This window comes from Ovis canadensis, chromosome 14, assembly GCF_042477335.2.
Source record: "Ovis canadensis isolate MfBH-ARS-UI-01 breed Bighorn chromosome 14, ARS-UI_OviCan_v2, whole genome shotgun sequence".
In the NCBI taxonomy this organism is placed as follows: domain Eukaryota; kingdom Metazoa; phylum Chordata; class Mammalia; order Artiodactyla; family Bovidae; genus Ovis; species Ovis canadensis.
The window spans coordinates 79,707,670-80,161,974 of NC_091258.1; the positions used below are offsets into that span (position 1 = coordinate 79,707,670).

General features: G+C 50.8%; 24 protein-coding genes, 7 long non-coding RNA genes, 1 other non-coding gene and 1 pseudogene across 86 annotated transcripts; 19 read left to right on the top strand and 14 right to left on the bottom strand.

Annotated features, from left to right (window-relative positions):
* Positions 1-37,837: 37,837 nt before the first annotated feature.
* C14H19orf18 (chromosome 14 C19orf18 homolog) lies at positions 37,838-48,432 on the bottom strand. Its single transcript, XM_069552315.1, has 6 exons — positions 47,299-48,432; positions 46,676-46,714; positions 43,592-43,675; positions 42,646-42,748; positions 38,896-39,062; positions 37,838-38,170 (listed from the first exon to the last, which is right to left on the bottom strand). Exons 1-6 carry the CDS (start codon positions 47,363-47,365, stop codon positions 38,052-38,054), a joined length of 579 nt encoding a protein of 192 aa, XP_069408416.1. The 5' UTR covers positions 47,366-48,432; the 3' UTR covers positions 37,838-38,051.
* A 5,383-nt stretch (positions 48,433-53,815) lies between these two features.
* On the bottom strand, positions 53,816-76,192 carry LOC138419396 (zinc finger protein 606). Of its 5 annotated transcripts, none has more exons than XM_069552248.1 (7): positions 76,127-76,192; positions 74,619-74,728; positions 73,532-73,588; positions 72,948-73,036; positions 62,503-62,629; positions 62,177-62,275; positions 53,816-57,767 (listed from the first exon to the last, which is right to left on the bottom strand). In XM_069552248.1, the coding sequence occupies exons 2-7, from the start codon at positions 74,647-74,649 to the stop codon at positions 55,780-55,782; spliced, it is 2,391 nt and encodes a 796-aa protein (XP_069408349.1). In that variant the 5' UTR covers positions 74,650-74,728; positions 76,127-76,192; the 3' UTR covers positions 53,816-55,779. The 5 variants fall into 5 exon arrangements, with proteins under 5 accessions (XP_069408349.1, XP_069408348.1, XP_069408347.1 ...); XM_069552247.1 differs by having other exon boundaries at positions 75,949-76,179; XM_069552246.1 differs by having other exon boundaries at positions 75,763-76,177.
* Positions 76,193-87,489: 11,297 nt separating this feature from the next.
* On the top strand, positions 87,490-102,906 carry ZNF135 (zinc finger protein 135). Of its 2 annotated transcripts, XM_069552242.1 has the most exons (5): positions 87,490-88,122; positions 90,717-90,801; positions 95,692-95,818; positions 96,529-96,624; positions 97,384-102,906. In XM_069552242.1, the coding sequence occupies exons 1-5, from the start codon at positions 87,941-87,943 to the stop codon at positions 99,519-99,521; spliced, it is 2,628 nt and encodes an 875-aa protein (XP_069408343.1). In that variant the 5' UTR covers positions 87,490-87,940; the 3' UTR covers positions 99,522-102,906. The 2 variants fall into 2 exon arrangements, with proteins under 2 accessions (XP_069408343.1, XP_069408344.1); XM_069552243.1 differs by lacking the exons at positions 87,490-88,122; positions 90,717-90,801 and adding an exon at positions 91,743-91,951.
* Positions 102,907-110,268: 7,362 nt separating this feature from the next.
* On the bottom strand, positions 110,269-122,684 carry ZNF329 (zinc finger protein 329). Of its 9 annotated transcripts, none has more exons than XM_069552300.1 (4): positions 122,024-122,678; positions 119,407-119,540; positions 119,175-119,305; positions 110,269-112,873 (listed from the first exon to the last, which is right to left on the bottom strand). In XM_069552300.1, exon 4 carries the CDS (start codon positions 112,851-112,853, stop codon positions 111,207-111,209), a length of 1,647 nt encoding a protein of 548 aa, XP_069408401.1. In that variant the 5' UTR covers positions 112,854-112,873; positions 119,175-119,305; positions 119,407-119,540; positions 122,024-122,678; the 3' UTR covers positions 110,269-111,206. The 9 variants fall into 9 exon arrangements, with proteins under 9 accessions (XP_069408401.1, XP_069408405.1, XP_069408402.1 ...); XM_069552304.1 differs by having other exon boundaries at positions 119,499-119,540; positions 122,362-122,663; XM_069552301.1 differs by having other exon boundaries at positions 119,499-119,540; positions 122,070-122,663.
* Positions 122,685-137,130: 14,446 nt separating this feature from the next.
* Positions 137,131-140,116, bottom strand: LOC138419427 (uncharacterized). The gene is made up of 2 exons (XR_011248968.1): positions 139,986-140,116; positions 137,131-137,360 (listed from the first exon to the last, which is right to left on the bottom strand). It is a non-coding gene; the product is annotated as an uncharacterized lncRNA (long non-coding RNA).
* ZNF274 (zinc finger protein 274) lies at positions 139,920-164,397 on the top strand. Of its 2 annotated transcripts, none has more exons than XM_069552283.1 (8): positions 139,920-140,218; positions 140,636-140,711; positions 141,444-141,570; positions 142,305-142,397; positions 158,323-158,805; positions 161,563-161,651; positions 162,568-162,694; positions 163,080-164,397. In XM_069552283.1, the coding sequence occupies exons 2-8, from the start codon at positions 140,679-140,681 to the stop codon at positions 163,988-163,990; spliced, it is 1,863 nt and encodes a 620-aa protein (XP_069408384.1). In that variant the 5' UTR covers positions 139,920-140,218; positions 140,636-140,678; the 3' UTR covers positions 163,991-164,397. The 2 variants fall into 2 exon arrangements, with proteins under 2 accessions (XP_069408384.1, XP_069408383.1); XM_069552282.1 differs by having other exon boundaries at positions 140,163-140,438.
* On the top strand, positions 147,561-147,666 carry LOC138419897 (U6 spliceosomal RNA). The gene has a single exon (XR_011249146.1). It is a non-coding gene; the product is annotated as a U6 spliceosomal RNA (small nuclear RNA).
* On the bottom strand, positions 149,031-153,204 carry LOC138419428 (uncharacterized). The gene is made up of 3 exons (XR_011248969.1): positions 151,883-153,204; positions 150,421-150,551; positions 149,031-150,168 (listed from the first exon to the last, which is right to left on the bottom strand). It is a non-coding gene; the product is annotated as an uncharacterized lncRNA (long non-coding RNA).
* A 12,538-nt stretch (positions 164,398-176,935) lies between the features above and the next one.
* Positions 176,936-192,382, top strand: LOC138419661 (zinc finger protein 879-like). Its single transcript, XM_069552505.1, has 3 exons — positions 176,936-177,179; positions 177,428-177,511; positions 192,196-192,382. Exons 1-3 carry the CDS (start codon positions 176,996-176,998, stop codon positions 192,300-192,302), a joined length of 375 nt encoding a protein of 124 aa, XP_069408606.1. The 5' UTR covers positions 176,936-176,995; the 3' UTR covers positions 192,303-192,382.
* A 1,206-nt stretch (positions 192,383-193,588) lies between these two features.
* ZNF8 (zinc finger protein 8) lies at positions 193,589-210,589 on the top strand. 6 transcript variants are annotated; one of them, XM_069552291.1, is made up of 5 exons: positions 193,589-193,787; positions 198,956-199,082; positions 199,374-199,469; positions 203,882-205,273; positions 207,019-210,589. In XM_069552291.1, the coding sequence occupies exons 1-4, from the start codon at positions 193,722-193,724 to the stop codon at positions 205,237-205,239; spliced, it is 1,647 nt and encodes a 548-aa protein (XP_069408392.1). In that variant the 5' UTR covers positions 193,589-193,721; the 3' UTR covers positions 205,240-205,273; positions 207,019-210,589. The 6 variants fall into 6 exon arrangements, with proteins under 6 accessions (XP_069408392.1, XP_069408391.1, XP_069408394.1 ...); XM_069552287.1 differs by lacking the exon at positions 193,589-193,787 and adding an exon at positions 194,072-194,222 and having other exon boundaries at positions 206,963-207,577; XM_069552289.1 differs by lacking the exon at positions 193,589-193,787 and adding an exon at positions 194,072-194,222 and having other exon boundaries at positions 207,019-207,105.
* Positions 210,590-219,069: 8,480 nt separating this feature from the next.
* Positions 219,070-278,055, top strand: LOC138419407 (zinc finger and SCAN domain-containing protein 22-like). Its single transcript, XM_069552286.1, is given in 4 exon segments — positions 219,070-219,515; positions 222,813-223,010; positions 223,013-223,584; positions 277,375-278,055. Coding segments are annotated over 4 exon segments (1,764 nt in total). The 5' UTR covers positions 219,070-219,112; the 3' UTR covers positions 277,966-278,055.
* A1BG (alpha-1-B glycoprotein) lies at positions 229,362-234,820 on the bottom strand. Of its 4 annotated transcripts, none has more exons than XR_011248960.1 (9): positions 233,941-234,820; positions 233,477-233,858; positions 233,370-233,405; positions 233,007-233,285; positions 232,107-232,379; positions 231,590-231,886; positions 230,542-231,144; positions 229,924-230,211; positions 229,362-229,538 (listed from the first exon to the last, which is right to left on the bottom strand). XR_011248960.1 is itself a non-coding variant. In XM_069552307.1 (9 exons), exons 2-9 carry the CDS (start codon positions 233,508-233,510, stop codon positions 229,531-229,533), a joined length of 1,512 nt encoding a protein of 503 aa, XP_069408408.1. In that variant the 5' UTR covers positions 233,511-233,854; positions 233,941-234,820; the 3' UTR covers positions 229,362-229,530. The 4 variants fall into 4 exon arrangements, 3 of the variants coding, with proteins under 3 accessions (XP_069408408.1, XP_069408407.1, XP_069408409.1); XM_069552307.1 differs by having other exon boundaries at positions 230,848-231,144; positions 233,477-233,854; XM_069552306.1 differs by having other exon boundaries at positions 230,848-231,144.
* On the bottom strand, positions 235,566-238,450 carry LOC138419421 (uncharacterized). The gene is made up of 2 exons (XR_011248961.1): positions 238,217-238,450; positions 235,566-237,581 (listed from the first exon to the last, which is right to left on the bottom strand). It is a non-coding gene; the product is annotated as an uncharacterized lncRNA (long non-coding RNA).
* On the top strand, positions 245,259-247,035 carry LOC138419420 (small ribosomal subunit protein uS14-like). The gene has a single exon (XM_069552317.1). It carries the CDS (start codon positions 246,765-246,767, stop codon positions 246,933-246,935), a length of 171 nt encoding a protein of 56 aa, XP_069408418.1. The 5' UTR covers positions 245,259-246,764; the 3' UTR covers positions 246,936-247,035.
* Positions 248,492-254,193, top strand: RPS5 (ribosomal protein S5). The gene is made up of 6 exons (XM_069552313.1): positions 248,492-248,718; positions 249,444-249,552; positions 252,667-252,876; positions 253,022-253,150; positions 253,885-253,983; positions 254,074-254,193. Exons 2-6 carry the CDS (start codon positions 249,445-249,447, stop codon positions 254,140-254,142), a joined length of 615 nt encoding a protein of 204 aa, XP_069408414.1. The 5' UTR covers positions 248,492-248,718; position 249,444; the 3' UTR covers positions 254,143-254,193.
* Positions 255,420-259,173, top strand: RNF225 (ring finger protein 225). The gene has a single exon (XM_069552309.1). The coding sequence runs from the start codon at positions 255,420-255,422 to the stop codon at positions 256,398-256,400; it is 981 nt and encodes a 326-aa protein (XP_069408410.1). The 3' UTR covers positions 256,401-259,173.
* A 5,153-nt stretch (positions 278,056-283,208) lies between the features above and the next one.
* ZNF132 (zinc finger protein 132) lies at positions 283,209-293,115 on the bottom strand. 4 transcript variants are annotated; one of them, XR_011248959.1, is made up of 6 exons: positions 292,709-293,115; positions 290,187-290,267; positions 289,863-290,031; positions 284,254-287,372; positions 283,525-283,604; positions 283,209-283,357 (listed from the first exon to the last, which is right to left on the bottom strand). XR_011248959.1 is itself a non-coding variant. In XM_069552276.1 (4 exons), exons 1-4 carry the CDS (start codon positions 292,721-292,723, stop codon positions 285,448-285,450), a joined length of 2,190 nt encoding a protein of 729 aa, XP_069408377.1. In that variant the 5' UTR covers positions 292,724-293,086; the 3' UTR covers positions 283,209-285,447. The 4 variants fall into 4 exon arrangements, 1 of the variants encoding a protein (XP_069408377.1); XR_011248958.1 differs by having other exon boundaries at positions 283,209-283,604; positions 284,541-287,372; XR_011248957.1 differs by having other exon boundaries at positions 283,209-283,604.
* Positions 293,116-293,759: 644 nt separating this feature from the next.
* LOC138419422 (uncharacterized) lies at positions 293,760-302,142 on the top strand. The gene is made up of 5 exons (XR_011248962.1): positions 293,760-293,885; positions 298,576-298,677; positions 300,296-300,520; positions 301,286-301,399; positions 301,662-302,142. It is a non-coding gene; the product is annotated as an uncharacterized lncRNA (long non-coding RNA).
* A 1,043-nt stretch (positions 302,143-303,185) lies between these two features.
* ZNF324 (zinc finger protein 324) lies at positions 303,186-309,897 on the top strand. 2 transcript variants are annotated; one of them, XM_069552294.1, is made up of 4 exons: positions 303,186-304,520; positions 306,034-306,160; positions 306,456-306,572; positions 307,173-309,897. In XM_069552294.1, the coding sequence occupies exons 1-4, from the start codon at positions 304,488-304,490 to the stop codon at positions 308,546-308,548; spliced, it is 1,653 nt and encodes a 550-aa protein (XP_069408395.1). In that variant the 5' UTR covers positions 303,186-304,487; the 3' UTR covers positions 308,549-309,897. The 2 variants fall into 2 exon arrangements, with proteins under 2 accessions (XP_069408395.1, XP_069408396.1); XM_069552295.1 differs by lacking the exon at positions 303,186-304,520 and adding an exon at positions 304,636-304,700.
* A 3,748-nt stretch (positions 309,898-313,645) lies between these two features.
* On the top strand, positions 313,646-320,086 carry ZNF446 (zinc finger protein 446). The gene is made up of 7 exons (XM_069552506.1): positions 313,646-314,534; positions 314,939-315,306; positions 315,383-315,584; positions 315,857-315,987; positions 317,059-317,140; positions 317,262-317,357; positions 317,512-320,086. The coding sequence occupies exons 1-7, from the start codon at positions 313,646-313,648 to the stop codon at positions 317,889-317,891; spliced, it is 2,148 nt and encodes a 715-aa protein (XP_069408607.1). The 3' UTR covers positions 317,892-320,086.
* Positions 320,087-323,490: 3,404 nt separating this feature from the next.
* On the bottom strand, positions 323,491-332,123 carry SLC27A5 (solute carrier family 27 member 5). Its single transcript, XM_069552277.1, has 10 exons — positions 330,640-332,123; positions 330,098-330,307; positions 329,615-329,773; positions 326,849-326,973; positions 325,653-325,847; positions 325,482-325,572; positions 324,709-324,907; positions 324,157-324,254; positions 323,923-324,053; positions 323,491-323,842 (listed from the first exon to the last, which is right to left on the bottom strand). Exons 1-10 carry the CDS (start codon positions 331,325-331,327, stop codon positions 323,666-323,668), a joined length of 2,073 nt encoding a protein of 690 aa, XP_069408378.1. The 5' UTR covers positions 331,328-332,123; the 3' UTR covers positions 323,491-323,665.
* Positions 332,124-332,533: 410 nt separating this feature from the next.
* Positions 332,534-337,431, bottom strand: ZBTB45 (zinc finger and BTB domain containing 45). 2 transcript variants are annotated; one of them, XM_069552285.1, is made up of 3 exons: positions 337,290-337,431; positions 333,895-335,164; positions 332,534-333,296 (listed from the first exon to the last, which is right to left on the bottom strand). In XM_069552285.1, the coding sequence occupies exons 2-3, from the start codon at positions 335,162-335,164 to the stop codon at positions 333,040-333,042; spliced, it is 1,527 nt and encodes a 508-aa protein (XP_069408386.1). In that variant the 5' UTR covers positions 337,290-337,431; the 3' UTR covers positions 332,534-333,039. The 2 variants fall into 2 exon arrangements, with proteins under 2 accessions (XP_069408386.1, XP_069408385.1); XM_069552284.1 differs by lacking the exon at positions 337,290-337,431 and adding an exon at positions 336,962-337,188.
* On the top strand, positions 333,077-354,953 carry LOC138419425 (uncharacterized). Of its 2 annotated transcripts, XR_011248966.1 has the most exons (5): positions 333,077-333,327; positions 333,424-333,494; positions 337,307-337,600; positions 346,795-347,033; positions 354,238-354,953. It is a non-coding gene; the product is annotated as an uncharacterized lncRNA (long non-coding RNA). The 2 variants fall into 2 exon arrangements; XR_011248967.1 differs by lacking the exon at positions 333,424-333,494 and having other exon boundaries at positions 333,158-333,327.
* Positions 354,954-357,405: 2,452 nt separating this feature from the next.
* Positions 357,406-363,913, top strand: TRIM28 (tripartite motif containing 28). The gene is made up of 17 exons (XM_069552244.1): positions 357,406-358,269; positions 358,601-358,713; positions 358,924-359,056; positions 360,682-360,817; positions 360,895-361,011; positions 361,096-361,210; positions 361,373-361,519; positions 361,628-361,742; positions 361,819-361,925; positions 362,013-362,049; positions 362,131-362,176; positions 362,259-362,511; positions 362,598-362,917; positions 362,995-363,118; positions 363,196-363,282; positions 363,361-363,498; positions 363,581-363,913. Exons 1-17 carry the CDS (start codon positions 357,921-357,923, stop codon positions 363,755-363,757), a joined length of 2,514 nt encoding a protein of 837 aa, XP_069408345.1. The 5' UTR covers positions 357,406-357,920; the 3' UTR covers positions 363,758-363,913.
* Positions 363,914-364,436: 523 nt separating this feature from the next.
* On the bottom strand, positions 364,437-367,789 carry CHMP2A (charged multivesicular body protein 2A). 2 transcript variants are annotated; one of them, XM_069552311.1, is made up of 6 exons: positions 367,026-367,789; positions 366,122-366,334; positions 365,120-365,299; positions 364,899-365,029; positions 364,755-364,816; positions 364,437-364,644 (listed from the first exon to the last, which is right to left on the bottom strand). In XM_069552311.1, the coding sequence occupies exons 2-6, from the start codon at positions 366,287-366,289 to the stop codon at positions 364,517-364,519; spliced, it is 669 nt and encodes a 222-aa protein (XP_069408412.1). In that variant the 5' UTR covers positions 366,290-366,334; positions 367,026-367,789; the 3' UTR covers positions 364,437-364,516. The 2 variants fall into 2 exon arrangements, with proteins under 2 accessions (XP_069408412.1, XP_069408413.1); XM_069552312.1 differs by having other exon boundaries at positions 366,122-366,368; positions 367,026-367,207.
* UBE2M (ubiquitin conjugating enzyme E2 M) lies at positions 367,748-371,009 on the bottom strand. The gene is made up of 6 exons (XM_069552316.1): positions 370,327-371,009; positions 369,105-369,199; positions 368,949-368,987; positions 368,733-368,836; positions 368,365-368,428; positions 367,748-368,270 (listed from the first exon to the last, which is right to left on the bottom strand). The coding sequence occupies exons 1-6, from the start codon at positions 370,433-370,435 to the stop codon at positions 368,130-368,132; spliced, it is 552 nt and encodes a 183-aa protein (XP_069408417.1). The 5' UTR covers positions 370,436-371,009; the 3' UTR covers positions 367,748-368,129.
* Positions 371,010-371,133: 124 nt separating this feature from the next.
* LOC138419404 (tigger transposable element-derived protein 1-like) lies at positions 371,134-395,017 on the top strand. 3 transcript variants are annotated; one of them, XM_069552280.1, is made up of 3 exons: positions 388,855-389,072; positions 389,555-389,702; positions 391,333-395,017. In XM_069552280.1, the coding sequence occupies exon 3, from the start codon at positions 391,339-391,341 to the stop codon at positions 393,148-393,150; it is 1,812 nt and encodes a 603-aa protein (XP_069408381.1). In that variant the 5' UTR covers positions 388,855-389,072; positions 389,555-389,702; positions 391,333-391,338; the 3' UTR covers positions 393,151-395,017. The 3 variants fall into 3 exon arrangements, with proteins under 3 accessions (XP_069408382.1, XP_069408380.1, XP_069408381.1); XM_069552281.1 differs by lacking the exons at positions 388,855-389,072; positions 389,555-389,702 and adding an exon at positions 371,134-371,659; XM_069552279.1 differs by lacking the exon at positions 389,555-389,702 and having other exon boundaries at positions 387,282-389,072.
* On the bottom strand, positions 375,138-384,897 carry MZF1 (myeloid zinc finger 1). The gene is made up of 5 exons (XM_069552275.1): positions 382,838-384,897; positions 382,297-382,480; positions 381,762-381,832; positions 381,532-381,652; positions 375,138-376,731 (listed from the first exon to the last, which is right to left on the bottom strand). The coding sequence occupies exons 1-5, from the start codon at positions 383,231-383,233 to the stop codon at positions 375,296-375,298; spliced, it is 2,208 nt and encodes a 735-aa protein (XP_069408376.1). The 5' UTR covers positions 383,234-384,897; the 3' UTR covers positions 375,138-375,295.
* Positions 386,118-387,038, top strand: LOC138419663 (WW domain-binding protein 4 pseudogene; annotated as a pseudogene).
* LOC138419424 (uncharacterized) lies at positions 394,969-396,034 on the bottom strand. Its single transcript, XR_011248965.1, has 2 exons — positions 395,728-396,034; positions 394,969-395,383 (listed from the first exon to the last, which is right to left on the bottom strand). It is a non-coding gene; the product is annotated as an uncharacterized lncRNA (long non-coding RNA).
* LOC138419397 (tigger transposable element-derived protein 1-like) lies at positions 395,640-401,832 on the top strand. Of its 23 annotated transcripts, none has more exons than XM_069552257.1 (6): positions 395,676-396,332; positions 396,488-396,622; positions 397,206-397,662; positions 397,785-397,838; positions 399,452-399,531; positions 399,918-401,832. In XM_069552257.1, the coding sequence occupies exons 3-6, from the start codon at positions 397,263-397,265 to the stop codon at positions 401,727-401,729; spliced, it is 2,346 nt and encodes a 781-aa protein (XP_069408358.1). In that variant the 5' UTR covers positions 395,676-396,332; positions 396,488-396,622; positions 397,206-397,262; the 3' UTR covers positions 401,730-401,832. The 23 variants fall into 23 exon arrangements, with proteins under 23 accessions (XP_069408368.1, XP_069408361.1, XP_069408362.1 ...); XM_069552258.1 differs by having other exon boundaries at positions 396,067-396,287; XM_069552253.1 differs by having other exon boundaries at positions 396,193-396,287; positions 399,903-401,832.
* Positions 401,833-411,514: 9,682 nt separating this feature from the next.
* LOC138419423 (uncharacterized) lies at positions 411,515-440,338 on the top strand. 2 transcript variants are annotated; one of them, XR_011248963.1, is made up of 4 exons: positions 411,515-412,302; positions 412,561-412,624; positions 432,636-432,854; positions 437,221-437,642. It is a non-coding gene; the product is annotated as an uncharacterized lncRNA (long non-coding RNA). The 2 variants fall into 2 exon arrangements; XR_011248964.1 differs by adding an exon at positions 439,761-440,338 and having other exon boundaries at positions 412,302-412,624; positions 437,221-437,897.
* On the top strand, positions 426,811-427,775 carry LOC138419414 (olfactory receptor 5M9-like). Its single transcript, XM_069552310.1, has one exon. It carries the CDS (start codon positions 426,843-426,845, stop codon positions 427,773-427,775), a length of 933 nt encoding a protein of 310 aa, XP_069408411.1. The 5' UTR covers positions 426,811-426,842.
* Positions 440,339-454,305: the final 13,967 nt, after the last annotated feature.

Genomic DNA, 454,305 nt, shown 5'->3' on the forward strand with positions numbered 1-454,305 from the left:
TTTTTGATAAATATTTTTATGATTATTGAGTTATGAAAATGCCTTTTTAAAAAGTCAGTTCTGTAGAGGTGATGCATTAAGTGATGCTGTATGTGGAGTTAATACTTGGCCCCCCCTTAGCTGCAGCAGATAACATCCCAAGACCTCCAGTGGATGCCTGAAACCAAGCCCTACATGTACTGTGTTTTCCCTTATACATATGTACCTGTGATAAAGAGTAATTGTAACAATAGCTGTAATAAAAGTTACTGAGGGGCTTCCCTGGTGGTCCAGTGGCTGGAACCCCTAGATCCCAATGCAGGGGCCCTGGGTTTGATCTCTGGTCAGGAAACTAGATCCCACCTACCGCAACTAAGACCCAGCACAGCCAAATAAATATGTACTTGTTAAGTGAATGTGGTCTCTCAAAATCTATACTACTGTAGTCACCTCTTTTGTGATGCTGTGAGATGATAGAATGCCTGTGTGGATTACTAGACAAATGTATATTCATGTGGGAGACATGAAGAGGGTGGTGAAAGATGGCTTATGCAGAAAGGCTTGCAATTTAAAACTCGTGAATTGTTTCATTTCTGGAATTTCCCATTTAATATTTTCAGACCTCTGTTGACCTTGGGTCTCTGAGACCCCTAAAAAGCAAGTTTGTGAATAGGTAAGAAACTGGTAAGCTAGACCGCTGGTGCAGATGGGATAGATAAAATAAGAATGGCCATGAAGGCCTCCCTGGAGGCTCAGCAGTGAAGAATGCTGCTGTCAATGCAGGAGACACAGGTTCGAGTCCTGATCCAGAAGGATCCCACGTGCCACAGAGTGAATAAGCCCATTAAAAAAAGCAAAGAATGGCCACGAAGTGATGGGTGATTGGTTCATCTGGCTTCATGATAGTCTCTCTTTTTGTATATATTTGAACATAGCCATAACAAAATATACAATATGTCATTGTATCATTAATGTTCAAAACCCCCAAACCAATTTTCCTCCTTTTTAAAAAAACATTTATCCTATCCATATGCTGGGTAGGATAAATTTTAAAAAGCAGGAGGACAATTGGTTTGGGGGTTTTGAACATGCATCAGTGCACCAAAAATTACTTATTAATAAGTGTGTGTAACTTCAGTCAATTATACCTATACATTCAACTTTTAAAATCAAACATGAAGACTTCCAACGCCTTAATCATATTAAATTCTATTACTGCATTCTTGAGGTTACTTGCAGCTACACTGTCTCTAAGGTGGAAATAGACTATATTGTTCGGGCTTATTTCATGGACTTTGCAGGCGGCGCAGTTGTAAAGAATCCATCTGCCAGTGCCGGGTTTGATCCCTGGGTCGAGAAGTTCCCCTGGAGTAGGAAACGGCAACCTGCCCCAGTATTCTTGCCTGGAAAATCCAACGGACCGAGGAACCACAGAGTCGGACACAACTGAGTGACTAGGCACACAGCTTTATTTTATATTTAATAGTCTGCTTCTTCATCTGCGACCGCTGCAGTCTCTCCCCCACGTTTCTCACCCCACCTCCGTCTCCCCACTGGTAACCACTAGTTTGTTCTCTGTATCTATGAATCTGCTTCTTCTTAAAAATTCATTCACTAGCATTTGTTGTATTTTTTAGATCCCACATATGAGTGCTATCATACAGTATTGTATTTCTCTAGTTGACTTGTTTCACTTAGCATAAATCCTCTAGTTCATCCGTGTTGCTCTAAATGGCAAAATTTCATCGTTTGTTTTTTTTTAATGACTGAATAGAACTCCATTTTCCTCGTGTGTGTGTGAATATATATCAGTTCATCTGTTGATGGACTCTTTATCTTAGTAACTATAAATAAATGTTGCTATGAACATTGCGGTGCACGTGTTTTTCCAAGTGTTTTTTGGGTTTTTGCACACACACCCAGGAGTGGCACGCTGGGTCGTATGGTAGTTCTAGTGTTAGTTTCTTGAGGAAGGTTTGTGCTTTCTCCCACGGGGTGCGCGCCGATTGACATTCCCAACAACACTGCACAAAGGTTCCCTCTTCATCCTCTCCAGTGTTCGTTATTTGTGTTCTTTTGGATGATAACCCTTCTGACAGGCATGCATTTCCCTGATGATTAGTGATGTTAAGCATCTTTTCTTGTGCCTGTTAACCATCTGCATTTCCTTTGGGGAAAAAATGGGTATTCAATTCTCTGCCCATTTTTTATTTGGACTATTCCATTGACATTGAGTTAGATGAGCTGTTTATGTTGGCTATTAACCCCTTATTTTGGTGGTTCAGATGGTAAAGCATCTGCCTGCAATGTGGGAAACTTGGTTTCGATCCCTGGTTTGGGAAGATCCCCTGGAGAAGGAAATGGCAACCCACTCCACGACTCTTGCCTGGAAAATTCCATGGATGGAGGAGCCTGGTAGGCTACAGTCCATGGGATCACAAAGAGTTGGACACGACTGAACGACCACCATATATATAACCCCTTATCAGTCCCATCATTTGCGTATATTTTTTTCCATTCAGTAGTTTTTTTTCCCCTATGGCTTTCTTTGCTGTGCAGAAGTTTTTAAATTAAGTCCATTTGTTTGTTTTTACTTTTATTTCATTTGTTTTAGGGACAGATCCAAAAAAGTATCACAGTGATTTATGTCAAAGAATGTTCTGCCTATGTGTTCCTCTGGGAGTTTTAGGGTTTCTGGTCTTACATTTAGGTCTTTAATCCATTTTGAGTTTATTTTTGTATATGGTCATAGAGAATGTCCTAATTTCATTCTTTTACATGTAGCTGTCCAGTTTTTGCTGCACCATTTTTGAAGAATTTCTCCATTGTATATTCGTGTTTCTTTTGTTGTAGATTGATTAATCATAAGTACATGGATTTATTTCTGGATTCTCTATTCTGTGTCAAAATCAGGGCGTGTGTAACTTCAGATCTTTTTAGAATAAGGCAAGATTTAAGTCATAAGGAGGCACATTCATTATTGTTTCCTGTTAAGGTTGATGGACATCACTGTATTTCATCAAATCCAAGATTCCATCCCATTTTCAGAAGAGTCATGATTCTATGTGCCACTGGAAAAAATACACAGCCAACTAAATCATGTTACACATTCCATTAAAAACACCCTGACTTCAGAGATGCGAAAACAAATGTGTGTCTTAAAATTGGCGAGATGTGATGCATAAAACTGGGTGGGCTGGAATGGTCAGGAGTCAGCTTTCAGGCAAGCGGAAGTGTGTTCCCACAGGGCTTCCACACCACGTCTGACACTCGTCATTGAACTGTTGACAGCATTTGCTGTCTCTGTGCACCTGTTTTGTAGGCCGACTCCCTCCAAGGTGCTAGTTGGTGCATCGTTAAGTCCATTTGTCTCAGCCAGAAATCTGAATGTCATACGGGTCGCCTTCCCTCCTCTAGCTGACCCCTGTTCCTTGATTCTGCCTCTTCAGTTCCAGCAACTGCCTCTTCCAAATGGCTGAGAGTAACAACAATCGCACCGGAGCAGGCCTCCGCCATCTGTCACAGGCGTGTCCCAGGAGCCTCCGGACGGGGCCCTGCGTCCAGACTTCACCCTTCCACTTGATTCTCTCCAGGACAGCCAGCGGAAACATGTTACCGCCTGGTGGGTGCCCGATTGTGCTCTTCACTGTCTGAGAATGATGGCCAGGCACTGGAGCCAGTTCCCTGAACTTATTTCAATCCAAGGCATGAATGCCACAGGCTCTTTCACACCTGCCAAACAGTCTTCTTCCCAGGTGGCGCTAGTGGTAAAGAACCCACCTGCCAATGCAGGAGACTTAAGAGACGCGGGTTCGATCCCTGGGTCGGGAAGATCCCCTGGAGAAAGAAATGGTAACCGACTCTACTATTCTTGCCTGAAGAATCCCATGGACAGAGGAGCCCGGCAGGCTAGTCTGCGGGTTCACAAAGAATCAATACAACTGAAGCAACTTAGCAAACAGGCTGAAGGCTTCATCACTACCAACTGCACAGAACACAAAACCCACAGACAGACAACATCAGGCCCACTCACCTGGCCAGAATCCTGGCCGTAGACCGTTGATCATTTGAATGTAGCTGTTTGTTTTTTTACCTCTTATCTAATGTGAGTAAAAATTTCTTATCTGGTGTGTGTTTGGCCAATATTTTTTTCTTCCCATTTTGTGGCTTAACTTTTGGCCTTCAGAAGGAGGTTTTTCACCCAAGAGGATTTTGATTTTATTTTTTAAAGTAAAGTGCATTTAACTGATTTTTCTTCTCACGTGTGAGGCCTTCTTATAACATGTGTTGCAAATCAGAGCTCGTGCTCTATCTGAAAAGACCCATGGCCATGTCGCTGTTTCTCTGTGGGATCCTCTCTAATTTTTTATATAGTTGTGCACATTTTAAAGTTGGCTGAGGCCAAAATGGAGTGCCTTTTGCTGTGAGTCCTGAACTGCGTTTAGATTGGTTTCCGGACACATGCTTGCTCATTGCCCTATATTTATGGTGCTGGTGGTTGTTGTTTAGTCACTAAGCCGTGTCCTACTCACTGCGACCCCGTGGACTGTAGCCCACCAGGTTCCTGAAGTCCGCGGGATTTCCCAGGCAAGAATACTGAAGTGGGTTGCCATTTCCTTCTCGAGGGGATCTTGCTGACTCAGGGATCGAACCTATGTCAGCTGCATTGACAGGCGAATTCTCTACCATTGACCACCAGGGAAGCCCTGGGGAATTGGCCTCGACCTGTGTGAATTTCCGGAGGCAGGTGTGTTAAGCAGGCCTGGCGGGAGAAACCTCAGCCCGCGATGCAGCGGGAGCGGGTTTGGCCTGCATTCTCCCAGGCGGCCCGCCTCTTCCCCAGGCGAGACCCGCGTCTCATGCCCGCGGGCTTGGCAGGCGTTCGGTTCCTCACGACCAGGCAGGGCTTTGGTTTGGGAAGAATGCAGGCCTCTGTCCACTCTGAAGGTAGCTAGGTTTCCTCAGGACCTGCTGGGAGGGGACCCTGTGGGAGAAAAACTGAGGGAAAAGTTGGGGGGTGCTGCCTGCAGGGGGCTGTCTGCAGGAGAAAGGAGGAGAAGCCGAGCAAGGAAAAGTCTGACCGAGTTCGTCTTGTGCGTGGTGGGGAAGGAGCTCCAAGGACTTGAATTGGTGGGTGGATTTTTTTTTTTTACCGCTGAGCCACGAAGCCTGGTATTCGTTTTGGATGTAGGTGTTTGGTTTATGGTTCTTAGTACAATTTTAGTAAAACTTTCTCATCAGGTGTGTGGTGGGTAACTTTTTTGCTTGTTTCCTCCCACTCTGCGGCTTAGCTCTTGGGCTTCAGGTTTCTTACCCTGCAGGATTTGTGTGTGCGCGCTTAATACATTGTGTTATTTTGTTTCCCATGTAGGAGGGCGTTTGGTGATGTGTGGTGCCAATCAGAGCTCCTGATCGCCATTACGAGACACGTGGCTGTGTCCGTCAGTGCTCCTCCGCGGGGTCCTGTCTAACGTTTTCTGTCGTGGTGCAGGTTTCACAGTTGCCTGGGGACAGTCTGGATGCCTTTGGTGTGACGCCTGAAGTGTGCGCCCAGATTGGTTCTGGGGCATGACTTGTTGTACATTTGCAGTCACTGCCCTGTAGTTAGGGTTGCAGAAGCCCTGGGAGAGTGGCCTCGGCTCGGTTATTTCCAGAGTGGTGTGCCCTGAGCAGGGCTGGCAGGAGACGACTCGGCCCGCTCTGCAGCGGGAGCGGGCGCGGCCTGCATTCTCCCAGGTGGCCCGCAGAGGGCGACAACCCTCCTCTCTTCCCAGGCTGGGACCTGCGTGTTCAGGCCTTAGGTCTCCGCAGCACCGGCCAGGGCTTTGGCGCAGGGGCCACTCCGGGAGGAAAACTTGAGGAAACTGGGGGCCGGGCGGGGGATGCTGCCTGTTGCGGGCTGCCAGCAGGAGAAAGGCAGGAGGTTTGAATACGCATCCCCAGCACAGGAAGGCTGAGGGAGAAAATTCTGACTTTGAGTTAGTCTTGTATGTGGTGTGGAAGGAGCCTGGTTTTTTTTTTGGCGGGGGGGGAGTTGTGATGTTCAGCTTTTGGGGTTTTATCTCAGGGTGATGGTGTTTTGTCTAAGCCGGTCCCTGGCAGCTTGGTATTAAAGGAATAGACCACATGTGTGTCTGATGCTTCCTGGGCTGTCTCCACACCTGTTTTTTAGCCCATGGGCATAATTCTGGGATGCCCTTTATATTCCAGTTATCTCCAGAAAGGTACATCCTCATGCCAGTATCGCAGTGTTTCATTTACTGTGAGTGTGGGATGCACATTTGAAATTGCAAGAGCCTTCAAATGTGGCTTTTTTACAATTGCTTTAGGGAGGTGGGTGTGTCGGAGTTACATATTGTGGGGCGTCATCATCTGACCCCTATTCATCGGGATATGCCATTCACCGCTTCCCTTGTCTGATGCACCCAAGCACTGAAGACCTCCTGAACTTTTTAAGGTTTAGAAAATATGGGTAGAGCCTTCATGCAAAAGAGCACTCTTGTTTTCCTTAGGATACAGATTGGGAAAGCAACGGCGTGAATGCCTGGTGGCCTGATGGCTGGTCTGCAGGTTCGGTTTGTTTGGTTTTGGAAAATGCTGCCAAAAGGTATCTCGAGGGGCTGTTAGGGGTGTCCCAGCAGCAAGAAAATAGAGGTGCTTGCTGTTGCCCCGTAATTGGAACCACGCTTTCTGGAGGAGGGCGGCAGTTGCAAGAGGTGACCCTAACCCTTTTCCCTCGGGTGATACCACAGGGATCATCTTCCTGTCCACTTTCTAGTTACCTGTTTATCTTTGGAGGCCAGGGGCCTCCTCAGATTGGCACTCATTTTGAATGTAACTGTTTCCTTCGTGGTTCTTAGTCTAATGTGAATAAAAATTCCTCATTTGTTAAATAAAAAAGGAGCTTTCTTTTTATGACCAGTTTTTGGCTGTGCTGGGTCTTCACTGCCAGGTGGCTTCTGATCGTTGCAGCAAGCGGGGGCTACACTCTAGCTGCCCTGCCCAGCTCTCAGTGCGGTGACTTCTGCTGTCACGGAACTGGGCTCTAGGGCAAGTGGCCTAAGCCGTTTCAGCACATGGGGTCAGTGTTTGTGGCTCCTAAGCTCTAGAGCACACGTTCAATAGTGTGGCGCTCGGGCTTAGTTGTCCCTTGGCACGTGGGATCTCCCTGGACCAGGGATCAAACCCCTTTCTCCTGCGTTGGCAGGTCACTTCTTTACAACTGAACCACAGTGGAAGCCCTGTGCTCCTTTCAAATGTGGATTTGCTCTGTGGTTCTTAGTATAATGTCAGTAAAAATTCCTCATCTGTGCGGTGGGGAGTACTTTTTCCTCCCACTTCGTGGCTTTTGTGCTCAGTTGCTCAGTCGTGTCAGACTCGGCAGCCGCACGAACTGAGGCCCCCGATGCCCCTCTGTCCAGCTTAGCTCCTAGGATTGGAAAATAGGTATTTTTGCCCTGCAGGATTTGTGTGTGTGTGTTTAATAAAGTGCGTGCTATTAAGGTTTGTTTCCCACGTGTGAAAGCAGTTGGTGATGTGTGTTGCCAATCAGAGCTCATGATCTGCCTGACCAGGCCCACGGCCGTGTGGCTGTTCCTCTAGGTGAGCGTGCCTGATTTTTTTTCCATCCTGCTGTAGATTTCGAAGTTGCCTTGAAATCTGGAGTGCCTTTTGGTGCGGGCCTTGGAGTGTGTGCCTAGGTTGGCCTGGGGGGCTATGTGTGCTCATTGCCCTGTAGTGAGGTTGCAGAAGTCCTGGGATAGTGGCCTGGCCCGCTTGAGTTTCCAGAAGGCAGCGCCCAGCAGGCCAGATGCGGCGCCCAGCAGGAGCGAGGTCCGCCTGCGCGGCTGACGGGCGGCCGCAGCCTGCATTCTGCCGGTTGGCCGGCAGAGGGCGGCAAGCCCGCCGCCCCGACGCCACCCGCCCGCGGGCGCCCGGCCTGGGAGCCCGGCCTCCGCCCTCGCCCGGGCGCGGCGGGCGGGCTTCGGTCTCCTCGGGAGCGGCCGGTGCTTCGGCCCCGGGGACACGCAGGGGTCCGTCCGCTCGGGGGCGGCTGGGTTTCCTCAGGTCGTGCGGGAGGCCCCGGGAGAAAGGAGGTGGGGCAGCAGGGCCGCGCGGGGCGGGCGCGGGGCGCCCCGTTTCGGTTTCGGCTCCCGCAGCGGCGGCATTCCGGTCTCCAGGTTTTCTCTCAGGGCGGCCGTGCTTTCACGGCCGCGGGTCCGCGGAGCTTGGGCAGCAGTAAAGGAGCCGTGTCTGTTGCTTTCTGGGCACTCTGAACGCCTCCGGTTGGTTTTTCTTCTCATTTTGGCGAGTGTAGCCCCTCGAAGGCCTGTGGGGTCTCCCCGGACCGGAAGTTGAGCCCACGGCTCCCGCGTTGGCGGGCGGGTTCACCGAGCCACCAGGCAAGCCCGGTGCCCGTTTTGAACGTAGGTGTTTGCTCTCTGGTTCTCAGTCTCATGTGAGTCAAAAGTCCTCGTCAGGTGTGCGGTGGGGATACTCTCTCCTTGCGCCTCTGGGCCCTGCAGGATTTTTAGCGTTCTCGCTTCTTTCTGTTTTTACTGGATTGCATGCTTTCTGTCTCCCCGTGGGAGGGCTTTTGGTGATGCGTGTCTCTAATCAGACCCCGGTGGCGGAGCCGGCTGAGCCCGGGCCGCGTGGATGCTCCTCTGAGTGAGTGTGGAGGTTTCCACTGAACAACTCTCACAGACACAGAGGGCTGCGACAGTGCGGGAGAGCTCGCCGAGAGGCAGCTCCTCGAGAACACGCGAGCGCAGGTTCATTTGGTCACCTGTCTCGTCGTCTTTGACTAAGAGCCGCAAGACAGAGACCAGCACTCTGGGACTAAGAAGCTTCCTCCTGGAGGTCTGGAGGTAACCACATGAGAGTCATAAGGAAAGGTCTTTGAAGATAAGGGGGTTTGTTCTGCGTGCAGAACAGCGTCTGACTAATGCTGGCGTGTCAGCCGAAACGCCTAACTTCAGGGTAGTGGGGAGCAAGCAAGGAAGAGGGATTGAGTAAGATTAAATTCCAGGAGATATTTCTGAAAAAGCAATAAAACATGGCTCCCACAATGATCTAATTTTTTATATATTAAGGCGATGGCACCCCACTCCAGTACTCTTGCCTGGAAAATCGCATGGATGGAGGAGCCTGGTGGGTTGCAGTCCATGAGGTCGCTAAGAGTCGGACACGACTGAACGACTTCCCTTTCACTTTCCACTTTCATGCACTGGAGAAGGAAATGGCCACCCACTCCAGTGCTCTTGCCTGGAGACTCCCAGGGACGGGGGAGCCTGGTGGGCTGCCGTCTCTGGGGTCGCACAGAGTCGGACACGACTGAAGCGACTTAGCGTAACTGGTTTGGAAAACTGCCTGGAGCCAGTCGGGAGTGCCTCTGGATATGAGCCCTGAAGTGAACGCCTGCATTGGTTTGGGGGCACGTTTTCAATCATTTCTCTGTAGTTAGGGTTACAGAAGCCCTGGGATAGCGGCCTTGACTCTTGAATTTCCAGAGTGGTGTGCCCTGAGCAGGACTGGCAGGAGACTCGGCCCGCTCTGCAGCGGGAGCGGGGGCGGCCTGCATTCTCCCATGCGGCCCGCAGAGGGCGACAAGCCGCCTCTTCCCAGGGCGGGAGCCGCGTGTTCAGGCCACAGGCCTGGCCCTGGGCGCAGCTGACAGGCGTTAGGTCTCCTCAGGGCAGGCCAGCAACTTGGCTTCGGGAAAATGCAGGGTTCTGTCCTCTGGGGAGGCCGCTAAGTTTCCTCAGGACCTGCTGGGAAGTTGAGGAAACTGTGGGGAGATGCTGCTGGCTGGGGAGTTACCGGCAGGAGAAGAGAGGAGGTCCAAACGCCCACAACCAGCACAAGAACGCTAGGGGAGAAAATTCTGACTTTGCATTAGCTTTGTGTGCGGTGCGGAAGGAGGTGTGTTGGGGGTTTTTTTGGGGGGGGGGGGCGGGGGGTTGTGATGTTTCGTTTTCTGGGTTTCATCTTAGAGTGATGGTGCTTTAACGGAGCAGGTCTTTCCAGTTTGCTGCTAAAGGAATGGACCGCATGTCTGTTGCTTCCTCGAATGTCGTGATGCCTCTTTTTCGACCCACGAGTATATTCCTGGAACATCCTTTCAATTCCAATCGTCTTCAAAAGGCACATCTTCATACCAATATCATGGTGTTTTATTCTTGTGGGTGTGGGATGCACATTTGAAATTTCAAGGTGTCAGCCTTCAAATGTGACTTTTTTCCAGTTGCTTTAGAGGGTGGCCTGTGCTGTAGTTTCATATTGTGGGTGTGATTTTCTGCTTCCCTTCAGTGCATGTACTCTCATCCCGTCCCCCTGACTGACGCACATGCGCTGAGGACCTCCTCAACTTTTTTAAGGTTTAGAGTAGGAGTAGAGCCTCCATGCAAAACAGCCCTCTTGTTTTTCTTTGGACACCATTTGGGAATACAATTGTGTGAATGCTTGTTGGCCTGATGGCTGGGTCTGCAGGGGTGAGACTTGTTTGGCTTTGAAAAGGCTGCCTGTGTTTGACTTGAGGACCCTTTACAGTTGTCCTAGCCTTAAGAAAGCAGAGTTCCTGCTACCTCTCAGGCTCCAGTAATCCAAATTGACTTTTTCCGAGGAGGTAGGTACTTGTAAGTAGTGTGTAATGCTGTCTTCTTTATGTAATTTGCCATTCCCTTGGCTAATACCATGTGGATCATATTCCTGTCCACTTTCTTGTTACCTTTTTATCTTTTGAGGAGAGGGCTCTCTTCAGATCTGTACTCATTTGGAATGTAGATGTTTGTTTTCTGGTTCTTAGCCTAATGCGAGTGAAAATCCATCTGGTGTGATGGGGAGTACACTTTTCCCCCTCTTGTGGCTTAGCTGCTGGTCTTTGGAAGGAGGTTGGTCGCCATGCAGGACTTTTTGTGTGTTTAATGAACTGCATGTGTGTTCCCAGCTGGAACTCATGACCTGCCTGACCCGTGGCTCCGTCCATCTTCCTCTGGGGCATCCTGTCCAAATGTTTCTTTAGTGATTGATGTAGATTTTAGAATCGGCTGGGGACAACCTGGATGCCTTTTGGTGTGAGCCCTGAAGGCTGTTCCTACATAGGTTTGGGGCCGCATGTTTGCTCATTGTCCTGAAGTTAGGGTTGTAGAAGTGCTGGGGTCCTGGCTTCGACCCGTTTGAATTTCCGTTGTGTGGTGCTTTGAGCGGGACTGGCAGGAGAGACCTGGGACTGCTCTGCAGCGGGAGCGGGCGCGGCCTGCATTCTCCCAGGTGGCCCGCAGAGGGCGACAAGCCCCTTCTCTTCCCAGGGCGGGACCTGCGTGTTCAGGCCACAGGCCTGGCCCTGGGCGCAGCTGACAGGCATTAGGTCTCCGCAGGGCAGGCCAGTCTTTAGCTTCGGGAAAATGCGGGGCTGTATACATGTGGAGGGTAACTAGATTTCCTCAGGACCTGCTGGGAGGGGCCCTTGGGAGAAAAACTTGAGGCTCCGTCCTCAGTGAGACTCGGCTCTGTTCCTCACAGAGCCCAGCTTGCTTCTCCCTGAAGTTCCCTTCTCCTTCCCCCTGAGGCTTGACTTTACTATTCTGAGTCCCGGCTCGGGTCTGCACAGAGGCCCCGCTCCAGAGCTCACTGAGGCCTGGGTCTGCTTCACACTGAGATGTGGCTCTGCTCCCCACTAGGGCCTAACTCCAGTCTGCAGTGGGGCCCCGCACTGAGGCCTGGTTCCATGCCCTACTGAGGTCCAGATCTGGTAATCAGTGAGGTCCGGCTCGCTTCTCACGATGTTCCATTTTCCATCTCTCTGAGGCCTGGCTTTGCTACTCTGAGTCCTGGTTCCGGTACTCATATGTCCCAGCTCTGGTCCACACAGAGGCCTGGCTCCTGACCTCAACACTGAGAGCTGGCTCTGCTCCTCACTGAAGTCCAGCTGCCCTCCTGCCTGAGTCTCGGCTCAGCTCAGCACTCCAGGTCCTCTCCTCACTGAGACCCGGCAAGGCTGGGCCCCTCGCCGGGCCTGGCTGTGGTCCTCAGGGAGGCCTGGCTCCGCTACGCAATCAGGTGTGCCTCCCCTTCTCACTGAGGTCCGGCTCCCTCCTCAGTGAGTGAGGACAAGCTCTGCTCCACACTGAGGCCTGGTTAAGGTCCTCACAGAGGCCAGGCTCTCTTCTCACTGCAGTTCAGCTCTGTTCCTCCTTGAGGCATGACTTTGCTTCTCTGAGGCCTGGCTCTGCTCTCCACTGAGAACCAACTCTGGTCCACAATGAGGACCAGCTCTGGTCCCCACTGAGGCCTGTCTCCCATCCTCACTGGGTCCTGGGCCCTCTCATCACTGAGGTTCCGCTCCGGTCCTCTGCTGTGGTCTGGGCCCCGGGTAGGGTCCGCACTGAGGCCAGGCTCTGCTCCTCCATGAGGTTCGGCTCCAGTCCTCAGTGAGACCCAGCTCCTCCTGCACTGAGGCCTGGCTCTGCTCAGCACTGCTGCACAGCTCCGCCCTGCAGTGGGGCCTGCTGTGGTTCTCAGTGAGGCCACAGTATCGTCCTCAGTGAAGCGCAGCTCCAGTCCACGCTCAGGTATGCCTCCAGTCCTTAGTGAGTCCTGGCCCTGTCCTCACAGAGGTTTGGCTTGCTTCTAACTGAGGTTTGGTTCACCTCCATGAGGCCTGACTTTGCTACTCTGAGGCCAGGCTCCCCTCCTCACTTGGGGCCAGCTGCACTCCTCAGGAAGGCCTGGCTCTGCTCCGCACAGGGGCCTGGCTCCAGCACTGAGTCCTGCTCTGGGCCTCACTGTGGTTCAGCTCCAGCACTGAGTCCTGCTCTGGGCCTCACTGCGGTTCAGCTACCCTCCTCACTGAAGCCCAACTTTCCTTCACTGAGAGTGAAGGTTCACCTCCACTCTTCACTGAGGCCCAGCTCTGGTCCTCCTTGAGGACGGAATTTGCTTCTCTGAGGCAAGACTCCATCCTGCACTGAGGCCCGGCTACACTCCACATAGAGACTGGGCGCCGGTCCTCTCTGAGGTCTGGCTCTGTTCCTCAGCGAGACCCAGCTTCTTTCTGACTGAGGACTGGCTCCACCCACCCTGGGGCCTGGCTGGGGTTCTCACTGAGCCCAGGTTGCTTCTCACTGGGGTTCTGTTCTCCCTCTCCTGAGGACTGACTTGGCTACTCTGAGTCCCAGCTCTGCACCTCACTGAGGCCAGGCTTCCGCCACACTGCTGCATGGCTACAACCTCGGTGAGTTCCGGCTCGCTTCTCACTGAGCTTCCATTCTCTTCCTGAGGCCTGACTTTGCTACTGAGTCCTGGCTGTAAGGCGAGCACGGAGGGAAAGAGAGTGAGCCGGACAGTCAGGCAGAGAAGTGTTTATTATAGGAAGAAAGAAAGTGGTTTTAGAGAGAAACCAGTGCTCCCTTTTTACAGCCAACCCTTCTTATACCGTATTGATGGGAAATTGTGCCCCAGAGGGAGGGGGCCTCAGGTTATCCTGAGCCCACAGCTGGGGTCTTATGGTCACGTAGTTGAAGGGGTCTCACGGTTGGATGGGCAAGTAGTCTTGAGAAACTGGTACCTGCAGGGAAAGCAGGGTATCGCCTTAAGGAAAAAACAGGATGCCCTCAGGGCAATGTGGCCACCGTGACTTCATCCCTTGTTTGTCAAGGATGAAGGGATGTCACAATGGGCCATATTTTAACTATAGCTATGAGCCCCTTGAGAGCCCTAACACCAGCTCCCGTCCTCAACAAGGCCCAGCTCCGCTCCTCACTGAGGCCTGGCTTGCTTCTCACTGCGGTTCAGCTCTGTTCCTCCCTGAGACCTGACTTTGCTTCTCTGAGGCCCAGCTCTGGTCCTCCTTGATGCCAGACTTTGCTTCTCTGAGGCAAGTCTCCATTCTGCACCGAGGCCTGGCTCCACTCCACACAGAGGATGGGCTCTGGTCCTCAGTGAGACCCGGCTCCACTCTTCACTGAGGGTTGGCTCCGGTCCCCAGGGAGGCCAGGCTTCGGTCCACACAGAGCCTGGCTCACTTCTCACTGAGGTTCTGTTCTCCTCCTCCCTGAGGCCTGAATTTACTTCCCTGAGGCCTGGCTCCTCTAGGGACCGAGAACCGGCTCCGCTCTCCCCTGAGGCTCCTATCCGCTCCTCACTGGGACCCACCTCCCTCAGCACTGAGGCCCGGGCCTCATAGAGGCCAGGCTCGCTTCTCCCCACCTTTCAACTCTGCTTCTCCCCGAGGCCTGACTGCTTCACCGAGTCCTGGCCCCGCTACTTAGGGAGGTTTGGCTCCTGGGCCTGAGGCCCAAGTCACACGAGATGGAGGCTCAGCTCTGCTTCTCCCTGAGGCCTGACTTTGCCTCTCTTCAGCTTGGCTCCGCTCCACAATGAGGCCTGGCTCTGCTCCTCACCGAGGCCTAGTCTGGTCCTGAAGGAGGCCAACTCTGGTCCTAAGGCTCAGCTCCGGCCTTCACTGGGTCCTCGCTCTGCTCCTCGCTTAGGCCAAACTTTGCTTCTCTGAGGCCTGGCTTGCTTCTCACTGAGGTTCAGCTCTGCCCCTCTGAGTCCAGACTTTGCTACTCTGAGGCCCTGCTCTGCCCCGCTCCACACTGAGGCCTGGCTCACTTCTCACTGAGGTTCCGCTCTCCTCCTTGAGGCCTGACTCTGCTTCTCTGAGGCAAATCTCCACTCCTCACAGTGGCTCGGCTGTTCCTCTCTGAGGCCCTGCTCCATTCTTCAGTATGGCCGGGCTCTGCTCCTCGCTGAGGTTTGGCTCTGTTCCTCACTGATTCCCAGCTCTGGTCCTCATTCTGACCTGATTATGCTCGTCTCTCAGACCTGACTATAACAGGAGTCTCCATCAATATGGCACTTAAAACCACAACCTTCACATACTTTAAAATTGTTATATTAAAAATAAAGAAAATTTTTGGCAACAATGTATAGAAATTGGAACTTTTAAATGTTAGTTGTCAAAAAGTGATATGGCTCAATCTACTTATGCAAAACTTTGGCATCTTATCAAAAATATAAAAATTCAGTTATCATCAGTTTCAAAAAGTTTGCTCTTACATATATACCCAAAAATTTTTAAATAAATGTTGAAATAAAAGTTGTATACCAATATTCACAGCAGCACTGTTCTCAGTGCCCCTCTGAAAAAAGAATTAAAATGTCCATCACTGGAATATTGGATAAGGAAAATAGGGTAGACCCATTAAATGTGTTATTTTACCATATAACCATATAATCAGTGGTGTCGGTGACTGAGAGAGATATAGAGATATATAGAGAGATACAGAAAGAATGCTACAGTTAAGAAAATAGAGGAGAGAAAGAGGTTGATATTCCTTGGTTTACACAGAAAGCCAATAAAGCCCCTGCACGGGACTTGCTCTGGTCACGAAGGCCTCAGGCGCCCTCTGGATGGGGCGAAGGCGCAGAGCACCTTCTCGAGAGGGTCTTAGAAGCCTGGGCAGGAAAGTGAACTCAGAGGGCCTCTGTGCTCCAGGGGATCAACCTGAAAAGGAAGGAGAAAGAAAGAACGACACAGGAAGACCAAGCTTCGGTGAGCAAGGCCTGTCACTTTATTTTCAGAGGGAGCTTTTACACCCTGAGTTGTACATTGAACAAAGTGAAAAATGCAGAGTCAGCTCAACATTCCATCAGTATTAACTTTTATCAATACCAGGTTTCTTCCTGCATACCATTTCATAAACAAGGGTCTTATTTTTTGTACATTATATTCTGGCCCGGAGGCCTGTTGACATTTTATGACCCCTTTTTGATAAAGCTTGGTCAGCTAAAACACTTACTTTTCCTTGAAATGTTTTTTTCTTAAATTCCTTAGCCTGCATCACCCTTAAAGTACAGGGTTACATTTTTATGGAGCAAAGGTTCAGTGGGTTACAGCAAAGAAAGAACTTATTAACTCAAAGTCTAATGTTGCTAATGCTAAGGCTACTACTTGTTTTTCCTACATCTTAATATATGCACTCCCAGGAAAACAATGGATAAGGGATGTGGGAATTTGGCAGCAAGCATTGGCTCAACAATGTTGCAAGAGTCTGGATAAACCTGCCAAGTAAGCTAGAATGCTAACAGGGGGTTTGAGTTGAAATACTCCTTTCATGCCCAGGAGATTTATCAACTAGAGCCCTAAGTTAACTTTTTCCAGAAAAAGGTGGTCGGGGATAGCCCCCTGTTAATGTCAGAAGAGTTGGTGAAAGGCATAAAATAGTAAGACAGATTCTGGTTTGGGTATAGATGCTTGAGCAGGTCTGGTGGTCCCTCGAGTCCTGATTTGCCTTTGCCTGTCAGGTCTCTTCCTCATGACCTTTGTCATAGGTGGGATCTGCCCAGGGAATCCCTTGAGTCCTGAAGCCTTGCTTGTCAGGTCTCCTTCACATGACCTTGTCACGGTGGGATCTCCCATGCTGGCTCCCAGCAAGTGGAGTCCTCAGACACTGAAACATAAAATTAACATATAACTCCTAGATTTGCCTACGGCCATGCCACTCTGATCACACCTGATCTTGACTGACCTCTTAAGCTAAGCAGGGTCTGACCTGGTTAGTACTTGGATGGAAGAATCCCTCAATTCCACTCCAGGCTGTACCTGCAAATATTTAAAAGCAAGGACTGGAACAGGTATTTGTACCCCATATTCACAGTAGCCAAAAGGTGGAATCAAACCAAGTGTCCTTCAGCAGATGAATGGATAAACATAATGTAGTAATATACAAAATAGAATACAATTCAACCTTTAAAGTAATTCTCACACAGGCTTCAATGTGGTTAAACCTGGAAGTCAATATCCTAATTGAAACAAACCAGACACAAAAGGACAAAGGTTATCATTCCACTAGTATGAGACATCCAGATAAGCCAATTTCAGACACAAAGTAGAATAAGGTTGCCAGGGATTGAGAGTGGTGAGTGTTTGTTTAATGGTTACAGTTTCACTTTGGGAAAATGAAAACATTCTAGAGATGAATGGCAATAATAGTTTTACAACAATGTGAATGTAATTAATGGTATAGAAGTGTATCCTTAATATGATTCAAATGATAAATGTTATATGTCTTAATCACAATGAAAAGCTACTGATACATGGTACAAGGGAAAACACTGAAATTATCCTCAGTGAAAAAAGCCATACAGAAAAAGCCACCCAGATCTCATTCATCTTGTCTACTTTAAATCCATGAAGACTTTTAACATGAAGGAAAACCCCAGGGATGGTTCCAGAGAAAGAAAATCGCATTAGAATGGAGAAGGGACTTTGCACAAAAATGAGGGTACCTGGCGAATGTTGCAGTGGTCTTGTGGATTGGACTGCAATGTGGAAAGCATAATTATCCCTCATTTTGGAGTTGTGTGCAGAAAGAGAAGCCCTGTTTAGGGTAAAACGCACTGTAGTACCTGGGTATGAGTGTAGCAAACTTTGTACTGCTATTTACAGTTTAAATATTTGAAACTGACTAGAAAGTAAATTACTTTTCAATACATGTCAGTAACATGCCAGAAAACCAGAGATGAGATCAAACATTGCTAATGGAGGCCAAGACTGACTTACCCAGTTCAAATCCACCCGAAGTGGTGATGCTAGTTGTCCTGCAGAAGTCCACATAGTGTAAAAAGGCACCGTGGGAAGCGTACATCAGCAGCCATGTCTTAGGTGCTGTGGATGACCCTGATGTAGCTCAAACTGGGATTTCTGAATTCTAGTTTTTCACATAGTACCACCAAAAAATGCCAGAACTAAAAAATGAGTTCAGTAAAACTGCAGGATCATTTGTGATTCTCTACACTAATAATGTGGAGAAGGCAATGGCACCCCACTCCAGTACTCTTGCCTGGAAAATCCCATGGAAGGAGCAGCCTGGTGGGCTATAGTCCATGGGGTCGCTAAGAGTCAGACACGACTAAGCAACTTCACTTTCACTTTCCACTTTCATGCATTGGAGAAGGAAATGGGAACCCACTCCAGTGTTCTTGCCTGGAGAATCTCAGGGATGGGGGAGCCTGGGGGGCTGCCATCTATGGGGTCACACAGAGTTGGACACAGCTGAAGTGATTTAGCAGCACACTAATAATGAAGTATCAGAAAAAGAAACTAAAAAAAAAAAAACCCACTTCCATTGAAATTGTATCCCCAAAAAAACTAGGAATAAATTTAACCAGGGACTTAAAAGGGCTGCACACTGAAAATGCTAAGACAATGATCAAAAACCTGAACAGACACCAAAAAATGGCACGCTATCCCATGCTCATGAGTGAAAATATTGTTAAAATATCTGTTCTACCCAAAGCCACACACACGTGCAATCACTACCAGTATTTCAGTGACATTTTCCACAGAAACAATTTTAACATTTGCATGGAGCCACAAAGGACCCAGAAGGGCCGAAGTGACCCTGAGAAATGAGAAGAGGCTGGTAGCGTCTTTCCCCTTGACTTCAACCCACATTAAGCAGCTAATGGCACCATAAGACGTGTGGAACTGACACAGAACCAGGCAGAGACGAGAGCCCAGAAATAAACCTACAGGCCCATGGTCAGTCAATTCACAAGAGAGGACCTAAGCAAATACACTGGGGAAAGGCCAGTCCTCTCAATAAACAAGGCTGGGGAAAATGGACACCACACACAACACTGGACACCATCCTATACCGCAGACAAAAACTGAGTAAAACCCCACAGCTTTCCACATCAAACTTTTCCAGTCCTGAGTCCTCTGAAGACAGACACACTCAGCATCAGCCGCACACAGAAACTCTCTCCCCAATTTCCTCACCTTTCCTTCAACGGCACCTCCTCTCCGCAAGTCCTGAGGAGACCAGACTCCCATCAGCCTGAACCGAACCCAATGTCCCAAAGCTGAAGCCCCAGAGGGTCCTGAAGAAACAAGACTCCTATCAGCCTGAACTGAACCCCACAATGTCCCAAAGCCAAAGCCCCAGAGGGTCCTGAGGAGACCAGACTCCCATCAGCATGGACTTGACCCCGTGTTGTCCCAAAGGTCCCAGGCTTTCAGCATGGACTCAGCCACGAGTGTTCCAGAAGCCAAAGCCCCAGCAGGCACGAAGGAGACCAGGCTTCTGTCCACTGTCCGAGGGAGCCAGGTGCATGGGCAGAGGTTCAATGCCCTGGTGGGTCAGGGAGGGGAGCTCTGCATTCCCTGCCAGCCAGTAAGCAAGTGCAGACCAAGCTGCCCTCACAGCTGAGTGGGGACCCCACTCCCCTGAGGGCAGTTCTACTAGGTGGAAATTCAAACTGAAACAGAGCCAGGGATCCCAAAACTTCTCCAAAATAGTCAAGGAACAATTAATTTATAGACATAAACACAGAAAATCAACATGACCTTGGGTTTAGCACACAAAAAGTCAGTCCACAAAAAATATTGTGGACTTTAAAACGTAAAGATGTCTACTCCGAAAGACCTTATTCAGGAAATCAAAAGATAAGCCACAAACTGGGAGAAAAATGTTTGCAAAACTTGTGTCTGATAAAGGATTTGGACTCAGAATAGACCTCTTGAACAGAATCTGTAGACTAAAGGCAAAATGGACCTTTCCTAGACAGTGGGATTTATTTTACAGGGTTCTTTCCAGAATGCAGCAGCTAACAGCACCAAAGCCCGTGCACATGTAATCCGGAAAGAAGCAACGCACAGATCGAGGGCAGAGTGGGAGCCAGGCTCCTCACTGTGGGGATGGGAAGGGCAGACACACGAGGGGAGAGCCCCTGCCCTCATAATCGCACACCAGTGGCTACCCGGTGGTTTCGATGGCGCCACCCAGGACAGCCAGCTTTGCAAGGTTAGCCCTGCTGGACTCGACACCAGGCCCCTTTCCGCAGACAGGATGGGGTGGCTGTTCTCACGGGCCCCACGGTGAGAGCTCATGTCTGATGAAGCCAGGCCTTGATCTTTCCCAGGTCCTCATTCTCCCCACATGCTCACCCACATGACTGCTGTCTGTGCTGGTCTATATGGGACTGAGGTGATCTCCTAAAATGAGGGTTATTTTATACATGGATAATGGGCTGAATTGTGGCCCCAAAAGCTGAGTCCCCCCAGAACACATAAACAGGGCCGTTATCTGGGGAAAACATCTCTGTAGGTGTAGTTAGGATCTCAAGGTGAGGTCATCTCCGGTTAGCATGGCCCTCAATCCAACTGACCAGTTCCTTATGAGACAAATGAGGAAAGACCCAGAGGAGAAGCGATGTGAACACAGGCAGAGATGGAGGGAGGGGCCACCAGCCCACGGACCCCTGGGGTCCCTGAGGCTGGAGAAGGCAGGGAGGACCCCATCCTGGAGCCTCTGGAGGGACCTCAGCCCTGCGCCACCTTGGTCTCAGGTGTCTGGTCTCCAGGACCGGGGGAGGATGAACTCCTGTTGCTTTAAATCTCCCAACATGTGGTCGTCTGTTAGGGAAGCCACAGAGAACTCACACAGGCCCTGCTCTGTAGGGTCCTAGAAGTGTGGGTCTCAGTAGAGGAGGCTGGAGGATTACAGAACCCTTGGAGTCAGCATTGGGCTCCCCCCAAATCCTGAAGCAGCGTCTGGATGTCAGAATGCTGAGGGGTCAAGTCTGAAGCCTGTCCCTAGGGGGACAGGCTGCACAGGCCTCCCAGGTTCGCACACCGGTGCACGTGGTGTAATGTCTCAGCCCTGACTGAGGACATTCAGTGTCACCGTTCACGTTGCTAATTAACAACCCACCAGTTACACAGGTGAAAATCAATCAGGCCGCCTGCTACACGGATGGACAATTCTGAAAGTGGCCAAGGGTGAGGACTGACACACAGCCAGCAGCCCTGCTGCCCTCCCACCCCACTCCCAAGGAGGGTCTGCAGTGGGAAGCTGGGGGACCCCGTGGAGGCATCTCTAAGTAAATGCTGGCTGCCCCCCAGGCTGGTTGCTCCTGAGCCTCCTCCAGCCTTCCCAGCCAAGACACCTGAATGTGAGCCAAGACCTCAGGAGCTGGAGGAAGGGGCCTGGAACCACGCCAGGGGCAGCACACTTGCCAAGTTGGCCGTGCAGGCCAGGTGGGATGGTGCTGACCCCGGGGGCTCTTCTGGAAGTCTCCATCTTCCTACCGGAGTTACTCCTCTGTCCTGCCCCCACTGCCTGTGTTCCTGCTTCCTCACCTCTGCCTGGGAAGACTTCCAACAGCAGGTGCCAGCAACACAACCTCTTCCTTATTGAGTGGCAGCCTAGCAGCTCCTGCGGAAGGCCCAGCAGAGCCCCGCGCAGGGCAGATCCCCTGAAATGCCACGGCCCCTCATCCCTCTCGCCAGCCCAGCCCCGCGGCCTCTGACGGCAGAGAAGGTGGTGTCTGGTACCGCTGCAGGCGCCCTCCTGCCTTGAAGCAGGGCCTCAAGCAAGCACACCCGGGAAGGGCTGGCCAGCTGGGTCATGCTGCCCGGGTCGGCCGATCCTCGCCCACCAGGGGCTCAGTTACAGAAAACTGGCCCTGCTGTCCCAGGTCCAAGGACCAGCTGTGTCCTGAAGGTCAGGAGGGACGTGGGGCTGCAGCTCTGGTCTGTCTTCTAAGTATTTTAACTGGCCTACAAGTGGGAGACAATTTCAAGAAGACCTGTCGTGTGTCCCTGGTGGTCCAGTGGTTATTAATCCACCTTGCAAAGCACGGGACACCGGTTTGATCTCTGGTGATCCCTGGCCAGGATGATCCCACATGCCTCGGAGAGAGTGAGGCTGTGCTCTGGAACCCACGCGCTGCACCTGCTGAAGTCGGCCCATCTGGAGCCTGAGCTCCAGGCAAGAGAAGGCGCCACGATGCAAAGCCCGCTGACCTCGGTGAGAAGGAGCCCCCACTCCAGACAACCAGAGAGGAGGCTCGTGCGCAGTGATAAAGACCTACCACAGCCGAAAGTGAAATGAATGAATGAATCTTCAAAAAAGAAAAGGCCTCTCCCCAGGAGAGGAGCCCAGGAGTGAGGGAGAGGAGGGGCGATGTGGCGGCCTGGTGGGCAGAGGCCAGATAAACCCCGTGGGCTGCCCAGGCGAGACTCAGGTTCTGGAAGGCTTCTGCCCAGGTGGCTTCACACCCTGGAAGTGCCTGTTTAAAAGCGCCCCTTGCCCTGGGGGGGCCATGGGGACGGGGCATCTTCTCTTTGTGACCAGCACAGGTTCTGACGAACAGCCGTGGGCAGCGCTGGGGTGAGGTGAGAGCCGGGAGTCACTGGCTCCCGAAGCCGCCTGGGCATGTCTAGAGCAAGACAGCACGGAGGAGGCAATGGCGGCAGCACCGGCTGCTGTTCACTCGCTCAGTCATGTCCAACTTGCGACCCCCTGGACTGCAGCACGCCAGGCCTCCCTGTCCATCACCATCTCCCAGAGCTTGCTCAAACTCATGTCCACTGATCAGTGATGCCATCCAACCATCTCATCCTCTGTCGCCCCCTTCTCCTCCTGCCTTCAATCCTTCCCAGCATCAGGGTCTTTTCCAAGTGAGTCAGTTCTTCGAATCAGGTGGCCAAAGTATTGGAGCTTCAGCTTCAGCATCAGTCCTTCCAATGAACACCCAGGACTGATCTCCTTTAGGATGGACTGATTGGATCTCCTTGCAGTCCAGGGGGCTCAAGAGTCTTCTTCAGCACCACAGTTTGAAAGCATCAATTCAGCCTTCCTTGTGGTCCAACTCTCACATCCGTACATGACTACTGGAACCACAGCTTTGACTAGACCAACCTTTGTCAGCAAATGTCTCTGCTTTTTAATATACTGCCTAGGTTGGTCATAGCTTTTCTTCCAAGGAACAACCATCTTTTAATTTCACGGCTGCAGTCACCATCCACAGTGATTTTGGAGCCCAAGAAAGCAAAGTCTCTCACTGTTTCCACTGTTTCCCCGTCTATTTGCCATGAAGTGATGGGATCGGATAACATGATCTCAGCTTTCTGAATGCTGACTTTTAAGCCAGCGTTTTCACTCTCCTCTTTTACCTTCATCAAGAGGCTCTTTAGTTCCTCTTCGCTTTCTGCCATAAGGGTGGTGTCATCTGCATATGAGATAATTTTCTTCCGGCAATCTTGATTCCAGCTTGAGTTTCATCCAGCCCAGCATTCTACATGATGTACCCTGCATATTAGTTAAATAAGCTCCCCTGGTACCCATTTTTTAATGTAGCTGCTTGTTTCATAGCACTTTATATTATGCAATACAAGTTCTTTATCACATGTGTATTTTGCAAATATTTTTTCTTCATTTCTGGCCTGGCTTTTGACTTTCTGGATAAGTGGTTCCGCCAGTACAATTTTCAGTTTTATAAAGTTTGCTATTTTTTCCCCTTCTCTGTGGATTTTCATGTGATGTGTTAGAAATAAAAGCTCGTGATCTACATACAAAAGCCACAGCCATGTCGATTTTCTCCTCTAATTTTAAAAAGTTTCATATTTTGAATTTGCCTTTAGACAACTTGGAGTGCCTTTGGTTTGAGCTGTAAAGTCTGTTCCTACATTCCTTTTGTGGTTCCCAACTGCACTGTAGCCAGGGTTGCAGAAGTCCTGGCATAATGGCCTCGCCCGGTTTACTTCCACAGTGTTGTGCCTTGAGCAGGACGGGCAGGAGAGGCCTCGGCCCGCTCTGCAGGCCTGCATTCTCCCAGTTGGCCCGCAGAGGGCGACAAGCCGCCTCTCTTCCCCGGGCGGGACCCGTGTGTTCAGGCCAGAGGCTCGGCCCGGGCTCGGCTGACAGGCATTAGGTCACCTCGGCCCGGCCCGGGCTTTGGCTTCGGGAAAATGCAGGGCTTTGTCCACGCAGAGGGTGGCTAGGTTTCCTCGGCACCTTCTGGGAGGGACCCCCTGGGAGAGCAAGGTGAGGAAAGTTGGGGTGATGCTGCCTCTGGGGCCTGGGGGAGACATCCACAGATGGCGACCTGCCTGCAGACAGTGCCGCGGACATCCCTGAATTCTTTGCCGAGTATTAGGGGGGAGTGCAGGCAACGGGGCAAACGGGTTGTGGCTCTTGAGCAGAACTGGGGGACAGGGGGTCAGTCCACAAAACCTGAGACGCACTTCCAGAATGGCCAGAGGTGGTTCTTCCATCTTCCATGAAGGGAGGGCTGGGCCCACTGGGCCACCCTCATTCTCGGCGACCTTCTAGGAGGCTCACCAGCCTCAGTACACGCTGTGTGTGAGGCTAGGACGGGTCAGGTTGTGCAATAGGGAGGCACAGTGGGGGTGGTTCCTTCAGCTTCCTCGTGACCCCTCCTTTCCTCAAGGGTCTCGGAACACCTCCCCTCCCAGTGACGGAGGGTAGTTCCCCAGGAAAGCTCATTAGAGACTTGACTCCCAAGTGGGGCTGGTCACGTGGTGTCCACCCTCCCCCTCCAAAACGCCAGGCCCCAGAAGGGGAGCCTCGCTCAGTAAGAACCACATGGTGTGCAGTGGTGGTGCAGGGGGCCGCCCCTCAGGGCACGGAGCTTTAGGTCACGAGGAGGGTGGTTTTCCAGCTCTCCTCAACCCCGCCACCACCCCTCTTGGGCAATTCACAAAAGCCAGAGTCTGCATCAGCACCAACCAGCCCAAAGTGAGCAGCAAGGCCCACACCAGCCCAGACGCTCCCATCGGATGCGAGCTGGCCTCCACAAGCCAGCAGGAGAAGTCCTCTCCGGGCAAGTCATTCACTTCTTGGGTCACGTTTATTCCCAGGCCTTATGCCCTTTGACCTTACTGTGAGATGGTTTTCTTTCTCTCTGATGCTAATTTGTGTGCAGGAACACAGCTGATCTTTGTGTACTGATTTCTGTTTCCTGCAGCTTCAAATACTGTTGGTGTTTCCGGTAGCTGCACATGGAAAACTGCAATCAGAACACCACTGTCTCTAGAGCAGCCGGCTCATCCTGAACACCAAGACGTGCCACGCCCTTGGAGCCTACCCCACCCTGCAGTGGCACACCGCGGATCACTTTGAGGGAGTGGCCTGGGTGGCGCTTGGCCTCCGAAACAAGTTTTGACGTCTTCTCTAATTTCTGGCTCTTCGTTGACATGGTTATTTTGAAAAGAAAGGTACGTAACTTCCGGACTCTAGAAAATTGTCCACAGCAGTAGAATGGGTTCCCATTTGCCATCTCACCCAGAATTCAGCCCTGTTTTACACAGAGCAGAAACCCTCTGCCAGGGAAGTGGCACGTGACCTCCAAGTGAGGACACTATTTTGGTTTCTACATTATAATCCAATCCACAGGGCCATGTCCCCTTCCACCAGCTGCCCCAACTCTAGAGAAACGTCTTTCCCATTCTGATCTGTGTTTCTTTCTCTGGGACCATAAACAGATCCTTTCCCTCCTTGTCACCACCTCGATGGACTGAAAGTGCGCCCGATGAGCGGGCTCTGGATGGCCCTTTCTTGCGGTAACAGGGGTCAGTGCTTCACTCGTTGTTTGTGACTAAACGGACCTCGCACTTACCCTCTGAGCCATTTTATGCACGCAGTCCAGTGGCATCAGCCACACGCACACTGCTGCAGAAGCATCCTCAGCATCCACGTCCAGAGCTTTTCCATTCTCACTGGTGAAACGCTAACTCCGAACACGAACCCCCTCAGTCTACTTTATGCCTTTGAACTGCACTTCTCTGGACGCCTCCTACACGTGGAAGCTTCTCATGGTTGCCGTCTTATGACAGGGCCATTTCACTGATCATGCCGTTGAGGCTCGTCTGTGCTAGAGCAAGCATCAGCACTGCCTTACTTGTGAAGGCTGAATGGCACTCTGTGTGTAGACCACACATGGTCCATCCACTCATCCATCCAGGGACACTCAGGTGGCTTCCACCGCTTGGTATTGTTCCGATTCATGGTGCTCAGAATGTGGACGTGTGCCCACATCTGTTCCAGGCCTTGCTTTCAATCTTTTGGGTATGATTCTCTCTGACCGGGTGTTTTAAAACTTTTAAAAGAACATTGGACAGACTTCTCAAATATCAGATTCTATTTAAAGTTCTTCTGAACTCCAGCTGACTTTGGGGTGCTTCAAAGGGCCCTGGAGCATCTCAAAGAGAGACCCTAAACTAATTAGGTTCATTTGGAGGGTTACACTGCATGGGAAACACTGTCCAAACTCGCTGTTGCTTGTGTCAGAAGGAATCCTGAGGCTCTCCCCAGTTTTATTACAGCCGCCACACAGGGGAAAGGATTCAGGGTGTCTCCTGCTGTCTAGTCTCTCACCTCACACAGTGTCCAAGAAATCTAAAAAGCGTCTTCATTTCCTGGCCCTCGGGTCTTGAGCCCCAGCTGCCTTCCACAGTGCCCAACTCCACTTTCTCCAGGGGTTCCTCCCTGCATCAGCGGAACGCCTTTCACTCAGTCTCCCGGGCTGGCCGCTGCCCAGAAGCCCCTGTTATAATCTCTATAGATGCTCAGTTGCTAGGAATATGCCCCAGGGTAGGGAAACTTGCTGTTGGCTCTACCCTTTATACACAGCAGAGCCTCCTCAGGGAGAGTCCTGGCAATGCCCTGGCAGTGTGCAAACGTCCCTGTCCCCACCCACTGGGGACCAGTGAAAGGCCTGGGCCAACCAGAAACATCTGGTTAGGCAACGGGAGAGTAGAGGATGCTCAAAATCCCACTGGGGGGACTTCCCACGTGGCCCGGGGTTAAGAGTCCACCAGCCAATGCAGAAGACGCAGGTTCGCCCTCTGGTCCCAGAAGGTTCCACGCGCTGCGGAGCAATAAGCCAGTGCGCCTCAACTGCAGAAGCCCACGTACCTCAGTGCCTGTGCCCCCAAAAGAGAAGGCGCTACCATGAGAAGCCCTCATACCACAGCCAAGGAGAAGCCTTCCCTCTCTGCAACTACAGAAAAACCCTCACACGGCAACAAAGGCCAAGCGCAACCAAAAATAAATAACATTTTAAAACCCATTAGGTTCAAAGGGAATTCGCACGATGCTCTGACCCCTTCAGGTTAAAGCCTCCTGGTAAACGTTTCCCAGACCCTAGATTCCATTTCTAGGAAAGTCCAGCTGAAGGTTGTTCAATATGGGAGGATCCCCTTCTAAGCCAGAAGAAACACCTCTGGAGTGTATCCTTAAGAACTGAAAGTTCTTAAAAATATTTGGGCTAAGAGAGGAAACACTTAAAGTTTATTGCAACAGTGCCTGCCCTTTATGGAAGCCGGGAGGATGGAGAGGAAATGGCCTGAGAACGGGTCTCTAAACTACAATGCTGCTGCCGCTAAGTCGCTTCAGTCATGACCAACTCTGTGCGACCCCATAGACGGCAGCCCACCAGGCTCCCCCGTCCCTGGGACTCTCCAGGCAAGCACACTGGAGTGGGCTGCCATTTCCTTCTCCAATGCATGAAAGTGAAAAGGGAAAGGGAAGTCGCTCAGTCGTGTCCGACTCTTAGCGACCCCATGGACTGCAGCCCACCAGGCTCCTCTGTCCATGGGATTTTAAATTACAATATCACCTTGCAATTGGGTCTTTACCATCACAAGAGGAGAAAACGGACCTAGGTTCCCTATGTTCAAATCTTTAAGATCCTTTCCCCAAGTCCCACCCTATGTGGCTTTTGTAATTGGAGGCCTGGGGAATCAGAAAGCACTCCTGACATCTAAGGTGATTCCCTTCTAAGCTCCCCAACCTCAATGGGAAAACCAGCCTGCCCTGCTCCTCAGGAGCCAGCAGCCTTTCCAGGGCCACCTGCTCCTCTGGACCCCTCTGAGTGACCCCAAATCCCATTTCCCTGAAACCTTTCACACCCTCTGTTACCCCAGGAGGGCGAGCCAGTCCCTCCGTCGTAGGGGAGCCTCCTCTCGCCCAGGATCAGGGAGAGAGAGAAATGGCGAAGGATGTTCAGAGTGTCCGCGCCCTTCTCTCCAACCAGCTGAGCCCAACACGGAGACCAAGCCAGTCTTCTCAGGAACCTAGGAAGTCTGCTGAAAGGTTTCAGGCCTGACTGCGGCCTCTGATTTAACCTGCTGTACCCTCGGAGAGCAAAGCCGCCAGGCCGCAGCGCAGGTGCACACTGACCGGCATGCCAGGGCCTCCGGGCAGCACCCACCTCTGCCAGCTGTTAGGCGGACGGGGAACAGGAGGCGCACACAGACCCGGGAGCAGCAAACGCGCGGGGGCCCCGTGCCCTCCCCCGTGGCCGACGCGAGGGCCGCGCTGCCACTGAGGAGGGGGGAGACACGGTGGACCTGAGCTCTCACCCAGGGAGCGGGAGTGCCCAGTTCTCCAGCATCACATCGCAGGACCAGCATCCCTGAGCCTCTCAGGGGGACCCCGCTCCTCCCAGGAAAATGCACGGCCACGTCTTCGAAGGTCAGGCCATCCTGCTATGACGGTGACAGACGAAACCATAAAAGCCACACTCCCACGGAGCCACGATCCACTCCCCTCCTCCCCTCCAACACTGAGCCCATGCTCCTCCCACACTCCTCAACACGGAGGAAAACCAGGCCCGGTGCCCCTGTCTCCTCTCTGGGTAAAGCCCTCGGCAGCAGGAGGCATCTAAGCTCTGGGTGGAGAGAGAAGTGCGACTTCCAGAGGACAGCCCCGCCGTGTGGCCGGCCATGTAACCCTCAGGGCAGATCAGTAGATGTGCGCCAGCCCTGCGCCCAGGGCCACCGCGACCCACGCGCCTGCCCACTGGTGCCTCAGTTCCCTCCTGGCACGGGTGTTTCAGTCACTTGCCCGTAACCCCCAGCATGTGGCCAGGCACGTGACACCTGGCGGTGGCCGGATGCAATCACCAGCCCTTCGCTGATCCCACGCTAACACGCGGGAGACGGCACACAAGGCCACCAGCACGGGCTCTGGGTGCAGTCTCTGTGGGACCGGGAGGGTTGGATGCCCCGCTTCCCGGAGGATGTGACTGGCTTGTTTAAACGACTCTGCACGTTTGTAGGGAGCTGAAACTCACTACAAACAGATAAGCAGGACTGTGCCCGTTCCCTTGGGTGAAAAGGGTTGTGAGGTTAGGAGATATTACCTGCGGGAAGAGCGCGGAGGGAAATGCTCTACAGCCACTCGAGGGCATCCTTGCTTCAGCAGATCAGGGCACCATGTCTACTGGCCTTAATTGGAAATCTTACAGCTCGACAGACAGCAGGCAGAATATCACTAACAAATTCCACAGGAGCCGGGATGGATACAGGCTTCCCGCGGTTCCCCTCGGTGATGGCAGCCTCAAACCACTCTGCGTGCTGTCGCGGAGAGCCGAGTGTGACCTCAGACACCCATAGTCCTGCTTTTCCTGTACCTGCTGTGCCCTCAGACATTACAGCCTTCCTCTGTTCACCCAACTGTCATCCAAAGCCTGGCGCCACTGGCAACCCACCCCGGGTCTGGTGACTTCCACAAAGGACTGCGCTTGCCCCTGATCACACGCACTCGGCCGAATGAAACACCCGAGACTCGGCAAAATCCTCACAAAATCTTGGTGAGTCCACAAAACGGTGAATTCCAAGTTTCAGCCTGAGTCTGTCTTTAAAAAATCCCGTGGACAGAGGAGCCTGGCGGGCTACAGTCCACGGGGTCGCAAAGAGTCGGACACGAGTGAGCAACTTCACTTTCACATACGCGTAATGTATGCTGACACAATTAGTCAGGCCTCATCTTTTCACAGATTCAGTATTTGTAAACTTGCCTACTTGCCAAAACTGTGGAAACCCCTCAAGTTAATGCTCACATTTTCACATTCGCTCACAGACATTTCATTGTTTAGTCGCTCAGCTGTCTGACTCTTTGCAACCCCATCAGCTGTAGCCCACCAAGCGCCTCTGTCCACGGGATTTCCCAGGCCAGGCGCCTCTGTCTGTGGGATTTCCCAGGCAACAATACTGGAGTGGGCTGCCATTTCCTTTTCCAGGGGATCTTCCTGATCCAAGATGGAACCCGCATCACTTGCATCACTGGCAAATTCGTGCCACTCAGCCACAGGGGAGGCGCCTCACAGATGCACAGACACAGCGCCGCCCAGGGATGCTCTGCCTTCTCACTGCAGCTCTCATACTGGAGATAAGCATTCTTCCCATGATGTCTTTGGTACTCCATTTATGCTTTTTCTTGGTGATTCTGTGGTCCAAACAGGCCTCCAAACCTGGTGCCTATGTGCCACCTGGTGTTCCTAAGCACAGAGAATGTGCCTTAAAGAAAATACATAATGGGTTAGCATTGTTCAGTCATGAACCACTGTTGTTGGCCATGATTTCAATGTTAACAAATCAACAGTATATAGTAAATGAGTTGCTTAAAAAAAAATAACAGGAAAACAATGTAATTGACTGACTAGTGGACAACAATTTGTGACCAGAGGCTCTCAGGAAATTAATTCTGTTATTTCCCCTAGAAACAATGGTTGTGCATCTATTGCCTCAGTGAATTACAGACAGAAAGATGACTGTTGTGAATGACAACTAACTGTACTTCAGTAAAGCTGTTTTGCTTTTTAAACAAACTCTTAAACTTTGTAGCTTCCTAGTTTACTCTGCTCTGCTATTACACAGATGTTCTTGAAGTGACCCACGTCTGCTGTAGCATCACAGAGTCGACAGGATGTGATGCAGCGCCTTCTCTGCATCTGTCTCTTCTCAGGTTGCCACAGCAAAATCCCTGACGAGGTGGCTTCAGGCGATGCACGTTCTCATATTTCTAGAGGCTGGAAGTCTGAGGCCAAGGTGCCATCAGGATTGCTGTGTCATTAAATGGCCTTTCCTCTGTTCAAAACTGCAGAGAGCAAGCAAGCCCCTCCTGGGGTCTGGTCTTCTTATAAGGACACAGTCACACTAGGAGGCCATTCTCGTGACCGCATTTGTCTCAATCATCCATCTCCTCATAGGCGACAGCGAAAAGGTTCCATTGGGTGTTAGTGCCTGAACGTACAAATTTTGACGAGCACAATTCAGTCTATAACAGACTGACCAATGTTATATAATGGTCTTTATTCCTTGTGAACATTCTGGTACTTTGGCAGACTAGGGTTAAAGGTAAAGGACTTCTATTCACTGAACTCGAAGGTCTTACTCTAATGTGAACTTTCTGTTGATTAATGAGGTTAGAGCTCTGGCTAAAAGACTTCCCATATTCTACACCCATAAGGCCTTTCTCCAGTGTGACCTCTTCGACGCTTAACGAGGTTAGAACTGTCACTGAAGGCTCTGACACTCAGTACACCCATAAGGCCTTTCTCCAGTGTGAATTCTCCAGTGCCGAAACAGTGTCAAGCTATGGCTAAATGATTTCCCACACTGCCCACAATCATAAGGCTTTGCCCCAGTGTGAACTCTATAGTGTGAAATGAGGTAAGATTCGCAGCTAAAGGACTTTCCATATTGACTACATTCAAATGGCCTTTCTCCAGTGTGAACTTTCTGATGTTTAAAGAGGTTGAACAAGCTGGTACACATCCATCACATGAGACCTTAAACAAGTGTGAACTCTGTGGTGCTGGAGCAGGTGGCTGAAGGGGATAAAGAATTTCACACTCACTGCACTCATAAGGCCTTTCTTCAGTGTGAACTCCTCGCGGAATAATGACGTGAGAGCTCTGGCTAAGATTTCCGACATTCAGTGCATTCATAAGGCCTTATTCCAGTAAGAATTCTCTGGTGAGTAATGAGGTCAGACTTATAGCTAAAGATTTTCCCACATTCACTGCAATCATATGGCTTTGAACCAGGGGAAACTTTCTGATGCATGCTGCTGCTGCTGCTGCTAAGTCGCTTCAGTCGTGTCCGACTCTGTGCAACCCCATAGACGGCAGCCCATCAGGCTCCCAATGATTGCTAAACAATTTTCTACATTCATCACACTCATGAGGTCTTACTCCAGTGTGAACTTTCTGGGATTGAAAGAGGCCAGAGCTTTGTCTAAAGGGTTTTCCATACTTTCCCCACACACAAGGCTTTTCTCTAGTGTGAACTCTCAAACGCTCCCTGAAGATGCAGTATTTTCATGCTCTCCAGGCAGTGACTTTTTACAGTGTGGAAGGCCACCGCACACTCTCCTCTGCTGTTTGGCTTCTCCCTGGTGTGAGGGGCCTGTTGCTGAAGACGTCCTGAGCTGCCCAGGAAGTCCTTCCCGACCTCCTTAAAGGTAAAAGATTTCCCTGATGCTTGGAATTTGCAGCTCTCCGCAAACAAGGCTCTGTCCGTGCTGCTTCGGCGGTGTTTCTCGCCAGCGTGCCGCCTGTGCTGCTGATACAGGCTTGCCGTGAGACGAACCGGTTTCCACCCACCCCACGCGTGTGCGTTTCTGCCTGTGCTGTGTTTCCTGGTGTTCAACCAAGTGCAAACTGCCTCTCGACATGGGCCCACACACCTCACACAGGTGTGCCTTCTGGGAAACAGACCTGCTTTGAGGGTCCTGTCCTGCGGCATCACGTCTGCCGAAACGCTCCGCTCAGATGCTTCCTTATCCTCACTACACACCACCAACCTGAAAGAAAGAAGTGCTGGCGAAGTGCATGTTGACTCCGGTGAGAAGGGGTAACCTGGAGAAAAGTGTATGTGGGACAAACCCAGAACAGTGAGATTGTTCTGAGGACCAAAGACTTAGGGACAGGTTGAGATCGGTCCGCTTAGCAGAACTGGCCCTCCAAAGATCACAGGCCAGAGGCAGACTCAGGAGGCTACAGACACTGCCGCTGTGAGACAGAAAGGGCCTATAACCCCTTCCTCTGGAGAAAACTCTCAGGAGACCTGGGCATTTGCTGACGTGGGTGTGTTATGTAGAACACTGAGTTTAGGCTCAAGAAAACGCAACCGCAACAGAGCGGCTGGTGTTCAACGACTGTTAAAAATTACGTGTGTGAGAGCCTCTGGGGTGAGGCGCCCCCCTGCAGACCCCGGCCCGCAGCCCCCAGGCTGGCCCGCTGCGCCCCCCACCCCAGGGAGCCGAGCTCCGCGCGTGCTGAGGGCGTGGCCCGGCCGCAGCCTCCCCCCGGCCCCGCCCAGCCTGGACCAGGCCCGCTCACTGGAGCCCGACTGGCCCCCTTGCCCCAGCTTCCCCTCGTCCAGCTTTGCCTCGACATCGGATCGCCTCTCTTGCCTTTGGAACCTGCCCCTTGCTGCCGGGGCTTTGCGGACGGGCGTCATCTTCCAGGTGCGGTTCACATAGCACCGTGCAGCACAGCGGTGGTCAGGGCCCTCCAGGAGAGCTGGGGGGAGGTGGCCACGGGGTCCCCTCTCCCCCAAGGCCAGCTCCGTCGGGACGGCCTCTCCCGGCTCTCGGAGAGGACGGCCTCTGTACTGTGAATCTTCCCCACCCAGGCGGCTGGCTGCACCGCAGAGCCCACAGCTCCTCCCAGCCTGAAGCCGGCCTATCTTTTAATAAGTTACTCAGGCAGAATAGCATGACTGCATGACTTTGACTCTTGGGACAAAACAGTCGTTTACACCTGCACACACACCTGTGTGGTCCAGGATATACACCGTTTCCGGCCCAGTTTGGTGGGGGTGGGTGCCGGGGTGGAGGGCTGGTTTGGAATCCGGAGGGAGACCCTGACGGTACACGTGTCCACCCCAGCCCGCCCGGGTGTGCGCAGGCTCCGGGAGGGCGGGAGGGAGCAGGTTCCCCGCAGGGCAGGGCGCAGGCCGAGAGCTGGGCGCCGCCTGAGCCCCCAGCCTCTGCCTACCCAGGTCGCAGGCAGGGGCTTTGGGAACAGGGGTGTCAGAGCAGGAGAGCAAGGTGGTGGTCGGACCTGGCCCAGTGGCAGGAGCGGCAGATGCCCGCCGAGGCCCCTCAGTTTTTGGAGGAGGCCCCTCAGTTTGGGCCACTGACCTGGATCCCACGCGGGTGACTGGGGAGGGAGCGTTCTCAGAGGCACTGTGAACGGAACCGAGCCTGGTTTCCCGAGGGGCCTCTTGTGCCATTTGCGGAACACGGTGCCGACCCGCTCTGCCCTGTACATTCTCCCGGTGGCGCCTGGTCCCTGATTGGCGGTAGGACTTTTGTACAGAAATCAGCACACTATTTTCTTGCAGCTTTCAGATTTTGTTAATCTGGATTATACAGACAGATGCAAAGTGTTTTAGCAAAATGGAAAATTATGTGTGCAGTTATTAAGGTGGGATTTCCAGAGCTGTAGGGCCTGGACCCAAGACCAACAGAGCCACCAGCTCACACTGCCAGTCTGGGAGAGCGGCAGTCATGAGACTCCAACCCAGGAGGGCACAGAGGGGGGACTGCTCCCAAGAGAGCCTCAGAGGCAGGCCTGCTCCCAGGGGCCTGGAGGGCAGAAACTGAACCACCGAGGAGCATTCTTAAGGCTTAAAGTTCAAACAAACTTGCCCCAGTACGTTTTGGACTCATCTGGTGCCTTTCACTGCTTTCTTCCTTCTGACATGGGAATGTCTATCCCATGCCTGTTCCATTGTTATATTCTGGAAGCATATAACCCTTTCAGTTATACAGATTCTCAGCTGGAGATCCATCTATTGAAGGATAAGCTGTATTTCAAGTCTCACCCACATCTGATTTAAATGATACTTAGATGAGACTTTGGAATTTAGAGTTGATGCTAGAACTAGCTAAGATTTGGGGGCAGAGATTGACTCTGAGTATGGGGTAGGTTTGAGGGTCTTACCCAGGGGGTTACAAGTGCCAAGTTCTCCAGCATCACATCACGGTTTATGGATCACTGAGCCTTATCAAGCAGATTCCATTCCTCCAAAGAGAAGCACATGGGCACATCCTCAGAGGTCACCTTACCCTGCCAAGATGGTGACAGAAGACTCGCAGAGCAGTCCACTTCAGAGTCTCAATCTCTTCCCGCACACCTCTGTTCCAGGCCCAGCCTCCTCGCAAACTCCCTAGCTCAGGGTTCTGAGAAACTAGACCTTGACACCTCTGATGCCTGTGCCTTCAAGTGCCCAGGAATCACTGGACCCAGACATCCACAAGAGGAAGGCGGAAAAACATACAGTCGAGCCTTGGATAACACAGGGTTGAACTGCAAGCACCCACTCAATGCTCTCAGAAACAGGTGCCCACCTGAAACTTCAACAGGACCTCCCTTGAACCCAGTAACTCCTCACGGACAGCCCGGGGGTTGGGACGCACTGCGTTTCAGGGCATGTCCCCACTGTGTCTCCCTTCGCTGCGCAAAGCAGTACAGACAAATCTCTGCTTCACGGAAAACTGAGCGCCGAGATCCATCCCGCACCTCTGCACAGACGCTGCGCTTTCAGCATCACGCCTACGACACCTACGGCAGCCCACTGTGCCTCCTCCAAGAACTCTAAGTAAACCACATCATGCTGGTCAAAATAGTTTTTCAATACTGTAGAAACCAGTGAAGGATCTGCAGAAACTAAGCAAGCACCCTAGCAAAAAATATCCCACAAATCAAAATGATAAATCCAGGGGATGTCCCGGAAGTCCAGTGCTAAGACTGCGCTTCTAGGGCAGGGGCACAGGTTTGATCTCTGTAAGGGAACTAAGATGTCACATGCCATGAGTCCAAAAAACTAACGGAAAAAAAGATAAACTTGAGGGCATTTTCAACGGCTCCACGCCCTCCTCCCAGGCACAGCAGAGTGAGGTGGAAGCTGCCGTATTCTCAGCTCTACTATGGGAAGGGAAGGAAAAGCATGGCACTTAACTGCAACATTCTGGCTTGTCCGAAGGCTGGCCAACGGTCTGGTTTCTGCATCGCTTGCCTCAGTGCTGATGACAACGGTGGCAATAGTCTGAAAGTCAGGATGGAGGCCAGTAAGACCCCTCCTGCTGCTGCTGCTGCTGCTAAGTTGCTTCAGTCGTGTCCAACTCTGTGCAACCCCATAGACGGCAGCCCACCAGGCTGCCCCGTCCCTGGGATTCTCCAGGCAAGAACACCGGAGTGGGTTGCCATTTCCTTCTCCAATGTATGAAAGTGAAAAGTGAAAGTGAAATCGTTCAGTCGTCTCCGACTCTCAGCAACCCCATGGACTGCAGCCTACCAGGTTCCTCCGTCCATGGGATTTTCCAGGCAAGAGTACTGGAGTGGGGTGCCATTGCCTTCTCCAGTAAGACCCCCTGGTAGATGCCAAACCTTGGGAAAGCAGCAGGGAGACTGCAGTCCTGCCATGTCTGGGGATAAAAAGACTAGGGCAGAGGAATGCGATAGAATGTTTAATGCCCTGAGAAAAATCAGGAGTGTGGGGGAGCAAGACTTTAGGGAAATTAAGACATTTAATGCAGCATACTCTATATGGCAATATGGGGGGGAAACACTCATACCCACCCACCAAGGAAGATGCATGTCCAGAAAAAATCTGAGAAAGCCTGAAGCCTTCACATTGGGTTGACTAGCAAAGGTCTTTCCCTGCATGGGTTGTGGCTGCCCAGATAGCCCTAGTGGTAACGAACCTGCCTGCCAGTGCAGAAGACGTAAGGGATGCGGTTCAATCCCTGGATCGGGAAAGATCTCCAGGGAAGATCCCCCGGAGAAAGAAATGACCACCCACTCCAACCTGGAGAATTCCATAAACAGAAGCGTGCTGGGCTAAAGAATCAAGTCCATGAAGACTTGGAGAGATGGTTTAATGTAACGACTGAGTGACAGCCCCATCACCTTTGCCTAATCGCAAGACTGACACCTGTCATATCTGAAGACCCCACAGCTGTGTACGCCAGGGAGCAGGATTTTCTGGGGCCGTCTCAGACTTCTGCCTGCCACCCTGGTTTTTGCTAGGACATGTCTGCCTGAGATGATTTACGCTCTTCTCATATCCTCGATGCCTGATAAAAAGTAGTCCAGGGAGTTCCCTGGTGGTCCAGTGGGATTTACGCTCTTCTCATATCCTCGATGCCTGATAAAAAGTAGTCCAGGGAGTTCCCTGGTGGTCCAGTGGTTAGGACTCGGCACTTCCATTGCAGTGGCCTAACTTAAATCCATTTATCTGCATCACTTTGCTGTACAGCAGAAATTACTGTAATATTGTAGATCAAATATAACACTTGTGTCTTGAGTACTGGCCTTTGCAGCAGCGAGCAGCTGAACTTGGGTTTGGCACCAGCCTTGTCCACTTACACTAAATTTTTTTGGTAAAAATTTTCATTGCCTTCAAAAGAAAACTCATACCCACAAATCATTTTTCCATTTTCTCCTCACCCCTGGCACCTGAAACCACGTATCTACTTTCACCCTCTATGGATTTGCCTAGTCTGGGTATTTCATATAAACAGGATCATATGATGCGTGACCTTTTGTGTCTAATCTCTTTAAGTTGTGCATAATGTTTTCAAGGATCGTCTGTGTTGGAGCATGTGGGTACTCCTTTTGTCCAGCTGAACAACATCCCACTGTACAGGGAGACATTTTGTTCGCCTGTGTATCAGCTGGTGGACCTAAGTGGTATTTCCACCTTTTTGCTCTTATGAGTAATGCTGCTATGAACGTGCGTGTGCAGCTTTCTCTTGTGTGCAGGTACATGTATTTTCAATTCTTTCAGATATATATCTAGGAGTGGAGTTGCTGGGTCATGGACTGGCTCTATATTTAACTTCTGGAGGAACCATCAGACTGTTTCCCAAATCAACAGCCCTGTTCAGGTTAAATCTTGCCTCTCTTCATGTTTCCCGCAGCTCTCGGTGACTCCTAGCTTACAGTACATCTGGCAATGCTTTCAGCTCTTTGCCTGCAGGCTCATTTCCCTCACCAGGTCCCAGATCCTTAAAAACAAAGGTTACTGTATCTTAATCGAGTGTCATATTCATTTTGACACTCTTACTCTCATAGTAAAATGGAAGCAAGCTACTGGAATTGACAGATAATGTCACTGGGGAAGCTTTATTTCATGAAAGTGGTTCCCTGCCATGGTCTGGGAGGCTTGCCCAAGAAATTACTGGTTAGGAGTGAGAAAATCCTGACGATTTCTCTTTCACACTTAAAAGTCAGATTTCTCTTCCAATTAAGATAGATTTATTCATAAACTATGAGAGCTAGGAAGCAAGAGCTGCTACATCAAGTGAATCTACTTTCTGCTTCCATGTCTAGCGGTGCTGCTGCACAAGGGTCTCCAGGAGGAAGTCAGGCCCACGTTCTCAGCCGCCTGCCCTCCCGCGGCTGTCCCTCCGCGGGCTCGCGCGCCCTGCGTCTCCGCGCTCCCTTTCTCCCTTTCACGGACTGCCCGCTTCCGCAGTGTGAGCAGGGTCCTCTGCTCTCACTGCCTTTATTAAGTTCTGCGCTGCATTCATTCTCTTCTTTTCAAAATGCTTCCTCCTTTTCGACCTAATAACTAAAATGTAGACAATAAATGAGGAATTATAAATGGAGACAGAGAAGTGAGGAACCATATGGAAAAGTACAGGAAGGAAGAACGGAACTTTTAGGCTATACCGACTGCTATTTGCCTGATAAGGAAAACTGCACTTTGAAATCATTTCCCCACTTTCTGTACTCAAGCTTTGTAAATTCCCAGTTTTAAAAATGTGTAATATTGTAAATCAACTATACTTGTTTTTAAAACTTAAGCAACTTAGTACGCCTGCCCGCATGAGCATATATGCTGTTATCTCCTCACAGGAACTGGCAGGGGTGGTGGGCAACTCTCAGCAGGGGTCTCTGACCCGGGGGTAGTAACCCTGTTTTGTGGGCTTGGATCCCATTTCCACATCAGGCTGAGGCAGACGGTGTAGGAAGGCATCTGACTGTCTGCATTCAAAACTTGAGAATAATGCAACATTAATAAGTATGGGTAAGGGAAATATTTAGTCCAGGAAAGGGTTTGTTTCCTGAACTCTCCTTTTCAATCCTTGGAATTGCCTTGCAAAAGGAACCAAGCAACCACAGAGCTGTTTGCCCCTCTGTGTAACTGAGAATTGTTCACTCTTGCAGGTGTGGATATAAATATTCATCTTTCTTACCTCCCACTTAGCTTTGCTTTTGAGAAAACTAAACCACCATTGTCAGCTCAGCTTTCCTGCAACTCGATCTGACAAGATTAACTGGTTGACCCCCTACCTGAATGAATGAAATTTTCCAGTTCCTTCTCATTCTCCGGAAGGAGGTACGTGGACTCGTCCTGGCCCTCATCCTCAAAGAATTCCTCTTCATCTCCTAACGATGGGATCTTGATATTTTTATAAAGTGATGCAAGTTGTTGTTTTTCCTCAGCCTCTACCAGTCGACTGGAGAACAAAATACATAATTGGGGGGAAGGCTGTGCCCTGGGGCTTGCAGAATCTTGGTTCCCCAACCAGGGATCAAACTGTGCCCCCTGCAGTGGGAGTGCAGAGTCTTAACCACTGGACCACCAAAAGAATTCCCCAAATAGATAAATTTGAAAAGCATAATTTTCACACTAAATCATCAGGTCTTAATCCTTAGTCCTGTGATTTTCTGACTAAAAAGCAGTCACTAGTACATGGTGGTACTAATACATGGGGAGGGAGGCAGAAATAGACTTTGAACAAAATGTCAACATTTTAAATGAAGATAGCATAGGTACTGTTGTTCTTTCCTTTTGCTCAGTCTCCAATCTTTTTTGGCCTGGCACTGTTACTGATCCTGTATTTAAAATGTTCATCCTGGGGTTATGAATGCGTTAATTCAGCCTTTGAAAATACTGTAATATTGCTTATCCTGACTACCGAGTTGGGCACTGCCTGAAATCTTGCACCTGGAGTGAGCGCCTTGTCCTCCTCACCTAGATCCGAACCTGGAAGTGGGTCATTGAACAGATATTTCTGTGTGAAGCGGAAATGGATAACACAGTGCTTAATTTTTTGTAACATACGTACCTTAATTATGTTTGACTCATGTAATAATGGGCTTCCGGGGGGGCTCAGATGGCAAAGAATCTGCCTGTAACGTAGGAGACCTGGGTTCCATCCCTGGGTCAGGAAGATCCGCTAGAGAAGGGAATGGCTACACACTCCAGTGTTCTTGCCTGGAGAATTCCATGGACAGAGGAGCCCTGCAGGCTACAGTCCATGGGGTTGCAAAGTTGGACACAGCTGAGCAACTAACACTGCCTGTACTGATAAATCATTTTAGGGCTCGCTTAACTGTTTTCTAAGGAGCTGAGATGGAGGGAGTGGTTCAGAATCACGCTGTCCAGCAGAAGAACTGATCTGACTGTAAACACTGCTGCAGACAATCAGGAAACTGGGACAGGAACAGGATTTGGGTGAGGAGAATGAGGTGCTCACTTCATGTGCAATTTTAAAAGGGTGCCAAAAAACTCAGTAATGATGATAAATATTTTGACTTAATATTTTTAAAAACTGAAATGAGTGAATTCCCTGGCCGTCCAGTGGTTGGGACTCGGTGTTTCCACCGCCAAGGGCCCAGGTTCAATCCCTGGTTGGGGAACTAAGATCCCACGAGCAATGCAATATAGGTTAAAAAAAAAAGGAAAAAAACTGGAAAAATCCGTAATAAACCAAATATCAAAATTTAAAAAACAAGCTCCATCAGCACTGTGATGAACTGCATGAGAGCCTGAGTCAAAAGGGAAACCATTGAGTCTCTATATACACGCTTTTATGTATTATTTTACGGTTCTTTTCTAAAACATTGAAGTAGTTGAGAATATATTTTAAAAATTGAAAAGTCCTATATCAAAACTCACAGCATTATTTTAAGTTTAAATAATTTATACCAGAAACAAAATTTATTATAATTTTACTTTCCTGGTTTAAATGAAATAAAACTCACTAATATATTTTCAGTTTTTATATTGACTTATTTATTTTATTTGGCTGCACTGGGTCTTCACTGCGGCATGTAGGATGTTTAGTCGTGGCATGTGAACTCTTAGCTGTGGCTTGTGGGATCTAGTTTCCTGACCAGGGATCGAGCTCGGGTCCCCTGCATTGCGAACACAGAGTCTCAGCCACTGGACCAGCAGGGAAGCCCCTCATCGACATATACCCAAAATACACTTCTGCAGAAAATCAATGGCTAAAAATTACATACAAACATGCACTCTGGGGCTCATATGTTTCCTTTTGCCTCAGGTTTTAAAAATGTCACTTTGGGTAACACAGACTTAAAAGCTGTAAATGTTGACACTAGCTCAGTAACTTAATTGGTCACTAGAGTTCAGGATGAGATGCTTTAGTGAGTTATTTCAGGGATCTTCACATCTGTTAGCATCTTTGTCTATACTACTGAAATAAACTGAAATTGAAGTTCCACAAATTGGCATCCGGCCCCATCACTTCATGGGAAATAGGTGGGGAAACAGTGGAAACAGTGTCAGACTATTTTGGGGGCTCCAAAATTACTGCAGATGGTGACTGCAGCCATGAAATTAGAAGCCGCTTGCTCCTTGGAAGAAAAGTTATGATCAACCTAGATAGCATACTGAAAAGCAGAGACATTGCTTTGCCAACAAAGGTCCATCTAGTCAAGGCTATGGTTTTTCCTGTGGTCATGTATGGATGTGAGAGTTGGACTGTGAAGAAGGCTGAGCGCTGAAGAATTGATGCTTTTGAACTGTGGTGCTGGAGAAGACTCTTGAGTCCCTTAGACTGCAAGGAGATCCAGCCAGTCCATTCTGAAGGAGATCAGCCCCGGGATTTCTTTGGAAGGAATGATGCTGGAACTGAAACTCCAGTACTCTGGCCACCTCATGCAGGGTTGACTCATTGGGAAAGACCCTGATGCTGGGAGGGATTGGGGGCAGGAGGAGAAGGGGCCGACAGAGGATGAGATGGCTGGATGGCATCATGGATTCGATGGGCGTGAGTCTGAGTGAACTGTGGGAGCTGGTGATGGACAGGGAGGCCTGGCGTGCTGCGATGCATGGGGCCGCAGAGAGTCGGACGCGCCTGAGCTGAGTCACGGGAGATTGTCAGAACAGAAAACCCAGAACCAAACACGCTGGTGACACTCACTCAGCAGCAAAATCTCTTCAATGCCACCTTTCATTTGACCTGCATTTGGCATGCTCCAAGGTAGTCCTGATATGGTTGCCTTAAAAGACACTCCAGACATGGCCATGTATTCCCCATGTGCACACTTAATCCTAACGAAGAATTTGGTACTTCCTCAAGATGTTTCTGATAGGATATAATGGAATCCTGGAACTAAATCCTAGAATATGGATCAACATGCTGCTCCTGATCACAGTCACATGATGTCACAGAGTGCCTTGCCTTTGTCTGATACTAATTTCAAAATGATCACATAAACTGAGCTTCACCACAAGCTTTATTTGTGTGAACAAGATGAAGTGTCTTCCCTAAATGCTACTATCACCCCAACCACATTGATGATAAGTTTCTAGTGAAAGAGACAGTGGTCACTTTTCTGCTTTGCGCTATTAAGATTTTTTTCCAAAGCATCAGGTTCACTCTAGAAAATCACATTGTGAGAGGATGCCAGCATCTTGGAACATTTTTTTATCATGAACCACAGTAAGAGATAAGTTTTACTTCACAATCTTGAGGCTGAAAAGTTGAAAATCAGCATTTCTATTCTATTAAATTGTATTCATTCTGTCCTGTTTCTTTTTTGTTATTTATTCACACATTTTAAAACATTTTTTGCCATGTTTCTTTTTATATTTTTCATTTATGTCATGATCCACCATGAATATAGGCCATATTCTGAAAAACACAGAAAATTTATAATGACTATAATTATTCAGTGATTATAAGAATTATCAACATCATCACCATTATTAACATTACTACCATGAAATAATCTAGTTACCTGTATGTCTTACTAAAGGATGGTAAAGATTATTTAGCATAGACTTACTATATCACGTAGGCAATAGTGGTCCCAAATATCAGGGCAATAGTGAGGGCTATACACGCAACTGTAATTACTTTAACAAGAGCAGGTCTATGAGGAATCCATGCTAAAAATACAAAGAAAAGAAGTTTTCATAAAATCTCATTTTTAGCTGTGACTATCAGTTATTAGGGCTTCCCTGATAGCTCAGTTGGTAAAAAATCCACCTGTAATACAGGAGACCCTGGTTCAATTCCTGGGCTGGGAAGATCCCCTGGAGAAGGGAAAGGCTACCCACTCCAGTATTCTGGCCTGGAGAATTCCATGGACTGCATAGTCCATGGGGTCGCAAAGAGTCAGACACGACTGAGCAACTTTCGTAGGTGGTGCTAGTGGTAAAGCACCCACCTGGCAATGTAGGAGACATAAACTCGGGTTCAATCCTTGGATCAGGAAGATACCCTGGAGGAGGGCATGACAACCCACTCCAATATTCTTGCCTGGAGAATCCCATGGACAGAGAAGCCTGGCAGGCTACAGTCCACAGGGTCACATAGAATTAGACACAACTGAAACGACTTAGCGCACACACACATATCAGTTAATATATTTGTTAATCATATTGTTTTAGGGGAATGGGAGAGAAAAATCAGAAATAACATTTAAAATAAAAATTCTTAATTTACAAGAAAACCATGCAAGCTAGATTGCACAGCCTGTGTGAACAAGTATAATTTGAATTCCCACCTAAACCCTGACTCCTTGTTTTCATCTGTTTCCTGTCTTTGGCCAAAGCCATTTCTTATGAGACTGGTCCCTGAAGTATAGCAGAGACTGCCACTGATATAGTTGAAAGGAGAGTGGCCTTAGTTTTACAACTCAAGTGTTGCCGGATGGTCTTAGGTTGTACAGTGCTGTTTTTAAATAAAATAGGATATTACAGGGCAATTCAAGATCTAATCCCACAAACCTGCATTCCAGGGATTGGTGTTTAGGCCCATTGAATATGCTATAAAACCAAGGGTGGTCCTTGCAGGCTCATTCTTCTCATCATCTGAAATGAAAATAAACAAACAGAGCTACTATGGGTACAAGCTGAACAAAGGCGCAACTGACTAAGTACATTACTCAACCATTCGTAAAATCTGACAAACTGAGTTGCCTCCTCGTCTCACACGGAGCGCTCCCTCACTTGCTTTCCCTTCTCTGGCTCAACAACTGAGCGGAGAAACTCTTTGAGACTGGCACCTCAACGTGAAGTCAGCTTGACATGAAGAAAAGAACCTGGACTATGGAAATGCTCGCAGATTAAATGCTTACGCTTTCAGTTCAGTTCAGTTCACATGCTCAGTCATGTCCGACTCTGCAACCTCATGGACCACTGCACGCCAAGATTCCCTGTCCATCACCAACCCCCAGAGCTTACTCAAACGTATGCCCGTTGAATCGGTGATGCCATCCAACCATCTCATGCTCTGCTGTCCCCATCTCCTCCCATCTTCAATCTTTCCTAGCATCGGGGTCTTTTTAAATGAGTCAGTTCTTCACATCAGGTGGCCAAAGTATTGGAGGTTCAGCTTCAGCATCAGTCCTTCCAACGAATAAGTAGATGTTCATTTAATGATTCTCTCGATTTTTCTGTACATTTTCAGGTTTTCATAATGAAATACTGATGTGGGGGATATGGGTTACAAATGGTTTCAAAACCATGACTACTGAAAACTGGTCGTTGGATTTGGCAATGGGAAGGTCATTAGAGACCTAGTCAGAAGTGGTGTTACCCATGTGCATGACTGACAGAGGTTCGCGAGAGAACAGAAGGAAAGGGATTACACAGAGCAGAAGTTTTGAAAATTTTCTGAAGAGTTTTGCTGTCACGGTGGGAAGAGAAATGAAGGCATCTCCCAGAAGGGGCTGAGGGATGGGGAGACAGGTTTTGCTTTTTAACACAGGAAAATTGACATCCTGATCTCATGAGCACAGGGACGACACTTTAAGTTGTGATGCTACTGGAAAGGGAGAAAGAAGCGACCAGTGTCCCGAGTTGGCCTGAGGGGACGGAAGCCGGTGCACAGGTGAAGGGTCAGCCTTGACCTGGCCCGGAGGAAAGATGAGAAAGTGTTATTCAGCTGCTAGTTAGGGCGATGCAGACGCTCGCTCAAGTGCTTGTGCTTTGCCAGTGATGGTGGGAACCAGGTCATCCTCTAAAAGCAAGGCTGCGGTAGACATGGTGGGGGTGTTTGTGGAACGAGAAAAACGGAGGAGAGTCACCAAGCAAAGGGGGCGGGTAAGTGGACTAGGAAAATGGACCAGCATACTTTAAATAAAATTTCCTAGAAACAGAATGGCTGGGTATACTATTTTTTATAGCCACTCCTGTAGCCCAGAGCCCGCCAAAATTATTCAAACTATTCAACACTAGTCCATCCTAAAGGAGATCAATCCTGAATATTCATTGGAAGGACTGATGCTGAAGCTAAAGTTCCAATACTCTGGCCACTTGATGAGAAGAGCTGACTCACTGGAAAAGACCCTGATGCTGGGGAAGATTGAAGGTGGGAGGAGAAGGGGGTGATAGGGGAGCAGAAGGGGGTGACAGAGGATGAGATGGCTGGATGGCATCACTGACTCGATGGACATGAGTCTGAGCAAACTCTGGGAGATGGTGAGGGACAGGGAGGCCTGGCGTGCTGCAGTACGTGGGGTCGCAAACAGTCAGACACACTGAGAGGCTGAATGACAGCAAAATGCAGCACTAAAGCTGCCCCATGCGCCTGCCCTGCCTCATGCATCCCTTCCCCCAGACGCTCAACAGAAGCTCTGGGTCATGCTCCCTCTTTCTGCCCCCTGCCTCCTAACAAGGCTGGTCCTTCCCCACATGGCCTGGCATGGTGTGCCCTGCCTGCTGTTTCCAGGATTCTGTGTGTATAACCTTCCTCCTTCACGATGATCATTTCCGAGTCTGTAGGTCTTATCATACCTGATTAAAACAAATCCTGGGTGCATTTCAAAACTGTGGGTCAAAAAGTGAATGCATTCTTCTTGTAAGAACTCCCAAATTGCCCCCTGCAGAAACTGCACTTGCTCCTGGCTTACACACAGGACAGGGCATTAAATTTCCCTGCTCCTTTGCCAGAGCAGTTTATTATGAGACATTTTGCCCACTTTCAACATGAGAGCTGAAAACTGGGATTAGAGTGTATTTTCAAGGTGAACTTTCCTTTTTATGAGGTAGGCATCTTTCCTTGTAACCGAGAACTGAGAGTTGCAAGAGAAAATTGGAGTCTCCAGTGATCCAACTAGACAAACAATTTCGTCTTCTGTCTCTATCAGAAATTACACTTGGGACTGAAAGCTCAGGGATGACAGAGGTCTCAGCAAACCTCTAGGGCCACCTCACAAGAGGTTAGTGTTGATAGTTAGTGTCAAGATAAGACTAGAATGTGGGCCTGCTAACACTTTGATCCAGATTCCTTTTCTGGACTTTGGTGGTGGTGAAGTGAATGGGGAAATAAAATACTACAGCTGAGCTTTGTACACGTGAATGCGCGCTCAGTTGCTCAGTCGTGTCCAACTCTTTGCGATCCCATGGACTGCGGCCAGCCAGGCTCCTCTGTCCATGGGATTCTCTATCCAAGAATACTGGAGTGGGTTGCCATGCCCTCCTCCAGGGGATCTCCCCAACCCAGGGATCAAACGTGCGTCTCTTCTGTCTCCTGCATTGGCAGGTTCTTTACACTGAGCCGCCTGGGAAGCCCATGGCTGAGCTTTAGGAGGAGTAATAAAGAATGTCTTTAGGATGGACAGATGTTTTTTTTTTTCTGTATTTCCTGATACTTTGACATCTGTGCTATTTTCTAATCGGTCCCTAGCAACATGGTTACTAACCCAGCCATGGGGGCAAGGGGTGCCTTTTTCTAATTTGCACGGGCCGGGGGGGGAGCTGCACAGGTTAGTTATGAGTGTCATGGGACACCCTCCTGGAGGAGCCATACGACACAAGAGCTCTGCAGATATTTATGGATCCCACGTGCACTCCCAGATCCCGACTTACCAGTGCTCGCTGGGGGCTGCATGGGCGTGGCAGGCGGAGCTAAATGGCCATCGAAGGGGACCAGAGAGGAAAGAGAGGTTTAGGATACATTTAGGAAAATTACAATATAACTTGGTATTGGATGAACGGGCATGACATGTAGTTTCCAAATATTAATTGCTGAGATAGTAAATGTTCTTAGCAAGTTTACTCCAATGCCGAGTAGATTCATGGGGCTTAGTCTGCAAAAGCATGGTGCTCTGCTTGGAGCCAGTGTTTCCTCTGGTGCATATAGACTGTTAGCAACACAGTGCATTTGGGTCCTGGTCGACTTCTGCAGTCGTGCAAGCTGGGAACCCTCTTCCCAAGCAGAGAACCTAGGCAAACTTGGTGCAGAGCTGAAGGGTGCGGTGCTGTCATCAGCTCAGAGAGGTGATGCTGGGAGGGCCTGACAGCGAGAGCTCTGCCATCACCCAGCTCAGAGAGAGAACACAGGATCCAGTTTCCAATCAAAGTCTATCTAATCTTATTATTTTATGGATCCCGCTACTAACAATACGGAAGAAAAGACACACTGACTAGCAGCTGGGAGGACTACAGAGTATGGTCCCCACTTCACTGACTGAGCAGTCACAATGACTCACCTCGGGGCTTGGGGATAGCTCCATGGACCATATGAAACTGCTTACCGAACTGTACGGGCTGTTTCATGACACTTGGCTGTCTTTCTAAGGGAAAATGATCTGGAAAAGAAAACCTACAGCAGTGATGTGGAATCACCCCTCTTTGCTTCCCCTGAACTGAGTGAAGGCAATGGTGGAGGCAGCCCGTTCAGCCTGTTGTCTGTCCAGGCGGTCTGAGCTCACCTGCATGCGGCGCGCACAGATGAAGCGGGCACGCCATTAAAGACAGAAACAAAGCAGCGAGAGAACTTCGAAGCTTGTCCGTCATTCCCGAACTGCTGGCTTGCTATCGTGTGGGTGAAAGGGAGTACTTAGCTGTTGTCCACCATCTGCCCTGCATTTCTGAGAAACTAAGGAGCTCTTCTCCCTACAGAATGTCCCAGTTCTGACTGGGAGCCACCAGTATGAGGTCAGCTCACGTCGCCACACGGAATTCTTTGATGGAACCGAGTCAGCCAATGGGGAGACTAACAGAATGAGAGGGTGTGCTGGGGGTGAGTAAGACCCTCAGAGTGTCCTGCCTCTTGAGGAGACGGAAGGGAATCAATTATAATGCAATGCGACACCTCACAAGAACCAAACAGGAGACGGCAGGGCTCCGTAGGCCCATTCTAATGCTTACCCCAGCTCCCTAGACGTTTGAGCTTCATCAAGTTACTTAACCCCGCTGAGCTTCAGTTTCTTCATTGGTAAAATAGGAGGAGGAAAGAATACCCACTTCACAGGGTAACAGTGACGGCTCAATAATGCAATCCACACAAAGCTCAAAAACAGTGTGGGCCCTGAGCGTCAGTTCTGGATGTAAAATGTGAGAGTGTAATCTTTGAAAAAAAGCAATTTGGTACGCCTCCAACCTCTGGGGTACCATCCAGAAAGCCTAGACCCAAGTGGCTGTCTCCAAAAGTTTCTTTAAGGGAGAGATTAATTGAATCATCTCAGCAAGTAGAAAGGGGATTGAACAATGAGATGGTGTAGACAGCTGTCCCCTGGACTTGTCCTCTGCCCATCCGGTAGTTCACATGATACACGAAACAGGCTTTCATCCCTGCCACCAATGGTAATAAGAACAGACTGGTAGTCTCTTGATGCTTACACAGCCCCGAGGACCAGGAGCCGACTCCACCTGTGCTGCAGCCCAGAGGGCAGCTGCCCCTCCTAAATGTCTGGGGGGTGACAAGGCTAGGACCCCACCCCGTAAGACCTCCTCCTGCTGTGGACTGTCAAGAGGGCCTTGCTCTGTTCTTTCAACAGCCAACCTGTCTTCCCCCCATTCTGCTGTGCCCCTGGGACGAGCCTGGTAAGGATGCGGCTCCCATGCTCTCTGAATCCCAGTCTCACAACTGCCTCTGATCAAACCCGTCTCTTTTGAGCTTCCTGTTGGCCTGCCTGTGGGCATTGTTTAGACTGGACTTGGGACTGTCAAGGTCCCTAGGGACACTGCTGTCCTTGGAGCTGGCCTGGGGCATCGATCTCCCCCGTGCTCACTTGCCCAGTCCTTCCCCTAGGTCTGTGAACACCTGGCTCATGGTCCAGGTTTCCCGGAACACAAAAGGTTGGACGGAATTGTGTGTTTTCTGGGAGCCTAGAGGTAAAGTTCTATACCATCATCCCGTATCTCCAGGTTTCGCACCCTCTGTATCCCAGACCCCTTTGCATGGCCCCTCTAGGGAAGATGAAGCCAAGGCCACCACTCTCCTCTATGCTGTCGTGACTACATGGGGCCAAGTTACAAGTCCCCAGCACTTTGCTTGGGTCCTGCCCAAAGTGGACCCACAGTGACCTCAAGCCAAGCTGTCTTCTTCCCTTGTGAGGTAAAAACCATGTCATGTCCCACTAGACATCTGCTCCCAGGAGGACAAGAACCTCCAGAACCCTGGTTGAAAATACATTATTTCTGGGGCCGGGGGAAGGGGCCTGTATTTTTAAGATGCCCCCAAGTAACTGTCAGGATAAGAAGCTTCGGGAACAAGACCAAACCTAGTGGTCTCTGGCTGGAAAATCTCATCAGGGCCCCCATTTCTCCACTGGGACCCTCCTTCTTTGGGACACAAGTACTTCTCCAGACCCTCCACCAGTTCCTTCCACTGTGAGGACCCACCTTGAGCAGGGCGCTGCCCGTAACCACCACACTTGCTCCACCTGCAGAGGGGGTTCGTCTTTGTGACGTCGCAAGGGAGGGCACTCACTGCCTGGGCAGGAAGAACAGCTTCTGCGGGGAGGCTGGCATGAGCCCTGGCTCTCCTGACTGAAGACTGTGTTGCCGGGAGTGCCCAGCACTGCTCACATTCCTGGGCCCTTCTCTCCTTTGTCCACAAGGCAAGGCTGCCTTGTTGCTTCTGAGTTAATTGCCTTTTTTTTTTTTTTTAGCATTTAAACATTTATTCTTCAAATTAAGAAATTACACATTTTGATAATGGTCATTTTCTTAAAAGTGTCATTCAGTTCCCACACATTTAAAAGGATATTGGTAATTCTGACCAATTCCTGTAACTGCCTCCTTGATATCCACCCTGGACCCCAACATATGGCCGAGCCTTCTGACCAGGCCTTCTCCCACACACAGGGCTTCGTGACCATCTGCTGAGACCTCAGTGCCCTTCTCCCTGTGCCGCACCCCCTCAGTCCCCCCACATCTCTGCGGTCAGGAGATCCAGATGAGGAGGTCGAGAAGCAGAACTGACAACCTGCTGGGGTCCCAAGCACTTCCAGAGCCAGAGTGCCATGCTGGGCACCTCAGACATGGCAGACCAGGACCAATGAGGCCCCCACGGAGCACCGAGCCTGGTGCGTGGCATCAGGAGACAGAGTGGACAGTAAGAAAGGAGAAAACGCACGAGGTGATGTCAAGTAGTGACGTGTGCAATGCAGCAAGTGAAGACAGGGCGGTCACGTGGCAAGGGAGGAAAGCGTGCTAGCTGGATGGTCCAGCATCAACACGGCCATGAATGGCCCCTGGTCCAGGTCGCTGAGGGGTGCAGTCAAGGGTGGGCAGTAACTCACGCTCGGGAGTAGCTGAGAAACAGGCAGAGACTCCACGACACCAGGCACGTGTTTTTCCACCCTGACTCTACAAAGCCCTGGGCTGGCAGATCACACTTCAGAGTTACCTTGGGAGGCAAGAAGTCACTGATTCAGAGGTACCTTGAGAGGCAAGAAGTCACTGACTAGCTTTCTGGTACCTTAACCTCCCCATCCCAGGATCCATCCTCACAACCCTGAACTCACTGGGGTTCATAGGGACCAGGATCTGATCCCATCCCATGTATGCATAAAAACACGTAGCTGACGAAAACAAGAGAAATAAATGTGCTCACTGGTCAAGGAAATAAGTAATTTTCTCAGCATACTTATTTCCAAAAGAAAAACAGCACACTGGATTACAGATTCTATCAGAGGCACATATATTAGAACAGATGGACCAAAATTTTAAAGTAGTCACATACTTTTAGAGAGATAAGGCATGACATTAACAATAGGGAATGAGACTAATAACATATAAAAGACAACCAAGAAGAAATATCGGATATGTAAACCAGTTGTTGAAATGAAGATACATTAGAGGAAATAAGTAGCAAACAGACAGCTGAGAAACAAATTAGCAAACTAGCACAGCACACAGGAAATGTCCCGAGGAAAGAAAGAAAAAGGAATTAGAGAACATGAAAGCAAAGGTAAGACATATTGCCAACAGACACAGACATGCTAACATCTAAGTATTAATAACAGAAGTCTTAAAAAGAGAAAAAATTTAAATACATAGATGAAATCTTAAAAAAAGAAGAGATAAATTTCCCAGAATGTAAAACAATAAAAACATCAGATGAAAAGGCCCACTGAAGTGGCTTATGAAGTTAAACATATACTTACCATACAACTCAGCTACTCCACTGCTAGCTTTTCACCCAAGATAAACGAAAGCCTGCACACACACAACACTGGGAAAGAACATCCAGAGCAGCTGCATCCACACTGGCCCAGAGCTGGGCTCAGGGCAACGTCCATCTACAGGCGGACAGAATGACTACTGTGGCTCATCCACGTGATGGAAAGCAAGCTGCTGACACACAGTGCAACGTGGAGGAGCCTTCAAAATCATGCTGAGCAGAAGTATCTGGATACAAAAGGTAGGATCCAAATAGAACACTGTACAACTCCCCCTTTATAAAACTCTAAAAGACAATTCTAATGTATATTCACAAAACAGACATGTGGCTGCCCAGGACTTAGGGTTGTGGTGGGGATTAACTGTGAAACAGAGACATGGGGAACTAACTTTTTGGAGAAGGGAAAAAATTCTCTAGTTTTACTGTAGTGGTGGTTACAAGGATATGGACATTTTTTTCAAAACTCACCAAACTGTAGACATAAAGGGAGATTCAACAGCATACCTGTGGTGTTTAAAGAGCCTCAAGACTGGATGAGGTCTAGGTAGTGTGAGCAGATACTACCTAGTGGGGAGGAAACAGCAAAGGGACCTGAAATGCAGGCCAGAGGGGTAGGGGTCGAGCCCCGAAAGCCAGGTGAACGTGTTTCAGGGAGGAAATGACCCATCACCTGAGAATTTGAGATGCTGCTGCTCAAGTCAAGGAAGAAAACAGAACTGACCACTGGATTTAGCAATGTAGAGGACATCTGGCAGCAAGGTAGGTTTTGGAGTGGGTTCAAGAAAGAATGGCTTCCCCAGTGCCTAAGCAGTAAAGAATCTGCCTGCCAATGCAGGAGACCCAGGAGATATCAGTTCAATCCCTGGATCGGGAAGATCCCCTGGAGGAGGAAATGACAACCCACTCCAGTATTCTTGCCTGGGAAATTCCATGGACAGAAGAGCCTGGTGGGCAACAGTCCATGTGTTCACAAAGAGACAGACACAACTGAATGGCTGAGCAGAAGAAAGAATGGAAGGGAAATGAAGACAGCAAGAAGAGACCACCTTTGAGAACTTCTGCTTTCTGCAACAAAACAGAGAATGATACAGGAGCTAGAGGGTTTTCTTTTCTTTTTTTAAAGTATGTTTGCACATCAATGGGGATAACTCAGTATATATAGAAAACCTGATGATACAAGAGATAAGGGAAACTTGCAGGAACAATGTCCTGAGGCAGTGGACATGGAACAGGCTCTGGCGCCAACAGGTAGTTTGTATAAAGGCACCAGTGGGAAGGCACGGATGTTACTGAAAGTGGGTAGAGGAGGTGGAGACCTACAGTGGAAGGCCTCTGCTGGTGGCTCCTATTCACCCAGGAAACAGGAAGCAAACTCATCTGCTGGAAGCAACCCTGAGGGAAGCTTCAGTCAAGGGATTGTTGGCATCTTGGTACTAAACAGCCAACTAGCATAGGAAAAGATATGGTGGGCAGGTCCTAGTCACTGGTAATGGAATGGTCCTAGGGATGACAATGGCAGTGCTTTGCAGGCTGGGCGGGAGGCAAAACCACTAGCAGAGAGGTAAAAAGCTGTGAGGTCAGGACATGGGAAGGTCATCTACACGGATAGTGGGACTGGCAGCATGATGGGGGTGGTTTCAGACGTAATACTCCAAGAGTGGAAATCTCTGCAGACGAGTGAACCATTCCTAAGGTGACTGCAACAAAGCAGCAGGAGCGATATGAGAGTCTGATGTTCCAAGGGTGAGAACTGTTTTAGAGAAAAGGGAGGGAGAACAACAAAAGGGAGGGCGAACAGTGAGTGAAGAAGAGTAGGTGAGAAAGCAGCCACTCCCCGCAAGGATCTTAAGAGGTGCTGTGCAAAGAGGAGACTCATGTTTCAGCAGATGACGGATGAATGGAGACTTCCAACCAGGCCCAGAAGGTTTCAGAGCTGGGGAAGACTGAAGCAGGGTTATCAAAAGGGCAATTAACTGAGCCATGTTTTGGTGAGAATAAGGGAGGTAAGAGGGAACCTGGGAGTCCTGGACACACGAGGTTGTATGATAGGTGGTAGGGAGATAGGGAATCCTCCTAGGAGGAAACACAAGCCTGGGATCCTTTTAGAACAACCCTTTAGAAGTCCAGGAGGCCCTTTTAGAAATATTTTCTGGGGACTTCCTAAAGTAGCCCAGTTGCCCAGTGGCCAAGATTCCATGCTCCCAATGCAGGAGGCCTGGGTTCGATCCCTGGTCAGGGAACTAGCTCTCACATGTCACAACTAAACAAGATCCTGCATGCTGCAACTAAGACCTGCCACAGCCAAATGAATACATAAAATTTTTAAAGAGAGATACTTTTAAAAAAATACTAGGCTTGGTGATATAGTTACAGGATGCATGTGGAATACTGTATATGACTTCCAAAACCCTCTGGAGTCACTAAATCAAGAGAATCTGGGTTCACTCGAAGTGTATTTCTTTGGGTATTAGAATACAATTCCCATATATTGGCAGTACAACTCTTGATACATTAGATTGCGTTCTCTTACAGAGATAATGCTGATAACTCTAGACTCTTCAATGATCTTTGCACAAATCACATGAGAAATCCAATTAATTTACCCCTGCAACATTTATTGGGTTAACTATACATTAAGGTAGGGATCAGATGTTACCACCTATATAAGCACCAGCTATAGGCATCAGATAGTGAACACAGCATCCCACAATACCAGCAGGTGACTGCTTCTCACCCCCTGGAGCGTCATGGACCCCTAGAGAACTAGATGAACCTTTTGTACCCTGGATTTCTAACCAATACCATTGAAACCTATCCAGGAAGGATTGTTGGTCCCAAATTATAGCCCAACTTTAGGGAAACAGAGGAAATATTTGTGAACCAAAGAAACACCACCCAAGTCCTCCTATTCATCTTACCCCCTCTTTCCACTCTGAGCAGAGAAACTTTCTCACTTTATGAGATGACTGATGATCTCTCTTCCCTTCTGAGTCCTCCCTACTATCAAGCAATCTTTTCATCTAGAGAAGATAAGGAATCACTGCATCCCAGGGAGACCTTGAGAAACGGGGATCTCCTGTGCAGAGGTGTTTCTTGGTCTCTGCCTCATGAAGGGTAATTCTAATTCCCCTGACTTGCCCAAACCTCCAGCGAGTCCTCCAGCCCCTGGTTGACTATAATCTTCAGGGATGGAGGTGGTGAAATTCTTGGAAAACCAGAGCCCAGAAAATGCAGTGATTCTCAATGTCCAATCTAGACTTCATATTTCAAAGGGAGCTTTGCTCTCATATTACCAGAAATTCCACAGGCAAAGAGCCAGGTAACTTTCTCATTGTTTAGGATTTTGATTTTATTATCAAATATCTACTATAAAAACAGTGAAGAAAATTTTTAAAAACACATTAAGGGAAAAAAAATAATCACTGCAGAGGCAGCGTAACACAGTGGTTATAAACATGAACTCTGGAGTCAATCTCTCTACTCCTAACTAGTTGTGTGTCCTTAGGTAGGTTTCTTATGATCTCTGCCTCAGTTTCCCCACTTGTAAAGCTGAGATAATAATAGTTCCTATCTTATAGAATTAAGGGGACTGAATAAGTTAATATCTGAAAAGTATTTTTTAAAAAGTCTAGTACATGGTAACTGCTGTATGTGTTTGTAAAACTTAAAATCTTATTAGGTTAATTTACCCATGAGTATTTCCAGTCCTTATGCAAATACACTTTTCAGATGTTCTAGTTGATATGTATATACAGTTTTGTGTCCTTTTTATTCCTTTATGTTATGCGTTCTGACTCAGTGTCCATAATTATAACTTATGTGATTGCCTAAAATAGATTATAAACTAAACATCCAACTGCAGTAATGAGTAAACCATGGACACTGACACACTAGGTTATGAAGTATCACCTTTTGTTCCAAGAACATCAGTCTCATACTTCTGCACAATAACCTTTCCATCATTAGTAATCTCATTTACTACTCTTTTCTAAGGCTAATCTTGATCAACAGTAAATATCTCATTCAATACTATTTTTTTCTTAAATTCAGGTTTAGTATTCCATATTCTATTCTTAAAGGGCACCCAGACCCTCCTCTTACAATAGCACAATCTGTGTTTCCATAATGATGCACAAATGTTATTGTAAAGCTTCCATTCAATACTCCAGCTTGATGCTGGAGTGTATTTCCAGTTGAAAATACTTTTCTAAGATAAAGTTTTTCCCATAACAATGCACTCTGAGCCACAAACAGTAGAGATCTCTTACTAATAGACGTTTCATTCCCTATGTTCATGTTGCTCAAGTAGGATTCCTGGTGAACCATGAGGGGAGTCTGGAGTTCTCTTCATTGTACTTATTTGATTTTAAACAAGGGCTACATAACTGTGGAAGGCTTTTACTTATTCTTTTCATTCACAGGTTTCTTCTATGAAGATAATTTCTACTGATTAATAGGGGGAGAAGTCTTACTAAGCTCTTATTAAATTTCCCCGCTTGATTATACTTATAGGGTTTTTTCAGTGTGTTATTAAGTGTACAATAAAATAAAAACCTCATCAATTCAATTCACAGAGTTTCTCTTCACTATGAATTCTCTGGTGTTGGAGGAGGGCGGAGTGACCACTAAAGGCTTTTCCGCAGTTGCTGCATATAAAGCGTTTCTCTCCACTATGCATTCTCTGATGGATAATAAGAGAAGAATTCTTACAGAAAGCTTTCTCACAATGATTACATTTGTAGGGTTTTTCTCCAGTATGGTTTCTCAGATGTACAATAAGGGAAGAACTCTCATTAAATGCTTTTCCACACTCGTTACATCTATATGGTTTCTCTCCAGTATGAGTTCTCCGGTGAGCGATAAGATGAGAGCTACAGTTAAAGGATCTTTCACATTGATTACATTTGTAGGGTTTCTCACCAGTGTGGATTCTCCGATGAGCAACAAGGTGACAGCTCTGGCTGAAGGATTTTCCACATTTATTGCATTCATAGGGCTTTTCTCCAGTATGAGTTCTTTGATGTCTAACAAGGTGAGCCATTTGGCTACAGGATTTTCCACATTTATTGCATTCATAGGGCTTAATCCCAGAATGAATTATTTCATGTTTAGTGAGGGCTGAACGTTCTCTGAATGCTTTGCCACATTCCTGACAGTTATAGGGTTTCTCTCCTGTGTGAGTTCTCTGATGGGCAATAAGATGGGAGCTCCAGCTGAAGGATTTTCCACATTCAGTACATTTATATGGTTTTGCTCCAGAGTGAGTTCTTTCATGTTTACTAAGGGCTGAGTAATCCCTAAAAGCTTTTTCACATTCATCACATTTAAAGGGCTTCTCTCCAGTATGCATTCTCATATGGGCAATAAGGTGAGAGCTCCAGCTGAAAGATTTCCCACATTCAGTACATACAAAAGGTTTCTCTCCAGTATGAGTTCTCTGATGCCCAATAAGATGGGAGTTCCAGTTGAAAGACTTCCCACATTCATTACATACATAAGGTTTCTCTCCTGTATGAATTCTCTTATGTACAATAAGATGAGAATTCCAGCTGAAGGCTTTTCCACATTTATTACATTCATAAGGTTTTATTCCAGTGTGAGTCCGCTCATGTTTAGTAAGGGCTGAACGATTCCTAAAAACCTTTCCACATTTATCACATTCATAGGGTTTCTCTCCAGTATGAGTTTTCTTATGTTGGATAAGGTAAGAACTCCAAATGAAAGATGTTCCACAGTCATTATATTCATAAGGTTTCTCTGTAGCGTAAGTGCTTGTATGTTGTGTAAGGAAGGAGTCATACCCAAAGACTTTCTCCCATTCATTGTATTTATATGCTTTCTCTACAGTACCAATTTTTTGATGTTCCATAAAGGATGAAAAGTAAAAGATGTTTTCATATTCTTTGTAATCATACTGGTTTCCTCCAATGTGAATTCCCGGATGTTCATTAAATGATGGGCTCTTGTTAAAGATTTGATGGCATTCCTTATATTCATAGAGTTTTTCTCCTGTATGCATTCCCATATGATCACCAAAATGCAGTATATGATTAAAAGATTTAACAGTATCAGTGCATTTTAAAAGATTATCTCCAGTCTGTACCCTTGCAGGGTGAACAGGCTGCATGGACTGGTAGAAGGCTTTGTCATACTCATTCTTTTCACAGGTAATCTTATCAGTATACATTATGGCTGAGTTACATCTCCAACTTTCAGCATTTACATCAGGCTTATAGAAATGTTCCACTTGAGAAACTTTCTGAGATGGAACAATGCTTAAGCTCTGGCTACACCCTGCTCCAAGTTCACAGAACTCAGAGCCTCTTTGAGATAGTATCTGCTTTTGCATGAAGACCATCTGCCTCATAGCTGTACTCTGGTTCACGTGATACATTTCTAATTGGTCTTTACATCCCAAAACTTCTAACCTGGAGAACCAAGGATCATCCCATATGTATCTCTCCAACTTCATGCTATGAGACTGTTCCTCATCCAATATGCTCTGTGTTGGGATCAATGCTTTGCTTTCAAGATTTTTCATCCATTCTGAAATAAACAGAAAAAGTCCATGAGAGTATAGAGAAACAAATTCTAAGAGTAGGGTGGACAAGGTAAGATTTATTGCCCATGTTATTGAAAAGACAAGTGTGAACTTGTTTCCAAATACACTGGTAACCCAAAGAAAGATCATAACAGGAAAGAGGAAAATAGTAAAGAGTGAACGTAAGTAGTTAACTAGAATACAAAATGTGTACTGAATATGAATAAAACCCATTTAGGAACATTTCCCCATGTAAAGGAGGACTAGAACAAGGGACTACTGAAAGCCTGCACTTGGTTTCCTCTGGACTTAGAACCACACACCTTACCCTCTGTTGATGCTGCTCTGTATTATTTCACTGTAACAATCCATTACCCTGAGTTTAATGCTTTCTGAGTCCAGTGTGTACTTCCAGCGAATTACTGAACTTGGGGGGGTTGTCTGGAGGATCCTGACACATTTAATACTACTAAGGTGAAAAAATAATAACTGGTTAAGCAAAAGACAGATGAACAACCAGCCCCTCAGCAACTAATATTTAAATTATTAAAGCGTGTCAATTCATTTCTTTGTTGTAATGTCCTATTGTTCTCCTATTTTGACATCTACCAAAAAAAGGGGTGTTAAGTGAAAGTATCACCAACAAGGCATCAAGCCTTATTTCCTACTCCACAGAGTTCACTCAGTAACACAAAACCATCTGCCCAAAGGTCAAAAATCACAAAGTTTAAGGGTACTCCTGAGTTCTTGTTACACTGCAGAATAGTTTGCAGAGTGATGGCAGAAGAGAAGACTTGAAAGCCAGCATACTACAATGGAAAGGCACAGGAGTTATAGTCTGATAATCTGTATTTAATTATGGGCTCTGCCACTCTCCTTAGGTGAGTTTTCTGAGGATTGAATGAGATCGTAAAACCAACAAAATGTCTGGCAAATTCAAGATGTGGAAGCCACCTATCATCACTGCTGAGGTATCAGTCCTCCAACAACAGAAGGGTCTTTACTAGTTTCCTATTGCTGCTATAACAAATCACCCATCTCACAGTCTGAAAGTCAGAGGTTATAAATGGCTTTCACTGGGCTGAAATGAAAATAGCTTTCCTTCAGAAGCTCTAGGGGAGAATCCATATCCTTGCTTTTCCCAGCTTTAAAAGCTGCCTGCATTCTTTGACTTGTAGCTCCTCTATCTTCAAAGTATATTATTCCCATTTCTGCTTCTGTCAATCATATTGGGGTCTCTGATACTCACTCTTACAAGGATCTCATGATTATAATGGGCCCATCCAGACAATCGAAGATAATCTTTGCATCTGAAAAGATTCCTAGTTTAACTCACATCTGAAAAGCCACGTTTGCCACATAAAGCACCATATTCAGCTTTGGATGTGGACATTTTGTGAAGGGAGGAGGGTAACATTATTCAACATACCACAGTGTCTAAAAGCTACAGGAACCCAATACGGACCTAGATCCTTGTTTTCTTCAGGTTTTTCTGCTTTCTTCACTATATACTATTTTCCCCTTTTACTACCCAGTCCATCACAACAGAGAGAGATTCTACTCTGCTGAAGAACTGGCATTTATTATCAATTTTAAGCTGAGCTCCTAGAAGTTAGAGAGTCCCTCTTTGTGCTCAGTTGTGTCCAATTCTTTGTGACCCCATGGACTGTAATCTACCAGGTTCCTCTGTACATGGGATTTCCCAGGCAAGTACACTGGAGTGGGTTGCATTTCCGCCTCCAGGGGATCTTCAAGACCCAGGGATCAAACTTGCATCTCCTGCATTGGCAGGCAGGTTCTTTACCTGCTGAGCCACCAGGGAAGCCCCAGAAGTCTGGGAATGATCTTCAAATAGCTTTTGAATTTTCCCAGTAAAAAACTTTTTAAAATGGTAGCTGACCAAGTCACTGACCAAACAATTTCTGACTAGCTTTACAATCAGTATTTGTGACCTGAGCATATCTTCCACCTGCAAATTATAATCTCTGTGATGAGAGGACAATCGAAACATTATACATCACTGTGACTGTGGGGCTGCAGATGCTAAGCAGGTGGGAGCCCAGAAAAGGAGATCAGCACGACAGAAGCCATCCAGGAAGGTTTCACCCACAAGAAACGACATGAGCTCAGCCTTCGAGCATGGCTCAAGTACAGACTGCCAGAATGGCACAAGCAGAGGCAAGCTGTGACAAGCAAAGGCACCACACATCCCTAAGGGTGCCAGCTGAGTAAACTCCAGGAATCAGGCAGGAAATAATGAGAGAAAAAGAAAATAGAGGAAAATAGGAAGGCCTTGAAATCGAGTCAGGTATTTAACAGGTAATGCAAGTCATTGTAGATTTACTGGCAGAGACCTCATAATGGAAAACTTCAGGGATGTAAATCTAGAAATGCCACCTGAGAGGCTCATAACAAAAATTTACTCAGCAACTTGAGCTGGATGAGGAGAGAGATTACTTCTTAGAGAGGAAAGAACAGGGAGTCAGGATGACTTCCCCATTTCCAGCTCCAGGGACTCACAGAAGGCTGAACAAGGAATACACATCAGGAAGATGGGGACACCAGCCAGAAGGGATAGCTGAGATTCCTGGTTCTATCAGTATCAAGGAGACAGCTGAGATGATCTGCAAGAAGGCAGAAGTGTAAGGCTGGAGCTGGTGGACCCACAGGGCTCAGGATGATTACTCAGAAAGGTCAGCACATAAAAGCTACTGGAAATTACGACGCCTTGGTACAAGGTTTCAGATCCAGATGGGGGCAACAGGTAAGACTCCACAAAAGCCCACTTCGTTAGAGTGGACAGGAAGATGTCCACCTTTAGGATTCAAGAGAGAGCACAGTATATTGTTAAATTAAAAATAACAAAATACAGAACTATGTGTACTCTTTTTCACCTTTGGAAAGGTGAGAAGTAACTATGTGTGCCTATATGCTTAACCAAAGCTGTGCAGTGACCCAGAGAGTTTATTCAAGGAGAATAGTTAATTTCGATAGTAACAGATTTGTAGCATTTTAACTTAGCCTAATCCCATCTCTGACTCCTAAACTCAGCAGTAGCCTTGAAAAATAACATCTCATATTTCTGGTGCTGGAGGAAACAGAACAAAGCTAGAGCTTTTTCAAAGCCTCACTCTGAAAGAATAGTCATTATCTGAGCTGTTTGGTGGTTCCCAGAAAGATCCCACTTGAAAGGCTTGTGGGAACTTGCACATACTTACTTCTAGGAAGTAGGGATCTGTCAAACATTTCCAGGCAAAGTTTTAAGAAGTCTCTCTTTTTTTTAAATTACTGTCTGAGATGATGCAAAATGGTTGGGGCAAATGATATACAAACTAAAAAATGAAAGGAAAAGCTGAGGAGTGAGATATGCATAGGAGCTTTGAAAAGTTCTAACACATTCCTGGGAATCTAGAAGGCCACGTGCATATGCACTGTAGTTAAATTTTCAAAACTCAAAGAAAGAATCCAGAAAGCAACAAGAGAGAAGCAAGTCATCACACACACGGGATCCTCAACAAGATTAACAGCTTATTTCTCATCAGAAACCAGGGAGGACAGAAAGAAGAAATGTGTCAACCACGAATTCTATACCTGGCAAAACTATCATTCAAAAATAGAGAAATCAAGACCTTCCCTGATAAAACAAAAGTAAGAGTTTGCTAGTAAAGCTGCCCTATGAGAAACGCTAAATGGAGTTCTTCAGACTGAAATGAAAAGACAATAACTCAAAATACAGACCAACAATAAAGGTAACTACATAGGTACATACAAGACTGTATAAATGCATTTTTATTTGTTTCCTATCTGATTTAAAAGACAATTACATAAAATCCAAACTAAACTGCTGCAAATTAAGATGTTCATTATAATTCCCAGGAAAACCACTAATAAAATAACCAAAAATTTATAGTAAAAGGAAAGGGGTTTACCTTTGTGTGTTTCTGTGTGTCTTTCTGGAGGATAAGAACAGTGTGAATAAGTATAAATTAAACTTTCTTTCACTTACCCATTTTATATAGCTTTGAGTTTTTAAATCATGTAGTTACATTATCTGTATGAAACAATCACTTTTTGCTGGGTTTTTTTTTTTTTTTTTTGGAAAGAAGAGTCTGTGACTATAAGGATACAAGTGTTACAATGAAAAACTAAGAAGTAGGTGAATGAATGAGAAGTCTTCTTAGACAAAAGGGACAGCAGATAATAGGAGGGGTAAGGAGGGAACTGCAGCATGCTAAAACTGCTGCCTTGGTAAGGAGGTGGGCATCTTTGCTCTGAAAATAGTGCAAGCGATGAAACTCCTCGGAAGGACCTGTGATGCTCTCTGAGGAAGTGAACGCCTCATGGCCTCAGCCCTTTTCTCAAAAAGTAGGGCTTGGAGGAAGGTTCCTCACTCCCACCTGGGGCCTGCTCTCACCTGGACAAGTGCCTTGAAGAGGATATGCTGGTTCCATTGACCATGGCTCTTCTCCTTGCTCCAGCAGGGAGATGACCTCAGGCTTGGTGATCTGATTCCCTACATGAAGAGGAAAAACACGGACTTGTGTAGTCAGGTAACCCTCCTTCCCCTACTCTTTCCATGAGCGACTTCACTTCATACTTTATGATCAGTAGGGACTCCATCCTTGAACCTCAGGGCTCATGATCACCTCGGCCCTCCTGAGGCTCATATAAGATGGTAAACAGGGAGAGTGGAGGGTATTGCAAGGACAGCTTCATTTATTTGGTCAGCCAGCAGCTTACCTACAGACAGCAGGTGCCCATAGGTCTCCAGCATCACGTCACGGTACAGGGTCCTCTGAACAAGGTCCAGCTGCCCCCACTCCTCTTGCGTGAAGTCCACAGCCACATCATTGAAGGTCACTGGTTCCTAAAAGACCAGACATGTTCCTCTTCAACCTGGAGACACCCTCCCTGCCCCTCACTCCATCTAGTGTTTTCTGGGGAGGGAGTAGGGCTGACAGCATTGGGGAGGAAACAGGACATAGAGGAATTGCCCTGAATGTATTCAATATTCTGACTGATGTGGATAAGGTCTCACTGGGAGCCAGCCAGGGCCCTGCATTTGAGATGTATTCTTAGGAAAGTGGATACCTGGGCTCACAGTAACCACAATAAAAATGAGCAGCTCTCTCCCAAGTCTTGCTCAATTCTAGTAACACTGGGTAGTATCTGGACAGTTCTTCCTGCTTCTCCAGAGCTGCAGACACTTAGTGAGACCAAGACTAAGACCAGGACCAGGATGGACGCAGAACATGAACCCTGATCACAAAGCAGAAAACCTGGGGCTGACATCTGCTCCACAAGTGGATCCAGGACCTGGAAGGGTTCTCTAAACATTCAGAGGCTGCCTTCCTGGGCACAGAGAGAAGTTTCCACTCCCAGACTATTTCTGAGGACAACCTCCCAAGGACTGGAGGTGGGGTGGGCCAGGACTAAGCAGAGCTGTCCAAGCCAAGGAGAACCACTAACAGTTGCTATCAAAGCACTTTGAGTTCTAAAAAGTTCAAACTGACATTTTTAAGAAAAAGAACCAGGAATACCCACTAGAAAAATTTAAAGGATGTCTGATTTTTGCAATGAATGCATCCTGTACAGTCATTTGAAGCCATCAAATTGAGTCTCAGGTATCTGGGCACTTCCAGGGTGGGGCAGGGGCATGTCTTCCCTCAAGAGGGCAGTGGGGAGTGAGCTGTGTGTTACGGGAGGTGTGCTATAAACCCCACAGCCCCTCCTCCTTTTGATGCCTCTCTCTTGGCCTATCTATCCACTATGGTCCTCTCCTCCAGGTCAGCACAGAATTCCCTCAAGACAAACGCCCACTGAATGGACACATGTGCAGTGTGCTTCCCCTCACAGCATCTGGTGAACCTCTACAAGCCTGTTAAACACTTCTCTTCCAACCACATACGGCCGCCTTCCTTCCGTCCCTGTGGGTCACGGCTCATAAACGAAGCCTGTCATCTCTGATAAGGGCCAGCTCTCATGCTGGGTCTTCAGTGTAGATTTCTCTACTGGTCTGAACTGCTCCCCTCACCCCCTTCACACAACTGGCTTGAAACACAGAATTGCTTCTGGTCCAGTGATTCTCTTACTTCAAAAAATGTTTACAACTGCTGATCACAGCCTCCTATGGTGAAACCCTCCCAAACTCCTCCTCAATGACAATGGGTTTTCCTCTTAAAGACCTGCCCAGGTCTGAGTTTTCTTAATGGCAGCTGCCTCTACATTTTTGGGTAATGTAAACATTTTTACTTAAATGTGACATTCAGGTAGAGAAGTACACAAAACCTAAGTGTGCACAAAGCATGAACTCACTGTACTTCCAGAGTGATACACTCAGGGGTGTTAGGGAAATTTTTAAAAAATAGTCTTGTTTAGGCTTCAGGGACAAAGCAGAACAGGTCTCTGACCTTGCTTCTAAGCTGTGTGGACAGTACCCTGACTGGGAGTAACTGCATGCTGAGTGCAAGACTTGCAGCACCTTAGATAAAATGAGGTAGGAATCTTGAGGTCCTTGAGCCCCTGAAGGGGGCCTGGCCAACCAAGCCCCAACTAAACCCCAAGCCCCAGCAACATTCCAAGTTTCACAAGACAAAACAAGCAGCATTAACATGAAACCAGGCTTGCAGTTTGGTCACATATTGATGATGATATCAGTTTGCCTCTGTCCTTGGATTATAAGCAGGAACCTGAACTGCAATCTCTGAAGTCTCACCCACAGGGTGGACACGCTGCCTGGGACCCTTTCCCAAATGGGACTCCAGATGTGCTGACTTGTGACTTCCCAGCACTGTTTAAGTCTGGATGTTGGTCAAAACCCAATTTAGTGATGTATCCTCTGCTCTATTTCTCTTTTAATGTTAGTATATTGAAAGTAAGGTAGATAATTCTCTGACAAATATTTGTATTATTTATTTGTACATAGCGAGTGGCTTATTTTGTTAACAAATCCTTTGAACCTGACACGAAAGTGAAAGCTTTCGGCAAAACAGGGGGCCTAGGCAGGAGGCCATGCTTCCTGCCCAGGGTGCTCTTAGGATGCTATCTCCCTGGAAGGCGGCACCTACTTACATGGCTTCCAAGTTCAACAGTTAACAATATCCAAGACCACACCCTGGCAGCAGTCAAGCAGGTGGAATGAGCCACAAGTTTATCTCCCACTCCTCCAAAGACCCCAACAGATCCCCACACAAATACTTAAAAAGGAACAACCACCTTTAACAGAGACAGAAGGAAAAAAATCACTAGAAAGAATTCACAACCCCTAATGAAACAGTGGACCCTGGCACTCTGGCAATGATCAGTGATAACTGCTAAACTACAGGTGAAAAGCAGACAGGGAAATTTACAACGGAGGGATCAGGCTGACTATACCTGCACCCACTAATCCATCACATCATCTGGAAATGGGACAACATACAACTTGTGCCCATTGATGCAGCACAGGAGGGACTCGGCACCACCTACCAAGGACTCTTGCCCAAAATACAGAGCCTGGAACTGCTCTCGCCTCCAACTCCACTATCCATCTACGGGAGACAGGATGAAGGGAAGCATCCAAGGACATCACAAGGGCGAAATCAGGCAAACCAACAGGACAGGCAACCTGGCTTCATCAGCACATGAAATGCATGCAGTGTGCCATCCCTGCTTGGATCCTGATCTGAGTAAACCAACTGCAAAAGATATCTTGGGGACAAGTGGGGAAAACTGAATGCAGGCTTGGTACTAAGTAATACTAAAGAATTACTGTTAATTTTGTTGGGTGTGATAAAGGTATTGTGTTCATTTCCTAAAAGGTGGGTATGTCTCAGACATAAACATGGGTGAAACAATGTGATATCTGGGCTTTGCTATAAAATACAGTTTTTCCTAATACTGGACTCTTAAAAAAAAAACTTATTTTTTAAAATGTATTTTTATTGATATATAGTTGATTTCCAATGTTGTTTGCAACTGTTGTACAGCAAACTGATTGTTATACATATATATACATTAAAAAAAACCACTCTTTTCCATTATGGCCTATCATAGGATCTAGCTTTTTTCTTTTTAAGGTATCCAAATAGATGCAAAGGCAGAAAGCTGAAAGGTGACATTTGCTAAGGCTGATGAACGTGGATGTCTGTGGTCAGCTGAATAATGGTCCTGCCAAAGACGTCCACATCCTAATGACCGTTACCTCAACATGACAAAAGATGTCAGTTACAGCGATGTGATTACATTAAGGATGCTGAGATGGGGAGATTATCTTGGATTATCCAGGCGGGCTCAATGTAATCATAATGGTGCTTACAAGTGAAGGAGGCAAGAGGGTCTGCATCAGAGAAAATGAGACAATGGAAGCAGAGTTCAGAGTGATGCAAACTGGAAGGAAGGCCCACGAGCCAAAAAATGCAGATGCCTCCAGAACTGAGTAAAAGCAAGGGAGCCAATTCTCCCCTGAGCCTCCAGGAAGATAAGAGCCCTGTGGTCCCATTCTAGACTTAGAGCTCCAGAACAAGAGAATAAATTCATGTTGCTCTAAGTCATTGTTTGTGGTAATCTGTTATAGCACCGCAGGAAACTAATAGGTTTAAAAATCACCTAGCTTTTTTTTTTTAATATTTATTTTTATTTATTTGACTGTGCCAGGTCTTAGTTGCAGCATATGGGATCTAGTTCCCTGACCAGGGATTGAACCTGGGACCCCAGCATTGGGAGCACAGTCTCTGCCACTGGACCAACTAGCCAAAGTCCCCCAAACCACCTAGTTTTAAAGAAAAGCCAGTGAAGAAAAGAAGCCATCAGCACGTGGTGGTCCACACATTCCTGTAAGATGGGGCGCAGAGGAAAGTGTGGCTGACCAATGAAACACCAGAGACCCCTACCCTGCATGTGAGAGGGGGCTGCAGTGGAAGCAGCACCCCAGGAGAGGCTCCGAGCTCTGGGTTTAAATGCCACTGAAGTCAGGAGAGAAAATCAGGCTTAAAAGTCTCTATTCAGGACACCTTTGCAGGTTGCCCCTCCTCCCTGCCAGCCACTCTATCTGATGGGAAAGTGTGTAAGAGGTTCTCAGGTTGCCCAGGTGAGTGACCACCCTGGAGTTGAGACCCCCTTCAGCCCAAAACAGGGAGAGAGGAGGGGGTCTGTGGATGACCTGACAGTCAGCTGTATACCCAGGAAACTGCAAGTAGAACTGACCTGGTGATCGTGGCCCACCCAGGCCCATGCAGCTTAGAATGAGACTTGTCAGGAGAGACAGAAGAGAGACAAGGAGGCAGTGGAAGTCAGGAACCAAAGCTGCTCAGCTGCACAGTCACACAGTTCTCTGGTAAACAGACAGATCGGAGGGCCAAATATCTGCACAGGTGGAGACTAAACTTAGCAGCCAAGGGGACAGAGAATCCAGGGTGCAGTCACACAGAACTTTCAATTATCTGAAATTCTAATCCCCAGATTGGAAAGTTTCAGTATAAAACAGGACAGGATGATACAAGAGGCTTGGAGTACAAGAATCCACAGAATACGAAGAGACAGAAAATACAGCAATCAGGTCAGGAGGTCATATAAATAACCTCAGGAAAACAATATAAAGGGGAAGGACAGGAAGGGATTTTGTCTTAAAATAAAGGACTTCTTTACATAAAATGCTAGCCATAAGCAAAAACAAATACATTTGACAAAAATATACCAAAAAATATTTCCCTGATAAAAGACACCATAAAGTTAAAGAGGAGAGTGAAAAAGTTGGCTTAAAGCTCAACATTCAGAAAACTAAGATCATGGCATCCAGTCCCATCACTTCATGGCAAAAAGATGGGGAAACAGTGGAAACAGTGGCTGACTTTATTTTGGGGGGCTCCAAAATCACTGCAGATGGTGATTGCAGCCATGAAATTAAAAGACGCTTACTCCTTGGAAGGAAAGTTATGACCAACCTAGACAGCATATTAAAAAGCAGAGCCATTACTTTGCCAACAAAGTTCCATCTAGTCAAGGCTATGGTTTTTCCAGTAGTCATGTATGGATGTGAGAGTTGGACCATAGAGAAAGCTGAGCACCGAAGAATTGATGCTTTTGAACTGTGGTGTTAGAGAAGACTCTTGAGAGTCCCTAGGACTGCAAGGAGATCCAACCAGTCCATTCTGAAGGAGATCAGTCCTGGGTGTTCACTGGAAGGACTGATGTTGAAGCTGAATCTCTAATACTTTGCCCATCTGATGCGAAGAGCTGACTCATTTGAAAAGACCCTGATACTGGGAAAGATTGAAGGCAGGAGAAGGGGACAACGGAGGATGAAACGGTTAGATGGCATCACCGACTCGATGGACATGAGTTTGGGTAAACTCTGGAAGTTGGTGATGGACAGGGAGGCCTGGCGTGCTGCAGTCCATGGGGTTGCAAAGAGTTGGACAGGACTGAGCGACTGAACTGAACTGAAAGTTAAGACAAGCTATAGACTGGGAGAAGATAATCCGTATACAGCAAACACTCAGGATCCAGAAAGCATGAAATGCTTATATATCAAGAGTCTACAGAAATCTAGAGATGGGAGTGAGACAGAGAGAGAAGGCAATACAGATGACCAATAACTACATGCAAAGATATTCAACCCCACAAGCAATCAAGGACATGCAAATTAAAGTAATACATTTTCTTGGTTTCAAGGTAAGCAAAAATTAAAAGACCCAATATTAATATTGTCAAGTGGCAGCAAAGATGGAAACAGACACCTTCCCTCAGAGTGGGGAGACTGAGAAGGGGCTTTGCTCTTTCAGAACCACGTGGCAGCACTGGTCATACTGACAACACATACGCCCTGCACCTTAGCAAAATTCTGCTTCCAGTAGTATGCCTAGATAAACTTACATGTGCACACAAGTAAAACTGCAATGTCCACACAGCTTTGTTTGAAATAGGAAAAATGGTAGAGGGAGGGAGGACTTACAAGCCTATCCACAGAAGAGATGAATATACAGTGCATGTCTTTGATGGGGCAAAAAGAAATGCACCCAATCTTTATACTCACATGGAGAGACCTCAAAATTGACCTTGAAAGGCGTAAAGAAAACACGTATAAAGCATTGTTAAAAATTATATGATTATTTATTACCTTATATCTAGTTTATTATCTACATGTATCATACTATCTACATAGTATGAAAATGGACTTGCTGTATACATATTTTAAGTGGCTGTTCTCAGGAAGGGCGGGAGAAGAATGTAATTGGGGACTAAAAAAGAAAGCAAAGAAAATACAGCCAAACAATTGTTCATTTGGAGTGATGGGAGGGACCCTGTCTAGTTGATCACTTTTTATGTTTTTCTATAGTTATAGAATTTGTCCAAAAATTCTAAATAAAACATGTTTCCAGAGTTGAGAGATGTCATCAAAATTGAAGGATCCATGGTCTGCCAGATAGAAAAAAAAAGACCCCCAGCAGAACATGCCCCAACATTAGGGCCCACAATTCATGGAGGCCTTAGGGACACAAAGGAAAATGCAAAACTGAGGCTGGTAATGAAACACAAGGAAGAGATGGCAGGAGACAGGCACCTAGCCTCACCAGCTGTGGAGAGAAGAGGTGGGGCTGGGAGAGGAGTGTCACTGTTACCCAACGTTCAGGAGCTAGGTGACAGGGCAGAGAAGGGCCCATCTCTAGGTAGGAGTGAGCCCTTCCAATTCTCAGGTAACCCTTACCTGAATTCCCATCTTCCAAATTATTATCTGCCATGATGAATTGCAAAGATATTTCACCCAAATTCTTGTAAACATTTTTGGACAGATGGCTTTGCATACATGTGTAAGCGTTTATCTAGACATTCTAAGGCCTTTATGAAATCTGATACACCCGCCACACATCTAAACCACGGGAGGACGCAGAGGGTGATGAGCTGGGTCTCAGCTGTTTGCCTGGCAGTATCTCATCTGATTGCTCCTGAATTACCTGAATTCTCTGACCACTGGCCCCTTCATGGAACCTAGCGAAGTTCAGATGGACTCTTCAGCATCTTCAAAACTTCATGATCTATTACTATTTTAGGGCAAGCTCTTTGCAGAGAAGGAAAATGTAACTAGAGTGTGTTCATCCTTGAGACAATCAATGATGGGAGCAGAGTATTCCATTAACTGATGTCTTATATGAAAGTTTATTGTGCAGAAAACTTTGGTGGATTGTTACGGAGGAGTTTAAGAGTTTCCACATTTGGAGTGGCTGGCTGGGGTTTTTTAATGGGCTGGAATATTATTATTTTCCCTATTCATCAGAATAATGGGATCTGGACTCCCACTAGCTGAAACTTACTAACCAACATGTTTCTAAAATCAGACTATACCGATAACAAGGGATGACAGCCATTTGATGTTTTTACCAGGTGAATACTTTATTTCAATAAATATTTAATTTGGAGGGAACAGAGGCGGAAGGGGCTCTTGTCTGTGTTTCTGAAAACCTCACTTAATACAAAACTCACATATTCAAGGCTTGAGTTTCCCAAAGGGAAAGATCCAAAGTGAGTGTGGAGAGAGGGCCAGGAGTATGTGCTTATAAATTACAACTCTTCAGACACTGGAGGGTGGTGTTATTTGAATTCTCCATTTTATTTTCTTGGCATTGACTCTAATAATTCTCAGAAACCCTCACAAACATTGCCAGCTAAGTGCAGCACCGTGGTTATTAGAACTTCATAGCATTTCACTGCAGCTAACTTCTATTCCCAAGCAACTGATCCAGGGCCCATCTTTCAACCTAGTCTAGCTTCACTACTGATTATGTTACAGAATCTAAAAATGACTGCACACTATAACAGCAGCAAACATCAGTCACTCAACTTTTGATGCCAGACAACCACCACCCTGCATCACGTGATTCAGGCCTTGCCTCTCAGAGACAGCAGCGCTGCCATGTGAGGACAGCACACTTAGGACAAACTTCACCAGTCAACTTTTGAACTGTGGGAGGTTTTGTTGATTTTTTTTTTTTAAACTTAGTGGGAGACACAAAGTTAGGCAAAGATGTTATTAACATTTTTATATCACAGTATCTCCCATTTGCTTGATTCATTATTGTGACTTAGAAATGAAAAACCTAAATATAGTAATGGAACTATTTTTGTCTTTCATAGTAGAAAATTGTTAGGATACACCTAAATTCAAAGAATTAGAATAAAAATCTCTCATTTAGAAGTAACCCTTCTCTGGTGGCTGAGACAGTAAAGAATTTGTCTCTGCAATGCTAGAGACCTGGGTTTGATCCCTGAATTGGGAAAATCCCCTGGAGAAGGGAATGGCTAACCACTCCAGTATTATTTCCTGGAGAATTCCAGGGACAGAGGAGCCTGGCAGGCTACAGTCCATGGGGTTGCAAAGAGTTGGACACAACTGAGCGACTAACACACTTCTAAGAAACTGAAACATTAAGTTAAAAATGGCTATTTCATGGCATTGAAACATGTATACTATCATGTAAGAAACGAATCGCCAGTCTATGTTCGATACAGGATACAGGATGCTTGGGGCTGGTGCACGGGGATGATCCAGAGAGATATGGGGTGGGAGGTGGGAGGGGGTTCAGGATTGGGAACTCATGTACACCCGTGGTGGATTCATGTCAATGTATGGCAAAATCAATACAGTATTGTAAAGCAAAATAAAGTAAAAATTAAAATTTTTAAAAAAAGGCTATTTCTGTGTCATGAGAAAGAAAAAAATTGATAAATGATAATCACATTGATAACCTGTCAAAACATGCTAAGTGACAGAAGCAGACACAAAAGGTCATATATTATATGGTTCCCTTTATATGAAATGTCCACGATGGGAAAACACAGAGAGAAGTAAATTAGTGGTTACCAGGAGCTGGGAGTTGGGGAAACAGGGAGTAACCACTAATGTGTATAAGGTTTCTTTTTGGAGTGATGAAAATTCTAGATACTGGTGATGGCTGCAATTCTGTGAATATACTAAAAAATCCACAGAACAACATACTTTAAGAGGTTGAACTTTATGGTATGTGAATAATATTTTCATAAAACAGTTATAAGAAAATTCTTAAGTGGCTGCCTCCAGTAAGGAGGCTTTGCAAGAGGGGAGGAGGGGGATGACACCTCTCCAACATCAACTCTGCTGCTCTGTTTCTCTAGGGAGCCAAGCTGGTGCCCAAATAATCACAAAGTCCTCCTGCTTCACCTCCCTTATATGCATCAGATCTTGCTTCCAGGTGCTGATCAGACTGAAGCCTGATTTGCCAGCCTGCTTTCCAGTCCCCTTCTTTTCACTCCCCTGCCTGGAACATCCTTCCAGCTACATTTTAGACCCTGGTGCTTCTGGCTCCCAACACTTCTGCGGCTCCTTACTACAACCAGGATGGAGCCCCAACTCTGTGGCAGGCATTTGGGATACAGCAAGGTTTTTCCTGGCCTTCTTGGCCTAAAATCAAATTATGGTTAGCCTTCACCCAGATGCCGGTCATGCAGTGTGTCCCCATGGTGCTAGAGAAGGCAGATTCCTCTCACCAGGCTATGCCCATCCAGTTGATGTGTCCCCTTCACCTCTTGGCTCAGGTGCATCCTATCTCTCAGGCACCCTCCCTCTCCACAGCAAAAGGACCCCAGCTGCGGCACATGGCCTCTATGCAGGCTCTGTCCCACCTCCAAGGCATCCGTTGTGCTCAGCTCCTCCAAGGCTCACGGCCTTTCTAAGCACTTCAGGCCTGTGTCCTGAATCACATGTACAGCACCAGGCAGATGGTGAGGCCTCAGGAGCTGACTAAACCACCCTGGAAAGGGGCCTGGGAGCTCCTAAGGATGGGGGCTCATAATTGACCTTGTTCCCCTCCCTAAGCACAGAGCTCAGCAAATAGGACCAATGTGAGTCAGGCACTGAATATATGGGGAAGGTGAGAGGGAAAAGGGGGAGGGGACTGCTTGCCAAAAGGGACTGACCCTTATCTACCAAACAGCCCACAGCACAGCTGGGGCTCAAGGACTCTGAACAGGCTGGTTGACAGTGAGGCTCCAAGTCATGGAAAACTGAATTCTCCCTACCTATGCTCAGAAATCAATAAACTTCTGGCTGATTCCTTCTCTATCCAAACCTTCGCTGTGGCAAACTGAGGAGCCATATCAGCTGGGATGGTCAGGGACACCCTCAACACCTTAGGAAGAAGGCAACCTGTCAGATAAAAACAGAAGCCCCATCTCACCTGGGCCTGGGCTGTTGGGAGCCCTGGGGCCCTCCTCCTCTCCTCAGCAGTCTCCTCCACTTGCCAGGTCGAGTCCTGAGGGCACAGAGCTGGGAGGGGGGAAGTGAAGTCACAGAGGCAGCTCTCTCTGCCAGAAGTGGCCCACCTGAGTACTACTTCCAGACCCTGTCCCTCCCTTTTGGGCAAGGGAGAAGATCCACTTCCTCACATTACAGGTGAAGGCTGTGGGATCCAGAGAAGTTAAACAATAAATCTAAACACATGACCCATCCCCTGTTGTCCTGAGGCACTGTCATAAAGCGCCTGTTCACAGCCTTTCTGGGTCTGAGCCCCAAATGGCCACACATGCATTCTCATGCATCCTGTTCTGGAGATTTCATTGCTAGATTCCCCATGGATGCGTTCAGATCCTTCCCTGTTCCAGCTCTGCCAAGAGACGGATCTGGACCAGACCCCCTCCTCTCTCCCCACCAGCTCTGATTTCCAGCAATGGCAGGTTACTGACGGTTACTGACGGTTACTGACGGGAGAGACCACAACATAGTAACCAATGTGTCTGATGAGGAAACAGGGTCTTGACTTACCCCAGGAGGCCCACGGGTCAACAGTCGTCATTCCCCAGGACTGGTCCATAAGGATACCTACACCAGAGGGGCAGGTTAGGACAAGGAAAATAAAAGACTGTGACACTGATCCTAGTGACTAAAGGCTGCTGCTGCTGCTAAGTCACTTCAGCCGTGTCCGACTCTGTGTGACCCCATAGACGGCAGCCCACCAGGCTTCCCCGCCCCTGGGATTCTCCAGGCAAGAACACTGGAGTGGGTTGCCATTTCCTTCTCCAGTGCATGAAAGTAAAAAGTGAAAGTGAAGTCGCTCAGTCGTGTCCGACTCTTAGCGATCCCACGGACTGCAGCCTACCAGGCTCCTCCATCCATGGGATTTTCCAGGCAAGAGTACTGGAGTGGGGTGCCAGTGACTAAAGGCAACAAGATGGAAAAGGAGACCTGTCTCACTAATGCGCACAACAAAATTCCATAAATAGAGCCCAAAGACGTGTGGGGAAAAAAAAACAACATAAGCTAGATTTATAGCAAAAATGCACAAGTGAGTCACTTTCAGGCAATTTATTGATATGATACAGCTACTGAACAATTAAGAACAGAACTCCTTAAGTGGCTGGAGAAGTATCTGATAAAATTGAACATCATTTAATTTTTAAGAAACATTACTGGTCTTTTGATGTCTTTAATGACAGATACATGAAAGATCACTTACAAATAAAACACACTACTGACACCATTTAATGTTGTTCTTAAATTATAAACCAACGCTGTACGGTGAAAAACAATAATACGAGTAAAAAACATGGGGATGGTAGAGAAATTCTGGTTGTAGATGACTGTCTTCCAAGAAATTCCACAAATCACCAGAAAAATCTCTTAGAACTAATGAGACTTCTCAGGAGAGAACTATAAAATACACAAAAATTACATTATCTTTTATACAAACAACCAATTAAAAAACAAAACAACCTCACTCAGTTCTAATTCTATACCAAGATAAAAGAGACCCCCTCCAATCCCCAAAACCCTTAGCCCCTCTACGGCTCTGACCCCTAGCTACAGCAGGTCACCACTGGGGAAGCCCAGAAGAAACAGGATTTGTACTCACCCCATGAACCCCACGGGTTGATGGCAGCCATCTTGCAGGATCAATCCACCAGGAGCTTGCCCAGGAGCAGTGGATTTGGGTGATTATTGAAAACCAACTGCAAAACCCACCTAATAACAAAAGTAGGAAAAGACAAAAAATGGTTTTTCTCAAAGACAGTGGGAATAAGAACACATCCACAAAAACAATAAAAGACTTCTACAGAGCACTGAAAGAAAACAATTTACAAGTCAAAAACAAATTCCTGAAGAAAAATGAAGAACCCGACTCGGGTTAGCTGGAAAAAGGGCATGGTCCAGGATGAGGGGGGAGAAATTTGTTAACAGTTCTCATGAGACGGGTACTGACAACGACGAGGTAGCTTTTCTATTGATTTAACAAAAACTGTTGTAAAATCTACCCACAACCTTCATATGTAAGTAGTTGCCTAGAGCTGAGGGGAGGGAAGAACCGGCGAATGGCAGCTTAATGGTTCAGGGTGGGGTGTTTTCTTTTTTTGCGGGGGGGAGGGGTGATTAAAATGTTCTGGAATTATATAGTGGTGATAACTGCAAAACGCTCTGAACGCACAAGAAAACTACGGACTTGTACGCTAAAATAGTTAATTTTAAGTTATGTAAATCTTATGTAGGAAAAAAAAAAATCTGTCTCTTTTGTGCAGGGGCCAACAGAAAACGAGATTTGGAGGCCAGACCAACCCAACCCCCTAAATTCTAGACTTTTATGCAAGTTCTGCGACCTCTCGGAGGGCACCAACGCCAACTGGCAGAGCTCTGCGAATTTCTGGGAGCGTGTATAAAGCAGTGGAACGCCCAATGGGCACCGGGAGCACCGGGATCTGCGCCCAAACTCGAAGTTGGCACAGTAAATATTCTGCACGCTTGTCTGCAACTTGACAAAGTCATCCGGCCACTGCACCTTTAAAGGAGCCCCGGGCTGTTCCCAAGTCACTTTTGACTTCCCTCTGTGACAGATGAGAACGGGTTCTCACGAGAAACGCCTGTCGGGAAAGACAAGGTGGACTTCTGGGGACATCTCGGAGGTGTCCTCGCCACCTGCCTTCTGGCCTCTCATCCCAGACTTCCTCCGCACTCCCGCTGTGGGTGCGATGCTCACAGCCCGTCCCGGTAACGGCGGACCTCACCTGGATCGCAGCCGCCGGCCTCCCACCCCTGCTGACCAGTGACCGCTGCTCTCCGCGAGCAGCTAGACAACCTCGCGCTCGCTTCGCCGAGGGCGTTCGGCTTTTGTTGCGCTCACATTCTTCCCGGCTCGGCCGTGAGCTTGGGGTTCCCGCCCGGGGGACAAAGGCCCGACGCGCGGGGCTCACCCGGGCCCTCCCAGCCGATCCAGCGCCTCCGCAAAGCCAGAGGCGGGCCAAGGGACCTGCCCTGGCGGCGAGCCAGCCGCCAAGTGTAGGCGCCGCCTCGCCCCGCCCGTTCTCCCTATCCTTCGGGCCAGCGGCAGCGGCAACAGTAATAACCCCACCGCCCGGGCGACCGCTTCACCTCAGCCGCGGACAATGGCGGCCTCTCCCCCGGCGTCGATGGGGACGCGTCGCGCGGGCTACTGGGAGTGGTAGTTCCAGGGGCGCGCTTCCGGTTGGACCGGAAGCGCCTTCTTGGCAAATTCTCCAAGCGGCGCTTGTCACGGGTTCCGCCTCTTAGGGACTTACTGGGATAGCAGTGTCCCAGGCCTTGGCGAGGTGGGCTATACTGTCCTCGACGCGGCCCGCGCCGGCTGTCGGGTGGGGAAGCTCGGTAAACCGCCGCCCGGCGAGCCTCAGTTTGCCTGTCCCTAAAATGGCAGCTCACGGCTGCCGCACTTTGTAGGAACTTTGTTGAAGTCTGTTGAAGCGCTTTCCTTTTCATCAGTAGTTAAGGAGTTGTAAGGAAGGCGCTGTTATGTACCCTTTTCGGACGAGGAACCTAATTTTGAGCTTCTGCTCACAGATGAAGCCCTACCCCTTGTTACGAATTGAATGTGAGTCTGCTGAACCGAGGCCTCCTTTCCAGGAAAGGAGTTAGAAGGGACCCTTGCCCGGAGGATTCTGGCCCTCCTGGCCCCTACTCTTTACTCCTCATTCGCCTCGCCTGTTAATTTGTCCACCCACGTTTCTATTGTTGCAACAACAGTAAGATGGTCAGAGTGAGTGACGGGTTGGAGAGAGCCTACGGGCATTAGAATGGCTCTGCTGTGAGCCAGGGCATGGGTCTGAGGAGAGCAGCCATAGGCCCTGGCCGCGTCAAAGGATCACTCACTCTGGCTTTTGTGAGAATAGGCTCAAGAGGGCGAGAGAAGGACCGTGATGACTTTTGAACCAATGCAGTAATCAAGGTGGATGGGAATCAGTGGTCAGACTGCGGACAGGTTAGTATTTTAAGGGTAGCGCCAACAGGCAGGGGGTTCAAGTTTGTGCATCATGGGCTGCAGTCCAGACCCTAATATGGAGAACAAAGCGTGGAGAAGGCCTCTCAGTGCAGAGCTGTTTACCAAGGGTGAGTGGAGAATGTGTTACAGGTGTGTGATGAAGCTGCTTCCCTTTTGTCCAGGCCCTCTCCAAGTTACGGGAGCTTGCTGGATGGTACTCAGTTCTCTCTGAGTGATGGGGTGGCCAAGACTAGGCCAAACAGCCATTTTGGATGCCTCTGTTACAGAAGTCTGGGCTGTGTCTGAGCTGTTACTGAGGTTTCTGAATGGGAAAAGACCAGAGCGGTAGTAGAATCTCTGCTGTCCGTGGACATGCTTCCTCTGAGAGATTTCCAAAATGTGATCACCCCATGGCAAGTGAAGGGCTCCAGCTGGTTCCATTTCATCATAGCCAGATGAGAATGAAAGGTAAAGGGAGGTTGAGTCAAGGACACATTATTTGGAAAAAGTAGGGCATTTTATCGGAGAAGGCAATGGCACCCCACTCCAGTACTCTTGCCTGCAAAATCACATGGACCAAGGAGCCTGGTAGGCTGCAGTCCATGGGGTCGCCACTGAGCGACTTCACTTTCACTTTTCGCTTTCATGCATTGGAGGAGGAAATGGCAACCCACTCCAGTATTCTTGCTTGGAGAATCCCAGGGACAGGGGAGCCTGGTAGGCTGCCATCTATGGGGTCGCACAGACTCAGACACGACTGAAGCAACTTAGCAGCAGCAGCAGGGCATTTTATGAGCTGGGTTGTAGGGTCACCAACAATAAAATAACTAGTACAAGTCAGCTAGACTCGAAGTTATTAGTTTGGTGCCAAAGCAGTTGCAGATTTTGCTTGTTCAAATTTGCCGTTTGATACTGTTTTTGTCGTTGTTGTTCAGTTGCTAAGTCGAGTCTGACTCTTTGCAATCCCATGGACTGCAGCACTCCTGGCTCCCCTGTCCTTCACTTTTTCCTGGATTTGCTCAGATATTGATATTGGAATACATTCTAAATAAATGTGGTTATGTTATATATAATTTGAATGCATATTTCTCATTTTATGTTTTTCTTTTAGTAATGATATTACTTGCTGTTGATTTTATATTTATTTTAGACTGAGAAAGATTGAGGGCAGGAAGAGAAGGGGGTAACAGAGGATGAGATGGTTGGATGGCATCACAACTCAATGAATGTAAGTTTGACCAAACTCCAGGAGATAGTGAAAGACAGGGAAACCTGGCATGCTGTAGTCCATGATGTCGCAAAATGTTTGGCACAGCTTAGCGACTGAACAACAACAGTGGAAATGATGTTAGACAAAAAGCAAATTCCAGAAATTTTCTTATTTGAGTTCAAAATGGATCATAAAGCAGTGGAGACAACTCGCAACATCAACAATGCATCTGGCCCAGGAACTGCTAATGAACACACAATGGTGGTTCAAGATGTTTTGCAAAGGAGACAGAGCCTTGAAGATGAGGAGTGTAGTGGCTGGCCATCAGAAGTTGACACCAACTGAGAGCATCATCGAAGCTGATTCTTTACAAATACATGAGAAGTTGCCAAAGAACTCAACATCAACCATTCTATGGTTGTTTGGCATTTGGGGCAAATTGGAAAGGTGAAAAACATCCATCAGTGGATGCCTCATGAGCTGACAAAAAAAAAAAAGTTGTTTTATAGTGTCCTCTTTTCTGTGCAACAGTGAACCATTTCTTGATTGGATTGTGACATGCAATGAAAAGTGGACTTTATATGATAACCAACAATGACTAGCTCAATGGTTGGACTGAAAATCCCCAAAGCACTTCCCAAAGGCAAACTTGCACCAAAAAGGGGTCATGGTCACGATTTGGTGGTCTGCTTTTGGCCTGATCCACTACAGCTTTCTGAATCCTGGTGAAATCATTACATCTGAGAAGTATAATCAGCAAATGTATGAAACACACCAAAAACCGCAACACCTGTAGCTGGCATTAGTCAACAGAAAAGGTTCAATTGTCCATGACAATGCCTGACCAAGCATCAGATAACCAATGCTTCAAAAATTGAATGAATTGGGCTACAGAGTTTTGCCTCATCAGCCATATTCACCTGGCCTCTGGCCAATCAGCTACCACTTCTTCAAGCATCTTGAGAACTTTTTGCAGGAAAACCACTTCCACAAACAGGAGGATGCAGAAAATGCTTTCCAAGAGGGCACTGAATCCTAAAGCACGGATTTTTATATTATAGGAATAAGCAAACATTTCTCATTGGCAAAATCTTGATTGTAATCGTTCCTATTTGGATTAATAAAAATGTTTTTGAGCCTAGTATAATGATTTAAAATTCATGGTCCGAAACTGCAATTACATTTGCACCAATCTAATACCTCATGCTCTCAAACCCTAGGATTAACTCATTTTCTCCAGCTAATATTCTAAGAGTCACAAAGGTCAACACTTGGGATTCTGAGTACCAACCCCCCCCCCCCACCTCCAGGTGAAAGTCAAGATGTTTCTGTACAGCTGGTGACCATGCAGAGGCTCCCCTTTCACAGGTCTGCTTTGCCACCAGTTCAACATTCAGCATCCAATTTCTCATGTCCCTGGAATTTAATGTTAGATGTCTGCTCCTTTTTCTTTTCAGAAAAATATGTAAAACAAAAATTTGTAAGAGATTCAATGAAACCTGTGAAAAGACTCCTAACCTGAATAAAAAAATAATGAAAAAGAACATCAACCTACAAGCCTAAACCCCTTTGTTCCCCTCTCTTCATTGGAAAAGACTCTGATTCTGGGAAAGATTGAGGGTAGAAGAGAAGGAGATAGAGGATGAGATGGTTGGATACAATCACCAACTTGAGCAAACTCCAGGAAATAGTGAAAGACAAGGAAGCCTGGCATGCTGCCGTCCATGGGATCACAAAGAGTCGGACACAGCGTAGCTACTGAAAACATTGCCCTCTGGAATAGAAACCCCCCTTCCTCCAGGAGAGCCACTGTCCTGAATGAGATGAGAATCACGCCATGTGTTTCCTGAAAGTTTACAATGTGTCTGTTTCAAAACAATACAAAGCACATTTTGCATTCATTAAAAGCATCGAATTTCATCTACAACTTGCATTTTTTGCTCCATAAATTTATCATTACAAGATTTATCCTTTTCACTTTCTGTAGGCTTTTTGGTGCTGTTGTTTGTATTGCCATGTTACCTGTCAGAATTTTAGTTCCCCAGTTCAGTTCAGTTCAGTCACTCAGTCGTGTCCAACTCTTTGCGACCCCATGAATCGCAGCACACCAGGCCTCCCTGTCCATCACCAACTCCCAGAGTTCACTCAGACTCACCTCCATCAAGTCAGTGATACCATCCAGCCATCTCGTCCTCTGTCATCCCCTTCTCTTCCTGCCCCCAATCCCTCCCAGCATCAGAGTCTTTTCCAATGAGTCAATTCTTCACATGAGGTGGCCAAAGTACTGGAGTTTCAGCTTTAGCATCATTCCTTCCAAAGAAATCCCAGGGCTGATCTCCTTCAGAATGGACTCTTTGGATCTCCTTGCAGTCCAAGGAACTCTCAAGTCTTCTCCAACACCACAGTTCAAAAGCATCAATTCTTCGGCGTTCTGCCTTCTTCACAGTCCAACTCTCACATCCATACATGACCACAGGAAAAACCATAGCCTTGACTAGATGGACCTTTGTTGGCAAAGTAATGTCTCTGCTTTTGAATATACTATCTAGATGGGTCATAACTTTTCTTCCAAGGAGTAAGCGTCTTTTAATTTCATGGCTGCAATCACTATCTGCAGTGATTTTGGAGCCCAAAAAAATAAAGTCTGATACTCTTTCCACTGTTTCTCCATCTATTTCCCATGAAGTGATGGGACCGGATGCCATGATCTTTGTTTTCTGAATGTTGAGCTTTAAGCCAACTTTTCACTCTCCTCTTTCACTTTCATCAAGAGGCTTTTTAGTTCCTCTTCACTTTCTGCCATAAGGGTGGTGTCATCTGCATATCTGAGGTTATTGATATTTCTCCCGCAATCTTGATTCCAGCTTGTGCTTCTTCCAGTCCAGCATTTCTCATGATGTACTCTGCATATAAGTGAAATAAGCAGGGTGACAATATACAGCCTTGATGTACTCCTTTTCCTATTTGGAACCAGTCTGTTGTTCCATGTCCAGTTCTAACTGTTGCTTCCTGATCTGCATACAGTTTTCTCAAGAGGCAGGTCAGGTGGTCTTGTATTCCCATCTCTCTCAGAATTTTCCAGTTTATTGTGATCCACAGAGTCAAAGGCTTTGGCATAGTCAATAAAACAGAAATGTTTTTCTGGAACTGTCTTGCTTTTTCCATGATCCAGCGGATGTTGGCAATTTGATCTCTGATTCCTCTGCCTTTTCTAAAACCAGCTTGAACATCTGGAACTTCACGGTTCACGTATTGCTGAAGCCTGGCTTGGAGAATTTTGAGCATTACTTTACTAGTGTGTGAGATGAGTGCAATTGTGCGGTAGTTTGAGCATTCTTTGGCATTGCCTTTCTTTGGGGTTGGAATGGAAACTGATCTTTTCCAGTCTTGTGGCCACTGCTGAGTTTTCCAAATATGCTGGCATATTGAGTGCAGCACTTTCACAGCATCATCTTTCAGGATTTGAAACAGCTCAACTGGAATTCCATCACCTCCACTAGCTTTGTTCGTAGTGATGCTTTCTAAGGCCCATTTGACTTCACATTCCAGGATGTCTGGCTCTAGGTGAGTGATCACACCATCGTGATTATCCAGGTCGTTAAAATCTTTTTTGTACAGATCGTCTGTGTATTCTTGCCACCTCTTCTTAATATCTTCTGCTTCTATTAGGCCCATACTATTTCTGTCCTTTATCGAGCCCATCTTTGCATGAAATGTTCCCTTGGTATCTCTAATGTTCTTGAAGAGATCTCTAGTCTTTCCCATTCTGTTCTTCTCCTCTATTTCTTTGCGTTGATCGCTGAAGAAGGCTTTCTTATCTCTTCTTGCTATTCTTTGGAACTCTGCATTCAGATGCTTATATCTTTCCTTTTATCCTTGGCTTTTCGCTTCTCTTCTTTTCACAGCTATTTGTAAGGCCTCCCCAGACAGCTATTTTGCTTTTTTGCATTTCTTTTCCATGGGGATGGTCTTGATCCCTGTCTCCTGTACAATGTCATGAACCTCATTCCATAGTTCATCAGGCACTCTGTCTTTCAGATCTAGGCCCTTAAATCTATTTCTCACTTCCACTGTATAATCATAAGGGATTTGATTTAGGTCATACCTGAATGGTCTAGTGGTTTTCCCTACTTCAATTTAAGTCTGAATTTGGCAATAAGGAGTTCATGATCTGAGCCACAGTCAGCTCCTGGTCTTGTTTTTGTTGACTGTATAGAGCTTCTCCATCTTTGGCTGCAAAGAATATAATCAGTCTGATTTTAGAGTTGACCATCTGGTGATGTCCATGTGTAGAGTCTTCTCTTATGTTGTTGGAAGAGGGTGTTTGCTATGACCAGTGCATTTTCTTGGCAAAACTCTATTAGTCTTTGCCCTGCTTCATTCCGCATTCCAAGGCCAAATTTGCCTGTTACTCCAGGTGTTTCTTGACTTCCTACTTTTGCATTCCAGTCCCCTATAATGGAAAGGACATCTTTTATGGGTGTTAGTTTTCTAAAAGGTCTTGTAGGTCTTCATAGAACTGTTCAACGTCAGCTTCTTCAGCGTTACTGGTTGGGGCATAGACTTGGATAACCATGATATTGAATGGTTTGCCTTGGAGACAAACAGAGGTCATTCTGTCGTTTTTGAGATTGCATCCAAGTACTGCATTTCGGACTCTTGTTGACCATGATGGCTACTCCATTCCTTCTGAGGGATTCCTGCCTGCAGTAACCAGGGACTAAACCCAGCCCCCTGCAGTGGAAGCGTGGATTCCTAAGCCCTAGACCTCCAGGAGAGTCCCAAAATTTATCCTTTTTGATCTGTGAGACTCAATTTCATTTATTTTCGCTGCTGTATAGTTTCCCATTGAATGACTATACCACAATTTATTTATCCTTTGTACTTTTGATGGCCATGTAAGTTCATTGAAAAATACTCATTAAAGCAACACCCTGGAGCCCATGCTCCACAAAAGAAGCCACCACGACAGGAAGCCCATGCACTGCAACTAGAGGAAAGCTCACACAGCAATGAAAACTCAGCACAGCCAGAAACAATTTTTTTTAAACAAAGATGTCGTCATGAGCGAGTTTATGCTAAGTTGCTTCAGTCGTGACTGACTCTGTGACCCCCATAGACTGTAGCTTGCCAGGCTCCTTTGTCCATGGGATTTTCCAGACAAGAATTGTGGAGAGGGTTGCTATTTTCTCCTCCAGGGTATCTTCCCAACCCACGGACTGAAACCACATCTCTCATATCTCCTGCATTGGCAGATGGGTTCTTTACCACTAGTGCCACATGGGAAGTTTTCATGCCTTTTGATCCGGTAAAAGAAAACTGGGGCGAAAAAGGGTACACATTTTATGAAAGAAAAACGAAAAACAGTCTTATTTTTCATTTGGATTTGCAGGTGAGGGAAGTGGTAATTTACATTTTATGAACACTTTAAAGTTTTCTTCAGACGGAAGAGTAGCTTTCAGTATGACAATCACAAATATGATCCTTTAGAGTCTCTAACACCTTAAAAACTAGAGCTTGTATCATGAGAGCATTCAGATCAGACACATTTTCTCATAACAACCACTGTTATAAGGCTTACTAGATTTGAAATCTTTCACTCATGTGTGAACCAGCCAAATCTTTTCACCTGTTGTGTGTAAAAAAAGATGTTACCAGCTATTTTTTTCCTTAAGATAAGAATTCTTATTGTCTGCTGTTTTCAGCATCAGAGTTTTTCCAAATAAATAGCTGTTTTAGTCAAAGAAAAGATTCCCTTGGCTTGAAACTTTTTCTCAGCTTCAGATCCATCATGCAAGCCCCAAATTATCTGAGTCAATCAATCCCCTCTTTAAAGGGCAAAGGCAGGTGTCTCAGCCTTTGTTAGATTCTTGTTCCACTGGATATTCACAGGCATTACTGAAAATCAGTCCAGCTCAAGTAGGGGAATGGTGAACGGTCTCACCTTGTACACTTGGCTGTTGTACCCTGAGCCTGCCACCTGGTTGGCCTTGATCAGTGTTCACCAAATGGCGAATTCAGTCATGTGAGTGGACGTCAACTTTTAATGTACTCATGCTCAGTGGCATCTGACTCTTTGCAACCCCACGGACTGTAGCCTGCCAGGCTCCTCCGTTAGTGGAATTTTCCAGGCAAGAATACTGAAGTGGGTGCAGTTTCCCACTTCAAGGGGACTTCGCCACCCAGGGATCAAACCCGCGTTTCTTGCATTGCAGGGGGATTCTTTATCACTGAGCCACCTGGGAAGCTTTGCTTACTGTGTGCAGGTGCTAAATCCTTTCAGTCTGGTCCCATTCTTTGCGGATCCCTGGACTATAGCCCCTCAGGTTTCTCTCTCCAAGGGATTCTCCTGACAAGAATACTGGAGTGGGTTGCCATTTCCTGCTCCAAGGGATCTTCCCCACCCAGGCATCAAACCCGCATCTCTTGCATTGTCAGGCACGTTCTTTACCACTAGTGCCACCTGGGTGAATGCTGCTGCTGTTGCTAAGTCTCTTCAGTCATGTCCCGACTCTGTGCGACTCCATAGAAGGCAGCCCACAAGGCTCCTCCGTCCCTGGGATTCTCTAGGCAAGATCGCTGGAGTGGGTTGCCATATCCTTCTCCAATGCATGAAAGTGAAAAGTGAAAGTGAACTCGCTCAGTCGAGTACGACTCGGAGCGACCCCGTGGACTGCAGTCTACCAGGCTCCTCCATCCATGGAATTTTCCAGGCAAGAGTACTGGAGTGTGGTGCCATTGCCTTCTCTGAGCTGGGTGAATACTATGAATACTATGCAGCTATTGCATTTCTTTTCCATGGCAATGGCCTTGATCCCTGTCTCCTGTACAATGTTGCAAACCTCCGTCCATAGATTATCAGGCACTCTATCTATCAGATCAAAATGGCTGTCTGGGGAGGCCTTAATAATAGCTGTGAAAAGAGAAGCAAAAAGCAAAGGAGAAAAGGAAAGATATAAGCATCTGAATGCAGAGTTCCAAAGAATAGCAAGGAGAGATAAGAAAGCCTTCCTCAGCGATCAATGCAAAGAAATACAGGAAAACAACAGAATGGGAAAGATTAGAGATCTCTTCAAGAAAATTAGAGATACCCAGCGAACATTTCATGCAAAGATTGGCTCGATAAAAGACAGAAATGGCATGGACCTAACAGAAGCAGAAGATATTAAGAATAGGTGGCAAGAATACACAGAACTGTACAAAAAAGATCTTTGCGACCCAGGTAATCACGATGGTGTGATCACCTAGAGCCAGATATCCTGGAATGTGAAGTCAAGTGGGCCTTAGAAAGCATCACTACGAACAAAGCTAGTGGAGGTGATGGAATTCCAATTGAGCTGTTTCAAATCCTAAAAGATGATGTTGTGAAAATGCTGCACTCAATATGCCAGCACATTTGGAAAACTCAGCAGTGGCCACAGGACTGGAAAAGATCAGTTTCCATTCCAACCCCAAAGAAAGGCAATGCCAAAGAATGCTCAAACTACCGCACAGTTGCACTCATCTCACACACTAGTAAAGTAATGCTCCAAATTCTCCAAGCCAGGCTTCAGCAATACGTGAACCGTGAACTTCCTGATGTTCAAGCTGGTTTTAGAAAAGGCAGAGGAATCAGAGATCAAATTGCCAATATCCGCTGGATCATGGAAAAAGCAAGAGAGGTCCAGAAAAACATCTATTTCTGTTTTATTGCCTATGCCAAAGCCTTTGACTGTGTGGATCACAATTAACTGCAGAAAATTCTGAGAGAGATGGGAATACCAGACCACCTGACCTGCCTCTTGAGAAATCTGTATGCTGACCAGGAAGCAACAGTTAGAACTGGACATGGAACAACAGACTGGTTCCAAATAGGAAAAGGAGTACATCAAGGCTGTATATTTTCACCCTGCTTGTTTAACTTATATGCAGAGTTCATGAGAAACGCTGGGCTGGAAGAAGCACAAGCTTTAATCAAGATTGCCAGGAGAAATATCAATAACCTCAGATATGCAGATGACACCACTCTTATGGCAGAAAGTGAAGAGGAACTAAAAAGCCTCTTGATGCAAGTGAAAGAGGAGAGTGAAAAGTTGGCTTAAAACTCAACATTCAGAAGACTAAGATCATGGCATCTGGACCCATCACTTCATGGGAAATAGATGGGGAAACAGAGGAAACAGTGTCAGACTTTATTTTTTTGGGCTCCCAAATCACTGCAGATGGTGACTGCAGCCATGAAATTAAAAGACGCTTACTCCTTGGAAGAAAAGTTATGACCAACCTAGATAGCATATTCAAAAGCAGAGACATTACTTTGCCAACAAAGGTCCATCTAGTCAAGGCTATGGTTTTTCCAGTGGTCATGTATGGATGTGAGAGTTGGACTGTGAAGAAAGCTGAGCGCTGAAGAATTGATGCTTTTGAACTGTGGTGTTGGAGAGGACTCTTGAGAGTCCTTTGGACTGCAAGGAGATCCAACCAGTCCCTTTTAAAGGAGATCAGCCCTGGGATTTCTTTGGAAGGATTGATGCTAAAGCTGAAACTCCAGTACTTTGGCCACCTCATGTGAAGAGTTGACTTATTGGAAAAGACTCTGATGCTGGGAGGGATTGGAGGCAGGAGGAGAAGGGGACGACAGAGGATGAGATGGCTGGATGGCATCACCTACTCGATGGACATGAGTTTGGGTAAACTCCGGGAGCTGGTGATGGACAACAAGGCCTTGTGTGCTGCAATTCATGGGGTCACAAAGAGGCGGACACAACTGAGCGACTGAACTGAACTAATGCTGCTATTGAAACGCAGTTCTGACCATTACGAAGCAGGGTGTAAAGCAATTTTCAAATATCCGTGTTTCTCATAAACGTGTACTAAATACTGACACCTACTGAACGCCGGGCTACAATCACAGGCATCTCACCGCAGCGGGGGCACGGAATATTTATGATGGGAACACAGAGGTGTCAGGACTCGAATTCAGGTACCAGAGGAATCTGACGGCCCCTGTTGGGACCTAACCTGGACCACAACAGGCTCAACAGGCCCCACTAGGCCTAAGCCTCAGGTTCTTGTAAGCATGAGTCATAATTCCAGGAAGCCCCACCCAAGGAGAGTTCCCACTGGCGCCAAACCGGATTAAAACCTGAGTCATGATTCCGGGGAACCACACCCTGGGAAAGTCCCAAACCTGAGCCAATCCGGATAGGGATTCGGGATTTGGAAATCGCGCGCGCATACGGCTCAGCCAATCATTACCCGCCAGCTGTACTAAGAACCGCCTGTATAAAAGCAGCTGTGAGTGAGCGCTCAGGGCTCTCTCATCAAGACTCCAGTGCGCTGGATGAGACTTGAGCCCTAGCTCGAGCTAGCAATAAACCCCTTTATGCTTCTGCATTGCTGTGGACGTCTTATTCTCTCAGTTTTGGTGCCCCGGACTCTGGGCATAACACCCGGAATAGACGCCCCGGGAAACCGCAAGTGGCCTGGGCAACGCAGTTCGGCGCCCTCCGCGCAGGCGCACTTCCAGACCGACGCAGTCGTAGCCTCCCGCTGCAGTCCTAGGAGTGAGGCGTCAGAGGCGCTCGAACCTCTCAGCCTCCGTCCCAGGACGGGTGGGACGACCTGGGAAGCGACCAGAGGTGAGCGCACTGCCCTCTGGGAGTTGTAGTTCGACGCCCGTCCTCCTAGGCGCAATCTCGGCCAGCAGCGGGCGTGGCCTTCGTCCTGCCATTCCTCCAAGGAGTGCGGAAGGAGAGGGTCCATGGGTGGAAAACAAGGCGGAGCCAAGATTCAGAGCCCCTCAACCTCAGCCACCCTGGACGGGGCGTGGCGAGCGGACGACGCTCGGAGGCGCGCGCCGCCCTCTGGGAGGTGTAGTTCAGCGTCGGTGCGCAGGCGCAGTGCGCTCCGTGGCGGCCTCAGCCTTTGTCCTGCAGCCCGGCGGTAAGTGAGGTTTGGGTTGGCCGAGGTAGGGGAGGCCGGGGGGAACGCGGGCCCAGGGGCTTCCTTGGGACTCCGGCCAGGGTGTGTACACAGCCGCGCGCGCCTGTGTCGCATCCCTTTGACTGCCTCGGCCTAGTTTGTGTCGCTGTGGGCGGTGTGGGAGGGGCCGAGTGGGCGGGGCCCGGTTTGGGTGTCAGTGTCCGAGGGGAGGAGCTGGGGCGGGGGTTGGCTCACGGCTTTGGTGAAGGGATTGAGGGTGTTGGCTTCAGGAGCATAGTCACAGAGATTAGCTGGCCTGACTCCTCAGAGCCTGGAGCCAGACTGACCTGCATTCTTCCCCGGACTGGGCGAGACCTCCGACGTTTGGAGGTAGGAAAGGACGAGGCCCCACCATGTCAGCTCTGGAACCTCGCTTTCTTGAGAGGCTTCTGTCCGTAAAGAATAAAGGTAAAGGAGACCCAAAGCAACGGATTTTGATCTTAACCACAGGGGACCCAGGAAACAGACAAATTAAAATCTTATTGAGCATCAGCTGCGTTCCGGGCACTCCAGGTTCCTTCATTACTTCAACAAGCAAGGGTTTACATGTCCTGGGTGCCAGGCCCCGTCCTATATCCCCAACATTGTCTCCGCCCTGGATGCCACAGGAGAGTCAGGGAGAGGATGATAAGCCCATAAAACATCACTGAATATGCTAACTCCCATCCAGTTCAGTTCAGTCGCTCAGTCGTGTCCGACTCTGCGACCCCATGGACCGCAGCATGCCAGGCCTCCATGTCCATCACCAACTCCCACAGTTCACTCAGATTCATGTCCATTGAGTCAGTGATGCCATCCAGCCATCTCATCCTCTGTCGTCCCCTTCTCCTCCTGCCCCCAATCCCTCCAGCATCAGTCTTTTCCAATGAGTCAACTCTTCTCATGAGGTGGCCAAAGTACTAGAGTTTCAGGTTTAGCATCATTCCTTCCAAAGAAATCCCAGGGCTGATCTCCTTCAGAATGGATTGGTTGGATCTGCTTGCAGTCCGAGGGACTCTCAAGAGTCTTCTCCAACACCACAGTTCAAAAGCATCAATTCTTCGGCGCTCAGCCTTCTTCACAGTCCAACTCTCACGTTCATACATGACTACTGGAAAGACCATAGCCTTGACTAGATGGACCTTTGTTGGCAAAGTAATGTCTCTTCTTTTGAATATGCTACCTCGGCTGCTCATAACTTTTCTTCCAAGGAGTAAGCGTCTTTTAATTTCGTGGCTGCAATCACCATCTGCAGTGATTTTGGAGCCCAAAAAAATAAAGTCTGACACTGTTTCCACTGTTTCTCCATCTGTTTCCCATGAAGTGATGGGACCGGATGCCATGATCTTCGTTTTCTGAATGCCAAGCTTTAAGCCAACTTTTCACTCTCCTCTTTCACTTTCATCAAGAGGCTTTTTAGTTCCTCTTCACTTTCTGCCATAAGGGTGGTGTCATCTGCATATCTGAGGTTATTGATATTTCTCCCGGCAATCTCGATTCCAGCTTGTGTTTCTTCCAGTCCAGCGTTGCTCATGATGTACTCTGCATAGAAGTGAAATAAGCAGGGTGACAATGTACAGGCTTGACGTACTCCTTCTCCTATTTGGAACCAGTCTGTTGTTCCATGTCCAGTTCTAGCTGTTGCTTCCTGACCTGCATACAGATTTCTCAAGAGGCAGGTCAGGTGGTCTGGTATTCCCATCTCTTTCAGAATTTTCCACAGTTTATTGTGATCCACACAGTCAAAGGCTTAACTCCCATCCAGGAAACTACAATGAAGACACCTGGGCGGAGTGGCTGGGGCAGAATCCGGTGCATAGGCAGGGTCGTTAAGGGACAGTCCAGAAAGAAGGGAAACATCCTGCCTTTGGCCTGAGTTTCACTTGGCAGTCAGCCGGGGATGAGCTTGTAAATCCCTGCGAATAGGCTGTGCATGTAGCAGATGCTGAAGCCATAAGCCTTCCCCCAGCAGCAGTCGCCTTTCTCTGTGTTCTGCTGCTTGCTGGGCTCTACCTTCAGCTCTTTTCACATTTTGTTTATTTACTTATTTATTTAGCCACACTGCATGGCTCACAGAATCTCACTTCCCCAACCATGAATTAAACTCCAGGCCACGGCAGTGAAAGCCCAGAATCCTAACCACTAGCCCTCCAGGGAACCCCGCCTTTTCACATTTTAATTCTTGTAAGCTCCATCCTGGGTCACCATCCTCATTTTATAAGAGAAAAACCTTTTGTAGAAACAGGCACGCCAAAGAGTGCCAGAGACTCCAGTACTGCCTGGCTTTCTGCCTTCTGCACGGTAACAGAGTTATCACCCTGGGAATCATCTGTGCGACCTGGGCTGTGCCCCTTGCCCCTCTGGCCATCCGTTTCCCTGTCTGGTATGAGGTCTTCCTTCAGCAGTGCCTGGAATAGCATCAGGCTCACAGCAGGAGCTCAAGAAATTGCCACGCTGAGGTGGCAATCCTATGGCATCCCACCTGGGTACGGAGTTCCTTCTACGTGCACACAGGCCTTTCAGGGCCTGGGGTCACTTGTCACTTGCCTAGTCTCTCATATCCCCTTTCCCTCCAGAACTGCCTACAGAGGAGCTGACTGTTCCTGCGAGAGGCCCGAGGAGGAAGGAATGACCGCTGGGCTCCTCACTGCCGGGGACCTGGTGAGTACAGCGTCACCTCCCACCCGGCCCTCAGGCTCTGCCCGTCATCCCCACCAGGCTCGTTCTGCGCTCAGGGCCCTGCCCTCACCCTATCCCCAGCCCGGCCTGTGCTTTCGTCAGCTCCACTTCCCTCCACATCTCAGCTTGCCACTCCGAGAAGACCAGCTGGGTCCCACCACCCCACCCCTGCCCTGTGCCACCCTGGCAGACATCGCTCATCCATCCCACTGACGGGCCTGGAACTTTCTCATCACAGGGCTCAGGGTCTGTTCTCCCAGCTCGCACTCCCTCCAGTCACTTGGCCAACGTGTACTGAGCACTGCCCGTGAGCAGGCACTGTTCCAGGTACTGCAGGTGCGGAAACAGACAAGAAATCTCCGCCCCGCGGCTCACAGCGTACTTAGGAATGTAAATGTACCATGTGTTGGGCAGGGAAATAAGGCCCCAAAGAGGGTGGGCATGGGCGTCAGAAGGCCTCTGTGAGGCATGGCCCCCAGGCAGAGACCTGCGGGAAGGGAGAGGGTGGGTCAGGCCCACAGGCAGAATGCTGCAGGTGGAGGGGACAGCAGGAGCAGAGGCCTGGGGGTGGGGCCGCACCGGGCACTTAACATGAAGCCCAGGCACACGTGTGGCAGGAAGATGGCGAGCCAGGCCTCCTAGGCCAGCTGCAGGGGCCTGAGGCCTTGGGAAGCAGTTCTGGCCATTTTTACCACGTGCAAAGGCCTGGCACACAGTAGGCACACGGAGAATGGGTGAAGACAGTGTTCTGAACCTTGGTCAGTGCTGGACGTGTTTCACCTGGTTCGACCTCCACATCAGTCCCACGAGGCAGGAGGAGGGGCAAGTGACGCAGCTGGGAGTGGTCGAGCTGGGCCTGAGCGTCGACCCCTGAGGCCCCAGAGCCCCAAGCACATTTTGCTCCTTCGTGCCTCTTCCTCCAGGTCCCTTTGCCGCAGCTAGCGCGCGTGTGTGTGTGTCTTGTCTCCACGGCCTCTGCAGTGTCCAGACCTGTGCTCAGTAGGACTCTGCAGATAACTGAGCAATCCAGATCTAATGAGTCCGGAAAGTGTGGAGCAAGCAGGGAGGGTTGGTGAGAGAAACGGAAACCACCCCGCCCTGCCCTCAGCGTCATTTGAAGCTGGGTCTGGAGGTAAAGCAACCACTGTGTGCCGAGTCCTGGGCAGACTTCCTGTGACTTCCCTCATTCCTCCCAATAGCCTTCTCAGGGAGCTTCCAGCAAATTGCTGATGAAGCCAGAGGGGCGGAGTGTAGTGCAAAGATACCTGGGGCTGGGGTTGGAATCTCCACCAAGCGGGTCCACCGCTAGTCTTCACGTCACCACCCCACCCTCGCCCCCCCTGGTGGGAGAGTCTCTAGCAGAGGCGGATTCTGCCTGGGAGACCAGGGTCCAGGAAGTGGGTGGCCTTGTGTCCCTGACTACCCCCTCCACATGGCCAAGTCCTTAACTCTGCCTTCCACTCTGGCCATCCATAATACTTGCTTCAGTGATGTGAAAATCTTTTTGTGGAGGATGTGAGTGCCCAAACCTCATGCGCCTTGTAAAAAAAAAGCATCAATTCCCCACCTAATCACGGAAGAAACTGGCCTTAGCTCTGTGAGTCTGTTGTTTTGTTTGTTCATTTGTTTATTTTTAGATTCCATATGTGAGAGAACGATCAGTATTTATCTTTCTCTGGCTTATTTCACTAAACATAATACCCTTCAGGTCCATCCATGTTGTGGCAAATGGCAAAATTTCATTTTTCATGGTTGAGTAGCGTTCCAGTGAGCGCCTGTAGGTGTGCACGTGTACCAAGTCGTCTTTACTGGTTCATCTGTTGATGGACACTTAGATTACTCCCACATCTTGGCAACTGTAAATAGTGCTGCGGTGAACACTGGGGTGCGTATGTCTTTTAGAATTGCTGTTTTTTGTTTCCTTCAGATATATACCCAGGAGCAGGATTCCTGGATCATACAGTACTTCTATTACCCCAATATGTAAAATTGGAGACTAGGAGTCAGTCCTTGGGGGGCCTGCCCCTGGACATCCCCACCGTTTCACTTTTCTGGCCGCTCTCCACTGCTCTTTCTCGCCACAGGTCCCCTCTGTGTTCAGGTGCTGTTCATGCACTGTGTAGGTCTCGTGAGTGTGCAGCCTGGCGCCTGCACATACGGACACCAGTGGATGACCCAGCTGAGGGGTGGGGTTCACAGCCCCTCTGGGGCTCCCTCAGTCAATTCTGCTGTGACATCTCAGGGGTCCTTGTTTGTCCAAGGAGGAACCAGATAGGAAGGTGCGAGTCCCCTGCCTACCCCCAAGGCCCAGAACTCTCCCATTCCGACCCCTGGAGCCTGTTTTTCTCTCACTTGTCTTTCAGGGAATTGGCTTAGCCCCATGGCCAACAGGCAATCGATGGACCCAGACTTCCTAAGTTCAAATCCTGGCTCAGCCTTTTCTCCGGGTGGTTTTGGGCGACTCTGTTGTCGTCCTCCCTGGGTGAACAGTGGCTGGATGTGATCACCCATGGCTGGGGCTATTGAGTGAGCAATCCATGTGCATCTCTCAGCACCATCTACATGTTTGCTCTGAATTTCTTTTTTTTTTTTTAAGGTTCAGAAATGTAAAGTTCTTGATGTGTCAGAACTCTGGTATCTTCCATAGTTGGCTGACTTTTTTTAAGACCACACAATCCCATAATGATATTCTCATTGTGAAAGTGTCCGGCAGACTTAGAAAGCCCCCTTGTTCCTCAATCCCTCCTAGACTTCCTTCTAAAGCTGCCACTGTTGTCACCCTGTGCACCTCACTTTCCGGTGCTAATATACATGTTTTCAGACAAATAGGAACTAGAACTCTGTTTTGTTTCACATAAATAGCACTGTGCTGGTGATGTCCCACCCTGGGATGTTTCCGCTTGGAAGGTTATTCCCCAGCTGTGCGTATCAGTGCCCCCCATCTTGTGCATGGCTGCAGGTTTTCCAGAAACTGTGGCTGCTCCCATATGACAGGTGTCTAGGCTATTACCAGTTGTCTGTCATGTATAGACAGTGCAGCAAGGGAGCGAGGTTCTTGGGGGGATGGGGAAGTGGAATTGCCAGCATAACTACTATATGTGTTTTTTAAAACCTGCCAGTTGTGCAAGTAATCCATGCCTGGCTACTCAGCCACCCTCTTCTCAGAAGGGCCGGACTCTCTGTCCTGCTGTTTGCCTTTTAGTTACTGATTTGTCAGGTCTTTGCATGTGCTGGCCAGTAATCCTTTTCCTTCCATTTATGTTACAAATATTTTCATTCTGCTGTTATGGTCCCTGTGGCTTGTAAAGACTGTCATCTAGAAATCATGAATTTTGATTGCTGAATGTATCATTTTCCTGTTGATTCTGTAACAAATCCCAACAAACTTAGTGGCTTAAAACCACACAAATTTATTGTTTTATACTTCTGGAGACCAGAAGTCTGAAATACGGCTCCTTAGGCTGAAATCAAGGCGTCCGCAGGGCTGTGTTGCTTCTGGCAGCTCTAGGAGAGAATCCGCTGCCTTCCCTTTTCCAGCTTCTAGATGCCTCCTGCGTTCCTTGGCTCCTGGACCCCTTCCATCTTCTAAGACCGCTTCAGCCATTTGAGTCTTCCTCACATACCATTCGGAGAAGGCAGTGGCACCCCACTCCAGTACTCCTGCCTGGAAAATCCCATGGACGGAGGAGCCTGGAAGGCTGCAGTCCATGGGGTCGCTGAGGGTCGGACACGACTGAGCGACTTCACTTTCTCTTTTCACTTTCACGTATTGGAGAAGGAAATGGCAACCCACTCCAGTGTTCTTGCCTGGAGAATCCCAGGGACGGGGGAGCCTGGTGGGCTGCTGTCTGTGGGGTCACACACAGTCGGACACGACTGAAGTGACTTAGCAGCAGCAGCAGCACATACCATTACTGTGAGGCTGACTCTTTGGCCTCTTCCTCATTGAAAGACCCTTGTGATTACATTGGGCTCACTAGGGTGTTCCAGGATAACCTCCTTATTTTAAGGTCAGCAGACTAGCAACCTTAATTCCACCTGCCATCTTAATTCCTCCTTGCTAGGTAATCCTGGGATGGTCGAGACACAGTTCTTCCTACCAAACTCATTTTTCTTCTTTCTGACTTCTGTTTTATTTGACTTTCTCTGCCACCCATAAATTAAATTAATGGTCTATACTTTTCCAACTTTTTCCTTTTTTATATTCATCTCTTTAAGATTTCTTGAATTTATTTATGGTGTGAGGTAGACATCTACTGTTTTTCCCTCAAAAGGGCCAGTGGCCCCAGTGTGCCCCATTGCTTTGAAATGCTCCCACTACCACACTGATGTTCCGCTAATGCATGGGTCTTCATGTACTTGAATTTAATTTACACGGTAAACAGATTCTTAATAAAATCTCCCACATTCAACCCTTGGACTTGCTGCTTACTAGCTTTATACCTTTGAACAAGATACTTACATTCTCCCAGTCTCTGGAAAATGGGCTTGTGGCAGCATGGACCCTCTTATCTCTTAAAGAGGGCTTTGTTTCATTATGTATACATCATGGACCCCTCAGATGTGGTTTTGGCCAAAGGGTGAGGCAGAGAAACAGCCTGACAGTTTTCTAGGTGCTCCTTTCCCGCCTTCTCCCTGAGGGACACCCACGCAAGCACACTTCCTGTGACTCCAGCATGTCAGGACAGTCATCCTCTTCACTGTTACTCCTCATTTTTTCATCTCAAGAGTCTCTCCTCCAGCAGGGCTAAGGAGAACCTGACCCAGATCCCCTGACCCTCTCACCTACGTGGCCGAGGCCCCTGTTCACCAGCTGCTCGCTCCCAACAGCCACGCTGGGGACTCTGAGGATGCATGTGTGTGATGTTTCAGGACCAAGTGACTTTTGAGGACGTGGTCGTGGACTTCACCCAGGAGGAGTGGGGGTGTCTGGAGCCGGCCCAGAGGACCCTGTACCGAGATGTGATGCTGGAGACCTTCAGGCTCCTGGTCTCTGTGGGTGAGGCCACCCCCATGCCCTGACGATCTGCCCCCAGCACAGGTTCTCATTTTCCTGGGATAAAAGTGGGAGTACATCTAGGCCTTAAATGGGGATACCTGGGCTGTCTTGGGCTTCAGGGACCTGACTGTTTTAGTGTAGGTAACATCAGTTATAGTGTCTTGGTTGCAAATTACAGATCCGAGTGAACAATGCCAGAAGCAGAAAGTCCTAGGGAAAAAGGCACATATCAGTCCCGTGACCACAGAACCCCAGGGCAGACCTGGATCTGTCTTTGGTGCTGTTGGGAACCCCCTCCTTCCCTCATACCTCTTTCATCCTCCATTCACAGATGGGCCCCTCTGAAGGTGATGAGACAGCTAGTAGTGTGCCTCTCCTTGAGACCAGCAGTAGAGGCAGGGTCTGTGTCCCGGGCACCCACAAAAGGCCCCTAGGTTGTCTTGGTTTGGCAGCCAGGTCCCCTCCACGCTGGTCATTGTTGCCATGAGGCAAAGGAAGAAGCAGAGCTCTGATTGGCTACCCTGGGGCTAGGGATGGGGTCAGGGACTGAGTAGGGGGAAGGGGCCTCTAAGGAAGGGTAGAAGCTGTTACAACAACCATGTCTTCCCAGAACTCCAGACACGTGGTCCTGGAAGACTGAAGCTGTGGGCAGAGGGTTAGGGAGGCTCCTGGGACACAGATGTTCACTGTATGGGTCTCCTTCTGAGCAGGACACTGGCTCCCAAAGCCGGATGTCATCTCCCTGCTGGAGCAGGAGGCAGAGCTTTGGGCAGCGAATGAGGGAGGCCCCCGAGGTGTGTGCCCAGGTGAGTTGAAAGCCCTGCAGTCTGGGGGGAGCCTGTTCATCCCCCAGCTTCTCTCTCCACACCCACCCTTGGTTCTTCAGAGCAAATTGACTACTCAGTCTCTCAGGGAACATTCACCAAGCACCTGTTCTGCTGTGAGAAGGGTAACCTCAAATTCAAAGCCTCCAGGGATGAGGACGTGGATATGTTTGGGAGTCTCTGTTCTGCCAACCACATCTTGCTTGACCTTTTCTGTGTAACTTTTCACTGGAGTGTAACAAATGGGAAAAGTGCCCACGTCACACTTTTAAGCAAGTCTGGTGTCAGGGTGGGGGTGTCAGGCACTGAGGCCATGGCTGTACAGGGAGAGTCAGATCCCAGGGCTAGAAGGGAGGAGGAGGAAATGCATTTGTTTCTTTCTTCAGCACATCCATTGAGCTCTGCTCTGGGCTGGGGGTACTCCAGGCCCAGGACATCTGTTGACAGTTTCCCTGGATGCGTGCTTTCTCCTCAGCATCCTCTCCTGCCCTCATTCTCTGTGCTCCCCTGAACACTCCATCCACACCCCCTATACCAGTGCCTGACCCATGATTATTCTCTGTGCTTCCTTCCCTGATTTGTAAAAATGTACTTTTTAATGGACAAAGCCACCTGTGCCTTGGACCTTTCAAAACTATGAGTTTTATTCTTCTGTCCACTCACCACCACCACGCCCATCCACACACAGACTTCCCTCAGAACCAGGATTAGGGGACATTTCCATTTCTCTGCTTCTTTCAGATTTGGAAACCAGACCCCAAAGCAAGCTATCAACTGAAAAGCAAGGTGTAACTGAAGAAATACCCAACAGTGCCCTGGTAGAAAGGTTCCTACAGGAAAGTCTGTGGCACTCTAAGGATGAAGATGCTGCAGGCCACAGGGAACAGGGCCATAAGAAGTCAGATAGCTGTGTGGTGCAGGCAGCCTGCATGCTTGTGAAGACACTGACAGAGGAACAGCAGCAGGGGGATGGGTGTGGGGAAGACTTGAGTCTGAGGCCAGATCTCCCAACTCAACCAATGACTCCTGAAAGGCAAGGTGCCCCAGTGTGGGGAACCCATGGACAGAGGGAGAATCCAGACTCTAATGCTCAACAGAAAACCTGTGCCAAACAGAAGCTCTATGGATGTCAGGAATGTGGAAAGGCCTTTAGTCACAGCTCAGCACTCATTGAACACCACCGAACACACACAGGTGAGAGGCTTAACGAATGTCATGAATGTGGAAAAGGCTTTCGAAACAGCTCAGTGCTTACCAAGCACCAGCGAATCCACACTGGTGAGAAGCCTTACAAGCGTGCTCAGCGTGGGAGGACCGTCAACCAAATTGCCCCACTGATCCAGCACCAGAGAACTCACACCGGTGAGAAACCCTATGAGTGCAGCGAGTGTGGGAAATCCTTCAGCTTTCGATCCGCCTTCAGCAAACATGAGCGGACACACACAGGTGAGAAGCCCTACACATGCAGTCAGTGCGGGAAGGCCTTCCGACAGAGCATCCATCTCACCCAGCACCTGCGAATCCACACTGGGGAGAAGCCATACCAGTGTGGAGAGTGTGGCAAGGCCTTCAGCCACAGTTCATCCGTGACTAAACACCAGCGGCTCCACACTGGGGAGAAGCCTTACAAGTGTGCTAAGTGTGGGAGGACCTTCAACCAAATTGCCCCACTGATCCAGCACCAGAGAACTCACACTGGTGAGAAACCCTATGAGTGCAGCGAGTGTGGAAAATCCTTCAGCTTTAGATCCTCCTGCAGCAAACATGAGCGGACACACACAGGCGAGAAACCCTATGCATGCAGTCAGTGTGGGAAGGCCTTCCGGCAGAGCACACACCTCACTCAGCATCAGCGAATCCACACTGGGGAGAAGCCCTACGAGTGTAGTGATTGCGGCAAGACCTTCAGCCACAGCTCATCCCTGACCAAACACCAGCGGATCCACACTGGGGAGAAGCCATACCAGTGTGGAGAGTGTGGCAAGGCCTTCAGCCACAATTCATCCCTGACTAGACACCAGCGGATCCACCCTGGGGGGAAGCCCTATGAATGCCAGGCATGTGGAAAAGCCTTCACCCAGATCACACCACTGATTCAGCATCAGAGGATACACACAGGCGAGCGGCCTTATGAGTGCAATGAGTGTGGGAAGGCTTTCAGCCAGAGCGCACTCCTGACTGAGTGTCGGAGGATCCACACAGGAGAGAAGCCCTACGGGTGCAATGAGTATGGGAAAGCCTTCAGTCACAGCTCATCGCTCAGCCAGCACGAGCGGACGCACACAGGCGAGAAACCCTATGCGTGCAATCAGTGTGGGAAGGCCTTCCGGCAGAGCACACACACCACTCAGCATCAGAGAATCCACACCGGGGAGAAGCCCTACGAGTGTAGTGATTGCGGCAAGGCCTTCAGCCACAGCTCATCCCTGACCAAACACCAGCGGATCCACACTGGGGAGAAGCCCTATGAGTGTAACGAGTGTGGCAGAGCCTTCAGCCAGCTTGCTCCACTCATTCAACACCAGCGGATCCACACAGGAGAGAAGCCCTATGAGTGTAGTCAGTGTGGCAGAGCCTTCAGCCAGAGCTCCCTCCTCATAGAACACCAGAGGATTCACACCAAGGAAAAACCCTATGGGTGCAACGAATGTGGAAAATCCTTCAGCCACAGCTCATCGCTCAGCCAGCACGAGAGGACACACACTGGGGAAAAGCCCTATGAGTGCCAGGACTGTGGAAAGTCCTTTAGGCAGAGCACCCACCTCACTCAGCACCGGAGGGTCCACACAGGAGAGAAGCCATATGAGTGCAGGGACTGTGGGAAGGCCTTCACACACAGCTCCTCCCTTACCAAGCACCAGAGAACTCATACTGGGTAGACCCATTCCAGTATGTGTGCTGGGACCAAACAAAGCCTTAAGCCATAGCACATCGCTTACTACATTTGACCCAGTCATACTCCTGATAAACAGTACACTGTAAACGAGCCTTTGTGCTCAACACACCCTAAGGCTCCAACACAGAGTTGACATTTACAGGAGTGATTGTGGGAACAGCAAGCTCTGGGTCATCCATCCCAGACAGCCAGTCATCCAAACAGTAGGGAAGTGTGAAGTTAATCACTGTTGAGAACCTTCAGCCATGAGTGCCCACCAGTGCTTCACTATGGAACCTACAAAAGGGAGAAATGGAAAAAATGTAGTGGACATGGGGTGGCTTCTAAGAAGTTACCATATTCTAAACCAGACATTCTCAAAGTGGTGAGAAACTCAGCAAATGCCAGTCATATAAAAGAATCAGATGCAGTCAGAATTTGTCATTATTGCACATGACATTCTTGTGGGTAGGTGCTTATGAAAAGTGCAAGTTGACTTTCATATTTGCTAAAAAACCAATATGGCAGAATGTTCCAGACATGATAGTGGCATTTTTATGGAATCATGAATGTGCAAATATCTCAGCACAAAATTTTCTGATTTGTGTGTAACTGAACAAGGTACATGGCCACCAGCCTTACAAATGTGAATGCCATATGATAATTATCCATGTACTATAAACAGATTTTAAAATAGTTGTATGCATTATGTGGCAATAAGTTAATTTTTATATGCAATGGAACTGAAAAGATTTGTATAGGAAGACTTGAAAGGTAGAGTGATCCACAGTCTTGCAGATTCTGAGATGGCTTTTACTGCTTTGTTCTTGCTATAAAATTTTCTACCAGACTCAAAGGCACTAGAAATGCAGATGTTGCTGTTTCACAAAAAAGTTTTAATCTTTGTTAAGTCACCATCTTGGGGCTTCCCAGATGATTCAGTGTTAAAGAATCCACCTACCAAGCAGGAGATGCTGTTTTGATCCCTGGGTCAGGAAGCTCTCCTGGAGAAGGAAATGGCAACCCACTCCAGTGTTCTTGCCTGAGAAGTCCCATGAAGAGAGGAGCCTGGCAGGCTACAGTGCATGGGGTTGTAGAAGGGTCAAACCTAACTTAGCAACTAAACAACAACAGAGCCACCATCTCATGAGCAAGTGCACATCCACATTGGAAGCTCATGTTTTGCAAGATTTATCTCTTGAGACATGTACAAGGTAATCTTTTCTGAGCTTTTTTTAAAATTGACTCTCTATCCTAGTGTTTAATAAGATTTTGTTTTTATAAAATGCAACTAGAAGGGAGTCTGTAGTATTTCACTGAACCCTGAATCCACTAACAGCGGTTGCCCCAACAACCATGATCCTTAGACAGTGACTTGTCAACCTCATTAGAACCCAGATGTAAGTTGCATTGGCTGATTTTGGTAACTAACCATCAGTTAGGGTTATATCAATCAGTTTGATTTTTTGAATCACAATGCTGGAATGTTTCCAGTTAACTTGAAATTTCTCCATTGGAGGGAACCATGTTTGCAAATGGTCTTCAGTACTGTTCTTCAGTACCCTTGTGGAATGCCTCTTCTTTTATGAAATTAATTTGAGCCATTAAAAAACCATTTAAGGGGATTTCCCTGGCAGTCCAGCGGTTAAGAATCCACCTTGCATTGCAGGGGATGCAGGTTTGATCCCTGGTTGGGGAACTAAGATCCCACATGCCTTGGAACAGGTAATCCTGCATGCTGCAACTAAGACCCGACATAACCAAATAAAAATTTTAAAAAACTGATAAAAAACCACTTAGGAAACAATATGTAGTGCATAGCAACACTCCCCAATTGAAACAACATAAGCCAGAGATGTATATTAAATATATTGTAATAGTCCAGTTTAAAAAGCAAGAGGACATAGGTGAAACTAATTTACTATTTTCCCCTATATATCCCAAATGTTACCACTTTGACATGTTAATATAAAAGGGCACTAATGAGATAATGTGCTTTTTCAGTATACTACGTCTTTGAGATAGAGTGTATTTGACATCTGCAGTTCATTTTAATTTGCTGTGACCATGTTTCAAGTGCTCGTTTGCCACACATAGCCAGCCAGTAGCTGTACTGAACAGGGCAGCTCAATAGCCTTGATCCTTTGGCCAGGTATTTTTTTCCTCCCATGTATCCTCTGCTGTTTCCCTGTGCTTCTATCTTTGTGTAGTTTCTTGTCCTCAAGGAAATCAGATGTGCTCGGAAGATCAGAAACAAAGTAGTCAGAACAGAAAGGGGACAAAGTGAAAACTGACCAGAGATATTAACATCTGTATTATTGTGTATGGTGGACTGGGAGTTGGGAGGGGGCTCACATTAGGAGCCTCTGCACTTGTGGTTTGTCAGTTTTTTCAGAGATTTGCCCTGAGGCCTTGGTGAACACCTGTTTTATGGCATTGCTGTTCTTAGTTTTTTTGGTGCTTATGTTGTCCCAGAAGTGGCCAATGAGAGTCCCTTCAGGAAAGTTCCTAACATCCCTGTGACACGCCTCCATCATTTTCTGAAGACATCCTTTCTTTTCAGAATGTTACAACCTCATCTTGTTACTAACCCTGTAATCAGCCATAATTCTCCAGTTCCAAAGAACTGGTTCCTTTTAGAGGGGGACACTACTCAGGACCAAATCTGAGTGCCAGGTGCACTTTTTGCTGGGAAATAAAGGCACACATACAAACACACAGATTCATACCAAAAGGTACCTGGGTGTGTATACATACACAGAAATACCTCCAAATCCAATCTATGATTCCCTCACATTTTTAAGTCCGTTTTCAATAGAATGGGGCTTCCCTGGTGGCTCAGAGGGTAAAGCGTCTGCCTACAATGCGGGAAACCTGGGTTCGATCCCTGGGTTGGGAAGATCCCCTGAAGAAGGAAATGGCAACCCACCCCAGTACTCTTGCCTGGAATATCCCATGGACTGAGACGCCTGGTAGGCTACAGTCCGTGGGGTCGCAAAGAGTCGGACACGACTTAGCGACTTCACTTTCAATAGAATGCTGATTACCCCCATAAAAGCACTAATTTGCTGAATTCTAAAATATTTCTAAAGTAGTTTCAGAGTTGCTTTTCTTAAACCATTATAAAAACAAACCTACTAAAAGAAATTTAGGATGTGTTTGCTGTTCCCCTACTATCACCATCCTGCCCAAGACATGGTGAAACAAACCAATGGATGATTTGATTCTACAAAGAGAAAAATATCACCAGATGTCCCCATTTGTTAATATCAGGGGAAAGTGAGTTGGCTCAGGCATTAGGAGTCTGTGCTGAGGGTCTTACCTCACATCCAAACGTGAAGGGAATGAATCACTGAGAACAAATTTGGTTTAAAAAAAAAAAAACAAAACAGGAAGATTAATCTGTCCCAGCCTCCCTTTCAGAAGTCTCCACTACTGGACCAGAACCCCACTGCAGAAGCCATGCCCCTTTACCCACACTCCCGGGTAGCCTGCTTCCGGCTGGGAGTGGGGCTGGGGCATGGGCGGTGGTGTTCTCGGAGAGTTGTCTCAGTTTTGTGTGGCCTCTCAGTAGCACAGTTCTCAAGAGAGTTTTTTTTTGTCAGCCAGAGGCTGGAGCTGGAGAGCTAGTAGATATCACTGAGACTTCTGCAAACTGTCCTGTCTATACACTCAGGTGCTGGTGGGCTGAGAGAGGCCTGGGTTAAGTTATATTTTGCGGCTTGGGTTTCATGGATTTGTCACAAAGTGAAAGAAGCTATACTCCAAAGTCATTTACTAACTCCTGCCCCCGTTCCAAGGTCTAACACCTAATTTCATCTTGGCAATTTTTAATTTTTCCTCCCAAAGAGGCACTCAGTCATGTGAGCTTCAAATCCAATGAATTTGGACTGATCCCTGACTCAAGATACTTGAGAGACATTCACAGTGATGGTGCTCATATATTTCATATGTGCACTGAAGACATGCATATCAAGTCTTATACGCATAAAAATGAGTCATCTATACACTCAGAAGTCAAAAGTAATAGTTCCTATGTGCTGGGAACATGAGAAAATATTTCTTCTTTTTCCTCTTTTTAAGTTTTCCATGATTGGGAGAAGTTTTTTCAAAATGGTGGAAAGTAAATTTTATAGAAGCCCAGTAAATAATTTTCAAGATAATTTTAAAAGCAAAAACAAATATAACCAAAATTCCATGACTCCAACAAAACTATTTTCAGTTTTACACTTTCTCTGCTATGATTTGACCACATTCACTGTTTTATAGTTACAACACAATAAATATTTATAATTTACTTACTAAGCAATGCTTAGAAATAAGTTTTTCTGTGTTCCCACACAGTCTTCTTAATTATCATTATGCTTATTATTCCTTTGAATAACGCTACCAAAATTCAAGTCATAGTTCCTCTGTAATTGGGTATTTAACTCCATGTAAATGAACATCCTAGTCACTTGTGTATATTTTATTTTTAGTATCCCACATAGGTCCAGGAAGGATTTCAGCCTCAATGTATACAGCTTTCTCCTTCCCCTGCCCCCCCCCCCCCAACCAACTAATTCTTTTAAAAAAAAATTTATTTTTGGCCATGCCACACAGCACCCCAACTGGGGATCAGACCCATGCCCTTTGCATTGGAATCTCAGAGTCTTAATCACTGGATCACCGGAAGTCACTCCTCACTAACTTTAGGAAAAATCATCATGTCTTTACATTTCAAGAAACGCAAATGTCAAAGTAAGTCAAGCAATTGGGCTGTTTGTGTTCCAAGTATTTGCACTGGTTGACACTGATTTACAAAGCTCATCAACTCAGGCAATGATGGGGGGCATGTATTAGTCTGCTTGGGCCGCCATAACAAACAGGTCAGCTGGCTTAAACAACAGAAATTTATTGCTGGAGGCTGGAAGTCCAAGTTATGGAGTTACAGAGTTACAGAGGCTAAAAGTCCAAGATCAAGGTGCTGTCAGGGTTGGTTTCTGGTGAGACCTTTTTCTCTAACTTCCTCTGTGCACACTTGGCAAGAGGAGTCATCTTTGCTTTTTCTTCCACTTCTTGTGAAGCCACCAGTTCTATGGAAGTAAGGCCCCACCTGTATGACCTCATTTACCGTAATTATCTCCCTAAAGGCCCTATCTCTAAAATATGGGTCAGGGCTGCAACACATGAACTGGGGAGGGGGAGCGTGGCAGCACACGACTCAGTCCATAACAGAAGGTAGTTAAGCGTTTCCTTCACATTGGAATTCATTCCCATCTTGCCAGGTGGCCTTTTATGTGATTTTACCTCCCCCCGTCCCTTTGAACATAGGCACCCTCTGACACAACAGGCCTCCCTGATGGCTCGGTGGTGAAGAATCTGCCTGCGAATGCAGGAAACACAGGTTCAATCCCTGAGGTGGGAAGAACCCCTGGAGAAGGAAATGGCAACCTGCTCCAGTATTCTTGCCTGGGAAATCCCATGGACAAAGGAGCCTGGTGGGCTACAGTCCATGGGGTTTGCAGAGTCAGACACGACTTAGGGACTAAACAAACTCTCTGACACTCTGTGTGAACCCACTAACACTCAAGCAGCAGCAACTACAAGGCAGGGATGTGAATGAGGAAATAAATCCTCGATTATGTTAAGCCCCTGTGATTTGGGCATGATTACAACAGAACGGTATTGCTGGAGAAGACTCCTGAGAGTCCCTTGGACAGAAAGATCAAACCAGTCAATCCTAAAAGAAATCAACCCTAAATATTCATTGGAAGGTTGATGTTGAAGCTGAATCTCTAATACTTTGGCCACCTGATGTGAAGAGCTGACTCACTGAAAAAGACCCTGATGCTGGGAAAGATTGAACGCAGGAGGAGAAGGGGGTGACAGAGGATGAGATGTTTGGATGGCATCACTGACTCAATGGACATGAGTTTGCGCAGACTCTGGGAGGTAGTGAAGGACAGAGAGGCCTGGCATGCTGCTGTCCACGGGGTTGCAAAGAGTCAGACATGACTTAGCAACTGAACAACAACAGGCTTCCTGCCCCAAAACTGACAGAAATAGGCAACAGTATCTATAGAAAGCAGTTAAGTTTATGCTCAGGCAAAAAAACCAACAATGCTGCAATCTGAGGCTAAATGCAGAAACCAAAAGATCACCTTACGCAGCCCAAGGAGTTAAGTTCCCCTTGCTCACGCAGACAGAGCTCATCAACCTTTACTTGTGTTCTCAGTTTTTTTAATCACAATCCTCCCCACTCCCTGCCAAGTAAAATACACATTTTACATGGCATCCAGTTTTCATATTTAGATATATGGCTGAAAAGTTTCATAAAACAGTATTTGCCTTTACTGTATTATGAATTTTGACTTTTTTATTCTATGTCATTACTTTGTAATGTCGGTGGTCACCTGCTGATTTGATTTCACAACTCACTAATGAGCTGAAACACATGGTTTGAAAACACTCCATTACTAGGCTCTGAGTGTTTTTGTGATCTTTATAAGCCACTCCATATCTATAAAGACATGTGAGTTAAACTGGAAAATAGTAGGCTACTGAGTATTCAGACGTGAATATGACATCACGTGTTTATGAAAACGCCAAAACAGCTGGCAAGATTTCTCCTTGAACAACAGCCTTCAGAAGTTCTACCAAGAGGAACAGAAACAAGGCTGACTTGGAGAAAGAGCTGGCAGATGACACTTTAAGACAAGTATACACTTTGCACAGAGACCAATGTTCCATTGTGTGGGTGGTGCTCAAGTGGGTTAGAAGAGAGCAGAGTCTTCGTTCGTTCTCGATGGCTTGTGTTCAAGGTCAGCCCTCTTTAGTTGTGTTTGCAAGACGAGGGCTTCCTCGCAGCTCTTCCAGGGTTCTACCTGCTTTAGCCACATTAGCTCATCCAGAAAACGGGCGGACTCACACACACACAGACACCACAGGAAACCAAGCAAGGGTTTCGAAGGAACCCGCTGTGTGATTCGGAACATTCGGCAGGCAGCTGTCCTCCTGTGCCAGCACGTACAGCAAAGTGGCTCGTCTCTGCCTCAGAGTGAACGGGGCAAACGTCAACGTCCCGTGTTCTGGACCCACCAAGCCTCCGCCGGTCCGGGCTCCAGGTGCAGCCCAGTGAGGCCCAGGGCCCTCTCAGACGCACAGACTCTCTCCTTATGGTCTCCTGGTGCCCGGCCAGGGCCAGCCGGAAGTGGAAGTTCCCGGCAGCCCTGCCCACCTAGAGCTCCCTGCTGCAGTCTGCGAAATGGCAGGTCCCCCACAGGTCCTGCAGGCCCCTGGCTTCCCTTGGGACCCCCGGCCCCCACCCAGGTTCACCTACTGCAGGGCAGCAGGTGGCTGGAAGTGCCCCGGTCCTGCCTGGCCACAGCAGGTGCCTTCTTCATGTGGCACTGCTGGCGGCTGCTCCTGCTGGAGACACCCTGGGGCCCTGCCCGCCCACACCCTCTGCGCAGGGCCTCTTTCTTCCCCAGTCTTGCTGCAGGGTGCCTGGGGGGATGGGCAGGCGGGCTCTCCCCAGCTGTGCCCCTCTCCTGGCTGGCTCCGGGATGACTGACAGCCTGCGGGCTATGGTGAGAAGGCCTGGTCCCCCTCCTGAGGATCCAGAACCTTCTGCAGCTGGCTTTCCTCCCACATGGCAGTGCCCCCAGGAAGCAACTGAGAATGTCTCTCGCGAGCATCTCAAATGCTCTCTTTGCTTTCCCTCCGCTTCCTGCTGCCTGAAACAAGGTCATGTGAGTGGCCCTGACTCACGGGGCTCAGAGAAGGAGACGGCTATGGGAGCAGGTGTGGGTGAGGATGGAGGGTCTGGGCACGTGGGGAGGAGTGGGCAAAGGCACACCATCGTCGACGAGCTGAGGGAGCCGTGGACTCGGGCAGGATCAGTCGCTGAGGGTCATGGCGCAGGCCAGGGTGGTCCCCAGTCTGCTTTCCCATCTCTGAGTCCCTGAGCGCGTGGCTGCCCGGAAGACCCCTTGCTCCCTGCCCACCTTATCGCTAAAGCGGCCACGTGACTCAGTGCTGGCCCCAAAGCACGAGTGGAAGGGCTCCTACCGCCGTGAGAGCTGGCCACTCAGCCCAGACTGCGAGCTGACGCTGGCAATGGACGGTCTGAACCAGGACTGTCACCGGGAAGGGCCAAACGCACCCATGTTGTAACTAATGTTACGCTTGAGACCCCAACGATGCACGTCTCCTGTGATTTGTGCCCTTGAGTACATCCCCTGCTATGCCCGAGCCCACCCCTGCCCACACACACGCACACGCACAGTGGCTTGGCCACGTGACCTATATAGTCTGCCGGACATCAGCACACATGGTGCAAAGGCTTGACAAGCACCCGCACGACAGTACTTGCTATGTTAGTCGCTCAGTCGTGCCCGACTCTTTGTGATCCCGGAGACTGTAGCCCATCAGGCTCCTCTGCCCATGCGATGATCCAGGCAAGAACACTGGACAGGGCTGCCATGTCGCAGTGCCTACCCTCCTGGGTGCTCCCTCCTGAACCCAGCTGCCTGCCACACCGTGAGGCAGTAAAGCAGCATGAACAAGGACCCGGGCTAACAGCTTCAGCTGAGCTCTGCCAAGGGCCAACGCCAACTGCCAGGGGGTGAGGGAGGCCACCCAGGACACACCAGCCTGACTCAAGCCTGCAGGTGACACGGCCCAGCAGAAGGGCTGCCCAGCTGACAGTCAGTCCACAGAATGACAGTAGCTAACACTGCTGTCCTTAAGTGACCACGCTCTGGGCTGCTTTTAGTACACGGCAGGAGATCACTGCAGCGGCCAGCATTTGGGAAGGACAGGTGGTGGGCGGATGCGTGAGGTCAAAGTGGAGATCTCTACTGAGGATCTTGGGAAATGTGTTCAATGTCAAACACATTTAGCATATCTTTAAAACAGGGTGGGGTCCCAACTGAAGACCCCCGTGGGGTAGGATTCTGGAGACCAGCAGGGCTGGGGGAGGGTGAGCAGGGACGCCGCGGAGGGAGGTCTCGCCCGCAGCGGTGGTGTCTGAGGATCTTTTTCCAGCAGGGCCCTGCTGGTCCCCTACCCCGCCCTCCCCTGTGTGCAGGCACATCTGGAAACCAGCTCCACAACTGAGGCTCCTGATCCAGAAAGGCCGGCCCCTCCGCGTCAGGCCCACAGCGGGATGCTTGGGGAGCACCGTCATGGTTCTGCCCAGACGCCCTGTTTCCCGCCCGGCCCAGGGCTCCGCAGCCGCAGCACTGCCCACCTTCTTGGGGCCAGGCCCGCCCTGGGCACGCAGGGTGCTGCACGGCACCCCAGCCTCTCCCTTGTAGATGCCAGGACAGACACCCGAAGTGTCCCCCAGACACTGCCCACCACCTGCGCTGAGGACCAGCCCTTTAGTCCCCCGAGGCTCTTCTGTCGCTCCAACGCACACGGGCTCCGCGCCTGCGCTCGCGGTGGCAGGGCCACAACAGGGCAGACATCGACAAAAGCCACGCAGGAGACGAGATCGGGAGTCCCGGCTGGTGGGAGCAGGAAGCCCGGGAACGCAGACGCAGCAGGAAGGGTGAGGAGGGGAGCGAGAGCACGCTGGGCACAGCCAGAGGGGCAGGGAGGAGGCTGCAGTGGCCGCAGTGGGTCGGGGGGCAGCGTGCGGTCAGGGGCCGCTTGGCCAGGACCTCCCAGGAGGCGATGGGAGGGCTCGCGTCAGAGCCCCTCCCCGACCTCGGGGAGCTCCAATTCCCCCACCTCCAGCCTCAGCTCAGGACCAGGCTCATCCTCGTTTCCCGGGGAGGCGGCAGCCTGGGTGCCCACCCTGCTCCTCCTCTGGCCTCCCTGGGGCGGCTGCGGGTGCACTGATGATGGGGGGAGATGCTGATAAGCCAGGGTGGACAGGCCTGGGAGCGGCCGGGAGAGAGGGCCCTCCGGCTTCCACTCAGCTTCTGTGAGCTTGGCCTCTCTGATCTCTACGACGTCCCCCTGTTCTAGAAGAACAGGGTCTGGAGCCAGAGAGGCTGGGACAAAGGAAGGCAAAGCTGAGGACACTGGATCTCACGGCTTTGTTGTTGTTCAGTTGCCAAGTCGTGTCCGACTCTTTGTGACCCCGTGGACCGCAGCTCGCCAGGCCTCCCCATCCTTCACCATCTCCAAGAGCTCGCTCAAACTCATGTCCATCGAGTCGATGATGCTGTCCAACCATCTCATCCTCTGTTGTCCCCTTCTCCTCCTGCCTTCAATCTTTCCCAGCATCAGGGTCTTTTCCAGTGAGTCAGCTCTTCTACCACAAACCCAGCAGCTTAATATAATGCAGATTTATCATCTCACAGCCTTAATTACCTCAGTGGCCTTCCCCCCGACGAGAACCACCCGGGGCTCTGAGGCCACCCTGACCAGTGGCAGCAGGTCACAGTGCTGCTCAGCCTAGGAAGGAAGCCCCAGGTCCTCCTAGACCTCTCTGTGGCCTACTCCCATCTTCCACGGGAACACCCTCTCATCCTCCAGGTTCTGACAAGAGAAATTATCCTCATGCCCTGAGCTGTGGATGCTAAACCCAGAGCAGATTATGCCTGGATGCTCCCATCCATGGGGGGCAGGGGTTCCCCCTGGATACCCCTCCTCCATTCCCCCATCCATTCTTACATAAACTGCCCTGAGATCCTGATCCAGGCACTTCTGGTCTGAAAATGGTCCAAAGAAACCCCACCTTTTCACTTCTCAACAAATTACTGAACCACCACCACATGATTTGTGATGGAGGAAGAATCACACACAGTCAACAGTCCCTTAGAAAAACCACGTTTATTTCTCTGTGATCAACTTCCAACCTACACCTGTACGTGTGTGTGCCTTTACATGGCTGTAGCTATGCAAGTCTATTTTATGCTTTCAGCTGCTGGCCATATTATAAGCATTTTCAATACGACAACAAAATCTTTATCATCATGATTCGGCATGGCCACACAAATCAGGAGTGTCCCAAGTGAACAATGAGGGGTGACAACACAAACATGCCAACTCAGTGTTTTCTGTCTGCTTGGCTCAACAACTAAAGCAATGCCTCGCGTTTCTGAGCAGCAACCCCTTCCCTCTTGGAGGAATCTACTCAGTCTCCTCTTAGAAGAAACATCATTGTTCATTCACAAGCAACTTCCTCACCCAGCTGCCCCTGCTGAAACAAGTCCCCAGCACCTGGCAGGACAGTAGCGTGGGAATCCATTCAAACAGCAATCTGCGTAACTCTGCAGTCGCTGCAGGGTGTAGTGGTGTGTAGGCTTTTGCTGATACAGATAAAGCATGTAAGGGCTCCAGCCAACAGTCCCCCTCACTGGGCTCTAGCAGGAGTCTGCCTACTGACCGCGAGGCAAACACTCCCTGTCACGGACCCCTCACCCTGATTACAGAAGAGCCTTGCAGTTCCGGGATCCCAACATTCGGGCGGGCGGCTTCTCCAGGGGAGCGCAGGCTTCACTCCAGTGTGCGCACTGTCACGCAGGTGCGCTGTCACACGTGGTACGGGGGAGTCACCCATGACGCCTTGGCCACGCCTATCACCACCCTGTATTCTCTCCAGGAGTTCCCGAACCTGCAGACTGAACAGGGTGGCCAGGGAACATCTCACGTCTGTCGATTCGCTGCGGGCTCGGAGAAGCGCTTTCCCCTGACAGGGAGGAGCCACGCCTGGAGGCCCTCCTCCCACACGACGCTGTCTGAGAGCCAGTCAGTCGGGAGAGAGCGCGGCCCATGTTCCCTCAGCGCCCACGGGCTGCTTGCCGGGGTGTGAGCTCTGGTGTCGGATGAGGGCGGAGCCCCTCCGGCACGTCTTCCCACGCTGGGGACAGTGGCTGGGGCCCTCCCTGCTGTGGAGTCTCCGGTGCGCCGCCAGGTGAGAGTTCTGCCGGAAGGGCTTGCCGCACTCTGGGCACTGGTATGGCGTCTCCCGGGTGTGGATCCTCCTGTGCTTGGTCAGACAGGAGCTGTCCCTGAAGGCCCGGCCGCACTGACTACACTCGTAGGGCTTCTCGCCAGTGTGCGTCCGCTGGTGCCGGATGAGGCCAGCGATGTTCCTGAACAGCTTCTGACACTGGTCGCAGCCGTAGGGCTTCTCGCCTGTGTGCGTCCGCTGGTGCCGGATGAGGTACGCGCTCTCGATGAAAGCCTTCCCGCACTCTGTGCACTCGAAGGGCTTCTCCCCGGAGTGGATCTTCTGATGCACTGCGAGGTGGGAGTTGCGGTTGAAGGCCTTCCCGCACTCTGTGCACTCAAAGGGCTTCTCTCCCGTGTGAGTCCTCTCATGCTGGGTGAGGTATGAGCCGTCTCGGAAGGCTTTCCCACATCTGCTGCACTCGTAGGGCTTCTCGCCAGTGTGGATCCTGAGGTGCACGGTGAGGTGGGAGATGTCCGTGAAAGGCTTCCCACACTCGTTGCATCGGTATGGCTTCTCCCCCGTGTGAGTCCTCTGATGGAGGATCAGGGACGAGTTTCGGTTGAAGGTCTTCCCGCATTCCGGACACTCGTAAGGCCTCTCCCCGGTGTGGGTTCTCTGGTGCTGCGTCAGAGCTGACCCGTCACTGAAGGCCTTCCCGCACCTGCTGCACTTGTAGGGCTTCTCTCCTGTATGGATCCTTTGGTGCACGATCAGGTTGTAGTTCTTGCTGAAGGACTTTCCACACTCATCACAGGCGTAAGGCTTCTCCCCAGTGTGAGTTCGGTGATGCAGGACAAGAGAAGAGTTCCGCTTGAAGCACTTGCCGCATTCGGCACATTTATACAACTTCTCTCCAGGACTGCCACTCCTGCTTTCACTAGGAGACGGACTCAGGGTGAAAAGGTCCCCAAAGTCCTCACCTTCACACAGTTTCTTCCCTCGGGTCATGATTTTCTGTTGGCCAAGAGGGGTAAAGTGGTTGAGAGACTTAACACTGTCAGCGTATCTATAGGGCTTCTCTCGGGTCTGAGTTCTTCCAAACTGAGTCACTTCCATGGAATGGCTGAAGGCTTTCCCACAGGAGTCCCTGTCACCCGCTCTCTTAGCTGCGTAGCTTTTCTGACCAGCATGTGAAGCTGGGTCACAATCCAGACTTTTAACATCTGAGCCACGTACACGGAAACCATTTGTTGCAGGAACTCTCTGACGTTGTGGAAGATCTGCGCTCACGCTCAAATGCTTCCCAAACCCAGGATGTTCAGGAGCTGCCTCCCGGGCCCCTGGCTCCTCCTGAGTTAAGGCTGATCGCCTCAAACGTCCCTCTGGGTTCTCAGAGTCCCAGCTGGGCCCTGGAGTGGAGAGACGAGGAGCCTCTCTCCCGAATGCCTCCATCTCCACGTCACAGGACAGCCCTTCCTCAGGCACATTCCAAGCTGTCATTTTCAATCTTGTGTCCCGGGCTGGAAAGTAAAGAGTGAAAAAGACAGACTTAAGTACACGAAGCTGAGCTAGAAGAGGAATGAAAACGGTGACAGGCCAGGTGTGTGTTTGTCTTTTCACTTATTTTCTTTTTGAAATTCATATATGAACAAGGCAGAGAAACAACGAAAGTCAAGGACAGAGCCAAGAGCAAGTTCAAGAAGAACCATGTGGCATTTCCCGCTTCCCAGAGACCAGACAGGAGGAACGGTGCTGGGGGTGATGATCACCAAGAGGACTAGTCTGAGGCACGGCAGACCAGGGGCCGTGTCACCGCTCACCCGGGAGCACCGTCTCAGCCACTCTGCTTGTCCCCGTGGCCCTTCCCCACCAGCGGTCAGCACATATTCCAGAGCAACACCCAGCAACGGTCTTACGTCAGCACTGAACAGGCAGTCCTCAACCCCCCTTTGTGGTCAGAGCTCTGCCTTTACGGACTGGACAGAGCACGGGCCTACTTTCCTGAAAGTTCTGACATTCCGAAATCTGTCATCAACCTCCCTGTAAAACTTCCAAGTCCATAGAGCAGTGGTTTTCAACCCCCAAAAGACACCAGGCACCATCTGGGGACAGCTCTGGTTGACCTGACTGGGGAGCAGATGCCACTGGAAACTAGGGATGCTGCTGAACACCCTTGAAAACACAAGACAGCCCTTCACAACAGAGTGACCAGACCCAGAGGTCAACAGTGTTGCAGTGGAAAAATCCTATTAGAGGAGGAAAAGATAAAGACAAACAAAAAACCCAGATTGATCTAGAAGAAGGCGGCAAGGGTGAAAGTTCAGAAAGGACACATTAGAATAGAAAGTATAAAACAGGACATCACCAATAACAATAAATGACTCTGATGGGTAAGATAAAGACACCGTGTCAGACTGTGTTAAAAAAAATGTGTTTGTAACAGACACCAAAAGCAAAACAACACAGAAGACAAAACCAAAGTTTCGAGCAGACACATGCTCTCCAAACAGAGACTGCTGGTTCTTTGCTAACCAACAACAAACCTCAAAGATGACAACAGGGCTCTGTAACAGTCTACATTAACATTTTGCCTGCAAACACACAGCAAGGTCAGCAAATACAACCATACTGGGTGGGTTTAAAGGGCCTCCTTCAGAAATGGAAATACAGAAAGACTGAATACAGACACGCATGAGAATGTAATTAGTCAGCCTGGCCACACAGCTGCATGAAGGACCACTGCCAACCATCAGAGCCAAAGGCTTCCAGCAAGTGGAACATACGCTACGCTGGCCATAGACCAGGCCAAAGAACAGGTTCAACAAAGGCCAGACCACAGTCTTTTGACTACACATGTAGTCAAGTTAAAAACCAGTAATAGAAGATGCGGCGGCCTGGGTGGGAGCAGGGCTTGGGGTAGACTGGATACATGTATATGTACAGCTGAGTCCCTTCGCTGTTCACCTGAAATTATTATACCACAACATTGTTAATCAGCTATATCCCAGCACAAAATAAAAAGTTTAAAGTTAAGGGGGAAAAAAATACAGTAACAGAATGAGCACCAAATACACAACAAAATAATTAAGTTTTTAAAAACCCTCTTTATTTGGAAGAGTGAGAACGTGTTTCTCAGTAATCCACAGATCAAACAGAAATCCTGATGAAAGTTAGCAAGCACTGACTTAGAAAACAGAGCGCCGAACAACTGATGACGATGCAGCTCAAAACACGTGGCAGAGGAAGGCACAGCTAAAGTAGCTCCTCGGCAGAAAATGTCGGTCTTTAGTGCTTGGGCATCTGGGGAGAGGGCTGAGGTGGGTTTGTTTGTTTGTTTGTTTGTTTGTGGCCGAGCCGCACTGCTTGCAGGATCTCAGTTCCCCACCCAGGGACTGCACCTGTGCCCTCAGCAATGAAAGCGCAAAGTCCTAACCACCAGACCTCCAAAGAATTCCCTAATGCTTGTATTTTAAAGAGAAGGCTGCAAGTTAGTGAGATCATTGTTCAAAGTTAAGAAGCTACACAGAAAACCAACAGGAGGTGGCAGGGAGGTGATGAGGAAGGCAAAAGCAAAAATTACAGAAACAAGTAAACATCCAAGAAGGTGAAGAAGAGCGAGAGTCTGTTACATGAAACAACTCATGAAACCATTTTTGACAAGAATATAATCATTAAAAAATAAGAAGCCATACAAGGTGATAGTCATCATAAAAGGGGGATTTAATGAAGAAGGAGAAAAAAGTTATCAAAATGGCAACGTTGGATTTATCCCAGGAAAGCAAGGACTGTGGAACATTAGAATATCTACTGATATGATTCCCCACATTTTCAGATCAACATAGAAGACACCCCTACACCCAAGAGGAGAGTGGGAAAGTTGGCTTAAAGCTCAACATTCAGAAAACGAAGCTCATGGCATCCGGTCCCATCACTTCATGGCAATTAGATAGGGAAACAGTGGAAACGGTGGCTGACTTTATTTTGGGGGGCTCCAAAATCACTGCAGATGGTGATTGCAGCCATGAAATTAAAAGACGCTTACTCCTTGGAAGGAAAGTAATGATCAACCTAGACAGCATATTAAAAAGCAGAGCCATTACTTTGTCAACAAAGGTCCATCTAGTCAAGGCTATGGTTTTTCCAGTGGTCATGTATGGATGTGAGAGTTGGACTATAAAGAAAGCTGAATGCCAAAGAATTGATGCTTTGAATGGTGGCGTTGGAGAAGACTCTTGAGAGTCCCTTGCACTGCAAGGAGATCCAACCAGTCCATCCTAAAGGAGATCAGTCCTGGGTGTTCATTGGAAGGACTGATGCTGACGCTGAAACTCCAATATTTTGGCCACCTGATGCGAAGAGCTGACTCATTTGAAAAGACCCTGATGTTGGGAAAGATTGAAGGCAGGAGGAGAAGGGGGCGACAGAGGATGAGATGGTTAGATGGCATCACTGACTCAATGGACATGAATTTGGGTAAACTCCGGGAGCTGGTGATGGACAGGGAGGCCTGGCGTGCTGTGGTTCATGGGGTCGCAAAGAGTTGGACACGACTGAGCGACTGAACTGAACTGATACGATTCCCCACATTTTCAGATCAACATAGAAGACACTTCCTACACCCCATCTCAATAAATAACTAAAGTAATCTGAACAAATCTCACCCAAACTCATAATCAAAATGCTCTCAGATTAAAGCAGTAGACCGCTTTACCTTATGTCAATAAACTGATAAAGTATTTTAAGGCTGCATGTTTCCAAATTGGCCTTCTGATTAGACTGGAGCCTGGGTGTCCTACAGCTGTCCTGTGGAAACAAGAGATGGAGAGCACCTCCCTGCATGTGTTTAAGGGGAGGATGAGTGTGTGCACTTAAAAGAAATGAGGTAAGTCAGATATATGTCATCATATATAAGACGATACCACTTAGTGAAAATTTTGACACACAAAATATTCTCGAAGTAAAAATATTAAAATGCCCTGGCAACATGCCTACCAAAGCTGTGATCACGACTGTGTGGAAGTGTGGAAGGCAACAGGCCTTGAGGAGCAAAAGCAATGTCCATTTTATCTATAATAAACACTTCCTCTATTGAAATGAGATTTACATAGCACTAAGCAAGTAAAAAGACAAGCTATCAAATCAGAGGAAATGTTTACAATGCATGAATCTGATACAGGACTTGTAGAAGGTACTAAAAAAAAATTCTGACAGCCCAATAATAACAGGACAACCCAAATTTTTTAAATAGGCAAAGGATCTGAATGGATATTTCTCCAAAGATGACCCACACATGGCCAGTAAGCACATGAAAAGATGCTCAACAGCACTGCTCATTAGCGAAATGCTAATCAAAACCACAGTGAGATGCCACTTTACACCTACTAGGGTGGCCAATAGGAAAACAGACAGACAATAACTGGGAGCTCCCTGGCAGTCCAGTGGCTAGGACTCAGTGCTTTAACTGCCGTGGGCCTGGGTTCAATCCCCGAGGTGGTGAGAAGTGCCCTGGCGGTTACTGCAAACAGAACAAATTATCTCAAGTATATAGGAGGACATTAAGACAGACTTCAGGGCGACAGTATTAAATTAGGGTAATTAATGAAGGAGCTGAACTGAATTTCATTAATTAAGGTTGTTTTTAAAATCTATTATTACCCTCATACATATCTGTGTATTGCAATTTTTGGCAGTACAATGATACAAAAATTATGTGGTAAAAAACTCATCCTCATGCTCTTCACAGATTTGGGGAGTTCTCTGTTTCCTCCACACACATACACGTTTCCTCTGACCTGACCTCAGATATTCACAAGCGCTTCTCTGGAGCCCCAGCATGACTAGTTTCCCCTAGCCTTCTCTTCCCCATGGCCACCAAAGAAGGTGGTCGTTAAGGTTTTTCCCACTGAACGGTGCCCCAGCACATGCTGAGACTTCAGCTCTGTCTGGAGAACTGTTTTCTCCAACAAATCACCCTAATGTTGCTGCAGGTTACAGCGGAGGGGGTGATGGGTCCCACACCTGTCACCCCAGACCATCCAGACAGCCTGAGCTGCCTCAACTGAGTGAGGCGCTTAGAATCTGCTTCCACCAAGGCACGTTCCTCCCTTCCTATTTAATACACCTGGTCTGGATCCACCCACAACACTCAGGTTCCAGCAGGATCCAGTCACACCTCCCCTCATCCAGTTTCACTGAGGACAATGAGTTCTGAGTGTCCTATTTCTCTTAACCCAAACCTATAATCTCCAGCACCAGACTTCTTCCTATGTCTTTAGGTACCTGTGCCAAGCATTTAAATACAGAAATACATTTTTCATATAAATGCCTTTTATTGATTCTTTACATTTACTTTTTAAAATTACATGGATTTTTAATATTATCCATAGAATTCTTTTCAGGATGGTAAAAGGCACATTGCAACTATCAATCTTAAAGAGTGAACATTACAGAAAAATTAAGTCAAAATGCATCATAAGCATAAATATACAAGCCAAAACAACAAAACTCTTAAAAGAAAAACACAGGCATAAATCTTTAGAAACCTAAATATAACACCAAAAGCTCAAGTGACACAGGAGATAAAACGGACTAATCAAAATTAAAACTGTTTGTGCTTCAAAGAATGTTACTAAGAAAGTTAAAAACACAATCCATGAGACTGAATAAAATATCTGAAAATCATATACTTGATAAGGCACTGGTATCCAGAATAAACTATACTTACAACTAAATAATAAAAAGATCAATAACCCATTTCATAAATGGGCAAAAGATCCAGATAGATAGTGTTACAAAGAAGATATACAAACAGCCAACAAGCACAATGAAAAGAAGCTTAATGTCATTAACCATCAGTTCAGTTCAGTTCAGTTGCTCAGTCATGTCCAACCCTTTGCAACCCCATGAATCGCAGCACGCCAGGCCTCCCTGTCCATCACTAACTCCCGGAGTTTACCCAAACTCATGTCCGTCGAGTCAGTGATGCCATCCAGCCATCTCACCCTCTGTCGTCCCCTTCTCCTCCTGCCCCCAATCCCTTCCATTAACCATCAGGGAATTATAAATCAAGATCACATCGAGATACCATTTCACACCCCCCAGGATGGCTACAATTAGCTCCCCTCCTAGGTTATTTAAGAGAAATGAAGACATATGTCCACAAAAAAAACCCCCACAAAACTTGTATGTGAATGTTCACAGAAGCATTATTCTATGAAAGCAACTTAGATGGCTATCATCTGATAAAAAATTTAATATATTCATATAATGGACTATTATTCATCTGTAAAAATGAACCAAGTACTAACATGTTACCATGTGGATGAACCTAGAAAACACTGTTAAGTGAAAGAAGCCAAAACAACAGATTACACATTGTATGACCATCAGTGTGAAATGTCTAGAACAGGCAAATTCAGAGGCAGGAAGTAGGGCAGTGCTTGCCTAGGCCCGAGAGGAATGGAGCAAATGGGAAGTGAGAGCTAATGCTGACGCGCATTTCCTCTCAGAGGATGATGAAAATATTCTAAAACTGATATTGGTAATGGATGCACAACTTAGTGAATTTACTAAAAACACTGAACTGTGTATCTTAAGAGGGTGTATTCTATGGTATGTGAATTATACTTCAATACAATTATTAAAGAAAAAAAAAAGCAGGTACTGAAACTGCTGGGAGTCAGAATTACTGGTCCAGACTCCACTTGGCATGTTTCTGGTACCTTGAGATTTAAAGCTTATGGAGAATTCCATACAATAGTGTAAAGTAAAAAATACAGAAATAAATAAAGCTTATGGAGAATTCCATTCCCAGGTACTCACCTCTGAAGGGCTTTTCCCCCAGTCTCTATGACGCTGCAGAGGAATTCATTTAACCCCGACGACTGGATGTTTGACATCAGAGGTTGCTAGACTTCAGCTGTCTGATGCCATCTGCATGGTTCTTGACATCTCTGTGGACCAAACATGATAATGTTTACTTGTTCAAATGATACATTCTTTAACAAAAATAAACTGTTTGCCACTAATGTTAGCCCTGTCCTAATAAAGTTACCCATCTGAGTAACAACTGTGATCAACAGTCTGACTTCATTTCTGATGACTGACTGCTGGCAGCTTTCAACTCCCATCCTCATCACCACCTACCGCCCCGTCTCCTTCTGCAAACTAGGCGAACGAACAAGAAGCCTGAAAAAGAAAAGAGAGAGCAAAGTGCTTTCTCCTTGCAGTTGGCAGGAAGTTCAAACCATCCAAGCCCCAATCAATGCAAGGCCACCATCATCCCAATTCCATTCTCTAATCACTATAAAAGCCCAGAGAAAGACTTCAATGATGGTTCAGTGAGTAGGACTCTGCACTTTCAATGCCGAGGACCTGGAGTTCAATCCCTAACTGATCCCACAAGCTTCTCACTAATAAATGAATAAAGCCTAGCAAGCTTTTGCGTGGTCTCTCTTGATTTTTTTGGATCACTTTAGGAAGCCTGTCCTGCTCTCCCAAAATAAGTCTCATCCTGTGAGTAACAGACCTTTTATCTTCTTGGGTTGTCTGTAAAATACAAAAAAGTGTGTCTTTATGTGTTTGGACAGTAAAGAATCCACCTGCAATGAGGCAGACGTGGGTTCCATCTCTAGGCTGGGAAGATCCCCTGGAGGAGGGCATGGCAACCCACTCCAATACTCTTGCCTGGAGAATCGCCATGGACAGAGGCCTCTGGCAGGCTATAGTCCATGGGGCCGCGAAGAGTCAGACATGACTGAGCGACTAAGCACAGCACAGCACAGTATGTGTGTGTGAGACAGGGAGGAAAGGAAGGTAAGCTAATGAGGCAAAGTGTTAATGACTGATAACCTGGATGGCTCTACAAGTGTTCATTGAACTATTCCTACAACACTTCTGTAAGTGCAAAACTTTCCAAACTAAAAAGTCGGGTAGGAGAGAGAGAGACAAGCAACAGAAGGGGGAAAAGTTACTGGCTGTGGGTGGGAAACACTAAAAAGCTTGGCATTCAAACACGTTTTTACAAACCCAAGTCCTTAAACTTTTTTAATTGACAAAAGATATAGGAGTATGTCAAGGCTGTATATTGTCACCCTGCCTATTTAACTTATATGCAGAGTACATCATGAGAAATGTCAGGCTGGATGAAGCACAGCTGGAATCAGGATTGCCAGGAGAAATATCAATAACCTCAGATATGCAAACGACACCACCCTTATGGCAGAAAGTGAAGAAGAACTAAAGAGCCTCTTGATGAAAGTGAAACAGGAGAGTAAAAAACCTGGCTTAAAACTCAACATTCAAAAAAAAAAAAACAAAACTCAACATTCAAAATACTAAGATCACAGCATCTGGTCCCATCACTTCAGGGAAAATAGATGGGGAAACAATGAAAACAGTGACAGACTTCATTTTCTTGGGCTCCAAAATCACTGTGGACAGTGACTGCAGCCATGAAATTAAAAGACACTTCCTCCTTTAAAGAAAAGCTATGACCAACCTAGACAGCATATTAAAAAGCAGAGACATTACTTTGCCGACAAAGGTCCATATAGTCAAAACTATGGTTTTTCCAGTAGTCATGTATGGATATGAGAGCTGGACTATAACAGAAAGCTGAGCACTGAAGAACTGATGCTTTTGAACTGTGGTTTTGGAGAAGACTCTTGAGAGTCCCTTGGACTGCAAGGAGATCCGACGAGTCCATCCTGAAGGAAATCAGTACAGAGTATTCATTGGAAGGACTGACACTGAAGCTGAAGTTCCAATACTTTAGCCATCTGATGCAAAGAAATGACTCATTGGAAAAGACCCTTATGCTGGGAAAGATAGGGGCAGGAGAAGGGGACAACAGAGGCTGAGGTGGCCGCATGGCATCACTGACTCGATGGGCATGAGTTTGAGCAAGCTCCTGGAGTTGGTGATGGACAGCCTGGTGTGCTGCAGTCCATGGGGCGGCAAAGAGTCAGACACGACTGACTGAACTGAACTGAAAGGATCTTTTGGCGTAATGGTAATTTGGATAAAAGTTGAAATTACATTTGTCACAACTCATCTAGTGGTGCATTTCACTGTAAGTCAGTTTTCCCTCGAAAATGTAAAGAGCAATACTGAACTCTAATTGATGTTAAGCACAGTGAGGTGTTTGAGGGGGTAAGTAATAATAATAATCTGTCATTTATTTTGAATGTATCCCCAAAAGATTCTTGAGCAAACTCTGGGAGACAGTGAAGGACAGGGAAGCCTGGTGCCCTGTAGTCCATGGGGTCACAAAGTCAGACACGACTTAGCAACTGAGCAACAACACAGAAAGATTACTGGAGCTGAAAGGGTGGACAAAGCGAACAAGTATGGGGCACACAGCGAGCAGAGCAGATGTTAATGGATTAGAATAAGGACGTACGAGTAACTCACTTCACGCTCTGCAGAACAACTTACCCTAACCTACTGGTGAAGAAGAGCTAAGGAAAGGAACCGCTAAACCAAGAAAGAAGAGCTCCCTGGTGGTCCAGTGGCTAAGACTTCACTCTCCCAAAGCAGGGGGCTCAGGTGTCGGCCCCGGTCCCGGAACTAGACTCCACATGCTACAACTAAGACCCAGAGCAGCCAAATAAACAAATATTACCAAAAAAAAAAAAGTCAAGGCAGAGGAAAGTGAAAAGGCCACTAACAGGTGGGAAAAGGCGGTTTCCACTGAGAACGCCGGCAAGACCTGACCTGGCAGCTCTTAGGTGGTGAAACACAGGTGGTCTGACACCGGCTGGTCCGCCGGGCGGCGGGAAGCCTCCCAGTCCGCGGGCGCCGTGGGGCCACCGCGGCCCGGCTCCTCCCGATGCCCACACCGGTCGCCCGACCCCTGGCAGGGGGAGGGCGGCGGGCCTGGGGGTCGCCAGCAGCCGCGCTCGGACGCCTCGCAGGCAGGGCCGAAACGGTCCCTGCCGAGGGCCGGCCGGCTCCTCCCGGGCGCGGAACCGCCGGGCCGGCGACGGAAATGGCTGGGCGCTCTCACCAGGAGCGGCGGCGTCCACACCCGCAGGCGCGCCTCCAGACTCGCCGGCGGCGTCCACTCCCGCCGGGGGGCATCCTCCTCGCGGGAGGCGGGGCGTCCTCGCCCGGAGAGGGGCGCCTGCACGCCCGCGGCCGCCCTCACCGCCGCCGGCCTCGCGCCGCCCTCGCCCAGCGGACGCCGCCCCCGCCCCAGGCTCGCCGCCCGCGCGGGGCAGCCGCGGCGCCGAGGAGCGAGCGGCGCGGCGGCCGCCCCCTCGGCAGGTCGGCGGCGCCGGCGCCGGCGGCGGCCATGCTCCCGCCAGTGAGCGTGCGCGCGGCGGGGCCGGAAGTGCGCGGCGGGGCCGGAAGTGCGCGGCCCGCGCGACGCGGCCGCCCGCGCCTCTCGCTTCCCGCCGCGCCGGGGCCGCGCCCGCTCCCCGCGCCCTCTGCCCGCCCTGCGCCCAGCCTTCGCCTGCAGCCCGGGGCTCCAGAGAAGTGCACTGGCGCGGAGAAGTCCTTTCGCCGCGTCTACTCACTCGGTTATTTACGGCGATCAGTGTGGGTGCCCGACATTTCTTTTCGCCTACGGCTTTCATCCGAGGATATCATTATTGGGCAGCCCTATTTTTGTGTACTGCGTAGATTGCCGAAATAATTCTATGCCATCCCTCGTTTGTTGTTTTTGAGAACAATATGTTCAAATTCAGATAAGGGCAACTCAGTATCAATTAGCAGTACCGTTATTTACTTAGAAATCTAAACAGAAGCCACGCATTTTGGGATTTGATGTGACAGTTAGTTAAGGATTTTTTGATGGTTTAGGACTGCGAATGAATGTATGTGCTGTGGAAAAATCAGCATACAAAAATAATATAACAAGCAGTTAGAAAGTATGCTTTGAAAAGATCGCAGTTTTGTGTATGTGTATAAAACAATCCAAAAAAAATCATTCGTGTATATACAAAAAATAATAAATTGCTATTCTTCCAGCATGAATGTGGAGGGGGCGGGGGTTGACCCTCAGAGTAAGCCCAGGCAGGACATGTCTGGGAGGCCTAGGAGACCAGGCTCCATCCCTACACAGCTAAAGTCAAGGTTAAGGAAACAATTCTCAAAGAATCTCGCCCAATATTTATACCTTTTTGCCTTCATATTGGTGATTGTAGGGTTTTATTTTTTAAATTGAAATAAAACTTATTTACAATATTGCCTTAGTTTCATGTGTGCGTGCCTGCTGAGTCACTTCATTCGTGTTCGGCTCTTTGCGACCCCATGGACTGTAGCCTGCCAGGCTCCTCTGTCCATGGGATTCTCTAGGCAAGAACACTGGAGTGGGTCGCCATGCCCTCCTCCAGAGCATCTGACTCAGGGATCAGGATGATAGTTTACGGTGAACGATGTTGGATTCGTGATATCCGAAGATAAAGATTTAGCTTCGGGACCAGGGACCAGGCTTCAGACAGTCAGAACTTTGTGTGGCAGAAGTCTTGTTACCGTGAAGGACAGAGAAAGCTTCTGACGGAGACATCAGAAGGGGGATAAAGAGTGCCCGCAGGCTAGGCTTCTGGGTCTCCTGCATCGGCCGGCGGGTGCTTTACACTGGCTCCATCTGGGACGCCCTTAGTTTCAGGTGAAAACCAAAGTGATTCGGTGATTTTTTTCAGATTCCTTCTCTCAACAGGTTATTACAAGATACTGACTACAGTTCCCTGTGCTATACAGTAGATCCTTGGTGCTTATCCGTTTTATACATTGCAGTTTGAATCTGCTAATCCCATATTCCTAATTCATCCCTGCCTCCCTCGCTTCCCCCTTTGGTAACCGTTAAGTTTGGTGCCAAACCAAATGCCAGTGCTGCCCTCAATTCCAGCTCTCTCACAGTGCTACCTGTCTGGGCTCCTGGCATTTCCACTCCTTGCCTGGTGCAGGCCAAGTCTTCACTGGTGTCTGGCTTCCCCTAACTCAGATCCTACCTGTGACGGGACAGCATGTCCTGCCAGCATCATGCTGACCCCTACCCAGAATGCAGCTGTCTCTGCCTGCCCGCCAGCCAGCATCTCTTACAGTGATCCTGTCGTCAGCCTCCCTGCTGTCCTTGTTCCCAACTCAATTTCCCCATAGCAGCCAGACGGTTCTCCTGCCACCTGCCTCCTTTGCTCAAAAGTTTCAAGGGCTGCCGCTCTCTCAGAGGGGAAAGTCCATATTGTAGCCTGAGAGGTGGCCAGGTCAGCTCAGTTGCCTGTCTGAGCCCATCATTCACACCTTTCTTTCTGCCTCAGCTGCAGCCACACCAGTCCTCTCCCTGGTGCTCACATGCACAATACACTTCCACCTCAGGGCCTTTGCACATGCTGTTCCCCCTTGCCTGGAGTATGTTTCCACCAGATACATGCTCAGTTTATTCCTTCTTCTAACCTGTATTCTACCTGGCAGATACTAGGTACTTAATGAATATTCATTGGCTGAAAACTAGTTAGTTGAATTGTTGGTCCCAAATTTTCACTGCCTTTCCTGAAGAAGGATTACCTGTCCTGACATGTTGCTAGTGACTTGCAAAGTATCCCTGTGCAGGTGGGGAGGCATATATATGTGACATATATGTATGTGTATGTGTGTGTGTGTGTGTGTAATATACATCAGTTCAGTTCAGTCGCTCAGTCATGTCTGACTCTGCGACCCCTGGACTGCAGCACATCAAGCTTCCCTGTTCATCACCAACTCCCAGAGCTTCCTCAAACTCATGTCCATCGAGTTGGTGATGCCACCAAACCATCTCATCCTCTGTGGTCGCCTTCTCCTGACTTCAATCTTTCCCAGCATCAGGGTCTTTTCAAATGAGTCAGTTCTTCGCATCAGGTGGCCAAAGTATTGGAGTTTCAGCTTCAGCATCAGTCCTTCCAATGAATATTCAGGACTGATTTCCTTTAGGATAGACTGGTTTGATCTCCTTGCAGTCAAAGGGGCTCTCAAGAGTCTTTTCCAACACCACAGTTCAAAAGCACCAATTCTTCAGCACTCAACCTTCTTTATACATAAATGTCTCTATTTGCATATGGGTGGTAGAGTGGTAAAGAATCCACCTGCCAACGCAGGAGACACACAAGAGACGTAGGTTCAATCCCTGGGTCAGGAAGAGCCCCTGGAGGAGGAAGTGGCAACCTACTCCAGTATTCTTGCCTGGGAAATCCCATGGACAGAGGAGCCTGGTGGGCTACAGTCCATAGAGTCACAAAGAGTCAGACGCGACTGAGCACTGAGTACTTACATTTTTTTCCAGGTTGGGAAACCCAATTCAAAAGCAAAGAGTTAACCAGAAAGCAGAGCATTTCTCCTAGAATCATGTGCTGCTTGAGAACAGAAAGATTCATGAAGGATGAAAGACATCCCTCCACATTTGGTGGAGACTAGGAACAAGGCTCGCTTCCAGTAGCTGTAGGAGACCCAGGAGAGGTGGACACATGGTCCCTGAGGAAACACTGTTTCAAGACAATGGGAGCAAGAATAGTGCATTCGGGGGAAAAGTTCATTAGGACTGTCCTTCCTTCTTTCTCTATTCAGTGACATCGAAGACGTCATACTCGAGAGGATCATACAAATATATCGAGACTACAGAGATATGAACAGAGCTCAGCCCTTAAAACCACGAACAAAGTCTCTCAGGAGACACATCTTACAAATATGTGAGCGTAGGAGAAAGATTGCCTTTCAGTACATTTTAGAACTTATACAGGAGAAAAATCCTATAAATATACAGGCACAAACTATCCGTTATTGTGTATGAGAGAAGTTATACTTATGATAGTTCATATTTGCAGTGAATTCAAGACATTATTTTCAAGGAGTGACTGCTCTATGTTACAAGGGTCTGTGAAGAAGCCCTACAACACACTCATCGAGGAAAAAGTTTCACGCTCTTCTCCTTGACTCAACATCGCAGCAAACGCACTGGAGAGAACCCTGTGGATACGTGCATTGTGGGAAAGGCTTTAAACACAGCTCAGCACTATGCTGCGACATCAGAGGACTCATACTGGGCAAACCCCATACAAGTACACAGTGCAGAAGAATGTTCGGGAGGTGTTCTCTCTTTATCCAGTGCCGGGGTCCAGCCCCGGTGGATCCAGGGTGATTCGAAGGTGGGGATGGAGTCGGCGTCTTTGGAAAAATACATATTTAATCACAGATATAGAGAGATTAGAAATGGATAGTGTAGTAGGAAGATTAGTGGAGAAAAGGAGGCTGAATAACTTGGATTACGTGGAATAGCATCCATGCTCCAGATGGGAATTCAGCCAGAAAAACCGGGAGCAAGAAAGAAGCGACATGGGGGAATCAGTCTTTCCGGAAACTGATCCGATTTCTTTATTTTTGGGTTTGCTTATATACCTTTTGTTACACACAGGGATGAATACAGAGTCATGTGGGAGTCAGCAGTCCTGACCTTTGTCAAAATCAGGTGCTTCACATAAATGTATTTTAAAAAAAGGTCTTAGGAATATTACATCATCTTCTGGCCATGAGTGAGACCTGCTGACATTTTATGATCCTTTCTTTCTGATAACCAAAAAACTTATTTCTTCCAAGGGTGTTTTTTCTTAAACCAGGCACCATCCTCCAAATAAAGCTGCATTCCTATAGGGTGAGGGTGTAGTGAGTTACAATCAAGAAAGGAATTTATTTAACCCAAGGTTAACATGATTAGTCTTAAAGGTTAATACTTATTTCTCCTATATGCTTAAATGTTAATACTTATTTCTTCCTATATGCTAGTTATATTCATTATAAGTGTAGGGAACATGGAGATTTAGCAGCAAACATCAGCCCAACAAATGAAAATCCTTTCACCAATGCTCCCCTTAAGATCTATTTAGTCTTAAGATATGATAAAGTTACATTTTTACATAGCAAGGACACAGTGATATATAACAAAGCACAGTGATCTATTACAAAAGAGAAAATCCATTAACTCAGAAAGTCTAGTATTGCTAACATCAAAAACTACTATATTTGCCTTTGCTATATTCCAAATACATTGATTAATATATTCCCAGGTGCCTAAGGATATGGAGGCCTGGCGGCAATCATTGACTCAACAAGAAGAAAAAGTCCTATGCTAATTAAGACTCTCAAAATACTCCAAAACTCTCTGTGCTGTTTATGGTTGAGAGGTAGTAAACAATCATGTGGCAGGAGTATGAATAATCCTGTCACATAAGCTAGTCTGTCAGCAGAGAGGTTTGACCTGAGACATCCTTGTCCCACCCAGAGCAGGGAATTAGCAGCAGTTATTGACACAACAAATGAAAAACCCTTCACCAATATAATTCCTAACCAACTATACTAATAATTTCTAACTCCCCAAAAGAATTCGCCTTTAGTAAGTCTAAAACATCTCGTGCCTCTCAGGTTGGGAGGCTGTAAGCAATCACATGTGGCCGGACGAACCTATACAGGCGGGCTAGATAACCTTCAGAGGAGTCCGTAAGCTGAAACACTCTTGTCACGCCCAAGAATTTTTATTGCCTTGGAGCTGCACGTTTACTCCTCCTCCGAGAGAAACGGTTATGGGGGAGAGCCCCCCGTAAAGTCAGAGGTGTAGCTGAGAGCATAAAACAGACTCTGGTTTTGGGGTTAGATGCTCGGGAACAGGGGTTTCCTGAGGCTTGATCACGCCTTTGCGTATGCCAAGCCTCCTTCCTCATGACCTTTGCCATGGGCGGAGTTCCTCACGCTGGCCCCCGGCAATCCAGCACAAGAGGCCTCACACTGGAGAACAGGATAGAGGCAAGGTTGGCTGACTTTCGATTATGGCTTTCATGTCATTTGATACCAGGAAACTCATAGAGATTAGAGAAACTCACTGAACATAATCAATACGGAAAAGCTGTTGCTTGGAATTTCATTCGATGTGACATCATAAAGAAACGAAAAAGGAGGCAGAATCCACGAGTTATCTTTGACCCACAAATAGGCTGTTGCTGTTTAATCACTAAGTCATGTTCAACTCTTTGTGACCCCATGGATTGTAGCCAGGCTCCTCTGTCCATTTGATTCTCCAGGCAAGAATACTGGAGCCAGTTGCCATTTTCTCCTCCAGGGGGTCTTCCTGACCCAGGGATCAAACCCGAGTCTCCTGCACTGGCAGGTGGGTTCTCTACCGCTGAGCCACAACGGAAGCCCTGACTGTAATGCGACTGTGCGCTTGTAGCTCCCCATAGGCACGGACGGTGCAGTCTGAGCAGTTACGCTCCATATATGCCCTTGATTTGCTGCAGAAACATCATTTAGTGGGCCTTAGGGTCTAGGCCTCAGGGACAATGCCTCATATAAATGACACGATCGGTAATAAAATGGAAACGTTACCAGTGGCGACACCCCAGTTTTTGTATCATATGAAAGCCAGAGAGCCATCCCATTGAGTGTCAGGCAGAGACCACGGATCCTTCAGCATCACAGGGATTAATATACGTGCAATTTTATGCTACTCACAGAAGTGGGCTGAAAAATATGCCATCCATTTCTTTCTTGCATAGTCCTGTCACATCGGACAAATTACAGAGTTTTATACTAACTCATGACTGTTTCACATTTGGCATTCTACTACTAAGTTTAAGAGAGGAATCATCAAGAGTTGCCTGCATCTTCGTGTTTCCAGGGGCACAGCCAGCGTCCAGACAGGACTAAACAGACATACCCATGTGCTCTGCAGCCCACAGGCCACACGAGAGAGAAGCCCTTGGGCCCCAGAGAAGACCCAGTGCAGCCAAAAACAAGTAAATAAACACAATTTTAAAAAGGAAAAGACAAACTAAAAAGGGCAGAGAATTTGAATAGACATTTATCCAAAGACAAACAGATGGTTAACAGGCACCTGAAAAGATGTTCAGCATGAGTCACCAGGGAAGTGAAAAGCAGAGCACAAGATGTCATCTCACACTTGTCAGAATGACTGTTATCAGAAAGACAGCAAATAGTAAGTGTTGGCAAAGACGCAGAGAAAAGGGAACACTCATCCACCGTGGCTGGGGATGTAAATCAGTGCAGGCACTGCAGAAAACAGTATGGCGGTGCCTCGGAAAATTAAATCGGGGAGCTTCCTGGTGGTCCCCTGGTTAGGATTCAGCGCTTTCACTGCCATGGCCCGGATTCAATCCTGGTTGGGAAACGAATATCCCAAAAGCCACTTGGCATGGACAAAAAAATAAATAAAAAATAATCGAAATACCATATGTTCCAGCAAGTCTATTCCTGGGGATTTATCCGAAGAAAATAAAAACACTAATTTGAAAAGACACATGCACCCCTCATGTTCACTGCAGCATTATTTACAATGGACAAGATGTGGTCCAGATTTCTGATGCTAGCAAGTCCGGCATTTCCCAGCACCAGCTGCTCTCCAGGGGTACACGGCCCTACAACCCAACTGGAGGAGAGGGTTCTGGGGCAGATGAGTTTCCTCCAAGCTGACTTTTGTGCCCACCGCTGAGAAGAGGTCAGCTCCAGATGCCAACACGTGAGCCACCCTTTTCCAGCTTTTATCAGAGGCAGGACATGGATACGTGCGTCAGCCCTAGCCAACGGGGCCTGAGAAAGTCTATGGAAAGAGGGCTTGAGAAGATAATGAATTCCTTCCTTGTGGTCGGCAGGGAATAGCTCCTCAAAGCTGTCCGCACCTTAATAGCTGGAGCCAGTGGCTGTTACATTGCAGGGCAAACAGCGCTTTGCAGGTGCACTTAAGTTTTATGGCCTTGAGATTATCTTGGGGCCGATGTAATCGCAGTTGTCCTTGTTTAAGAAGCAGCAGGAGAGGGGCTTCCCTGGTGGCCTAGTGGTTAAGAATCTGCCTGTCAATGCAGGGAACACAGGTTTGATCCTTGGTTGGGGAATAAGATCGCACACGCCGCGGAGCAATGAAGCCGACAAATCACAGCTCCTGAAGCCGCATGCACCAGTGCCTGCGTGCCACAGTTGAGAATCTGTACGCTGCAGTGAAAGATGCTGAATGATGGCAGGAAGATCCCGCACGTGGCAACTAAGACCCAATGCAGCAAATACAGAAAAAAAAGAAAGAACCCTCCAATTATCTTCAAAAAAGAGAGAGAAAGAAAGAAAAGAAGCAGGAGAATCAGAGTCAGTGGAGGCGATGTGATGATGAAGCAGAGGTCAGAGTCAGAGAGAGACTTATAGATGCTACAGCACTTACAAATAGCTGTGAAAAGAAGAGAGGCAAAAAGCCAAGGAGAAAAGGAAAGATAGAAGCATCTGAATGCAGAGTTCCAAAGAACAGCAAGGAGAGATAAGAAAGCCTTCTTCAGCGATCAACGCAAAGAAATAGAGGAAAAGAACAGAATGGGAAAGACTAGAGATCTCTTCAAGAAAATTAGAGATACCAAGGGAACATTTCATGCAAAGATGGGCTCGATAAAGGACAGAAATGTTATGGGCCTAATAGAAGCAGAAGATATTAAGAAGAGATGGCAAGAATACACAGAAGAACTGTACAAAAAAGATCTTCATGACCCGGATAATCACGATGGTGTGATCACTCATGGAGGGCCAGACATTCTAGAATGTGAAGTCAAGTGGGCTTTAGGAAGCATCACTATGAACAAAGCAGGTGGAGGTGATGGAATTTCAGTAGAGCTATTTCAAATCCTGAAAGATGATGCTGTGAAAGTGCTGCACTCAATATGCCAGCACATTTGGAAAACTCAGCAGTGGCCACAGGACTGGAAAAGGTCAGTATTCATTCCAATCCCAAAGAAAGGCAATGCCAAAGAATGCTCAAACTACTGCACAATTGCACTCATCTCACATGCTAGTAAAGTAATGCTCAAAATTCTCCAAGCCAGGCTTCAGCAATACGTGAACCATGAACTTCCTAATGTTCAAGCTGGTTTTCGAAAAGGCAGAGGAACCAGAGATCAAATTGCCAACATCCGCTGGATCATGGAAAAAGAAAGACAGTTCCAGAAAAACATCTATTTCTGCTTTATTGACTATGCCAAAGCCTTTGACTGTGTGGATCACAATACACTGTGGAAAATTCTGAGAGTTGGGAATACCAGACCACCTGACCTGCCTCTTAAGAAATCTGTATGCAGGTCAGGAAGCAACAGTTAGAACTGGACATAGAACAGACTGGTTCCAAATAGGAAAAGGAGTACGTCAAGGCTGTATATTGTCACCCTGCTTATTTAACTTATATGCAGAGTACATCATGAGAAACACTGGACTGGAAGAAACACAAGCTGGAATCAAGATTGCTGGGAGAAATATCAATCACCTCAGATATGCAGATGACACCACTCTTATGGCAGAAAGTGAAGAGGAACTAAAAAGCCTCTTGATGAAAGTAAAAGAGGAGAGTGAAAAAGTTGGCTTAAAGCTCAACATTCAGAAACGAAGATCATGGCATCCGGTCCCATCACTCCATGGGAAATAGATGGAGAAACAGTGGAAACAGTGTCAGACTTTATTTTTGGGGGCTCCAAAATCACTGCAGATGGTGACTGCAGCCATGAAATTAAAAGACGCTTACTCCTTGGAAGAAAAGTTATGACCAACCTAGATAGCATATTCAAAACAGAGACATTACTTTGCCGACTAAGGTCCGTCTAGTCAAGGCTATGGATTTTCCAGTAGTCACGTATAGATGTGAGTTGGACTGTGAAGTAGGCTGAGCACCGAAGAATTGATGCTTTTGAACTGTGGTGTTGGAGAAGACTCTTGAGAGTTCCTTGGACTGCAAGGAGATCCAACCAGTCCATTCTGAAGGAGATCAACCCTGGGATTTCTTTGGAGGGAAGGATGCTAAAGCTGAAGCTCCAGTACTGTGGCCACCTCATGAGAAGAGTTGACACATTGGAAAAGACTCTGATGCTGGGAGGGATTGGGGGCAGGAGGAGAAGGGGACGACCGAGGATGAGATGGCTGGATGGTATCACTGACTCGATGGACGTGAGTCTTAGTGAACTCTGGGAGTTGGTGATGGACAGGGAGGCCTGGCGTGCTGCGATTTATGGGGTCGCAAAGAGTCGGACACGACTGAGCGGCTGAACTGAACTGAACTGACACCACTGGCAGGAAGTCTCTAGAAGCTGGAAAAGGCGAAGAAGCTGGTTCTCCCCTAGAGACTCCAAAGAAGGCAGCATTGCCAACATGTTTATTTTGCCTGGAAAGGTCTATTTTCCCTTCTGATCTTCACAGCTGTGAGATGATACATTTTTGCTGTTTCAAGCCACAAAATTTGTGACAATTTGTTAGTGTCAAAGGAAACAAACACTCCCTGGTGCCAATATCTTCAGCCAAATGTTGTATGGCTTCAAGCGATGCATGAAACCACCACCTTGAGACCATGAGAACAGGAACCTCCAGAAAAACCAAGACAATATACTGAGGACCGATGAGCAGGCGATGGAGAGTGCCTGCAACCCCCCCGGGAGCTCTTGCCTCTGGGCTGCATGCGGTGTAAGATAATGTATGGTGGTACATTCTGCAACTTGTGGCCAAAAAAAAACCCATCTTGCACAATAACTCCTTCTTGTTCCCAACCAACTGCTGCTCTCCAATCTCATTTAGTCATGCTGAGCCAGTTTAGCGACAGACTCGGCTCGCGCGGCTGTGCTCCGTTGTGTCCGACCCTTTGCAGCCCCATGGACTAGTCCGCCAAACTCATCTGTCCAGGGAATTTCCCAGGCAAGAATGAGTTGCCATTTCCCATGCCAGGGGATCTTCCCGACCCAGGGATCGAACCCGTATCTCTTACAACTCCAGCTCTGGCAAGTGGATTCTTTACCACTAGCGCCACCTGGGAAGCCCCTTAGGGACTCCTAAGAAGTCATCCCAGGTAATCAGGTTGTACAGGCTCAGGCTGACCCTTGCTTACCTGACTCAGAGTCCTTTCTCAGGAGGTGGACACACCACAAGGAGCAGAGACTCACTGTGGTAAGCAAGATGGGCCAAGCTACCTCAGTTGCAGTCTCAGAGGCACTGCCAAGGGGCCACAGAGGACACAAATAGACATTGCAGGCTCCAAGGATATGATGTGATAATACACGGGACCAAGGGCCTATGGTGGATTCATCAAGTTACACACACAGACGTGGGCGCAGTATCCCCTTGAGTCTTCATAGTGGGTTACAGAAGTCCTCTCTGGATGAAAAAAAAAAAAAGTGGTGGAAAAAAGCCATACACTTCAATTTAAAAAAATTGTGCCAACTTGCTGAACAAGATGAAACCCCTGCAGCCACCACCACACACATGAGAAAAGTTATATGATTGTTACTGCATGCCGTTGATGGCTTTGAAGTCTAAATTTACAGGAAAGAAAAGAATTTTTTGGCACTTGTACTTTCTGGGGGCATTTCTTAGAGAAAATGAGTTTGAATCCAAGTAGTTTCCCAGTGAGGATGGTGGTGAGTTCCATCACATTTTCAAGAGGAAAGAAGCATAGAGCCTAGTCCAGGAGCCAGGCGCCCAGAGCACCCACTGTGGTCCTGTAATCCCACTTGCTCTTGTATTCAGCCCAGTGATGATCTGCGATTTATAGTCGGCCTTCCCAACCTGGAGCATGATATTCATCTTCATTTATACAATTTTACTTGTAATTCTTTCCAGAAACGTATCTTTCTGTAGATTCCTTGCATTTCCCAACAAATTAATCCCAGACATTTGTCTTTATGCTTCATATGTGGATCTCCTTTTCAGTGTATTTGTTTGTAAAGATTTTGTATGTTACATGCGTGTTCATTCACATACCTTTATTTCTTATTGCCTCGTTTACTGCCATCTTGTTTTTTTAATCTCCAATTGGATTTTGTGCATACGATAATGTGCTCAGATGCTCAGTTGTGTCTGACTCTTTGCAGCTCCTTGGACTGTAGCCCGCTGGGCTCCTCTGTCTGTAGAATTTTCCAGGCCAAGAATACTGGAATGTTGCCATTTCTTCCTCCAAGGGATCTTCCTGATCCAGAGATCGAACCCAAGCCTCTTACATCTCCTACATTGGCTGGCAGATTCTTCACCAGTGTTACGTGGGAAGCCCAAGTATTTTATTGTTACCTATTTGTAAAGGCATTTTTATATTTCCTTTTCCAGTAGTTATAGCCCTTAGGTCTGTTTCCTATCTTACTTGTGATAATAAGAACACCCGGAAATCTTAAACTTAAGGTTGCTGAGAGCAGATATGGTCTTCTGTTTTGGATGTGCACATCAGTCCATGGTTATTGAACAGAAGAGTGAACCGGCAAGAGAATGAAGAAAGGTCAGTTTTCACTGGAGAGGAAAAGGTCAATTTCCTAAGAGAAATGTAGAAATTGGTGGCATTCAGAACCATAAAGGCGGCTGAGGGCTGAAGAATTGATGATTTCAAACTGTGGTGCTGGAGAAGACTCTTGAGAGTCCCTTGGACTGCAAGATCAAACCAGTCAATCTTGAAGGAAATCAACCCTGAATATTCATTAGAAGGACCGATCCTGAAGCCGAAGCTCCAATATTTTGGCCACCTAATGCAAAAAGCCGACTCCCTGGAAAAGACCCTGATGCTGGGAAAGATTGACAGCAGGAGAAGGGGACGACAGAGGATGAGATGGTTGGATGGTATCACTGACTCAATGGACATGAGCTTGAGCAAGCTCCAGGAGTTGGCGATGCACAGAGGAGCCTGGTATGCTGCAGTCCATGGGGTTGCCAGAGTGGGACACGACTGAGAAACTGAATAACAAAAGGACTAGCAGTAAGCAGGTTGTTGGCTTCCTCTTTGTCTACCCTGCAGTGGCCAGGAAGGGTGACACACTCCTGCACTGAGAGCAGCAGGGAAAGTGAGAGTGTCGTCCTGGGTGACACTGGCAGCTTAGCCGGTCCCAGGACGTTCATTTTTGAGGAAGCGGTGTTTATGATGGCTGGATTTTCAGTTATTTATGGCCGAACACACCCTATTCCAAACCCGACTTACTGGTTTGTCCAGTTTCCGTGGCCTTCCCACACTCCTCTTTGAAACAGATCACTTCTGGAAGCTGCATGTGGTCTGTCTCTGCTCAGAGCTCAGATTTTTTACCTTTCCTCCGTGTGCTACACCCAGTCTGGATCATCTTGATTTTGAACTCACCCTTTATCTTGGGGAGAACGGGCATAGAACAAATGTGTAGTAGTCACGACCCCAAAGTCTGTTTGGGGAACCAGTTATGACACTAATAATTTACAGTTAATGTGCTGATTGATGTATTCCTTGCTTCTCCAAGCTGAAGTTCTCAAGCTCTGAGGAGTTCTGAGAAGTGTCCTAGAGGCTCATGTTTTAAAGACAAAAATGTACATCTTTCTTCCTCTTCTCTTTTTAAATGAGTTTTAAACTCATGTTCCCCTTCACATGAAACACTCTGACATGCTCTGTGTGATGAACTAAGACAATGATGAGTGGAGACCAAATCACAGGTCCACTGTTGAGTGGACTGAGTGCCACCAGGTGCTACAGTGATTTGGTCAATATATAGTTTCATATCTCTTATTCAGCCAGTAGTGCACTGTTGATTTTAAAAGCATATGAAAGAATACTATTTCAACAATTCAGTATCTCAATAAACATGCTTGTTAAACTATGTAGAGTATACAAAGAGAGATGAAGTGCAAATTAAACCCTGCAATTGAATGAAACTATTATTGCTAATCTAGCCATTTTCATAAATGATCCACAATGCCTTTTCTGCAATTCTAAAACCTTTTCTAATGAAGAAAGTTTCTTCCCCTATTATGCATCTGCAAAATTTAGCTGAAATAACAAGGCTGTGTAGGGTTTCCCAGGCGGCTCAGTGGGTAAAGAATCTGCCTGCAATGCAGGAGACACAGGTTTGATCCCTGGGTTGGGATGATCCCCTGGAGGAGGAACCGTCAACTTCTCTCCAGTATTCTTGCCTGGAGAACCCCATGGACAAAGGAGCCTGGTGGGTTACAGTCCATACGGTCACAAAGAGTCAAACATGACTGAAGTGACTGAGCACAACACAGCTATTTATAGTTTTTCTCCAATTTACTGTGACCCCTTATATATTTTGCTACAGATACACCCAGATGCTGCCCCAGACCTGTGGGGGATGTCACATGTGGTATGTCACATGTGGATTCAAATGCTTATGAATTCCAAAATACTTCCGGCTCTGAAGGTTTTGAACAAGGGATTGGGGCCCTGTATGCAAACAGGATACATAACATTTTTTAAAATTTATTTAATTGGAGGCTAATTACTTTACAATATTGCGGTGGGTTTTGCCATACCTTGACATGAATCAGCTATGTGAGCACACGTTTCCCATCCTGAACCCCGCTCCCACCTCCTTCCCCATCCCATCCCTCAGGGTCATCCCAGTGCACCAGCCCTGAGCACCCTGTTTCATGCATCGAACCTGGACTGGCGATCTATTTCACATAGGGTAATATACATGTTTCAGTGCTATTCTCTCAAATCATCCCACCCTCGCCTTCTCCCACAGAGTCCAAAAGTCTGCTCTTTACATCTGTGTCTCTTTCACTGACTCGCATATAGGGTCATCGCTACCATCTTTCTAAATTCCATATGTATGCATTAATATACTGCATTGGTGTTTTTTTCTGACTTACTTCACTCTGTATAATAGGCTCCCGTTTCATCCACCTCATTAGAACTGATTCAAATGCATTCCTTTTAATAGCTGAGTAATATTCCACTGTGTATATGTTCCACAGCTTTCTTATCCATTCGTCTGCTGATGGACATCTAGGTAGGATGCGTAACATTTTTGACATTTTACGTACATAACAGTTAACATTCATCCAAAAATGTGTTTATTTACTTATTTATCTTCGGCTGCGCTGGGTCTTTGCTGCTGTGCACAGGCTTTCTCCAGGTGCAGTGAGTCGGCTCCTCACTGCAGTGTCTTCTCTTGTTGTGGAGCACAGGCGCTAGGCAAGCAGGCTTCAGTAGTATGGCACATGGGCTGTTTCCCTGTGGCACTTGGGATCTTCCCAGACCAGGGATCAAACCTGCGTCCCCTGCATTGGCAGGCAGATTCTTAACCACTGAACCACCAGGAACCACCCCCCCACACCAGAAATGTTTCTTAATGTAATCAAGTTACAGCAAATTAAATAGCATTCTTAATTTGCTAAATGGGAAAAAGAACATGCAATTTATTATTAAAAGTTGTACTAAAGTGAGTTTCATGAATCAATCTTAAATAATATACTTAAGACCACCTTTTAACCTAAAATCATGTTTTTACTCTATAGTATACAAACAGAAACAACTGAAAGAACTTCCAAGAACGCCCGTTTCCTCAAGATGTTAAAACCTCCATCAAACTGACAGTAAACTACTAGAAGGATCCCTAGTCATAACCAGAAGAAAACAATATGGCTAATCGCCTTGTCCTGCTACCCATGGCTGTAGAACACCATTGTTTTTAAGTAAAAATATGAGAAAGAGGCATGAATTATTTAATGAATGGGGATGCTGTTTTAGCTATAATATCCAAGAAAAATTCAGGGAAACGCATGGTTAGTGACTCAGGGCTAATAGGCCCAAGTCAATAGACACACCGTCTCAACTGCAATAAGATGAACAATGTGTGGCCCACGTGTGAGTATTCTCCACGGTGGCCACAGAGATGTACGACTGCTGGAATAAGCATAGCATGCAGTGGACAGGACGACTCACACGGAGGCATAAGGCTGCTGAAACCTGCTGGAAGTGGAGAGAGGGTGCACTGGGCCCTGGGTCTCAGTAGCAGAGTCCCAAGCACCGAGGAGGAGAGAGGACACCAGAGCCTGGGCCCTGGAACCTCAGGAAGATGGAAAGACACCAGATACTGGACTTGGAGGGAGCCATGAGACTATTTTGTCCTGGGCTCCAAAGAAAGATTAGAGTGGATTGGGCTCGAGGAAGAGGGGCACACACCAGGTCCTGGGCAGGGAAAGACTTCTTCCATTTCCTAGACATGGGCACCTGGCTCACAGATGAGGACCCAGGGCAGAGGAGCCTTCCTGTCCAGCCCACACCACATCAACTCCCTGATTCTCTGCTTAGCCAGTTAGCAAGGTTACTCTGAACCTTCTCCCCAGTAAGGCCCATACCTGTTCTTCCTCATAGAATCCCACTTGAGCAAGAATCCTAAGTCAGTTTATGAAGACTCCCCTACTCTTAAATTCCTCACCCCTACTCTCTCCCCCAGGTGATACATCATCACCCTGGCCTGCCTTCCTTAAAACAGTCTATTAGCTTTGTCCAGCTAGAATCCCCCAGACACGATGTCTCCTTCTCCTAATTTTCTATCTACTGGTACCTTTCCCCTTACTCCTAGGCCATAAATCGCCACTTACTCTAGTTGTATTCAGAACTGAGCTGTTCTACACTGGTGTCTCCCCCTTCCCCCGTTGCAAGTTCATTGAAGAAAATCTATCACCGCCTTAACTTCCGTCCAGCTCTGATTTGCGCGTGAACAACCCTCCCCCCACTCTCCTGCCTTGGTTCCACTTGCTCTGCCCTTCCCACAACTTGAGTGGATAGTCAGCCCCGACCCCATTCTCCTCCCCGGGCCTGGAGGCCATCTAACCTCACCTTCCGCACATTTCCCTGGTGGCTCAAACCATAAAGAGTCTACCCGGATTCCATCTCGGGTCGGGATGATCCCCTGGAGAAGGGAATGGCAACCCACTCCGGTATTCTTCCCTGGGAAATCCCATGGACAGAGAAGCCTGGCGGGCTACCGTCCTACCGCCCATGGGGTCGAAAGAGCTGGACACGACGTGCGACTAACACTTTTACACCCGCACAGTTCACAGCAGGCCCTTACTTCTTTTCCTCCCAGGAGTTTGGGAGGATTTCAGTCCCCCCTTCAGAACACGTCCCACCGTCCCAACCCGACCTCTTTTCCTGTCCCTTAGATGTGAATACACACTTAGTATCCTCTTCCCCAAAACTTGGCAGGACTTTGTGCTCAACTGTATTGGAACCTTTGGCCTGAAGTCCATCAGGCTCCTCTGTCCATGGAATTTTTCAGGCAAGAATACTGGAGTGAGCTGCCATTTCCCGCTTCAGGCGATTTTGCCGACCGAGGGATCGAACCCGCGTATTCTGTGTCTTTTGCTGCTGCTGCTACTGCTAAGTCACGTCCGTCGTGTCCGACTGTGTGACCCCATAGACGGCAGCCCACCAGGCTCCTGTCCCTGGGATTCTCCAGGCAAGAACACTGGAGTGGGTTGCCATCTCCTCCAATGCACGAAAGTGAAAAGTGAAAGTGAAGTCGCTCAGTCGTGCCCGACTCTTCGCGACCCCGTGGACTGCAGCCTACCAGGCTCCTCCATCCATGGGACTTTCCAGGCAAGAGTACTGGAGTGGGGTGCCGTTGCCTTCTCCGGTGTCTTTTGCACTGCAGGCCAACTCTCGACTGCGGAGCCTAGGGGGACCAACTTTACCGCCGCCTCAAGGCACTCCCGGCCCGCCCCTCCCCGCTCCACGTTTGGTGTGAGAAGCTCGCCCCGCCCCCAGCACCCCCGGCCCCGCCCCTCCCATGCCTTCCCTGTCTCCATTTCCCATTCGTCCCACGCGTTGCAGCCCTCGAGGCTTGGCGAGGCTCCCTCTCGGCCTGCGTTGCTGCCCATGCAGGTGCTGGGACCCACCAGCGGCCCGACTTGCCCCTCGAAGGCCTCCTCCTGTCCAGCGGGATCACCGAGGGCGCTCCTTCCGCGACCCGGGCTTCGCCTACCGCCAGAGTTGGCCGCCAAGATGTCCGCCGCCCACAACGCGGGGTGCGCCGCGCCGCGGGGGGCTCTGGGAGTTGTAGTCCAAGTGGACGCACTGACGCAGTTAGCCGAGGGCTGACAGGCGCCATTGTACGGCGCGCGCGCGCAGGGTGAGTGTGGCGCGAAACCTGCGCCCGTCGGGGGCTGTGTTCCAGGGCTGCTCCGCGGGGAGCGCCCAGTGGCGGCCCCAACCCTTCAATCGCAGGAGCCCAGAGCCAGCCTCGTCTGCCGTCCTTCCGCCGTGGGGCCTTTAGGGCAGTTGAGAATCGGGGACTCGGGGCCCATAGGGGCGCGAGGCGGGCCCACCCCAGCCGGGCGCTCGCGAGCTGGGTAAGGGGCCGGCTCCATCTGGGTGAGGAGGTTGGGAAGTTGCCCCTCTGGCTGTTCGAGAACAGGTGGAGACGACTTTTTAGAGCATTTTCCGAGGTTGGAGTTAGACCTGTCATTTCCTGTTGATTGGGCCGAGGGGTCGGGGGCCTTGGTCTAACCCTCACGCCCCTTCCACCTCCCAAATTCGACCTTCTTAGGACTCTGCCTACTCCCACGGGACTCGTTGAGGAAGAGGAAGTTATGGCCTCCGGGCTTCCGACGGATTGGTTCCGTGTGAGTAGAGGTTTCTTGATAAGTTTCAAAGTCTACCGCTGGATTTGGGAGCGGGGGTGGAGGGGTGATGCAGGCACACGCGTTTCCTGGGATACCCCCAGGTCCCCTAGCATCTAGGTAAGGGATGGGGGACTGTAGGAGGAGGAGAGACCCTAGTGGGTGGATAGCAAGTTGCTTAGCTTTCCAAGGGAGCAAATAGAATAGAGGACAAATAGCAGGGGATTCTAATTTATCTTTTAAACGGAACGGGGGAAAAGCCACTGGCAGGTGTAAACAGGAATCAGGCTTCACTTAGGGTTCAGTAGTACTTTGGAATTAAAGCTTAGTCACTGGGTGAAAAGAGAGATGGGGATGAATCCCTGATAGGTGAAGGAGCAGCAGCAGAATAGCCAGTCGATGGAGGCTAAAGGCTGAAGTGGGGTGATTTAGCTCACGGAATTCCGTAGGAGAAAGGATACACCTGATATCACTGTTGGAATCCTCAGGTTAGTAAGAAGTGGAAAGGTTTTCAGAGAATGAACAATGTTTTCTGACCTCATGGGCTGCCCTACTTGCTGTGACCTGATAAGATCAAGCTTGGGTTTGGGTTTTCAAATTCAGGAACTCCTGATGTATCTGGAATGCTCGAGTCACCTTGTTAATTGTGCCTACCTGTGCTCAGTCACCCTCCTCCTCCTCCTGTCAGCACGGGTGACAACAGGCCCTGGCTGAACAGGCACCTGTGGGTTTTAGGAACCAGTGACCTTTGAAGATGTGGCCTTGGGTTTTACCCCAGATGAGTGGGGCCAGCTGGACCTCGAACAGAAGTCCCTGTACAGGGAGGTGACGCTGGAGAACTACAGGAACCTGGTCTCAGTGGGTAAGGCCGGCCTCTGCGTCAATAAAGATTTGTGCTTTGCAGCCCGAATGTGGTGCCTTTCAAGTGTGTGTCTGCTTTGGCTCAGTCTGCAGGGATCTGAGTTCAAGGATCAAGGCCCTGGAGCCTGAGGGAAAGGGCAACTTTACATACAACTTTTGAAACTTGACCAAGTCCACCCCTCAGAGGTGTTCAATATCAGGCATGTGGGCCTATGGGGGATGTTTCCAACTGCTGATGGATGCTTACTGTCTTTGTAACAAGAATTCCAGAACGTGGTGTCAGTGTCTGACAGCTCAGGTGCATCATCAAAGGCCTTGCCCCCTCCCATCTCTGCATGGTTAGTGTGAAGCTTTCATTCTTAGGTTGGTATGTGCCTGACTGATGCCAAGCATTATGTCCATCCAAGTTTAAGGCAGAAAGTAACGCCAGGGCAGCCTTGATTAGTTCTTTCTATAGCTGGCACACTTTACAAACAAACAAAAATGCCATAAGCCCCCAGTTGACAAACTTCCCTTAGTGTTTTACTGACCAGAACCAAGTCCCACTACCTCCTTTACAGTCAAGAGAATCCAGAAAAGGAAGCAGCTGGCGCAGGGGATGGGTGGAGTTAGCAACACTGCCCTCGACCAGAAGGCGTGTCTACCAGGGAGAACGCAGGGACAGAACTGCTACAGCAGGAAAGTGCTTTCTCCCGAACACAGACCCCCAAGCACTGTCTCTTTTCCCTTGGGCAGAACATCAGCTTTCCAAGCCAGATGTGGTATCTCAGTTAGAGGAAGAGGAAGAGCTCTGGTCGGTGGAGAGAGGAATTCAAGACACCTTTTCAGGTGAGAACCAGGCACAAGGGAGTCCTGGTGTGGGAGTCCTGGTTAGCAGGAACTAGTGTCAGCAAAGGAGGTGGACGGGGGCAAACCCCTAGCGGGGTGTTGGGAGGAGCAGCTGCAAACACGCTGAATCAAGCTCTGCATCTTCCTCGGCTTCAGTCGGGGGCACTGCTTGGCTGAATGGGAACCTCTTGCTGGTGCCAGGTTGGCTGTAGGGGCGTCCTTACCCTGCTTCACTCATGGTCTATTGCCCTTCCCTTTGGTAATCTCTGGTAACTGGTGTGTGGCTTTGGCCAGATTTAATGTTTACATTTATGTAAGTTTATGTTTTGGGGGATGTGACCATACTCAGTGGAGACAGGTTTGCATCATTCATTCACAAATGCAGTGTAGACTTTTGACTTTGACTTTTTTCTCTTGATGGACATACAAGTAGTTGCAAAAAAAATCCTTGCATACAATTTTTTGCACAATCAAGTTGGGTTTTTTGTGTAGATAGCATTTCTAGAAATAGAATGTAAAATCAACCAAGATGTAAGTGAAAAAATTTGGTAGCAACAAGTTGCTGTCTTAAGTTCCTTTAAAATACATATAGCTGCGTAAGATAGACTGGTGACTTATAGTCCTGTTTTTAAGGTTTATAGATCTGATAGGAAAAGATATATTCAGTTTGGTTTCTAAGTTTACAGATTATTTGTACTTTTGCTTTTGTGAGTTTTTCTATTTTCCTTTTTTTTCCCTTCTGTTGGTTTGTCTTTTGTGTATGGTGCTGGGGAGGACTCTACCATATATTATGGATAATAACACTGCAGATAACAGTCCAATATGTATCTCCTACCTTTAGTCTCCATAAAGAAGTTTTATGATTTCAGATTTTTTTTTTCCTTTCAGATCTGTCTTTATTCATGCCATACATGGGCAGATTGTACAAATACTTTATTCTGGTACTTTTGGGTTTTGTTTAGCTGTTTCATGTACTGGGTTCCTTATGTAATTGGTGTGGGGCACAAGTTTTTTCAGTGCCATTTTCTGATTATTGGAACACCATTTTTATCATCTCGCATAGTCACTGTTGCGTGCAGGCCTTCTTGGCCCCTTATGGTCCCTTGATCTCTGTCAGTATCTTAGTAAACACCGTATTACTGTACTTACTGTAGCTTTATAACAATCTTGGATAAACGGTAGGCCCTCTGTTTTTTTTTTAATTAAAAAAACCTGTTATCTGTTCTCAACCAGATGAATACCTACCATCAGCTTGTCAGGATTCATTGAGAAAATGCTGTTAGAATGTATGTTACATTTAACTTCATCCAGAAATTTGATCAGAACTGGTCTCAGTCAAGTTCTGCCACAGGTGTACAAGGAGGGATCCACTCCCCTCACTGCGCTAGTCAGGCTTTCCACCTGCGGTTGGGCATTCCTTCCAGTTGCTATCTTATCTGCTCAGGTTACCCCTCCCTTGCAGTCCTGCGTAGCTGCTGCAGATGAACCTATCCTGCTGCTAAATTCTTATTTGTAACAGTTTTGTTAGGTCATCACTAATTTCCTCAGTACAGAGTCATATTATTGGCAAGTATACAGTAGTATTATTTTACTTCTTTTGCATTCAAGGTAGGTGAGGAGGTAATTGTATTCCTCACAGCTACTACTTCCAAAACACTGGGCTGAAAATGTGATGATTTTAAGTATCTGGTCTCTGACTTGAAAGGGACAGTTTCTGGATTCTGCTTTGATTCATATCACTTTTTATTTGGATAAAGGAACAGTCATCTCACCCTTTCTAGTAAATGAAAATTAGTAAGAGCCCCAATTTTCCCCCTCCAAAGCCCTCCAAGGTGATGATGGAGATTTTCTGAACAGTTAATAATTATAGATGTGCCCCTGTAGTAATGTCCTGATGTCTATGAACTTTTTTAGGATTTCTGCATCAGTGTTCATAAATTATATTGGGGAGGTGGATGGTTTTGTGTTTGGTATTTTTGGACACTTCTGTATCAGTGTGTGTTGGCTCTGTAAGGAGAACTTCTTGTGTTCCCGCTTTGTTCTCTGTGCCTTAATGCAAGTGGCTCTGGAACTGCCTGGAACTTTCAGTGTCCAGCTGTGAATCTGTACCTGGCCTGCAGCTTTGGTGATGATGACCTTCTAGCCATGCATCTCTGGATGATGTGGCAAGTTTCCTAAATCTGGCTGCCACGGGGGGCATTGGGCACTTATGGTTACGTGCAGTGTCAGAAAAGCTGGCTTCCCAGGGGATGGGAGATTCAGGGGTGGTGTCCTAGAACGGAAGATCCTGTATTACAAGCTAGGCCTGGGGTGATAGGTGCCTAACATATTTATGCTGCGTTCCAAAGAATCCTTAATGCGATGTTTTTTCCTCCACTGTCTCCCCTTGACCTCAGAAATATTTGTAGAAGGCCCCTTGTGTCCTATGCAATATAAAAAAGAGAAAGTATGTACTTGGTAGTGAGCCAAAGACCTAGTGTAATCCCTGTGATTGTAGACTCCTCCGTCTCACAGAGGAGCACCTTCTACCAACACACTGCACAGATGTAACTGGGTCACGCCAGGTAACTAGTGGTGTGGACAGAGAAGGCAAAGAACATGGTGTAGAGCAGGGAGCAACAGGGAAGTACTCTAGAGGTGGGGTCAGGGGACACTGCAGGGCCAAGATTTTAAGCCAATGCCTATAGAACAGAAAGTCGGCAGATGGGCAAGAACAGAGGTGAAGAGCTTCCTGGTGCAGAAACGCCAGTGGGGGTTCCCCTGAGAACCCCCAAGGGGGCAAGGGGGGCACATTCTGGGAACAGAAAGTCACTTATTAGGCTGGAAGGAAGTAACTGAGGTGTACTGATAGGCAAGTTAAGTTTGGGGCCTCCACTGTCAGGAGGGTTTCATCTTCCTTGAGTAGGTGTGTGTTGTGCTTTTTACCACTGAGGACAGAAGGGCACAGATGTGAGCAGGCGGGGGACTGCGGTAGTAGTACATAGGGAAGAGGTGGTTAATATTTGCCCCCAAGAGAATAGCAACAGGGCTGGGAGAAGCTGGCTCCTCTTCTTGTGAGGTGGATCCAATGGGGCCGGTTGAGTAACTGACCAGGAGGGCACAGGAAAGGAAGCTGCAAAGAACTGCTCACAGGTGAAGGCTTCAGGGGATTTCGTATGACTGTTCTTTCTAATGTATGTATTTATACGCATCTTTCATGCACACTTTTAAAATGTATCAGTACCTCATTTTTAAAATGCAGTAAGAGATGAGATGGTTGGATGGCATCACCGATTCAATGGACATGAGTCTGAGTAAGCTCCAGGAACTGGTGATGGACAGGGAAGCCTGGCGTGCTGCAGTCGATGGGGTCACAGTCGGACACAACTAAGCGACTGAACTAAAAACAGAGGTATTACTACTGTGGCGTTTTGGGCATTGGTCAGTGACATGGAAGTCTGGTAAAGGCCAAGACTTTTGAAGGGTGGAAATAGGTTTTCTTTGGCTTTTATTTTTATGTTGAAATAATTTTAAGCAAATGGAACAATTGTACAAAGAACTACCTAAGAGCTTCCACCTAAATTCACATGTTTTTGCAACTGTACCATGTCCTGACTGGTTCTATTAATGGAGTATGAATAGGAGGCAACTTAGAAACACCCAAGTAAAGGTCTGTGAAGCCAGTGGCATGCCCCTGTCTGAGGTCCAGGCAGTGCATAAAAACATGGGAGTCTTAGGTGTTTGGAATGGCCTGCTTACTGTTAAGAGAACCGTCTCCTTCAGTGGTCCCTTTCTCCCAGCACTGATGTAGCTGTGCCTCTCCTCAAGGCAGAGAACAAACTGAACAAAAGCTAGGCCGCATGAATACAGCCCAGTCTGCATGTCTTAGCCCTCCATGACTGTAAAAATGGCAGCACAGACAGTGGCCGAAGTAGAAAGGAACCTGGGTAAATGCTTAAGACATGGAATTAATCTTCAAGAAGGCACTAGTTTGAAAAGATGCTGTGAAGATAAGAAGTGTGGAGAAATATTTGATGGCACTCACATCTTAAGCCTTCTCAATGTTCTTTCAAGAAAGTATTACCTACCATATGTGTGGCTTGGGTGGAATATCTTGAGACATAATCTATACAGATCAAACATTAGGGACAATGCAATGGAATAAAGACACTATTTTGAAGGTCATGATTGTAGGAAAGCCTGCAGGACAGTTACATTTTTTTTTGATTTGTCAAGAATTTAAGCAGAAGAGCCCTGCAAATATGAATGTGGCAATTCAAATTAGTATAGACATTAATAGGAAAAAAAAGGCTAGTACAAGAAGATTGTATTGTTGGGAGGAATAGAAGGAAATTCTTCTCAAGATTTTTTGTGTAGCCTGAGAGGACTCACATGGGCTATAAAACCAACATGTGGGGGACGTAGGAAATCACTTGTTTTATACAAAGGATAATTCTTTCAGGAACAAGAGTAAATATGTTTAGTGTGAGAAAGCCTAGTTTTAGCTCAGCTCACAGAGGAGACTCACATGGAAAAAACTCAAATGGAGGAAGTCCTTTTCATCACGTGTTTTTCAATATGAGAACTCAAATGGAAGAGATCCAGGAATCATAGCAGGAAACACTTACAGCCTGATTTGAGAGAATTCATACTAGACAAAAAATTCCAGTTGTATTCCATTTGGAAAAGTTCTTACATCAAGTCATTGTATCTGAGAACTCTGAAATCACAGGGAAATGGTTGCTGTGGAGAGGTTTCATAAACAGCTGTTTTCAGTATCACAGAAGTAGATATTGAAGAGTGTCTGAGAATGTAATCAGTGTTAAGCATGAGGAGTCACAGAACCCACTGACCAGAAGCCCTTCAGTAGGAGTCCTCACTGTGTTCAGCATCAGAGGACTCATATGAGAGCAGATTCTCAGTGTAATCTGTGCAGGCAGGTCGTTCATCTTAGCTCTCCTCTTGTTTGACAGAACAACAGAGAAACAGACCGAAGAGACCCACCCTGAATGACAGAAACGAAACGTCTCATTCTGTTTTTACACCAGATTGTCATAAGAAAGCAAACCCTAAAACCTTGATCACATTAGGACTATCCCTTGATATCCATGGGGGATTGTTTTAGGGCTCCTACAGATACCAAAATCTAGACGCTCAAGGCCCTTATAGAAATGGTGCGGTACAGTGCTTGCTCCGGCAGCATGCACACTGAAATTGGAACAACACAGAGAGGATTAGCATGGCCCCTGTGCAAGGATAACAGGCCATTCGTGAAGCACTCCATGTTACTTTAAAAAATACAATAAAATTGTGAAGTACAGACAGATGTGAAGGGTCAACTGTATGAATATACAGTAAAACAGGTTCTGTTTCTCCAATCTGGGTTCTATTATCTATTTGAGCATCTAGAACAAATGTTAAGTAGCATGAGTGAGCCAGCCATCCTTATTTCAGTCTCCTTCGCATGTCCCCAGTGGCTAGGAAATAACTGACGTTACAGCTCAGGAAACTGCGGAGTGAATAAACAGTTAGAAAAATTACAAGAGATGAGGAAATCTTCAAATAGGAAAGTCTGAAGACTAGGCCAGGCTCCAAGAGGATGATAAAAGAAATCTTAAAATAGTGCTACAAAGAACTTTGAAATGGTTGCACTCCTGGGGACAAGGTCAAAAGTCTATAACCTTGAATGGCTATCAAACACGTTTTGGCAGGAATCCAGCCTATCGGGGTGTGGTCACATACTGTGCAGTCTTTATTCAAGAATACTTCATGTTCTCTGTTACCATCCATTTGCTCTCTAGGACCCATGTAACCTTAATCCTCTTATCTGAGGACCACTTTCCCTAGCATCTAGGTACAGTCTCTGGAGTAATTTCAAGACCTGAAGTGCTTTAACTATTAACTGAAAAAGAAGGAAAGTAAATGAAGTAAGCATTGGACTCAAACCTTTTTTGAGGAGGAAAAAAACTTCTAAGAGTCCTGAGGAAAAATAAGATAAAAACAGTAGTAAGTCAGAAATGAAGAAGAGAAAAAGAGCCCATTTTCTGGATAGATAAGTGTAAATAAATGGCAAGTTAAAAACCTATACAGAGAAAGGAAACTACGCAGATATTCAACAATACATGTTCCCATTATAGTGTTTTAAACAACTGTCAAAGAATAAGCCTGCTCTGGACTTCCCTGGTGGTCCAGTGCTTAAGACTCAGCTCTTCCACTGCAAGAGGTGTGGGTTCAGTCCCTGGTTGGGGAACTAAGATCCCCTTGCCATGTGGTATGGCCAAAGAATGAAGAATAAGCCAGCTTTATGTACTGATATGAAACAATCACCATGAGATATTTGTGTTTCTTAAAAATATATACCTGTAACATAGATACCTATCTATGTTTAACGTGAACGTGTGAAGTGAAAGTGTTAGTCACTCAGTCCTGTCCGACTCTGCAACCCATGGACTGTAGCCTGCCAGGCTCCTCTGTCCATGGAATTCTCCAGCCAAGAATACTGGGGCAGGTAGCCATTCCTTTCAACAGGGGATCCTGCCAACCCAGGGATCAAACCTGGGTCTCCTGCATTGCAGGCAGATTCACCATCTGAGCCACCAGGGAAGTCCACCTTAACGTATATAAAGATGTACAGACGTCCAGGATACCAATGTCTTTTTTTTTTTTTTCATTTAAAAATATACTTGCAAACATACACCAGGTATTAATATGCCAATTGTTACCATTGGGAGAATAGAGAAACTATAGGATGTGATTGTCTCCAGAGAAGGAAATTGGGTGGGAGGGTGACCTTCCACTCTCAGAGGTCCTGCCAGTAACTGTGCTCGTAAAATGGAAGACTGTCATCTTCCTGCTGTCACCAGCTCCTGACACAGCATAGGTGCTCAGTAAGTATTTGTTAAGTACAGGAATGAACAAACAATAAGATGGAAAGATTTCTGGAAAAGTGTAAAGTTGGCCCAAGAGAAATGTTAAAACCAATTTTTTCTTAAGAACAAAGTAGATAAATAGTTGCATCTCTGTATTAACCCAGGCAGTAAATATTTTCTAGCTTCCTATTAAAAGATAGGTTTCCAAAGAACATAAGCTACTCAATGACAGAACACTAAGTGCTTTGTTAACAGGTCCTTTCTGCAACCTGTACACAGCATTGTTCTCACTAAAGCACAAAATGAGGAAAATATTGAAAAGGAGAAAATATCTGTAGCTTGTAATAACGAACACCTGTTTTATCCATTTTTAGATAATGTGTTTAAAAAAAAAAACTTATCCTCTGAAATAGTTATAAGAGTTGAGCAGCTGCAACAGAGTATAAAATACAGAAACTTAATACCTGTGGCTTAAAGCAGGAATAACCACTTCAACAGAGAGGAAAGACTTTGTTATTGATACTTTTTTGAAATGGAACCTAAGAATAAATTGGTAAGGAATGAGCAGGCTCTATTTGGAGGTTATGTTAGAGGGCCATGTAAGACTTAAGTATGTAAAAACACTGACTTCTTTTGAGGGGTTAAAAGGCTAGAAGTGCATGAAGTCGCTTTCTTAAGTCCTATAATTATTCCAGCTAGCAGCCCCCGAGAAACTCCACGTCCCCATTCATGCTGTGGGAGCATGAAGGCAAGTCCCTGACCTGGGTTGTCTGGGAAGAAGCAGGTGGGGGTTTAAACCAGGGTCCTCTTACCCCATGACATGCTTAGGCTTCCAAGTGAAAGATGGGAACGTTGCAGCAGCAGCTATCTTCCCATAACTCACAGATGGACACAATTTCAGTGCCAATGAGATTTCCTGAAATCTGAGGTATGGGCAAGCATAAGCCTTTGAAAGGCCCAAATGTCTCGGTGCACTGTTCATCAAAGCACTTAGAAGCTGTGCTGTATCAACAAATACTGCCTGAACACCTGCCAAAATGCCAAGTGCTGTTATAGGGAAGGGTCACCATGATAAACAGGGTGGAAAGGCCCCCTCTCACTGGGCTTACACTCATTCCAGAGAAGCTACTAGCCTGTGCTGATGAGTAAATGTAAACCTACTAAAACAAACTTACCAGTTCAGTTCCTCAATTGTGCTGGCCTTTCAAATGTTCACTGGTCACTTGCAGCTAATGGCTACTATGTTGGACAGTGCAGATCTGGAATATTCCCTTCTCCAAAGAATGTTCCACTGAGCAGTGCTATTCTAGAGAGGGTGGAGAGAGAAATTAATGAGCCAGATACTTAAAGATGGCAATCAATGGTATGAAGAAAAATGAAACAATAGAGTCTGTATATGGGGAAGATACAGGAGTGGAGAAGCACGGGTGGGCAATATTAGTTTGGAACTGGGTGGGAAGATAGCTCCGAGATGACATCTGACCTGAGAGCTGGATGGGGAAGGAGAAGCAGAGATGTTAGGAAAGACATCACTGGGCAGGCAGGCAGCAAGTGCAGTGACTTCTGGATGAGACTCTCTTGGGCACATTTGAGGAAAAGATTGTAGCTATGTGAAGTGGTATAAAAGGCATAAAAGAACAGGGTTTGGTTCCCAGGTACTCCCTTCTGCAGATTCTTAGCCTCTCCCAGCGTGGATCTGTGTAAAAGTTGGTCACTTGCTTAATGGGGCTGTGGTGTTTTAAAAGCCCAGGCAGGTCCTTGGAGGGCTTCATGAAATGGTAGCTGCTGTTACTGACTGTGTAATCATCAACAGCTTTGGCACATCCTCCTCCGGGCTTGGCTTAGGAGTTTCCAATGTGTGAGACCCAGTTAGCAGCCTCAGCAGGCCAGTGAGGGGAGACACGTTTAGAAGGTGATGGAGCAAGATGTCCAGAGCTGAGGAGTAGGAAATGGGGAAAGGATGAGACAGGGTGAGCTGAGGGCATCCTAGACAAAGGGAGGGTGCAACAAGGATGAGGAGAGCTGCCCCTGACCCCCCAACAAGCTGGTAGAAGGACATTGTAATTAGTTACTATTATTTTTGTGGTCTGGTAGCAAAGCTTTCACTATAAAACTGGGCACTGTGAGAGAGACAGCTTACCTGAAGGTAGCAGAGAGAGCATGAGAGAAGAAAACAGCTCCCATCAGCCTTTACAACTCAGTACCTGCCTGGAGGTCCCTATTCACTTAGGGTGGGGAAACTGAGACCCAGAAGGATTAAGCCCCTTGCCCAAAGGCTCAGTGAATTTGTAAAATAGCCCCCTAGCTAGATAAGGAATTGCAGGTGGGGGAACTAAATTCCCCCAATCCTACCCCACCCTCCACCCCCCGGGTTTTTCAGCTGGTGGGTTGAAAGCCAGCACTTGGGATTTGTGGCTGAGGAATCATTTTATGCAGCTCCCAAGGCAGGTGGGTAGGTTAGTCAGCCCCGCCTGAGTGAAGTGTGGATCGCGGTTCAGGCTTGCTAGCTGGTACACAGAGCTTTCATTTTCTGTCAAGTGGGGCCAATACAGACAGCATTGAGGGTTACCTTTAGAGGGACTGGGGAGTTGTTCCTGAGATGAGACAGAGGACTGAGGTGCCTGGAGTGACACTTACCCACGGCCATTTCAGGTACTGCACAGCATCCAGTAGGTGTTTATAACTGCGTAACCAGTGTCCACCTAAAGGGTTGCTACAGCAGGGAGGGCGGGTACACTGGACTCAGCAAAAAAGTAAAACACCCTGGTGCCCACAACGATAAGGAGGAAGTAAATATATGACCCAGATCAAAGAAGTGGTGGGGTTCGAGGGAATGAAGTAGGATAGAAAAAAAGCAAACACTTGTTTTTAAGAGAGAAAGCACTGAATAAAAATTCCTCTGATTAGCCAAGGAATAAAACACAGAAATTTCGTAAATTAAAAAGCTATTAAGCAATCTGGAGAATTAAGGCATGATTATTGCTCAAAATGGTGCTGGTGGCCCAGCACGGAGCCCCTAGGGAGGCCCACCTTGTTATCCTCAGAGAGAAGTTCCAAGCCTTAAGAGCTGTAATTGAAAGAAAAAACTCTTCAAGTCAAGAATAACTGGGCGGGGAGGTGGGAATCAGTTCAGTTCAGTCGGGTCCGACTCTTTGCGACCCCATGGACTACAGCACGCCAGGCTTCCCTGTCCATCACCAACTCCCAGAGCTTACTCAAACTCATGTTCATCGAGGCGGGAATAAGCCTCCAGAAATCCTGAGGAACAGGAAGGGAACTAAATAAATGCTCAAGATAACGCAGGTATGAACTAAGGCAGGCAAGCATCCACATGAAACTAACTCAAAGCCTTATTTGAGAGGAAGTTGGGGAAGGGTTTGGAAATGGAAGGTCAAATGTCTGTCATAATTTTCATCAAGGAAAAAGTGCTTTAAAAGTAGGAAAGGAGTGACCGGGCAGCGGCCATTAGGTGACAGCGTGGCGCAGGAGCTGTTTTTCAACCCTGGCGCGCCCAAGGCGAGTCTGGATGGGCGGCCCCAGCTGGCACTGGGCGACTTCTGACCCCGAGCTGACTCGACGGATCACGCGCCAGCAATGGGCAAAACCCGTGAGGTCCTTGGAGGCCGCTGCCGAGTGGAGGTATGTAGTCAGAAAATTCGGAGAAAGGAAGACAAAAAAGCCCTAAGGAGGCAGGGAAAGCGTGTAGGGGCGGGGAAGGAAAATGGATCGGGGATCCAGGTGCTCGTTACTCTCGAGGAAAGTGGCCGCGCTCCCGACACCCAGCGTCACCCAACAAGACAGACTTGCAGCTCGGGAAGGTGTGTATGGAGGCTCCGCCGCACTGACCCAGGGAGGCCGGGAAAGGGAAAGCGAGAGGAGGAGGTGAGAGGCGAGTGAGCCGCAATCCTGCCAAAGGCCTCAGAGGACCCCAAAGCCTCCGTATGGCGGCGCCGGAAGTCCCTCGACTTGGAGGCTCCTGGGAGTTGTAGTACGGCGGGAGCGTGACGCATTTCCGTCCAGGCCGGAAGTCGCGGTTCTAAGCTCCTAGAACTGGGAGAGGAGCCGGTGCGGCTGTGGAGGGAGCGTAGGCGTCTAAACTCTTCACCCTTGGGAGGAGGGGCCAGGCGCACTTCGTACACAGTCGTCTGGTGTGGCCACGGGCTCTGCCAAAACCAGCTCCGCGGCCGCCGTAGCTAAGTGCGCGGCGACATACGCGGCAGGTGCTTGGGTGGCCACAGACTGCAAGGGAAAGCACGGAGACAGCAAACAAGCAGCCGCTACTCCTAGTCGCTTTCAGATTTTTTTTTTTTTAAGCAGCTGCAGTTACTCCACAGTAATATAACTGACCTCGCGTGCGCCAGGCGTAGAAAGCCAAACTCCAACAGCGGGAGTTGGCAGCAAACTAAAGGTTTATTCAGTTCAGTTCAGTTCAGTCGCTCAGTCGTGTCGGACTCTGCGACCCCAGGAATCGCAGCGCGCCAGGCCTCCCTGTCCATCACCAACTCCCGGAGTTCACTCAGACTCACGTCCATCGAGTCAGTGATATCATCCAGCCATCTCATCCTCTGTCGTCCCCTTCTCCTCCTGACCCCAATCCCTCCCAGCATCAGAGTCTTTTCCAACGAGTCAACTCTTCGCATGAGGTGGCCAAAGTACTGGAGTTTCAGCTTCAGCATCATTCCCTCCAAAGAAATCCCAGGGCTGATCTCCTTCAGAATGGACTGGTTCTATCTCCTTGCAGTCCAAGGGACTCTCAAGAGTCTTCTCCAACACCACAGTTCAAAAGCATCAATTCTTCGGCGCTCAGCCTTCTTCACAGTCCAACTCTGACATCCATACATGACCACTGGAAAAACCACAGCCTTGACTAGAGGGACCTTTGTTGGCAAAGTAATGTCTCTTCTTTTGAATATGCTATCTAGGTTGGTCATAATTTTTCTTCCAAGGAGTAAGCATCTTTTAATTTCATGGCTGCAGTCACCATCTGAAGTGATTTTGGAGCCCCCAAAAATAAAGTCTGACACTGTTTCCACTGTTTCCCCATTTTTTTCCCATGAAGTGATGGGACCAGATGCCATGATCTTCATTTTCTGAATGTTGAGCTTTAAGCCAAATTTTTCACTCTCCTCTTTTACTTTCATCAAGAGGCTTTTTAGTTCCTCTTCACTTTCTGCCATAAGAGTGGTGTCATCTGCATAGCTGAGGTTATTGATATTTCTCCCGGCAATCTTGACTCCAGCTTGTGCTTCTTCCAGCCCAGCGTTTCTCATGATGTACTCTGCATAGAAGTGAAATAAGCAGGGCGACAGTATACAGCCTTGACGTACTCCTTTTCCTCTTTGGAACCAGTCTGTTTTTCCCTGTCCAGTTCTAACTGTTTTGTGGAGACAAATCCTAGGAGTGTTTTAAAGGGAAAGATTGCAGAGGCTGGGGTTAATCATTGTTTTTTTGACATTTCTTAATCCTGTTTTCTGGCAACCCACTCCAGTATTCTTGCCTGGAGAACCCGCATGGACAGAGGAGCCTGGTGGGCTCCATAGCGTCGCAGCTTGAGATGACTCACATGACGTCTCTGGCCAGGTGATCCATGGCTCCAGGATCTGTTAGCTCATCTTGCCCTGGACAGACAGCTTCAGTTTGTATTAAAGTACGATGCTATCAATCACAGCAGTTTTGGTCATCTGACACTGGTTGATTGATGTTCACTTAGCGCGGAATTGAAGTTAGAGGGGACAAGAAGGGGAATACAGTTTTGGTAAGAGAGGTTAAGCATAAACTCGGTAGGGAAGTCGTTTTTAACAGTAATTTCCTGTTCTACTTTTTACTGCATGTGACAGGAACATTCCAATGTTGTCATAGTCCCCCTCAAATCAATGTACTAATTTTATAATGCTCACGTGGGGATCTTTCACAGTTTTCTTGACCTGTGTTTGAATACTCCTGTGTCTTCCAGTTTTACTCCATCATTTACCACATTGCTCAGGAAGTGAGTGTTGCGGAAAGAAAGCCCGCTCAAAAGAGGACATGCAGAGGCTATTACTCAAGAGTCGAACCTACCAGGGGAGGTCAACCACCATCCTTTGTGTTTGAAGTGAAGTGAAGTGAAAGTTGCTCAGTCGTGTCCGACTCTTTGCCACCCCATGGACTACACAGTCCATGGAAATCTCTAGGTCAGAATACTGGAGTGGGTAGCCTTTCGTTCGGAGAAGGCAACGGCACCCCACTCCAGTACTCTTGCCTGGAAAATCCCATGGATGGAGGAGCCTGGTAGGCTGCAGTCCGTGGGATCGCTAAGAGTCGGACACGACTGAAGCGACTTAGCAGCAGTAGCAGCAGCAGCCTTTCACTTTCATACATTGGAGAAGGAAATGGCAACCCACTCCAGTGTTCTTGCCTGGAGAATCCCAGGGATGGGGGAGCCTGGTGGGCTGCCGTCTATGGGGTTGCACAGAGTCGGACACGGCTGAAGCGACTTAGCAGCAGTAGCAGCAGCAGCCTTTCCTTTCTCCAGGGGAATCTTCCTAACCCAGGGATCGAACCCAGGTCTCCCGCATTGCAGGTGGATTCTTTACCAGCTGAGCCACAAGGGAAGCCCAAGAATACTGGAGTGGGTAGCCTATCCCTTCTTCAGGGGATATTCCTGACCCAGGAATTGAATCGGGGTCTGCTGCATTGCTGGAAGATTCTTTACTAACTGAACTGAGAGTCAAGCAGATTGGGAGGGGGAAGATCATGGTGAAAAAAAGAGAAGGTTCTGATTGGAGATTATTGGCTTGGGGGTCAGAAAGAAAAACTGGAAGTTATCAACCAAGTGCTGAGAGCTGGGCTTGTTGCCACAGAAGTTGTAGTTCGGAGTTCTGTTGGCTTACACTGGCTTTCCTTTATCTGTGTGTTCATTCTGTGGGTCTCACAGAAGCCACGTCTTCATCTCTGGCTGGCTCCCTGCTCGTAAGTAGGTTAGTGTGGTAAAGTTCCTAGGTGTGCATTGGGAACTCTTTGTGTGCTCAGACCAGTTGCCTGGTGGGGATCTTGGGAACCCTGGGCCGCACTGAGGTATAGCAAGTGGGGTAGGCGCTGGTACAGCTGTTCTGAGGCAGATCAGAGGCTCAGCGTGGGCTCCATTTGGCCAAAATCTGTCTCCAGGCTGGAACAGGAGCTGCCCTGCTGGGGCCTTTCTGCCTACCGACTTGGCTGGGAGGGCTGTGCTGATGAGTCCAGTTGAGGTAAATGCTTTGTCCACTGGGCCCCTCAGCCAGCTTTTTTTTTTTTTTTATAATGCCTTTATTTTGCTGTTGCTGCTCTGGCCTTTCTTTAGGGGCGAAGAGCTGGGTCTGCTCTCTGGTGCGGTGCTCGGGCTTCTCATTGCGGAGCTGCGGCTGTACGACACGGGCTCCATAGCTGCGGCTGCTGGCTCTAGAGCACAGGCTGATTGTCTGTGACAGAGGCTTAGCTGCTCCACAGCCTGTGGGGTCTTCGTGGATCAGGGATGGATCCCACGTCTCTTGCATTGGCAGGGGGACTCGGACTCTTTACCACTGAGCCTGGTGGCTCTTGCCAGAGACCCAGGTTTGATCACTGGGCCTGGAAGATCCCCTGGAGAAGGAAATGGCAACCCACTCCAGTATTCTTGCCTGGAAAATCCGTGGATGGAGGAGGCTGGCAGGCTTCAGTCCATGGGGTCCCAAGGAGTCAGACATGACTGAGTGACTTCACTTTCACTTTCATTTGGGCTGGCCTTTGTCTGTGTGTCCACTCTCTGGGTATCACAGAAGTTGTGTCTTCATCTCCGGATGGCTCCCTGATATAAGCAGAGTCGTCTGGTAAAGTTCCTAGGCACCCATTGCTAGGCTTTGAGTTCATGCTATAAATTCCTTTCCAAGTAGAGCCGTGCTTAACCACTTACAATACTTACAATAGCAACGGTGAAAGTACAGGTTTGCTTTGGTATCAGCCATGCCATTTCTGTCTTTATAAAACAAGTCTAATTGAAAGTAAATCATAATTTTACCTTTTTAAATTTATTTTTTGAATCTTTAAGTCATTCAGAATCAGCGTTTCTTCTTGGAGTTGTTGAGAACTTTCTTGTTTCCTGTTACTTTGTGCAAGTTCCTTGGCATTTCAAGGCCATCCTGGAGTTCTGTTTCGCAAATGCTCTCTGGACTCTATTCCAAGACCCAGCATCCCTGCCTTTCCCGGATATTTTCATTCTTGGCCCCCATGGAGGTGGGATCAGGTTCAGTTCACCTCATGGCTGCAGGCATATATAGCAACATGGTTCTTGTCTCTTGGGCTTTTTTTTGGTTGTTGTTGTTATTCTGTGTTGAGATACAATTTATATATCATAAAGTTCACCCTTTGGAAGTAAAGTTCAGTGGTTTTTATTATATTCACAAGGTTGTGCAACCATCAGTATGATCTCATTTCAAAACAGTTTCTACATCATAAAGAAGCCGTCACCCCCCAACCCCCTCAACTCTATCTCCTGGAAACCACTCTACTCTCTGTCTCTCTATATTTGTTAATTTGGGACATTTCATATAAATAGAACCATACATATGTGGCCTTTTGTGTCTGGTTTCTTTCACTTAGCATAACGTTGTCAAGGTTCATTCATGCTGTGGTGTGTATCAAAAGTTCATTCCTTTTTATTGCCAAAGACAAATGTATTGTATGGATAGATCTGATTTTGTGTATTCATTTATCATTTGATGGACGTTTAAGTTGTTTTCCTTTTTTGGCAATTATGAATAATGCTGCTGTGAACATTCTTATACAAGTTTTTGTGTTGACATGTGTTTTTAATTCTTTTGGATTGAAACCTGTGTATCATGATACCACTCTCTGTGTAACTTGTTGAGGAGCTACCAGACTGTTTTGCAAAGCAGTGTAGCATTCTGTAGTCCTACTACCAGCGTGCACATCCTCACCAACAGTTCTTACCACCCATCCTTGACAATCGCCGTCCTAGAGACTGGGAAGTGATATTTCATAGTGGTTTTTGACTTGTATTTTCCTGGTGGCTAAAAACATTGCGAAACTTTTCGTGTGTTTTTTTGCCCATCGTTTTCAACTTTCAGAGTGTCCTGAGGCTCAGCTGGACCCTCAGTTGGATCCTTTTCCTGCCGGGAATCCCCTGATGAAGATCGAGGTGGTTGAAGTCCTCACCCTGAACCAGGAGGTGGCTGCTCCCCGGAATGCCCAGATCCGGGCCCTGTATGCTGAAGATGAGGGCCTGAGCCCAGAGGTTCTCAGGGAGCCCCCTCAACATCTGGATAAGCCTACCGCTGATCCTGAGATGGCTCGGCAGAGGTTCCGGGGGTTCCACTTTGAGGAGGTGGCTGGACCCCGCGAGGCGCTGGCCCGGCTCCGGGAGCTCTGCCGCCAGTGGCTGCGGCCCGAGGCGCACTCCAAGGAGCAGATGCTGGAGCTGCTGGTGCTGGAGCGGTTCCTGGGCGCGCTGCCCGAGAAGCTGCGGCAGTGGGTGGAGTCGCAGCACCCGGGGGACTGCCGGCAGGCGGTGGCCCTGGTGGAGGACGCCACCTGGATCTCTGAGGAGGGAAGTGAGTTCCACGGAAGGGTGGGGAGATGGCTGCTCCTGGGAGGGTGTCTTGAGGGTGGGAGCAAAGGAACCCAGGCTTCCTGACGGGTGGCAGAAGGGTGGTGCCCACTCCATCTAGGGCAAGGGCATCTGCTTGCTCCCCTTCCCCAACCCCATTTGGGGAATCAGAGTTTTAGATCATCAGTCCCCAACCTTTTTGGCACCAAGGAATGTTGTGAAAGACAGTTTTTCCATAGACAGACGTGGAGGGTGTGGTTTGGGCTGTAATCAAAACCATGGGGATCAGCCAATGGAGCTTTGCTGTCTTACCCGCCACTCACCTCCTGCTGCGTGGCCTGGTTCCTAACGGGCCTTGGGCTGGTACCTGTCTGCAACCCAGGGACTGGGGACTCCTACTTTAGATGTTTCCTTGCTGACATACCTGTCACTACCACTAGATCAAAGAATTTTGAGAATGGCCTCATCCTTGGACCTGTTTGTGGAAATGGAAGGCCTCAGGCCCTACCTCAAAGCTGCTGAAACTCTGGGGTGGGCCTGGCACTGCGTCCCTTTTTTTAAAATTGGAAGATAATTATGTTAGTTTCTGCTGTACAACAATGTAAATCAGCCATAAGTATACATATGTCCCCTCCCTCTAGAACCTCCCTCCCACCCTGGCACTGCCTTCTTTAATGAGCCCTCCACACATTTCTGAGGGAGGCCAGCAGATAATGTGCTTTATTTTTTATCCTTCTGGGATCCCTGCTGCATCCATTTCCGTCACACAGGTGTATGTATACGTATTTCTGGCAGGGCTTCTAACATCACACACTTAAGGGGGGTCTGTGAATAAGGTGATGACTGAGACAGACAGGACTCATGCACTCGTGAGGTCAACAAGCCTCCAACCTAGCAAGAAAGATGGGAGTCTGACAAATGAGCGTGCATCTGACAGCAGCGGGCTAGAGTGGCGACAGTAGCGGTGGGCCAGGGAGATGGTACAAGCTTGGGATGTACTGGGGATCCAGCCTTGATGAGCCTTGATTTTCATTAGGCTGACTTCTACAGAGCACACACACCTGTTTGCTCACCTCCATTTTCTATGTCCGTGACCAGTACTTGAAAGATGCTTCTTGAGGGAGTGAATGATTGACTGATCGACTTTGATGCTTGAGGAGGAGGGAGGGAATCTGAGCCTGGAGAGCAGCGTCCAGAGAACAGGGCTTCCTGGAGAAGCAGGTGTGGGAGGGAGTGGGGCTGGCAGCCGCAGGAGTGGTCTCTTCATGTGCACCGACTCTGGGGTGCTGTGGCCAGCAGGCTGAGGGTCCCAAAGATCTCCACATTGGAACCCCTTGAACCTCACATGGCGAAAGGGACAAGGGACTCACATGTGTGATAACGCTAAGGAGCTAGAGATGGACAGGTTAGCCTGGACTGTTTGGAAGGACCCAAGGTCATTGCGAGGACCCTTATGAAGACAGGCAGGAGGGTCCGAGTCAGAGTAGGAGGGGTGACAGCTGAAGCAGGGGTGCTGAAAGGAAGGTGTCATGAGCAGCGAGCCTCCGGGAACTGGAAGGAGCAAGGAATACATTCTCCCTAAGTCTCCAGAAGCAATCCAGCCCTGGGAGCACTTTGATTTTAGCCCCTTGAGTTTGTGTCATACTTCTGATCTCCGTAACTGTCACACAGCAAATTTGTGTTATTTTGAGCCACTGACATGGCAGCTTGTTACACCAGGGAACTAATACAGGTGCCAGGAAGACGGTTGTCAGGCTCATAAGATGAAGGTCAGAGAGCCCATGTCCCACCACAGGGGCGAGCGAAACCAATCAGTACTACAGAGGACGGTGGAGCCGGCTTCCCAAGGAGCCCTGCATTTGGGTCGGCATATCTGCTGAACTTGGGTGACCACTCTGAGCCCTTGCAGAGTGGCTCAGGGAGAAACACAACTCACTGAATACTTCCAGAGTGGTTCAGGTACACGCGGGGCTAGGCCCAGCGGGCCCAGACGTCTCCAGGGCTTGCCCTCTGCCGGATCATCCCTCTGGTAGCTGCACTCAGATGCACGCTGTTTCCATGTAGGGCTCCCAGCACGGGCTTTCTCTTTCCTGTATGTTCCAGCAGTTGCCTCTTTGGCTCTCACTGGCTGGCTGGGGGGCCAGGGTTTGTCCCTGATGCAGTCATTTTGGCCAGGAGGAAGCGACAGCCTGGCGGCCCAGCCTGGGTCATATCATGTGTCCCCTTGATAGTGGGGGGGGGGGGGCGGCGGGGTCGCATCATCGTTATACAAGCCTAAGGACCGTGTGGGGACACATGGGGGAGAGTCACGTCAAAGCATCACAGAGCTGGGCAGAGCTGTTTTCTAAGGTGGAAGAAGCTTGGAAAAATTGCATCACGGTGTGTCTGAGGGAGTGAGTCTGGTGCTGGCAGCCAGAGACACTCCCACCCTCCGTGGGGAGGGGGAGGGCGGGAGGGAGGACTCGGACGCCAGCAGTGGGTCTCTGTGTTTGAGGAGAAGGTGTGAAGCCAGCTGCTGAGGGTGTGGCGGTGACTCGGCTGCCTCAGTGGAGGGCCTGGCTCCAGAACAGTCCTTGGAGCGGCAGGGAGAGGGGCCAGCAGGAGGGACGCCGGTGCCCTGTGGTCACAAAAGTGGGGTTTGGGCACAGGTCAGAGGGGGCACTGATGGGATGAGCTGCGGGTGTGTGCCGGCCCCAGGAGTCCCAGAGCCAGAGGTGGGCTGCCCTTGCCCTGCTGACCCTGTGCTGACATCTCTTCCCAGCACTGCCCACCCAGGGCCCCCCCGGCGCGCTCCCTCCCGCAGCTCAGCAGAAGGACACAGCTACCTGGCCCGAGAAGGCACTGCCTGAGGTGAGTGGGGAGAGTCGCGCTTTCCTTCTCTGCTCCTGACTCCCCGGCAGGCCTGCCCTCCAGTGTCCACAGTGTCACTGGAGGCCATGATGGGGCACAGCGACCCAGAGCCAGGAAATCTGGACGGAAGAGGAAGAGGGGCCAAGTGAGAGGCAGGCAGCCTTGAGCCCTGGCATGCAGATGACTGCTGATCTCAGTTAAAACAAGAGACTTCATTCTCTGGAAACACAGACTTGGGTGTTTACATGTAAAACAAAGCCTGGTATTTGCTTCAAAATAACCAGAGCCAGGGTGTAGACAAAATAGGACTGGTCCTGTTTTACTGACTGTTGAGGCCCAGAAAGTGGCCAGTGATGGTGTGTATATGGCTTTGGTCAGGGCTGACACCTGGCTTGAGCACAGAAGTGCTCTCGTGTAACGAGTGGTCTGAGGCAGGCTTCAGGCTTCGTACAGGCAGGTACGGCTGTATTCAGGTGCTCCAGCCTCTTGCTTCTCAAGCAGGCTCTGCCCATCGTGGGCAGAGTGCTTCCCAGACACAGGGCAGTGGAAGCCCTCTTACTCCCAGAGTCCTGGTCGGCATCTCGAAAGGACTGACCACACTGCAGCTGCTCTGCTGCACCCCCCCCTACCCCGGAGGCAACCCGAGGGGTAGTCCCCTGTGGGAAGTCACGGGGAAAGAGGGAGGGGTTTGTGGCACCTGTAGTCCTTGTGAAGGAACTCCAGTCTGGCCCAGACTCTGGTTTCATCAGCACACACTCACTGGACCTCTTACGGGCCCCAGGCAGTGCTTCCCAGTAAACCCGAAAGCTGGGGAGTGCCAGCACAGTGAGCTCTGCTGGAATGTCCCCGCCAGCCTCTCTTCTGTACCTGCCAAGGACGCTGACCTTCCTGCTGAGACAGGTGTGTGACGTTGCAGGATCCAGTGACCTTCCTGGACGTGGCTGTGGACTTCAGCACGGAGGAGTGGGGGCTGCTGGACCCAACGCAGCGGACTGACTACCACGACGTGATGCTGGAGACCTTCGGACACCTGGTGTCTGTGGGTAAGGCCCCGCCACCGTCCCCAGGACTGGGATGCCCCAGAGGCTGTAATTCCAGGCTTATACCTCCTCTGGGCCCCGCGCAAGGCCTGTGTGTGCCTTCGAGACTGCCCTGCAGCCTCCAGGCCTTTAGCTGACGCTGTAGACCTAGAGGGGCAGCCTCGGGTCCAGCGAAGGCCTGATTTGCTGTCCACACCCCGAGGGGATATGAGAAGGCAGACGCCCAGCCTTCTGCGAGCTCTGCCGCTTCCGTGCTTCCGCCTCCCTCCCCAGCCTGCGCGGCTGCGCGTGGGGCGGCAGGAAGCTTCTGGCTATCTGATTATGTCGCACTATCCACCCTTTTCAGCACTTTCTCTCAGCGCGGTCCACACGTCTGGGTTTCTTTCAGGGTGGGAGACGACCCTGGACAGCAGGCAGTTCACACCGCAGCCCGGGCCTCCTGAGGAGCGGCCCGCCTGCGCCCTGAAGGAGGAGGACGCGGCCTCGGCCGCTGCCGCCCGGCCCTCCACCTCCGCAGAGGCTCTGCAGGCCGCGGCTCCGGGGGTCTGGGACCCGGCGCTGAAACCGGTGGCCCACGCTTCGGAAAACACCCTGCCCCCGCGGCCGCCCGGGGACGGCCCCCGACCCCCGGCGAGCGCAGGCCCGGGCCGCAGCCGCGGCCCCCGGCGCAAGGCGGCCCCTCGACAGCGCCTGCGCAAGCGCGAGCCCTGGCTTAAGACGGGGACGCGCGGCGCGCGCGCGCCGCTCCCCCCGAAGCGCGGCGGCGCCGGGAGGGCCGCGGGGGGCGGCGGCGACGCGGGCGGCCGGCCCTGCCCCCGGGCCGCCCCGCAGGTCACCTTCACGCGGATCCACAAGGGGAGCCAGGTGTGCCGGTGCAGCGAGTGCGGGAAGACGTTCCGGAACCCCAGGTACTTCTCGGTGCACAAGAAGATCCACACGGGAGAGAAGCCCTACGCGTGCCGGGACTGCGGGAAGGCGTTCGTGCAGAGCTCCTCCCTCAGGCAGCACCAGCGGGTGCACACCGGGGAGAGACCCTTCGTGTGCCACGACTGCGGGAGGACGTTCAACGACCGCTCGGCCATCTCCCAGCACCTGCGGACCCACACCGGGGCCAAGCCCTACCCGTGCCCGGACTGCGGCAAAGCCTTCCGCCAGAGCTCCCATCTCATCCGGCACCAGAGGACGCACACCGGCGAGCGCCCCTACACCTGCAGCAAGTGCGGAAAGGCCTTCACGCAGAGCTCGCACCTGATCGGGCACCAGAAGACGCACAGCAGGGTGAAGTGCAAGAGGAAATAGCCCACCTCCCAGCCCTCTAGCCGTGTGAGGAGGCGTCACCTTTGCAGCAGTGTCACCTGAGGAAACCTGGTTGGGATTCGGATGCGAATGGAAAGTCTCTGGTGATGAGATTCTCAAGACCCAAGGACGACCAGGGACACCGCCCTGCACTTAAGAAAACCAGTGTGGAGTCACTGCTCGTGAATACATCGCTCGCTCCTGGGTGTTTGCTCAGTTGATTTGCTGTTCTAATTTGTTTGTTCATTGGTTGTTAAGAGTGATAACTAGTGAAACCTGAAAATGCTTATAATGTAAGTTTGAAAAAACGGATACCAAGAAGTCTGTGCACTGATGTTTGTGGTAAAGTGTTTATGCATATGGACAAGGGTTGAAAGAGAACATGGATAAATAAACTATATATTTCTGTAGTAGGGTCTCTGTGTTTTTTCCCCACCTATTTAGACATCTTTTCACTAATGACTTAGTTAAAAGAAGCAATGTTAAAACAAAAGGATGGGCCCCGGGTGGACGTGGGACTTTGTCCCAGAGTGCGTAAGGGGAGTGTGTGGGGAGGCAGATGAAGGAAATGCTCTGGGAGCCTGACCAGCAGGTAGGAGGGCGGGTGTTGCGCGAGCCTCCTTCAGATGAATGGACATCTGTCAGGATTATATGAGCAGCCTGGATGGTGAGCTAGAGGATGATCAACCAGGGAATGGTGGCTGATGCCACCAGGAGGGCCAGCAGTGCCCCAGTCTCGTGGCAGGAGCCTCTGTGCTCACCACTCTGTCACTGAAGGAAACGTGAAGGTAATAAAGGCTCAGTTGGGAAAGATTTCAGGCTGTGGGTAACTTCATGTCCTAAGCTGATTGCTCCAGAAGGCCAGAGACAACTCATCTCTGATGTGAATGTAAGAGTTCACCCTTAACATAGCATAAAGTGATGCAGGATTTATTACATTGTGTCAGCTGAAGGCTGGAGAAAATGGAGAAGCCAAGATCTGGTTTTCTTCTACCTCATATCCACAGATCACAGAACATAGAAACAACCGCCATTACAGCTGTTCTTTTGGAGCTGGAATTTAATGAATACCAACCATCTAGACAACCAGGAGAGCTCCCGTGTGGAGTCAGCATCTTCTTGGTGTGCACAGTAACCATCCCAGGCTGGCAGTCTTCTTCCTATTTGTGGGGACAGAGCCGGTGAGCAGCAGAGCCAAGAGATCTACACATAGTTATTTGCTCAACAAGCAGGCCTTGAATGGCTACAGAAAAGAATTCAAAGGCCACGTGAGAATCATCTTCCAGCCCCTAGGGGCTTAGATTGTAATTGGAAAAATATGGCCAGTGGAAAATAGAAGAAGGTAAGGGTGAAAAGGAGAAGGCAATGGCACCCCACTCCAGTACTCTTGCCTGGAAAATCCCATGGATGGAGGAGCCTGGTAGGCTGCAGTCCATGGGGTCACCAAGAGTCGGACACGACTGAGCGACTTCACTTTCACTTTTCACTTTCATACATTGGAGAAGGAAATGGCAACCCACTCCAGTGTTCTTGCCTGGAGAATCCCAGGAACGGGGGAGCCTGGTGGGCTGCTGTCTATGGGGTCGCACAGAGTCGGACATGACTGAAGTGACTTAGCAGCAAGGGTGAAACATAAAGGACTAAAGCAATTTTTCAGGGCTCTAATAAGGGTCAAATAAGGACTTTGGTGTATGAGAGTGGAGGTTTTCAGAGTATGGAATGAGCTAATGGGTGACCAATTCCTCAGGATCTTCATCCACCAAATTATATGGTCTTCCTTCTCCTTGCTCTTCATTCCCAATTGCCGCTTCCAGCGTTGTCTATGATATTTGTGTATGTCAAGACCTACTGGAGGTTAGTGTCAAGTTTGAAACAATCCCTCAAAGGACACTAAAAATTGGAGGTGTGTGTCTATGTCTAGAATTATTGGACTTAACTCATACTGGAGACTATGACAAGATTAGTGTGGTAAATCTATTAAGTGGAGTTCTCATCTGGTTGCATATTAAAGAACACATACCTAAGAACTAATATGATCAATGGTGGGAAGTCTTTCACCTGGTGCTCCCACCTGTTGACATTACATTATTTGTACTACAGAAAGGCTCCATGAATGCCATGAATGTGGGAGGCTTTCTGCAGGAGCTCTCAACTAATTAGGCATCAGAAAACTCATACTGAAGAAAAACTGTTCTGTCGCAGTCAATGTGGGAAGTCTTTCAGTCATATATTTTAATGTCTATCAAAGAATGGAGAGAAGTCTTAATGAATACAATTAATATAAGAAATCTTTCCTTCAGAGCTCTGATGTAATTTCACATCAAAGAACTCACACTGAAGAGAAAGAAGCCTTTCTCTTCAATGTGAAAGTGTAATCAGTTGGGAAAGACTTCAGTTGGAGTTCTCACTTTGAAGTGTCACTTCAGAGAACTCACACTGGAGAAAAACCTCATAAATGTCATGGGAACAGTATTCCCAATGGAAAGTGAAGTCGCTCAGTCGTGTCCAACTCTTGGCGACCCCATGGACGGTAGCCTACCAGGCTTCTCTGTCCAGCGGATTTTCCAGGCAATAGTGCTGGAGTGGATTGCCATTTCCTTCTCCAAGGGATCTTCCTGACCCAGGAATCGAACCTGGGTCTCCCACATTGTGGACAGACACTTTACCGTCTTCTCACCTTATTGGACATCAAAGAATCCATATTGGAGAGAATCTCTGTAAATGTAACCAATGTGGGAAATCTTTAGATGGAGATTTTTTATCTTATTGTGAATCAGAAAATTCATATATAGGTGGAAAAACCACATGAATGTAACATGAAAAAGCCTTCAGCAGACCATCTGACTTATGGAACACCAGAGAACTCATAGTGAAAAAAACCTCATGCATACAATCAGTGAAGAAATGCTTTCACTTGGTGCTCTTCCCTTGTTGCATCCTTGAAGAAAACTATTAGGCATCCGGTCCCATCACTCCATGGGAAATAGATGGGGAAACAGTGGAAACAGTGTCAGACTTTATTTTTTGGGGCTCCAAAATCACTGCAGATGGTGATTGCAGCCATGAAATTAAAAGACGCTTACTCCTTGGAAGAAAAGTTATGACCAACCTAGATAGTATATTCAAAAGCAGAGACATTACTTTGCCAACTAAGGTCCGTCTAGTCAAGGCTATGGTTTTCCCAGTAGTCATGTACGGATGTGAGAGTTGGACTGTGAAGAAGGCTGAGCGCCGAAGAATTGATGCTTTTGAACTGTGGTGTTGGAGAAGACTCTTGAGAGTCCCTTGGACTGCAAGGAGATCCAACCAGTCCATTCTAAAGGAGATCAACCCTGGGATTTCTTTGGAAGGAATGATGCTAAAGCTGGAACTCCAGTACTTTGGCCACCTCATGCAAACAGTTGACTCATTGGAGAAGACTCTGATGCTGGGAGGGATTGGGGGCAGGAGGAGAAGGGGACGACCGAGGATGAGATGGCTGGATGGCATCACTGACTCGATGGACATGAGTCTGAGTGAACTCCGGGAGTTGGTGATGGACAGGGAGGCCTGGCATGCTGCGATTCCTGGGGTCGCAAAGAGTCGGACATGACTGAGCAACTGAACTGAACTGAACAGTTTTTAGTGTAATGACATATGGTCAATCTCTGCTCCTCTGCTTTTATAGGACTCCTTAAAAGAAAATCCTACTAAAGGTGATCAACTAGACAGTGTTCTTAATAGCAGTGAGGCCTAGATTTGAGAAGGAACAAGGACAATAAAATAGGCACTGATGTGGGTAAATGTTTCCTTGGATGACTAAAGATTGAAACAGTTGATGGAAATGTAGAGTCAATGTTTTTTACTTATAGTATCAATGTTCTTTTTCACTTAGATATTTTACCATTGGGGGATATTTGCATAGTTTCTAGTCTGTTTTATGCGGAGTCTGTAGTTTCTAATGTTTATGCAGATTCTGTAATTATATGAAGTGAAAAAGACATTATGTACATGATTATGCTGTCATAACGTTTAAAAAAATGTTTGCACATGGACAAGAATAAAAGTGGAATGGGTAAGTAGTTGATTGGTCCCATTTAAAAATATTTAAATACTCCTATGATAATTAACAAATTAAAAAAAAAAACAACAAAAATAGAATCGTGTGGACTATCTCCTCCTTTGAGGATATCAGGAAGAAGCAGGATAAGGAACTGAGAAGCTAAGTGTACCTGGCTTCTGGGAAGTAAAAAGTGTGTGACAACCACACCTCCTATCATTCTTAGGTTCCAGGGATTTACCATTAAGAGCATCCAGTAGTTCCTCTGGAGGGGACTTGAAATCCATTGAAGAATCTCATCACAGAAAGTTCCAGATAAGAGACCAGACAAAAAATTCAGGCAAGGCTTTATTGGGATTCGTGCTGCGCTCAGGGGAGGGAAAACAGGTAACAGCTACCTTTGCTGGCTTCCTGAGGAGGAGACAGCTGGTTCCTTATGTGGCGAGGGAGCAGGGGTGTGTCCAGGAGTTGGGCTGGAGGGGTCACTTAGGTGGTCTGCCCAACCCCTGGGTGGCGCCGTGTACAGGGTGCATGCCAGTACCCTGCTTCTGCTCAGTTTTTGGTCTTTTTGTATCTCATCATTGATAATGTGCCCCACCTGTGTAGGCACACAGCTAGTTTTAGTCCCTTTTAGCTTCTTAGTTTTTTGTTGCTGAAAGAGACCATTTGTCCAGGTGCAGGCCCTGCAGCAAAGGATCCCAGGGTTCAGGTCCCAGCCTGTCTCAGAAGGGAACAGCTTCAACCACTGCCCATCTCCTGAGTGTGAGTGTCTGATATGCAACAAGCTTGGGATCCATTCCACGAGCTGGCTATGGTTTTCCTGGTAGTCAGTATTTGCTGCGTTCACTTAATGAAAGAAACTCTGTATTTCAGGGAGGAACAAGGAAAAGTTAAACCTAAAATTGTTTGCACTTCCTCTCCCTAATGTGCAGTGTGCGTCTACATTAGAAATTAACCAGAGCTCTTCAGAGATGGGAGTGCCTGCCTGACCATTCTGACACCACAGTGTAACTTCATAAAGAGAATGGCATTTGCTCCCACCTCTGTGATGGGTCCAAAAGGTCCTTCCCTATTGGATCCTACTGTTTGTTGAAATCAAGCCCTCAGCAACAAGAAGCCCTCTGCCAGGTTCACTTGGCACTACTCCAAGGTGCATCTTAGGTGTTAAGTTGGTGTGACGTGCCCACTTTCAAACTATTTAAATAGGACATCTAGCAAAGAAGATATTTCCAGGAGCACAAGAGCAGAGGCTTCTTCCACTGCTGCTGTTTCCAGGAATACAGGGCTGGGTCTCAGAGTGGGCATTCTCACAGGCAGCCCTGTTAACATCTTAACAGAAGTGTACCATCAGGACCACATTGGTGATGAGACAGAGTTAGAGATCGTACTTAGAGGTTAATTAGCATTTACTCACACAGAACGCAGCAACAGGTGGCTGACATGTCTCCTTACCTCTGAGAGGTAATCCTCTGATAAAGCACGTTATCAAGTGGCAGAGAATATCCCTGCTGCCTTTTCAGTGGGAACAGCCAAAGGCAGGAGTTCCTTTCATGACGCGAAAAGAAAGAAAAGCTAAAAACTCACAAAATGGGAAAGTGCTAGAATCCAGCTCCAGCAGCCAGGGATTCAACCTGAAGGGGTGAGTGGTGTCGGCGAGAAACTGAGGCAGCCTCTCAGTTTTTTTTGGACTGCCTGCTTATTTCAAGCTTATGATTCTCTTTTATACTTTTATAAAAGCATTCGGTCAGAGGTTTGATATTTTTAGTTCCCATTGACCCAGATTTCTTTTTCTCCAAAAATCACTGTTGCCCCTCAAAAGGAGTTCCTTCCTCAGCAATTCTCTCATCTCCTTTTTCTCACGTGTCCTTGTGAATACACTGTAACTCATGCTAATGTCTGGGCTGCATACCACATTCCTCAGTTTAATTCTTATATTTCTATGTCCTGTTTGCCCCTAGTATCCTAAGCTCACTATTTCTAAGAAAGGGCTTCTAGCTATAAATATCTCTAAAGTCCCTAATCTCTATAAGCTATAGTAAAATATGCTAGCATTACAGTATCCCTTAAATCTTTAGTTTCTAACTATTTAAATTATTCCTAAGCCCTAAATTCAGCAAACTCCTTTGCCATAAACACTTTCCTCACAAATAGGCTTCAGATAGCAATCCCTCCCATGGTCTCAAGCCGTGGCCTCCGTGCTCACCCTGAAACACTGATCAACTTTAGGAATTACTCTTTGAGCACAGCTGCAAAAGGCTTTATGCCTTCTCATGCTCCTCTCAAAAACAATAAACACCTTAATATTCTCTTCAGTCAACTCAGCCGAGGAAAGAAAAAAACAAGTCAGAATCACAAAGCCTAACTCCTTCATTCCGGGTCCATGCCTACGGAACAAAGGGAGGGGATTTAGGGCCGTGCCTCCATTTTGTCAGTAATGCCTAATGCGGCTCCCCACAGGAAAGAAGGAGATGAGAGCAGTGTTCTGCATGGGAGGGGCACCCCCTGGAGTTGCGTGAGGCGCTGCCCAACAGAGCAATGATTGTTCCTGGAATTACAAGCACACCCAAGCCTGCAGGGTCCGGTTGCTAGGAGAGCTGTTCAGCAGTGTTCCATCTGTTCCTGGGTAGGGTGCTGGGTTTCTGCCTACAGGCTCCACTCATCACATAAGGCAGAGTGGTGCCTGCCAGTGACACCAACACTCAGCTTTTACACAACTTTGAGGGCTCCCCTGGCACAATGAGAAAATTGATCTTTCAGAGAAGAGGAGACATGGCCAAGACCAAACCAGGAGTGGAGGGAATCTCAGATTTCCAAGTCAGTCTGGTCTAGAACTGGCATATATTTGCAGGGGCGGGGGCTGTGGCGAGGGGGAAGCTCTGCAGCAAGATGACCTGGGTTCAAAATCTTGGGCTCTGCTTACCAGCTTTGCCACTCAAGTTAATTACTTAACCTCTTTGTGCCTCGGTTTTCCTATCTGTTCCAAGCAGAAGTTAATATAGGGTTGCTAAGAGGAGTACTGAATCAATACACATGTGTGCTTTACCAGGCTGGTAGTTGGCAAACTCTTAAGCTATTACTATTCTTATTACTATTATTACTGGCTCCTCTTTCAACACCTCTCAGCTTATAAGGGCTCTGGTTCCTCTGCCTTTTCTAAAACCAGCTTGGATATCAGGGAGTTCACGGTTCACATACTGAACCTAGATAGTATATTCAAAAGCAGAGACATTACTTTGCCAATAAAGGTCCATCTAGTCAAGGCTATGGTTTTTCCAGTGGTCATGTATGGATGTGAAATTTGGACTGTGAAGAAGGCTGAGCGCCAAAGAATTGATGCTTTTGAACTGTTGTGTTGGAGAAGACTCTTGAGAATCCTTGGACAGCAAGGAGATCCAACCAGTCCATTCTAAAGGAGATCCATCCTGGGTATTCATTGGAAGGACTGATGCTGAAGCTGAAACTCCAGTACTTTGGCCACCTCATGCCAAGAGTTGACTCATTGGAGAAGACTCTGATGCTGGGAGGGATTGGGGGTAGGAGGAGAAGGGGATGACAGAGGGTGAGATGGCTGGATGGCATCACCAACTCTATGGACATGAGTTTGAGTGAACTCCGGGAGTTGGTGATGGACAGGGAGGCCTGGCATGCTGTGATTCATGGGGTCACAGAGTCGGACACGACTGAGCGACTGAACTGAACTGAGCTGAAACAGGGGTTACTCCAAAGAACAAGAATTAGGCAAAATTAAAAACACACTTACGTTTGACCCAATATCCCACTTCTAGACATCTATTCTAAATTTACACTGGCAAAAATGCAAAATGATGTAGGCACAGGAATATCCATTGCAGCACTGTCTGTAAAACAGTACAGCTTATGTGTCATCAGCAGCGGGCTGGTGGAAGGAACTGCAGTCGGAACACACAATGGTGCCCTGGCAGTTGCCAGAGAACAATCTCCCACCAAACGGTTAGGTGGAAAACAATGAAATGTGTCACAACACTATGTATAGTAGCGAAGCTTTTACCCAAGGAAGAGTGATGGATACACTTACAGAATCTATTGCTTATACTTTTTAAACAGAAGGATAATGCAAAACTTATAATTACCAATGGGAGAGGACAGGGATACAGGGATGAGAAGCCAAAGAGGCTAGGCTTCGCTTAGTACACTTTCGTGTCTGTAGTTTTCATGTTGGAACCATGAAAGTACTTTGCATAAATTATAAAATTAGTCAAGTTTTAAGTGATGTCTAAATATTGAAAAGTATTCAGTTAAGAGCTTATCACAGATAACCTCTTTCATGAAGAGCCAGAGTACTTCCCTCCAGAAGGCCACCCTAGGAAGGTTTCCTGTGGTCTCTCCCACCTTGAGGAGCCAGGGCAGGACAGCAGGTCTGTGGTCTCAGCCCCACGAGGCAGGGAGGCTGAGTATGCACACAATGGTCAGACCACATAAAACAGAACTCTGACCCACAATCTCTGTAGCAACAGGTCCAAAACAGTCAGGACTTGCTCACTAACTGCCAGTTTCCCTATTTTTTGCCCCTGTCCCACTTAGGACCAATTCAGTTCAGTGCAGTTCAGTCACTCAGTCGTGTCTGACTCTTTGCGACCCCATGAATTGCAGCACACCAGGCCTCCCTGTCCATCACCAACTCCTGGAGTTCACTCAGACTCACGTCCATCGAGTCTGTGATGCCATCCAGCCATCTCATCCTCTGTCATCCCCTTCTCCTCCTGTCCCCAATCCCTCCCAGCATCAGTCTTTTCCAATGAGTCAACTGTTTGCATCAGGTGGCCAAAGTACTGGAGTTTCAGCTTCAGCATCATTCCTTCCAAAGAAATCCCAGGGCTGATCTCCTTCAGAATGGACTGGTTGGATCTCCTTGCAGTCCAAGGGACTCTCAAGAGTCTTCTCCAACACCACAGTTCAAAAGCATCAATTCTTTGGTGCTCAGCCTTCTTCACAGTCCAACTCTCACATCCATACATGACCACTGGAAAAACCATAGCCTTGAGTAGATGGACCTTTGTTGGCAAAGTAATGTCTGCTTTTGAATATACTATCTAGGTTGGTCATAACTTTTCTTCCAAGGAGTAAGCGTCTTTTAATTTCATGGCTGCAGTCACCATCTGCAGTGATTTTGGAGCCCCCCCAAAAATAAAGTCTGACACTGCTTCCACTGTTTCCCCATCTATTTCCCATGAAGTGATGGGACGAGATGCCATGATCTTCGTTTTCTGAATGTTGAGCTTTAAGCCAACTTTTTCACTTTTCAGTTTCACTTTCGTCAAGAGGCTTTTTAGTTCCTCTTCACTTTCTGCCATAAGGGTGGTGTTATCTGCATATCTGAGGTTATTGATATTTCTCCCAGCAATCTCGATTCCAGCTTGTGTTTCTTCCAGTCCAGCGTTTCTTATGATGTACTCTGCATAGAAGTTAAATAAGCAGGGTGACAATATACAGCCTTGACGCACTCCTTTTCCTATTTAGGACCAATTGGAGAAAGCCAAACAAGCTTCCCTAAGCCATCACACACGATGACGCACTGCTAGTTAGCCGGCCTCCAACTTTCATACTCCACACTCAGAGCACACCCGAGGCCCTCCCCTCCCCTTGGCCGGCCTTTGAGCCTTTGCCAGACACCCGCTGTGGCCGACTCCCCTGCTCTAGCGGGCTCTGTGAAAACGTCTTCCGTGCTCCTCGGCAGGTGGTCTCTCTCGACTTCCACACCCAGACGCCAAAGGCCACTGTGCTGCCGCCGCGAGGTGTAACGTCTGCTGCGGCAACTGGAGAAACTGCCACCTGAGCGAGAAAAACCGCCACCGGCGCGCGACTTTCTGGGACTTGTAGTTCCTCGCGCCCAGCGGGCGCACTTCCGCCACCTACCGGAAGTGCCGCCAATACTCGCGCGCTCAGGTGAACCTGGCCCGGGAACCAGCCCGGAGGCTCCCCTGTGCCCCGCAGGCCTCCCGAGCTCAGTACGTGGACACAGTTCTTCCACTGGTACGTGGGTTTCGAACTCAGCTTGAAGAGAAAGCGTATGTTCTCCTGGTGGACAGAGAATTACAGGCAGTCTTGGCAGAGCAAAAGGCACCGGCAAACCCCGGACCTAGGTGTTGGGGGCCCGTGTTGGTCGTGTTCGGTGATGCTGGCCTGGGTGGAGAGATCGGTGTGAGAAGGGGCTGGAGAGGTGAACATGACTGGAGGTGTGAGAGCGGGCCATAGAATTGCCGGGTGCGCGAGGGCTGGGGTTTGGGTTTCAGAGCCTCAGTAAATAGAATCCGGCGGTGAATGGCTCAGTGGAGGGGCAGTGCCGAGGGAGTAGAAAGTGTGAGCAGGGCTCTTGAGTTTCCGGTTCTAGTGAGGAGCCAGGATGGAGGCCGCAGTGCAAGGGATGAGGGAACCCTGGACGCTATCAGCTGTGTTGAGTCTGTGGACGAAGACATTAATCAATATTTGCTCTAAGAGAGAGATGGGACATTTTATTCAAGCCTTGGGTTATAATTCAGGAAGCAGCTTTTCAGAAAGCTCTGAGGATTGTTCCACCTTGGAGGTTAAAGCACAGTTGTATACTTTTTGAGACAAAGGGCCATGTGTCAAATGAGGAATTGACAGTTGATATAATCCAGCCCTGCAGTACGAAGTGGATAGTGGGTCATTGTGACCCCTTAGAAGGAAGGAAGTTTGTCCCCTAAGCAGGTATGGTTAATGTGGATGCACCATGCACACTAAACGGGAGCGAGGAGGCCCAAATGAGCAACGAAAGAGTTTAAATTTTTTTGTCTTGCCATGAAATACGATTTTTATTTCATCAAGTCTTTAGAGGCATAGCTGGATATGGAGGAGAGAATGGCAGTGGTAGGGAGCCTGGGAGGGAGGTCTGGGCTGGACATAAGGCCTGGGGCAGTACTTGAAACCCCCACCCCCTCACTGACAGGAAAAAAAGAAACTAGAAAGAGAAGGAGAAAGAGAGGCCTCTAGAAAGAGGTCGAGCATGAGGGAAAGGAGTTTTATGTCCAGGTGTAACCAATAGAATTAAATCTGCTGTGGCCTCTACTGTGTGTCAGCACAAGTGTTAAACTCTATAAATGCAACTCTTGTAATCATCACAGCAGCACCACAAACCAGGCCTGCTCTCCTCCCAGACTTCTGCAGATGAGGCCCCAAGAGGCTGAGGAGGCCTGTTCAGGGTCCTCCAGAGGCAACTGGTGGAGGTAGGACTTTGAATGCAGGCAATCTGGCTGTGGAGGGGAGGTGTTCCCAGCCCTCGCCCTGGATGTCTCCAACAAGGAAGAAGAGGACCTGAGGGTGAAAACGAACACACATAGTAGATTGCCCATGGATGGACAGGAATGTCAGAACAAGATAGCTTCACATAGAGCCTTGAGCAGTCTTCTTAGGTGTGGTGTACACGTGTGTGTGTGTTTGTGTGTGTGTGTGTGTGTGTGCATGCCTGCAAGCATGCAGCATAGGTGTGCTTTTAGTACACAGAGTGAGAGTCAAACATGGGGAAGGGTTTGGGATAAGATAAGCAGAGTATGGGAAGCAATGGCAGCATTAAGGGAAGCAGGGGATAATAGGTATGGCTTCTGGCCAGTTGGGCAGCATCACAGCAGGTCCAGAAGTTTGATACCCCGTCACAGAGTACCCTTAGTTGTCTTCCTGGGAATTTTCATATGCTCCTTGTCCCCTTCCCCCACCTCAATTTTTAGAAACCGGCTGATGTTTCACTGAGATATTTTTTAAAATTGTACAATCAGTTGTTTTGACACTGCCTCCATTTCTCTCTATTTAGTATCTTGAGATGATAGGAAAAACTGGCCCCTCCTTTATTTGAGTGTTGAGGTACTGTTGTGTCTTTGGGTTCATGGTTCAGACACCCCAGCACATGCCTCAGGACATTTACCTTGAGCCTATGACAGCCCAGGCCCAGAGCTAGGCAGATTGGCCCTCTTCAGTGAGAGAGCTTAGCCACCTTGGCTGACCTCAGAGCCTTGAACAGGGAGGTCATGTGGTCAGAGCCCCACCTCCCTGCCTTACACTCCCCAGGGGTTAGTCCTCAGCTGGCACTGGTTGCTCTTGCGTTTGGGCATGGGGGTGGACTTGGGAGTGTGGAGGCACTGAGGTAGGGGCTAAATCCCTAATTGTTCCCCCAACCCTAGCCCTGCTTTCTCAACACTTCTGTCTTCACAACAGCATCTCCAGATATGAGGAGGAAATGGAGGCATATTTTCAGCAGATCCCATCCCAGGCGAGTTGGAGACCTTTGTTCTCATTGCCTTAGTCTCCATGGCAGTCTCCATGGTAGAATGCATCCAGGAATAACACCTACCTCCTCACGTCAGTGCACGTGAGAGTTCTTGTAATGCTGCCCTGTGCCTTGGGGTGAAGTACACGGGCTCCCACATGAATGAGCCAGGCATTCCCCAAACCTGGGTCTCTGGGCCAGGTCTCTTTAGACTTCTTCATGGTGTTTGCTCAGTGGACCCTTGAGGGCGAATAGAGCTGAGCCTCCAAAAACAGTCAGCCACTCTGGCCCATTGACCCTTACTGTGACCACTCAGGAGAGCAGCTGAGAGTGTGCCCATAAAGCGCCAAAGGCACCCTTAGATGGCTCACATGTGGTTTCACGAGGAAGCAATTGAGCTCATGGCGTTAGCTTCCTAGAAACACACCACAGCCCTGATTTGTCTTATGGCTGTGCTGACCCCTGATTTAGAGCATCCTCTTTGCCTGGTTTCCAATCTTATATTGTACAGAAGCTGGGGGTGAAGATCTCCAAGACAGGTCCCCGTTGTTCCCAAAGCAGAAAATCAGGATCACCGATGCAACTAGCAGTAGAGGAGATACCCAGAGAAAAATGAAAACACCTTCGACCTGGGTCTGAGTCTGATCTGAGCAAGAGGTTCTCCCTCCCCTGTGCTGTCCTATCCCCAGCTTCCTCATTAAGAAAGCAGGGCTCCATGGTAACACCAGTGATGTTTCAGCCAACTGTGAGCTTGAAGGACATGGCTGTGACCTTCACATGGGGGGAGTGGGGACATTTGGACCTGGCCCAGAGGACAGTGTACCGTGAGGTGGCTCTCAAGACATGTAGTCACTTGGTCTCCCTAGTTAAGGCAGTCACTGCCCATCGCCAGACCCAAGGCACAGCTCATTTCAGGCACTCCTGGACTGGCCCAGAAGGTGCTGGAAGTGGGTCCCTTTGAGATGCAGGTCTGGGTATTGCTGCTTATCCCTCCTCCAGGGCAAGTCTGTGGCTTGTTCAGGGTGTGGGGAGTCTACTCGGGAGGATGGGGGCCCCTCCTAGTCCATCCACATCTGACCCCAGGGGTGAGAGCTCAACCTGTCATCCAGCAGAAGACCAAGCCCTCTGTTTTTCCTCCATTGACCAGGACTTCTGCTCTCGAAACTAAATGTGATCTCCTACCTGGAGCCAGGAGAGGACCAATGGAGAGTGGGGCAGGGACCTCCCCAAGGTGAGAACAAGCCAACAGCCCAGCAGTTAAAGTCCAAGGAGCAGAGAGACCACTTGTAGAAAGTTTGCTCACGTGTTCTCTGCTGCCACCTCATGTCCAGTGTGGCAGCCACGTTCTCATCCATGTCAGGCTGTCTCTGCCCAGCCCACCCACAGAAGACATTTGCTGCTGTCGTCAACATGTGTCTCACACACGAGTTCACTTCTGTCCCCATCTCCCTTTGGTCTTCACTTCTCTGCTACCGCGTCTCATTCCCAGGTCCTCATGCTTCCTGTTTTCCTCAAACCCCTCATCATAACTTCCATCCAGGGTGGCAGCTCCTCAGGCCTCCCCTTCCTGCTGGTCTTTGCTCTGCCATTTGGGTGTCCACCCATCTTCCATGTTGGACATTTTCAGAACTTCGAAATGATCCCAAGGTGTGGTAAGAATCCATGCCTTCCAGAAGGATTCCTACTAAATTACCATTCCTGGACATGCTTTCCCACCTCCCCTCATCCCATAGGCCCACCACCTACCCTGCATGTCAGCCTAATTGGATTTTTTTTTTCCTCTTGGAGCTATATGGAAATATTAAAACAGTTCTCATACCATACAGTTCATCTGTATAAAGCATGCTAAGTTTCTTAATATAGCTGCAGCTTGTGTATTTATCACTGCAGTCTATTTTAGAACATGGTCATCTCCCCAACTAATTGAGCTGCTTCTGATTTTTTTTGTGGTTTTGTTTTAACTGATAAACTTTATTTTTAGAGCCAATTTCATCCTTACAGAAAGTACAGGGTTTCTCTATGCCAACCCTCCCCATCCAGTTTCCCCTATTGATATCTTGCATTCAGTGTTACATTTGTTACAATTGATGAACTTACATCAATTAATTATTACCATCAGAGGTCAATAGTTCATATTCGATTCACTCTGGTGTTGTACATTTTGTGGGTTTAGACAAATATGTGATGTTGTATATCTACTGGTGTAGTGTACAGAGTAGCTCCACTGCCCTAAGAATCCTTTGTGCTCCACCTGTTCATCCCTCCCTCCACCCTAACTCCTGGAAACCACTGATTAATTTACTGTCTCTACAAGTTTACTTTTCTAGAATATCCTATAGTTGGAATCATGCAATACATGGTCCTTTCTGAGAGGCTGCCTTCACTTGACAGTAAGCAGCATGTATGTCCGTCACACCACCTTCTGCCAGCCTAGAGGTGTTTGATTTATCCCATGTGTTCCTGCTCCTTCTTATCCTATAACTGTCATGTCCACAGCCTCTCTTGTTTCTTACTTGGAAGTCTTACCTACTTTTACTTACCCTTGGCACTCAAATGACATCGTTCTGAATTCATTTTACAGCAGTGTCTGTCTTCTCTTCTACCCTAGATGTTACTTTCTGGCTGACCCACACAGCCTGTCTTCCTTATTTCAAGATTCTGATGCAGATACTGCTGTAGAATTTTAACCTCCTCGGCCCATTTTTTCAACAGCCAGGCATATCTTAGACATAGCTTAGCCACGCAAAGATTCTTCTCCTTCCCTTCATCCCCAGATACTCTTTCACTCCCCTTCATGAGGCTTTTGTTTCATTTGAAAACTTCTTCTCATCAGAGATTCCAAGGCAGCACCCTAAAGGAACACAGCAGGGTCTTGGGAAGGAGGACAGTGTGTTTATGGGAGTGTTGGGCAGAGATTAAGGCTTTCCCCAAGAGGGAAAGAAGGTCTGTGTTTGGCACAAGGAAAACATCCTCCTGGAAGTCATACTTTGCCAAATGGAGGATGCTTGTCTCCTTGGCAGGCATGGGAGAAAAGGATGGGAACCTGGAGAGAGGCCTTAATATTACTGGATGTGGGTGGCTACCCACCTAAAAAGGGCAGTTGTGTGGGCAGAGTGACAAGGGAAGGGGGAATCTTGGAGGACTCTGAACTGGGAGCCCATTGCACTCTTTATTAGAGGCCTACTACCGATGGCTCAACAGTAAAGAATCTTCCTGCAATGCAGGAGACTCGAGTTTGATCCCTGGGTTGGGAAGATCCCCTGGAGGGGGATCCCCTCCAGTATTCTTGCCTAGAAAATACCATGGACAGAACAGCCTGATGGGCTGCAATCCATGGGGTCTCAAAGAGTCAGACCTGACTGAGCAACTGAGCACAGTATCTTCAACAGATGGAGGAATCCCTCTCATGACAGTAACAGGGGTGGTGACATCAGCAGAACCATGTCTAACATGGTGCCCTATACAGCAGACACTGCGGGAGGCTCACAAACTGATTCATTTTCACCTCAAAGTAACACTTGTTAGCTAAGCATTCTTATTCCTGGCTTACCACCAGGGAAGTGGAACCTCAGAAGTTGTCAGCTGGTGGAGTCCACTGGCCAAGCACACTGCCTCAGGGACCCCAGTAATTTTCTGGGGAGTCTGTGGCATCAATTCTGGCATGGTTAAAGAGACCCTTCTTTTTCTCTGTGGGCAGACTGAACCAATGGTAGAAATGGTCCATTAAGAATATTAAATCGTCGTTGGTACTTGGGGTCTCATTTTAAGATCCAGCACCAGGAAAGAGACTGAGTGTGAGTCGTAAGTTCGAGGCACATGTTAGGACCTTGTTTCCTGTGGCTTCTCTAACAGATGACCAGCTGGGTAATGTAAAACAGCACAGATTTATTCCCCCACAGCTCTGGAGGCTAGAAGTCACAATCAGCATCACTGGGCTGAAATCAGTGCACACAGGCCATTCTCCCTTTGGAGACTTCGTTGGAAAAGCTGTTCCTTTTTTTTCTTCCAGGTTCTAGTGGCTAGGGGAATCCTTGGTCAGTGGCCACATCACTTCAGTCTTTCAGGCCAGCACCTTCACGCCTCTGCTCTGTGGTCAGATTGTCTTCTTTGTGTGTATCAAGTCTCATTCTGCCTCCCTTTTATAAGGACAGTTGTGATAACATTTGGGGCCCACCCAGATAATCCCTGGGCATCCCTGTTGGCTCAGATTGTAAAGAATCTGCTTGCAATGCAGGAGACCTGGGTTCAGTCCCTGGGTTGGGAAGATCCCAGGGAGAAGGGAATGGCTATCCATTCCAGTATTCTTGTCTGGAGAATCCATAGACAGAGAAGCCTGGCGGGCCACAGTGCATGGGGTCACAAAGAGTCAGACACGACTGAGGGACTCATACACACACACTGATTTCCTGTTTGCTGAGCCATCCCTCCATTACACATTCTGCATGAAATTACAGTCCATAGATTAGAAACAGACCCAAAGATATATCTCTCATACTTGGTGGTCTGTTTTATGCCATCCTCCCCTTCTAATGCTTTTCCAGTAATTCAGGCCATTTGGATTTCTTTCAGACTGGAAGACTACACTTGAAAGGGTCTGTCTGAAGAGGATATTGCTGTGGAAGGGCCATCTTATCACATGGAAATGAAATACCATGTTCAGGAGAAGGACCCCAGGTTGGTGTCATTAGGAGAAATGCACCTTTGGCAGGACCAGCTAGGGAAGAACCAGCAGGACTCTGAATCAAACAGTACTCACCTCAGAGAGACGTTTTACTCAAGGTGGGAGTTGTGAGCCTGAGCTTAGGGAAATTATCTGAGTTTAAGCCTTCTACCTCCGACATTACCTACAAGAACATATTTCCATGAGGTCAACTCACAGGGTAAAAAGTTGAGACTGAACTCAGTTTTCATTAATCATTAGAAAGACTGGGCTGATCTGAAGCCCTGTGAAGATCATCAAAGTGCTAGAGCCTTCTGGCAGATTATTTACTTGAATAAACTTGCAGATTTTGAAACAGGAAATAAAAAGCCTCATGATTATACTGTCAATAGTGAATGTTTCAACTATGGTACCTCCTTTTGTTTTCTTAATAGAATTTTTTCAGCAGAGAACAGCAAAGATGGTAAGAACTATGGAAACATTAATCATAGCTTGTCTCTTAATGAACACAAGCCAAGGCATTTGGAGAGTCAGTTCAGTTGTGACAGATGCCTTGAACAGACTGAAATAAGTCATCCTGGAGAGGCACTACTCACATATAAGGACGACTGTGATGCCTCCCACATGGCATCTTCTTTTACTTACTGTGACATCATTTAGACTGGAAAGAAGCCATATGAATGTAAACAGTGTATAAGATCTTTCAGCTGTTGCTCTAAGCTTGTACACCAGAGAACACACTGGAGAAAAGCCCTATGAATGTACTTGATGTGGAAAGTCTTTCAGGCAGAGCTATGACCTTGTTGTACACCAGAAAACTCACATGGGAGAAAAACCCAACGAATGTAATCAATGTGGGAAATCCTTCACCCAGAGTTCCAAACTCATTAGGCATCAATGAACTCACACTGGAGAAAAACCATATAAATGTCGTGAATGTGGAAAATCTTTCAGGTGGAACTCTAACCTTTTTGTACATCAAATAATTCACACTGCCTTAAAACTTATGAGTATGCTCATTGTGGAAAGTCCTTCAGTCAGAGCTGTGACTTTGTCACACATAAATGGACTCACACGGAGAGAAATCCTATGAATATGAATATAGTGTGGTAAATCCTTCATTTGAAGCACTCAACTTATTAGGCATCTGTGAATTCACACTGGACAGAAGCCATATAAATGCAATCAATGTGATAAAGCCTACACTGGGATCTCTCACCTTATTGAACATCAGAGAACTCATACTGGAGAGAAACCATTTGAATGTCATCAGTGTGGGAGAGGCTTCACTGGGAGCTCTTACCTTCTTTCACCTTAGAGAGTTCATTCTGGAGAGATACTGTATGAGTGTAACAACTGTGGGAAGGCTTTTCAGCAGCGAATCAGCTTGTGCATCAATGAACATGTGCTAGAGAGAAACCTGATGAATGCAGTCACTGCGGAAAAGCTCTCAGCCAAAGGGCTCCTCTCTGCATCAGAGAATGCTCATTGGAGAGAAGCCCAGTCAGTGTAACATATGTGTTAAAGCCTTTAGTCAGAGATCACACCTTATTGAACATCAGAGAACACATACTGGAGAAAAGCCCTATGAGTGCACTGACTGTGGGAAGACCTTGAATGAGCGATCAACCCTTACAAAACATGAGAGAACACAGGCAGGGGAAAAACCCTATGAATGTAAACATTGTGAAAAGGCCTTTAGCCAACTTACTAGGCATCAGAGAAACCATACTGGAGAGACCCTATGAATGTAATGAGTGTGGGAAAGCTTTCAGTTATAATACATCTTTTTTTCAACATGAGAAGACTCGTAGGGAAGAAACCCTGGGAATAGTCAAGATGAAAAAGCTCACTGCCAGACTTTCTTTACTAGACATGAGATGACCAAGGTATGACTGTCACTGTAGTCTAATGACTGCAGGTATCAGAATTGCTTGGAGTGTGTGTGTGTTGAACTGCACATTACCAAGCTTACCCTCAGCTTACTAAATCAGAATCACTAGCAATAAAACTCAGGAGCCCACAGTTTCCAAAAGCAGCATGAAGGACTTGTTTGTACACTAAAATAGATTTACTTCTGCAGTTAGGTGAGAAGCTATGAATATGACCACTGATGAAAAACATTGTCAGAGCTCTCAGCAGGAATTAGAAAACACAGACTGGAGCTGTACCCACCAGATAATCTTTTGTAGTCCAAACAACCAACCAGTCTCAATCAGACATTGTCCCAGTAACACATTCATGGAAATGGTAGTGAACTGAAAAATATTCTTGACACAGAGCTCCAAACATTCCACCTAAGAAGAAACCATTACATGAGGAAGATGGTGTTAGAGATGAAATTTGGGGCCAGCCATGTTCAGTTGCCGGGAGAAATATCAATAACCTCAGATATGCAGATGACACCACCCTTATGGCAGAAAGTGAAGAGGAACGAAAAAGCCTCTTGATGAAAGTGAAAGAGGAGAGTGAAAATTTTGGCTTAAAGCTCAACATTCAGAAAACGAAGATCATGGCATCTGGTCCCATCACTTCATGGGAAATAGATGGGGAAACTGGAAACTGTCAGACATTATTTGGGGGGGTTTCAAAATCACTGCAGATGGTGACTGCAGCCATGAAATTAAAAGATGCTTACTCCTGGGAAGAAAAGTTATGACCAACCTAGATAGCATATTCAAAAGCAGAGACATTACTTTGCCAACAAAGGTCCATCTAGTCAAGGCTATGGTTTTTCCAGTGGTCATGTATGGATGTGAGAGTTGGCCTGTGAAGAAGGCTGAGCACCAAAGAATTGATGCTTTTGAACTGTGGTGTTGGAGAAGACTCTTGAGAGTCCCTTGGACTGCAAGGAGATCCAACCAGTCCATTCTAAAGGAGAGCCATCCTGGGTGTTCATTGGAAGGACTGATGCTGAGGCTGAAACTCCAATACTTTGTCTACCTCATGTGAAGAGTTGACTCATTGGAAAAGACCCTGATGCTGGGAGGGATTAGGGGCAGGAGGAGAAGGGGACGACAGGATGAGATGGCTGGATGGCATCACCAACTCAGTGGACATGAGTCTGAGTGAACTCCAGGAGTTGGTGATGGACAGGGAGGCCTGGTGTGCTGCAATTCATGCGGTCACAAAGAGTGGGACACAACTTAGCAACTGAACTGACTGAACTGATGCTCAGTGTAAGCCAGCAATAAAAAACACAAATTGAAGGAGTACTAAGGATGGAAAGTTTTGTAAAATGTTTTTTATTTTAGTTAAAAGTAGACTCAGTTTTTCAGGGACTCTGTTGTGCTCTAACTTTCTTGCTCAGTTAGGTTGACTGAGTCCAGAGCAATATGAAAAATGTCAAATGAAGTGAAAACAGGACCAAAAACAGTATGTATGCAAAATGTTACAGCACATAAAAATTTGTGCACAGATGGTTGATTAAGGTCAACTCAGCAACATATTAAAAAACAATATATATGTGTGGGCTTAGTTGCTTCAGACTCTGCAACCCTGTGGATTGTAACCCACCAAGCTCCTCTGCCCATGGGATTTTCCAGGCAAGACTACTGGAGTGAGTTGCCATTTCTTTCTGCAGGGGATCTTCCTGACCTAGGGATCAAACCCATGGCTCCTACTTTGGCAGGCAGGTTTGTTTCTTTATTTATTTATTTATAACTGCTGAGCCACCTGGGAAGCCGTCCATAAAAAAGGCTGAAGTGTAAACCCACAATGGCGAAGCAAGTAGGGGAAGCTATTAATTGCAGGTTGGTGAGGTGACAGCACCTGGAGGTGCAGAGTGGGAAAGGTTGCAGTCAGGAACTCGTGAAGAGGGGCTGCAGCAGTGGAGGTCACAGCCGCCCCAACAGAGCTGTCGACTCACAGGTGGAGCAGGAAAGTTGGCTTCACTGAAGGGCGGTCCGTGGAACTCCAGATTTTCTCCTCTCAAGTATCTGGCAGTGAAAGAGGAGAGTGAAAAAGTTGGCTTAAAGCTCAACATTCAGAAAACGAAGATCATGGCATCCAGTCCCATCACTCCATGGGAAATAGATGGAGAAACAGTGTCAGACTTTATTTTGGGGGGCTCCAAAATCACCGCAGATGGTGACTGCAGCCATGAAATTAAAAGACGCTTATTCCTTGGAAGAAAAGTTATAACCAACCTAGATAGCATATTCAAAAGCAGAGACATTACTTTGCCAACTAAGGTCCATCTAGTCAAGGCTATGGTTTTTCCAGTGGTCATGTATGGATGTGAGAGTTGGACTGTGAAGAAGGCTGAGCACCAAAGAATTGATGCTTTTGAACTGTGGTGTTGGAGAAGACTCTTGAGAGTCCCTTGGACTGCAAGGAGATCCAACCAGTCCATTCTGAAGGAGATCAACCGTGGGATTTCTTTGGAGGGAATGATGCTGAAGCTGAAACTCCAGTACTTTGGCCACCTCATGTGAAGAGTTGACTCATTGGAAAAGACTCTGATGCTGGGAGGGATTGGGGGCAGGAGGAGAAAGGGACGACCGAGGATGAGATGGCTGGATGGCATCACCGACTCAATGGATATGAGTGAGTGAACTCCGGGAGATGGTGATGAACAGGGAGGCCTGGCATGCTGCGATTCATGGGGTCGCAAAGAGTCGGACACAACTGAGCGACTGAACTGAACTGAACTGAAGTATCTGGCTGTGGGCCAGCAAAAAAATAGAGTAGAGAATGAGTTATGTTCTGACAAAGGGGAAAACAATTCTGAGGGACTAGAGAATCTGCTGTATTGTGCTTCAGAACAAGGGCTTCCTTCTTTTGCCACTCCAAGGACCTTCATCATCATTGTTAGTTCTTCCCCTTTTCATCCCAAAGCCAAGTGTGCCATTAACCAGCCCCAGCCATCTGCGGATGCTTTCATCTCTGCCTTCTCACCTTGCTAAGTCTTTAGTTCTAAGTCTTGTCCCACTCTTTGCGACCGCATGGTCTTTAGCACACCAAGCTCCTCTGTCTCGCCCTCTGGGAATCACACAAGGATGCCTGTAGGGGGCAGGAAGGAATGGAAGGACAGCAGCTGCTGTGTACACATGAGTGCTTCAGGTCCTGTTCTGGGAAGGGTTTTACTCTTTCATAAAGCAGACACTTCCAGGGCCAGGAAGCGGGCTCACTTGAAATAGGAACCTGATACCTTTCTTCTCAAATGGTTCTCATACCCAGAGACCAGTGGTTCCAAATTGGAACATAACATAAGATACACATGAAAGGAATTGTTAGGATGAACAGCTTGCTGGGCCAGTCTTTTTAATTAGTTAATTATTTGGCTGCACCAGATTTTAGTTTTATCAGGTGAGATCTTTGATATTCATTTGGGGTCTTTATTTTTTCTAAGTTGTGGCATGCAAAATTTTAACTGTGGCATATGGGATCTAGTTCCCCAACCAGGGATCAAACCCAGGCCTTCTGCATTAAGAGTCTTAGGCACTGAACCATCAGAGAGGTCCCTGGACCCATTTTAACATTGTAAAGAGTAATCTCACAATTGTATATCCGTGCATCTATTTGATTTTTGTTGGTTTCACTTATGTTTGTGGCTTATTTTTTTTTAATCCCCTAAATATAAGAGGGAATGGCAGCCCACTCCAGTTTTCCTGCCTAGGAAATCCCATGGACGTAGTCTGAACCTTGTGGGCTACAGTCCATGGGATTGCAAAGAGTCGGACGCGACTTAGCACACAAACACAGGAGACCCAGGTTCAGTCCCTTGTTTGGAAGATCCCCTCAAGAAGGGAACGGCAACCCACTTAAGTATTCTTGCCTGGAGAGTTCCATGGACAGGGGAGCCTGACAGACTACAGTCCATGGGGCAGCAAAGAGTCAGACACGACTGAGAAACTAACATAAACCAAAATGCCACACCTGTGTTACATATGACCCAGGGGTTCCTTCTAACAGAATTTCATTCTTGCTGCTTTTAAACATAGAGATATCAAAATATTGCTGAATAGGTTTTTGATACAGCCAGCAGTGGAACTGTTGCGGGTCCACAAGGCCTTTCCCACATCAGGAGACTTTCTAGAGGAATTCATGAGACTCAGCATATAGTTGTGCTCATGGCTGAGATTTACGGCAGTGGTGTTACAGGGATGCAGGCAGTTGGATCATAAGGGAAAAGGCAGGAGAAGTCTGGGTGAATCCGTGTGCAGCTCTCAACACTGTGCTTCCCCTGAGGGGTCATACAAAGCACAGCAGGCACCAGGCAAGCAGACACCTGCCCAGCAAGTACCACAATCCAGACCCCCAGGAGGCCAACAGATGCTCAGTGTGAATGAAATTGTCTCCACAGTCTAGGCACAGTACAGACAACACTAAAGGCCAAGTTCCCGGATGCCAGCCGAGATCAGGCTTGCACACATGTGTGCTGAGTCACTCAACTATGTCTGACTCTTTGGACTGAAGCCCACCAGGCTTCTCTGCCCACAGGATTTTCCAGGCAAGAACACTGGAGTGGGTTGCCATGCCCTCCTCCGAGGGATCTTCCCAACCCAAGGATTGAACCCACATCTCTTACATCTCCTGCATTGGAGGGTGGGTTCTTAATCACTGGCACCACCTGGGAAGCTCAGGCTTGCACACAGGATCTCCTAAAACTTGCAGCCTCAGGCCTGCTGTGTCAATCCATTTTTCTCAAGCCATTCTGTCTCTTTAAACATGAATACAGCTAACAGTATTTATAGTATCTGTTCCACTAAGCTGTTTAAGCTGCAGCTCTGGGGGCTTCCCTGGTGGTCCAATTAAGAATCCGCCTTGCAATGCAGGAGACACGCATTCCATCCCTGACCCAGGAACATCCCACATGCTGCAGGGCAGCTAAGCCCATGCACCCTAGAGCCATGCTCCTCAACAGGAGAAACTACCGCAGTGAGAACCCCCTGGACCACAACTAGAGAGTATGCCCCACTTGCCTCAACTAGAGAAAAACTTGCAAACAGCATTGAGGACCCAGTGCAACCAAAACTAAACTGCAGCTCTGAACTTGTTTTAGAAAAGGCAGAGAAACCAGAGATCAAATTGCCAACATCCGTTGGATCATTGAAAAAGCAAGAGAGTTCCAGAAAAACATCTATTTCTGCTTTATTGACTATGCCAAAGCCTTTGACTGTGTGGATCACCACAAACTGTGGAAAATTCTTCAAGAGATGGGAATACCAGACCACCTAACCTGCCTCTTGAGAAATCTGTATGCAGGTCAGGAAGCAACAGTTAGAACTGGACATGGAACAACAGACTGGTTCCAAATAGGACAAGGAGTACGTCAAGGCTGGTATATTGTCACCCTGTTTATTTAACTTCTATGCAGAGTACATCATGAGAAACACTGGGCTGGAGGAATCACAAACTGGAATCAAGATTGCTGGGAGGAATATCAACAACCTCAGATATGCAGATGACACCACCCTTATAGTAGAAAGTAAAGAAGAACTAAAGAGCCTCTTGATGAAAGTTTCAGAGAGTGAAAAACCTGGCTTAAAACTCAATATTAAAAAACTAAGATCACAGCATCTGGTCCCATCACTTCATGGAAAATAGATGGGGAAACTATTTTGGGGGGCTCCAAAATCGCAGAAAGCTGAGCACCAAGGAATTGATGCTTTTGAACTGTGGTGTTGGAAAAGACTCTTGAGAGTCCCTTGGACTGCAAGGAAATTCAACCAGTCCATCCTAAAGGAAATCAGTCCTGAATATTCATTGGAAAGATTGATATTGAAGCTGAAACTCCAATAGTTTGGCCACCTGATGCGAAGAACTGACTCATTTGAAAAGACCCTGATGCAGGGAAAGATTGAAGGCAGGAGGAGAAGGGGCGACAGAGGATGAGATGGTTGGATGGCATCACCGACTCAATGGACATGAGTTTGAGTAAACTCTGGGAGTTGGTGATGGACAGGGAGGCCTGGCGTGCTGCAGTCCATGGGGTCGCAAAGAGTCAGACACGACTGAGTGACTGAGCTGAACTCAGCTATCTACACACGTGGATGTAGTATGTGGTTCATACAATTCCTGCTTGAGATTGGATTCCAGGAACAGATCGGACCCCAGCCGACATTCCTCAGCAGTTACTCCATCACATCGACGTAAATCCCATTTGCACTGCTCCAGGCTTAGCAGCGTTTTTTCCTCCTGAATATAGACACCCTGAATATAAAATGCAAATATATGTGTTAACACTAAGCATTCTGAATGATGTCCAGGTTGAGTTTATCAGCAGAACTCTTAGTGAACCTGCAGGGGTGCCGCCGCACCGTGATCTTTCCCCTTCATCTCTGGAGGAGAAATGAAGCTTCTCTCATATCACCGAGCCATGCCCCGTTCTGTTCTCAGACGTGGGACATGCGGGAAAAGCCCTCTAGCTGGAGGTGGGGGAGATGCAGATAACGCAAGGGTGGCCTCTGTGTCTCCTGCACATGTGGAAACCCTCTGCACAGTGCTGGGCTCAGAGTCAGTGAGGAGGGACCACCTTGTGCTCACTGCACAGAGGCCCCCATCCAGCCATCCCCTCTGGAAAATGGCCTCTTCATCCATCCACACTGGAGGATTCTCCGTCTGGCCACCTCTTGGCAGGAGCCTATACCTGGCAGAGTGAGGGATCCCAGTCACCACCACACCTCACGTATCACACACATACACCTCATAGCAGGAGTACTACATATCAACTGCTCTGTTCCAGGAGCAAGTATTATATGTCAAGCACTGACTCTGGGCTAGGCTTATGTTAAGTTCTTTGCATGGATCATTAATTTATTTAGCCCTCATCACAATCCTTTGAGGTAGCTAACATTACAATTGAGGTATCTGAGGCTCAGAGAGGTGCAAAGCCTGCTTAAGGTCACCCAGCTAGCAAGGTAGGAAACTGCTTTTTATTTTTGCAAATCTCTTTAATGTTTGGCCTGACTGAAGGCATCTGGATTTCCACGACGATTTATGCCTTTGAGGATTGCAGAACCCTCAGCAAATAAGAACTCAGTCCAGGGAATTCCCTGGCAGTGCAGTGGTGGGACTCCATGCTCTCCCTGCCAAGGGCCCAGGTTTGATCCCTAACGGGGAACTAAAAATCCCACAAGCCTCGCAGTGCCGAGGGGTGCAGGGAGAGAGAACTCAGTCCAAATGCCTGTATTAAGAGACGACCAAAGTCCACCATGACTTCCAGCGGCATAAGGTTATATTGCTAGGAAGATCCCAACCTTTCGTTATTATGTCTTCTTGAGAAATTCTGCTAGGAGAATTTACAGTGTTTTTTCCAGCCATCACCTGAGAATAGCCTCCTGACTTAGCATGCCTGTGTGTGACCCTTTGGACTGAAGCCCATCGGTCTCCTCTGTCCATGGGATTTCCCAGGCAAGAATACTGGAGTGGTTTGCCATTTCCTACTCCAGGGCATCTTCCTGACCCAAGGGTCAAACTCGTGTCTCCTGTGCTGGCAGGCAGATTCTTAACCACTGAGTCACCTTAGAGCACTGACGAAAAAGGGCTTGCAGTTTTCAACCTTTCTCTGTCCCTTTGAAATGCATTTGTATCTCCTTTAACTCTGAAGTATCTTTCTCAAGGACCTGAAGGCCACTCCTTAGAAATGCAACCACCAGGAAGGATGGGGCCTCTGTCTCCAGGCTCCAGGAGGACAGTGTTACAACCTCACCAGAGCCATGACAGGCTCAGAGAGGTGCACTAGGCCAAAAATAATCCCTGAGCCATGCTTCCGGGGCTTCCCGGGATGGTAACTCTGGCCAATAAGAGAGATGATAACTCTGGCCAATCAGAGGGATGATGACTGGCCATCAGTAAACACCAGGAAACCCCTGCAGCCAATCAACCCTTGCCAACCCCCTGTCTTTGTTCTAAACTTATAAATACTGCTGTAAATCTGGCCTCCGGCTCTCATCAAGACTCTACTGTGCTGGATGAGACAGGAGCCCTGGCTCAGGCTGGCAATAAAACCCCTTTATGCTTTTGCATTGCTGTGGACGTCTTATTCTCTCAGTTTTGGGGACTCGGACTCTGGGCATAACAGACAGAATCCTAACTTCAAGAATGCCCAGCATCTGATGCAGCTGACCTAATCATATTTACACTGAGCAACCCTTTGTGGTTTTCCATGTGAGCCCCCACACTCCCCCTTCTGATTCCCTCATTCTCCCTTCCAACTGCCCAGTCTCAGGCTTCCCTGGTAGCTCAGTGGTAAAGAATCCGCCTGCCAAAGAGGGAAACACGTGTTCAGTCCCTGGCCCGGGAAGATACTCTATGCTGTGGAGTAACTAAGCCCCCATCACAACTACTGAACCTGCGGTCTAGAGCCCGGAGGCCACAACTACTGAAGCCCTCACGCCTGTAGCCTGTGCTCTGGAAGAAGAGAAGCTACGGCAATGAGGACCTTGCTCACCCAACAAAGAGCAGCCCCTGCCCACTGCAACTATAGAAAAGCCCTCACAGCAAGAAGACTCAGCACAGCCATAAACAAATAAATAAATAAAATTGTTATTTTTTAAAAAGCCCAATCACCTCCGTACACATTCAAATGGAGCTCAGTTATTGCCTCCTCTGTCAGCAGTTACTGAATAAAATCTGTTTTCACCAAGTTAACCAGTATCCAGCTTTGTTGGACACCTTCAGTCTGCCCCAATATTATTCATTCAGAAGCTTTAAAAAAACCTCTACCATACATTCGTGAGGAATGGGAATGGGGGGAAGTATTATTACGAACTTAGTTTGGAACTCACTGACTCATAGACAGGATCTCAGGAATCTCCCAAGTTGTCCCTAGTCCACACTTTGAGAACTACTTAAATAGACAAAACCCATGGTAAAGAACCTGCCTGTTATGCAGGAGGCCTGGGTTTGATTCCTGGGTCAGGAAGATCCCCTGGAAATTAATGGTTACTCACTCTAGTATCCTTGTCTGGAGAATTCCATGGACAGAGGAGCCTGGCAGGCTACCATCCCCATGGGGCAAAGAGTTGGACACGACTGAGAGACTAACACTTATAATAAAGAAGAAAACAAAACTACAAGTAATAGAAAAGAAACAGTCAAAGTAATAGGAAAACATCATGCATCCAAGATTCAACAGGACCAGGAGAAAAGTCAGTGACTATTCAGTCACCAGTCATGTCCGACTCTACAACCCCATGGATCGCAGCGTGGCAGTCTCCTGCATCCTCCACTATCTCCCAGCGTTTGCTCAAATTCATGTCCATTGAGTCAGTGATGCTCTCTAACGTTTCATCAGTCCGTGACTGTAGAAAAAGGGATACTGCCAGGAAATGTTGCCGGGTTCCTGATAGAGGCCAGATTTGGTCTCCTTGGAGGCTGCCTGATTTGTGCTTTCCATAGGCACCTGCTGTGGTGAAGGAAGATGCTTGACCACATGCTCCTCCTGGTACTGCAGACCTTTGGGGTTTGGGCCCCAGATAGGGTTGCAGGGAGGATGCCCAGCAAAGAGCAGAGGGGTCACTGGAGGAGCGGAGATTCAAGGGCAGAAAACAGAGGAGCGGGAGAGAGTGCAGAAACTTCAGGCCCCTTGGAGGCCGCCTGCCCCATCCCCGCAGTGACTGTGGCTGTTCCAAACAAACCCTGTTTGTTTGTTCCAAACAAACCCTTTGCCATGTTTTTGCTTTATTGCTCCCCTCTACACCAGCACCACTGTGAGGGCAGGCAAGTACCTCTGTTCTCTGCTTGCTATGCCTGGCTCCTAGCACACAGTAAATGGGCAAGTAAATACTCTTATTTGGTTGCATCCTGGTCTCTGTCCTCTGCTTGGTATGCCTGGTTCCTAGCATACAGTAAATGGTCAAGTAAATATTCTTATTTGATTGCATCCTGGTGAACATCTGCCTTTTCCTTCTTTTCTAGTAATTTTTTAACAGACTCTAACAAACTCAGGGATATGATCCATGGCAAGGGAGTGAACACCCCCAATCGAGAAACAGAACAAGATCAGCTTTCAGATCTCGAGCGGTGCCCGCTCTGGGCAACTGCTCCTCAAAAGGTTTCCAGTAACAAACGTTTAAACGTTCGTGTTATTCTGAAGCATAGAAATATTTTGAGCACAACGACAGTATACAATCCAGAAAGAAACTAGGAAAGCCCAGCCCTCCTCCTCCGTGTTTCCGGCTAGGAAGAGCGGACCCCGGATTTCAAGGGCTGTGGCAATCCAGGTTGCCGACTGGCATTTGGAAGAGGGGCCGCGGGGCACAGACTGGCATTTGGAGGAGGGGACCCGGGGCACAGGCTGGCATTTAGAAGGGGGGCCGCGGGGCACAGACCGCATTTGAAAGAGGGGCCGCGGGGCGCAGACTGCATTTGGAGGAGGGGACCCGGGGTGCAGACTGGCATTTGGAGGCGGGGCTGCGAGGGCGAAGGCTGCGGAAGGCCAGACTGGGAGAAGGACTTCCCCACGACGACGAGGCGCAGCACAGCAGCCACGAGCAGAGAAATCCCGCCCACTCAGGCCCGCGGCTCTGCGCGGTGAGCGCCTGCGGTGCCTGGAGGCCGGAGGATGGAGGCTCCCATTGGCTGCAGGGCAACAGGGAGGAAGCTCCCATTGGCCCGAAGCCAACGGGCTCCCATTGGTTGAAGGCTTGACGAACGAAAGCTTTCATTGGCCGGGGCTGCGGCGTGCCGCACGGCCTTCTGGGATTTGTAGTTTTGGTGTCCCCGGCGCGGCCGCCATTGTCCAGCGGGCTGTGAGTCTTGCGGTTCTTGTGGCGGGGACGGCTCTCGTGTTCAGGGTCGCCTCGGGCACCAGTCCTCTACCTGTCAGCCTAGGATGGACCCCGAGGAGGAAGCGGCGGCACTGGCGATGGCTACGGGGCCGCCGGCAGAACGGCTCCAGGTACGGCGGAACAATCATAGTAACAGAAACAACGATGGCAGCGGGCCTCGGGCCGGGTATCACCCCTTTAGCCCTCACGGCGCACGGTGGGCAGGGTCGGGCCTCATCCTCTGCACAGACGGGGAGACTGAAGCCCAGGTTGGGGTACGCTGACATGCCCAGCTGGTGAGGGGTGGCGTCTGGATTCGAACCCGGGCTTTCCCGTCCCCGAGTGCGCGTGCTCCGCGAGTCCTCCGGCCTTTCCGTTCAGGGAAAGGATTTGGGTTCGTTCCCGAGCACCAGGCTGGCCCCCCGCCGATACCCTGCCCCTCGCCCCGAAGGCCGTCCACCGTGAGGATGGGTCTTAGAAACTGGAGTAGAGATGCTTCAACGTGCGGAGTCAGCCGACACCCACCCAGAGTCCCGCTCCCCGAAACCCCGGGCACCGCCTCCTGGGTAAGGACACACCGCGTTATTGGGGCGGGAGCGACTATCAGGGTCTGACCCCTGCCGGGCTGTCGGGGACTGAGCTCAGAGCAGTCTCCAGTGGCATCTGGGAAGGCGCCTGTTTGAAAGCTCCGGCCCTTCTAGACAAAGTGGCTGCTGCCCGTGTTCTCCATACAGTGCTGACTCCACGTGGCAGGAACCGAAAGAAATGTATAATTCAAGTTCCAGACTTTCTGTCCTTCTGTCCTTGCCTACCGGCTTTTGCATTTATTTCAGATTTGGTATGCAAAGTGAGCCTGTTGATAATCCTAGGTGTGCATAGTGTTCAGAGACCGTTGCAAATGTGTAGGAGATGCAGCCACGTTTTTGTTTGCTCTTGCTGTGGATCCTGGAGAAGGGGCAGGGAGTGAGCAGTGTCAAAGAGTATCAGAGCTGGGCCATAGTTAAAGCAGCAAAAACAGGTTTTCTTCGGGGACAGTTGCAATAGGGGGAAAGAGACTTCAGTATAGAACTGGGCTCAGCTGTGAATACAACAAGCAAACGTGGGCATTTTTATAGTGGGGGTAGAGGTAATTTTTGGTTGTTGTCTGACTCTTTGCAACCCCATGGACTGCAGCATGCCAGGCTTCCCTGACCTTCACTATCTCCCAGAGTTTGCTCAAACTCATGTCCATTGAGTTGGTGATGCCATCCAACCGTCTCATCCTCTGTCACCCCCTTTTCCTCCTGTCTTCAATCTTTCCCAGCATCAGGGTCTTTTCCAATGAGTTGGCTCTTTGAATCAGGTGGCCAAAGTATTGGGAGCTTCAGTATCAGTTCTTCCAATGAATATTCAGGGTTGGTTTCCTTTAGGATGACTGGTTAGGTTTCCTTGCAGTCCACAGGACTCTCAAGAGTCTTCTCCAGCACCGCAATTCGAAAGCATCAGTTCTTTGGCGCTCAGCCTTCTTTATATCCATACATGACTACTGGTAAAGAGTCTGTTTGCAATGCAGGAGATCGAGGTTCCATCTCCGAGTGGGGAAGATCCCCTGGAGAAGGAAACGGCAACCCGGTCCAGTATTCTTGCCTGATCCAGGCAAGAGAAATTCTTAAGAGAATTTCGGACAGAGGAGCCTGGTGGGCTATAGTCCATGGGATCACAAAGAATTGGACATGGCTGAGTGACTAATACTTTCACTTAACTATATGGACCTTTGTTGGTAAAGTGATGTCTCTGCTTTTTAATGTGCTGTCTAGGTTTGTCATAGCTTTCCTTTGAGGGAGCAGCATCTTTTAAAAATTTCATGGTTGCAGTCACCCTCTGCAGTGATTTTGGAGCCCAAGAAAATAAAGTTTGTCACCGTTTCCATTGTTTCCCCATCTGTTTGCCATGAAGTGATGGGACCAGATGCCATGATCTTGGTTTTCTGAATGTTGAGTTTGAAGGCAGCTTTTTCAGTCTCCTCTTTCACCCTCATCAGGAGACTCCTTAGTTCCTCTTCACTTTCTGCCACTAGAGTGGTGTGATCTGCATAGCTTGATAAACTGACCTAAAACGGTTCTTGCTGAATCAGGGCAAATGATGGGATGTTGCTTGGAGGGCTGTGGGGGCTGAGGACTTGGAAAAGATATCAAGAGTGATCAGATATGGAGGGTAGGATTCTTGGGACCAATGGGACCCGATTTTTGATAAAACTGAATGATGCAGAAATGGACACCGAAGCCCAAAGGTCAAAGCTTATTGGGAAGAGGGTTGTGAGCCAGACTAAAGTTCGGTCAAGGAGAGAATCTGTCAGCAGTGAGAGGCTTGAGAGAGAGTGTGTTTGTTATCTGTTGCTGTGTAACAAATAATGAAAAACACAGTGGCCTAAAACAGCAATAAATACTACCTCAGTTTCCGACGAGAGGGATCCTGTAGTGACTTTGCTGGTGGGTCTGGCCTGGGTTCGTGACAGTTAAGATGTCAGCCTGGCCTGCTGTCACCTAAGACTTGAGCGGGGCTGGAGGGCCCACTCCTAGGACGGCTCACCCGTGACCGTTGGCAGGAGGCCTCTCTCCCTTCTGATGCGGGACTCTCTCTGGAGCTGTCTGGGCGCCCTTACAACATGGCGCCCAGCTTCCCACAAAGGGAGTGACCCAGGAGCAGGCTCGGTGGAAGCCACAGTGTCTTGTGACCTGGGCTCAGAATTCACTCTCTGAAGTGTCGTATCAGTTACGTAAGCCAGATCTGCTCAGTAGAGGAGGAGGCTACACGGGGCCGGGGGACCACGGCGGTCCGTCTTGGAGGCCTGCCGCCACGGGAGCCGAGGCCCGGGAGCCGGGGGCTCTGGGGTCCAGTGTGTTAGCATCCTTTGGCTGCCGCAACAGATTATTGCACACGTGAAGGGTTGAAATCTAGATTAATCTGTTGATCCTTGGGGTTCCAGAGGTCAGGAGTCGGGAATCACTTTCCCTGAGGTCAGGGCCTGAGGTCAGGGCCTGAGGTCAGGCGCGGGCGGCTGCGCCTTTCCTGTCAGGCTCTCCGCTGGCCTTGCATTGCCTTTGGCACCTAGCAGAGCCATGGACTTTGCGTTTTCGGCTCACGGCCCTTTGTCCACCTTCATTTTGCTTGAGTGGTCACATTATCTCCTGCCTCCTGTAGTTCAGTCTCCCAATACCTTCCCTTCAGAAGGACTTTTGTGATTGAATGTGAGGACCACCTCGATATTCCAGGGTAATCTCCCTATTTTTAAAACCCCTTAAGGGTTTTAAATGGGTTTCAAACCCATTAAGGGATGTGCTTAACACATCCACAGAGTCCCTTTTGCCATTTATGATAATATTCACAGGTTCCAAGAACTAGGACCTGAATATCTTCAGGGGCCATTTTTCAGCTACCCATGGCCAGGCTAAAGGGGTCATCCTTTATCGAAAGGAAGGAGCTGTTTGAATTGCTTTAAGCAGGAGTGGCGTGGGTTTGAAAAATACATTCAGGCATTGCCGGGTGGGAGTAAGAGACGCTGAGAGCAGGCTAACGCCCAGGGTGGAGTCCAGTGACTGGGTGGTGGCTGATGCCAGGGCAGCCTGCTGAGCTGGGGAGGATGTATGGAGGGAGCAGGTCTGACAGAGCCCATCCCGCCGGGCCCTGCAGTGCAGAGCAGGAGGAGGGCTGCAGGGGTCTGCAGTGAAGCAACGGGGAGGCTCAAAGACAGCGAGGAGTGGGCTTCTGCTGGGATTCTGCGAGGAGACATGCGGGACTCGTGGGGTGTCACTGAGAGGTCTGTGGCCTAGACAGCCAGCCCGCAGCGGGCCCAGCACGGCCACTGGCGCTGCGCGCAGGGCAGGTGATGGCGGCCGGAGGCGCAGCGACCGTGCTTTCAGGGCTGGAGGACCGTCGGAGTGGGAGGCGAGGACGCGGGACACGAGCAGAGGCCTTGGTCCCAACCAAAGGGTTCTGTAGCTTTGCTGCATAATTTTTGGTCGAACCACATGCCACCTGTACTATGATGTCTTAAATATTTAAAAATCTAATTGTGGTTTTTCTTAAAGGAAATAGCACCTGAAAGTTGAAGTCTTTTGTATGTGATTTTGCTTGCGTTTCCCTGGTGGTGAATGACCTTGAGCATCTTTTCAGGTGCTTATTAGCTGATTGTTTATTTTCTTTTATATCTTCTTGAAGAAATACCTGTTTAGAGTCTTTGCTTATTTATTGGATTGTCTTCATTGTTGAGTCTTAAGAGTTCTCTGTATCTCCGGAATACAAGTCGCTTAGGAGAGGGGTGATCTGCAGTCGTCACCTCCCATCATACCAGTGTCTTTTCACTTTCTTGTTAATGTCCCTTAGAAACAAAAAAGGTTTCAATCTTTATGAAGTCCAGTTTACTTATTTTTTTTTCACTTTATTGCTTGTTTTTTTTTTTTGCTGTTATAGCTAAGAATCCTTTGTGAGATACAGTTATAAAAATTTAGCCATATGTTTTCTTCTAAGAGGTTAATGGTTTTAACTCTTGTATTTATGCCTTTGATGCATTTGAGTTAAATTTTATATATGGCGTGAGATAGGAGACTTAACTTTATTCTTTTACATGGGACTAAAAGTTTTCCCCTCATAAAATGTGGCCTAATTTTCAGTTTCTTACCAGAGACTGGACATTGTGACCACGTGAGGCCTGTATTTCGCCACAGTTGATTGGCTCTGAGTCCGAGCTCCCCCTCCAGAAAGGGCGCGTGTTAGCACCACTTCGTGTGCCACCTCTCATAGGTTGAGTGCCCTCACAGGCCCTTACGTGAAGCACTTCAGTCACTTGGGAGCCTGCCTAGTGTCTGAGGGGCAGTGAATTTCTAACTCCAACTGCACACCCCTCTTTTCGGGGAGGAGGATAAGCCTTGCTTTGACTCTGAGGATTTCTTAGTGTGTCAGTTAGCCATTTTTGCATAACAGACTATCCCAACGTGTGTGGGGGCTTAGACACAAAAGTCGCAGTTTCTTTGGCTCACGAATCTGCAAGTCAGCAGTTTAGACTGGTCTCTGTCAGCACCTGTGCCTGTCCACGGTTGGCTGTGGGCTGGTTGGCTTTGCTCTTGCCCAGATGCCTTCTCGCGTCCTGGCCGACAGCCCACCCCAGGCGGGAGCCCAGCAATGCCCGGGAAACCTGACTCCGTTGCTCGGGACGCGCTCCCTGGACACTGGCTTGCTTGCCTTTATTTTCCCCGCCCCTCCTCCTAATCCTGCGGACACTGATGGGGACAGTCCGGGTGACGGAGCATGTGTGATGTTTCAGGAGCCGGTGACTTTCCGGGACGTGGCCGTGGACTTCACCCAGGAGGAGTGGGGGCAGCTGGGCCCGGCCCAGAGGACCCTGTATCGAGACGTGATGCTGGAGACCTTTGGGCATCTGCTCTCCGTGGGTGAGGCTGCTTCCCCCGCTGCTGACCAGATTCCCGTGCTGACTCGCTCTTCATGGGTTATGGGTTGCCGGGCCTCTCGTGAGACGAGCTGAGCTCGGGCTGGAGACCACGGAGCTTGAATTCTCACTCCTGTGGGACATGTGGGCTGTAGACTCTGCCCTTGTGTGTCCTGATGCAGAGCCGTATGTGGCGCCCCGGCCCCGATGGTCAGGAGCCTCGGTCTGGAGCCTGGACTGGTTCTCATCTTCTCCAGGGCAGACCCACACCGCCTTTGTCTTCCTCTGCTTCCAGGGCCTGAGCTTCCCAAACCAGACGTCATCTCCCAGCTGGAGCAAGGGGCTGAGCTGTGGGTGGCGGAGAGAGGACCCGCCCAGGGCTGCCGTCCAGGTGAGAGCCCGCCGAGGGGGAGCGCTGATGGGAGTGGCTGTGCCCCTTGGGAGGGGTGATGTGTCGGGGTCCCCAGAGGAAAGTCAGCAAAGGGAAGAGGCCAGTCGGGGCCAGATCCCCCCGGGCCCCCTCAGTCCCCCGGCAGTACGCTGTGACAGTTCATGGGAAGTGTTGGCTACTAGGCAGGCTTGTGTAGGCTCTGGGCCAGGGGCTGATTGGGGTCTGGTCATGCGGGCATCCTCCACCTGGCACAGACCAAGACCCAGGCTCCCAGGAGAAAGCAGGTGTTTGCCCTAAGCCACAGTGAGTCTCTTTTCCTAGTTTGGTTCGGGGCAGTGCCCCCAAATCCAAGTTCCCCGACCAAGCCAGAGGCCAGCCTTGAGACCTGGTCCTCCTGGGACAGCTGCCTCGGAGCTGCTTCCCCTCCGGAGAGGGACGCTGGAGCCCTCTCTCCACAGGGGCCTGGGCCCCGTCCTTCACCCCTGCCTGCAGTGCTCCTGGTGCTCTGGGCTCCCCTCACCCATGCCCCCCTTCTCTGAGCTCAGAGACGCCGGCTCTGCTCGAGCAGCCAGAGTCCAGCACTTCCTCCTTTCCCGGCAGCGTGTGGCGTGTCCTTCCTGTGGGATGATTTCTGAGTGTGAACCTGCCCTTCACCTTCTCCGTTTCATTCTTGCATGTCCACGGTCTGTGCACTTGAGCCGTGTGCGCGTCTGTTCTCACGGGAGCCGTGAGTCCCTGAGAGCCGGCCCAGCGCCGTCCGCACGGGAGCGGCGGGCCCCTCACGGGGCAGAGCCGGGGGCATCGTGCCGGTGCTGGCTCGGCATTCCCGCGCCGCCGGGGCTGGTGTTCCCAGGTCTGCTGGCCTTTCCCTGGGCTGGGTGCGGCTGCAGCAGCTTTGGACGCCACATCCGTGCTCCACGCAAGTGCTGAGGGAGCTGGGAAGCGTGGCGCCGGTCGTATTTGTCCCCTTTCTCCAGCTCCAGATGTGGTTGTTGAGGAGGGGGACAGCCCTGCTGCTCGGAGACTGGGGTGGGGTCGGCTTGTCGTCAGTCCCTGGGCCGGTGTGTTGGTACGCTGACTGCATTTGAAGGACGTGGGCTCTGGCCGCGGGAAACATAAGCAGCTGGACCCACAGTCCGCTCCCCCTCTGACACCATCCGCAGGCAGCCTGTGGTCCCTCCACACACGGCGTGGCCCCCGCCCGGGACGGGACGGCCAAGCACGCTGTCTCCTCTGGCCGTGGAGCCTGTTTATCTTCAGCCCCAGACAGTAGCCTTCCTTCCCCCAGGCTCTGAGGTAGCTCTCACCCATCTGGCCAGCTCCCTTCTAGCTGCCTGGTCCCAAGCTTGCCATAAAATTGACCCGTGTAAAGTGTACAGTTCTCCGGTTCATGGATTGTCCATCCATCACCACTGTGTAGCTCCAGAACCTTGTAGCTCCCCAGAAATCACCCACTAGAGGTACCCTGGCTTGTTTCTACCCATAGAAGACTCTTGATGCCAAATATGTGGGGTTTTCCACATCAACAACTGACTGTCCAACTCTGCAGGCACTAGATGGGTGTCGCAACAGTTCAGTCCAGTTCTGACCCGCCTCCCTGGAGTTGGTGCAGGCCTCACAGCTTAGGAACTCAGGCCTGTTAGACTGGCCCCTCCTCAGACATGGGCCACAAGTCGGCCTCCCATCCTTCGGCTGACTGGCTGTGAACCCGGGGTTCCCACGGCCCCCCTTAGGTTCAGTAGTGTGCTGTAACAGCTCACAGAACTCAGGAAGTCACTGCTTATATTTGCTGTGCTTTATAAATGATAGTATAGAGGGTATAAATGAAAAGGCAGGTGTCAGGGGAGAGAGGATAAAGCATCCCATCCTGAAGCTGTCGAGGGCCCATCGAGAGTCACCTCTCAGCATAAACTCATGGTTGAGGGGAATTTGTTACAGTTAGCAAAAGACGGTCCTAACCTCGCTCACTAAGGAAATTGCAAGGGTTTTAGGAGCTGTGTGCCGGGGCCCAGGGATGAAGACCACATACATATTTCTCTTTAAATGACAGTAGTCGCTCATCACCTCATCCCGCCCAGCCCCTGGCAGTCACTAATCCACTTTCTATCAGGAAATTTGCGTATTCTGGATGTTCCATTTAAGTGGAGTCTTATAACATGGCCTTCGGTGTCTGGCTTTCATTTTTTCTTGGAATGTAGTTGATGTACGACATTATGTAAATACAGGTATACAGTATAGTGAGTCAGTTTTTAAAGGCTACACTCCTCTTACAGCTATAAAACATGGGGTAAATACCCTCTGTTGTACAAAATATCCTTGTAACTTATTTTAGTATGTAATAGTCTGTGTGTGTCTAGCTTCTTTCAACGGAGAAGGCAATGGCACCCCACTCCAGTACTCTTGCCTGGAAAATCCCATGGATGGAGGAGCCTGGTAGGCTGCGGTCCATGGGGTCGCGAAGAGTCGGGCACGTCTGAGCAACTTCACTTTCGATCTTCACTTTCATGCATTGGAGAAGGAAATGGCAACCCACTCCAGTGTTCTTGCCTGGAGAATCCCAGGGACAGAGGGCTCCTGTCTGTGGGGTCGCACAGAGTCGGACACGACTGAAGTGACTTAGCAGCAGCAGCTTCTTTCAAGGAGCATCATGTTTTCAAGATTCAGTCGTGTTGTGCTTTGCTTCAGTAGTTCATCCCTCTCCATCCCTGAATCATATTCCACTGTGTGGATGGACCACATTTGCTTGGTGGACCACATTGGGTTGTTTCTACTCTTTGATTCTGTTGGATAGTGCTACTGTGAGCGTTGCTGTACAAGCTTTTGCGAGGGCTGACTCGTGTTTTAGAAGACCCGCTCTGGGTGCTGTGCATGGAGCCCAGTCTGGGGTCTGGAGGTGAGGAGATGCGCTGGCTGCCAGGCCAGCCTGAGCCCCTCCAGCCCCTCTCCCCGGCCAGCACTCCCGCACTGCCTTGCATCTGAGGCAGGTTTGAGAACCTGCTTCCTGTCAGCTCTGGGAGCTGCCTGTGGACATTCTGATGTGGTGAGGTGGGCCCTGAGTGCATGAACACAGAGTGTGCCGTGGCCAGAATTGCAGCAGGTCAGGAGGTTCGAGCTGGGGGTGGGCAGGCCCGCTGGCCCCGGAGACGTCCACGTCCTAATCCCAGAGCCCATCTGTTGGATTGCTGGGCCAGCCTGTGACCTCACAGCAGCCCCCTTGTGAGGGAGGCAGGATGAGGACGGGAGATGTCAGAGAGGGATTGCCCGATGCTCCGTTGCTGGCTCTGGAGGTGAGGGGGAGGGCCAAGGCCCGTAGGCGCTTCTGGAGCCACCAGGAAACCCACCCCTGCAGCCTCCAGAAGCTACCCTGCCTTCCCGGGAATAGGTGTGTGCAGGGGCTGAGCGTGCAGTCAGTTGGTAGAGTGGTGCCTCACTGTGCTGGGAGGAGGGAGCGCCTTGCCTGCCTGAGGGGCGATTCGGCTTCTGGAGGATCCGGGACCAGGGGCTGCTCCTCGCTAGGTGTCCCACAGGTGAGAGGGCACCTCCACATGGAATCTGACCTGTCACACCCGGGTTTGAAACAGCCCCTTGTCCCCCTGAGCCGCCGCCTCCTGTGCTTTGTGTCTGCCTCCCCAGCAGGGCTTTCTGTCCTTCAGAGTCCCTGCTTTATCCCCAGCACCTCAGGCCAGACAGTATTTTAGGCTTTGTGGGCAATGTTCAATCTCCGTATTTGTTTTCTATCATCGCTGTAGCAAATTGCCACAAACACAGAGGTGTAAGGCAACGTATTATCTCTCAGTTCTGTCAGACCCAACTGGTTTATTGTTGCGGCCCCCACAAGGCCAAAGGCAAGGTATCAGTGGGCTGGGAGTGGAGATGGCAGACTTCCTGGGAGGCTGAGGAAGGCTGTGCCTCTGGATGCAGGCAGGTTGTTGGCAGAGTCCAGTTCCGTGTGGTCATTGGACAGAAGTCCTCGTGTCCTTGCAGGCTGACAGCTGCCTCAGCTTCCCTGGCTCAGGCCCCTGCCCAGCCTCTCTTACCTCCTCCTGTTTGTAAAGCTTGAGGGGATTGCTCCTGACCCGCCCAGCTAACCCAGCATCATCTCCCAGGGCTGAGTGGACTACGTGTCACCCACAAAATCGCCTGCCAGCAGCCCCTTTGTGACTGACAGAGACGCCTGACTGCTTCAGCGTCCGCCTTAGCATGGTTAGCTTGGAGGCTGTCTTTGGCCAGCTCCTGATCTAGGCCAGTGTCTGGCCCATGGCGGGTGCTCAAAAAGTTTTTGTTGAAAGAATGAGTGAGGGAAGCTTTGTTTGCAGACAGAGCGCTGCGGTCAATGTGAGCGGAACTGGGAGGCAGGACACCGTCCCGGGGAGTGTCCATCGGCCCCTCACAGCTCTTCGGTTTTCTTTCAGGCCAGGAAGCTGGACCGGAGGGTCGACCACCAGCCCGGGAGCAGGGCCTTCCTGAGGAGAAGGGGCAGGAAGGCTTCCTGGGGAAGGCGCCGCGTCGCGCCACGTCGGGGGAAGACTGGGAACGGGCGGGCCGGGTCAGGGGGTCCGAGCAGGACCAGGGTCATTGGCGGCGACTCCAGGAAGCCGCGGTTCAGGACGGAAGTCTCAGACTCGGGGAGAGCCCCGGTCCGTTGCCGGAGGTCTCCAGGCTGGAGCGTGCGTGTGTGCCGGAATCTCGGGGTCCGAGCTCGGCGCGCAGCCCCGGCGCCGCCCGTGAGGACGCGGGCTCCCCGGGAGCACAGCCGCGCGAGCGCCACGAGCGCGGCGAGGCGTCCGCGGCGGCGCGGCCTGTGCTGGAGGCGGAGCTGGCGCGGGGCCCCGCGCCCGACAAGCCCTACAAGTGCGCAGACTGCGGCAAGTCCTTCAACCACAACGCGCACCTCACGGTGCACCGGCGCATCCACACGGGCGAGCGGCCCTACGCGTGCAAGGAGTGCGGCAAGGCCTTCAGCCAGAACTCGTCGCTGGTGCAGCACGAGCGCATCCACACGGGCCACAAGCCCTACAAATGCGCCGAGTGCGGCAAGTCCTTCTGCCACAGCACGCACCTCACGGTGCACCGGCGCATCCACACGGGCGAGAAGCCCTACGCCTGCCAGGACTGCGGGCGCGCCTTCAACCAGAACTCGTCGCTGGGCCGCCACCGGCGCACGCACACCGGCGAGAAGCCGTTCGCCTGCAGCGTGTGCGGCAAGGCCTTCTCGCGGACCACCTGCCTGTTCCTGCACCTGCGGACGCACACGGCCGAGCGGCCCTACGAGTGCAGCCGCTGCGGGAAGGGCTTCCGGCACAGCTCGTCGCTGGCGCAGCACCAGCGCAAGCACGCGGGCGACGGGCCCTACGACTGCCGCCAGAGGCTGCTTTTCGCGCCCGCGCCCGCCTGGCCCGAGCCCCTGAGCCCGGGCGAGGGCCCGCCGCGCAGCGACAGGCCCTTCCGGTGCGGCCAGTGCGGCAAGGGTTTCACGCAGAGCTCGCACCTCATCCGCCACCAGATCACGCACACCCGAGAGCAGCCCCGGGGCCGGGGCCGCCGGCGCCCGCAGGCCCGCAGCCGCGGCCCGCACCTCGCGCGGTGCCCGCTCGGGCCCCCGGAGGAGAGCCCTGGGGGCGGGACGAAGGCGGGGCCGCCCGCCGGCAGGGCGCTGGCGCTGTTTGACCTCCACGAGATCATGCAGGAAAAGAACCCGGTGCGCGTTATTGGGGTGGAAGAGCCCGCCATGGGCACGTCCGTGCTGTTTGACATCACGGAGTCCACGTAGGGAAGGAACGCGGCGGATGACTCTTGAACCGCAGGTACAGAAATGTGGTACGTCCACACGGTGTATTTCTGGAAGGGGGCTGAGGGTAGAAATGCCCTCAGATTTCCTAAGGCAGTGGTGCTTGCAAACACCTGAGATCACTGATTGTCCAGAGTCTCAAACCCAGTACTCAGACATGAATTCAGAGGTAACGGAACCTACACACGTGTGTAATGTTGAAAAACCCATATATGTCCCCGTTTTGTAAAGGATACCTAAAGCAAAAGACACTGTCAGTAGGTCACGACTGAGTTGTTGCCTCTCTCTGTGGTGGCGACCATCATGCCTGGAGACTTGGGGCGTTGCCTGTGGCTTGCCATCTGGTGCATGGGGTTACCCACAGACACATGAGGAGAGGCCTGTGTGGTTGTGATATCCCAAAGTGGTGACTAAAGCTTGGGAAAGATTTGCACAAAACAGATGCAGCTGCGTTACTGGAAGCTTTTGTCTAAATTCTAAACATGCAGGAATTTATATGTGGAGTCAACCCAAGCCGCAGTTCTTATTTATGGAAAGGAGTCGCAGACATACACCCATGGCTGCTGGGGTCCATGTCTGCACTTGAGTCCTCAGAGTAGGCCTGGCAGCCACACTCAGGCCCAAATCAAGCGACAAAGGATTCCCCCGTGAAATCCCACAGCTTTCCCTGGGGGTGTCACGGCTCCTGTTAGAAACCATGGCCTTAGATTGGCAATGTTTCCTGTGATGGAGGGTCTCGCTCAGAGTGGCTTTGTTCCCCAGGGGATACTTGGTGATGTCTGGACACATTTTGGTTGTCATGACTGGCAGAGGGGAGCGGTGGCATCCTGTGGGGGAGGTCGAGGATGCTGCTGAGCATCCTGCAAAACCCCGTCACCAAAGAGCCACCTGGCCTTGAGGTGGAGAACCCTTGCCCAGCATAAGAGGTAGCTTTCCTGACTCTGGAAGTTGGTTATCAGGGCTTTGTTAACAGTCCTTTACATCCGATTTTAACACATGCTATCTTGAGCATGTGCACATTTCTTTCAGTAATTAATTCTTTTCCGCTGTTTTGCAACATTGGTAGTTGGTGTGAGGGAAGAGCATCCACTTGTTTTTCTGAGTAATTTTAGCATTTTATTTTGGACATTCCATGTGCTGATACATTTTTCACTGGCACCCCTGTGGCCATAGGATTATTTTTACATCAGCACCAGAAATCTTGTCATTTTATCAGTTTTTAAAAATATCTCTAAAAAGCATGGCCTATGATGACAAAAACCATTTTTATAGTCATTCTGAGCTATCATTTGCCTTTTTCACTAAGTTGATGTTTACACTGATAGTGCGAATCCAACGCTGGGTAACACTGCCAGAGTCTCAGAATCAAGGAAGTTGCCCCGAGGTCACTGTCCATATTTTTCCTTCCCTGGCATTTCAGTAAAGGGGGTCGGGCAGGGGGCGGGGGGGATGGTTTCACTTAAGAATGTCTGTGATGAAGCAGGAAAAAGTATTAATTTCATTAAATCTTGAGTAAAACTATATTACCATCTAAGGAGAAATAACAGTAATTACTATGTCATCAAATATCTAGTGGATATTCCTGGTTTCCTTATAAATTTTGTTTTCTGTTTGGTTCTAATCATGATCTAAAGAAAAATCACACAGTACATTTGCTTGACTTAGGTCTCTCTTAATCTATATGTTTCCCCTCTTTCTTTTTTAGTCTTTTATATGTTGGGGGAAACAACAAGATAACCTAAATTTTGTCCCTTTCCCAAGCCTGCCCATCAGATCCACTGGAGTATGCTGAGGGCCCTTTGTGAATGATGTGACTCTGTTTTGTTCTCAAAGTTTATCTGCCCCATCTCAAGCACAGCTTACCATCTTGCTGGGATCTCTGCTGACCTTCAGAAGACCTTTCTTTCAGCTGTCAGTGTCCAGGAAAGCAAGCTGCCTGAGAAAATGGCTTATTTATATATGATGCCGTGCATTGTAATATGACCATTTTCATGTCCACAATTGGAAACTTCACCTGGCTCATCATCTTGCTGTCTTCCAACTTTACTCCTGAGGAAATCAAAGCCTTTTGCTCTTTGTCTATGCTATTCTTGGTATAAAGAACATTGTGTTCAAAGGTGTGATCCTTGGTGTCTCAGCAGAAAGGATGCAAAAACTAAGGACCTAATCTGCCTGCTTTCTAACCTAGAATGAAAGAGTGAAGTGCCCGTGCCTCTGGGATGCTGCCTTGTGTGCCCCAGTTACACAGCACAGTTGCCTTTTGTTTGTTTGCTGTTCCCACTGTGGTTGCATCCTCGCAAAGTTAAATACAAAACATAAACATCAACGATTGGAAGGAAGGAAAATTGGCCACAGCACAGGTCAGCTTGTAGAAATTGTCCCAGAAAAATATCCCCCAGAGGGAATACTGGATTGTCAGAGTGTCGAGTTGAATGGAAGAAGTATTCTGGAACGGTGCAGCGGCTGTTCTAAGCACAGTGTCAGAGTGACCGACCGTCAGAACTCACTGCTGAGATGTGATGGGTGAGTGTCAGGACCTGTTAGAACTTTGCTTCGTCCAGTTCTGTTCTTGGGATGCTGGAGTGTCACACCCCGTAGGGTTTCCACAGTAGCGGAGCCAGGCTTGCAGCTCACCTGCAGAGGTTCCGCAGGATGCCTCAGAGCCTCGGGTGTGTCTCTGCCACCCTGTCACTCTGGGCTTGTCTTGTGGACTTCTCCGTCAACTCTCACTATCTCAGCGCCTCTGTCGTCACGCCTTGGCCTGCACCACCTTCCATTTCATTCTTAGCAAATAACCTATTTACATGGCTCAGAAGAGGTGTGTTTTCAGACAGGCAGTGACTCACACCTCCGTGAGGTGGCGCGGTTTTATGTGTAAGGGAATCTGGCCCAGGACGAACAGAACCTTCCCAAGGTTGCACAGCCAGGAGTTGGAGGCAGCATTTGAAGTCAGCACCCTGTTAACAGCGGCTTAAACAGATCAGACTTTGCTTGAAGGCTGTATCTTCAGTGGCTCTGCGCCATCAGAGTCAGTGTCTTCTCTCCCAGCCTGTCCCTCGTGGTCACAGGGAGACCACTGCAGCCTGAGCCGATGCACCCACCATCATCAGGACTGGAGGAGGGGGAAAGGCAGGCCAGTACTCATCACTGGTGAGGTTTCAAAGAGACGACTCAGAAGCTTCCATCCAATGCCTCCATGTCTCGCTGGCCAAGACTGAATCGCTTAGCTTCTCTAACCTCTGTGGTTGAGACTATACCCGAGAAAAAGCCTCAGAAGAGGTTAACAGTGGACAGCTGGCAGCGCCTGCTGCCTTTCTTCCCAGTCTCTTTCTGGAGGAATCTGCCGCACTCCCCCGTCAGGTCAGGCGCCACTGCCTCTTCAATGCCTGGCTTGTCCCGCTTGCCAGCCAGGCCCCCCACAGTCCTCGGTCCCCTGGCATGCTGGAGCACTGTGGTCACCCAGATCCCTTCTGTCTCTCAAGGGGCCTCTTGCCTTCCCCTCAACTCCTGGGGCCCCTGGGCTGCTGTCCCAGAGGCACATCTTGAGCACGCACTCCCGAGATGCCCCAGTCCACACCGTGGCTGTGTGCTGCTCACTCCCAGGTCCTGGTCTCCGAACTTCGGCTGGAACAGCAGCTGCATGCTGCCAGAAGCTCCCCCTGGATGCCCGGCAAGCTGGGGAAACCGCCTACCCAGAGGAAAATGCCACTCTCCATCCCAAACCTGTGCCCCCTGCCCTGCTCCCTTTCTCGAGGATTGTTGCCCCTGCCACCCCATCTCTCAGTCCAAAAGATACCGATAGACATCCTGTTGATTTTACCACGTAAGCAGCGTGGCTGTCTTCTTTGTTCCGTTTCCTTCCCACTGCTGCCACTGACGCAGGATGACCAGGAGAAGCCTGGCCGCTAGTGCCCTCCACTTGCGGCAGCCCCGTCGTTGGTGTGGGGGTGCAGACTTGGAATGCTCCCACCACTAGTGTGCCCTGGCTCGGGGAGACCCTGCGGTAACTGGACAGCTCAGAAGCCAGGCCTGCGACTGCCCCGTCCCCTCTGCCACGGCCCGCACAGTGGCAACTGTAGAAGGGTCGTGTTTCCACAGTTCTTCGGGTGGGCACTGGGTGGGCTGGGCTCCAGTCACCTCATCGGTTAAGCTGGGAACAAGCTTGTCACCGTCAGCGTTTGCAGCCCTCTCCATGAAGTGCAGCTCTTTTGGAATTTTCCATTTCTCATTTCGGGTCACCTTTTCTAGGCATCATATTCCTACTAATTTCCTTACAGATACTTTGAAACCAAGTCAGATAAGAAACTCCTCAGGGGAAATTGCTGTAAACTAGAGAAAGTATATGGTTTTATCAGTTTATCAAAATAATGCAAAATCTTTGTAGCAAAACCTGGAAAATGCACAAAAGTAAAATACACAAAAGTATGAAGCCTTCTTTAAAATTTAGTTCCTCATACTTCCACCATCCAGGGATGCTCATTACCTTAAGGTTTTGTTAATTTTCTTTGTAACTTTTTCTTGAAGTATACATGTGTGTATACATAGAGTGAACATTAAATTTTATACACACAAAAATATGTATAGTTATCTTTTGTTTAGAAAGTTCTCTTGTAATGTGCTTCTTACTATATTGTGAACATTTGCCTGTGAAGATGGATTTTAAAATTCACATTCAGGAGGGTTGTAGCAGTGTGATCTCCACCCACCATCTTACCTAAGCTTTCACTTTTATCTAAAAGGGGGCAAAGGGATTCAGACACATTTCTGAGGGAGTATGAATTGATCCAGCCTCTGTGAAGGTCACTTTGTTGGTTGCTATCTAAATTACAGCAAGCCATTTGCTGGAAATGAATCCTACAGATATATTTGTACCCACACAATCTTCTTGTGTAGTTTTTACTACGATATTGATTTCAGAAAGTGAAAATTTAGAATCAGCCTTGGCATCCACCACATGGGACTGGCTAAGTGATTTCTGGTGGACTGGCTGACTTTTCCCCAGCCCTTGAAATGGGGACTGTTTTTATTAACTTGTGTGGAAAAGAGCACCAAGATACATTGTCTATGAAAAGGTATAAAACAGGTTGTATGATATGTTTCCATTTGTGTAAAGAGGAAGCCATTGCTTACACATACACAAACACACTGAATCTGAAGGGTACAAGGTTACCAGACATACTACTTGCTCTTGGGGCGGAGAATTGGAGGGAGGGGGAAGATGAGGAATAATTTTCACTCTATATCTTTTGATATTTTTAGAATTTTGAAACATGTAAAAGTATTACCAGTTAAAAAAATAAATTTAAACAAAACCTAATTCTTTCAAATTAAACTAAGTTTGAGTGTGTTTCATTGTTCACTGTCTTCCCCTTCTTGATTGTCCACATGACTGTGTGTCTTGGTCACATCTGTTTTATATGACAATGGTAAAGAATCCACCTGTATCATATAGAAGAGATGTGGGTTCAATCCCTGGATTGGGAAGATCCCCTGGAGGAGGGCATGGCAACCCACCCCAGTATTCTTGCTGGGATAATCCCATGGACAGAGGAGCCTGGCAGGCTACAGCCCAAGAGATCACAAGGAGTCAAACTGAGCTCGTACATGTGTTTGTTGAGCTAACAGTACCAATTGAGTGTAAGATATCCTAGGCCCCGTGAAGTTTCCTGCCAGCTAGCTGTAGCACACACATTTCCAATCAATAAACCAATCTACAGTAGGAATAGGAAAAAACATTTATTTGAGCCAAACTGAGGACTATAGCCTGGGAGACAGCATCTCAGACAACTCTGAGAATCCGCTGCACTGAAGCATGGTTTCAGTGCGGTTTTGTGTCTGGTCAGAACAAAAAACATGACACAACTCAAGGATACATTCATTCAAGGTTTCAAAGCAAGAAACCACCAGATCAGCAGTGAGTCAGTGTGGCCTTGGCACCTAGGAAGGGAGCTTTATTGTTGAAGGAGGACCAGCATTGGTGTCCCAAGAAGCAAGGCATTTAATCTTTTTTTTTTTAGTTCTACCAGTTTATTGCTACCAACTCATCTCACTCCACCCTCATGCACATGTGCTCAGTCATGTAACCCCATGGACTGCAGCCCAGCAGGCTCCTCTGTCTGTGGACTTTTCCAGGCAACAATACTGGAGTGGGTTGCCATATCCTTCTTCTAATCTTTATTTTTAACATGGACATTAGTTCTGGTAAGCGCACCATTTTCTTTGGTGATTAAAGCAGATAGTGTGTGTATGACACGCTGTAAGTGGACTGTTTTAGTTAGCATAAATATCAAGATAAGTCATTTATAAGCCAGAATGACTTCCCCATACCTCGATACATAAAAAATTCCTTTCATTAATACCTGTATATGGGCCAAGAGGAAGAGGAAAAAAGTATATGTGCAGCATACACATAGCTAAAAGGACACAGAGAATGCCACGCGCTTGCCCCTCATGTCCTTTCTGCCATCTTTCTGTGCTGCCAGAATGGTGCACATGAATGTCCTAGCTGATACTCTCAAGAGTATCAACAATGCATAAAAGAGGTAAGTGCCCGGTGCTAATTAGACTCTGCTCCAAACTCATCATCAGGTTTCTAATTGTGATGATGAAGCATTATTACACTGGAGAATTTGAAATCATTGATGATCACAGGGCTGGGAAAATTGTTGTGAACTTCACAGGCAGGGCTGAATAGTGTGGAGGTTTTTCCAGTAGTCACGTATGGATGTGAGAGTTGAACTGTGAAGAAAGCTGAGTGCCCAAGAATTGATGCTTTTGAACTGTGGTGTTGGAGAAGACTCTTGAGAGTCCTTTGGACTGGGAAGAGATCCAACCAGTCCATTCTAAAGGAGATCAGTCCTGGGATTTCTTTGGAAGGAATGATGCTAAAGTTGAAACTCCAGCACTTTGGCCACTTCATGTGAAGAGTTGACTCACTGGAAAAGACTGATGCTGGCAGGGGTTGGGGACAGGAGGAGAAGGGGACAACAGAGGATGAGATGGCTGGATGGCATCACCGACTCGATGGACGTGAGTCTGACTGAACTCCAGGAGTTGGTGCCGGACAGGGAGGCCTGGCATGCTGCCATTCATGCAGTCACAAAGAGTCTGACTGAGCAACTGAACTGAACTGAACCAGATTTGATGTGCATTGGTTTCTTGTACTGACAACCTCAGCTGGCATGATAGACCATGAAGAAGTAAGACAAAAACACACAGGAGGGGGAAATCCTTGTATTCTTTTTCTAGGGATGATCAATGCAAAGAAATAGAGGAAAACAACAGAATGGGAAAGACTAGAGATCTCTTCAAGAAAATTAGAGATATCAAGGGAACATTTCATGCAAAGATGGGATTGATAAAGGATGGAAATGGTCTGGACCTAACAGAAGCAGAAGATATTAAGAACAGGTGGCAAGAATACACAGAAGAACTGTACAAAAAAGATCTTCACGACCCAGATAATCACGATGGTGTGATCACTCAGCTAGAGCCAGACATCCTGGAATGTGAAGTCAAGTGGGCCTTAAAAAGCATCACTAAGAACAAAGCTAGTGGAGGTGATGGAATTCCAGTAGAGCTATTTCAAATCCTGGAAGATGATGCTGTGAAAGTGCTTCACTCAATATGCCAGCACATTTGGAAAACTCAGCAGTGGCCACAGGACTGGAAAAGGTCAGTTTTCATCCCAATCCCGAAGAAAGGTAATGCCAAAGAATGCTCAAACTACCGCACAATTGCACTCATCTCACATGCTAGTAAAGTAATGCTCAAAATTCTCCAAGCCAGGCTTCAGCAATACGTGAACCGTGAAACTCCAGTTGTTCAAGCTGGTTTTCGAAAAGGCAGAGGAATCAGAGATCAAATTGCCAACATCCGCTGGATCTGGAAAAAGGAAGAGAGTTCCAGAAAACATCTATTTCTTCTTTATTGACTATGCCAAAGCCTTTGACTGTGTGGATCACCAGAAACTGTGGAAAATTCTGAAAGAGATGGGAATACCAGACCACCTGACCTGCCTCTTGGGAAACCTATATGCAGGTCAGAAAGCAATAGTTAGAACTGAACATGGGACAACAGACTGGTTCCAAATAGGAAAAGGAGTATGTCTAGGCTGTATATTGTCACCCTGCTTATTTCACTGCTATGCAGAGTACATCATGAGAAACGCTGGAGAAACACAAGCTGGAATCAAGACGGCCGGGAAAATATCAATAACCTCAGATATGCAGATGACACCACCCTTATGGCAGAAAGTGAAGAGGAACTAAAAAGCCTCTTGATGAAAGTGAAAGAGGAGAGTGAAAAAGTTGGCTTAAAGCTCAACGTTCAGAAAACGAAGATCATGGCATCTGGTCCCATCACTTCATGGGAAATAGATGGGGAAACTGGAAACAGTGTCAGACTTTATTTTGGGGGGCTCCAAAATCACTGCAGATAGTGATTGCAGCCATGAAATTAAAAGACGCTTACTCCTGGGAAGGAAAGTAATGACCAACCTAGAGAGCATATTCAAAGAGACATTACTTTGCCAACAAAGGTCCGTCTAGTCAAGGCTATGGTTTTTCCAGTGGTCATGTATGGATGTGAGAGTTGGACTGTGAAGAAAGCTGAGCGCCAAAGAATTGATGCTTTTGAACTGTGATGTTGGAGAAGACTCTTGAAAGTCCCTTGGACTGGGAAGAGATCCAAACAGTCCATCATAAAGGAGATCAGTCCTGGGTGTTCATTGGAAGGACTGATGATAAAGCTGAAACTCCAGTACTTTGGCCACCTCATGTGAAGAGTTGACTAATTGGAAAAGACTCTGATGCTGGGAGGGATTGGGGCAGGAGGGTTAGGAGAAGGGGACGACAGAGGATGAGATGGTTGGATGGCATCACCGACTCGACGGACATGAGTTTGAGTGAACTCTGGGAGTTGGTGATGGACAAGGAGGCCTGGCGTGCTGTGATTCATGGGGTCACAGAGTCGGACATGACTCTGGAATACATGATGGTATTCCCATCTCTTTCAGAATTTTCCACAGTTTCTGGTGATCCACACAGTCAAAGGCTTTGGCATAGTCAATAAAGAAGAAATAGATGTTTTCTGGAACTCTCTTCCTTTTTCCAGATCCAGCGGATGTTGGCAATTTGATCTCTGATTCCTCTGCCTTTTCGAAAACCAGCTTGAACAACTGGAGTTTCACGGTTCACGTATTGCTGAAGCCTGGCTTGGAGAATTTTGAGCATTACTTTACTAGCATGTGAGATGAGTGCAATTGTGCGGTAGTTTGAGCATTCTTTGGCATTACCTTTCTTCGGGATTGGGATGAAAACTGACCTTTTCCAGTCCTGTGGCCACTGCTGAGTTTTCCAAATGTGCTGGCATATTGAGTGAAGCACTTTCACAGCATCATCTTCCAGGATTTGAAATAGCTCTACTGGAATTCCATCACCTCCACTAGCTTTGTTCTTAGTGATGCTTTTTAAGGCCCACTTGACTTCACATTCCAGGATGTCTGGCTCTAGCTGAGTGATCACACCATCGTGATTATCTGGGTCGTGAAGATCTTTTTTGTACAGTTCTTCTGTGTATTCTTGCCACCTGTTCTTAATATCTTCTGCTTCTGTTAGGTCCAGACCATTTCCATCCTTTATCGAGCCCATCTTTAATTTTCTTGAAGAGATCTCTAGTCTTTCCCATTCTGTTGTTTTCCTCTATTTCTTTGCATTGATCGCTGAAGAAGCCTTTCTTGTCTCTCCTTGATATTCTTTAGAACTCTGCATTCAGATGCTTATATCTTTCCTTTTCTCCTTTGCTTTTCACTTCTTTTCACATTTTTTGGGGGCGATCAATGTGGTGATCGTTCCACAGGCTTGTAAGTGAACTAAAAACCATTTAATTGTACCCATGTAGAAGGCAATGGCAACCCACTCCAGTGTGCTTGCCTGGAGAATCCCAGGGACCGCGGAGCCCTGTGGGCTGCTGTCTATGGGGTCGCACAGGGTCGGACACGACTGAAGTGACTTGGCGGCAGCGGCAGCAGCAGCAGCAGCAGCAGCAGCATGGTGAACCGAAGGGAGGTGAATTATAGCTCCAAAGAACGTTAAAACATTTCAAAGGGGAAAGAAAACGGAAAGCGAAGCAAGCATAGAGTCTGTGACCACACGGTCACAGAGGACCACATGCACTACTTACATGATACATATCCTCCGCCCTCTATCCACACCCCGGCCCTCACACCGGTCATCTCCTCCCCCGCCCCTCACCGCCTCACACACACCTCTCATACCATGCACGCTGCCGCCTTCCGTACACCCTCGGGCCGGACCATACACACACCGCCGCCACTGCCCCACAAAGTCACGGCCGCTGTTCCCTCGCTTCACGAACCCAGTTGGACTACAACTCCCGACGTGACTCGGGCTGCTGGGGCGGGCGACGTAGCGCCTTCTGGGAATTGTAGTCCAGGAGCGGTGGTCCCGGCTGGAGCGCGCGAGCTCCTCACGGCCGCGCCTGCCCGTCGCCTCCCGGAAGCGTGCGCCCGCCTGCGGGTGTGGTGGGTCGGGTTGGGGTCTCGACCTGGTTGCTGGAGGGGAACTACTGGAGGCCCTGGAGTCGCGAACGCCCGAGGTGGCCTGAACGAGATGCAGGGGACCGGCACGCGCGAGCGGGGAGCGAGGGGCCGACCCCGAGCCGCGCGTGAACCGACGGACGGAAAGACGCAGTGTGGAACTCACTGGTCCAGTGCGGGGCCAGCTGCTTGCGACGAAGGCTGACTGGCCAGTTTGTGTCTGACTCGTCTTGACTCGTGTTTCTGACTGACAGACTAGGAGCATTTGGTCAGCTGATGGGATGTCTGACTGACCCGATCAAGTTTGCAACTGACCAAGAAGTTGTTTGAGATTTTGTCGCTGGGTTGTGTGCTGCTGTGAGTAAGAGGGTGTGTCTATGACTGTATAAGTTTAGGCGTGACTGAGAGTGTGTATCTGACTGCCTGAAGCAGGTTGATGATGAGTAACTGTGGGAATGATGGTGCGAAGGCGTGTGTTTGACTGAGTGGGTGACTAGGAACCCTTGGGTCCCCGGGTGTATTTTGGGGTACGACTGAGGGACTCTGCCGGAGGTAGGGCGTATGGGTATAACTATGGGCTTGACTGGGATTTTGTCAGGGGGACTACGCCTGGATGATTTGCTTGGGAGTTCACCAAGCGTGTGACAGGCTTTGCACTTGGCCTTGTCTGCAGCTGGAATTCTGCGACCTGCAGTCACCCAGCTGGGATGCTGTCCTAGCACCTTCTGTGGGTTTAAGTCCAGCAGATGGCTATGGAGTCATGAGATTGTGCATCTGCTGCGTGTCTGCCGCGTGCCAGGCCTGTTGTCAGGCCAGGTACTAAGAAGTACTGATAACGTAATTACAAGAAGTGAAAGAACTGCTCCCCTGAGTTGGTCAAGCAGTTGTGGACAGAGGCTCTCAACTGTATGTGAGGTCAGAAAGTTGGAGGTGGAGTGAGCACAATCTGTGTCCGTGTATCTCATACCGTCATCAGGGATTTTCCTAAAGTGGTTTCAGGGATACAAAAGGGAGGTTGGAAATTGTCACTGCATTTATTGTTAATCCTGCCCACTCTGCGCACCAACCCCCGACCCCAGCAATGATTCCCTGTATCAGATTCCACCTTCCCTGTTCCCTCCGTTTGCTCAGCGCCTGTTACCTGTGCACTTGCTGTGGGCACTGTCTCCAGCCTGCCCAAACTCTCTGGGGAAACATGGTTAGAGCACAGAGCGCCGGGGCACACAACGGACTACTTAGCCTGCTCCCAGGTGCTGGGCCAGCTCTTGGAGAAGACGACAGCTAAAGTGGGTCCTGTAGGACTAAGGGGGCCTTTAGAACAAGAGATTAACAGGAACAGAGGAATTGAGAAATTGGGATAACGGCAAGGCCAAGGTTACAAGAGAACCAGGTGAGCTTTCCAGTGGAGTTAGGGGCTAAGCATAGCTTTGCCAGAAATCACCAGCTGCCACTGAAAAGTGTCAGGATTGAAGTCCTGTTTTATTAATGTCCAATTCTCCTTGTGCCCAAGGTCATATCTTAAGTGTCAGCAGTTTTTATCTGTCATTTTGAGTATTACATCCTAGCAGGTATAAAATGGTATCTCATTTTGGTGTTGATTTGTACTTTTCTGGTAGCTGATAATCTTGAGCTTCTTTTCATGTCCTTTTTTGGAGAAGGAACTGGCACCCCACTCCAGTACTCTTGCCTGGAAACTCCCATGGATGGAGGAGCCGGGTGGGCTGCAGTCCATGGGGTTTGCTAAGAGGCAGACATGACTGGAAACTTCACTTTCACTTTTCACTTTCATGCATTGGAGAAGGAAATGGCACCCCACTCCAGTGTTCTTGCCTGGAGAATCCCAGGGACGGGGCAGCCTGGTGGGCTGCCGTCTATGGGGTTGCACAGAGTCGGACCCGACTGAAGCGACTCAGCAGCAGCAGCAGCAGCATGTGCTTTTTAGCCACTTGCATGTCTTTGGAGAAATGTCTGGTCAAATTGCTTGCTCATTCTTTAAGTTTGGACCATTTGTCTTTTTATTGTGGAGTTGTTCTAGGTACAGGTCCCTAATCAGACATATGATGTGCAGGTATTTTCTCCCATTCTGGGGTTGCCTTTTCTTACTCTTTTTTGCCTTGCTGCATGGCTTGTAGGATCTTAGTTCCCCGACCAGAGATTGAACCCCTGCTTGGGCAGTGAAGGCACTGAGTCCTGGACTGCCAGGGAATTCCCCTTTCCACCTTCTTGATGTGCTTCAAATAACAAAGGTTTTCAATTTTGATGAAGTCCAGTTTTCTCTGTTGTCACTTACCTAACATGGCTTTTCATTATTTTTAAGTGTATGTGGAGCATTGACCACAATTAACCATGCACCAGATCACAAAGCAAGTCTCAGCACATATCAAAGGATTAAAATTGACCAAAACACATTTTCTGAGCACACTAGAGTTAATCTGGAAATCGGTAATAAAAAGACAATTAGAAAACTCTGATATGGGGTGGGAGGTGGGAGGGGGGTTCAGGATTGGGAACTCATGTACACCCGTGGCTGATTCATGTCAATGTGTGGCAAAACCAATACAGTATTGTAAACCAAAATAAAGTAAAAATAAAAATTAAAGAAATAAAAAAAGAAAACTCTGGATTGTTTGGAAATGAAGCAGCAGAGTTCTAAGCAGCCCACAGTTCAGGAAGAAACCAGAAGAAAAAATTAGAAAGTATTTTTAACTAAATGATAATGAAGATGCAAAACCAAACTTATGGGTAAACAGCTAAAGCTATGCTTATAGGGAAATTTATAGCCTGAAATACATATATTAGCAAAGAAAGGCTGAATGTTAGTTACCTAAGTATTAATCTCAGAAGCTACAAAATAATTAGCAAATAAAGTAAAGGAATGCTCCGGTGGCTCCCTGGGGACTGGAGTGTGTGTGAGGTAGGAGACAGACCCTCCACATGTGAAGGGAGCGTATGCCTTAAGCAGACGGTCTGAGGGGTCAGGCTGCAGGAGTCTGCAGCTCAGCAACTGCCTTCCCTTTCACTGTCTGGGAAACTGGGTAAATCTTTTCTCTTCTGTCTGTTTTCATACCTATAATATGGAAAGAAAGCTTCCACCTGAGTTTGTTGTGAGTGTTGAACAAATTACTCTCTGCAAGCATTTAGAAAAGTTCTCAGCACCCAGTGGGCATTGTCCTGAGTATTTTGATCATCTGTGTTGCAGCAGGACCCAAGGTCATGGGATGACCAAGTTTTGATCTTCCTGCAGACCCAGTTCCGAGGCTCCAGCCATCCTGTGTCTCACTGAAGGTCTGCTGCCCGATGGCCATGCCCAAGAGCTGCCTGAGCCCAGTGCCCTGGGAACAGGATGGCTTTCTCCTGGTGAAGATGGAGGAGGAGGAGTAGGCCAGTCTCTCCCAGGTCCAGGAATCTAGCTTTGGCCACACCGTCCACCCTGAGGCTGCACGCCTGCGCTTCCAGCACTTCTGCTTTGAGGAGGCGTCCAGCCCTCGAGAGCCACTGGCTGGGCTCCGGGAGCTCTGCCGCCAGTGGCTGCAGCCCGAGACACACTCCAAGGAGCAGATGCTGGAGCTGCTGGTGCTGGAGCAGTTCCTGGGCACGCGGCCCCCCGAGATCCAGTCTTGGGTGGGCGCTCAGTGCCCCAAGAGTGGCGAGGGGGCTGCTGTGCTGGTGGAGGATCTGACTCGGGCACTGGACAAGAGAGGTAAGGGGGGGAGGGGGCGACTGGCTCGCAGGGCACTGGGGACGAAGCCTGCGCTGGAATGTAAGGGTGCAGATTTGGACGTTTCGGTAAGCAGTTCTGTTTTGGTTGCCAGTGACCAAGTAGCTTCTTAAGCTACCTAAGACATAGTTGGTCCAGCAGTCTCATGCTTGTATCTTATCCATGTGGAAAACTCATAGGTTCAACAGTGAACCATCCCCAAGGTGAGCCTCACTGAACTGGCTGGGGTCTCGTGCTTGTGTTTGGCTGACCAAAGCCCCAGAGACTGATGTAAGCAAGGGAGTTCCCCAGAGAAGGACCAGGAGGCTGCTGCCAGATGAGGGGGCAGAAATGCCGTGTGTCCAGATGCTCTGGCTTGGCGCGCTCCGTGCTGACCTCCAGGGTCGAGACAGACCTGCCCCAGGTCAGAGGAGGGGTCCCGTCGCTCAGGGACCCACTCAGATGTTGCAGCCCACGGAGGTGTCATGGGACGCCGGGAAGACCCAGTCCTGAGACAGTCCAGGGCAGGGAGTGAAGGCTCTGTCCCGGAAGGGCCTGGCCCCTCTTGGTGGTAGCACTTGGTGGGGTGGGCATGCCAGGAACCAGGGCGGGGGCCGTGGACAGGGAGAGCATGGAATTTGAGCTCAGAGAATCCTCGAGGCTTGGTGCATCCAACCCCTGCTCTGCCACCTCCTGGCTGTGTGAGGCCACGTCCTCCTGTAGGGTCAGGAGAGTCTTCAGAGAAACTGCAAAATGGCTCTGAAACAGCAGAAAAGAACATAGTCCAGGCAGAGGGGTGGTGGGACGCAGAGACCCTGTGGTACGACATGAACTATTGCATTCTAGGAAGAGCAGGTGGTGCAGTGTTTCTGGAATAGAGGGAAAAAAAGGGTAAGGCTGGAGGGATTGGGGGAATTAGTGGAACACCAGTGGGCTTAGGGATTTCCCAGGTGGTGCTAGTGGTAAAGAACTCACCTGTCAAAGCAGGAAAAATGAGAGGCAGGGTTCTATCCCTGGGTTGGGAAGACGCCCTGGAGGACAGCATGGCTAGCCACTCCAGTGTTCTTGCCTGGAATAATCCCATGGACGGAGGAGCCTGGTGGGCTACAGTCCATAGGGTTGCAAAAAAGTTGTACAGGGCTGAAGCAACTTAGCACGCACGCACAGTGGGCTTAGAGGAGGAGAAGATTCTAGAGCTGAAATCCCAACTCGGCCACTAGCTGGCTGTGTGATCTCGTGTAAGTTACTCAACCTCTCGGAGCTAATCATGTGGTCTTGTACCAGTTACTCAAGACCTCCCCTCAGCTGGGTGTGCATTTCCTTGCCTGGAACACAGTGGTCACCTTGCCTCTGAGAGCAGAATGAAGCTTACAGGAGGCGATGGAAGTTACCCACCGTTGTTGGAGCCTAGCGTAGAACAAGAGCCTGATGATGGCCAGCAGCCCTGAGAGGCAAGCAGTATAGTATCCCGTCTTCCAGATGAGGAAACTGAGGCCCAAGTGAGGGCGAGACTGCCCAACCCTTGGAGCTGGCCAGCGGCAGAGCTAGAGCACTACTGTGGACCTAACCGACAGTTATTCCAGCCACGCCCTCCCTGTAATATGTCCAACAAACAATGCCCAGTCAAGCATCCTTGGGTGCCGTATGTACCTGTCAAGAGCAGGTCAGTTCAGGCACGCTCCTGCCCTGTTCACAGGCCAGCTTGCAGCTGCCCCTTAGGTGTGCGCTGCCTTCCCAGCAGATGATGAAGAGTGGGCCTTGGGTTCCCAGGTGGCTCAGGGAGGCCAGGTGGGCATCACCCACCACCCACAGCCCCAGGTGTCTGCCTGGGCTTCAAGGGCAAGTCTCCTGCAGCTTGGATTGATTCCCTCATCCAACCATCGCTACTGAGCCTCTGCAGACTCGTCCAGGTCCAAGCAGCAGGGAATAAGGGGGTGGGATGGAGCTTGAGCCGGTCCCGGAAGCATGTCCTCAGGCGCCTGGCTCTGTCAGATCAGTTCAACCCCGGGGATTTCCTTCTGATATTTGAGACAAAATCAGGAGCCTTAAAGAATGGAGGGTTTGAGAAGGAGGTAGTGAGTGAGGGGTGACTAGAAACCTATAACACAGGGTTTTTAATATGTTGGTTTACAATGCTGTGTTAATTTCTGCTGTTTAGCAAAATGACTCAGTTATACACACATGTTCCTTCTTTTTAATATTCTTTTCCATTATGTTTTATTCACGGACATTGAATGTCGTCCCTGTGCTGCACAGTAGGAGCTTGTTGTTCATCCATCCTGTATGTACTGGTTTGCGTCTGCTAACCCCAAACTCAGTCCGTCCCTACCTCTCCTCCCCCGTCCCTACCCCTCCTCCCCTGTGGCCGCCACAAGTCCGTCCTCTGCGTCTGTGGTCTGTGAGTCTGTTTCTGTTTCGTAGATAAGTTCATTTGTATCTTTTTTTTTTGGCTGCGACATGTGCCATGCAGGATCTCAGTTCCCTGGCCGGGGATTGAACCCATGCCCCCTGCAGTGGAACCAGGGAGTCTTAACCCCTGGACCACCAGGGAAGTCCCTGTGTCGTACTTGAGATTCAACATGTAAGTGATATCATCTGATACTTATTTTTCTCTTTTTGACTTACTTCACTTCGTATGATAATCTCTAGTCCCATCCATGTTGCTCCAGATGGTTTTCTTTCATTCTTTTCATGGCTGAGTAATATTCCACTGTGTATATATACTGCACCTTTATCCATTCATCTGCCAGTGGACATTTATTTAGGTTGCTTCCATGTCTTGGCTGTTGTAAATACAATATGAACACAGGGGTGCCTTTTCAAATTAGAGTTTTGTCTGGTTATAGGCCTAGGAGTGGGATTGCTGGGTCATATGGCAACACTGTTTTTGGTGTTTTGAGGAACTGTCGTACTGTTCTCCATAGTGGAGTCAATTTACATTCTCACTACACAGCCTCTCCAACATTTATTGTTTGTAGACTTTTTTGATGATGCCCTTCTGAGCAGTATGAAGTGGTGTCTCACTTCTGATTTGCATTTCTCTTGTAATTAGCGATGATGAGCACCCTTTCATGTGCCCATTGGCCGTCTATGTGTGTGACGCAGGTGGTTGATAGTGTTGGAGGACAGCCCTGTACCCTTTTGTCATCCAAGACACCAAGGGAGAAACTTTTCTTTGGAAAGGGGACCACATGTTAGGAGTGGCCCACACCTTCCCTTTCAGAGTGAGGCCAGGGCTCAGCAGAGTTGGGGAGGCCTGGTATGGGAAAAGCGGTGACTCTGTGGTTCGAACTGTCGCAGGCTGGGTGCTGGGATCTGAGCTCACAGATGCCAGCTGTAAGCAGAGCGGTTCGGAGGAGTCGGAGCCCTGGGACAGGGCTGCCGAAACCCTGGGAGGAGGGACTCCGCCGCGAGCCACCTTTGGTGGTGACTGTGAATCCCAGGGCGGCCCAGAGAGGCAGGCCAGACTCTCAGGGGAAACGTGGGCCCAGTCTGCCCCCTCCAGATGGATGTCAGGAAAACGTCAGGGCCTTACAAGGAGGGGCCCCCAGCCCAGCCCAGCTGTGAAGCTGGTGCCTTGGGGGACAGCCCCCACATGCGGCCAGACCTCACCTCCCGAGAGAAGACTCCTTCTGAGGAGAGATGGGATCCACCGGATGGCTGTGGGACAGAGCCTCCAGGCACGTGCTCAGGGAGGAAGCCCCCCACGTGTGGAGAGTGGGCGAAGACCCTCCAGAGCCCCTCGGAGGCCCACCAGAAGAGCCAGGCCCGCAGGACGCCCTACACGGGCAGCGAGTGTGGGAAAGCCTTCGGCCGGAGCGCGCACCTGGCCCAGCACCGGGGGGTGCACACGGGGGCCAAGCCCCACGCGTGCATGGAGTGCGGCAAGGCCTTCGGTCGGCTCACCCACCTGAGCCAACACCGCGGGGTGCACACCGGCGAGAAGCCCTACGCCTGCGGAGAGTGCGGCAAGGCCTCCCGCCGCAGCACCCACCTCAGCCGGCGCGGGTGGACGCACGCGGGCGAGCGGCCCTGCACGTGCGACGCGTGCGGCCAGGCCCTCAGCCAGAGCGCGCGTCTGAGCCAGCGCCAGTGCGTGCACGCAGCCGAGCAGCCCCGAGGGCCGCGCTGCGCCGCGGTGCGGCACCTGCGGGCGCGCTGCGGGAGAAGCCCCGCCAGGCCCGGGAGGGCCGCGAGGCCTTGGCGCAGGGCTCCTGCCTGCCGGGGCGCCACGCACGCCGGCGAGCCCTGCCGGTGCGGCGGCGGCGGGAAGGCCTTCGGCCGCAGCTCGCCCGCCCGGTTCACCTGCGCCTCCACGCCAGCGCCCTCCCGTGACCCGCGCGCCTCCCGCGCGGCGCAGCGCCGGCCAGGAACCTGAATTCCAGAAGAGCCGGGACAGCTGGGCCGGGGACTGGCGCGTCCCGAAACCACAGGGGCTTCCGGGCAGGATGTGGGGCTGCGGGGACAGCGCTTCCCTCAGGGCTGTGGAGGGAGGCTCTCCAGGCCGGCCCGCGAAGCTCCCGGAAGCCCCCGGCCGCCCTCCGCCCCCCACTCGGGGCCATCGCAGCACAGCTGAATCCGGGGGGGAGCGGGTCCTGGAAGCCAGGCCTCAGGGGCCCCCAGGTGCTCAGGCGGGAGGCGCCCTCACACGCCGGCACGGCTGCCCGCCTTGCCCGCCCCGCTCCTGTGTCACTGGGGCCTGCCGCGCCCACCTACCGCACACGCACTGCTCTCTCCGCCGGCTCCAGCCCAACTCCCAGGCCAGCCTGGGGGCTGCCTTTTCCACGAGGCCCTCTCCGACCCTCAGCCTCTCTGGCACTTTCCCTGTCCTGAGGGGGCTCTTGTCCCTGCACAGCATCCATTTCTCCCTGCCCACTCCCAGCACGGCCCACCCGTCGTCAGGCTGTTGGTCTTACCTCCACTGCTCCACCTTCACCGCCATCACCGCCGGCGGGCCCGCATCCCCGGTCCCGGGATTCCAGCAGGGGGTCTCCCTCCTGACACCTTCCTGCCTTCATCACACACACGCACCACATGCATACACACACAGCGCGTGCATATATCACACACAGCGCATGCACACACACCACATACATACACACACCACATGCACACACACACAGTGCGTGCATATATCACACACACCACACACACACACACCACATGCATACACACACCACATGCACACACACACACCACACACACACACACATGCATACACACACCACATGCATACACACACAGCGCGTGCATATATCACACACACCACACACACACACCACATACATATATCATGCACACCACACACACAGCACACACACATATCACACACCACATGCATACACACACCACATACATATCATACACACACAGCACACACACACAGCACACACATATCACACACACCACATGCATACACACACCACATACATACACACACCACATACATACACCACACACCACATGCATACACACACACCACATACATATATCATACACACCACACACATACACAGCGCACACACATATCACACACACCACATGCATACACACACCACATACATACACACCACACACACACACCACACACACACCACATGCATACACACACACCACATACATATATCACACACACCACATGCATACATACACAGCACATACGTATATCACACACACCACCTACATACACACACACCACATACATATATCACACACACCACACGCACACAGCACATACAGCACACACACACCACATGCATACACATACACCACATACATATATTACACACACCACAGACATACAGCACACAGGCACACTATATACATATACATTTCTCCCACACCACATACACTACACACAAACCAACACACACCACACACACATGCCACTTACATACACTTCCCCACATACACACACACAGTTGTTTCCTTCTCCACACAGGCCTCCAGCAGGCTTTCTACAACCCGAATCTGATCGTGTCTCCACAGTCATGGGAAGCTCTCCACTGCGTCACCTACAGCAAAGCTTCCTGCATGGTTTACAAGTTGCCGAGACATAAGTGGCTTTGGGTGCCAGGCTATCTCTCCAGTTACCTATGTGTTTATGGACACTCATATTGCTGTGGGTGCAGTGGAGTGAACATAATCCAGATCGCTGCCCCGTGAGATGAACCTGAGGCTCCGTCAGCTGCCATTCACGGCTTGCCGGTGCCGGGCCCTCAGCCTCGTCCCCTGTGGCCCTGCCTCCCACACACCTGCTTGCAGAGCACGCACTCCCTGGAGGAGCCATCCTTTCTCCCACGGACATGCCTTTGCCTCTGTGCCTGGAACCGTCCGCTCTCTCCTCCGGGATGTCTCCCCTGTCCCTCCCCCATGTCCCCACCTGCGCTCTCTGCTCCCCGAGGGCCTCCTCCTGACTCCTCCCGAGCCTCCTGCATGTCACAGCTACTCCTCACAGAGCTTGGAGTTTGTCTTTCCTGAGGACACTGAGCGTCCAGGAGCAGGGCTGCGTCTCACTGAGTGTCCCCAGCACGCGGGCCAGAGGCGCTGAGCGACAGCTGCTGAATGCGTGACCGATGCCTTTCCACGGGCGGTCACCACGCTCCAGCCTGAGTCGTCCTCAGACGTTTACGCTGCTGTCTCCCCCGGTTGTGGGCCCTCCAGGACAGACTGCCCGACTCCTCCAGGGCCCCCGCGCCCGGACAAGCCGGCACCTGCGGCTCCCTTACCGTGTGCCGAGCCAGCCCTCTCCGTGGCCCCGCAGCTGCGCGGCTGCCGCGGCCGGGAGCGCTCTGCCCTCCCTCGCAGCCCTGTGCCCCCGACCGCTTGCAGGCTCCGTGTCTGGAGCCAGCGTGGCAGCCTCTGTGCCTCTGTTCCCGTCAAGGCACCAGCCTCCCTGTTTCTCTGACGACTCTGGCGTGTGAGCCTGACCCCCCACCACACAGTTGTGTATTGTGTCCTGGTCATCGACGCCGTCTCTCCCTGTGTTTCTCCCTCTGTCTCCAATTCATTCCTTCTGTGTCATGAGCAAACAGAGACCTCTGAGGAGTGAGGTTCCGAGCAGAAAGCTGAGACCCGGGAGGTGGAGATCTTGCCAGTGTCTCAGAGGGTCCCAGATGTACGCAGCATGGCTGAGGCTCCGACGCTGAGCGACTGACCGGAGGTGAGAGAGGCGGCGAGCGGAGAGATGCGTGTCCCCCTGCCCTCAGGCCCCCGCAGGCTGCAGGGAGCGGAAGGGCCGCCGTGGGGGCCGCAGGTCAGTGACCTCCCTGAGCCTCAGTGACCGCTCGGCCAGGAGAGGGGATGAAGAGACCCGCCTCTGCAGCACCTGATGCAGGCTCTGGGCACTGGCCCTGACTGCTGGCATCTGACTCCCCCTTTCCGCCCCACCCTTCTGCTCTCTTTCACTGAGGAACTGAATCTCCTCCCCACCCCGGCACTCACAGCACCTACCACACCCTCTTTGTCGTGAGATGTGTATCTACTTTGTTTATCCAAAGGAGAAGGAGTTCAGGGGAAGAAAGGAATCTTTATTAAGGTCTTACATCCCATTTAAATGGTAAAATATTAATTCTAAGTAGACTGTAAAGAGTTAAGTATGCATACTGTGATCCCAAGAGAAATCTTTTAAAAAGACTATACAAAGAGAATTCATTGGAATGACTGATGCTGAAGCTCCAATACTTTGGCCACCTGATGCAAACTGACTCATTGGGAAAGACCCTGATGCTGGGAAAGAGTGAAGACAGGAGAAGGGGATGACAGAGGATGAGAGGGCTGGATGGCATCGCCACTCGATGGACATGAGTTTGAGCAAGCTCTGGGAGTTGGTGATGGACAGGGCAGCCTGGCGTACTGCAGTCCATGGGGCTCGCAGAGTCAACACGACTGAGTGACTGAAATGAACTGACAGATGATCAGAACTCAGATGAGCTAAAAAGGAAGCTGAGAACCAACCCAAAAGAAAGCAGGAAAGGGGAAGCTGACAGGTAACAAAAGGAACCAAGAGGCAGACCAAACCGTAGGCTTACACATCGTTACATATATCTGAACATGCCAACTAGAAGAACTTGCCAGAATGAATTTCTTTAAAAAAGAAAATAAACTCTTTTCAGTATGATGATATAGGGACTTCCCTGGTGGTCCAGGGGTTAAGAATCCACCTTGCAATCCAGGGGACGTGTTTGATCCCTGCTCAGGGAACTAGATCCCACATGCTGTGTAGAAACTGAGTACCACAACTACTGAGCCCACGTGCTCCGAAGCCGCCAAGCCACAGCTAGAGACTTCATGTGTCCCAGGGAAAGATCCTGCATGATTCAATGAAGATCCTCAGGCCTCAACTAAGACCCAATGCAGCCAAAGAAATAAATATCTTAAAAATAAATGTAATTATATAGGTAAGCTTAAGGTAAAAAAGTGGAGAAAGATATATATTATGAAATCTCCATCAAAAAATGCTGCAATGGCTATATTAATATCAAACCAAGTAGACTTAGGAGCAAGGAAAATTACTAGGAACAGAGAGAGAAGTTACATAGTGATAAACAGACAATTCACCAAAAAGACATAACAGTTCCAAATAACGTATGCATTTAACAACAAAGCCTTAAAATAACAGGAAATAAAAACTGATAGAACTGAAAGAATATCATAGACAAATTCACAATTATAATTGGAGACTTCAACACCCCTCTCACTAGAATCAAGAGAACAAAACAGAAAACCAGTAAGGATGCAAAAGAACTGACCAGTGTCATCAACCAACTGGATGTAACGGATGAAGCTGCCAAAGGTCAAACTTTGTTTATCCAGAAATAATTTCCCATGATTTAAGTGAAGATAATGCTTTTTAAGTCTGATATTAAGCTGTTACTAATGTTTACCCCCAAAAGTGAATGGTCTAAGTTTCCACCTGAGGAAAATGAAAAAGAAGAAAATAATTCAGAATTAAGTAGAAGGAAGGGAATGATACAAGTAGAGAGTCACAAAATAGAAGAGAGTACCAAAATGAGCACTCTCAAAAGGCAATCTGTTCTTTGATAAAGATAAATATAACTACAGTTGATAACCCTCTAGCTAGACAGAGAGGGAGAAGGGACACAGCATCATGAAAGAGGCGGCATCACTGCAGACCCTGCAGGCACGCGGAGGCTGCAGCAGTGCCATGAGGAACTCTGCCGGACAAGCAGACCTCTGCGGTCAAGAGAGGCGCATTTCCCGCAGAAACAGTTCACCAAGCATTAGCTGATGATGCTAGCCTTACAACTGATGTGTGTCAGCACCTGGAGGGCCAGGCTAGGGCGGGGCAGTGGTCCAGGAGCAGTCCGGTTAGGGGACCGTGGGGAAGAGCGAAGAGGACTCCTCCCTCCCGCGGCCTTGGGCTGCGGGGTGGGCGGCCCGGTCTCGGCGCGGGCGCCCGGTCTTGGCGCGGGACACAGCCCCGCATCGCCACCTGGTGGCTGCTGAGCCGGCAAGTTCAGTTCAGTTCAGTTCAGTCGCTCAGTCGTGTCCGACTCTCTGCGACCCCATGAATCGCAGCACGCCAGGCCTCCCTGTCCCTCACCAACTCCCGGAGCCGGGAAGAGAGAGCTGCAAAATGCAGCCTCTGAACCGCCTCCTATCCAGTCAAGGAGGTCCGGAGCCTCATCTGCCTCCCACACCTGCGGGGACTGGACGGAGGGGACTGGGGAGCAGGAGGAAGCTTAACGGGAGAAGGCAGGAGAAGGGGCCTCCATCCTCAGGATCCAGCCCAGAGACCACCCACCTTCAGGACTCCAGGTCCCAGCCCGGGGGCTCCCGCCCCCCCCCCCCCCCCGCACCTGGACCACCATGGGCCAGAGACACGTCTTAAAGGCTGTCTGCACATTTATTAGTTCCTGGGATGGATCAGGGAGAGGCGGCCACTCCCCCTGCCCCCAGGGAGAACTCCAGCTTCCCGCTGCAGCACAAGGCATCGGAGGCAGGCTGGAGAAAGGACTTCCCGAGGATACCATCAGCACCCGGCTCGGCCCCTGGGTCAGCTTCCTGGACCAAGTGGACAAAAGTGATGGTGGGGAGGAAGGCTCCCTGCATCCTCCCTAATGAGTCAGGGCGGGCCTCCTTGAGGCCTCAGCAGGGCAGGGACTGGTCAGCTGCCAGGAAACACGCCCCCACCGCCCCCTACAGGTGCTGATGACCACACCCCGCCCTGCCTTGCAGTCCCCCGACACACACACACACCCAGCACACACACACACCCAGCAGTCTAGGTGCGCGCGCACACGCGCACACACACACACACACACGAGCAGTCTAGGCCCACCAGCTAATGTCAGTGCTGGAGGAGCTCATGAAAGCGCAGCCCTGGAGGAGGGTACCATCTGGGCAAAGGCCTGGATCGCAACCCCCTCCTCCTGGGCCTTCCATTCACCTGCCACCTGGAGCTCCACCGGGTCGCTGAGCTCAGACAGCAAGGAGCGGGACCCGCCGGTGCGGTAGCGGCAGCTGTATGTGCCGGCGTGCTGGCGGCCCACGTGGGTCAGCACCAGGTCCGCGGAGCGGTTGGTGGACCAAGCCACCGCCAAGGGCTCCTCTTCGCCGGCGCGCAGCAGCAGGAAGGACACGTCGGGCACCTCGGCCTCGCAGCGCAGGACGGCATCGCGGCCCGGAGTCAAGGCCCCAGTCCACAGGGCCCGGAGCTGCGGCCTGGGCAGCGGTCCTGGGCGAGCGGCGGGAGGTCAAGTGAGTCCCCTCGGCCGCTCCGACCCTGGGCACTGCGCTGTAGCTGGCGGGCCTCCCCGTCCCACCCCCTAGACCTGCCATGAGGTCTGAGCCCCCCAGGGGTCCCCATCACGGGCACGCAGTGCCCAGGAGGAAAACGCCACCTGCCCAGCGGAGTGGGGTTTCCGCGGAGGGCACAGCCGGGGCAGCGACCCGGAGGTGGGAACTGTGTCCCCAAGAGGCCCGGACGCGGAAATCCAAGGAGCACACAGACCCAAGGCCGGCGGGGGCTCGGCGCGAATTACACCTCGACCCTCCGCATAGGCACCTGGGCTCCAGGAGGGCTGGGGTCCTAATCTGACGACCACCGACAGGCGCGTGGCGCAGGGAAACCAAGGCACGAGCCGGTGCAGAGCGGCCGGAAGTCTGAGCCCTAAAAGCTGGATCCGCCCCCCACGATCTCCAACAACGCGCCCCACCTGCCCGGCGCTCAAGGCGGCGGCAGACAGGCCACCAGGCGGGGCGCCCCGGGGCCCTGGCGGCCGACGCCCTCAGGCCCCGGGCGCCTCCCGTCGGACCCCGGGGCAGGCGCCCGGGGAGAAGGGGGCTCCGGGCGGCCGCGCCCGCAGCTCACCGTCAACGCGCAGCTCCAGGGTCGCGCTAGGCTTGGAACCCGAGAAGGGCGGCGACGTGCCCACGTAGACGCAGCTGAAGTTGCCCGAGTCCACCGCCGAGACGCCGCGCAGCTCGAACTGGGCCTCGGGGCCCGCGGGGCTCAGGACGCGCTGCACCCGGCTCCCGCCCGCGTCCTTGCGCACCAGGGCGAAGCGCACGCCGGCGCGGGGTGCCCGGCACCGCAGCTGCACCAGCGCGCCCGGCGTGGGACTCAGGACCGCGGGTTCGGCCGACAGCTCCGGCGCGGGGAGCGTCCCTGCGGGGAGCGCGCGGGAGGCTGGCGCACAAACCGGATCCTCCCCCCGGAAAGATCCGCCCCGCTCCCTCCTGGGAGGCCGGCGGGGCCCACCCCCGAGCCTTCCTCCCGACCCGGCCCGGTCCTCGCCGGACGCGGACGTTCCTACGCTCTCCGCACTGGTCCGTAAGCGCAGGAAAACGGGGTGCGGGCGCATTTTGTGGAGGGGGCCCCCCCGAGCCCCCGACGGCCGCGTCCTCTCCTGAGCTTTACGCCCCGGGCCCGAGTCCTTAGGGGTCCTGCAGCTCCCCCGGCGCCCTCCACAGCGGCCTCAGGGCCCGCCGGAGCTGGCCCTGCGCTCCTCGCCCTCGGCTCGCGAGGGAGCGCGCGCCCCGGGCACCGGCAGGCCCGCGTCCGGGCTCTGTCCCGGCTCTCGCAGCCCCGCGGCCTCGTCCCGCAGGCTCACCGTCGCTCAGCACCAGCTCGGCCGGCGCACTGTCTCGGGACCAGGCCGCCAGCTCGCTGCGCAGCCGGTAGCGGCAGGTGTAGCCGCCTCCGTCGCCCGCGGCCAGTGCGCTCAGCAGGAAGAAGACGCGGTCCGGACTGGTGCTGGCCCGGGGTACCAGCTGCTCCTCCGCGCCCCGCCGCAGCTGGAAGTCCACGTCGCTCAGGGGCGCCACGCAGGTGAGCGAGGCAGGCGAGCCCGGCCTCAGGACCTGGGCCGACTCCCTGGCCACCGTCAGTGTGGGCGCCGGCGGCGGGGCTGCAGGGAGGGGTGTGTCACTGGGGCGGCCGCTGGGGGTCCCAGCCTCCAGACCTCTGTCCCAGAACAGCCTGCCGGTGGTGGGTTCCGACGCCGCTCCCCAGACAGGCCGCTGCTTCCCACAGCCGTCCTGGGTGGGGCTGCTCAGGGTCCAGGGTAGTTTCTCATCCTCCAGGAGCCTCCTCCCCCAGGAGCCCTCTGGGATGGCCCACCCACTCACCCAGCTCCTCTACGGTCACTGTGGCACTGGGCTCCGAGGGGGTGCCTGCCGCGTGGGTCCGGTAGCTGCAGCTGTAGTTCCCAGCCCGGTGGACCGGGAAGGAGGCTTGCGTGGCCTCTGGGGCCTCAGCCACCTCCACAAACTGGTCCTCGCCTTCCTGCCTCAGCAGGAAGGTCACACCTCGAAGTCCCGAGAGGCACAGCAGCGTGGTGTTCAGGCCAGGTGTGATCCAGGACACGGGACTGGTTGAGATCGAGGGTGGGGGCAGGGGCTCTGCAGATGGGGCAGGGGTCACAGCGGGGCAGGGGTCTCGGGTGGCTCTGCCTGAGCTGGGAGACATGGGGGCCCAGCCCGAGCTGGACCTCCAAGCTCCTGACAGTGTGAGAGAGCCGGGAGGTGGACGTCTTGATAGGGGCGTGAGCACGGAATACAAGTGGAAGGCATGGGGCCGGTCTGCCCGCAGCTTCCTGGGGATTCAATCATTTATTCCTCACAGCCTTCTAGGGTTGGTGAAAACATCACCCTCTTTTTGGTCAGTCACTAAGTCTGTCCAGTTGTTTGGCACCCCACGGACTGTAGCCCGCCAGGCTCCTCTGACCGTGGGGTTCCCCAGGCAAGGACACTGGAGCAGGTTGCCATGCCCTCCTCCAGGGGGTCTTCCTGACCCAGGGATTGGACTGGCCTCTCCTGCGCTGGCAGCTGGAGTCTTTACTACTGAGCCACCAGGGAAGCCCAGTCTCCCTTATTCTACAGATGGGGACACTGGGCTCAGAGACAGGACCTGAACTGCTCGAGGCCACCGGCTGCTCCGGACAGGAAGAGCGCAGGGGGCTTGAGGTGTGGGCAGAGGAGCCTCCCCAGCAGCCCGCCTCCTGCCTGCAGGCCGTGGACCACACTCACCTGCTCCCGTCACGTCCACCAGCTTGCTCGGGCTGATCCAATCGTCGTTGCCCTTGTAGCGGCAGCTGTAGAGGCCCCGGGTGGTGCTGGTCACTGGTCCCAGCGGGAACCTGTGCTCGTGAGCAGGGGACTCCAGGTGCACCGGTTCCTGGCCCACGCCATCCTTGAGGAGCTGGAACTCCAGGGTTGGCAGCGGGCTCTGGCAGGTCAGCGTCACGTTGGCCCAGGGTGCCAGCGGTGAGCTGGCCTCGGCCCACAGGGATGGCCTGGGGTCGAAGACTGCATGGGGGAGGCAATCAGGGCCGGGCACCCACCTGGGGGCTCACCCTGCAGTGCCCCCCGTGCCCAGGCCAGCCTACTCACACGTCGCCTGCTCAGTCACCGGGCTCAGGGCCAGACCTGCCGAGACCTGGCTGTTAGGCCTCACCGCCGTTCCCCCCGCGCCCAGCCACCCCAGGACCCAGCCTCACCCCAGAGCAGCAGGAGGGCTGCCCGAGCAGACATGGTCCACCTCCCGCAGCCTTGGGGCTGTCTGTGGGGTTATAAGGTGCAGCCGGGGCGGCGGGGCTGACCCCCACGTCCTTCCCGGAAAGCTGGGCTCCAGGGGCAAAGGGCGAACCTTGACCCCCTTGCTCAGCCACAGCAAGTCAATAACCGCGCTGACTGGATTTGCTGCCTTCCGGTCCGTTTTGCGAACCTCTCACACGCAGTTATGGGGACTAGCAGCAGTCAGGATGCACGTTTCGGCCCCGGACATGTCAGGACTGGACACAGCTTCTTTTTAGGATCCCGCTGGCAGCCCTCGCGGGCAGGTTATTTTTCCCTTGGATATCCCAACCACAAAAAACCTGTCTGCCAACAAGAGACTGGTTCAATCCCTGAGTCAGGAAGCTCCCCTGGTAAAGGGAATGGTCTCCCACTCCAGTGTTCTCACCTGGGAAATTCCACAGACAGAGGAGCCTGGAGGGCTATAGTCCATGGGGTCCCAAAGAGCCAACACGACTTAGCAACTAAATAAAAACAATCTCAACTACAGCAGCAGAGATGAATCAGTGGTCAGAGCTCTGGGGAAAAGGTTTTGAGTGGAAGTCGGCCACGGTGAATTGGTTACAGGTGAGATTGCAGAGGAAGGCGCGTCCGGAGGACAGTGAGGGGCCACAGGGGCTGCAACCGCTCGGCTGCAACCGCTCGGCTGGGGCTGCTGGTCAGAATCCGGAAGCTAAAAGCCCCGAGTAAGAGCGTCCCGTCTGGTCCTGCGTTCGGCAAGTTGCTGGTCTGAGGCATTCCCCAGAAAAATAAGGAGGCCATATGGACAGGCAGGACCTGAGGTTCTCACACAGGTCACACATCACACACACACGCAGCCATTGCACAATATCCCGTCCCGTCCGGGCCTGTGTGGGCCTGGCCTTCAACCCAGGGAGTTGAAGGCCTCTCCCCACATTGGTGGCATTGATCGGGTAATTCCTTGGAAATCCAGTGCCTCCCGCGCTCTGTGGCAACTCGCCACGTTGTCCCTTGGTTTCTCCACCTGACAAATTAGCCAGCTGGAGCTCGAGACCGAAGGATGGGTGCTGGGAGCCCCCTCTCCAAGTAGGCGTGAGGATATTCGGGTGATGGTGAACACTGGCATGCCACGCCCCATGCCGAACTGTCCTCAGGGCCCTGATGGTCACCTGTCACCATGTGGGAGGATGTGACGGAGAAGCTCCGCTTTCCCAGAGCTCATGGGCTGGAGTCCGAGGATGCTCGTCCCAGGCGGGAGGTGGGCCGGCTGCCATGCCGCCTGTCCGTGCGGCTCCCAGAGAACGGGGCTGTGGGGAGCCAGGTGCGCTGGGGGACAGGCAGCCAGGGGCTCACCTGCCCACTGCCCCAGCAGCAGATGGGAACAACCTGACCCACAGTGGACGCCAGCCGAGGCCGACGGAGCTGGGGTCAGCAGCCGTGACTCCTGGGGGAGGTCAAGGGAGGTGTTTCTCTAGAATTTGAAGCCTGTTGTGCAAGTAAGGAGACCAGCCGCGGGTTCCAAAAGGCGTCCCTCATACGCCAGGACAGAGCGGTGGGCGGCAGGTCCTGTCGTTTCACCCACTGCGGCTTAACTGCTCAGGGGCATCCAGCACCCAGCCCACACAGAGTCTGCCCTGCCGAGGACAGATGGGCGGGAAGGCTGTCCCGGGAAAGGCAAGTGCAGAAGGCGCCCTCATGTGGCAGCTGGGGACGGAAAACAGCACAGCCGGCCACTGTGGACGGCCGCCCAGACGTGCCCCCGGTGGCCAAGCAGCGCATCACATGTCCGTCCTACATTTCCACGCGAGAGAAATGAAGACAGGCATTCAAGCAAACACTTGTACACTGATGTTCAATGCAGAATTTTCCCTAACCGCCAAAAGGTGGAAACAACCCAAATGTCCGCCAACTGATGAATGGCTAAATGAATCGTGGTCTACCCAGAGGATGGAATATTACTCAGCAATAAAAAGGAATGAAATACTGGTACGTGGTCAGACCACAGAAAATATCACGGTCAGGGGAAGAAGCCAGACGCCAAAAGGCCACACATTGTATGATTCCATTTATATGAAAAATCTAGGACAAGCAGATCCAAAGAGTGAATTAGTGGTTGCTAGGGGCTGAGGGAGGAGCAAAGGGGAGTGATGGCTTAATAAGCAGAGTTTCATTTGGGAGTGTGGAAATGTACTGGAATTAGTGGTGATGATGATGGCACAGCACAGAAAGTACATGAACTAAAAAATATAACAAAAACAAAAACCAACCTGAATTGTACACTTTGAAATGGTTCAATTATGTTTGTGAATTGCATCTCAGAAACAAGGCACTCAGCATAAGGTGTTCCTGCCTTTGGCGTGCTGGGGTGTCCACTTGAGGTGGCGGGGGCCGGCCCACCCACCAACATCCAGAAGTCATCCGAGCCCCGGCCAGAGGGACAGTACTGCGCCGGCAGGAGACGAGTGCATGTGTGTCTGAGCGATATTTTTACAATGAGAACAAGGTCTTGGGAATTGTTAGGTAAAATAAAACATCAGCTTCTTGTCCATGGTCAAGCCGACTGCACACCAAGCAGCTGTTACATCAGAAGATTAATGCGGGGTTGACAGCATTCTCCCCGGGGCACAGACTTCTCTTCAACCAGGTGTCTCTTAATCCACTCGCTTCAAGAAGAAAATGCTTTGTGGGAAGATGGAGACACCTGCTGGGAATAATGGGCAGCGTGCTGGGGCGCAGGGCAATGCCCTGTGGAGGCCAAGCGCAGGGCACTTCAGTCAGCACAGATAAGGAGCTGTGACTCCACGAGGCCTGACTCCGGCAGGACGAGCGGCTCAATTTGTCTGACCCTGGAGCCCTGGCTCCCACCACTGCCCACCTCATTCAGCGTCCGCCTCTCACAGGGCTCGGCCTTACTCTCTGCAGGGGGGTGGTCTGCAGGACAGGCCCAGGCTGCCACCTCCCCAGCCTTGCTTGAGTCTCTGCCTCTGCAGGTTTCACAGATTTCCTTGGTCTGCCTCCAAGAAGCCAGGTTGACCCTGCAGGGGACCAACTGCAGAGCTGCTGGGGCGGCTGCCAGGACCCTCTACTCATGGGGCCAACCCAGGGATACCAGCAGGCGAGGATCTGGGGTCCCCACGCACAAGGGAGCCATGAATGCTGATGTGGGGACCCCTCCACCCCTTCTCTTTGTACAGCTGCAACTCAAGCGTGAACCCGGCCCCTCACAGAGAAGGGGACCCCACAGGAGTGCCGAGCCTTTGGAGGCTGTGGCCCTGCCAACACCTTGATTTCAGATGCCTGGCCTGTAGAATTGAATCAAGTCTTGTTGTTTCAAGCTGCCCAGTCAGTTGTAGCCACACATGCAGAGACCAGCCCAGCACCCTCGGCGGGATGGGTGGGTTGCATGGGAAGGCGGCCTCTCCTGACCCCCAGTGATGCCCTCAGATGACTGTTCAATGCCGGACAGAGGGTCGTGGGTGATGGAGCGGTACCTGGAAGCCGCAGCCCCGTCTTGCAGGAAGGGGCCGTGTACTCACAGGAGGCAGGGCTGAGGACGCCTCCAGACACCCTGCCCCCACAGGTGGCTCCTCTGCACGTCTGCTGGGCCAGAAACCGGCCTCCCAGCCCTAGAGCTGGCAGATGGGAGCTGCAGAGCCTGGCTGTGTCTGCCTCTCCTGCCCTGCTCCGAGGCTGCACCATCGAGCCACCTCTCCTGTACTTGACCACCTGCCAGCCACGGACCCAGGATCTGGGGCTGCGCTTGGCGAGGGCAGCCGGGAGCCTGTCCCTGACCGCGAACTGCAGCTGTTTCAGGTGTCCGACAGTAACCTCCCGGTCTGCCCTGGGAGACCACGACCTCCACGCTGCGGGCGGGCCCAGCCTTCCTAACTGGCCGCCGGTGAATGAGATTAGGGCTCAAGGACCTTCGGGCCCGCAGGGAGGCTGGGGGGGCCAACGTCTCCAGGGCCGCGTCCTGCAGAACCGCATGCCAGCTTCCGTGGGAAAGAGGTGAGCGAGGCTCAGCGTCCTCAGCACCTGGACACGACCCCTAAGGCTGATAAGATTTTCCTGGAAATCAACAGAGCCAGCTTTGAAGCGCGGAGGGCAGGCCGGGGGCGGCTCCACCACCTCTTATCTTAAGCCAACCGCACCCCCACCGAGGGCCCCGGAGAACCCTGGCGTCTGTCCCTGCACGGGAGGGCGGAGCAGGACGCACAGCAGGGCGGGAGGAGCGCCGTCTGCGTGCGGCCAAACTCCCTCCCACGCCCGTCCTCCCGGGGGTGCAGCCGCCCGGGCCTCGGCCTCCACGACCGGAACGCGGGAGCTGGAGCCAGAAACACAAAGGACAGGCCCGCCCGGAACTGAACGGCCGACAGCGGTGCCCGCCCGGGCCGGAGCCCGCGGACCGTGAGTGCCCCGGTCCGCCCCCGCCGGGACCGCGCGTGCGGCGCTGGGCTGGGAGCCGGGGTGGCGGCCGTGAAGGCGCCCTGGCGCCCCGCTTGCAGGCTGGGGTCGCGGGAACGCGCGAGATGCCCGTTACTCGCCGGGGTGGCCGGCGCGGGTCCCCGCGTCCCCGCCCGCTCGCAGCGCGGAGCCTGCCACCCTCCTGCTCCGGGCCGCGGCTCTGGAGCGGGGCGCGGCTGCGAGGACGGGCGGGACCCGCCCCGCTCCCCCCCTCCCCACCGCGGGTGCGCTCTCAGTACCTTCAGTGGTGTCCGACTCTTTGCGGATCCATGGGCCGCAGCCCGCAGCCTCCTCTGTCCGTAGGATTCTCCGGGCCAGAACACTGGAGCAGGCTGCCGTGCCCTCCTCCAGGGGGTCTTCCCGACCCAGGGATCGAACCCGGCTCTGTGAGTCTCCGGCACTGCAAGCTGATTCTTGACCCACTGAGCCGTCTGGTACGCCCGCCCGCGGGGGCTGCTGGGAAGTGTAGTCCTGCCGCACTTGGCTCTCCGTCCGCCCAAGGACTCCCGTTGCCGTGGTAACGGGCGTCTGCAAGGAGTGAGCCTGCGTCGTCGCCAAGGAGACGGCGTCCGGGAGACGCTGGTGACTGGCCAGGACGATGCTTAATAGTCCTTGTCCCCTGTCAGACTTCTGCGACATACGAACTGGGAAAGGCGTGGAAGGGTCGCGGGTGGAAACACCCGGTGCTGCTCTGAAACGTCCTGGTGAGCGGGTCGCTCCCAGAGGTGAAATCAGAATCTCGGAGCGGGGCTCGGGCATCTGGGTGTCAGAGCTCCGAGGCAGATTCTAGTATGTGCAGCCGCGTTCCAGAGCCGCGACCCCCGGGGCCCCACAGGTGACGCTGAGCCTGCTCTCTCTGCTGGGCGGAATGTGCCGATTAGGGCCCCCAACCACTATGTAGCCCGCGTCGGTGCCCGCCCTTCCCGGGACTCCTGCGCCACAACCACACGGACACACGTGATGATGTCGGCCGATGTGGCCCCCAGGTGGCACTCAGCGGCCCCGACGGTCTGCTCCCACTGGTGTCCCCTTCTCCAGCCTTGTGGGTGTCTGGACATCGAATGCCCTGCTTCAGTGAGGCCTGTCTCCCTGCCCAGCGGCAGTGTCAGGGCTTGCTTGAAGCTGTTGGTGGGGCTCACCACGCTCTGAGGTTGGAGCGGTGGCTGACCAGCACGCAGAGGGCCGCTTGCCCGCGTGCCTACCCTGGTGGAACAGGAAGGCCTTGCCAGAGTGGCTGCAGAGGGAAGGTGCGTGGATGCCCCCCCGGGTGTGGGCAGGCCCCAGCACTAGCTGAAGACTCTTGTGCTGAAGACACGGTCTCCCAGGGCTCAACAGGCTTACAGAATTGGGACCTCTCAAGCCTGTGGGGGCACCGCTGCTGAAGGAGCTTCTTCTTGCAAAAGGACCTCCTGCTCTGGGTGCACAGAAAGGGCCACTCCCTGGAGTGGATTATCTGCTGCCTCAAGCCCGCCTCCCAAAGGCCCCGTTGCTGTTGGGCAGTCGGGGAGGGTGGGCGTGGGCACCTGTGTGAGGGACTTGTTTGGCTGGGGTTGGCTGCAGGGTCTGCTTGACAGAAGCGGGTTGCCTAAGATGACCTCCTGTCCCACCCCCTGCCCCCTAGGGCTTATGCTGGGAGCAGCACCCGAGAAGTACTTGAGTGCCCTGGTGGGCTACCGGGGGGTTTAGGGGCAAGACCCCTGGCCACACAGGGAGCTGAGGAGGGAGTTCCCACATGGGGCCCCTTGAAATATCAGGCTCCTGGATCCGGGCTCACACCGGGCCCAGCCCTGGGAGCCTGTGCTCAGGGAGCCTGTGCCCTGGGCCAGCTGTCCTGCCACCGCACCCCCACACACACACACACACAGGAGGGGGTCTCTTAGCTCTGTCTGCTGGGGGCCCAGGCTCCACCTCGGCCTCGCCTGAGGTCCCAGGACAGCTCGTGGGGCGTCAGCCTGCTCAGGGCACTTGGTTGGAGCATCCACCCTGGGGCCAGCCTCCAACTCAGGAGTCCTCCTTGCAGGACATGGAAGAGCTGAGGAATGGAGAGGCTGGCCGTTCTGAAGAGGGGAGAAGCAAACTTCAGTGACAGGGATTCTGGATGACTTGGCTGGATTTCCTTAAGAGTCTTGAACGCAGTAAAAAGAGGAAAGACGTAAAGAAAGGAGCTTCAGGGCCTTCCCTGGCAGTCTAGTGGTTAGGACTCCAGGCAGCAGGCATGGGTTCAATCCCTGGTTGGGGAGCTAAGATCCCCTAGCTGCTCGGATTAGCAAACAAAAAAAAAAAAAGAAAAAAGCAGGAGCTGAAGGCAGCCGGTTCAGTGGATTGAAGTATGTGGTCAGGAGACAACTCCTGGCCTCTCCAGGCTTGGCTTCTCCCCTCCCCCACACTGTCCTCTCTCACCCCTGTGACACCTAGCCCTGTGCTGACCTCCACCTTCCTCAGACCCACCCTCTTCACCAGCTGTCCTGAACATCCTCCCAGACTGCCCATCTGACAAGTCACACTCAGTGCTTGTCATTTGGTGGCTGTGCCAGCCCCACAGTGGAACTGCCAGTGTGTAAAGTGCCATGTGTGTGTGTGGTCAGCGGAATAACAGACTCCAACTAGATCCACATCCTAATCTGCAGAGTCTGTGAGTGTGCCACCTCGTATGGCAAAGAGGACTTTGCAGATCTGAGAAGCGATCAGGAGATAGAGAGTGTCCTGAATCATCCGGGAGGGCCCTAAATGTGGTCATGGGATGCTCCGTTTAAGAGAGAGGCTGGAGAGGCGGTGTGATGACGGAAACAGGGCAGAGTGACGCGGCCGCAGGAACGAGTAGGGGCCTCTGGCCTGTCCCTCCCCGTTCAGCTCCACGCAGACCCCTGAGTGACCTGAAACTCCGCACTGAAGTTGCCCAGTGGAAACAAAGGATGCAAAACAGAGCTCACAAGGAAAGGATTTCTGGCACTCAGCTCCCTGTCGCTGCGTCTGGGTGGGTCTGGGGCTGTGGGCCATCTCTTTATACCTCTGTAATCATACCTTTCCCATCTCTTCTCCATAAGTAGGTATTAGGAAATTGGAAGGCATCCCTTTTTTGCTTTTACAACATTTCAGTGGCCCACTTGTCCCAACATCTGGGCGGTTATCTACGATTGAGTAACAAAGCACCCCAATGTATGTATCCTCCACTCTTAAAAAGTTTGCTTTAAGGCACTTTGCTGTGAAGAAAGATCTACATTAGAATCTATTTTTGCTAAATGAAAAAAATCTTTGAAGAGGATTTTCACCTTTAAGAAAAGTTAAAAAGGGAAAACTTCATTCCCCATTTGTTCTGCAGTGAGCTAAGTGACAGAGGAAACACACACGTATAAGTTAAATAAGCAGGGTGACGATATGCAGCCTTGATGTACTCCTTGCCCAGTTCTAACTGTTGCTTTTTGACCTACATTCAGATTTCTCAGGAGACAGGTGAGGTGGTCTGATATTTCCATCTCTTTAAGAATTTCCCACAGTTTATTGTGATCCACACAGTCAAAGGCTTTGGCATAGTCAATAAAGCAGAAATAGATGTTTTTCTGGAACTCTCTTGCTTTTTCCATGATCCAACGGATGTTGCCAATTTTATTTCTGGTTCCTCTGCCTTTTCTAAATCCAGCTTGAACATCTGGAAGTTAATGGTTCACGTACTGTTGAAGCCTTGCTTGGAGAGCTTTGAGCATTACTTTGCTAGCGTGTGAGATGCGTGAAATTGTGTGGTAGTTTGAGCATTCTTTGGCATTGCCTTTCTTTGGGATTGGAATGAAAACTGACCTTGTCCACTCCTGTGGCCACTGCTGAGTCTTCCAAATGTGCTGGCATATTGAGTGCAGCACTTTCACAGCATCATCTTTCAGGATTTGAAACAGCTCAATAGGAATTCCATCACCTCCACTAGCTTTGTTCTTAGTGATGCTTCCTGAGGCCCACTTGACTTCCATTCCAGGATGTCTGGCTCTAGGTGAGCGATCACACCATCGTGATTATCTGGGTCTTGAAGATCTTTTTTGTATAGTTCTTCTGTGTATTCTTGCCACCTGTTCTTAATATCTTCTGCTTCTGTTAGGTCCATACCATATCTGTCCTTTATTTTCCCTATCTTTGCATGAAATGTTCCCTGGGTATCATTAATTTTCTTGACGAGATCTCTAGTCTTTCCCATTCTGTTGTTTTCCTCTATTTCTTTTCACTGATCACTGAACTCTTATCTCTCCTTGCTATTCTTTGGAACTGTGCATTCAAATGGTTATATCTTTGCTTTTCTCCTTTGCCTTTAGCTTCTCTTTTCTCAGCTATTTGTAAGGCCTCCTCAGAGAACCATTTTGCCTTTTTCCATTTCTTTTTCTTGGGGATGGTTTTGATCACTGCCTCCTGTACAATGTCACAAACCTCCATCCATAGTTCTTCAGGCACTCTGTCTGTCAGATCTAATCTCTAGAATCTATTTGTCACTTCCACTGTATAATTGTAAGGGATTTGATTTAGGTCATACCTGAATGGTCTAGTGGGTTTCCCTACTTCAATTTAAGTCTGAATTTGGCAATAAGGAGTTCATGATCTGAGCCACAGTCAGCTCCCAGTCTTGTTTTTGCTGAATGTGTAGAGCTTCTCCATCTTTGGCTGCAAAGAATATAATCAATCTGATTTCAGAATTGACCATCTGGTGATGCCCATGTGCAGAGTCTTCTCTTGTGTTTTTGGAAGAGGATGGCAATGCGTTCTCTTGGCAAAACTCTGTTAGCCTTTGCCCTGCTTCATTCTGTACTCCAAGGCGAAATTTGCCTGTTACTCCAGGTATCTCTTACTTCCTACTTTTGCATTCCAGTCCCCTATCATGAAAAGGACATTTTTGGGGGTGTTAGTTTTAGGTCTTGTAGGTCTTCATAGAGCTGCTCAACTTCAGCTTCTTTAGCATTACTGGTTGGGGCATAGACTTGGATTACTGTGATATCGAATGGTTTGCCTTGTAAACGAACAGAGGTCATTCTGTCTCTTTTGAGATTGTACCCAAGTACTGCATTTCAGACTCTGTTGTTGACTATGATGGCTACTCCATTTCTTCTAAGGGAGTCTAAGGGATTCTTGCCCGCAGTAGTAGATATAATGGTCATCTGAGTTAAAGTCGTCCATTCCAGTCCATTTTAGTTCACTGATTCCTAAAATGTCGACGTTCATGCTTGCCATCTCCTGTTTGACCACTTCCAATTTGCCTTGATTCATGGACCTGACATTCCAGGTTCTTATGCAACACTGTTTTCTGCAGCATTGGATTTTACTTCCATCACCAGTTATATCCCCACTTCACAGATGGGAAAACTGAGGCCCAGACAAGAAAGCCACGCATCCTGGGCTGGACCCATGTGTTAGGGGCCAAACCCCGGCTAAGACAAGCTCAGCGAGGTACACTAAGCCCAGGACCTGAGTTATGTTTCCTTAACAGAACATTCCTTGACCAAATTAGGAAGACTTCCCGTACACCTGAACCAGAAAGAGACAGGACATGCACTCATCCTGCCTGGCCAATCATGTAAGGCCAGCTACCCCTGTAACAGACAAAGAGCTGCCTGTATATAAGCCGCCATACCCCTTTGTTTGGGGCTCTTGTCAGATTCCAGTGTGCTGGATGAGACTTGGGCCCTAGCGCGCTAGAAATAAACTCCCTTCTTGCTCTTGCATTACTGTGGTGGACTTGTTCTCCGGGTCGGTTCAGAGATACGGGCTCGGTGTGTAACGTTGGCCACTTCCAATTTGCCTTGATTCATGGACCTGACATGCCAGGTTCTTATGCAACACTGTTTCCTGCAGCATTGGATTTTGCTTCCATCACCAGTTACATCCCCACTTCACAGATGGGAAAACTGAGGCCCAGACAAGAAAGCCACGCATCCTGGGCTGGACCCATGCAGCCAGACACGCAGCCACGGCCCACGACCGGGGGCTGATCTGCCCCAAACCCTCACCCCAGCTCCGTGGCCCTGCCTCATCCGCTACGGGCGTAACAGCGCGACCCCTACCCCACCCCAGGGCAGCACCCACGCGCTACCGCCTCCCTCTCGGCGTTCAGCGGCTGAGCACCCGGCGGGAGAGGAGTCGGCGATCGTCTCCGGGCTTGGCCAGGCCTCCCGGTTACCGTGGCGACCACCACCTTTTCCGCGCCCCAGCCCATCTCCGCAGGCGGCGGTAGGTACCAGCGTCCGGTAAAGCTGTAACCTTCCTGCGATTCGCCATCGCCTTGGAGACACATGGCGTCACCCAGCTGGCAATCACTTCCACGCTAGTGATTGGTCGTGCTCAGGGGAGGGCGGGGCTTTCGGTGTGGGTCCCAGCTGTTAGTCGGTTCCACGAGCAGGACAGAGGGAGGCCGGAGCGTTCCCCCGAACGTTTGAACTGTGCCCTTAGACCACCCCCCCCGCCCCGACCCTGCGAAATCCCCACGGCCGGGTCCTCCTGCTCCGGCCTAACTTAAGTTCCCGCCTCTAGTTCCGACGAGTCCGGATGCCAGATTCTACCCCAGTTCCTGAACATTGGGTCCCACCCCCCAAATCCATGTATCCGTTTCTCACCCAGTTAAGGAGCTGGGTTCCCCCTCCTGAAGTCCCGGTGCCCCTTTCTCTCCGAATTTGTGCCCTGCATCTCCAGATCGCAGCCGCTAGTGTCTGTCTCTGTGAGACTTCTGAATTCATACATCTGGCCTCCAAAATTTGAGATCCTGTACCCACTAACCCTGGATATTTGGAAGTTCGAAATGTGTTTCTGGATTTATCCTTAATCCAAGCCTCTGAGAGCCCCTATTAATACCCTGTCCTAAGTGCTGCCAAGTGAGGAGACAGGTCTGCAGCTGCTCCGGCATCGCTACCCCAGCCCTGCATTTTCTGTCCTGTTGCCGCCTCTGGCCCTCATTCCTAAGAGCCACCCTGAACATGTGGTCCTGATTTACAACTAAGCAAACTGAGGACGGGGAATGGGCTTAGACTAGCCCGCCTAGCAGGTGAGCGGGTCCAGGCACCTCCCTTGCCTTGAGCTCTAGCCCCATAACAAGCATCCTGGACAAGCCCCCCATCCCTGTGAGCCCAGACTGATGCTCATTGGCCAGCGCAGTGGGAAAGGTCAACTTGCTCTCTGCCAAGGAGATGGGTGCGGCTGCTGTGTGTGTGTGTGGGGGGGGGGTGCGGCTGTTGTGTGTGTGCGGGGGGGGGGGTGGCAGGAAGGATAAATAAGCTTGTTTGTTCACATTCATTTGTTCCTTTGAGCCCGTTTGAAATCAAAGAGACCATCCTTCCTTGGTAATTATGCGGTTACTGGTTCCTGAACCTTTTCTTTAATAAGGGAGGAGCTTAGGGGGCAGAAAGAGCCCCTCTCTGAATCATGCCAGATCCAGTGGAAAGGCCTAGAGTTGATTGGACTCATTTGTTCATTGGACACATATTTATTGGGCACTTTGTAGGTACTGAGCTCCCTGGCACTGGGGGAGACACGATGCAGAGAAGTGGAGAGGCCAGCTGAGGGAGGAGAGGTCAGGTTCTGGGGCAACCATCTTAGAATTCCAGCTCTGCCCCCTTTTGCTGTGTGACCCTGGGTGAGTTACTGCACCTCTCTGGACCTCCATGACTACCTAATAAAGTTGCTCTGAAGAGCAAATGGTCTGATTCCTAGATTCCTAATGCCTACCTGGGATTAGGAAGGGGTTTCTCAAGGCCGACCTCGATTAAGAGGTGGCCAGGAGGGCTTCCCTGGTGGTCCAGTGGCTGAGACTCTGTGCTCCCAAGGCAGGGGCCAGGGTTGGGTCCCTGGCCAAGGAACTAGATCCTACATGCCACAACGAAACCGGTGTAGCCACATAAAATTAAAAGAGGTGGCCAGGAAGAGGGACAGAACCAGGTGAGGTGGTGTTCTGAACAGGGGACAGGACTGTGGGTCTGAAATTGGTGTCTCGTGGAGGAAGGAGACCCAGTGACTCGGTGTCTGCCCACAGTGGGAGCAGCGAGACTGGGGACGTGCCACATCCATCCTTCCATCCATCGTTTATCCAGCAGTTACTGTGAGCAGAGGCTGTACTTCCAGCTCAGGATACACAGAGAACAAGCCTTACATTCCACCCTCACGGAGCAGTTGGAAGACTAGGGCACAGAGAATGGCCACGGCTCCTCAGCACAGAGTGAACATGCTGCACCAGGAATTGGGGGCGGGGTGGGGTTTGCAGAGCCTTGCCCCCTCCAGCCTGGAGAACAGAGTACCAGCATCCCGAGGCTTACAGGATCGGACTCCGGACTTTGTGCCTGTGTCGGGACCTGGAGAGGTGGGGCTACCCTGCTGCTGCTGCTGCTAAGTCACTTCAGTCGTGTCCGACTCTGTGCGACCCCAGAGATGGCAGCCTACCAGGCTGTTCTGTCCCTGGGATTCTCCAGGCAAGAACGCTGGAGTGGGTTGCCATTTCCTTCTCCAGTGCATGAGAGTGAAAAGTGAAAGGGAAGTCGCTCAGTTGTGTCCAACTTCGAGATCCCATGGACTGCAGCCCACCAGGCTCCTCCGTCCATGGGATTTTCCAAGCAAGGGTACTGGAGTGGGGTGCCATTGCCTTCTCCGGGGACTACCCTAGCCCTGGCAAATAGTGTGTGATCTTCAGCTAAGCAAGGTGACCCCCGACCCCCCTCCACAGAGGGCTTTACTGCAGGTCCTCCCACCTGCTCTTCACTGCACGGTGGTCACTCTTGTCAGGTCTATAAAGATGTCCATCATCGCCTTTTACCTCGTTGCAGCCGAGAAAGCAACATGGGTCACCAGCAGCTCTACTGGAGCCATCCGAGAAAATTCGGCCAGGGTTCTCGCTCTTGCCGAGTCTGCTCAAACCGGCTAGGTCTGATCCGGAAATACGGCCTCAATATGTGCCGCCAGTGTTTCCGGCAGTATGCGAAGGACATCGGCTTCATTAAGTTGGACTAACTGAACTTCCTCAGATGGCTCATCCAGCACACCAACCTTAGGCGGAAATACTAGCTCTTTGTATATAAAATAAAAGTTTTCAAAACTTCAAAAAAAAAAAGATGTCCATCATCAAGTGACCACTGATGGCCAGGACACAGACTCCTTACTCACCTTGTTTGATTTAGTTCTCATTTTCACAGACAGGGGAAACAGGTTCAGAGGGGTGGGCCCTTGTCAGCTTTCGAGGAGAAAGAGGCAGGGTTTGTGGGGGAGGGCCTCTGGATCCTGCTGAGTGAGGGTGCCCAGTGCCTACTCCTAGCTTCCTGTTTTCCCCTGGGAAGCACTTCCCCAGCTGCGTCCCCCAGGACCAGACAGAGGCTACTCAGCCCCTCCCCATCCCCACAGACCATGGTGGGAAGCGCAACTGCTGCTATGCACAGAGCAGGGCAGAGGCCAGGGGAAGGCCACAGGCTGCAGGGTTGTGGGGGGGTGGGGTGGGGTGGCTTGGCCTCTGGGCGCAGCTCCCAGACCTCCACCCCCCAGAGCCTGAGGTCTGATTCCCTGCGCAGACCAGCTTCAAGGCCTGTGTCCCCCCTGGACAAAGACATGAGCTGCGATTGAGACAGTCCAGAGTTTCTGAAAAGCTTCAGGAATTGAGATGGGGTGGGAGCGAGTCTTTATAGTCAGTGGTCAGTCCGTCAGTCAACAAACATCGCAGCTACTGAGCACCCGCAATGCATATGCCGGAACAGTGGACAAGTGGGGTTGCTGGAGATAAATGAAGGACCGCCTGAGTCACAAGGCTGAGCCCCTTCGAGGTTGAGATGGGCACTTGGAGGTGAGGAAGCTCAGGAGACTCAGTTCTGCCAGGTGCCGCTTCCTGCCATCTGCAGCCAGCACGGGTGTACAACTGGTAGTCGCTGCGTCTGCGAAGCCCGCCGAGGAGGCGTCCACCTCCCAGCTCGGCTCCAGGGTCTAGGCTGGGGGTGTGACTCTTGGCACGTGCTCTCCACGCCGATCGCCGGGGTCACTGAGTGCAGCTGCAGAGTGGACAGGGCACCCATCACGGTGCGGCCCATGCACTCGACTAGAGAACTTAACAGCACAGGCCCTAGCTGAATCAGAAAGGGAGGGAGCTGTCCCCCAGAACCCCTCCCCGATCTCCTCCCGCAGGCGGAATGGGACAGGAAACGCGGGCACTAAGGAGAGACACCGGGGGGCGGTGGTGGGGGGGGAGGACCCCGGGAGGGGGTGAGGCTCAGGCCCCAAGCAACCCCGCGGGAGTGTGGGGGTGGCGGACACTCGAGTAGAGCCTGGCCACACGCTCGGGGCCGGGACCACAGAGGAGCGCAGTCGAGCCGTCCCGGCACCACTCAGCCGACCCGGCCTGCAACGGGTGCGTGTAGTAGGTGTAGCGATCTCCGCGGGCCAGACTTCTGACCTCATTAGACATGGCGGCGTTGGCCTCAAAGAGACCTCTGCGCCTGTGCAAGTGCCCCTCGACGAGCTTTCAAGGGCTGGAAGTAGGACTTCCGCCAGACTGGCTTTGGGCCCACTTCTGCGAGAACGCATGCGCCTAATGTATACGTGTTCCGTCTGGCCCTGAGGGCGCGTTTACATGCTCGTTCCGGATTGGTCTATTACTAGGCCGTGTCCGTATGCGCACGCGCCACCTTCGCTGACCCGGAAGTTCTCGCCTCAGTTAAAGGCCTCGGCCCGCGGTGCGCGGCCTCTTCCTGTCTGTGCCTGAGCGGCGCGTGGTCAACGCCGAGCGGTAGAGACGCCTCGGCTGTGTCTTCAGGTGAGGCTGCCGCGGAGTAGGGGGCCTGAGGGGCGATCCTGGGTCTTCCGGAAGCTGTGGGTGCGCCCCGCGCCTGGGGGCTTTCCTCGTGCGGGTGACCGGATGGAGGCGCGGGGAAACTTACCCTCGCCCTCTGGCTTCAGCCCCGCCGCCGCCGTAGCCTTGCCTCGCGGCGTACTGGAGAAGTTGCTGGCGGTTGCCTTGGTCTCTGCAGTTGTACTTTATTTACGTAATAAAATTCCTTACATACAAGAATAACACTTTGGAGACGCTTCCTCCTAAATAACAGCCCCTAATGATGCCCTCGGGGTCGGACTCCAACTTTTGTATGGGTAAAACACGGAACTCTTATGCTTGACTGATGAGGGAGCTGAGTCGAGAGGAGAGTTGTGGATCTGTAGGTTCACAGAGCTCTGGAAGAATATGGTTGGGGTTTGAATTCTAGCGGATGCAGCGTCAGGGCATTTGGACTCAACCTGCCCATCCCTGGGCCGCCCTGCAACTGTTGAGGGGGTGCCTATCAGCTCTGGGCCTCAGGATTTCTGGGTAAGAGACAGGTGTGGCTTGCTGACAGATGAGTGGATTTTCTAGGATTCAACACGGTGGCCCCAGATATTCCCAGCGTTATTTGGTTGCTGGCAATTTCCCACTTCTCAGGGTGTGCTCTAAGCTGGCCTCAGAGTCAGTGATAAGTATGCCTGCGCTTTAACGATTTTTATCCCTAGGATGACGGAGTGGGAAACAGCTGCACCTGCAGTAGCAGAGACCCCCGACATCAAGCTCTTTGGAAAGTGGAGCACCGATGACGTGCAGATCAATGACATTTCTCTGCAGGTGTGGAGGGTGTTACGGTTATGTTCCTCAGCTGGGGGCGGGGCCACTTGAAACTTGTAGCCTTTCTCCCTAGTAGAGTTGAAGGTGGGACAGGTAAAGGAGGGATTCCTGGACCACCACACCCACCATACCTGTTTTTCTTTGTATCCTGTTAGAGGTTGCTACAGTTTTTCCCAGGAGATGGTTTCTTCCACAGTAATTACCACATCCCACAGGTGGTTTAGTTTTTTGGTGTTGTAGTGAAATAAACAGAAAACTTAGTTTTTAGTGTTACACATTTTGTTTTTTAAAGGTGTTTCTTATTTTACTCAAGTATTGAAAATGGCAAAGGCAATACTATTTCGTTCAGGCTATAACATTTGAATTATATATTTTAGAATTAAATAAAAATGGGCATTATTCATCAAGTTCAGAAGTTGTGCCCTGGAGAGAAGAGTCAAATTACAAAGATTCAAACGCCTGAAAATCTAAACACTTTCCAGTTGTCCCTCAGTGTCTGAGGGCATGTTGGTTCCAGGAGCCCTAAGTTTACCAAAACCCTCAGGTGCTCACGTCCCCCCATGTGCACAAGTATTTTAAGTGTACGAGCCCCAAATTATTATTTTGTGTGAGGAAATCCAGTTGTCCTAGCACATTTGATTTTTGTCTTTTGGAGTTTTGTGCATCTTAACAAATTTACGCCATAAAATGTTACTTGAGTCTCATTTATATGGTGTATGTATGTTTCCCGCACAATTTGTTGAAGGGACTATTTATCCCATTGAATAGTCTTGGCACTGTTGTGGAATATCGATTCAGCAAAGATGGAAGGGTTTATTTCTGGATTCTGAACTCTTTCCTTGGTCTCTATGCCTTTTATTTTTTTTGCGTATCACAATCTTAATTACTACAGCTTTGTAATAGGTTTTGAAATTGGTAAATGTGAGTTCTCCACTGCAGTGTTGGCCCCCACATGGTTTTATACTTGGGCTCATTAGGACATTTGTGGGGCCTTTATAAAAAGAAATTTATGTTTTGTGACTGCGTTAGTATTGTTGTTCAGGGGCTAAGTCATGTTTGATGCTTTGTGACCCCATGAACTGCAGCATATCAGGCTTCCCTGTCCTTCACTGTCTCAAACTCACGTCCATTGTGATGCCACCCAACCAGCATTACTATTTGTTGCTTCTATGCAATGCAGGGAACCCCGGTTTGATTCCTTCATGGGGAAGATCCGCTGGAGAAGGGATAGGTTACTCACTCCAGTATTCTGGCCTGGAGAATTCCATGGCGTCACAAAAAGTCCGACACAACTGAGTAACTTTCACTTTTCATGTATATTACAGTACCTAGGCACTGAGCCCAACAGAAAATTCAAACCTATTTTTTACTTGGAGTGTCTTCTAGAGCTGTTTTATTTCACGGGTTTGTTGGAGGAGGTTTGCAAGCTTAAAATGGCCAGACAGTGAGTGTTTCAGTCTTGGCAGGTCACTTGATGGCCTGTCACATGTTGCCTTTGTTTATTTTTTTCCTTCTTGCTTTTTTTGGTATAAAACTTTACTAATGTAAAAACAATTTTCCACTTTTCCCTGGTGTTCTCCAAGAGGCTGGGGAAGCAGAAGTCAGCATGCTATCAAAGTTCTCACTATCAGACTTCCCTGGTGGTCCAGTGGCTAAGACCCTGCACTCCCAGTGGAGGGCCCAGGTTCAATCCCTGGCCAGGGAACTAGATCCCACATGCTGCAACTATGACCCTGTGCAGCCAAATAAATAAATATTTTTTAAAAAAAATCTCACTACAGAGCTGTATTGGACTCTCCCATGGGGCCCAGCAGCTTAACCAGATGCTCTCTGGGGTGTTTGGTATTCACAGTTTGTACAAGTCCCTGCCTGTACACCCCTCGCTATAGTTTTGTTTGTGCAGATGGTTCTCCAGACGAGGCTCCAGCCTGTCATGCCTGTGTCGGAATCCTGTATTCTTTCCTGTCAGTCTTTGGTTTTGTAGAAACTCACTGTTTGTATATGTTCTCCTTTGTATGCGGTAGAGTGACTTTTTAATGTAGGGTTCATCCTGGAAATAGGTCAGAAATAGTCCTTTTCAGGTACATGGAGTCCTCTGACTCAGCCCCTCCCCCAGTGATTTAGTGTTTACTAGATATTGTCTTGGGACCTGCATATATTCATAGGCGAGATGGTTGAATGATTTTTTTAAAACAGTGGTTCTCTGGGATGGATCCCCCATCAGCCCTTAGGGAACACTAGGCAATGTCTGGGCACATGTTTGGGTGTCAGTGGTGAGTGCTACTAAATACCCTACAGTGCACAGGACAGCAAAGAATTATTTGATACAAAATGTCAGTGAAGAGTGAAGGACACTTTTAAAACTGGAGTTGTGAGCTATCATCTCCTTAATTCTCCACAGCCTTCCTCCCATTATCAGGAAAGTACTCTTCTGGTGACCTTGTGAAGACACTTTGTTGTTCAGTTGCTAACTCTTATCTGACTCTTTGCAGCTCCATGGACTGAAGCATACCAGGCCTCCCTCTCTTTCACTGTGTCCCAGAGTTTGCTCAGATTCGTGTCCATTAAGTCAGTGATACCATCCAGCTGTCTCATCCTCTATCCTCCCCTTCTCCTCCCGCCTTCAATCTTTCCCAGCATCAGGGTCTTTTCCAGTTAGTCAGTTCTTAGCATCAGGTGGCCAAAGTATTAGAGTTTCAGTATCAGTCCTTCCAGTGAAGATTCGGGGTTGATTTCCTTTAGGATTGACTGGTTTGCTCTCCTTGCAGCCCACGGGACTCTCAAGAGTCTTCTCCAGCACCACACAGTTCGAAAGCATCAGTTCTTCAGCGCTCAGCCTTCTTTATGGTCCAACCCTCACATCTGTACATACTGGAAAAACCACAGCTTTTTACTGTACAGGCCTTTGTTGGCAAAGTGATGTCTCTTCTTTTTAATACTCTGTCTAGGTTGTCATAGCTTTCCTTCCAAGGGTCACTTGCTTAGATTTTAATTTCTGTGGCAGGCAGGGGCTCACTTCCAAAGCCCCACAGGTGGGTGGGGGCTCCCTGCTCCCCTCGGATGTCCTTCCTGCTCTTGAGTGAGCTCCCTCCGTCCCCTCTTCCGCTGCCCCAGGATTACATTGCTGTCAAGGAGAAGTACGCCAAGTACCTGCCCCACAGCGCGGGCCGCTATGCGGCCAAGCGCTTCCGCAAGGCGCAGTGCCCCATCGTGGAGCGCCTCACCAACTCCATGATGATGCACGGCCGCAACAATGGCAAGAAGCTCATGACCGTGCGCATCGTCAAGCACGCCTTCGAGATCATCCACCTGCTCACTGGCGAGGTAGGGCCCAGGGCCAGGCGGGGAGAGTACCCTGAGGCACCCGAAGCCAACAGCACCCCCGCCATAGGCATGCCGGGGCCCTCCAGGGACGGGGAGGGACGCGGGCTGGGCGTCGGGCTCATGCGCGTCCCCCTGCGCCCCCCAGAACCCTCTGCAGGTCCTGGTGAACGCCATCATCAACAGCGGCCCCCGGGAGGACTCCACCCGAATTGGGCGAGCTGGAACAGTGAGGCGGCAGGCCGTGGACGTGTCCCCACTGCGCCGTGTGAATCAGGTGGGCTTGGGGCCTTTGGGCACACGTGGGCACCCAGGAACGGCCACCAGGCTGGGTCAGAATGCTGCCTGGGGCAGAGGCTAGCAACTGGGGATGTTCACCTCTGTCTGCATGTTTTACCTGAGTGTCATTTCCTCCAGGAAGCCTCCCAGGGTTCCCACCCCGCAGAGTGCATCTGTGCCCCGGCCCTCTTCTGGTCACCGTGTGGCTGAAGGGCCCGTTGTATTTGGGTGTCTGTTTTTATGTTGTTTTCTATTTTCTTGGCCCGTGTGAGAGCCATTGCGGGTGTTCTGACCGTTTTTCTGTTACCACTTCAGCGGGTGTCTTCAGTCTGGTCTGTCCCCACCGTCACCTGCAAGGAATTTGACAGCAATCTGTCCACGTTGCATCACCGGTCCAATTTGTGGAGCTGTCCCCAGCACACCCTTTGTAGTTGTTTGTTTCCAGCCAAGGCTTCCGGGCCAGGAGCACACATTGCTTTCCCCGTCTCAGCCGGTTTAAATCTGCTGCCATCAGGGACCCAGGCCTCAGCCTTTGACACCCTTTTCTGTGGCCCTCTCTCTGATCCCAGCCCTAGCGGCCTGCTCTGGGCAGCACCATGGGCTCCCACTACCGTGCTTGGTTGGCCTGCGGGTGGCAGCGTGGTTGGCAGGGTGTGTTAGGGGGCCTGGTACCCGAGAACTGTGGGCCCTCCTGGTGTGGGGGCACCTTTTCAGCTGGCCCCCTGCCCCTAGGCCATCTGGCTGCTGTGCACCGGCGCCAGGGAGGCCGCCTTCCGGAACATCAAGACCATTGCCGAGTGCCTGGCGGATGAACTCATCAACGCAGCTAAGGTGGGCGAGGACGCTGCAGGGGGGCGGGGCAGGGGCGGGGGAGTCCAAGGGGAAGGGGGTCCGTGTTGAGCCAAGCGTCTCTCCCTTCAGGGCTCTTCCAACTCCTACGCCATCAAGAAGAAGGACGAGCTGGAGCGCGTGGCCAAGTCCAACCGCTGATCGCTGGCTGCGGCCACAATAAACTTGTTCGCCCAGTGGGGTGGCCCCTTCTCCCGCGTCTGTCCTTGGCGGGGGCTGAGTGGGAGCTGAGGGTGAGGGGCGGGCTGAGCCTGGTGTCTGAGGAGTTGGCCGCATTCATTCCTGGCGTGTCTTCGGCCTGTGGGGACCTGGATTCACCAGGGAGGACTCAGCTCGGGAAGCATCGCTGACTCAGAAACCGCGGCACCCTGGGCTGCAAGCCTGGCTGCCTGGACCGTCCCGGCAGGTGTCAGAAATGAGAGGGGTGGGGTTGGCCTGGCAGAGATGGCACTGGGCGGGCACTTGGGAGGTGCAGCCCACCCTGAGAGTTGCCAGGGAGCAGCCAGGGTCAGGGCCTGGGTCCTGGGCTACAACTGTCTCCCTGTGTCTGCTGGCCGCACGGCGGTGACCCAGTCCAGTGCACTGTGGGGTCTGCCCGCCTTCAACCCCCAGGAGCTCAGAAGGTGGCTCTGGGTATGCTGTCCCCCACCCAGGTCTCCCCCCATGGACGCACTGGTACCCCTGATAGCTCTCATCCCACAGTGACGGTGGAAGGTTCAGGAGCTGGGGAAGGCTGGAGGTGGCAGGGGCCCCCTCCCAGGCCCGGGACTGTCATGCCCTTGTCAACCTGTGCCTCCGGCCACCCGCGACACTCCGCTGAGCTCAGGCTTGTGCGCTCAGTCCTGTCGGGACCTTCCTGGGGGCGGTCGGACAGGTCCGGTGGGAACCTGGAGGGCGTGGCGCCGCGGCGGGCGCCGCCCACGGGGCGGGCCGAGCAATGTCCACCTGCAGGCAGGTCTAGGGATGGGGTCAGAACCCGCGCTGAAGTGTCAGCCCGAGGGTGGAGGCGCCACCAGGTAGGCAGGAAGAGGCTGCTGGGGTCTGTGCTCGGGGAACCTCCTGGCCTGGTGGGCTGCCGGCCCGACGTCCTGAGGCTCGGGGCCTCTCTCTCCCCTCCTCCCTTGATCTGTAGTCCCCCCACCCCGGGTCTATCTCTGCCCAGCTCTCCCGGGAGCCCGTCGGGTCTTTTCTGAAGTCCCTCAGGTCCACTCTGCTCGCGCCTGGGGGTCCCCAAGTCTGGCTCTGAGGCCGCGGTGCTCAGCCTCTAGACCTCACCCGCCGGCCGGCGGCCTCGGGTCCACATCCCCCGCCGCTCCCCGCACCCTCCTCCCGGCTCTGATCCTCTTGCCGCCCTTCCCCGTGTCGGTGGTCCCCCCGGAGGCAGGCCGCTGACCGCCTCTCCCCGCAGGCCGGCCCGGATGCCCTGCCCTCGGCCGCCCTGGCTCCGCCGCCCGCGGGCCCCCCGGGGCTCGGGCCCCAGCACCCCGGGCTCCGCGTGCACCCCGCGCTCCCCCGGCAGGGGGCAGGATGAGGACGAGGGCGGCGAGGAGGAAGCGGACGGCAGCCCGGGCCCCATGCTGGCCCCCGCCTCCCCGGTGGAGTGCCTCATCTGCGTGTCGCCCTTCGACGGCGTGTTCAAGCTGCCCAAGAGCCTGGACTGCGGCCACGTCTTCTGCCTCGAGTGCCTGGCGCGCCTGTCGCTGGCCACGGCGGGCGGCGGCGCGGCGGTGGCCTGCCCGGTGTGCCGCGCGCCCACGCGCCTGGCCCCGCGCCGCGGGCTCCCCGCGCTGCCCACGCAGCTCGGCCTGCTGCCCGGCCCCGCGCGCGCCCCGCCGGCGCCCCCGGGCTCCGTGCGCTTCGACCGCCGGCGCGGCCTGCTCTACCTGCGGCCGCCGCCGCCCGGGCCCGGGCCGCGCAAGGCCCGCGCGCCGCCGCCGCCGCCGCCGCTGCGCCTCGGCCGCCCGCTGTCGCGCCGCCTGTCGCTGGCGCGCTCGGCCTGGCTCTTCCACGCGGCCGTCGTCCTGGCCGTGCTGGTGGCCGCGGGGCTCGTGGTTTCGGGCGTCTACATCTTCTTCCTCATCCCGCGCGCCACCACCTCCCACCCCGCGCGGCCCCAGCTCGTGGCGCTCGCTCCGGCGCCCGGCCTCTCCTGGCTCCCGCCTCGGCCCACCGCCCAGGCGCTCCGGACCCCCGGCTGGACGCCGCTCCCCGCGGCCCCTGACCCGGACTCGAGTCCTGACCCGGACGCTGCCCCATCGGGGGTTTCGGAGGACGCGCTGGAGCCCGAGGGGCTCCCCAAGGACACAGAGACACTTGCTGGGCCCTCGGAGCGCGCGCGGGGGGCGGAGGCTGGCCCTGACCGGACTCCGCGGGCGCGGGGCGTGGGGACCCGGGGGTAGTTCCAAGGCTCCCCCTGATCCCCTCAGAGACCTTGGCGGGCGCGGGGCAAGGGCGCCCTGCTCCAGCGAGGCCCAGTGGCTCATTCCGGGCGTCCTCAGGAGGCAGGGACCCTCCCAAAGAGCAGCCCTGACTGCAGTCCCCGTGGGCCACTGCTGCAGAAGCCCCGTGGGTGTCGAGGCCCCGCGGGGAGGCAGAAAGGGCCAGGGGTGCCCTTGGTCCCCATCTCTCCTGGGACTCCAGTCCCCTGGGCAGCATCCTGCAGGGCCCTGCTAGGGGCACCCCCCAACCCTGAGCCTCAGAAGTGTCCCCCGAGTCATCAGCGCCCCAGGAGGATGTTCAGCCCAGGCTGGCACTGGGGCCGCGGTCTCTGATTTGACTCATCCTTTGGGCTTTCGCTGGGTCCCTGGCCATGTCTGCGAGTGGCTGGGACCAACCACCCTGCTCGTCCCTGGGCTGGGGAATTTGTTTTCCACTCTGCTGCCTGCAGGCTGGGCCTGGGTGGGATCCAGCCGTCTCCATGCAGGGCCTGCGTGGCGGCCTTGGGCACCTGGCTGGGGCTGGGGCTGGGGCCCGCCAGGGAGGGGCCCAGGCCTCCCAGATGGGCTCCCATCTGGGCCCTCCCTCCCGCTGTGGGGGGTGGCTTCTGGAGTTCTCTAGACGCCTCCTCTTGTGAGGGCAGCTGTGGTCTGGCTCAGAGCGGCCAAGGTTGCCTCCAGGTCAGGCCGTGTCGGTGGGGATCTCTCCCGACATTCCTGGCCTGCCCCAAGAGTTCCTGGCCCCTCTCCCCACCATGAGCCCCCATCACCCGCATCTCCACCCGCCGAATGCTCAGGGTCAGTCTCTGCCCTCCTCCAGGACTCCTTCAGCACCTCGTCAGCACAGAGGGCAAGGGGCCTCCGCCCTCCCTGTGAACGGCAGCTTGCAGGGAGGGGGTCCTCCTCCCAGAAGCCTTCCTGAGTTATCACAGTGGGGCAGACGGCAGCCCCTCGCCACACAAACTGGACCAGGGCCTTCTGTCTCCCCCGCAGGCCCTGGGGCCCCTGTCTGCCTCATATCACCCAGCGCTGGCATGCTGTGCGGCAGAGTGGCGTCCAGCATTTTCCAGGGACAAATGTCACTTCTTTGCGGATGGGGGCGCCTGGTTGATTGTTTACATGTATGTCCTCAGGACCTGGCCCACAACGGGTTCCAAATAGCTCTGTAGGGAGGGACAGCCCTGTAGGGACTGCTGCGGGCACCTCGGTTCACCCAGCTCTGGGCATCCTCACCCAGGCGTGTCAGCAGAGCTGCTTCTGATGGGATCTGCTGCTTCATCTGAGGGAGTGTCTCCCTGGACCAGTTCCTGTCCAACATCTGGGCCAATGAGGCCTGCAGGGGCCTGGGCCAGGGTGTTGCGTCACAGAGCAGGCCCAGCAGGCCCACAGGGAGGAGACTGGTCAGGCAGGAGCAGGGCTGACTGGTGGTCTGTATAGGTTTGCGCAGCTGCTGCAACACATCACCACTGACTCAGTTCCTTCCAACAGCACATGGTAGCTCCCTTCCTCACTTTCCTGCTGCACTGTTCCTGAAAAGGACACCAGGATTGCAGTGAGCCCGCCCGGATAGTCGAGGACATCTCCACCTCCATACCCTTCATTTCATCACCTCTGTAAAGTCCATCTTTACTGTGAAGTAACACATTCACATTCCAGGTATTCGGGGGGCCATTATTCAGCTTTCATAGGGTCTCAAATATCAACCTCCTCATCCCTCACCTCCTCCACTACAGGCGATGGCATAGAATGAGCAGAAGTGCGCCCAGCCGCGGGGGTGCTCAGAAAGGGGTCCTTGGCTGTCAGGTGCACAGAAGAGAAAGAGATGATGCTTTCTGCCTGAAGGTGCTCAAGGAAGGCTGCCTGGAGGAATAGTACCTTCAAGAATGCTCAGGGGAGGGGACTTCCCTGCTGGTCCGGTGGTTAAGACTCTCAGCTCCCAATGCAGGGGGCCCAAGTTCGATCCCTGGTCAGGGAACTAGATCCCACATGCTGCAGCTAAGACCTGGTGCAGCCAAATAAATGAATAAATATTAAAAAAAAAAAAAAAAGAATGCTCAGGGGAGTGTCATCTGGCACTGAGGCAGGGGGACCTGAGGGAGGGAGCTGGTGGCTTAGGGCAGGTGGCAGGGCTGGCTCCTCCTTGTGAAGCAGAGCAGGATCTTGCTCCCAGACCTTGTTATCTGCCTGCCCTTTGCCTGTGGATAAGTCTAGTCCAAGAAGAAATGTAATCAGGGAAGTGAGAAACAAAGGAAAACAGTCTAAGGAGACTAAATAATAGTGATGCCGTCATTAAGCGTATTCAAGGGCCCCCAGCTCTTTCTCAAGGGCTGTAGACAACATTCTGAGCCATATCCTGTGAGCTGTCTTACAGACACCAACACACCAGCTGGAGAAGTTGGTCACCAGGTACGTGATGACCAGACTGTACCCAGGGCTTGAGCTGCCACAGTTCCGAGAATTGATCACAAAGAATTGGGAACAAGTGCACCCGGGATGGAATAACTGTACTTAAAACAACCAAGATGATGCTGGTCAGACCACTGATGACCAAGTTGAAGCGGACTGTTAGAGATGATGGTGCTGTTTCTGCATGTTGTCCCCCCACCCCGACAACTTTGTCTATAAAAGCTCTCGCTGCCTGCTTGTCAGAGGGTTGAGTTGGCCTTTGGACAGATGGCTGCCACCCTCTCCTCCACTTGCCAGCATCTGAAATAAAGCAAACTTTACTTTCCACCAACCTGCCCTGCTTATTGGCTTTTGAGCGGTGAGCAGCCAGACACCCCCCACGCACACATTTTGGTAACACTTGTCCTAACCTGCTTCCCCTCCAAACTGTGGGGAGTGGTTGCTTCTCTACCCTCCCAGATGGGAGCCTGAAACCTCGTTCTCTCTTCCTGTAAAATGCAGCTGATGACAGAACTCAGGGGTCGCTGAGCGGCCCTGTTTGCTGATGACTACTTTGATGTGCACACGCCTGCTCCTCTTGAACAAAGGGACTGCCTGAAACCACCACCTGGGCCAGGACTGCTGGACACCTGCAGCCTCTGTGGCCACCTGGTGCTGTGCTCTTCAGGCCTGCCCGGGCCCGCCCCATCCCTGCTGGGCGCACCCTCCACACATGCCCCAGTCTTGCTCCTCCTCTTAGTGGTCCCGATGCCCACTAAGGGTGATGGTTGGGGGGGGGCATCTCAATGCCTGGCATGGTGCCAGGAAGACTTGTACCCATCAGACTTTATTCTATCTTCTGTAAAACGGGAGATGGTAAACTTGCAGGAAGAATTTTTCATTTCTCCACAAGTATTTATTGAATGCCTGCTCTGTACTTCCAGCGCACTGGAGGCGCCATCGGAACTAGGGACATGGCAGGGCAGTTGATGTCCAGAAGGTGAGAGGCAGCCATCATCCTGGACGCACGACCTCTCCCTGCACGCCCACTGGGCCCTCCACTCCCCAAACCTTTCCCAGGCCCTCCCAGGTCTTCTCCCCTTGCAAACAAGGTGCGCAGGACGCTCCACACCACCAGGATCCAGCCGGCCTCTCTTCATGAGGGCCAGGGAGGCCTCTGGCCACACTACACCCGTTTCCGGCCATGGGTTAGCCTCTTATGTTGAGGTTGAGGGCACAGGGCCACGGGGGGCCCTCGCTGTACGCTGAGAGCAGAAGTGTCCAGCTTAGAGATGGGAAGTCAGGCTGACGGAAGGACAGGGCATAGACTCTAGCAGGGGCCAGAGAGCCTTCCGAAGAACAGCTCCTTTCAAGTCCACTCCCTGGCTCCGCCAGGAAGAGCCTCGCTCTTCCTTCCTCCTGGGGCCCAGCAGCCGCACCTCTCTCCTCCATAGGCCAGTTTCCCAACCTCTTTACCCTTCCTGCTCGCAAACCTAAGTGGCCACAGGCCTGGAAAAGGTCAGTTTTCGTTCCAATCCCAAAGAAGGGCAATGCCAAAGAATACTCACACTATTGCACAGTTGCACTCATCTCACACGCTAGCAAAGTAATGCTTCAAATTCTCCAAGCCAGGCTTCAACAGTACATGAACTGAGAACTTCCAGATGTTCAAGCTGGATTTAGAAAAGGCAAAGGAACCAGAGATCAAATTGCCAACATCCGTTGGATCATAGAAAAAGCAAGAGAATTCCAGAAAAAAACATCTACTTCTGCTTCATTGACTACATGAAAGCTTTTGACTGGGTGGATCAAACAGACTGTGGAAAATTCTTCAAGAGATGGGACCAGACCACCTGACCTGCCTCCTGAGAAATCTGCGTGCAGGTCAGGAATCAACAGTTAGAACAGGACATGGAACAGACTGGTTCAAAATATGGAAAGGAGTACCTCAAGGCTGTATACTGTCACCCTGCTTATTTAACTTATATGCAGAGCACATCATGAGAAATGCCAGGCTGGATGAAGCACAAACACAAGCTGGAATCCAGATTGCCAGAAGAAATATCAGTCACCTCAGATATGCAGATGACACCACCATTATGGCAGAAAGCAAAGAAGAACTAAAGAGCCTCTTGATGGAAGTGCAAGAGGAGAGTGGAAAAGTTGGCTTAGAGCTCAACATTCAGAAAACGAAGATCATGGCATCCGGTCCCATTACATCATGGCAAATAGATGGGGACAGAGTGGAAATAATGACAGACTTTATTTTCTTTGGCTCCAAAATCACTGCAGATGGTGACTGCAGCCGTGAAATTAGAGGATGCTTGATCCTCGGCAGAAAAGCTACGACCAACCTAGTGAAAGTGGAAGCCGCTCAGTTGTGTCCAAAGCTTTATGACCCCATGGACTGTAGTCCGTGGAATTCTCCAGGCCAGAATACTGGAGTGGGTAGCTGTTCCCTTCTCCAGAGGATCTTCGCAACCCAGAGATGGAAGTCTCCCTCACTGCAGGCGGATTCTTTACCAGCTGAGCCACCATGACCAACCGAGACAGCATATCGGAAGCAGAGACGTTACTTTGCTGACTAAGGTCCATCTAGTCAAAGCTATGGCTTTTCCAATGGTTTTGTATGGATGTGAGAGTTGGACTGTGAAGAAGGCTGAGTGCCGAAGAATTGATGCTTTTGAACTGTGGTGTTGGAGAAGACTCTTGAGAGTCCCTTGGACTGCAGGGAGATCCAACCAGTCCATTCTGAAGGAGATCAGTCCTGGGTGTTCTTTGGAAGGAATGATGCTGAAGCTGAAGCTCCAGTACTTTAGCCACCTCATGCGAAGAGTTGACTCATTGGAAAAGACCGATGCTGGGAAAGACTGAAGGCAGGAGGAGAAGGGGACGACGGAGGATGGTTGGATGGCATCACTCACTTGATGGACCTGAGTTTGAGTTCAGTTCAGTTCAGTCGCTCAGTCATGTTCGACTCCTTGTGACCCCATGAATCACAGCACCCCAGGCCTCCCTGTTCATCACCAACTCCCGGAGTTCACTCAGATTCACGTCCATCGAGTCCGTGATGCCATCCAGCCATCTCATCCTGGGTTGCCCCCTTCTCCTCCTGCCCCCAATCCCTCCCAGCATCAGAGTCTTTTCCAATGAGTCAACTCTTCTCATGAGGTGGCCAAAGTACTGGAGTTTCAGCTTCAGCATCATTCCTTCCAAAGAAATCCCAGGGCTGATCTCCTTCAGAATGGACTGGTTGGATTTCCTTGCAGTCCAAGGGACTCTCAAGAGTCTTCTCCAACAGCACAGTTCAAAAGCATCAATTCTTCGGCGCTCAGCCTTCTTCACAGTCCAACTCTCACATCCATACAAACCACTGGAAAAACCATAGCCTTGACTAGATGGACCTTTGTTGGCAAAGTAATGTCTCTGCTTTTCAATATGCTATCTAGGTTGGTCATAACTTTTCTTCCAAGGAGTAAGCATCTTTTAATTTCATGGCTGCAGTCACCATCTGCAGTGATTTGGGAGCCCCCCAAAATAAAGTCTGACACTATTTCCACTGTTTCCCCATCTATTTCCCATGAAGTGATGGGACCGGATGCCATGATCTTCGTTTTCTGAATGTTGAGCTTTAAGCCAACTCTTTCACTCTCCTCTTTCACTTTCATCAAAAGGCTTTTTAGTTCCTCTTCACTTTCTGCCCTAAGGGTGGTGTTATCTACATATCTGAGGTTGTTGATATTTCTCCTGGCAATCTTGATTCCAGCTTGTGTTTCTTCCAGTCCAGCATTTCTCATGATGTACTCTGCACAGAAGTTAAATAAACAGGGTGACAATATACAGCCTTGACGTACTCCTTTTCCTATCTGGAACCAGTCTGTTGTTCCATGTTCAGTTCTAACTGTTGCTTCCTGACCTGCATACAGATTTCCCAAGAGGCAGGTCAGGTGGTCTGGTATTCCCAACTCTCAGAATTTTCCAGTTTATTGTGATCCACACAGTCAAAGGCTTTGGCATAGTCAATAAAGCAGAAATAGATGTTTTTCTGGAATTCTCTTGCTTTTTCCATGATCCAGTGGATGTTGGCAATTTGATCTCTGGTTCCTCTGCCTTTTCTAAAGCCAGCTTGAACATCAGGAAGTTCACGGTTCACGTATTGCTGAAGCCTGGCTTGGAGAATTTTGAGCATTACTTTACTAGCATGTGAGATGAGTGGAATTGTTTGGTAGTTTGACCATTCTTTGGCATTGCCTTTCTTTGGGATTGGAATGAAAACTGACCTTTTCCAGTCCTGTGGCCACTGCTGAGTTTTCCAAATGTGCTGGCATATTGAGTGCAGCACTTTCACAGCATCATCTTTCAGGATTTGAAACAGCTCAACTGGAATGCCATCACCTCCACTAGCTTTGTTCGTAGTGATGCTTTCTAAGACCCACTTGACTTCACATTCCAGGATGTCTGGCTCTAGATGAGTGATCACACCATCGTGATTATCCGGGTCGTGAAGATCTTTTTTGTACAGTTCTTCTGTGTATTCTTGCCACCTGTTCTTAATATCTTCTGCTTCTGTTAGGTCCAGACCATTTCTGTCCTTTATCGAGCCCATCTTTGCATGAAATGTTCCCTTGAGTTTGAGTAAGCTCCGGGAACCGGTGATGGACAGGGAAGCCTGACGTGCTGCAGTCCTTGGGGTCGCAAAGAGTCGGAAAGGACTGAGTGATGGAACTGAACTGAACCTCAGCGGTGTTCGAGGCGGGGAAAGCTCAGGGGGTGTCAGCAACGCGCACCAATCGGAGGCCGGGCCGGGCCGGGGGCGTGACCGTAGTTGCCCTGGCAGCTTGGCCCGCCTTCGCCGCGCTGCTCCGTGGGACGGCGCGTGCGTCACAGCCCCCCGCGCAGGCGGGAGGGAGGAGACGCTCCCGCGCCGGCAGCCGGAGGGGCGCCCGCGGCGGCCGTCGCTGGCGATTTTACCCGCACCCGGCCCCGAGCGCGCACGGCGCTCAGGAGGGAGAGCCTGCGGGAGGCGGCTGTGCCGTCAGTCAAGGGCGGGCACCTGAAGCGAAGCTGCCAAGACGGCCTCCGGAGCGCTTTCGGCAAGGCGGCCGCGGGGCCGCGGGGCCGCTGGAGGAGGCAGTGGTCCGGTTTATCACACCGGGGGCGCTTCCGCTGAGCGCGAGGCTCAGCGCACTGGACAGACTCGTCCCCGGCCTTGCGGTCCGCGGTGCTCAGCTAGTGCTCGTCTAATAAATTTTGACGCACACTAATGCGAACACAGGTAGATTAGATTACAAAGGAAGAGCGTGACTCAGATGTGCTCTCCGTAACCCTAACCCCAACCCCTGGCCGGCCTGGGAAGTGCTGGGACCCTCCGTCCCAAGGGGAGAGCAGGCTCGGATGGGGAGCGTCTCCCCTAGGGACACTCCTTGGCAGGGCAGCTGGGCATGTCCTCCCACGCTGTGGCTTTCTCTGCCCTCTCAGTCTCTGCGGAGGCTGGGGCAGAGGAGCCAGGAGGGGCCTGAGAGCTGCATGCCGCCCACTGGGCATGGGTATTTCCACTCTAGTGGCCATGCTAAACTCCACATGGGATATGGGACTTTTCCAAGGAAGCTTCCAGAAATTTTCTCGTTTTTAGTTTTAATGATAGGTTTCTTGAAATGTAATCTAAACACATTCATACAATTTGCCCAGAGTCTGCAGTTCATTTTGTTGTTAATATGATCACATAGTTATGCAACCATCACCACTAATTCCAGAACATTTTCAAGAAGCCCCATCCTGATTCAAGTCATGTCCCATTTCTCCTTCCCCGTAATCCCTGGCAACCACGTCTACTGTTTGTCTCTATGGATTTACTATTGTGGGCATTTCATACCAATAAAATCCTACATAAGCAGAAATCCACCCTTTAGAACAGCAGCCTGTGGATTGTTCTTCCCAGCCAGCGGAACCAGCTCAGCCATGCATGTGAACTCTGGAGCCAAAGAGATGTGGGTGTGAATCCTGTTTCCATTGTAGCCTTGCTCTTGGCCCTGCTGAAACTCACTCTTCACTTGGGGATGATGGGGGTGGGGTACACTTGGCCTTGGGTGTGCCTGGCTTCACACAGGCTGTGGTCCCTGCTCTCAGGTACTCGTGGGCTGTGAGAGGACTGTGGGCCTCTGCTGGGTCTAAAAAAAAAGATCATTTTATTTTTGGGCTGTGCTGGCTCTTCATCGCTGCACGCGGGCTTTCTCTAGTTGCGGTAAGCGGGGGCTGCACTTTGCTGCTTGCATAGGCTTCTCATTGTGGTGGCTTCTTGATGCAGAGCAAGGCTGTAGGTGCCTGGGCTCAGTAATTGCGGTGCACTTGAGCTTAGCTGCCCTGAGGCACATGGGATCTTCCTGGACCAGGGATGAAACCAGTGTTCCTTGCATTACAAGGCGGATTCTAAACCATTGCTTCCCAGGTGGCGCTAGTGGCAAAGAACATGCCTGCCAATGCAAGATCCATGAGTCAGGCAGGCAGGCAGTCCAGTAGCTCAGTCATGTCAGACTCTTTGCTACCCCAAGGACTGCATCACGCCAGGCTTCCCTGTCCATCACCAACTCCAGGAGCTTGCTCAAACTCACGTCCATCAAACTGGTGATGCCATCCAGCCATCTCATCCTCTGTGTCCCCTTCTCCTCCCACCTTCAATCCCTCCCAGCATCAGGGTCTTTTCCAGTGAGTCCATTCTTCGCATGAGGTGGCCGAAGTATTGGAACGTCAGTCTCAGCATCAGTCCTCCCAGTGAACATTCAGGACTGATTTCCTTTAGGACGGATTGGTTGGATCTCCTTGCAGACCAAGGGACTCTGAAGAGTCTTCTCCAAAACCACAGTTCAAAAGCATCAATTCTTTGGCGTTCAGCTTTCTTTATAGTCCAACTCTCACATCCATACATGACTACTGGAAAAACCATAGCTTTGACTAGATGGACCTTTGTTGGCAAAGTAATGTCTCTGCTTTTCTAGTATGCTATCTAGCTTGGCCATGGCTTTTCTTCCAAGGAACAAGACTCTTTTAATTTCATGGCTGCAGTCACCATCTGCAGTGATTTTATAGCCCCCCCCAGAATAAGGTCTCTCACTGTTTCCATTGTTTCCCCATCTATTTGCCATAAAGTGATGGGACCAGATGCCACAATCTTAGTTTTCTGAATGTTGAGCTTTAAGCCAACTTTTTCACTCTCCTCTTGCACTTTCATCAAGAGGCTCTTTAGTTTTTCTTCATTTTTTCTGCCATAAAGGTGGTGTCATCTGCGTATCTGAGGTTATTGATATTTCTCCCAGCAATCTTGACTCCAGCATGTGGTGGAAGGAAGAAAGTGAGGAAGAAAAAAATGAAGGAAGAATGCCTTCCTCAGTGATTGCCGGGGGCCAGCGTGAGGAATTCCGCCCATGGCAAAGGTCATGAGGAAGGAGGCTTGGCATACGCAAAGGCGTGATCAAGCCTCAGGAAACCCCCTGTTCCCGAGCATCTTACCCCAAAACCAGAGTCTGTTTTATGCTCTCACCTACACCTCTGACTTTACGGGGGGCTCTCCCCCCATAACCGTTTCTCTCTGAGAAGGAGTAAACGTGCAGCTCCAAGGCAATAAAAATTCTTGGGCGTGACAAGAGTGTTTCAGCTTACGGACTCCTCTGAAGGTTATCTAGCCCACCTGTATAGGTTTGTCCAGCCACATGTGATTGCTTGCAGCCTCCCAACCTGAGAGGCACAAGATGTTTTAGACTTACTAAAGGCAAATTATTTTGGGGAGTTAAAATTATTAGTATAGTTGGTTAGGAATTATATTGGTGAAGGGTCTCTTCATTTGTTGTGTCAATAATTGCTGCTAATTCCCTGCTCTGGGTGGGACAAGGATGTCTCAGGTCAAACCTCTCTGCTGACAGACTAGCTTGTGTGACAGGATTATCCTTACTGCCGCCACTAGGCACATGACTGTTTACTACCTCTCAACCATAAACAGCACAGAGAGTTTTGGAGTATTTTGAGAGTCTTAATTAGCGTAGGACTTTCTCTTCTTGTTGAGTCAATGATCGCCGCCAGGCCTCTATATCCTTAGGTACCTGGGAATATATTAATCAATGTATTTGGAATATAGCAAAGGAAATATGGTAGTTTTTGATGTTAGCAATACTAGACTTTTTGAGTTAATGGATTTTCTCTTTTGTAATAGATCACTGTACTTTGTTATATATCACTGTGTCCTTGCTGTGTAAGAATGTAACTTTATCATATCTTAAGACTAAATAGATCTTAAGGGGAGCATTGGTGAAAGGATTTTCATTTGTTGGGTTGATGTTTGCTGCTAAATCTCCATGTTCCCTACCCTTATAATGAATATAACTAGCATATAGGAAGAAATAAGTATTAACCTTTAAGCATATAGGAGAAATAAGTATTAACCTTTAAGACTAATCATGTTAACCTTGGGTTGAATAAATTCCTTTCTTGATTGTAACTCACTACACCCTCACCCTATAGGAATGTAACTTTATTTGGAGGGTGGTGCCTGGTTTAAGAAAAAACACCCTTGGAAGAAATAAGTTTTTTTTGGTTATCAGAAAGAAAGGATCATAAAATGTAAGCAGGTCTCACTCATGTCCAGAAGATGATGTAATATCCCTAAGACCTTTTTTTTATACATTTATGTGAAGCACCTGATTTTGACAAAGGTCAGGACTGCTGACCCCCACGTGACTCTGTATTCATCCCTATGTGTAACAAAAGGTATATAAGCAAACCCCAAAATAAAGAAATCGGATCAGTTTCCGGAAAGACTGATTCCCCCATGTCGCTTCTTTCTTGCTCCCGTTTTTCTGGCTGAATTCCCATCTGGAGCATGGATGCTATTCCACGTAGTCCAAGTTATTCAGCCTCCTTTTCTCCACTAATCTTCCTACTACACTATCCATTTCTAACCTCTCTCTATCTGTGATTAAATATGTATTTTTCCAAAGACGCCGACTCCGTCCCCACCTTCGAATCACCCTGGATCCACCGGGGCTGGACCCCGGCAAGTGATCAATGCAAAAATAGAGGAAAACAATAGAATGGGAAAGACTAGATATCTCTTCAAGAAAATTAGAGATACCAAGGGAACATTTCATGAAAAGATGGGCACAATTAGTGACAGAAATCGTATGGACCAACAGAAGCAGAAGATATTAAAAAGAGGTGGCAAGAAGAACTGTGCAAAAAAGATCGTCATGACCCATGTAATGCCAGTGGTGTGATCACTCACCTAGAGCCAGACATCCTGGAATGGAAAGTCAAGTGGGCCTTAGGAAGCATCACTATGAAAAAAGCTAGTGGAGGTGATGGAATTCCAGTTGAGCTGTTTCAAATCCTAAAAGATGATGATGTGGAAGTGCTGCACTCAATATGCCAGCAAATTTGCAAAACTCAGCAGTGGCCACAGGACTGGAAAAGGTCAGTTTTCATTCCAATCCCAAAGAAAGGCAATGCCAAAGAATGATCAAACTACCACACAATCGCACTCATCTCACATGCTAGCAAAGTAGTGCTGAAAATTCTCCAAGCCAGGCTTCAATAGTACGTGAACTGAGTACATGAACAGTACATGAAACATTCAAGCTGGATTTAGAAAAGGCAGAGGAATCACAGATCAAATTTCCAACATCTGTTGGATCATCAAGAAAGCAAGAGAGTTCCAGAAAAACATCTACTTCTGATTTATTGACTACGCCAAAGCCTTTGACTGTGTAGATCACAACAAACTGCAAAATTCTGAAAGAGATGGGAATACCAGACCACCTGACCTGCCTCCTGAGAAATCTGTATGCAGGTCAAGAAGCAACAGTTAGAACTGGACATAGGACAACAGACTGGTTCCAAATAGGGAAAAGAGTACATCAAGGCTGTAGATTGTCACCCTGCTTATTTAACTTATATGCAGAGTACATCATGTGAAATGCCAGGCTGAATGAAGCACAAGCTGGAATTAAGATTACCAGGAGAAATATCAATAACCTCCGATATGCAGATGACACCATACTTATCTATAAGAGACACGGGTTCAATCCCTGGGTTGGGAAGATCCCCTGGAAGAGGACATGGCAATCCACCCCATATTCTTGCCTGGGGAATCCCATAGACAGAGGAGCCTGGCAGGCTATTAATCCATACAGCTGCACAGAGTTGGACACAACTGAAGCAACTTAGCACGCATGCACAGACCCCCAGGGAAGCTCTGATGTCAATTTTCAAAGGGCAATATCAACTTCCCTGGATGTCCAGTGGTTAGAACTGGGTGCTGGGAACTAAGATTCCCAAATGCCACGTGGTGCAGCCAAAGAAACAGAAAACAAGAGATTTGGATATTACACCAAAGAAGATGCACAGATGGCAGAGAGAAGCAGATGAAAATATTCTGAACATCATATGCCATTATGGAATTCCAAATTTAAACAATATCACTACATATCTATTAGAATGGCTAAAATCCAAAATACTGACAAGCTGTACAAGAACTCTACTGCTGTCCAGAATGCAAAATTATATAGCCCTTGGAAGGAAAGTTATGACCAACCTAGATAGATATTGAAAAGCAGAGACATTACTTTGCCAACAAAGGTCCGTCTAGTCAAGGCTATGGTTTTTCCAGTGGTTTGTATGGATGTGAGAGTTGGACTGTGAAGAAAGCTGAGCGCCGAAGAATTGATGCTTTTGAACTGTGCTGTTGGAGAAGACTTGAGAGTCCCTTGGACGGCAAGGAGATCCAACCAGTCCATTGTAAAGGAGATCAGCCCTGGGATTTCTTTGCAAGGAATGATGCTGAAGCTGAAACTCCAGTACTTTGGCCACCTCATGAGAAGAGTTGACTCATTGGAAAAGACTCTGATGCTGGGAGGGGTTGGGGGCAGGAGGAAAAGGGGACGACAGAGGATGAGATGGCTGGATGGCATCACTGACTCGATGAACATGAGTTTGAGTGAACTCCGGGAGTTGGTGATGGACAGGGAGGCCTGGCGTGCGGCAATTCATGGGGTCGCAAAGAGTTGGACATGACTGAGTGACTGAACTGAACTGAACTAGGAAGACAATTGGTAGTTTCTTATAAATTTCAATACACTCCTATTATGTGATCCATCTACCGCACGCCTAGGTATTTACACAAATCTATTGAAAATATGTCCACACAGACAGTGGAACAGGAGTGTTTATAGCAATTTATCCGTAATTGCTTAGAACTGGAGTCAAACGGATGCTTTTCCATGGGTAAATAAGGAAATTGGTACATTCATGCAATGGAGTATTATTTAGCAGTAAAAAGAACTGTGCTCTGGAGCCACAAAGAAAGCATGGCGGAATCTTAAATGCGTATTCCTAAGTGAAAAAGTCAGCTGAAAAAGGTGCATACTGTATGATCCCAGCTTGATGACATGTTGGGAAAGGCACAACTAGAGAGAGTGAAATTGCCGAGGTCTCAGGGGAGGGGAGGGAGGGGTGAACAGACGGATCCGAGGAGGTTTTTCATGCAGCAAACTGTCCTGTCGTACCCTGTAATGACTGACGTGTACAAAAAAGCGTAAATTCATACTTCCTACTTTAAAAGCGGCAAAACCAGTATAATTTTACTCTTCGGTCTGTAACAAACAAATAGATTTGCCAATAACGGAAAGGCAGGTGGGTGGGACAAAGCCGTCCTCCGCCCGCGCCCAGGTCCAAACGTCCAACCGGAAGTCCCGGGCCCGCCCTCGCCGCTCTCCCGGAAACGCCCCTCGTCGGGCTCCGTCGGCTACGCCGGTACAGACGCAGCCGGCGACGTCAGTTACGCGACAGGTGGTTCGCGCGCGCCCCAGACCGGGCCACGGGAGGCCCGGGGGTCGAGCGAATGGAGGCACGCGGGCAGAGGTGCCACCTGGCGGCGCCGGCCGGCCGGGCCTTGCGACGTTGGGGTCGGGGGTCCGTTTTGTCTCCGCTGGCGGTCCCTGCGTCGCGCGGAGGGCAGTGGGGCTGGGCTCCCGGCGTGGCCCCGCGCTGTGAGGCACGTTGAGGGCAGCGCTCTCACCGCGGGGACCGTCACCGCGCCTTTGCTCGCACCGTGACCCCGGCCATGAGTCCCTTTCGCTGAGACTTGCTGTTGTCCCCCGAGAACCTCCTGAAGCGGCTCCTGGTCTTCAGTCGGCCGGGGGCTCGGGCGGGCCGGCGGGTACGGATCTCAGCTGAGCCCGCTGAAACTCTCCGCCATTCGGTTCCGATGGCCAAGGAGGCGCAGGTGAGTGGGAGGTGCGCCCCAGTTCTCAGCACCCGAATCCCCACCCAGCAGGCCTGGACTCTGAATGGCCTGTGAGAGGTGAGGAAGGCTGTGACAGGTGAAAGGGCCGTCTGCAGAGACAGAGACGGAGGAGGGACGGGGATCTGGGAGCTACGTGTGGTGTGCTTCCCGGCGACAGAGGGTTACAGGGTGAGGAGGTCCTCTGTGCAGAGCCGGGGGGTACCCTTGGCCGTGGGCCGTTGGAGGTGTGGCGGGGCGGGGGGCGAGGCAGGATGGACTTGAAATCGCTCCCCGTGGTAGCACCCGGGAGACACCAGTGTGCACAGAGGCATGCGAGAGCTGCCAGTGGGGTGGACTGGTGAGGTTGTGCTGAGGGTGTGGAGTTGTACCGTGCTGCCGTACAGTTACGTGCCAGGCGTGCAGGAAGGCAAAGTGGAGGGCCTTTGGAGTATGGTACTCAGGCCTGAGAGAGAGACGGTACCGTGGGTTTTGTGGCTTCCGAATGGTGATCCCTGGGAGACAGGGAATTGACTAGCAGGAAATAGGATGGACCTGTGTGCTTCTAGGTGTCCATCGATGGCAGCCTGTTGTTGTGGGCTGGATGCAGAGTTTAATAGCAACAAGATGAGAGAGGCACCAATGGTATTGGGGGCCCTGGGAATCCTCTGAGCCAGGGGTCTTCGGAGGAGAGAGGTATGAGGGCTTGTGAGTGGTGGGGGCTCACAGGGAACCATGAGGGCAGTGAGGGATGTGGTGGGACCTGAGGCATGGGTCAAGGGCGTGGGTGTGCTTCTCTGTCCATATTTTGGTTGTCTTTCTGCCCATTATTGACCCTAAGACTCAGTGGAATTTATCATTACAGGGCCCGGTGACTTTCGAGGATGTAGCTGTGTATTTCTCCTGGGAGGAGTGGGGTCTCCTTAATTTGACCCAGAGGAGCCTGTACCATGATGTTATGCTGGAGAACTTTGCACTCATTGGCTCACTAGGTAAGTCACACTTTTCCCCGACAGACAGACCACCTCTACCTTTTCTCTATGGGAAGCTCTGTTTATCCTAAAGCCCACAGAGTCTGTGTGCCCTTCCCCGTCTCTCTGAGTAGCCCTGTTGGCAGCTTTGACACCTGTTGCCCCACAGGCTCCTGGAGTAGGGCTTGGGGTTCACACGTTTATAGTTTGCCTAACAAATCCCAGCTCTGTCTCTTTCTGGCTGTGTGACTTTGCTGAAGCTTTGGCCCCTCTGTGCTCTGAGTTTTGCCTTCCTCCTCCAAAAGAAATTTTATAGGGCCAGATGTCAACCATGAATTGAAATCAGTAGATCAGTTTGGGCAGGATAGCCACTTTTTTTTTTTTGCTGCTTTGAGTGGTTTGTGGGATTTTAGTTACCCATCAGGGATTGAAGCTGCGCCCTTGACAGGGAAAGCGTGGAGTCCTAACCACTAGACCTCCAGAAAATTCCAGGACTGCCATCTTTAATATCTTTCAATCCATAAACATGAATGTATTTCTGTTTATTTAGCTCCATATATTTTTAAAAAATAATTTTATGTATTTATTTATTTTGGACTGTGCTGGATCTTGTTGCTGCGGGTGGGCTTTCTTTAGTCGCGGCAATTGGGCCACTCTTCCTTGCCATATGCAGGCACTGAGGTGGCTTCTCTCGTCGCGGAGCGTGGGCTGTAGGGCAGATGGGCTTTAGTAGTTGCAGCAAGTGAGCTCAGTAATTTCAGCTCCCAGGCTCTAGAGCACAGGCTCAGTAGTTGTGGCTCAGGAACTTAGTTGCCCCACAGCACGTGGGATCTTCCCGGACCAGAGACTGAACCTGTCTCCTGCATTGGCAGACGGATTCTTTTACCATTGAGCCACCAGGGACACCCACTAGCTCTAATTTTTTAAACAGTGTTTTTAATATACAAGGCTAAATTTATTTCTGAGTATTTTATTCATTTTGATGCTCTCTCCCCCCCTCCTTTTAATCTTTTTTTTAATGCTCTTTTAAGTGGAATTTGTTCTTAATTTCATTTTAGATTATACATTGCTAGTGTATACAATGGAGAAGGCAATGGCACCCTACTCCAGTACTCTTGCCTGGAAAATCCCATGGACGGAGGAGCCTGGTAGGCTGCAGTCCATGGGGTCGCTAAGAGTCAGACACGACTGAGCGACTTCACTTTCACTTTCATGCATTGGAGAAGAAAATGGCAACCCACTCCAGTGTTCTTGCCTGGAGAATCCCAGGGACGGGGGAGCCTGGTGGGCTGCTGTCTCTGGGGTCGCACAGAGTCGGACATGACTGGAGCGACTTAGCAGCAGTGTATAGAAATATAATTGACTTTCCTATACAGATCTTGTACTCTGCAACCTTGCTAAATTCATTTATTAGTTCTAATAGTTCTTTCAGCGGATTGTTTGGTATTTTCCATGATGTCAGGACATCTGTGAATAGAGATATTCTTACTTCTTCCTTTGCCTGACCAACTTGGCTATTGGACCTAGACTGTAAGAGTGGACGTCTTCTCTTGCTCCAGTTCTTACAGGAGAAGCACTCATCAGTCTTTCACTAATAAGAATGGGGTCAGCTGTAAGTTTATCACATATGCCCTGTTCAGGTGAGGAAGTTCTCTTGTTGAGTGCATTTATTGTGAAAAGTTGTTAGATTTTGTACAGTGCTTTTCCATATCTATTGAAATGAACATGTGATTTTTGTCCTCTATGCTATTAATGTGGTGTATTACAGCAGTTGATTTTCTATATTCATGAGTTATCAGTGGTACAATTTTCTTTTCTTGTATCTTTATTTGGATTGAGTATGAGGATAATTTTGGCTTCAATGGATGAATTGGGAAATGTTCCCTTCTTCTCTTCTGTTTTATGAACAGTTTCTGAAATATTGGCGTTAATTTTTATTTCTGTGTTAATATTAACCTATGACACCATCTCAGCCTAGCTTTTTTTGTTTTTCCTGTGGGGAAGTTTTTTTTTTTTTTCTTAAGTCTTTTCAGCTATTCTGTTTCTTCTTCAGTTAGTTTATCTTTGCTCTCTCTTTTTTTTTCTAATTGTCTTCCTTCTACTTTTGGGTTTTCTTTTCTTCTTTTTGTTCCTTGAAGTATAAAGTTAGGATATTGGTTGAAGGTCTTTTTAAAAAAAATCCATTTTATAATTGAAATGTAGTTGATTTACAGTGTTTACAGTGATTTACAGTGATTCAGTTATATGTATAGAGATTTTTATTATTATGTGTGTTGTGACAATATAAGAAATATGTATTTTGTCTTTGTTCCCAATTCTTTGGCATGCAGCTCCTAAAACTTTTGGAATCTCTGAAGTGATGAGATGCTTCTGTATGCTGATGAACAATGACAGTTGCTGGGGACCCCTGGATAGTTTCAGAATAGGGGCTGGTCACCAGAAATATCAGGGGATGATTGGAAGGTTGGATTTTCAGTTACTCCCAGCCTCCTCCTCTCACTTCCCTACCCTGACTTTTTTTGGGGGGGGGGGCGGGGGCTGGAGTTTGGGCCAATCATCAGTGGCCAGTGATTCAGTCAGTCATGCCTATGTGAGGAAACTCCAAAATGACCAGTTCAGAGAGCTTCTGGGTTAGTGGACACATCTGAGATGCTAGGAGAATGGTGCCACCAAGGGCATGGATCCTTCTTACCCTCTGCATCCTTAGCCTCCACCCCTGGCATACCCTACCCTTTTCATTTCTTCCACTGGGCTGTTCCTGAGTTATAGCCTTTAAAATAAATTGGTAATAGCAAGTAAATTCTTTTCCTGAGTTATCTGATCTGTTCTAGCAACTTATTGAACCTGAAGAGGAATCAATAATTGTGAGAATCCCAGATTTACAGCTATCAGAAGTATGGGAGGCAAGGGACTTCGACTGATGCCTGAGGTAGGGGCAGTCTTGTGAGACCAAGCCTGTAACCTGTGGGATCTGGTGCTAATTCCACATATCTGGTGTCAGAATTGAATTGAATCCTTAAACACCCAGTTGGAGTTGGAGAAATGGTATGGAAAACCCCCATGGATTTGGTGTCAGAGGTGTTGTGAATAAGACAGCTCAGAGGTGTTGCTATAATTTTCCTTCTAAGCAAGACTTTTGGTATGTTGTGTTCTCTTTCATTTATCTCAAAGTGTTTTATAATTTTCCTTGTGGTGACTTAGGAGTACTTTAATTTCCATAAGTTTGTGAGTTTTCCAGATTCACAGACATGGAGAACTGACTTCTGGTGGCCAGGGGATGGGGCAAGGAGCAGGAGGGGGTGGACTGGAGTCTGTGACTAGCAGATGCAGATTCTTATATATAGAATGGATAAGCAACACAGTCGTGTTGTATGGCATAGGAAAGTATATTCATAGCTTGTAATAAACCATGATGAGAAAAAATTCTAAAATATTTGTAAATTTCCCAATTTCTTTTCTGTTGTTGCTTTCTACTCTGAAGTCTACTGAGGCTTGTTTTATGTCCTAGCAAATGGTCTCTTTTGGAGAATGTCTCATGTGCATGTCAGAATGGGGGAGACTATGTATTCTGTTAAGTAGCATGTTCTATAGATGTCTTAGAGGTCTAGTTGATTTTTAGTGTTATTCAAGTGTTATATCCTTCTTCTTTTTCTGCCTAGTGGTCCTATCCATTTATGAAAGTTAGAAATTGAAGTCTCTGTTATTGTCTTAATTCTTTATTTAATTATTGTCAGTTTTGCCTCACAGGGAGTTCTCTTCTAGAAAACTGTGGTAAACCAAACCATGATATGTTCAGTATCTTCTAATAACCTATAATGGAAAATAATCTGAAAAAGATATACACATATATAACTGAATCACTTTGCTGTATACCAGAAACTAATACAGTACTGTAATTCAACTATATTTCAATTTAAAAAAATAAATAAAAAACAAATGAACATTCAGCTGCCTCCGACAGTTTTTTTAAAAAACGTAGAGTCCTGCGTTCTAATACATGACCTCCCTCATGGCTGCCCTGGTGACATGAGCTGCCTCCGTTTTTGTGGGGTGGGTCAGCCTTACTACTCTTCTCCCTCAGGGTCCCCCAAGGTTGCCCACATGGAGGGTGAGGAAGAGGCCTGGGTGCCCAACACGGTGGACAGTGTGGTCAGCAGAGCAGAGGCCAGGAAGGGTCCCAGACTCAGTGACTGGGGCTAGGGGAGGCCTTGGTTCCAGTGATGCGTATCTGTGTGCATTGGCATTTCGGTGCTGGGTCCAGTGACCACAACTTACTCCCACCTTGCCCCTCTTCTGGACTCACCGCGTGGTCTGGCAGTCTCTCCTGAGGCTCTGGATGACCCACCCCTCTGGCCTCTGTCTTGTTCCCTAGCTCTGTGCCACTGCAGAGCTGTCCACTGTGACCTGCTCTGCACGTGACCTGAGGTGCACATGTCCGTCAGCACTCCATGGACACTGGCCGCTGTCAGTCACCTGTTCACTGGGGCTTGCTGTCATCAGCATCACTGGCCCAGCTGAAGCCCTCGGCAGAGCATGACTTGAAGACCATGACCCCCTCCCTGCAGTGCTCCCGTCTCTGTCCCCTCGTCCCTGTTGCAGTTTCCCTGTTCTGGGGTTAGGCAGAGCCCTGTTCCCCTGGACCAGCCCCTCCACATCTGAACCTTTCCCTGCAACCTCCTGCACGTCTGTGGACACCTCCGTGGGTGTGTGCCACAGGCACCGGTGCTGAAGGTGCCTCCTCCCTGCAGGCCCGCTCTCAGTGCCCGCCTCTTCTGTCCCAGGTTGTCTGTGTAGACTGCAGGATGAGGACGGCCCTCGCGAGCTTGGAGAGAGCTGCCGAGTCTGCCTGTCAGAGAAGCCCTCTCTGTGGGGGACGTCTGGACGGGCCTTCCCTGCCTCTTTAGGCCTCCTCCAGTCTCAGGCTGCCCGCAGAGAGGGGGCGCCCTGCGGGAGCCCCGAGTGCAGTGAGGCCTGCCCACCTGGCTCCGCTGGCCAGCGGCAGCAGGGCGGCCACACGGCACAGACGCCCTTCCGGTGCAGTGACTGTGGGCAGGCCTTCCCCCAGGCCTTCACGCTCCTCGACCACCTCGTTGCTCACGCCAGAGAGAGGCCCTTCAGGGGCGCAGCAGGTGGAAGCAGCCCCACGGAAAACTCAACCCTGGTTCCTCACTGGAACGCTGCCCCTGGAGAGGCGCCCCATGTGTGCAGCGAGTGTGGCAGGGCCTTCAGTTACCCTTCTAAACTGAGGAAGCACCAGAAGGTTCACTCTGGCATCAAGCCTTTCAAGTGTGCCGAGTGCGGGAAGACCTTCAACCGCAAGGACGCGCTCGTCCTGCACCAGAGAATCCACACCGGAGAGCGGCCTTACGAGTGCGGCGAGTGCGGGAAGGCCTTCAGCGTGCTGTCCACTCTCATTCGGCACCGGAAGGTGCACATCGGAGAGAGGCCGTACGAGTGCCGGCAGTGCGGGAAGCTCTTCAAATACAACCAAAGCTTCGTCCTGCACCAGAGGGTGCATACGGGGGAGAGGCCCTACGGCTGCGGCGAGTGTGGGAAGGCCTACGTGACCCGCTCGGGGCTGTACCAGCACCGGAAGGTCCACACCGGCGAGCGCCCCTACGAGTGTGGCCTGTGCGGGAAGACCTACACTACCAGGTCCTACCGCAACCGCCACCAGCGCTTCCACACCGAGGAGCGGGCCCATGAGTGCCCCGAGTGCGGTCGCGCCTTCAAACACGGCTCGACCCTCCTCCAGCACAGGAAGGTCCATGCTGCAGGCAGGCCACAGCGGGCCGGCAGACACGCAGGAAGCCATCGGCCGCGGCTGGCGCCTGCTCAGGTTCTCAGTCCAGAAGGGAGGCTGGAGAGGGGCCGTTTGCAAGCGGAACCCGCCGCCCCACGCCCACACTGACTGGGGCAGGTGTGCTGTGCTCCGGCCCGGCCGGCTGTTTTCTGTGTTGGGCCACCGCCAGTCCCTGTGACAGGAGCCGTCCCACCCCTCCGAGCTGGCAGCTCCTGTAGCGTGCACCAGTGACTGTGTGCTCCGGGAAGCCGCTCTCTCCTCCATAAGGGAGAGTCATGGGCGCTGGGTTCCATATGGGGTCTTATTCCCTGCCCACAGCCAGTTCAGGTGTGGACGTGACCTAGCTCTGGCCAAGAGTAGCTAAGCAGTGGCTGCAGGGGCCTCCAGGGAAGGTTAGCCATCTTTATGGACTCTCTGGATGCCACGTTTGGTCCCTGTCGTGCATTTGTCCAGCCCTGGGACTGTCTCACGCGGTTCTGAAATGTCTAATAAAGACCTTTTGGTGTACGCCACCCTTGATCTGTGCGCTCTGATCTGTGTGTGTGCGAGGACTGAGAACCAAACTGGGCTCACAAATAGAGAGCGCTGTTTCTCTGGAGGTCCCTGACTGTTGTCTGCCTCAGTGGGGACAGCAGGATGGCAGAGGCCAGCTCCAGTCAAGGTTGGCTGAGTTTGCACTGGAGCTTCAGACCTCCGGGAGAAGACTCAGGGGCTCTGTGGGCGGATCCCTGGCCTGGATGTCAGGTGTACCTCTGGGCCCAGAGCTTGCCTGGAGAATGGAGTGGTGGGTAGAAGGTCCCCGTGTGAATGGGCGCAGGGACCAGCTGGGCTCCTTGTTTCTGGGGAAAGTTCTGCAACCTCCAGTGCCAGCCAGGAGAAGCTGCTTCTAGAATCAGCTCAGAAGCTGAGCTCTCTGAAACTGAGAACATGGAGGTAAGTTTGAGAGTGGCCGTATGTCCTGCAGGGGCTGCTGGGCAGAATGAGTGGGCACAGGAGCACAGAGAGGAGTCCTGTGGGGTGGGGGGCCTGGCACATGTGAAGCTTGAGCTGGTTCTAAAGAGGAATCCATGGCTGTGCCGGGAACGTGGTTTCAGGGGATGAGGCGGGCAGTTTCTCAGGCATTTCAAGCCTGTTCTGTGTCCAAGGTCACTGTCAGCAAATAACCTACAGGTTCTTTGGATCCTCAGAGCCTTTCCGGGCACGTTCACTTCCTGGCCGTCACCCTGGGGCTGAGAGAAGATCCCGTCACACTGGGATGCAGCCTTCGTGACCTGGCTGGGGTTCCTGGTGTGTCTGCACACTGTAGCCTTGACTTTTTGCTGTTGCTATCACAGGGCTCCAGGGAAGGAAGCTGTTGACCCACATGTAGGTCCAGATCTGCTGGCTGTGGGCCCTTTGATTTTAAAATGTTGGAAACTACTCTTTTACAAGGCAAATGTCAGTTCAGCAAAACTTGGTATGTGGTTGTCACTGTGTCTCGGGTCTACAAACAGTGCTTCATGTCAAGAAGAAAACGTTAGTGGAGGCGTGTCTGGGGAGAGCCAAGCCCCGCCTGGAGGCTTGGGGCCGAGTGGTGCTCAGCCAGGGCCATGGTCCGGATTGGAACATAAAGGCTGCTGCCGCCTTCAGCTGCAGCAGTTCCTCTCAGACACCCCGCTGGTAGGAGAGGCGCAGCCAGGGGGCAGGGAGTTCCCGGCCAGTCTGCTCGGCGTTTCCAGCGCAGTAAGGCACACGCCACCCCAGGCCTGCTTGGGCCATGTGTGTGTAATCCTGTGTGTGGTAACTGTCTGCCTTTGAGAGAGTCATTTCCTAGGCAGGTTGATAAGAAGTCTAGGGGTCCCCAAGGAGAGAGGGGTCTGGAATTCTCAAAGAGGGAAACAGGACAAACTTTCTTTTTTCCTCTGCATTCCTTAGGATTATGTATCCTGCCTGAGGACAGTCTCTGGATTAAACCTGGTTAATCATGTTATCTTAAAATGTAAATTATGGGGGTCAGTTCAGTTCAGTCGCTCAGTCGTGTCCGACTGTGCGATCCCATGAATCGCAGCACGCCAGGCCTCCCTGTACGTCACCAACTCCCGGAGTTCACTCAGATTCACGTCCATCGAGTCCGTGATGCCATCCAGCCATCTCATCCTCTGTCATCCCCTTCTCCCCCTGCCCCCAATCCCTCCCAGCATCAGAGTCTTTTCCAATGAGTCAACTCTTCGCATGAGGTGGCCAAAGTACTGGAGTTTCAGCTTTAGCAGCATTCCTTCCAAAGAAATCCCAGGGCTGTTCTCCTTCAGAATGGACTGGTTGGATCTCCTTGCCGTCCAAGGGACTCTCAAGAGTCTTCTCCAACACCACAGTTCAAACTCATCAATTCTTTGGCGCTCAGCCTTCTTCACAGTCCAACTCTCACATCCATACATGACCACTGGAAAAACCATAGCCTTGACTAGACGGACCTTAGTCGGCAAAGTAATGTCTCTGCTTTTGAATATACTATCTAGGTTGGTCATAGCTTTTCTTCCAAGGAGTAAGCGTCTTTTAATTTCATGGCTGCAGTCACCATCTGCAGTGATTTGGGAGCCCCCCCAAAAAAAGTCTGACACTGTTTCCACTGTTTCCCCATCTATTTCCCATGAAGTGATGGGACCGGATGCCATGATCTTCGTTTTCTGAAGGTTGAAATTTAAGCCAACTTTTTCACTCCCCTCTTTCACTTTCAACAAGAGGCTTTTTAGTTCCTCTTCACTTTCTGCCATAAGGGTGGTGTCATCTGCATATCTGAGGTTATTGATATTTCTCCCGGCAATCTTGATTCCAGCTTGTGTTTCTTCCAGTCCAGAGTTTCTCATGATGTACTCTGCATATAAGTTAAATAAGTAGGGTGACAATATACAGCCTTGACGTACTCCTTTTCCTATTTGGAACCAGTCTGTTGTTTCATGTCCAGTTCTAACTGTTGCTTCCTGACCTGCATACAGATTTCTCAAGAGGCAGGTCAGGTGGTCTGGTATTCCCATCTCTTGAAGAATTTTCCAGTTTATTGTGATCCACACAGTCAAAGGCTTTGGCATAGTCAATAAAGCAGAAATAGATGTTTTTCTGGAATTCTCTTGGGTTTTCCATGATCCAGTGGATGTTGGCAATTTGATCTCTGGTTCCTCTGCCTTTTCTAAAGCCAGCTTGAACATCAGGAAGTTCACGGTTCACGTATTGCTGAAGCCTGGCTTGGAGAATTTTGAGCATTACTTTACTAGCCTGTGAGATGAATGCAATTGTGTGGTAGTTTGAGCATTCTTTGGCATTGCCTTTCTTTGGGATTGGAATGAAAACTGACCTTTTCCAGTCCTGTGGCCACTGCTGAGTTTTCCAAATGTGCTGGCATATTGAGTGCAGCACTTTCACAGCATCATCTTTCAGGATTTCAAAGAGCTCATAGGAATTCCATCACCTCCACTAGCTTTGTTCGTAGTGATGCTTTTTAAGGCCCACTTGACTTCACATTCCAGGATGTCTGGCTCTAGATGAGTGATCACACCATCGTGATTATCCGGGTCGTGAAGATCTTTTTTGTACAGTTCTTCTGTGTATTTTTGCCACCTGTTCTTAATATCTTCTGCTTCTGTTAGGTCCAGACCATTTCTGTCCTTTATCAATCCCATCTTTGCATGAAACGTTCCCTTGGTATCTCTAATTTTTTTGAAGAGATCTCTAGTCTTTCCCATTCTGTTCTTTTCCTCTATTTCTTTGCATTGATCGCTGAAGAAGGCTTTCTTATCTCTTCTTGTTATTCTTTGGAATTCTGCATTCAGATGCTTATATCTTTCCTTTTCTCCTTGGCTTTTCGCTTTTCTTCTTTTCACAGCTATTTGTAAGGCCTCCCCAGAACAGCCATTTGCTTTTTTGCATTTCTTTTCCATGGGGATGGTCTTGATCCCTGTCTCCTGTACAATGTCACGAACCTCATTCCATAGTTCATCAGGCACTCTATCTATCAGATCTAGGCCCTTAAATCTATCACTCATTTCCACTGTGTAATCATAAGGGATTTGATTTAGGTCATACCTGAATGGTCTAGCGGTTTTCCCTACTTTCGTCAATTTGAGTCTGAATGTGCTAATAAGGAGTTCATGATCTGAGCCACAGTCAGCTCCTGGTCTTGTTTTTGTTGACTGTATAGAGCCTCTCCATCTTTGGCTGCAAAGAATATAATCAATCTGATTTCGGTGTTGACCATCTGGTGATGTCCATGTGTAGTCTTCTCTTGTGTTGTTGGGTGTTTGCTATGACCAGTGCATTTCTTGGCAAAACTCTATTAGTCTTTGCCCTGTTTCATTCCGCATTCCAAGGCCAAATTTGCCTGTTACTCCAGGTGTTTCTTGACTTCTTACTTTTGCCTTCCAGTCCCCTAGAATGGAAAGGACATCTTTTTTAGGTGTTAGTTCTAAAAGGTCTTGTAGGTCTTCATAGAACCGTTCAACTTCAGCTTCTTCAGTGTTACTGGTTGGGGCACAGACTTGGATTACTGTGATATTGAATGGTTTGCCTTGGAGACGAAGAGAGATCATTCTGTTGTTTTTGAGATTGCATTCAAGTACTGCATTTTGGACTCTCTTGTTGATCATGATGGCTACTCCATTTCTTCTGAGGGATTCCTGCCCGCAGCAGTAGATATAATGGTCATCTGAGTTAAATTACCCCATTCCAGTCCATTTTAGTTCGATGATTCCTAGAATGTCGACGTTCACCCTTGCCATCTCTTGTTTGACTACTTCCAATTTGCCTTGATTCATGGACCTGACATTCCAGGTTCCTATGCAATATTGCTCTTTACAGCATTGGACCTTGCTTCTATCACCAGTCACATCCACAGCTGGGTATTGTTTTTGCTTTGGCTCCATCCCTTCATTTTTTCTGGAGTTATTTCTCCACTGATCTCCAGTAGCATATTGGGCACCTACTGACCTGGGGAGTTCCTCTTTCAGTATCCTATCATTTTGCCTCTTCATACTGTTCATGGGGTTCTCAAGGCAAAGATACTGAAGTGGTTTACCATTCCCTTCTCCAGTGGACCACACTGGGAATGGCAAACCACTTCAGTATTATGGGGGTAGGTCTGGTCTTTACAAGGATTATATAACAATAATATATCCTGCCTGAAGGCGGTCTCTGGATTAAACCTTCTGGCTAATTCTGTTATCTTAAAATGTAAATTATGGGAGTAGGTCTGGTGAGATCTTTACAACCTCCAGACATTCTTTGGATTCATTGGAGAGTATATAACTCCACTGCTAACACTAGCAAGGGGGTACTCTTTCTATCCCCTTCTGATGTCTATGTCAGAAGCTTTCTCTATCTCCTTTATACTTTAATAAAACTTTATTACACAAAAGCTCTGAGCGATCAAGCCTTGTCACAGGCCCCGGATTGAATTATTCTCCTCCAGAGGCCAAGGATCCCAGGGTCTTTGTGTGATTCAGCAACAAACTCTCACCTTCAACATGGAGGTCTGTATGGAGCAGAGTCAAAGTCTGGCAGGGCCAAATAGGGCCCAGATGTCCAGGCAGGTGGGGTTTAGGGCAGACTGACCAGACTCCTCACCCCACTGACAGGGCGGCATGACCCGTCTCCTGACCTCTCGGCCTGCTTCTCCCCCGTGGCCCCTCCATGGCTCACCTCTGCTGGGTGCCTCTGCACTGCCACTCCTTCTGGCTGAAAAGGTTCCTGGAGTCTCCGCCTCTGATTTTCCTGCCCCCCTAAAAGCGAGCAGTAGCAGCGGTCACTGTCACTCTTGCCTGTGCTTCGTTTCTCTTGGAGCTGCGGTTACTCTGCAGTAACCCTGTTCTTCAGTCCCTCTGCACGTTAAATCTCTGTATTGCACATCAGGTGGAGATGAAATGCATCTACCATGGGGCTCAGGCAAAAGCCTGGCACCCAGTAGGACACCAGGGGAATCTCTGGTGGCCCTGAGGGATGGTCCTTGGCCCAGATCACAGCCCTCTCGGAGCTGACCCTGGGGAGCGAGAAGGTAGGAGACCTCAGGGAAAGACTAGTGCTTACCCCGTCCTGCACTCACCTGAGTGCAGGCACACCCGTCCCAGGCTGTGAGCAGCTGCTGAGCCCTACAGACTTTACTCCCCTGGCAGGACGAAGTCCACAGGCCCCTCCTGCGTGAAACTGACATAGTAGGGTGGTATACTGAATGCTGTGTTCCTCCCACAATACCTAGGTTAAAACCTAACCCACTCAGTGTTCTGTATTTGGAGGTGGGGCCTTTGGGAGGTTGACGAGGTCATGAAGGAAGAACCCTTGTGACTGGGATTAGTGGTCTCTTAAGAGGCCCCCAAGGACCCCCTCTCCTTCCCTGTGAGGACACAGAGGATGGCTGTCAACCAGGATCCTCACCTGACACCAAACATCCTGGCACTGTGATCTTGGATTTTCCGGTCTCCAGGACTGTGAGACATTTCTGTTATTTCTAAGCCTCCCAGTTTACGGTATTTGTTACATCAGGTGGAATGGACTAAGACACGGGAGGCAGACATCCCTCGAGAGAGCACACAACTGGCGGCTGTGAAGGGCCCTTCAGTGTGTGAGTGAGGCCCCTCCTGGTGCACCATACCTCAGGACCCCCGAGTCTGTCCTTATGTCTGTCTTCTGGGGGCTCACATGACCCTGCAGTTGGCTTTTACCTTGCAGTGAAGAAAAACTTCATGGCCTTGAGTCATGTCTGCTTCTTTTGTCGGAACTTTAAAAAACTTGGCATTTAATGATTCTTCTACAATCCATAAGGCTTATTAATATTTCACCAGTATACATGGACACACACACATATATATAGTTTTAGGGACATCCCGCATATTTTGATATGCTGTTTTCATTTTCATTGCAAGTAGTTTCAAATTCTTCTTTTGATTTCATCTTTGACCATGGATTATTTATAAGTGTGATATTCAGTTTCTGAATGAGGGTTTTCCACACATCATTCTGTTCTTGATTTCTTATTGAATTCTGTTACAGCCAAGGTCGATACCGTGTATTATTTCTTTTCCCTTTATCAGGCCTTCTTTTATGGCCCAGAATATGCTCCATTTTGGTAAATGTTCTGTGTGAATGTGAAAAAAAAAGTCTATTCTGTCCTCTTGGACAGGAAGTTCTATAAATATTGATTAGGTCAAGCTGGTTGTAAGTGTTGTCTTCCACGCCTTTACTGATTATCTGGGAGGGTGTGAACATCCCAAAGTATAATTGTGAATTTGTCTATTGCTCCTTGCAGTTCTATCAGTTTTTGCTTCATGTACCCTGAAGTACTGTTAGGTACATTAATGTAGGATGTCATGTGTCTTTATTAATGAATCTCTCAACCAGCATGGGGTCAGTTCATTCCCTGACCCTCTCAGAGGCAACACGCAGCTAGAAAGAGGTTTATGCTCCAGAGGGGAGACAGTGCTATGTAGGTTCCTAGGCCACTCAGAAAGGGCAGGGTGGCTTCTGAAGGCATTTCCACATCAGTGACACACTAGGGAATTTCTCTGCAGTCTGCTGCCTGAAGCTTGATGTGACTGAAGGCCTCCCAGAGACCGTCTCCATCAGCTGCACTCAGCTGTGGACCCTCCTATGCTGCGCAAGGTTGCAGAGGCGGCTGAAGACCTTCCCACAGCGGCCACACTCGTAGGCCCTTTCTCTGGTGTGAACTATCTGGTGTCGGACAAGCGTGGACCTTTCACTAAAGGCTTTCCCACACTGGCTGCACTCGTAGGGCCTTTCCTGTGTGTGCACTCTCTGGTGACGAATGAGGTGAGAGTTACTGCTGAAGGCTCTTCCGCATGCACTGCACTCGTAAGGCCTTTCCCCAGTGTGAACTCTCCAGTGATAGATAAGGCTGGATTTACGGCTAAAGAACTTGCCACATTTAGTGCACTCATAAGGCCTTTCCCCAGTGTGAACTTTCTGATGCTTCGTAAGAATAGACTTTTGGCTAAAGAACTTCCCACATTCATTACACTCATAAGGCCTTTCTCTGGTGTGAACTCTCCAGTGCTCAATGAGACTGGAACTGTGAGCAAAGGCTTTCCCACATTCACTGCACTCGTAAGGCTTTTCCCCAGTGTGAGTTCTCCAGTGCTGAACCAGGCTGGAGTTGCGACTGAAGGCTTTTCTGCACTCACTGCACCTGTAAGGCCTTTGTCCAGTATGTACTTTCTGGTGTTGAATGAGGGTGGAGCTGTTGCTGAAGGTTTTCCCACATTCACCACATGCGAAAGGCCGTTCTCCGGTGTGGACTTTCTGATGGCGAAGGAGGTGAGAACTTTGGCTAAAGTCTCTTCCACATTCATTGCATCCGAAAGGCCGTTCTCCGGTGTGAACCTTCTGGTGCTGAGCAAGGTTGGAGTTGTTGTTAAAAGCTCTCCCACACTCACTGCACTCAAATGGCCGTTCTCCAGTGTGAACTCTCCAGTGCTGCATGAGCGCAGAGCTGCGACTGAAGGCTTTGCCACACTGACTGCACTCATAAGGTTTTATGTGGGTGTGGACTTTCTGGTGCCGAAGGAAATTGGAGCTTTGGCTGAAGGCTCTTCCACATTTGCTGCACTTGAAAGGCCTTTCTCCTGTGTGAACCTTCTCATGCCGAGCGAGGTGTGACCTGTTATTGAAGGCTTTCCCACATTCACTGCATTCGTAAGGCCTTTCTCCTGTGTGGATTCTCTGGTGATGAATAAGGGTGAGTTTGTGGCTGAAAGTTTTCCCACAGTCGCTGCATGCATAATCTTTTACTCCTGTGTGGAATTTCTGATGCTTCCTCAGTTTATATGGGTGACTGAAAGCCTTGCCACACTCTTTACATACATGAGATGTTTCTCCAGTGTGAAACCATTGGTCACTAGTAAGGGCTGATTTCTCCTCTAAGGAATTTTCAACTCTTGGGCATCTAAATGGTGTCTCTTCAGAGTGAGCACTCAGGTGGCTGAGGAGGACAGGAGTCTTCTGGAAAGCTTTCCCACTGTCACTGCAGTTGAAGGGCTTCTGTGAGGACTGGACCTCTAGGAGCTGCCCAGAATTGAAAGGGTGCAGTGAGGCCTCCCTGCCCTTTGTGCTGCTATGTGGCTCCCCACTGCCATCCAAGCTTGGGGGCTGGAGCAGGTCATGGCCGTCTGAGACATCCTGGCCACCTAACCCACATGTAATGGGTTTCTCTGACAGAGAGTCTGTTGAGCTCTTCAAAAACAAGTCCCTGTCTCTGTTCCATTGGAAGGGCTTTTCTCCATTGTACTCTGGATGCTGGTGAAGATTTCCACCAAACCAGAACTCTCTTCCATATGCTAAACATGTGCAGGGAGTCTCTCCAGTATGTCTTTGATGGTTGTCCAGCTGCAAAATGTCTTTCAAGAGTGGCTCACACGTGTCACAGCTGTCAGCCTTCTGCATGGAAGGAGGTACACTGGGAGTTCTGACCTGTGACACCACCTCTCCAGAAGCATTCCTCTCAGAAGGCACCTCCTCATCTTCCACCACAGGCCAACAGCCTGAAAGCCAAGAAATTTCTGGTTAACATGAGTGTTCCACTCAGTGAAAAGGGTGACCTCCTTAGAAATGTGTCACTGATACATACAGGAATGGGCCAAGGGTTTGCCAATAGGCCAGGTGGGGCAGAGTTAGAGTGAAAGGCTCACTGGTGGGACAGGGCCCTCACCAGAGGCAAGAACTCAGAGGCAAAGGACCTGAAAAGACATTTTTCAAAAAAAGATATATATGCACAAATGGACAGAAAGTAAATGAAAAGCAGCTCAACATCATCAGTCATTGTGTGTACAGTGTGTGCTCAGTCGTGTCCAACTCCGTGAATAATTTTTTATTCAGCCATAAAAATGAAAGAAGCATTACTGATATGTTCCATAACATGGATGTACCTCAACAACATTATGCCAAGTAAAAGCCAGTCACAGAAAACACATATGGCATAATTCCATTTGTATAAAATATCTATTAATAGAATAAGCAAATCTGTACAGTCAGAAAGTAGATTAGTGGTTGCCTAGGACTCAGGACAGGTTGAGGGAGGATGAAGAGTGACCGCTAAAGGGTACAGAGTTTCTTTTCAGGTAATGAAAGTGTTCTAAAATTAGAGTATGCTGATATTAGTTTATTGAAAAAGTGAAAGTGAAGTTGCTCAGTTGTGTCGGACTCTTTGCGACCCCATGGACTGTAGCCTACCAGGCTCCTCCATCCATGGGATTTTCCAGGCAAGAGTACTGGAGTGGGTTGCCATTTCCTTCTCAGGAGATCTTCCTGACCCAGGGAATGAACCCAGGTCTCCCACGTTGTAGGCAGACACTATACCATCTGAGCCACCAGAAAAGTCCATTTGTTTATGATTACCCTTAATTTTAAAAAATTTTATTGTTAAGTTCTGCCGTAAAGCAAACTGCCTCAGTTATACATACGTTCTTTTTCATAGTCTTTCCCATTACAGTTCGCTGTGCTACGCAGTAGGACCTAATGTTTATCCATTCTATATATAATAGGTTGTATTTCCTAATTCCAGTCCATCCCTCTCCCAACCCCCAGTGCTGGCAACCACAAGTCTGTGCCCTGTATCTGCGAGACTTTCTCTGCTTTACAGATCTGTTCCTTTGTGTTGTATTTTAGACTCCACATATAAGAGATATCACATGGTACTTGTCTTTCCTCCTTATGACTTACGTCACTTAGTATGATAATCTCTAGGTTCACCCACGTTACTGCAAGTGGCATTGTTTCTTTTTGATGGCTGAGTAGCATTCCGTTGTATACATGCCCCACCTCTTTTCCATTCATCTGTCAATAGAATTCAGGTGGCTTCCGTGTCCTGGCTGTTGTAAATAGTGCTACAGTGAACACTGCAGTAACCTTATCCTTTCAAATTGCTGTTTTCTCTCCAGATATATGCCCAGGAGTGAGACTGCTGGATCATATGGCAGCTCTGGTTTTCATTTTGTCAGGAACCTCCACACCGTTTTCCATAGTGGCTGCACCAATTTACATTCCCATCAACAGTGTAGGAGGGTTCCTTTTTCCACGTGCTGTCTAGCATTTGTTATTTGTAGACTTTTTAATGATGGCTATTCTGACTGGTGTGAGATGACACCTCATTTTAGTTTTCATTTGAATTTCTCTAATAATAAGCAGTGTTGAGCATCTTTTTACATGCTTTTTGGCCATCTGTATGTCTTCTTTGGAGAAATGTCTATTTAGGTCTTCTGCCCATTTTTCAGTGGGGTTATTTTCTTGTTATTGAGTTGTATGAGCTGTTTGTATATTTTGGAAATTAAAACCCTTGTCAATCATATCATTTACAAATATTTTCTCCCAGTTTCTAAGTTGTATTTTCATTTTGCTTATGAAAATGAAAGTTTTTGCTATGCAAAAACTTGTAAGTTTTATTAGGTTCCATTTGTTTGTTTTTATTTCTGTTGCTTTGGGAGACTGACTTAAGAAAACACTGGTACGATTTATGTAAAAGAATATTTTGCCTATGTTCTCTTCAAGGAGTTCTATGGAGTATGGTGAGATTTATACACTGAAAACATGAAAACCCACTAAACAGTACACTTTAGAAGGGTGAACGTTAAAACTGACTTTAGTAAAAGAAAAATAAATAAAAGGGTGAATGTTATGATATCTATCAGTAAAGCCATTAAAAAAAATGTCCTTGGGGAAGGGGCAGAACCTTGGCATGGCCCCACACTAGATCAGCCAGTCAGGCACTGGTCAAGTTGAGCAGAACCCTTCAGGCCAGAATGCCCGACCCCCAACCTCTGCTCCCGCAAGGCCCCTGTGGGACCTAGTAGCTGTTAGGGCTCCTCATGAGGCTGCCCAGGGAGAAATGGGGGTGCACACAGCCCAGGCCCAGCACTCACAGCAGCTACAGCAGGAAACCTGGGTAGGAAGCAGTGTCCCTGGTCCAGCTTGGGGATGGGGAGAAGACAAAAGGCAGATGCTGGCCCCCAGGCCAGGGCAGGGCATGAGGGCCTTACCAAGTGAGGTCACGAGCTCCAAGGTCTCCAGCATCACAGTGTGGTACAGCTGCCTCTGGGCCTCATCGAGGAGCTCCCACTCCTCCCTGGAGAAGTGCATGGCCACCTCCTCAAAGGCCACCAGGCTCCCGCATGAGGAGACAGCGAGGCCAGGTGGCCAATAGGTGGGCTGGAAAACAAACAAAACGGTCCAGCGGGCACATTCAGGCCCTTGATGTGTGACTCAGAGTTCTGCCCCGTGTCCCACTGGCATCTCCTCTCCTCATGACCCCTGTCCATCCTCCCTCCACCCGCCTGCAGCTCATCCCTTCACCAGGCCCTCACCTCTGAGAAGACCACAGATGCTGGCCCCACTGGTGTCCTGCTCTCCTCACAGTCCCACTGGCCACTGTTTCCAGACCAATCCTAATGAGAGAGACAAAAGGAAGGTGGGTAGATGGATGCTGTTTGAGCTCTAAGTTGTCACATGACACCCCTCTCCCTACTAACCAACTTCCCTTGTGTCCTTCAGGTCACACCTTCCAAATCTAAGGAAATCTGGGCTCTCTTTTCTTCCTTAAGCCTCTCTATCAGGCCTCATTCCCTTACCACGTACACATCAATCCTCATACCTCTACTTCCCACATCCCACAATACCACTGTCCCTCTCCCTGGCCACACCACAGGCACGTTCTGCTGTATTCATTTACCAGTATGCACTTAGCTTGCAGAGGCAAGCAGGATCCGATGCTAACCTTGGACTGTCCTTGACTGCAAAAACTTCCCACTAACAGAGAGAGCCATCACCTCTCTAGATAAAGCCTCCCTTCTTGGCTCTGTTGCTCCAACCTTGCACCCCAGAACCAGGAGTAATAATCTCAAACACCCTTTTTCTCTTCCAGCTCTAACCTTATGCATGCTGTCCCTTCACCAGTCATAGCTGTCCTTGCCTTTCCTAATACACAAATCCCTGACCTGCTGTCCCCACTCTTGGTGTGGCAACTCTTAGCTTGGGCTAAGCCTTTTTGTCCCTGATACTACAGCAGCTTAATAAATCCCCCTGGACATAAGGAGGATGGCCACAACTCCCTGTGAGCTGTAGAAAGGTAAAACAATCTAAACTCAGGCCCCACTGTCATCCTACCTTACTTCTGTGTTTTTTCTTTTTTTTTTATTTGGCTGTGCTGTGTCTTAGTTGCATTGTGTGGGATCTTAGTTGTGGCAGGTGGAATCTAGTTCCCTGACCAGGGACTGAACCCAGGTCCCCTGCATTGAGAGCATGGAGTCTTGGCCACTGGACCACCAAGGAAGACCCCGTGCTTCATTTTGTCATCCCAGGTCTACACTCTACTCAGAGGCTTGTTCATCATCCTGAACCCAGCTCACAGCTGCAGACAGTGTACAAGCACAAGCCTCTAGCTGGCAGACATCTCTAGTCTCGACCTGGCATGAAATACACTTGACATCTCAATTTGGCAGTCTCAATGACATTCCAAATAAGATATGGCCAAAACAGTTATTTTCCCTCTGAAATCTACTCCTCGAACCATCTTCCACATCCGAAAAAATATTCAGGGTCAACCATATTTCCCTGCCACACATCAGGAAATCTCAGTTCAGTTCAGTTGCTCAGTCGTGTCCGACTCTTTGCAACCCCATGAACCACAGCACGGCAGGCCTCCTGGTCCATCACCAACTCCTGGAGTTCACCCAAATCCATGTCCATCAACTCAGTAATGCCATCTAACCACCTCATCCTCTGTTGTCCCCTTCTCCCCCTGCCCCCAATCCCTCCCAGCATCAGGGTCTTTTCAAATGAGTCAGCTCTTTGCATCAGGTGGCCAAAGTATTGGGAGTTTCAGCTTCAACATCAGTCCTTCCAATGAACACCCAGGACCGATCTCCTTTAGGATGGACTGGTTGGATCTCCTTGCAGTCCAAGGGACTCTCAAGAGTCTTCTCCAACACCACAGTTCAAAAGCATCAATTCTTCAGTGCTCAGCTTTCTTTATAGTCCAACTCTCACATCCATACAGGACTACCGGAAAAATCATAGTCTTGACTAGACGGACCTTTGTTGGCAAAATAATGTCTCTGCTTTTGAATATGCTATCTAGGTTGGTCATAACTTTCCTTTCAAGGAGTAAGCGTTTTTTAATTTCATGGCTGCAATCACCATCTGCAGTAATTTTGGAGCCCAGAAAAATAAAGTCAGCGACTATTTGCACTGTTTCCCCATCTATTTGTCATGAAGTGATGAGGAAATCTAGTCCACCCTAAAAATTACATCCAGGAGCCAACCACTTCTCCTACCTCACAGGCACCTCCCTGCTCTGGCCACCAAAACCACACACAGGGACTACTGCAGTCACCTCCTCCGTGATCTTCGGGCCTCCAACCTCGCCCCATCTTCCAGTCTCTTCACCCAGCATCCACAGGCTTGTTAAGATCTGATTCAGATCACCTCCTCCTCTGCTGTAAACTTCCCGTGACTTGCACCACACTGAGAACAGAGGCCCAGCACCCCAGCCTCCCTTTCCTGGCCTGTCTCCAGTCCCCCTGCTCTCTCTTTGCACCAGAATAAATGGCAATCTGTCGTTTCCCTCAACACTGTCACCTTATGCCCACCTCCAAGCAACTGGCACATGCTGGTCTCTGCCACGGGCACCTTTCCAGATCTTATCCCATGTGATCCGCCCCACATAACTCCTGGCCTAGGTTCAGGATGCCTGCGGAAAGTGACTCTCAGGGGCCCAGATTCATGTGCAGGCCGAGTTGGGGACGCCACCATTCCCTAACAGACCCCAGGGTCACAAGGGCGGGGATCTCAGCAGGTGAGGACCTGTGTCCTCTCACCTGGCACTCACCTGCCCCGGGTCCATCAGCGACTCTGCAGGACCGGTCACAGCCTGTGGGCTGGGCGGGGCCGTGTCAGGCGGCGGCCGTGACGAGCCTGCGGGCTCACCCGAACCCCCCCACAAACACTGGGAGGGGTGACGCAGGTTGATGGTCGCACTCAGTGCTTCGACCGTCCCCAGTATGAAACGGAAGCTGCCTCCCTGGAACTTGGGACGAAGGCGGGGCGCGGAGAAACCGAGGCTTAGGAAGGAGGGGCGGTGAGCCGAGGGTAAAAGGGAGTGCCAACGTGCGAAGAGGGTCCCAGGACGTCCCCCAGGGGGCCTTCGCCTCAAGTCCCAGGGTGCGTCTCCTGCAGCCCCGCCAGGCACAAAACTAAGACTGCAATGGCGACGCCGGAAGTCCCGCCCCACCCTCTGAGGCCAGGCGAAAACGCCCAAATCCTGACCCTCACTGGCTCCAGGCTCATGGACGTCCATGACGCTTTTTCCTGAGCCTATCGCGGTGCCGCTGAGTCGTTGCCTAGGTGATTAGGCAGGACGCACCGCCGAAGAATTGATGCGTTTGAACTGTGGTGTTGGAGAAGACTCTTGAGAGTCCCTTGGACTGCAAGGAGATCCAACCAGTCCATTCTGAAAGCGATCAGCCCTGGGATTTCTTTGGAAGGAATGATGCTGAAGCTGAAACTCCAGTACTTCGGCCACCTCACGCGAAGAGTTGACTCATTGGAAAAGACTCTGATGCTGGGAGGGATTGGGGGCAGGAGGAGAAGGGGACGACAGAGGATGAGATGGCTGGATGGCATCACGGACTCGATGGACGTGAGTCTGAGTGAACTCCGGGAGTTGGTGATGGACAGGGAGGCCTGGCGTGCTGCGATTCATGGGGTCGCAAAGAGTCGGACACGACTGAGCGACTGAACTGCACTGAACGGAACCGCATCACGGCTCACGCGACATGAACTACACTACCCAGAAGTACCCTCTCCGCGCGTTTACACCAGTATTGACCATTGATAGCCAGGGAGATAGGCGTTTCCGGGACGGCCACGCCTTGGAGGGCGGGACTTCCGGGTTCAGATGGTTGCTTCTCTGTCCTGCTTCTTCGTTGGCCGCGGGCGGATGGACCTAGTTGTTGGACTGTGGCTGGTGTCTAGGGGGCTCCTCCGGCCCGCGGAAACGGGAGTGGGTAGGTTCGACATCCTAGGTGGTCCCACCTGTGCCCTGTATGTCCAGTGACCTCAGCAAACGTCCCCTCTCCCCGGGCTCTTGTGTCCTCGGCTGTCGGGGGACCGCCCGGCGCGGGGTTGTCCTGCGGGTCGTCCGTCAAGGCGCGTCTGTGCCCTTGGCCGACCCGGAGTCGTCGCCCTGTGCGTCCTGTCCGCTTTACGGAGAAGGGCCCCAGGCTTCTAAGCCACCCGTTCCGAGGTCATGACCCAGCATGTAGCTGGACTGCGGGCATGATGAGCGAGCCGGGTGAAGTAGGGTCTCCTGGCCTCCACCTGGGTGGACTCTGAACCCCAGTGCCGCAAGTCCCCGACTGAACCCCAGGCCTCGGTGCTCAGGACACTGGGGCGTTCATAGGTGGAAGCCTGCATTTCAGAGTCCAGTGCAATAAAATGTGCAGGGTGCAGGCGGAGGGATGTGCCTGTGCGAAGACTCGGAGGTGAGACTGCCTGGGAGCATTCGGGAAAGTTTTGCAGTCTCCACCGCGGGGAACCTACAGCGTGAGCGTGGGAGTCCTACCTCTGTTGACGGGCTTTGGATTCTGGGAGCCACAGATTTTCATTAGAATATGGATGGCCATGATCTATTAGGATTCTGAAACTGCGTGAACACAGCGTTGTGGTGGGGGCTGAAAGCAGGCAGCTTCAGGAAGATGCTGCTGCAAATGTTTCTCCGGTGACCTCTCGAGAATAGAAGTATGAGAGGTGGGAGAAAAAATCAGATTCCCGATACGTTTTTCAGAGTGGAGTCGATGGGATTTCCATTTACGAGTGCAGAGTGAATGTAGTGGAGGATAAAGGACTATCCCAAGTGTTACAGATAAAGAATGAGATGGAGAGCGGAGGTTGGCAGGAGTATGTTTGGCAGAAGAATAGCAGTTGGATTATGTGGGAGTAGAGTCTGAGTTGAATGGAGAGCTCCAGGTGGAGCTCACCCGCGTGCCCGTGAACAAACAAATTTCCATTTGGCTTCCTGATGTCTAGACTGTCCTGCCCTGGTGGCCTGGACCAGGGACTGTCCTGAGATGGGATTTTGGAAGGGAAATCTCAGCTTGTGGTTCCAGATGGGCCCTGAGATGAGTGTTGGATGTCCAGATGAAGGACCAGTAGCTGAGTGGAGGATGTGGGAAAGAGAAACTGTCCAAACTCCGGTGGATGTGGGGACAGTGCACACCCAGGAGGAGGGCCCACACCCTCAGAGATGAAAGGGTGAGCAGGGGGGTCAGGGGATGGGGTTTTGGAGATGTAAGGGGAGATATGGGCAGGACAGAGACGGGGGCACGGGTCCAGTGCCCAGTGCTTAGATCACATTCTTGTGCCCCTTGCCTGGTGTTGGAGGACTTTTGAGGACAAGAGCATGTGCCTTTTTTGGGGGGAAGAAGTAGGTCTCCTTGGTGAGGCCAGGGAGGCCTCTGCTGGGATGTGGTGCTGTCTTCACCGTCAGGCTGCCGTCTTCCCCAGGAGAGGCGCCGGGGCCCTCGTGCTGGCTGTGTCCGGCTGCTCCTCCTCCCAGACCACTGTGTAGACAACCGCAGCGCTGTTTGCCTTGGGACCTTGATAGCCCTGGTCCAAGATCAAAAGCGTCACAGCCTGAGTAGCCGCAGATCATTCGCCTTGGTTGTTTCCTGATCGGGTGGCCCGGCCCGGGCCTGTGACGTTTCCCTCGCTCTGTCTCCTGTCCTGGCAGCACGTGGGGGCCCCGCTTCATTGTCATGTCCAGGCTTCTCGTCGAGGTGGCTTCTGTGGTTGCAGACCACGGGCTGTAGAGAGTGGGGCCTTCAGCAGTTGTGCACGGGTTTAGTTGCCCCGAGAAATAGAAGATCCTCCTGGACCAGGGATTGAACCCATGCCTCCTGCATTGGCAGGCAGGCTCTCAACCACTGGACCAGCAGGGAGGCCTGGCAAGTTTATGTTTAACTCCTTGGAAGCTCCCAAACCATTTCCCAAAGAGTCTGTGCGTTTTTATATTCCCAGCAGCACTGTAGGGCTGTTCCAGTTTTTCCACCTTGCCGACACCAAGACAACTTGGTGCCGTCATCCTAGTGGCTATGGAATGGCATCTCAATGGCTTTTTAAAAAATCATGGCAGAATATACACAAAACTTATCATTTTAACCATTTTAAGTGTATGGTTCAGTGGCATTAAGTAAATTCAGTTGTGCCACTTTAACCCGTATACTTCTTCAGAACATTTTTATTATCTTGAACTGAAACTCTTTACCCTTGAAGCGGTCGTCTCATTGGGCTTTTGATCTACATTTTTCTCATGAACAATGGTATTTTCATGTTCGTGTTAACAGTCTGTTTTCTTTGATGGAACATCTATTCAGATCTTTTCCTTATTTCTAATTGGGTTGTCTTTTTATCGTTGAGCCATAAAGTTCTTCATAGATTCTGTGTTTAGAATCCATACGTAAGTATTTTCTAAGTATTTTTTCTCAGTCTGTGGCTCATTTTTTTTTAACTTTTATTTTATTTATTTGTGTTTTTATTTAAAAAAAAACTTTTTATTTTGTATTGGGGTGTAGCCAGTTAACAGACATTGTTGTGATAGTTTCAGGTGAACTGTGAAGGGACTCAGCCATGCATATACATATCTCCCTTACTACCCCCGCCAAACTCCCCTCCAATCCAGGCTGTGTGTTGATCTTTTAATTTTCTGAATGGTGTCTTTTTAGAAAAAAATTTGTTTATCTGGCTGTGCCGGGTGTTCACTGTGGCATGTGGGATCTAGTTCCCCTACCAGAGGTCAAACGCAGGCCCCCTGCATGGGGAGCGCAGAGTCTTAGCCACTGGGCCAGCAGGAAAGTCTCTTAATGATGTGTTTTGAAGAGCAAAATTTTACATTTTGATGTTAAATTTTACACTCATTGTCTAATATATTAGTTTTTCTATTTATATATTGTCTTTGTGTCATACCTAAAAAATTATTTGCCTAGCCAAAAGTAAAAAAGTTCTCCTTTGTTTTCTTCTATAAATTTTATAGGCTTAGCTCTTCCATTTATGATCTTTTTCATGGTAACTTTTATGTATAGTTGAGATAAGGGTTTGAATTTTTTTTTTTGCATGTGAATGTCTAGTTTTCCCAGAACCATTTGCTGAAAAGGCCATCTTTCCACATTATACTTCTGTTGGAAATCAGTTAAGGGTATTTTGGTCTCTTAAATCTATTGATCTATATGTCTGTCCTTACGACAGGACCACACTGTCTTGATTACCTTGGCTTTATAGAAATTTTGAAGTTTAATAAGGAAAGTGCAACTTTGTTTCCTGGCACAGTTGTTTTCCCTGTTTTGTTCTGCATGTCTGTGAATTTAGGGTCAGCCTGTTAGTTTCTGCTCAGAATGTCGGCTGTGGTTTTGATAGGGATTGCACACTCAGACCCAGTGGACCTGGATTTGTTCTGGCACCACCAGTGAAACATGGGTGTTCCATGAAGTGCACAGAGCCTGGGTGGGGAGGGTAACAGGCAGGGGAAAGGCTTCTCCCAGGAGTGGGAGGCAGTGCCATGAGGCCTCGCTGACCACAGCTGACCGCTCTGGTACAGGGAGCTGAGCCCACCCTTTGCTCAGAAGCCTGAGGCCCCAAGGCACACCTGACTGCAGCTCTGATCGCAAGCCCCCCGTCAGCGGAAGGGAAGGTCTGAGTTCAGGGGATGCACTGACGCCTCGGAACGCTGGGGAGAGCTCAGACAGACAGGCCCCGAGCTTGGCTTACCACAGGCCTGCAGGAGTGTCAGCTTCAGGTCGATGACAGGGAGGGAGCGGAGAGGCGTCCTGAGAGCGTCTGCAGCATGTTCTGCAGCGAACCCTGGGCCCCGTGCCTTCCTGTCTGGGGACCCCTGGGCTCCTGGTTTGCCTTTTGTCCTGAGTCACAAATGATAGCCCAGAAACCAGCTTTATATATAGCTCTCTCTCTATATATAGCAAGAATGGAGCTCTTACATAAACCTTGAAGTTTTGAGGGGAATAGTCTTGAACCTTTATAAAATCCAAAAGCTCCATGTAAAACATGGATCTCTCACTCCTCTTGGAAAAGCAGTGAATGGGACCACCAAATGTGGACCCCACCATCCCTGCCCCTGTTCTGGGCCCCGACTCAGTGGAAACTAGCAGATGACGAGGGCAGGTGCCCCCAGGCTCACCTGCAGTGCGCCTGGGCCCCTGAGATCCTGGCTGCAGACCTCTCAGCCCCAGGGCTGCTGCCTTGTGATGGCCTTGCCGGAAGCAAGCCCAGGGAGGCCGAGGAGGCCGCCTGCCTACAGACTGTCGTCCGGCCGTGAGCAGCATGCCGCGGCTCACACCTGTTCTCAGGTGGCCTCTGCACCCATTCTCAGGACAAGGTGAGCCTGCGCGGCACCTCCCTGCCAAGCTGAGCCCCCCTCTCGCCCAGGGCTCTGCCAGCAAGTGTGGCAAGCGTGACACACCACAGCCCTCCTGAGCTCAAGCCTAGTGTGTCCACACTCGTGTGGGATCTTAGTTGGCACACCAGGGCTGGAACCTGTGTCCCCTGCATGGAAGCACGGAGTATTAACTGCTGGTGTGTGTGTGTGTGTGTGTGTGTGCACGTGTCACGCTCTATCATATCCAATTCTTTGTGACCTCAAGGACTGTAGCCTGAGGCTTCTCTGTGGGTTGCCATTTCCTTCTCCAGGGGATCTTCCTGGGCTAGGGATCGAGCCCGCATCTCCCGCATTGGAGGCGGATTCTTTACCATCTGAGCCACCGGGGAAGCATTGGCTGCTGGACCACCAGAGTGAGTGTGTGTGTATGCGTGTACACACCAATCGAACCCGCATCGCTTACCTCTCTTGCATTGGCAGGTGGATTCTTTACCCCTGGCGCCGCCTGGGAAGCATTAACTGCTGGAACACCAGGGAAATCCCTAAACTTTATTTTTTTTAACATGGACATTCTTTATTTCTGGCCAGTGCACCCTGTTCTTTCCTCTACTTTCTTCAGTTTAACTCTGAATTGGCAATAAGGAATTTAAATCTGAATTTTGCAATAAGGAGTTCATGATCTGAACCACAGTCAGTTCTCAGCCTTGTTTTTGCTGACTGAATAGAACTTCTCCATCTTCAGCGGCAAAGGATATAATCAGTTAGATTCCAGTGTTGACCATCTGGTGATGCCCACGTGTAGAGGCCTCTCTCTCGTGTTGCTGTGTGATGACCAATGTGTTCTCTTGGCAAAACTCTGTTAGCCTTTGCCCTGCTTTATTCTATTCTCCAAGGCCAGGCTTGCCTGCTACTCTGGGTATTTCTTGACTTCCTATTTTGACTTCCGTCTGTGCTATCTTTTTTAGTTAGCATAGAAATCAAGTTAAGTCATATATAAGCAAGAATGACTTCCCTAGCCATCAGTATGTGAACGTTTCTTCCTTTAACATCTACCAGAATAAAAAATGCACGCATTCTTGATGTAACAAGTAGCCAAGTAGGCAATGCTTAACTTTTGTGTAAGTACACTTAGGGTAAGGGGGCTTCCCAGGTGGCTCAGTGGGTCAACAATCTGTGTGCAACGCAGGAGACGCTGGTTTGATTCCTGGGTCAGGACGATCCCCTGGAGGAGGATATGGCAATCCACTCCAGTATTCTTGCCTGGAGAATCCCGTGGACGGAGGAGCCTGGCGGGCCACAGTCCATAGGGTCGCAAAGAGTCCGACAGGACTGAAGCGACTGAGCATGCGTGGTAAGCAGACTGAAGCGCCATTCCCACCGAAGATGTGGAGGACTTAGCACCCAGAACATGTTGTTACAGGCAAGTGGAAGTGAAGCCGCTCAGTCGTGTCTGACTCTTTGCGACCCCGTGGACTGTAGCCTCCCAGGCTCCTCAGTCCATGGAATTTTCCAGGCAAGAGTACTGGAGGGGGTTGCCATTTCCTTCTCCAGGGGATCTTCTCAACCCAGGGATCGAACCCGGGTCTCCCGCGTTCCAGGCGACGCTTTACCCTCTGAGCCCCCAGGGAAGCCCTACGTTTAGATGGTAGGTGGGAATAAGGTTGATGATCAGCTGACTTTAGGACATGGAGATCATTCTGGATTGTCTGAGGTTGGCAGGGTGGGAGGAAACCTCATAATAACAAGGGTCCTTATAGGGGAAGAGGGTCCTTATAGAGATGGAGAGAGACCAAGTCAGAGTGATGTCATGTGAGAAAAACTCTAGTTGCCGTTGCTGGCTTTGAAGACAGAAAAAGCCAGGAACCAAGGAATGCTGGCGGACCCTGGAGTCTGGAACGGGCAAGGAAACCCCTTTTGCCCCAGAAGCCATGCAGCCCTGCTGAGGCCTTGGTTTTAGAGCAGCTGACATGAGTGTCAGACCTAGGACATTCTTAGATTTAAAATATCTTGTTGTGTTTTTCTGCTTTCAAGGGCTCATGTGGTTATACTAGACAAATATTCCCATCTGTGGGCCACGGCAGGTAGCATGCTAACAGGTTGCAGGCAGTAGGGTGCGGGCGTTCTTGGAGAGCCGCGGTTCTGCCGACCACACCGAACTCACTGGCTATTGCGCGTGCTCAGTCACTCAGTCGTGTCTGACTCTTGCGACCCCACGGACTGCAGCCCTCCAGTCTCCTCTGTCCAGGGACTCTCCAGGTAAGAATACTGGGGTGGGCTGCCACCTCCTCCTCCCGGCTGTCTTCCTGACACAGGGGTTGAGCCCACCTGCACCTGCAGGCGGATTCTTTACCACTGCGCTGTTGGGGAAGCTTTCTAGGTTCTCATGGCATTAGATGCTGTAAAATAAGCGCTGCGCCTCCCCTGGCAGTCCAGTGGTTAGAACTCTGCACTTCCCACCGCAGGGGTCTGGGTTCCATCCCTGGTTAGGGAGATAAGATTCCCTCCTGCCGTGCAAGGCAGCCAAACAATAAAACAGATGCAGAAATTACAAACGCAGAAGTTTCCACGAAGAAATCCGAAGGTCTAGCTCCTCCAGGAAGTACACACCCAACAAAAGACCCTGAAGCTGTGTTCACCTTTCCCGCTTTCCTTTCTTCTCACCTGTGCCCCTGTGTCCTGAGGCTGGACAGCCATGAAGGCCGTGACTGCTGAGGCCACCAGGAACCCAGCCTGGGCAACAGGAGCCTCCCTGCTTTTGCTGGCGGGGTGACAGCTCTCAGGAATATGGCTCAGAAGACTGCAGGCTTCAGGACAACTTAGCTGCTCAGTGACCTTGAGCGTGGGGTTAACAGATAAGAGTTTGGCCCCTGTAGGTCTCACAGCCTGTGCCCTTGCGTACTGGGCTCTGGCATCCCCTGTTGGCTGTTCCCTGTGCCCCACCATTCCCCATCTACGTAGAGGGGACCTGCCCTGTCTGCCTGGAGTGGTGATTACAGGGATCTGGTTTTTCTGGCCTGGCAGAGAAAGATGGCTCATCTCCAGCTGGTGGCCACGCTAAGATGCGCCTGGTTTGAGGGACCTGCTTCCTTATTCTCAGGACCGCTGTACCTCTCAAATCCAGTGATTACACCTCAGGTAAGCTCTGGGCACACAGGTGACTCAGATCCTGGCCACAGTGCTTTCCCTGGAGGGCTTGAAGTCACCAGACCCTTTGGACCACAAGAGGACAGAGTGCCTCCCCTGCCCTCCCACTCTGTCCCCAGAGGCACGTGGACATTGCTGTCACCACTGAGAATCTGACCCCTCAGCAACCTGGCCATGACCCATTTCTTTTCTGGCTCCTGGGCCACAGCCCTGGCTCCAAGGTGATGTAACCCTTTCGGCTTTATTGTCACAGAGTCTGGAGGAGTTGGAAGGGAGTTGCCCCCGGGACATTCCAGTTGCCCCCAGCAGAGTGAGTCTGTTCAAGAAGCAGGGAAGCTCCCCCGGCGCTGCCAGGAGACCTCCGTGGGGCCCTCGGCCAGAGAGGGTCAATTCCCAGCTCCTGTGCACTTAGGGCCTAACAAGTTCCGACTCTTCGCCACCCCATGTCCATAGAATTTTTCAGACAATACTAGAGTGGGTTGCCATTTCCTTCTCCAGGGGATCTTCGTAACCCAGGGATCGAAACAGTGCCTCCTGCGTTGGCAGGCAGATTCTTTACCACTGAGTCACCTGGGAAGCCCCATGTTGTGTCCCATAGCTATGTCTTTCTTTTAAAGGTTCTGTTTAAAAGAACCCCTCTGTCCAGTTTCAGAGGGATCAGCATGTGCAAAGGCTTGGAGGAGGGTATGCAGGACACCTGAAGTCCTTTACCATAAAGTCCCAAGGGAGAAAGATTCATGTTCGGCCTTTATCCTAGGGGGGATGGGGGTGGGGCACGAGTTGGGGAGACATGATTGGAGGAGTGACTCGATCTGACAAGAATCCCTTTGAGGACTTCCCCAGTGGTCCAGTGGTTAAGCGCCCACCTTGTAGTGTAGGGGATGCAAGTTTGATCCCTGGATAGGAAAATAGGATCCCTCATGCCGAGATGCAAATAAGCCTGAGTGCCACAACTGCTGAGCCCACCTGCTCTGGAGCCCGCCAGCAACAGGGAAGATCCCGTATGCCTCAGATAAGACCTGGCACAGCCAAATAAATACATTTTAAAAAAGAACATCTGTTTGACATCCACGCGGAGAAGGGCGGGGGACTGGGCGAAGGTGGGGGGATGGGCCCTCGAGCCCCTACCTGTGACACATTTGGGCCAGGCCCTTCGGTTCAGCTGCCGCTTCCTGGTCAGCAGAATCATGTCCCCCACCAACGATGTCTGCAGACTCCTAACCTGCCCAAGGGCCACCACGAGGCCTGGAGTGGAGGAGGGTTGCCATCTGTACCAGTGGGGTCAGTCTCACAGTCCAGGACCACCACACGGACCCAGAAAGCTGGAGAGCCCACCCCAGTGACACCTGTGTACACATCTTCAAAGACATCTGGTTGTAGGTGGAAGCCATGTACCCGGGGACGTGGCGGGGAGGCTCCCGGTTCAGCCCTAGCCTCCACCAACACCAAAGGCAGCTGAAGTGGGGGTACATGTAGAGCCCCTCCCCAGTGCAGAGAAGCCCCAGGGAAGCCTCATGACACGTCCACCAGCACCTTGACAGTGCTGAGGCCGATGGTAAAAGGTCAAAGAATGGGCAGTGGCCCAGTTCCTGAGAATCTTCACCTCTTTACGCAAATAGTTGGAAAAGCCCTTCCACTCATTAAGTCTATGAAAGTTACCCAGCCCATAAAAAAGTCACCCCATGTCTTGGGGCCTCTCACTTTCTGAGGTGGCCCACGCTGTGGAGTGTTTCTCCCATGGTCGTTCTGGCCTGTTGAGGCCGACTGCATTCTATTTAGGGAGTGTGTTTCTAGATAAATCTTACCTATCATTTTTGTATCTCACTGAATTCTTTCCGCGATGAGACATAAAGAACCTGAACTTCATTGAATCCGGAGACCCGGTGTGTGATCTCAATTGAATGACCATGGGTTGGGACTTACTTGGCAGTCCAGTGGTTAAGCCTCCGTGCTTTCATTGCAGGGGGTGCAGGTTTGATCCCTGGTTGAAGGGATCCCTTGTGCTATGCCATGAAGCCAGGAAAATAGAAAAAGACCTTGTGTTTGAGTCCCAATATATGGGTTTAGGCTGGGTTTGTAGTCCAGACGTGGGTTCAAGGTGCACCCCAAATGGGACTTAAATATTTTTTGTGTACAAGAATGGCAGGAAACAAGTCCTACCCAGATATACGTTAGATTTTCTTCAGTATCAAGGTGAGCAAAATTTAAGCCCAAATACTAATTGTATTGAGGAAATCAGTCCTGAATATTCGTTGGAAGGACTGATTCTGAAGCTGAAGCTCCAATACTTTGGCCATATGATGCGAAGAACTGACTCATTGGAAAAGACCCTGATGCTGGGAAAGACTGAAGGCAGGAGAAGGGGACCACAGAGGATGAGATGGTTGGATGGCATCACTAACTAGATGGACTTGAGTTTGAGCAAGTTCCGGGAGATGGTGATAGACAGGGAAGCCTGGTGTGCTGCAGTCCATGGAGTCTTAAAGAGTCGGACACAAACTGAGCGACTGAACTGAACGCCAAAATGGATGCTATCTCTTACAATACAAGGATTTACAAACCATCAATAATACAGGCAGCTGGACGGCCGGCTACTCCACTTCCCAGCGTCCCTCGCGGTGACGCTTTGCCGTTGCCGTGGAGACAGGAGGGCCCCGCCCGCCGTGCCTGCAGGCAGGAGGAAGCCACGCCTCCCCGAAGTCTCTGCGCGTGCGTCCGCAACGCGCCACGGGCCAATGAGAGCTCACGAGATTGGACTTCGGGCGCCTGGGACTGTCACTTGGCTACCGGTGTCGGGCCACGCCGGTGACGGCCGGAGAGCGCAGGGTCGCGGCCGGCTTGGCTGGAGGGTCTTATGACCCGAGGCGCGGGCAGCGAGGACGCGCGGGAGGAGACCCGAGGCGCGGGCGGCGGAGCCAGGAGGCTCACGACTCGTAGCCAGTCTCAGTTTCCCCGGGTTCCGCGTGGGCTGCCGCCGAGCCGCGCGCTCTCTGGTTTCCACGCAGCCCCGACGCGGCGCCCTTGACGGACGGGGAGATTGAGGCCCGCGTCTGGGCGCCCGCCCTTTCTGCAGGTTCCAATGGCGGCGGCGGCGCAGCCTGACCAGGAGCAGGTGAGTAGCGAGAGCCCGGGAGCCCCACCCCACTTTGCCTCTTCCAGGGACCAGAGCCCCGAGCCGGGGAGGCACTTCACGTGATGTCTTCCTCTCGCGCTTCGCCCTAGGCCCTGGTGTTCTGGCCGGTTGGGCGTGCACTCGTGGGATCCCCACCTCTTGCAGCTAAGGGGGTGAGGGGTGAGTAGAACTTCCGAGGGGACGTTGCCCCGTGTACAAAAGCTAGGAGGGAAGCCTGAGTGTAGGCGCTTCCGAAACCGAAACTGCGGGACCGGGAGAGGATATGTCCGAAAGGACAGGCCGAGGAGTTAAGACTGTCCCAGGGCACTGGGAGACTGGACATGCTTTAAGTCATGAGTTTTTCGGTTTCCCATTGTTTTCTGGGTGGAGGGCAGCAGAGAGAGTGGCGCTGTGCAAGGAGCAGGCTGCAGCAGAGTCCGGGCAGTGGAGAGGAGAATTCTGTGTAGATAGGCTGGTGTAGCAAATGGGATGTGCGTGAGTGCCCAATGGAAGGGCCATTCTAAGGTTTTCCGCGGAGCACCCCGCAGGATGCAGGTGTGGGGCCAGGATTTGGGAGCTTGGCCTGAAATGGAAAACCCTTGATTACGTCCTTGCCTTGGGACTGTGTCAGTGACAACTGTCACTCAGTGGGACAGAGTTGGGGAGGGGGGAAGGAGGGGCTGTAGACAAAATTAGGCATTTGAAGGGAAAGTAGGTTTAAGGGGAAGTTGGGAAGAGTCTGTGGTATCTTAGAGTGGAGGTGTCACATGGACTTGGAATTGTAGCTGTTCAACGACAGTGTCCAGGTGTCCTGAGCGAGGCCGAGCCTGGGAATCAAACGTAGGAGGAGGGGATCTCATGGAGTCAGCCAGGGACAGGCATGGATGCTTAGGGCTCTAGGGAGATGGAAATGGCTGGCAGTCCTGGGGCTCTTGGGGGAAGTCTGGCAGGTGGCTGAGGGAAAGGAGGCGGCAGCTGAGTGAGGAGGAAATAGAGGAGCTCTGACTGTGGAGGGAGGAGGGAAGTGGCTTCTGTGTGCCCGCCAGGTCCTTGGGATCTTGCCTATGGCGACTGCAGGGGATCAGCCAGCCCTCCAGTTCAAAGAGCAGCCTCGAAATGTTTCAGCAGGAGAGGGCATCCCTGCAGGGATGGGCAGGTCCTGGGGGCTCTGCTGCCGTCACTTGCAGTTACTTGTACAGGAGCAGCGGGGGCACCTTTGGGGTGGGTCAGCATTTGCAAAGGCTGGAGAATGGGTGGGCACCAGGGGCTTCCCTTGGGGCTTCCTCTGGCTTCCTCATGTAGATGACCAGGCGGGGTTAAAGAGGCATCTATGGCCTGGATAAGAAAGGTGGAGGGGCTCAGCCAGGTGAGGGGCATTCCACCTGCAGAGCCTTGTTGTGGGGGGGGTGGGTAGCAGCTGAGAGACGTGTGCAGAGGTAGCCTTCGGGGCAGAGAGCTGGGTCTTGGGTCACACAGCCATAGCTTCATTGTGTCCACCTTTGGGCTCTGGCAGGGCCTGATGGCCTTTGAGGATGTGGCCGTGCACTTCTCCCAGGAGGAATGGGGGCTCCTGGATACAGCGCAGAGGGCTCTGTACCGCCGGGTGATGCTGGAGAACTTTGCCCTCCTGGCCTCGCTGGGTAAGCTCTGGGTCCCCACACGAAGCCAGGCTGGGCTGCCAGCACTAACCTCTCTCCGCCTGGCAGCCTGGGAGCAGCCGCGGGCCCGCTGGCCGAGCATCCCTGTTAGCTGTGGTGTCTCAGCACTCAGTCCCCTGCTATTGCTGCAAGCACGGTTTTCCTTGCTCGTGGGAGGAGGTGTGACCCTGCCCTGGGGTGTGCCCTCGGCCTCCTCATCCTCACAGAGGGTGCCGTCTGTGTCCCGCGAAGCCCTGGCCCCTCCGTCTGCCCCTCACTCGCCTGTCTTCTCCTGCAGGCCTGTCTGTGTCCCGGCCCCGTGTGGTCACGCAGCTGGAGCGCGGTGACGAGCCCTGGGTTCTCAGTGGGGCGGACGTGACCCTGGCCCGGGATGCCCAGAGGAGGCCCCGCCACAGTGAGTGGGGCTTGGGGTGTGGGCTGAAGGCTAGCCTTTGAGTTGGCTCCGTCCGCCTCCCTTCCCTGACGCGGTCCTCTCTGGCTTCCCACCCTCCTGACTGTTCACCTTCAGCCTCTTCTAGAGGCTCCGACTTTGGCTACCCTTGAGGGTGGCTCTGGGGCTGCCCCCAGGCTGTGGGGAGACCTGCCCAGAGTCCCACCCTCGGCCAGTGTGTGTAGCCTCAGACCCTTCCAGTCTTCCCTCGCCACCTCATCCGTGAGGCCATTTATTTACGGGTGCATGGTTTCTTGAGCACTTGGGGTGGCCAGCTCCGTTCCAGGCAGTGGGGACACAGGCTTGCCCAGATCTCTTGCGGTCTGGTCTTTGTGGGGTCCTGCACGGGAGAGGCAGTCAGCAGGTACTAGGGCTCAGGCAGTCAGTACCAGAGTTGGTGAGTGAGGAACAGAGTGGCCCGGGAGAACCCCGGGGCCAGCTCTGCCCCTGAAGGGAGTCAGGCCCCTGTCCCTTCCCCTCATCCACTCTGAGTCTGGGGTCCCCTCGCCCACCCCCGCAGCCTGCCCAGGATGACCCAGTCGTCCACCATTTCTGTGCCTGCAGGCTCCCCTCCTCTGGTGGAGGACAATGATGTTTCTGGAGAAGCCCCGTTTCCAGGGGCCTTCGGGGATGGTTCCCCTCTGGCGCCAGCCAGGGTCCTCCACACCGCGGGGGCCTATGAGAACGGGAAGATCCCTGAGGGTCGGCGCGGCATCTCCCCTTCCCGGGAGAGGAGACCCACTGGAGTGTCTGTGATCTACTGGGAGAGGCTCCGGCTGGGGCCGGGCAGTGGCGACGCCAGCGTGAGCCTCCGGTTGACCTCTTCTCTGCGGCCGCCGCCCGGGGACAAGGCCCTCACAGAGCACCCCGCGCCCAGCCAGCCGCCCCGGGTGTCGGAGCGGCGGAAGCCCTGGGCACGCGAGGCCCCCGGGGGAGCCTTCTCAAGAGTGCCGGGGCCTCCAGGAGCGCGAGGAATGGGCCCGGCCTGGCGTGGGCCACCTGGCTGGGCCGAGCTCGGTGAGGCGCTGCAGCCCGGGCCCGGCCTCCTCTCCGGGGAGAAGCCTTTCGAGTGCAGGGCGTGCAGCAAGGTGTTCGTGAAGAGCTCCGACCTGCTCAAGCACCTGCGCACACACACCGGGGAGCGGCCGTACGAGTGCACGCAGTGTGGCAAGGCCTTCAGCCAGACGTCGCACCTGACGCAGCACCAGCGCATCCACAGCGGGGAGACGCCCTACAGCTGCCCGGCCTGCGGGCAGGCTTTCCGGCACAGCTCGTCGCTGGTGCGGCACCAGCGCATCCACACGGCTGAGAAGGCCTTCCGCTGTGCCGAGTGCGGCAAAGCCTTCAGCCACCGCTCCAACCTCAGCCAGCACCGCAAGATCCACGCGGGCGGCCGGCCCTATGCGTGCGCGCGCTGCGGCCGCAGCTTCTGCCGCAACTCGCACCTCATCCAGCACGAGCGCACGCACACGGGCGAGAAGCCCTTCGCCTGCGCGCTCTGTGGGGCCGCCTTCAGCCAGGGCTCGTCGCTCTTCAAGCACCGGCGCGTGCACACGGGCGAGAAGCCCTTCGCCTGCCCGCAGTGCGGCCGCGCCTTCAGCCACAGCTCCAACCTGCGGCAGCACCGGCTGCTGCACACGGGCGAGCGGCCCTTCCGCTGCGCGGACTGCGGCAAGGCCTTCGCCAAGGGCGCGGTGCTGCTCAGCCACCGGCGCATCCACACGGGCGAGAAGCCCTTCGTGTGCGCGCACTGCGGCCGCGCCTTTCGCGAGCGCCCGGCCCTCTTCCACCACCAGAGGCTCCACACCGGCGAGAAGTCGGCGCGGCGGCCCCGGGCCGGCCCCCGCCCCCCGGCCAGGCCACCTTCGGGGGCATCGCCCGAGGGTGCGCTGGGGCGGGAAGCCGGAGCCCCGCCACCTCGGGCCCAGCTACCATCCTGAGAACCACTGAGGCCTGAGGGCGCGGCCCGACCTTCCTCGGCTGGTGGTTGGGCCCTTCCACGCACAAAGGCCCGGTCCTCCGCAGAGGCCTCCACTCTGGAGGAGCTCGGCGCGGGCACTGGGGTTCCTCCTGCACCTGGTGACGAGATCTGCCGCTTGTCGGCCACAGCTCACCCGTCCAGCCTCAAGCGGTCTGGCTGCAGAAAGGACGGGGTAGGCCTGCAGGGTGCTGCCGGTTCACGCGTGTCTTCACTGTGGTACCAGAACGGGAGGTGCTGGGGGGCGTGGAGGTGGTCTGGAGACATTTCCGAGGTTTCCACCCAAACTAGAGGCTTTGTAGAGAACCGTTGCACCCCCGCCACCGGGAGATCCCCCACCCCAGGCCTCAGTTCAGCCCAGGCTTCCTGGGAGCAGGCCCGTGGACAGGAGGCCTTGTGGGAGGTGGCTGTTGGCTTTAGAACCAGTGGCTGGGCTCTGAGCCTCCGCTCCCACCTCCGGGGAAGAGAAAACGTTGAGGCTGCTGACGGCAGTCTGCAATCCCCGCAGGCTCCCGCCAGCTCCGCCTCTGCCTGCGGCGGTTTCTCCTGACAGCGCTGAGGGGCTGCTGTGGCTGGGGTCCCCACTCTCCAGAGGAGGCTGAGGCGCAGAGAGCTCGCCCCTTCACCCCACCCTTAGCCTGCCAGCTTGGAGGGTGAAGCCTGCCTGGCTCCCTGCACGAGGCCGACCCTCAGGAGGAGGAGAGTCCCCAGGGAGCTGGGGGGCAAGATTCATAGTGCCGGTTTCCTGGCTATGCTTGTTCACTCAGATTGTGGTCCCGGCTTAGCTCCTACCTCCTGCCCTCCCTAAAGTCAGCACCATCCGAGCCTCTCCAGCCCCACTGCGCTGACGGGAGGTGACCACAGCAACAGGTTCAGAGGAGGCAGGTGGGCCACTTGCTTCTGTGGGATCCAGTGGCTGTGTGCCTGCCTGTGCCCCCCTCATGGGGCTGAAGACTTGCCACCACCTGAAGCTGTGTGTGGCGCCCTTCTGAGACCCCTCCCCAGGGTGCCACAGCCCACCTGGTAGGACACTGAGGCAGACAAATGGGCTGGGGGCCCGGTTGGCTTCTTGTGGCCTTCCACCTGGGGCATCTCCACCCGGGGTCTCACCTCCAGGGAAGTTAATAGTGCATTTATTGGAGGGGGAAAAGACTAGAAATTATGGCTTGGAGGTACATTTTAAACTCTGCACGGCACTGTGCAGGTCCGCAGGCTCAGCCTCAGCCTCCAGGTCGTGGTTCAGAAGGTTCTGATAAGACAGAGACCAGAGAGACTCCCTAATAAAGGTTTCTTTTTAGAAACATGAACAAAGTTGGCCTGGAGTGGGTTTCATCTCAGCATGATGCACACATGTTGTCGCAGGGCTGCAGGGCCCTGGCTTCCGGCCTGGTCCCTGTGAGGGGCTGCAGGGTAGAGGTGCAGCCTGTCTGTTCCCTGAGCAGTCGGGGACCCAGATGGGGCGGGGCTGCCCCACACTGCAGCTCTGCTGGGAGATGAGCCCTTGTGGGCCCAGACCCTGGAGTCTGAGGCTGTGGCCATATGTGGTGATCCAGAAGGTTGACCCCAGCCCAGTGAGCGCTCCAGCTCCATCACCTCAAGACCTCACAGGTGTGAGGTCAGAGACATGATACCCTCAAGTCTCCACCTGCCAGCGGGCTGCCACCCCTGAAACCTCACAAGTCTGAAGGAAAGAGACTTGTGGGTAGGGAGAGGGGTCACACAGGGCCAGGCTCCCCAAGACTCCTCAGCGGCAGGTCCTCTGAGCCAGTGTCCAGCCGTCTTGGGCCCAGCCTCTCTGCCCTGGTCCTTGCCTTGGCTGGCTCTGTCTTGTCTCCTGCTAGGCGGGCCTCCATGAGGGAGCATTGAGCAGGTCACATCGGGGTCTGTTGGTGTGGCTGTGCGATGCAGGCAAACCCCACAGCTCACAGAGTGCTGTGGTAGGAGCCCGTGGGATTCAGAGCAAAGGTGCCTGTTGAGTATCAAACAGGTTCCCAGAGAGCCAGTCACATGCAACCTTTGTTGCATCTCAGAAGCTCCTGGAACCTGGTTTCCACCCTGAGCCCTGCTGAGCCCTGTTGACCCCTCAAGCCAGGCCTGGCGCCCTGTCCAGCCTGCTTCCTGCTTCACTGAGCTTTTCTTGCCATGTGGTTGGCCCCTACTACCCCAGCTCCTCCACCCTCCTCGAGTCCACCCTCCCAGTACCGAGGGGTGCCCCCTGCTCCTATGTCTGGGCCCCAGAGTTGTCCTCCAAACCTTTGTGGTCATGTTGGGCTGTGTCCTGCCAGGCTGACCGCTCTGCTTAACCCTGAATGTGTTATGACTGTAAGTTTTTGTGGGCTTTCTAGGTCAAGGTGATGGACTGAACACATGCATCTTACTTGGTCCAGAAACCCACTGAAACCACAGGGAGCGTTTGAAACACTAACCTTTGGGAATTCCCTGGCAGTACAGTGGTCAGGCGCCACTTGCCAGGGTCCAGCCCCGGTGGATCCAGGGTAATTCGAAGGGGAGACGGAATCGGCGTCCTAGGAAAAAACTTATTTAATTACAGATATAAAGAGAGATTAGAAATGGATAGTGTAGTAGGAAATATTAGTGGAGAAAAAGAGGCTGAATAACTTGGTTTACGTGGGATACCAATAAAACTCCAAGACAAGGAATTTGCACCATCTACGTTGGGCCACTGGCGCCACTTGAATATCAGAAGGTGCCCCTCCTTGGGCTCCTTCTCGCGTGGAACTTAAAAGCCGGGGCAAGTAAATAGACATGGTGAGCACCCACACTCCAGATGGGAATTCAGCCAGAAAAACGGGGAGCAACAAAGAATGACACGGGGGAACCAGTCTTTCCAGAAACTGATCTGATTTCTTTATTTTTTAGGTTTGCTTATATACCTTTTGTTACACAGAGACAAATGGAAATTTTAAAGTCACGCGGGAGTCAGCAGTCCTGACCTTTATCAAAAGCAGGTGCTTCACATAAATGTATAAAAAAAAGTCTTAGGGATTTTACATCATCTTCTGGCCATGAGGCCTGCTGACATTTTACGACTCTTTCTGATAACGGTCAGTTAACCAGAAAACTTATTTTTTCCAAGGGTGTTTTTTCCTAAACCAGGCGCCACCCTCTGAAGGTACCAGATAAAGTTGCATTCCTATAGGGTGAGGGTGTAGTGGGTTACAACTAAGAAAGGAATTTATTTAACCTAAGGTTAACATGATTAATCTTAAAGGTTAATACTTATTTCTCCTATATGCTAGTTATATTCATTATAAGGGCAGGGAATATGGAGATTTAGCAGCAAACATCAGCCCAACAAATGAAAACCCTTCACCAATGTTCCCCTTAAGATCTATTTAGTCTTAAGATAGTGATAAAGTTACATTTTTGCATAGCAAGGACACAGTGATTTGTAACAAAGTAAAGTGATCTATAACAAAAGAGAAAATTCATTAACTCAAAAGGTCTAGTATTGCTAACATCAAAAACTACTATATTTCCTTTTCTATATTCCAAATACATTAATATATTCCCAGGTGCCTAAGGATATGGAGGCCTGGCAGCAATCATTGACTCAACAATGAGAAAAGCCCTATGCTAACCAAGACTTTCAAAATACTCCAAACTCTCTGTGCTGTTTATGGTTGAGAGGTTGTCACACAAGCTAGTCTGTCAGCAGAGAGGTTTGACCTGAGACACCCTTGTCACACCCAGGGCAGGGAGTTAGCAATTATTGGCACAACAAATGAAAAACCCTTCACCAATATAATTCCTAACCAACCCACTATACCAATAATTTCTAACTTCCCCAAAGAATCTGCCTTTAGAAAGTCTAAAACATCTCGTGCCTCCACGATTGGGAGGCTGTAAACAATTACATGTGGCCGGACGAAACTGTACAGGCAGGCTAGATAACCTTCAGAGGAGTTCATAAGTTGAAACACTCTTGTCACGCCCAGGAATTTTTATTGACTTGGAGCTGTAAGTTAACTCCTTCTCTGAGAGAGGTAATGGCGGGTCAGCCCCGCCGTAAAGTCAGAGGTGTATAGGTGAGAGTGTGAAACAGTAAAGTAGGCAGACTCTGGTTTGAGGGGTAGGTGCTCGGGAACAGGGGGTTTCCTGAGGCTCGATCCCGCCTTGCCGAAGCCTCCTTCCTCATGACCTTTGCCATGGGCGGAGTTCCTCACGCTGGCTCCTGGCATCAAGCTTCCATTGCTGGGGGCCCAGGGTTCGATCCCTAGTTGGGGAACTAGGATCCCACATTCTGCGTGGTGTGGCCAATAAGTAAATAAAATACAAACCCGCAAGTAGGATCGTGAAAGAGGAGGCAATGGCATGCGGAAGCTAGACGCGGGTGGAAATCGAGGAGCTAGTACCGATTTGGGGAAAAGCCAAATACTGAGTTGGCGCTGGCGGACGTGCAGGGTGATCCCACCAGGCTCACGCTGTAGAAATCCAGAAGGCCTGAAAACCAGCAGCCCTCTGGAAGGGTAGACCCAAAACAAACATGACTGAGGGAAAGCTCCCGAATAGGCTCTTAGAGCTCCAGCTCTCCCCACATGGTAGATGGTGGAAGAGCCCTTTCTTTGCAGGACTGATCTAGCTGAAGGCACGTCTGAGAGTCTGAGAATATAGATTACGGGACAGTTTCCTCATCAGCAGATGAGTGCCTGCTGTCCCCACACACCCGCAGGGCGCTCAGTGGTAGTCGAATGACGGACCCCAGTGCCATCCTCGCTGGAGAAATTCCTGGGGAAGGCGGAGAACGCCCATGGGTTAGGCTAGCCTTCCCGGCAGCCCCCTGCTTCCTCCTGGGACCCCGAGAGGCGAGTCTCTGGGAAACTTCCGGCCGCCCGGGAGGGCAGGGCCACGCTCCGGCGGTCGCCTTGGAAATAGCGGGAGGCGGGCCGCTGTGCTCCCGCGGTAACCAGGGCGACCGCCCGCGCCCAGAAGGAAGTTGCAGGGAGAGCTCCCGGGCGGAGCGCCAGCCTGATTGGCCGAGAGGTCACGCCCCGCCCCGCCTCACCTCTCGGCCAATAGGTGCCGGCCTGCTGTGCTCATGCGCAACGTCCGGAGGTCCCGTCCATCTCTGCAGTTGGTGAGTCTTCGGGAGCGGGTGCAAAGGGAGAGCGGCGGCTGGGACAGGGCGGGAGCCCCCCGAAGCCCGCGGCGCCGCAGATGCCACTCGGAGGAACGGGGCGCCCCTCAGTCTTTCGAGGCCTCCGAGAAACAGCACCTGCTCCGAGGCCGCTCCTCTGCTCGCGTGCTGAGGCTCATGGGAAACGTAGTCCGACGGGAGGGGGCGGGGACTCGGGGCAGACGTGTGATTGGCCAGGGCGGCGTCGCCGAGGCAACGCGCGAAGGGCAGGCTGATGGGGCAGCGGGAGGGGCGGGGCCTCAGAGCAGACGCGTGATTGGCCAGGGCCGCGTCGCCGGGGCAACGCTCGAGGGGCTGGCCCATGTTGGGGGGGACCCCGCGGAAGGGGGCGGGGCCGCTCACCTCAGTGGCTCGGGATGGCGGGGTGAGCGCCGGCGGGCTAGGCGCACGAGCCCTTCCCGCCGCCGCCCGATGCGCGCGGGCCCCTCCCGCCGCCACCCGACGCGCGCGGGGCGCCCTGCCCCCGAGCCTTCATCTGGGCCCCTCCTCCGTCTGTGGCGCCGTCCCTTCCTTGCGGAGGACCCCCGTCTGTGGAAGTCTAGCTTTGGGGGTAGGGCCCGGTCCAGCCTGTCGGAGAGGCCCCCCCCCATGTGGACGCGTCTTCCTGCGGACCCTCAGGGCCGGGACCCGGTGGCCCGCGGAGCGCCCCATACAGCCCTAGGCTGTGGTTTGCTTGGCTTCCGCCTTTCACAAGTACGGTCCACACGGTGTGAGTCACGCACAGCTGTCCGGTGTCAGCGATCACGGTGTCTCAGGGTCCACGTCGGCCCCTGCTTCGGCCGTGGCGCAGGTCAGCTTCTCGGGGTGCCTCTGTTGAATCAACGTGACCCGGAGATGGAGGAGACGGGTAGCCTGGTCTCACCCTGGCTCCCCCACTCTCGGCTTCTCGGCCTGAGCCTGGAAGCCTGGGGTAGTTCCCCTGGCCTTGCGCTCAGCATCATCTAGCTGTTCCCTGGAAGCTCCATCCGACTCCAAGTGGTTCCCAAGGCTTCCTTCTGCTCTTAGTTCCAGCTCTTGTGACCTTTCCTTCCACGAAACTTTCTTCAGTTCAGCGTCGAGCATCCCCACACTAGGGTCCTCTCTGTCCAGACATCAGCAGCACCACCACCACCCCTGGGCTGGGGCTGTCTGCACGCAGCTGCCTCACCTTGGCTGTGGCCTTGTGGCTGGCACTCTGACCCCTCTTTCCTGCAGGTGGCTCCAAGAAGATTCCCCTCACAATGCCATCCTCACTGGGTCCCCCGAGTCTGCCTTCTCTGGACCCCGAGGCCACCCCAGAGGATCCTGAGATGGCACGCCAGCGCTTCCGGGGCTTCTGCTACCAGGAGGTGGCCGGTCCCCGGGTGGCCCTGGCCCGGCTGCAGTTTCTGTGCCGCCAGTGGCTCCAGCCCGAGGCGCACTCCAAGGAGGAGATACTGGACCTGCTGGTGCTAGAGCAGTTCCTGGGGGCGCTGCCCCCTGAGATTCAGGCCTGGGTGCGGGGCCAGCAGCCAGGCAGCCCTGAGGAGGCCGTTGTCCTGGTCGAAGACCTACAGCGTGACCCTGGGCAGCTTCTGGGCTGGGTGAGTGTGGTGGTGGTGGCTTCTCTGAGGGACAGAGTGAACCTAGCACCCCAATGACCCTCCCTCCCCCCCGCAGATTACAGCACACGTCCTGAAGCAAGCTGTGCTCCCAGCCACACAGAAGACAGAGGAGTCGCTGGGGGGTGTCCACCCCTCAGGGACAGTGGAGTCCCTCAGGGAAGCCTCTGGGGAGGCGCCAAAGGGTGCCCAGATGGAGGGCAGTGCCCACCTCAGATGCAGCGTGAAGGAGGAGCCTGATGGCTACGTGCAGGAGACAGGTGAGGTGCGGGTGCACGAGGGCTGGGGCCCCTTGAGAGTGTGAGGGGGGAGTCCAGGAGAGGTTGTGCGGAGACTGGGGGCTCCTGGAGTGGGTCTGGCATCCCCAGGTGGGAGGCGGGCCTCACAAGGACTGGGTCCCTCGGAGGCTGGAGGGAAGGGCTGGCTGGCTGCCTGCCGTGTGCCTGGCACACAAAGAGCATGCCTTCCTGCTGCCAGAGGAGGGCCCAGGCTACAGCACCAACGCCAGCTCCTTGCCTGCCCTGGCTCGCAGGGACAGCCCCTGACCCCTGCCTGCCTGGCTTCCTAGCATCCTCCAGCCCCCCACCTCCAGCCCAGTCCCACAAGGAGCACGTCGAACAACAGGAACCGACCTCCGCACCCTTCCAGCCACCCCGGCTTCAGGTGAGCAGCCCCCGGTTGGCGAGTGCAGCCCCGCTGCAGGAAGAGGGTGTCCTCGGGCTGCTCTCTGTCCTGCCGGCTGTCCAGGCTCCTTGGCGAGTGCTTCTTGTCCTCTCTGCTGCCGCGAAGTGGAGTTGGTATCAGGGTACCCCTGGCAGGGCGTGGGGGACAGAACAGTGCTTGGAAAGAATTCTGGTCTCAGGGAACTGGGAACCTGGTTTAGAGTGATGGGAACTGGCAGAGGTGGGCTTCGCACTTACAGACGTGAGACGGAGGTTGGCAGGAGTCCTGTGCCGGCACCCGGGGTGAACCCTCATGGGCATGTGCAGAGCGGACAGGGTCCCCAGTGTGGCAGGAAAGCCTGAGTGACACCCAGCAGTCTGGCCTCCCTGCACACCCGAGGTCAGAATAGAGACACTTTTACCAGGAAATGGCCCGGGAACTTCATCCAAGGCCAGTCAGCCCTCAGCTACAGCCAGCTGGGCGTGGAAGCCCCTGCCACTCAGGGCTTGGGTCCTGAGTGCAGGCAGCAGGGTCTTGTCCTTTCCCAGTGACACTGTTCCTAACCCTTTCCGCACTGAGAAGCTCGAGAGGACCCAGCCGCAGCCTGAAGGCCCAGTTGCATCAACCACAGCTGGCCGGGCTGTGTCTGGAGGTGCGAGGCCGTGCCTGCCCTCTGGCTCTCCAGCCTCCCTGCAAGTTTGCTGAGGCCCTGGGCACTTTCCCTGAGGATCTCTGTTACCCTTGAAACCAGAGGCAGGGGAGAGGTGATTGGGGTCCCTACCATTCCCTGGCCTTTTGCTCCATGCAGCACACGCAGTCCCAGGGCCATCCAGGGGTCCTCAGCTTCCTTCTGTGCGGCCAGAACCTGGGGTGGGGCAGCTGAGGGTGACTGGTGAGCCAAGAGGCAGCTCCCTTCCTGGGCCTGCATCTGCGGCACTCAGTGGCTCCCATCTCAGCAGGTGAGGCTTAGGTAACCTGCCACCCCTCAGGGGACCAGCAAGGCTCTGGCCAGGATCGGCCTGGTGGGTGCGGGGTCGACAGTTCTGTGGGTGATGGGTTGTGTCCCTGCAGGAGTGGGGGCTCCTGGAGCCGTCCCAGAAGGAGCTGAACTGGGATGCGATGCTGGAGAAGTACGGCACGGTGGTGTCCCTGGGTGAGGCCCCCTCTCCTTCTCTGGGCCCTTGGGCGCACCTTGCCTCCCAGCGCTTCCCAAGGGCCCCCCCTCCCCTTATTCGTGCGAACCCCTCACCTGATGGGCCCCCTACCTCAAGCAGGGTTGACGCACCCCCTGCCTGAGTCGCGCACCGAGTTGCAGCCGGAGGCGCTGAGCTCCGGATCCGGATCCGAGGGTCGGAGAAGCCTCCGCCCAGGTGAGTGACCTCTCGAGGTCCCTTGGTGGGGGTAGGGGTGCAGGTGCGGGTAGGGCAGGGGCGGGGGTGGAGGATGGGGGCGGGCGGGGCGCCCAGGCGGCCCCGGCTGGACAGTGCTGGGTCCCCAGGTGACCTGGCCTCCTCTGCTCCCCAGGAGATGAGAGCGAGGGCCGGCCCGGCGGCCCCGAGGCCCCGCCGCCACCGCCGCCGCCGAGGAGCAAGCCCTACACGTGCACTCAGTGTGGCGGGGCCTTCGACTGGAAGTCGGTGTTCGTCATCCACCGCCGCGCGCATGCCGGCGGCCCGTGCACAGAGAAGCCGCCGGCCGGCCCGCCCCCGCGCGCGCTCCCGGGCCCACGCGGCTACGCCTGTGAGGAGTGCGGCCACAGCTTCAGCTGGAAGTCGCAGCTGGTTATCCATCGCAAGGGCCACGCCAGCCAGCGGCGCCACCTCTGCGCCGACTGCGGCCACAGCTTCGACTGGAAGTCCCAGCTGGTCATCCACCGCAAGAGCCACCGGCCGGAGGCCCCTTGAGTGCAGGAAGGGCGGCCTCCCCATCCCTGCGCTGGTGCGGCCTGGAGACCTGGAGGCCGCCCAGGACCCTGGAGCAGGTCAGAGTCCCAGGGGATCCCCCGGCCCCCCTCAGTCTCCCCCCGGAGCCAATGCTCCCCGTCTCCTGCCTCCCCCACCGCAGCTTTCTGAGAGGCTTGGGCTCCAGGCCTCCGCCAGCCCAGTGCCGCCAGGGGACTTGCAAGCTCCCACCGGTGACCTAGTGCAGGCTCCCCCGACCTCTGGGACCACTTGGCTTGGTGACCAGGCCTCTCCCACTCCTGCTGCAGAAGCTGGGCCCGAGGTCTGAGTGTGGACGGGCCAGGAAGCCCAGGAGAGCATGGCCCGCTTCTGTCTGCAGCCAGCTGCAAAGCTGACGTTTAGCCACTGTGCGTTTTAGAGTTTTAACAGATTCTAGTTTTAAACTGGAGACATTTCTGCAGAAGAATTCTGGTGTCTAGTCTCTGCTGGTTGGATCAGAGCACCTGCCCTCCCGCCCAGCCCCTAGAGCTGCCGAGCACCTGACCCCCGAGCGGGACCAGCGTCCAGCCCACCTGCTCCTTGGCCGCACACCCCACTGCTGGCTTTGTTGTCCCTGCCTGAGTGGACGTGAAGGGAACGTCTCTCCAAGGATTTCTGGACAAGGATGGGCTCTGAGAACAGATGTCGCTTAGGCCTGTAGGCCGGCGGCTCAGGGCTGTGTCCCCACAGCCTGCACAGTGGGTCACCCCCGGCGGCCTGTTTGGGTCGTGGGCAGTCGTTCAGGTCTTGGCCAGCGTCCTGTGGTGCTTTGCTACTGCTGCGATGGCTGGAGACAACACGTGTACCCTCTTGGGACTCTGGATTGCGTCTCCCTGGGCCCAGTCACGGTGTCAGCAGGACTGGCTCCTCCCGAAGTCTCTAAGGGGGAACCCACTGCAAGAGCTTTTCTAGCTTGTGGAGGCCACTGCGCCCCTGGGTTTGTGACCCTTCGCTCCATCGGCAACGCTCGCCGTGGATGGTGCAGTCCCACACTGCCTACTTGTCAGGCCCTCGGGGCTGCGTCCAGAGTCCCCAGTAACCGTGGTGATCCTCGTCTCAGGACCACACAGCTTCCCCATCCACCCACCCTCCTGCTCTCATCTGCACAAGCCCTTTGCGTGTGAGGTGACATTCACAGCTCCAGGTGTTAGGACGTGGACGTCTTGGGGGCTGTTAACTCGGTGCACTTCGGGGCTCCATTCTGCTCTAAAACAAGCATTTGGTGGGAGGGGATTTCAGGGAAACAGATGCGCCCAAGGATTGAGCCCCCTGCAGACTCGGGCACATGCAGGGGTTGCAGGAGGGTGTTGAGTGCTGCAGTAACCATCGTTACTGGGCAAGGTGGAGGACACCTGGATGGGGGTGGGGGGCTTACTGCAGCCTGAAACCGGGAGGGAGAAGCCTTCACCCCAGGGACCCACCTCCTCCATGCCCAGCCTTCTGGGGCCTTTGAGCTGTTGCCCATACTCAGGCCTGGGGAAGCACGGCCAGGCTGAAGGTGGAACTGAGCACCGGTGATCTTGTTACCGCATCCAGGCTTGTATCGTTCACTGCATGACAGGCTGATGAACTGAGAGCCTGAGTGGTTAGGGCAAGGAGTTGCGCCTGTATTCAAAAAGCCAGCAAACTGAGACGATAGGAGACTTGTGCCCCAAAGAACCGTCTCGTCTGTGTTAAAATCCAGGCTGCTCTTACACTGAAAGGGGATAGAGTCAGGTGAGACATTTCCTGGTTCAGAGGGGATGTGTTCATTTCCTCCTCCCTGTAGACATTCACAGGTAGGTGTGGTCAGGAGGTCTCCTGTGAGCTAAATGAAGGAATTCTAGCTTAAATGCTCACTACCTGTGAGTCAGGGCTCCCAGAGTTGGGCTATTATGTATAATTTAAGCTTAGAAGCAGCATTCCTCTAGTGACTGACTCAGGTGACAGAATTCAAAGGTTCTTCCTCATTATAACACAGTCTGGCTGGTAGCCAGAGGTGAGGTCTGTGCTGGGGTCACAGAAGAAGGTGCCAGGGCAGGGCCCAGTCACACACAGATGGTGAGGGGCGGGTGGGGGTGGATGGGCAGCATTCTTGGGAGAGTTTCCTTATTTGAAAGTAGTTTCTGCTCACTTAGAAAAGTCTGAAATATACCAGAGGACAAAGAAGGTCACGAAAACGGTCACTGATGCCGCTGTTTTTCTCGTGTTCACACAGGGTGGGGTTTTACAGCGGGAGAGGCCCCTGCGCGTTGTTCTGAGCCGCGCCCTTCCCGCCCACCTCCCTGCGCTGCTAAAAATGGGACGTGTCATGATGCCTAGGTGGAGATTCCACTTCCCGGGTTTCCGCCAGGCCCTGACGGTTCCTTGTCCGCCTCCCTCGCGGCTCCCGGTGCCATGAGGACACACCTGAGCAGACCCTCTGGGAGCAACCTGCGTGTTTCCTCAAACAGACTCCCGCAGAGTGGGAGTGGCGAGTTTTCTCGAGCGTCAGATTTCTGTTCTTGTTATTTTCTTTTTCTTCTTGTTTTAAGAAACAAAACAGATTACAGTTCTGAGGTCAGGAGGCAGGCATAGGTCCTGCAGGCCTGCTTTCCTTCTCTGGTCTCTGGGAGAACCATCGCTACACTTTTCCACCCTAGAGGCGGCCTGTGTGTCGCGCTCACCGCCGTTCCCCAAACCTAGGCTGGCAGTGGCCACTCAGTGCTCGAGGGGGCTCGCCCGACGCTCTCCTCTGCTCTCCTTTTTCACCTCTAAGGAACCTCGCTATCCTTAGAGGGTGGGCCCACCTGCATCATCTCGAACAGTCCCCCTATCTCAGGGTCAGTTGGTGGGGTAAGGGGTTTTTAAATTCTCCACGGACTCATCAGTGTCTTCCAGACACATGGGCCCCACCCGACTTCCCTCCGGAAGGAAAGGCTCCCAGCGGCAGAGGCCCCAGAACGTCGTGGACTCACTTTTCCAACCCTCCTTTTCCATCTGCGGGCAGTGCCCACGAACTCTGTGTCTCTGCGGACAGCAGGCAGGCTCTGCCGCACCCATGTGCTTGGGTGTGCGCGTCGCCCTGTTGGCGCAGCCTCGCGCATCACGGGGTCACATCCGTCACTGTCTTCCATCGGCTTTAGACCGCTTGCCCCAGCCAGCCCCGCAGCACGGTCACCCTGCTTCTTGCCGTTGTAACTGAGCCGATCCTCCTCGGCCAGCCTCCCGGGCACCCCGCACCCCAGCATCGCCTGGGCTGCCGCTGGGCCGAGACCGTGGGCGGCGGCGGCGTTTTCCCGCCCGCTCCCAGCTGCTCGCTTCCCACCCCGTCTCATCTGGTCCTCGAGGCCGCCGAGAGCCTCCATCCTCAGCTGGGCCTCCCTCCAGCCCCGTCTCCTTCCTCTGACGTTGCTCCCGAGTTAAGCCTGCTGGAGGCGACCCAGTGGTTGGCCGAGCCGCAGTCGGACGTGGGTCATCTGACATCTGCACCAGCGGGTGTAGGAGGGAGGCTAAAAGTAAGGCCTGATTCTGGTGCCTCCGTAACACCAGAAACCAGGAGAGCCTCAAAGGGCAGTTAGCAAATCCCCTTCCCCTGCTCCCCATGCTGTTCTGGTAAGAGCCCCGAGTCAAACAGTGACATTCCCCCCCAAAGCCGGCAGTCACCCCAATAAGCCAGTCACACCCTCAGCAGGAGTCAGAGGCCCCCCAGCCTCTCCTGACTACAAAGCCTGCCTCCCCCTGGTCCCGCGGGCACGTGACCCTGCATGGTGGGAGGTGCTCACCTCCACGTGTTGTGTGTTCAGTCATCTTGATAGCTCTAGGGCTGGTTGAGCAGGAGATGGTTACAACGCTGGGCCCAGGAGCAGGCTGCCTGCCACGGGCACCATGGCACTTGATGAAGATGCACCAGAGGCAGGTAGGGTACCGCACCCCAAAGCTACTGAGCAAGGCTGGGGAGAGCGGGGCAGGAGAGCGGGATGCTGGCCTGGGTCACGACTTTGAAGAGACGCTCCAAACTCAGCCAGCAAGGTAGGTAAAGGCTTAATATTCTAAAAAGCAATGCACACGTTGTAAAATGTTAAATTGCAGTGTCGAGACTTCTCAGCTTTATGGAGACAGCCCTATGCCATGCAGTTCACTCCTTGCAGGTATGCAATGCAGTGGTTTTTAGTGTATTCACAGGGCTGTGCCTCAGTCATCACAGGTTTAGAACTTTTCCTCATTACCCAAAGCATGCACCGCTGTTGGCAGTCCCCCATGTCCTCCTCCCCCCGCCCCTGGCAGTCACCGGTCTCTTTTCTGTCTCTGTGGATCCATCAGAGCTGCTTTTTTTTTTTTTTTTTTTTTTTGCTGCTGCTGCTAAATAATACGCCATTTACGCATTTAGCACATCTGGTTTGTCCATTCCTAAGTTGTCTGGGCACTGGATTGTTTGCAGGTTTGGGGACTGGGAATAATGCAGCTATGAGCATTGATGTGCACGAGTTGGTGTGGACATATGTCTTTTTCTCAGGTATAAGATGACTGTGATGACTGACCTTACGCTAACTCCGCATGTAACCTTGAGATGACTTTTCCCTGTTTTGCGCTGGGTCTTTGTTACGGTGTGTGAGTGTCTCTCCAGTCGCGGTGCCTGGGCCCAACAGTCATGGCATGCGCGTTGCCCCCGAGGCACACGGTGTGGGGTCTTAGGTCGCCAGCCAGGGACTGAACCGTGCATCGGCAGGTGCATTCCTGACCACTGAGCCACCAGGGGAGCCCTCCACCTTTTAATTTTTTTAATATCCACAAACATCTGTTGAGGTAGACACACTCCTCAGACCCATTTTACAATGAAGGAAACCAGTGCTTGAGAGGCAAGTGGTTCTAGGCATTGCCCAGGCCACCCAGCCTGGAAGTGGACAGCTGTCAATCCATGCTGCAGGCTCGGGGACCCACAGACCCAGGCTCCTGTCCAGCACACCCACCCCCCCCACGTGGCTCTCCAGGCTCCCAGCACACGCTTTTCTGTTGATGGAGTGGGTGCTAGCCTCTTCTGTCAAGAGGAAATGGAGTGAGAGCCTCATCGGCCAGGGCCCCTTGAACCAGGCCTCACTGGGGGGTGGCCACAGCTTAACCCCACTTGCAGCACGGCATGTGCCTGAGAAGTGGACGTATCAGCTGGCAGGGGTTGTTTGGCACAGGAGTCCAGGGACGCCTGGAGAGCAGAGTCCAACACAAGACATGGCAGGAGCAGCTGACCACAGCAGGGCTGTTACTAGCACAGCTGCTCTTGCTGACATCAGCCGGCCTGCAGCTCCCGCAGTGCCCCCAAGGGCACTTCCAGCCCCAAGACACCATGGCCTCCATTCTCCAGAAGCCTTGCCTCTGGCCCTTGTCAGACCGGCCCTCACGGCACTTCTCCCCACACTCTCCAGACCACGTCCTCGTCTGCAGCCCGGTCCAGCCCCGACAGAGGCCACAGGCAGACTTGGCGTGTTGTCTCCCCCTGGAGTGGCTGCAGCGAGCCGCTGATTCCGGCCATTCCCCTGGCCTTGTCCAGGTAGGGGTGCCCCTCGGCAGGGACCCCACACCTCTGGCTCATTCCCCATCCACACAGACATCAGTGTACACATCCGGGTTTATTCTCGCTCTGGTGCGGGCCAGGGTCACCCCAGCCTGTGAAGCTGGGGATAAGGCCAGGCTCGTTGGGTCTGGGGAGTGGGTGAGGGGACAAGCGGAGGCGGGGGCCAGCGTTGGGTGGAGTGCCTTCGGATGTCCTGTGAGCTGCTGGGAGGTCAGAGTCTCCAGGCTCCCTCACACACTGCCCGGTATATATCTGGAGTCAAGGGCCGGAAGGCTCGGGCCTGGCTGTCCAGGACGAACAGAGGATCAGCGACGACGCTCATGTTGAAGCCCTCGCGCACCAACCGGGACTTCACCAGTTTGAACGTGCCTGTGATCTCCAAGGCGTCCTGCGGGGGGAGAGACTGTAACCTCGACTGCAACCGCCTTGCCGGGCCTCCCACCCACCCCTCCGGCCACCCGAGCTCACCTGGATACGAATGAAATGGGGAGCGGCGTAGGCTGGGAGCGAAGTGCGCACGTGCTGGTACAGCCTCTGCCCGTCGAAGGCCTGGCCGGGCACCAGCTGCACGGCGGCCATGCCCACCTTGCCCTCACACCCTGGGGAACACGTGCAACCTCAGCACCACAGCTGCCCTCTCCTGGGTCCTCGCAGCTGGAACAAGCCCCTGTCCCTCCCCCAGGGCTGTGCACTCCTCCGCACCTGGGACAGGCACACCGTACACGTTCACCTCCTGCAGGAAGTCCACGACTGACAGCACGCCCTCCACCTCCCGCGTGGACACATTCTCACCCTTCCACCTGTGGGGTTGGAGCGGGTGCCTGGGATCAGGGCGCGGGAAAGGAGGTTCCACCCCTGACCAAGCGCCACCTCCTGTCCCCTAGGCCCCGGCCTGTGGCGTCCTGAATATGAACAAGCGGCCCACCCCTGGAAAGGATAGGCCCCGCCTCCTGGCTATAAGTCCCGCCCCCAGAAAGAGTAGGCCCCGCCTCCTCCCCCAAGCCCTCGCCCCCTCTGGAATTTGTAAGCTCCGCTTCCTGGTCATTAGGCCTGCCCCCCGTAGGAGAGGCCCCGCCTCCTCCAACAAGCCCCGCCCCTCCGGGTCCATAAGCCCCGCCCCTGGGTAGGAGGGGCCCGCCTCCTGGCCTTTAGGGCCGCGCCCCCCCCCCCCCGGGGGGAGAGGCCCTGCCCCCTTCCCCAAGCCCCCGCCCCTCCCCGAATCCGCTCGTCCAGGCCTGAGGAGCCCCGCGGTACCGGAAGGTGTCCCCAAGGCGGTCGTGGAAGTAGAGGAAGCCTTCGTGGTCCATGGCCAGCACGTCCCCGGTGTTGTAGTAAAGGTCGTTCGGGCGCCGCACGTTCTTCACCAGCTTCTTTTCTGACAGCTCCCGGGGCCCGCGGTAGCCCAGGAAGGGTTGGTGACGCAACACCTGGGTCAGCAGCAGTCCTGCCTCCCCTGGGGTAGGAGCGGGAGTCGGGCACTAGCCGTGGCCGAGCGCGTCAGGAGCGCCCCCCAGGCCGCGGCCCGGACTCTGCCAGAGAAGAGACAGACCCAGAAACGGATCCAGAGACAGAGACAGGAAATGAAGGTGGTATCAGAGAGTCCCCTCAGAAGAGGAAAAGGCCAGTGAGGATGGGCAAGGGAGAGACACAGATGGTGATGGGAAGAGAGATTCCGCTGTGACCTTGCCAGGCCCCAGGAGAGAAGACCCTCGAGAAGGTTCAGGGCCGGAGCTTGATCCCTGGGAGGATGGGACTTCCACAGAAAGCGCAAGCAAACACCTCAGATGGACAGCCAGAGACGCAGCAGAGCCAGAGGTTGAAGCAGAGGAGCTGGGCAGAGCCGACCAGTTGAGAGGGAGGCCCCAGACCATGGGCAGACAGACCAGGGACACAGGGCCGGGCTGAGGACTGCAGGCGCCACCACTGGGCATCAGCCACCTTGAGGCTTCGGGTGGCATGTTCCAGCCACAGAGAAGCCCGCGGCTCTCCCCTCTTTGCACACCTGGGGAGGTTCCCCAGCCCCGTACCTGGCCTCGCAGGGATGCAGAGGCCCTGACTGTCCCTCAGAGGCTCCTCTGTCTCCAGGCTGTACTGCACCAGCTCAAAGGGGGACAGCATCTGAGTAGACGGTGGGAGGCATCAGCAGAGGTCCGGTGGGCTCGGCCCCACTCAGGGCCCCGTCATTCCCAGCAACTCACTCGGAGGAAGCAGCTGGTCTTGCCCTGGGCCCCACAGCGCCCTGGGTAGTTGATGAAGCCGACGTTGCCCTCGGTGGAGCCGTACATTTCCCAGATCCGAATGGGGCCGAAGCGCCGCTGGAAGGTCTCCCACACTTCTGCCCGGAGTCCACTGCCAATCGCCAGGCGGACTTTGTGTGTCCAGTCCTCTGGCCGCTGCAGGGACACCCCGAGAAGGGTGAGGAGGGGCTGCCCTTGGGTGTGCCCAGTAGCCCTTACCCAGGAGAGCTATCCTGGGAGGTGATGGGGGCCTATATCGAGAGGATCTGAGTTCTTAACTTTAGAGTAGTTACCTGGAGTCTATACCTGGAGAGCGTTACTTGCAGGGCTTACCTGCGGAGGATACCTGGGAACCTTACCTGGAGGAATATGTAGGGGTGGTCAGAGGCCCTTCTATAGGGTCTGACCTAAAAGAGACCTCTGGGGTCTTACACAGGGGTGGTTATCTGAAGCTTCTACCTGGGGAGGTTTACTGGAGGCCTTAGCAGGAGGAGTTACTTGGGGGGGCCTTTACCTGAAGGTAACCTGGGGGACTGACTTGAAGAGGAGTTCCCCGGGGGCCTTACTTGGGTTAGTTACCAGGAACCTCTTCCTGAGTGGTTACCTGGAGATTTCATTTGGGGGGACGCTAGGGCTCCCCCTGGTGGCTCAGATGGTAAAGAGTCGCCTGCAATGCAGGAGACCACGGTTTGACCTCTGGGTTGGGAGAAGGAAATGGCCACCCACTCCACTATTCTTGCCTGGGAATTCCATGGATAGAGGAGCCTGGTGGGCTACAGTCCAGGGGGTCGCCAAGAGTTGGAACACACACTCCTTGAGAGAATCACCTGGGGTCCGCGTGTCCTTGATCCATAGGGTGAGGCCTGCTCAGGACTAGTGACGTCACCCCGAGCCGCAGCCTGCTCTGGGTACTTTACGTGTTTGATTCTCACTGCGCCCCTGTGAGGCGTTATTCTGTTTCCCCAAAGAGGACACTGAGGCTGAGAGAGGTGAAGTCACCCCCCCACCACCACACGATAGCACAGCTGATCCTCGGAGCAGCTGTGATGGGAAACCTTGCGTGGGACCCCCTGTCCCGAGGGCCACTGTGTGAGTCCTGGCCTGAATCTCCCTGAGACCTTCACTGGGATGACTCGGGGGCACTTTGCGCATCTCACCTGGGGTGTGTTGCACAGGTACCGCAGGATCTCGCCCACGTACTGGATCACAGTCACACCGTGCTGCCGACAGTCGTCCCAGAAGCCAGAGGCAGAGAACTTGGGGGCCAGGACACAGGTCACCCCTGGAAGGGAGGAGAGGAAGGGGTTTCAGGTCAGGCCTCTGAGCTGCTGTGAGAAGCTGCTCTGACCACCTGGCTGTGGTCCATGAAGCCCAGGATGGCATCACGCACATCTCTGTGTCACTGGCCCAGCCAGGACTGTCTCCATGAGAAGAGCACAGCCCGGCCTGAGTCCACATCCTGTCTTCAGAATGTGTGGGAAGCTCGGTGCCTGGTAGAAAGCGAGCCCTGCTAATGAGGGCTGTGAGCAGGAGTCCTTCGTGATTGTGATAAATGTCTTAGCAATGCCTGTCTAGCTGGGCAAATGGATAGTGGGCAGAAGGATGGATGGGTGATGGGGGGCTGCGTTGCTGGGTGGATATATGGATGTTTTGAAGGATGGACGTGTGGATCAGTACATCTTCGGGGCCACTACAGTCACCCCATGGAGAAAGGCATGGCCACCCACTCCAGTGTTCTTGCCTGGAGAATCCCGTGGACAGAGGAGCCTGGTGGGCTACAGTCCATGGTGTCGCAAAGAGTCGGACACGACTGGAGTGGCTTAGCACGCACAGTCACCCCAGGAAAGTGCTCCCTCTTTTTCTGATTCCCTCTGCAGCTGGCCCTGAGGATGGCACTCTCCCCACCTCAGCCCTAATCCTCAGAAAACCCCGCAAGCTAATGGTATCAGCCCTGCGCCCAGAGGGATGCCTGCTCCTGTGCTTGGGAAGGGAGCAGGTGTGTGTCTTCTTCGAAGCTGCATCTTGATGGAGGTGAAGTATAATGTCCTCTCTGTGAAAACGGATGCTGGGTCCTTGAAAGCAACAGCTCTGTTGGCAACCCCAAGTGAAATGCCTGGATTCTGGAAAGGGCTTCAAGAGCTGCTAAGACCAGGGGGGAGGTTGATAAGGATTTTTCCAATGAAAACGTCCCAATTCTTCGCCTGAGGTGGGACCCCAGTTGTAAGAAGTCTCTGGTGTGACAAATTGGGAAGCATATGCACTGCACCGCAGTTCTTCCCAGGGACAATTAAACCGAATCTGAAAACGCCGCGGGGATTCCCCTCGGGTGGCCCAGTGGCTAAGAGCCTGCTCTGCGATGCAGCGGACACAAGTTTGATCCGTGGCTGGGGATCCCACCTGCCACAGAGCAACCGAGTCCAGGCACCACATCGAAGGCCCTGCAGGACACAGCTCAGACCCACTGCAGCCAGATAAATGAATAAAGATCGTTTTAAAATAAATGAAGACACTATGACAACCTGGAGTGGGATGGGGTGGGAGGTGGGAGGGAGGTTCAGGAGGGAGGGGACACATGTATGCCTGTGGCTGATTCGCGTTGATGTATGGCCGAGACAAACACAATATGGTAAAGCAATTATCCTTCAGTTAAAATTTTTAAAAAAGTGAGTCTCTTGAAAAGAGCCAAAAAAACAAAAAAAAGTAAAAATAAAACAGGGACTTCCCTCGTGGTCTCGTGGCTAAGACTGTAAGCTCCCGATGCAGGCGCCCCGGTTTGATCCTTGGTCGGGGAACTAAGTCCTGCATGCCCCAACTAAGACCTGGTGCGGCCAAAGAAACAAAACCTGTTTTAAAAATAAATGAAAACATCTCTAGAAAGGCTATCTAGTTTTAACAGGAATGTGGGAGGGAGAGGAACAGAGACCACGCAAGCAAGAACAAAGAACACTTGAACTGCAAAAAGATAATTGTGCTAATTTTTAAAAATATACGTAATCACTTACTCGGCTGCCCTGGGCCTAGTTGCAGCATATGGGCTCTAGCTTCCTGCGCAGAGATTGAACCTGCGGCCCCTGCAGTGGGAGCGCACAGTCTTCGACGTTGGACCACTAGGGAGCTCCTGGGAAATTCTTAACATGAGGTGAGCGCCAGAGAGTATCCAAGAGTTACTGTTAACTTTGCAGGCAGGTGTGATAATCGCAGTGGTCATAGGTGTTTAAGTTCTTACATATTAGAGATACATACTGCAATATTTACAAAGAGAAAGATAGTATCTAGAATCTCCTCGAAAATAATCCAGAAAGAAGGGAGTTCCTATTAATTAAAATTGGCAACATGTTAACAATTGTTGAGGCTGGGTGAGGATTTCAGAGACTTCATCAAACTATCTCCTCTGCTTTCCGGTATGTTTGAAATGGCCCACGATTTTAAGATTTTTGAAGAAATAATGAGAGTAAAAAGTGAGAGTAAAGGGGAGGTGATAATCAAAATACAGAAGAGCAAAATGCTGCTAGCAACTGCAGCTGGGTGGTGAGAACCCGAGGGTTCCTGTAGAAAACTTTAGGGATTCTGATATTTCAATATATTCCATGTTAAAATTTCAGAAACGACAACAATGGCAACAAAACCGAGCAGGCGGTCTGTTCACTGAATTCGTGGCCAGGTGTCTAGGAAGGAAGGCTTGCTGCCGGCTCCCTCACTGGCTCCACCTGGGACACTGACTGCCAGGAATGCCCGACACCCACAGCACAGCCACGAAGGACTCCCCGGGTGTCTGTCCCTCTGTCCAGGTGGCCCTGGCCTTTGCTGTCCCTTGTCAAAGATGGGAACCTGGGGTTCTGGGTAACCTATGGGGCTTGTCACCCTGACATCCAGGCTGGGAGTCCTGTGGATTGAGTGGAGACCTCAAAGAAAGAAAGGCTTACCAAGGTCCAGGCAACTGAGGACTCCAAGGACAAGCCCCATGGTGTGGTACAAAGGCAGGACCGTGTAGACCACGTCATCAGTTGTGACCCCACACAGAGTCAGCATCCCTGATACCTGCAGCACCCGCTCGTAGGTGAGGATGGCAGGCTTGGGGAGCCCTGGGGAGAAGAGGGGAGAGGGGGGTAGGGCAGGCCCGCAAGCTCAGGGGTTTGAGGCTCTGGAAAGATGGCCAGCGTGGGTGGGTTTTCATCTGCGTTCAGCTGATGAATTCCAAAGGTCATGGTTTCAGCAGCTGTTTACTGGCCAGAGGCAAGGTTCTGGCACCGACCATTCAAATAACACTGGCTGTCAACGTTGGGGCCAGGGGTCACAATCCAGGGGCAAGGAGGGTTTCAGAGGCCAAGTTTGAGGGCACAAATCAGGCTTGAGGTCAGGTCAGCAGGAGAGTTCAGAGGTTGGGCCTGGATGTCGGGCATGCTCACCAGTGGTCCCCGAGGTATAGATGAACAGGGCTGGGCTTCGCAACTTGATGTCCGCCCGCAGGTCAGCGGGCACGGGGTCTGAGGGGGCTGCGGCCAGGGCGGCACCCAGGGCCCCCACCCCGGGCGTGGGGGAGCTTTGGCCCAGGTAGAGGCAGTGCACCTTCTCCGCCTGCAGCTTGGGCAGGACCTCCTCCAGGTTTGCCCGGAGCTCTGCGGGAGGGGTCAGAGGAGGCTTCAGGGTGGTGGTGGGGGGAAGCCCCTGCGGTGGGAGGGGCGAAATGTGCCAAGGCCCCCCCTGCGTCCGTGACGCACACCTCCCTTACCTGTAATGGGTATTGGGGTGCGAAACACCCGCAAATAGCCATGGTGAAAAAAATAACAGAACTCTGGTACCTTCAGCATTTCTGTCCAGCAACTGGGTTTGGGTCCTAAGAGCCAGCAGGCTGTGGGCTAAGAGCCAGCCGCCACTGGGACCCCCTGGACAGCAGTCCTCTGCCGCCCTCTCCCCAGCCCCTCCAACTCCCTTGTCCAGGGGTTCTCACCTGGGTCCACCACCAGCACGCGGGCCCCGGAGCTCAGCACCGCATGCACCAGGGGTGGCCCGCGGCCGTGAGGGTTGATCCAGACCACCGGGCAGCCCAGCTTGGCCAGCCCCAGCCACAGGCTCAGGGCGGGGAGCGTCTGCGAGGGCAGCACCAGCAGGGCGGTGGGCTCCCGGGCGCACAGGCCCGCGGTGCCGGCCAGCTCGGCCTTCAGGGTCCAGGCCGCCTGGCAGGCACTGGCGTCCAGCTCCCGGAAAGTGACCGCGCGGCCCCCCGGTCCGGTGCACACCAGGATGGTGCGGTCCGGCTGCGCCCGTGCGCGCTGCTCAAAGGCGTCCACGAAGGTGTCCGGCGGCCGGCGCCGCAAGCGTGCCCAGGTGCGGAGGCCCAGGCGGAGCATCAGGAAGGTGTAGGCCAGGTCGGCCGGCAGCCAGAGGAGCCCGGGCGGCGGCCGTGCGGGTAGCAGGGTTAGTAGCAGGGCCGCAGCCGCCAGGCTCAGCCAGTGCGGTGTCCAGGGGCCCAGCCAGGGCCCTGCCAGCACCGCCAGGCTCAGCAGTGCGCCGCAGGCGGGGTCGCCCAGGAGCCAGCGCAGGGCCAGGGCTGCTGCCGCCGCCCATGGCGACTGCCCCAGGCCCCACAGCAACAGCAGCAGCAACAACGAGAAGGCCAGTCGCCTCCAGAGCCCCATGGCACTTGCTCCTAACTCCGGGAAATGTCCAGGAGTGCCCACCTCCACCCGCGACCCGCCCCTGTGCGGTGACTCATGGACTGTTGGCCGCGGTGTGGGCCCCAGGACTCTGCCCTCCAGCGTTCCTAACCCCAGGTGTTTGTTTGGCTCTGCCTGCTCTTCTGCGTGTCACCAGCCCCTCTGCCCCCGTTCCTGCCACTGGGTGCCAGTCTCTTGGGAAACAGTCCTCTGAACTTCCAGCCAGGCAGGATAGCAAGGCAGCTCCGGCACTAGCAGGCCTCCCGGGAGGCTCCCTGTGCCCCGACCTAACCTGACTCCGCTGGAGCTGGGTGGGGGCCAGGGACACAGCAGGTGCGCAGTAAGCTCTGAACGTCGCAGCGCCTGAGTTCAAACCTGGTCCTGACCCCCCTATCCAGGTGCCCTGCTCCGACTCTGCTGTACCCCTGGCATCAGTGGGGACCAGGCTCAGGGGTCAGGAGGCTGAACGTTGCCTGGAATGTGGGTATGGCGCGAAAGCCTCAGCAGGGGAGCATGGAAACGAGCGGAGGGCCTAGGATCTCAACGTGGGCCCGCAGGCCACACCCCACGCACACACCCCTGCCCCCAGCTCAGGATACTTTGCAGGTGGTGTCCGGGCCTTGCGCCAGCGTTGTGAAGAAGGCCTGCAAGGAGGAGCCTCGAGCTGACCCTGGCTTGCATCTTCAGCAACGCCGGTAGGCAGCCCGAGAGGCTGGCCGCTGGTGTCTGTGCTGCCCCCAGCCCAGCCCGGCTAGGGACCCTGCAGGCCAGGACAGTAATTCTGGAGCTCAGGCCCCTGCCTAGTAGTAGCCTGGCCCCCAAAATCCCCTGCCCCCCAGAGTGAGTAGTTCAACCATCAAGGCCATCAGGACGGAGGGGAAGATCTCGGAGGAGGGGCCTCGAAATCTGCATCTTGGGCGGGGGAGGGGTGGAGGGGTGGGGGTGAGGAGGGGTGGGGTGGGTTGTGGCTTCCAGACCCTTGTCAGAGAGGGCTGCCCCCTCCCACAAGAGCGAGGGCTCTAGGGAGCCAGGCGTCTCCTAAAAGAGAACAGAGGCACGAGACGGCAAAGTGGCCCATCCTGCGGTGCGCAGCCCAAGGGAGCGCTGCCCAGCGGGGTGCTACCCAGGCGCACTGCACCCCAACACCCACGGCGGTCACAGACGGTGAGGCACACATGGGCCGCGGCATATGCTTCTGGGTTTGGACCCCACGGCCCACAGTCCTTTATTACGGAGCAGGGCTCCCAAGGCCGGGCCTCAGTCCGTGGCGATGCCCTAGGCGCCAGATGAGGGAGGGGTGGCTCGGGTCGGGGCGCTGGGGACCTCGTAGCCTGGCACAGGGTCAGAGGAGCAGCCCCCGCCTCACTCCCGAGTCGGAGCCATGAGTCCTGGGCCCGGCGCCCTGGCCGAGCCCTAGGTCAGCCTGGAGATTATCCTGTTCTCGGAGGCGGTGGAGTCCCTGACCACCCCCAGCCGGCCGCCACCGGAGGGCCGAGTACGCAGGAGGGGAGGAACGAAGCAGGCGGGGCTGGGGAACAGGGTGGGCAGGAGCAGGGCCTGTGCTCGGGGACAGCGCGGGCCGGCGGCGGGAAAGCGGCCAAGAGGACGCGACAGTGTGATATCGGCTGTGGACGCGGCAGCCAGCGGAGCGGCGAGGCCAACCCCACGGGGCGCGGCCAGGCCCCAGGCCCGCATCAGGGCGCAGGGTGCGCGGCCAGGTGGCGCTCCAGCAGCGCGCGGTGCGAGAAGACCTTGCCGCAGGCGGGGCAGGGCGCGCGCTCCGGGCGGTGGGTGCGCATGTGCACGTTCAACGAGCTTTTCTGCGTGAAGCGCTTGGCGCAGACGGCGCACTGGAAGGCGCGCACGCCAGTGTGCGTGACCATGTGCTTGAGCAGGTAGTCACGCAGCGAGAAGGATCTCCAGCACACGGCGCACTGGTGGGGCTTCTCCCCTGCGGGCGACAGGGCGGGAAGCGCGCTCAGGTCAGCCGGGAATGGGCTTCGGGGCGCTGTGCCGGACCACGACTCCCCGCCGCAATCAGACGTGTCATTAAACCCGGAATCCCCCCCACCCGGCAGGGACGCGCCTCTTCCAGATCCTAACGGTGACACCAGGATCATTACCTGTCAGCGACTCACGACTCCAACAGGTAGCTCTTAGCAGGGAAGCCCGTAGGTCTGGGACATGATTGCCCATCGAGGCCGACCACTCAGGTCTACCCCCACCTCCAGGGACGAGACCTCCCCGCTCAAACTTCCTGGTGTCGGGCCCAGGGCCGGGCTGCCCCTCCTCCATCCCTGCCGCGCCCAGAGAGCCTTCTGAACTCTGGTCACTGGCCGCCGTTCAGGCCCAGCGGCCTCACACTGGGAAAGACCCAGGTATACGCGCCCCTCCCTGCTGGCCTGCACAGAGCCCCCGAGGTTACAGAGCAGGCGGCCCCATCACCCGAATCCGAGAGGGGAACCAGGCTGTGATGACCCTTGGGCCATCGACAGTTCACGAGAGGCCTAGCTCCAACTCGAGGGGCCCAGAGACCCACCCCGGCTCACCCGAGTGGATGAACATGTGCTTGGTGTAGTTTTTCCGAGAGCTGAACGTCTTGTGGCAGTGGCTGCACTCGTAGGCGGGCGGCTCGGCGCCCGGGGCGCGCGCGGGAGTGGTCGAGGGGGCCGCGGGGGGCGCGGCCGCTGGGGCCGGGGCCTCTCCTAGTGGCGCGCTGGGAGCTGCGTCCGGCTGCAGCGCTGGGTAGAAGGCGGGCGGGGGCGCGGGGGCCGGCCCCGAGGGCGCGGGAGGGGGTTGCGCCGGCGGCCCGGGGGCCCCCAGGTGGAAGGGGAAAAGCGCCACGGGCGGCCCGGGGGTCTTCACGCCAGGTGGGCGGGGCCCCGACAGGACGCAATCGGGAGGGGCAGGGGTCTCGGCCGGACAGCCTTCGGGGGCGGCCTGATCGCCCTCTTGCCAGGCGGAGACGTAGCCGTCGGGGAACACGTCCTCGGCGGCCGAGGTTACCCGGAGGAAGTCCCTGCCGGGCCCGCTGTAATCCGGGAGGCCGGGGGGCACGGATGGCTCCTCCCGCGTGCCGTCCGCCGCGGCGGGCAGGAAGCCCGCGGCGCAGTCGGGGAAGGCGGGGGGCGCCTGGATCTCCCCGGGGCCTCCGTCCTCGCCGTCGGTCTCGTCGTCGGCCTCGTCGTCGTCGTCGTCCACGCCGTCGTCCGCGGTCAGCGCGGGCTCGGAGGCCGCGCCCTCCGCCTTGGCGGGCGCGGGGGGCGCGGGCAGCTGCAGGCGCGCCGGCTGGCGCTGCTTGCGCGGGTGCGCGGCGCCGGGGGGGCCCGGGGGCCGCGCCGCCAGCAGGTGCCGCAAGCGGTGGCGCAGCTGCGCGGGCGCCAGCGGCGGCGGCACGGGCGCGAGCGGGGGCGCGGGGGCGCCCGGCGCGGGCGCGCGGGCGCGGGCGATGATCTGCGTGCACTCGTCTATGACCGTCTGGATGCGCAGCACCGACGCGGCGGTGAGCACCTGCAGCGCCTCGCCCTGCGCCACCACCAGCGAGCCGCTGTAGAGGAACTCGACGAGCTGGCGCACCGTCTGCGCGGGCACCACCGGCGGCACGCGGATCTCCGAGTGGCCGAGCAGCAGCTTGTCCTGGAAGAAGGGCGAGCCGGCGGCCAGCACGCAGCGGTGGGCGCGCAGCGAGGCCTCTCGGATGCGGACCGTCACGTCACAGAAGTGCCCGCCCAGTCGCTGCCCGTTGAGGGTCTCGAGCAGGGACCGCGAGAAGTTCTGCAGGTGGATGTGGTGCACCGCCTCCGCCGCCGCCGCCGCCATCTGCGCGGGACGGGCGGTGTGAGCTGGGGGACCTCCCCTCGATCTGCACCGGACAGGGCTGTGTGGAGGGGGTCAGCCATCCCTTCAGCGGGCCGGGGGCCTCACACCCCCAGGCCTCAGGAGTTCCAGCCCTCTCCAGTGCCCCTGGCCCCTCCAACTCCTGGTTCCCGACCCAGCAGGACACCCGCCCCCCCCCCCCCAACCCCAGCCTCCAGCGCACCACTGGGAGAGGGCTGGGGACACCAAAGCTTTTCGGTCCTCCCGGGCGTGCTTACTGCCAGAGTGGGAAGACCCAGGGCCCACCTGCCCTATTTTGCCCTTCTGACTCCCACTAACTCCCATCCATGGCCTCCCCCACCTTCTCCTCCAATAGGGTGGAGAAGAGGGCAGGAGCCCCTATATAGAACACCCTTCCCCACCCTGCCAGCTAAGACTCCCACCACTAGGGACTTCTTTTCCATCTCCTCTTGGCGGGCCCTCAACCTTGGAGCATCCGAGACGCTCGCAGACCCACACCCAGAGGTCTGCTGCCTCAGAACCTGGTTGTATCGAGTGTATGTGCAGGTCTTCGATGGGGTGGGGCTGGCATGAATGGCCTCTGGGTCTAAGGGTGCTCATAGTCACAAAGAGTTGAGAGGAGGTTGGGCATTAGCTTGGCAGGTGTCCTGAGTGCGCACTAAGTGGATTCAGTCGTGTCTGACTCTGCGACCCCATGGACCGCAGCCCACCAGGCTCCTCTATCCATGGGAAGATTCTCCAGGCAAGAATACTGGAGTGGGTTGCCATGTCCTCCTCCAGGGGATCTTCCCAGCCCAGGGATGAAACCCGGGTCTCTTATGTCTCCTGCATTGGCAGGCAGGTTCTTTACCACTGGCGCCACCTGGGAAGCCTGGCAGGTGCTGCCGGAAGGGAGGAAAATACATGGCCTCTGGCTGAGGCAAGCACGTCTAGTGGGAGACATGTCTTGCAGCCTGTGCTTCCTGGAATCTTGATGCGACCTTTGGGGCACCCATGAGACCCAGGGTGTGGGTGTGGCATCGAGAGGGGCCTGTGGACTGCCCAGAGCTGTGTGATTGGTTGGATGCAGGTGGAGTAGCAGAGACATCGGGTTCAGCATGGCTGAGCAATATGGATACTTCTTGTCCAAAGATAGCCTGGAAATCCCAGCACTGCCCACCCTCAGGCACCGAAAAGGGGAAGGGATTCCCAGGGATCTCTGGGAATCTGAGAAGCTCAGCTACTTCACCGTCAAACAGGCAGCATGCTTGCTGGGCCTGTTTCCCCTTTATCAAACGTATGAGAAACCCTGAGACGGGCCCACTCTGCACCAGCCTGGTTTAGGTGAGGCCTCGAAATCCTCGGAGCCTGCTGGGGTCTCAGACTCATCCCCTCTAGCTCCTTACGTCCAAATCGACTTTCCTTTGCTGGGGGCCGTTCATGCCCGTATCTGACCCCTCAGACCACTTTGCACACCTCCACCAGGTTCCCCCACCTCCCGGTCTATTCCCCACCCGACAGCCAGAGGGAGCCTGTTGAGATCTATTAAGAACAGATCGGGACCCTCCTTAGCTCTGGGATCTCCGTGACAATTCCTTACGCAGGCCAAGTCTACACGTGCCGCAAGCACCCTGCACTGGGTTTATTCGTCCACACCTAAAGGACTTCCAGCCTCTGCCCGGGCGACGCGGGCAAAAGCCCGCGCCCCAGTCCGTTGGGGCTGGCCCTTCCTTTTCCGCCCCGCGCCCCGGCAGGCTCCGATCTCTGCAGGTGCAGCGGAGCCTCGGAACAAAGGCCCACCTTGAGCCGCGGCTCCCAGGCATCCTCGCCGTCGCCCCTTGACCCATGCCGTGCCCTCTGCTCCGAGCACCCTCTTGAGTTTCCTGCGCCCTGCTTCGCGCCCCCCCGACCCCAGCAACCCGGTCTCCGATCGGCTCCGGCTGCGCCCGCCCCGGCCCTGGCCGACCCAGGTTCCCGCCTCCGCGCCCCGGCCCGCGACATGCCCCCGTCCTGCAGCGCCCCCTCACGTCTGCGACGAGCGCGCCAAGCCCAGCGCGGGCGCCCCTCCCCTGGCACGCCCCGGCCTCCCCACCGGCCCTGCGGCAGGGGGATGCTCGCCTGACCCCACCTCCGGCTCCTCCTCAGGCACCAGGCCGGGCGGTGGCCGCCTCCAGCTCACCACCTCCGAGGCCGCACTTCCGGGCCACGACGCCGGCGGAACCGAAGTCCGCAGCTGCCGCGACGCGGCGAACCACTCGGTCAGAGCACGTTTCCGGCGTTTCCATGGAGACTAGTCGCCGCCGCCAGGTCGCACTTCCGGCCAAAGTCGCAGGGGCCCCGGGCAACTGCGCAGTTTCGCCCTAGCTACGGGGCGGAGGCGGGGCCTGCGTTGTCAATCGGTAGGCCACGCCCCTCGCATGTGCTGTCGGGCGGGAGAAGGTGAGTTGGGGTGAGGCGGGGTGAGGCGGCTTCAGAGCGGGAGGGCGGTGGACTCCCAAGCCCGGGGCGGGTCCCGGCAGGTCAAAACCCCTCATGTAGATGAGGACACCCCAGGTCTCCACCTATGTGGGTCTGGGGGCTGCGAGTGGAATGTGGGAACAGACGGGCACCACCTTGCCCTGGCCCAGGGAGAAGGTGAGGCACCCGGACTCGATGCCCCTACAGGAGGCGCACCTGCCCCAGGGAGGGGTGTGAGGAGGGAATGTTCAGAGTGCTTTCAGCAGGCCGCACTCCGCGCCAACGCTCAGAAAATACAGGCGGTAGAGGCGATGAGACGGGTTTTGCGTCTAGCTGGGAGGTGGTGAGCAGTCAGAATCCAAAGAGGCACTTTAGAGCCCAGAATCTGTGGGAAGAACTTTCCGGGCAGAGAAACATCCTGGACCCCCTAGGACCTGACAGCCAGGCCCACTGGATGTTGACCGGCCGGGCCTTAGGCTCTACTTATGTGGGCTGAAGGAAGAGGGAGGTGATGCCTAGACCACAGTGGACCCCATGCTTTGTGCAGCAGGTTCGGAGTCCAGAGTGGAACGGGCTGACTTCTCAGCTCCAGTTTGAGAATAAGGTCAGAGGCCCTGCCTCCTGCCTTAGGCAGCTACTGAGCGGCTGTGTTCAAAGGAGGGAAGGGAGCATTCCGTGGCCCAGGCCCCAAGGAAGCTAATTAAAATCCCAGTCTCATGGCCTCATTGTCCTTGTTAAGAATCTGAGTCCTTCAACAATGGCCTGCCCAGCTCCCTGGATCTCTTCTGTCCAACCTCTCGCCCCTGGATTTTATCACTGATCATGCTTCACTAGCTTCACAGGCCCCTTGCTGTGCCCACCTCGACCTGTGAGGCCAGGGGCTCACCTATGTCCTGTGTCTTGACAGCTGTTGCCACTGCAACCTAAACAGGAGTGGAACTGCCAAAGCTGCCCTGGACTGGCCTCATTCGACAGGATTTGGGGGCATTAACTGAGAATTCTAATAGTTCATAGTACATAGCAGCTATAATTAAGGTTACTAATCAGCTGACTAGATAAGGAGATAGTCCTGGATTGTTTGGATGGGCCCTAGGGCATCATAAGTGTTCTTTGTTGTTGTTCAGTGGCTAAGTTGTGACTCTTTATGACCCCATGGACTTTAGCATGCCAGGCTTCCCTGTCCTTCACTGTCTCCTAGAGCTTGTGCAAACTCATGTCCATCCCATCGGTGATGTCATTCAACCATCTCATCCTCTGTCATCCCCTTCTCCTCCTGCCTTCAATCTTTCCCGGCATCGGAGTCCTTTCCAGTGAGTTCGCTCTTTGCATCAGGTGGCCAAAGTATTGGAGCTTCAACTTCAGCATCAGTCCTTTCAGTAAATATTCAGGGTTGATTTCCTTTGGGACTGTCAGCGAGTGTATGTTCCTCGATTCCTTGTCTCGTCTCGTCACAACAAAGATTTGGAGTGATGGACGTTAAAGCCCCCTCTGCGTGTCACAGCTCCCAGGTCTTGGATAGTGTTATAGCTCTCAGGTCTTGAATGGACCATGTTATAGCTCTTAGACAAATCAGCGTTGCAGCTCAGTGTTACAGCTCTATTTTATTTAGAAGATAGCAGGAAAATCCATCTTCGAGGCATGAGGGCACGTCGATCTAAGGACACGAGGAGAAGGGTGCCCCAGTGCACGGGAGAGAGAGAGAGCTGGCTTTGGCTCTTTTATTTATATGTTTTTCTCTCCCTGGGCCTGTCCTATGTAAATTGGGCCAGCCAGGAGTGTTGTTTGTTTTACTTGAGGTCCTCACTCTGGTCCTGGGACCTTCTTTTGTTTAATTTTCGCGGGCTTTTCCCTTCCTTGCCTTGTAGCCACCGCCATTTTGGACTCCTTTTCCCTGTTCTACCTGCCCACTCCAGTGTTGTTGCCTGGAGAATCCCAGGGACGGGGGAGCCTGGTGGGCTGCCGTCAATGGGGTCGCACAGAGTCAGACAGGGTCAGACACGACTGAAGCGACCTAGCAGCAGCAGCAGCAGGATTGACTGGTTGGATCTCCTTGCAGTCCGAGGGACTCTCAAGAGTCTTTTCCAGCACCACCATTCAAAATCGTCAATTCTTTGGCACTCAGCCTTGTTTATGGTGAAAATTTCACATCCATACATGAATACTGGAAAAACTAAAGCTTTGACTATACAGACCTTTGTGAGCAAAGTGATTTATCTGCTTTTTAACACGCTGTCTAGGTTTGTCCTAGTTTGTCATAAGGGTTCTTAAAGGTAGAGGAATACTAGAAGTAGAAGGGCTCCAAGGCTTTGAAGGCAGAGGGATGCGTGGTGAGGCATGCGTGCGTGGCGGCAGTGGACTCTCGGATCTCGGAAGAGCCCTGGGAGACAGCCAGCAAGAGAAGAGCTTCTTGGAGCTGGCTTTTCCAGCCACCTGGCTGAGCTGGGAAGCAGGCTCTTCCCCCACCCCACGCACTCATACAGTTTTTGTGCTCAGTGCAGTCCAGCCGCTCAGTCGTGTCTGACTCTTTGTGACCCCAGGAATCGCAGCGCGCCAGGCCTCCCTGTCCATCACCAACTCCCGGAGCTCACTCACTCACGGCCATCGAGTCCGTGATGCCATCCAGCCAGCTCCTCCTCGGTCGTTTTTGTTTTACTTGATGTTGACTATTTTTTGACTGTGCCGCATGCCTTGTGGGATCCTAGCTCCCCGGCGAGGGATGAAACCAATGTCCCCCACCGTGAGAGCACAGAGTCCTAACCACTTGGCATCCAGGGACGTTTGCACAGTTTGTGGTAGGAGTCAGAAGCCTCAGCCCCTCCTCCCAGCTCACTCAGGGTCCCCAATCTCCCTCCAACTTCTTGCTATGGCAGCCACCATCCAAGGGGAAGCCCAGTGTTCAGGTCTCCAAGCCCAGCCCTATCCTGGTGGACACGGGCTGTGCCAGGTGTGGGATTTCACACGCTTACAAAGTAATGCTCAAAATTCTCCAAGCAAGGCTTCAACGATACATGAACCATGAACTTCCAGATGTTCAAGCTGGGTTTAGAAATGGCAAAGGAACCAGAGGTCAAATTGCCAACATCCACTGGAGCATCAGAAAAGCAGGAGAGTTCCAGAAAAACATCTGCTTTATGGACTATGTCAAAGCCTTTGACTATATGGATCACAACAAACTGTGGAAAATTCTGAAAGAGATGGGAATACCAGACCACCTGACCTGCCTGTTGGGAAACCTATATGCAGGTCAGAAAGCAATAGTTAGAACCGAACATGGAACAACAGACTGGTTCCAAATTGGGAAAGGAGTACGTCAAGGCTGTATATTGTCATGCTGCTTATTTAACTTATATGCAGAGTACATCATGTGACATGCCAGGCTGGATGAAGCACAAGTTGGAATCAAGATTGCCAGGAGAAATATCAACAACCTCAGATATGCAGATGACACCACCCTTATGGCAGAAAGCAAAGAAGAACTCAAGAGCCTCTTGATGAAAGTGAAAAAGGAGAGTGAAAAAGTTGGCTTAAAACTCAACATTCAGAAAACTAAGATCATGGCATCCGGTCCCATCACTTCATGGGAAATAGATGGGCAAACAATGGAAACAGTGAGACACTTTATTTTCTTGGACTCCAAAATCACTGCAGATGGTGACTGCAGCCATGAAATGAAAAGATGGTTGCTTTTTGGAAGAAAAGCTATGACCAACCTAGACAGCATATTAAAAAACAAAAACATTACTTTGCCAACAAAGGTCCATCTAGTCAAAGCTATGGTTTTCCCGGTAGTCATGTATGAATTTGAGAGTTGGACTATAAAGAAAGCTGAGCACCGAAGATTGGGACTTGAACCCATGATCTTTTAATTAGAATCACTTACCAGGTATCTGGACTTTCTGAGGCTCAGGTTCTTCGTGTCTCATGACAGGAAAAATTCAGTGGGAGACAAGGAGGTAGGTAAGAAGTGGGTTTATTCAGAGAGAAACACGCTCCACAGAGTGTGGGCCACGGCAGAGGGTGAGTGCAGCCTCGAAATGTGCGTGGTCAGCTGTTATGGGCTGGGTAATTTTATAGGCTAATGAGTAGGAGGATTATTCCAACTGTTTTGGGGAAGGGCAGAGATTTCCAGGAATTGTCAGTTCAGTTGCTCAGTTGTGTCCGATTCTTTGTGACCCCGTGGACTGCAGCACGCCAGGCCTCCCTGTCCATCACCAACACCTGGAGTTTACTCAAACTCGTGTCCAGGGAGTTGGTGGTATCATCCAAACATCTCGTCCTCTGCCTTCTCCTCTTGCCTTCAATCTTTCCCAGCATCAGGATCTTTTCCAATGAGTCAGTTCTTCTCATCAGGTGGCCAAACTTTTGGAGTTTCACTTCAGCATCAGTCCTTCCAATGAATATTCAGGACTGATTTCCTTTAGGATAGACTGGTTGGATCTCCTTGCAGTCCAAGGGACTCTCAGGAGTCTTCTCCAACACCACAGTTCAAAAGCATCGATTCTTAAGCACTCAGCTTTTTTTATAGTCCAACTCTCACATCTGTACATGACTACTGGGAAAACCATAGCTTTGACTAGATGGACCTTTGTTGGCAAAGTAATGTTTTTGTTTTTTAAATATACTGTCTAGGTTGGTCATAGCTTTTCTTCCAAAAAGCAACCATCTTTTCATTTCATGGCTGCAGTCACCATCTGCAGTGATTTTGGAGTCCAAGAAAATAAAGTCTCACTGTTTCCATTGTTTCCTCATCTATTTCCCATGAAGTGATGGGACCGGATGCCATGATCTTAGTTTTCTGAATGTTGAGTTTTAAGCCAACTTTTTCACTGTCCTCTTTCACTTTCATCAAGAGGCTCTTGAGTTCTTCTTTGCTTTCTGCCATAAGGGTTGTGTCATCTGCATATCTGAGGTTGTTGATATTTCTCCTGGCAATCTTGATTCCAACTTGTGCTTCATCCAGCCTGGCATGTCACATGATGTACTCTGCATATAAGCTAAATAAGCAGCATGACAATATACAACCTTGATGTATTCCTTTCCGATTTAGAAAATAGAACCAGTCTGTTGTTCCATGTCTGGTTCTAACTTGCTTCTTGGCCTGCATACAGATTTCTCAGGAGGCAGGTCAGGGGGTCTGGTATTCCCATCTCTTGAAGAATTTCCCACATTTTATTGTGATCTGAACAGTCAAAGGCTTTGACATAGTTCATAAAGCAGAAGTAGATGTTTTTCTGGAACTCTCTTGCTTTTTTGATGATCCAAGGGATGTTGGCAATTTGACCTCTGGTTCCTCTGCCTTTTCTAAATCCAGCTTGAACATCTGGAATTGTGTCAATGCCCACTTTTTGGTTCTTGATGATCCCCTTGGAACTGTCATGGTGTCTCTGGGTGTGTCAGCTTGCTAATGTGTTACAATACTCATGTGTCACACTGAGTATATACTAAGGATCAGGAACTAATCAAGTTGCCTTGCCTGCCATCTTGGACACATTCATTTGGTTCTAACCAGTTTAAGTTCTGCCCTCGGGCTGTATTGCTCTTTCACTAGTTGCGCCCTTTCCCCTTCCCTCCAGTTTCACCACTGTTGCTTCTCCAAGGTCAGTGCACCTGGGTCCTCTACTGGGCCCTTGGATTAATTTCCAGAAGTTAAAAAAAGAAAACAAGAAGCACAGAGAACAATGGAACACACACTGGAGCTCCTACACTCTCAAGCTGCCGAGTATTCCTGTCTTCTCTCTCTTTATTTTTTGTTCTGTTTTTAGTACACTAAAAACCTTTTTTCAAGTAAAACTAAAAAATTTTTTAAAAGTAAAGTGAAAGTTTCTCAGTTGTGTCTTACTCTTTGTGACCCCATGGATTATACAGTCCGTGGAATTCTCCAGGCCAGAACACTGGAGTGGGTGGCCTTTCCCTTCTCCAGGGGATCTTCCCAACCCAGGGATTGAACCCAGGTCTCCTGCATGAGAGGCAGATTTTTTACCAGCTGAGCCACAAGGGAAGCCCTACAAAGAGTTATGAGGGAAGCCTTTAAAATAAAGCTTGTAGGTAACGGGAAAGCCACTGGGCTTGTCACATGTAGGTAATTCTGTCCTTATGGCCTCCTGTTCCACCCTTGGGTTAACGCATCCCTTGAGGCTAGGTTCAAATGCTTATTTTAACCAGTGTTCCTTAGTGACTTCCCCTCCCTTCCATTGCTTGACCTGGGGCTGGGAGTTCCTGGCACCCTGGCGCAGGGACCCAGTACAACTCTTCCTACCTCTGAACACCAAAGTCTATGATAAATTCTCCATGCCGTGTGCACATATGGCCCAGTTGTTTTTAGTCAATTTACCATTCTGTGGCTCAGCTGGTAAAGAATCCGCCTGAAATGCGGGAGACCTGGGTTCGATCCCTGGGTTGGGAAGATCCCCTGGAGAAGGGAATGGCTACCCACTCCAGTATTCTGGCCTGGAGAATTCTATTAACTGTATAGTCCATGGGGTCGCAAAGAGTCGTACACAACTGAGCGACTTTCACTTGCACTTTCTTTAGCATCCTCCTGCTTGAGAACATTTCTCTCACCTCCACTGAGATCCCTTTGTCCTTGCATGTGAGTCTCTGATCCCACCCCTGTTCCAGGCAACTGCAGGTCTAACATCACTGTAGACTTGCCTGCGCTGGACAGTTCATAGCAGTGAAACTGCACCATATGAGGTTGCCATAGCTTCGGTTGGGCTGCTGTGCCTGCCACCCAGCTGTTATGAATTTTATCTTGTTGGATCATTCCTTGTTTTCCTTACAGAAGCTGTGCCCTTGGCCTCAGGTCTGAGGAGCACTTCCCTGCTAACATTGGTGACTGCTGCTGAACCCCTAGGCTTGCTCTTCCAGCCTGTCTTCCTGCTGTGTCCATGGAGGCTGAGGCCCACTGAGCCCTTGTCTCCTCCACTCTGCCCGTTTTGTGTTTGAGATGCTGGCTATCTCTTCTCTTTTTGTTTTATCTTCATTTTAGTTTTCTTGAAGTATAGTTGGTTTATAATGTGTTAATTTCTGGTGTTCAGCCCAGTGATCCAGTTACACATGTATACATTTTTTTAATATATTCTTTTCCATTATGGTTTAATCGCAGGATATAGAATATAGTTCCCTGTGTAGGACCTTGTTGTTTGCTGCTGATTGCTGATTTAGTTGCTCAGTCATTTCTGACTCTTTCCAACCCCATGGACTGTAGCCCAGCAGGCTCTCCTGTCTGGTGCATTCCCCAGGCAAGAATACTGAAGTGAGTTGCCATTTTCTTCTCCAGGGGATCTTCCCGACCCAAGGACTGAACTCACGTCTCCTACATTGGCAGGTGGATTCTTTACCACTGAGCCACCTGAGAAGCTCACCTTGTTGTTTATCCATCCTATACGTACTAGTTTGCGTCTGCCAGTGCAGGAGACACAAGTTTGGTCCTTGCCTCTCCTACTGTTGCAGGAAGGCGGACCCCTTCCAGGGCCCGAAACTGGGCTCTTGTCTAACACTTGGAAATGAATTGTCCGAGGAGACACATGTGCTGACAAAGCAAGAGATTTTATTGGGAAAGGGCACCCGGGTGGAGAGCAGTAGGGTAAGGGAACCCAGGAGAACTGCTCTGCCGCGTGGCTCGCAGTCTCGGGTTTTATGGTGATGGGATTCGTTTCCGGGTGGTCTTTGACCAATCTTTCTAGTTCAGAGTCTTTCCTGGTGGTGCACGCATTGCTCAGCCAAGGTGGATGCTAGCGAGAGGGATTCTGGGAAGTGGACGGACACACAGTGTCTCCTTTAGCCCTTTCCCAAACTCTTCTGGTTGGTGGCGGCTTATTAATTCCGTATTCCTTATCAGGATCTCCTGTCATAAAACAGCTCATGCAGATAGTTACTACGGTGCCTGGCCAGGGTGGGTGGCTTCAGTCGGTGTGCTTCCCCTGACCCTGACCCTTGGCAACCACAGGTCTGTCCTCTGTGTCTGTGTATCTGTTTGTGTTCATAGACAGGTTCATTGTGTCCTGTTTCAGCTTCCACATATACATGATACCATATGGTATTTGTCTTTCTCTGCTTTACTTATTACGATAAGTCCTAGGGCCACCCATGTTGCTGCCAATGGTATTATTCCGTTCCTTTTTTATGGTCAAGTAACATTCCATTGTATGTGTGTGTCACATCTTCTTTAGCCACTCATCTGTCAGTAGCCACTTAGATTGTTTCCATGCCTCAGCTATTGTAAATAGTGCTTCTGTGACCTCTAGAGTGCTTGTATCTTTTTTTTGTTGTTGTTTGTTTTTTGGCTGTGTGGCATGTGGGATCAAACCTTGCCCCCTGCAGTGGAAGCGTGGAATCTTAACCACTGGACAACCAGAAGTACCTGCGTATGTCTTTTTGATTTATGGTTTTGTTCAGATATATACCCAGGAGGGAGACTGCTGGATCATATGGCAACTCTGTTTTTAGTTTTTTATGGGACCTCCATACTGTTCTCCATAGTGGCTGCACCAACTTGCATTTCCACCAACAGTGTAGGAGGGTTTCTTTTTCTCCTCGCCCTCTCCAGCGCTTATTATTTGCAGACTTTCTCATGTTGGCCATTCTGCCGCTGTGAGGTGATGCCTCACTGGTTTTCATTTGCAGTTCTCTATAATTAGCCATGTTGGGCATCTTCCTGTGCCTGCTGGCCATCTGTATGTCTTTTGTTAATTGTTTTAACTTTAGGATTCCTCTTTTAAAAACGAGGATGATTTCCTTGCTGCCTGACTTCGGAGGCTTCCTTACTCCTTAGTGTGTCTCCTCCACATCCCCACGTCACTGTTTGTTCACAAACAGCCCTGAAGGCTGGCTTGTCCCTGCCTGGGACCCACTCAGGATTGCTTAGGTCCTTTGTTCCCTACTGACCTGGAAGCCTCACCTCTTCTTTTGAAATAAAGGTGATTCACATAACACAAAAATTAACCATTTTAGAGTGAGCAATTCAGTGGGTTTTTAATATCGTTTCAGTGCTGCATAATCACACTCCGTTTAATTCCAGAATATTTTCCTGCAATAGCTCTCCATTTTCCCCTCTCTCCAGCCCCTGGCAATGAATAATCTCTGCTGTATGTTTCTGTAATTTGCATATTCTGGATATTTCACGTAAATGACATTATAGTATATGTTATCTTTTGTATCTGATTTTTTTCACTTAGCATAATGTTTTCAAGGTTCATGTTTGCTGGAGCACATACTGTTCCTTTTTATGGTTACGACTCCATTGTATGAAAATACCGCGTGTATCTATCCATTCATCAGTCGGTGGACTTTTGGGTTGTTTCCACCTTTGACCATTGTGAACCATGCTGCTGTGAACAGTGCTCTACCGGGATTTGTTTGCACACCGTTTTCAGTTCCTTTGGATGCATACGTATTTAAATGCTGGATCAAAGTGGTAAGTCGAACTTTAGCCATTTGAAGAAATGCCAAATTTTTTTCCAGGATGACTATACTACTTTACATTCCCACCAGCAAGGTAGGAGGGTTCCAATTTCTCCATATCCCTGCCAATACTGTTATTTTCATAGAAAGAAATGTTTGTTTTATTCATTATTTATTTGGCAGCGCTGGGTGTTAGTTGGGGCATGTGGGATCTAATTCCCTGACCAGATGTTGAACCCAGGCTCCGTGCATTGGGAGTTCGGAGTGTTAGCCACTGGCCTACCAGGGAAGTCCTTATTTTAATTGTTTTTTTAAACCATCCCAAGTGGGTGTGAATCAGTATCTCGCCGTGGTCTGACCCGTGTTTCTCTAATGACCAATGCTGTTGAATGTCTCTTTATGTGCTTATTCTCCCAGCCCGTTTGTATATCTTCTTTGGACCTTCTCTCCTTTTTCAACAGTTGTACTGAAGTATAATTTATATGCCAGAAAGTACACCCATAGCAGATATACTTCGTATAGTGCAGCCATTGCCACAATCCAGTTTTGTAACGTTTCTCTCTACCTAGAAGGTTCTTGCGTGGGAATTCCCTGGCAGGCCAGTGATTAAGACACCCTACTTCCACTGCAGGGTCATGGGTTCAGTCCCTGGTCAGGGAACTAAGATCAGCATGCCTCACTGTGCAGCTAAAAAAAAGTAGAAAACAGGAGAAACTTCCTTTGTGCAGTCTGTGTCCATTTCTGCTCCAGCCCCAGCTAGTCGCTGCTCTGGCGTCTGGCTGGAGGTTTACAGCCCCCTCAATGAGGACGGGTGGGGGACAGTGGGTCCTAGCTTCTGGCAGGACCTGCCCCATCCAGATGGCCTCTCTCACTGCCTCCAACATCTCCTTCAGCTCCCATGGATGGAAAATGTGATCTAAAGACTTGCTGGGCTTCGGGCCAAATGTTGCTGGCTGGAACCAGCTGGCGGAGATGAGCGCCATCACTTCCGTGCAGGTTCTGCTGCTGCTGCTCCTAAGGGGGCGCAGTGGCGGCCGGCTCCTCTCAGTCAAGTCCCCACCGCCGTTCACCTTGCAGTGTATATGGCATGTGTTCGGGCCTGCTCCAGACTCATTACCGCCTGGGAAATGATGTTTTCTGAATTTCAGCATTTAATTATCTCATCAAGGACTGGGACCATGTGTTGCCCTGAAACACAGTTTCCTTTAGGAAGACAGCATCAGTCTGCATTCTCAGTGAGGAGATGCTGTAGAAGGAGCACCATATGGTGGCAGATGGCCCTATTTTTCTGACTCTTTAAAAAAAATTTTAAGCTGTAACATTTTCAGAAAGACTTTTATTCGCTTTACACAACAGTAAAAATTATATATTACACACATTGTTGTTATAGTTGCTAAGTCGTGTCCGATTCTTTGTGACCCCCATGGACTGTAGCTGACCAGGCTCCTCTGTCCATGGGATTCTTCAGGCAAGAATAATGGACTGGGTTGCCATTTTCTTCTCCAGGTGACTCTTCTTTTTGAGAACACTTGGGCTTCTCTGGTAGCTCAGCTGGTAAAGAATCTGCTTGCAATGCAGGAGACCCTGGTTCGATTCCTGGGTTCTGGAAGATCTGCTGAAGAAGGGATGGGCTACCCACTCCAGTGTTCTTGGGCTTCCCTTGTGGCTCAGTTGGTAAAGAATCCACCTGCAATGTGGGAGACTTGGGTTCGATCCCTGTGTTTGGAAGATCCCCTGGAGAAGGGAACGGCTGCCCACTCCAGTATTCTGGCCTGTGGAATTCCATGGACCGTATAGTCCATGGGGTCGAAAAGAGACATGACTGAGTGACTTTCACTTAACTGTGGATAGGCTGGATTCATTTTGTGTCAGCAATGACAGTGGTTGGTTTTTTTGATGAATGAGTCCTATCATTCGGTTTGGCTTCTGTGTCGTCTTAACAGGTTCCAGTCATCCTCTGGGCACTGACTGGTGTAACAGGGTGCTCCATGCATGCTCTTCCACTGCAGGGGCACAGATTCCATCCTTGGTTGGGGAACTAAGTTACCTCATGTCCCGTAGCACGGCCAAATAATAGAGAAAAATAAACAAATACACATAACCAAGTGCTCCAAGCTCACCTGGAGCTTTCCCTGAAATCCTTTGTCCCAGGACCCCTGGTTCCTAACTGCAGAGAAAGAGCTAAAGCTCTGGGCTCTGGATATCTCCTATCCTTTCCCTCCCTGCCCTCCCCGGGGGCCAGAGATTCCCCAGGACTGTGGGAGCTTGGACGACATGGTCTGCGTGTTGGGATCGGTTTTCCCATCTGTGAAATGGGGGCTGCAGTAGGCAGAAGGGTGGCCCCAAAGATCTATACGACGTAATCCTCGGAAACCTCATCAGGAAAGACGATCTTGGCAATTGTGATTAGGGACCTGGGATTGGGGAAATTATTTTCAGTTATTTGGGTGGACTCTGAATGTTAATTCACATACACTTTTACGAGAATGAGGCAGAGGGAAGTTTGTCATCTGTCTTAGTCGGTTCTAGGTACAAAAACAAAATAGTGATACTATAGACCAAGGCCAGAAATTTGTTTCTCACAATTCTGGAGGCTGAGAAATTGAAGAACAAGATGCCCACAAGGTAGATTTCGTTCTGAGGCCCCTTCTCTTGGCTTGGAGAAGGCTGCTGTATGGCTTTATGGTCACATGACCTCTTCACTGTGATCACAGCAAGCTGTCTGGTCTTTCCCCCCTTAAAAAAAAAAAATTGTTTTTGGCCACTCCTTGTGGCTTGCAAGATCTCAGTGCCCTGACCAAGAATTGAACTGGGACCACGGCAGTGGAAGCCCAGAATTCTAACCACTAGGACACCAGGGAACTCCCTGGTGTGTCTTCTTAACTGGACACTTACTAGGATGGTGGTCCATAACATTGTACAGAAGGCAGTGACCAAAACCATCCCTAAAAAATATATGCAAGAAGTAAAAGTTGTTGTCTGAAGAGGCTTTACAAATAGCTGAGAAAAGAAGGGAAGCGAAAGGCAAGGGAGACAGGGAAAGATATACCCAAATGAATGCAGAGTTCCAGAGAATAGCAAGGAGAGATAAGAAAGCCGCCTTAAGTGAATAACAATACAAAGAAATAGAGGAAAACAATAGAATGGTAAAGACTAAAGATCTCTTCAGGAAAACTGGAGATAATCAAGGGAACATTTCATGCAAGGATGGGCACGATAAAGGGCAGAAATGGTATGGACCTAACAAGCAGAAGAGAAAAAGGAGAGGTGGCAAGATAACACAGAACTATCTGGAAAAGATCTCAATGACACAGAAAACCATGATGGTGTGGTCACTCACTTAGAGCCAGACATCCTGGAGTGTGAAGTCAAGTGGGCCTTAGGAAGAAGTACTACAAACAAAGCTAATGGAGGTGATGGAATTCCAGCTGAGCTATTTCAAATCCTAAAAGATGATGCTGTTGAAGTGCTTCGCTCAACATGTCAGCAAATTTGGGAAACTCAGCAGTGGCTATAGAGCTAGAAAAGGTCAGTTTTCATTCCATTCCCAAAGAAGAGCAATGCCAAAGAATGTTCAAACTACTGCATGACTGCGCTTATTTCAAATGCTCACAAGGTAATGTTCAAAATCCTTCAAGCTAGGTTTCAGCAGTACGTGAATCTAGAACTTCCAGATGTACAAACTGGGTTTGGAAAAGGTAGAGGAACCAGAGATCAAATTGCCGACATTCGTTGGATCATTGAGAAAGAGAGTTCCAGAAAAATACCTGCTTCATTGACTATGCTAAAGCCTTTGACTGTGTGGATCACAACAAACTGTGGAAAATTCTTAAAAAGATGGGACTATCAGACCACTTTACCTGTATCCTGAGAAACATGTGTGCAGGTCAAGTAGTAACAGTAAGAGCCAGACATGGAACAATAGGCTTTCCAAATTGGGAAAGGAGTATGACAAGGCTATATATTGTCACCCTGCTTATTTAACTTATATGCAGAGTATATCATGCGAAATACCAGGCTGGATGAATTACAAGCTGGAATCAAGATTGCTGGGACAAATATCAACAACTTCAGGTATGGAGATGATATTTGGAATGACAGACTAGAGCTCAAGCAGACAGATCCTTTATTAAACAGGCAGCAGGTAGTACACTTCTGAGACATGGGAGCTGACTGACGATGAAGGGCTGACCATGATCCTTTTGTTGTTCAGTTGCTAAGTCAGGTCTAACTCTTTGCGATCCCATGAACTGTAGCACGCCAGGCTTCCCTGTCCTTCACCATCTCTGGGAGTTTGCTCAAACTCATGTCCCTTGAGTCAGTGATGTTATCTAACCAGCTCATCTTCTGTTGTGCCCTTCTGCCCTCAGTCTTTCCCAGCATCAAGGTCTTTTCCAGCATGGCTCTTTGCATGAGGTGGCCAAAGTATTGGAGCTTCAGTTTCAGCCTCAAGTCCTTCCAATGAATATTCAGGATTGATTTCCTTTAGAATTGCCTGGTTTGATCTTGCAGTCCAAGGGATTCTCAAGAGTCTTCTCCAGCACCATAATTCAAAACATTAGTTCTTCATAGCTCAGCCTTCTTTATGGTCCAACACCTGTACATGACTACTGGGAAAACCAGGAAAACCATAGCTTTGCCAATATGGACCTTTGTCAGCAAAGTGTTGTCTCTGCTTTTAATAAGCTGTCTAGGTTTGTCATGGGCTTCCCTGGACTTCAGTTGGAAAAGGATTCATCTGTAATGCAGGAGACCCCGGTTGGATTCCCGGGTCGGGAAGATCCCCTGGAGAAGAGGTAGACTACCCACTTCAGTATTCTTGGGCTTCCCTGGTGGCTTAGACCGGAAAGAATCTGCCTGCAGTGCGGGAGACCTGGGTTCAATCCCTGGGTTGGGAGGATCCCCTGGAAGAGGGCATGGCAACCCACTCCAGTGCTCTTGCCTGAAGAATCCCCGTGGACAGAGGAGACTGGAGGGCCACCGTGCTGTCTCAGAGTTGGACATGACTGAGCGGCTAGTACTTTTACACTTCATTTTCAGGTTTGTCATAGCTTTTCTTCCAAGAAGCAATTGTCTTTTAATTTCATGGCTGCAGTCACCATCCACAATGATTTGGGGGCCCAAGAGAAAAAAAACTTGAGTCTGCCTTTCTCCTTTTTATATCCCTCGTCTCCTCTTCTTGGTTCTGCCCTGTGCGAAAATGCAAAGAGGCATATGCTCAGCGCCAATCAGGGAAGAGGGTGTGTCTGGGCTCATGCAAAATAGAGCTCTTTACATATTCATATAGGTGGGAGTGGACTGAGCATTTGCAGGCTCTATTGCACGTCTTTCCCATAATTCAGTCTGTCATAATCAGACGTATGCATGTGTAGAGTATTTATGAACCCTTAATAGCTGCCTAAGGCTGCTTGAGGGCACGGCTGTGCATCAAGGGTGCTTTTTCCAGAGCGGGAGAAACCTCTGCGGTTAGTTTGCACCCACTCACTGTGTTCTGATGGTGCCTGTGCAGGAGCTGGAAAGCCTGTGTTTTGGTTTTTTTTCTTGTTATTTATTGTTATTTAATCTTTTTGGTTAAAGTTTCTTTTAAAAATTTTTTTTAAAAATTTTTTTACTTTACAATATTGTATTGGTTTTGCCATACATGTGGTTATTTTTGTAACATATCTGTGAGATCTCCTGGGTGTGTTTGGGATGGGGTTTAGAGATCAGCTTGCATGGTTTTTGGCTAGGCCACTCCTGGTTGCTGATGCCTAACTCAGACTTTATTTTTTTGGGCTCCAAAATCACTGCAGATGGTGACTGCAGCCATGAAATTAAAAGACGCCTACTCCTTGGAAGAAAAGCTATGACCAACCTAGATAGCATATTCAAAAGCAGAGGCATTACTTTGCCAACAAAGGTCCGTCTAGTCAAGGCTATGGTTTTTCCTGTGGTCATGTATGGATGTGAGAGTTGGACTGTGAAGAAGGCTGAGCGCCGAAGAATTGATGCTTTTGAACTGTGGTGTTGGAGTAGACTCTTGAGAGTCCCTTGGACGGCAAGGAGATCCAACCAGTCCATTCTGAAGGAGATCAGCCCTGGGATTTCTTTGGAAGGAATGATGCTGAAGCTGAAACTCTAGTACTTTGGCCACCTCATGCGAAGAGTTGACTCATTGGAAAAGACTCTGATGCTGGGAGGGATTGGGGGCAGGAGAGGGGGACAACAGAGGATGAGATGGCTGGATGGCATCACAGACTCGATGGACGTGAGTCTGAGTGAACTCCGGGAGTTGGTGATGGACAGGGAGGCCTGGCGTGCTCCGATTCATGGGGTCGCAAAGAGTCGGACACAACTGAGCGACTGAACTGAACTGAACTGAACTTCCTACATAACAATACAGTGATACAGCTCTTAATGGCATAAAGTGAAGAGGAACTTAAAAGCCTCTTGATGAGGGTGAAAGAGGAGAATGAAAAGCAGGCTTGAAACTCAACATTCAAAAAACTAAGATCATGGCATCCAGTCCCATCACTTCATGACAAATAGAAGGGGAAAAACTGGAAACAGTGACAGACTTTTATTTTCTTGGGCTCCAAAATCACTGTGGATGAAATTAAAAAACCCTTGCTCCTTGGGGGAAAAGCTATGACAAAGCTAGACAACGAGAGATTTGGACCATAAAGAAGGCTGAATGCCAAAGAATTGGTGCTTTGAAATTCTAGGGTGGGGGAAGACTTGAGAATCCCTTGGACTGCCAGGAGATCAAACCAGCCAATTCTCAAGGAAATCAACCCTGAATATTCACTGGAAGTACCAATGCTGAAACTGAAGCTCCCATACTTTGGCCACCTGATTGTAAGAGCCAACTCATTGGAAAAGACCCTTCTGTATTTTGCTATCAGACCTGGTTATCAAGGATGCTCACTGTACATGTGATGTGTATGCTTTTCTCTACATATCATAAGGCTCCATGAAAAGGTTTAAAAGTTCACAGAAACAGAAAACAGATCAGTTGTTGCCACTGGCTAGTTGAAGCAGAAATGGAAAGTGAGTGCCGACGGATTCAGAGTTTCCTTTTGGGGTGATGAAACTGTTCTGGAATTAGATGAATTGGTGATTGTACAACATTGTGAATGTATGAAATGGCATTGATTTCCCACTTCAAAATAGATAAATTGATGGGTGTGATATGTGAATTTTAACAGTTTTTTTTTTATTTTTTATTTTTTAAAAAGGTTTAAAAAGTAATAGAAGGAGCTTCCCTGGTGGCTCCGTGGTAAAGAATCCGCCTGCGAATGCAGAAGACACTGGTTCGATCCCTGGTCCTGGATGATCCCACATTCTATGAAGCAACTAAGCCTGTGTGCCACAACTATTGAGACGGTGCTCCGCAATAAAAGTCACAGCAATGAGAAGCCGAGCGCCGCAACGGGAGAGTAGTCCCCGCTTGCCGCAACTAGAATAACTCCCACACAGCAATGAAGACTCAGTACAGCCAAAAATAAATAGATAAGTTTTTTTTAGAGTAATAGACCTCAAATCTCATCTTGTAGCCTACAGAACTGGCAACATCTTCAAGCATTTGTCCTTTTACTCACTGAGTGCCCTCTGTGTAGCAGGCCCCGGGTGAGATGCAGCAGACAGGGCAGTGACGTAAACAGTTTGGAGCTCATGTCTTTGTGATTCTCTCATGTTGAAACGTGAAAGAAGAGGAGTCAGAGAGGTGGGAGAACGTTTTGGGCAGAAGGAAAAGCAAGTGCAAAGGCTATGAGGTGGGAGCAAATGGGTCAGCCTGTGTGGTTGAAGCTGAGTGTTGAGATCAGAGGTCGGAAGGGACAGACTCATCAAAGTCTGATTGTTATATGCGTGGTAAAATACATAAAATTGCCATTTCGACTCTTTATGTATATGATTCAGTGGCATAAAGTATATTGATGATGTGCAACTATCACAACTGTCTTGTTCCCAAATGAAACCTGTGAAGATGGAGAAAGAGATCGGAGGGATCCTGCTACAAGACTTCCCCAGGAAGTGGCTTTGAGGGTAATACCCGAAGGTTGGAGGTTGAGTCCTGTGCAAGCATGGAGTTTGGGAAGTGAAGAGGCAGTAAGGATGGCTGTCTGCAGGCAGGTATGCTGTCTGCAAAGCCAGAATATAAATTTCTAGTGGTCCAGGATTGGAAAGGGTGAGATGCTGTAGAAGGTGGCAAGGAACACAGGGGTTAAGGGTATAAGGTGACACCAGCTTACTGGGGAGTAAGATCATGCCCTGCCATACTCCTCTGGACAGGCTGGCTCCTTAGGGAGGACTCAGAGGCAGGTTGTGGCCTGGCCTTGCCCTCCTGCAAGCCCACTTGTCTCCACCATCACGCTTCCCCGAGTTTGTCTGAGCCTGATTTCCATTCGAACCTGCCTCCACCGATGGTATTCTGAAAGAACTGCGGGAGTCTAGTGAAGGGATGGTAACTGGGTGGGGGGGGTGGGGAACCGGAGGACCCAACCTGTCCAGCAACTTCTAGGCACTTCCCACCTCTCCAGTCACTGCTCCCTCAGTGCCTGCCTGCCTCAGGGCCTGTGCACTTGCTTCTGCCTGAACTGTTCTGAGCTGTTGGAGAAGACTCTTGAGAGTCCCTTGGACTGCAAGGAGATCCAACCAGTCCATCCTAAAGATCAGTCCTGGGTGTTCATTGGAAGGACTGATGTTGAAGCTGAGACTCCAATACTTTGGCCACCTGATGCGAAGAGCTGACTCATTTGAGAAGACCCTGATGCTGGGAAAGATTGAGGGCAGGAGAAGGGGACGACAGAGGATGAGATGGTTGGATGGCATCACCGGCTCAGTGGACATGAGTTTGGGTGAACTGCGGGAGTTGGTGATGGACAGGGAGGCCTGGTGTGCTGCGTTTCATGGGGCCGAACAGGAGTCAGAAACGACTGAGTCTGAACTGTTCTTCCCCCAGCTGTTAGGGCCAGGCCTGAGTCCCACACTCTTGACCATCACCTACTTATTTGGACTGTTGGGCCAGGATAGGTATGGCTCATCCCTACCCCATGCAACCGGGTGATTTTGGGGCCCAGCACACAGTGCTGGATTGGGGTCATGGAAAGTGCTCAGCAAATAATTACTAAAAGATTCCGCGCCTCAGGCAGCTCACGGCGAGCCACCAACTTTCCTTCTCCCTCTTCCTAGGAGGGAAGCGGGGTCTGGGGTCCAGGCCGCGGGGGGAGGGCGAGGCCCGCGACGGGGGAGGGGCGGGCGCTGCAGCGGGCGGGCGGGGCGGGGCGGGGCCGGGATTGGGGGCCGCGCCCGAGCTGAAACAAAGGCCGGAGCCGAGACAAAGCCCCGCGGCCCCCAGCCCCTGCGGGGGCCAGAGAGCCCGGTGGCCGGGCCGCGCGGGAAGCAGCTCCAGCGCCGCCTCCGCGTGCGGGCTCCTGCGGGTCCGGGTCGGGGAGGCCGCGGCCCGCTCCGCTGGAGCTTTTGCGGAGTCGGGTCGGAGGACTGGACGTGACGGCCCTTCAGGCTCTCTGCGTCCTCACAGAGGAGCCGCCGAGCCTCCTCCCGGACTGGAGGCCGCAGGGCCGGGAGTCCCGCGCAGGGACGGAGGCCCACCCCAGGCACAGCTCCAGGGCGCCCGTGCCTCCGGTTTTCTCTGCCCGGTGACTCCAGACAGATCCCCTGCCGGCGACCTTGCTTTCCTCTCAGGACCCCTCCTCCCTCAGCTCCAGCCGCAGTCCCTGCTCCCTTGCCTGCGCGGAACGACAGGGGACCCCAACAGATTCCGCCCCACCCCCAGGATTCTCCGCCCAGACTCCGCTTCTGACAGGATTCTCACAGAAAGACCGTGTTTGTCTCCACTAAGATTCCTCCTCCAGGCCTAGCTTCCCCCACCTGACAGAACTCTCCCAGACACTGCCTCCTCAGACAGGCACACCCGCCTCCCACGCAGATCCTGCTCCCGGCTGAGGCAGGCCTACCCGCCCTGCAGATCCTGTCTCCATCCTCGGACGGACCTCCCCACAGACTCCGCTCCCCTCTTCAGCCCGCCCACCCGGAGAGTGTTAAAGCCAGCGCAGTGGCTGGCTAAAAGGTGGCCAGGGGAGCTTGGGGGCCAGGCGATGTCAGTTTCGCTGCTCTGAGCCCCTTGGGAGCTAGCTGACTTAGCTTTCAGTGTTTCTCACGTTAAACAATAAAAAGGCTAGAAGGCCAGTAAGCGGCCCGGCCACGGGGTGGGGACGCTTGGCCTCTCCGCCCGGGTCAGCATCTCCCCTCGGTCTCGACCCCGCCCCCTCCCGAGAGCGCCCGGTGACGTAGCTGCGGGCCATCTCTCCGGACGGCCGAGAGGCGGCCCAGGCGGGGGCCGACCACGTGCGCGCCTGCGCAGCAAGCGGCCTGGAGCGGGCACTATAGTAGCGGGCACGCGCCCGGCCGGCGGGTCAGGCTGCGGCGGCGGAGAGGCGGTGCCCAGCCCCTTCCTCAGGAGAAGCGCTGCGAGGGGTGGCGGCGGCTCGGGGCCGCGCGTGCGTACTCGCGGCCTCGCGCGCTCCGACCCCGCCTCCGGGCCCGAGGCACCCAACGCGCGTGCGCGACGGCGTCGGCGCCAGTTATTTCTGTCCCGCCCCCCGACAGTGGCTCTTTCTGCGAGCGGGCGCGCGGGCGAGCGGTTGTGAGCGTGCCGTGTGGTGCTGATCTGAGCAGCCGCTGAGGCGGCGGCGCAGGCGGCGGCGGCGGCGGGAGAGCGGGCAGCGGCCGGGTGAGCCTCGGTAGCGCCCCGCGCGCAGCGGGCGGCGCCCCAGGCTTTGCCTGGCGGCGCTAGGCCTCGCGGCTGCAGCGGCCCAGCCGTTGGCTGCAAGCGCGTTTGCGCCTGCGTGGCGGGCCCCGCGCCCCTCCTCCCTCCTTGGGCGCCCCCGGCGGCGTGTGAATGGCGGCTTCGGCTGCGGCGGCCTCGGCGGCGGCGGCGGCCGCCTCCGGCAGCCCGGGCCCGAGTGAGGGCTCGGCGGGCGCCGAGAAGCGCGCTGCCGCCTCCTCGGCCGCGGGCTCCGCATCGGCCTCGGCGGCGGCATCCGCCTCGGCGTCGTCACCCGCGGGGGGCGGCGGCGAGGCGCTGGAACTGTTGGAGCACTGCGGCGTGTGTCGGGAGCGCCTGCGGCCGGAGAGGGAACCGCGCCTGCTACCTTGCCTGCACTCGGCCTGCAGCGCCTGCCTCGGGCCCCCGGCGCCTGCATCCGCCAACAGCTCGGGGGATGGAAGTGCAGCGGGCGACGGTTCTGGTGAGTGCGGTCGGACCGGGGGCGGCTCCTCCCCCATCCTGCAGCCAAGGTTCGGAGGAAGCTCGGCTATTGGGGGTCTGTCCCCAGCGTCACAATGGCAGGGGTCATCTGGGTGAGAGGGTCGGGACCGGACAGTGGCCAAAACGGGTGCGGACTGTGGGTCTCTTATTCGGATGGGGCGACGGTTTCAAGTTAGGTCAAAGAAGGGTTTGATTGCTTCTCCCGGAGCGGAGGGTTGGCCTAGCATGGGGTGGAAGTTGGTCCCTGTGGAGGATGGGATCGCAATCTGGATGTGAATATGCGTGATCTTGTTTTCCCCTGTTCTTCGCAGTGGTGGACTGTCCAGTGTGTAAGCAGCAATGTTTCTCCAAAGATATCGTGGAGAATTATTTCATGCGAGACTGTGGCGGTAAGGCCGCCACGGATTCCCAGGATGCGAATCAGGTATGTGTTGCCCAAGCAATCCTTGGAAGGCCTCTGGACGTGGGTAGGAGTCTGCAGCGCAGAGCATAGTACCAGCTCCAGGCTTCACTACGGCTTTAGCAGATTGTTTAGGCTAAGTAAAGGCATCATCTTACCAGGTTGTATTTTCTGGGTCTGAATGCAGATGTGTCTGGTGGTGCTGTCTCTTCTGACTCTGCCTTTGCTCAGCAGTGCTGCACTAGCTGTGAGGATAATGCCCCAGCCACCAGTTATTGTGTGGAGTGCTCTGAGCCGCTCTGTGAGACGTGTGTGGAGGCGCACCAGCGGGTGAAGTACACCAAGGACCACACCGTGCGCTCCACTGGTATGCAACACGGAGGGGTTGCCTTGATTCTTCCCTGCATGTTTTTCCAGCTGCTTTTGATGCTGGTTGTAGATGGCGGTGGAGTGTCAGGGAATTTCTGATGGAGTACCAATTGAAAGGCCTGAGAGCAGAATTCAAAAAGGGGGGAGGCTGGTCCTCTGGTGGGTTACCTCTGCCCGTCCGGATAGAAGGGGAAAAGCCACAGGCCGGAAATGTGTGGAGTGCACAGGGGATCTCATGCTGCAGTAGAGGGTGTGTCGAGGCTTTGAGGGAGCACTTGAGGGAATATGCCTCCAGAGGTGGAACGATCGCATGTACAGATAAGGAAGTGCAGGCTGTTGGGGAATGGTGTGAGGGATCTCCTAGGCCTGAGATTCCCTGGGATGTGGTTGAAGTAGGAAAAGTGAGGTCTTTGGGCCCTGTGTCCTCACAAGCCGTGAATGTCCTCAGACTGGCACTGACCAGTGAGTGCTGTAAGTGTTCTTATTGCTAGATCGCAGATGTTTCAGAGTCTTCACTAGTTATCTTCAGACTTTTCTGTGACCGTGATGGCAGTTCTTCGGAGAGGGGCTTGGGCTTGGTTTTTCGGCCAGAACTCCCCGTGAATGGTGTTTTGGTAGTCATGCCGTGGCTCCTGCAGCCCAGAGGACAGTTTTGATTGGAAAATCCAGATGGAGGTCATTGCTGTGAGTCATGAGAAGCCTGGAGGGAAGGGCAGGGGTTTCCAAGGGGGTCCTGGGTTCTAAGCACAGATCAGCGTGCAGGAGGGGGCTGTATTGGGGGCACTGAGATTTGCCTTATTTGTATCTTGGTGTTTTTATGTCTCAGGCTGGGTCAGTGTAGCATTGAGACGTGATTGGGGAGGAAGGGGCTGGCTGTTCCCAAGTAGTTATCTAATGGCAGCAGATTCTGGGAAGTGGTGGGGGTCACTGTGGTGTATTAGTCTTTGGGGGGGGGGGTTTGGCTTTGAGCACTTTCAGACGCTTTTCCCTGTGTGGGGGGCCTGGCCCCTCTCCGAGGGTCCTCCTCTGACATCAAGTTTGTCCAGCCTGAGAAGGCTTTGCGAGGCTCCTCGTGGGTTGTTAAGATGGTGTGGCCTCCTTTTACCAGAGAAGAGGGACGAGGTCTCCAGGCGTGGCTCAGGAGGCAAGGGTACCTGGCATGTCTTTAGGTCCTCGTTTGCTTTCAGTCTGAGCCAGAGAGCGCTTGCGTGTGTCTGGATGCCATGGTTGCCAGAGTCCCCCTCCCCTGCGGCACAGAGTCTTTCGAGTGGAGGGAGCCCAGCAGTGGGGGCTGCAGAGGCGGAGGAGCTCTCCAGTGTCTGCTTGGAGGAGTTTTCAGTAGAGGGAGCAGTGGGGTGGTCATCAGAGGCCATCGTCCTTTCACTTTCAAGTTGTCAGTCCCAGAAGCTGAAAGAAGGGGAGTGCGGATCTCTTGGTCAAGATAAGGGCAGAGGGTGTTCAGAGCAAGGGTTTGGGCCCTTCCCTTTCCACTGCTGTAGGCCCTCTGTTTTTTAGCAGCTAAGCCAGGGCTGCAGGACAGACACGATGTGAGGCCCCGGTCTGTCTGCTCCTTGAGTTGAGGTGGTGAGGCCCAGCTCCTGCTTCATAGACCCCATTCCTCAGGGCCGGCCAAGTCGAGGGACGGTGAGCGCACTGTGTATTGCAATGTGCACAAGCACGAGCCCCTTGTGCTGTTCTGCGAGAGCTGCGACACCCTCACCTGCCGGGATTGCCAGCTCAACGCCCACAAAGACCACCAGTGAGTCCTGAGGCATGGCGGGTGGGTGCTGCCCATTCCCATGCTGGGCGCCCGGGCCCACCTCTGTCCGCCCTCAGGTACCAGTTCCTGGAGGATGCAGTGAGAAACCAGCGCAAGCTCCTGGCCTCATTGGTGAAGCGCCTCGGGGACAAGCATGCAACACTGCAGAAGAACACCAAGGAGGTTCGCAGCTCGTAAGTGTGGAGGCCAGTGTGATGGGGCAGATCTTAGGGTGAGCACCTGCCTGACTGGCCCTGATCTCACCCTCTGCTCCCCAGGATCCGCCAGGTGTCCGACGTACAGAAGCGCGTGCAAGTGGACGTTAAGATGGCCATCCTGCAGATAATGAAGGAACTGAACAAGCGGGGCCGCGTGCTGGTCAACGATGCCCAGGTACTTCCTGTGTGGTGCTTGTCTGCTGACAGCTCGCCCTAGCTCTGGTAGCAGCGTCCTGGGGGTTTGGCTCCCTCTGCTGGCCGCTGATGCCATCCTTGGGTGGGGAGAGGCTCTTCTAGTGCCATTTCCTCCCTGACCTCTCCTGCTCTCCACCTGCAGAAGGTAACCGAAGGGCAGCAGGAGCGCCTGGAACGGCAGCACTGGACCATGACCAAGATCCAGAAGCACCAGGAACACATCTTGCGTTTTGCCTCGTGGGCTCTGGAGAGTGATAACAACACGGCTCTGCTGCTCTCCAAGAAGCTGGTGTGTGCTGGTGGGCACCCAGTCAGTGGGTTCTGGGTCGGCACCTCCCAAGGCCCTGGAGTGCTGTCCTCTGCCTTTGTGCTCATGTACCGCCCCCCCCCCCCCCAGATCTACTTCCAGCTGCACCGGGCCCTTAAGATGATTGTGGACCCTGTGGAGCCCCACGGCGAGATGAAATTTCAGTGGGACCTCAACGCCTGGACCAAGAGTGCAGAGGCCTTTGGTGGGTGTTTGTCTTGCTCTCTGAAGCTTGCTCTCCTGGGCAATGTGCCGTAAGCTGTTTTACCTCCTTGCTGCAGGCAAGATTGTTGCAGAGCGTCCTGGAACGAACTCCACAGGCCCGGCACCCATGGCCCCTCCTCGGGCTCCGGGGCCTTTGGGCAAGCAGGGCTCTGGCAGCAGCCAGGTGAGTAAGGGAGGGGCCGTGGGGGAGGAGAGGCGCCCAAGGCCTGTTGGGGGCCGGCCTACTGAGGTTCACTCGATCTTCCTACAGCCGATGGACGTGCAGGAAGGCTACGGCTTCGGGTCAGGTGAGTGGTTTCTGCCTGGTAGGTGGGAGAAATGCAATGTTCTAGGTGCCTCCAACCTGTATTTTTCTGTGTCCTGAGCAGATGACCCTTACTCGAGTGCTGAGCCCCATGTGTCGGGGGTGAAGCGGTGAGTTTGATTGTCCTTTGGTGCATGTAGGGACAGGGTGGTCATGGGGACAGGGGTGCTCAACGCCAGGCCACACCCACAGGCCCCGCTCAGGTGACGGTGAGGTGAGTGGCCTCATGCGCAAGGTGCCACGGGTGAGCCTCGAACGCCTGGACTTGGATCTCACGGCTGACAGCCAGCCACCAGTCTTCAAGGTCTTCCCAGGCAGCACCACCGAGGATTACAACCTCATCGTCATCGAGCGAGGTGCTGCTGCTGCAGCTGCTGGCCAGCCTGGGACTGCGCCCTCGGGGGTGCCTGGGGCCCCTCCCCTGCCTGGAATGGCCATTGTCAAGGTGAGCCTGCTCTAGGCTACTGTGGCTGGGGAGTGGAGGTCTGTCCCAGCCAGCATTCCACTAAACCACTCCTCGCCTCCTCGCAGGAGGAAGAAACAGAGGCTGCCATTGGAGCTCCACCTGCTGCCACCGAGGGCCCGGAGACCAAGCCTGTGTTGATGGCCCTGGGGGAGGGCTCTGGTGCAGAGGGTCCCCGCCTGGCTTCACCTAGTGGCAGCACCAGCTCAGGTCTGGAGGTGGTGGCTCCAGAGGGCACCTCAGTCCCAGCTGGTGGCCCAGGTTCCCTGGATGACAGTGCCACCATCTGCCGTGTCTGCCAGAAGCCAGGTGACCTGGTCATGTGCAACCAGTGCGAATTCTGCTTCCACCTGGACTGCCACCTGCCTGCCCTGCAGGATGTGCCAGGGTGCGAGGCTGTGGAGTCTGCAGGGTGGAGGGCTGGGCTGGGTCCCGTGCAGCCCCTCACCTCTCCGTGTCCTCTAGGGAGGAGTGGAGCTGCTCTCTTTGCCACGTGCTGCCTGACCTGAAGGAGGAGGATGGCAGCCTGAACCTGGATGGGGGAGATAGTACGGGAGTGGTGGCCAAGCTCTCACCAGCCAACCAGCAGGTGAGGGGGAACCCATACGCTGGGTTTTCCTGCAGCCCCCAGCTCCCCGCTGACCCTGACATCTGTGTCGTCTACAGAAGTGTGAGCGTGTCCTGCTGGCCCTCTTTTGCCATGAGCCCTGCCGGCCTCTGCACCAGCTGGCTACTGACTCTACCTTCTCCCTGGTGAGTTCTGGGACTTGGGAGGGTGAGAGGTGCAGGGGCTCTTTGGCCTCACCTTCAGCCTGTGGCCCCTGCCTGCAGGATCAGCCTGGTGGCACCCTGGACTTGACCCTTATCCGAGCCCGCCTCCAGGAGAAGCTGTCACCCCCCTACAGCTCCCCCCAGGAGTTTGCCCAGGATGTGGGCCGCATGTTTAAGCAGTTCAACAAGCTGACTGAGGTGAGCCTGTGGGGATGGGGGTGAGTTGGAGGGGAGGCTGTGGGGCAGAGGTAGGACCCATCCATTGTAATCTGCCTGGCAGGACAAGGCCGACGTGCAGTCCATCATTGGCCTGCAGCGCTTCTTTGAGACCCGCATGAATGAGGCCTTCGGGGATACCAAGTTCTCTGCTGTGCTGGTGGAGCCCCCGCCGCTGAGCCTGCCTGGTGCTGGCCTGAGTGCCCAGGACCTGTCCAGTGGCCCTGGTGAGGGCCCCTGAGCCAGCCCAGCTTGGCTCTGTTCTGTGTCCTGTCACTCCCCCCCTCTCCTTCCTCCTCTCTCCGGTGGCCTGGCTCCCACTCCTTGGTGGCCCGTACCCCAGTCCCTCACGATATGGTTTTTACTTCTGTGGATTTAATAAAAACTTCACCAATTACTCAGGCCTTGGTTGGTGGGGACAGTGGTCCTGGGCCTGCCATCAGTCCCTCACCGAAGCCCTCTTGCTGAATGGGGTGGGGCACGTCTTTAGCCATCTGGTGTCTGGGGAGGGTTACATTGTGGGCAGGCAGGGGGAATCCCCAGGTGCGTGCTGCATCCTGGACTGGGGCAGAACATTTCTTATAACCAGACAGGGTATCACAGTGAGCTGGGTGGGCTGAGACTTCCACTGGGCTAATAAAAGTAGGACACTGTCTCCCTGGGGGATAGGCCTGGCCTCCTGGAATTATACCAAGAGATCTGGGGGAACCTACCATCTTTGGGGGTGCTACCCTTGAGGCTGAGGCAGGGGGGTTGCTGTGCCAGTGTTTGCAGCTCACCATCACCTCCTGAGGACCTGGGAGGCTTGCCCAGATGAAACCATTCCAGCCCTCTATCCCACACCCTGACTGACGGGCACATTACCAAGCCTCCTGAGTGACTCCTAACCTCATGTCAGGCCAGTCGCACAGGCCCAGAACCAGTGTCCAACTTCTTTTATTACAGAAGGTACAATGAAAACGCCGTGCCATCCACTGGCTCCCTGCGGAAGCACAGGCAGTCAGTCCCTTCGAAGGTTCTTGAGCCTCTCCTCCAGGTCTGCGTCTGCGTCCACCAGGGCAGAGGCTGCAGCCTCTGCTTTCTTTCCACTGGCAGCCACACTGAGGGAGCCTCCAGTGGAAGGGAGGTCTGCAGAGAGTGGGGGTTAGGAAGAGCGCCCATGCAGAAGGGAGTACTGCAGGGAGAGGGTGGTGGCTGGGTCACAGGGTTAACACAGGCCCCAAGGTGTAAACACTCACTTGACAGCTCATCTGTCAGGCTCAACCCCAGTTCGTCCAGGACCTGGGCTACAACAGCATCACTAGATAACCAGGAGAAGCTTATGAGGATCAGGGGCAGAGCCAGGCATCCCCTCCCTACCCTCCCGCTAGCCGTCTCCGAACCTCTCCTCTTCGTCGTCCTCGTCCCCCATCGCGTCATCGATGGCGTCATTCATCATCTCCTCCTTCATGTCCATGATCTCTGCCTGCCGCTCAAACTCCATCATGATCTTCTGGATCTGGGGTAACTTCAGCTGAAAGGGGGAGGAGGGTGTCTGGGCCTGAGGTCTGTGGCGGCGGGGCGGGGGGCGGGGGGGGGGGGCGGGGGATGGAGAGAGGCGAACCTGTCTGTTCATGGTGCCCATGGCTTTGGTGACACCCTTCATGGCTTGTGCCATTGAGTTGTTAGACTTGAGTGTTTGGATCTTGAGGGACACAGCCTGGATGTTGGCCCGCATCAATACAAACTTTCGGACGTACCGCCTGGTGCGCACCAGGTCTTTCGCCATGATCCGAACTGCGTCCTGAGGAGGGGACAGAGGACAGGGAGCGAGCCCTGGGGGTGTGCTCACTGAGGCCTTCAGGGGCTCCTAGGGACCTGCCCCAGTGCTCACTGCTACCCCCTACCCACATGTGTCTTGGATCACCACTGCACAGATCCCTCTGTAGGCTTTTCACCTCTGGTCCAGGAATCCGGAAGAAAAGCGGGGCCCACCCTTGAGGAACCTTTTTTCTTCCATGTCCAGTCAACACTCATTCCTGAATTTCAATCCTGGCCAAAGAAAGAGGATCTGCCCCTCCACCTCACAGGCCGTGCTCACCTCAAGAACCAAATACTGATTTACATACAAGCTCAGCTATGACTTCCTCCCCAAAGCTCCTCCTTGCTTTGCTCATCCCAGGAAATGGCACCTCCTCAAACAAGCTGCTCAGGCCAAAACTCAGCCATCTCTTGCTAGTTTGCCCTCAGGGAAAATGGATCCCATGCCACATCTATTGAAGTAACTACTACAACTCAGCCCTCAGCTCCCACTGTTGCCCATGATTCTGAGTGGCCTGGCATGGGCCACTCCCGAGTTTCCCTGTCACTCCCTCCCCAAACGTGCTGTTCCGACACACTTGGCACTTGGCTCTTCGCAGGGTCGCTCTCAATTTCTCAAGGCTCTAATATCAACTCCACAGAGGCAGCAGTTTTGGACTCTGAAACTAAGGAAAGCCTCACTTGAACCCTTCACTCCATTTCCCTAGAACACACGTCCTGTTTTGTCCCGTTTGCTGCAGCCCCAGGTTCTGACCAAGCGACGGCACCTGGCCTGGAGTCCCAGCTTGTTCCCAATCAAGCTTACCATCTGGCCCTGCTTGGCCATTTTCTTGATGTCCGCGATGATTTTCTTCTCCTGGGTCTCGAGCTTCTGTCGCTCACGGTCCAGCTCTCGCATGGCCCGGTTCAGGGCGCGCTGGTTCTGCCGCAGCAGCTCCTCTGGCGTCTTGCGCCGCCCAAACAACAGGTCCATGGCAGCAGGAGCCTACCAGTGAGCCTGGGCTAGCGTGAAACCTGGCTGTAGGGTGGTGGGAGGCACCGCTGGGGTCACACTGTGTATGGGCGGGGACAGACGAGGACTCACAGAAAGGAAAAGGGTGAGCAGGGAGAAAACAAAGGAGAGAGAGTGGAGCCTGGAACTTGGGGAACCCCAGCCACCCCAGCTCCTCTCACTCCACAGTGCCCCTACAGAGGTCCTGGGCTTCAATCTCCTCCTGACTCTGGGATGAGACCCTAGAATGTCCAATGGACCTAAGCTGGAGGTGACCATGTGTGGATACAGCAGGGGGACGGGCGCGGGGAGAGGGGGCTCGAAACCCGGAGCGCCAGGGAAAGGCCAGCTGACAGGGTCCCTAACATGAGGAGCTGGAGGCCGCAAGTGCTACAGACAGGGTCGATGTGGGGGCTCCGAAGCTGACAGCGCGTGGATGGCATTCAGTTTAGGGCGGGGGTCTTAAATGCTGAGGGAATTGGATGCGGAGAATAAGGCTGGGGGATGTTGGGGACTCCTGTACAGAGGGCGGGATTTTAGGTGATGGCGTGCCTTGTTCACCCAGGAAACTCTTGGGGGCTTTCGGGGTCTTGAGCACCGAAAGCAAAACAGCATGAGGACCCAGGAGATAAGGGAGGGCCCCAGGGAGGGGCGAGGCCCTCGAACACCGCCGCCCACGCGCCCACCCAGGGCCCGCGCCCCAGTAGGGGCGACTCACCGGAGTTGGGATGGGGACTCGCTTCCGTTTCCGGGTCACGCTCCTCTCATCCAGAGCCCTGGAGCGCCCACCAACGACAGCCCCTCTGTTCTGTCGCCTCGGCCGTCACCGCCGTTTCCGGATTAAACCACCTGACGTCACACGCCCCTCTGGCGCCCGGAATGCTGGGCGGGGCCAACAGCGCGCGTGCGCACGCGCCGAGGAACGTGCCGGCCACAAGCGCATGCGCAGCATTTTCCGTCTCGCTGCCGCAAGCTTGGTGTTCCGTAAGTTCAAGTCCAGCCTAAGGGAGCTGAGCCCCTGTCCCGCCTTGGCCCCGTGGGCTTGATGCCCTTTCGGGCGCCTTCCTTTCAGCCACCCGGCGGTCCTTCACCCCACCACGTCACCCACTGTAGAGCTCTGCTCATCTGAGGGACCCAGAACTCGCGCTGATGTTTCCAAACCTCAGGTACCCAGTGGCACCAGGCAGTTTTCCTCCTCCGGTAGGAGGGCAGAACAGCAGACGGTGCGGACTTAGCCCCTGTGCCGGCTCACTGGCCGGGAAGCCAGTGGTCACTGGATCCTGCCCCTCCCTTGTCCCAGAATGGGATTCATCTCATCCTGCCTGAGGGGGAGTCCCCTCATACCACCTGTGAGCACACAACTCCCACCACTCTTGCTGCAGGAGCTCTGGCGGCCATCACCTGCCCCTCCCACCCCACAAAAGGAAGAGGCAGAGGCCATGCAGTAACATTCCCCTTTAATAGCCTGGTGGGACCTCCAGTGGTGGAGGGGTGGGGTGCCGGGTCCCCAGCCACCCAGTCCCCATGGCCACCCACCCCAGAGCCCAGAGTAGGGGGTGGGGCTGGACAGCACCCAGCGGGGGGCTAGACAAGCCAATTCATTTCCCATCGCTGAGCGGGTCGGGGGAGGCAGCGCCGACCTTAATCACATGGTGGTTAAAAAAAAAAAAAAACTAGGAGCGGGTAGCAGGGAGGGGTGGCCGGCCAGGGCATGGGATTCCCCCACCGGCCGCCCCATTGTCCCCCCACCTGTGGCCCCCAATAAATATCTGCAGGGGACGCCGGGGCTGGTGGCCCTGGCAGGGGTGGGTATGCGCCAGCCCTATTTCAGGCAGCGCTCGAAGTAGGTGGAGCCGATATAACCACCCCGCATGGAGCGCTGCACATTCTGCTCAAACAGCCTCCGGTTGTTCTGCAGGACCTCGGCGGCTTCCTTGTTCAGTGGGTCTTCAGGGTTGGGCTCCTGTGGCCGGTATGGGAGGGGCAGGAGGTCAACAAGCCCAGAAGTCAGAGGGCCAACCTCCCCCAGCCGCCCTCCCACCCCCACCCCTACTCACCAAGAAGAGATACTGCAAGCCATAAATTATGGAGTTTATCGTAAGGACTGGCTTCCAGTCCTCTCTGTGGGCAGAGAGCATCATGATAGGGGCTGGTGAGCGGGCAGCCACCACAGGCCCTGCTGGGACCAGACAGGTCAGGCCCAGGGCATGGGACAGCACGGTCGGGAAATGCTAGCGGGAGGGTGCAGAGAAGCACAGGCCAGAAAGCCAAGGTCAAGATGAGGAAGAAAACGCAGAGCTGAAGAGACAGAGGGACACACAGACCACAAGGGGAAGGGAAGGGAAAGAGACTGGTATAGTGCAAGGTCACGAAGGGGGCCTGGCAGGCAGGGCTGGGCAGCGTAGTAGAGGGCCAGTGCCCTCACCTGAGGATGTTGAGGCAGACGTTGCCCTCGAGGTCAATGTTGGGGTGATAAACCATCGTCTCACACTTCACCTTGGGGGGGTCATGCGGGTAACCCTGGCCCACCTGGCTCCAGGAGAAGAGAGGGCAAGTGGATAGGTGCACAGCAGTGCCTGGCTGGGGCCTCAGCTGTTGCTTCCTCAGCCCAGGGAGCCACCCCTGTACACCTGAGACTCACCTTAAAACTGAACACAAACTTCCCGCTCTTGTAGAAGCCCTGTGAAGGAAGAGGAGAGGAGTCAGAACCCCACTCTGCAAGGCCCGGCAGGTGAACCAGCCAACTTGAGGTGGTGTCACCTGCCGTGCCTGAGAATCCAGTTAAGCGTGCCCTCACCTCATCAGGACAGATAACCAGCTTGAAGTTGAGGAGGTCGTCTGGATCTGAGAAACTGATGTCACACGTCTTGGGCAGATTCAGCTCGTTTATGTCTGGGTTTTCACAGCAGAGAAGGGAAACAGGCCAGGAAAGGGGGAGATAGGGGGTGCTCAGAGCAGGTGCCAGCAGAGCCTCCATAACCTCTACCCAGGACCCCAGTTCTGTCCTGGGCAGTGGGCCACCCCCTCCTCCCTCTCCCTGCTCCTTCTGCTCCGCGTCTCCAGGCAGGCTCTTCCGTATCTATGGAACACTGCAGATATGCTGGAACTCCTGGGGGGCAAGCTCTAACTCTTCTGAATCCAGTCGTAAGTCCCCCAGCCCAGCTCCTACATGTTCCCACTCCTGTGTGTCCCACCCCAAATCCAGCATCCTGACCGCGACCTCTGCTTTCTAGAGGAGTCTCTACTTGTCTGCGCAGATGCAAGGATCTTATTTCCCTTCCTCACCCTAAATCACCACCACCCCCAGTCCCTGGCCCCCACTGTCCATACACTCCTCTCTGCTTGTCGTCCTAAACTCAGGATCCCATCTGACCTCCAGATCTGTGAGTTCCCAAGCCTCCTACCCTATACTATTCTGAGCATAAGAGTTCCAGCATCTCTAGCAGGATGGTCTAAACCCAACCCTACTCCTATCTCTATAATCCCTGGTACCCAGCATCCCTCCCTCCTCCTGTCACCCCAAACTGACATGTGACTCACCCAGACCCACGACACCCAGGCCCCAGAACCCACTTCACCAGGTCTGACTCTGATTCCCAGTGACTCTAGCGTTAATACATTAAATCTCCCACCCCGATCCTCAATCCTCGGCCCCACTGTCCCTATCTCCTCTTCCTGTCGCCCAGGTTCCCGTCTGACCCCCAGACTCTCGAGTTCCCGGTCTCCCTCTTCCGCTGCCACCCTCAGATTCTCGGTCCCTAGTATCAGACTCCTAGCTTTCCGAACACGCTCAGTGCCCCCTGCTCGGCCCCCCTACCTCCGACCACTTTGGTGATTATATTACCCCATCCCCGGCCCCTCGGCCCCCAGGCCCTGGTCTCCGATCCCCACATCCGCGGCCTCCCCGTTTCTGACACCTTTGACCCCTGGCAGCCGCATTACTCCACCCCTGACTCCCGTATCACCCGGAGCCAGGCTCTGACCTCCGACCTCCACTCCCATCCCCCGACTCCCCTTACCCTTCTGGATCCGCAGCTGCGCCGCCGACGCCTTCTTGCTGCTGCCCTTGGTGCCGCCCGCCGACTCCTCCTCCTTCTTCTGCTGCTTCAGCGAGAACAGCTTGATCATCCTGCCGCCGCCGCCGCTGCCGCCGCTGCGGGGCCCGGGACCCCGGCCACCCGGCCCCCCGCCGCCGCCCGCGCCGCCTCCGCCACTCGGACCCGCCGCCGCGGCCTCTCCGGCTGCTGCCGCCGCCCGCCGGGCCTGCCGCGCTGCTCCGCGCCCACCGCGCGGCCCGCGTCGGCTCCCGTAGTCGGCTCTGGCCTGGCCCGGCGCCTCGGGCCCGCTCGGCGGCGTTCGGGCCCGCTCGGCTGTTCTCGGGCTTACTCGGCCCCGCCCCCACCCGCCGCTCCCTCCTCCCGGCCGTCCGCTCCGGCGTCCTCAGGCTCGGCTGCGGACGCGGGGTCCTCAAGCCGTGTCCCTGGGCCTGGTCACTCGCTCTCTTCGCGAGGGCTCTGCGGCTCGAGGCGGAAGGGGGAGGCGGGGGCTGCGATGGCCGTGCACTAGACAGGAGGGCCGGCTTCCGTGGCAGCAGCGGCTTCGGCGCGGAGGTCCGCAACGGCCTCGGGCGCCCCACCGCTTCGGCTATTTCCGTCGCCTGCCCGCTTCGGCTCTTCCCGCCCGGCCTGCGCTGTGCGCTTGCGCAGCCGCTGCCACCGCCCCACGTTGCTCCGCGCTGGGACTTGGGGATCGGGCTCCTTCGGCTTGGTTCGGGTATTTCCGTTCGTGCGGGCCGGGCCAGTCACTTCCGGGGACGCCCGCGAGTCCAGGGAGGAGGGGGATGGCGGTGTCGCCGCCATATTTAAGTGGGGCAGGTGCAGGCCGCCTCACTTGCGGGCCGCCATGCCCACTCGCAGTCGTGCGGACGGCGGCATAGACGGGCCAAACAAGGGGCTTGACCCCAGGGGCCACAGACGGAGGCAGGGTTAGAGTCAGAGCCTGAGCAAGGCCAGGAGCGTGGCCTAGAGTGCATGACTCAGAACCTTCGGGGTCCCATCTCAGGCTCAGAGAACCCGCCTGCAGAGTTTGGTTGAGGTAAACTAGCAAATAAAACGTGTCAGAGGATAGTATAACACTGTGGAGGTTTACACGGGCTCACACGCTTGGGGGCAGCCCTCCGCACGGGTCTAGAGTTTGCCCGCAGGCGACCCCCGGCCTTCCGCCATCTCCGTCCGCGAGGTGGGCGGAGCCAGCCTCCCCTCCAATCACAGCTCAGCGTGCGTTGGAAGGCGCGAGCAGGCGGCGCGGAGCGGTTCTGCGACTTCAGGCTGTCACCGAGGACTCCGTCAGGCGGTGAGCGGCGCCAGGAGGGCTGGTCGGGGCGGGGGGCCGGGCCCGGGGGGCGGCCGGGGCTCTGCCCCTGAGCCTTCCCGCGACCGAATGAGGCTCCTGCCGCACGACCCACCCCGTCGCTGAGGCGGCGTGCCGCCGTCTTCTGGAGCACAGTGGGAGTAGTCCGGCGGCCCAGTTGGGCCCGCGCTAGTGGTGGGCCATGGCCTCCTCTTGGCTACCCCGGCCCGATCCTCACCCCAGAAAGTAACCTCCACCTTTTCGGGCCGTGATTTGGCGTCCCTGCCGACCCCAGCCTCCTCTCGGGTACCCTCGGCGTCCTTGGGCTCCGTGGTCTCATATCCTAGTCGTGGCTGTTGCAGCCGTTCCCTTTTTGTCCCGCTTGCATTCTCTTTCCTCCATTCCAGAAGCCCCCCTTCAACCCTCTGGTCGTCCTCGCCCCAGACTGCCGGCTTCGTTGATTTCCTTGAGAGCTGTGTGCTGGAGAGGTGCTGGGGTGAGGCTAAGCGATTGGAAGCTGCAGAAAACCTCAGGTTTGGGGCGGATGAGATCGCAACCATCCTAGTGTTCTCAGGCTTCAGGCATGACTGTTCCTGGGACGCGGAGGCCTCTTTCAAACTCAGTTTTCCTTTTTGTTCTTCTCATCCGCTCTACTCTTGGTGATTATTTTTGTACGGCACGTGAGGGTTGATGACCATCCTGCAGTTTCCAACCAAAGTCTCAGGGATGGTTTTTATTGGCCAGCCTGGTTCATGTGTCAATCCTCAGGCCAGTTAATGAGACCCTTCAGCTAAGGTCCCATCTCGGGATAGAGTATTGATTCCCTGGAGAGGTAGCAGTCCACAGCTAGACTTGTGTGATCTTTGATCTTGTGGCTTCCCCACCGTGCAGTGGGTAAAACTTCATCATGAAACAAAATGCTAAGCAAAGGGGGCCATAGTGTCTGGACCGAGGAGGAGGGGATGGCCTAAGTGAGGCAGGCGGCTGGGTTGGAGGTGGTGCAGCTAAGCTTGTCACCTTCGTGCTCACTCACGTGGAAGAGAGGCACAGGTGGTTTGGGTGGTACAGGTGCTTGCGGCCCTTGGTCCTGCCGCCTGTTAGTAAGCAGCACAGGGCTTAATACATGCAAAGGCCCTGAGGGAAGCTGGGGCCAGTGCTGTGGAGGGACCGGGCAGAGGAGTGGGCAGAACCTGGTGTGTGGGCTGTGAGGGTGAAAGTGCACCTACGATTGTTACCCTAGCCTCTGGGTCCTGGCACTGGGAAGAAGGGGTCTGTCCAGGGAATGAGGGAGCAGGAGTGGGCAGGGCAGGGAGGCTGAGTGCTGTGGGCCTCCAGGCTGGAGGTGGATGGCTGGAATCAGAGCAGTGCTGATTGGTGGAGACAAGTGGATAGATTTGGGAGGCTGGGGTGCTGATGAGAATAACTGGATGGATGTGGCGTGGGGCAGCCGGCTGGGCTTGGGAGTGGACAGTATGAACTCGGATACAGACAGTCTGGGGACAGGCTGACTGGGCACTGTTGCAGCTTTCCTAGATGACCAGTGCTTAGGTAGTCCTCTCCTGGGTTCTTCTATGGCTCTGGCCAAATGGTCATTCTGTCCAAGCCCTCTGTCTTGATTGCATGGTAACACTTGGGTCTTGACCTGTAGCCAATGTGACTGGATTGCAAAGGTGTCCCTGGTCAGCTGCCCTCACATAGCTGTTCACGTTGACTTCTTCTCAGAGGGCTGTTTTGGGAGGTGGGTCCCTGGACTTCTCAAGGACTTGGGTGTGGGGTCCCATCCAGATGTCTCCATGCTTTTCATGTTTGTTGTAATTTTTCCTGTGTGGAATTTCATGTTTTTATGTAGTTGTATCTGCACAGATTTCATGATGAGCACAAAGATGACCAAAGATGAGTTTTCTTTGTTTCAGATTATAAGTCACGCAAGTCATAAAAAAACCCCCACATTACAGGATTTTATAAAGTTCCGGCAACATTCCTCCAGCCTGAGACCACTAGCTACTGGCCACCTGTGTTCATTCGTGTGCCTTCTCTGAGCTGATTCCTCAGCCGCTTTCTGTCTTCCTCTTCCCTCTGATTCTACATATCTCACACCAGGGTTCTCAGAACCGTTTGTGACCAGAGAACTGAGTGCTGTCAAAGGGCCCAGGGGACCCCCACCCCCACCCTGCCCCGCCTCAGTCCTGATCGTGCGGCACAGGAGTGCCCCTGCCTTGGGGAGTGGCAGACCTTGCTGGATGTAGTCCAGTCCAGTCCGGTCCAGTCGCTCAGTCGTGTCCGACCCTGTGCGACCCCATGAGTCGCAGCACGCCAGGCCTCCCTGTCCAGTAGATGCCGAGAGTGGCCCTGGTTGTGGCTGGGGCTAGACTAGCGGGGAGGGGGAAGGGGAAGGGTCAGGTTGGGGAGGTGGGGGCCTGAGGCTTGGAGCGGGCCTTCTCTCGCGTGCTGGTAGGGAGCCCCTGGCCCAGGCTGCTTGTCTTTTCCTGATACCAGGGTCCAAGTCTTGTAGGGACTGGGGCGACTCAAAGTGGCAGGTGAGGTAGCAGCTGTGCTTCTGGAAGGGCTGTTCCTAGAACCCTCTAGACCTCTAGACCAAGATCAGGCTGACTCCAGTCTAGGGTGAGGTTCAAGTCCCAAGCCAGACCCTGCTGCATGAATATCCCCTTTTTGGAACTGCTTTTCACCCATGGTCTCTGGTCCTTCCGCCATCCACTGGGGGAAAGGGGGGCCGTGTCAAGGCCCCAGCAGTAGGATGGAAGGGGAGGACAGGGCAAAAGCAGCAGTGGCACAGGAAAAGGCGGGAGGGGTCCAGAGGTCCCGCCCTCAAGTCTGCGGAACTCTGACCTGGAGCTGCCAGTGTCTGTCCACCTGTATGTCAGCAGCTGGTGTGTCCTGTGACTAGTTACTGAACACACATGATAGAGACCTTCCAGTTGGGGGGTACTTAGGGGTTGTGCCTGGGGCCAGGGAGGGAAGAGAACAGCCCACGACAGCACCTGGAGGGCTGGGGAACTGGCCTAGCCTTGCCGCCAGCTTTGGTTCTCAGACCGGATGGAGTCTGTGGGAACAGAGGAAAGTCTCCTAAGACTAGATTCCCACTTAAAACCTTACAGCTTTTACAGCTAAGATATGGCCGCCTCGGTTTCATAAAGACATAAACTCAGGCTGGCAGTGGACTAATGGCACCCATCTGATGCTTCAGCGCCCAGTGGTCTTGGCTGGCTGGCAGGGCTGTGCCCTCCTGGTCCTCTGCTGGCCGTTGACTTGGCCGGCAGAGAGGTGGGTTGAAAGCAAATAGCACAGAAGCCCTGCTGTAAGGGGACGTCCTGCAGACGTGGGCAGGCCCTGCTAGAGGCCACATCTGCCGGGAGCCCTGGGTCTTGCAGGAGCCCCGTGGTTACAGAGAAGGTGGTAGACCTGTAGTGAGGGCTGAGAGGGGTCCAGGCAGGTGGGCAGACAGTGGGTGCAGACCCAGACAGAGGTTCTGTGCGTTGTTTATTGAGCACCTACTGGGAGCCGGGCCCTAAGAGAGCTGGGTTGTACCCACGCGATCACGGGTCTCAGCAACCCCATGAGGTAGGTGTTCCCCGCACAGCCCGCCCCCAACGGTGGACGGTGGCGGGGCCGCCTGCCCGGCTACTCTGCACTGTGCGCGCGCTGGTGCTGAATGAGCTTGGTGCTCTGGTGGAAGCGGCGGCCGCAGTCCTGGCAGGCGAAGGGCTTCTCGCGCCGGTGGGTGCGCAGGTGCTGTGTGAGCGTGGGCCGCTGGCGGAAGGCCTTGCCGCATTCGGGGCAGGTGTACGGCCGCTCGCCTGTGTGGATGCGCCGGTGCTGCGTGAGGTTGGCGTGCTGCCGGAAGCGCTGGCCGCACTCGGGGCAGGCGAAGGGCCGCTCGCCCGTGTGGATGCGCTGGTGCTCGGTGAGCCGGGAGACCTGCGTGAAGCCCAGGCCGCACTCGCGGCAGCGGTAGGGCTTCTCGCCCGTGTGCGTCCGCTGGTGGCGCGTGAGCTTTAGGCGCTGGCTGAAGCGCTGGCCGCACTCGGGGCAGGCAAAGGGCTTCTCGCCCGTGTGCACGCGCAGGTGCTGCGTGAGCGTGGGCCGCTGGCGGAAGGCCTTGCCGCACTCGGCGCAGGTGAAGGGCCGCTCGCCCGTGTGGATGCGCCGGTGCTGCGTGAGGTTGGAGCGCTGGCGGAAGCTCTGGCCGCACTCGGCGCACCGGAAGGGCCGCTCGCCGCTATGCACGCGCCGGTGCTGCAGCAGCACCGCGCGGCGGCTGAAGCGCTCGCCGCACTCAGTGCAGCCGAAGCACTTGTCGCCCGTGTGCACCGCCTGGTGCTCCAGCAGCATGGCGCGCCGCGCGAAGCTCTGGCGGCACTCGCTGCACGGGAAGGGGCCGGGGGGCTCGGGCGCGCCGGGGGGGGCGGGGGGCGCGGCGCTGGGGCCCGGCGGGTCGCCGTGGATGCGCTGGTGCTGCAGCAGGTTGGAGCGCTGGCGGAAGCTCTGGCCGCACTCGGCGCAGCGGAAGGGCTGCTCGCCTGTGTGCACGCGCCGGTGCTCCTCCAGGCGCCCGCTGCGGACGAAGCCCTGGCCGCAGTCGGCGCACACGAAGGGCCGCTCCTCTGTGTGCGTGAGCTGGTGGCGCAGCAGGTGCGAGCTGCGGCTGAAGCTGCGGCCGCACTCGCCGCACACGAAGGGCCGCTCCCCGGTGTGGATCTTCTGGTGCCGCAGCAGGTTGCTGCGCTGGCTGAACACCTTCCCGCACATGTCGCAGCGGCCCCCTCGCTCAGCTCCGGCCCCTGTGCCGGGGCGCCCCCGAGCCCGGCTGCGACCCCTGGGGACACGCCAGCTCGCCACGGCCAGCCCGTGGCCCAGGCCCTGGCGGGCATCCTCCGTGGGGTCCAGCTCACCTCCCAGGTTGCTGGAGAGCGCTAGCGCGTGTGAATAGCCACCTTCGTGGGAGGCTGACCCTTGTCGGCCTGTGAGGCTGGCCACACCGAGGTCCCAGGGCAGGTGGACGTGGGGGCTCACGATGTCCGGGTCCACAGAGACGTTGTCCATCTGGGGTGTAAACCCTGCATGGCACAGGGGGATCCACTCATGCATGACAGAGAACCCGCTGGTGCCCAGAGACACGCCAGCCCTGGGGAAAGGGTGTGAAATGGAGCGACCTAAAACTGCCCAAGGAGGCAGACAGAAGTCACCTGGGCAGGGGCAGGGGTTCTGTCTGAGCAGGCTTCCGAAGGCGGTAAGGATGGGACAGACAGGTGGAAGACTGAAAACTGGCGACCGGCTTTTCACGTGTGGCCTAAGTTTGCAAAACCGCCTTTCTGGAAGGGCTGTAGTGCAAAAGTGGCCCTTGCACTGGGCAGGTGGGTGATGTTGGTTCCCACAGATGCAGAGAAGTGGGTGGGTTTGAGGGGGGCTGGAAGTGGAGCGAACAGGTGGGAAATGCAGCCACCAGGACTTCTGTCTGCTGTGCCCTGCCTGTGATGACAGCGCGGCTCCCGAGGCGCTGCTGAGACCTTGTGCAGCCACTGGGGAGTCTGGCCCTGTCTGTAGGGAAGTGTGGACATGGTGCCGTGGCATTTGCAGGGCACAGGAGGCCCTGGGCCTGCCTGCGATTGGACAGGGCTAGGCGTCTGGCTCAAAGGAGCAGGTTCCAGCCAGGCTGTGAGCACTCCATCCTTAGATGCTGGAGGAGGGAGGAGATGCAAGCCTGGCACGGAGGAGGAGGGAATTACGTCAGGGACACAGCGAGAGGAGCAGGGGCTTCAGGGATGACAGAAAATCTATAAGCTGCCATGGAAAACGTAGATAAATTATACTGCATCAAAGGAAATCACTTGTGTTCAGCAAAAACCCTCAAGAGTCACATGATGAATGACAAACTGAGAAACCCTCCAGAGTCAAGGGTCTCATTAACCAAAGTAACAGCAGCAATCAGTCGACAGGAAAGGATGTGGGCAGAAGACTAGAAAAGGAAGGGAAATATCACTGATGCTTAAATTCCCTAAAGCATGCTTAGTTCCCCCATAAGAAAACTGCACAGTAGGGCCATACTTGTCTGCTGCTCCACATCCTTACTCCAGAACCCAAGTGTCTGTGTGCATTGCTGGTGAGCACAGACAAGCTGGTGTCACCAAGTACGTCAAACGATAAATTTCCCATAGGCTAATCCAACAATTCCACTTCTAGGTACTTCTCCACCAGTGTGTTCCTCCCTGTGTGAAATGACTGGTATAGGAGGTTCTCAGTTTTCAATAAAAAGTAACTCAAGAGTGTCAGTGGGAGCCTGGATGGGTAAACAGGTGTGTCCTGGGGAGCTGTCCAAAGAGGAGGGCGCTTGCTGCTGTGTGTTCAAGTGGGAAGATGCACGAAAAATGTCAGGCGGGGGATAGGGTGAAGATTCAGCCTCCCTGTGTGTTTTAAAGACGGCAGATGAGCATGCATCCACGTTTGTGTTTGCTTTCCTGCACACAGAATCTTTCTGTAAGTCCACACAAATGACCAGAGCTGCTGGCTGTTGGGCTGCAGGACCGTGTGACTCAGGCAGGGGAGGAGTGCTCCGCTGTATATGCCCTCGGGCCTTCTGAATTTTCTAACGTGAACGCTACCTATTCAGAATGTTCTCCTGATGAAAACACTGGCTGCACAGACGTTCTGTGGAGGGCAAGGGGAGCAGCCAGGACACCCAGTGGTGCAGAGCCCACGGTGGCTGAGGGAACTGGTATTTGAAGAGGGGGCTGTGGTTGTCTGTGGGCAAGTGCAGCCCAAGGAAAGACCGGGGCAGCAGAGAAAGGACCCGCTGAGGAGCCGTAGCCGGGGCTGCCAGTGTGGCTGGAGAGAGCAGAGACTGTGCTGTGCTGGGAGAGGCAGGGCACTAGCTGCCCAGCAGGGCCCCCAGCTGAGAGTTGAGGCAGTGGAAGGGGTGGCTGCCAGACTCCCGCTCAGCTTCAGTATGCAGCCCTGACAGAGCAAAAGAGAAGACCCTTCAAAATGCCTGGGGCAGCTCCAAAGCAAGAAAGGGCTGTCCAGAGCTTGGGCACTGTGCTTGCAAGTGCTAAGGCTGCAGAGACCAGGGGGCTGAGGCCAGGTTCCGCTGTGAAGCAGGGGGTTGAGGACTCGGCCTGGGTGAGTCCAGTCCACCCACAGACCTTTGGTGTGTGAGCCTGCAGAGGGATCTCCACTGAACGGCTGGGGGCCCAGGTGAGCCTTCCAGTTCAGAGTCACGATGGACTCCGTGGCAGCCTGTCACCCAGGATGGTGCTTAGTGCAGGGACAGACAAGGAGCTCCCTGAGCCGTGACGGGCAGGCTGTTTGCAGTGCAACCAGCGGGAGCACTTGCACCTCAGGAAACCAAGCTAGCTAACAAGTCCAGAAATAACGTCAGGTATGTCCAGGTTCTCAAAGGATGGGTCAGCATCCATGAAGAAAGAATGAGTTTGGGCCCTTTATTGATAAAAACAGCAAATGGGGACTTCTAGGTAATAATAGTATCTATTTAAATTGGTTTCATTGTGGAACAGCATTAAAAACCACCATAAAGGTTTTGTTTTCCTCAAGGTATAAAATCCACAAAGATGAAGAGAAAAGGAAACAAAGCAACCCCTGATATTTCTACTCTGGGTGGCAGACTGAGCAAACAGTAACTGTGCAGCAGTGGGGAAAATGGAAAGAAATCAACCTGTTTGATCTCAAAGGCTCAAAAAGTTCAGGGTTTGGAAGGACCAGGTCCCTCTGGCCAGGCAGGTAAAGGGGCAGGGATGCCAGGTGGGTGGGGGAAGCTGACTCAAGCTGAAGCTGGGCTACCTCAGGGAACAGCACTGGGCCCTCTCTGCACACAATTCTGAGGAAATGGAGGATGTGGGCACTGCAGTAGCTCTGATTTCTGGATCTCTTCTCCCATCCTGGCAAAAGGCTGGGTGGAGGGTGTGTACCAACACTGAGGAAGTCGAGGGGTAAGCAAAGCCACCCAGGGGACTGAGATGCCAACCTGTCTCCCAGCCAGGATGCAGGCAAGAGGCTAGACGTGCCTTCTTAGGACACTCAGAGGCAAGAACTGAAGATCCTCACAGCAAGGGCGCCCGCCTCCATACAGCCCAGCCAGGGTGCCCTGTGGCCCCTTCAGTGGCATCCACGGTTGTTCCACCCACCCACTCATGTCACACAGGAAGTGGGTCTCTATGGGGAGCAAACTCTTCATCTCTCCCAGCCGCCCTGTCTCACCTGCCAAAGAGATCAGAGAGCACCCTGGGAGAAAGCTTGAAGACAAGTCATCATTTGTTGGGCTCCAAAATCACCATGGATGGACGCAGCTATGAAATTAACAGACACTTGCTCCTTGGAAGGAAAGTTATGACCAACCTAGACAGCGTATTAAAAAGCAGAGATACTACTTCGCTGACAAAGGTCCATATAGTCAAAGCTATGGTTTTTCCAGTAGTCATTTATGGATTTGAGAGTTGGAACATAAAGAAGGCTGAGCACTGAACAATTGATGCTTTTGAACTGTAGTGTTGGAGAAGACTCTTGGCGAGTCCCTGGGACTGTAAGGAGATCAAACCAGTCCATCCCAAAGGAAATCGGTCCTGAATATTCACTGGAAGGATTGATGCTGAAACTGAAGTTCCAATACTTTGGCCACCTGATGTGAAGAACTGACTCACTGGAAAAGACCATGATGCTGGGAAAGACTAAAGGTGGGAGGAGAAGGGGAGGACAGAAGATGAGATGGTTGGATGGCATCACTGACTGAATGGACATGAATTTGTGCAAACTCCAGGAGATAGTGAAGGACAGGAAAGCCTCGCGTGCTGCAGTCCATGGGGTTGAGAAGAGTCAGACACAACTTAGCGACTGAACAACAACAAATTATTATCCTCAGAGAAATAAGGAAAGATGTTACCACTGTAAGAACAGAAAGTGGCTTAAATAAGTATTCAGGGAAAGAAGACACTGGTGGGAACTGAAACTCTACTACCAGATGTGAAAATCTCAAAAGAAGAATCTGGAGGATACATGAAGAAATTTTCTGGAAGATAGAGCAGAAAAAAAGGGATGGGAAATTGCAGAGAACAGAACACTGGAGCGTTTGTCCTCGAGTCTAGTAACTGAGTAACGGGGATTCTCGAAACAAGAGAACAGAACAGTGCAGGGGAAGGAACTCAAAGAAACAATTCAGGGCAGCTTCCCACAGTTGAGGAATTGAATTTAAAGTTAGGCTCACCAACAGTGGTGATAAAAAATGTTTTGACCCAGTTTTACAGCAGTTAAGAAAAAAATGTTTGGAGACTGAGTCAATAAAAGAGCTCTTCACCCAGCCAAAATTCAGTGTGATGTGGAGTGCTAGACGAATGTGTTTTAGATATGTAACACCTCTCAGAACTTTACCTCCTGCTCCAGAGTTCACAGGAAGGTCCACCAGAACATGGGAGTAAACCCAGAAGTGCAGGGGCCCAGGGAGTGGGGATGAAGATGAGATGGGGCCTGGACGATGGTGGGCCATGGCAGGCATGTGACCGAGGTGGACTGAGCAAGGCGTCTGGCCTGAGAACCTGGGTGGTTGGGTGGGACACTGTGCTGTCCCGCCCAGTCCCCACCTGTGTGAAGGTCCCTCCTGTCTGTCCACCCTGCTGACCTGCTGTCCAGTTGGTGGGACGCAGGCCTGGAACCTGGGGGCCATCCAGGATGCCAGGGCTGGGAGAGGAGGTGGGGAACGAGTCCTGCTCTCAGGAGGGTTTACGGGGCTGGGAGGTTAATGGAGGGCTTGGCTTTGGAGGGCAGGTGCTGAAGCAGGCTGAATGCTGCAGGGGCCGCCCAGGCAATGCGGGTGCGTAGGTGATGCTGGAGGAAGGGGGCCCTGTGTTACTCACCTGGGGAGAAGATGCCCCCAGCTTCCTCCTGCCACAGGGCCCGGCAGTGCTGCCTCCAGGAGGAACCCTCAGGCCCAGACTCACTATGGGGGGAGGCCTGGTCCAGCACCACGCCACAGTCCTGAAACCACAGCGGTCACTGCTGGTCTGTGTGGCCAGGCCCACCCAGGAGGGACCCACCTGGCCCACACCCAGCCCCACCTGCTGAGGCTCCCAGAGCAGGGACTCACCTGGGCCTGGTCAGGGAGCAGAGTGAAAGGGGTCCCCTGCAGGCTGCTTAGAGGCCAAGGACACAGTGGCTCTGGAGAAGGAGGGTGTGGTCAGGAAGCTCCAGGGCGCCCCACCCTGCTGCCCTCCTCAGTGCTGTGCCAGGTGCTGGGATCCGGTGGGGTGGGACCTGGGGCTGGCGTGGCAGGGGGCTCTCTGGGTCACATAGGAACGTGGTGTGGGGGCGTGTCTGGCACCTGCCTGGGAGGTGGAGGAGAGGACCTCCCCCCCAACCCGCGCCTCCAACGCTCCAGTCTGCTGTCTGGTCTGCAGCAGTTCGCTAATGCCCCCCCAGCCCCCCACCCCCACCCGCCGCAGATCTCAGGGAGAGGACTCCTGTCTCCCATACACGGAAACCCCAGGAGCTAGCACCATGCTGACTGAGGACATGGAAGGAACCACGGCTGTGGCAGGCTTGGCCCACAGGGGAGAATGGCCACCACTGGCTGGGCGGGATGCGGGGGCCGCCGAAGCAGAGGGCACACCGCCTGCCCTTACCTGGCTCCTTGGTAACCTCGAACTCCTCTTTCACCCGCAGGCCCAGCGTTGATTGCTCCGTGGCCCCAGGGGGCATCTCCAGCCCCGGTTCTGGAGTCTCAGGTGTGGGCTGAGGGAGGGCCTGGAAGTCGGGGGGCTCCGTCCTCTCCGAGAGCACCTCCTGACCTTGCACCTGGACCGTGACCTGGGTAGGTGCCCCCCATCAGGAGCTCAGGTAGGGAGCTCCCTGGCCTCCACCCTCTTGGGATCCCAGGGGTCCTGACTCGGCCTCTGAGGACCCATGGTCCCCAGGGACTGACATAGAGGGCAGGGATGCCCTGCAGTTGCTCTCCTCTGCCGACACCGCCCCCCGCGCCCCTCCCCCCCCCCCATGCAGCCTGAGTCCTGACTCCAGCTGATGGAGGGCTGGAATTGGAACCGCGGCTGCCCCTGGCACAGGCTCTGCTGCAGGTGACCCCTTCCAGACCGCGGGGGACTAGCGTCCTGCTGAAAAGGGCGCCCCCAGGATGAGGCAGAGACCCCAGGCCGCTGGCTGACTCACCCATCTCCGGGGCCCTCCTGGCTCCCGGCGGAAGCCCTCCACGAGGGCCGCGGCCTCCTCAGGGCTGCCTGGCTGTTGTCCCCGCACGCGGGCTTGGATCTCGAGGGGCAGCACGCCCAGGAACTGCTCCAGCACCAGCAGCTCCAGCATCTGCTCCTTGGAGTGCGCCTCGGGCCGCAGCCACTGGCGGCAGAGCTCCCAGAGCCGGGCCAGCGCCTCGCCAGGCCCCGCGGCCTCCTCATAGCGGAAGCGCCGGAAGCGCTGCCGTGCCGCCTCTGGGCTCAGATCCCAGGCGGCGAGTTCGCCCTCCTCCTCAGAGTCCTCCAGCTTCACCGTGACAGGCCCCTCGTCTTCTAGGGATGCGCGGCCCGGGGAGCCCAAAGCCGCTGGCCTCATCGGAAAGACCAGGCTGGGGCTCTTGAGGCCAGTGTCCACCCCCAGGGAGGAGCGCGCGGAGGCTGCTGCGATGGGGATAGTTGGCGTGCCGCTCAGGCCAGAGGCTGCCGTGTGGGGCCGGCCAGCCCTCGTTGAACCCCTCTAGCTGGGTGTGTGCAGTCTCTGGCCTGTTCCTCAGGCCCAGAAGGCACCTCCTCTGCCTGCTAAATCCCACCCGTCTACACGCACCGCCTGAGCCCTGCCCTCAGCCCTCTCCTGGCAAGAGACACCTACGACCCCCGCCCCTGGGCATCCGCACCACCGCCACCTCGCCCCCGCCAGCGCCGGACCATCACTGCCATCCACTCTCCTGCGTGTTTCTCCGACTGTTGCCCCCCAGCGTGGTTTCACAGGGCAGCCCCCCTCCAGCGGCCCCAGCCCACACCTGTGCGAGGCCCACTGTAGGGCACATCATTCTGTCGTCATCCTCCTCCCATCCAGCCCCCTTTTCTGAGCCCCATTATCTCCTCGACCTCCTGACTCAGGTGGGGCTAGCGGGTGATGGCGTTTGAGAGAGGGGTGCCAGGGGCCCGAGACCCCTGGCCTTGGAGTCTGCGAGAAGAGCCGGAGATCCCGACCCTGCCTATTTGCCACGTAATCCTGCCTTGTCGCTGTGCCACTGTGACTCTCCGCCCCCCCCCCCCCCCCGTCTGCAAACGGGGGCGACCCCCGCTACACTCGCGCTGCTCCTGCAGCTGGAGGTACGGTGCGAGCTTTGGGAAGAAACCGGCGTTTATTTCGATTTCGAGGACGCCTGATCCCGTGAGTCTGACCTTGGCTCCTCAAGGCTCCAAGTCGGCCTGAAATCCCAGGGGAAGGCTGGGCCTCCGCGACCCTGCCTGCCCTGCGGAGCTTCCCGAACTATGTCGAATAGCAGCCGGGGCGGGCGGCGCTTGCCTCAGGGAGCCGGGGCAGATCCGGGTGCCGCCATGGCAATGGGGCGGGGACTCCAGGCTCTGTCGCCGTGGCAACCCGCGCCGCGCGTGACAACCCAGGGCCAGTTCGCAGGGAGCGCCAGGCCCCTGCCCCGCGCCCCGCAGGACTGCCGTCCGGGTCCCTGTCCAAACCTTCCGGGCCGAGGGGCCCCCGCCTTCACCTCGGCGCTCAGCTGGCCGCACCGCGCTCCCGAGCATGCGCACTCGTCGGCCTCCCCTCCCGGCCAGACTATAGCTCCCAGAGTGCTCCGCGCGGCAGCGCGAGCGCCGCCCCGCGCCCCCGCCCCCCGCCTCAGTTTCCGCGCTCGCCTGTTTCCATCCTCGCCTCAGTTTCCACCCTCCTCCCGCCTGTCGGGCCACTCTCGGGGCCGTGTCTCCCCGCTCTCCGAGCCTCACTTCAGGCGTCCCGGCACCCGTCGACGCGAGCAAGCTTCTCAGGGGGAAATGTGCCCAGCACCGCCTTCCAGCAAGCTTCCTGAATTCTCTACCGGGCTTCTGGGAGTTAGGGATCTGCACCAATCACGGCCCTCGCTAGGACGCCCTCAGTCCCCGTCTCCATGGCGACTCCCCGCAGAGACTGGGTCACCCCTTCCTCCGCGCTGGGGACCGCAAGCGAGCCTGCCATTTTCGCCTCGGCCCCCCGAGAGCCGGGGCCGAGCGGTGTGGTCGGTTGGCCTGCCGCGCGCATGCGCGGCCCGTTGGCGCTCTTTTGTTTTCATTGGCGGTAGGCGGGCCCCGGGCGTCTCCACGGTAACCGGTGGGCTGAGCAGGTGGTTTCCAGGGCAACCCCTTGTACCGGCTGGTGTCTGAGAGGATGGGAGAGGTGGGGTGAGGGTAGAGATGCTGAGCGAGCGACATAGCGAGGAGAGAGTGAAAGTAAGTGAACACATAGTGACAGAGACACACGCAGGACAGACAGCGGAGAGGGCTTTCTACTCTCAGAGACCTAGATCAGAGAGTCAGGGCTGGTCAGACGTGTGTCAGAACAGTTAACAAGAGGGAGAGAAATCAGGGCCGGGATGGAGAGGAAAGGCGGAACAAAAGGAGATTCGATTTACAGCGAGACGTGCAGATCGCGAGATTCAAGGGACAAACGAGGATCAGGAGTACAGAAGCAAGAGGAGAGACGTGGACAGAAATTGGAGATAGAGTGAAATGAGTCGAGAGTTTTCAAGGGCTCAGAGAAGGGTGACAGCAAGAAGAGAGACAGATGGAGCAGGAGGGGCACTTGTTAAGGGAACTTACCCAAAACTTGCCAGTAAGAGAAAAAAGATGGCTGGGAGTCCTAGCACCGTCTCTAGTAAGACTGCTTCAGATTGATTTCCTAAGCGAAGCAACTCTTGATCAGAGTTCAGATACTGTGACGTTAGATGCTAAGTTGTAAAAGGTTGATAGGTTGATGCTAACTTGTAAAAGGTTGATAGGTTGTAAATGCTTTCTGTCCAGTAGAGAAGGGTACCCCAAGTTTTTTTTTGTTTTAAACCACCCTGTAGGACACTAAGATGCCTGTGTGGGACACCGACAATCTGAGTTTGCGCTATTATTTCAGTGTTTGTTTGTTGTTTCACCCTCTCTGTTGTTCTCTCTCACCTTCCCAGAACCACATGTGTCATCCTGCTAGTTCCCACCAGAGGTAAATACCTCTTTGACACATGCTCACTGCGTTTGTTTTTAGCGGTTTCAAAAATTAAAATTTTGACAGTGTGAAAGCAACCATTTCTCCCCGAATGTGGAACAGATAGGAAGAAAGAGAAAACAGTGAAAGAGACCCAGGGAAGGAAGGTGGTACAAAGGATGATGGAAAGAAAGAGACCGGGTCCCGGCTCAGAGGCTCCAGTGGGCCTCTTGGTGAGCTGGGCCCCAACTCATCCTGCATAGGGAATGTGAGCCTCACCCAGGCCTGGGGATGACCCGCAGAGTGGCTGGTCCAGTGGGAGTTACAACCAAAGCAATTCTGTGAGTACTGCAGGTGTTGGATAGTGGACAATAGGCCTAGTGTTTACTTTCTTGAAAGAGGAAAGAATCATAAAGAAAATGTGTCAAAGAGGGTATGTGAGATTAAACAGGAAAGCCTGGAGAAGGGAAAGGAAGAAGAAAAAGCATCTAAGGAGTTTGCTGCAGTGGAGGTAGCTGCCCTGAAAGGATACTAACAGGATTTGAAAAGGTTTGGCTTAGAGTCAGAAATTTCAGAGCCAAGCATATCATTGGTGACCAGTCGGCAGGAGGACAAAAAAAGACCCTTAAAAGGGCAGATGGACAGAATGAGTTATCTCTGAGGGTTACCATTTCTATTATGATCTTATCACAAGAGGACCTCAGTGGGAAAAACCTGAAGGATTTCAAGGAGACTTAAAAAAGAAGTAGTGAAGATTGGGTAGAAGGATTAAGTGAAGATGGTTATATATATTATTATAACCATCAGGGGAATCCAGATGGGAAAATCCTGATGATTTCATTCCACATTCTGGTGATCTCTTATCTAGTAAAGTCAATTAAAAGTTACCTGCTACCCTGGAAGAGTCCAAATTATCAGATTCACATAGTTACTGATGGTGGAACAGGAAGCAAAAAAGGGAGGGGGGAAGGAAAGCTCTCTACAGCAATGTAAAAGCTAAAAATAAAGTTTAAGGAAGAAACTAAAAACAGTGATAAAAGTACTGAAACAGAAACAGAAAGGAAAAGAATACCTAAAGGAAGAGTTCATCAGGTCCAAATGAAGAAAAGTCCAAAACTCATTAGGAAAAAAAGGTGGATCACTGGTAAATAATCTACCTGCCAGTGCAGAAGACTGGGTTCGATCCCTGGTCTGGGAAGATCCCGTATGTTACAGAGCAGCTAAGCCAATGCACTGCAACTATAGAGCCTGTGCTCCAGAGCCCGGGAACTCTACTGAAGCCCACAGCCCTGGAGTCCATGCTCCACAACAGAAGTCACTTCAGTGAGAAGCCCACGAACTGCAACTATAAAGTAGGCTCCGCTCTCTGCAACTAGAGAAAAGCCTGCGCAGTGCTGAAGGCCCAGCACAACCCAAATAAATACAATAAAAAAAAAACAAACCCATTAGAGAATGGGAAGAAATTAAACAAGATGTTGAGTCCCATGAGGAGGTAGATTTGGAACTTCAAAGCGCTGAAAATGATATGTATCAACTTCAGAAGTTGATGTTGGTGGGGAACCCAAAGTGGTGTCCTGAAGTTTGTGCAAACTCATGTCCACTGAGTCAGTGATGCCATCTAACCATCTCATCCTCTGTCGCCCCTTTCTCCTGCTCTCATTCTTACCCAGCCTCAGGGTCTTTTCCAGTGAGTCGGCTTTTTGCATCCAGTGGTCAAAGTATTGGAGCTTTGGCTTCTGCATGAATCCTTTAGGGTTGATTTCCTTTAGAATTGACTGGTTTGATCTCCTTGCAGTCCTAGGGACTCTCAAAAATCTGTTACTGAAAGAATGTGTGGTGGGTCCATCTCCTTGCCGCTCAAAAGCCAATAAACAGGCCAGCTTGGTAGAAGGGAACATTTGCTTCATATCAGATGCTGGCAACTGGGGGTGGAAGGTGTCAGACATCTATCCAAAGGCGGACTCCCACCCCTACCCTCACCCCCAACAAGCAGGGGGCAAGAGCTTTTATAGACAGAAGAGGGGGTGGCTACGTGCAGAAATCAAACAGTCATCTCTAACAGTCCTCTTCAAGTTGGTCATCAGTGGTCTGACCAACATGATCTTGGTTTTAGGTATAGTTAATCTTCAGTTCTAGGGTCCATTTGTTCCCATTTCTTTACAGCCAGTTCTTGGAACTGTGGCAGCTCATGTCATGGGTGTCGTCTGGTCATCATGTAGTCTCCCACCTCGTGTTTTGGTATCTATAAGACAGCTCACAGGATATGGCTCCGAATATTATCTATAGCCCTTGAGAAGGAACTAAAAGTCCTTGACTATGCTTAATGACAACATTATTATTATTTAATCTCCTTTGTTTTGTTTCAGCATTTCTCTCTTCTCTGATTAAACTTATTCTTTGACTAAAGTTTTCCACAGAAAAAAAAGCAAGCACAGGACTTGGTGGTGGTGGTGGTGGTGGTGGTGGTGGTGGTGGTGGTGGTGGTGGTGGTGGGGCAAGGACCATATAATCCTGCTCCGTTTCAAGTCTTCTCCCACACCAGAATTCGAAAGTATCAATTCTTCGGCACTCAGCCTTCTTTATAGTCCTACTTTCACATCCATACATGAATACTGGAAAAACCATAGCTTTGACTATATGGATCTTTGTCAAATTTTAAACAGGCTTTTCACTCTCCTCTTTCACTTTCATCAAGAGGCTCTTTAGTTCTTCTTTGCTTTCTGCCATTACAGTAGTATCATTGGCATATCTGAGGTTATTGATATTTCTCCAGGCAATCTTGATTCCAACTTGTGATTTATCCAGCCTGGCATTTCACAGGTCACTAGCATACATATAAGAAAATTACAGCTAATTAAAAATTTCGTGAAAGAGGAATAAAAAAAAAGAATGTGACGGAAAGCAGACGGCAGAAAAGACAAGAGAAGGAAATTAATAGGCAAGAAAGCCACCCTTGGACAGACATGGCTTTGAGCTTCCCAGCTCGGACTCAGCGCTGGGCGGGCTCCTCATAGAACTACATTTCCCGGCAGGCCCTGGGCGACCGGGTACAGCAGCCGGCGCGCCCTGCGGGCGGGAACCACGAGGCCCTCTCCAATCCTGGTCGTCGCCCGGCAACCTCCGCCTCCGCCGCTAAAGATGAAGGCTGGGCTCGGCCGCCGCTGGAAAGCGGCGAATGAGGCCGGAGATGAGGACTCTCTGCAGCCCCGCCGGCCCAGCTGAGGCAGCCGGTCCATGTCGCCGTCCGGAGGTGAGGGCGGTCGGCCGCGCGGAAGCCGGGGCTCCGTGAGAAGGGGCCGAGGCGCCCATACACTCGGTTCTCGTGGGGGAAAGGAACGGACGCGCGGGAAAGGGGCCAATGGGAGTCTTCGCCGGCCCCGCCGCTTCCTGGGAAATGTAGTCTCGCGCCTCCCTCCACGGCGGGCTTGGGGACTTTGTAGAGGGCGAGGGAGAGAATGTGAGAATATACGGGGGAGTTTAAAATTGTGGGTGAGCAGGCGAAGGCATCGATATGGAGAGAGAGGGACGGGCGCGTGACTTGTTCGGAATTCGGGGCCTTTTTCTGGAAGCCTTCCCCATGCCTACGCTTCTGTACCGCAGGTGCAGCCCATGGGTCCCTGGAGGTACTCTTCGTGGGTGCCACAGACACTCCCCAAAACACACAGACCTGTCAGGCGCCTGTCCTCGTTTTTCACACGTTTTCCTTCAAAAAACTTTTACTGTTTTGACCAGGTGCTACTTTCACATGCTTTGAAATGCAAAAGGGACAAAGTGAGAAGTCGGCCTCCCTTCAGGGTGCTTCATTTGATAAGTTAGCACGAGACCAGAGAATGCCTCCGGAGTGCCAGGCTCTTCCGCTGGGGACTCGGCGGAGTACTCTGTAGGTACAGCTCCTGCCCTGAGGCAGTGTGTGATGGATGCACGGTAAAGGTGGGGAGGGCTTCTCTGATCAGGTTACATTTGACCTGCAGAAGAGGGAATAAGCCATGCCTATTAGAGGGAAGGGCGCCCTGCTGTGCGCCAAAGAGCCACAGTAGCAAAGGCCCTGGGCTGGGGGTGCCCTTAGCCTGCCCTAAGGATGTGGTCAGGAGTAGGCAAAGGAGAGAAGGAGGCTTAGAGGCCCTTGACAAAGCTGGTGATGACTGTGGCTTTGACTCTGGGTGGGAGGCCTGGGAGGACCCTGAGCACACGGGCCATCGGTTTTTTGGTGGGGAGGGCAGCACTTCGCAACTTGTGGGGATCCTGGTTCTCCAGCCAGGGATCAAACCTGTGCCCCCTGAAGTGGAAGCGTGGAGTTTTAGCCACTGGACCGCCAAGGAATTCCCCCCGACTTGCGTGGAGAAGTTGGCTGCTGTGTGGAGAACCAGCTTCTCTGTCCCCAGGTGCTCCCCGGGGTTGGCCTGATTTAAGGAAGTCCCCTCCTGTGTTAGCTTCCCGTCATGGCTGTACCGTATTACTACAGACTTAGTGGTTTCAAACGACACAAGTTTATTATCTTAAGACTTTGGAGCTCTGAAATCTGCAGTGGGCCTCCTGGGCTAACATCAGGGTATTGGCAGGGCTGGTTCCTTCTGAAGCTTTAAGTTTCAGTGGTCACATTGCCTTTTCTTTTTTTTCTCACATTGTCTTCTGAGTGAGTGAAATTTTTTGTGTCCTCTTACACGGATTCTGATTACATGTAGGGCCCATTTGGATGACCCAGGATAATCTCTGCCTCTCAAGATTATTATCTTAATCACACCTGTCCCTTTTGCTGTGAAAGGTCATTTACTCGTTGTTTCCTGAGATTAGAATGTGGATGTGTTTAGGAGGCATTATTCAGTCTCTCACACCGAGTGAGAAGCATGGAGATGCTCCTGCCCATCAGTGTCTGGGTGGTGGATCAGGATTTCTAGACTCCCTTTGCATTCCCTTATGGTTTCAAGAGTTTTGCTGGGGGAAGAGCAAAGTCTCCTGACAGATTTTTTTTTGATGTGTTCAGCCTCTTCATTTATTTTTTAATTACAGGATAAGTAAAATATTGTGATGGCTTTTGCTAAACAGCAACATGAATTGGCCATAGGTATACATATGTTCCCTCCTTCTTGAGTGCCCTCCCCATCACATCCCTCCACCGGCTTTGGGTTCTGTGTGTCTACATCAAACTCCCACTGGCTATCCATTTTAGATATGGTAATGTATATACTTTAGTGCTATTCTCTTAAATCATCGCACTCTCTCCTTCCTCCACTGTGTCCAAAAGTCTGTTCTTTATGTCTGTGTCACCTTTGCTGCCCTCCAGCAGACCTTTTTGATCTCATAAACAAAAACTAAGTGAAATGCTCCTCTGGTTGCAAAGAATGCTCAGAAGTGTGTATGCAGTTTGCTTAGCATTAGGGAGAGAAGGGACTGGACCTGCCTCCGAGGCAGTAGTCCGCAGGGCTGCGGGCTCTAGGTCATAGCACGGGAGGGCCAGGCGGTGGTCTAGGCTCTCCAACTCACAGTTAACTCCCCTGTATTCCCCTCTTCAGGCAGAGATGGCGTGGCAGGAGAGGCCCAGGGGCCACTGTGGCACGGCCCTGGGTACCGCCGACGGGCAGAGGGAAGAGAGCGTGTTGAGATGCATGGCTCGGGGCGGCAGCCTGAAGCCCCCCCAGGCGCCCCTCGGGATTGGCCTCCGCCATAGTGCCAAGCGGGACCGGAAGTCCATCACCCTGCACATGAAGCTGGAGGTACTTCGGCGCTTTGAGGATGGGGAGAAGCTGACGCAGATTGCCCGGGCCCTGGGGCTGGCCACCTCCACGGTCGCCTCCATCCGTGTCAACAAGGACAGGATCCGGGCCAGCTCTCAGGCAGCCACGCCTGTCTGCGCCACGCAGCTCACGCGTTGCCGGGGTGCACTGATGGGCCGCATGGAGCGCCTGCTGAGTCTGTGGATCGAGGAGCAGAAGCGGCAGAACCTGCCGGTCAGCACGCTGCTCATCCAGGACCAGGCACGCCGGCTCTTCACCCAGCTGCAGCACGAGCAGGGTGGCGGCAGGCGGGCCGAGACCTTTGGGGCCAGCAACGGCTGGTTTGCCCGGTTCAAGGTGCGCCACAACGTGCTGCTGACGGATGAGCCCGCTGTGGCCGATGCCCAGGCTGCCGCGCGCTACCCGGCAGTGCTGCGCGCCATCCTGGAGGAGGGCTGCTACTCACCGCGGCAGGTCTTCAATGTGGACGAGACGGGCCTGTTCTGGAAGCGGCTGCCTGAGCGCATGCTTCTGGCGTTGGAGGGGACGGCTGGGCCCGGGCCCAAGGCCTCTAAGGACCACCTGACCCTGCTGCTCGGTGGCAATGCGGCTGGTGACTTCAAGCTGAAGCCCCTGCTGGTGTACCCCTCGGAGAACCCGCGTGCCCTCAGGGGCTGCTCCAAGGCCAGCTTGCCTGTGGTCTGGCGCTCCAACCGCAACGACTGGTTGACGCCTGTCATCTTCCAGGAGTGGTTTACTAGCTGCTTCTGCCCTGCTGTGGAAAACTACTGTGCCAGCCACGGCCTCCCGCACCGTGCCCTGCTGCTGCTGGACAGCGCGCCCTGCCACCCTGCCCACTTGGGTGGCCTCTCGGCCCATGTGCGGGTTGAGTTCCTGCCCAAGAACACGTCCACCCTGATCCAGCCCATGAATCAGGGTGTCATCACCACCTTCAAGGCCCAGTATCTGCGCCGCACACTCAGCCAGCTGGCCCAGGAGATGGGTGGTGCAGACCGGCCCTCTGTGTGGGAGTTCTGGCGCAGCTACACTGTCATGACTGCTGTGGACAACATCGCTGAGGCCTGGGCGGAGCTGCAGCCTGCCGCCATGAACAGTGCCTGGAGGAAGCTCTGGCCCGAGTGTGTGCTGGCTGGTGCTCCCGAGCCCAGTGCCATGCCCCAGCTCCCCCGCAGCATCGAGGCACTAGCCAGCCACGCCGGTATGGGCGACGTGGCTAAGGCCGATGTTAGCCATCTGCTGCAGGCCCGCGGGGAGCCCACGCCCACCTCCCCGGGCATGGACGGTGGGTACGTCTGTGGCCCTGGGCTGCCCTGCCAGGGTGGGAAGGGCCTGGCCTCTAGAAGACCGGAATCGGAGGCCACAGAGGGTGCGGAGGCTGAGGACGCAGTTGTGGTTGCACTGCGCCCCGAGCACCTGGCCCAGGCCCTTTCTCACTTTGCCGCTGGCCTGCAAGTCCTCTCAGAGAACGATCCCAACCGGGAGCGCAGCCTGCGGGTGGCCCGGGCTGTCCATTGTGCCCTTGCCCGCCTCCGGGAGCTGCTCCGGGAAAGGAGGCGACAGGCTCGGGCTGCTGCGGGGCCTCCAGAGGCCCCATGACGGTGGCAACAGAAACGATGTCAGGAAGCCTGCACTCAGCCCAGGTGGGGCCCACAGAGGGTGGGCGAGTGGCCACGGCACAGACTCTGAAGGACAGACCTCTTTAAATGACCTGTGTGATTTGAGGCTTGGGCCTGAGTGCAGATGCGCTTTGTCTGATGAGTTTTGTTTCTGGAGGGTAGACCCTGCCACGTCTCACTCATGGTTTTTATACCTCATGCACAGCCAACTTTGTACAGTGGCACACAGAGCGCCAGGCTTGAGGGCAGTGTTTTCTGATTGGCAGATGAGCTGCGGGACCCAGGAGTGCCCATCCATGTAAGAGACACACCCTATAGAACAGCAGTTGCCAAGCACAGCCCACCAGAGCAAGCTTCCTTGTGGTGAGGGGCCATGGTTGAGACGAGCCTCTCCTGTTTGCCAGCCCTGACTGTCCGTGCCCCATTGTGACTTCCCACCGGTTCGGGATGGGGGTTTCCTACTCTCCTGGCCCTCCTTCCATGCCATCGTCGCCCTTTGGGCTTCCATGACGTGTGTTGTCTGAGCCTCCACTGTGCCAGAGCCTGTGAGCATGTGTGGCTTTTGACACCAGGCACCATCCGTTGCCTTGGAGATGTTTTCTTCCCTCGGTTTCTGTGCCGTGGTCATCTTGGCCTCCCTCTAGCCTCTGAGGCTGAAACTTTTGTCACTCTGATGGTCTCCCAGATCTACAGCTCTTTGAAAAATCTCAGTCATTCCCGAGGGTTCAATGGCCTCAACATTCAGCTTGTTCTTCTGTCCCCTTGTTGTTTTCAGTCTCTGTTGTGTCTGACTCTTTGCAACCCCATGGGCTGCAGCATGCCAGGCTTCTGTGTCCGTCATCTCCTGGTGCTGTGCGTGCTAAGTCACTTCAGTCATGTCTGACTCTTTGCCACCCTATGGATTATAGCCCACTGGCCTTCTTTGTCCATGGGATTCTCCAGGCAAGAATACTGGAATGGGTTGCCATGCCTTTATCTCCCAGAGTCTGCTCAAAGTCATGTCCGTTGAGTCGGTGATGCCATCCAACCATCTCATCCTCTGTCACCCCTCTTTTTCTCCTTCTGCCTTCAGTCTTTCCCAGTATCAGTCTTTTTCAAGTGAGTTGGCTCTTTGCATCAGATGGCCAAAGTATTGAGCTTTGGCTTCAGCATCGGTCCTTCCAATGAATGTTCAGGATTGATTTCCTTTAGGATTGACTGGTTTGATCTCTTTGCAGTCCCAGGGACTCTCAAGAGTCTGCTCCAGCACCACAATTTGAAAGCATCAATTCTTGGGCACTCAGCCTTCTTTATGGTCCAACTCTCACATCTACATGACTACTACTAAAAAGATGATAGCTTTGACTAGATGGACATACGGACCTTTATCAGCAAAGTGATGTCTGATGCACACTGGGGTATCCGCCTGAATATGCAGACATACCGTGTGGCTTGTCAACAAAGTCTGCAAGGAAGGCATTCTTGTACCCCAGCTAGATGAGCCCCAGGTGGTGGGACAGGGCTGTCTGGCATCCTTTCAACACAGGTATCTGCATGTGCCTGTGTGGGTGCACATGCGTGCTCACACACGCCTACACGTACACACATGCCCACATGCACACGCTGATATACCAAGAGTGAAGTTGGGAGAGAGCATTCGTGTCACTCAGCTAGCACTTGCAGTGGTGGGCATGCTGTCAACACAAAAGCAGTCTGAGCCACGCCAGGGGTCCAGACTTCCAGGGAGAAAGGTCAGATGTGGCCCCTGGCCTGCTTTCCTGGCAAGAGCAGCAAAAGGGATGGCTAGAAGAGAAGGCGCTTTGCTGAGGAGCCTGGTGACTGACTATATTAATAAATTACACAAATTATGGGCATTTGTAACATGCTGGGTGTGGGGAGACCAGGATGGGAGAGATTGGTTTCAGAGCTGCCAGTCCAGAGGCGGTTACGTTCTGTGTGACAAAGGCTATGACGGGCGACCTGTGAGGGACCCAAATCCACTGGGGGCCAGAGGAGAGGACTGATAGGGAGGGCTTTCTGGGAGGTGGTGTCCAGCTTTTGGAAGCCGGTCATTTCAAAATGCCAGGCATCAGACAGGGACCTGTTGAGGCGGCCCAGCGTGGTGTGGCTGGTAAACGCCTGTGGACGGGCAGGCAGGAACAGCCTCGGTGGAGCCAGAGTGTGGCCCAGCAGCTGGAAGAGGCAGGTGACCCAGTGGGAGGAGATGCCGCATCCTAACGGAGAGAGGGGTAGAGACGCAGGTGAGGTCGTGAGGCAGGCCATGGTGGAGAGGCCGCGCGCGCGTGGACGCATCGGCTCCTTTTCTCAGAACTAGGGACAGGACCGGACCTCAGCCAAAGCGCGGTGGAGCACCGGTCTCAGGGCCCTGAAGAACTCCATTCCTCAGCTGCCCCCTGGGAAATGTAGTATCCGCAGCAGGGCTGGGCGGGTCTTGTGACAAGCCAAGGACTACATTTCCCAGCGGGCCTCAGAGGCGGAGCGGGGCTCGCGCCAATTCCACTTCCCGGCGCGGGAGGTTGTCACAGAGCAGCAGAAGCGTCGGGTTACCCCTACTCACCTCCGCTGGCTCGCGTGCAGGGTCGTGGGGACGTGGCTGGGGGCTCGGGAGTGGGGGCGAGGGGCGGGGTGGGAACAAGGCTCCGGAAATAGTCCGTGGGGCAGCCAGGAAACTCCTGGTCCTGGGACCCCAGGGTGGTTGGTCGTCGTTTCTGCACGGCGGCGTTGTTCCACGCCAGCCGGCGTAGCTCCCGAGGGCAGTGAGTCCGCGGGAGACAGCAGGCGCGTGGGGAAGGGCCCGGGGCAGGGTGTGCAGCTGACCAGAGGGCGTGGGATCGGCGGCGCGGGCGCTGCTGGGAAATGGAGTCTGGTGGGACTGGGCCTGTCCCGGAAGCGAGTCGCGGCCCGGAAGTGATCCGCGAGGAGCTGGGCTCTCGCCGCACCTCACGGTCAGTTCTTGTGCATCTGCGGTGGTCGCTTCCTTGGCGGAGTTTCTTTGCCTCCGGCAGGCGCCTCCCAGTTCTATGGACACACTCGGTCAGCTTTTCCGCCCAGCTCTTCCGCCCAGCTCGCCCTAAACGCGCCTCTCTTGAGAAGTCTTCCTGGATTTCTGCAGCTCAGGTCACCTCCCTGCTCCCGCTGCACCTGCGCGCGTGCCCCCCTGAGGTGATAGTGCAGGCGGGTCGGGGCAGGGTACTCGGGGGTCAGAACCCGGGAGTTTGGGCGCTGCTGGGCTGAGCGGCCTGGTTCGGGGGAGACCTGACAAACCCTGTTAGAGCCATGCATTGGCGCGGAAAGTGATCTGTGTTCTTAAGTTACAGTGGTAGCAAATGACCGGTGGAAAGAAAGAAATTCAGATGCTTTGCAGACGCTACAAAAGGAAAAGCAGATGTCTTCTTCCAATTCCTTTTCCCAGAGTTGCCAGCTGAGGAGTTGCTGGTTTTCAGGATCTTTTGGTGAACACATAGCAGTAGCTCCTGTTTGCTGTTTGGAAATTTTACACTTAAACAGGACCGGGCCCCAGAGGAGCCTGAGGTGCAGGAAGGAAGGCCCTCAGGGTGGGCGCCTGCCCTTGCTCTGCCTGTGTGGCTGCTCCCCCTGGCCCCGGCTGCCGTCGTGGGCTTCTCCCTTAGGTCACTGCAGGCTGCGTCCTGCACTTGCGCACTGTGTCCCTGGGCTGGGACCCTCTCTGGTCACTGGGCCTCCACTGGTTCCCACTGACACCTCTGCCTGGCTGCTGACTGGGTTTCTGTCACTGAGACACTGGACATGTCCACGCTCCCCACTCCCCTGCCCCCGCCCCAGGAGCGGCCCTCCTCCTTGGCTCAGTCTGGCCCGAACTCCTGAAGGCTTCCCTCCAGGACCCTCTCCCTCACTGTCCTAACCAGGTTCCCAGTGCAAGGTGTCCTCCACCAGCTTCCCAGGTGGCGGGGTTTGGGGACGCTCTCCCTCATGGCAAATGGCCTTGCAGGGTGCAAGTGGGTGGAGGGGTGTGGGTGGTCCACAGCCCTGATTGGGGGTGGTGTGTGTGTGTCCCAGGAAGACAGAGCGTGTGGCTGAGTGAAGACGGGGAGGCCAGCTTCCCCACACCTCACCATGGCAGCTGACCCAGCACCCTTCGGTCAGGAGGAGCTCGTGATCATCAAGGTGGAGGAGGATGAGGACATCCCGTGGGATCCGGAACCGTTCTCTAAGCCTCAGCCCCACACCCCGCTGCCTGCTCTCGGTTGGGACCCCCGGCTGTGCTTCCGCAGCTTCCGCTATGAGGAGGCCCCCGGGCCCCGCGAGGCGCTGGCCCAGCTCCGGGAGCTCTGCCGCCAGTGGCTGCGGCCCGAGGTGCGCTCCAAGGAGCAGATGCTGGAGCTGCTGGTGCTGGAGCAGTTCCTGGGAGTGCTGCCCCCCGACACCCGGGTCTGGGTGGAGTCCCACTGCCCCGAGAGCGGTGAGGAGGCTGTGGCGCTCGTGGAGGACCTTGCTCAGATGTTTCAGGAGACTGGTGAGCCCCAGGGACCGGGCTTAGGGCAGGGGAATGTGCAGGGGGACCCAGCCCATGACCATTGGTCCTGAGTGCCTGCTCATTGTGCCCCGGCCCTCTGTGTCCTCATTGCTGGGAAGAAGACTCAGAAGCCATGACCTGTTTGAAGACTTTCCTAGCCTGTGAGCCTCCCAGAGGTGCGAGCCTGCAGTTGGCATGGCATTTCCCCTTCTGAGGGTACTCTGGGCCTTCTTTCTCTTTTTCTTCCTGGCAAATTCACTGAGTGCATGGCATGTGCCAGCCCTGTGGGTCCAGTGGGGAAGGGAGAGAGCAGGGTCCTTGGCCTGGTGGAGCCCAGTCTGGTTTGAGAGTTGGATGATGAGACCCTCCAGTCACAAGTAGGGTGTCCTCCTTTCTCTGAGGGGAGTGGAGGAAGCCTGGCCAAGGGTGGCTTTGCGATTCGTGCTGTATGATGTCCTCACCTTGGTCTGGGTGTGCACTTATACACCTGAGGAGGTGGCAGCCACGCAGCAGGCAGGAGAGATGGCTGGTGACAGCCGTCGGTCCCCCGTGGCCTCTGTGTACTCGTTCACTCACAGAGTCTGTGCAGCTCCTTTGCTTGCTTGGCCCCTTGTATCAAGGGGTGGAAACCGTAACACTTCAACAAACAAACAAAACCCATCTTTAGTAAGCTGTAACACATGTCAAAAAATCGTCCAGGTCATGGGTTTTAGTATATTCACGAGGTTGTACAGTCACCACCCGTGTCTAACACCATGGTGTAATCACCTTCAAATGAACTGTGTGCCCAGCAGCAGTCACTCCCCGTCCTGCCCTCTCCCAGTGCCTTGGCAGCAGCTAGCCTGCTCGGTGTCTCTGTGTACTTTCTTACTCTGGCTGTCTTAGTAAATGGAGTCATACAGTGTGTGGCTTAGAGGATGGGCTTCTTTCATGAGTGTGATGTTTTCAGTGTTCATGGTTTTTCATGTCAGTATCCCACTCGTTTTTATGCCTTGTCATATCCAATCGTATGGTTACAGCACATTCTGTTTATTTAACTGTTAATGGATGTTTGGGTTGTTGGTACCTTTTGGCTGTTATGATTAATGCTCATATGAACTTATGTATACTTTGTGCAGACAGATGTTTTCATTCAGGGTCCCCAAGACCACCCTTTAGGCTTAGTGATTTGCTAGGAGCTGCAGGAATCGACAAGACTGTTACAGTCTTGGTTGTTGTTTATTACAGTGAAAGGATGCAGATTAAAGTCAGCAATGGGAACAGGTGCCCAGTCTGTGAGACATCAGGCATGACATTCCAGAGTCCTGTCCTGTGGGAGCTGTGTGAGTCGTGCTCAGTTCCCCTGGCAGTAATGTGCAGCAGCATGCCTGGGGTGCTGTCCCCTGGGGGGCTTGCCTGATGTTACCAGGCAGAATCTTCCAAGGGCTTTGAGGTCCCCTACTGGGAGCAGATCCAGGGCCAAACTTTTGCTGGGAGTGTGCATGTCTTGGACAGCTCAGGCCTGCTGACACAGCTTTCTACCAACTACCCAGCTGCAGCCGAAGGAAGCATCTGATGACTGTTTCCTTGGTGTTTCAGTGACTTGGCTTTTAAAGGCCTTGGGTGAGCTCCTGAGGTCGCACGTGTGTGGGTCAGAAGGGGCTGCCACCCTCTGTGAGTCCGAGGGCAGCGAGGTCTCATCCAACTCTGAGTCCCCGGCCAGTGTCCAGCCGCACGTTGACCTCTGGGTGTCCGACCCCTGTGCCCGCAGGGCGGGGCTGCAAACACTAACGCTCCGCTTCCCCCTCAGCCCTGGTCCAGGCCCCTCCTGAGGACCAACAGCCTGGAGACCTTGTAGAGCCAGCCAAGCCCTTCTCGGATGGAGCTCAGGTGAGCTGTGAGTCCTCCACAGTCAGAGATGCCATATCCTGCTGAACTCTTCCCCCCGACCCTTCTTCACCCCAGCCCTGGAAAGGTCACCATAAGCAGCTGTGCCCAGCACCCCCTCACCCCTCTGCCCCCAGTCCCTCACCCTTGGGCTGGGCCCTGCCTGGCACCCTGGTCCAGGCTCACACCATCATATACAGAGTTCAGTAAGTCCTTTATATATGAATTTGCCGGTTGCAAACTTTTAAAGATGTGAACGTGTGTTTGCATGTCCAGTCACGTAAGTTAGTTCATGTGTCTAAGGTACATTGTCACATGTGTGCAGTCTCTACATGGGGTTGTGTGTTTGTGTACTTCACAGTACAGTAGTACAGTATCTTTATTTCAAGCCCAGGATGTCTGGAAGCAAGCGTAAGAGCAGCGGTGATGTAGCTGGTACTGCTAAGAAGCGCCACGCGATAACGATGGAAACAAAAGTGAAGATAATCGAGAGAGTGGAGCGAGGTGAAAAGATGACAGACGTGGCTCGTTCGTTTAACTTGAACCGTTCAACCATTGGCACGATCATCAAGAACAAGGACAAGATCCTGGAACACGTGAAGTCTGCTGTGTCGATGATGTCGACGATCATATCCAAGCGGCGTGGGAAAGCGATGGAGGAGATGGAGAAACTTCTCAGCATGTGGTTGCAGGACCAGCATCAGCGTCGAGCCCCGCTCAACATAATGCTGATTCAAGAGAAAGCTAAAAGCCTATATGAAGACCTGAAGAAGAAATACGGTGAAGAATCAGATGGTCCGTCTTTTAATGCCAGCTGTGGCTGGTTTTATCGGTTCAAGGCCAGAGCCAATCTTCACAACGTAAAAGTAAGTGATGAGACAACGAGTGCAGATATGGCTGCTGTCCGGGAATTTCCTGACATCCTTCGAGAAATTATTGATGAAGGGGCATATTTACCAGAGCAGGTTTTTAATGTGGATGAGACAGGACTGTATTGGAAGAGGATGCCAGACCGAAGTTACATCAGTAAGGAGGAAAAGTTGATGCCAGGTTATAAAGCAGCAAAGGACAGGCTCACTCTACTGTTTGGTGGCAATGCTTCTGGCGATATGAAGCTGAAGCCTCTCTTGGTTTACCATTCAGAGAGCCCAAAAGCCCTTAGAAATATAGCCAAGGGCTCTCTTCCTGTTGTGTGGAAGAGTAACCCCAAAGCCTGGGTTACACAGGCCATTTTCCAGGACTGGTTTTTCCACCACTTTATCCCGGAGGTAGAGATATACTGCTTGGAGAAGGACATCCCGTTCAACATTCTTCTGTTGCTTGACAGTGCTCCAGGCCACCCCCCGTTCATGGACGATTTTCATCCCAACGTCAAAGTAGTGCGTCTCCCACCGGATACTACACCCTTTATCCAACCCATGGACCAGGGAGTTATATCAACTTTCAAGAAATATTATTTACGTCACACTTTTCGTCAGGCAGTAAAGGCGAGTGATGAGTCAGGAACAACCTTGCGACAATTTTGGAAGGACTATAACATCTACAAGGCCATAAAAAACATTGATTTTGCTTGGCGTGAGGTTACAGCTGGCACCATGAATGGTGTATGGAAGAACCTTTGCCCGCAGTTTGTTCATGATTTTCGAGAATTCGAGAAGGTGGATGAGGAGTCCAGAGAGGTCGTCAGCAACTTAGTGACCCTCAGTGAGAAGCTGGAGCTGGATCTGCAGGAGGGTGACTTCATTGAACTCCTTGCCGTGCAACACGAGGAGCTCACAAACGAAGACCTGATGGAGCTTGAGGCCCAGAGAAAGGACGAAGAGAGACAGGAGGAGGAAGAACGAAGTGAAGAGCTGAAGAGATTCACGATGCAGGACATGGCCAGGGGATTCTGTCTGTTTGAGGAGGCACTGTTTGTTTTCGAGGCCCAGGACCCGAATGTAGAACGGTACACGAAGGTTGAGACAGCCGTTCAGAACGCAATCCAGTGCTACCGTGTCGTCTATGATGAGAAGAAAAGAGCCGCTGCCCAGACATCCCTGGATCAGCTTTTAAAGAGGGAGATGGAATTGAATCCAGCAAGGAGCCAGAACCTGTGCCTCGCCGTCAGGCCTAGTGACGTCACAGTCCACCTGCCGTCTCCTGTTGCTGACGGTCCTTCTCTCTGCCAGCTCCCCCTCTTCGCCCAGCTCCACCAGTAACTTCTTGCCTGTTCACTCCATGCCAGTCCCTCTAATCAGGTGTTGTGCTATACTCCTATACTTTCTAAGGTATTATACTATAAGATTAAAGATGCTTTCTTTATTTTGTGTGTTTATTTCTTATGTATTATTTATGTGAAAAGTATTATAAACCTATTATAGTACTCTGTAGCCAATACTACATACAGTACTATTATAGTATTATGTAACCAGTACTGTATACAGTGCTATGCAGTACTGTGTAGCCAGTATTATATACAGTACTATCATAGTACTATGTAGGCAGTACTATATACAGTACTATCACAGTACTGTGTAGCCAGTACTATATATAGTACTATGTATCCAGTACTATATACAGTACTGTGGCAGTACTATTGCAGTACTGGGTAGCCAGTACTATATATAGTACTATGTATCCAGTACTATATACAGTACTGTGGCAGTACTATTGCAGTACTGGGTAGCCAGTACTATATATAGTACTATGTATCCAGTACTATATACAGTACTATGGCAGTACTATGTAGCCAGTACTATATACAGTACTATTGCAGTACTACATACAGTACTGTCATAGTACTGTGTTCAGTTCAGTTCAGTCGCTCAGTTGTGTCCGACTCTTTGCGACCCCATGAATCGCAGCACGCCAGGCCTCCCTGTCCATCACCATCTCCTGGAGTTCACTCAGACTCACGTCCATCGAGTCCGTGATGCCATCCAGCCATCTCATCCTCTGTCGTCCCCTTCTCCTCCTGCCCCCAATCCCTCCCAGCATCAGAGTCTTTTCCAATGAGTCAACTCTTTGTATGAGGTGTCCGAAGTACTGGAGCTTCAGCTTCAGCATCATTCCTTCCAAAGAAATCCCAGGGCTGATCACCTTCGGAATGGACTGGTTGGATCTCCTTGTAGTCCAAGGGACTCTCAAGAGTCTTCTCCAACACCACAGTTCAAAAGCATCAATTCTTTGGTGCTCAGCCTTCTTCACAGTCCAACTCTCACATCCATACATGACCACAGGAAAAGCCATAGGCTTGACTAGACGGACCTTAGTCGGCAAAGTAATGTCTCTGCTTTTGAATATACTATCTAGGTTGGTCATAACTTTTCTTCCAAGGAGTAAGCATCTTTTAATTTCATGGCTGCAGTCACCATCTGCAGTGATTTTGAAGCCCCCCAAAATAAAGTCTGACACTGTTTCTACTGTTTCCCCATCTATTTCCTATTAAGTGATGGGACCGGATGCCATGATCTTCGTTTTCTGAATGTTGAGCTTTAAGCCAACTTTTTCACTCTCCTCTTTCACTTTCATCAAGAGGCTTTTTAGCTCCTCTTCACTTTCTGCCATAAGGGTGGTGTCATCTGCATATCTGAGGTTATTGATATTTCTCCCAGCAATCTTGATTCCAGCTTGTGTTTCTTCCAGTCCAGCGTTGCTCATGATGTACTCTGCATAGAAGTTAAATAAGCAGGGTGACAATATACAGCCTTGACGTACTCCTTTTCCTATTTGGAACCAGTCTGTTGTTCCATGTCCAGTTCTAACTGTTGCTTCCTGACCTGCATACAGATTTCTCAAGAGGCAGGTTAGGTGGTCTGGTATTCCCATCTCTTTCAGAATTTTCCACAGTTTATTGTGATCCACACAGTCAAAGGCTTTGGCATAGTCAATAAAGCAGAAATAGATGTTTTTCTGGAACTCTCTTGCTTTTTCCATGATCCAGTGGATGTTGGCAATTTGATCTCTGGTTCCTCTGCCTTTTCGAAAACCAGCTTGAACATCAGGGAGTTCACGGTTCACATATTGCTGAAGCCTGGCTTGGAGAATTTTGAGCATTACTTTCCTAGCATGTGAGATGAGTGCAATTGTGCGGTAGTTTGAGCATTCTTTGTCATTGCCTTTCTTTGAGATTGGAATGAAAACTGACCTTTTCCAGTCCTGTGGCCACTGCTGACTGTATAGCCAGTACTATATACAATACTATTATAGTACTATGTAGCCAATACTATATACAGTACTATTGCAGTGCTGTGTAGCTAGTACTATATACAGTATGATGGCAGTACTGTGTACCAGTACTATATACAGTACTATTATAGTACTATGTGGCCAGTACTATATACAGTGCTATTATAGTACTATGTAGCTGTACTAAATACAGTACTGTTTCAGTACTGTGTAGCCAGTTGTGTTAGGTCCCTAGGCTAATTTTGTTGGACCTACAGATGTGCTCTTGAAATAGAACTTGTTCTTATGTAGGGGACTTACTGCAGTTTAGCAGTTTCTATTGGACAAAGATAGAAATACAGTGGTCATTATTTATGTCTTCCGATTTTAAAGAAAAATGTAAAATGTAGGTGCATTCTATAGTAATTCAGACCTCAGGAGAGTGTATAAAGTTTATGCCTCACACCCAGTCTGCCTCCGTGGAGATGGTCACTGTCGCCCGCTGTGTGTCCTTCGTCCCTCATGTACACACGGGCAGTGCACACATGGATGTGTGCGTGAATGTGGGCCACATAGATGTTTCAGCAGAAAGCCCCATCCACACTCTGCAGCCCACTGCTGTCCCTTCATTCATGCCGGGCTCCCCTCCAGCGGTGCCTCTTCACCCCTGCAGTGAAGCCCCGCCCCCACTGACCGGCCCGGGGAGGGAGGAGGTACGTGGCCGTGGGTGAGCTGGGGAGCACAGCAAGTGGGGCGGGTGGCCCTGGGCACCCTGGCTTGTCCTCTGCCGTGAGCTCCTGCTCCAGCCCGGGGCTCCGGTCCCCTTGCCTTTGGACGCCTGGCCTGAAAATAGACCTGTCTGTGGGGCTTGTGAGCCTACAGGTAGTGTGGACGTGGGAGATGGGGCCTAAGCAGAGAGGGAGCCCCACAGGCCCATCCCGTCTTCAGCCAGGCCTAGAGGCAAGATCGGGGCCCCCAGCCCTGCTTGGCTGCCCACAGTCAGCGAGCTTGCCCCTGGACCCTTGTCCTAAACCCTCTTCTGGGTTCAGCTCCTCTCCCACCCCACCCATGGTCCACCTCTTCCTGCCCAAGCCCCAGGGCACTGCAGTTTGTGGTCACACGCTTCCCTGAGCCCCCCTTCTGTCCTGTGTCTCCCGCCATTGGCTCCAGGTGGAGCTGAGGTGGGTCTGGCTGTGCTGGGACGCTGCTCCCCCATCAGCCCTCTGGGGCCAGTGGTTTTCTCCTCCGTGGATGCCTGAGAGGTGCCCACCAAGTGTCAGGTTCAGAAAGGGGCTGTCTGGGGGCAGGGGACACTGCTGGCGACTGCAGCTATTAAAAGACACTTGCTCCTTGGAAGAAAAGCTATGACAAACTTAGACAATGTATTAAAAAGCAGAAACATCACTTGCTGACAAAGGTTCATATAGTAAAAGCTATGGTTTTTCCAGTAGTCATGTGCGGATGTGAGAGTCGGATCATAAAGAAGGCTGAATGCTGAAGAATTGATTCTTTCAAACTGTGGTGTTAGAGAAGACTCTTGAGAGTCCCTTGAACTTCAAGGAGATCAAAGCAGTTAACCCTAAAGGAAATCAATCCTGACTAGTCATTGGAAAGACTATTGCTGAAGCTCCAATACTTTGGCCACCTGACTCTAACTTGACTCATTGGAAAAGACCCTGCTGGGAAAGATTGAGGGCAGGAGGAGAAGGGGGCAACAGAGGATGAAATAGTTGGGTGGCATCACTGACTCAATGGACATGAGTTTGAGCAAGCTCCGGGAGATGGTGAAGGACAGGAAAGCATGGCATGCTGCAGTCCATGGGGTCGCAGAGTCAGACATGACTTAATGACTGAACAACAATATCGTTGATGAAAACAGATTCAGCTGGTGTTCAAGGAGGATGCTCTGAACATTTCTAAATCAAGGACTTTGTGGTCAAATCTGTCTGCAGTGAATCTCTAGGTTTGATAAGGTGACTTTGTACATTTACAGGATCTATCAGGTGTCCAATAAACAGTCAGCAATGGAGGTCCCGGAAGCCAACCTATCCCGACTTCTAACGTCCTGTGTGCACACTTGCCTGCCTGAGTTTTTGTGTTGATTTCCTTATTATTTCTCTCCTCCCTGGGGTTGGATGTGTCCCTCACATCTTCAATCTGAGTTATACTGCAGCATTTTCAGGAAATCATGTCCTTCCCTGCATCATTTCCAAAAATATTTAAAGGTACAATTTTCAGAAAATGAGGCAACAGGGACGGTCTTCCGTCACTGTTTACGGTCCCACCTGTATTGTCACTGCCTCTGGGTCACAGAGGAGCTTGGTGGGGTGCGTGGACCTTGGAGGGCACGCAGACCTGGTGCTTCCCTTGCGACAGCGCCATGAGAGCCTCCGCTGGGCGCTCAGGCAGCGGAGATGCTGCCTCCTCTGTCCAGGGAGCGCCTGGAGCCTGGGCTTCCAGTGGGGGGATTCAGACTCAGGTCACCCCGCCCTTATCTGCTGAGGTTAGACGTCCTGAAGTCCCATGGCTTCCAATGCCCTGGAAGAAATAGTCCCAAACGAGGAGCGATTCCCCCTTCCTCCACAATTCCCACAAACCACTCTCTCGTCCAGAAACAGGGACTGGGGTCTGTCCTCACCTGCCTCTTGGTTTTGGAAATCATGTGGGACAAAAGAATATTGTCAGATTCCATCGCTTTTCTGCTTATCTGAAAGCAAAGTATGTTTTAATGGCCACCCTCATACAGTGAGTAGGAGGTGAATAAAAGTACCTTACATAAAATTTGAGGCTTTGCAAAAACTGTATTTATTCATTTATTTTTCTGGCTGTGCTGTGTCTTTGTTGCTGCACATGGGCTCTCTCTAGTTGCAGCGAGCAGGGGCCACTCTTCAGTTGCGCGTGCAGGTTTCTCAGTGAGGCAGCTTCTGTTCCTGCAGAGAGCAGGCCCCAGGCTCCCAGGTTTCCGTGGCTGCAGCACGCGGGCCCAGAGGACGGTAGTTGTGGCTCATGGCAAATCCTAGAATTCGAGCCAGGAAACTTACAGCATTTGCCAGCTCAATCTTTCAAGAAAGACCTAGGTCAGGAGAGGGTTAGGGGTTCTGGTTCTGGTTCGGGTTCGGGTTCGGGTTCTGGTTTAGGGTTCGGGTTGGGGTTAGGGTTCGGGGTTGGGGTTAGGGTTTGGGGAATTGGAGGGTAGAGGAGGGTGTCTGGGATGTGGAGAAGGGGGTTTGCAGTGTGGAGGAGGGGTGGGAGGGTGGAAGGGCTGGTGTCTGCACATAAGTCCCCACCCCCGACCATCTTCAGAATTGCTCATTGGTGTAGCAAGCGTTCTAATTGGGTTTTCACCTGTGTAATGGTGGGTTCTTAATGAGCAATGTGAACAGTGACATTAAATGTCCTCAGTCAGGACTAGATACTTACTAATCCACATACAGGTGTAAGAACCTGGGGAGGCATGTGCAGCCAGTACCCCTAGGGACAGGGTTCAGACTTGACCCCTCAACATTTTGGGGTCCAGCCACTGCTTTAGCATTTCTGAGGGCCCAGTTCTGACTCCAAGGCTTCTGTAATCCAGTCTCCAGCCTCCTTTAGTGAGACCCACACTTCTAGGACCCTACAGAGCAGGGCCTGTGTGAGTTCTCTAATCCAGCCTCCAGCCTCCTTTACTGAGACCTACACTTCTAGGACCCTACAAAGCAGGGCCTGTGTGAGTTCTCTGTGGCTTCTCTAACAGACGACCACATGTTGGGAGATTTAAAGCAACAGGAGTTCATCCTCCCCCTGTCCTGGAGACCAGACACCTGAGACCAAGGTGGCGCAGGGCTGAGGTCCCTCCAGAGGCTCCAGGATGGGGTCCTTCCTGCCTTCTCCAGCCTTGGGGCTCCAGGGTCCCGGGGCTTGGGGCCCCTCCCTCCCACCTCTGCCTCCATCTCCCCGAGGCTTCTCGTCCGTGTCCCCTTCCATCTCCTATAAGGAATCTGTCAGCTGGACTGAAGGTCACCCCCACCCCAGATGCCCTGACCTTGAGATCCTAACTCCATCTGCAAAGACCCTTTTCCCAGATACAGCCCTGTTCCCATGTTCTGGGGGGGCACATCTTCTGGGGGCTGCCATTCACCCCATTATCTGTATATAAAATAACCCTCATTTTAGGAGTTCACCACAGGCCTGTATAGACGGGCACAGACAGCGGCCACACACGTGGAGTCTGGAGAATGAGGATCCTGGAGTCACCTGGAATGGATCAGGCCTGGCTTCATCAGGTGAGGGGAATCACAGGGAGGAGCAGGGCATGGTCTTGTTCAGGCTTCAAAAAGACCGTGTTGTGTGGGATGTGAGATGCACCGTGAGGGCAGGGAGCTTTGCAGGGCCTGATGGAGGGATTAGGCTTGGGCCAGGGCCATGGGTGTAGAGGGGAATGAGTGTGGGGGTTGGCCATATGCCCTGGAGAAGGAGTGGACAGTCCCTGGGGCACAAGGAGCTGGGAACCTGGGAGGCGTCTGTGTTACTGAACCAAGTCCACACGCCTGAGTGCAGTAAAGCCAGTCGCCTGACACCAGGTGCAGTAAAGGAAAGGGCAGCATTAATTGTAAAGGCACCAGTACGTGGAGACAGGGAGCTCGTGCTCTACACCCTGAGATCCCTGAAGGGCTTCAGGAAAGCAGTTTTACGGGCCATATGAGGGAGGGAGGGTCACAGAGTATGTGATTCACTGGTGCACGGTTCTCTGGTTGGTGAGGTAACAGGCGGCTAACCTCACAAATCCTCAGGCACTGGGCACTCTGGGGGAGACGGGTTCATGCTCATCAAGTAGTTAACTTCTTCCACTCAGTGGGGCTTTCAGCAGCAGCAAAACACCTCCCTGGGTGTGCCTCAGCTACTGTCATCTCCATACTTCAGAGAGGGGCTACGGCAGAGGATACGGGATGGGGTCTGTCCTGGGAGGGCCCCTAGGCTCCTGCTCGGTTTCACCAGGTGTCTGGGCTCAGCAGCTGGAGAAGTTGGGGCTGCCTCCTGGGCGTGGGGAGCAGCAGGATCGCAGTCCTCCAGGGGCCTGTTATTCCCCAGGATGAGATGGGGAGGCCGTGGATGGACAGACGCACCTGCCCTGGGAGAAGGGTGCAGGCTGGAAATGTCACTGGAATCATCGCAGGGAGGAAGGGGAAAGGCCAGGAGGGGGCAGGTGGGTTATAGCACCCACATGTAGGTGATGGTGGTCCTGTTGGACACAACTCAGAGCCGTAAGGAGTCGTGGTCAGGGGCCCAGCTCTGTCCTCTTGTTCTCTGCTTATCTGTGACTCCCCACTCCTGCAGCGAGGAGCCTGGCCCCCACCATCTACATCTGTCAGCTCTTTTCACCCGCGTGCAGGTGATGGTGGTCCTGTTGGACACAACTCAGAGCCATAAGGAGTAGTGGTCAGGGGCTCAGCTCCGTCCTCTTGTTCTCTACTTATCTGTAACTTCCCACTCCTGCAGCGGGGAGCCTGGCCCCCACCGTCTGCATCTGTCAGCTCTTTTCTCCTCTTCAGATTACGTGTACAGCGGTCTCAGAATTGCTAGCTACTGCACTCTGGAAAGATCTTTGTAAAATGAAGCCCAGTGTTTATGTGCAGGCCATTTTGCCTTTTGTGTATCTATTCATTCATTTCCAAAGTCAACACATTTTGCCCCATCTCCTACAGTGAGGTATCCTTTCAGTGCATTTCTAACGTGGTTAGGTTTTGTTGCATTGTGTATCCCGTCCTGCGACTCTCCTGCACTCTAGATAACTATACTTGAATAGACTGTTTGATCCCTTGGGCTGTACAAATCGAGCATAGACAAATGCATAGTGACAGGTGTCCATCCTAAAGCATCACAGGGAATACTTCAACCCCCTTCAGCAGATGACCTGCTTATCATCAATATAGTGACAGGTGTCCGTCCTAAAGCATCACAGGGAAAGCTTCAGCCCCCTTCAGCAGATGATCTGCTTATCACCTAGGTAGCTTTGCTTTTCCTAGAATGTCATAGATGAGGTCATACTCCAGACTCTATTCTTTCACTGAGTGATATGCACGTGAGAGTTAACCACGCTTTTCAAGGTTTGGTGGTTCATTCCTTACTACTGATGAGTAATACTCCATTGCATGTGTATGGGAGGAAAAACAATTTTCACGCTGCCCTTCCATAATAAGAGACAAATCACCAGAAGTAAAAACAGAAGCATACCTCCCCTATGCTTCCCTGGTGGCTTTGTGGTAAAGAATCTGCCTGTAATACAGGAGACTTGGGTTTGACCCCTGGGTTGTGAAGATCCCCTGGAGAAGGAGATGGCAACCCACTCCAGTATTCATGCCTGGGGAATCCCATGGACAGAGGAGCCTGGTGGGCTACAGTCCGTGGGGTCGCAAAGAGGCGAACACGACTTAGTGAGTAAAACAACAAATAGCTTCTGTATACAGGGGAGCTACCAAAGAAACCTGAGTCACTCCCTGAAATGTCCAAAGTCATCACCTTAAATGCCATCTTCAGCTAAAAACAAGACCCTGAAGAATGGGAGAAGCCCATTATGGAAGGTAATTACACAAAACACAGTCAAGAATGGTATGATTGTTTATAGATTTAAGTCGGGACCTTTCCATTGATAAGTTACTTGAGTTTTAATTATCCTTTTATTTCTGGTGCAAACAGGGACAACCCTTAAATGCAGAGATTTCTCTGTTGTAAATGTCCATCACAAAATGGCAATTGCTACTTAGTTTGCTGAGAGTCCTCTTTTTTTCATGGAAGTGGACTTAAGCAATCCTCACAGCAGAGAGGCATATTTTGGGGTGGCATGTTCTACTTGGTTTGACATGGATATACCCCAATTTGATTATGCATTCATCTATTGAAGGATACCATGATTACTTCAAACTTTTAACTATTATGGATAGTGCTGCTGTGCCTACGTTCATCTTTGTTTGCGTTTGGGCATGGGTTTTTCAAAGCAGTTTTCTAAATACTGGAAGTACAATTGTTGGATCCCAAGGTGAGGTGTGTTTAGCTTTGGAGAAAACTGCCCAGCTGTGTTACAAGGTGGCTGTGTGTGCATCCCACCAGCAGTGAGGGAGCGTTCCTACTATTCCTCAGCCTCCAGCAGTTGGTATTGTCATATATTTAGAGTTTAGCAGCCTAATATGTGTAGTGTGATAGCTTGTGACTTTAATGTGTAATTCCCTAATGGTGTATGATGTTGAGTGTGTTTCTGTTTTGTACTATCTATGTAACTTTTTTTGGCTGGGTATCTGTTCAGATCTTTACTTATTGTTTATAGGGTTGTTCAAGAGGTCTTTGTCTATTTTGTGTCCAAATCCTGTATCAAATATGAATTTTGCAAATATTTTCTCCCAGTTTGTGGCTTGTATTTTGATTTTTGGAATGAGGTCTTTCAGAATAGACATCTTTATTTCTATAAAGTCCACAGTATTTTTCTTTTGTGGACTGACAGCTTGTGTGTTGACACTCAAAGCTTATGATCTACGGGCCAAACCCAGGGTCATGTAGATTTTCTATGTTTACGTCCACAATTTTGATAGTTTCAAAATTTAAATGTCTGTTAATAAATTTGAGTGAATTTGGTGACTACATTTCACTCTATACAGTTTCAAGTTAATTATTCCTTAACTATTTTGGAGAAGTTTTGGATATTGGCAATATTTCAGTTTGAATTTCCATAGTTTAATGGACCTAGCAGAACTGCCCTGAGGGGCGGAGTCTCCGCTGAGCTGTGCCTGCGCGGGTGAGGGAGGCTTGAGCTGCAGTTCCCATTGGCTGGCAGGGAGCGAGAGCCCGCCTCCCCGGCCCACCCCCACCCCTAGCGGCCCGGCTGCCTGCGGCTGCTGCCGGGAGTCTGGTCTCCTCAGGACCTGCTCAGGTTTTGGCCTCGGGACGTTGCGGGGTTCACTTCAGGCTGACAGGAGATGGACCTCCTCAGGACCCATTGGTGTTTCGGCTTTGGGACATTGTGGGGTTACTTCAGGCTGAATGGGTGTCCTTCTAAAGCACCGGGAATAAACGTGATGCCCCAGGAAGCTGTATCACAGGCACTCTGTTTTGCGTCCCCCGTGCCTGGAACTGGGGCCGTGCAGGCTCCAGTTAGAGACGCGTGTAGGCATGTGGTCCTTGGAGTTAATCAGCGCAACTAAACGGAAAAACGATCTAAGTGACTCCGGACACTGCCAGTGCGGTGGTGAAGGGGAAAGGCTTGAGCAGCATTGCAGGACCGGAATACGGAAAGTGTGTGCTAGCTTCCTGCACTCGCGTTCCAGAACACTTCCAGAAGGACCGAGGGGATCTCCGAGGCCCTTACTAGGAGACCAGAGTCCGTGGCCGTCCCCGCGCAGCTGTCTCCTGACCGTCGCGCAGGGGGCCTTTCCACGGCCAGTTCCCCTGTTTACAACGGGCGGTGGAGCAGCCCCTCTGAGAGGCTGGACCACAGTGGGAGCTGCTGAGCAGCTCAGGTCCTGGGGAGGCTCCTGTGAGCCACACGTCTCAGGGGGAGGAGTCAGGAGACACAGCAGCCCAGAAGGGCGAGGGCCAAGGAAAGGGCCTTAAAAAGCTAAGTTCCAGCTTCCCAGGAACCAGGTGTTTCCTCTTTAGGTGGTGAGTCTGTCTGTTAGATGTCTGTCCCGGTGCTTGCACATGGGCTCCTGGAAGCCCTGGGCAGCTGCATGTGGCCCAGGGGCCCCGTGTGCCCGGCTGTCACCACGCAGTGACGCTGTCCATGGGTCCATAGTGGACCAGTCGGAGAGGACCCTCCTCCAGGCCCAGAGAGTGGGCTGAGAAGCAAGAGGACTGGAACGGGGTGGGGGCCCTGCTGTACCCCTTTATCTTCCCAGTTTTGGCTTTCTTTGCGCTTAGATCCTCAGGACCTGCTGGTGCTTCAGCTCTCGTCAGCCTATGCCGTCCCTGCCACCAACAAAAAGTGAGTTTTTTTCAATGCATTTCTAAGTCATTTAGACTGTGCTGCATTCTGTGTTTCATTCTGTAACACTGTCATATCCTAAATAACTAAATTTGAATAGATTATGATTTACTAAGTGAGGTCTAAAGATCTATGGGTTTATTCAAATACACAGTGGTAGATACTCATCTGTAATGTCAGTTCAGTCGCTCAGTTGTGTCTGACTCTGTGTGACCCCATGGACTGCAGCCTGCCAAGCTTCCCTGTCCATCACCAACTCCCGGAGCTTATTCAAACTCACGTCCATCGAGTCGGTGATGCCATCCAACCATTTCATCTGTGATGTATCAGATGCAATATTGAACCTTCTACCTCATAATCTTTTTCTAAGTCTGTCTTGCCTTTTTCAGAATGTCGTATAAATGGGGTCACTAGTGTGTGGACTGGATTCTTTCACTTAGCAATATACATGTAAGATTCATCCACGGTTTTTGCTTGGTTTGATAGTTCATTCCGTTGTATTTCGGAATACTATTCCATTGCATGTGTATTGGAGGAAAAATAATGTTCCCTTTATATTTCTCTTTTCCTCATTGAGACTTTCCCCACAATGAAAGGCAGATATACTGGAGGAAAACAGAAGCTTATTACCATGCATACCCCCTATATGCTTGTAAGGTACCTAGGAAAACCTGAAATGGCCCAAGCCTGTAACTTATGTGCTATCTTTAGCTAAGAACAAAAGAAAGCTATTTGGGGGGGGGCACAGTGGAATGATTTGGGAGGTTTGGAGGCAAAGCACAGTAAACAAGGGTCTGGATATTATGCAGAATTACATCCAGGCCATCTCCATGGACTAGCTCCTCTGAAGACTTAGTTATCCTTCCATTTCTGGTACACAGGTGGAGACAGCCTTACAAGTGGAGATTTCCCTAATAAATGTAAATTTAATTCCTAAAAGGGCACTTTCAAACATTCTCCTGGATCTGCTGTTTTTAAAATGTCAGTCCAGAATTATTCTGATGTCAAAAAGACACAACTTGGGGTGGCATATTCTGCTCCCCTTGATGTATATGTGCCCTAACTTGGTTATTAATTCATTTTACAGAAGAACATTCTAATGTCTTTCAGTTTTTAACCAATTTTTAACCCAGAATACAGCTACTGTGCATTATTTTATGCTAGTTTTTGCTTGAACACAGTTTTTCAAAGCTGTTGTCCAAAAACAAGAGGTGTAGTATTGCATCCTAGATGATGAGTCTATTTAGCTTTGGAAAAAACTGTCAGACTGTCTTCCAAAGGTGGCTGTGCATGCATCCCACCAGAATCCTGAGTATGTCTCTTGTGGTCGTTTCCTCTCAGTGTGCCCTCTGGGGCCAGGTGTCTCTTGTGGTCGTTTCCTCTCAGTGTGCCCTCTGGGGCCAGGTGTCTCTTGTGGTCGTTTCCTCTCAGTGTGCCCTCTGGGGCCAGGTGTCTCTTGTGGTCGTTTCCTCTCAGTGTGCCCTCTGGGGCCAGGTGTCTCTTGTGGTTGTTTCCTCTCAGTGTGCCCTCTGGGGCCAGGTGTCTGTTTCAGTCTTTACTAATTATTAACGGGTTTGTTTGCTCTAGCATTCTTGGTATAATTTTAGCGCAAATTCTTTATCAGATATGTGTTGTTTCAGAAAAATTATTAATGTTGGCTGTGCTGGGTCTTTGTTGTGTGGGCTTTTGTCTAGTTGTGTTGAGCAGGGGCTGCGCTAGTTGTGGTGTGGGCTTCTCACTGGTGGCTCCTGTTGTTGTGGGACACGGGCTCTGGGGCTCATGGGCTCAGTAGTTGTAGCTTCCAGGGTCTAGAACACAGGCTCAGTGGTTGCGGTGTGTGGGCTTAGCTGCTCCACAGCATGGACAGGGATCAACCTGCATCCCCTGCATCGGCAGGAAGAGTCTTTAATACTCAGCCACCAGGGAAGCCCTCAGCCGTGCTTTAGATTCTAGTTTGCCACACCCATATCTGGTGAGAGAGGCCAGGACCGAGAGGCCTGGGAGCTGGGGGTGCTCAGCCACAGTTGTGGCTGTGCCATCGAAAGCTTTGGAGCCTTTGGTGAGCGCCTCAACTTTCCTGGGACTGTTTCCTCTCTTCAAAAATGCCCTGCTCTTGGACTGTAGCCTGCCAGGCTCCTCTGTGCATGGGATTTCCCAGACAAGAATACTGGAGTGGATGCCATTTCCTTCCACACAGATACACATTTGGAAGATATTTTCTCCTGGTTTGTGGTTTTGATGCAGGAATGGGGGACCCCTTCCACGGCCTGAGGGTGGGCTCTTGTCTGACACTTGGAAATGAATTGTCCGAGGAGACGTGTGCTGTGAAAGCAAGAGATTTTATTGGGAAGGGCTGCCTGGGCGGAGGGCGGGAGGGTGAGGGAAGCTGAGAGAACTGCTCTGCCACGTGGCTCGCAGTCTCAGGTTTTATGGGCATTGGGTTAGTTTCTGGTCTGTCTCTGGCCAGTCTTTCTGAATTGGGGTCCTTCCTGGTGGCATATGCATCACTCATCCAAGGTGGATTCTAGCAAGGAGGATCCTGGGAGGTTGGTAAGACCTACGGATTGGAGTCTCCTATCTCCTTTGACCTTTCCTTTCCTGGTTGGTGGTAGCTTGTTAGTTCCTTGTTCTTACCCAGGACCTTCTGTTGTAAGATGACTCCTGCAAGTGGTTTCTCTGGTGCCTGGCAAGGATGGGCTCGTGGTTTTGGTTAGTGGTTTCCCTAACACTTTGTCCTTTGGTTTTCTTGAGTAAGGGAGTGAATGTATACATTTTAAAAAGTCAGTGTTTTAATTAATTTATTTAAAACATTTTGTATATTGGCTTTTTTGTTGTGTTTTAGAACTCATCACCAGACTCAAGGCCATGTAGATCTTTAGTTGTTTTCTAAAAGGTTTATAGTTTTTAATTGAAATGTGGTGTCAGTTGCAAACTTTGTGTTTATGTTCCTTTCATTCCGTATGGTTTTTAATCAATTGTTCCCTGGCTGTGTGTTGAGCAGGGTCATGGAGATTTTTAGCTCCGTTTCAGTTTGGGCTTCCAGTCTGAGGGCTCACAGCAGAGCTGCTTCTGGGTGAGCCCTCTGGGGTCTGTGAGCGCAGGGCTGCCGGCTCTTCTCTGGTGGCCCACAGGGGGCGCCAACCCCTCTCTGACCCATGGGCACAGGTCGTTTAGTCTTCAGCGGGCGGGAGCTTTGTCTCCTCAGGGCCATCAGGGCTCGGGTTCCTGGATAACGGGGCTGCGTCCAGGCTGAGAGGAGTGGGGCTGCCTCAGTGCCTGCCAGCAAGGAGGCGCTGCAAGAGGGAAAAATGAGGATGGAGTAGACGTTTCTTGTGTCCAGCTGAGTGCTGACCGGAGATCCATCTCAGAGGACTCAGAGGGGAAAGAGCTCCATGTGCAAAACGGTGGGTTTTTAGTTAGATTTCTGTATGATCTAGAGGATGGCCAGTGGTGTTCTTCCGTGTAGGTGGCCAGTTTTCCTGCCACTGCTTCTTGAAAGGACTCTCCTTTCCTCTTCACACGTTCGTGGCTTGATGTTCATGAACTGTCCGCACACACGTGGCTTTATTCCTGGGCTGCCTGTTCTCTCCTCGAGCCCCTGTGCCTGTGTTTGTGCCAGGCCCTCACTGCTGTGGTCACTGCAGCTCCGTGACGTAGTTTGAAGTCAGAGAGGAAGATGCCTCCAGGTTCATTCTTCTTTCTCAGAGCCTTTCTGGCTGTTCAGGGTCGTCAGTTGTTGCAGAATATTATTAGGAATATTCTATGAATATTTCTATGAAAAATGCCACTGGATATTATATTTTGATGGCAGTGCATTTGGTGATGACTTTTGTTGGAATGGACATTTTAATAACTCATTCTTCCAGTGCATGAGCATGGAATATTTGTGTTTTCTTTGGTTTCTTTATCAGTGCTTTCTAGTTTTCTGACTACTGGTCTTTTATGTCCTTGGTTAATTTTTTTCTTAATTTTTGTTTCTGATTGTTATTAATGTATAGGAACACAACTGATTTTCGTATATTGATTCAGGTTGTAAATTGTAGTATTTTATATGATTGTAAATTGATTCCAAATTATTAAACTTTACTGAATGTATTCTAACAACTTTTTGTGAAGTTATGTGGGAAATTTCATTTGTAAATTCCATGTGGACTCTTTCAAGGGCAATGAGCATCACAACTTCCCTTGAAATTCGTCTGGGTAAGTCTTGGCCTCTAAGAGAAAGTTTCAAGCCTGTGTGATCTGATTTTCTTTTGTGGTATTGACATGGTTGTTTTGAAAAATAATTTACTTTTCAGTAACTTAAAATGTGCAGGAAACTCTCAATAATGTTAAAAAAATACATTTACCACATCACCTAAAATGCTCCACGCGTTTCATCCAAAATGGGCACATTCTCCTGTGGAACCAGCACATAATCTCCCAAATCAGGAACTCATATGGTTTCTACATTATAATGTAATCCATAGCTCCACTTCCACTTTCAGCAACTGTCCAATTGTATGAATATATCTTTTTTTCCATCCTCATCCAATTTTTTTTTAGACTGTTACTGAGATTTTTAGACATTTGGACAAACTTGGTGGATGTAAAGCAGACATATGGTGAATATGGGATCTAGGTGGCCTTTTCTATATGGATTTTTTTCACCAAAGATGTTTTTAATGTTTATTCATTTTGTAACATGTATCAATACTACATTCTTTTACCTTTACTGGTTTTGCAGACCAGTTTGATAATGTGCACCTTGTGCGTGCTTTGGAGAAACTCGGGAAACTGAACCAGTGACTGAAATGGCCCAAGATATCACCTTAGATACCGTCTTCACCTAAAAACAAAACAGGGGCTTCCTGGTGGTCCAGTGGCTGAGACTGGACACTCCTTAAGAAGGAGGCCCAGGTTCCATCCCTGATCTGAGAACTAGATCTCCCACGCCGCAACAAAGAGTTTGCATGCTGTAGCTAAATATCTTGCTTGCCTCAATGAAGGTCGACCTGGCGCAGCCAAATAAAAAATAAATAAATATTAAAAAATAAAACTAAAGGAAAGGAAGGGTATGGTTGTCGTACAGATTTACATCTTAACTTTCCCGATTGATAAAAAAAGAGTTTCTCAAGACTGTCATCCTTCTATCTGATATATACAGAGAATTCCTTTGAAATGAGATTTCTCTTGTAAATGTGACTCAGAAGAGCCATCTTGAACTTGGGTTTCAGAGATGATCATATGTCCTCTTAAAAAAAAAGTTAATTAAGTCCAACTAATTCTCATGCTGAAGGGGTATATTTTAGGGTAGCATTTGCTCCCCTTCACTTTGGATGTATCCAATTTGCTTACGCAGCCATCTACCGAAGACATCCTGATATTTGAAAGTTTTTAGCTATTACAGGTAGAGCTCCTGTGTATAACTGTGTGACAATTTTTGTCTGGACATTTTTTCAAAGCTGTTTACTAAGTACTAGACATGTAGTGTTCAGGTCACAGGTGAACCTTGTTTAGTTGAGGAAAAATCCAGGTAAGTTTCTCTGTGGCATGTGGGATCTTCCTGGGTAAGGGATGGAACTTGAGTGTCTTGCATGGTCAGGCAGATCCTTCACCGCTGAGCCACAGAGAAGCCCCGCCCCCGCCCCCTTTCTGAGTTTACTGGATCTAACAGGTGTGCAGTGCTGCTTTACTGTTGTTTTAGTTTGGAATTTCCTTATGAGATGTGATTTTGAGTATTTTTGATATGTTGATTTACTATCTTTATATTTTCTTTGGCCAGGTGTTCAGATTTATACATTTTTTATGAGGTTGTTAAGTAGATTTTTTTTGGAACACCTGTGCTTTCTCCATGATTCGATGAATGTTGTCAACTTGATCTCTATACTTACAGTAATAAAAGAACCATTGCTATTTAGAATGCGGGGGCTTTAGGGAAGTCATTAGGTCATGAAGGCTTTGCTTTGCCCTCATGAACTGAATTAGTGCCTGCTCATGCTTAGTCGTGTTCGACTCTGTGACCCCATGGACTGTAACCTGCCAGGCTCCTCTGTCCATGTGGTTCTTCAGGCAAGAATACTGGAGTGGGTTGCCATTTCCTGATCCAGGGAACATTCCCTACACAAGGATCAAACTCAGGACTCCTGCATTGCAGGAATATTGTTTACTTTCTGAGCTACTAGGGAAGCCCATGAACTGGATTAGTGCCCTCATAATAGAGACTAGGACACTCCCTTGCCCTCTGTGATGTGTGGGCACAGCAAAAAGACAGGCATCTACAAACCAGGAAGAATGCTTTCATCAGAACCCAATCCAATCTTAGACTTCCAGCTTTCAGAACAGTGATAAATAAATGCTTATGTTATAATTACTATAGCAGTCCAAACAAGCTAAACCAGTCATCAACATAATGTTCAGATGTCAACAGAGTTTTCACCAAAGACTATGCATGAAAGAATGTGTTCTGTTTGATTTCACTTGTGTGAGATTCAGGAAAAGACACAAACTATGTAGAGTGCTAAAAATAAAGGTTCGTCTAACGTGAGGAATACGGACTCAGAAAGAAGATGAGAAGTTTGTCTGATGTATTGTTGGTCTTCTACTTGGTTTAGAAGTTTGGTCATAAAGGCATTTTTAATTTGAAAAAATTCAATAAATTTTAAACTTATGTTTTGTGCACATTTTGAATGTGTACTATAAATGTTTGAAATATATTAAAAATGATACTACTCTTCAAAGAAGCAAAACTTCCCTTGAATATGAAAGCAGTCTCTTTGTCTACTGAAGGCAGAACATATTAGTTTGCAAGGGCTGCTACAACTAAGTACCACAGACTGGGGTGGCTTAAACAAAAGAGACTGATTTCCTTCCAGTTCGGAGGATAGTGATTCAAGATCAAAATGTTAGTAGGGTTGGTTTCGTTCTGAAGCTTCTGTCTGGCGTATAGACAGCCATCACCTCCTGTGTCTCTCACAGTCTTTCCTCTGTGTATTTTTGTGTTCTAATCTCCTTTCTTAAAAAAGATACCAGTCATCTTGGATTAAGATGCACTATTTGAACTGATTACAATTTAATTTCCTCTTTAAAAACTATATCTACAAATTCAGTCATATTCAGAAGTACTGGGATATTGATATCCATATTGATATATGGATATTAAATAAACTTTTCAACCCATAACCCAAAGTGAGATGGTAATAGGTTGTGGCACCTTCTCACTCTTCTCTTTTACTTTCATCAAGAGGCTCTTTAGTTCTTCTTCACTTTCTGCTGTAAGGGTGGTATCATTTGCATATCTGAGGATGTTGATATTCCTCCCAGCCAACTTGATTCCAGCTTGTGCTTCATCCAGCCCAGTGTTTCTCATGATGTACTCTGCATATACTTTAAATAAGCAGGGTGACAAGATGCAGCCTTGACAGACTCATTTCCTGATTTTGAACCAGACTGTTGTTGTAACTGTTGCTTTCTGACCTACATATAGACTTCTCAAGAGGCAGGCCAAGTGGTCTGGTATTCCAATCTCTCTCAGAATTTTCCACAGTTTATTGTGATCCACACAGTCAAAGGCTTTGACATAGTCATTAAAACAGAAATAGATTTTTTTTTTCTGGAACTCTCTTGTTTTTTCAATGTTTTTCCAACAGATGCTGGAAATTTGATCTCTGGTTCCTCTGCCTTTTCTAAAACCAACTTGAACATCTGGAAGTTCATGGCTCATCTATTGCTGAAGGCTGGCTTGGAGAATTTAGAGCATTACTTATCTCACGTATGAGATGAGTGCAATTGTGCAGTAGTTTGAACATTCTTAGGCATTGCCTTTCTTTGTGATTGCAATGAAAACTGACATTTTCCAGTCCTGTGGCCACTGCTGAGTTTTCCAAATTTGCTTGCATACTGAGTGCAACACTTTCACAGCATCATCTTTTAAGATTTGAAATAGCTCAACTGGAATTCCATCAGCTCCACTAGCTTTGTTCGCAGCGTTGCTTCCTAAGGCCCACTTGACTTCGCCTTCCAGGATGCCTGGTTCTAGGTGAGTGATCACACCATCGTGGTTATCTGGGTCATGAAGATCTTTTTTGTACAGCTCTTCTGTGTATTCTTGCCACCTCTTCTCAATATCTTCTGCTTCAGTTAGGTCCAGACCACTTCTGTCCTTTATCGTGTTCCTCTTTGCAAGAAATATTTTCTTGGCATCTCTAATTTTCTTGAAGTGATTTCTAGTCTTTCCCATTCTATTTTTTCCTCTATTTCTTTGCCAAGGAAGGCTTTTTCTTCTGATCACGAAGAAAGTTTTCTTATCTCTCCTTACTGTTGTTTGGAACTCTGCATTTGAATGGGTATATCTTTCCTTTTCTCCTTTGATTTTCACTTCTCTTCTTTTCTCAGCTATTTGTGAGGCCTTCTCAAACAACCATTTTGTGTTTTTGCGCTTCCTTTTCTTGGGTATCATCTTGATCCCCATCTTCTGTACAATGCCATGAACCTCTGTGCATACTTCTTTAGGCACTCTGTCTATCAGATTTAATCCCTTGAATCTATTTGTCACTTCTCCTGTATGATTGTAAGGGATTTGACTTAGGTCATAGCTGAATGGTCTAGTGGTTGTCCCTACTTTCTCCATTTAAGTCTGAAATTAGCAAGTGGATTTGGATAATATTTGTCACCTCTCTTTTTTTTAAGTGAACCACTTTCTCTACTCTTTTGAGATTTGTTTCAGTACTGCATGAAGAATGATGATGTCAAGGTTCTTGGTTAAGTCATGTTCCTGGTTTTAGTTTCCAATTTTCAAAATAATTTGTGTGTGACCTTGAACCAGTCATTTTGTGTCATTCATCCAGTTAATTTTTAGGATGAAGTATCTGACCTCCAAGATCACTTCTGGCTCATAATCTCCCCTAATCTTGATTCTTTTGGAGAATTTAAAGCAATTTTGCTATTTGAAAATTCGGGATAGTTCTGTAAAGCACTTTAAAAAATGGATCTCATTCATACATTTATATATATATATATCAATTTTTTAAATAGTTAAGCATCTCTAGTATAAAATGTATTTAACCTTGACTCTCTTCCTTGCTCTCTCCCTCTTTAACACACACACACACACATACAGACACACTCACACACACAATGCTTTCTTGTTTTAAACTCCATTTTTCTCGAGGGAGTGCAAGTTAAGTTATAATAATCTGGTGCCAATGAATTTGCCTTATGTAGCTTCTCCATAAAAGGTGAGAAGGAACTAACGAGGAGTCTGGGATCCTTGGCCACTGAAGAGGGAAACTTTGCCTGAGTATTATTCTGTCCATGATTTTCCAGCAAAATTGAGGTAGTACAAATGGGAGTTTATGAACAATCTTGGTTTCCATTCAGATTCTTTAATCTGCTGGCTATCTTTAATGTCTGAGCCACCAGAGAAGCACCAAGAATACTGGAGTGGATAGCCATTCCTTTTTCCAGAGGATCTTCAGGACTCAGGGATCAAACCTGGGTCTCCCGCATTACAGGCAGACTCTTCACTCTGAGCCACCAGGGAAGCCCCTACTATCCATATTTTGTGGAGAAACTGAACCTCAGAATTATTTTACATAGTTTTTTTTTTAATATTTTACCCTTCAACACAGAGATAATACTGATCACAATCACAAATACGTGGCAAGATCTTGTGAACTGTTAATAGGTGAAAATCCATAGCTCATTTCAGTTTTTTGACTGCTTCATCAGAGAGAGGCGTTGTGCTAGGAATTTCCCAATGTTGTCTGTGATCCTCATACCTCACTGTGAGACAGCAGTTTCCTTTTTCTACAGATGAACTTTGAAACTGAGAATCCTTACTTTTCCAAAGACAGGTAGTTAATTATGGTGCAGAGTTAAGATTTTATTTCCAATCTAACTGCCATTGAAGTTGATTCTCTACTGACTCCAAAAAGAGCCTGAGTTCACTGATAACTTGTTCTACTACAATTAACTTCTCCACCAATGACCTCTACTTGTGCTCATTCTCCTTAGATGTTTCTATGTGATTTGCACTGTTGAGGCACCTGGGATCTCTTCAACAGCCATGAGATGCATAGGGTGTGCATTGCTGTGTTTGGCCGGGAAGATAATGCTTATTAGAACTAAAGCACAATAGAAAAGAAAGTGACTGAGCAACATTGTATAATGCAAACCAAGAATGTTTTCCTGAGGTGCAGGGTGCTTTCCTGAGGCAGCTATTATACCATGTGAAGATGGGAGAGATTATACCCATGATATTAAGGATACTGGTCACATAATGTTATCAGAAAACATTCTTCTGTTTAACCCTCCTTAACGTCCCTTACTCCTGAGATGTTTCTATAATTTTAATTATAATGTGTTTCATCATTATCTGGATAGTTCCTTGGGGAGATGCTCTCAGTGTGTTCAGTGTTCAAGATTCTATTATAAATAGTGAGGAATTATCATCGTTTTTTTGTTGCTGCTGAAGGTAGGTCTGCAAATTTTATACTCTTTGCAATAGAGATTAATGCAGTCACATCTTTAATTTTTAACCCTTTTTTGAAGAAGAGACTAAGATCTTACTTGTGGACCTATTTGTTATCACAGTGTTTTATTGTCTGGAATTATATACTTGGGAAATATTACTATTTATATTAATAGTTGATATAAAAATTCATAAGAATATCTTGCTCTCATAGGGACTTACAAGAATTTTTGCTCTTTAGGTTTTTACTTTTATGTCTTCTCTACAAAGACCAGTGATTTTCACATTGTGTTTTAAAATGTATCTGAGTGGAATTGAAACTATTGTGTCATTGGGAATGATTGTTATTCCCAGTTCAGTCACTCAGTTGTGTCCTCCTCTTTGCCATCCCATGGACTGCAGCATGCCATGCTTCCCTGTCTTCCACTATATTGAAGAAATAGTTATACCTTTGCTGTATCGTGTGTGTGTGTGTGTGTGTGTAAAATTCCTGCAAAGTTAATGAAAGTGATTTTTAAAAATTTCTAAATTATGCATTCTATATGCTTAATTGCTTTAAAAGCTGATGCACAGTTATCTAATAAAGTGGCTCTCTGTGAGAAGTGACTTTGGCCATCTGGCCCTAGGACTATGGGATCACCTAACCTAGAGAGGCATAGATAATGGTGGTCTAAGAACTCTGTCTTTTAGGCTCTGTAGCCATGTCAAGCTCTTCTGGTTCATCAAGCATGAATTATCAAAACGATAACTTTCCCCCTTTTTTGGACGATAATCAAACTGCATTTTAAATATAGAGAAATAGAATATTAGAAAAAGTTAGCAAAGAGGCAGTAGTGATATAAAGTTATTGAGTGTACCCCTAGAGTTCAGTTAATTGGTTTGCATTTCCGTCTGGCCAGTTTGCACATGTCCAATCCAAGGAGAGCCTCTTAGTCTGTCAGTGCTTCTAATTAGCACCTCTCTCATGGGACCTTTATTTATAAAAGATTGTGTAAGGATTCAACAAAAGTTAGCTATTATCTTACCTTAAAATTGAGACTGTTGCCACTAGAACAAGGTTTCAATAGAGATTTTATTAGTTATGGACACAGTAATGCATTCTATGAAGCGGATCTGGAGATCAGGATGCTTAAAAATCATGTGTGAATATCCCTGAATGTCTACAGTATATAACAACTAATGTAGTCCATTTGAAGTGTTCTAGAATGAATGAGACAAACTCTACTATCACAGAGCTAATGATTATGAAAAGTGGAAGAAAACCCACATATCACACAGGAAGGGAAACTGGAGAAGCAGTATCACTCCATGTTTCTTAGGTGCCTTGATGATTTTTTATATATATTTAGTTGCTGTTGTTGTTCAGTCACTAAGTCATATTTGGCTATTTGAGACTCCATGGACTACAGCATGCCAGGCTCCTCTGTCCTTCACCATCTCCTAGAGTTTGTTCAGACTCATGTCTGAGTTGGTGATGCTATCTAATGATCTCATCCTTTTATAATTAGATGTACCAATAATCCAAATCAAACTCTGTTGATTAGGTAATTATGGGTCCACCAAGCAGAGGTAAGAGTTTTTAATATATGAAACTTCTTGGTCTTAGCTTTATCTCCCAGTCAAAAGCAGTAACTCTCATCTGGTTTAGTTTATCCACACTTAGAAGCCAGAAGATCTATGATCATGAAAACATAGGGAACAGGTGAACCCAGACCAGAAGTGAAAGATCAGTGACTATGTTATGTGCCCAAATCATTTTCTTTATGGTGTATTTAATTCCCAATGAGTAATTTCAGGGGTAGGAAGAGTGTTTACAGAGATTAATCAACTTCCAAATTGTGAGTTCCAGGGAGCCATAATACAATCATAGAGTTTATACATTTTAAAAAATTGTTCCTCTTCTAACTTTTTGTATTTTCAATTTTCTTTTTCCTCAATATTTTTACATAACTGGCTACTTGCCCATAGCTGAAAAGTCACCTCCTCAAAGAGATCTTTGACCACTCTATGTGCATCCTTTCCCTTTCTTATTTTTGTGTTTATCAGCAGGCTCCATTTTCATCTCACAGTAGTTCCATTCCCTAAATTGTCTCATTTCTGTATTTTTCATTCACTCCTTTTCAGAAAGAATCAATTATGATGCAAACCAGACTCTCGTGTAGCTTGTTCAATTTCATATTACAAAACTTAGACTACTTCTAGATATACTGTAATAAATAATAAATAGAATATAGCAAATATATTTGACATAACATTGGTTTTGATGTTTGTAAATGAATTAATGTAAGCAATTATAACTACAGCCCATTTTATGTCATAATATTCTCTTCAAGCAATATTATTATGGGGATCTCAAATTCCCAAGGTGATGTTAATCCTACAGATGCATCCCTAAGTACTCAGAGCCGTTTACTTCTCAGAAGACTTATCTGGGGAAGTGTATTAAACAGAAAACATTCCTTGTGGACATTTTAATTGTAATGACATTGCATTTGAAAATAAATATTTATACATGTAATGGATTGTTGCTGAAAAGCAGTAGAATATGAAATAAGACAATTTTAAAAGCATGGCACCTGAATTTTATTTTATATGTATATAGAATTTATCTATTGAGATAATTTTGAAATGGTGATTGAACCACTTGTGGTTTACTTTTCTGAGATAACTATTAAACTGATACAGTCTGTGTTGTTAAATACTGCTTACCTCGTTTTGCAAGCAGCAGTAATCAAGCAAGTGAAATATATAGCTAAATAAAATAAAACAAGACTAGGATTTTCATAAGTTGAAAGCTTTTTATATCATATGCTGGCATAGTGTAGAAAAGTATGTCAATGACTAGATTGTAAGACCAAAGTTTAAGACAACCATCCCATAAAATTGCGTAGATAAGATATCTTCTGGATGTCCCTGGTGGCTCAGTCGGTAAGAACATGCCTACCAATGCAGGGGACGTAAGTTTGATCCCTGGTTGGAGGAAGATTCCACCTGCCATGGAGCAGCTAAGCCCGAGAGCCACAACCACTGAGCCTGCGCTCTAGAACCTGTGAGCCACAACTATTTAAGCCTGCTCACCCGGAGTCAGGGCTCCACAAGAGAAGCTGCTGCAGCGAGGAGCCCACACACCCCAACCAAGAGGAGCCCAAGCGCACCCAAAAATAAATAAATACATTTTTAAAAAAGGAAATCTTCCAAGTCATAGGGAAATGAGTACGTTAATATTACATGTGCATTTGTATTAATATAGACGATGAGAGGCAACCGTCATAGGCAAAAATAGTATTCAATGGAATTTCAACGATTCACTCTTATTACCTCCCTGTTCAGCACAAAGTGGTTGTCTGACCTTATTGAAGATTCACATTTATGAGTCTCAAGTCATTTCCTATAAGACAATATGTGGAAATGGATTTGGTCATTCTCTGATGACTCTCAGCCTAGCTTCACTTCTGTTAGCACTCTATGATGTTAGCATCATTGAAATAGTTTAGCAAAAATAAGTGTGTAATACTAGTAGTATATGAAAGTAATTGTCCGTTTTAGAGTTAAGAAACTAATAAATATTTTAATAATTATAAGTCCTATTAAAGGAAATAAATGTGATTATATACTCATATTAAACTTTGTGCAAAGTCTACATTGATTTTTATATTATTTGAACTAGACTACTGATAAACATGACTCAAAATTTTCAAGAATAAAATAAATCCATTTGTTTCTTTTAATTTGTCCATAGGCGATGCAGACTGGGTCTAAGTGAAAGCAATGCCAAATTTCACAGATGTGACAGAATTTGTTCTTATGGGGTTGACCAGTCATCAGGAGCTTCAAGTTCTATTTATTGTGGTGCTTCTAGTGGTTTACATGATCATTCTGACAGGGAACATTGGTCTGATTGTTTTGATCAGCATCAGCCTCCAGCTTCAGAGCTCCATATACTTTTCCTCGAGTCATTTGTCTTTTGTGGATATGTGGTTCTCTTCCAATGTCACTCTGGAGATGCTGGAAAAGTTACTATCAGAGACAAAAACTATTTCCTATGTGGGGTGTTTCGTGCAGTGTTACTTCTTCATAGCCCTTGTCCCCGTGGAAGTATATATCTTGGCTGTGATGGCCTTTGATGGCTCCATGGCCATCTGCAACCCTCTGCTTTATGGCCGTAAAATGTCCAGGACTGCTTGTGCTCGTCTCACCTCTGTGCCATACATCTATGGATTCTCTGTTAGCCTAACCTGCACACTGTGGACATATGGCCTGTGCTTCTGTGGAAGCTTTGAAATCAACCACTTCTATTGTGCTGACCCTCCTCTTATTAAGATTGCCTGTGGAGGGGTCCACATTAAAGAACGCACCATGATTGTTATTGCTGGGATTAATTTCACATATTCCCTCTCAGTGTTTCTCATTTCCTGTACCCTCATCATAGCAGCTGTGCTGCACATGCGCTCTGCTGATGGCAGGAGAAAGGCATTCTCCACGTGTGGGTCCCACCTGACAGCGGTTACCATGTTTTATGGGACTCTCCTCTCCACGTGTCTCAGGAGGCCCACTGAAGAGTCTGTGGAGCAGGGGAAGATGGTGGCTGTGTTTTACGCCACAGTGGTTCCCATGCCGAATCCCATGATCTACAGTTTGAGGAACAAAGATGTGAAAGAGGCGGTCAACAAAGCAATCAGGAAGGCAAACTTGGGGCAGTGAACCTGCAGTCCATAATTCTATGTATGCTGCTTCCTGTTATAAATGTCCAGGCATATAAATAAGCCTGTTTAAAATAGACTGTATACAGGCAACACTTACATATATTAAGAGGTCCAGTCTAACACAGCGATGGTTTACCCCATGAATGGACTCTCAGGACTAAGCCTCCTCTATCTACACATGCACACATCCTAACCCTGACCTATTATGTTAGTCACAGTGTATGTAAAATTGTGCTAAGTGTAGTCATCGGATAACTCAAATGCATTTGGACAAGCACATGTTAATTTGGAGGTATCTTTGTAAGAGTTAAATATGCTTTCTTAGGATATTTTCTATATATAATTGCTTTTCACTTGTTTTATAAGTAATATATAATTTCATGAAAAAAATTAAGACTTCATCACTTTTCCATGAATATAAAAGTTGGTGGATCCTCATTTATCAAAAAAGCTTTCAATAACATTCATACATGCATGGACTTTTGAAAACAAAAATGTATTCAGAATCTTCAACTAGTATCATGAATCAATCAGAAGGTTAACTCTCTGAATTTATTGCTCTATAATTAACACTATTTGTGTTTCAAACAATCTGTTGACTCACCGTAATTCTACTCTTTGGTTTGGATTTTGGTTAGTTGTTTTTCTCTTCATTAATTTAAATAGGTGAACAATTTATGAGTAAAGCCTATCATGTCCTTTTCATAGTTTAAAAAGATGAAACAATATGGATTTTCATCATTTAAAATCTAACTTTTGATCAGAAGAATGTCCTGTTAAACATTTGATTGCTATGATGAAGGTGTTTTTTTGATTCCAAATTCTTGTCACTAACATTACATTCTTAGGTCTGTATTTAGCTGCTTAAGTCAAGCTTTTAATAACTAGAGTGGATCAACCAGATAAAAATCTGTGTAAAACTAAATGTCATTGCACTAGACATGTGTTAAAATGTGATCAGCACAGCTCAAACTCTATCATTGGGATCTGATTACACATTTACAGTTCAATTTATGTTGATTGGTGTCCACTTAATCTACCTTCATTCTTAATATAAGTGGAATACATTTTTTTGTCCTTGTTGACTCTTGCTAATAATACCATCATAAAAGCAAATCAGAAGCAGAAGCAATTTCTCATGAATGAGTTTATTCTTGTTTAAGGGCTAATCCAATTAAAAGGGGTGCACATTTGAACATATGTAGAAAGACTCTGAGAAGTAATATTTACTTGTGGTAGTATCACTGGAAAGATGGATTCGCTTAAGCACAGAAAGTATTGTTACTCAGGCTAATTTACTAATTGCCCACAAGCCACATTCCCTCAGATTGGTTCTGAGAAAAAGCAGATGGTGGGAGGAGAGTTCTTTTTCATAACTTTAGGTTCTGAGCAGGAAGAAAGAGTACTATTTGATTAGTATTGGAAAGTACGCTAACAAAGTTTTTTTTTTTAAATGTTTTCAAATCACCTAAGTTTGATTCTAACAAGTTGGTGTCAAGTATGAAACGATAGGCTGCTCAAGAAACAATCGTACTGACAGAAATCATTTTAACTTGACCCTTTAAGATCACATTTTCTGTGATCCTTATGGCAGACATATTCCTCAGTGTCCACTATTTTATGTTTTATTTTATAAATAATACATTTGTCATCCAGCTGTTCACCACCATTCCCATTGCCCCTTGTCAGTGGGATACATAATGTTGTCAAGTCTTGGCAATGAGCCATCAGTAGAAAGTGGTGCCTGAAACCCAAAGATCACCTTCTCTATGTTAAAGCCATTAGATATGGACTTTTTTCTCTTCCTTCCCACTGGAAAATGTTGCCACTGAAATGATCACTTTTTAGACAAAGATGGAAACCACATATTGAGGGTCTCATTGCCTTTCCCAAACCCCTTAACTCACACTGCTGCCTGAGAAAGGGATAAATTATTAAGTCACTGCATCCTGGGAGTTCACTTGGCTCTAATGCTATATTTGCCCTTATTATACTTTCCATAAACATATCCTTGGCATTTCACCTCTGCATCTTACCACTCACTAGGACAATTTTTACCTGAGAATGATCAAGTCTTTTCAGAAACTATTCTGGTATTGAGAGAAGGGCATCTTGTCTTCTGTCTTAACCAGAAGGAGAAAAACTCAAGCTTCTGATCTATATTAGATATTAGGTTATGCATCCCTTTGTCCTAACTACTTGATGAGTCCTTGGGCTTGTTATGACCTTTCAGACTCCAGCTGTCACACTATCTGGTTCTGGACCCCTTTTGGCCCGTCGTCTAGGCCATTTCGCTAGCCTTTTTAGGTGCTTACAAGTCCCTTTCTTGAGCTTAGGGGATCCCAGCTGCTTCTTTCGGCACTGTGCTTGCAGGTGTATAAGGTGTGATGTCACCAGGCATTGGAGCCAGCACGTCTTTGACTGTCCTTACTTATTAGTGGAGGAGGCAATGGCTCCCCACTCCAGTGCTCTTGCCTGGAAAATCCCGTGGGATTACTGGGGTTTCCCCAATGGCTCAGCGGCAAAGAATCATCTGCAAGGCAAGAGACATGATTTCAATCCCTGGGGGGAACATCCCCTGGAGAAGGAAATGGCAACCTACTCCAGTATTCTTGCCTGGGAAACCCCATGGACCGAGGAGCCTGGCGGGTTACAGTCCATAGGGTCACACAGAGTCAAGCACGACTGAGCATGACACACTTCCATGCGCTTATTATGAGTGAAATTGTTCCCCCAAAAGATGTGTTAAGTCCCTAACCTGAAGAACTTCAGAGTCTGGTTACAGGATCATTGGGTTATAGGCCATTATTTGGACATAGGGCTGTTGAAGATGCAACTGGTGATATGAAGTCATACTGGAGTAAGGTGGACCGTTAGTCCAGTGTGAGTGATGTCCTTACAGGAGTGGAGAAATCTGGAACCAGATGTAGTGGGAAGATGACCACGAGAAGACAGCAGAGACTGGAAAGATGCTCACAAGACCAGGGATGCCTGGGACCACGAGCAGCTGGAAAAAACAAGGAAGGGACCTCCCCCAGAGCTCCATAGAGAGCCTGGTTCTGCCAGTACCTTGACTTCAGACTTGTAGGCTCCAGAACTGCGAGAAAATAAATTGTTGTTCTAAGTCAATGAGTGTGTGGTACTTTGTTAACGCAGGCTGATGGAACTAATACATTTCTTTACAGTATTGCTTCAATGTTAGAACTTTGGTTTTGCTTTAGTTTTTCTTAGTCTCCCAGGCTATCATCCTTTCTGCTCTAGGAGCTCTTTGAATGTATCTGAAGTTTCTTTGGTAAACGTGTGGTTTTGCAGCAACCTCCCCTGAATCCAGTGTGCTACCCAGAGGGGGCACCAGATTCCTTTTGAAAGATTCACTAACCTTTAAACCCTTCTCACACTGCCAGTCTCGGGTTTAGCCCTTACTCTGTAGTTTACTATATAAGCTCACTGCTGTGCTTTTAACTATTTAAATTATACTTTTGGAATTATTTAAAAAATAGCAACAACAAAGATGTTCTCCTCTCTTGAGTTTTATCTTTGGCAACTGACAGTCATGATTTCCAAGATTAATTTCTCTGCAACTGTGCTTCCTGACCCCAAAAGAAGTTGACTTAAGAACTTGAATATCAGGATTGCAATTCATTGCTTCTCTTCAGAGTTTGTACAGTTTACATCCACTTAGAACACCTTGTTGCTGCTTTAATAATAGTGTTGAGATTAGGTGAGGCATATATTAAAGTTTAATATAAATAATTTAACATGGCAATATTGATGTCTTCACATAAGTGTGAAATCTAATTTAACAATGAAATGTTTACTAAGATAACTTGGATAAAATAAGCTAAACTGTTTCTAAATAACGTATACAGTCAGGTTTTTGCAGCATTTTCCAGAACAGCAGACTGTCCAGCACAGTCAGGATGCCCTGATTTCGCCCCATGAGAGCAGCTCACAGTGTCGCCCACGAGGTGGGCACCAAACATTTGAGTATGAATTAAAAAAAATACATTCCAGTTGATGGTTTAAGTGTGTCTTAGATTGCATCACTTTACCACCACCCCAACATAGAACAATATTCCTGATACCTGACAGCAACCACGTTTATAACTTGGTTTTAAACTACCGCTTCCTGTCAGACCATTGTAATTTCTTCAAATCCCTAAACTATAAAAGGATCTTAAGCTTTGCTGAGGGAATATAGGGGTATGTCTGCACTTTTGTTTTGATACAGAAAAAGAGAGTATGACTTTCCAAAAGCTGTCCCTGATTTCCAGATCTGTGTGTCGAAAAATGACACCTTTTCAAACAACATGAGAACCATGGGATTACAGAGAGTGACCGACAGGGAGTCCAGTGGGGCCAGAAGCAGAGAGGGACGAGTTTTAGCGGACAGGGTGCAGCTGAGGAGCAGCTACTGCACGAGCGGCATGTGGATGGACAAGAAATTTACTTTACCACCTCCCTTTTCTGTCTCCACAATGTATAAAATAGAAACATTTTTGAAAGCAGTGGCTAAATCTTATTAACAGTTAAATAGGAACTATCCAGGTCAAAACTATCACGTGTCGCAGATGCAAATACTAGCAATTTGTTAAAAATGTGCATTATAATCATTTAAACCGTTTATCTTACTTATAAATTATATGAAAAATAGAACACATGTGCAAAGTCGTTTTGCTCATATAAAAGTGGTAGAAATAAAATTAACCTGTCAAAAGATAATAAACACAACGTGTCTGCATGTGGCATGGTTCCAAGACAGTCAGTGTTACGAGAACATCTTAATGTTTATTAGAGACAGGAAATAACATTTTTCAAAGGCTTTCCTCAAGGCATGTTTTACCTCTTGGTTCCTCAGGCTGCAGATCATGGGATTCAACAAAGGAATGACTATTGTGTAGAAGACAGAGGCCACTTTGTCTGTGTCAAGGGAATGGTTTGATCTGGGCTGCAGATACATGAAGATCAGAGTCCCGTCGAGCACAGTGGCAGCAGTCAGATGGGAACCGCAGGATGAGAATGCTTGGCGCCTCCCTTCTGCAGACTGGATTCTCGGGATGGCAGCCACAACGTATAGGTAAGAAACAAGGACCGTGGTCAAAGAGCTGATCATGTTGAATCCAGCAAAGATAAGAATCAAGATCTCTTTGAGGCTGGTGTCTGAGCAGGCAAGGGCCATCAAAGGGACATCATCACAACAGAAGTGATTAGTAACATTGGGGCCATAGTAGATCAATTGAAAAGTAAAAATTGTGTGCAGGAAAGCAACAGAAAAGCTGTATAAGTAAGGGCCTGCTACTAGCTGCATGCACACCTTTCTGGACATGATCACCATGTAGAGAAGAGGATTGGAGTTGGCCACATAGCGGTCATAAACCATTACTGCAAGAAGGAATGTCTCCAAAATCAAGAAGTTCAGGAAAAAGCTCAGCTGTGCACACATGCATAGAGAGATATGGACCTGTGCTTGGTCAGGAGGGTCTCCAGGAACTTTGGGGCTATTGATGAGGAGTAACAAAAGTCTACAAAGACCGGATTACTGAGAAAAAGGTACATGGGTGTGTGAAGGTGAGGATCCTACCAGATTAGGAAATCAGGCCAATGTTTACCACCAGAGGTAGAGAAAAAAGTAACTGCTTGCAAAGGCCTCCCATGGCTGTTTGCTTCCCTCTACCAGAGCTAGCTGTGCTCTCCGCTTTGGTTTTTCCCAAGCCAGGGCTCAGCCTGCCACTCTTCGCTGGGGGCCCATGGGAGGTGCCAGGTGCCCCTCAGCTAGGTGACCCCAGCATGGCACCCTGCTGTGGTGTGATACACTCCCGAAGCCTCCTTCCCCATGGGCAGTACTGGGCTGACCTAGAAATGTGTTTGCAAGGCTCGGAAAGTGTAGGGTGACACATGGCCCTGACTTGGGAATTGAGGCCCTTGGAGCAGGCTTGGTGGTCTGACCTCTGAGGAGCCAAACCCCAGCTGTGAGGAGAGCCCTGAAAACACACTTTCTTGCCTGCCTTTCCTTCCTCCAAGATAGATAGCTTTCCCAGTCTCTTGTGTGCTGAGAGTCACACAGGGCTGGAATGCACTTGAGTTAATCTCATTATTCAGTAGCAATTGCCCCTGAGGCCCTGCACCTAGGTTGGGCTCCCACACTCACAGGCAAATCAAAGTGACCTCCAAATGAGTAAGCTCTTTGCATCAAGTGGCCAAAGTATTGGAGTTTCAGGTTCATATTTGTCCTTCCAATGTATATTCAGGCCTGATTTCCTTTAGGATGGAGTGGTTGGGTCTCCACAGTTCAAAAGCATCAAATCTTCGGTGGTCAACTTTCTTTATAGTCCAGCTTTCACATCCATACATGACACATGGATAAACCATAGCCTTGACTAGATAGATTTTTATTGGCAAAGTAACGTCTCTGCTTTTTAGCATGCTGTCTAGTTTGGTCATCACTTACTTTCCAAGTCATAAGCGTCTTTTTGGAGAAGGCAATGCCAACCCACTCCAGTACTCTTGCCTGGAAAATCCCACGGACGGATGAGCCTGGTAGGTTGCAGTCCATGGGGTCGCTAAGAGTGGGACACAACTGAGTGACTTCACTTTCACTGTTTACTTTCATGCATTGGAGAAGGAAATGGCAACCCATTCCAGTGTTCTTGCCTGGAAAATCCAAGGGACAGGGGAGCCTGGTGGGTCGCACAGAGTCAGATATGACTGAAATGACTTAGCAGCAGCAGTAGCAACCCTCTTTTAATTTCACGGCTGCAGTCACCATCTGCAGTGATTTCTGAGCCACTGTTTCCACTGTTTTCTCATCTATTTGCCAAGAAGTGATGAGGCCAGATGTCATGATCTTAGTTTTCTGAATGTTGAGCTTTAAGGTAGCTCTTACACTCTCCTTTTTCACTTTCATCAAGAGGCTCTTTAGTTCTTCTTCCCTTTCTGCCATAATGCTGGTGTCATCTCTACATCTGAGGTTACTGATACTTCTCCTGGCAATCTTGATTCCAGCTTTTGCTCCATCCAACCCAGCGTTTCTCACGATGTGCTCTGCATATAAGTTAAATAAGCAGGGTGACAATATACAGCCTTGACATATTCCTTTTCCTATTTGGAACCAGTCTGTTGTTCCATGTCCAGTTCTAACTGTTTCTTCCTGACCTGTATACAGATTTCTCAAGAGGCAGGTCAGGTAGTGTGATATTCCCATCTGTTTTCCCTAGAAAAGAATTTTCCCCACTTTATTGTGATCCACACAGTCAAAGGTTTGACATAGTCAATAAAGCAGAAACAGATGTTTCTTTGGAACTCTCTTGCTTTTTCCTTGTTGGCAATTTGATCTCTGGTTCCTCTGCGTTTTCTAAATCTAGCTTGAACATCTGGAAGTTCACGGTTCACGTAGTGTTGAAGCCTGGCTTGGAGAATTTTGAGCATTATTTTACTAGCTGGTGAGATGAGTGCAACTGTGAGGCAGTTCGAACATTCTTTGTCATTGCCTTTTTTTGGGGCTGGAATGAAAATTGACCTGACAACCTAGAGGTTTTCAATTGCATATGCTAAAAGAACAAGCTTTGCAGTTTACAAGAAAAAAAAAAGTTTCATTTAAACCAATTTTCTCTGAAATTCAAGGAATGTCATGGCCATCCTGCATCAAAAAGTCACCTTTCCTGTATGTAGTCATGGTTTCACGCCTAAATTATGGACCCAATAATGCTCCAATTGACTCTAATACCAGGGGCAGATCAGCTGATAAAAAGCTTGGATTGTCCCACTGGAGGGAAGTGAGACCTTGGTCCCATCAGAAGAATCTGAGGGGTTAAGGGAATTTGCAGGAGTGGGGAAAGCTTGGTCTATCCTACATGTACCATAATCTTAAATAATGCTTATTTACTTTACCAAAGTAAAAAAAATTATAAAAACAAATATAAATCACTGAAAGTTAAAGAAATTCATAATCTGTGATCGAAAGCTTCATTCTAAGAAAACTGTGTTCTCTTAACCTAGAGAGTAGACTAAATTCCAGTCTGGGGCCAGCTTACCAGATAACAAACAAACAAACAAAATTGTTTATGGGTAAGCTGAGAAAAGTCTTTTCCATACATCCTGAAGGAGCAGTATATTTACAGAGGGATCAGTGTGAAACCATAGAAGGCATGTTTAAAACCTGATTAAATCGAAACTGACAAAGTAATCTGGTCATTGCTGTGACTTGAAACACTGGAATATGATAGCTAGAATTATAACTGACAGCATTTTACCAGAACATATCAGATTTTCATGAATGTCACATAATTTCTAGGATATCTATATTAGTATCATCAATCATACAATATAACTTGAGAAGATTCATCACTGTTTCTGAAAACACTTCCCATGTAGTTTAACATTCCAAAATGAACTCAAGTTGTTTAATATCTCTCTTTGGGGGGTCTCAGCGGCCCTCTGAAGCATCCCAAAGTTAGCTAGAAGTCAATTATTTAGGAAGGTTTGTTCATAAATTTTGAAAGTGTTTATAACAGTCAGGTAGGATCACATAAGTTACTGTGAAACAACACCTCTGCTTAGCCAAAGTTAACAAAAGATTTCAAAGGTAAACCTAGAACAGATCAATTAAGAGGTAAAGAAACTTAAAATCCATTAGCAAAGGTAGTTCAACATCTCAAGAAAGCTTGTACCAGGCATAAAACTCTTTTCTGGGGGTCCACTTTCCAATAAACCTTGTTATCCCTTTCTGTACCCATTCCTTTGCTTCTCTCATCTTGAAACTGCCACCTGTAAGTCAGAACTGCTTCTTTTTCCTTCATAAAATGTGATTTCATTCCTTATACCTTCTTTAATAACAAAGACATACGTTTTCCTTAAGCAACCAAGAATTGACTTTTATATTGGCATTCTATAGGTTGGTAAACATACACATCAGTGATACTATCAAAAAAATTGCTTTCTTATAGTGAACCTCTTAGGATGGCACCAGACACTATTCAGGATAGTCAAAAATCTCTTTAGTTTCTGTGTAAGAGGAAGGACCTGTCAACTAGTGAATGTTTCAGAACCTTAACTTATTTGGAAATGACCTAGCTATTCAATACACTGTTGTCACTTAGTTTAGCATAACGATAGAAATTCAGGTACACAAAATCTTGAGAAACTACTCTAAGTTCAGTTCAGTTCAGTTGTTCAGTCGTGTCTGACTCTTTGCGACCCCATGGACTCCAGGATGCCAGGCTTCCCTGTCCATCACCAACTCCAGGGGCTTGCTCAAACTCATGTCCATTGAGTCAGTGATGCCATCCAACCATCTTATCCTCTGTTGTCCCCTTCTCCTCTGCCTTCAATCGAGACTATTATAGACAGATATTTTAAAGTATAATTATTTTTAATAGTTTATCTAAAAGCTCATATCGCATTTACGGTTTTTAGGAGTTTTTTTTTTTTTTTTTGCTTGTTTTTAGAGATACTTTCTTTGTTGACAAGCTGTTAGGGGAAGCACACTGACTGAAACCACCCACCCTGGCCAGGCACCATAGTAACCATTTGCATGAGTTGTTTTATGACAGGAGATCCTGATAAAGAACACAGAACTAATAAGCCACCACCACACGGAAGAGTTCGGGAAAGGTCTAAAGGAGACACTGCGTGTCTGTCCACTTCCCAGAATCCCTCTCGCTAGCATCCATCTTGGCTGAGCAATGCGTGCGCCACCAGGAAAGACTCTGAATTAGAATGATTGGCCAAAGACTACCCGGAAACTAATCCCATCACCATAAAACCCGAGACTGCGAGCCATGAAGCAGAGCAGTTCTCCTGGGTTCCCTTATCCTACTGCTCTCCACCCGGGTGCCCTTTCCCAATAAAATCTCTTGCTTTGTCAGCACATGTGTCTCCACGGACAATTCATTTCCAAGTGTTAGACAAGAGCCCAGTTTCGGGCCCTGGAAGGGGTCCCTGTTCCTGCAACAAATGGTGACTCTGGCGGGGACTCTTCTTCGCTGAGATTGATATCCTGACCACTCAGGGTACTCAGGGGCCAACTTGCCTGCCAGTGGACCAGACCCAGTGGCCGCAACTGGGACCGTTTTGTCCCTGGTCTCCTCCTGATGTGGACAACTGGCCAGAGTGCCCCAACCGGGTAAGGAACAAGAGACTTTATTGACTTCTCTCCCTTTCCCTCTCTCTTTCCTCTCCTTAACCCTTCCTATTCCCCGTTTTTCTAGTCCCCCGGTCCTGGACGCAGGAATCTGGTCGAAGGGCCCTCAGCCTGAGCTGAGGATTGGAGATTGATCACCTCCTCTTGGCAGAGAACTCGAATTCTGGTTCTGGTCTGGTCTGATTTCTGGTAGGGCCAAGTTCCAGTCCTCCCTTCTCTGGAGGGCCAGGGTAAAGTCCCATAATGCCTGGGTATCTGTAGGTGGCAGGAGACATCTGTAAGGCCACCCCTTTTGCCCCCCTCTTCCGTCTCCTCCCCCTTGTTCTTTCAACTTGGCTGGCTTCCTTTTCTTCCTTGATGTTAGTACTTGGATCTGAAGTTCTGTGTCTCTTTAGGAGGTTTTCTGAGAGACTGTATTCTTGTATTTAAGGGAGTTTCTGATGAGGACTGCCAGGTTTATGTGTGTGTCTTTTAACTCTGTGTTCTGTGTTGTGATTTTTGATGGCCATTTTGCTTTGTCTGGCCACCATTTGGTTTAGACCTGCCACCATTTTGTTAGAACTTGATTTTCTTTCCCTGTGCCTTGAGACCAGGGCTCTCAGGAACACTTATGTAGACCATCTCTAACTCCCAAGACTGAGGGAAAAAGACTTTAAAAATTTTATTTATTTCAACTATTTTTTATAAACTAGTAAATTTTATATTGTAATATCTAATTCATGACTAAACTTAGAAAATGAAGCTAGATCTTGCACTGTCTAAATATGTCTTGGTATGTCTTTGTCTCTGGGTAATATTTTTGAGGTTAATTTGTTAATGAGCTGTATTTATTTGGCTTAAAAAAAGGTAAGCACTTACAAATCAAATAATTCTAAATTAAACAATAAATTCCAGGTTCATGTGAACTGGGAAATATTCAGTATTGAATACCTGATTTTTTAAAAAAAATTTATTTTACTTTACAATACTGTATTGGTTTTGCCATACATCAACATGAATCCGTCATGGGTGTACACGTGTTCCCAATCCTGAACCCGCCTCCCACCTCCCTCCCCGTACCATCTCTCTGGGTCATCCCAGTGCACCAGCCCCAAGCATCCTGTATCCTGCATCGAACCTAGATTGGCGACTCGTTTCTTACATGATAGTATACATGTTTCAATGCCATTCTCCCAAATCATCCCACCCTCCCCGTCTCCCACAGAGTCCAAAAGACTGTTCTATACATCTGTGTTTCTTTTGCTGTCTCGCATACAGGGTTATCATTACCATCTTTCTAAATTCCATATATATGTGTGTTAGTATACTGTATTGGTGTTTTTCTTTCTGGCTTAGTTCACTCTGTATAATCGGCTCCAGTTTCATCCACCTCATTAGAACTGATTCAAATGTAGATACCTGATATTAATGTTTGTTTGCTGACCTATCTAATATAGACATGTGTTAGAGTAGTTAATATTAAGTAGAATATTTTCATTGTACCTAGGTTTAATATAAGTTAAATATTATATCTGTTACAAGTTTGTCAAGAAGGAAATTACCTCGAGTGAAGAAACTTCTAAAAAACGTAAATGAGATATGAGCTTTTATATAAACTCGATTAAGAATAATTATTCTTTAGAAATATCTGCCTAAAATAGTCTCTCCAGATTGGTGTAACTTAAATTTCTAAGGGTTGTGCTAAGTGTTGGAAGTCTATTGAATAGTTAGGTCATTTCCAAATAAAATAAGATTTTGAAACATTTACTACTAAAAACTAATTTCCTTTTACAGAGAAACTAAAGAGATTTGGGACTATACATGAATAATGTTTGGTGCCATCCTAAAATGTCCTTTTCATTATAGGGGACTGGAATGCAAAAGTAGGAAGTCAAGAAACACCTGGAGTAACAGGCAAATTTGGCCTTGGAATGCGGAATGAAGCAGGGCAAAGACTAATAGAGTTTTGCCAAGAAAATGCACTGGTCATAGCAAACACCCTCTTCCAACAACACAAGAGAAGACTCTACTCATGGACATCACCAGATGGTCAACACCGAAATCAGATTGATTATATTCTTTGCAGCCAAAGATGGAGATGCTGTATACAGTCAAGAAAAACAAGACCAGGAGCCGACTGTGGCTCAGATCATGAATTCCTTATTACCAAATTCATACTCAAATTGAAGAAAGTAGGGAAAACAGCTAGACCATTCAGATATAACCTAAATCAAATCCCTTATGATTATACAGTGGAAGTGAGAAATAGATTTAAGGGTCTAGATCTGATAGATAGAATGCCTGATGAACTATGGAATGAGATTTGTGACATTGTACAGGAGACAGGGATCAAGATCATCCCCATGGAAAAGAAATGCAAAAAAAAAAAAAATGGCTGTCTGAGGAGGGCTTAAAAATAGCTGTGAAAAGAAGAGAGGCAAAAAGCAAAGGAGAAAAGGAAAGATATGAGCATCTGAGTGCAGAGTTCCAAAGAGTAGCAAGAAGAGATAAGAAAGCTTTCTTCAGCGATCAAAGAAATCGAGGAAAACAACAGAAGGGGAAAGACTAGAGATCTCTTCAAGAAAATTAGAGATACCAAGGGAATATTTCATGCAAAGATGGGCTCGATAAAGGACAGAAATGGTATGGACCTAACAGAAGCAGAAGATATTAAGAAGAGGTGGCAAGAATACACAGAAGAACTGTACAAAAAAGATCTTCACCACCCAGATAATCATGATGATGTGATCACTAATGTAGAGCCAGACATTTTGGAAAGTGAAGTCAAGTGGGCCTTAGAAAGCATCACTACGAACAAAGCTAGCGGAGGTGATGGCATTCCGGTTGAGCTGTTTCAAAGCCTGAAAGATGATGCTGTGAAAGTGCTGCACTCAATATGCCAGCACATTTGGAAGACTCAGCAGTAGCCACAGGACTGGAAAAGGTCAGTTTTCATTCCAATCCCAAAGAAAGGCAATGCCAAAGAATGCTCAAACTACCACACAGTTGCACTCATCTCACAGGCTAGCAAAAGAATGCTCAAAATTCTCCAAGCCAGGCTTCAGCAATACGTGAACCGTGAACTCCACGATGTTCAAGCTGGTTTTCGAAAAGGCAGAGGAACCAGAGATCAAATTGCCAACATCCACTGTGAAGGGTTAATAGGGGAGCAGAGATATGCCTGCAAACGGGTCTCTCTGCTCAGGCTGAGCGTCCTTGCATACGAGGCGTTCTGCCAAAGAATCTGGATACAGCCTTGAGTTTAATGGTCCCTTGCAAACGAGGGAGCATTCCCTTCTTGAGATAAGAGGGAGATGAGGGCTTTGTGCAGACTCTGCAGTAGACAGAGATTTCACTCCTCTTTGCTGTACGATAACATGTATGCACCTGCACTGTACTGAAAAGGCTTATTCTCACAGTCTGGAATTCTGCCTAAGGAGGGCGTTATAATAATAAACGGCAATTAGTTTACCCAGTTCTGTTCCTCTGGCCAGAGTGGTGTACTGTCTGTCTCTTGTGTGTCTTGTATGTTCTGTGTCATTTCACTCGTAGTAACCAACACACTGGATCATGGAAAACGCAAGAGAATTCCAGAAAAACATCTATTTCTGCTTTATCGACAATGCGAAAGCCTTTAACTGTGTGGATCACAATAAACGGTGGAAAATTAGGGTTAGGGTTAGGGTTTGGTGGTTAGGGTTAGGGTCAGGGTCAGGGTTTGGTGGTTAGGGTGAGGGTGAGGGGTCAGGGTGAGGGTGAGGGGTTAGGGTGAGGGGTCAGGGTTAGGGTGAGGGGTCAGGGTTAGGGTGAGGGGTTAGGGTTAGGGTTAGGGTGAGGGGTTAGGGTTAGGGTTAGGGTTAGGGTTAGGGTTAGGGTTAGGGTTAGGGTTAGGGTTTAGGGTTAGGGTTAGGGTTAGGGTTAGGGTTAGGGTTAGGGTTAGGGTTAGGGTTAGGGTTAGGGTTAGGGTTAGGGTTAGGGTTAGGGTTAGGGTTAGGGTTAGGGTTAGGGTTAGGGTTAGGGTTAGGGTTAGGGTTAGGGTTAGGGTTAGGGTTAGGGTTAGGGTTAGGGTTAGGGTTAGGGTTAGGGTTAGGGTTAGGGTTAGGGTTAGGGTTAGGGTTAGGGTTAGGGTTAGGGTTAGGGTTAGGGTTAGGGTTAGGGTTAGGGTTAGGGTTAGGGTTAGGGTTAGGGTTAGGGTTAGGGTTAGGGTTAGGGTTAGGGTTAGGGTTAGGGTTAGGGTTAGGGTTAGGGTTAGGGTTAGGGTTAGGGTTAGGGTTAGGGTTAGGGTTAGGGTTAGGGTTAGGGTTAGGGTTAGGGTTAGGGTTAGGGTTAGGGTTAGGGTTAGGGTTAGGGTTAGGGTTAGGGTTAGGGTTAGGGTTAGGGTTAGGGTTAGGGTTAGGGTTAGGGTTAGGGTTAGGGTTAGGGTTAGGGTTAGGGTTAGGGTTAGGGTTAGGGTTAGGGTTAGGGTTAGGGTTAGGGTTAGGGTTAGGGTTAGGGTTAGGGTTAGGGTTAGGGTTAGGGTTAGGGTTAGGGTTAGGGTTAGGGTTAGGGTTAGGGTTAGGGTTAGGGTTAGGGTTAGGGTTAGGGTTAGGGTTAGGGTTAGGGTTAGGGTTAGGGTTAGGGTTAGGGTTAGGGTTAGGGTTAGGGTTAGGGTTAGGGTTAGGGTTAGGGTTAGGGTTAGGGTTAGGGTTAGGGTTAGGGTTAGGGTTAGGGTTAGGGTTAGGGTTAGGGTTAGGGTTAGGGTTAGGGTTAGGGTTAGGGTTAGGGTTAGGGTTAGGGTTAGGGTTAGGGTTAGGGTTAGGGTTAGGGTTAGGGTTAGGGTTAGGGTTAGGGTTAGGGTTAGGGTTAGGGTTAGGGTTAGGGTTAGGGTTAGGGTTAGGGTTAGGGTTAGGGTTAGGGTTAGGGTTAGGGTTAGGGTTAGGGTTAGGGTTAGGGTTAGGGTTAGGGTTAGGGTTAGGGTTAGGGTTAGGGTTAGGGTTAGGGTTAGGGTTAGGGTTAGGGTTAGGGTTAGGGTTAGGGTTAGGGTTAGGGTTAGGGTTAGGGTTAGGGTTAGGGTTAGGGTTAGGGTTAGGGTTAGGGTTAGGGTTAGGGTTAGGGTTAGGGTTAGGGTTAGGGTTAGGGTTAGGGTTAGGGTTAGGGTTAGGGTTAGGGTTAGGGTTAGGGTTAGGGTTAGGGTTAGGGTTAGGGTTAGGGTTAGGGTTAGGGTTAGGGTTAGGGTTAGGGTTAGGGTTAGGGTTAGGGTTAGGGTTAGGGTTAGGGTTAGGGTTAGGGTTAGGGTTAGGGTTAGGGTTAGGGTTAGGGTTAGGGTTAGGGTTAGGGTTAGGGTTAGGGTTAGGGTTAGGGTTAGGGTTAGGGTTAGGGTTAGGGTTAGGGTTAGGGTTAGGGTTAGGGTTAGGGTTAGGGTTAGGGTTAGGGTTAGGGTTAGGGTTAGGGTTAGGGTTAGGGTTAGGGTTAGGGTTAGGGTTAGGGTTAGGGTTAGGGTTAGGGTTAGGGTTAGGGTTAGGGTTAGGGTTAGGGTTAGGGTTAGGGTTAGGGTTAGGGTTAGGGTTAGGGTTAGGGTTAGGGTTAGGGTTAGGGTTAGGGTTAGGGTTAGGGTTAGGGTTAGGGTTAGGGTTAGGGTTAGGGTTAGGGTTAGGGTTAGGGTTAGGGTTAGGGTTAGGGTTAGGGTTAGGGTTAGGGTTAGGGTTAGGGTTAGGGTTAGGGTTAGGGTTAGGGTTAGGGTTAGGGTTAGGGTTAGGGTTAGGGTTAGGGTTAGGGTTAGGGTTAGGGTTAGGGTTAGGGTTAGGGTTAGGGTTAGGGTTAGGGTTAGGGTTAGGGTTAGGGTTAGGGTTAGGGTTAGGGTTAGGGTTAGGGTTAGGGTTAGGGTTAGGGTTAGGGTTAGGGTTAGGGTTAGGGTTAGGGTTAGGGTTAGGGTTAGGGTTAGGGTTAGGGTTAGGGTTAGGGTTAGGGTTAGGGTTAGGGTTAGGGTTAGGGTTAGGGTTAGGGTTAGGGTTAGGGTTAGGGTTAGGGTTAGGGTTAGGGTTAGGGTTAGGGTTAGGGTTAGGGTTAGGGTTAGGGTTAGGGTTAGGGTTAGGGTTAGGGTTAGGGTTAGGGTTAGGGTTAGGGTTAGGGTTAGGGTTAGGGTTAGGGTTAGGGTTAGGGTTAGGGTTAGGGTTAGGGTTAGGGTTAGGGTTAGGGTTAGGGTTAGGGTTAGGGTTAGGGTTAGGGTTAGGGTTAGGGTTAGGGTTAGGGTTAGGGTTAGGGTTAGGGTTAGGGTTAGGGTTAGGGTTAGGGTTAGGGTTAGGGTTAGGGTTAGGGTTAGGGTTAGGGTTAGGGTTAGGGTTAGGGTTAGGGTTAGGGTTAGGGTTAGGGTTAGGGTTAGGGTTAGGGTTAGGGTTAGGGTTAGGGTTAGGGTTAGGGTTAGGGTTAGGGTTAGGGTTAGGGTTAGGGTTAGGGTTAGGGTTAGGGTTAGGGTTAGGGTTAGGGTTAGGGTTAGGGTTAGGGTTAGGGTTAGGGTTAGGGTTAGGGTTAGGGTTAGGGTTAGGGTTAGGGTTAGGGTTAGGGTTAGGGTTAGGGTTAGGGTTAGGGGTTAGGGTTAGGGTTAGGGTTAGGGTTAGGGTTAGGGTTAGGGTTAGGGTTAGGGTTAGGGTTAGGGTTAGGGTTAGGGTTAGGGTTAGGGTTAGGGTTAGGGTTAGGGTTAGGGTTAGGGTTAGGGTTAGGGTTAGGGTTAGGGTTAGGGTTAGGGTTAGGGTTAGGGTTAGGGTTAGGGTTAGGGTTAGGGTTAGGGTTAGGGTTAGGGTTAGGGTTAGGGTTAGGGTTAGGGTTAGGGTTAGGGTTAGGGTTAGGGTTAGGGTTAGGGTTAGGGTTAGGGTTAGGGTTAGGGTTAGGGTTAGGGTTTAGGGTTAGGGTTAGGGTTAGGGTTAGGGTTAGGGTTAGGGTTAGGGTTAGGGTTAGGGTTAGGGTTAGGGTTAGGGTTAGGGTTAGGGTTAGGGTTAGGGTTAGGGTTAGGGTTAGGGTTAGGGTTAGGGTTAGGGTTAGGGTTAGGGTTAGGGTTAGGGTTAGGGTTAGGGTTAGGGTTAGGGTTAGGGTTAGGGTTAGGGTTAGGGTTAGGGTTAGGGTTAGGGTTAGGGTTAGGGTTAGGGTTAGGGTTAGGGTTAGGGTTAGGGTTAGGGTTAGGGTTAGGGTTAGGGTTAGGGTTAGGGTTAGGGTTAGGGTTAGGGTTAGGGTTAGGGTTAGGGTTAGGGTTAGGGTTAGGGTTAGGGTTAGGGTTAGGGTTAGGGTTAGGGTTAGGGTTAGGGTTAGGGTTAGGGTTAGGGTTAGGGTTAGGGTTAGGGTTAGGGTTAGGGTTAGGGTTAGGGTTAGGGTTAGGGTTAGGGTTAGGGTTAGGGTTAGGGTTAGGGTTAGGGTTAGGGTTAGGGTTAGGGTTAGGGTTAGGGTTAGGGTTAGGGTTAGGGTTAGGGTTAGGGTTAGGGTTAGGGTTAGGGTTAGGGTTAGGGTTAGGGTTAGGGTTAGGGTTAGGGTTAGGGTTAGGGTTAGGGTTAGGGTTAGGGTTAGGGTTAGGGTTAGGGTTAGGGTTAGGGTTAGGGTTAGGGTTAGGGTTAGGGTTAGGGTTAGGGTTAGGGTTAGGGTTAGGGTTAGGGTTAGGGTTAGGGTTAGGGTTAGGGTTAGGGTTAGGGTTAGGGTTAGGGTTAGGGTTAGGGTTAGGGTTAGGGTTAGGGTTAGGGTTAGGGTTAGGGTTAGGGTTAGGGTTAGGGTTAGGGTTAGGGTTAGGGTTAGGGTTAGGGTTAGGGTTAGGGTTAGGGTTAGGGTTAGGGTTAGGGTTAGGGTTAGGGTTAGGGTTAGGGTTAGGGTTAGGGTTAGGGTTAGGGTTAGGGTTAGGGTTAGGGTTAGGGTTAGGGTTAGGGTTAGGGTTAGGGTTAGGGTTAGGGTTAGGGTTAGGGTTAGGGTTAGGGTTAGGGTTAGGGTTAGGGTTAGGGTTAGGGTTAGGGTTAGGGTTAGGGTTAGGGTTAGGGTTAGGGTTAGGGTTAGGGTTAGGGTTAGGGTTAGGGTTAGGGTTAGGGTTAGGGTTAGGGTTAGGGTTAGGTTAGGGTTAGGGTTAGGGTTAGGGTTAGGGTTAGGGTTAGGGTTAGGGTTAGGGTTAGGGTTAGGGTTAGGGTTAGGGTTAGGGTTAGGGTTAGGGTTAGGGTTAGGGTTAGGGTTAGGGTTAGGGTTAGGGTTAGGGTTAGGGTTAGGGTTAGGGTTAGGGTTAGGGTTAGGGTTAGGGTTAGGGTTAGGGTTAGGGTTAGGGTTAGGGTTAGGGTTAGGGTTAGGGTTAGGGTTAGGGTTAGGGTTAGGGTTAGGGTTAGGGTTAGGGTTAGGGTTAGGGTTAGGGTTAGGGTTAGGGTTAGGGTTAGGGTTAGGGTTAGGGTTAGGGTTAGGGTTAGGGTTAGGGTTAGGGTTAGGGTTAGGGTTAGGGTTAGGGTTAGGGTTAGGGTTAGGGTTAGGGTTAGGGTTAGGGTTAGGGTTAGGGTTAGGGTTAGGGTTAGGGTTAGGGTTAGGGTTAGGGTTAGGGTTAGGGTTAGGGTTAGGGTTAGGGTTAGGGTTAGGGTTAGGGTTAGGGTTAGGGTTAGGGTTAGGGTTAGGGTTAGGGTTAGGGTTAGGGTTAGGGTTAGGGTTAGGGTTAGGGTTAGGGTTAGGGTTAGGGTTAGGGTTAGGGTTAGGGTTAGGGTTAGGGTTAGGGTTAGGGTTAGGGTTAGGGTTAGGGTTAGGGTTAGGGTTAGGGTTAGGGTTAGGGTTAGGGTTAGGGTTAGGGTTAGGGTTAGGGTTAGGGTTAGGGTTAGGGTTAGGGTTAGGGTTAGGGTTAGGGTTAGGGTTAGGGTTAGGGTTAGGGTTAGGGTTAGGGTTAGGGTTAGGGTTAGGGTTAGGGTTAGGGTTAGGGTTAGGGTTAGGGTTAGGGTTAGGGTTAGGGTTAGGGTTAGGGTTAGGGTTAGGGTTAGGGTTAGGGTTAGGGTTAGGGTTAGGGTTAGGGTTAGGGTTAGGGTTAGGGTTAGGGTTAGGGTTAGGGTTAGGGTTAGGGTTAGGGTTAGGGTTAGGGTTAGGGTTAGGGTTAGGGTTAGGGTTAGGGTTAGGGTTAGGGTTAGGGTTAGGGTTAGGGTTAGGGTTAGGGTTAGGGTTAGGGTTAGGGTTAGGGTTAGGGTTAGGGTTAGGGTTAGGGTTAGGGTTAGGGTTAGGGTTAGGGTTAGGGTTAGGGTTAGGGTTAGGGTTAGGGTTAGGGTTAGGGTTAGGGTTAGGGTTAGGGTTAGGGTTAGGGTTAGGGTTAGGGTTAGGGTTAGGGTTAGGGTTAGGGTTAGGGTTAGGGTTAGGGTTAGGGTTAGGGTTAGGGTTAGGGTTAGGGTTAGGGTTAGGGTTAGGGTTAGGGTTAGGGTTAGGGTTAGGGTTAGGGTTAGGGTTAGGGTTAGGGTTAGGGTTAGGGTTAGGGTTAGGGTTAGGGTTAGGGTTAGGGTTAGGGTTAGGGTTAGGGTTAGGGTTAGGGTTAGGGTTAGGGTTAGGGTTAGGGTTAGGGTTAGGGTTAGGGTTAGGGTTAGGGTTAGGGTTAGGGTTAGGGTTAGGGTTAGGGTTAGGGTTAGGGTTAGGGTTTTAGGGTTAGGGTTAGGGTTAGGGTTAGGGTTAGGGTTAGGGTTAGGGTTAGGGTTAGGGTTAGGGTTAGGGTTAGGGTTAGGGTTAGGGTTAGGGTTAGGGTTAGGGTTAGGGTTAGGGTTAGGGTTAGGGTTAGGGTTAGGGTTAGGGTTAGGGTTAGGGTTAGGGTTAGGGTTAGGGTTAGGGTTAGGGTTAGGGTTAGGGTTAGGGTTAGGGTTAGGGTTAGGGTTAGGGTTAGGGTTAGGGTTAGGGTTAGGGTTAGGGTTAGGGTTAGGGTTAGGGTTAGGGTTAGGGTTAGGGTTAGGGTTAGGGTTAGGGTTAGGGTTAGGGTTAGGGTTAGGGTTAGGGTTAGGGTTAGGGTTAGGGTTAGGGTTAGGGTTAGGGTTAGGGTTAGGGTTAGGGTTAGGGTTAGGGTTAGGGTTAGGGTTAGGGTTAGGGTTAGGGTTAGGGTTAGGGTTAGGGTTAGGGTTAGGGTTAGGGTTAGGGTTAGGGTTAGGGTTAGGGTTAGGGTTAGGGTTAGGGTTAGGGTTAGGGTTAGGGTTAGGGTTAGGGTTAGGGTTAGGGTTAGGGTTAGGGTTAGGGTTAGGGTTAGGGTTAGGGTTAGGGTTAGGGTTAGGGTTAGGGTTAGGGTTAGGGTTAGGGTTAGGGTTAGGGTTAGGGTTAGGGTTAGGGTTAGGGTTAGGGTTAGGGTTAGGGTTAGGGTTAGGGTTAGGGTTAGGGTTAGGGGTTAGGGTTAGGGTTAGGGTTAGGGTTAGGGTTAGGGTTAGGGTTAGGGTTAGGGTTAGGGTTAGGGTTAGGGTTAGGGTTAGGGTTAGGGTTAGGGTTAGGGTTAGGGTTAGGGTTAGGGTTAGGGTTAGGGTTAGGGTTAGGGTTAGGGTTAGGGTTAGGGTTAGGGTTAGGGTTAGGGTTAGGGTTAGGGTTAGGGTTAGGGTTAGGGTTAGGGTTAGGGTTAGGGTTAGGGTTAGGGTTAGGGTTAGGGTTAGGGTTAGGGTTAGGGTTAGGGTTAGGGTTAGGGTTAGGGTTAGGGTTAGGGTTAGGGTTAGGGTTAGGGTTAGGGTTAGGGTTAGGGTTAGGGTTAGGGTTAGGGTTAGGGTTAGGGTTAGGGTTAGGGTTAGGGTTAGGGTTAGGGTTAGGGTTAGGGTTAGGGTTAGGGTTAGGGTTAGGGTTAGGGTTAGGGTTAGGGTTAGGGTTAGGGTTAGGGTTAGGGTTAGGGTTAGGGTTAGGGTTAGGGTTAGGGTTAGGGTTAGGGTTAGGGTTAGGGTTAGGGTTAGGGTTAGGGTTAGGGTTAGGGTTAGGGTTAGGGTTAGGGTTAGGGTTAGGGTTAGGGTTAGGGTTAGGGTTAGGGTTAGGGTTAGGGTTAGGGTTAGGGTTAGGGTTAGGGTTAGGGTTAGGGTTAGGGTTAGGGTTAGGGTTAGGGTTAGGGTTAGGGTTAGGGTTAGGGTTAGGGTTAGGGTTAGGGTTAGGGTTAGGGTTAGGGTTAGGGTTAGGGTTAGGGTTAGGGTTAGGGTTAGGGTTAGGGTTAGGGTTAGGGTTAGGGTTAGGGTTAGGGTTAGGGTTAGGGTTAGGGTTAGGGTTAGGGTTAGGGTTAGGGTTAGGGTTAGGGTTAGGGTTAGGGTTAGGGTTAGGGTTAGGGTTAGGGTTAGGGTTAGGGTTAGGGTTAGGGTTAGGGTTAGGGTTAGGGTTAGGGTTAGGGTTAGGGTTAGGGTTAGGGTTAGGGTTAGGGTTAGGGTTAGGGTTAGGGTTAGGGTTAGGGTTAGGGTTAGGGTTAGGGTTAGGGTTAGGGTTAGGGTTAGGGTTAGGGTTAGGGTTAGGGTTAGGGTTAGGGTTAGGGTTAGGGTTAGGGTTAGGGTTAGGGTTAGGGTTAGGGTTAGGGTTAGGGTTAGGGTTAGGGTTAGGGTTAGGGTTAGGGTTAGGGTTAGGGTTAGGGTTAGGGTTAGGGTTAGGGTTAGGGTTAGGGTTAGGGTTAGGGTTAGGGTTAGGGTTAGGGTTAGGGTTAGGGTTAGGGTTAGGGTTAGGGTTAGGGTTAGGGTTAGGGTTAGGGTTAGGGTTAGGGTTAGGGTTAGGGTTAGGGTTAGGGTTAGGGTTAGGGTTAGGGTTAGGGTTAGGGTTAGGGTTAGGGTTAGGGTTAGGGTTAGGGTTAGGGTTAGGGTTAGGGTTAGGGTTAGGGTTAGGGTTAGGGTTAGGGTTAGGGTTAGGGTTAGGGTTAGGGTTAGGGTTAGGGTTAGGGTTAGGGTTAGGGTTAGGGTTAGGGTTAGGGTTAGGGTTAGGGTTAGGGTTAGGGTTAGGGTTAGGGTTAGGGTTAGGGTTAGGGTTAGGGTTAGGGTTAGGGTTAGGGTTAGGGTTAGGGTTAGGGTTAGGGTTAGGGTTAGGGTTAGGGTTAGGGTTAGGGTTAGGGTTAGGGTTAGGGTTAGGGTTAGGGTTAGGGTTAGGGTTAGGGTTAGGGTTAGGGTTAGGGTTAGGGTTAGGGTTAGGGTTAGGGTTAGGGTTAGGGTTAGGGTTAGGGTTAGGGTTAGGGTTAGGGTTAGGGTTAGGGTTAGGGTTAGGGTTAGGGTTAGGGTTAGGGTTAGGGTTAGGGTTAGGGTTAGGGTTAGGGTTAGGGTTAGGGTTAGGGTTAGGGTTAGGGTTAGGGTTAGGGTTAGGGTTAGGGTTAGGGTTAGGGTTAGGGTTAGGGTTAGGGTTAGGGTTAGGGTTAGGGTTAGGGTTAGGGTTAGGGTTAGGGTTAGGGTTAGGGTTAGGGTTAGGGTTAGGGTTAGGGTTAGGGTTAGGGTTAGGGTTAGGGTTAGGGTTAGGGTTAGGGTTAGGGTTAGGGTTAGGGTTAGGGTTAGGGTTAGGGTTAGGGTTAGGGTTAGGGTTAGGGTTAGGGTTAGGGTTAGGGTTAGGGTTAGGGTTAGGGTTAGGGTTAGGGTTAGGGTTAGGGTTAGGGTTAGGGTTAGGGTTAGGGTTAGGGTTAGGGTTAGGGTTAGGGTTAGGGTTAGGGTTAGGGTTAGGGTTAGGGTTAGGGTTAGGGTTAGGGTTAGGGTTAGGGTTAGGGTTAGGGTTAGGGTTAGGGTTAGGGTTAGGGTTAGGGTTAGGGTTAGGGTTAGGGTTAGGGTTAGGGTTAGGGTTAGGGTTAGGGTTAGGGTTAGGGTTAGGGTTAGGGTTAGGGTTAGGGTTAGGGTTAGGGTTAGGGTTAGGGTTAGGGTTAGGGTTAGGGTTAGGGTTAGGGTTAGGGTTAGGGTTAGGGTTAGGGTTAGGGTTAGGGTTAGGGTTAGGGTTAGGGTTAGGGTTAGGGTTAGGGTTAGGGTTAGGGTTAGGGTTAGGGTTAGGGTTAGGGTTAGGGTTAGGGTTAGGGTTAGGGTTAGGGTTAGGGTTAGGGTTAGGGTTAGGGTTAGGGTTAGGGTTAGGGTTAGGGTTAGGGTTAGGGTTAGGGTTAGGGTTAGGGTTAGGGTTAGGGTTAGGGTTAGGGTTAGGGTTAGGGTTAGGGTTAGGGTTAGGGTTAGGGTTAGGGTTAGGGTTAGGGTTAGGGTTAGGGTTAGGGTTAGGGTTAGGGTTAGGGTTAGGGTTAGGGTTAGGGTTAGGGTTAGGGTTAGGGTTAGGGTTAGGGTTAGGGTTAGGGTTAGGGTTAGGGTTAGGGTTAGGGTTAGGGTTAGGGTTAGGGTTAGGGTTAGGGTTAGGGTTAGGGTTAGGGTTAGGGTTAGGGTTAGGGTTAGGGTTAGGGTTAGGGTTAGGGTTAGGGTTAGGGTTAGGGTTAGGGTTAGGGTTAGGGTTAGGGTTAGGGTTAGGGTTAGGGTTAGGGTTAGGGTTAGGGTTAGGGTTAGGGTTAGGGTTAGGGTTAGGGTTAGGGTTAGGGTTAGGGTTAGGGTTAGGGTTAGGGTTAGGGTTAGGGTTAGGGTTAGGGTTAGGGTTAGGGTTAGGGTTAGGGTTAGGGTTAGGGTTAGGGTTAGGGTTAGGGTTAGGGTTAGGGTTAGGGTTAGGGTTAGGGTTAGGGTTAGGGTTAGGGTTAGGGTTAGGGTTAGGGTTAGGGTTAGGGTTAGGGTTAGGGTTAGGGTTAGGGTTAGGGTTAGGGTTAGGGTTAGGGTTAGGGTTAGGGTTAGGGTTAGGGTTAGGGTTAGGGTTAGGGTTAGGGTTAGGGTTAGGGTTAGGGTTAGGGTTAGGGTTAGGGTTAGGGTTAGGGTTAGGGTTAGGGTTAGGGTTAGGGTTAGGGTTAGGGTTAGGGTTAGGGTTAGGGTTAGGGTTAGGGTTAGGGTTAGGGTTAGGGTTAGGGTTAGGGTTAGGGTTAGGGTTAGGGTTAGGGTTAGGGTTAGGGTTAGGGTTAGGGTTAGGGTTAGGGTTAGGGTTAGGGTTAGGGTTAGGGTTAGGGTTAGGGTTAGGGTTAGGGTTAGGGTTAGGGTTAGGGTTAGGGTTAGGGTTAGGGTTAGGGTTAGGGTTAGGGTTAGGTTAGGGTTAGGGTTAGGGTTAGGGTTAGGGTTAGGGGGTTAGGGTTAGGGTTAGGGTTAGGGTTAGGGTTAGGGTTAGGGTTAGGGTTAGGGTTAGGGTTAGGGTTAGGGTTAGGGTTAGGGTTAGGGTTAGGGTTAGGGTTAGGGTTAGGGTTAGGGTTAGGGTTAGGGTTAGGGTTAGGGTTAGGGTTAGGGTTAGGGTTAGGGTTAGGGTTAGGGTTAGGGTTAGGGTTAGGGTTAGGGTTAGGGTTAGGGTTAGGGTTAGGGTTAGGGTTAGGGTTAGGGTTAGGGTTAGGGTTAGGGTTAGGGTTAGGGTTAGGGTTAGGGTTAGGGTTAGGGTTAGGGTTAGGGTTAGGGTTAGGGTTAGGGTTAGGGTTAGGGTTAGGGTTAGGGTTAGGGTTAGGGTTAGGGTTAGGGTTAGGGTTAGGGTTAGGGTTAGGGTTAGGGTTAGGGTTAGGGTTAGGGTTAGGGTTAGGGTTAGGGTTAGGGTTAGGGTTAGGGTTAGGGTTAGGGTTAGGGTTAGGGTTAGGGTTAGGGTTAGGGTTAGGGTTAGGGTTAGGGTTAGGGTTAGGGTTAGGGTTAGGGTTAGGGTTAGGGTTAGGGTTAGGGTTAGGGTTAGGGTTAGGGTTAGGGTTAGGGTTAGGGTTAGGGTTAGGGTTAGGGTTAGGGTTAGGGTTAGGGTTAGGGTTAGGGTTAGGGTTAGGGTTAGGGTTAGGGTTAGGGTTAGGGTTAGGGTTAGGGTTAGGGTTAGGGTTAGGGTTAGGGTTAGGGTTAGGGTTAGGGTTAGGGTTAGGGTTAGGGTTAGGGTTAGGGTTAGGGTTAGGGTTAGGGTTAGGGTTAGGGTTAGGGTTAGGGTTAGGGTTAGGGTTAGGGTTAGGGTTAGGGTTAGGGTTAGGGTTAGGGTTAGGGTTAGGGTTAGGGTTAGGGTTAGGGTTAGGGTTAGGGTTAGGGTTAGGGTTAGGGTTAGGGTTAGGGTTAGGGTTAGGGTTAGGGTTAGGGTTAGGGTTAGGGTTAGGGTTAGGGTTAGGGTTAGGGTTAGGGTTAGGGTTAGGGTTAGGGTTAGGGTTAGGGTTAGGGTTAGGGTTAGGGTTAGGGTTAGGGTTAGGGTTAGGGTTAGGGTTAGGGTTAGGGTTAGGGTTAGGGTTAGGGTTAGGGTTAGGGTTAGGGTTAGGGTTAGGGTTAGGGTTAGGGTTAGGGTTAGGGTTAGGGTTAGGGTTAGGGTTAGGGTTAGGGTTAGGGTTAGGGTTAGGGTTAGGGTTAGGGTTAGGGTTAGGGTTAGGGTTAGGGTTAGGGTTAGGGTTAGGGTTAGGGTTAGGGTTAGGGTTAGGGTTAGGGTTAGGGTTAGGGTTAGGGTTAGGGTTAGGGTTAGGGTTAGGGTTAGGGTTAGGGTTAGGGTTAGGGTTAGGGTTAGGGTTAGGGTTAGGGTTAGGGTTAGGGTTAGGGTTAGGGTTAGGGTTAGGGTTAGGGTTAGGGTTAGGGTTAGGGTTAGGGTTAGGGTTAGGGTTAGGGTTAGGGTTAGGGTTAGGGTTAGGGTTAGGGTTAGGGTTAGGGTTAGGGTTAGGGTTAGGGTTAGGGTTAGGGTTAGGGTTAGGGTTAGGGTTAGGGTTAGGGTTAGGGTTAGGGTTAGGGTTAGGGTTAGGGTTAGGGTTAGGGTTAGGGTTAGGGTTAGGGTTAGGGTTAGGGTTAGGGTTAGGGTTAGGGTTAGGGTTAGGGTTAGGGTTAGGGTTAGGGTTAGGGTTAGGGTTAGGGTTAGGGTTAGGGTTAGGGTTAGGGTTAGGGTTAGGGTTAGGGTTAGGGTTAGGGTTAGGGTTAGGGTTAGGGTTAGGGTTAGGGTTAGGGTTAGGGTTAGGGTTAGGGTTAGGGTTAGGGTTAGGGTTAGGGTTAGGGTTAGGGTTAGGGTTAGGGTTAGGGTTAGGGTTAGGGTTAGGGTTAGGGTTAGGGTTAGGGTTAGGGTTAGGGTTAGGGTTAGGGTTAGGGTTAGGGTTAGGGTTAGGGTTAGGGTTAGGGTTAGGGTTTTGGGTTAGGGTTAGGGTTAGGGTTAGGGTTAGGGTTAGGGTTAGGGTTAGGGTTAGGGTTAGGGTTAGGGTTAGGTTAGGGTTAGGGTTAGGGTTAGGGTTAGGGTTAGGGTTAGGGTTAGGGTTAGGGTTAGGGTTAGGGTTAGGGTTAGGGTTAGGGTTAGGGTTAGGGTTAGGGTTAGGGTTAGGGTTAGGGTTAGGGTTAGGGTTAGGGTTAGGGTTAGGGTTAGGGTTAGGGTTAGGGTTAGGGTTAGGGTTAGGGTTAGGGTTAGGGTTAGGGTTAGGGTTAGGGTTAGGGTTAGGGTTAGGGTTAGGGTTAGGTTAGGGTAGGGTTAGGGTTAGGGTTAGGGTTAGGGTTAGGGTTAGGGTTAGGGTTAGGGTTAGGGTTAG

What these genes read in the sequence shown, in the direction of transcription:
- C14H19orf18 (XM_069552315.1), bottom strand. Translation starts at nt 47,365, where the DNA reads ATGAAACAGCCCGTACAGTTCGGTAAGCAGTTTCATATGGTCCATGGA. An exon ending in AGCTATCCCCAAGCCCCGAG is followed by an intron (nt 46,715 to 47,298) that starts GTGAGTCATTGT and finishes ATGGCCATTTAG; the next exon opens with CTCCGCCTGCCACGCCCATG. An exon ending in CACCAATCCCTGGAATGCAG is followed by an intron (nt 42,749 to 43,591) that starts GTTTGTGGGATT and finishes TTGTATTTTTAG; the next exon opens with CATGGATTCCTCATAGACCT.
- LOC138419396 (XM_069552248.1), bottom strand. Translation starts at nt 74,649, where the DNA reads ATGGCTGCCATCAACCCGTGGGGTTCATGGG. An exon ending in CAACCCGTGGGGTTCATGGG is followed by an intron (nt 73,589 to 74,618) that starts GTGAGTACAAAT and finishes CCTCTGGTGTAG; the next exon opens with GTATCCTTATGGACCAGTCC. An exon ending in TCTTCAAGGCACTTGTCCAG is followed by an intron (nt 57,768 to 62,176) that starts GTGAGAGCAGGC and finishes TGTTTATTTCAG; the next exon opens with AATGGATGAAAAATCTTGAA.
- ZNF135 (XM_069552242.1), top strand. Translation starts at nt 87,941, where the DNA reads ATGGGTGGAAAACAAGGCGGAGCCAAGATTCAGAGCCCCTCAACCTCA. An exon ending in CTTTGTCCTGCAGCCCGGCG is followed by an intron (nt 88,123 to 90,716) that starts GTAAGTGAGGTT and finishes CTTTCCCTCCAG; the next exon opens with AACTGCCTACAGAGGAGCTG. An exon ending in CCCCCGAGGTGTGTGCCCAG is followed by an intron (nt 96,625 to 97,383) that starts GTGAGTTGAAAG and finishes TGCTTCTTTCAG; the next exon opens with ATTTGGAAACCAGACCCCAA.
- ZNF329 (XM_069552296.1), bottom strand. Translation starts at nt 112,853, where the DNA reads ATGACAGCTTGGAATGTGCCTGAGGAAGGGCTGTCCTGTGACGTGGAG.
- ZNF274 (XM_069552283.1), top strand. Translation starts at nt 140,679, where the DNA reads ATGGCCTCCGGGCTTCCGACGGATTGGTTCCGT. An exon ending in CTGGATCTCTGAGGAGGGAA is followed by an intron (nt 158,806 to 161,562) that starts GTGAGTTCCACG and finishes ATCTCTTCCCAG; the next exon opens with CACTGCCCACCCAGGGCCCC. An exon ending in CGGACACCTGGTGTCTGTGG is followed by an intron (nt 162,695 to 163,079) that starts GTAAGGCCCCGC and finishes GGTTTCTTTCAG; the next exon opens with GGTGGGAGACGACCCTGGAC.
- LOC138419661 (XM_069552505.1), top strand. Translation starts at nt 176,996, where the DNA reads ATGGTAACACCAGTGATGTTTCAGCCAACTGTGAGCTTGAAGGACATG. An exon ending in TGCCCATCGCCAGACCCAAG is followed by an intron (nt 177,180 to 177,427) that starts GCACAGCTCATT and finishes TCCATTGACCAG; the next exon opens with GACTTCTGCTCTCGAAACTA. An exon ending in GGGGCAGGGACCTCCCCAAG is followed by an intron (nt 177,512 to 192,195) that starts GTGAGAACAAGC and finishes CCGTGACTGTAG; the next exon opens with AAAAAGGGATACTGCCAGGA.
- ZNF8 (XM_069552293.1), top strand. Translation starts at nt 194,124, where the DNA reads ATGGGTCTTAGAAACTGGAGTAGAGATGCTTCAACGTGCGGAGTCAGC. An exon ending in CCCCGGGCACCGCCTCCTGG is followed by an intron (nt 194,223 to 198,955) that starts GTAAGGACACAC and finishes GTGATGTTTCAG; the next exon opens with GAGCCGGTGACTTTCCGGGA. An exon ending in TGGGCATCTGCTCTCCGTGG is followed by an intron (nt 199,083 to 199,373) that starts GTGAGGCTGCTT and finishes CTCTGCTTCCAG; the next exon opens with GGCCTGAGCTTCCCAAACCA.
- A1BG (XM_069552307.1), bottom strand. Translation starts at nt 233,510, where the DNA reads ATGTCTGCTCGGGCAGCCCTCCTGCTGCTCTGGG. An exon ending in AGTGACCGTAGAGGAGCTGG is followed by an intron (nt 231,887 to 232,106) that starts GTGAGTGGGTGG and finishes CCCTCCCTGCAG; the next exon opens with CCCCGCCGCCGGCGCCCACA. An exon ending in CGAGCTGGTGCTGAGCGACG is followed by an intron (nt 231,145 to 231,589) that starts GTGAGCCTGCGG and finishes CGCTCCCCGCAG; the next exon opens with GGACGCTCCCCGCGCCGGAG.
- LOC138419420 (XM_069552317.1), top strand. Translation starts at nt 246,765, where the DNA reads ATGGGTCACCAGCAGCTCTACTGGAGCCATCCGAGAAAATTCGGCCAG.
- RPS5 (XM_069552313.1), top strand. Translation starts at nt 249,445, where the DNA reads ATGACGGAGTGGGAAACAGCTGCACCTGCAGTAGCAGAGACCCCCGAC. An exon ending in TCCACCTGCTCACTGGCGAG is followed by an intron (nt 252,877 to 253,021) that starts GTAGGGCCCAGG and finishes TGCGCCCCCCAG; the next exon opens with AACCCTCTGCAGGTCCTGGT. An exon ending in CACTGCGCCGTGTGAATCAG is followed by an intron (nt 253,151 to 253,884) that starts GTGGGCTTGGGG and finishes CCCTGCCCCTAG; the next exon opens with GCCATCTGGCTGCTGTGCAC.
- RNF225 (XM_069552309.1), top strand. Translation starts at nt 255,420, where the DNA reads ATGCCCTGCCCTCGGCCGCCCTGGCTCCGCCGCCCGCGGGCCCCCCGG.
- ZNF132 (XM_069552276.1), bottom strand. An exon ending in CATCTGTGGTCTTCTCAGAG is followed by an intron (nt 290,032 to 290,186) that starts GTGAGGGCCTGG and finishes TTTGTTTTCCAG; the next exon opens with CCCACCTATTGGCCACCTGG. An exon ending in GGAGCTCGTGACCTCACTTG is followed by an intron (nt 287,373 to 289,862) that starts GTAAGGCCCTCA and finishes CTTGGCTTTCAG; the next exon opens with GCTGTTGGCCTGTGGTGGAA.
- ZNF324 (XM_069552294.1), top strand. Translation starts at nt 304,488, where the DNA reads ATGGCGGCGGCGGCGCAGCCTGACCAGGAGCAG. An exon ending in CGCAGCCTGACCAGGAGCAG is followed by an intron (nt 304,521 to 306,033) that starts GTGAGTAGCGAG and finishes GGGCTCTGGCAG; the next exon opens with GGCCTGATGGCCTTTGAGGA. An exon ending in CCAGAGGAGGCCCCGCCACA is followed by an intron (nt 306,573 to 307,172) that starts GTGAGTGGGGCT and finishes CTGTGCCTGCAG; the next exon opens with GCTCCCCTCCTCTGGTGGAG.
- ZNF446 (XM_069552506.1), top strand. Translation starts at nt 313,646, where the DNA reads ATGCGCAACGTCCGGAGGTCCCGTCCATCTCTGCAGTTGGTGAGTCTT. An exon ending in CTGGGCAGCTTCTGGGCTGG is followed by an intron (nt 315,307 to 315,382) that starts GTGAGTGTGGTG and finishes TCCCCCCCGCAG; the next exon opens with ATTACAGCACACGTCCTGAA. An exon ending in TGGCTACGTGCAGGAGACAG is followed by an intron (nt 315,585 to 315,856) that starts GTGAGGTGCGGG and finishes CCTGGCTCGCAG; the next exon opens with GGACAGCCCCTGACCCCTGC.
- SLC27A5 (XM_069552277.1), bottom strand. Translation starts at nt 331,327, where the DNA reads ATGGGGCTCTGGAGGCGACTGGCCTTCTCGTTGTTGCTGCTGCTGTTG. An exon ending in CTATACCTCGGGGACCACTG is followed by an intron (nt 329,774 to 330,097) that starts GTGAGCATGCCC and finishes TCTTCTCCCCAG; the next exon opens with GGCTCCCCAAGCCTGCCATC. An exon ending in GTACGGTGTGCCTGTCCCAG is followed by an intron (nt 324,054 to 324,156) that starts GTGCGGAGGAGT and finishes CGTGTTCCCCAG; the next exon opens with GGTGTGAGGGCAAGGTGGGC.
- ZBTB45 (XM_069552284.1), bottom strand. Translation starts at nt 337,162, where the DNA reads ATGTCGCGGGCCGGGGCGCGGAGGCGGGAACCTGGGTCGGCCAGGGCC. An exon ending in CCTGGGAGCCGCGGCTCAAG is followed by an intron (nt 335,165 to 336,961) that starts GTGGGCCTTTGT and finishes CGTCCCGCGCAG; the next exon opens with ATGGCGGCGGCGGCGGCGGA. An exon ending in GCACATGTTCATCCACTCGG is followed by an intron (nt 333,297 to 333,894) that starts GTGAGCCGGGGT and finishes TGTCGCCCGCAG; the next exon opens with GGGAGAAGCCCCACCAGTGC.
- TRIM28 (XM_069552244.1), top strand. Translation starts at nt 357,921, where the DNA reads ATGGCGGCTTCGGCTGCGGCGGCCTCGGCGGCGGCGGCGGCCGCCTCC. An exon ending in ATTCCCAGGATGCGAATCAG is followed by an intron (nt 358,714 to 358,923) that starts GTATGTGTTGCC and finishes TTTGCTCAGCAG; the next exon opens with TGCTGCACTAGCTGTGAGGA. An exon ending in CAAGAGTGCAGAGGCCTTTG is followed by an intron (nt 361,743 to 361,818) that starts GTGGGTGTTTGT and finishes TCCTTGCTGCAG; the next exon opens with GCAAGATTGTTGCAGAGCGT.
- CHMP2A (XM_069552311.1), bottom strand. Translation starts at nt 366,289, where the DNA reads ATGGACCTGTTGTTTGGGCGGCGCAAGACGCCAGAGGAGCTGCTGCGG. An exon ending in TGGCCAAGCAGGGCCAGATG is followed by an intron (nt 365,300 to 366,121) that starts GTAAGCTTGATT and finishes TCCCCTCCTCAG; the next exon opens with GACGCAGTTCGGATCATGGC. An exon ending in CCTGACAGATGAGCTGTCAA is followed by an intron (nt 364,645 to 364,754) that starts GTGAGTGTTTAC and finishes CACTCTCTGCAG; the next exon opens with ACCTCCCTTCCACTGGAGGC.
- UBE2M (XM_069552316.1), bottom strand. Translation starts at nt 370,435, where the DNA reads ATGATCAAGCTGTTCTCGCTGAAGCAGCAGAAGAAGGAGGAGGAGTCG. An exon ending in GCAGCTGCGGATCCAGAAGG is followed by an intron (nt 369,200 to 370,326) that starts GTAAGGGGAGTC and finishes GTGAAAACCCAG; the next exon opens with ACATAAACGAGCTGAATCTG. An exon ending in AGTTTGTGTTCAGTTTTAAG is followed by an intron (nt 368,837 to 368,948) that starts GTGAGTCTCAGG and finishes TCCTGGAGCCAG; the next exon opens with GTGGGCCAGGGTTACCCGCA.
- MZF1 (XM_069552275.1), bottom strand. Translation starts at nt 383,233, where the DNA reads ATGAGGCCAGCGGCTTTGGGCTCCCCGGGCCGCGCATCCCTAGAAGAC. An exon ending in CAGGAGGGCCCCGGAGATGG is followed by an intron (nt 382,481 to 382,837) that starts GTGAGTCAGCCA and finishes GCACCTACCCAG; the next exon opens with GTCACGGTCCAGGTGCAAGG. An exon ending in TGCTCCCTGACCAGGCCCAG is followed by an intron (nt 381,653 to 381,761) that starts GTGAGTCCCTGC and finishes CTGTGGTTTCAG; the next exon opens with GACTGTGGCGTGGTGCTGGA.
- LOC138419404 (XM_069552279.1), top strand. Translation starts at nt 388,998, where the DNA reads ATGAGGCCGGAGATGAGGACTCTCTGCAGCCCCGCCGGCCCAGCTGAG. An exon ending in GTCCATGTCGCCGTCCGGAG is followed by an intron (nt 389,073 to 391,332) that starts GTGAGGGCGGTC and finishes TCCCCTCTTCAG; the next exon opens with GCAGAGATGGCGTGGCAGGA.
- LOC138419397 (XM_069552251.1), top strand. Translation starts at nt 397,263, where the DNA reads ATGGCAGCTGACCCAGCACCCTTCGGTCAGGAGGAGCTCGTGATCATC. An exon ending in AGCCTGTGAGCCTCCCAGAG is followed by an intron (nt 397,839 to 399,451) that starts GTGCGAGCCTGC and finishes CTTCCCCCTCAG; the next exon opens with CCCTGGTCCAGGCCCCTCCT. An exon ending in CCTTCTCGGATGGAGCTCAG is followed by an intron (nt 399,532 to 399,902) that starts GTGAGCTGTGAG and finishes ACAGTAGTACAG; the next exon opens with TATCTTTATTTCAAGCCCAG.
- LOC138419414 (XM_069552310.1), top strand. Translation starts at nt 426,843, where the DNA reads ATGCCAAATTTCACAGATGTGACAGAATTTGTTCTTATGGGGTTGACC.